The sequence below is a fragment of the Gasterosteus aculeatus genome, chromosome 4 (genome assembly GCF_964276395.1).
Source record: "Gasterosteus aculeatus chromosome 4, fGasAcu3.hap1.1, whole genome shotgun sequence".
Taxonomy (NCBI): Eukaryota; Metazoa; Chordata; class Actinopteri; order Perciformes; family Gasterosteidae; genus Gasterosteus; species Gasterosteus aculeatus.
The window spans coordinates 16,003,981-16,456,022 of NC_135691.1; the positions used below are offsets into that span (position 1 = coordinate 16,003,981).

Genomic DNA, 452,042 nt, shown 5'->3' on the forward strand with positions numbered 1-452,042 from the left:
ATATTGCTCTAAACATGTTTCACAACACGATGCTGCACTTTCCTTCTTTCATCAGCTTATTGCTTTCAAAGTCATTTTAAAATATTTTCCTCTTACTTGAAAACAGTGAGTTGGGTAAAAAAAACTAAATTCATATTAATGTACTCTCCTAATACATCATAGGATAAGCTTGGATAAGGCAATATTTTCATGTCACCCCCTATTAGCTATTCATTCCATATCCAAATATCTGTCTTTTTCAACAATTCTTGTCATATTGTATTTCAAAGCCCCCTTCCCTGTCTCCTTGTCTTCCATGTCCCTGGCCTCTCTGTGTGTGAGTGTGTGTCTTGCCATCAGTCTTCTGTCTCATCTGACTGACAACTCACACACCTGACCGATGGAAGTGTTTGTTCAAGTTACTTGGTGTTTTATCCCGGTTGGTTGCTAATTAATTCTTCTCTTTGTTAACAAAGACATCTTGAAAAAAAGAGTATTGATCAATCTTTTGTATAATTATAAAATTGTCTCTCATGACAACCATTTTTGGGGCAGTTCTTGAAATGACGGTATGGTGAAACAACTCCCCAAAACATGTGATTCACAAACATCTTCCTTTCTCTTATGTTATAACAGAAAGTTATGTTATGTAAAATACTGTATTTTTTAACTTTAAAATACTGTATTTTTCTATTTACTTTGGTCTCTTTCGGCCCAAATCTTCCTGTTTAATTAAAGGCCAGCTTCCACAGGGAATGGTGGTACAGTTAAATGTTGTTCAACTCCTACACAACCTGGTCAGACAAGCTGATTGTGCAACGACAGCGCGATGCGGGTCGCCCATGTTGTGCCGGCGGTCAAAGCTGCCAACGTGGTGCCGAAGAAACAAAAGGTAGCAAACGCGTGGGAGCGGAAGCCGTGTTTAAATGTCACAACTGGATGAACCTAGAAGACATGTAGGGTTTGATTGGGTCGCGGAAACACAGACACACTCCTCCCTCCTTATTCTCTGGGTTTGGTAACGGTAACCAAGCTGTGCAGCCTCTGCCGAGGCTTTGGGAGTCACACCAACCAGAACAAAGACTCCATTACTGCAACCTTTCTCTCCCTCTCTCCGCCTCCTTCCATCAACTCTCTTCCTTGACCCCTCTGTCCTGCTCTCCTTTAATGCGATGATGAGTGTTTCCTTTGCTCTCCTTCCCTCGCCTGCGTCCATCCTCTCATTCATTGGCTCCAGCAGGCTTTCGGGGGGCAGCCCCGTCGTTCCACACATACCTCTGCCCTGACAACAGAGCCGGACAAAAGGCAGCAAGGCAGTAAAACACAGGAGTCCGGAGCTCCGTCGGTTTTATGGATTGATATTAACACGACTGCGGCGGGGTGTCCTAACTGTCTGTGTGTCCGTCCACAGCTGACCTTGGACCCCGTGAGCCAGCGCCGACCTCTTTAGAGACCAGCTCCTCTGCAGCAGAGCGGCGCCCGGATCAATGCGGCTGACTGGCCTCGGAGGTCGACGACGGACGCTCTGCGGCCTCAGCCAGAGGTCGAGTTGTTTACCCCACAGCACTGATAGGGGAAGGTGAGGCATGAGCAGCCGTGGGTGAGCACGTGTTCTCCAGGCTGAGAGACGAGCCAGACGTGGTGACTAGACTGACCCCTGGCCTGTGTGGACAGAGCCGTCTGTTTGTCTCTGTGATATAATGGGCTGATGTACTTTTCCTCAGGGTTTAATATATGTGAAAAGTTTGTCTTGTCAAAGGTTTGATCAGTTCATTTCACACAGTCTTCTTGGCAAGACAAGGCGTGTTTTTTTGGGGTTTTGTATTGGAACGTTCAACAACAACAACTGGTTAATCCTAAGTGCTTTATGTAAGACTGGGAGGAGACATGTTACTGACACATCAGGAATCAGAAATATTTATTGCCAAAATATGTTAGACATACAAGGAATTTGATATGGCGGTTGTTGCATAACATTGGACAGTAAGATAATGAGACATTGGACAACAAGACAAGAAACATTAAAAGGGAAAAATAGAGAACAGAAGAGAAGATACAAGCAAGCTCAAATGGAACGAAACAAATCCACCATTAGAAAATGAAATCACAGGGCAATTTTACATTTTAAATAGTCCAATGTATTTTTACAAAAAGCAGCGGCAAACCGTAAAGTCTTCAGCCTTCATTTGATTTGACAGAACTGAGAGTTGGTGCAGACGTCTGTTGTGGTACACAAACTGACCACCACTGTGTGTTAGGTTTTCCCTCTGGGGACAAAAAGCAGACCTGTCCCGAACTGTCCAGAGCCATAGAGTTATGGACAGTATGTAGTTTCCCACAGATGTCCCTAGTCCCTAAATAACCCTTTGCGTTCTCACAAAAAGTGGTATTTTTGTTGTAAATTCTTTGATAAACAGGAAGGAAAAATAAAATCCTGACGATGTTAAAAGAGAATGCATATGTGAAGGTGACATAAGGGAGTGATAACTTAACTAACTTGATTATCCTTCATCTTCTGGACACAAGATCTGTGACACAATGGTGCATCTCACCTCCGCATGCCAAACACAGACACATTTAGTCCAATAGGGGGTGCTAGCACTGCATGTCACAGCAAGAGGACACACTGTACCGGGTGTTAATGTCGGAGGTCCATTCATGGCAAACAACAACTGATTTGTTATTTTTTCTTTTTGTGGTATCCTTTCATATTTATTTTAAGCACAGTTGAAATGATACAGGAAACTCCTTCTCAACACACGGTCAGCTCCTCTGCGCTTTCAAAGCTTGACCTGTTGAAGTGGACCACAGGATTTGTTGTTATATTTAAAAGTCTGACCTCCCGCATTGTTTACCCTTGACTGACAGTCCCGGTGCCAGAAGTACACCGAGCCAAACAGAGAGCATTATGGGAAGGAAGCTGCAACCGGTGGTCCTCACTACATTTCACCCCGTTGTCGGCTTCCAGTTTTAATTGATTAGTTCCAGGGACACTTGAAGCAGCAGCTACACACCCACACAAAACGACACACACTTGAGAGTTAGCAGCTGAGTTCCTCCATCCTCTCCAGAGACTGCAGGAAACCTCTGTGCTTCCCTCTGCTGGTCACAGCTCACACTGACGATGGCCTCCTGACGACCTTGCAGAAGGCGGGAGGCCTGAGTTCCTCTCCACCTCACTCACGTCCTGTGCGTAGGTGTCAAAGCTGACGTTTCCCTGTTGTGGGGTGTTACAGGGTGAAGTCGCTCGCCATTGCAAACTGTTGACTTGGATGATATACTTTTTGTAGGGTTCATGTCCTCAGATTAGTGTCTGTGCCCCATGTTTGAGGATATGCAGTCTCTTGTGTATTATCTGATCGCTAGCTGGCTGAGTAAACGTGTTGATAGCATCCATTGCAACAAAGTTAAGCTGGAGCAGTTTCAGTTCAACAGGGAAAAAAATTTTGGCTGCGAAATCGTCCCAGTATGTGTTTACTGCTCTGGATCTGGTCTCACTGTGCAAAGGTTTCCCTGCAAAAAAGAAATGTCAACATTTGTGAGCCGCTGTGTTTGTCAGATGTGATGCTTATTCCAACTGAACACACATTGAAAAAATGCGTTAGAGTGTCATATTTCACTCGATACGTGTCTGCCAGACAAAACAGTTGAGGGAATGCAGTATGGGAGCATGTTTACAACCTTTGAAATGCCAGATCAGTTTCCTTAGAAAGCTTCACAGATGTAAACTGAAGAAACATTTTATTGAAAATCCTACTTTAAGCCACATCTACGCGGCTAGCTATTCACCATACTCCACGTTTAAAAAGAAAATCCCACGTGAACTATGGCCACACCATAATGTAGTTCATAAAAACAACTAATTGTCACATCACATGTCAACCCTTGGACCACCAAACTCAAAGCCCACACATGTAAACAGTCAATCTATGATATATAGTTGCCACTTTTAGCCACAGGGGACATGTTCTGTTCAAGTTAAATCTCAAGAAACGGCTTCAATGTATAAATATTAACCTGAATATCCAGTTATGTCACAATAGTCTTTTAATGAAAAGAGCTCTTCCCCTTCTGTGGTCTATGAAAGAGGACGGCGTAATGCAGCCATAAATTCACCAGCCATAATGTCCTCCTCAGGCAGGACGAGACATCTGGCATCACACCCAAAAAGGAACTTGGAGAGGTTTGAGGTGTCTCAGACCTCGAGTCCTGCAAACAATTTGGCTGCAGTGAGAAGCACAGTTCCAGCAGCACGAGTATCCAGACCAGGTTGCAGCAGAGCTGAGCCCAGTGAGAAGTCCTGAATCTCAGAGTCTGCTGAGGCCAGCGTGACACCAGCACGGCCTCCAGACCCAGCAGCCCCAGCAGCAGCAGAGAGGCCAGGTGGTGCGTGTCAAGCAGCCGCTGACAGAACGCACCCAGCGCCTCCCTCCAACAGGCTGACTCCTCCACGAGGCCGGTCGCCGTCCCGCGGCGCGCCTCCTCCATCCACCCGGCCAGCTGGAGCATCCAGTGCAGCGGCACTACAGAGTCGGTGAGGGCCAGCCGGGCCAGGAGCACGGTGGAGGGCTTGGTGGAGGTGTGAGGGGAGTGGAGCAGCAGCAGGGCCCGCAGGCTGAACACACAGCCCACCAGCAGGGGGACACCTGCCGTGTGGGGCAGCAACAGCACCGTCACCAGCTTCAGCAGCAAGAACCGACGCAGCCATCCTTTGGAGGTCGAGAGCAGTCCCGATGGTGCCGAACCACGCCTGCACCAAGAGCTCATCTCCATGACTGCCCTCAACACCTGGTTTGACCTGCAGACAGTTCAACACTTGGACGTCAGTTCAGTGGGATGCGCCCATCTTGTTTTGGATCACTGCACCACCCGTGCGAAGGCAGAGAATATACAAACAACGGTGGTGTATCGCCTTCACTTAATTCACATTAACTTATTTTTGTATGACTAAGCTGCAGTATTGTGTAAGAAGGAAGAGGCCTGGGCAGGCAAACACGCCTCCAATGGATTCCTGGCTTCTAAAGGCCTGTGTCAAACGTAACTGAGGTTGAACATCAACACTCAACGTTTGAGAGAGCCTTTGCGGGGCATGCATTTAATTTAATTTGAAAATGAAGGATAAAGGAGCCTCATGAAAAGAAAACGACAAATTATGGCAATTGAGTCATATGGGAAATAAAACTTAGTTTATGAATGGCACCACTAGAAAAAAGTTTACACATTTACACTTAATTTGATACTTTTAAAGTCCTATTAAGAGCCTCCACTCATTTCCCTCAGCTGCAATGCTGACCTCTACTAATACCCAACGCCGTTCTTAACTTCCGAAACAGCGGATCAACTAATGAGCCGATATACAAATGCATTCACCTTGAAGCAAATAGTTTGTGTGACTCACCTGTGTATTGCCAAAAGTCCGGGTTTCACCTGGATATGAGCTTAAAGAGGGTTTTCCATCCCCATGCCTGAATACTCCCCCCAAAGAGGCTGAATGAGACTGTGTTTGTGTCTCTTCGCTTTATCTCAACGCTGGTTGCTTCCACTCAGCCGGTTCAGTCCACAAATGTCACGATGTCTGGTCCGAGAGCCCGACTACGTCTGACTCTGACGCTGTGCCCGAGGGCTTTCCGTTCATCACCAGTGTAAACCTGCGTGCTGTACTGTGCAACACGGAGCCAAAAAAGGAGCTTTGTGTGGGTGAGTAGGTGCCAGGAAGGGAGTTGCCAAGATGTCCTGCAAGCTGTCGGTTAAGAAAACGCTTTCGCTGACTCGGCACAGATTCCTTCAAAACTGCATTGCTCTTTAATGACTGTTACTGTCACCGCTCGTTATCAGGGTTTCAGTGTGAGCGTAGCGACCCACTTGTGGTGCTATTATGTTGAATACTGTTACAGGGCAGGCGGAGTGGAACACGAAAAGCAAATATCGCCGTTGCATCTTGCCTTGCTTCATTAACTGGTCGCAGTGCTTCTCCGATGGCCGACTGTGAACATGTAGCTTTAGTTTTGGGTGGTGCGAGTAGCACACGTGATGGTGTGCAGTAGGCTGGGTGTGTGAGTAAGGGCCTCACGCAACATGTGAGTATTGGTGTCACCAACTGGTTCTACCAACTGGTTTTCCCATAGAAGGTTAGAGAAGAAACACAAACTTGGTAATTGAGGAGCATTTCCACAACCCTTTGTGTGTGCGCGCGTGTGTGTGTGTGTGTGTGTGTGTGTAGCGCTTTATAACATCGGATCATTTTTTAGGGTTAGGGTGTATTTAGTTTATAGATGAGATGAACTTGGATGCTCATTCGTGCTCATCCGTGCCTCAATACTGCGTGGACCAAAGAGATTCAAAGGCTGCTGTGTGACAAACAACCTGAGATCACTTCCACTGACATAAACCAACAGCTTCAAACCTAAACCTGTGAGCCCCCATAAAATGTAGAGCGCTTCATAAAGTGCTCATCCGATACAGGAAGCGTCCTGCTGATGTGCTCTTCTCTTTGTGTTTATCCTTGTTCCTCTGTACACACTAGAAAATCAAGTCAGCCATGTGTGCACACGCTCAAACATTTCTTTAATTCACGCTGCACAGGTGTGGGCGGTTGTGTAAACAATACCTGAGACCATTCTTTCAGAGAATGTCAAGATTTAAACTCTACAGCAATCCTCTTAAAACCACATGTTGGGGCAAAGGATCACTTACCTTATACATACAGTGCATCCGGAAAGATCCGGATCTTTATTTTTAACAGATTTGCAAACATTTGCAAAAAACAGTTTTCACTTTGTCATTATGGGTTGCTGTGTGTAGAATGTTGAGGAAAATAATGAATTGAATCCATTTTGGAATAAGGCTGTAACATAACAAAATGTGGAAAAAGTGAAGCGCTGTGAATACTTTCCGGATGCACTGTATGTATGTAAAGAGAGAGATGCTGCACCATGCCTGACCTATGGCTTTATTTCATAGCAATGCTTTTGTTTTTTTTAATGTACTGTGCATACGGAGTGCAGTTCTGTCAGAACATTGTGACTCTGCTGTTAACACCGACATGAAGCCACCAGGATGTGTTCAATCAATAAGGTACGAAAGGCTTCACCTTATGGGTTAACAAGGGTGTTGTTAACCCTGCAACCCTGAGGATAAAGTACTGCCTCCAGTACCTTATTGCTTTTATAATACGGGTACCTGCGACATTATAAATAGTGAGTAAATAGCCGCCTTTCAGCACCAAATAGTTGTAGCCCCCAAACGTTGTGTATCACATTTCAGTACCCTACAGGAAATAGTGCTATGCAACAAACACAGTACATTATGGTACAGTGCATTATGGTACATGGCTCATAAAGTACGCACCGTGACTCACTCTCAACCAGAATGCTAGATTCCATCTACCCTTATTATAAAAAAAACAATTGAAAACAACTGAAAATCACCTAACAAATACTTTGAACTGCAAACAGAAACAAACCGCATGAACTTTGTGAGCAAATAGGAAACCACAAACGTGTATAACTGTTTCCCTCCAGTGTTTTGTTTGGATCTTATCTCAGCTGTGGAGGTGAATGGAACATTTCAGCATTTTAGTGACCTACATGAACATCCTGGTCTGCAGGGTGTTACCGGCTCTGTGAGAGCCATAAAAACGCTCATTTCAATTACAGATAGCAGTGTGCGCAGCCCACTCTAATATTATTAGTCTTTGAATTTAATAAGCCTGTTTTTTATCTTCACTCCATGAATACATCTGCCATGATAAGACTAAACTGTATTTTGGGTATTACAGGACGACCGTCTTCTTGCATATGTTGTTGTTGTGTCTCTTCTAATTAACTCCGGAAGGCCGAGGCAAAGATATAACTCAGGTTGCCACAGGGCGATCTCACAAGCAAAAAGTCTCTCAATGTTTAACAGAAGAATGCGGGCGCTTGGCCGGCAACCGGGAATCCCGGTGAGAGCAGGAGAGCGAGGTCCAAGCCGAAGGAGAGCGCACCGGAGTGCAGACGGCTCACGTCAGCAGGAGGCCGGTTAAAGCAGAGGTTTAGCCACGATTCAACAATAGTTCAACACGTACCAGTCAGGACACGGCAGGGCAGGTCAGAGCATACGGGACTGTAAAATTGTGCCAAACCCAATTCAGGCTTTTTTAATTTCACCTGAATGTGAGATTTGGTTGAAACCACAACACTGTCGCATCATTGGACCCAACCCACGCGACCACCATGGTGACACGGCAATGATGCCGAGGCACCAAACCTCAGCGCGCGCCTTCAACCCGCGTCGTTTCACTGTCACTGGCTACAGGAGGAAAAAACTGTGGGAAAAGACCCGGTTAGCAGTCCTAACCTCGCTGGACAAGCTACAGACTGTTCAGGCGGACAACCTCAGTGCCCGGAGGTCTCTTAATTCACCTGCAGAGGGAGGTTTCAGGACCAGGCCGTGACCGCGACGGTGCCCTGACCCGCCCAACTAGAGGGATGAACACGCGACCATTGCTGCGAAGGGATGTCAAGGAAGAGGCCATAGCTCATAGTGTGTTGTTGTAACCGTGTTTCAGGTAGAACCGCACTGTTCCTGTTGGGCCGATGCTGTAATTCATCAACTAAAAGGCCGGCGGACGTCTGTGCGATGAATGCTGTACTTATATTATTCAACTACATCCACTCATACGGGGCATGCACGGTGCCGCCTGCCCATCAGAACTATCTAACATTTATACAAAGTGACACTCAAAGTCTGCTTTAATATCCATTCCAATGTACCGAACATACAAAAGAGAGTTGAAAAAAAGGTTCTCTCTCCTCCAACATATAAGTGACTACAGATAATATAATAATGTCCAATACAATAGAACAAACATTTAGGCAACATACTTTGTATCAGTATCATTGAGCTAAATAATTATAGTTGGATGATTTACTTGCTAATAACCAAGGCAGTTCCTGACTGATCCCACCATAAGGCACTTAAGGCACTTAATTCATGAAGCCTTTTGACTTCCCGTCCTCATTATTGGATATTGAGATCACGTAAATAATGATCAATGCAGAAATGTTGGTAGCTCTCAACGTCCTCTGGTTGTCAACCACCTGTAGAAGCAGGCTGGCTGGACGCACCTTCAACATCTCTCAGGAGGGTCAAAACATAACTCTTTGCAGTTCCAGGTAATGGAGTAATAACTCTCTGACCGTGTACAAAGCTAGATGTCTTTATACGGACAACTCCTGAGTGCAAGTGGGATTGGATGTTTATCTTAACCACTAAATGAGTTATAGAATGAATTATCCAGCCCTCCCACCACAAAGGCCTTTCAGCTGCAAAAATGAGTTTGCCCATTTCCCCTCCAGCATCCGCAGTCCATTTACTTACCACAAATCCCACTCATTAGGGGCTTTCAAAGGAAATGCTGCTGGATAACGAAAGGTTGTCCATGGTGGATAAACAGGGGTTGTTTTAACGGACCCATGTACAGTTAATCCCTTTATTTCATCCCCTTGAACCTCAGCTCTTTACTTTTTCTTCAATGTAATTCGCCTCGTCAAAAAGGAATACACAGACAAAGTGGAACAGGGTGAAAAATCGAATAAATCACCCGTGTTGCAGAAATACGAGGTGAAACACATAGAGTCAGATTACATTTCTTTAGGGCAGAGACACGTCTGTGGGTGAAGTAAAAGTAGTACAATAGAGTGTGACCAAGGTGGAGACACTTCAATGTTTAGATGGGGATTAGTGAAGTATGCTCTTGTGCTTTATTGTGTTATGCCCTTTTGTAAATGTTCATCCAATTGTGCAAACAAGATGAGTCTAAATGTCGTATGTGCATCTCAAATACAGAGCAACCAACTAACAAGAGTACAACCTTTTTGTGTTTGTGCGCTCTTTCTCTCTAGCTCTATCTCTTTTTAACTTACTGTAAATGTGTCACATCGTGGACATGATGTCATCGGTAGTAGAGAGCAAACAACTGGGGCTATGAGGAAGCAGCCACCTGCTGTAGTATCCTCCCGCTGCAGCTAGGACTTATGGCAGAGGAGGCAGAGAAGCCCAAGAGACGCGTTCAACAGACCGGCTGCAAGGCTCCGACACCAGACAGGAATTCAGAAGGTAAGGAAGGACGGCTTGTTTGAAAAAAAGTGAGACGTGCTCTCCTGTGTTAGCGGGGAGGAGGTAACTAATGTTTTACATTTATGGTGTGAGATTGTGCTGCGACTTGTCACATCCAGTACTCGGGCATGTTTTGAGAGAGGCAATGCAAACCGGTAGCCAGCATGAATGGGTGAATTAATAACATTTATATATATTATAGAAAAAGGAGAGCCACAAGGCTTAATAAAGGTTTAATAAATACGTGTGTAAGGTAAGCAATGATATGTAATGCTCGCTCCCTTTTGGCTGGGTTCAATCTTGGCAGGTTGATGATGTTTATACCGACTGGATTTAACAGCCTCTCTGTGAGATATTCTCATTAGGGTCAGGTTATAGGCAAAAGGAAATAACTGTTTCCTTGTGAGCACTTTTGTGGCAGATGAGCAGCTTACATGAAATATATATATCAGGTCTCGTAGTGCTAATTCTTCAACGTAATCTATACGTAATCCATACGTAGTGGATTATATTTGGTTTTATAGCGTCTAACTGGATGTTCTTTTCTGGAACCACTGTAGCAGGTTATTATACGTCTGGTGGAAGTCATCTCTTTTACTGAATATCATACTCACTTATACAGCCCCCCCCCCCCTCCACCCATGGTCCTTATTAACTATATAATAGTCATACTAGTCATACTCAGTTACAGTTTTCTTCGCCGGTTTTGAATGCTTGAACAACAGTTGAATTATTCATTACTTCATTAGGGGTTATTGCATTATTCCCTATGCCTGGTTGTGAACGAATTAATATTGCTAACAGAGGGCTCGATAAGTGTGTTAAACTCACCTACAGTCATAGTGGAAATAGTTGTATCATTGGTCTTAAGCTCAGATCTTGCTGTCTTGGGAGTGACGCAGGATGCAGTCAAAATGATCAACTGAAGAGATAAAAGTGCTTCCGTTGACTGTCTTTGTCTTTTCAATAGTGGCTGCCAGTTAATGAACATGCAAGTTCATCCCCTGATGTAAAGATAAATAGAAGTTGGTGCAAAAAAAATTGTCATGCACTTTTGGCTTTTTCCGCTCTACAACGACAAAGTGACCCAAAATGTTTATCTACTTTCCTAGTTTCTCTCGAATCAGCAGAAGGCCGAGACCGTTTCTGACAACAATCTACCACATCAAAGTCACTCCACTTGTTGTGTTTTGTTTCGTTTCTATCCTTCACATGCTCTTTGGCTCACACCACCGTTTCCCCCCCTTTGTGCCTCTGCAGCTGCAGGTGGGACTGAAAATGGAGTCAAATCTGACAGGCAACGTGGAGCTTAACTCTACCGCTAAGTGTCCACTCATTGATGACTTCCGTAACCAGGTGTACTCCACGTCCTACTCCCTCATCACCGTGCTGGGCCTGTTCGGGAACGGCTTCGCTCTGGTGGTGCTGATCCGAACGTACCGCCAGAGCTCCCCCTTTCACATCTACATGCTGAACCTGGCTGTGTCCGACCTGCTGTGCGTGATGACGCTGCCTCTGAGAGTTCTCTACTACGTCAACAAGGGCCAGTGGAACCAGGGGGATTTCCTCTGCCGCGTCAGCTCCTACGCCCTCTACGTCAACCTCTACTGCAGCATCTACTTCATGGCCGCCATGTCCGTCACGCGCTTCTTGGCCATCGTCTTTCCCGTGCAGAACATGCGTCTGGCGACGGAGACCCGTGCTCGCCTGGTGTGCGGGTTTGTCTGGGTGTTCATCTGCCTCATGTCCTCGCCCTTCCTGATGTCCGGCCAGCACTTTGACCCCGTCACGAATAAGACCAAGTGCTTCGAACCCCCAAACGAAGACGGCGTGTCGAGACTAGTCGTGCTGAACTATTTGTCCGTGGTGGTGGGCTTCGCCGTGCCTTTCCTGGTCATCCTGCTCTGCTACGCGGGCATCGTCCGCGCGCTGCTGTCCCGCACCAGCTCCGCCCGACGGCAGCAGGGGACAAGCGCCAGGGCCATCCGAATGATCGTCATCGTCCTGCTGACCTTCCTGATCTGCTTCATGCCGTACCACGTGCAGCGCACCATCCACCTGAGCTTCCTGTCGCGGACGGACGCCACCTGCTCAGAGAAGGTGGCCATGCAGAAGTTTGTGGTGGTGACGCTCTGCCTGGCCGCTTCCAATTCCTGCTTCGATCCGCTGCTTTACTTTTTCTCCGGAGAGGGTTTCCGCACTCGCTTGTCCTCCCTGCACAAGTCGCTGAAGGGCAGCACCCTAAATCGTTTAGCCAGAATGAAGCCCTCCACAATCCGAGAGTCTGGGAGAACCGACAGCTGAAGGGCAGTTAGTTTGCACGTGACCGGCAGGCGTCTCAGGATTTGTCTCCCCGTTGCCTTTAATTACTGAAGAAAGCGTTTTTCAAGACAGGTTGAATGTCACTAAAATTTAAGTATATTTAAATTTCATATTCTAATGAATATGTATATCATTTATGAATTAAACATCTCAAACTTTGCCCCCCCATTTCCCTCAACCAATCAAGACTTTTTTTATGTTATCTTTTTATTTTGTTCCCCGTGGAAGCACGCCAGATTTCTTCAGAAATTGAAGGTAACACGGGGTGTGTAATTGATGCTGACGTGATCATTCTAGTAGGTGCAGTATGGGTGGAGATGAAAAGCAGCAAACAGCTTAATCATGAAGACAGTATTTAAACACCCAAGTAGCAAGTGTCAATTGTTTCATAGAATGAAAAGTGCACATATACTTTGTTCTGCCTGACCATTAAAGAAGTAGCCATGAGCTGAATGTGTCCCAAAATGTGGAACTACAAATATGAATGTACAGTATCTAAATCAATGTATGTATTGTAGATACTTTTGTACTTTTTTTGTTTAGTCGTGTATCACAAAACCTGCATATGAAAGAAGGGCGAAACTGTGCTGTGTTCACTACTGTTGAACTTTGCTGCTTCTTCTATCATTGTTATTTTGTTGGCAATTTTCTAGTAATGCAAATATTTCTATTATGAGTTGTAGTGTTTTTCCATGCTTATAATGACTTTCATTCAATTTGATTTAAAAATAGTTGTTTCAGTGCTTCTGATTTTTTATATTTTTGTACGTGTTTTCCATTAATAATATTGATGTTCTGGAATGTGTACCGTTAAAGGATTAGTTTGACTTTTCCTTTGTTCTCGAGAGTAACTTTTATTATTGTATGGTAAATAAGAACCTTCAGCATACTCAAACTTAGCTTAGCATAATGACTGGAAAGAAGGGAAACAGGTAGCCGACTCCACTCACCTCAAGGCTCCCCAATTAACAGCGGTTGAGATGAGGTGTGTTTCCCGTGCTTATGCTGTACTAAAATAACCCGCTACTGGCATCGAGGTAAGAAGGTAATTTAAAGCATGAAAAACAAGGGAAAGAAGAAGAAACGAGATGGTCAAAAACAATTCCTCATTTTCGCAAAAAGAAAAATAACGACTGAAATCTTGCCACTGCCCTATGCAAATACTCTTTCATGTAATTTATGTCAGCTGTATGAATAAATCATCAGTTCAGTAAAATCACTGCCTACATGTGATGGAAGTTACCAATTCTGTCCACAAGGTGTCGCACCAGTACACACATTGTTGTTTCCTTCCAACCAATTCAAAAATAAACATCTTCTCTGCCGCTTTTTTGTTATTTCTCTAAGATGAGCAACCAACGAGGCGCAGCACTGTGACAAATTGCATTTGTGCAAAAAGTCTTACAGCTGTCCTCAGGGCGCGTGAATGCATTAGCTGTAGCTAGAAAAAAACCTGCTACATTTATAGAAAAGGGCAACGGCATCTTTCTAGACAGCAAATTGAAAAGCAAGACCAAAATGTAGCTGCACGGTCAATTACAGATACAAAACAACACTGAGAGACCACACTGTTGAGGCGGGCCCTGCTGATTAGGACAGAGGGCCACTGTGTTACCACTTCATAAACAGATAATATCGAGCACATGATAGTCTGCCTCCTCTATTGCACAAAAAGAGGTTTGTTTCAGGACCATCTCCGAGATGGGGGTCTGTTGTTGCAGTGCTTGCGTGCTGCACGGGGGAACATGCTCACCATGCAGGAAGTGACGAAAGTCCCTGCTCGATTCCACCTCGTATGTTTCTAAAGAGATTACAGATAACAGTGAACCCCAGTGCGTTGCAGGAAAGTTCACTCTCTTTCATCTGTTTGCTGCACTTCAAAAAGAGGTTTGGCTGAAACATTGATTGGTTTTTGGGATCGGCTGAGATTAAAACTTGATTGCCCCGAGGGAGAGCAGACTCAGCTGTGCAGCATGTGTTAATGCCCACCATGTGAGCAGAGAAACAGACGAGATCTTCAGGAGCGCCGCTTTTACCGTGGGCCGTTTCTGAGGTCATCCGGATTTCCTTTGTGCATGGAAATCCCAACGGCACGTACCTTGAAAAGCAGCTTTCAGGCCTTAAAATGTCCTAGTGGGAGCCATCTAATAGACTACAGGGGCTTTACTCATTCTTAGAATAACATTTTTTGCACTGGAAAGCCGCACAACATGCTGTAAACAACAGGAAATAATCACCGTGAAAAATAGAATTACACATCCCAATTAAAGTTAGTTTTTCATCGATTCATATCGTTCTCCTTTTAGATCAACTGCTGGCCAAAATGCCCCCATATAAGCTAAGCTTCCTTCATACATATTTACAGTAATATTGCGTCGGAAACCCCCTACTCTGCTGTATGGTGCACAGCAGGTGGGTTAATTGGGTATTTCAAGCTTTTTCCCTGAAAACATCTGCCTCCTTCGATGTAAAAACAACGCAAATTATAGTAAACCAAAACGTTTCCACCTCACTACCGTGGTCTAATAAACTACGGTCCAATAGGAAACCGAATTTCTTCACGCTTGTAATGGTGGTTCATGGCGGGCCTGCAGTTGCGCTCCACTACACACCGGATGTTTTGATTGGCCACACAGCCCGGAAATAGGAAGCAGGAACTGTTAGGAAGTGCAAACGGACCCAGATGCAACACGCAGGACCACCAAGGTTTCTTTCTTCAACAGGGTTTATTTATTTTCTCCGGCAGGGAAAAAACAAAAGCAACACAAAAACACAAGTCAATGGTGAGTGACAGGCAGAGGAGCTCGACTGCGTGACGCCCGAGGCTCAACGCAGGAGTTTGTAGGTGCTCAGCTGATCTCCGCGGAACTAACTGGCTACCTCTTCGGCCATGTGAATCTCCGAAAAACCGGTCCACTATGGTCAGGATAATTCTATTGTTATCCGAGGGGGGAAAACCTGTGACAAAGTCCAATGCCATGTGTGACCAAGGCCTGTGGGGTAGAGGCAGAGGTCGTAACAATCCAGCAGAGGGTCTGTGTGAGGCCGTGTTACGCACACTGTGGGCACAGGCCAGGACGTAGGCTTGAGTGTCATTGTCTAGAGACGGCCACCAGAAGGAGCGCCGGAGCCAGTTGATGGTTCGTCTTATCCCCGGGCGGCCGGAGAGTTGAGTCATGGGCCCATTGTAGGACACGAGATCGGACGGAGGGGGGAACAAATAGACGCCCTGGAGGGCCACCGCTTGGGTCCGGCTGAGTCTGCTGAGCCTCCCGAACTGCAGACTCTATCGCCCAGGTGAGACCTCCTAGGACACAGGCAGGTGGAATGATTGTGTCCTGAGCTGGGTCCATCTCGTCTGGGGAAAATTGACGAGAGAGCGCATCGGGCTTCACATTCTTGCTTCCTGGGCGGTAGGTGATGGTGAAGTTAAAACGGGCAAAAAACAGGGCCCAACGGGCTTGGCGGGAGTTGAGTCGTCGGGCAGCATGGATATATTCAAGATTTCGGTGGTCAGTCCACACAATGAAAGGTTGGACAGACCCTTCCAGCCAATGTCTAATATATAATAATATAATAATAATTCCGTTCGGCCGGGGAAAGACGACGGGAGGAAAAGGCGCACGGGCGGAGCCTTGAGTCGGTGGTTGTGCGTTGGGATAATACTGCGCCTACGCCTGTGTCGGAGGCGTCCACCTCGACCACAAACTGGCGACCTACGTCTGGCTGGGCTAGGATGAGGGCTGATGTGAACCGTTCCTTGAGGGTTTCAAAAGCCCGGTTAGCCTCGGGTGTCCAGGAAAATTCTACCTTAGGGGAGGTGAGTCGAGTTAGGGGCAACGCCGTTTGGCTAGAATTTCAAATGAACCGGCGGTAGAAATTTGCAAAGCCAAGGAACTGCTGTAGCTTCTTCCGGTAAGAAGGGATTGGCCATTCGGTCACTGCCTGAACCTTTGCTGGATCTTTACAAATCTGCCCCTCCTCAATGATAAAACCCAGAAATTGTACTGAGGTGACATGAAATTCGCATTTCTCCGGCGTGACGTAAAGTTGGTTCTCCAGTAAGCGCTGGAGGACCTGACGGACATGGTGACAATGTTCCTGTAGATTCGTGGAGTAAATGAGGATGTCGTCGATGTAGACGAACACAAATCTGTTGAGGAAATCCCTTAGCACGTCGTTCACCAAGGCCTGGAAAACGGCTGGGGCATTGGTAAGTCCGAATGGCATAACCAAGTATTCGAAGTGCCCCAGCGGGGTGTTGAATGCGGTTTTCCACTCATCCCCCTCTCGTATCCGTTGTGGTAAGCATTGCGGAGGTCAACTTTGTGAAAATTGTGGCGCCGGGTAGGGACTCAAAGGCGGAGGTCAGCAGTGGTAGTTGGTACCTGTTCCGTGTTGTGTTTGGTTCAGCCCTCGGTAGTCTGTACACGGGCGGAGACTCTTGTCCTTCTTGGCCACAAAGAAGAACCCCGCTCCCACCGGGGAGGATGACGGACGGATAATCCCTGCAGCGAGGGAGTCGGTAATGTAGGTCTCCATGGCTTTGCGTTCCGCTGATGGACTGGTCCTGGAACCCTGTAGCTCCGTTCTCTCCGACACTCACGCATCCGAGCATCCAGACGGATGGTAAGGGCAATGAGGTCCTCGAGTGTCTGAGCCTCTCCCAGAATGGCTAGCTGGTCCTTTAATCCATCTGCCAGGCTGTTTAGGTAAACCCCTCTCAGCGCTCTCTCCTCCCAACCACACTCTGCGGCCAACATGCGAAAGTCTATTGAATGTTCGGCAGCGCTGGTGGAGCCCTGGTGCGAAGTAGGCGCTGCACAGCATCCTGAGTGTGCATAGGGTGGTCAAAAGCTCTCTTAAATGCCTCCTAGAATTGTCCAAACGAAACTGTATCCGGCGGGTTCTGATTAAACCAGGCCTGGGCCCAGTCAAGGGCCCGCCCACGTAACAATCCGGTCAGAGAGGCAATCCTAAAATTGTCCGATGCATACGCGCAGGGCCGCTGATTAAACACAAACGTGGCCTGGAGAAGGAAACCTCGACATCCCTTCATGTCTCCATGGAAAGGTTCAGGAAACGGAACAAAAGACTCCGCCGTTGGTTCTTGGGAGGAGGGGCGGGCCGGAGCGAGTCCCTGCACCATGCTGCTGATCTCGGCCATCTGCGATCCCATGGTTTGTTGTGAGCCTCGTAGATCATGCAGCAGATGATGTTGTCCCAAAAGAATGCCTTGGTTGAAGATCGTCTCCTGCACGGGGTCAGCCGGGGGAGATCCTATAGCGGCTACTGGATCCATTATTTTTGGTCAGTCCGTTCTGTTAGGAAGTGCAAACGGACCCAGATGCAACACGCAGGACCACCAAGGTTTCTTTCTTCAACAGGGGTTATTTATTTTCTCCGGCAGAGAAAAAACAAAGGCAACACAAAAACACAAGTCAATGGTGAGTGACAGGTAGAGGAGCTCGACTGCGTGACGCCCGAGGCTCAACGCAGGAGTTTGTAGGTGCTCAGCTGATCTCCGCGGAACTAACTGGCTACCTCTTCGGCCATGTGAATCGCCGAGGTTCGACGCTGGATGGTAAGGGTGAAATACAAGGGGTTAACGCAGGATCACAAGGACTGCAACAGAATAACTCACGGCGCAGAGGTACCGGGATGGCTTAACGGGCGGACTGACAGCTGAGGCGAGAAAAGCCGGACTATTTATGTCAGCTGGTTTAATGGGACGATGAGATACAGCTGTGTCAATGGAGGAAGGCGTGGCACTGGGCGGGGCTCTGAGGACACTACTGGGGACACAGAAACAAAAGCACATGGCAAAACATTAACAAACAGGGGAATGACATCAACATGAGGACAGAATATGGGGGAAACAGAGGGAAAAACACCGGGGTTAGGCAGGGATTCTCACAGAAACAATTCACAGCATGGATCCAAAAATGTCTCCTCAGCACAGTGACGAGAATCCTTCCCATTTTCTGGTTAATATCGTTGTGTACAAAGCAGGTTACTAACAGGTCCCATCTTTTAAACACTGCTGTGTGTGTGTGTGTGTGTGTGTGTGTGTGCGCACCTTTCCCCTTATAATAACCACTCAGCCAACATCCAAAGCCACATGCTGTTTGTGAATCCTTTACCTCCACAGTGAAAGGTTAAAGGCCAAGCTGTGTCGTGGGCGCTGTTGAGTTCAGGTCGGAGTAAAGCGAGGCAGACAAGCAGCTCACGGAGGAGCTCGCAGCAGCCTGGAGGGTTTAGGGCAGGAGTCCAGCTATGACTGAGGCGCCGCTCAATCACTCATCCGCTACATGTGGAAAACAGACAGAAATACCTCGGACGGCCCGGTCCATCTCATTGTGTGTCGCCAAACACGGCGTCCCCCTTTTGTTTTATTCCATACGTACTCCCCTTGCAGACCCGCCCTAACCACCCTGCTCTAACAGGAAGCTTTGTCAACAGTGCACTCGTGTCCATGACGGCCATTGTGTGTTCCGCTGAAGGCTTTTTCAGCCAACAGTGTATTTTTGGTCCGTTCTGTGACTCACACACACACACACACACACACACACACACACACACACACACACACACACACACACACACATACACAGAATGGCCCCTCAGTTTGCTAGCCTTTTTAAATATTATACCCCACATCATTTGTCGCAAACGCCTTCTGGCATTTCTTCTAAAAGAAGAAAATAAATCTAAAAAGTGGGGATCAAGAAAATAAAATACCAAGAAAGAAAGGACAAAAAGCACATGCTTCATGCTATAAATGCACAAAGCATTTTGATTTTGCTAGAAGGAAAACAACGTTATCAGTCCTAGATATATTTTATATAATATTTGTTGTGTTCATTTTGATTGCAGATATCCAGAGTTGGCCTGAAAAGATTGGTAATGAAAAGATTGATGATTAGGATTGATGATCAGGACTAATCGGCTCCTTTCTATCACACCTTTGTCCTGGTTTTGGCTCCCAATAACCCTCAATTCACCTGTACCATTTCCCCCCTCTCAGTCCAGCTCTTTGCTCTTTCTGTACCTTGGACACATTTGGGAGGTTGGCTTTTCAGTGGGTAACCCTAAAGTTTGGAATAGTTTCCCATCTTTTTGTATACTAAATAACGTTTAGCACTGTAGCTGTGGAGACTTATTGTTCATAAGGCCTCTGTAGGTACTTTGCTTGTGACCCTGTTTGTATTTGTCGATCTTCATATATAGGTTTTACTGTTTTGTACCATCTGGATCTTGAGTCTGAAATAAAAGTCTGTTTGAAACTCACTTGTCAGGACACATATGTGGCCCGTGGATATTTTATGTTTTAACTTGTCTTCTTTTACTATGAAGCACTTTGTGACGAGTGTCTGTGAAAGAAACTAAATGAAACAACATCCTTCCATGGTGTCTTTGATTGTCTGCGTTACCTGCGTCCAGTTGATTATAAACACTCCCTACGTGTGCAGAAATTACTTCATAACTCGATGCAATATTTATAATGAATTAAAGCTGTTAATAACTCTTCTTCTGTAGTCAGGAATCAGGAATCAGGAAACATTTATTAGCCAAAATATGTCAAACATACAAGGAATTTGTCTTGGCGGTTAGTGCGCGACAGTAGACAGACAAGACAACAGTGCACAAGTAATAAAATAAAGTGGAATGAAATGCTAATGCAATGGGTTAGTAGAATAAGGCTAAGGCTATGGGTTAGTATAAAACAAGGGAATAAAGTTAATAAAAAGTTTTTGTCCGGGGTGAGAGGGGTCGGCCGCGATCTTTTCAGCTCGCTTCAGAGACCTGGAAGCGAACAAGTCCTGCAGGGACGGCAGATTGCAGCCGATCACCCTCTCTGCAGAGCGGATGACGCGCTGCACCTGCCCTTGTCCTTGGCTGTGGCTGCAGCGTACCAGACGGTGATGGAGGAGCAGAGGATGGACTCGATGATGGCCGTGTAGAATTGGACCATCATCGTCTTTGGCAGGTTGAATTTCTTCAGCTGCCTCAGGAAGAACAACCTCTGCTGAGCCTTCTTGGTGATGGAGCTGATGTTCAGCTCCCACTTGAGGTCCTGGGTGATGATGGAGTCCAGGAAACGGAAGGAATCCACAATAGTGACGGGGGAGTCACACAGGGTGATGGGGGAGGGTGGGGCTCTGTTCCGCCAGAAATCCACAACCATCTCCACTGTCTTTAGAGCGTTGAGCTCCAGGTTGTTCTGGCTGCACCACGACACCAGATGGTCAGACTCCCACCTGTAGGCGGACTCGTCCCCACCAGAGATTAGTCCAATGAGGGTGGTGTCATCTGCAAACTTCAGGAGCTTGACGGACTGGTGGCTGGAGGTGCAGCTGTTGGTGTACAGGGAGAAGAGCAGAGGGGAAAGAACGCAGCCTTGGGGGGAACCGGTGCTGATGGTCCGAGAGGCTGAGACATGTTTCCCCAGCTTCAAGTGCTGCTTCCTGTCAGACAGGAAGTCTGTGATCCACTTGCAGGTGGAGTCGGGCACGTGCAGCTGGGAGAGTTTGTCCTGCAGCAGAGACGGGATGATGGTGTTGAAAGCAGAGCTGAAGTCCACAAACAGGATCCTTGCGTAGATTCCTGGGGAGTCCAGATGCTGGAGGATGTAGTGGAGGGCCATGTTGACAGCATCGTCCACAGACCTGTTGGCTCTGTAGGCGAACTGCAGGGGGTCCAGGAGGGGGTCGGTGAGGGACTTCAGGTGGGTCAGGACTAGCCGTTCAAAAGACTTCATGACTACAGAGGTCAGGGCGACGGGCCTGTAGTCATTGAGTCCTGTGATCCTGGGCTTCTTGGGAACAGGGATGATGGTGGAGGCCTTGGAGTCCCGGTGCAGCTGCTGTTATGGACAGCCTAACCCTCACTTAACCCTCGGCCACAGAGCTGTCATTCCTCTTGTCAACCATCTTGCCCAAAGCACAATTTACAAAAGCCTTTCTTCTCTGCAGGAAAATGAACAAGACTCCCACAGCGAACTCAATATGAACTGCACGGACATTTGCATAAAACGTTGGGGCTCCTCAGAATGTCTGTAGCTGGTCTCGTCCTCAACGAGCCCCAAATCAACCCCTCCAAAAAGAGATCAAAGAGATTCAAACAGAAAGCTCTTTGTCCACGGTCGAAAGAAAACATTCGCTTTGCGTCTAACAGTTTGGGTTCTTTCTCTGGCAGCAGAGGCCAAAAACGTCTTTGTAAATCAATGAGGTAAAATGAAGGGGATTTGAAAGTTTACTGAAACAGTGAGGATGGGAATTAGAATTAGAGTAAAGAGATGACACAGAATTCCCCGACTCAGTGTAACAAGGCCCGCAGGGACCTGCACGGGGCGGCTTTAAGGCTCTTCTTGTCCCATAAAGAATTGGTCAGGACTTAGCATAAGCACACTGTCTGAGGAGGCTGTCACAGTTGATCCAGACCAGAAAACAAATATTGACTCGTGAGGGAGTAAAGCTGAGGTTTAATCTCTGAAAGCCCCCACCGCATTGCGGAAAGTAAAATCCAGCAAAAAAAAGACAAAGAAGGCAATTGTTGATTCAGATTGTATTTTTTATTTTTTATTTTAAAGCATTGTAATGAATTATCTGCTGATTTATCATTATCCACTCAAAACTGTATTACACGCTTCTAGTTGTCAGAAGTGGACTATTTCCAACCCGTAAAAAAACTCTTAATCCAGTGTATCTGAAAAGATAACCATCACATGAAAATACCTGAGATAAAAAATATGGCCCCCAAAACAAAAATAATGCAGTCTGAGATTATTATTTTTCTGTTGTGAACCTTTATTAAAGCAAGGTAATCAGATTGATATTTTGAATTAAGTTTACCTTGATTTAAAAAAAACAAGAAAGGTGATACTGTCTGCTTGAATGCTGAGTTAATAAAAGGTGTTATACATTATAATGCCTCCCGGTTTAACTCCCATCCCGAGTTTATCCATTACAGGGCGACGTTAGCTGCAATATAAAGCTGCAGAGAGACAACTTGAACAAATAATCCCTTGAATTCAATTAAAGTCACTATAATTGAATTCACTGCAGAAGTAAGAAACACAACAGCAGGACAGAAAAAAAAAATTGAATTTTAAATTTTCAAAATTTAAAAAATCATCCAAAATAGTTAATCACTGTCCCCAGACAGGAGTCATATACTTTTTAAAATGTTCCTGCTGTGTTTACTGCCGACTGGATTTACAGTCTTGAACAAAACTGAACTATTTCCGTTTTCTCTTCAAAAGCCCTCTTTCGCAACACCGTCACGGCAAAACAGGATACAGCAGTGTGCTGAACTACATGCATGATATATGACGAACACAATCGACACGCATTTACCCAGTAGAGAAAGAAGAGTAGACAAAAATAAAATGGACAAAAACTGAACAGAAAATAAGTTCAATTTAAGTGAAAAACAATCACCACAGTCTTATCTTGCAAAAAAGAGGTTGCCTTCCGTATACACGTATATACGTATATATGTATAATTGCTTTTTAACAAATAAACAAGGAAAGGACTAAAAAAAAGATTCAAACAAGGACAACACAAAAAAGAAGTATAAAATCCTAACAACGGTACAATAAAAACATATCCAAGATATGTATATATATACAATCAGTGTATCAACACAGGATTGATGGGAATGAAAAGGTAATAACAACTTTTTCATAAAAGTATTAAAGTGTATCATTTCTGCTGCTGGGATTTGGAAGAGTCACAGCCTGAAATTGTATTTTGCTAAAGAGACATTTATTTCTCCTCCTGATGGTCACAAGTCTTCAGAAACCTTCAGATAAGTGGGGTTAAATCTCTATTGTACTCTGACACAAACGCAACAAATCATAACGTAACAATCCTCTTATTCAACATTGTTGAAACACGATGGCTTTCTTTATAATTGTATAATAGTTAGCTTTGATGAAACCTTTAAGCAAAAGCAAAGTGTTTAATGTATTATTACCCGACAGAAGCCTTTTACTGATTTCACTTAGGTACTTGGCTAATCCCGTTTCCTTGGCGTGACAGGGTGTGGTCCTACACGCTGAGCGGGATATAAAGGAAACAAACTGTGCAGGCCTGAAGCTGCGGTTCACTGCATAGCTGGAGGACGCATGTGTGGGCGGGTGAGGGGTCAGGAGAAGATCCCAATGGGGCTTAATGTTGTTTACTTTCCCCTTCAAGACGTCATTGTGTTCGCTTGCGCCCATCACATGACACCTGGTCACAGTCTTCCCATCAGGGCCGTCCTCAACCCCTTAAACCTTGCAGCATCACAGAGACCACGCACTCAGATGCATACAATGGGCCGCTTGTTGTCCCTGGCGAGCGAACGGGAAGCCTCCCCTCCCGAGTAAGAGGCCTCAAATCATGATGTTGGCGAGGTCCCTCATGGTCCCCGCGATGACTCCAAGCACTCGTCAATACGGGCCTTTGATTCGCACTAATTTCCTCCGATTGGCTGACAACAGCACCTCCCATCCCGTCAACGGTGAAACAGAGGAAATGCTAAGAGGCCATCTGTCGCTTTATTTTTGCGATTAATACCTAATTGACATAGAAAATGTTGATTGCGCTCACTTTTGACATTTCCAGATCATTTTGTTAAACTCTTATGTCTCTGGGCAAATCCTTTTAGGGAAGAAGTGGTCATGGTTTTCTACTCAAGGTCAGTAATTGAATTGAGTCTGAGAGTTTGATGATATCTTACTCGTTACTTACTTGTTTCAGAAAAACTCTCCCTTCAGTCACTTCTGCAGCAAAAGTCAATTTCGCATTGAAGAGGAAAGCTGCTCAACACGATTGTCTCTTCCACATTGAGGGCAAAATCGTTAACCTGCTCTTCCACTTCCGTCCCTGACTCGGTGACGATGGTGCTTGCTGTTTTTCGAAAAGAGCCCCAGTTCGCTGGAGCGGACGAAAGAGAAATGTCGAGCAGATGTCCAGCTGTGTTTGTAAGCACAGCCAAGACCCCAGGATCCACGACGAGAAGCATAAATTCTGACAGGTTTTCACGCCTGCAGCCAAGGTTTAAGATTTCCTAACAGGCACCATTTCTTTTCCTCTGGCCTCGCTGACCGAGAATCCCATCGGGCGGCTTGGGAGCCAACGGGAGTGTAGAGAGCTTCTATCCGGCATGCGATTGTCCAACGATTGTCCAGTTTGTAACAAATAGGAATGTTATGCTGAAACTTCTGTACAGCGTTTGGGTGAAATCAAGTACACAAGAGAAACAGATCCATCAAAAAAACAAAATAAAGGAAAAAACGATAAACCATAGAACTGCCATGAGAAAGTCAGCGGGTTCAATCCACAGCATTTCTTGAACTTCTAGACCAAGAAATATAAAGAGAAAGAAAGTCCATTTTTCTCTCTAGTTTTTTACTGAGGGTGCATTTCTCTTGCTGGCACGGCCAATTGGCAGCTCTGCGTAGTGGAGCGCATTGGGGACGGTGAGCCTCGGTTGCATGAATTACTCGAGATTTGTGCGCACACACAAACTCCCTGCAAACACACCATTGAAGACGGAGTAGACAAACGATACTTGGAGTGTACAAATACTCAACATTCCTCGTACGCGCACAGACACACACACATACATTTGTACACACCAGGGTGACCTTTCAACTGGAGGGTAGAGCGACTTGAACGCATCTTTGTCTACAAGCATCTGCTGAAAATGTCCTTGAGCAAGACATCTGTCCGGCTCTTTTGCACGCTTTGATAGCCGGTCTCATGCTTTGACCTTATAGGAGAGGGCAGAAGAGGACATGAAAAATGTATCTAAGACAATGCTGCTCACACAGTAACCCCTGAAAAGGAAATTCCTATATATTTTGTTCAGATCTATATTGCTCTCAAAGGTTATAGAGAATCCAGCTCTAACGTTCAGCTAGAGTTCACCGAAGCCCTGCGTACACAATGCATAAGGAGCAAAAGCCTGCTAATATCCTCCAAATCATTTCAAACAATTTGCTCAAGAGTCCAAGTGAAAGAAAACTATAAAAGTAACCCCTCGGATCAGCAATTGAAGCAATGACTGTTGATGCGTCTCCAGGATTTGGAGCTAAAAAAAATGCTAGGAGATAGACAAAGAGCTGAGGAGGAAGGGCGGCACCACCCCAAAAATCAACAATGAGAAACGGACAAAAAAGCAGGAAAAAGTGGTTGGCCCCTAAAAAGCACCCAGTTTTTTTTTTACTGTTGAACCGTTGAAGGAGAGTCGTTCTCCTCCACTCTTTCTCCAACCACACAGTCACTGACACTTTGACGCAACAGAGCAGCATATGTTAACTTAATTAGTCATTAAGTTATAACCCATGTTAAAAAATAATGGAATTTCCGTTTTTCAGGGAAGAAATTGTATTATGTCCTAATTCCATCAATCAAATAATTTTGGAATAGGCCCTCGGCAGGGTTTCATTATGGAGAATGTATTAAACATTTTAGAGCGCATGGAAACCCTGATACTCGAAAATTGATGGCCAGAAAAAGCTGCGCTGGCAAACAAAGCGTTGAGGGTTCAGAATGGTAAAACAGAAAAAGTGACAGAAGGGCCTGCAGCACTGGATGATATAGCAATGTCTGTTTCACTTTAGTGCCTAATCCTTTTCCAGTCTGGTAGTCTGTCCTTCTTTCACCATTTATCTCAGCCTTTTCAGAGTCCACTCCCTCTTTGTCAGTAAGCGTTGACCTTTGACTTTTCGGGTAAGCGCTGAAGAATGAACAGATTATCGGCCAGACAATGATTTCTGTGTGTTGACAACGCTTAGACCACGAATAGTAAGCATCGAAGAGGTCTATGACAACTAAATGTAAAATGTGACCGTACATGATCCTAAATGTAGGAACAGACTTATCTCATTTGAGTATTTTGTATCTCTCTGCCGCTGATGGTTTTTTTTCGGTTTATCAACAGTTTCCTGGCCATGGGAATACAGGAAGTACCCACCTATCCTGAGTCTGACAGTGTCTTTTACATCCATATTGTTGCGTAAGAGGAAAAAAAGAAAAAACAATTGCCACAAAACTAACATTGTGCTGCTCGCAAATGTCGCTTGGTCAATAATAAACCGGATGTGTGCAGCAGGTCCCCCAGTTGTTGATGTCAGCCGCGAGAGTGGCGGTTCCTGTTCCCATTGTAGATCCAGGCAGGACGGGTGGGAAATTGTTTTAGTGCGCAGAGGGATGAAAAGGGTCATCGCAGAGCTGCTGAGGGGGAAAACATGTCCAACAATGCCCAAAGAGAGAAAACCACGCAATGCAAGGTCTCGTTCTTTCTTCCATATCACTCATTGTCCTCAGACGCCCCCGCCCCTCCACAGGCACAGGCACACACCCATCAAACCTGAACATTTTTTAAATCTTTTTTATTACACCACTCATTATAATCACGTTTCCTAGAGGGACTCTTTCATACCTTCATGTACAAGGAGGCTCTCTCGGTATAGTTGGTAAATGGTTGATACCAAGAACAGGGGCCCCTGTTGTCATGGCCTTAAAATGACCTGAATGAGCTTTGTGCTATGGGACCAGGTTGTGCAATATGCGGGAAGGTGAATGTCGAAATGGATTTCCTTTTTTTTTTACAGCATTGTCACGATAACCCCTGAGGCCACTGCTACTACTCACAGTGGCATTCCAGCAGCCCATAAAAGTGACACGTGGACCGACCTGGAGATCAGGAGTTGTACTGTAAATCATTCTAAAAAGTTACCAGCAGATCAAAACGATTGTGAGGGAAATAACAGTTTCCATATTTTGACTCGTGTGACACATTATACTGGAGTGACACTTGTGCAGGCTCTGCCCGACTTTCCTCGAGAGGGGATGGTGAGTCACTGTGGCGTTCAGGCGTTAAGTGTTGGAGCAACACAGAAGGCATGTCTATACATGCATGGACAGGTGCGTTCTGATAGCTCGTTCATTGGATTATTCAGAAAGCGGCAGAAAGGAGGGAACGACTCGCACCCTGGCCTGGATCTCGCCTCGAGCTCGCCGGGTCAGCAAACTGAAGGGTCAGGGCATCGTTTTACCAAAGCTGCCAAGGGCCGACCTCTCTGTTCTCTCCGGTCTCGTGGGCGTGTGTGCTTCCTCGTTTAACTTTGTATCTAATCCAATGAACAAATCATCGAGGCGTAGACAAACCACACAGAGTACATGAGCCCTTAAAGCCTCCGGTTAGTGGCAAAGTAAGCACTGAGATGGCTGTGATCAACTGCAGGGAAGAAAGCAGCTGCTGTTGGTTAGCAGTTAGATTTTTTGTGATAACGGATTACTGTAAATTCACTTCATTAATTGAAGTTCTGCGCTCAATTTTCAGGTGTTCAATCATTACATGTTGCTTCTTTAATGTATTGCAGGCCGAGCCTGGGGACGGATCGCAACCAGATGTCCTTACTCCAAACCAATTGGAGGATAATTTCTAACATTATCCCATTATCCCAAATTGTAGTTTCCCGGTACATACATCATCATTCACGAGAAAGTGCAACATCTTCGTCAGAAGCCTTTTAAAAAGATCCAAATAATTCATGATATTAAATGTGTCGGACTGAATTAAAAAGTTTTTACATATTTGAAAAACCAAACTCAACCCCAATCAATCACAGAATCGGATGCTTCCATGTGTACACGTACAGATACATTCCCACCAATCCTGTGATTGGTGGGAATTATTGCATGCAGACAAAACCTTTGTCTGCCTGCTGCCAAGTAGCGAGGCTTCATCCATCAAAAGAGGATATTTTATTAACGTGTCCATAACAGCTGGAAAACATACTCCTGCTTGTGGTATAACTATAGTCAAGGACTTAATAACCCTTCAAGACAATATCTATAACACATTATAAAACATATTATAACGACTTTTATGGTCAAGTAAGTAAGTAAGAATACAAATTTATAATTCATAAAACATATTGCATCCTTCAAACTCAGCTACACGGGTTCCTACAAGACTTTGAAATCTACCTTTATTTTCTTATTCAGGATTTGTTCCGAGATGAGGAAGAAAGTTCAGGTTCTAAGATGGTGTTTTCCTTGTTTCCAGTTTTGAGGTCAACATCCTGTTTTATTGGAACAGTTACCGTTGTCTCTCGTTTTGGACCCTTCTCTTCCTGCCTGTGGGACTCTCTGCCCCGCCCTGATTGTTTGCACCTGTGCCTCGTTATCACCGTCCTTTCCCGAGTTCGCGGTTCAGCCGCGCGTCCTCCAGAATGCTGAGCGTGACTTTGACCTGTCCTTTGTGTATACAGAGCCTGCCACTGGCCGCAGCGCTTGGCACGTGTTTTTATTGTTACTGGACTGACTCGCTGCGTACCGTATCGGTACACTGTGTGTGTGTGTGTGTGTGTGTGTGTGCGTGTGCGTGTGTGCGTGTGTGCGCGTGTGTGTGTGTGAGATCCTCTCCTGCTCTCCGTGTCATGCTTTTGAGTCCAGTTCCTCGTGCTTTCACCTGTTAGGCGACTGTGGGTGAGTGGGGAGCACGTCGGGGAGCAGTCGTCCTCCAATCAGAGGGTTGTGGGTTCGATCCCAGTCCTGGCTAACCCGCATGTCGATGTGTCCTTGGGCAAGACACTTAACCCAACATTGCTCCTGTAGCTGCGACTACAGCGTGTGATTGTTAGTTACTGATGGGCAGGTGTCACTGTGTATGGTTCTCCTGTCCTCAGTGTGAATGGGTGAATGATGTCATGTAGTGTTAAAGCGCTTTGAGTGGTCGGAAGACTAGAAAAGCGCTATACAAGTACAGTCCATTTACCATTTACCATTTAGGCCTTCAGAATAAAGAAAAAACAACCAGGCGTACAGGTAGAAAAGGTGTTGGTTGAAGTTTACGCTTACTTACCCAACATGTCTTAGAGACTTGTCTAAACTTTAAATTCTTTGTTATGAACATACCTCTTCTCAAAGCATTTAAGTAAATAATTATCCATCTATTGATTAGTTATGGTGCAATGTGTGGCACTATAAGAGAACAATGCCGTTCTGATTCAATGTATCTAGTTTTATGTAATACTGCAATTGTTTTACTCAATTTTGTTTTAACAGTATTGATGTAAAGAGAGATACTTCATTTATCGAAAATGGTAACTCACTTTGACATTCTTGACTCAATTCTCTCGCTGTTTCTTTTCATTTTCTGTGAGTGCAAACAGACCTTCATCCTCGTGCCTTTTGATGGGGTCTGGCAAGGCGATTACCTGACACACGCCTTTCATGACACCGGTACTGACCTCCTTTTCTCACAAATAAATCTAAGGACAAACTAATATAGACATTCAACTTTAACTCCAACAAAGTCAACCCATTTATCCATTTTCTTGAGGGGTTTGGGGCGAGGACCCCATCTGAGGATGATTATTACATATCGGAACCACTGTTGTTACAATGACAGGAAACCGGAACAAACCCAAATAATATATAAAATGAAAACACTGGAACGACAGCATTTTGTGAAGCTGATAATTCGATTAGCTCTCAGTGAAACTCTCCAACTCTCCCAGATACAAATCAGGACAAAGGATGTGCATATCGCTGCACAAGCCAAACGAATGTCAGCTGCTGGGTTACACCCTAAACAAGCACATTCTGCTGGAGTGTAGTGGTGTAAGAGTAGGATCAAATGAGCAGTGAGATTAAGTGTTATTGAAAAGTGCACAGCCCCCCACTCAACTCTCTTCTCCCTTCCCAAGTGTGTTGCCGAACTACGAGGCCCTTTAGGTAACGTAAGCGTGAACGTCTCTCTCCTCACAGCGAAACGCAACAACTCTTCGTTTTTAAGTGAAGCAGAACAGGAATATTGCACCATCAACTCCCCTTATGTCCTACACACTGTTCCTTCGCGAGCAACACTGTTGTACCCTCACAGTTTACTGCCATGCTAGGGACGATATATGAACAAGGGAAGCAAGCAGGACACTTGGGCACAAAAAACAATTACTGGCCATGGTTTCATTGATCCCAATAAAGTGAGTACTGCAACAGCTGATCTGCCCCCACTCGGCATTCATTAAAACGACTGCAGTTGGATAGTTAAAAAAGACAATTCAAATGAAGCGCACTCAAGCATTTTGCGTGCTAACAATGAATGGTCCACACCAGTGTAGCCAATAACCCCGCGTGCTGACGGCCCTCTGGGCAACAAGCCCATCACCTCATCGATTCTGCGTGACGCTTGACCATGTGTGCCGTGGCGCTGCTCCACTATGGATGAGACAAGGAAAAGAAGCACGTAGAGCACACGTGACTCCAATCCGTTACATGCGTGTCAAATGGCGGCCTGCTCGTTGACATGCAAACCAGTACAGTTACGGCTTATTCTTTCCAGGAGCCTGATGTGGCAATGTGCCGGTGGTTTTCTTGGAGAAAGGCACTCCGCCGGGACTTTATAGGCACTGAAAGCCGAGCACAGTGCAGCTGTGTCCCCGTTCATATTTCTGAGTCTGGCCGCGGCTTTCTCTCCGGTGACGATAGGTGGAAAACGTCCAACGTTAGCTCGAGCGGCGCATCAATCATCATGAGCGGAACGTCAACCTCACAGGCTCCTGGTTGTCCAAAGGGGTCAGAAGTAATGATGCTATTCCTCACAGCAGCTCACCGATTGACTAAATTCGGCTGTCGGGACGTCCACCTCGTCCAGAAGTTGAGTTGCCTTCGGATGAGGCCGTCTTCGGCCAGATTGTTGTTGTGGTTGCTGAACGCTGAAAGCTTGTGTTTTTTTGTCAGCTTTGCCGTTTGGTGCGTTCTGCCGTTTAACGCGAACGTGCGGCGCTGTCGCAGATTTTGCGTCGCTCCAGTCTCATCGCGTCTCTGCATAGACTTTGTATGGAATCGTGTGGCGAAAAACATTTTCGACCTGTTTGATGTGAACACGGAATTACACCCGGTGTGAGCTGCACAGCCTCAATTGATTCATGTCAAAGGTCATATCCAAACCTTTTGGGCCTGTTTGGTGCGGATCAATAGCAAACATCAGTAGGGAAGCCACGAATTGGTGTGTCTGTGATATCTCTCATTTTCTCCCACAATCGATATCATCAGTCCTTTTAAAGGACCTGCCAATTCTTTGCCACGATATGTTCATGAATACGTTCTTTAAAGATCCAGAAGGAAAAAAACGTTTGATTCTCTTGAGTGGGTCTTAATGTATTTTTTATGCCTTTAAAGAGTCCAGGGAACCTCTGTGGCGCACGGATGAGCATAAAATGCTTTACAAGAAGAGCAAACTTTTCAGTGTCAGGGTTTTCATAGATAGCGGTGATACATGATCACATCCGACACGAAGGCTGGTTCCAGGTAAGCACGTCATACAACAGGTATTTCGTTTGACTCTACAGTAAATCATTCCTCATGTGTTAAAGACTGACGCACACAGAAGTGGATCAGATTTCAAAAGCTAAGGTTGTGTCACTGAACGGACCGAACCTCCAGATATTTATCTAAAATTCTTTCAAAGATCGTAAATTTAGCAAAGATGCCACGCATTAAAATTGCACAAACAGATGGGCAAAATAGGAAGAATTTGCATTTGGTGTAATACTGCATCTATTGTGATATATACGGTTGTCTCGAGATCACTTGCCAAAGTTAGCAGAAGTATACACGTCTATTTCTAAAAGTAAGATGTTAACAACTGTACTTGCAAAATCTATATTGTTATAAGATTAAATAGATTATATTCACAAGCAAATAAGCATGCAGCATATTACAAGTACTTCCAGTTAACTGCAAGAGCTTCACCCCTCTGGCAGCCATCACCAAGATTACGTTGCCGGAGACCCTCATTTTACTGGGCCCGCTAGAGGGATGAGGGCCACGGGGGAACCAGGACCGCGCGTGGCAAGTGAAGGCCACAGATGACAACAATTATTTCTGTGTTGTAAATAGAATTGCGAAGTGAGTCACTGGAGAGTAAATTAAAATGGAGCGTAGCCTCTTCAAAGAGCACCATTGGCATCGTGTTTGTTTGCTTGACACGTGTTACACATTTGACTTAAAATTAGAATCTTCTTCACATCGAAACTCTAACAGGAACCTCCATCCAAAGTGAGCACGTGTTCTGCGGCGCATTGGTTGATGTGGTGCCTCTTACATCACAGACTCCCAACCGCATAAACACACTCCAATCCTGTGGTTGTGTAGAAGTTTATGAGAAAAGGAGGTTTCATTCAATTTATTACCCCCATAAACATTGTAAATATGAGTTTCTAAACAACAAATTTCAATTGTTCACTATAGCGGATGTTCGTTTGGTAAGTTACGGTCCATTTAGAAATAAATACACCATAAACCAGGGCGTTGCTTTAAGCCGACTACATTGTGATGAAGGTTTACATCAACGTTGTCCTGCATGTCTCGGAGTTGTCTGTGCCTTGTTTGGGCCACACCGGCTTTGGACACAAAGACTCCAGAGCCACGGGGACATCGACACGTCCTCACACACACAGGTGCAGAGTAATCCAGGAATGAGTTGTGGAGACGTAATGCATGTAACCACGAGAATTATAGTGATAATGTCTGTTAATGATTCAACGATAATAAGATTGTGCTAATTACATAAATGATGTGCCAGGAATAGTCCCCCTCCCAAAATAGAGCAGGGGACGGGTGTCATTAAACTGACTCCACAGAAAGGTCCTTTGTTTGGCGTGTGTGTGTGTGTGTGTGTGTGTGTGTTTGTGTGTGTGTGTTTGTGCCTGCTGGCAGTGTGGATGGTGATGGTGACGGTGAGAGATTTAAATAGTGGCTTCTGTCTTTGGTGTTAGGCAACGAGTGTGTAACAAGCACTGATGGGTAAAATGTTGTGTTGTTCTTAAGAGTGAACACGTTAAGACAACGTGTTCATGAACACTTCCTGCCAGGCGATGAGGTCCGTTGGTGTGAACATGAGTGGGTTGCAGAGCTTGAGCACAAAGCATCATTCACAGGTGCAAGTTGCGACAGTCTAAGGCCGATGTCACTGTCGGCATCGAACATCCAACAAGCTGCGTCATCACCAGCAATGTCCTGCTATTCTCGTTTTGATAAAAAGTTCAAAAGTTTCGCTGAAATGGAAGACATACAACAATAGATGTGAAGAAAATGTTCTTCTTTACATGTTCCACTTCAAACAAGCGCAAACAACATCAGCAATGTATCTGTCACAATAACATGTTGTTGTTTTCACGTAAAGTCAGTCATGTGAAAGTGTTTTATTGGGTGTTCAAATAACATCTCCCTAAGCACCTGAGATGTTTTATCTGAGAACCTCGGGGGAAGACGTCACGGACTCTGTGTGTGTGTGTGTGTGTGTGTGTGTGTGTGTGTGTGTGTGTGTGTGTGTGTGTGTGTGTGTGTGTGTGTGTGTGTGTGTGTGTGTGTGTCTAACGGGGTTAGGGAATCAGCCCTCCCATTCATCTCCACTGTGCTCCACGTCATCAGCCCGATAACCTGAAGAAGAAGAAAAGCCATCATTGGATGTTCCTGCAGGGATAGAAAAGTAGAAAGTAAACTGCGTCCTTTTTTAAGCTGCTGTTGCGTCCTGGCTGCAGACGGGGACGGACGCACACGTCTTTAATGCGATTGGCTCATCTCTGCAGCCTCCCGGCTCGCGGCTATAAAAGCCCGCGCGGTCACTCCGCGCGTCAGAGCGCAGCCGCCGCGTCGGAGAGGAGATCGAGCGCGGACGCACCGCGGGGACACGCCGGACACTGCGCGGGCCGGACGGAGCGTCCTGTGATCAGCCACCGAGCACCGTGCCATTTAGCGCAACTCCGCTGGACTTATTGATCGGGGAAACTTTGGACCAGAGCTGCGCGGTCCGGTGAGTGTTGTTTTGGTCATGGAGCTGTGGCGGTTCTGACTGTTCACCTGCCGTAGAAGTCGCATTGTTACCGTGCTTCTCTTCATCGGGACTGACTCCTGATCCCTCCTGGCTCGATGGAGAAAACTTGATTCAGTATTTTGGCCCCTTCTCGCTATTAATCCATCAGAATAATGCGGCTGGTGATTTTATAAGATGGTATGCTTTCATCAAGCATTTCACATTTCCATTCATTGTTTGTTGATCTTAAATATGGCTTTTGTTTCTTCAGTCACACGGAATGTAATCTGCCTTTCATGGCCATGAAATACAGTTAATGCGTAACTAATAGACGAGTCATGCTTTAATGAGTTCAGTAAGAATTACACATATCTGTTTACCCACAAGTCACCAGGACCATTTGTGGTTGGTTCACACGTGATGCAGCATTGCTGTATTCAAACTTACAAACATTTCATATATTCAGACTGTGAAATAATACGTTCTCCTAAAATAATGAATCAATTCAAACTGCTCGTGCACGCTACTGCATCGTATCTCTGACACGTTTACAACTCATTTGGAGCTTGTAAAAATGTTTTATCTTGTAAAATTATTGTTGTTGCTGTTTGTGTCAAATTTGAAAAGGGTGACGCACAAAAAAAGACTCTACTCATCTCAGACTAGATGTGCTTCTGCTATCAGAGAAATGAACGTACTACTGCATTTCAGCTTAATGGGTTTTACACCAATTAATGCAGCGAGTGTGAGTAACATTCCTCCACGTATCATCTACTCGGTGTGAACTGATCACCAGGTCAAAGTGACCTAATCATTTGTGAATGGTGGACCACAGGTTTTCATGATACATGCTGCAATACTTCATGCTACCATTTCCCTTTCACCATTAACCTCCTTCCGTCCGTTGCCCTGGATTTATTAAATGTTTTGTGCTTGAATGTTTTGTGCTGTCGTGACAACATCATGGTCATGCACTTATGCAGTTGAGTATAGAGGACCTGCTCTGTTAGAGCAGCTTTTTGATTTCACGATGTAGCTGAGTGCCACTTTTTACAGAGGGGCCAGAGTTAAGGTTTCCTGAAAGGTGTCTCTTCCAAAATATTCACTAAAGTTTTAACCTATGCAGCCAAAGTAAGAAACAAACTAAGAACACATACTGATAGCTAAAGCGTGGCAGGTTTCATAGGCCTGGTGGATAATTCAGCACGGTAAGTTATCCTCTCATATCGTCATTTATCGTGATATAGATACAATTTACAATAACTGCGTCTTAATAAACTCTTAATCAGTAACAAGCAGTTAATGACTTACATTTTTCCAATAACTGGATTATATTCCACCAAAGTTCTAATTTAAGTGAGAAAATTAGTGATATTTTTCAATAACGTAACAATACTATTTATTGAATTACCAAACCGGCAATATCATGATATGCATCGTTATCGAGATATGAAATAATCCACATGTCGACATATGGTTTTGTCCAGATCCCCAAGCTTTGTTTCGAGGGAAAATGAACAGAGATTTGACCGGTGGTCAATTAAATGTTACTTTTACAGATCACATCTGCAGCTGTGCTCCCGCAGCCCCTGTGCGGTTAGTGATTGCTCCACCGTTTCAAGCAATGGTATCTAAGTCAATAGGGAAAGTCTTTTTTGAATACATTTTTGATGGATGGATTAAACCGTAACTATTTCAACCGTTACTAAGTTCAGTGGGACTAAAAGTCAGCTGGTATTTTGCATAGTTAGTGTGCATTCCTCTCCACAAGCCTCCGTTTTTACCATAAGTGTTTTTTCTTAATCCAATCTTGAGACAGATTTCCTATACGCTTCTTCTTCTTCTTCTTCTTTTGCTTAAGTCCTTAAAAGGACATTTGCCTTCCCAATTATGATAAAACACTTCACTTATGTCCAGGCTTTTATACCAAAGTTCTTTAACTGGCATTGTGGGCCAATAGTCCCAAAGGTGCACAGCAGCCAATTGAAGTTTAAATATTATGACCATTTAGTTTTACATGGTTTCTTCACATGAGGTATTGAAGTCAATGGGTAAAAAGTATTCTCAGAATTTCCTGGCACTGACTTGAAATGTGCCTTTGCATGAAATCAAAGTGTCTGCAGAAGGCATGTCATGAGATCAGGACTCTCTCTTTATGGAGTGGAGCATCGGAGTCCTGTGTCATGTGGGGATTTGGGGATTCAGCCCCCCCAACATCATGCAAGAGGAACATGCTAAGGTTGACTCAGGCCTTAGAGGGACATCACTTCTACGCTATTTGTGATTTAAGAGGCTTTAAAGAATGATGCAGACATTCTGCTGATAGACCCATAGTAATAAGTACATTTACTCAGGTACTGTTCTTAAGTCAAATTCTAAGTTATTTCTATTTTATTTGAGTAGTTATTCTTCTACTTGTATCTTCTGCACTGCATCTTTCCTAATTTGCATTAGGAAAAACATATGAACTAAATTATTCCTTAAGATCAAACCAGTAGTTTATAACCCGTTAACAGGTGTAGTTGGGGGGCACTCTCTTGTGTTAGATGTCGATAAGTCGTTACCTAGTTTGTATATCTGGTTATTATTTTTCTTCGTCAACTTATCAAGCCACATACCCAATATTAATAATATAATAAAGCCATTCCATCTCACAAGCTCTGGCTCAAAGTCCCATTTAGGAGCATTTATTTTCTCAAATTCTCCATTTAAATAGAATCCATTGTGCTAATTCGTCTGCCCTCCCCAAATGTACTGCCTCCGGGTCACTCTCGTGACTCCTGTCCTCAGAGGCAGAAGTTCCTCCGCTCTCCCTCTTTTCCCTTATCTAATTTTCCCTCCCCGTGTTTTCCTTTTTCTGCCTTTTGTCCTTCCAAACAGCTCAGGGCATCAAACTGTCATTCCTCTCAATCTCGGCCTCTTTTCTTGACACATTATTCATAGTTTTTCTCTTTTATGTTTTTAATGTCTTTCACATTTTCTTCTCTCTGCCCTCACAAACTCACTTTTTAAAACCACTAATTGCCCCTTCATTTCACTGGGTAGTTGGCAACTCTCCCCCTCTGTCTTTCTCAGAAGTGAAGCCAGCAGAGCTCAAGGTCAGAGAGGGTTTCTAAAGTCAAATATATTACATTCAGAGGATCGGTCTGCTAAAACTCCAGCTCTCCAATTAGATCAGACAAGGCTGCTTTGACAAGTCCTAATGAGGCTCCATGTTACGCAACACAAAGGCATAATTCAGATGATACAGAGGACACGAAAGGACAAAAACACTTTTAGAAGTGATTTCTTGTGACACATGTGTGAGTGCATCCATGTGACTTTGTGCCTCTGTGTGTGTGAATAGAACGAGCCTTTGTGTTTCTGGGCCCCGTGTGGCCATGAATGCCAGTTGTGTGACTGTGTGTTTACAGGAGGTCTAACGTTAGACGTGAGCATTAAAAGCAAAGTGTTTTTTCCCTGAAGGTTTGCATTTCTGCCGCCTGAGTGTTTGTGTTCTTATAGCGTGTCTCCAAAGATATTGCCCACCTTGTAAATCGTCCCAGGAGACGCTGCAGGGCATTCTGGGGGTGCACATGATTCTCGAGAGGCTCAGAGCCCAGAGAGAGAGAGAGAGAGAGAGAGAGTGTGTCTGTCTCACAAACACACACGCAGAAGACATGGAAGACACGCTGTTCCTCATTATTTTAAAATCTATTCATTCAGAACCAATTTCCTCACGAGGAAGGATGGAGCTCATCCTGTTTTATTTGTCCTGCTGACGGTTGGTCTACTTTCTCTCTGCAGGACCCTCAGAACTCGGTCTCCAGGCGTCGTGTGCGTGAGTGCCTTCAAAGTCGTAGTGGACCGCGTGCGTGGCGAGGATGAGGGCCGCCGCCTCCCTGCTGCTCTGTCTCCTGATGGTCGCCGAGGCCGGAGCTTCCCGCTTCGCCCGCGACGCCCAGGGGGGCTCCGCGGCTTCGGAGCCCGCCAGGAGCAACGCCTCCGTCCCACTCGCGCTCCCTCAGCCGGGCCGGCCGCGCGCCTCCTTCCCTCCCATGTGCTTAAAGCGCACGGAGATCACGCACGCCTTCAAGTACGTCAACACCATCGTGTCCTGCCTGATCTTTGTGGTGGGATTCATCGGCAACTCAACGCTCCTCAAGATCATATATAAGAACAAGTGCATGAGAAATGGACCCAATGTTCTGATTGGCAGCCTGGCTCTGGGGGACCTGCTGTATATAATCATCGCCATCCCCATCAATGTTTTTAAGGTGACAACAGAAATCCTTTGTGTACGTCTGTCTGGTGTTTCCTCCGCTTGACCAATGATCTCTCTTTTTCCCCTTTTGGAAACAAGGGTAGGTCATCGATTAATGGGGCCCAACTATGTGTTTTTCATTATTAACTTTGTTATTATTGACTATTTCACCTCCACTGCGAGAGCCCACTCAAGGTAAAAAATGTAATGAATGCAGAAGAACAGCCGGCAGCTTGGGACGTCCCGAGTGTCAGGATTTGAAACAAATCCTTTTGTGGTCCTCGCTCGCACACACATGCGTGATGTGGCAGACACCCAGTGGGCTTGAGTGTCAATGCCAAAAATGTTAAACCGGTAATTGCAATAGTGTGCCAGGAAGCAACATGTGAGAGTTGTTGCTTTTTCAAAATGTGATTGGATCAGCTTTAAGTGAGCCGAGCTGGCAGGCTGTCCGTGAGTGATATAGACGCTCTAATACAATTTTTCTTTTCTGTTATGGTCCCACTTCTCAGGTATTTCAGACATCGGGAGAGTGTGAGACTTAAAACGAGACGCAGGATCCGCTGAGTTAATAACGCGTGATAGTGTTTGTCCGCCTAGAAATCAAACTGCAGATTTATAGAAGTGACAGCACAGTGACACAGGACCCAACCTCAAAGACGTCTGTCCATGTGTGTGCACGGGTGACATTTCTCTCGTTACAAACGTCCCTATTGTCTCTTCTCTGCAGCTCCTAGCCCAGGACTGGCCGTTCGGCGTGTACATCTGTAAGCTGATGCCATTCATCCAAAAGGCCTCCGTGGGAATCACTGTCCTCAGCCTGTGTGCTCTCAGTATTGACCGGTATGTGGACCTCTGCTCTTCACACACCCACACACACACACACACACAGTACATGTCCGTGCTGAACGCGGCCCATGCGTATGTCTGTTTGTGTAGCTACCACGCGGTGACGTCGTGGAGCAGGGTGAAGGGGATGGGCATCCCTCTGTGGAAGGCGGCGGAGGTGACGCTGATCTGGCTGGTCGCCGTGATGCTCGCGGTCCCCGAGGCGCTGGCGTACGACATGCGGGAGATACAGTACGGAGGCAACAAGCTGCGCGTGTGTATGATCCACGCGGAACAGACGGCCAGCTTCATAAAGGTAAAGTCCTCCGAACGGGACTCATTCAACATTCATGGAGTGTTAGTTTCTTATTTCTCATGAGACATAATCAAGCCCGAGCTGGTGGACTATTTAAAGAGAAAGTTTGTGCCAAACCAAAACAAGGCGAAAACGTATTTAATGTATTTCTACCAAATTTCGAGTTGTCCCTGTACATTATGCCATAATTATTGTGCTCTGGCGAGAGGCCTGTGGCTTTTAAAAGGAAAAGCGTAGACTGTAAAATAAAAAAATATAAAAACCTCACAGAATAAACTAATAATAATAATAACAACAGTAATAATATTAAATGATTCATTATTATTAACTCAAATATAGTGTGATAATGTGCAGGGAATCAATTTGTCAAATGTATTTTTATTTAATGCATTTTTCAATACGATTAACTTGTTGACCATACAGTTTTCATACTCAAGATCCGATCTTATTTTAAAAAACTCCCGCTAACTTGTTTTTAGTGTAATTCAGTAAAATAAACTGTTTTAAGGCAATAATAACAATTTAAACACGGCAGCAGTTTGAACTTTGAACAGTGAGTCACGTCTTGGGTCTTAAATAAATACATGAATTGCACTTTTTGTTTTGCGGTTGTACTGTACTTTCTTTGACCGGCTCTTCTTTCCTTGTCCAGTTCTACCAGGACGTGAAGGACTGGTGGCTGTTTGGCTTCTATTTCTGCCTCCCGCTGGCCTGTACAGGGATCTTCTACACACTCATGTCATGCGAGATGCTCAGCCGCAAAAAGGGCATGCGCATCGCACTCAACGACCACATGAAACAGGTACGCGCTCAAACGACCCGCTCGGATCCACTGCGGCCAGGAGGCTCGGAAAGACAGGAGGCGTCAACCTTTATCTCTTGTGTGTGTGTGTGTGTGTGTGTGTGTGTGTGTGTGTGTGTGTGTGTGTGTGTGTGTGTGTGTGTGTGTGTGTGTCTGCGCAGCGACGGGAAGTAGCGAAGACGGTGTTCTGCCTGGTGTTGATTTTCGCTCTCTGCTGGCTGCCCCTCCACCTCAGCCGTATTCTGAAGAAAACCATCTATGACGAGAGCGACCCCAACCGCTGCGAGCTGCTCAGGTACCGTGGATACAAGATGCAAACATCACGGGAGCGTTGTTCTCCGCTCCGCGACTTCCTGTAGACCTGACGGTCAACTGTCCCTTTCCCCCCCCCCCCAGCTTCCTCTTGGTGATGGATTACATCGGCATCAACATGGCCTCCCTCAACTCCTGCATTAACCCCATTGCCCTCTACTTTGTCAGCCAGAAGTTTAAAAACTGCTTCCAGGTAGGAGGGTGTACACACTGGCAATAAAAACACTGTATTACTGGAAAACGCAGTCAGCAGAAAGCTAACAACATTGTGTGTGGGTGTGTGTGTGTGTGTGTCGTTTGTTGTCTTGCAGTCTTGCCTGTGCTGCTGGTGCTACAGAACGTCTCCACTGGACGAACGAGGGTCTGGAGGACGCTGGAAGGGCTCCTGTCACGGGAACGGACTAGACCGCTCCAGCTCCCGCTCCAGCCAGAAATACACCAGCTCTTCATAGACACACACACACACACCTACACACACACACACACACACACACACACACACACGACACGCCACCTCTTCTGCCAAAGACCACACGTTTGCATCAGCTCACATCAATGAGAAACAGTTGCCACCGGCAACCGGCCTAGGGCGAGAAACAGAAACGAGGTAGCGAGGTTGAAGCCACTTCTACGGGACTCAGAGTAAGACGGTAAAATAAACCCGGATGGAGCCAAACCGATGAGACAACAGGACGAAGACAAAGTCACACTAACTGTAAAACGGATGTGTGGTGATCACACTGAGGCTGGTGCCGAGGACTGAGCCTTTTCTCAGTGGACCGACGCGGTCAAAACCTTTATAAAGAATGTTTATTAGCCGCATGTAAATATATGTACAGGAGTATTTACGAGCTCACTGCAGAGCGATCATTACCCCAAACCAATGTATGAGACGTATGACACCAATGTATGACACCAATGTATGACACCAATGTATGACACCAATGTATGAGACCAATGTATGAGACCAATGTATGAGACCAATGTATGAGACCAATGTATGAGACCAATGTATGAGACCAATGTATGAGACCAATGTATGAGACCAATGTATGAGACCAATGTATGAGACCAATGTATGAGACCAATGTATGACACCAATGTATGACACCAATGTATGAGACCAATGTATGACACCAATGTATGAGACCAATGTATGCTGTATGCTGCCTGTCTCTGTGCCACAGAGACACTGTGATCTTGAGTCTGGTTTCAAAAGGTCTTGTTTTTATATTGTATTCTTCTTTTTTTAAATGCATGACTGATCCTCAGCGGAGAAACACAGACACTAATAATCTGACAATCAACTACAAGCTGTCGTTGAGCTGCCTGTGGACCACAGAGACCCCATACCACAGTGAAGTGGTTAGATGTTAAGAACCAATCATCGAAAATGTTTTATCTGGAAATGATCGCTGCGCGGAGTCATGTGGCAGCCAGCTGTTTCCCCACATGAATGTTGAAAAACACCAGATGACTCCAAGCTGCACAGACGAGATCTTTTCTTCTTGCTTGAGTTTTTGCTATCGCACGCGTGTAACTGTCTGTCGCACGCGTGTAAGACTTAACCTCTAGGAAGTGTTTCTATTTTTCTAAGAAGTATATCACAAGAGATGTGAAGCCTGCGTAGTCTGACATTCTGAGATGTTCATTTATTATTTCCAAATACTTTCCTTCTAGGTCATGTTGCAACCATGTCTTCTGAGAGCAGCTGGCAGGAAAACGCTCCAAATATGGACCAATTCGTGCTTAAGCCGGGAGTTGTTATAGTGGGGATTACATTTATTTAACTTTGTAATGGTCATAGGAAACATTTAGATGTACTAGTCGCTTCCGTTTGAATGTAACCCAGGAAACCGTGTCCTGTGTGCTGAGATACGGCTGAAATAGATGTGATTCATGTAGTAATCTCCATTTCCAGTAGCCGTATGTGACCCATCAAGCCTTGTATGACTTCATACTGATATGTAACTTCATTTAGAGGAGATTGTGTACTGGAAACTGAAACCAAGCGAAGACTTTTATAACTAATTTGAGTTTGAAGATCAAATGCGAAATGTGAATATTGGCTGTGGCGTTTTAAGATAACATTTATACTTTATACTTATTTGTTGAGAATATGATGTAATAAATATTGTTTTATAGCATTTGTATTGTTTGACTTATTTAATAAAGTAGTGTGCATGCATTCAGGGTAATTTCCAGTGAGTAGTGATGCAGTCTTACTGCATTTAAATTATTCACATGTTATACAATATACAGTATCTGCACACATCAAAGGTCCCTTGGGGGTATTAGACTACAGCCTTGGGGCTGTTATTCTTTCTAACTTGTACAAGTGACGTAATCATGGACGTACACAATTCTTTATTGAGAATCCTTAAAACTCTTCTTTTAAAAAAAGTTTTATTCCATTTATTCGCTCCGTTTTAGTCAACTCTCCCTCTTGCACCACGTGAGTGCTTGTGTTCCGCTGCGGGATGTTACCTCATCTGTAACTTAATCAAGCACGTACAAAGCAGGTGGTGTGCACCCTCATCGAAAGGAAACCAAACTAATGACTCCGACATGCACCACAAAAAGAACTGATCCCGTGTCTCTCATTTATCCATGCAGCTGTAACCACATGTCCCCCTCCCAACTTCACAGACTAATGCACTTGGTCAGCGGCCACGGCCTTCAAGCTATGGCGCTCTGCGCTTAGGGTCGGTTCTCGACGTGTCAAAAGTACACTAGTTAACTCACAACTCCCGTGACTAACGAGTCACATGGCGACTTGGGAAGAACTGATTGAAGGTGTACCAACTCTAACATTTTAGCATGTTCATGGTAGTCTTCTGAAGGTCCTGAACGAGCATGTCTGCAGGTGAGAGATTGGTCATCTGGTGACCTGGTGCATCAGAACAGAACAACTCGGGGCTAAACACATGGAAAACAGTGAAGATGGCTGTGAACTGTGTTCCTCATCAGCCCGCATTACCACCCCCCCCCCAAACCCTCACTCAATGCCGTGTAGTCCTTCCACATCCTGGCGTCCATCTTGCCTTGGGCCCCGAGCAAGAAAGATCACAGAGGATGTACTTTCCCTAAATCCGGCTCACCCTCAGCCCGCGTATCTCTAACGTTTTTGGTACAGTTTAACCCCAAAGGGAACTCTTGATGCTCAGCATGGATGACCAGATAAATACCTGGTTTTAAAGTCATTTTGTTTAGTCAATAAATAATTACAATTGATGATAGAAGTAAGTTCTTATCTTATTTTTTCCTTTTGAAGCACATTGAAATTATGGCTGTCATGTTCTATATGGTTCAACTTGAGGGCATCTTGGGGAGTCACACTGTTTTATTAACAAAGTTTGACCTTTACTGTTCATGCATCGTGAAATGCGCTTCAAATCTTTTTTTTTTTTCCCCCCCATCAGCTGCGGGAGAGCACTATGTAGAAAATAATCTTTCGACTCAGCGGTGCACAGCTGTGGTGTAACAGAGCGCTGCACCCTGTGAACAAAAACAATCATCTGTGATACAAATCGCCAGAGGTTGCTTGTCACTGTATTTCTTAACAACCAGGTTAGTTTGCAACTCCTTTCAGACAAGGTCTTAAAAGAAACCATGTTACAAACAACTTCTTACAAGCCATTCACTGGTTGAAACGGATTGCTTTGGACAAATACACATGGTTCGGTTTCAAGAAGCAGATTCACAGATATTGCTGCCAAATCCCCTGAAAGACCTTTCACGCCGGCCAGATCTTCTCCACAGCTCTTGGAAACAGCCACACATCCTTTTGTGTTTATTTTCTTTCTCTTAAAAACCACACAGTCGTGTTCGTAGCCAGCGACCCCTGGGGTCACAGCCACACACACTGCATGGATAGTCTGATGAAGGACAAACACCAACCGAATAGACCTGCATAAAATTACTTAATTAGCGCAACAAATCAGACTCACAACTTTACAAGTGCTGCATTATAAGATATCTGAAAAGCAGGAGGGAAAAGAGAGACGCTTATTGATTACAAAATGTGTTTTAAAAAAAAAAGCTTGCCGTGAGTGAGGCCTTCCTGCACTAAAAGCTTCAGGACATTTTTTAACAAAACCACATTAAACACCTAATGTCCAGCAGCATCCTCGCATTTGAATCCAACTCTCAGTCCTCTGCAGAACGCCGTTCTCTCTCTGTTGGTCTTCAGCTGTACTATCAAACAAAGAAACAGCCCCACAAAATAACACCGGCGAGTTATTCTTTTGCTTAGAGAAACGTTCCTTCACATCAGTCTCCCGGCGTCATCATTGGTCAACTCTGCATAAAACAATATCTCCAGTCTTGCGCTCACCCTTGATGTGGTCTTGTACGCTGTGAGTGCTTTAAATTGTGCTGCGCCAATGCAAAAAAAAGGGGGAAATGGAAATTGGGGTTAAAGGAACATTGGCAGTTTGAGTCCTGTCGTCAAAGAAGAAACGAGCACAGTGAAACACATTCCTTCTCTTACCAAGTCTAATTTTTTTGCAGTAGTAAGAGGCACCCTTATGACTGTGTCAGCTGACTTAAGACCTGTGTACTTTGCTTTCACCAAAATCCTTCACTTATCCTTTTTACTTGTTTTCTTGTCGGGCGACACTAAAAATGAAGCCGAGCCAAGGAGACGGTAAGTGTTGGGTTCAAAAATGAAGAAAAGTCAGACGGACAGAGGGCATCGCAGATAAAATCAAATGTATTTAATAAAAGAGATGTGTTGTGGTAAAAAGAACCTCTCAGCTGAGGAGCCGCTGGTCTCAGCGACCAACAGGCCCCAGGTCAGTCCTTTGACCCCCATAGTGCCCGTCTGTCGTCTCCACCAGCGAACTCTAGAACAATGGTTCCTACAGGTATTTATAACAATGCTTAAAGGTGTGAAAGTCAGTGTCCACTCCTCTGGGAGTGGTCTTCTGGTGAGTTCAATGTAACTCTGATTTCGATTGACCCTCAGTCAATATCAGTTGTTGTGCAAGTATTACATGCATGCATTCAGGTTGATTACATTACATCAAATACAATCATAGCTGTACATTGGTATTATTCTATTACAGTTGCAGAATTACAGTGGTTTTACAATATTGCCATTACTTTATTGATTACACAGTTTCAGAATCATGGCTGTATTCTGGTGTACACTATATGCATCTTATTAATTGTATGAACCGGGTCGTCAGTTTATTTCTAATATCCTACATTAGCTTAGCTGAAAAAACATCCGACGCTCAAATGAGTTTGTCCTGATGAAACAGACCACAGATGAGCAGCCCTTTGTTGAGCTTTAGAGGTGCTGCCGGGGGGGAAAAGGCAGGCTGGGTCTTCACTTTTGGACTCACAGACCTGAACATGTGACTGGCAGCACATGATTAACTTCGGGAAAAATATTAAGACCTCTTAATTTACACCAGTCCCCCCTGTCTGTCTTCCTAAAACCACAGCAACCCCGCCCAACCTCTCCACCCCGCCCACCACATTCCTCCACTAATAAGGACATATAGCTTCCACGTCTTCCTACGGTCGACAAACACGTATTCAAAAGGAGAATTTCAGGTTTCCTGTCAGGAATACAAAAAAAGGGAGAAAAATTATATTGTTTGATTACGTTTAATGTCCTAAATTTCAATCAATCAATCAATCAATTTGGATTGATTGTTTATCAATCAATCAATTTGGATTGATTGTTTATCAATCAATCCAAAGATTCCATAAACACACGCATCGCACATCAATCCCAACATGGTGTGAAAAAAGAAAACTGTACAAGTGATTAAATGTGAGCTGGCTTGTACATAAATATATACATATAACAAAGGAGTTATTGAGGTGACACATCTTTAGTTTAGTTGAGTCTGGCAGCTTCGCAGACAAACATACGAGAGGCTCTTCATTCCATCGGCTCCTCCTGCCTCTCTTTGAACTCATTGACTCTCGCCTGGAACCAAAAGAAAGAAAGCGTTGTTTGAATTAAAGTTGACACAGCGCAAAGAGCAGCTTTCTTCTCACTGAGGCACTAATGTGCAGAGCCAAACATACAGGCCGGGGATTACAGGCCGGGCATTATTATCATTACATGTGTGGATTTTAAGGCTTGCTTGCCCCCCCCCCCCCCCCCCCCCCATGTAGAGAGAGATACAGGCACCGCGTTTCTGGGAGAGATGCTCACTGAACAATAGGTTCACCAGGTGACACAGTAAGGCGAGGTACAAAGTCACCTGCTTAGTACACAAGCTACCAATACACGTCAGCCCACATGCAATGTTTGGTTTTGTGAGCCACCTGCTTAGACGGATGTATGCTGAACCACTACCGGACAGTTTATCTCATAAGTGATGGACAGGCTCACCTGAAAGGTGTTGAGAACATGTTGGCAAACATCACTAAGCTCATTCAGGCCGCTTCGCAGCGGCTCCGTAGCCGGAATACTGCCTGAAACAGACAAGAGGATACGGTGAGAAAGCCACCGCAACCAACGCCACATTCCATCACAGTACATACTATTTATCAACACAATAAAACAACAATTCTGTCCCTTCTCTTTACATGTTTCTTATCATCATTAACATGATATGTTTGCTTTAATCAGAGCAGGAATTATAAAGGAAAGATCCGGCATCCTGATACTTGGCTCAACAACAAAAGCAAGTTGCTTCATAACTCTCACAGAGTCCTTTCAAGTGATGGTCGAGACTCCTGATATCTGTAGACACTTTGTGCAAAGCGGATGAAGGTTTTCATTTTTGTAACAAGACAAGTGGTTAAAATTCTTTGGCAACAAGATCAAGTGCATGTGTGCATGAGTGTATGTGTGTGTCACGTGACGTGTGTGTATGTGTGCACAAAGTCAGCCTGGCTTTTCTTGCTGAGCTGAGTGGACAAGTGCATTACTCTGCATTACAAGCCCCAAAACGTTTGCTTTCTGGCTTTCCTCGGCATGTGTGCACACATTAACGAACATAGATTGCAAAAAGCGGAAAAAGAAGAGTGCCGTGCAGTTTGAGGGTGCGTGCGTCTCTCACCTCGTGTTTGAATGCGAAAGTTGATCTTGCTCTCGGATGGATGGGTGATGGTGTAGCCACAGAAATCTACATCCGCGCTGTTCGGAAAAAAACAGGACAATGGAATAAAGATTTGTGATTATTCTCAATGTTTTGCTTAAAATGGGCGGAGATGTGTCAGCGTTATTTCCAGCTGATACCGACTGAGAACAAAAACACTGGGAACAAAACCAAATACGCACAGTCCCTTTAGAACATCAACATTATTATTATTATTATCACACACAAAAGAGCAATCACTCATTTTTTTAAAACAGGCCACATGGGAGTGGTTGGGTTAAAAAAAAAGGTCATACCCTATGAAGACATGTTTAGTTGAAAGCAAAACTCACGTCTTCATGATCATATATCTGAGGGAATTTCCTAGTGTATGGTCTTCATTATGCAGCACAAATGTCACACACCCTTCATCGGCCCCATCGGCCTGGACCTAAAACCAAAAAATAACAAGTATTTACTGTATAGCATAAAACACAACCATGCGAATTCAACTCTAAACAGAAACATTATCTTATTAAAGATTGTTGAGTGGGACAATCAAACACGTGAATATGTATTTCCAAAACCTTCATTACATAGAATCACAAACAGTTGGTTGTATTTCTATACTGCCCCCCAGTGGAGGAACTGTGAAACAGCTTTGAACTGAAAAGCGAGTGTAAAGTAGGTTAAGTGAAATACTTCAGGTTAGCTTCAGCTTAGCTCGATGGCTCTCTCAATATACGTCTACAAAACTACCCATGTTGCACTAACGAGAGCAGCTTTTAATGTAACGTTAGTGAGGAGTTTAAGGTGAAATGATTGCTATCTCACTGCTAGCGTATGCTAGCTTCGCACGTGAGGCATTTACGGACGGAACAGATGCTGTATGTTAATTAATACGCTACTTTATATAAATATATATACTTACTAACAGAGTTCAACAATGACAAATACGTGTAACTTTACACAGTGTCAAAGGTCATAATGGGTGTAAACATCTTTACCATCTCCAGCACAGGTTTCTTTTCGCCTTCCCCAGCCATGCTTCACGTTCCGACTAGGTACGTCACTACAGATACGCTGTGTATTCCGCCCTGAGTCTGTTCTGGCAGGCAACAAGGAGGTTTGAGGGATTTGTCACGCTGGTTACAGTGGGCATATAAACGAAGTGTATATACGGTAGTGATGTAATTTGTGTAATTAGTTTTATCAACAGACCACCCTTGCTCTGTTCTATTGAAGAATAATACTAAAGTATTCGTTGCAGAAACTGTTAAATTTCCTGTAAGACCAATAGAGGGGCGTATTTAACAATCGAGGGCCTATAAACCGTCGTCATATTTTGACGTGGGCATTAAAACATATGACGATCGACAACATAACAGGAAGTTAAAACTGTAGTTCTTGGAACTAAACAATTCAGTAGAGTACATAGCCTAAAAAATGTGGTGAGAACTACATTAACTATCTACATAACACAGGTGTGGATTCGTTTCCCTGTCTGGTGGTCTGGGGGATCTGCAAAGCAGAAGTCACTCGAAAGGGATTAGCTAGCCTGCTAGCAGATTATATTCCTTCAGATGTTTGGATTTGCGCCACTTTGGCTACTTTGAACAGCGCCGACACGTCGAGGTATTGGGCTCATTATTATTCATAACCGTGAGTGGCTTCGGCACCGTTGCTAGAAACGAGTAATGCTAACGCCATTGCAACAAACAGCTAACGTTACCCACCAAATGCCGTCATTAACTCTGGTTACCAACCTGTAACCTATTGTGCATATTGGTTTCCTGCCATCGTTAACCTAGCTTTCGTTTTCATTCCGCGTGACGACATGTACAGGTAGCGCTAGTGAGCTTTTTATAGGCTAACGTTAGTAGCGGTAGTTTCGCTCTCTCTTTCTCACAAACACACACACACACACACACACCTCTTCTCTTTCTGCATTATCGGTAACGTCACACAATGATCATCCTAGGTGAAGCAGTCTCTTGAAAGTCTTCCGCTGGCCTGTAGCTTTGTCACTAAAGCCTCACTTTTCTTGCGTTGCAGCGAGGAATTGAGCGGAAACCCCAGCTGTTGCCATGGCAATCCTGTTTGCAGTGGTGGCTCGTGGAACCACCATCCTGGCAAAGCACGCCTGGTGTGGTGGCAACTTCCTGGAGGTGACTGAACAGATATTGGCCAAAATCCCATCAGAGAATAACAAATTGACCTACAGCCACGGCAGGTAAGATTTACACACAGCGGGTCAATCCAAGCTTAGGAAAGCCTACTAATATGCACGAATCAGGTATAAAAGTGCTGAATGGAATGTCTGGTATCTGATGGCCATGCTGTGAAGGCACAAAAACAGGCTGTTGTCATTAGTTAAAGGCCAATTGCAAACGTCAACAATGCACAATTGAAGAGGACCGCAACCAGTCACGTAGAACTACTGACACACACAGGCTTAAAAAATGCTAGAATTCTAAAAATTGTAAATGCACAACGCAATGTGTCCCGTCTCACATTGGAATCGTTGAGAGATTCCGGCTTCTTTACTACGGTTCATCTGTAGTTGATGATGAGTTGTATTAAACCGCGTGCTATGAATTATATGTATTGACTTTTTTTGTCTTCTTCTTTTATAGCTATCTCTTTCATTACATCTGCCATGACAGAATCATATACCTGTGTATTACCGATGACGTAAGTACAGAATTAGCTCAGCTATCTGTGTAAATATTTGTGTCGGAGCGAGTGGGAAGTTTAGCATTAGATTAGAAGGCTCCCTTGAATCGCACTTTATGTAACAAATTGAACATGAAGAAACTAAAATTGAAGGTATTGCACATGACTGCAACCATTTTTTTTTTCAAGTGATATATTAATCTTTTACAACAATACACAGTAGGAATGTACATAAAGTAGTGACTCATATACTTTTCCTTTTTTGGGCTAAAGGACTTTGAGAGGTCGCGCGCATTCAGCTTCCTCAGCGAAGTCAAGAAGCGCTTCCAGACAACGTACGGGTCGCGAGCGCAAACGGCCCTGCCTTACGCCATGAACAGCGAGTTCTCCTCAACGCTCGCCGCTCAGATGGTGAGTGGCCTAAGAGCTGGAGCGCATCGAGCACCACTTTGTGATGTTTAGAACTTCTGTAGTCACACAAGCAGATTTAGGAATCCCAATACGCGCTTGGATCTCCGCTCCATGTCCTCTGTCTTTCTCTTTGGTAGAAACACCACTCGGACCCACGAGGATCAGATCGTGTCACGGAGGCTCAGATGCAGGTGGATGACCTGAAAGGCATTATGGTCCGTAACATAGGTGAGCTTCTCATGACTTTCGCTTTTCTTTAAAACTATAAAATAATGCCATGAGATAATGATTCAATCAAAAGTCAATTTTATCGAATTAGGGGAAAAAAGTCTTTACATTTAAACAATTACAGTTGATTGTGGATGCACCGGTGCCACAAAAAAGCTATACATGGAAATAGTCTTAAATATCAGCCAGATTTCACAAAGCCTTCAATATGAATCCCTTCAGATGAGACCTTTTTTTTTTTTACTCTCGCTCTCCTTGTGTATTTTTACAGACTTGGTCGCTCAGAGAGGAGAGAAGCTGGAATTGCTGATTGACAAGACCGAGAATCTGGTTGATTCTGTGAGTTTAAATCTATTTTTGCTGCTGTCAGTCCCACTTGTTTTCTACTGCATGAAATTTGGCATTTGGCAGTGTACAATTTTTAAATCCTTTGACAGTATTCTAGTAAGCTACTTATCCTCAAATGTGGTCACCGGTGTTACTTTCTCTCTTCACTGCATTTAGTCGGTCACATTCAAAACCACGAGTCGTAACCTGGCACGAGCCATGTGTATGAAGAACCTCAAGCTGACTATTGTCATTGTGCTGGTGTGCCTGGTGAGTATCGGATAGAAATGGTTAGTATTGGGATGCAGTGATATTGTTCTGTCCACTAATCTAGTGGATAACTACTAATAATATTTTCATTTTTTTTTTTGCATGGCTCACAGCATGATTAATCAAATTCCGGTGCAGGAACCTAACTTTGCATCCGTCCTCCTTTCAGGTGATCCTTTATATTATAGTTTCTGCTGCCTGTGGAGGCCTCAACTGGCCTTCATGTGTCAAATGAGAGGAGGGAGGAGGGAGGGGGGAAAGGAAGAGGTGCACCTGTTCGACCCTGCCAGCAAGTGGACACAAAAGGAAACTTTCCTTTCCTCTACCTTCAAGATCGCTGGCATACAAATGCTGCTCCTCCTCCTGCCTCCTTCTTTGCCGTTTCTTTGATTGCCTTCTGGACAGGGAGTCCCACCTCATTCCCAGGCTAATGGATAGCAGCCAAGTCGCCTAAAACTGATGTAAAACAAGACCTTTGTCTTACACTTGTCTGGTACATTCATTCTGTATGCACTTAGTGGCCTGATGTATCGGTTTAAGATACTGCCTGCACCCATTGACGTATTTCACCCATTCAGATTGATACTCTAATGACCCGCACAGAGATAGCTTGATTGTTATCCTGCTTTTCCTGTGACAGTCACAAATGAGACCTATTGGGTATACGTAGCATGTTGCAGATCCATCAAGAAGGACCTCCACAATAGAGTGTCCGGTCCTCTGTTGTTTTGCTGAAAACTAACTTTTACATCTTAAGGGGCGAGTGTCCGAGGAACAATATCGTTGGAGTCTCTTGAATTTGCTTGAAATCAGATTTTTGGGTTTTCCTTCACATTTTACCACCAAGCACAGTTGTGTATTCTAAAATGTATGTTGTAAAATACCAGATATGATCATACAAATAAATATAGTACATTTAATTCATAATACTGACTCAAAGATGTAACAATTATTGTAAATCAAGCATGACATTTGAGCAAATCCTGATCCCTTACCTCCTTTCACAGGAAGTCCCCTTTCACCTTTTGACTTCTGCTAGGATGTCTGCCCCATATGTTCTTTCTGTTAACACAATGCACTTTTTACGCTTGTATATATATTTGCTTCTTAGCATTATGTGGTTCATAATCATGTAATTATTTAGTAAATGTATAGCCAGATTGGAAATAATAAAATGTCATCCAGTTGGTGATCTCTTCAGATGGAAAACCAAAAAACCGTTTTGAAATTTGTGGCTTCTTTGAGGCATCTGATCCATCAGGTTAATAATTGCTGGGCGGATTCTTAATTAATTACAAGTGTTAAGTAACTCCACGCGCCGTGTCAAAGTTCAACGACCCTACGACCGGCGGCCTGTGGTTTAGAATGAGACGCAGTGGAACGTTTCCTCTGAAAAAGGAGCAGGTGGAAATCATTTTAACGTTAATTTAACTGGCGGCGCGTCACCGATAACAAACCAGTACAGCGCGGGTTTTAAGTCCCAACTTTGTGATTTTATTGACTTAATTTCCAACAGTTTGTATTAATTGCTGAGCCAGTGGTACGTCAGGTTTTATCCTCTAAATACTTCACTTGTGTATGTTAGCTAACCGTTAGCTTACCTCACGTAAATTACCGATACGCCAAAAACAATTTTAACGTCGAGCACTGAGGCTTGTTCGCCTGGTTGTTAGCTAATGTTCGGCTAAAGCTAATAGCTAATCGCTCATTGGGAGTTTTGTTGTACCTTTCGCCCGTTGAAATCATGCTTCTCGTATAAAATGTGTTTTAAAGCTAATTTAACTTTGGTTGAACTTCCCGTAATGCGGGTAGCTAAATGAACTAAAGTTAAATAACGCTAATTTATATTCTAGCCTGTTGACGTTTGCTGATACCGGGGCTTTCTGGCATTTTTAACATAAACTAGCTAGCGATAGCTTATTCACTAACATTTGAAATCGTCTCAGACGTGTTGATCATGTTGTAAACCATTTATGGACTCGGACGAGTATTTATCTAACGTTAGCTATTTGGAGAAGGATGCTATGTTTACTACTGGTCTAATTATAGACCTCGCTGGCTGGAAGAGGACTCCTACAGGATCATCTGTCAATCAGAAACTGCACATGACGCACAGAGGAATGAGGTAACATTACTTCACCCAGCAAGATGGATTCATGTCATGGCTTTAATACTTCACTTATCTGCTGGCACGTAGCTTCAACCAGAACTTCATCACAACAAGAAGATGCTGGCGGTGTTGATTGCACAGTATTGTATGGAGAAATGTATTTTTCTTCAGCGGAGACACTTTATAGAGCAGGTCTTTATAGAGCAGGTCTTTACAGCACAACACCTGTAAAGGTGAGAACATTATTCTCAATTCTTAAAAAAGCATTTATTTTATTCCTTCTTACCCTGTTTTTTTGTTGTTGTCCACTCCCAGGAAATGCCATCGGTAGTTAGTACAAGTATCACGGTTTAAGAGGACTGAACGAAGAGCTAACCAAGATGCGTTTGCTCGGCTGGTGACACATCTGACATGCCTCTGTTTTTCACTACATGGCTTTGGCCCACAGCTATGACCTGACGGCCTTTTCTTTCCCTCCTTGCTGGAGCAGACTAATATTCTGGCTGTTGACAGTCAGGGCCACGCTTCATCTCTAACCAGCCTCTGTAGTGTGGTTTGGTTCCATCCTTTACAGAGGACAGCGTTGTCCCTGTGTGCTTGACCTACTAAAATGGTTTGCGCTCTGCGGCTGGGTTTTTGATGGCTGTCCCCGCTGCTCATAACCACTCATTGTATCATACTGAAATATCCAGTCACCCATGCAAAGGCAAGGAAAGGCCATTTGAGTCTGTTTCTGCCCGGTGCCATAGGGACATAGTGAAGCATTGGTCCGATCATATCACTGCTTTTAATGATTCATTTATTATTTTATTGTAGTTGAACTGAAAACTGTTAGGTCTAATATCAAACAATACCTTTTGGTATAAATCTAAATAAATAAAGAGCCATATAACCATGAGTTTTGGGTATACCAGAGATTTAGGCTTTTTGTGGAAATGTATTTTATAAGCATTGTGAGTGTATATGGAAAATGCATCACTGAGGCTCTAAATCTTTGACTGTAGAGTCTAAATAATGTTTTTTATTTTTATTTTTATTTTGTTCAATCATCAATACTTCCCCATTCCTAACATTACTTGAGGACCTAGCGCAAAAGGCTTAGATTACACAATTAACCCGCTAAATAGCAAATTTGACCAGATATAAGACTAATTTCCAGAACTCTGAGCAGATAATAAGTCTATTCTTCACCATGATCTGGTTCTTGATTCTATTTAAGATTAGACCTACAGTTGTCATGGTCAGAGGCATGTACAGATTAGGTAGAAATAGCATAGCCGTCAGGGGACGCTGGTGTCACACTAGTGCTCTATTGTCAGGATCAAGTGTTGAGCTGTTTGTGTATACAATAAGGTTTTGTCATCAGACGGTGACATTCTCAGTGTGGGTCTTAGGTGAATTTACCAGCCACAATTACAAACATTGTAATCTGTCATGTATTCTTGGACTAAGTGAGTTTCTAGTCAAATTCTGATTGGGAATTGTCATAGGAACAAGGCCCCCCTCTTTTTGATCTGCTTCTATACTAAAAAGCAGCCTGATCCAATCCATTGTAAAATCTGGACTTTGGCTGCTTAGCAACAGTGAATGCCCACTCAGCCTGGCGAGACATGGCCACTCCCCCAGCGCTGGGTTCGGGGTAGATAAGGTAACATGTTGCCCTCTCCCTGCTTACTCCCTCTGCAAACTTGGGAGTGGAGCACTACACTGAGCACAGTCCTTGGCTGGACCTTAGCGTGCCTGCACTCATTTGTCTGACACAATGCCTTGTTGGAGGGATTGCTGATCCACTGCTGCAGTAGGCCTGCTGGTCTGGTCATTTTACCTCTGGGAAGAGAGGAAAAAGCAGAATCTAATGCCTGCAGCCCTCAGGCCGGGATGTTGTTGATGCACGGCTGACTGAACACGAGTAAGGAGGAGCTGTGGGACAGGGGGCCGGTCGTGTGTCTAGCTGAAGCTCACTCGCACACCACTGCCTGCCCAGTTGCCTGGATTTGCGCTTTGCAAGGAAAGCAGTAATGGGATTGTCTCCGAGTGAGTAAAATGAGCTGGATGAACCTGCAAAAAAAAAAAACGATCTGACGAGATGCAGCAGACAACACAGCATCCTGTGGAGGCATTTTCTTTCCATTGCTATCATCAACTGGCATTATTGAGAATAATGGTGTTCTTTATCTGTGCTAAAGTCGATCCATCGAAGGTAAGCATCATTAACACTAAATCAGTTTCTGCTGTGTTTCTTTCTCATTGTTGGCTCAGTATCGTGTAGCCTATTATGGTTTTATTTTTCCATAAACATTGTCCGTTCATGCTTTGTTGCCGGTAGAGTTGTACTATATAAAGCAACAATGTAATACTTGGCCACATTTGTTACCAGCAATAATCCTTCTGCGTTATTATATTCTGGGCGAGGATACTTTAGTGGCGTTGTAGGTTCTTGCCAAGGTTCAATGTGCACAGTAGTTTGCCAAGGCTGTTACTTTTATTTGATCGTACAGATTGTAATGTGTAATAAGGTGTTCTATTCAGCTCCCTGTTACACAAACGTATTCACTAGAGGTGTCCATGACATTTTAACTCTTTTGTTTCAACACTCGCTTCAAGAAAGGCCTTGTTTACCCCTCTTTACACACGGAATTAACATTGAAGTGCTGCATTAGATTTTGATATGGCTACTAAAGAAACTTCCATATTAGCATTATTCCATACAGATGAGCCAAACACATGCAGCTGAAGGCTGGCGCATGCGTCTGCGTCTTTACGCACCGCTGTGTCGAAGCACTCGTTTCAATTCATGGTTCAAAAAGGCTTGCGTGTGTTGCAGAGCAATTCACCGCCAGAACAACAGGTGGAGTAACGTGTTTTTGTTGAAGACTACAGAGAGTCACGTCTTTGTTTATGGAAGTCTTGGATTGTTTATTTATCAGAGACTTTATTGCCCCGTGCATCGACACTGTTGCTTTTCATCGCGGACACATTTGTCCCGTATTTTCCTCCACGACATTGTGCACCTCTCGACCGGCAAACCAACGTTTGTGGAGATCTGCCTCCATGAATCCAACCCGCCAATGACTGCTTGTATAAGCGGTCATATTTACGCATTTCTTCTGACAAAAGTTCTTCAATCTGATCTGTTCTCTCGTAAACATTCTTCGTTTTAATAATGACGGGATCGGGCTATGAAAACGGAAATGTGAGACTCCGTAAAGGACGTAGTTAGCAGACCAATCGCAGCCTTGGGAGAAAAATAGGTCGGCGCACGCAAGGAGGTGTGAAAAGACACGCAAGGGGCTCTTGCGTCTGGGTTTCCTTGCGTCGCTCTGAAAACGCAGAAGCACAAACTGGGCTTGAGTTGTTCGTATTAACCCCATGTTCTCTGCATTTCGGTGTGTGTGCTTTCCTAGAGAAAGTCATGCAGCCTCGCTGATCCTGCCCCTCCTTTCTCAACCAATTTTCACTTTGTCTCCTTAACTCCATGACTGCTGTTTTATTCACAATTGTTGGGTGATTAACACCTGGGAAGATGGTGAATTTAAACGTTTTGCTTTGCAAACATAGACAAAATACGAGTAACATTATTTATTATTGTCCTTAAGTAGCTCAAGAGGTTTCTGCTCTGCACCAGGATGTCTTGGGTCGGCATACTGGAATACTTTACGGCTGATATTGACTTTATATCTCTCTTTTGCTTCGTGCTTTTGCTGTAGTAGTAGCTGGCAAGCGTAGAAATCCAGTCAGCTTAAATAAATGCATTAGTACTCAACAAAGACGTCAGGACTGCCATTTACTTTTCATGCCAAACCCATGCAGGCTCATTTCAGTAGAGGTCTGACTTGTAACTGCTTGGCCATCCTCAAAGTTCATATTTTTATGAAACCATAATTCAGGACAGACCAGTCGTGTTCGGTAAAACGTTTATCTCGGAAGTGTAGATACTTGGGTGGGCCGATGAACAATTAATGAAATTGCATACTATTTATCTGAGGAGATCCTTTAGGCAGACCTGCACTATACAATCCTCTTGGCCTGATCCTAATGAATTTTGCATTTTTAATGAAGCTAAGTTATAAATAATTTGAGTGTCCGGATATACGGTTACAATGACCTACGGCATCGAAGACTCGCCGTGGAAAGTAAAATCCTTTTTGGAGCACTGAGCTACATATATACAGGAATATCAGTTTGGGGAAATTACAGAGATTGTGCCCACATTGTGAAACTGACTGTTTCCTCCTGTTTACAGATATTCATGCCCGATCAACGAAATTGATGCATCACTGCCCTGCTAACCAAATGTGAGGTTATTCGAAGCTGCAGCAGCAAGCAAAATCTTGTCTGAACTGAAAATGTCTGATACCATAGTCGCCCTGTCCAACCACCAAGTTAAGAGCCCAGTTCCTCTGCTCCGCATAGAGGCCCTCACCCCTGAGAGTCCGTACAGCATCTCGTCACCTTCACCTGACTCCAACAGCAGTCTTTCAAACCTGAGTGACAGAGAAGCCAACTGCTCTCCTGACATCAACGTACCAGAATGCTGCATCAGCGGCGGCTCCTTTGTGGATGGCTCCTACAACACCGCCATAGCACAGGATAACATATTCTGTGGAGTAAGCATGAACCTAAACCAAACTTTTATTGCCACACCTGTTGATGGCAGTGGGAATTTCTGGAACGAGAACTTGAGTCGGATGAGCAACCATGAGACGGGATCGGATAAGTACCAAACTGTGAAGACAGACTCAGGAGATGGAAGTGGCAGTGCAGTGACTTCTCCAGACTCTGCTGGGAGAGAAAGCCAACTGAGTTCAGGTGAGACTTCCCAAAGGAGCTCCACCGAGAACGTCTGCTGCTCCCTGAGCTCTGGGGAAATGGTAATAAGGAGCAACAGTTATGGTCAGGATCAGTCCCTCCTGGTAGGCTCGTTCCTGGATGAGTCATTTATCCCTCTGGCTGCGGGCCATCCAGAGTCCCCTGCTGAATCTAACCTACTGTCAACTACTCTGCCGGAGGCCCTTGGAAAATTTGCAGAAAGAGGCACTGAAGAGAACACCGACTACTCGTGTCTTGGCATGACATTTACTCAGGCAGACCTTCCCACTGAGAAAAACGATATGGCAACACCCAACTCTGTTGTAACTCTGCCAAGTGAGAATGAGGGAGGTCTTTTGATGACTTTTCTCTGTGAATCATCTCCTGCAGATTGTGAAACCGAGGTGCTGTTAGCTGGTGTTGAAGCAGAGCTGGGTCCTTGTCTCCCTGGAGTATTTACACCAGAACAAGGCAAGACCTTACTGTCTACTCTGTCAGCTACACAACAAACTGATTTGGATATTCATACTTCCACTCCAGTGCAACCTGGTAACCCGATGCCCTGCCTCCCCCCCTTCCCAGAGTCTCCCTGCACTGGAAATGCCTTCAGCCCAGTACTCCACCCTGTTAAACAGCAGCAAGTCTCTGTGCCTGCTAACGGTTTGGTTGCAGGACTGTCGCCGTCTGTCAGCAAAGTCAAGAAAATGGAAATTAAGAAGTTTCCCAAGTCAAACTTCAGCAGAGTAAAATCTAAAGTTGTAACAAAAAGTATGCATCGAACGCCAGTGTCAGGCCCCGCTTCAGTGCACAAACCCTCACAAGCAAACGTGAACCATAAACCCACTGTAGCACAAAGCGGGGCGCCTATCAAGAATGGTCCTGTTAACTTCAGGAGCAGCGCTGCAGTTCTCTCCACCGCCAACGGAATGGTCAATGATGCTGAGAGACGAGTAAATAGAGAGGCCGCTAATTTGGCCGAAACAATTCTACAGTCTGGAAATACTGCAGTGGATGAACCGGGGACGAGTAGAGAATCCCCACTCCTCCAGCATCCAGTTGCAAATAAACATGCTTCAGCAGTCCAACGCAGTAACCCCAGCTCTGAAGCAGAACAGACCGCCTCAGGCCGAGTAGCAGGCGCTGCGGCGCTGCGTCCTGCCAACCAGACTCTTTGCTTCTCATCCATGAGAATAAAAACAAACAAAACAGGCCAAACGGATCCCAAACCAACTCCAAAAAAGGGCCTGTTAAACAAATTTGATCTCAGGTCAGGCTCAGCTTCAGGCGAGCACAAGCCTTCTGTGCTGAAGATGCGGACTCGCTGTTCATCCGACAGCTTATCATTGTCATCTCGACAGTCTGACATCCACGTGGGGCAGACCAAAGGGAACCTGAGCGGCTCTTCCCTGAATAAACTGACTGAGACCACAAATGCACCGTCTAAAATCTCACCAAGAGACGTTAAGAGGATCAGCCTGGTAGTAAGTATGGATTTATAAAGTAAACAAACTAATTATCTAATTATTTTGGACACAGAGATTTGGTTGGAGCTTGTGGGGGTTTTGTTCTCTGAATAATTCAAAAAAGCTGAGTGAGAAATTGCTCCCTTTCGCAGGCAGAGTCCAGAAAATCCACAACAGCAGAAATCTCCTCGAATGAGAGTAAGAGCAGATTTTGGGGACTGACGTCTCCTAGACAATCAAGGGGAACACCACATTCACAACCTCTAGCTGCCAGTCCCAGAGCAGCCATTCTGTCAACCAGGCGGTGGCCGGTGGCCCAATGGAGGGATGAGAACAGGACCTCCAAAGCTGGAGGGACACCACAATCAAAGCAGAAGAGCAGCAGTAAGACTCAACAAACAAATGCTGAACATGCTTTGCATTTTCTTTGTCATCCAGTTAAGCTGAGCCTGTGATAACAGAACTTTGTGAAACGCATCCGTGGTTATGTTCCTGTTGATATTTCTTACCAAATTTATGAAAATCTGCATTTCATGGCGGAAAAACGTTACAATTTATAATGTTAATAAGGCCAATATTTGGAGTCCAACGTTTGGGCTAATATACGTCATCAAATAAGAGAATGTTAAAACATCTAATCAGACCCCCATCTTGTGTGGCTCGTGGTCCAAACGTATGCTGTACCTTTTCTTTTTTTTTTTTTTAAGCAAAAAAAAAAAAAAAAAGAAATTACACTGGGTACACTTAGGCTGCAGCCTGAGACTATGGTTATACTTTGAAGTTTTCCATTTGTTTGTTAGACAATGGGAAAGTTGACCTGTCAATGCCCGTGAATAAAGATTGACAGTTCAGAATCAGCCCTCATGGGTCTTGTGACCTACCTTTGACCAGGCCGAGAGCTAATGATTTCTTAACTATTTCCTCAGCTGTGTAAACGAAGAGTTGTGTAATACGCTGCATGTACCTGAAACAAGCCCGGTAGAGAAGTTGACTGACTGTAATTGGCAATGTAGGACTGAAATCAGCACCAAAGGTGCATTACGTGCTGGAGCTGCTGCAAGTTCCTTAAGCTACAGCAATGATACGAGGGCTTTATACTCAGATTACTAAACACAACGCTAGATTGCTGCCATCATTTCAGAAATGTATTTTAGGTGGCTGCATCTGAGCATATGCTGTCATACACTGAGCTGATTTAGGTTGTAGTGAAGCATTCTCTCCATCAGAGGGTGACATTCTCCTTCCTCTGATAAACCGACTGTTGCCCTCCTGATGAGCTCAGCCGTGTTCCACAGGAACCGTGTTGGATACAGATGTCACCTCGGGTCTCTTGTCCAGGTCTTGGTGGGTGTGGGGGGAGAAACAGCCTCTGCGTTTCATAGTAAGCGTCCCAGGGAGGGAGGGGGCTCTTCCTCTACTAGGAAGCCAATCTGTACGAGTGGAAAAAACGCATGGGAAGGAAAGGGAGGTTTCAAGCTCACCAATAGTGTCAAAGTGACAACACAAGGTTCAGCACAGTACAAAGTATTCACATTCTCAGGCGCCTGCTACTGAAACGCTTCACCAAGATTACTTTGTTTAACATAATCCATCTTTCTCTTTTTGTGTTGAATTGTATTTGACATGTGAGCTGTAGTGACTAAGATGCATGCAGGTAAGTTTTATACAATTTCTATATTAAAGAAAGCTGCTGGGGATCATTTAAAGGTTTCATAAATTGAGGTTTCATAAGTTTCATAAAAATAATTTGTTTTCTATAGCTTTCTTTGTCCAAAAACGGATCATTATGCTACTACTCGTTATGACAATAATATTGGCTGCTGTATTAAGCCCAAAATGGTCCAATCTGGGAGCTCTGTGGACAATTTTACTGCGTGCGTGCGTGTGTGTGTACTCTTGACCAACGTGCTGGTAAGATTAGTATGTGTATTTGTCCTTAATGAACCCGTTCATGGAGCTGACCTTAATGTTTTGCTCCGTTGCGTCACAGGCAGTCAGAGAGGTCCGGAAGCAGGAGAGCCGTCCCTTGGAACTGCCTCAACAGCCAGTATTAAGCCTCAGCTACATGGATCCCGACCTCCTCAGACTCCCACTCGGCCTTCCCTTATGGGCCCTCCCCCTACTCCTCCTTCTAGACTACCACGCAGGACCCCGGGACCCTCCGGGACCCTTGCTGAGGCCAGTGTGCTGAGTGGAGGCTCTGGAAGTACACAAGGTAAACCTAACAAGGGTTTATATTGTTTGTAGAAATGAGATGTTCTGTCCCTAAAGGCTATTACATAAATATTTAAAATCCGTTTAATGGAGGTGGGTTGCATCGTCCGGCCGCTGAGTTTTTTTGCTTTTTAACAAATCTGGACATGGAAGGGAGGAGCCTCAGTTCCTAATGGTGACCCACTTCAGGCTTGGACGTGAATCTCCCTTGAGCAAATCTCTCTCTCATTTAATACCTCCACTTTTGCCAATATACTAGATTTTGCATCAGACATTTTGCAGATTTCTTTACTTTGAAATCTGCATGAAAGAGCTAAATTCTAGTCCTCTGGCTGCAAATCGTTCTGTGTTGCTTTGGGTGGTTCTGATGGCATTTTATATTCTTACTGGTGTGTTGTATAAATACAGAGCCGTGTTAGACAGCAGGCTCTCTTCAATCGGAGCATCCTGAACAGCAGGCGGGTATATGATTGGCTAAAAGAACTGGGGACCCCCTTTGTGGTTGTCATGGCTACTGGTTTGATTCCACTCCAGTTCACGCGCCGTGTTTGCCTGGAGGACAGTGAGCAGACAAACTACAGCGTCTGAGGTGGAGAAAAGCAGCAGTTTCCCTTTCTTTTTGATAAAACCAATGGCTGGATACACAGGACTTCGAAGCTGCACTTGGACTGAATTTTCATCCAATGTTGTCAACAGCTCCTCTTTATTAGCACAGCGCAGTGCAGCATCCAACTTTGATCTCACCCTCCTGACATGCCTGCTCATTGGATCCTATCGTTTTTGCATCCTCCCTTTGTTAGCTGCGCTTAACAGAAACGATAGAACGCTTTGGAAAAGTAAGTGAGACTGGAAGATGGTCATCGTTCATGGAGATGTGTTCAATTGAAAGAGCTTCTGGAGATTCAGTTTATTTCAGAGGACCTGAATTTATGTTTTACATGCTAGAATTTCATTCTGTCATTTATATATTTTATTTCATATTTACTCTGCTTAGGTAAAACTACTCTTAATAGTAGAGTGGCATTACCCATCATCAATCTGATTGATCATTGTCGTTTACCTAAAATATTACATTGGGGCCCATCCTTAAAATAACAGAATCGTTTCCTCAGCCTTGTTGCACTCATTGCTCATTGTGGTCTGTTCACAACACAAGTTGACTGACATTTCTGTGTTGATTACAGCAGTACTACATTTGAAAGCAAAGGGATATGAATGTGCCCAGTGAATTTATTTTGGTGATTTGTAGTATTTAACCAGTGCTTCTCTATCTTCTCTGCTTCTCGAGGTTCTGGAAGACCTCCACATAAGCCATCCCCTTTCAAAACTGTACTGAAAGCTAGACTCCTCACAACCCCTGGGAAAAACACTGGGCCATGTGAGAATACATCTCTACATAAACTCACATTATTTTACATTTCAGACTTTTCAAATTTGTTTTCCCCTCTCCTTTAATGTTGAATACATTGAGCTGAAACTTTGATGCAATTTAAGTCCATTTTTTAACTCCCTGTTGTATTGTTAAAGTGAGTAATATCACATTGATTGTTGCATTCCTAACACACTATGATAAGGAAATGTCCCTATTAAATCTGACTTGTGTTGAATGTGACTAAACTCAAAAGGCTATTGTTACTACAGAGTGTTGTTTATTTTGTGTCGTAATCACACTAGACGAGGGCCGTTTGATCTTGATTGAATTACATTTAGCCTTATCTTAGCTTTTCCGTTAAATTATGTTTGCGCAAACCATTTCCAGCTTAAAAGCTGTCAGCGCTTGTGTTCGGTAGTGAGTGCTCCGTTATGGGTCAGATTAACTCCAGCCGCTGGTCTCACCTGGACCTTCTGCTTGTTACAGCTTTGGCCACAGCATGCAAACCTGCTGCTCTCATCAGTAAAGGATCTTTAATCAGTCCTCTGAAAAGAACTTCTGCAAGACTTCTTCGTCTAACTTCAAGTGCACAAGGTAAGAGTTCAATTGTATTTACCTTTATTTTTTTATGTGTACTTTGCGATGCATTCCTTCCAAAGTTGGAAGCTTTCCATGGGAATAAACTAGAAATGTTGGGGTAATTTAATTGTATTTACCTTGTCATATGTGTGACATCATGCAAACGTTTCTACATTTCCAGCTAGGCTTGCGTAGTTTTGTTCTCGACAAAAACTAAGTCACCTGTGCTTTTACTCATAAATCTGCAAAGAAAGAATGGTAATATTCCCGCGCTTAACTTCCTCAGTGAAAGTTTGCGGAAATGTTCTGCCCGTTTGCAACCCAATGTGTACCAACTGAGTTTAGATGGGCTTTTTTGACAATATGATTTGGCATCCCAACATAATAGGAATGCAGGATAAGCCCCATAATTGGTATTGTGCCAATATGTTTAGCTTTCTTCCTAGAGACCTAATATATTAAGGCGTATTAACGTATTTTAATTGATTCAAAGAACCTTCACTGCCTTGATGTTTCAAAAGTTGGACTTGTCTTTTTTTTCCCTCCTGTTTGAGACTGTAAGCCAACCTGTATGTATCCTGTGAGGCAAAGGAAAAGGTGGCAAATAAGCCTAAAAAACACTACTGCTCTAAATAAACATCAATAATTTAAGGTAATAATTTAAATAATGCAGCTTCACGGTTTTAATGAGAGAACCTCACTAAAAGAGAAGGACAAACGTATATCGCCGCTGTGTCTTGTATCCAGAGAGTTGTTCTCAGCTGAAACTACTGCTACTCTTACAAATGGATACATTTAGGTATTTGAATGCTGCTCATTCCTGTGAGAAACATGTTTACAGCGGTGAAATGTGCTCCGTTGTATTGCTTGTGTTGCTCTCCGCAGCTCCTTTCAGGCTCCTCTTGCGTCCTGTCTTTTAAAATGTTTTAACGGCGTGGTTAAGCTTCTAGTTTGGCAGAAAACAATTGTCTCAGAGAGGTGCGCCAGCCACGCTCGGCTCATTAGACAAACACATGTACGTCTGTTATGTCTTTCCATTCCACTGCCTATGACACAAGGAGTGTAAGAGAGCGGACGAGTGAGGGGAATGAACTTGAATTCCCATTGGCTGCTTATGTGCTGTTTGCTCCTCCCACCCCACCCCCTCTCTCTCCCGAGCATCCTGGCTCTGCCACAGCACCGCCATCATTATGCTTGGAGATGCTGCTTTGCTCTGCTGTGTATGGTCCCTAAACTGAAGCCGGGCTTTACCAAGAGGATTAAGGGATTTTTATGTTTTTCCCAGCCCCTACTGCATCTATTTGGATGTGCCAGAAACCACTGGCAAGCCTTTAACCTTCCGTGTTTTCCAGCCTCCACAGCTTGGATTTTGATTTTGAGTTGAGAGACCTGCCATGCTGAACAAGGTGTCTTGTGCTTTTTTCAGAGCGGTTTCAGTGCTGTAACTCTTGTTATACTTTTTTTTTTCTCTGGTCTGCTTCATCTGAGGCACGATAAATGAGACGCACAATGGCATGTGGTTCGTAGTCCGCATCAAGCCTCTGCATTTGGAAACTGTATTTCTGTTTTCTTTTTACGTATTGTTGGCTAAAACCATTGGCCATCTTTCTTTGTTTTGGAGAGATGTTATGGTCCCCAAAGCTCTCCCTGTCGAACATCCACGTGCGTCTGACCGCTAAAGGTTTACTCCGAAACATCCAGCTGCTGTCAGGATGCAGGAAGAACACTATGGTTTTCCACGCAGGTCTGTCTTGTTATTTCTTCTTTCGACGTGGGGTTGTTGCGCCTCTTTGCTATAATATCAAACTAATCCTACCAGTGTTTGTTTCTTTACATTTACACATTTAGATCTGTACAGTGAGCTGCGGCTGAAATCTATTTTTTTTTAAGATGGCTGTTTACTGTTTACCGCAGAGCATGAGGTTCATCATTCATTTATCCACCGTGGTCACCAAAACACGCAAACCTTAGCAGAAATACTGCATTATACTAATATTAAATTCAGCAATAGTTATTTTTAAGCAAACATAAAATGTTAAATAGTATTTTCAGAATGACTTATTTTTGATGACCCCTTATTATATGATAATGTGCCTGCTCACTGGGACATCTAGTTATCTTGTTTCACCCTGAGATATAGCAAAGTTATATTGGTTCTTGGTCTCTGGGTTGAACCCTGTTGAACAGGATTGTGGGAAGACGGTTCTCTCCTGTGACGCCCACATTAAAAAACCTTTTAGTTATCACCAATTATGATCATAGTTTTACATAATTTAAAGGTTTCAGTAAATAATAACAGTTACAATAGGTGTATGCCTTAAGTTAAGACATTTATTTATCCATTTATTTTGGACAAGGCTCCAGTGAATGTTCCAGTGATGACGTGTATTGTGTATTGTGTATTGTCAACGAACCACCATAACAAGTGCCTGATTGTGGGAGTCACCCATCCTGCAGTGTGCTGTGTCTTTATAGCAGCAGGGCACATGTCGAAATGGTTCAAAACGAGGGCAACATGTGTCATCGGCTCTATGTTCAGACACTTGATGAAAATGGCTGCAGCTCCTCTGTTGCCATGAAACTGCAGTCGAAGGGAGCGATGAGCAATGTGCTTATGTAAAGTTAAATTAAACTATTTGTGTTAATAGATAATAAAAGCCACATTGAAGTTAAACACTGTAAAATAACAGATAAAATAAGATGATTCTAACTCCTAGATATTTTGTAACTACGTATGAGACTTAATACAAGGCAGCCCTGAGAGGGAATGTAGGATTCTTGCTTAAACTCTGCTGATCAGATGTAAATTTGAGGTCATTCAATATGCGACTCTCTGATCGCACCACCAAAATAATGTGTTGCATAATGTCCACTGCTAATCTTTGAAACAAGCCCAAGATCTTAGCTGGGGGGGGAAATACACACACATATCTGCCATCAGCGAACATGCCTACATTCTGTCTATTTCAATCTCGCACACACACACAATTATCAGGAAAGTTGTATTTTTGAGGATACATTTTTATTATTTAACAACAGTGCTTTCAGTCAATCCAAATTGTTAAACGTCAATATTTAAGAAAGTAAATGGGATGTTTTGGCTGTGTGAACTATTATTAGGCAACTAAGTGTCCCGAATTATTTTATTTATTAGATTAGAAAAAATAAAAAGGTGACCAATATTGCCATCCCTGCCAATAACCATAATGAGCCTTTCTATTGATGGAGTCTGTTTTTAATCAACCTTTTGTGCAGCAGCCCAGTCTAGATTCCTCTGTAATGCACTTGATATAAGGTGTTGATCTCACTACTGAAATACACATCCCCGATGTGCTTAATTCTGATTCTTCCGCAATTTGATGATGTACAGCCATACTGCTGTAACTCAACAGCCTGAGCTTGTTCTGCTGGCCTGTTTGTTTGTGTTAACCGTGTGCTCTTTGCACAGCTAGCAGAGTGCAACATTATTTAAGGAAATCCTTGTAGATTTTATGAACTGCAACATGCAAAGTATCAAAAGCAGAGCAGCACCGTTGACTCATTTTGTGCGGCTCTGTATCAAAAAAGATTAGTCTGTTTTGACATTTCCCGGGCCCTGTTCTTCGTACGTGGCTGAGTTAGCCGGATAAGATTACATAGATCAGGCTTTTCGGTTCCACGAAGCAAGTTTAGAAAAGTCACCATAGCAAAACTTGAACCTGCTGCGGCGCAGATCAAATCAGCTGAATATCTTTATGAACTATTTAGCGCTTTAGATACTTCTGTATGTTCTATGTTTCACTTCAATTAATTAAATGTCTTATGAATAATACGTACATGCATATTCAAACTCGTTGGTCTATATGGTCATATACACATGTTTAGACACACATGTATGATAAGCGCATACAGAATATGTATCCTCGAAACGATTAAAATTGTAACCATTAAATACTCTTTGGGCTTGTTTTTATCTACTAATCTGAAAGACGAACATTATTTTCGCTAGCTCTTTCTAACTTCATTATGCATTTTCCTGCCATCTTTGTTTCAAGTGTAGTCTGAAATGAATTTCCACACGCTCAAGAACATGACAATGTTCAGCAGGTTGGAGAATCAGAGGCCAAAACACAGAAAAGGATTCAGCTGGCCTGGTGTTTTGTTGGTCTTGGAGGCTGTTTTATGCTGAACAGTTGACTTTAGCTCTGAGGCCTCTAAGAAACTAGTTTCCTCACAGCTGTGTGAACTCAACCCTCTGGTGTGAATGCAGAATTGAATTATTCAGATGAAAAGGATCTAGCTTTTTTTATTCTCACGTAGGTTGTTGTGGTTAATGTTCCGTCACCACAGTGTTGATCCTGCCAGCCTGGGGTGCTGTTCTCTCTGCAGTATTCTGTTGACCCCATTGAGCCGAGACTAGCTGCTCTGCTAGATCAGATCAGATGTGTAAAGTAGGCATGGAAAATATTTCCTCTGGTTACATTAAATACATTCTCCTCACCCCCAATAGATACTATGTGGTCTTATTTTGAAAGGCATCTCGATGCACGCATCATCACAGTTGGAGCGAGGGTTATTCTGGGATGGACCCTGTTTAGTGCATCTAAATTTAGCTTGAACGTGCTGCAGGTCTTGTGGGTCATAAAGGGAATGATTATAATAACACTCAAGCTGCAGTTGTGCCTACATAGTATTAGGGACATGCACTTTAGTGGAGTCTGTCGCATACCTTTTTTGTTGTAGATTTAAACACTGCGATTTACTTTTAGAAATGTACTTGCAATGTCCGTGTTATATTTCAGTGATCTAAGCGGAGTGAGCATCCCCGCAGGTCACTGGTGGTACCATGAGTCCCACTCCCTCGTATTCCCCATACTGCTCATGCTGTTCTCACTGCCGTGTTACATAACGCTCATTCCAGTCTCGTAAACAAACTGCCTTTTTTAAAGAAACTCACCGATGTTCTTTCCTTCCCTCTTGTCAACTGTAACCCTAGAAGGGAGGCAGCCCCTCTGTTCTGATGCCTCATGTTGCACAGAGACAAAATGTTCATTAGCAGGATTGATGGTCGCTATTACGGCGGTGATGCATTTATAGAGCTGATGTAAATCAAAGCTACTGTAGCATGGCCTCGCTAAAATAAGTTGTCCTGGGTGACCAGTGTCTGCACAGCACTAGAATGAATTAGGACATAGAAAGCTAATTGCATTTAGGGGATCCATTTTTACGTTGAGTCTGTCACATGAGCGGCACTGGGATTCATCCGATGGGCTGATTGGGCAGAACCGTTCCTCACAGCAGAAATATCCCAGGTTTTCACATTGCTTCTGTGACCCGACAGCAGTGTATAGGATTGGTGCTGCTGCCTGACCGGCTGTGGAGTGGGGGGCTTTATCATGATGATCACCGTTGTCACGACACTCAACACATGTTCTTTCACAGTGGACAAGAGCAAACCCAAGGCCACCTCCCGCCAGCAGGCGCCCCAGCAGCAAGCGCCCCAACCGAGCCAGCGCAGTGGACCTCCGGATGTGGTGCCAGCGAGTGTCGCCGAGGGTGACCAGAAGGACCAAAGCCTCCAGCAGCTCACGGCACTCCTGGCAGCCAGCAACCGCAGATTTCAGGCCGTCGCCATCGTCTTGCAGCGAACTTTGGCTGAGGTATTTACATTTTAGTTATGACCGGAAGGTATTTTAATTACTGACACATGCGTTTGTATATCGGTATTACATATTTGCCGTCAGTAAACATAATCTATCATGAATGCATATGCGTTTTATTTTATGGAAAGCTGAGATGTTTATTATGTCAGATACATTCAGGATGTTTTGGTTTAGTACACACAAAGTCTGAATATATTATGACTGTGTTGAACATCGAATTCGGTGTTGTGGCACGGCGGACCAAATGGCATGTGTATTTACAGCAGAAGCATGGGGGTGATAAACGAGTATGAGGCCTGTAAACAGACCTGCTTGGAAGCTGTCTAACACAAAACAGCCATGTTGTTGTCACCCGATGAACAAGCAGAGCACTCCTTGATCAAAGAGAAAATCTGCTTCGTTTAAGAATTCTTCTTAATTGTAGCAGAAGACTTTGTTCAACGGAAGAGCTGCTCTTATTCTGTACATCTGAACGCTTCTCCATCTTTGCGTTCAGTTGTACCTGTCATAGATTCATGGGTCCGTCAGGCAGGCCAGCATGACACTGACAGCTGTTAAAATATGGAATTTTAAACTTACTGTTTGTTTTGGATGTTTTTTTCCAAGAACTGTGTGCCCAAAGATATGAATCTACAGCACTCCTCTCCTCCCGTGGGTAGATGTTATTTATTATTCGGTTCTTGTGTAAAGTAAATTTAGTCAGAATCTACAGTGTAATATGTGAATTATGAAATTGGTGTAAAGTCTGATAATACAAATTAGTAAATTGTTTTATTTGATCTTAATTCACAAAGATTTAGCTGATACACCAGGCACTTTTACATGTTGGTAAAACAAATACTGAATGTCCAGGGGGACCCATGATATAATTGAGATTTCCTCTACCAGTCATTACCAGTGTTTAACAATGCTGTTTCATCCACTAGTGTTAAACATCTGAACACCAAGATAGTTTTGTATATTTTAAGAAATATTACATGTCATTTAGCAGACGCTTTTATCCAAAGCGACAATAAGTGCATTTCAACCACAGGGATACAAACTCAGAAGAACAAGAAACAAGAAAGTGTAATTTCCGCAAACAAGTATTCTCCTGATGTTGTAGAGCGTGTATCTACAGGATCGTGTTGTCCCAGCGGACATCCACTGAGAGCTGTCAGACAGGCAGAGATCCGCGCCGCCACCTGGGTGTCCGAGAGTGGGAAGGAGGGAATTAGTTGGGTATCATCGGCATAGTTGTGGTAGGAGAAGCCATGCGAGGGAATGACAGCGCCGAGAGAGTTGGTGTAGATATATAATTCAATACAGCTTTTTTTTAATGTCCAAGACTGAGACAGTTGAGGCCTGATTCAGTGGCACAATGTACAGACATCAAGTCTGCTAGGACTTTCCTGTAGAGGCCGCTATGAACTCGCCCCCGGACCATATCGGATATTGTTGCTGCTCCTCTGACGCATCAATCAGCACGCAGAGATGAGGCCATATCTATGAATTGCACATGTATGAGATTGTTAAAGGGATCAAATACTTGTTGCTAGTTTCCCTTTCTGGTTCGTTGTTGCCATGAAATGAAAAGTGGCTTGTTCCGAAGTAAATATAAAGCAATGGGCGACTTACTGAGAGCCAGGATCTCTGGAGGAAAGGACAAATGGAGAATCTTCGCTTCTAACATGAAACATGTGGGCTGGAAACAAGGGGGACGTTTACAAGAATTGAACAAACGTGTTAATCTGGTTGTGCATGTGAGCTCTGCAGCAGAGAACTATTTCAGAAAAATAAACCACACTTGTCTCCATCGTAATAAAGAGTCACTCATGCACTTATTTCCTTTGCCCTGGATTACAGCAACTCACTTTACTGCCTTGCTCCAGAGTTTGACACCAGACAGATTCCTCATGGCAGGGCTCTGTATAGTTGCAGCTGTGCCTCCGTAAGCTTCTGCCATTACTTTTCTTTCTTTTTTTTATTGCTGCTACCAATAGATGAAGAAATACAGGTATTTTGTTGATGCAGTGAAATGTCATTTGCTCCTCCGGGGGTTTAGCAGGCCTCCAAACCAACATTTCTACATGTTGTAACCTGCGTTCTCATTCCACTCCATACTCAGTTTTTGAGAGAGAGTGTGGAGAGTACTGACTGATATATGGTGAATAAAAAAACAAAGCTAGTGAAAAATCTGTTGAGATTCCCTCCTATGTGATGTGTTGAAGACATGTTTTGTGTGCAGATGTTGGACTTGTGTCTCTGTCTGGATCGCAGGGGTGTGAAACGTACTAAAAACAAAACATGCTTGTTTCATCTCACTGAAACAGATTCCAGTGGAAAATGTCTCTCACAAACCTTACTTGCATTTAATCTAAAAAAAAAATCAATACAGTAAAACAAGATTGGAAGGTATTTGTTCCCTGGTGTGTTGGAGTGTGATGCAGTTCATCAGCCCATGAATAGGAGGCAGGTCCTCCCCTTCATGGTGTGAGATCCAGCTGTGGACCTGATATGGTTACGAACCGCAGCCAAACACTAAGTGTTATCTTTTAGATGGTGTGTGTGAGCGGTTCGACATGCCTTCTTTCAGAGGGCAAAAGCTGATTCAACCATGCAGCATAGAAATGTATGTGCATTCCCCCCCCGAAAGAAACCGTTCAATGATTTATAGTCTCGAGATAATTCAATCTGCTTTCTGATATTCTCAAAGAAATTACTTGATTTGAGTCATGGCTCTTCGTCTGCCATCAAGTGTATTCTATCCCTGACATGGTGGCATATTGATACACGTCTACTCCTCCCACCCAAATAGATGTCCCTTACACTTTAACAGGCTTTACCGACTTGGTTGGTAAGATGATCTCTTAATACTTTACTGTAATGACTTGTCCTCACACAGGAGATGTTATCTGGTATAGATTGCAGCCCTGCAGTGTACGTTAGTGATGCAGAGGGCTGAGCAGATGATTGAATGTAGGTTTGGATGCGAGGTGGGGGGATGGTGGTAATGTATCCCCCCGGGAAGGTCGCTGCTCGGCACACGTCCTGCTCCCATCAGCCTGATGTCAGACAGCACAATTTATCCGTTTGCTCCTCTCCGGCTGCCTTGAGTGCCGCCTTAAAGCGACCTCGCCCCGCTGATGAGGAGGCTCTTCTTGTGCGCGCTGTAGCCGGCCCCCTTTTGGTGTTTGTTTTTAGGAGTAATACGGTAGTGCACTCTGCAGTCACTCTGCTCAGCCAGCAGAGCGGCTCTTTACAGTCCTGCCTCAGATGTAGTCGGAGCAGTCTAGGAGGAGGAGGTGTGTGGAGGCGGTGTGTCCACCTGGACCACTGTTTGTCCCGTAGTACTGGATCTCTTTAGCCGGAGAGGGAAACTCCAGCTAGCAAGCCTCAGGCTGTGGCTGGATCATGGGCTGTTCTGGCAGCAGAGCGTGCCTTAGTGCGCCCTGCGCTGCACAGAGGGTAACTGGCTTCTACATTTTCCACTCTGCACTGAGGAATAGCTGCAGATCCGGGTTCTGGAATGACCGGCTGGGCTATATATCTTTTGTAGCCTGAGCAGTGAAGTCCTCTTCCACTTGCTCGGCTATTATGTCTCGGCTCCATGATTTAATTATGTAGGCTGTGCGATGTGCTGTCTAGTGTGTCGGGATGTTTATGTGACTTGCATAGTCAGGACAGGGCATTACAAGAAAGGTAAACAGTTTTTGGACAGTATTTGAATGCGTCAGTTTGGATTCTTTTTGAGCACTGCAGCTACAGCCTCCTCTTTACTGCAAAACTGAGTCAGACGGGGAGAAGTAAAAGAGTTTGGCTGACAAAAAGCAAGTGCACAGACTGAAAACACTAGACGACTCTCTGTTTTTCCTTAATCTCCTTCACCTGCTCTTGTGGTGCAGCAGATATATTTGCTTTTCACCACAATATCCTGGAAGGAAAGACTGTTCAATTAGATGGTTATGTGTCAAGGGTGTTGCCGTGGCAGAGCTCTAATAGTGAATAACTGGATTTGTATATATTTATATTCAAGCTGATATTGTTTGTTTGGGGTAATAACGGCTCACAACGTTTCATTGACCTCTTCGTGAGCGTGCGTATGACTGTTAATATTTGGGTTTTTTTCTGCAGCGTGATGAAGCAGCTAAGCAGAGCAGCGACCTGTGCGAGGAGCTGGCCAGCCTTCGAGGAGAACTGGGTAAGTCACCTTGGTCTCACGCCGCCCACGTTAAAGTTGTTATCGCCAAAGCACACTGCCGGGTCCGCTTCACGTTGCTCTTTTTACTATTCTTATTTTTCTTTTCATCATGACTATCTGTTGGTCTGCTCGGTTCCCTGATTTTGATGCTGGGATGTCTTTCAGTTATTGATCTAATTTATTGGTGCTTTAAGTTTGAGCTTCATGTGACTCATTATACAAACTTAGTCTCCCACCGCATTGCACACTTCTCGGTACTCTCATTCATGCAGATCAATGTAATCTCTATTTTAAGTCATCATGATGTATTCTTATTTGAGGTAGCTAGTACGGCAAAGTAGCTCCCATGAATGAAATATGACTCTTTGTTTGCAGAGGAGGTCTCACTCCTGTTTGCTTTTGCCGACCAGATAGATATCCTCTGTGGTTCTTCCTCTGCCCGTTGATTGCTTCGTCCTCGGCTGTCATGTGTGTTTAAGTGTTGCTGAGTAGACTGGTGAGCCTGTTCCCTGGGGAGTGGAAGGCTGACCTCTGACCCCGCACAGGAGGGGCTCGCAGTGGTGGAATGCAGCGCCAGCTGAGGCCTTGTGAAGTCTCAGTGACCTGCGCTTTCTGTCCAGCCTATGCGCTGTCGCACACAGTGGACTTGTATGTACAGACACTTGCGCGCTCCCAATACACTCTCACTCACCAGCTTTCATCTATCCTGCACGAGGCAGCAGAAGTGTTGGCTCCTCCCCTCCCTCACGACCTCGGGACTTCCACATGACTGCTCTTATGTGCTGAGCGCCATTATATCTGTGCTTTACTACATTCTTCACGTCGGGGAGGCTGTGAAACCTACACCGGCTTCCTATGGCCCGTTGGTATTTGTGTGTAGTGAAAGATGTTTTGAAGTCCAGTAACTTTCTAATAGATTTTCTTTTAGTTAAATTCCTCAGACTGTGACTCTTCCACAGTGATCTCACTCCGCATACAGCCTTAAATTACGTCTTTGGCCCACAACAACTTGTGCTACAACCACACCCCTTTTCATCATCCATCACACTTAAAATGATGGGGATCTGCACGATCTGTAACACCATCACCCTGCTGACGGTTTTCCAGAATGCAGCTTCCCTCCTCTGAGCCATGAGGTGTTTTTGCGAGGGTGGTTTTGACAAGAATGTCTCATACGATATCTATCACACATGGTTGTGGAGTGCTGGGCTCCGTTTGAGCTTTACATGCCAAAGCCTGATAGATGGTCCCTATGTGAGCTTGGCCTCTGTTCCTGTGTCTGCTGCTGTTCTTCCACTCTTGGGAAGGCAAATCTTCATGCTCGTGCAGTGTTTATACTGTCACTTATCTGTGAAAAATGGACTGGAACTTTATCTGCATCCAGACAGCATCAGGAACACAAAATGTATCTATTACTTTTAATCTATTATCCGACAAAGTGGTTCAACACAACTAAAATTACAACCCTCCATTCAGATTCAGATGTGTTAATCAGTAAAGGCGTGAAATACAACATGTGGCTCTCTTGGCTAACGTGGCAATCCTCATATGTGCAAAACATGTTAAAGGGCATGTTATGACCATTTTTGGTTTCCATGGTAGCAGATCTATGGTTTTAGAATGGGATATAAATAATAAGATGTTGTAGAACGGCAGAGATTGGGTTACCCACATGTTTCTGCGTAGTGATGGTTTATTGTCTTTACCTGTATTTGATACCAAGTGTTTGAAGGAGAATCACCGGCTTAACGTGTCTGCAGAAGTTCTTGTTCTGCGCCGCTGTCTTTCTCTCTGCACACCAGACGTTCCCATGGGCTCGCTGGTCCAAACAGTCTGTGCACAACCACTTCAGCTGGAGACAGGTTGTGGAGGTGGTCACTGTCACCCACTCCAGAGCAGATATATAAATAGTTGGGGGGGATTAGTAAGACTGATTTACTGAACAAAAGACACCAATTGCACACATTTCCAAATGGCAAATTAGCAGCTGTGGCGGGAACAAACCTGATTTAAGAAATCTTAGTTACTTAGTTACTTAATTACTGATTTCTAGATATTGTGAAACATTTGTTACCATATCCTCATCTGCCTATAAATAACTGCAGTGTAGTTAGCATATGCACTCAAGTGCAACAGCAACCTCCCCTTGAAAGTCAGATTTTCCATTCCTTTTTGGAGCCCATTAGTGTCGCACATTTGCACCGAGGGAGAACTTTGCGAAACTGTTTCTTCCATTTCCCATATTGCATTTCTTACACAAGCAGTTACATAAAAGTTTTCCTCTGGCCTATTTAATAAAGCAATAAGGTACAAGAGGCTATACTTTATTGTCCAATAATGTAACAGTTCAGGGGCTTTGTTAAGTCGGCAACCCTTCAACTGTTACATTATTGCAGATAAAGTACAGCCTCAAGTACATTATTGCTTTTATAATACGGTTACCAGCGAAATTAGTAAGTAAATAGCTGCCTTTCAGCACAAAATAGTTGTAGCCACCAAACGTTGTGTATCTCATTTCAGTAGTCTAGAGAAAAAATAGTCCCCGTACGTGCATATAAACTGCATCAGGTCCCGTATCTCATTCACATCGCTCATGACGTCCACCATAACTGTCTGGTTGCAAAAGCTCACTTTGCCCGAAACCAATCAAACCGATCATTTGTGGGATTTCAAGGGGTTTTTGGCAATCGGCACCGAGCTAAAAGCTAAAATGTCAACTAACGGTCGCGCAAAATCAAACCTGTTTGAGTGAGCAGTGAACGCTAAGGGCCGGTGTGAACAGCAACTGTACATTATGGCTCAATAATGTACCCCCCGTGACTCACTCTCAACCAATCACAACGCTGGATTTCATCTATCCGTATTATGATGAGTAATACAGTCTACACCGCTGCACACCATGCAAATGTCCTGGCACCTTTTAACCAAGATGTGGTAAAAATCTTTCTGCTGTGTCTCCAGTCTGCTCCGTCCATTCATCTGAACGCCTGGAGCAGGAGAAGGATGAGCTGCGTGTTGCTCTGCAGGAAGCACTGCACAAACTACAGGAGAAACACCGCAACGACATGGTCGAGCTGGAACAGAGACTTCAGGCCTTCTACCAGGCTGAGTGGGACAAAGTCCACCTCATCTACCAGGAGGAGACCGATAAGTGCAAGACTCTCATGCAGCAGCAGGTTGGTCCCTACTCCCCTTTGTAATATTTGGAATCCGTATCAGTAATGTATAAAGTTCACTTCAGCTTTTTTTGTTGCTCTCAACACACATACACAATTTTAATAAAAAAACAACCAGGGCAACAAAGTTTAACTACTCTGTAAAATGTTAAAATGTATGTAATTTGAAACCAAAACAACGATGAAATGGAGATAAAAGTGCAAGGATGCTCAAATTGGTATGGAATGATTGTAACAGGATACTTGTAGAATAATAAAATGTTCACCATGGCCTGATATTATTCAGCGACTCTTATTAATTAGATGTAAAGCTCTGCGGAGGGACTCGATATTGTGTCATGTTTAATGTTGGTTTGTTTCAACTTGGTTTTTCTTCAGGAGAAAGGTAAAAATGTAACCTAATCCTAATGTAACTTGGTGCTTTGTAATGTCTTTCTGTTCTTGAAGTTGGAAGAGCTTAAAGCCAATCATGAAGCAATGAAGCTGGAACTAGGGAGCAGCCATGCAGAACAGCTGCAGTCTGTTAGACAGCAGTATGACATGTCACTGGAAGGTGAGAGAACAGCATGTGACTAAATTAATGAAGCTATTCTACTCTATAAAGTTGTATTTTATCATTGTTTTTTAAAGCTTTTAAGTGTATTTTAACTGAATATTCTACTTCAATAAGTGCATGCATTTTTATAATGCACCTGAAATTGTAAATATATTTGTTTATGTGGTTTAAGTTATCTGAAATAATTCTTATGATTATCTTAAAACTCTTAAGAGCTCAGCAAAGTCCACAACCAGGAGCTGCAGTCTCTGGAAAAAGCTCTTGAAGAGACGGGAGCCGCTCTATCTGTAAGCTTGACTTTTGTTTTTCCTCTCATCCAAGAAATTCACACCAACAATAGCATGTCAGGGTTAACTTCTGAACTGATGATCGAGTGTATGAAAGCCTCACTCTGATACTCTGCTGCGGCGTGCACATCCACAGGGACGGATCGAAGAGCTCACTGTGGAGAACAATGCCCTGATTGAGAAGTTAGCTGTGGTAGAGAACAGGAGGCAACCGCTGCACGAAAGGAGCCAGGTACTCTTATCTTTTGTCCTTTTTATAGCAGGGCTCTACTTGAGAAACATCTCATGACTACAGTGTTTGCAAAACCATTAAGACAATGATTACAAGAGAGTAGCTACCAACAAACACTACACGTTGTATGAAGAAAGGTGCTCTATATCCGTTTTTTACCGCGTAAAATGGTGTGAACCGGTTCAAGTGTTGAAACTCAGCACTCTGCCTCTCTGGCCACACTGTAGATTTTAATTTCCCCTGAGTGCTGCTGTCAGTGTTAAGTGGCTTCCACAGGTACTCAGCGCTCTCCCCTGGCACAGCGGCGTCATTAAGGGAACCACCTCAAGTTACCTCGCCACTTCACAACGGCTATTAATAGAACCGCAGGAGCAACAGCTCAACCTGTACGGCCACCTGTTAAAAATGACCACGAGTAGTTAAACACCACCTTCCTGCATTCCTTGTGTGAGACGCCTGCTCGTACACCGCTTCATGGTTCCTGTGAGCCAGCAGCATTTGTTTTAGATGAATTTGTTGGTAATGGTTGGTGCCCTCTGTAGTGTGATACTGGATTTATGGCCACAGGACTTTTCCGAGTCTGGCTGAACTCCTTCTTTGAGGTTGTTGACAGTCCCTGAACATCTTGGCTCTTGTCAGTTGTCCCCTCAGAAGGACTCCCACACGCTGTATCTGGAACAGGAGCTGGAGAGCCTCAAGGTGGTACTGGATATCAAAAACAAACAGCTGCACATGCAGGAGAAGAAGATGATGGCGATAGCAACACTGGTGAGACCTGAGGCAGATGGTCATGATTGCCTGGCATCAAAACGAGCAACACTCCAATGAGTGATTCATGTGTTGTTCCTTTCAATGTTTTCCAGACCGAGAAAAATGTGAAGTTGGATGAAAGCCTTAAGAAGGTCCAGCAGGAGAATGAGGACCTCAAAGCCCGAATGGAAAAACATTATACACTGTCAAGGTAAGAGTTCACTGTATGAACACCAGACATTTCACTGAGAGAGCTGAAAGTGTGCAGAGAAACATGAACAAGAGTACAAAATACAAGTGCTTTGATTTGACTTTGAAGCCGCATCCAGAGGCTTTCTGACCCGTTGTGTGGTTGCATCACAGGCAGCTGTCGACGGAGCAGGCGGTGCTGCACGAGTCCCTCCAGAAGGAGACCATGGTGAACAAGCGTCTGTCCATGGAGAACGAGGAGCTGATATGGAAGCTGCAAAATGGAGACCTCAGTAGCCCCCGCAAAGTGTCCTCTACCTCTACCTCCACCTCCCAGTCCTTCAGCCTTCAGTCTCCTCACAGCCCAGGCGCGTTATCCAGCCCCTCTGTCTCGCCCAGATAACGGTGGTCCCTTGCTTCCAAGAAGCTTTTCCCTTCTGGAATTAAAAGCCATGTTTGTTTCCTGTTTGCTTACCAACACCACAGCCTGACTTTGGCCCCTTCAGGACTGGATGAACTCTGACACTTTTTGTACAGACAGTTTAAAAAAAAAAAAAAGAAAGAAATTTAAAATAGTTGCACAGATGCACTTAATAAACAAGGTTGCCTTGTTTTTCTTCCTTTCACGTCTGGTACTATAGAGGGGGGTGAAGGAAATCTCAGGACTTCTAAGTTATGATACACTATTGTTATTGTTTGTTGACAGACTTGTCTGCCCTGAAGCTAATCGCACAGAGTACATGCCGTAAGAGACCCACTAATGTCAGCACGTGCGATTCAGCCCTTGTTGTCACAGCCATTGAAAGTCTAAATTCAGAGTAACTGTGAATACGGATGACTTTGCCGCCACTCAGGGCGCATTTTATTCAAAATGTGCATGAAATATGGAATTTCTCCTGTTTATTCCTCCATTTCTCTCCAGCTCGCTTTAAGAGTGATATTCAAATGGTCACGTCACTCGCGTCCCGCTGCTCCTCAGTACACCAGAGCTGTGCAGCTCTCAATCTTTGTTCAGAATATTTTTTGAGGTTATGTTTTTTTTTTTTTTTTTTTTTTAATGGTTAAGGTTATTTTTTTCTTTTTGTTACACCTATCTTGTCAGATTAAGTATAATCTGCTGCCTCAAACATGCTTTGTGTTCCACGTGTGTTTTGTTTGACCAAGGGACCAATCCGAGTCTTTGCATGTGTTTGCGTCTTGGTAATCACCCCGTACTGAACCCTCGTAATGCAGCTTTAGAGACGCAGCCTACAGCCTCTGCTCGTACGCTTCCTGAGACACTGCAATGTCGCCGACATTTGTCCAGAAATGTTTTTTGTGTCTTGACTCTTTTTGAAATATGCAAATAAAGTATTGTTATAAAGTCGAGCTGTGTAACTGATCTATGATGCGGCAGATTAAGGGTCGATTTAATACATTTTCCCTAGAACTCAGGAATATCAAATATCCTTGCTTTTTATTTGAAGCTGAAGCTTATTCCAAAATCAAAACAACAAAGTAACTACTCAGCAAAGTGGAAAACTGCAGCAAGTGTTGCATTGGACCAGAATGCGTTGTGTGGCTGCAGACCACATTCCTCATCTGGAGCACATTAGGACGTCGTCCTGCCACCCGCTCAGTTCTAAACCAGATTTTCCGCTCGCTCTTTGACAACATGCTGCACAGCGGCAGCAAGTGTCCGATGGCCGCTGCTATCGTTTCTAATGCGTCTCCATTCGAATGTTGCAGAGTTAAGATGAGCTCTGAAACCTGCAGTGCATGAAGCATGTTGTCAAACGTCCCCAGTAGATCTGCCGGACCGCGGAGGAAGCGCTGCACTCCTTGTTCCTTCAGACCCATTGCATTCATATGTGGGCTCAGTGTCCTCCATATCATCCTCTCAAATGAGTAAAACATTCTAAACACTTCTGTTTGACCTCATGCATAATTCTTTTTTTTTTTTTTAATGCAGACATGTACAGTCATGTCAGCCCATCAGCTGCAAACACACAGGAAAGGTCCAGTCTGAGAATGTAGCGAATCCTTAATGTTATCACAATGTGCAATCTAAAAACACCCATTTGTCCGTCTATACGTGTCTATTTCCTCTCTGTCGCTGCTGTGTTCCAGGTACATCTCAGCAACGGGCCCCGTTGCCGAGGCTATTTTGAGACAATGGTGGTCGCCACGATGGTCTCCCCGTTCTGGTTCTTGGCTTTGCAGATGTAGTTTCCAAAGTCGATTGTCTCCATGTCTTCCAGAGTCAAGACGCTGCGGGTGATCCGCGTGGTGTGGCTCATTCCTCTGTCCACCAGCCTCCAGGAAGTCTGGATGTGAACCGGGCGACGGCCCTTCACAAAACAAACACTTTTTATTGCTATTTGATTTCTAAGGTAAGAATCGTCGGCCAGAAATGGAGTGATACATGATTTAAAACGGTTGGTCAATTTAGAACGTGTTCTTATTATGACAGTTATTAATAACCCTCCTAACCGTGTAAAACATTCTCTAGATGGACAACTGAATTGAACCAAACCAACATGTAAAAAAGCAGGTTGCTGACGGTCTTTGTCCTAAATCCGGTCTCCCCATTCTTTACTTACCTGACCAGGATAAAACCAGGTGAAGCTCACGTCCACCTCTGGCTCCCCCAACACCGTGCAAGTGACATTGATGCTGTCTCCTCCTCCCACTGACTTTGGAGAGGCGTCAAGACTCACAAACGGTGGCCCACTCGGCACTGGTGACAAGAAACCGTTGTTGTAACAAAAAGGTTACAATGATTTGTGAAAGCTGAGTGGTATGTAACCAGTTGTACTTCCATCACCATTTCAAGTCCGCTTCTCTCTGCCAGTCTGATGTTTTACAGGAGCTTAATTTCACCCAAAACCTACCCACACAATTTCCATCCCATAAATATTCCTTTCTCCTCCCATTTGCAAAATCTATATTGTTTCCACATGAACTAAGCTCGCCATAGAGTAGCGATAGAAGCTTTACACGGCTACAACCCGGAGGGCTGAATAAGCAAAAAAGACTTTTTAACAATACAGCCATACAAATAGTTTCTGTGGTTGGCGGTTAAACCCAGAGTGACTCTGAGCGTGACTCCTCACCCTCCACGTAGAGCAGCTGGTACTTGCTGGAGATCTGAGGGGTGCCTTTGGTCACGGCCCGGCAGTAGAAGACCCCCTGGTGCTCCGGGCTGGGGTTCTGCAGGACAAACCCTTTGGTGGGGTCGTAGGTCAGCTGCGTCCCGTTGGCTAGGATCTCCTCCGGAGGGACTTCTCTGTGCAGGGACACCTTGGCCTGCGGGTTGGTCACGCGGCACGGCACCACGGCGGGCCGGTCCGGACGCAGGTACACAATCTCAAAGTGGACGGGCGAGGGGACGAAGAGGTTGTCTTTGTCTGTGTACAGCAGCGGTGTCAAACTCATTTCACGTTTGGTTTCAAGTTTGATCAAGCGTGGGCCAGTCGATATAAAAAAACAACAACACGCGTCTGTCTGAAGCGGCCGCGCATGCGTGGGGACCAAATTAGCATCCGAGTTTGACACATGTGGTGTAGAGGGACAGGTGTCACGTGACGTTGGAGTCTCTTACTAAAAATATACTTGAATAAAAACAAAAAAGCGGGTTTGATGGACCCATCAGATGTTTCCACTGATCTTAGAAATGATAACAAATGCGTGCTCTTTGTAACAATCTCTTATTTCTCCCTTTTAGAATGCGTGGAGCTCAGTGTGCCTCACCCGTGAAATAGATGTATGAGGCGTAGGTGCGATCGTGGTCCCTCTCGCACTCCGGGCCGTCACACACGATCACCCAGCAGCTGTAGGGCCCCGTGTCGGCAGCAGAGGGCGATGTCAGGATCAGCTGGCTGTACTTGTCGCTGGGCTTGATGCTGGAGGCGGGAAACGAAGAAAACAACCCCTATGTATGAGACTCTGATTCTCGCATCCGCTTATGGCACAACCGAATGGCCCCGACGCACCTGAGGCGCGAGTCGTTGAAGGTGTCCAGGTAGGCCGGGTACGACCATCCGATGGAATTGCCTTTGCAGCGCAGCTCCATGCTCCTCCCGGGGGTCATGGTGATGCTCGGGCCCAGGCGCAGGAAGCGGCCCTTATCTAGCACCTGGGTCAGCAGGGACTGGACTTTCCCCCCTCCGTCTTTTGGTTTGGTCGGCCGCGCCTTGAACCGCTTCCCCCCCGGGCGTATGCGGTTCTCGCCGACATCTTTTCTCCGCTTGACCTGCTGGCAGGTACCTGGACGCGCGGAGGGAGGAGGATGAGTTAGCGGCAGGAGCGATGAAGAGAAGTCACAAAGTCGGCTGACGCTGTGCTTTGTCCCTTATTTCTTGACCGACTGTCCGGGCAGAGAGCTTCTCTCCAGCTGTGTCACAACTGGGGGGGGGGGACAACAGTTGAACAGGAAGCGTGAAATCCTCGTTACTGGCACAAAATGTCCAGAACCCAGAAGCCTCGTTCTGCTGCGCCACAGAACACACAAACCATTAAAGACCAATCGCAGGACAAAAATGTTGTCCGTGCAGAATTGTGAAATGTGAACTCCTAGCAGAGGTTTGCGGTGAACGCGGGTTAATTAGAAACGCCTGCTGTGCGCCTCAAAGGCAGCTGGTTCGATTTGGTCCTCAGAAATACTTTGCAAAAACTCCTCACAACTCGTAGGCAAAGGTTTAGAACATGTATGCATTAAATACAATTCAAATTGAGGAGATTGGTTGCCGTTTGCGCCTGAGGAGAATCAAACTGTTTGGAGAAATGTGTTGATCAAGGTCTTTGTGAATCCACCTCCGTTTCTATGCCCAATCACAGAACCCCACAACCTCAGATTATCTAATCCTCCCTGTACCTCCGGGTAACACTTCCAAATTCTCGTGAGTAGAAGAACAGTCTTTTCTGCTTTCCGACAGATGTGGAGACCTCACTCACCGTTTTGGAGCTCCACCCAGAGCAGCGCCATGCAAAGCACAACCCAGAGCTTCATGCTGTGTTCTGCTGTGACGGACTGAGTCGGGGAGTCTTGATGTGGTCTTGATTTGGGGGCTCAGTAGGAACTCTGTAGGCTCCGGCTGTCCTGTCTAGATAGCCAGCTCCATCCTCACGGAATGAGAGAAAGGGGGAAAATAAGCTCAAAGCCTTTTCTGTTTACTCCCTCTGCTCAGACCGGCAGAGCGTTAGTCCAAGTTCTGGAGCCATCTGCTGGGCCTGAGCGGAAATCATGTTAGAAGGAAAGCCTTGCTTCATGCGCAGTAAACGTACTTTAAAGGTTGATGACGGACCCTGGATCATCTCACTATGTCTGACCAGAACATAAGGCAAAGTTTCAACATGCATTAGTTTCCTCGTGCTTTTAGTGATGTACTTCCAGTTCAGGCTGTGGCCTGTGTAGTAATACAGTGGGCATTACAATGGGACAGATACTTCCTCAGAAGTTGGCACTTTGAACTTTGACCCTCTCTCTCATATATTCACTGTGCAGAGGGGTTGAACATCCAGAGAAGAGTGCTGGTTTACAGACTGCCAATTTGCCACCGGATGTAGCGGAGCATATTGCTTTTGACATTCTACATATTGGGATATACTTAATATATTTCTGGCATACTGTATGATAGTATGCATGTAAGAGCCATGTATTTGATTTGTGTTGTGAGTAATATGCCACTAGATGGTGTTTTGGTACACTAGGCTGACTTAAAATGATTGAGTTGATACATTTCATTGTGAGTGTGGCTGATTGCGCTGCGATATTTGTTAATAGTACTTAAAGTCAATATGATTGGCAGTTAGAGACAACTTTACTTGAGTAACGGACTTGACAACTAGTTCCCACCAAAGTAATACTCTGGACTGAACCAAATGTTATGGATAAATGGCCACATGGGTGCGTCATCTACATCATACATGAAGCAGTAATCAAACAAAGAAAATAAAACACCAAACTTGGTCTTATTGGAAAATACATTTATTGTACCTGCTAGTAACATGTGATACTGTATCATGACATTGAGGGTACTTGTACCCTGTGACCTCACTGGAAGACTCTACACTGCGGATGTAGAGGTTCAGTATCCTAGAATACCTACAAACTGCTAAGACGAGCTTCCTCATTTCTTCCACATTCATTTCAAACCTTCACTTTTAGGGGTTTTTTTTTTTTGCCAGGTTGGCAATCAGGCCTCATCTATTTTGGTTGCCGAAAATGAAAACATGTTTGCCATTTTTAGTAATTTAAGCAATTAAGATACAACGTCAGCTTAAAATGAAAATGTGACACAAAAGGAAAAAAAAAAAGCTTTGTTACAGAAATTAAACCAAAAAGCAAATAACTTTCTGTCTAGCTTAAAGACTCCACGAGCCTCCTTAGTCGAACGTTTCACCCCAAAGACAAAAAAAATGCCCCATAGCATCTGCAGCTCTGACGCACGCACGATGCAAGAAATATCAAAACTTAACATATTTTGCTGGTTTCCATTGAGCCCGAGAATTGTTACGGTCCACCTACATCACCAACATCCCAAAGTTCCTACTGTTGACTAAAGCTCACTGAGCCTGAGAGGATTCCCTCTGAGAGCCCAGAGAAAAGAATGAAAGCATTGAATCTTAATCTAGTTTGCCACAAAAAGTCTCTTCAACGCGGTTGTGAAGCCACACAGACATCAGTCCTTGAGGAAAGACCGAAATAAAAACCACGTGCATCTAAATGCTTTACGTAAATCTATGTGTGGATGGACAGCATTACTTTGACCTAAAGAAAGAAAAATGTGTCCTTCTACCACAAACTAACTTTACTTTTAATAGTAGTACATTATTGCTGCTTCTATAATCTTAATAATACACTGAAGGAGTAAACAGATCAACGCAGATTCCCAAAAGTTCACATTTAACAAAACAACGTACAAACCTGCTTAAAGTGTAAATAATGACAGAAAATAAAAAGTCAATAATGAGAGAGAAAGGCTCGGCTGCAGTCTCGCACTGACTGCTTCAGCGTTAAAGGAAACGGACATCACCCTCCAGTGTGTTACCTGTCCTCTTAATTCTGAGTCCAATGCCGCCCGCATCGTGATCCCCGTTCTGACGAGCATCGAGGCAGAGCTGCTGTGTGCTTTCATGCATCCGTCTCCTCACTTTAACACTGGCTGGTCTTTTCTGGGCAGATGAAACCCTCCCGGTCTTTTCCCGCCCCGTCCCCGCCGGCCCGCTTCTCCCCGCCGGTCTTGCCGTGTTTGCCGGTGCCGCAGCCGTTGACGGGACCCCGTAGTTTACGCTGGCGCTCCTCGCTGTGCCACATGCCGTAGCTGAAGTAAATCGCAAAACCTTGGAACGAATACATATAAAACGTTGGAAAATGAAAACGTTTATGGGGAAATGTTGGCTTTCATTACCTGTTTTCTTAATAGGAAGCTTCATTTTAGCTCAGCTGTTTTCCCGCTCGATTAAGCTAACCGTAGCTAATCTAGCTTCGTCTTTAACATACAAGTGAAAGTAGTTTTGATCTTCTCAAGTGAAAAAATTACTCCTTTAAATGTCAACAATGGGCCACTCACCCACGGCCATCCACACAGAGAAACGTATCCAGGTATCTCCGCTGAGCTGAACCATCAGGTAAATATTCACAAAAATGCTCAGAATGGGCAGAAAAGGCAGAAGGGGAACCTGTGACAAAAACAAGCAAAACAACTCATCTATGTATTTGTACGGAATGCGCCTCCTCATATAAGGCGAGACTCGGCATGGAGCCTCTCCGTTCATTGAGCCGCCACGAACCATGAAGGAGACCTTCTTGGTGGTCTGGGGCTGCCTGCACACCATGGCCACGCAGCCGCTGAAGACGAGGAGGCACACGGTCAGGAGCGCCACGATCCACACTTCCATGCACAAGATGGAGTAGATGTGATACGTTGTGAGGTAGCTGACCCCGCACACGACCAGCACTGTGGTTTTGAAAACACACACACACACCCTTAATTCTAATAACTTTTGTCACATCATGGAAAAAGGAAAAAGACCCGATCTGCTTACCGAGCACACAGACGGTCATGTTGACAACACTGGAGGAATGCTCGGAGGGGGAGGCTGGAGGGTGCAGGACGGCCTGGAGGTTGGAGCTGCCGCCTTTCAGCATGTTCAGGTGGGACTCGGACTCTGTCAGGTCGGACTCTCCCGCCTCAGAGGACAGGTAGTCCCTCTCGCCGGCCCGCTTCTCTAGAGGTCCATCTGGCTGGTACCTGGACAACAGCAGAGTCAGATATTAAAGGTCAGGGGTCTGTTTTTAAACAGCCATACTATTGAATTGTGAAATGTGCGTTGGTTTTGCATGCACAACTGTGGCCTGTACAGCGAACAAACACTTTGCCCGCGTTAAATGCTGCTGTGGTGAGTCACCTCGGTGCAACCAGCAAAGGTGTACAGCGTGTCCAGGGTTTAAAAGTACAAGGAGCCCGAGTAAACACCTTTATTCGCTCAAGCAGCTACTTCACATGCGCACAAAGGGAGCATTGAGAGTTCTTACATCACCAGAGTGATGCAACAAAATGAGGCAAATGTATTTGTACCTGTGGGTTTGTAGAAAAGCTAAAAGAATCGTTGTTTCACAATGTTTCAAAAATAACAGGACCTAGTTATTTACAAATGTACCCACCTGAGAATCAGGACACAAACGGCAACAAGCGAGTAGGCCAGCAGGGTTCCGATGGACATCATGTCCACCAACGCTTTGAGGTCAAACAGGAAAGCCATGATGGCTACAGCAGGCAAAAATAAACAAATCACAAAATACATTAAAACCGTCAAACCGACAATAATCTTTTAAACCATCATTTGAAAAGCTGTTTTTCTTTAGATGCCCAATCCAACAGATGCACACGTGAACAGATGGCAATTAAACCTCATGCAGACATGTTTTCATTAAGACCTAGATGGTTCCCCAGTCTTGCAGCTGGAATCATCTCAGTGCCGAGTGCCGTTTGATGTGCGATCCCTCTCTTGTAGCTCAGCACCAGACTCCAGTATGGAGCTGATCTCAGCAGCACAGTATAAACACAGAATGGCGGTGTGTCCACTGCACCCCGCAACATTATATCAAAGCAAATAGAGAAAGCTGTAACAAAGAAAGCTCCCCTACCCGGGTCTACCGGAGGCGCTTTACACGGCCTGTGTGCTGGGTTCCTTCCCAGAGATCACATCTGCCTGCCACTTTACAAGGTCAATCAACTTTATTGTTGCCGTCTTTGTGCTGAGCTAAGCTAACCGACTATGTTGTTACTGTAACAATATAATGTAGTAGACGTGTTTCCATTCAGATCTTATTAAGTGCATGAAGAATGATTGCATTAGAAAAGCTGCGTGTAAACAACAACATTTGATAAGACTGCCTGAATTGGACTATGGAACAAACTTATACTTCAAACTTATTAAAAGTCATTCTGAAGCAATTTATTACATTGCAATGATCTACAAGGTTTGCCGTCAAGCATATTCTTAAAAATGCTTGTCTTAAATCAGGGTAAAATCCTGTAAAATCACTCTGTTGCCGATGGGCTGGAAGGCCAAGCTGCCTTGTTTCTGTCCTGGTTCTAATCTCTTTATTGTTTGGAAGGCTTGCATAACTTATTACACCAGCTTCTTACTAATCTAGCTTCATGGAAACATGCCGAATGAGCAAAATATGACTGATCTGAAGGAAAACACCGATATAGTAGTTTTACTCTGTGTTATATGCCGGATCCTTTCCTGGCTTTGAGCAACGCCTTTCTGGTGTCATGGACTAAAGTGGTGAACAAAAAGGATTTCCATTCAATTACAACCGTCACTAAGTGTGTAATGTTTCCTCACGTGCTTTTGGAAACACCCTCACTAAGTGTAAACATGCAGTCACCTCGTGCATCGATACAATCTCCCAAAAAACGTCACCATACAACCCCACCACAGTCCTTGTCCCGGGAGCTTACCCGCGGTGGTACCTGCCGCCATGGTGGCAGCCACAGGAGACTGCCGCTTACTCACTCTGGACATAAATTTGAATAGAATACCATCTCGTGCCATGGCAAAGAGAATGCGCGGCAGAGGGAACATGGAGCCCAACAGGCTAGGGAAAAGAGGGGTCGCGGTTAAGTTGGTGGAATTCTGGGAAAGAAGACAAGACACCTACACAACTGTGAAAGAACAACATGTGTGTGGAGGGGAATCCTCCCTAAAAATGTATTTGATTAGGAGGGTTGAAGTGTGGGTATGTCTCCGGTAGAAAAGAGCCAAATGATTTTCTGTGTATTTGTGTCTCTTTCACATTTGATTGGTGGAGAAAGATTAGCATGAGTTATCTCAATGGACTCTCCCCGGCTCTCACCTGCTACTACACCGGAGGTCATAGTGGCAATAAGTGGGGTCTTCGTCTTAGGATTGATTCGGGCTAAGACTTTGAAAAGCACCCCATCCTGTGCCATAGCATAGATTACACGAGGCATGGGGAAAATGGAGCCCAGCAGACTGCAGTAGACGGCAGAGACATGCAAGACCAACACGTTAGTCAAAAGCCCCAAACACAGAGAAACACATCAACACCAACAGTCACATCATCAAAGCTCCAGAGCATGCGTAAAGGGACAGTTCTCCACAAAGTCAATCAAAGAGAGACGTCTTGTCTATGTCCATAGGGGGGAAAACTTGTTTATACAATTTTGGAGTGAACTGTACCTTTATGGAGTAAACTAGTGTCTTTCTTTCCTGGCACGTCTCACATGCGTCATTCATTTGTATTTAAATGTACTTAAATCAATGGAATACAATATTGTATCTGCTTCCATGGGTAAATGTCATTCCAATAATGTCTTCTGACAGTCAAATGTTATGATGTCATGTTGCAACGTATATTTTAGTTGTTTTTTCTCCGTTTTGAGAGTTGGTTCAGAGTTGAAATTTGGAGACTTGGGTAGATCCAAACAGGCAAAACAACACAAATGTGACACACATGACACACATTTTTGTACTAAAGCTAATGCTCAAAAATGTGTGTTTTAGGGTTTTCTCTATCATGAAAGTCTGGCAAAGGGGCCGACCCCTTGAAGTAGCAGCCTGAACACCAATTGCAGCGTTGACGTACCCGTCAGGGAAGAAAGACCGAATTAAGTCACACCACTATATGGCGTATAGCCAAACCAGCCCATCTTTTTTTTAAAGGAAATTGTAATTATTGAATACATTACAAAAACATGCAGTTGGCATAAACCAGAGAGAACCAAGCACTGCACCCACGGTGTCCCGTTGAGCGCCAGGAATCAATCCAATAGACTGAGATGTGCGGTCAGACATTTAACCAGTTCTCCCCCATGTATAGAATAAAACATCAATCACAACTTATGGTTGTATTGCAAATAACATCTAAATGCGTAGGTCTACTTTAGCTATTGATATTGTGTCCTGGACTACTTTTAGGAAAGCGGATGGTAGTGGTTACCTTGTGGAGAGGGCACACAGTGATCCTGCAGCGACCACATATTTGGCCGGGCTCCAACCTACGTATTCAAATGCCATGGGCAGAGGGCTCTTCTCGTCCAGCAGGTAGTAGGGCATCATCAGTGTGAGTGCGGCCGACACGCCAAAGTACGCCAGGAAACACACAGTCAGTGACACCACGATGCCGATGGGAATGGCTCTCTGGGGGTTCTTCACCTCCTCGCCTGTCACACACACGATAACCTGTTATGCGTGTGACTTCCACGTGGTCACCCTTATCCACAACCCATCGACGGCTCACCTGTGGTGGCGATGCAGTCGAATCCAACGAACGCATAAAAGCAGGTGGCGGCTCCAGCCAAGGTGCCACTGAAGCCGAAGGGCATGAAGCCCCCGACTCCATAATCACTGCTCACATTGGCCGTCGCCGACAGGTTCCTGAAGCGTATTCCACAGCAATTTTAAGCAGACATTTTTGCATTCATGGCCTTTTTGTAATCATCACTGCGACAGGTACATTACCTTGTAACTATGGTTACATTTATAAGGGATTCCTCAGTTATCTTCCAGTTGTGCGCGTCTCCTTTGACAAAGCCGGAGACGATGACGAACAAGAGAACGAGCACGTTGACGGAAGTGAAGACTTTGTTGACCCAGGCCGACTCCTTCACGCCAAACGACAGGAGACCTTAAATGGAATGCGTGTTAAGAATGTTGATATCCAGTAGTCACAATGTGTGTCATCATAATTATTAATAAGAAACATTTTTGCAAAAAGCACAGCCACTTGATATGGACGTATTAGACTCAATGTCTGCAACAATGCGTGCAGTTCTGTGGGATTCTAATGATGCACTGTGACACGTTTACGTTACGCACCCTGGTGTGTTAGCATGCTAACATGCTTTCTATATTTGTGAATTCGACAGATGCCATTTTTGACCAAGTGATTGAACTACATAAACCACGTTCAAATAACTGCACGTTTCAGGTAAAGTTAGTTTGAGCTCTGTTAATACGAAGAAGTTTGCTAAATATATTCATTCATGACAGAATTTGTTTCAAAATATATCTGATCTTGTTTTGTTTTGTTTTGATGAGCAGATATTCAGGTCTGCACATCTGTGGTTCTTAAAGACAATCAACCACTAGTGGATTTTGGGTTGCACTGACTCAACATGATCGCAGGATCATGCAAAGGATGCATCCAAAGGATGGAACATAGAGTACACGGTTTGGGTTTTAGCCTGAGGATCATGTCCACTTCAAATCCCAGGACTGTCGATAATCTGACCATGGGAAACTAATTTGGAGATCTCTGCAAGTCATCAACTGCTACTGGCAACAATAGAACCTGGGCTGAAGCTTGTCAGAGACATGCGGTTGTGTGTTTGTGGGAAATAAAAGCGCGATGCTGCTGAGGATTAGCAGGAGGATCGGGTACTTTCTTAAACAGCTTGGGGGAATTGTGGTCTCCCAGTGCACTCACATTGCCCATTAGGCACGTCACACACAATGCCGTGCTATGTCTTTATTGGAATATGTCAGCGGTGGCTCATGAACTTTTGCATGTGTTGAACGGAAAGGACCAATAGTGGTTTTCGTCCTTTCTCACCAGCCTGTGATGCAACAAATCAACTTTTCAGCCTTTGTTTGCTGCCTTACCAGAAAGCAACAGTATCAGGCACACGGCAAAGAAGTCAGGGTACTGAGCCAGACCAGGAGAGTTCATGCTGAAGTAGGTCTTACAGAACACCTCAATGTGTCCTCCTATCATTTCATCAAATGTGCCACTCCAAGCCCGGGCCACTGAGGAGGTACCTGTGAGAAAGCAAAATAAGCACAGAAACAAATCAGCATCTTCGTTTAAACAGCATGCGATTCCAAGACAGTCACTATCTCACCTATCACGTAGGAGAGAATGAGGTTCCAGCCGGTGATGAAGGCCCAGATCTCTCCAACGGTCACGTAGCTGTAGAGGTAAGCAGAGCCGGTCTTGGGGACGCGTGCGCCAAACTCAGCGTAACACAGGCCGGCCATGACGGAGGCCAGGGCAGCAATTAAGAAGGAGATGACTATGCTCGGCCCCGAGTCTCCCTTAGCCACCTCGCCGGCCAGGACGTAGACCCCCGCGCCCAGAGTGCTGCCAACGCCCAGGGCGATGAGGTCGACGGTTCCCAGGCAGCGGCACAGTTTCGAGTCCTCCAGGTTGCTCATGTCCACCACTTTCCTGCGCACCAGGGAGCGGCTGAATGACAGAACCTGCTCCAGCATGTCGGCACCTGCTATAAGGAGGAGAGAGAGATTCAAACCAATCTCGGCCTGAGCTACAGATGTTTTACTTCTAACCAGGCCACGAACCTGAAAATGTATTTAATGCAAGTCATCCTCTGTGTGAGTGCGTCGTTTGATTGGCTGAATCTCGCGGGTGGGTACGTGTGCACGCAGCATGAAGGCCTCGGCGGTGGCCCACATGGAAAAGATGATTTCATCTCACCCAATCATGATACTCTATCTCAGCATCAATATTTGAATTGTGAAAGCAAAGGTCAGGTCCGTCAACAGTTTGAACTCCAGTCCATTTTGCTATTTGAGCGACTTTGACAGCTTGTTCTCTCGACAGGAATGCTAAAGAGTAAGTTGCATAACACGTGAGAATGAAACAAGGGTGGGATGGGGGCCGTTGAGAGGGTTATTAAGCCTTTGAACCCTGACGTACATTATGGGAACCCCTGGTGAAGTTTGTACAGTAAATGTCCCATTAAAATCCATTGTTTGGGATTATGGTGCAGATCTAAGTAGTCAAAGAGCTGCATTCATCGGGGGGCCACTGTGCACCACTACACATTCCAGTATCTGTCGCTACAAATTACACGGGGGAAAAGAGGACAAAGAAATCAAACCGCAAAGTAGCCATTGTTTTTTTATCGTCTTTTATCTAAACATGTCTCTTTTCAGCATGATTGCTGGGCATCCTGCAAAACACATGTGTATGCCTACAAAGAGGCAGCTGGCGAAAGAAATGTGCCCGTGGAAGAATGGTTTCTAGCGTTCATTTGAAGATTTGAAGCTTTTGCTTTGAACCTAAATTTCGGTCATCTTGACTGTAAATGAATACTGACGACCGTCCAGAAATGCATTGATCTCCATTTAAGTGTGGTGGAAAATGAGTTTTGGATGTGACAGCTTATTAACATTACAATGTGGGCTGCATCTGCAAGGACACAGTGAATGAAAAAGTGAAGATTGCAAAGTCCGAAAACAGATTCATGCACGTAAAAACCCAATTTCAATTCTTTCACAGGCATATTTCTTCCTCCAGCCGTCAAAACTTGGGTAATATATCACCTGCATATATCACCTAAATTGCACGGTGACCTCAACAGAGGTCGTGTCCTCCGGATGATGTTTAATTTCTCAACAACAGTTCAGAAACAAGTCTGACTAAACCTAACCATGTATCTCATTAGAGCCGCGCACTTACCTGGTCAGACCGACACGTTGCGGATGTTTGGTTTTTTACGTTTGGACACTAGAAAAAAAGGCAAAAGCAAAAGTGTCAGTGTGTCTCCTTCAGCTTGCACAGAAGATCAGCGCAGGTAAATGTCAAATTAGATCCACTGCTCCCCGTGAACTGCTGCCTCTCAAAAGCTCTGCTACAGCGCTTCTCTCAACTCAAGGCCAACTGAACTGAGCAGAAGTTTCACGCCGCCCCTCTGCGCACACTGTTTCTTCATCCACTCTTTCTACACTCCAGCCTCCAGTCCCACAGCCGCCAGTAGAGGGACGTCCCCCGAGTAGAGGAGGCAGGAGGGGAAGAGGGGAGGGGGCCCCAGGGAATGATTGGGGTCCGAGGGGTGTTCCACCTCCATGCCTGAGGTTTTAGGGGAGTAAAACTTCTCACACACACACACACACACAGCGGGACAGAGAGAGAGAGAGAAAGGAAGGATTCTTGATGGCAGTATTTGTCATTTCTAACACACCCAGATCCCAGCTGTCCAGATGCTAACTGGCTGCTGATAAATGGTTAAGCAACTGACGTGGACAAACATTGAGGCAGACACATGTGTTTACCCAGTGCTGTCCACAGAAGTGCTGCTAAAAGCATGATTGCTGATTGGTCAACGGAGGGTGGACGAGCTACAGTACCTGTGGGTGGGTGGGGGGGAGGTTAAGTCCTCCTAATGGAATCAGGTATTGCTCAATGTTCCCTGAGCTATTGGACCCGTGAACATTGCAAAACCAACAACAAACTGCTCGCTGTGGTGCAGCACGAAGAGCTCGGCATCTCCACGGCAACTTCACTTGAGCTCCCGGAGGAATTTCTTCTTTTTTTTTTTTTTAAAGGCACATTTTTCCATAAACACTGCGTGCAATTTACAACTGGGTTAAGTTTGCTGCAGTGATTATTTCTACCAAGAGCAGCTCAAACCAGATCAAAAGACCCCAGTGGGAAGGTGGCAGCTGGCGCCCAGGAACGTCGTGCAATCCGGCATGACAACAGCCGACAGATTGTCCATCCAGCCAAGCAGTCACACATCAGGGCCCTGTGCCCACCAAAGCTTGGCTGCAGGGTTCATTATCATGCTGATGCCACTGTCTTCCTTTACGGTGGGCAGGAGACACAAGTACTAAAGTACTTGTCTTAAAAGGACACACGCATTGGTCTGCTGTGCAAAATAGACCAAAATACATTCATCATATAACAAAAATACAGCGAAAATGCTCCGCTGACATTTTAAGTAAAGGGGTACTTCCTTTTGGTTTTACAGGTCAGTGTAACCATGGAAAGGATAGAAAGGAGTCACTGGCTCACCGTGTCTCGTTGTTGACATGCGCTAATTCTGTGAAGCCAATTGAATGCATTTGCTCTCCGATGGCTGAGTGACCCAGCTTCAAAAACGTGGATATGGTCAACATATTGAGTGGTGTTTGTCTTGAGCACAGTTCGCTCCAGTTAACACCGCTGTCGCCAGGAAATGTTAGAGTGAACAATTACTGATAAGGCAGGCAGTGAGACTGAGTGACTTCCAGCCTGAAAACAGCATTTTTTGAGCCGAGAGATACTTTAGATGCAATTTGGATGTGACAAAGTTAAATAAAAGACAGGATCACAGAAAACACAGCATTGAGTGTACAAAATGTACAAACATAGTGTAAAAATAGGTTAGACTTTCGTTTAGGAGGCCAGCCTTGGTGATGGTTTACAAGCTGAATCTAATGAAACAACACAAAGTCGCTTTATATTGCATTTTAAGAGCAGTCTGGGGAATGAAGCCTGAGGACATTACCTGTCCTTAGTTTGACTTAATACTCTTTTTATTAGGTAGGAAGGTGGAGTATTATCTATGGATGTATTCATCGTCATTGGAGACTGCCTCTCTCTGCGAAAAGTGATTTCCTGTCTCTATCTAGGTCAGAGGACAAGCCTTGTACATACAGAAAGATTTTTTTGTGTAGAGGAACAAAAAAACTAAAACAGCAATTGTATCGAATTCCAATGCAATGGAGATAACTTTAATGATTTGGGAAGCAGTTTGGATGGAGTCAAAGCACAGCTCAGAGTAGTATAAAGTATTGTATTATTGGATGTATTTTTTGTATACATTTGGCCAAACTAACAAATCCCTTTGAATATAATCTGCTATGTTCATGTCTGACTTTACTCCGAGTGTATGATATGAATATGAAGTGAGAATGCTAAAACATGCCTTAGACTAAAACTGAGGGATTTCACAAGTTGCCCGCCCTAAATAAGTATTTGGTTTCAAACTGTCACTCTGCACCAGTCTTATTGTTTCATATCTTGCTTAGGCCTTTTATATGATTACATATATTACACCTACTTGATCTGTGCATTAAACAAATTTAAAATCAGTTCAGTCATCAAGGCTGGATTGTCTTAATTAGTATAATTGCCATAATATAATTTCTCATACAAACAGAGATATCTGATCCGTGTGATGTTATCAGAACTGAATTGTTTTTTATAATCAATGGACAATCAAGCGTTTTTCGGTTCCTCATACAAGGCGGGTGAGCCACAAGGCCGTCAGGCGTCAGTAAGTCAATCACTTCTGCTTAGTTTAACTAACTACCTTGATTGTTTTTATTCTGCCAACAGTGCAACAGGCCGTTGATTACTAATGTCCCCGTTCTGGACACAGAATCGAGTCCAGCCGATAATTACACCGATATTTATACCTTGACAAGAAACAGACGTAGTAATGCCAATAATGCCAATGCAGCACATACCTGGAAACATCGGGTCTGAGATACAAGGATATCGAAGCTGTTTGAACATGCTCCAAACACGATTGAAACGAGCCCTAACAGAGTTAGAAAATATCTCATGTAAATTCTTTCAAATAATTTACACACGGCCTTGCAAAAGTTGAACAATCGGTCAAATCTAAAAGCTAACACGGAAGACGAGGCAGAAAATCAATAGAGCTTTCGCCGCTGATATCGGCGATTGATACCCGTAACTTTTCTCTGAGACAAACCTTGCCGAATAATTGGAAACCAAATACCAAGCACCTGAATCATGTCTATCAAAATCATTCTACAAAAATATGAAGTTGATTTGTCGATTTTTTGCGTGAAAATGAATACATCTTAGTTTTCCAACCGGAGGGAGATTCGAATATTCAAAAAATAAGCTACTAACATCTGTTCCTAACCACTATTCCTTGACCTCTGTGGAAAACGTCAAGGGGTCAAGGAAATATGGTCAGGAGAATTCATGAGGAGTTAGGAACCTTCCTAAGCAAATTTCCGGTCTAGAACCAGAACATTTGAATTGTCAAATTTGCTTAGCAAGGTTCCTAACTGAGTGAAATGACCCGGAAGCAGTCTTAGTGGCTGTTTGAATTCTCTAATGCTAAGGAAAGGAGCTTCAATGCTTCCCTAATTAACTCCTTTAGCATAGGAACCGCTAGACTATCCTTTACAAAAGGAAAGGAGATAATTCCGTCCCACAATTCCTTGTGGTAGCAATGACCGCCCGATCCAGATCATGTAAGTAACAGTTAGCAAAATACATGTTGCAATTTGACAATTTAAATCCAGCCATAATGTTCCAGGGGGGACCAATAACATATAAATTGATTTTTAGACCACTCACTGGAGTTCCCCTTTATCCTGACAGGAAGAAAAAAATATTGTCTAGATAGATAAAGTAATTACAGAGTTATTAGACTTTTTTCATGGGTATGCCATCTTCTGAGCATAAAAGGGCTGTAGTAAATAAAGCCAAGAACAGTCACCAACAGGATGAGAATCTTTAATCTATGTTATTTAAGTTATGACAGGATGTGCTTATCGTTATGGAGGACTAAAAGTGCCACAATTAAATAAATAAATACACCATTAAATAATTACTTAAATGTGTCATTCATTAATTAAAATTGGAATTAAATAAATAAATGTGTCATTAAATGTGTCATTAATTAATTAAAATACCGATTCATTGTATGTAAAATGCATATATAACTATTTCACTATTTACATTTACATTTCATGATCCTGCGTTGCAGCGCTTCATGAATTACTTAAAACTGTCAAACTGACCCATCAAAAGTTGGTAGGCGGAACATAACGCCTGATTGGTTACCCTGTGCATCAAGTCAAGACAAATCAATTCCAGATAATGGATCGCTGCAGAGCTACTGAACACATTCCAATACACTGGGTGGCGCTATTCACCTCTACGTTGGTTTGGATACGCTGTTAAACAGAACTTTCATTGCAACGGCTAAAAATCAAGGAGATGACGCGGTCCTGCTAGCCCCAATGACCAAGGACGCAGACGCCGTGCGAGGTGCAGGACAAAATGTCAAAAAGTTGCCCGGAGCTGCTGAGAGAAGCAGCGAATTTGATTGAGGAAGCTCTGAGCAGAAGTCCAACGGCTCCGGCGGCTCAGTCACAGCAGATACCGGCCGCTCAATCACGTACACCTGTCCAAGGTAAGCTAAGTAATTTCATGTTAGCCAGGTGTGCTACTCATTAATGATTCGGGACACACGTGTGGGTTAAATTAGATCGACTCGAAAATGTATTTGTATGTGGTATTATGATGTTTCGTGCGCGACACGTTCGTTGTTAATTGGTGGAGCATAAAACCCGCTAGTTAGCTAATGGTGTTAGCTGGTTTGAGCATCCCAAGATAGAAGTAGAGACTGTTTTAGCTGACTGGTGACCGTTGAGCGGTGACGTTTTTCTGTGTTGCAGCGGAGGTAGCAAGGCTCTTTGCGCCATACAACATTGGAGCCAGAAGGAATATGACGAGACGACCAGCACAAGTCCAAGTTAGCCGAAGAAGCTACACACATACTGTCTGTTGTTTGGCTGACCACAATGCGGATAAAATTCCAAGCGTACTGGTTAAAGCTGAACTTCCTCATTCAGGACTTGGAGAGCAAAAAGTAACATTTTCAGGTCAGTGCGAAACTAGGCATTAAACAAAACAAATTGTGTTCATTGCAATTATTTGCATTTAATTGTATAGTGACTCAAACGTAATTCATTTTAATACTGTGAATAATAGTTATCACAGGCTTATTTGCTTAATTTAAGGTGAGGTGAGTTATGATTTTGTTTTATTTTTCTCCAGGGAATGACCACGATCCCATGGTTATAACAAATAAACTGATGGAAGTGTTTCCGAAGCTCCAACAAGGGGGAGGCTTTGAACTTCTAAAACTTTTAGGATCTACTCGCAGTCGAAATCTTGCATTGCTTCAGTGTCCCAGCACTGGATACACCCTTGCCTATCTGAAAGATCCATCGACGATGATTGGACAGGCTACAATCTACATACGTCCACTTCAACAGGATCTACCCTTAGATTGTGTACATAAATTTACAGAGACCTAGTTTAATACATAATCAAAACAAAGATTACTGGTGACTTTTAATCATTAATTAAAAGCCATTTGTTGTTAGGAGAGCTCACGTCCTGCCTCTGGTCCAGTCATCCCCTGCATCACTTGTCAGATGGAAGTTCCCTTTTCAGAGATGAAGCTGCACAGATTGAGCTGCAATGGGTATGTACTTCCTAAAGCAATGCGAGGGTAGCATATTCATTTTCTTTGGGAATATGTCCTCTTGGAGTGTTGTGCACACAAATAAGCCAGTATGACCATTTTGATTCTGTTCACTTCGAGGACACCCATGGAGGAAAGAGAACAAGAGGGAGGCCAAAGGGAAGAAAATGATAGTGAGACAGCCCTAGTCAGTGACAGTGTTCCAGTGAGGTCTGAAACATCAGCTGAGAGTGCAGTAGTTCCAGCAGTGATTGTCAACGAGGAGTTGGATCGCAAAGAAACAGACAGTGGTATGTGTCATCACAATAGTGTTGCTATAAGATTGTGTGTAACTGAAAAGTCAATAGAAAGCGAACACTTTTAATATAGAATTGGATAAGATAATAGTTACAGGCAATTAATAACATGCACCTGTTTTTTTTATTTTTCTAATATTTAGTTTTTGTTGAATGACGTTTTTATGTCAACTCGGCGTTGTGACAGATTTTTAAGCTATTGGGTCCCGCGTTTTATCAGTGAAATAACATAATTTTCCTCCTGTTGTGTAGAGTGAGAGGGTATCTGTATATGCAGGTAACATGCCAACTCACAATATGTCTCTGGAATAGATAACTTTGTTGTTGTTTGTTTAGAATGGAAGATTATTGAGGAACCCACTCAAGCTGCCAAAGTTTTCAAAGAAAATCTGCTAAGGGAACATGCAACTGGGAAACCACTTAGAATAAAGATGGATGTAAGGGAGTCTGAAGAGGACCGGGAACGGGAGCTTCTCTTATTCTATAAACAGCAGCAAGAATGGGCATGTCCACTTCATTGTACTCTGGTTGGTAAGTAATATAAAGTTTATAATATAAATACATCAGTACAGTTTATACCACTCAAGTAGCATATATGGAATTGTCCCATTGGAAAATGGGAGAATGGAATGCACAAAATTATATAATTGATAAAAAATGTTATGTATGTGAATATTGTGCACAATATACTCTTATCTGGAATAATCAATATTAAGGATGCTGTTCTAAATTACAGCCAATATAATTTTGACTATTTTTCTCCCTTGCTTGTTAAATGTTAGCTAATCAAGTTACCCGTATTTGTCTGCCACTTTTTTCCACTGTGTTATTATCAGTATTTTATTTCAGGTGATCTTGCTATCGGAGAGGGAGTGATGCGGTACTTTATGACAACAATCATATCCAAACTCCAGTTTGGATTCAGTCTAGATCTTGGTAAGTACTCGCACACGTTCTGGTGGTTGATGAACGCAGATATGTGCTGTTTAGCAGAGGGCCGGTGGGCAATGTTTTGTGTCAGGTAAATCAGTAAGTCAGTAGTAGGATATTCAGGGGGGTTGCATTTGAAGTGGTTTGGGGTCTGTAAGTCATTTTGGAGTAGGCTACAATTTTGTTTAAGTGAATTCTACAAGCAGCAATACCACAGGCCAAGTAATCGCCCGTTCCAAACAGGCACATTTTCAACGGGCACTGCACTAGTATGATGTAATTTTATGTATTTAAGAGGTTAGTTGTTGTGACTTTATTCCCTGCTCTCTTGGTACTTTACAGGAGGAATGGGCCGAACACTGCTATTTGAGGGTGAACCTGACCATCTTGTTCCAGCAGCATCAGAGGCACTTATTGAAAGCAACCTCTTCCGGGTTGCAGGAAGGATGTTGGCCCACACTTTTCTGCATGACGGTCCCCATGTTACAGGATTAAGTCCTGCTGTAATTCATGTACTGCTCAATGGGGACCCAGAAATGGCTACTGTTGTTATTGAAGACTGTCCTGATCTGCACATCAGGAGCATCATAGAACTGGTATGTAACCTAAAAGATAATTTGCCATGTAAAAAAATATTGCTTGGGCAGATATAATAAATGGTATGGTCCTTATTCTAGCTTGAACATGAAGAATTTACACCGTAACAGAAAGCCACAGTTTCAGATCTTTCCATGTCTTGGGATCTTCCGGCAGTCACCAAAACAAATCGGAGATGGCTACATAATAAACTTCTACTCCATGCAGTGAGTTCCTGCTGGTTAAGTGACAGAACTCATTGCTGTACTTGTTGAAATTATAGAATGTATTCTGAACCCTGGCTTGTTAATGTTAACACAAGAGTTTAAGTACTCGAGTTTTAATGGGTTTTTATAAGACACTTTATTGTGCTTTTATTAACATTTTGTTCTACTGTGCCAACTTTTGTCAAATTTGGGTTAAGGATTTCTGCTGTAATATGGGTCTGTCTGTCTCTTAGGTCGTTGGGAGGACCATGCGCCAAATTAAACAGTTGAGAAAGGGACTGAAAGATGTGATGGTATGGCCCCTGCTGACATCTAGGCCAGATGTTGTCCCACTTCTTTTCCCCAAAATGGCTGAAATGCAGTTCACACCCCAGGTAAGTCAGTAATTTAGTTATATTTGTGACTTAACTTAATGAATTTTACGTCTTTTTTCCATGACTGAGCTGGCTATTTTTCCATTTTCCAATAATGTGATCTGCATCTCCCTTTTTAAAATTACAATTTGTTTTCTTTAAGATGCTCCTAGAAGAAATCACATGGCCAGTTGAGGACAGTGATGATGAAGACTTTGACTTGGACACCACCTGCCGCATCACTGGCTTTCTAAGGATGTTCATTGAAACGGGTATAAACCTAATTTCTCTTTAAAAATGCTTCTATGTCTCATGGATAGATATGATCAAATAAAGTTGAACTAAATGTCTTCAATCCATTGTATGACTTTTAGCTTCATCAGGTACCCTGGCCCAGCTGCTGACATCCTGGGTTGGCTGGGAGATGCTTCCTCCTGAACTGACAGTGGTGATTTCTGAGGGAACCCTTCCTACGTCCTCCACATGCTTTGAAACACTAAAGCTGCCAGCTCATTTCAAGATCTACATGGACTTTGAGAAAGCACTTGTCGCTGCTATAAAAAGTACTGGATTTGGGCTTGTTTAAGTATTTTCAGACACAAGTTCAGTGTCTTTGAAAACTGATTAACACACTGCAGCAGTTGACTTTTTATTTTATTTTTATTCGGCATATATATATATATATATATATTTTTTTTTTAAAGGAAAGCAAACTTTCAGTTTTTGACTGCTTGTTCTAACACAAAAAATAAAAACGTGTCGGACATCAGTCTAAGATTCTTGATAACACTTCCACAGTCTCTACATATAGTCTAAGCGCATCAGTAACAGAAACTCCTGGAGCTGGCAAAATTGCAACCTCTTCATCTGAGAGCTCACGGGCCAGCTGAACCTCGGGGACTGACACAGTGCCTCCATGAAGGCTGTGAGGTCCGTTCCAGTCGATCCCATACTCTTCAGGAATCTGAAAAGATGACAAGCATAATCAAACTTGTACTTAAAAATAGTTTGACATGTCCTAACACAAGATTGTTATTTTTGGTCACCAAGTCAGTGAGAAATTGTTAGTTATTAAAGTTTTGTGAAATAATACAGCTGTAGTATGCACTGTAGAAACTACAGCTCACAGGTTGATCTTTAAAAGCTTGGGAGATTTTAAAGACAATATAGTAAATGTTCCATTTAAAGTACCACATTTAGCACAATTTTTTCCTCCCATAATTCCTTTTGGGCAAACACTTTAGAAACGTGTTTAAAGTTGATTGTTAACCTCAGTAGGATCCTCCTCAGGGCCTTGCTCTCTGTAACGTCTCCAGAGTTGCTGTGGTGACTGATTCCTTTCAGTTCTCAGACCGTGAAAGTTCCAAGCATCTCGAAAAGAGTCTAGGCTTTGCTGAACCAGTGGAAGGAAAATCCGGTGCAGAGCGAAAAGATGGACTTCATTGTCTGGATTCAGTGTTCCCTGATCTTCCAATGAAGTAAAGATCTGATAGAAGAGGTCCAGGGCATGTTCATAAACATCTCTCCACATCCTCTCTATTCTGTGTTTAGGATAAAATTGTCAAATTGTTAATTTATGTGACATATGCTAAAGTACATTCAACTGGTATTTTAGTTGTGTGAGCCTAGTTGCCAAACATATTTCTTTACCGCTGATTGTGGACACTTCTGCCTGTGATGTGTGAATTCCTGTCGGTACCTCTGCTTCTGATCATGAATTCTGCTATCTGCATTCTCCCCCCCTTTATCAGACCGTACCCTTGATGGCAGCCCATACTGCTCAACAGCGGCGATAAAGCTCTGTAAGACCGTATGAGCTCTGTTATTGCCAGCCACAGTCAGGTAGACCACTAAACGACTGAATCCATCCACCCCACCGTGGACAACAAATCTCCACCTGTTGCAAAGACATGAAAACATACAACTTTATTGTGAAACAATTGTAATGAAACATCTAGAACGATGAATTGTTTATCTGCTAATATCACTGACCTGATGAGCTTATGGTGGCCATCTATATGCCACAAAGAGTTTGGGCCAGGCACAAAATACTGCCGTCGCCTTAATACACGCAGCCTCAGACGTCTCATGTAGACTCCCTCTGCATCTACTCTGCGTAAAGACTCTTGCAGTCTTGAGACTGAGGGGAGGAACATCCGGACAGCTGAGAATATTACTGTCAGATATTGTTCCACCTCTATTAAACAGGAGGCTTAAAATCACAGGACATGTCTATCCTGATGATAGAAGTCAGCTGTCCTGAAATGTGTGTTTCTCTTCTATTATACACATTCTACATCTCAGAGGCGATGTCTTTCCAAAAGCGGGCTTCCTTCACCTTTCAAAAGGGCAGAGCTCCGAATTAAAAATACATTTAAATAATGCCCATATTATTATACTCACTTGGAACACGCACACCTCTTGCATTCAGGTGACCACGGATTAGCTTGTAGCCGGTGTTTGGATGACTTCTGTGAATTTCACTTACAATATGGTCCAATTCCTCATCATTCACAGCTGAATAGAGATCTGTTTTTCTGTAGAAACAAAAAAAACACAACATCAAGTAATGTTACCTTAAACGCCATATTCTTTCAGAGTGTATGAGAGCAGCAATTGATAAACAGAAACCTCATGAATTTAGTGTAAATACCTTAAACTGTGTTGTTGCATGCACCTCCTGATGGTCCTCTTTGACACTCCGAACATCGCTGCGATTTGAACTGCGGGAACTCCACAAAGAACTTGATGCTCCAGAACTGCACTCGGTATGTCAAACGGCAAACGCCCCGGTCCCTGTGTGTGTTGGGCCTGATGCGCCCTGGTACCAGAGAAGCGGTGGACAACTTCTTCTAGATTTGTAATTACTCTGTGGTCGATATCTTCGTCAGAAAGTGCGGAAATGACTCCAACAACTTCAATAAGTTCCTCTGCTTTACTAGCTACATGCTCGGACTCAGCAGGTCCTGCTTCTACATCCTCTGCTAAGTTTAAAATGTCTCTCACCAACTCCCTGGAAAGTTCACGGAGATCCTCCATGTTTCTATCCAGGTACTTCAGACCAAAGCAATGGATCAGACTAGATTCGCGTTAGCCCCGCCCACTGACTTTGATGGGTCAGTTTGACAGTTTTAAGTAATTCATGAAGCGCTGCAACGCAGGATCATGAAATGTAAATGTAAATAGTGAAATAGTTATATATGCATTTTACATACAATGAATCGGTATTTTAATTAATTAATGACACATTTAATGACACATTTATTTATTTAATTCCAATTTTAATTAATGAATGACACATTTAAGTAATTATTTAATGGTGTATTTATTTATTTAATTGTGGCACTTTTAGTCCTCCATATATCGTAGCTGCTTGGTTTAAAATGCATTTTTAAGAGTGTTACTGACAATACACACGTCTATGGAGGCACATCTCAAAAGCAATGCTTAACAGGTCATCATCCAATAGCAAAATGGATTTACATCACATCACATGGACCGCCAATGTTACCATCATGTTAGATCAATTTTAAGCCACCTTATTGACACATAACCATTAACTTAGGCAGCGGGCGCAAACGCCCTTTGGTATTTCACGCAGGTCTCAGCCAGACACGCGGAGGGCTTTAGGACCCCGCGGCGCACCGCTTATCTGGACCTTTAACAAGCCGCGATACAATGGCAGCTTTCACCTGCGCGCGACCGTAAGCATTCGAGCTAACGTCAACCGACTGCATATCGCGACGCTGCGGTGCACGTGTTGCGTCTCCGGTAGTCGCGTTGGGTTCCGGTCCAGTGATCGCGGGAAGCGGCGGCTCGTCGCCCAGCTCGCTGATGGAGCACATCCGACTACCGAAGGTAAACTGCGGACGTGGTCGCCGTCATTAGCTCCAGTTTCCGCCCTGTTCCTCCGTTGTCATCGCAACACAAACCATCACGCGCGTTCACGGTGTCTGCAGAGTTACAACGCAGAACATTCATAAATCAAAACGCTGCACTCAAAGGCTGCGTGGGCCGCTGTGGGCCACGTAGCCGGTCACAGTCCTCCTGCTGCTATCACACGGCGGGGTGTGTGATTCCTCGTCCCCGCTGATAACACATGAGTACGTGAGGATGAGGCAGCTTGAGGTTGTTCTTCCTCTTCCAGGTGGAGAAGGTCAGGCTGCTTGACAGAGTCTCCCCGAGGAGAAGCAGGGTGGGAACCCTCTACCTGACGGCCACGCACACCATCTTCGTGGAGAACGAAGCAGCGGTGCGCAGTGAAACATGGGTGAGCACCAGAGATGAACCAGTTGGGACGAACAGTCCATGTTTACGTCTCTTGGTGAGGTGTTGTCAGAAGGCCTCCCGTACAGGCACCATTCATTTTGCACGCAAAAGTCTATGCAGCATTGGAGGCGCACTAAAGCGCTCCACGTCGGCCTTCCTCTGTCCCACCAGGTGCTTCACAGCTTGGTGTGCAGCGTGGAGAAACAAGCCGCCACAGCCTCGGGATGTTCTCTGCTCGTTCGCTGCAAGAACTTCCAGGTTCTTCACTTTGTCGTGCCTCGGGAGCGGGAGTGCCACGACGTCCACCTGTCCCTGCAGCGCCTCTCCCAGCCAGGTGAACTTCAGCATCGAAATGATCACATTGGGGATGTAATTACTCAAGTGTGCAAGAACATAAATACTACATGTTTATTGGTTCAGCGGTGATCTTGGTATTACTTTCCGCAACACTTCAAATTGTTGATCTTTTGTGTCAAAACTTGATCAGAAACTGTTGCGCCTTGCAGAGCGTTGCGAGGAGCTGTATTGTTTCTCCTACAAACCCAACGTAGATGAGGAGGAGAGGCGGCGGGAATGGGACTTTTTGGACCTCAAGGCTGATTACAGCAGAATGGGACTGCCAAACTCCCTGTGGAAACTCTCCCCTGTCAACCAACACTACAAGGTCAGGGAGCCGACATCTACGACCAGTTGTTCTGTTTTATCCTAATATGGCCCTGGCAGAAGCTCAAGCCTTCTGGTGTGTTGTTTTCAAAGGTGAGCGACACGTACCCGGCTGACCTGTTCGTGCCTCAGTCGGCCACGCCTCCGGTCATAGTGGGCAGCTCCAAGTTCAGGAGCCGGGGCAGATTTCCTACTCTATCGTACTACTCCAAAGAAAACCATGTAAGTTGCATTCATTTCTGTTTCCATCTGATGTACGTGACGGGCCTTCAATAAATAAATACATGAAATTCCTGATGCTCGGATGGCTCTAAAGAAGCCCTAGATTCTTTCTTTATTGGTTTTGTTATAATTAGCACAGATTGTCAAGCGGGTTAAGGGCTTTCTTCTAATAACACGTGTGCTACAACACAGGGAGCTAAAGGGCCTTATAAGAATGTCATGGAGATGCAGAGCAAAACACCGATGTCTTCTTTTTCCCATTTTAGCTTTTACTGATTTGAAAAATGCGACTATTACGGGATAAAACAAACGGAATGAGAACCGGTCACATACTAAGGACGTTTGTTACCGTGACATTTAAACACTTGTCACTATCAATGTCAATATCAGAACGTTACATGCTACCGTCAAAGTTAAAGTCCTTACGGTTTTCTGAATCGGGGAATAATTCTCAACATTCCTAATCCCGTCTATTAATCCTTGACTGGACAGTTGTGAGTGCTTTATGTGTGTGAGGTCAGCTTCCCAGGGCTGAGGGTCCAGCGTGTGGAGCCCAGTACGTACAAAGAGGCTCGACTCGAGTTTGTGAGCCACACAACGGTCTTCTCCCTTGTGGATACTAAATAAAAAAAGGGGGGGGGGGGGTTTCTATTGAACATGGCATGGAATGAGATTAATGGGAATTTTTAATCACCCGCATCCTAGCATTTTTGATGTTTTTTGTTTTGAATGTGACCCGGAGTATTAATTATCTTAAGAAATCGAAATGTTAGACGAGTAAACATGAAGCCCGAGCGCCTCTTGCCTCCTCCCAGGCCGCCATCTGCCGCAGCAGCCAGCCGCTGTCTGGCTTCAGCGCTCGCTGCCTGGAGGATGAACAGATGCTGGAGGCCATCTTGAGGTCCAATCCCCGCAGCGACTTCATGTACGTGGTGGACACCAGGCCGAAGGTGAGCCCTTTTGTGCCCAGGGGAAGTCTTGCAGTACTATGCTGTGTGTTCAGGTGGGCTTTATTTTCCACACTGCGTTTTTTTTTTTTTATAAAGAGGAATTTCATGTCTTTCCAGCTGAATGCAATCGCCAACCGAGCTGCGGGAAAAGGCTACGAAAACGAGGATAACTACTCCAACATTAAATTCCAGTTCATCGGCATCGAGAACATCCACGTCATGAGAAACAGCCAGCAAAAGATGCTGGAGGGTAATTATTTTACTGCAATGATGTCTCACACTGGTTTTGGATGAATTGACTGTAGAAAGAGTTTGCAGGGCACAGCAGTGGCAGGAAGGGTCCATCACATCGGCGTTTGCATAACAAATTTCCTTTCTGGCATTGGCGGTTTTAAAGTACGCTGCTTGTTCACGTGAATGGAGCAGTGGGACCCCATACTACCCCTGTGGCTTTCATATGCACTCATGCAGACGGGACTGGACCGCTATCAGGCCTTTAATGAGCCCACAGGAGATTTTCTGGGTATTGTGCAGGGGTACTCCTAGGACGACTTTGAATCCATCTGGATTTTATTTCTGAGCTATTTTGGTTTCCCAGAGTGGACAATCCGGGACCTTATCCCCCAAAGAGAGACCCAGGGCGTGAGAATGATGTGATTTCAAGTCTGAAAAGTCAAAGCTGTTCTCCGCTGTGATAACTCTTTGCCCTCTGGCAGCACAAGGGAAGTCTTTAAAAAATAAAAAAAAGGAGACAGCAACTGCCCCTGAGAGCCTGCCCAACTCCCTCTGTCTTCCCCAAAGCACACTTCACTGAGTTTTCAGCACCCCCCCCGCCCTCGCCGCCCTACGAGGGTTATTGAAGGTGGAATGAACCCATTCACCTGCTCTCCTATTAGGGGCCTCACAGCGCTGCCTTACCGCAGACTTATTACATAAGTTTAGCTGGCGCTTTTATCCAACGCGACTAAGAATGCATTTTTAAACCACCGTTTACATTTGCACAGATGTCTCGCTCAGGGACACTTCAACATGGGACATGGAGCAGCCTGGGTTTGAACTGCCAACCCTGCGGTTCCCAGCACACCCTCTCTACTCCATGAACCACCGACGCCTATACAGCGTCCGCAGAAATACGCCACCTCGGGCACAGAGCGAGCAGTTTGTAAAAGTGTCTTGATGACCAACTTAACGTCATGCAATTGTCCTGAGTGAATCAAATGGGAACCGAGGAGAAGCGGGTTCACGTCGATCTGGCCCTCGGTCAACTTGGAAATATTTATGTTGAAACCTGAAGACCGGGGGGAAAAGAAATGTAGGCTTCAGTTCTACAAGATAAACAAACCGTGCAGGAAGAGTAATGGTGCAGAGATGGATCCATATTTAATTTTGCCTGTGTTATTTGTTATTTGAGTGGATTTGGTCTTTCATTCATATATTGTTATAGAGTGTACGGCCATGCAAGCGCCTACTTGAGGCTGAGTGGTTCTTCTAAGCTAAATGCTAACTTCTAACTGGCAATGCTAACGTCACATGTTGATTTTTAGCAGGTTGGTCTTCTTCACGTTCACCGTTGTAGTTTAGCAAGAATCCGCATCCTAACTGTTGTTAATTAGCGCTCAGCACGAAGTAGAGCGGCGGCTGATGTCGATGCTGGTGTCATTCTTTGGTATTTGGGCTAAAAACACATACGTATTTGTTTACACAGGATTGCATTCCGATGCAAAGTCTAGGAAATCGCCATAGTGATTGAAGTTCATCATGAGGGGGTCGTGGGCGTCTGCACTAAATAACCACTTCTTTGTGTAGCTGCTTAGGCATTTAACCCAAAACCATGAATGAACTTTGGGGTGACACTAAAGCAGGGGTCTCAAACTCGCGGCCCGCGGGCCAATTGCGGCCCTCGGGACGATATTTTGTGGCCCCATCCTTAATATGAAAGTGTAATGTTAGTGCGGCCCGCAAGTTTTATACTGTAACCCCACTGTCAGCTGCTGTGTGGGACATGTTATGATGTTCTGGTTTCCTACTGTGTGCTTGTCCAGTGAACGTGGCATGCATGTGACTGACATGGGGGGCGGGTCGTGTGTGTCGGCCGAGGTGCAGAGAGCAGGAGGGTGAAATTCAGTTTCCTGCCCTCTTTCGCGCAGGTGATCATGTGACTAACCGTTAGCATCGCTCGTTTAATAAAGTTTTCCTTTACGACTCACACTAACAACACATGAAGCATCTGACGTCACCGACGAGCGTCTCCGTCCATTACTACGCAGCTTCGATTCACGTAACTTCACGTTTGGTTATAAAGGAATTCCACGGTCACATGACCTTAGGTCTCCCCCGCTGAGTTAAAGGAGGACTAGTGTTGTAGTCTCATTCGGACCGATCCCCCAGGGTGGGGTTCAATGACTGCTTTTGAAAGTGAGTGTTAAGTTGTGTTATTGTCGACCATGCCGTTCGGACGCTAGTCTGGCCCGCGTTCGGTTGAAGTGGGCTGCATCTGGCCCGCAGCTGATTTGAGTTTGAGACCCCTGCACTAAAGGTACATTCCGGTATCTCCAATGGCCTTAGGATCATCATCTGGAAACAATGAATATTTATAAATATGTATAAAAAATGGTGGTGCCAATCCATGTCGTAGGTATTTGTCCTGCTTATAGGTCTCGAGGAAAAGTCAAGGGTGTCACCAAAATCCTACTGATTCATCCTGTAGGGAACATGAATAGCTCAGACATTGCCATGTTATTACCAATTGTTGTCGGTGATTGGCGTGGGGTTTAATATAGCCGGTGATCAGGTATGCGCCTTGTTTCCTGCCAGTGAGACAGCTGTGTTGTGCTTACAGCGTGTGAGCTGCGTTCCCCCTCCATGTCAGACTTCCTGGAAGGTCTAGAGAGCTCAGGCTGGCTGAAGCACATCAAAGCTGTTTTGGATGCAGCCATCTTCATCGCTAAGGTCAGTCTGGAGGTTGATCCCCGCTGTCTGCCTCACCGCGCCACTCAATGTTAGCTTAGGTGTTTGTGTGTGCGTGGTTGTGTCCTGGGTGTGTGACACTCGTCTGATACACACACTCATGCATCCTTCAGGCTTCCATCACGAATATAAAGTGGCGGGATAACACTCTAGGAACACCCATCAGTCTAACACACCAGTCAACGGCATCCAAGAACGATTTAATCAGGTGTCTCCGTCCAACATCGCACGTATTTGACTTACAGGCTCCACCAGTCAAATATCTACAAATGTACACAGTCAATTTGTGTGTGTGTGTGTGTGTGTGTGTGTGTGTGTGTGTGTGTGTGTGTGTGTGTGTGTGTGTGTGTGTGTGTGTGTGTGTGTGTGTGTGTGTGTGTGTGTGTGTGTGTGTGTGTGTGTGTGTGTGTGTGTGTGCGCACACGCAGGCTGTTGCAGAGGAGGGGGTCAGTGTACTGGTTCACTGTTCAGACGGTTGGGATCGCACTGCTCAGGTGTGTTCAGTGGCCTGCGTGCTGCTGGATCCTCACTACCGGACCCTCCGAGGATTCATGGTAGATAACCAACCTTTTACCCTTTCTGTGTTTTCAATTACTACAAGTTGTGAAGAGGAATCTGTGTTTCAGTACATGGATGTGTTTATTCTGCTCTCAGGTTCTCATAGAGAAAGACTGGATTTCATTTGGACACAAGTTCTCTCACAGGTTTGCCATTAGAATTATTTTTAAAATTTTCTACAATAGCATCTATGATTTTCAGAGCTCTCGAGCCGTCCTCTCTTCCTCTCCAGATGCAACCACCTGGTGGGAGACCCCAAGGAGATGTCCCCCGTCATCGATCAGTTCCTGGAGTGCGCCTGGCAGATCATGGAGCAGTTCCCCTGTGCCTTTGAGTTCAACGCGAGGTTCCTCATCACCATTCACAGCCACGTCTACTCCTGCCAGTACGGCAACTTCATTGGCAACAATCAGCGAGAGAGGATCGCGCTGGGGTGAGATTTATTTTCCTTTTCACAGCGCAGACATCTTGTCAGAGACTGTAGGTGACAGCCAGAGGTTGATTGCATGGCCCAGTTTTATGCAAATAGAAGTGACTGTGCTGAAATCAAAGCCGGCTGGTTCAAATCAACCAATTCATTTCATCAAACTTTATTTGACATTGTCTTTCATTTTTCCTTTCATGCAGATTGCGTGAGAGGACTCACTCTCTGTGGAGCTATCTGTGGAAGAACAAGGCCGACTACATGAACCCTCTGTACCGACCAGACCACAGGCAGACCGAGGGGCTCCTCCGGCCCTCTACTGCCCCCTACTGCTTTAAGTACGTCCCGTCAACCGGGGGCAACCCGTCCCACGTAGTTTACCTGGCATGCACTTGTGTTCCCTAGTTACACAGTCTGGGCTATTAAACAGTTTTGTAAGCAATCCATATGAAGAGTAAATGATTCAAACAGGTCTTGGAGAGGGCTGTACAACCGCTTTGACCAAGGGATGCATCCTCGACAGTCGGTAGAGGATTATCTGAGTGCCATCCAGGAGGAGACGCAGCAGCTGGAGGAGCAGCTGGCTTCACACCAACGGGTAGGGCACGGCTAAACAAATACATTCAAAATTCTGTATTCTACAGATGTTTTTTTTTTTGTTTTTTTCCTGGTTCCTGGAAAATGTTCAATACTGTAGTCTTCATGTCTTGAATTTACAATAGAAAATTGCTCAGCTGGAGCAGGAGGGGGGTGTCACCTGGGGAGCCGTGGCCTTTGATAAGAGCCCCACGGCGTGGGCTCTCGGTAGTGACATGGAGCTGGCCAACACCCCTCAGGACTACGCCGGGGGCTTCGTCACCAGCAGCCCCTGTCAGCACAAAGCGCCAGAGGGCAGCCTGCTCCTTCTGACCCACGACGGCAACATCTCCAACGGCAGCGACCAGGAGTCGGGGATCGCCGACGTGAGCTGTCTCTCGCCCCTCAGCGAGGACAGCGCCAGGGACCCGGACTCCGACGAGGCCGCCTGAGGCAAATGTAGCGTTTGGTGGAAGGTGTAGCAGCCACCAGACAGCCACTGTGCCGCCTATCAGACCTTCACATTCCACGTGTAACCCAGCTATTCGCTTACTCCAGTGAAACGTCTTATCTGAGAGACCCATGTAACTTGCACTTTTGTTTTTACGTAGCTGTGGGGGACTCGGCCTGTTGTCACACACATACGAGTTGATTTTGTTTACTGTAGCCGACCACATTTCCCCTCTCACTTAACCCGCCGAGGAGCAAATCCGGATGCCGCTTGCTTTCATGTCTGTTGTTAAAGGCCGAGGTGACCCTTGGGAGAGTGCCCACAACTTTATTACAACACACCATGTTTCTGATTTAACTTATTTAATCAAGAATGACTTATGAACAATTCAATGCAATTTAATGTGTCTGTGTATAACATATGAACAACAACCAGAGCTCCAGACAGACCTAGTCATAGTTTTCTGACAGGATGTGGTGAATTTTAAAATGTCTCATTTTAAAGCTATGGCCCCTTTTGATCACTGCTACTCTGTGCTGGTGTCTTAACCCCAATGGACATTTATAGTGACTGAACTCCATGAGCATACAGCTGGGTTTGTAGTTCTCACACTACACTGACCCAGTGGGTCGTTGTGGTCGATTGTTACCTTGGGGTCCGAACACCTGGCTTTTCAACTTGATACACAATGTCTTTGCTTTGAAATGTTATTGAATGAGCGACTCATTACATTTCTGTCCGCGAGATTTCAGCACCACATTTGCTGTGATCAATCAAATCAAGCATATTACTAAAGGGAATCGACCCTCAGCTGGTATGAGTAAGTGATGCCACTACTGATGACTGAACATTAGCCTAGAGCATGAGAACACAAATGAGTTGCTGCTTTAGTGCAGAAGCTAACTGACTGACTTTTTGATTATTGGCTCCATCTCAACTGTAAAGGTTTCATTGAAACCATACACAGAACACTAATACAGATTAGGTGCACTCCAACACTAAACTTGAACAACACGTTATCAACGTTATCAAGCAAAGCATGTTATGGTATTTTTCTATTGTACTGTATGTGTTTGACTACTTGCTTCAATGCATGTTGTTTTTGTTTGTTTGAAAGGGTCTACAATGTCTTATAAGCAATTTGACCCAGTGTAAAAGAAAGCTTGTTTATGTGTTTAATGTGGAATAAGAGCCAAATTTGTCAAACTGATCTTAATGCAAAGTTGTGTTATTTGTGTCAATTTTCATTTCAAATAAATTATTGTCAATAATCGTGATCTTGTTCCTGGGCGACCATATCCGTTCACCCATCCGTTTTATAGTTTTTTAAGACAAGTGTGATGGCTGGTCCAATCATTGAAAAGTCTAGAATTAAAAAAAAAGTAATAATAGATAATACAATTGAATTGTGACCAAGCATGTAATAACTTGTTCAAACTCAAATTAAAAAGCGACCGAATGATGTTCTTTCCTCAGCTGGGGAGCAGGAGCGCTGAACAGGGAGGACGCCGATAACGCAGCCGCCCTTACATGCGCACGTGACGTCGTCTGTTTTACGTGATGACGTCGTTCGGCTCACCTATGATGGCAGCAGTGCGTTGACGTTGATACATTGCTGAGTATAAACTATTTAAAAAGTTATCTGAACCCACCCCTCTCCCCCCTCCCTCCGTCTCCCCCCTCCACCCTCCGAGACACTAACGCAGAGCAAATTAACTGCTTCCAGACACAGTACACACCTAATAAACACGCATCCGCCCCGTCTGGGGACACGGTAAGTTCACGCGCTACAGGGAGCACCGCTGTGTCAAAGTGGCTCTGAGTGTGAGAGAGTGAGTGTGAGGGAGGGAGAGGGTGAGTGAGTGTGAGGGAGATTGAGTGCGTGTGTGCATCGCTCTAGTTGCTCGTCTCTGTCACGTCAAGCGCACCCTCTTTAAGTATGTGTTGAACCTGTGCACCGCGTCCCCGCCCGTCCGCTCGCGTTAGCTTAGCCCGCTGCTAACCGCTACGCGGAGCCGGACGTTAGCTAACTGCCTGCGCCGAGCTAATGTTGACAGCATGCAGCCAAGCGCGGCACGCACGCTCCCGCTCGGCTGCTAACGTGTCTGTTTGCGTCACCGTGTGGGATCCCAGGTGAAGGGAAGCAGCGACTGGCTTCCCTTAAGTTGAGATATCTGATCCCCGTGGCAGGTCGTTATTAATAGTGTGTGTGTGTGTGTGTGTGTGTGTGTGTGTGTGTGGATCATGCGCCGTGTGCCCCTGCTCATCGTTTGGTCTGTCCATGGTCAGCAGGTTGGTCTATGAACCAGCTGTCCTTTTTTTTTTTTTCTTCTTCTTCCTCCTCGCATCTATCTCGGTACATGAAGCGGCACTATGCCCGCTGCTACTGTGGATCACAACCAAAAGATATGTGAGGTTTGGGCCAATAACCTGGAGGAGGAGCTGAAGAGGATCCGGCAGGTCATCCGAAAATACAACTACATTGCCATGGTGAGTGATGCTCTTCTGTCTCGCACATCTGGCTTTCAGTCCTGCATTGAAGAGCTTCATGTCCTTCCTACAGGACACAGAGTTTCCAGGTGTGGTGGCTCGACCTATTGGAGAGTTCAGGAGCAACGCCGACTATCAGTACCAGCTGCTGCGCTGCAATGTGGATCTGCTCAAGATAATCCAGCTTGGCCTCACCTTTATGAACGAACAGGGCGAATACCCTCCGGGAACATCGACGTGGCAGTTCAATTTTAAGTTTAACATCACGTAAGACGACTTTTTTGCCTCTCACCTCTGTCCGCTTCTCGTGTGGTCATCATGTGCATCCGTGGCATGCACACGAGTATTAGAGGATCTCCGCTTGTTTCTAACGGCACAAGTAGATGTTCGAATGAGCTGCATATTTAGCTAAATTTGCAGTGTTTACTGTTCGTGCCGCCTTGTCAAAATGCAAGCCAGATGTTAGATGTTGCTTCAGGACCAAATTTAGAAACCTTTCTACTGCAAACACTGAGCGAGCAGAACACCGCACTACAAATCACTATTTTTATAATCCTGACGTCCAACTGCTGTTCTCATTCCCACTTTGTGGGTGGAGACGATAACAATGTGACATGTCTTTGTCTTCAGGGAAGACATGTATGCGCAGGACTCCATTGAGCTGCTGACCACTTCAGGGATTCAGTTCGAGAAGCACGAGGACGAAGGCATCGAGGCGCTGTACTTTGCGGAGCTGCTGATGACCTCGGGGGTGGTGCTCTGCGACGGGGTCCGGTGGCTGTCTTTTCACAGGTATTCAGCGTTTTAGTAATTAGCAGCTGTTTCCGTGAGTGATGTGGACAGCTGCATAGCAACGGGAATGTTGTTTTGCTCAGAACTCCCAAGTCGTATGACGCAGGTATAACTACTAACTGCTTTTACTCACAAGTTATTTAAGAGACGAGCACACGTTGGACACTGTGCACCGATCGGCATCCCTGTAGGGGGTGTTTTGGCATTTTTGCACACAGAAAACCTCTGTTTTGAAATGTTTACATATGTGTTGTGTTTTAAAAAAAAAAAAAAAGAAATCTGCATTTCTTTGGTTCCTTTTTGTCTTCCTTTGTGTGTCAGTGAGAAGTAAGATGTTACGCAGAACTGTGGTCGTTTTCCTACACACACGTTGAAACAAGTAAATATCCCGTTGGAATTCTTTTTAATGTGAAGTGCAATGAACACTTATGTATTTTTATTATTAGGATATTGGTTTGTAGTGACCAGACACTTTATTTTGTTGTTTTTTTAACAGTATTTTCTCAAATGCACTGCTTAACATCTTCATTTCGTACTCAGTTTCCCACTGTGTCGCCATGGCAAACTGAGGCTAAAGATAACCAGGCTTTGGAAAATAAACAAAGCTTAGGTTTGAAACACCACTGTCATCTTTCAGGTATTTAGAACACACCTTTAACAAAAGGCTTTAATGTTGTTTTGATTTATGTTACTTGTTATTTTATGTTTTTCTGTTCTGTTTTTCACGTCTCATTTCTGTAACTTCATCCTCATTTTCAACGGTTTCTTGTGAATGAACCTTTTAATCACATCTGATAATTGGTCTGTTGTGAACAAGCCAAACATCTCATTCATTGACTTTTGACCTAGTAGAATACTACAATGTCCCAAATCACAAATTATTTGGGGAAAGGTCTGTGTGTTTGTGTGTTTAGTTGCCCTTGCATGTGCAGGTACAGGCGTAAGAACGGCTCTTTAATTATCTTTGTGTCGCGGCAGATGGAAAGTGACAAGCTCTCTTTCTATGTTCTCTATGAAAAAAGAAACCCAGTTAAAAGTTGTGCGTGTGTTTGTGTGTATGTGTTTTGTAGTGGCTATGACTTTGGATACCTGATCAAGATTCTGTCCAACGCTAACCTGCCTGAGGAGGAGGTGGACTTCTTTGAGATTCTTCGCTTGTACTTTCCCGTCATTTATGATGTCAAGTACCTCATGAAGAGTTGTAAAAACCTGAAGGTACCTAAATATGTAATTCCGCGGGTAGCGCAGGGTGTCTCCTGTGTTCATTTAAAGCTCCACACCTCGATGTCTCTTGCGATCTCCCGTGAGTGACTTGTCTCTTTGTTGTTTTTGCCTGCAGGGCGGCCTGCAGGAAGTAGCTGAGCAGCTGGCGCTGGAGAGGATCGGACCGCAGCATCAGGCCGGCTCTGACTCCCTTCTCACAGGCATGGCCTTCTTCAAGATGAGAGAGGTGACGATTCAGACCAGCACCCCTTCATGTCGATCCCAGGGCCCTCTAACGTGCTCCGTTGTACCGGGATCACGCTTTCCTCTGAATGCATATGATGACATTGATGTGAGACTTAGTGCATTTAGTATGACGGGGCGTCTTTAGTGGACACCGCTGTAGATCCTCCCGTTTTGAGAACATGAAATGTTTATGCTTATATTAAAAAAGTGACCTTAATGATAAATCCATTAGTAGTGCATCGGATTGAACTGGACTCACTTGTTTCCCTCTTCTATTTTGGGAAAACATTGCACTATTTACTATGCACTGAAATGTGGGCATTACTCAGAATTCTAACTTTCTTAAATGGCTGACAAAAAAAAACCCAACTGCTGTTAACATATTTTAAAACGATTCGGTCTTGATCGTGCGGCTCTCCTCCACATGTAACCTGGGAGAAGCACAGCAATGTGAACCAAAAGCAATGCACTGTATATATTTGATAGTGTTGAATGAGTGCGTGTTCATGAACCTCTCCCCCAGATGTTCTTCGAGGATCACATCGACGATGCAAAGTACTGTGGTCACCTCTACGGGTTGGGCTCCGGCTCCGCCTACGTGCAGAACGGAACAGGCAACGCGTACGAAGAGGAGGCCAACAAGCAGCAGTCGTGACGTCACTCCCGAGCCCCTCCCGCCCCGCGGGTCACCTGGACAGCCGCCAAAGCGCACACCCGTCATCCAACCAGCTGCTTCCCATTGGCCCCCGCTCACCTTAGACAACTGATTATGATGCTGTGTGAGTTCAGTCCTGTATTCTCACGAGGCAGTCTGCACGTCCCGGTTGGGTCACTTGAATCTGGGAAGGCTTGAAAAATATGGGGTTTTAGTTTTCCTAAAATGTTCCGTAGAAATGTTTTGCACTTTAAAGCTCCAACCTGATTTTATATGGAAAGCTGAACAGGAGTTTCTATTGTCTTTGTTGCCTTCCCATTTAGCTTTGTGAACACTAAACACTCGAGGACCGCTCTCAGCACGCCGCGCCTTAAGATTACCTGCGTTTATTCTCTTTTAACCTTTAATTTATTGTGCTGGTTATCTGACATTAAACAGATACTCTGTTCAACATGACGCCACGTGTCGTCTGCCATTGGATCTCCTCTATGGTGTCAGTGTATATAAGCGCCAGTGAATGTTTCTTTTTCCCCATTCTGATCCCACTGTGATAAGCCTCAAGACAAATACGCTGGTGTTTCTGCTCATGCAGTGTGTCGACTGGACGTAAAAACCGAGTTTTAAGTTACTGTTTTGTTACTGTTTGTGTTCATGATAATGCTAAGAAGTCACTAAACATTCAGTTGTTGCACATGGCTTTCCTTGCAGGAATATGGATCATTTGTGCACGTAAACACCCTCATTAACACAAGCACATAGGAACCTTTTAGATGGTTTTACAATCCTTCACCAAACCTTGAAAAAAAAGACAATTAAGTGTAAGAACGCTCTCCTGCAGTAAGACGTGCAGAGGTTACCCGGAGATACTCTGTTGAGAGTAAAACTCTTTAACTGAGGTTACGTAGAGTTTGAGTGTTGAAAGCAGAGTGGAGTTCAATTCAGCTTCTTATTTTTTTGTAATTCCCTTTAGTTCATTCATGCTGCGGAGCCGCATGTACTAGAATGTTTGAATAAATGCTGTGTTAATCCTGAACTTCCTGAGCAGTATCCTGAACTTCAATAGGTGTGCGTTGCATGTTAGCAACGGGATTTCTAACTGACAGCTGGAGCACTGATGCTTTTTCTGTCTGCAGCACGTCTTTCACATTCTAACAGAGCTGAAGAGAAATATGCAACACACAAGAGGGTTGTTTTAGATTATTTTGTAAATAAAGGCCTGGAACTTTGTTTTACAATAAAATGTCCGTTGCATCCCTTCAATGACACAATTCGCAACGGATAGTTGAAGATGAGCTCATTTTATTGTTATAAGGCAGCACAACTGTACAGTGCATCGTCTCGGCACACAGAAGAATAGAAAAATATAGATTGACGCTGGCTGTCACAAAGAAGCTTTTTTTTTTCTAAACATGTATACATTCTACCAAGTAATTCTGTTACCGCTGAAAATATACCGCTGAAAGCAGCTGTAGCTGTTCTGTTTTTTGCTCTGCGGAATTAGAAAATCACTGTCTGCTTTCTGATGGTGTCCAGATGTGCAGCATTACAGAGGTTTCACATGATGCGCCTCCACACATAGGAAGCTTCAGGCCGGCAGTGTGTTATAGGCTGCCACACAGTGGCTTAGATATTTAGCAGCAACCAGCTTTCAGGTGTTTCAGTGTGACAGAAACATCCCCACTCATGCTATGTGTGAAGAGCCCTTATTCAAATGGTTTTTACTAATCACTACACTTTTTTGTTCTTTCTTTATCCAAGCAAAGGTGGGAACATCAGGTGATACAGTTCACTATAACAAAGTGTGTTGACATCCTGAGATGAGAGCATGCATCCGTTTCACTTCCACGACACAACATGGTGGATGAAAAAGTATATATATCCTTTACTGAAATAATCAGTTACATCACATATTCACCACTATTACTTTATAAAGAAAGTGCAAACATTTGGCCAACTCATAGCTCCATTTATTACCGTGCTAAGCCGCTAAAACAACAAAAAACAAGACATTGTGTGAATAACTCAGAGACTACATGAACCTTTACCACACGAAAGCAGCTCAGATTGATCAAGTATACAAAAGCTAAACAGGCCCTTCGATTGTTGCTCTGTGCTTATTCATGAGCGAACAAATGTCATTGTCGGAATGCGATTTTCATTTCTTAAGACCAAATACTATCAAGATGGCAGCATAAATTGTTACTGATAGCTGTGAGAGTGATACTGATGATTATTTTTCTTCTTCTGCTCTGAAGGGCTGTGTCAGTCAGGGGAACCTCTGGAGAAGGTGCGCCACGGAAAACAACAAATATTGATGATCTCACAACCCCGTCACGTTCAAACAACGAGGAGGAGAAGGCGGCTTTGACCTGCAGGATGAAGCACATGGGAACAGATGTTGACTTCCTATCCTAATGTGTGGGAACAGATGTTTACTTCCTATCCTAATGTGTGGGAACAGATGTTTACTTCCTATCCTAATGTGTGGAAAGTTTCCACATGATTGCAAACTCACTGTACCTGGGAGGACGGTGTGCCCCCTTTCTCTACGCCTCATGTTCTATGGTCATCCCCTGGTTACTGGCGCCTGAACACACATATGTCATTTCCCATATTAAGCTCCAATATTGGAAAACATAATTATGTTCATAAGATTTTTAATTTATTATAAAGCTGCTCTAGGTTCTATCTGAATAAAATTAATTCATGGAAAAATACACATCAGTATTATACGTTAGTATTCAGAAACTATTTAATATAAATTCTAAATGTGTCCCAGTTTATTTCCGGTTGCTCTGTATGTGAATGAGATCAGCTGATTCAGCATTCAAGGATGGATCCAAGTCTGGGAAAACATGCTAAATGGAGCATTTTATAGGTTGAATACAGGTATATATTCAGACATGCTCTAGAATAACCTAAAAATACAAGTATGTGTATTATATGTCTCAAGAAACAATTGATCGTTATATAAACCAGCCGCCTTGGGAACCCTCCTTACATGTAGTATAATAGCACTATCTTACCCTTCCTGTCTGTTGCACTGTCAATCTCTGACCAGCAGATGGTGCTGGTGAGCAGCCGACTCTGAGACTCCGTCAGTGGCTTCGACTGGCGGCCGTCTGCCGCACTGCAAACACACAGGTACACCTGAGCAGGGGTGATTTGTGGCTCTGTGCTTTAGTGTTTGATGTTTGATGCTTAACTCACCTCTTACTAACAGGGTGGGAGCGAGTGGGCGATGATGAAGGCTGCTCCGGGTCCAGATTTACCAGACAGGTTGGGAACGAGCAGCCGTCCCCTAAACTAAAGAAAAGAAAGAAGAAAACACAGTTATATGTATGTATCTGTGTATATATACATATACATATATATATATATATATATATATATATATATATATATATATATATATATATATATATATGTGTGTGTGTGTTGTGTACTTTCATTCACGTTTGTGGGAATTATGTTAAAGTGAGTCCAGCAGTGGTAATTATTATGGCATAATGGTAACTGCTAAAATAAATAAATAAAAAATAAAGAGCCATATGAGCCACCATAAGCTACTGGTACCAGTGCGGCTCTAGCCGCAACACTTGTGTTAAATTGAGCAAAGGTGCTTTTGGATTTTCATCTACAAGAGGACTGTTTTTCAAAAGTTACCGTCTCACTTTGATGTCACTATTAGATGGGTTAACTACATTAAAACATGCAGGCTTATGTTTTAATAATTGGAAAGCTGTATATTCTTGATATTATTCATTCTGTCAGCATAAATTAATCATGTTGTTTATTGAAGCTGATCCTCGCATGTTCCCTCTGGGACCTTTAACTCTTTTGAACTGTTTTGTTTCAAAATAAGTGACAGCACTCTCTAATTCCTGAGGGACTTCATTCATTCAGCACTTCTGCGTCATTCTAAAAGGAAGGGAGTCCAACAGTTTGAGCAACAAAACCTTTGCTTTGAATGTTGAACCCGGTTCATAACTGGAGGATGATGGTTTTGCAGTGGGTTCGGCTGACACCTAACAGTGCCCTCTACTGCACTTCTCTGGTTAAATTTAGGCTTTAAAACCCTTCAGGATTAGATTTGAATTCATGATATATATCTTTGAAGCTTTACTGATTTAATTTTTAGTCAGAGTTTTAGTTCTTGAAACCGGAGTCACAAAGACTTGTGTTCATTTTTCTCTTTTGTTTCCCCTCTTTGAGACAATGCAGACATTTTCTTTGGAGGGCCTTTGCACAAAGCCCACGAGAACTTACCCAGAGAAAACAGGAATAGGCCAGTATTTAACTTCGTCCCCAAAGACCTGGCGGAAGTTCTTACTGAAGCCCAGACTGAAACCGCTCTTATCGGTGCCGTGGCGGAACACTGGAGCACGCACAGCCTCTGAGAGGACACACGTGGAGAGAAGATGAACAAATGTCGCCCTCCCCTCCCTCCCCTTTATAATCCGTGGTTCAGACCGTTAGCGGTTTATGGACGACTCCCACCGAACGGCTGCGCCAAATGGAATGACTGCTTGCGCAGGAGAAGCAGACCTGAGACGGTGTCGCCGTGCATGTTACTAAGCTGCTTACCACTCTGAGCCATGTGTCTTTGCATTACGCTGAAACATACCGCTATGGATAATTTGGCCTCCGTGTCGCGCAGACAAAGTGTGCTACTGTGCACGCCTAATGAGAAACCGCTGCGTCTGACAACGGCCCGGAGCGGCTCGTCCAATCACTGCGCTGATGAGGCGGCCGAAGCGGCCTTCATCATCGGAGTGAAGGCGACGCTGGTAGCAGAGTGAGACAACACACCCGACAAACAAAACACACAAACACAAGACGTGTGCGCCACCTACCGAGGGTGGATCTGTTCCTGCAGACAAGCCAGCAGTGGTAGGTCAAAAGAGAAGCCAGGCTGACTGAGAACATGCAGGCCGAGAAGAAGAGGAACAGGATGTGGAACTTGGCCTGAGTGTCTGGGAGGCCGTTCTGAAGGGGGGCGAACAGCAGACAAACATTCAACACAAGGGAAAACAGAGTGGACGCTAAGAAGCTGTGAGGGAGTTCTGCTCGGCTAGAGTTCTATGGGGGCTCATAAGCAGTTTCTATCTATCAAATACAGCAGTCGGTTGGTTCATACCAGGTACTCCCTTAGACGGAAATGGGCTCTACCTCCAGCCTTGGGAAAAGAAATGGTCAAATACCAAAGAATGCATGTTTTTAAATATCCATTCAGATTTTAAATTGGATATATTTTGTGCAACCGTCCCCGACATCCCACGTCCCACCCATACCCCCCAAAAAACACGTTGTACAATCAACGATCGGTGTTCTACTGCTCAAAGCGTACTTACCAGCCAAAACTTAATGAAGTACTGGAGATCTGTAGCGGTTATAAAAAGGCAGTAGAGCAGAGAATACGCTAAGAACAGCATGAAGAACTTGTAGTTGGAGAATCCCACGCAGTTGTTCACCCTGGGACAAGGTCAGTGCAGGAGTGTCGTCAGTAGAACAAGCGTTGAAGAGCTGATGTGATTGTTACATTTCAGCAGAATGAGTGTATGTGCACAATAGTTGATTCAGGGCATTTTACTAAAACTGTTCAGTTTTCCTGTCTCTTTTTGGCACATTGCATTCCGACTCCCCACCACATTATTGCTGCAAAGGAAGCAGACAACAATGACGTTTGGCAAAAAAACGATGAGGGCTGCAAAACACATTTGTTTTGTCTTCTCTCTGTTGCCAAAATGTGTCATCTGGTCGGGACGGAACGTAACAGTGAACAAGCTATTTGTGCCTTCAATGTGGTGTGTGTTTACGACTCCTGTTCACTGGAGTAATGATACCACGGAGCCTGCGGGGCCACTTAATGAAAAGGCAACGCTAAACTAACGGCACTGCGTGAGCGCAGCGTCCCCGGTGTTTGTCGAAAGCACTGCTGCCGCTACGTACCAGGGGCAGTGGTGATCCATCTTCAGGATGCATCTGTAAGCAGCAGGGTCAGACGTCAGTGTACTTGACTCTTACTCAGCCTGCCAATGCGTGGTGTGGTCTGTTCTCCACAGGTGCACGAGCAGAGAGCCTTACTTATTACACACTGAACAATGGTGACATCGATCAGGCTTCAGCAGCTGGCAGCGGTCACAGAAACGGATTGCTGAGGAGACACACCCAATTCAGTCACAAGGCCCCGGACCTTTGACCAGAGACGTAACAATGTGACTGTGGTGGGTGGGGGGGTGGAGACGAGCTGCGAAGGCTGCTCCTTGTGTGCGCTGTGCTCGTACCTCCGGAGTTGGTGCGCGTGTAGATGGGAAGATCCCTGGCGATCCTCCTCAAGATCTCCTGCTGGGACTCCCCCCGGTCCTCCCGCTCCAGCAGCTCTTTGTCGGAGTAGGACAGGTGAAACTGTGAAGGGCGCAAAGCCGAGGGAAAGACACACAGCAACCGTGATGCATCGCAAGCTCAATCCGTATTTTGAATATAGTTGCGTTGCAGTGAAGTCTGAGGCTGTGAAGCCGCAGCACATCTCTGCCTCTTTCATTCGTTTTGGTCCTTTCTGCGATATTGGTCTCAGCCACTCTGGCAATTTATGACCGAACACTGGAAACAAAAATAACTGTGGCGATGACAAACAATGCGGCACGTGAGAAATATGACTTTCATCACATTCTGGAGACGTCAAAGTGACGAGAATCTCTCCTGTGAGGGTGGAACTCGGGGGAGTGTCCTCTCTCAAATGGATGTGCCGCGGTCAGGATCTGAACCATTACAGTGCAGCTCCAGGCTCTTCAACTAGAACGTGTTATTAGTCTAAACTCAGCATTTAATCACACTGGGAGGCCGTCACCCACATCTGCGCTTCCCCGCAGACGGACACACTCACCTCCTTCAGGGGGTTCATGGGCCTGGTGAAGATGGTCTGCCAGTACGCCCACACAAACATGATGAAGACCACATGATACACCAGCAAGTATATCACTGGAGGGCGTACAACAGAAACCGCTCGTCATCATCCACCTTTTACTCACAGTCTGCAACTTCATGTGTGTGTTTGCTTGTGATGTCAAACAACGTTACAAAACACTTACCCTTCTCTCCCGTGTGCTCGATGGACTCTGAAGAAAGACAGACGTTGAATTAACAAGGCAAAACGGCAAATCCAACATGGGGAAAACTCAAATTTCCTTTGTCTTTTGAATCCTTCACACAGGCACTAAAAGTCCACACGTGCACTTTACGCAACTCATGTTTTGGCTGACTCCAAATCAGCAGAACTCAAGACTGCGGAATCAGTCGTTTCCTAATGCACACCAGTCACAAAATCAATATACAACGCACTCCAAAGCGAACAGATTGACTCATGTAGATATGCATTAGTGTGCATTATCATGAGGTATTGGAGACAACCAAAATAATCCTGCACACAACCACACACACACATTCATACACGCACACCCGACACACACCCAAAGATCTGGACTCTAGACATTAAAAGAGAGCAAAAAGTTGTTGACGGATTAGCTGACACTGTTTTATATTTGATCCAATATCTAAGTAAGGTTTAGCCGAGCATCTCATCCATCTTCTGCAATTAGCCTGTGAAGCAGTACAAATACACACACAGACACACACAAACACATATGTACAAGCCAAAACAGAGAAAAAGTGGGCCAAGACGCAAGGCATGCAGCCAACAACCATGTGCATGCGTCCTTTTGTCAGCAGTAAAAGCCCCAGAGTCTGACAGAGAAGGATTAAGTGTTTGTGTGGTCACAGGAATGTATATAAATTGTCCATGCGAGCGTTATGGCTGCCGTTGTGCTCTTTGTCTCTTTTCCTCTTTGCATTCTTGCTAGAAAGAGGTACATGTTCCCACGATGCAGGTACAAAGCCGATGACCCCCTGAATTCCACATTTTTGGGCAAAAAGGACCCACTGAGGCTTAAAAGAAAGTGGGTCAACCTCAGGCTGCTCGGGGTGAATTATGTAAATCAGACGATGGGATTAACTGAGTCGCCCAACTCGAGGTATCAGCTGACGAGACTTCCACACAGCTGTCTCTGTGTGTCCCCCCCCCCCCCCCCCCCGAGCTGCCGGCGTTCTGCCCCCCCACCCCGCCGCCGCTGTTTCGGTCCGCCCCGTGTGACATGAGTGCATCACAATGTTGCTTTTGTTCTGCTGGATGCAAAACAAGGCGGTTTGAAAAGCAGCGGCCCGATGAAAACAGTGACTTTGCTTTTCTGTCGTCCCCTGAGTGCTGAAGGATGACTCGTGCCGTGACCCTAGAAGTGATTCCTCCTGGGTCAGCAGGGCCAGGTGGACAATTTTTACAACGGGGGCACAGACTGGTGCACAGGGGGGGGGGGTTCTGGGAAATATTTAACTGTATGTTGTTAATAGCTTTTATTTATTCATTTTGATAAATGAATGCAAGAGAAACAACTTTATTATAGTAACTTCAAAGAGCCTTTAGCCATGGGTGGATTATGGAAATATTAGAAACCAACCCTAATGCAGCAAGACTGCGCGAAACATTCACTGAGTGGACTCTTGGCTCTCTGTTGTTGTTGTCTAAGCTTTTTTGAGGGTCTTTTCCTTCTCCTTGTCCTTTGGCATCCATTTATAATCGTTTTGCACCTCTTTGTGGTCGTCCTTAATCTCTCCGTGGCCGTTATGAGTCTGTTTGGGGTCGTTATGTGTCTCCTAGAGGTTGTTTTTTTAATCTTTTTTCATCCCCCCTGGAATCTTTGTCCTTGTTTTGCACCTCTATAGTTGCTTCGTTCCTCTTTGTGGTTGTTCGAGCCTGTTCAGTAATCCCCCCATGCTACTAAGAGGCAAACAACTATCCCCTTCTAACACTGGTCAGGCACCAACAGGAGGAGCCGTGCTTTCCCTCCGGCTGGTGAACCCCCGGCTCATGGCCCCGTTATTCGTTTTAAGTGTCACTGGTACAAAGACTTTCATAAAGCTACTACCTTTCAACTACAGCTGACAGCATGCCTAGTTCTATTTGGAGAAGATCAGACCATGGAACAACCCCTCTCCCGCTGTGTTTTCCCCTCAGTTTGGTCTCATTAAATCGTCTCCACTTCACCCCCCCCCTGCTTTTTTGACGCAGGAGATCTGCTTTCTCAGTGGTCTGACAAGCTGCCAAATTCTTCTGAAAGTCCCCTGAGACCTCCAAGAAACCATGTCTCACAATCCAGGTCAACTCTGTGTTCACCGTTCACGGAGAAGGCTCGCCGTCTGCAGCCGCAACATCTAACGCTCAGCAGCCGCAGGCAGCGAGGAAGGAAGCAGGCAGGACCGACTCAAAAGCCATTACGGTCAGACTTCTTGCCAAAAGATAGTGCTGCCGATGTTGTGTTGGAGGATATCAATTCAGATAATGAGGCCCGGCGACGACATGAGCCCAAAGCTCTGACAGTACGTCTTTAAGATAGTGCTGACTGCAGATAATCCGTCTCATGGAGTTGATCTCGTTCTGTTCATCAGCTTCTTCACAACAAGGACAGATTGGCACAATATTTACAATTCTGACTTTGGGGCGATGATACTGAACTTGAGCTTTTCATTTCAAGACACACCGCCGTCACGTCCTTGTAACAATATGGTGACAATTCCTGCTCTCACTGTTGTGGTCATGTGACTTACACGGTCCACACACTGCATAAACAACAAGCCAGTTGTCTGCATCCACAAAAAACAACAACAACAACAAAAATCCTTGTGGACCACAATCTGCTTAAATACAAGTGTCTCCCTACACTATCACCAAAAACACACACACACACACACACCCCACGTGAGCACAAGACGTAATTTCAACGTTAAAATATGGTTGAAATCGGGTTGAAATGAGGTCTGAACGTCCAAGACCTCATTTCAACATCTTTTCTACCGGCTAAAGACGTTCACGTATAGACCCGTTTTCAACGTGATTTATAATATCGGTGGTAAACTTACAAATGAGGACGTAGTTTCTTTTTAAACCTTTAAAACCTTTAAAAAACATGCTCACTGGGACCATTCAGGAGGTATCCCCCCTCACACACACACACACACACACACACACACACACACACACACACACACACACACACACACGCACACGCGCACCACATACTACCCAGACAGCTGGTTTCTTACCTATGCAAAGCTGCAACACATACGCGTAGTATGACCACGCCACTACGAGGGCGATGAAGAGCACCGGGATCCAGTACAGAACTCTCCAACAGCCCTTCTTGATATTGCGTGAGCCCGACGGTGCCATAGTCTAGGAGCGGATCATTTCTCGTGAACATCCGCACAACTCTCCCTCCGTCCCTCCGTGTGTGTGTGTGTGTGCGCGCGCGCCCGTTTCTACCCGTAGACTGTCACGTCACCGTGCGCTCCGGCTCCGATCAGCCTAATCGGTGAAGCTCAGACGCAACATCGCACGAGGCTCGCGGGCTTCGCGTCCCTCTGCGCGCCGTCCTGCTCAGGTCTCCGCAACAGAAGACAACGCCGTGTCAGACTGCTCCCACATGCGCGCGCACACACACACACACACACGCGCGCGCGCACAGTCTGCGCCGCCCCTGCTGCCTCCCCACAGGTTGCCATGACGTCCGAGGGACGCTGCTGGCACGGCACATTTTGGTTGGTTTTTTTTTTGCCCGAGCAGATGGGTTCAATAGGTTCATACTCTATAGAGTGTGGACACGTCAGCCGGTTGGCACGAAAACACACACGCAGAGGCACGTGCAAAATTATTGGACGCTGTGTGGCTTTGTAAGAGGTTGTGTTTTGTCATTATGATGGTGGAGGCAACCGTGCAACCCGACAGTACTACACTTTAAAAGCCCACATGCAGAGCTGCACTCTGCTTTAGAATTTGTGCGTTAACGTCTTTAAAACATTTTCATAAATGCAATTGAGATATGGTTGGCAATGTGGCTGTGTGGCTGGCTGCAGCAAACCCACCATATGCACATCTCAATTTTTACAGTTGGATGGCTCAGCGGGGTGTTAGAGATATATAAATATAATGTTGTTCAAAATCTACGCACACACACAATGTGTGGGGGATTTACCAGGCAGAGAGTGTTGTAAATGTCCTAAAGGAATTAGCCCTCGCTGTCCACAGCATTTATTTATTTATTTATTTATCATTAGCAGTTTGTGGGTACAATGTGCATATATTGCAGTATCAATACAATACCAAGGAAAAAAAACAATGGTTCAATAAGTTTATTTATTTGCCAATAAAAACACAACTATTGGATCGTTTTGATAACTAAGGTTCTATTAAACAGGCCTGAAAAGATTCAATTGTTCAGGGTAAATGGATGAAACTTTTCATTATATCTTTGGGATGTTTAACATGGTCTCTCTCTTTTTGAAGGACCTCGTTGATCTTACTTTAAGTAATTCAGGGTTGGAGCGTGTGACTGCAAATCATTAGCCTGAATCATTTAGAGATTTTAAAAAGTCCCTGATTAGAGTCTCATCCACCCACACAGCCGCGGCTTTCGCATGACTAATAATGATTCACCTTTAAGTTTATAAAAAAAAACAGCTGTTTTATTCTTTTGTGGTCCTGCTATCAGTCGCTACAAAGAAGCGAAGGTTACCAGCTGTTCAGCAGGCGAGAACCGTCTTTGGGTGTTTGGCTAGTGTGTCTGTGCGTGTACGTGTGTGTGTGTGTGTGTGTGTTTGTGAGAAAAAGAGCACAAAATCAGCAAATGTTTGGTATTATTTTTATAGTACCATGTCTTTAGAAATGCATCAGTGCAAAAGTCAAGACCTGGTTTAAGAGAATGACACCCGGCGAGAGGTTTCCAAAAACTCCTCAAGAGGTAGACTAACTAATCTGGTTAATATTACAGCATGTAACATGTTGATACCATTTTCAGTACATAACCCCCCCCCCCCCCCTCCCTCCCCTCAAATCCAACATTGTTGAGGGGTGGGGGAGTTCCACCAGGACAGTCATTAATATTCCTCAGTCACACACTGCACTGAACTATACTGCAAGTGATGATTTCTACAAAGCAGATGAAGTGTAAACTCTTCCTTAGAGAGAATAAAGGGAAGGTGATTTCAATTCATTGCTCCACAACTAATTTAAGCATCCAAACATATGGCTTCATTTTTATGCATATTTATTCAAATAGAGGTCATCCCTGCCAGTGTCACGAAAATAGCAATTCTCTCTTACCAACTAAGAACTGAGTAACGCTGTTAGCTGCCTGTAGTTACACAGTGAAAAAGCTAAAGCGTAAATGAGTTTGTTGAAGCCTGCTGCGGCTCTAAGGGATCCTGAAGGATTTCAGCTGCAGAGGGAGGAGAAAGAGAACAGGGAGGAGGGGCGGTGCTCTCCTGAGCGGATCTGTGCAGAGGGATGCACAGCCGGTGGGAGGGCGAAGGATTTGAGCAACGCCGCCGCCACCGTACTGAATGGAGCTCTGGACTGAAGGGGATTCCAGATGAACAACACAGTAATAATACAACGTTGGACTTTAAGAAAAATGAATAAAATCAGTGTTGACAAACTGTAACCGAATGCCGGTGCAAAAGCAGTTCGACAGACTGATTACTTTAAATTAGACTCCTGCAACACTGGCGGCCCAGTTGTTTTTTACACTTGTAACAGCTTTTCCTTTGGCTGACCGCATCCTGTTTGTGCATCATCCTTTTTATTTAAAAGCTTCTAACTTGCACTAACTCTAAGTGCAGTGAGATGCTGCGGCATGCATTAACCCTTCGGTCCCTAGCAGAGTGCAAAGAGGAGGCACCGCTCATCCAGTTAAGACAGCTTCTGTTGATGGGATCTCCACCTGGCGGCAGAACAGAGGAAGAGCGATAAATACAGGTCCAGAGGGACACTTTGTAAACACGCTGTGTTGTCATTGTGGATCATCTCATTCTCACAACGGAGCCAAATTATTTAATTCATTCATTATTTATGAAATTCAAGAGTACATTAGACCAGAGAGAAACATATCAAACAGCCACAGAGTGCAGCAGCAGCAGTTCTGCAACTGTGCAGAAACAAATCCGTGTCCTCTGCAGTGACCACAGCTGTGGCTGTGTGGCATAAAACCAGCAACGGGCAATAGATCATTATTTAATTCAATTTAATGTATAAAATGGGATCAATATGTTTACGAATGATTCTTTCAAATCAGCAAAGGGAAGAGCGTAGAAGTTCCGTTAAGTCATGTTCGCTGAAACAACAGTCAAACTGTTACAAACTGCATTGTGTTCGGTACACAGTAACCGCAAAAAACATCTGTATATACAGTATATATGACGGAGAAGGAGATAAAACCAAATAATCGCATTTTAAGACTAAGGTGTTTCCTTAACATATAGTTATTGATAATGGGGGCAAACATTTCCAGATGAATAAAATTTTAAGATTAAGGCAATGATATCTGTAAAAAAGTAAAACAGTTATTCAACTGCTGCAGGGTTATCTTTAGCTGTCTGGGTAAATACACAAATTCAACACTTCCAACCTACGTATATATCTAATATATATATATTAGAATATGCATAGGTGTATAATAATATGCCAACAACATCACAACTGATTATGACTGCCCCAGTATAACATACTGGGATAAACTATAAATAAATGGGAATAAGCAGCACCCTCTGTAAGTATGAGTATGTGATGCTGCGAGATGAAAGTATGTGAATTCGATCATGTACCATGTTCCTCTGGCCGGCTACGGAAGAGTATATTCCTGTTTCCATAGTAACGTAGGTACCTCAACTGTAACCAGTGAAGGCACTCAGATTCCCTCCGTTGGTGACTTTGATTTGGATGCAAAAATGTTTGAATTCTTCTGTAAATTCACAGACTAATTGTGCTCGCATTGCTGTTTAAAGATTTTTGAATGAGCTCTGAGCTCATCTCACATGAGTGTTGACCCTGATGTTTAAAAAATGTTAGCATACATGAAATGTTCTCAGAGAGAGAGGGGGAGGAGGGGAAGGGGGTGATAACATTACAGGATAATTTGATGTAAATCTGTATTTCAATTGGTGCGGTGAATTTATTGAATCGTTCAGATGAAGATTAGAAAATGTTTGGTTTCTTGGCAATGTCTCCCTCCTCTGTGTTACTGCAGAAAATGTAAACGGTACCGCAGTGAAATACCAATTGTCCAATGCACTTTCATATTGTAAAATAAAACAAATAATCAATTAATTTTGGGTCACAAAATAGACATTTTTCCTACTGCGGTGCCGATTGAAAAAAACATCCAGATCAAGTCATTTTCTCAGATTATCATACTTTCTCCCAGGGGGTGCATTTCCTTTGAAACATTTATACACACAGCTTTAAAATGCACTGCTCCCTGCTCATGTGCAGACCTAAGCTGGTGTCTGGTGGCAGTTGATCAGGCGTTAATAATACAGTGTAACTCAATGCTTCGGGCGAGCAGAGTGTGGACCTTTTGAAATAACCCCGACTGGGATACTGTGCTTGGGGAAAGCTGCCACGGAGCATTATGGAAACGCAAATCATGTTGCATTTGTCAACCTCAAGTTAAGCATTGTTGGTTTATTTTTGCGCCATTTATCAAAGAACGCTGACAGGATGAGAACTTACTTCACTTATTTGCCTGAGAGCTCCTTCCTCATACAGGACTTAAAAGAGGTGAACTTCTCCTCCACTCTGATGCCCTGTGGGAGTGTGTCAGACAGAAGGAGAGGAATACTATTAGATGGTCAATATCCTGGTGTGCCAATAGATGGCAGTATCATTTCACAGAAATCACTTGTTCATTCAAAGGTCAGGTGAGTAATAAAAAAGTGTCAGGAGTGTAATTTAGCAGTTGTGCCGTGGAGTGGTACTAAGGAGACCCTAAATAAAAGAGGGACATAATTAGCGCTTGCTCTGCTGTAATTAAAAAGGCGGGTGGGTGCTTGTGATGCCAATCGCTGCTTTAGTACTAGTTCAGAAAATAAACCGGTAACACAAACATTGGCCTTTTTGTCTTCACCCTGTTGGATACGATTGTTCCTTGCCTTCATGTGTCCGTCTGTGACCTCTTTGTGGTATCATTTTCCAAAGGAGGAGCTGACGAATGCCAACAATTCTGGTACCATTCAGGCCTGTGCCTCCCCACCTTGCCGCGGCGGTGCAGCCGCTCCTTCATGACGCCGATGAACTCCTTGTGGCTGAGTTTATCGTCGCGGTCCTCGTCGAAGATCTTGAAGACCGTGTTGACCAGGTGGCGGCTCAGCGTGATGCCCGTGGCCACATATACGGCGCGGGTAAACTCCTCTGGTAGGGAATGAAGAACAGTCGATCGGGGAGCCGTCTTCAATGCAGTTGTTTGCTGCCAATATTTACACATTTACTACTTACATTAATATGACATTAAAGCCTAGTTTATGCTTCTGCGATCTCAGAGTGACGCAGACGCAAGACCCCCTTGCGTGCCTTTTCACACCTCCTTGCGTCCTTGCGTGGTCGAGCCATTTTTCTAGGCTTGCGTCGCTTTCGACGCAAGCGACGCAAGCCTCCCGCAGCGCACAAGGCTGTGATTGGTCCGCTAACTACGTCCTTTACGCAGTCTCACATTTCCGCTTTCATAGCCCGATACCGCCATTATTAAAACGAAGAATGCTTCCGAGAGAACGGATCACATTGAAGAGCTTTTGTCGGAAGAAATGCGTAAATATGACCGCTTATACAAGACAGATGCTTGAGACAAAAGCCTCAAAGATTGTGGCTCACCTGCACGGTCAACTAATTGGTTTGACTTACTTCTTTTTTTTAATACTCACTAAACTAAAGCAGCCCAGGACTCCATCTTTAAAGCACAGCGCTGCCATGAAGAAAGAAACTGAGAGTGTTCACCTTGACCGACGGAGCGGTTGGCGAAGTTGTACATTTGCATGGCGATGGTAAAATCCTCCAGGTTGTTTAGGAACTGGAAGAAGGACCTGAACTCCTCGAAGCTGATTCCCTGCAAACAGACACCAATAAAAACAAAGCCTCTTTATGCACCAAACAACAAACGTGAGAAAATGGTAAAGTGCGGCACAAAGCGAGCGGCTACGTGTGTCAACACTCCAGCAGAGGATGGCGCTACGATTCACACGGCACATCACCTGCTTCCTTTCATCCTGCGGGGGAATCCTTTAGTGTGTGAGGGACCTTGAAGCCAGCAGATAGATAACACACCCAAACAGACAGAGTACACATGGCTGGATTTTCCCCTGTGCGGTACGGACATGCTGAGCTGTCAGCGACGGGGGATGGGGGGGATCGTAGCTTTCGGGAAGAGGTCAGGCCCGTTTGCAGACTTTTCTAAGGCAGATTAACCTGATACTTGAATAAACAAAAACAACAAGAGTGATGAATCCCCAAACATCTCAGGCTCGGCTGATGACTCAAACACTGAGTCCATTGATCTTCACTCAACCGTCCCGCAGCTACCAGCTCCTTCTCTCGCCGGGGGCCTCGCCAGACAGGCAGCACACAGGGCCCAACAAACGGAGTAATGACTAATCTGTGTCGCTTTGCTGTTTTAACGAGGCGAGGGCCATAAAGTTCCCCTCACCACGAGACCCACTTCATTGTCAATGGAGATCTGGCAACAGGCTCCTCAGGGTGGCTGAGGAGCTGCCGATGTCTTTTCAGCACGCATGGAGAAAAAACAAGTTAAAGCTTAAAATGAGGATGTTTCTCTCAACAGCTAATTCAGCAGGCAGTGCCAGAACAAATAGGTGATTGTACACTCAAACAATGTAACAGAGTGAAAGCTGACTAATGAATTCGAAAGGAATAGTTCAACACTGGGGGAAAACACTTCTCCCCTTTTTGTCTGCGTTGCATGAGAAGGTTGCATTCATGTGTGTATGCTAAACATGAGGACTTAATGCTCTGCAAGAAAGAAAGTCTCCCTAGCAATAGGACCTCTAAGGCGCTATAATTAACTAATTCTATTTAGTTTATTTGAGCCGTATAAAAATGGAAAAAAATGGAAATCAGTTTGTTATTTACTGGGCGTTACATCATGGAACATTGGCTTCAGTTTTGAACGTTGTTATAATGTGGCACAAGTTTGACAGTTGTGGGAAATTCTTCCGCTTAGTATGTATGGTTACATTCTTGATTATTATTTATCAAATAACTGTGTTAACACTTTGTAAAAACACAAGTAAAAAACTAGAACATTGTCCCGATATCGCTGTGTCTGCATATGGTCCAATATGGAACTATTTTGTGTGCAACGAGGTCGTTGAGGGTGGTCATCACGTTGTGGTACAGTTGTACCTGACCTGCCTTCACCATCCCTGAACCCTGGTGGGTGACGCTTCACTGGGAGGACGGATAAACTGTAGCTCATCAATTATCTCTAACCCTTAAAACCATAAAGGAAGATCTATCTTCTTAAGCAAGTTAGCGAATCAGAAGGGGAAAAAAGGGCTCACCTTTTCCTCCGGCAGGCTGTGGCGCACGTTCTCCAAATACTCGCTGACGTCGTCAACGTTGGTGTAGCGAAGGAGGATCCGAGCAAAGTCTTCCTCGCTGATGGTGGGCAGGCCCTTGCAGTAGGAGAGGAACTCTATCTCCAGCACCTCCGTCTGCAGGTTGTCCATGAACCTGGAGGAGCGAGACGCACCGCTGACAGCTAACGCCACCACCAGAAACTCACATTCACAAAGGAACACTTGACAAAGTCTCAAGGTTCAGGCATGAAAATGATGGATGGCCCTGTCACACTGTAAGATAATCATTTTCTCCGGGATGTGTTGATTTATCACAAAGCAAACAAAGAGGTGTTCCACTCACTCGTAAAAATCTTCAAATTTCAATTCAGCTTTGCCTTTTTTCCCAAAGAAGTGCACCAGCAGCGTTGTCTCTGTCTTTTCATCCACCTGACAACAGAGGGAGAATGGCTTGATTATAACTCCTTACAGCTTTAGGTTGCAATGATTAATCCAAACATTGAGTCAAAATGAGCTGTTTTTGAACTAAGAGCGTATCATGGAAACTCCAGGCAAACATTAACAAATGACTTAATCCAACCCCACTGGAGCAAAGATGTTAGGTAATGGCCATGCGGTTGAATAAGAGTTAATGGTTAATTTTTCACTGTGCCTGAAACCAAACTATGGGCCAGCATGTCTCATTTCTGCACAATAACAAACAGGTACCATGCAATAGATTCATTAAACGTGCTACAGATGAAGTGTTAGTCCGTATGTCCACCTGCTAACAACAAGACCCAATCAAAATATCTACAGTGCTAACATGGTACCTGCAGTACGGACAGTCATAACCCGGCTCACAGTTTTGACTGTATGACCAAAGCAACGAAGGCACGGCTACCTCAGTGAGATCAGAAAAAAGAACTTGACTTGTGCTGCGTCTGAGAACGTCCCACATGCCCCGGGCATCCCCATGCCGGCTGTCCTTTTCGAGAACCTGTGGCAGCAGTTGGAGCACAGCTGTTAGAAGACAGACGGAAGGACAAACACGGACAGCACTGAGGCAGGCAGGAGGACACTAGATGCACAGACAGGATCTCTGTCCTCTTGCCTGAGTGACATAAAAATAAAAGTCAGATAAAAAAACAAACATCAGAGACATCGGGACAGACGGGCAGAAACAGAGCGGGGCTGCCAGCGGTTTATCTGAGGGGCCCATCGGCCCCGGCGTGGGCCTCCTCTGCAGCCAGGCATGCAGCATCCTGGCAGGACGGTGAGCCGGCACAGCTAACGCATGTCCAAAGCATGCACGGTGTGAGAGCCCAAGGAGGACTCATGCCAAGTTGCCATCACTTGGTGCTGAACTGAGAGGTTAATTCAAGTTATCAGATATTGCTCAACTACTCTCGCGAAATAGGAAGTTCGGAGCCGGCGTCAGCCTGCGGATTCTGAAAAGTGGAGTCAATGCTGCCTTAAACCTCTAATTTCCTAAACATGAGTTAATGGTTTGAATATGTTCATTCAGTTCAACGATGATGAATTTTGGGTGAAATAGACCAAAGCAGTATGTTTTAGGGCGGGGCTACCTTGTGATTGGCCGACTTGCTACCAGAGAGTAGCAGGGCATCTCTACCACGTGGTCCATACGGTCTCACATCCACCTCTTGTATACATACAGTATGTTATATACTGTATGTATACAGTCTACGGCTCAGAGACTGAATAAGGAAAGGGGAGGGCACCGATTTGAACAATGCACTAAAATTCTCTCTATTTCCAAATTCAGCAAACAGCCAACCAGAAACAGACAGCTGGTGTCGACACGTGCTCATAAAACAGGCTTGCTTCATTTCATAATATCTATTTCTCTCATCAACTTTTTGTTTTCATCTCTCAAGCCTGAGGGCGAATGTGAGCCAGCTGATTAAACATCTCTACGCCTCAATGCTTAAAGAGAGAGAGAGATTCACAATGTGATCCCACTGCTAATCACTGACTCTTTAATGCACCGCGCTGAAACACTTGTAATTGCAGCATGCTTGGGGAAAGCCCGTATTTTTTTTTTAAGATTTGACTTTTGAACTTTTTGCTGGAAAGATACCTACAGTACAGACAGAAGAAATCAAAACAAAAAAGACACACCCAGAGGCAAAGCCTTCAAACAGACGGGTCCGTCCCTCTGTTAGTTTGTGGGTTTGTCTGTGTTTGTCAGTGTGTGTGTGTGTGTGTGTGTGTGTGTGTGTGTGTGTGTGTGTGTGTGTGTGTGTTATGTCCTTTTCACAGTTCTCCGCTCTGACTGGCATCTTCATGGTCAAACCATCACAAAAGGTAACCTGAGCCCAAATACCAATCCTCAAGTAACTGTAAAAATAAAACATGGGGGTCCGGACAAAACGTTGTCAGTCTTTGGGTAAAAGTTTTCTTAAACTTAAACTCAATGCTGACAAAAGGGATGTAAAAGGGGATGAATTGTCTGCACTAACCACATACACATACACAATTCCATATAAATACAAATGTATTCTACATCCTGCTACTGAGGTTATCTTTTGTTAACAGACACACATGCAGGGTTTTGTTTTGTGCGGTTAATAGATTTCAGCATGCCAAAAATACATGCAACAAGCAGAGCGGTTCCCTTTTCCTCCGGCGAGAGAGAACAATACATACACTGTGCGGCTGTGGTGCGCGTTGACCGTACAGCTGCAGGCTCTGAAATAAAAACGAGCAGAGAGAGAAGATTCATTTATAATTCATAGCGGATATTAGAAGAGGAAGACGGTCGGAAATTAAGTTTGTGAGCTAACAATTGATTTTCTTCAAGTCATACAAGTCAAGTCAATGTGACGTGACATTGCCCTCAACCCTGCAAAGCCATCATTTTGTTTCCAAATCTAGAGTACCCATTCTAATGATCTGTCTGATGTTTCATACGGGCTTCAGATTAATGCGAGACCGTCCAGAGATGCTAACGTTTGTCCCTGCAGAGTAAGCTCCTCCATGTTGTGTTTGAGCGATAAGACCTCAAAGAGTCGTTCTTATCGCTGCGTTCAGCTCTGCCTGTTTACATCCACCTGCATGCGACACGAGGCGGCCCCAAAGACATGAAAGCCTCAGACATGTTTTACCCTGCGTGACCACATTCACCTCTTTGCACTCCTTCTAGGAAACACAGAGTCATGGCGTGTTCGACATTTGTTCGGCTTTCAGATTCCGATCAATGTCGAGCTCCACTTGTTTTCTTCTAATGCATTTTATTAATAACGGGTAAAAGTGCTGTGTGAATTAAAAAGGAGTGCCTTGCAGTAGGAACCCCACAGAGGATCGCTCACTCCGCAGCCCCCATCGGCGCTTTGAAGCGCCGCCGCTTCTTACGGCGTAATGTTTACAGAGCTTTAATGTTTCAAAGCTCTGATGAGCCCACCGTTCACAACCTGCTGGCCAGACAGGCCCAGTGAGCAACATTTAGTATTTAGCATTTAGCTAACAAGCCAGATGTTTCCCTCTGGAGTCGGGGACTCGAACGGAGCAGAAAGAGGACTCCAGAGGAATGTTTTTCTTGCTAAAATGTTATCCGTATCAACCTCATAGATTATGTCCCGGCTGTATTAACAGTTTACTGCTCCACAAGTGGCTACAGTTTGAATGCAGGTTTAAATGAAGGTTTTTGGCCACTTGGAGGCAGCAGACCAGGCTGAAAGGACAACACTTAATGTTTGAAGCAAACAGAAGTTTGTTCAGAGCAACATCAGCATTTAGAGGCCCATAGACCGTACAAATATACGTCCAATGTCCACTCTTCATCTCGTCTACACCAAAGCGGTTAACACAAACATCTGCCGTTGACTGGCTAGCTGCTAACTTTGTCTGCCAAGAGGCTTTTTTATATTACGCTTGCTGAGGGCCATGTTGTCGATTGTTTGTATGTAAAAATATCGAGGCATTTAACAGCAACTCATACCTGCTGGTCACATCGTTGCGTGTCTTCTGCAACTTCCTTTCTGGCCTTTTTCTTACGGAAGATTTCCTCTAGCTGGTAAAAAGACAATATGTTATTATGCAGAATGTGACTTAACAAAATGCATTTCATCGTATCTGAATTTCAATGAGGCTCGCACCGCTAAGAACTCCCTTTTGTCCACCATTTCATTCCCATCCGCATCAAACATGTTGAAAGCGATCCTGAAGCCTGCGTGGGGTTCTGAAAACCAAATAAGGCGTTACAATGGATAGTCACCTTTTTTAACATAATCCAGTCAGTCAAAGCTCATACTTACTTGTTAAAATGCAGAGCAGGAAGAGATACTCTGTGTAGCTGATGACACCTGAGAAAAAAAAGAACAAAAAACTGAGAAACAAAAGCTAAAATGACCCCTTGTGCACACAAAACAGCATCCGATGGCATTAACCGTGTTTACAGATGTTCAAAGTCATGCTGCTGGGTTGAATAAGCCACCCAAAGAAACAGTGCACGCCTTAAGACAAGAGTAATCCTCTCGCCCGCACTGATAACATCTTAAAAGGTGCCTTTTACCTCGTGCCTGGTGTTCCCCCTCCACACAAACACAAGCTTTACAATTGAGCTGACCGATCTGGACACAAACCCAAACAAATTTAAGGCCCACGGCTTCTGATCGCGTTTGGGTAACAAGGTGTAATACACCCTCAAGTGATCTGTCACTGATTGAGAATGGCCGATTCAGGTTTTGTGTTGCGTCCTTCAGCTCCCTTTGTTGTGTGACACGGAGAAGGGAAGAGTGAGTGTCAGGAGGCATCTCGGTCGACTCGGGAGGCTTCTACCCTCTGACTCTGAAAGCATTCCCCAGCCTTTGTTTGCTCGGGAAGATAGAGAATCGAGCGCAGATAGTTCTGGGTGACTGCTCTGGGTGTTATGGGAAAATCATTCAGGTACGGGGGGGGCGTGAGGAGGAGGTGGGGGGGGGGGGGGGTAGTTGCAAGGAAAAAAAAAACTAAAGTAGCAAACCAAGAGGTCATTTTTGAAACACATGTTCAAACCGAGGTGTGAAAAGAGAATTAGTGATGCGTGCCACAAACATGTTCATCAAAAAAAGACGGTTCTTGTCATCCCATCTCTCTCTGCTTGGCAGGTACGGCCTTATAATGACAACAGATCTGTGGCTTCAAAGCCTTTGAAAGCTTAAAGGGGTTGACGGGAGAGAAAAAGAAAAAAACTTTTAAGATTCCAGCCATGTTTCACCAATACCACACACCTTCAGTCTCCCCCTCCCTCCCTTCTCCTCCCTCCTCCCTCCTCCTCTCCACAGCTCAGCCTCTGAGCTCAAGTAGATGCCGTTAGACAATACAAAGAATTCCACAGCAACACTTCATACAGAGTGGCAGTCCCGGAGATGTAATCCAATGCCATTCTTAGGCTTCATAATGTCCGCGGTGATCAGGGGGGTGGTCGGTGGGACGTGTCTCGACATAGTCGGGTTCAAACGGCTCCCTCATTCTCCAAAGCGACGCTTTGTTGGCAGATCAATCCAGTCCTTTTTTCCCCCTGACAAAGCCGCAACGTTTAACAGCAGGATTAAAAGGCCCAAATCTCAGCATTGGCACTTAGCTAAAGCAACAGAGGGGAGCGCAGAGCAGTGGGGAGTAATGCTGCACGGGCTCGTACGGCATACTGAGTGGGAGTACGCAGGCCCAGGTGGGAGAATTTAAAAAGATCTCAAACTCACAGTAACAACTTAATTTTCTTAATGATAGGAATCAGAGTTTGCAGGTTAAGAGTGCAGTCCTTCACAAGCCGCTCAAAGTAGAATGAGATTCTACAGGAACTTTTGCTGGCAAATAGTTTTTGTTAATTGACTAATTGAAAAATAGTTTAGAGGGAACAGGGTGCATTTGTTAAATTAATTATTCCTATTAATTGCTGCATTTTAACAACTCAGAACAGCACAGTCTAAGATGTGTTTTATAATTACAAGAAACACAACTCAGTTTTACAAGTTTTTTATAAGGAAGTACTTTCCCATTAATTAGTAGCCAATTATTCTTCCAGTAAATGTATTACTTATCACATTTGTTATTCGAGAAAACCCCAATGGACCATTCCATGCAGAGGTTACCTGATAATAAATTTACAACCTGTTACCAGAGCGATGGAGAAGTATTTACAACACCTCACTACCCTGGAATACACACAATTTTAACACACAAATAGAAGCATGGATGGAAATGCAACGAGTGCTTGTGTCGAGCATGTGGTACATCGAGAGGGTTACGTCACCTCGTTCACGAAGATTTCTGAACAAATTAGATGATCCTCTGCAAACAGGCGGGGTATCAGACAGCATCTTTTCTAAGTCCTGTGAGAATAGAAGGAAATCCCAAATCACTCATTCGTATCTAAATCCTGAGTAATCACAAAGTAACACAATGTTTGTTGGCATTTCTGTAATTACAGAGGTTTTAAACGGATGAAGAGATTCTGTGAAAGAGTAACAAGTGCTTTGATGACAGAGCAACTTGCCTTTTTTGTGAGGGACTTGCATGCTCTCCTACCTAAGGGAAGCAAGGTTCACAGTTAGCACATGCAGCAAGATCTTTACAGTATAATGTGTGTGTATATTGTTAAGTTAAGTGTTAAGATACTTGTGATTTACTTGAGAATTTACTTTTTATACATGTTTATACCTCTACTGAACTACATTTTCAAGGCCAATTTTGTAATTTCTACTCCACTACATTTGTTTGCTTAGTTACATTTCAGATCAGAATTGTTACTTTTCCTGTCCAGTGGAGACAAAAACAACAACTTTATGTATTTAAAATGAACTGATTATCCTTAATGTTTTGGGGAAATTCTTCTTTTTTATCTTAACCCAATCAAGCTCTTTAAATAGCCTTCGTTGAGTGCATCGTCATGAATCTGAAAACTCGTGAAACGTTGACTTTCAATATAAATAATTTCACGTGCCTTAGCGGAATACTTTCAACAGTGTGGCAACATACCTTTTACTTAAGTAAAACCTATTTCAACGGTGAATTATAAATTAAGAAATTCTAACTGGGAAACAAAAGTGAAAACGGGTGTTTATGTGGACGGACGTCTACATGAACGCATTCCAGTGGTCTATAAAGCAGAAGATAAGATGGAGGTGTTGTAAAAGAAAAAAAAAACTGTCCGGGGAATCTGCATCGATAACGGTGACAATAACCCTCAACTGACACGTTTAAGAGCCTGTGTTTAACGCTGGGATTATGACTGCAAAGTGATGACTTGCTCTGAAAAGAGCTTTTGTCCTGAATGTGAGCATCATTTCAATCCCTGTCCCATCAAAACATCCCTGATGGATCGTATATGACTTACATATAACTTACACGACATGACTTTAGCTTTTGACTCTAATGGTTCGCTTCTAAATGGTCAGAACTCCAGCATCACCCTCAGAAACACATCACTTTTTACGACCACAGTATAACCATAAACACCATGAGGGCTGTTTTGCAACACATTAGAGGATATTGGGACACGGTATGCTAACACATTAGTGCCCCTCATTTACTGGCCTCATCAGATGCCAGTGAAGACATGTCCAAAACATTACAGGAGACCGCACACACACCTCACACCGTAATCAATCGCAATAATCCGAATGTCTTATCATTACATTTATGACACCCACGCTCAGTTGTTTGGTCTCTCCGGGTCTCTGCGACTTTGTTGCCACATAAATGAGCCATAAAAGTGGGGTTGCTGGGAAAGATGCCTATCTTTATGCAGGTGTTATGACTGAGGCTCTGCAAGCCGCAACTCATTGTCTGATGATGACACTTCACAGGCCCTCGGCAACGAGTCATATTCCAGGAGAACAACTGGAGGACGTTTTCTTCTGATATCAAGTTTATCTGATGACTTGACGGAAGGGTAATTAAGCAAATGGTTGCTGACAAATGTGGTGGATCACACATGTGGCATCTGCAGTGCAGCAGACTGGCAGTCTGTGTGAAGTAAACCGGTAAACGGATGATGATGATACTTTGAAGAACAATACATTACTTCAGTCTTGAGCTATTGATTCCCAAAACAGTTACTTTTTAGGGACAGTTTTTTGAGAACCCAGCAGACTATTGGGGCAGAGTTTGCAAAGTCCAGGCTGCTACGACTTGTGTCACAACACAATCTGTCGAGGTCTTCTTTTCATGACCTGCATTTCTCCTTTGAATCAATTAATCACATCCATTTTTGGGGTCTGTAAAATGACAAAAATACCCCATAGAAAACCTTTCTTTCCATCATCTTGTTTGTGTCAGATCACCGGTACAAAGTCACACAGTGTTTCATTTACGAGAGCGAAAGAGAGAAAATAAGCAAAGCCTCACATTTTACCACCGGTAATTGATTGTCAATTCATGTATGTCAATAAACTAATTGATTGATTGTGAAACCCTAAAATCAGTAGTGACTCCTCCCTCCCTCTGCAGGATGTTGAGTATTGTGGGAAGGAGCTGAGTAATGGAGGTGCACTCACTCCTGGGTTCATTCAAAGTGACGGACTCTATGAAGCTGAGCGGCGTCATGAAGAGCTGCCCCTCGTACTCCAGCGAACTGAAGAGGCGAAATCTGTTTTCATGGGACGACATGTACGCATCTCCATCATCCAGACCATAGTTGCGGGGGGCCTGCAAACACAAACACACACTATAAAGACATATTTCAAATCATACCAGCAGGGCGTAATACCGTCTGAAAGGAGCTTTATATAAAATCCACAGAAGCTCTTCTTGTCACGTAGCCTCTCTCACGTGGAACAACAAAGAGGCCTGTGCTTTATTCAGTAATGGGGCGCATGTTATGTCAACCATATTTTTCATCCCTGTGCTCCGGATAATGTCCCTGCAACTGTTCCAACCCAGCCAGATCAGAAGGCTGGATTGGTGAAGACAGAGGAGATCTTTCTGTTGCGTGGCAAAGTGCCAGGTCCAATGGGCACAGAGCAAACGCCCAGGGAATGTGTGCCCCCCTCGGCTTAACCATTAAACCCCCCTCTAAACCACCCCCACCTCTCATCAGATGTCAACCCCTCCGCCAAGCCCCAGTGTCCAGTTTCCTGTGTACCTGAATTCCTCCGACCCGTGGCCACCAGTATTTCTGCCCTCCCTCCAACCCGCACATAAAGAACAAGGAGGTGGTAGAAGTGTGCGAACCACGAGGTCCACTTGTCTGTTTACGGCCGATGTGATATATTCCAATTTGATCAACTGAGTACCTGGTGTTGTGGCAAAAAATATCCTTGTTCATTACTTTACAATGACGTCAACATTCAATAGACACTAGACACTCTGCTTGATTAATCAATTAACCAAAAGGTTGCGTATTGATCAATAGGGTTGACTAATCGAAAATAGAGGAACTGTATGCTGGTTTAAGCTGCTTTCCTGTTGCTTGGTACATCTTTTACATATGTGTGTGTGTGTGTGTATATATATATATATATATATATATAATGTATTTACTCACTGTAATTGAATATCTTTGGGTTGCGGCAGTGTAACAGGAATAGCAACACCACCACCGGTATGGCCAATAGTGCTTTAGATTAAATTACAGTGTTCTATTCTGTCCAACCTCTGATCTAATGTAAATACAGTATAATGTACAAACTGTTATAATATCAAACGTGTCTGGATTGCTTTAATACGAATCAGGCGACATGTATTCTCAAACAAGACCCGGTCTTATGGCAGCTATTAGGTCACGTGGTCTGAAATTCGCTTCGGACCGTTTTTTGCCATTTCAGCACCGACGGTCAGGACAGCTCCTCGTGCTGACGACATCGGCGTCAGCGTTAATGTATCTGTAACGTGCGCGATGTGAGATGGGCAGTTGTAAATACAGATGCCCCGTTCCTTACGCGGATAGGGCCTCTTTTTTTTTTTACAAAATGCCCTTTCTCACGACAGTATAGCAAAATGCCCCACTGTACCTTCTCGGTGGCAGACACGGCTGGTAGCGCCAGATGGAAGAGTCGAGCCTCGACGTTGCTCTTCAACCCGCAGCGTCTCCCGGCGAGCGAGCCGCGGTAATAGTAATAATAATAATAATAACCAGCTCCGGCCGCCGCGGTGACGCAGGATCCACACGCGACAAACCTCCTCGCCGTTGAACTGTTAGTGAGTAGCGGGATGAGCCTGCGCAGGGCGGCCATGGCTGTTTACCCGGAGGCGTCGTGACTGATAACACGCACGCGCGCACACCGGAAGGAGCGGAGCGGCTCGTGCCGGCTGCCCCGCGCTCGCGAGACCTGGCGTTTCAAGCGGATCACGGGCCGTCACGCACGTGAGAGTGAGGCGGAACGTCACGCGTACCAAAACGCACGCTGGCGAATGTCTCGTGAGTTTATTTAAAGTGAAATGCAGTTGTGTGTTTACCTGTTGTTTTTTTATTTAAAGCGAGGCAGGTGCTCAGTTTACCCCCCCCCCCCCCCCCCCCCTCCCTCCCTCCTCGCTCGCCCTCTCGCTCTCTCATTTCATAGAGAAGGAACAACAATCCCTGCCAGGGCACGTCTGCGCGGTGACAGCCCCGCCCACTACTAGTCCTGTGGTTTTGCACCTGCCTCGCCACCCCTGCCACTTTGAGCGCAAAAGCCCTCCAGGAGCTCCTTCTACCTTCATTCCGCACCCAACCACTGAATCATCTCCCGTCGGGCTCTACGCAGCACGCCGCGAACAGGTACGCACCACGAGGGCTCTGTGAACACCACCCGCAGCCCCCTCCTCACCCCACCCAGCTGATGAAGACGCAGCGGTAGAACAAGAAAAGAAGAAACCCAAAGGAGAGACGGGGAATCGGTAGCCGGCGGCAGTTGCGAGGTTTTTTTCCTGACGGGAGAGAAACACGCGTGTCACGCAGGTGGGACGGCATCCAATAAGTGACAGTGGCAGCCAGGTAGTCCGCCACGCAAGAGCTCTCCCTCCGGACCTCCGCGCTCAACTTTATCCGCCGAGCTTTGCCGCGATGGCCGCCGCTGTCCTGGGGGAAGTTGGCGGGGTCTTGCACGGCATCGACGGTGTCGCGCAGGTGGGGTCGCATTTCATCCTCACGCCACTCAGGGACAGACCGACGCTTCTCGGGGAGCACTTCCTACCTGGGGACAGACTCTCCCGGAGCACCGCCGCGGATTTAACCCACCTCAAGGGGATCCTCAGGAGGAGACAGTTGTACTGCAGAACTGGGTTTCATCTGGAAATACTTCCGGACGGCACAGTGCAAGGGACGAGGAAGGACCACAGTCGTTCTGGTAAATAACGGGCTTACTTCTTATATATTTATATGAGCAAATATATTATATAGAAAGTATTTGCCGAAAGCATCCGCAGAGCGTGAACAGGAGTGATGGAAATAACACGATTTTCCTTTTTTTACATTTTAAAACGTCAAATGTATCAATTGTGTCAGTATAATTAATTATTAATGAATTATATTGACCTTATTAATATTCTTTCATCTTTGTCAAAATCTCTACTGAACAACTGTGTTTATCTTCTGCAGGTATTTTGGAATTCATAAGCCTTGCTGTAGGATTGATAAGCATTAGAGGTGTGGACAGTGGACTCTATCTGGGGATGAACGACAAAGGGGAGCTGTATGGCTCTGTAAGTACCAGCGTTGCTTGTTCATGCCGTCTAAATCCTCATTTTTGACTATGACCCACACAGCTTTTATTCAGTTCTCACGTTTGCGAGAATTTAATACTCAAGAAAATACATTTAGAAAAATAATGAAATGCTTTTCTGTTTGTGCCCCACAAGTCAGGACCACTTTTAACGTTGTGTCCTTTTGTTTTCAGGAGAAACTCTCAGCTGAGTGTGTTTTCAAGGAGCAGTTTGAGGAGAACTGGTACAACACATACTCCTCAAACCTCTACAAACACGGAGACAAAGGGACACGTTTTTTCGTGGCGTTAAACAAAGACGGGACACCAAGGGATGGGACTAAATCCAGGCGGCACCAGAAATTTACACACTTCTTGCCCAGGCCTGTGGACCCTGACCGTGTGCCAGAGCTGTACAGAGATATCCTGGGACACAGCTGAGACCTGGAGACCCGGTCCAGTTCAGGAATAGCTGCTTTAGGCCCTCGCAGGCAGGGAGCAGAGAAGAGACGAGGGACGCAGGCAGGAACCTGGCCCGTGCAGGCTGGTGGATAGCGTGCCCGACCTGCAGGGATCAAGGCACCGGGGCCTCTTGTAGGAATGCACGGGCCATCTCTCAGCAGCCCGGCAGACGGGCTAGAATGTCTGCACGCTCGACGTGAGGGGGCTGTTTCTGTCAGACGACACTAAAAAGTACCTGCGTGGAATAGGAGAGGAATGGGAAACGCAGCCCAGCGAGCAGCTCCTCTGGTCAGATGGGGATATTGGCCATGGGAATCTTTACTGCTGTACTCAAATGGTACTTTTAATTTGGGTATTGTGTCAAAAAGCGGCAGTTTGTTCAGCAGGACTTTGAAGGAATTCAGTTGTTGGGGTTTTCTTACCTGTGTCCAGACCTGTTTGAAAAGATGTAACAATTTATTTATTCATTTTAGATACATATACATATATTTATGTTTTATATTTATTTATAGAGAATATATTTTTACAGTTAAATACATCCAGTATATAGAAACACCACTAGAAACTGTATCAATTATATAAAGGCTGAGACACTGTACCTTTATGTCTTTTACTTTTAAAAAAAGGTCGGCTAGAGATCAACTGTAATGCGACCAAAAAATCTAACATACTGGCAACATTTGGGAAATATTTGAAAACAATGCATTTTATCCAAATATAGCAACTGTGAATTCATTTTTAAAGAGTCTTTGTTATAATGGCCCATTAGTTTGCACCAAACTACTGTCACTTGTGTTACAGGAGGAATCTGAAGTCAACAAACTGACAACACAAACAATAAATTGCTCAAAATGTAATCCAAATGCTTTATTCTTTTGTCATCCCACGATGCTATCCGAGATGAAGGTATAATCAGTTTATTTATGACACACATTTTTACTTTAAACACAGCAATCATGGGAAAAGTTGACTTTATCGGTTGCCTTGGTCTTTTAGAGTTTAAACATATAAACCCGCTTACGAGACCAATGTTGTCTTTCTTTATGGACCCCATTATGCCGGCAGAGAGGTCGTAGAATTGATGCACACATAAAACTTCAAAGCCTCGTCCCAGAATCCTCTGAATTTAAAAGACCATGCAACAACACCATCAGGGCCAAATAAAATCCGACCTTTAGCTCGGGCCCGATAAGGATCATGTGACCTCTGCAGACAGTTTGAGGATGATAGCCTTATTTAAATGTCTTATAAAACAAGGCAATGATGCTTTACTCACATCCTTTCTAGCTTCTGCTTCTTTGTGTTGTGTGAGATGTTTTTGATGTCCAAAGTGTTTTGTAGTTATAAGGGGGAGGTGCAAAGCGGCTGAAGTGTACTTTTTGAATAAGCCGCTGTTAGCTATGTATGTGATTGCGAGCCAGTGGGGGAGTCTTCATGGAGGCGGCCAACTCTTTTCTGTCTAGAGTGTGATGCTGGGGGACTTTCCCACCTGCCAGCCTCAGAACATCTACTACATCTATTTTTACAGTTAAATACATCCAGTATATAGAAAAAACACTAGAAACTGTATCAATTGTATAAAGACTGAGACACTGTACCTTTACGTCTTTTACTTTTAAAAAAAGGTCAGCTAGAGATCAACTGTAATACAACCAAAAATCTAACATACTGGCAACATTTGGAAAATATTTGAAAACAATGCATTTTATCCAAATATAGCAACTGTGAATTCATTTCATGTCATGACAGCCGCCCCGGAGAGCATTATAAACTGCGGCGTGCATGGACATACAACCCCCTCCGCCCCTCCTCAACAAGGTGAACACACGACATTCTATTGCAACATGAAAGGGGAGTCTGGTGCTTGTTTTTCGTGGAAAGTTGCGGTCAATTGCTCGTCTTTCTTTTGCTCACGAGAAAAGTTAACAAGCATGAAAGTGATGCAGAGCAGCTCGCCTCATTCCTGTCCCAGCTAAAGAGGGTGTGGCTGAATTACAGTTTTCCCGTGACTTTAACTGAAGGCTCTGTTTCTCATTGCAAAGAGACTAAAGTCTCAGGGCATCGCCACTCGTGCCCATGAAGAGCAGACTGTGCAAGTCAAGCAGTGTAACCCCCTCCGCTCCCCCTTTAGACATTTTGAAAGTCACCCTTTTTAAACGTGCTGGAAATCCTGACTTATGATTCCTGACGCCCAGAAGCACTCCTTGGCACTCGTTTGACCGATGTTCTCGGCGTCTACCTGGCCCTGAGACAGATGCTTTTGTTCCCCCCCCCGCTCCTCCTCCTGCAGGTGGTCGCTGAAAACACTTAAGCCTCTCATCCGCACCCACTCCGGAGGGCCGTCTCACACGCTTAACCGACGCTCCCTGACTTTCATCACCTCCTCAGCGCTGGCCTTAAAGGGCTCTCGAGGAAACCCAATCAAGTGTGTGTGTGTGTGTGTGGCATGAGTCCATGGGCAGGTGTGGAAGTCAGTGATCTTCTGTGTCTATCCTCACAGTCCAGTCAGACAGCGCAGGTGTTCCCTCAGCACTCAAGCTCTCACACTCTGATCTCAGTCCTGCTGTTTGTCAGCTGGGGACACGACTTAGGAGCAGCAGCAAGAGAAGGAGGAGGAGGGTGGAGATATAGCCGGCTTTGTTGTCTGCCCCCAATTATCAGAGAGCATAATTTCTATATTTAGAAGGCTACGTTGGGGAAGACAGGGGAGTTGCCGAGAAGCTCACCTGTTGCTCCAAAGCCGAGGCCAGTTCTAAGAGTGTGTTTGCGCAGGGATGGTTGTCTGCAGCTTTGTGTCATTTGAATCCTGCAACTATTGATTTCAGGCTCTGTGCGCACAAATTATGAGCTGCATGTGTGTTTATAGGGATTACAGCAGAAGTGTAAGTATAGCGTTATCCACTTGATACTTTTGGGCTTTCATCCCAGTCCGGAGAGAGAGAGAGAGAGAGAGAGAGAGAGAGAGAGAGAGAATCCTTCTTGTCAAATCTACAGCCAGGGGTCCAAAATATCATTCAATATCAGCTTTGCGGGCCAAAAACCGAACCATCTTGCACACTTGCTGCATTGTACTCCGGTCGAGCACAATCATTTTTCGTGTCATAGCTGAGAGAATCTTGCGGTCGGCCTTCCACGAGCGGCAATTAGAGCAACAGACCTGATTTACTGACGCTCCACATCGCAAGCTGTCAGCTCCGGGGGAAAATGTGCCCCTCTGTTTGCGTCACCATGGAGACAGAGAAAACAAGAATGTTTTCGGGGAGCAAAAGAAGAAGGGGAACTGTAATTTCTACAGTTTAGCAACAAGGCACGCATAGTGAACAACACCGCTGTGCGTTTCCAGGCCTGCAAACTGACTGAGCTCTTGTTTAACCAAAGGGATCTGACTTCACTGAGTCTGAGGAGGCGTCTGGAGCATCTGATACAGCACAAAGAGACAAACGGTACCTGGCTAAAGTCAGACTTGGTATACAAAATAGGTTTTTGACAGTGTTTTTCTTCTTCTTATCAATGTCATATTTATAAAGTATGTTAGTTCACAAAAACATTATATATATTTTTTTTTTATTAACGCAGGCACTCTACTTAATAAGTATTACATTAAGGATTCTCCCTTTTGTGCTACTTTATTTAACATTTCAGATAGGACTAACATAGTTCTTCTGAAGTTCAAGCATGTAATGATGAATTGAATATGCTACCAAAGGCGATGTGATCGGTTCATTTAAATATAAACATATAAGCATAAGAGTTTTTAACCCCCACAGCAGAACAATAATGTGTGGAATCTTTTGGGCTTTATTAGGCACAGCGCTACAGTATATATATTTCATATATATTTAACTACAACTTGATGGCTGCTTTGATTTTAAATGTATATGTTCTACAACTGCTGAAAGTAGTCCAAGTAAATATTCAAGAAGAAGAAAGAAGCATTGTCTACATTGCAAAAATCATTTATCTTCTAAAAAAGGACCCCCCGCTCCTCACATCTGCTGACCAAACCAATGTGGGAGTCCTGCTGGATCAGCCGTGTCGCCGCTTCCTCAGGCCCATGTGTCCACATTACAGAGTCACAAATTAGGTCTTGACATTTGGGCGCTATAATTGCGCCCTGAAAAGCATGAGGCATCAATTAGGCTCTCAGCACCATGGCAGATTATCCCTACAGGACATGAACGCCCTGCTGGGCTGCTGGGCCCCAAACAACTCACACACAGATCTATTTTTCTTTGTTGAACGGAATATGTTGGTAGCAATCAAGCCAATAAACATATTGGATAAATAGTTTTTATTCTTTAGTGTGCTGAGGCCGTGCTGGAGGAGTGCCAGTAGGTCTCGATTAGCAGCATAGATCTCTTTGATTTCCCAACTCTGGTGCCGCCTCACAGTTTCTACTCCCACAGGGCGAAGGGATCTTTAGGGTCAGAAAAAAGGTCAATTGGTTCATTTCCATAGCATTCTTTAAGGCTTTGGAAGCAATTCAATCAGCAGAAAAAACACTGGTTAGCAGCGTGGAATTAACAGCCGTCTTCAGCAGTGCAGCGTAGTTATAAACAAGATGGATGAATCTTACAGTGCAACATAAACTGTGTTCAGCTGGACAAATATTTGACATATGAGTTTTTAAGGCCTGAAAAAGTATTAACACTTAATGGATATAATGATCATTGGTGCATAATGGTAAAAAAAATAGGTGAAAACATAATTTCGGGGAGATTACAGACGTATTAACACAAGACAAATAAACACAATAATTCATCAACTTGAGCAACAAATGGGATTTTTTTTAAATGGGGTTTGGGAAAAGCATGATGAAAAACATGCCCATCGAGCATTTCATTTAAATCCATGTTTAGGATCCTCATCCTCCGTGCTGAAGATACTCTTGTCAGTACACACGGACGACCCATGTACTTTTTTGTGTACATAGAAAAGATTTCAGGACCGCATGCCACAAAAAAGATTCTATTTTATTGGTGGAGAATATGTGTCGAGGAACAAATGAAAGACGTGCTGCCAATAGCAATGTAAACTAGCAATTTAAATGACAGATTCATCTTAATCACTGATGCAAAGACAAAATGACAGAAAAGTTGTGGTATATTTATGTGAAAGATAACAGATTCTCTGAATTGAGGAGTAGTCTTAAAAAATAGGATGCAAGAAAAACAAGCTCTCCTTTCTTCATCAACAGATTACCTCACTATGTGAAGTCAGTGTGTCCTGATAGATCAGACAGAGTGTAATTGTCTACTTTGACCATTAGAGCGCCAAAGTAAAGTCCAGCTATGTGTAATGCTCCCTTCCTAGTTGGAGAGCACGACAGAGGAACGACAAAGGAAGACTGTACTTTCACTGCCCACCGGTGAAAGTGGAAATGGGCTTTGTTGCCCCTCAGTCAGGCGGAAAATTGCAAACCCATTTGTCATTGTGTGCCAAGGATGCAGAGGTCAGTCAATGGATTCCTCCATGACAAGCTTACGGAATCGAATGTTTTTCCACGGCCTCACCCTTTCACACCTGCACCTCCAGGTAAAATAACAAAACAAGGGGCGAAAGAGAGAAAAGAGGGCTTAGAGCGAGCGACTTAAAGACATGGGAGGGAAAAACGATACGCGGGAAGAATTTACTGTGAAACCTTGCACGTCTATTGCCCATTTCAGCTCATTTAAACCCAATATACGTTTAGCTCACAGTGGCAGATGAAATGCCAGGTATTGGCCAATGTCCAAAACCTGCAAAATACCACCAAGTAATTCCTAGCCGTGACCACAGAACATTCTTACAGACTCTTAAGCATGTTGTTTGTCATCCTCGCATTAAAACCAACTGCTAGACTTAAGCAAATTATAGAAAGACGTTTTCTCCACAGCTTGATTGACAGCTCAATCCTGCTAAGAGGTTCCGAGACTGTTTGCCGCAGATCTGATGTACAGTATGTGAAACATTAGAAAGATGCCTGAACTGATTTTAATCAGATTTCATTAAATATTTTGAGCGTGTCTCGGTGTGCACACTGTGCCCAAAACAAACGATGCAGTAATGTCTGCAGGAGATCAATAGAGATCCATATCTAAGACAAATAGGCCTCGGTTTAATTGTTTTTCTGCTTGGGTGCAGCTTAATGTGAGACCATGCTGAAGTCAAACAAATAATGTCTTATTTGACCCTGAGTAGTTACGGGCCTAGAAAGCCTTTTGTACAGGGTGCAAGGCTTGAATAATTCGGGCTACCCAAAGAGAAGCAGTGGAATCCATGAAAACTCTATTGGTGCCGCGTAAGGTGCAGCAACTTATCTCAGTGGCCCGCCGCTGCACTGCAACAGAAACCCAGAAACGTTCTTCTCCACAGAGAGCCGAGGCGACGCTAGAATTTTCAGAAGTAAGAACCATTGGGGGGTTGACATCATCAGCTGTACGTCACATGAGACGTCACAGACCGGCTAGCCATGGGGGGCAGTGAAACAAACAGCCTAGTAACTGTGACATCTCTGAGTTTAAACAGGGCTTTGCCACACGGTGCATTAACAAGTGATCCTTACATAGTTACGTTGTATTAATTACAGGGTTAAACGTGAACAAGCCCCGGCGAGTTAAGAGGCACAAGTGATCCAACAGTACCGCTTGAGTCCTGGTTGCTTTGGCGAACGCAGAGGAGCTAATGCAGACAACCTCTCCAGAGGAATCAATGTGACTCAATAGAGTAATCTGTTATGCCCATACACATGCACACATACCCATACACATACATTAGGTATGTGTGCGATTACGTAATTTAGGTTTACACAACTGTCATGATGATAATAACCGTGTCACATTTTTTTTTTCAGATGAAAGGAAAGAGATGATTGACTTTTCCGTGAATGAACCCACTGTCGTGGCTGCTCTCGCTGTGATCTCTGGGAGTGTTTGCAACGCAAAATGTTGTTGAATTTCAAACAGGAGTTGAACTGCAGAGCTCAGAGCCTCCTCCACAATAATAACCATGGGTGCTTCTGGAAGGAGGAAATTCCCAAGACACATAACTCGACTCCAGAGGCAACGCACAAACAAAGACTGTAGAGGGCTACTTATAGAGCCACCATATCAATAAAACACCTCCAAATCATGCGTGTGGCAACTGATTTCTTCTCGATTGACACACATTCGAGGTTATTCAGTCGCTCCTCAAACCAGCCTGTATTTTAGCCAAAGCCGCATTTCCCCGATATCGAACACAGCTAAAATACGCAGACGGTGATTACCTGGGGGAGTCAAGCAACACTGGTCACACGTTTTACAGTTTATTAGTGTAAATTCATACACGGTTTTTAAGAGTTTTTTTAGCCTTTATGGATAACAGAAGTATTTATCACCTGGCTGTTAGAGTAAATACAAGGGCATAGTTGAAAGCAACTTTGATTCCAAATGCAAAGGAAACTGTGAGGTAATATAGACAAAGAGTCCACTGTGTGAGGGACGGCAGTGCTGTGAGCTACAGGCTAAGATCAGCGCGCATGCTGATTTGTTGACCAGCATGAATGTTAATGTTTACCCTGTGTTCAGTGTCTGTGTAACTTTTGCTAATTAGCACTTCACACAAAGTAAAGTTGATGCTGATGGGAATGGCATCAGTTTCGCAAGTGTTGGTCATAATTTAGTAGTTGAATTAAATACTAAGACCAACGATCACTAACGTGATTATGAAAAACATGATTTTAACAGCAATCAGTCTCATGATTGTATGAAAGTGGTGACCCTACAGACTTTGCCATTTGGCCTGCAGCTAGCTGGCAAAAGATGGGATAGCTTCATTGAATGGCGTGAAAAGAGTATAATTGAATGTCTGTCTATACATTTCAGGATAAATTCTGCAAATGAGAGTTTGTGATTTCTACGTTAAGTGTTGGCTAGCTTTGCCTCCTGAAAGGAACCATGATACTTCCAGTCTACATGGAGGCAAAAGTGACCCTCGAGAATATTTGAGAAATCTTCACAGTCCAGTGAATGGTGTAACAAGAATACATAGATTAGCAGTCTTTGGAGAAAGGGGAGGGGGATGAGGGGGGTTTGAACACACTTTGGTATTCATCTCTTCCTCTGGCTCAGCAGGCATGCATACCTCTCCATGTCCCAGTAACTAATCATCATACAGATCTGAACAAGAAAAGAGTAGCTGAACACACAGGAAATATCATATTCAAGCTGTCTAGTGTTTCACCTGTGCTTCCCAAGTCCATTTCCCGTACCTTGCCCCAGAGGATGTCAGTATTGTCAGCTTCAGTGGGCAGAAATTAGTCTTCAAAGGCTCAAGACCTGACAAAATAGTTAACGGAGTCGTTTAAATGTACCAGGCTTTGAGTCGAGGGACATTTATATTCCTACATTAATGTTTGCTCCTATTGTGTCTGTTTGTCTCTTCTTCTTCTTCTTCTTCTTCTTCTTCTTCTTCTTCTTCTTCTTCTTCTTCTTCTTCTTCTTCTTCTTCTTCTTCTTCTTCTTCACTAACCCAGGTGGGCTTTTTTTTATTCTGTAAGTTGAGCACAAACCTGTTTCCACCAGGTGGGTCAGTTATGAAACCAGAAAGAAAGAAAGACACAATATGATTTAATCGTAAGGAAAGGAGACGTTTAGGATAAATGATTTCAAATATTTTACTTTCCCGGGTCAGGACAGACAGTGAACAATCAGTTTAACTGCATGGCTGAAGTTAAAGTAGAGCAGACGTTACCTTTTCAGAGAAACAAGCCCGTCAGGTAGCCCGCCTGCTCAGGAGGATCAAAGTGCCTCTCTGTGCACATTAGGAAAATACAGGGGACTCGTTTCAAGCGCTCAAAGGGCCACATCGATGCTTAGCCACACATTCCCCCTGTCAGAGGCAAACAAAGACAGTTTTTGGGGAGGAGAAAGGCATGCCATTTCCTCAACATGCCTCACCTGTGGTGACCAATCACAGTAGCAGTTCCAATCCCGAGCCCTGAAGGGAGATAGGTGAGGGTTTATGTTGTCATTGGTGGATGTTTTACATCGCGTCTAATACACCTTGCTGTTAATGTTTATTTTCACAGGGACCACCTCATTCCTTCGGCCGGACCCAGAAGGATGCAGCGTGTAATCATAACAGCATTGATAGGAGTGAGTTCAGATGTCTGCAGAGCGGCAGACGTTAAACATTCATTCAGCTTCTGCTGTGTCAACAAGCGAGCTGTCATTCTGGAAACGTTATCACGGTTTTATGCACGCACATGTATTTATTAAAGTTAATCCACAAGCGCTGCAGACACCAGAGTTCTTACTTGGTCGTTGAAATAGATTATATTCCTAGCAACGATTATAAGAACTGTGTGGAACAGAGGTTGTTTTTAATGATAGTGAAGGTGCCAGGCTCCCGAGGACAGTGCGTCATGGCTGCGCTGAGAAGTGAATAACGTGTTCTTTTATCCACCACGGCTGGCACACCTGAACAGAAAAATGTTGGAGGGTCAGTGCAGGCGAATGACGGGGAAAAAAAAGGAGAGTTGCTTACAGATGCAGATGTTTGAGTGTAGCTTTTGCTAAACAGCCAGTTGTTGACTTTGCTCGTCGTGCTCAACAAAGGATACAAAGGATCCCCGTGATTGTTTGTGGCTTCATCATTTTTAAATCACACATAGTCATTTGATCGACTGTTGATATGACAATAATGATTATTGCAGTTTTAACAACAGTATTTGAGTAAACGCGCTTCATCATTGACCCAGGTTGAAAGATAGTAATGCCTGAGACTTCGGCCTCCTCCACATTACAACACAGGAGAGCAGATTTAAATTAGAGGTGCTCACTAACTTGAAAACTGTTTCAGCAGCTATGTGTTATTTCACACACAATGCAGCAGATACTAAAACGGATCTGTTTTAACGCGGTAAGCACAAACTAATTGTCATTCCCTTCCGCTATCAGGGCGGTCGCCAAATTTTAGAGACAAGTCCTCTCAGTCATGAGGAACCGCATCACTCGTGTTAAAAATAACACGAAACAAGCCCCTCAGTCTGACAGCGAGGTAAGATCAGCCAACTTTGAAGAAATGCTGTTTTAAGGATGAAGATGCAGAATGTGAAGCTCAGGACCTCACTGCAACTCACAAATGACAGAGTGGGAGTTCCAGCCTGGAATCAGCAGAAATCATGTCGATAATAAAACAGTACTGATACTCTGAAGCTGTGAGCAGACATCTTCCCAGTCTTTTTAAAATCTATTCTACGTCTGGAAAGTAGTAAAATGCAAAAGCACTGTCTATTATCTTCATCATGAAGGCTTCTCCCTGCTGTGATGTTGTAGGGAAGAAAAGAGGAGGGGGGGAAAAGCTGATGACAGGCTACTTTCATGTTACTTATCGTGACACCCTATCAGAGCGATCTAGACGGGCCAGACAAAGTACCACCAGGTCCCGTAGCTCCGAGCAGAATCTCATCTGTTTCATCATATCTCCCCGCCTTTAGTCCTTTGGGGAGAGATGGGAGGTTGGTGGTCCACGCATTTAGACCACAGTGAAAACAGAGGAGGGAGTCTCAATGAAAGATACGTCGAGTCTTATTCAAGGGGATGCATCTATGTTTTATGAAGGACTTACAAATACAGAGCTGGACAAAATGAGAGAGAAGAAAAGCTCTGATAAACTACACACACATCGTCTCACGCAACACTTCTCAGGAGGAGATAGCCTGCTCATCTCTTAAATGGGCCTAGAGCTCGACGAGGGCGCATTTCAGGATGAATGCTACGTTCACCATTGCATTTTCCGCTGTGCATTTCAGCATAAGCAACGAAAAGCAGCAATGCCACAAATACATCAGCACACTATATTGACACACAATACCGTGTAGGCATTGCCTACGTTACCCAGGATGCATTGCGCACCTGGAGGGTCCATATCCCCTTGCATGGCTCATGCAGCGGCATCCTTGGCCTCTCCTTTATTCTGTACACCTTATTACAAGTCAGCAATAACACAGTAAAATGGGTTTCCATGTGGGTTTCCATAACTAACATGCTGCGCTCTCTCATTTTTGGAATGCCGTACAAGCAAACAGAACCAGGAAGTTCTGGCATTCTAACATACTTACTTAGTGTAGCGTGCTGAGGTTGAGGGAAAGTCATTGGTTTGCCAAACCCAGACCTTCAGTGCTATCCGGTCAGTCATTGAGTCCTTGACAGTGCTGTTAATAAAGACTACCAGCACAGAGAAGAGTACAGGTTTGGCAGGGGAGGTATGTAATTTCCTATTTTATTGTAGCTCTTGTTTAGTGCTTGTTCCTGCATGGAGCCGCAGTGGGAAACCCCGACTTCCCAAGACGGAGCACTCTGCTCCTCTGCAGCAGCGCTTCCAGGTGTCAGCTTGTGAAGCCTTAATAAAAAACAGACATTTTTCCAAGCTCGTAATGTTCAAGTGGGAAGTCTATAAATATTTCCAATGCATGCTTGATTTTTTTTGTTCCGCCTTAGTTTATTCTAGAAGTTTCTGATTATATATTTTTCCTGTTGTGGTAAATTTAGAACCATTTTGAAAATGTGCATCAAGGCAGCTGTTGTCTTTTTATCCCACTCTTTATCTCCGCTTCACTGTTAAATATAGCACAACTGGTGTAAATTAAAATATATTATACATCAAACAAATGAGACTAATTTTACACCTTTCAAGTGCGTGCTACATTGTTCAAAATCTTGGCTACAGACGCTGCAGTTCTCCGGGGAATTCTTACATGTTCAAGATAAGTACAGACTGCTCTATTCGTGAGTGCAGGGGGCCCCTTAAGGGCCCGGAGAATCTGATGTCCACAAACCCTCTCTCCTGCACTCTGACATTTTCTCAGCAGTATGAGGTTACATACGAGGAAGAAAAAAAACATCTTCATCATCTAGCCTCCTTTTTGCGAAACAAATGGCCTTCCACTCCCGTTTCTGGTGACAAAATGTCAAAAGTTCCTAGAAGGTTGCCGGCCAAACAAAGTATTCTCTAAATGAGAATGGACAGGAGCTAGTATTTTTAGATGACCTATGTATAAGCTGCTATTTTTAACCGCAGATTCTGTTGGGTTCCGTGACCTGTGACCTGTGAAGTTCTTACCGAATTTTAGAAAGGGGCAAAGAGCATAAGGTGTACTGAAGTACGTCCCCGGGATTACAAGCGTTCCAGGGTGAGAGTTTGTAACCTGCGGTAGCTGCAGGCAAGCTGGGTCACAGCCCACCCAAGGGGGAGGGAATACAGGGTCACAAAGGCTGAGGAGGATGCATGTTCCCAGACACAAGGTAGACAGCTCCAGAGCCCAAACACAAAACACAGGAAGGCACTGGCAGACATGCAGGCCGGGCCTGGTGAGTGGTTTTCTGTAAAGTTAACAAATTGGCAAAAAAAATGTGGCAACGTGTGATCCGATTTTGAATCAAAGCAGTGAAATCCGGAAAGATTACAATTTGGACAGCGCACGCCACATGGATGACAACACACTCTTGCATACTTGATGGCACCGGCTATCTGCGGGAAGAGAAGGTTATACAATCTCTAAAAAGGCGGCCATTGTTGGTCATCTTTAGCAGAAAGAATTAAAGGGAAGAAAGGCAAACCACTGGACCAATGTGGTTGCAGCCCATGAAAGAGGAGAGCACTGATGCACGAGTGAAAAGGGCCTTATGTCAAATATAATTGTCCTGTCCCGATAAGCAAGCTAGCAATGTCTGATTTGATTCCCTCCTGTTTGGCTCAAGTTACTTCCTGTCTGCTTTAACCATGTTTCCAGAGAAAATCAAGCTCCTACAGAGATTTTGGGATGTTCTGATGTCTTTGTCCATCAAAGAGCTGAATGTAATGACAGAATGTCTCATTTCCTGTTCTTCTTTTCTTTGCTTGAACCCTTATGGTAACAACATCAGCCTACCAGCATCTCTGAAGCCCACTAATTCAGATATCCGATCTTGATTGTATTATCGGTTCAATTGTTCAAGTGCAAAATCCACATACTGTGGTCTTATTGGGGTTATGTGCAGCGATATTCCCTGCGTGCACTCACTTCCTACAAACTGCGGTCAATTTACGATTTTAAGCCAAACAAACAAGAAATGATGCGTTTCTGTAAATAGTGAACTTTGGTGGCAATCAACAGCTGTGGAACAACTATCCCATATTATCCGCGCCACCGCGCCTAGAAAAAGTAAACTTGGAGAGTCAGGCACATCTTTACCTCTTTAGCATTTGAAAGGAAATAGGATTCATTTGATAATTTCTTCTGAAGTTTATTCATATAATCTAATATAATGATTCAGTCTTTGAGAACTGTGGACTAAATGCGACTGTTAGGTCCCTGTTTGGGCCGTGAGAAAATTGGCCATTCTAGAAACAATATTATCTCTCAATGCTGATTCATCAGTTGGCACGATTCCATTAAGTACACTGTATTCGCCATGAAAAGAGTAAATTGGGAATTTTTTCAGGGAGGTGTCGTAGAACAAGAGCACTTACCGGGAACGACATTCTCAACTATTATCTAGCTCGCAGCATTGTGGTTTAAAGGAACCAAATCATTACAGACCGCTAAATGAACCCGATAAGATTTGGTGCGGGCTTCTTTTTAACGACAGGATAATTCAGTTATCTTTGTATACTGCACTGTTTACCTCAGCACTACTTCACTTTTACTTTGTAACCAATATGGTAAAGATGAAAAGTCTCCAGCCTTCCACCATTCGCTTACCCACAATGCACTGCGTTTTGCCATACTTGTGTCAACTCCCTCGTGCGCTCAAAATATGATTTGTAAGTACAGAAGAATGCAAATTTGAGACCTACATTTTTCATCTTTAGCATCTGGAATTTACGGTTCTATCCTCCATGACTTTAAAAACTAGAACTAAACGGTGAAGATGGAGGAGGTTGATGTGCTTTGTGCACACGGGCCATTCTTCATCCTGTCTGCTGTCCTGAGTCGTTCCTGCTGAGATGTCTGCAGCGGCCCTTCTCCTGGCTGTTCTTCTGCCACTGGCTTGGATGCACGTCCAGCTGTCCCATCATTCTGTCAGCGCTGCTGTCTCCCTCAGCCCCAGATTAAAAACGGCAAAGGGGCCGCTAGGAAAAGTGGCTCACCCCGTCTCTCAGGACTTATGTCAAAAATGTTTCAGTCCTCCGGTAATTTGCTACAGTCTGGGATCTTTTCACTATTACTTCAAAGAGCCTCGCAAAGAGAGAGAAATGAAAGGGAGGAAAAATGATATTTAGTTGTGGGTAGTGACAGATCTACATTCTTGAGTATTGACATGCGATCTGAGCGAGGAGCCTTCTTCACAAGGGATGCTGAGTCTGCAGTAGTCCTTAAATCTGACAAATACAAATGTGTCTTCTAAACCAAGTCAACTCTTCTTAATCTGGAGGAAGGTTGAAGTGTCTGAATCAGTATGAAATGGTCTTGGATTTGCACTTAGATTAAAGAGAACCTGACCTCTGTGTAAGACAACCCTCTGCTATTATATGCAAACTGGTTGAGACCTGTGGAATGAGGAGAGGAGAACAGGAATGTCAGTTAAATTAAATTTGGATCATTTCAACAGAAATTTTGGTAGATCATTACATTACATGTAATTTAGCTGATGTTTTCATCCAAAGCGACTTACAATGAGTGCATTTCAACCATAAGGATACAAACGCAGAAGAACAAGAAACAGGAAAGTGCAATTTCATCAAGATTACATCGATACAGCAAAGTAAAAAGAACTACAGAGTTTAAGTTATTTAAGAATTAGCCATGAAGTGAGAGATCTGAAGAGCGCCGGTGCTTCACACAAATTAGCTCTTTGTGTTCATGATTTTAAGTTTTTTTTTTTTTTTTTTTAAATGCACCTACACCACAGGAGGCCCAGAGTATCAGCAGGCATTTACAACAAACCTGGGACATCTCCACAGAACAACGTCTCGAGCTTTCTCCAAATCCGGAATGCACGGGTGCTTTCATGGCAAACTAAAACAGTGATTAAAGAGGGTAACAGGATCAGCTCTAATCGGCGTGTCCTCACAAAACGCCAAGGAGTTTCCAACCATTGTCAGGTCACTCACAAGGGGGGGTCTCTGAACCTATTAATTATGTTGCTTGCCGCGGAAAACGTCCTCTCTGGCGTGAGCGACCTCTGCTCTCACATGCGTGCAGAATGATCAAAACACACATAGGGAGACAGTGTAGTGAATCAAGCTCCCCGTGATGTGCCGGCCCTCTCATTTTTCTGACAAAGAACAATGGCCACCTCATCGATCATGGCTTAGCGAGAGATTCTCCAGTTCACAGGAGAGTAAAGAGGCTGAAAGAGATAACTATTATCTAAAGACATGTTATGTCATGTTATGAATTCTGTCAACTAAAGCCAAACCTGTCGGAGCCTCCCAGCCGAAAATGTTCAGAGGTTGTTTTAAAGATTTAATCCTCAGGTTAAGATATGGCTGCACACTGAGAGATAGAAGAAAGAAGAATGATGATCCTACTTTTTTTTGTTATGCCTATCCCTGATGGAGTAACTAAATGACGTCCTTTATTCATCCCAAATGAGAGCAAGGCTGCATGACTCGACTTTGTCAATGCTGCCCTCTTTTGGTCAGAAGCTAAACAACTCATTTTTACACAAATACACTGATGTGGTAAATCATTTTACACCTGTTCACAACGAACATGTTGCCACAAGTTAACCATTAGGAAAGTTTAGAGCAAAATGCCAAAATAAATCATAGTATCTATGATTATTTATTCATGGGTTTATTTATTTATTTACATGGTAAGTATTGCAGAAACTGTTTTGTAAGCGTCAAACACATGCAGAGAATAATATTGAAATGATAACAATGTGGTATACAAAACCAAATAGCCGTTATAAATATGTATATTTTAACTCTACGTCATTTAGAGAATTGAGCACAACTGCTTGTGCATCTAATGTGGTAAAGGAAATACGCGGTGGATGTCCCCACCTGCAGTCTTTCTCATTTCTGCTTGAATACCCCTTCTCTTAAATATAACATGAAGGACGACATGTCGAAAAGTATAGTGTGCAAATCATCAAAAGTCATTATATAGTATAAGAAAAGGGATGGTGTATTGTAGTGCAGTGTCACTAAAACAATTAACGTGTGTCAAAGAATTGTTGTTATAATGTTAAAAAATGTTTTAATGTTATAGTACAATATGTAAATAAGAAAATATGTTTCTACTGCACAGTTTATACTGTACATTGTCTTGTTAGAAAATTAGTGGAATAATACGTCTAAAAAATCATAAGAATGTTGAAACATTTGTATGTAAAAAAATCATTAAAATGTCAGATCAAAGGAGAACGGAAGGTGCTATAATTTAGCAAAAGAAATAATAACAAAGTCTTAGTATTGTAATTTGAAAAATGTCTTTTAAACTTCACAGAGTAATGCTGTCTAAAAATAATAGAAGAAAAAAAGTTATGATGTCGAAATGGGTCGCTATCATGTCAGAAATAGATCAAAGATATAGCAGGTTCAAAAAAGTGCAGAAACAGATCCTGTAAAAAAGAAAAGTTGCCATCATAGCAATAGCAACTACAGCAACAATAACAACTGTTTATAGAGTTGCACATCAGTTCACTTTCTTTATTCCAATTCAGGACACTTTTTCTTTTAAAAGGTTATATACCGGTAATTAAACGTAGGAGCGAACTTCGGTTCCCGGCAGAGGTTGCTGCAAGAAATCACACGGCTTCAACGTATAGATTAAAGTTCAAATTAAAGCTTTGTAAAGTATACATCTAATGCAATTTACCTTTGGATTCATTTTGCAATGATCCAGCAGCTGTAGTGAATTTTGTCTTTCATTGCACATTGTAGAGATAATTTGACCCACGTTTGTCTGCTACTCGGGAAGATTCATCCCCTCAATAATAAGAATACATGCAGATTGTTACCCTGAAGCTAAATAACATGTTTTGGTTTTGTTTTAGCCAGCCTAAATTGGCCAAAGACTTTTGGACGGGACCACCGGTGTCCTCTCTACAGCGCCTTCGTGTGGTCAGCAGAGCTGTAGATGAGGAACGGGCATGTGGTGTTAAAGGGCACGGTACTCTGTGGTTCCATCTGATGCTCGGATTGCAGTGCTATGTGAAGTTTTATATGTGGCACTATATACACTATGGTATTCTTGGGACTCTCATATGGCATTTTATGATATTTTAATTCTATAATCGGTAGCTGGTGAACAAAATTGAGGCATTTTGAGACATCTTTGGGAGCTGCAATCGCAGGTGGAAAACTGAATTTTATGGGTTTTGGCCTGTTCCTGATTTAAAGATATTTAAACTGGTTTTCAATCAAGTACATCATACCAAACATGTATTATCTGGCCCTTTATTACATAGGGGCCATGCAAGCTACTAAACTCTGACGGCTTGTTTGGCCTGAGATCATTTGGTTTGAAAGAAAGGTTTTACATAAACATCCCATTGATACCACGCGCTCATATGTGTTTGGATGAAGGCAGCTGTGTAAACATACAAACTTTTATTTAGGAAGCAAATACAAAATATAGGAAATTTGGATAATATGTACACTATACATGTCCAGCATGGAGAGTCCTTCATCCTGTCCACAGGCAATGATCGCTGATATAGTTCCCACCGGGTGGCTCTGCTGCTCTCGGGTTGTCAGTGTCTGAGCCACTCCATCAAAACCAAGGTCTCCACATGGTCAAAAAAGAGTTTGGTGGCGACCCCTCCCTCGGTACAGGGTGTGGAGGGGATCTCAGTGTGAGGAGAGGGGGGCAGGAGTGAGAGGCCGTGGGTGAGAAACTGAAGAAGGAGGTGTTGGAGGACAGAGGTGACAGGCTTGGGGGGAACGGGAAGTGAGAGCCAAATGACGGGAAAGGAGGAGAGGTGGCATAAGTGGAGAAAGAAGGGGAGAGCCAAGGAGAGGGTGGAGGGGACAGGTAGTCGTGGAACGGTGTGGAGCAAGAGTGGGGCTGAAAGGGGGAGTGAGACGGAATCTTAAGAGACTCTTCTTTCCTCTCAGATGTGCAAATGACATCAGATATTCCATCCGGTCCCTCCGTCCCTCTCTGGCTGAAGTCCGGTTGAGTGTTGGTTGCCTGCTGGCTCTCCGTGCGATGTCTCAGGCCCTCCATGAGGCTTGTTCTCTGCGCCGGTGTTATTTTGTGCACGTAGCTGGTCAGCTGGGCCACACACTGCTGAAAGCCCGCATTCTCCATGGTCAGGAGAGCGGGAGCGTTGGACTCTGAGCGACGGAGGCTTACCGCTGCAGGACGCGTCTTAAAGGGACTGCTCGACTCTGCAGCAGGGACACCAGGGTGAGGGGTAAAACAGGGGTGTAAGATTAACACATTGACTTGAACAAAAAAAGAGAATTTTCATGAGAAATGTAATAAATGATAAGGATTTAAAGAACCTCTTTGTTTGACTAACCCTTTCTCAGTTTCCTCCCACCTGTCCACTTCTGAACATATTCCACAGCCAAGTCAAGAATCTCTGCTTTCTCTATTTTTGGATTCTGAAGCCGCTGTAGGTGATAACAGTGGTAAAGGGAGGGAAATTCATTTCATCATTGTAAGGTTAGGATTCCCCTTGAATAGAAAGGCCGGGCGGGATGTGGTTTACTCACCTGATCCGATGTATGACTCAACAGCAAACTTCTCAGTTCGGCCAGACTTTGATTTATCCGGTCTCTTCTCTTCTTTTCCACCACTGGTTTGAGAACCTGGAGAGACACGAGAGTTTGTGGTGACATTGTTGCCAGGTATTATCAGAACAACTTGGGTCGCCGGATGTCCGTTATCATGGCTGCACCAACCTAGAAAACTAGTTCTCATTGACTTAGACTTAGAAGTGCTCCAGGGACTAAATGGTTAACAAAGCTGTACCTGATAAATAACCACTGTAATGGGAAACTTCACAAATAGTGGTGGGCTATTAAACTTCTTACCCTTTTTCTCCTCTTGCCATCCTCCGGGATTGGAGTTTGCAGTTTCCTGGTCATGCTGTCGTGTTCGGTCCGAATGTCCTGAGTGGAGACTCTGGCAGTGGAAACGGGCTCCTTTGCCCTGCGGGGGATTATAAGGAGAGCTCAGGCGCTCTCTGATTGGCTGACAAGCTTGAGTGACGACAGCGAAAATGGTCTGTCCCAACTTTACTATTGGTGTCTTGAATTAATTCACACGATCGATACTATTCATTTCAAACAGTGGTAGTTAGGTATATGTAAAATAATTTATAAAGGTATAAAGGCAACAATTTTACCAAAGACCAATTGTGTATATTTTGTAAGTGGTGACATAAACCTACATCACTTTGTTAGAGCACAATATTTCTGTTGCCTAAAAACATTTCAGTCTGAATATTGAAACTGCGTCTGGTGAGTCATCTGATACAGAATGTATCGATCTCATCAGGCCAAATGCCATGTGAACTCTGTGATTACCTTTAACGCCTCCTAGAAGTGATACTATGGGAAAACCTTTTCCCCCCCGTGGGAACAGAAATGAGGTGAGAAAGTGGGCAGCTAGGAGGACTTTTTATGACGTGTGAGGCATCCGCGCGTTGAATACGTGCCGAAAAGACCAAATGAGACCGGTGCTGGTCACGAGGTCCTTTTTTACTTATCGAGTATTTAAAATCACACATGTCTTACTGTGAACGCACGTGTCACCATGTCACGCATGTACAGTTAAGCACATCAAATTGGAAAAACTATTGATAAACTGATACTGATAAACCAGCTGGACTTGGCAGGCAGCGCGGTGCCAAAGGGGAGCGCGTCACGTGCGAAGATGATTATTGCACCTGAGTGTAAAGTGTGCGCGGCCTCGGGTCGATGTTTGGACTTCACACAAGATCCCTCTTTAAGGCAATCAAAGCATCTGTTGGTCATACGCGTTCCCAGCCCAGTCAGCTGCGTTTGATTTCACCCCCTTTGTCAGGGTGGCCGACACACCCCAAGAGGCGCGATATTGGAAGTCAACGGTCCGTTTCTCTGCAACCAAAAGGGCGCGTTTTCACCCATTCGTCTCCATCACAGGCTCCGCCGAGCACATTATGGGGCGTATTTACGAGGCGGGTCCACGGCGCCTGAATGCTACATTTAACAAAACAAATGAAATATACCGTTTCCTCTTCTTATTGCGTCATCATACGCATATAGGAGAGGAGGGGAATGCGACTTCTGCCTCTAATGAAAGTGGTGATGGTATTTAAAATGTGTTCCAAAGGGGGGTCCTTGAGTCCCCGCTCCCATAGGGAACAGCCGGGGTCTCTGAGCCGCCACTAATCGCCCTCCCTTTGATTTGAAGCGGAAGTCCACGTTGCCCCTGAAAAGCCACTTAATCTACGGGATCCCCGTGATCCGATCATCCCAGTGTTATCTCCACACTCAAGCCTATTATGGGGATCAGGGTGCCGATAAATGCAGTGTGGAGACTGCCCCCCCCCCCCCTCCCAAAAAAAAATACCCCTCAAAGTCCAGTCAGCTCAAACTTTGGTCTGGAATCATTTAGAAAGTGCGGACATGAGCTTCTTCCTCAAAGAAGTCGCTTTTGATTACACAGAAATGGCTTCATCGGTTGCAACTATTTAATTTAGTAATTTGATACATTTCCATTTTTACTTTAGTGTGAGATTATCGTCTATTTTATTATTAAAGCAAACTAGTATAGCAGCACTGCAATGTTGAAGCTACATGCTTCAGCAGAAGCCTTATGTTTTCTGCGCTAACCTCATTGAAATGGAGGTTACACATTATTCTGGTCTTCACCGCAACTGCATCCGATTTCACCTATGGAATGTGATTAAAAAATACACCTTTCATTCAGACTACATTACTGTGACCAATAAAAGACCGCACGATCCCTTTATTGAACCTATACAATCGCAGTCGAGCTCGGAAGTGAAAAATAATGAAAAGAAGAGGATTAGATTCAAATAGATTAAAACCCCCCTCGAGAAGGCCCGCTGCCCTGTGAAGGTGAGGGGCGTGTCCCGCAGAGGCGTGGCCGTCTGCCGGGATATCGACAAGCAGCAACGCGGGCACAACTGGAGCTGTTTGGATTCACTGTGAGAGCGATTGGACACCAGTCAAGTCTGAGCATGAAAGCTTTAACGTGTCCAGAGTCTCACAGGCCGAGGAGTATGAGGAGGGTAAGATGCCGCATTCCCGACTTCTCCTGGATATTGCCTTAAATGATCTTCCAGGTTGTAATTGTGATATTTTTTAACTCCAAGGTCCCTAAACCTGTGATGGAGAAACGAAGACGGGAGCGGATCAATCAAAGTCTGGAGACATTGCGACTCCTGATGCTGGACAACACACAGGACGAGGTATGCCCGTGCGCCATTGTTTTATTTAAGGTCAATATCTGCCAAATGATGTTTCTAAGATGTAGCCTTTAAGTCCTGTTATATTAAGTGAGGGTACTGTTATGCTTTTAGAAACTGAAAAATCCAAAGGTGGAGAAGGCAGAGATCTTGGAGAGTGTCGTGAATTTCCTGAAGATGGAGAAAGATCACCGTTCCACGTCCGGGGAGCAGAAACCCAAATCTACCCACCAGCACAGCTTCCAAAACGGCATGAGGTCCTGCCTGCTGAGGGTCAGCCGCTTCATAGCCAGCAAGAGCCAGGAGTTGGAGGGCACCGAGGAGGTCGCGAATCCGGCTTCTCTCCCGCTTCCCGATCCCGAGACACACACATCCTCATCTGGAAACATCCACATGGCGCAGGCCACTTCGTCTCTCCAGAGTCTGGACCAGCAACACTGCCAGCGTACTGGCCTCCACTGTACTGGCCTCCACTGTGACACCAGGGAGCTGCTCTCCCCCGTGGCCGCCTTTACGCACATAAGCGATCCTGTGTGGAGACCCTGGCCTCAGTGACATTGTATTTTAGAAATATACGCCTACAGACTGTATTCAATTGTACAGCCCGCATGAAATATTTTCCATGAAAACTCAATATTTCTCCACCTCCGTGTGGTGTTTTTTCTTTAGGATTTGCTGTTTTGCACAAGTATAATCTTTTTTTCTTCCTTTTTTGCTATTTTTACGTTACCTTTTTTATGCGGTGGTGTCCACTGGATGTTTTTTTTTGCTGTAACAAGAATACAGACGCGTGCGTAAAATGCGCACACGAATCTATTCTATACGAAACTGTGAACTGAATTCTATTTCTTCTGTTTCTATTTCAAATAAAAAGCACAACTTGATCACTGGAGTGGCTGAGTATGCTGTGTGAACAGCTTGTACTTGAGCAGTCTTTACAGCTGGCCTTTTCAAAAGAAGGGGGACATCCACAAGACAGTTAACACGTACTTCAGCCAGGCTGGACAGCAGCGAGCACGCATTCGTCTTTTGAAATGTTGATGGCGGGCGAGACCGATGCTTCTAGGATCCTAAGTGCAGTTTTTTTCAAATGTAGAAAAGCAAAGGAGAGTTGTTCACACACTGTTCAGCAGCCAGACAGCTCAAGGCCAACGTAGTATCAGGTGTGGAGACACTTCATTTACAAAAAAAAAACCTTTGGCGCCCATCTCCATGCCGGAAATGTTCTGACCAGAACCATTAGCGATCCAGTTTACTCTGAAAATTGACAATAGCTTATGTTACGTTCATTCATCAATAAAATATGATGTCATTTAGCTGACGATTTCAACCATAAGGATACAAACCCATAAAAAGTACAATTTCATTAAATAAGCCGATTTACAACTTGCTTATAGATAAAGGAACATTATGAAGTGCTACAATTTGGAAGTGTGTGGTCATTTATTAAACGTAAGTGTGTCTCCTTTTGGCTAAAAAGAAACACGTGCTCAGTTGTTTGTCTACTGCACGTTCTCAGGTGCAGAATGGCACTGATGGTGTTGGGAGAGTGCCTAAAAGGCGGCAGCTGGCTGTGCTGATGGTGCGTGCGTGCGTGGGGGCTTTACTTAACTATAAACAACATTTCGATCCAAATAGTCAGTCAACAAACCAGAGACGTAGTTGATATCTCGGGTTGGCCAACCGGATCAAAGAATGTGAAGATTTGCAGATTGGATGAATCTGTGTGGACACTTTGGTGATGGCCACTCGTGCGCCTTTACATCTGAACAGCTGCGCTAGAAGCAGCGGCCTCCCGCTCATCAACATCTCAATGCACACGTGAAGGTCCCATAAATTGTTCACCATCAGATCGGCATGCGGCAGGCAGGTCGTCTCACCACGCTGATACGTGGGTCCAAATTGTTGTGCGATTTACGTTACAAATAATTAGAAAGAAATATTTTGCAAGACGCTGTACTTGCAGTAAACGCAAGGGAATTGTGTGGTTTCAGGTCCCTCTAAGTACTTTAAATGTTTTCCCCTTTGTTTGGGGTGTGCATTTTTCTAAACGAACGTCGTCCCATTCATCATATTGACCTGGTTGGTCCTGCTGGTGGATACACACGTTCCTTCCAATGACATCCGTCATCAAAGGGGCTGATCTCTGTGCGCCTTTGTGTTTAACCCCCCCAAGAAAAGCCAGCAGGACTAAGTAAATGAATTAAAGTTGGAAATTAGATTAGGTTTTAATCTGGGAGGCATCTGTATAATGAAGATTAGATGAATCTATTGTGAGTGTAAAATAGAGACGGATTAGTCCAGCGCGGATGATTTAACTTAAAAGTCCTCACTTTGTTTACAAAGGACTTTAGATCTTAAATTTAAGTTGCATGAGAGTCATTTTCATCCAACTATCGCATCAGAAACACAAACCCCGAATGTTTCAATCAGTGGTTGGTGTGTTGGTTTTGCCACATCAGTGCGAACACCAAGTGAATCCCGCTTTTGGCCTCATCAACAAACCATGTGATTGTTCACATAACGAGGCCTCACTTCACTACATTATATTTTCATAAGCTAGCCAAAAACATATTCTGGAGTTATCTAAAGTTTGTATATCGGGTGATTTTTTGAAGTGTATTCTTTCCTGATCAAGAATTCTTGATATCGCAGTCAGCTCGAGTAACTGATCAAATGAAGCTATTCGGACCAAATTCTCTGAATTTCAAGATCATTTGTTCTGTGTTTAATATATATGTGTGTGTGTGTCACGTCATAGTGTCGGGCAGCATCACAGCTGCTCAACACCTCCACGTGTTGGTTTGCCGCGACCCACGCGCCAGAGGTGCCGGGCTCGTGCACGAACACGGCTCGTCTTTTAGGTGTGCGGGTGGTATTATCATTGCGCATTTGTGTCAGGAATTTCGCTGCCCAAATTAAATACGGGGTATAAAACATTGTAATGCGAGCCGTAACACTAAACTATACAATGTAAACCCCTGATGCAGTCTAGACATGTGCCTTTAAATTAAGAATATCCATCGTTCGCTCGCATAAAGCCGACATTTACCAGACATGTTTATCCCAGAAAGTATCTGGCACTACCAGCGTAGGCATCACCTTTACATTTGCTTTCTTTAAAGTTGAATCAACGTTACGCTATTACAACCCCACATGTAAGTCACGTGGGATATCTCTGTTTGCCCGGAGTTAGCATCTTTACAGGAACGTTTCTTTCTCCAAAGACAGTGAAAGACTTTTAAGACTATTTAACTATTCATGTCCCTTAAATCCTCCGCTGGTGGGAGACGACGGGGGGAAAGCCCCCCCAATAAAGGAACAATGCTGCGCCGCTGCGCCTTTTTATCTGTGGGGCGGGTCGAGACGGGACAACATCTGCTCCGCATGGCCCCCGGACTGCCCCGGTGACTGAAGCGAACGTCCACCAGCCACCTCTGTGTGATCGACCACGAGAGAGAAAACTACAAGAACGAGGTACAACGTCTCGTGAAAAACAAGTTTATTAGCAACAAAGGAGTCACTGTGATAAACAAATAACTGACATGATACAGCGTACAGGAGTATTTTCGGCCTAATGTTTAAGGTCTAACGTTAAATCATGAATTACCCGTTGTGCGTGTGTGTGTGTGTGTGTGTGTGTGTGTGTGTGTGTGTGTGTGTGTGTGTGTGTGTGTGCGTGGGCGTGAGCATGCAGCCGGATCAGTCGGTCAGACTTTGCCCACAGCCAGACCCTGAGCTTTCTGATACTCCTGCTGCAAACTGGACAAGAGCTCTCGGTGCTGATCGGATTTCTTCTCCAGGTCTTTCAAGAGACTCTCGTACCTTTGACTGTAAAAAAATAAAGAGAAATAAAGGAATATTCTTACAAAGGATTCTAGGATTCTTGACTTGTGGTACAGTTTAACATGACTATTTGGCCAAGAGCCAATCATTCCGTTTCTAATGTGATTTCCCAAAAATGTGTTATAAAAAATATACCAATACAACTACCAAAGGATTCTGTTATTTCTTTACTTGTGCTCATTGATCTAAATATAAATTATGTTTTACCTATGGTTCGCCATTTCGGTCGCACTCGGAGAGCTGCTGATGAAGAGTGCGTTATAAATAAAATGTATTATTATAAATGATGCTGTAGTGAAATAAAGTATCTATGCGCACGGTTCGATTTCTGGTAATTGGGCCTCTGCACAGAAAGACGTCCAACAAACAGAATGTCGCTGATCCTTCTCTTATAACACTCCGACAGAAGTGACAATCTTTTATTTAAAAAAATAACAAGACGTGCTCATGGCAGCGGCTACGCTCTCGATGTCCCGCTAGGGACTTCTACAAATCAGAGGCTGTTTATGCCGGCCACTGTTGCCCGACTGCAAATAATCAACACAACACACGTGTGACACACCAGATAAACACCAGCTGCTGCTATCAGTGACGGGCATCTTATTTGCACAATAATCCAATGGCAGTCATTAAAGAAAATACTGCCAATAAATCTGTGCATCCCTAAATAAAACAAAATTGACGACGTGTTTGTTCACAGGTATTGTTTGTCCACTTTCTGTACAAAATGAGTGATAATTGTGTAATGGGTAATAATATTTTGACTGAAACATAAGGGACCAGGCAATGGGAATTACGCTTTCATGAAAGAAAATACATTTAAATGGCACCAAAAACAACGGTCCACCTCATGACGTTAATTCAAAACACACTGCGGTTTCCCAGATGTTGTTGCATAATACTCCAAACAAAAAAAAGGTTGGACTCCACCAACTCCTCACTGCCCTCTACATGTGAATGAACATCATAGCACAGCTAAGCTATGCGCCAATATCCACATGGGGCTATTTGTATGTATTCAGATGCTAATATTAACCAGATTAAGACACGTTTTATTTTTCTTTATAACGTTATTTTACAGAGAAATCTTTCTTAAAGTCTCATATTTATCCCTAATAATATTTAAGTTGTGTTGACAATGGTAAGTTGTCAGTGTAAATATCACAAGGTACATCATGATCATCAAGGACAATGGGCCGCATTCACCAAATGTTCTTCAGAACTAATTTGTGCTTAATCTCCATTTACGCAGTTTTCACAAAGATTCTGGCATTCACCAATGCTTTCTTATTGCAACTAATTACTTTCATTATTTTACACATAATTATATGTCTCCGGATAAAGCATTCACTCCCTGGGTAATTGCATTCCATGAATCATTTTATTTACCACTTTGTAGCCACTGCTGACACTACTACATACGTTGCAGCAATATCGCCACTTCAGAATTACTGAAGTTTTCCTTTCTTTTGGAGTGTGCACACGGCTCTGCCATCTCATGTCCTTTTATGGGAATTAATGGTGCGTTAACTGTTGCTAAATAGGAGCAGCGGGGCGCGAGCTTTCAATTTACGACATATTGGGATTCGTCATTCTAAGAAGGCACCTGTGAATTATTCCGCTGTTTAGGAACACGTCATGAATCACACGTATGCTTTTCTTAGGAATTTTCTTAAGAATAAATGTAAGAAATAACTGAGGTAGACATGGGTGAATGAGGCCCAATGTTCTTAGTTATTGCTTTAAACTGATGGACAGCTGGCAAAAATGTATATATAATGTTGGTGGTAACAAAATCCATCCATCCATCCATTGTCAGACCGCTTATCCTGCACACAGGGTCGCGGGGGGGCTGGAGTCCATCCCAGCCAACTTCGGGCGATAGATTGGTCGCCAGCCAATCGCAGGACTACACAGAGACACACAACCATTCACACTCACATTCACACAACTACGGGCAATTTAAAGTCCCCAATTAACCTGATCCCAGAGCATGTCTTTGGACTGTGGGAGGAAGCCGGAGAACCCGGAGAGAACCCACGCAGACACGGGGAGAACATGCAGACTCCACACAGAAAGGCCACTGGGCGGAATCGAACCCAGGACCTTCTTGCTGTGAGGCGACAGTGCTAACCACCACGCCACCGTGCCGCCCCTGGTAACAAAATAAAATGTCTATTTAATGTTGTGTAACAGGGAAAGGGAAAATCCATAAACTGATTCTCAAGTTGGGTCCTCAACATTTAGGCAAAAGGCAAATGTATTTGGGAGTCAAAATTGGAGTAGCATTTTAAAATGAGACATGTCAATCAGGCCTTTGATGATACATTCCGTCCAGAAATGATGTGGACTTGGGATGAAACACCTGAAGCGGAATATAGCGGATGAGCATCAATTTTAGGACAAGTTTGTATTGAATTTGGATATTTTTCACAACTGGGACACACTTACCTGAATGACAAGCCCCTTAAAATGAATACAAGCTGTGCAATATTCAAACAACTGGTGCCCCCTCAGGACATGTCACTTCATGTATTATGAAAACATACAACCCTATTCAGATTAAATGTCACATCAAAGGATCAAAGACTACAGCTTAGTTCTGATCTTATACAATCTGTAACACGGGTAGTAACGATGTTAGTATTACAGAGAACATCTTTCCTCTTCTCAGACTTAGCATGTGCCAATACTTTGACTGAGGGTTTCATCAGCAGTGATCATAATGAACTAGGGCTGCAACAACGAATCGATCAAATAGATTAAAATCGATTATTAAAAGCGTTGGCAACGAATTTCATTATCGATTTGTTGTATCGCGCGATTATTACGTCACTCAATGAGTTGCGGAGATGCGCGCGGAGCAAAAATAAAAATAAAGGCGCCGAGCCGACGTAGAGGAAAGAGCAGCCGGCAGTTGTTGTGAGTCACATGACGCAGGGAGAGACGTCTGTTCGACTAGTCGTCTAAGGTGTGCGAGCGTGGGGGGTCCCGGTCCACGTTGTCCCGTTTTGACGTGAGGGACGTAACAAGCCTCCTGTTTACTCGTCATCCAGCTGATCAAGCTAGCGTTAGCTCGCTAATAACAGCAGTAAAGCAGTTAGCAAGACTAAGACACGTTTTTATTTACTCGCCTCTTTTGGACCATTCATTTTTCAATGTGTTGTCTGATATTTTGTGCTTTGTCCCATATCGGTTATTGTTGACAAATATATTTGTGTGTGTGTTGTACTTTTTAATGCTGTCATATATGGTAGTCCAGTGCGCTTGCGCATATACTGTGGGTTATACGGTAGTTGATGTTATGCCTGTAAAGGGAGACACATGGTGATCCATTAAATCAACTAAGAAGCCTCTAATGCATTTATTTACAAATGCCATTTTAAATTAATCTCATAGCACTTGGTTGTTTTTTAGCTGTATGCATTTACTTAACTTGCACTACAATGATGGTAATAATTTAATGAATATGCTTCAAGTGAACATGAGGGTGTTTGTGAGTGTCGTATAGAGAACTAGTTCTGACAAATTTGAGGTTCTGTTTTAGAATAAAGGGTTGGAAATTAAAGCTTTTTAAAAAAAAAATCTGATTCATCGATTAATCGAAGAAATAATCGACCGATTAATCGAAGAAATAATCGACCGATTAATCGATTATCAAAATAATCGTTAGTTGCAGCCCTATAATGAACCAACCATCAACTGGAACCGTACTGGATGTATGGAATGTGGAAGTATTTCTGTACTACTGCTCTGCACAAACCGAAGTAACTTATGCTGTAATACTACAGACACGAGCACGACCCTCCAGTGACTCACATCTCTCCGTTGATGTACTCCAGCCTTTTGGTGACGGTGGCTTTGGCCTCCTCCAAGTCTTGCTTCACTAATACAGGGCCAATAAGTTTATACACGGTGTTTGTGGTGTCCAGCAGGTCAAGCTCCTGGAAAGAAAGGGAGAGAGACAGATTAAATACACAAATAAAGGGGTTAGAGAACACTGAGCTGGGAAAATGAGCTAACGTTAGTTACCTCTTTGACAATGTTGTTCTCTGCCAGTTGCGTCTCCAACTTCTGTCTGGCTGACATGCTCTTGCTAACATCTAAACAGCAGAATGGTATTAGAAAATAATGGGTTTGTTGCAACCATAAATAATATAATAAACGTACATTTCTCACACGTTGATTTAACACATAGCTAGCTGCCCTAATATGGTCAGTTAGCTCGTCGCAACATGGCACGATTTGAGAAACCACACAATGCTAGCTGTCACCTAACTTACCTTTCTGCATCAACGTAAATTTATCTACCTCCGCTTTCAATTTCTTTTGAAGGGCCTCGGCCATTTTTGTGTTTATTCAAAACGTGCGAATGACTTCGTGGGACTATTTTGAAGAGATAATGTGAAGTAGCTGAATGTTGAATGAGATGAAACCTCTGCGTTAGCTAACCGGATGGTACAGTGGCTAATCCGGAAGTTAAGTGATCCATTCAAAGTAAAAGCTCCCACTACTTCAGGCGTATTATCATGACAAATAAATAAGCAAGTATCTATAAACAAACAAATATGAAAAGCACATTCCACATATTTCACTTCAACGTTGATTTAGTTTATATCCTATATATATATATATATATATTTATTTTTTGACCCTGTCATGGTTGCAGCTGTTTACGACAGTGTTTTACGACACTGCACACGGTTCCTCATCACCCTGGAAGAAGATGGCCTCGTCGTTTTGGAAAGGTGTTGTCGGCGTCGGACTTTTTGCCTTAGCTCACGCAGCTTTCTCAGCAGCACAGCGTAAGTTTCAGGAAGGGCAGTGAGAACATGGGTATCGGCATTTGCGCGTATGTCAGGGGGGCTCCGTGGTCACCGGACGTGGGGGATGAAACCGCAGGTTGGGCCTTTCGGTGCTGCGGCTAGCTAATTAACATGTTAGCGCATTTTAGCCCCGTTCACGGCGAGAGACCGGAATCTTAATCCGCAGTCAACGTTATATTATATTATATTTCTCCGTTAATGTTAAGTGCTACACAATGAAGACGATATTCGCCGTCCGTTTAAACATCTGATACAGTTTCAATGGTGTTCATTTGAATTGCTGGCTAACATGTGCCCCCCCCCCCCCCCCCCTCCATGCCCCCCCCCATTAGATCGAGCATACATGCGACTCACAGAGAAGGAGAACGAGACACTACCTATTGATGTGAGTGACTTTCATTCCTTTTAAATAACCGCCTGCCTATCCCAACAATTGCCAAAGCTCTTTCTCTACGTCACCGTTCTCTCTTTCTGTGGTTGCAGATTGTACTACAGACCCTGTTGTCCTTTGTGATGACCTGTTACGGTATCGCTCACATCGCTGGAGAGTTCAAAGACATGGACGCCTCCTCAGAGCTCAAGAACAAGTAGGTTGTGCAGCAGCTCGCTCCCTTGATGGTGTAGTTGTTTGTGTTCTCTGCCTCAGGGGAAGCCGCTCGCCACCCAGATTACATCTATAGTAACCAGAACCGGGATGAATTCCCACTGAGGCTCACTGAGTTGGTGTTGTTTTTTCGTTTATCTTCTTCCGTAATGTTAATAGAAATACGTTGTACACGGATGCACTGGGTGCATTGGAGAAACGGTACAACAAATCTAAGGGAAACAATGAGACGTCTACACGTGGTCCTTTTTTGCTTTATGTAAAAAAAAAAAAAACACGTTAACCCCAATAAACAGAATTTTATTTTTAAATGAGTCTCATGCCTCTAGGAAAGCTATTGAAATGGCAATAAGTGCACACCGTGAGGGTGATCGCGTACCACCGATTCCTTTGCTTTTTCATATTATACTATAAGAATGCATGCGGTCAGAATTGCAAGATTACTAATGAATACGTCCGGATTTAGTACGTGTCACAGTTTGGAAATTTGAATTCTTGTTCCGATCCTGTGAGGACTTAGACTCGACCTCCGTGACCCACATCGCACCCGGCGCAGCAGAAGGGGTGCACGAACCATCCGTTTGAAATGGGCCTCCCTCTTGATAACTTTTATTCTTTTCCAGAACATTCGATACGCTGAGGAACCACCCGTCCTTTTACCTTTTCAATCACCGGGGCCGGATGCTATTCCGCTCGCCGGAGGAGGAGCCGTCTTCCGTACGCAATCAGCAAGGTCTTCCCGACCCCATTCGGCTACGCAAGCTGGAGCATTTGCACTGAGACTTCCACACCTGTAACGACATCAACGTCAGATAACATTTGTTTTTGCTAGACCGAGGAGGCAAAGCCAGAATTCACCTTCCTCTACTTTAATTTGTATTTGTACATAAACTAATATGCTCTTCCAACATGCATCTCTTTCCATAAAAGTGGTCACCGCAATATTCAACAGTGACTGTGCCAACCCTTCAATTTTTCAAGCGGATGTGTTTGTATATACAGTATGTTATCGCTTTGGAGTCTTAAGATACAGAGACGTCGGCCCTTTTTGTCCCTTCTGAACTGAATTGGGATAACGCTGTCCTTTGTATGAGGGCTTGAAAACGCCTCTTTCATTACTGTTTTATTTCAGTCACATCAGTCCTTGGCAACTGTCATCATTTTGTGAACGGAAATGAGTTTTGTCGTATGAACTGAGGATCCTTGACTTCCTAGAAGCATGAAGGCTCATCTGTGACTCCTGTGTGCATTAAAGCGGTTTGTTCCCGGCTACGGGAAGTCACTGAAGGTGAGGTGTGAGAGCGGGAAACGTTTCACGGATACTGTGAACATTAACACGAACTAGAAAGTTATGGTACAATAATTTGGTTAAGTTTGTTTTTCCTTCATTTTACATTTTAAGATTCAACAGATGTTTTTAATTTAATAAAAGGCTTACTGATTTTATCAGATGTCAATTTATTTTTTGTCTGGTCTCATAAGCGATGGGAAGATTTCTTCAGCCTGGTGGAAGGGGAATAAATATTTGCTGCAAGCTGTAGGGGGAAAAGACAAATGCGATTGCAGTGGCACAATAATATCCTGCTTAACCAGTGAGGAGGAGTTGGTAACTAATCCTCATACTAACACAGATCAAAGTAATTTGCTGTGAGGGACATGAAGGTGATGGTGACAATGGAGAGATGGGAGTGTGACCTTGTTGGACTGTTGCATCACAAAAATTTCCACCTGATCACTTGCTCCTGTTGGCCTCCAGGTGGCAGCGATTGCCAGTCATCCAGAGATCTGTCCACAATTAAGACTTATTGAATTAACCGTCACGTTAGTGTTTTAATCTTCCACTTCTCACCTCCACGTGGTTTGTTTCTAATAGAAATGATGTAGGCTGAAAATTCTCAGGTTTTGAGAAATATTTATACTATAAAAAATATCACTTAGAATGACCATTCTTTCCCATAAATTACTGAATACGTTGATGTAGTCCAGCCTCTGAAAAAGTCACTCCTTTGTTGGGACAGGTGGCAAGAGGAGATGTCGCTTTTGACCAGCCAAAGGGTTTAGGACGACTGCAGTTAGTCAATCCATTTCATAATGCAAAACTGAAGCATTACAACTAAACCAATGCGCACACTGACACATAGATGGGGATACCATTCACACAGGTTCATAAAACTTTCAGTTTTATATATGTATTTAACAGTATACAAAATTTACTTTAAACATTTCATTCAAAATATTTCTTATACTCTGAAATAAATTCATAAAAATAATCTATATTTCATATGAACATTAAAAAGTAGTGTACATCTGTCATAAAAAACAAGGAAAACAAAGGAGTGCTAACTTAGCTTCATTTAAAAAGCTGCAGATTCAGATTACCAGCTGTTCAAATCCGAATTGACTGTCGACTGCGCCAGGACAGATGCACAAATTCCTCCGAATGAAGTTGTATTTGGGAATCAATGGAGTGTTTGTGGAGTATTACTGCACCGTGTGCCAGTGTGTGTGTGTGTGTGTGTGTGTGTGTGTGTGTGTGTGTGTGTGTGTGTGTGTTCGGCTTGAGCATTCAACTCTAAATGGATACCAACTGCTGCGTTCTTCTCAGCTCATGTTCTATTGCTTTAATTGTAAGAGGATATTAGTATTGATGATGAGTCCATGTCCAGTCCAAAACACTGGTGTTCTGCTCGGGTGAGATATTCACTCAGTTATTGTATTAACTGTATATATATATATATATATATATATATATATATATATATATATATATATATATATATATATAATATTGAGGAGGTGGTTGAGGTCTTACAAACCCTTTTCAGACCAGCTGAAGAAAGGTCTGCTCTAGAAGAACATCGACAACAGGAAAGTGCCCGTTGATCCCATGCACTGAGCATTTTGTATAGAGAGTATGTGTGTGTGTGTGTGTTTGTTTTGTGTCTACCTAACAATGCGGCAGCACAGACAAAAGCCATATGGATGTTTAAGGCATCTGTCAATAAGAAGAGGATTATACTTCGTCAGTGGATCAGTCCGGAGGGCCCCTCCTCCAGCTGAACCTCTTATCCTCTAGCAGGATGTGAGGTAACAGCGCAGGGACATTGGGAGTGTTTGATACCAGTGCATTTCTACTCCCAATCAGTTCTTTTTTACGCCAGCCGACCAGGATGTCCCTTTTTTATGGTGTTTAATTTGAAAAAAGTAGGCCCATTTGTAGCGAAGTTCATCATTAACTTCCGTGGTCATTTGGAAGCTGTGAGGATGTTGTTTGCTTCGCCTCGAACTCGGCGAGGGACGTCTCCAGCTGCTGGATCAGCACTCGCTTCTTGAACCTGCCAGAGAGGCAAAGGACATTAGACAGAACAAGAATAAAAAAGGAAAATCTGTATACCTGCTTTCAAGACAATACATCTACAATATACAAGTTCCTCCAGTGACACAAGTCTTCAGTTAGAAGACGACCGCCTCGTGTCAGAGACTCTGAACTTCTCCACTTCCCCTATTTCTCAAATCTTGAAAATTAGTCCTTTTTCTTACCTGACAGCCTCTTTGATTGCATGATGGATGAAGTACCTTTGAACATCAACTGGACCTTTGACCTGCTGAAGGAGACTGAGTATTGTCTCATAGTCTGGGAACATAAACCAAACAGAGATGAAGAGACGTCATCGGACTACAACGACACAGAACGCAACGTGCTGTGCTGCACTGACTCACTTCGCCCAGGTTTGCGGACCTCCTTGATGACCTGACTCCTCAGCTCTGCGTGGCTCCCATCCAGCGGGGCTATGAATATGGTCTCAAGCGGTGCAGGGTCAGCGTCAGAGTCCTCCAGCTGGCTCTGTGGACTCATCCGGTCACAGTTGCGTTGCTCCTCCTCCTCCTCCTCCTCCGGCGTCCGCTCCTCTATACCGTTGTCCACCACGGCCACCTCCGTCACGTAGACGCCCTCTCCCGGGTCTGCCGCTGCCAGCCCGGCCTTCTCCTCTGAGCTCGGTGGAGGTGGACTGTCTGCTACAGTGTCCATCTCAGCGGGCCAGATGTCCCCAAACTCCGGCTCCAGAGCCCCGTCCCCGTTACTCTCAGTGCCTTCACTGGGCGCCACGTCGTTGCCATCCACTCCTGAGGGAGGCAAAACCGCAACAACTCAAGACTACAAGTCAGTTCCGTTTGGGCCTCGTGGATGCAGATTGAAGACAAGCGTCACGTTCTACTTGTTGATCTTACCTTTGTGCTGTGGGATGGGTTTGAGGAGGCCCGGCGGTGGCTGAACCCCTACCGGACTCTTTCCTGCCACCACGTGGTTGGTGCTTGCAGGGGGAGTCTGTGGCCGCCGCAGAAATGGGGACATGCTCCGCCTTCTCTTCATAGTAGTACTGGAGTTGGCGTCGTTGGAATTTCCTCTTTTCTTGTTTTGAGGGCCAGCTACGAACTCATCCGCCTCATCGATCATCATCCCCTGAGAAAACACGAGAGTGAAGGACGGAGGGACCGATTATTGTCCCTTTGTGCATATGTAAAACGCATCAACCTGTATTTTGTGCTGATGTATTTTTACCTTCTTATCCTGCTTGAAAGGATTTCCAAACGTGTGCAGGCGCTTAGGTTGGTCAGAGTCGATCTCTCTCAGAGGAGACGCCATCATTTTGAGGTATTCCTGATAGTTTCCCATCTGAGCCACTGGGATGCTGTGCAGATAGTCTGACAACCACAGAGAATCTTATAAGCATCAACAGAAGGCGGCAAGGATCACACAGGATGCCTTAGAGGTGTTTCATATTGTTTTATCAAGATGAGGGCAGAACAACAACTCAATTAAAACTAACCTAGTTTAACATCAACATATCACATCACATTTTCTGTAGAAGTTTCCAGAATCGTGGGACTTTATACCTTCGTCTTGCCCTCGGATCAGTTTTTGCGATGTCCGCAGCAAATTGGAGCGCATCCGGGTGACTTGATCCAGGAGGTTCCGCCTTGGGATGTCGTAGGCATTTCGATAAGCTTGAGGCTTCAGGTCCTGTGAACACACCAGCATAATCATTTTCGAACATATCCCGTGTCTATATATATATATATATGTTTTCCTTTTTTTACTATAAAATAATAGCAGTGCATCCTTTCTGTAGAAACAACAGCCAGAAGCCTGAAAGTGCTTTTCAGAAATCCACCTTGTTGAGCAGGGCAATCTGGAAGCCTGCAAACTCTTTGAAGTTCATGTCCATCAGGCGAAGGGGCCCCTCCCCGGTGATCCCCTGCAGCAGCTGCTTGCAGTCCCGCCGGTGGGCCAAAGAGAGAGAGACGGTGTGGTTCTTCACCTTAATGCCAGGCTCCTGCGGAGCCTTCTTCCCCACGGACACGATGAGACGATCGGATTCCATCTTTGCCTTGAGAGCAACAGGAATGCTCTTTAGAGCACAGACCCACAATGCATTCTGGGGTACATCTCTTCTACGGTAGTCCTACAGGGTCTTTAAGATGACTATTGAATACTTTAACATTCGTAAAAAACGGTTTATTCTCTTAAAAAGGTTCTCTTTTTTATACTCAGCACTATTATAGGAGCAAACAACTCCAGTCTGTGTGAAGATATAGTGGAGTCCTTTCTCTTTACCTGCTGGCTGAGCTTCTTCAGGTGAGAGATGACGCTGTAGCTCAGGCCACAGTCCATGGTGTCTGCAATAAGATTGGGCGCACCCATCATCCTCAAGGCCTTTTTTAGGGGCTGTCAGAAGATGGCAAGAGAAAATATTAGTTACATGCAGAAAAAGGATGCGTGTAGTGAACTTTTAGTTAAGGCAGCCAGGGAGACATATTTACGCATCACTTTACCAAGAAGAAGTACGGAGGCATTGCCTTCAGGTACATCTCAAAGGCCTGGCGCCACTTAAGGTTTGGTTTTAGTTTGTGTACTTTGAACAGATCATCTGGAAGGAGAAAAATAGACATTTTTAGCATTCTGGATCTGTGTCCAGTGAGCTGCACCTCTCACAGTTATACGCTCATCAGCTATTCAATAGCATTACTAGAGATTCACTGTTGCAGAGGATAGAGTGACCCGGAAAAGGAAAATATTTTTTTAAATGTACTAACAGCTCTGACCTACTGAGCCAGAGGTTTTTCCAGCCACTTTAAAGGAAAGCTGTCCGTTGTGTCTTACCGAGGAGGGGAAGGATTGCTGGGTAGTTGTAAGGCATGACGAACAGGTTGACACAGGTCAGCGTGGTGCTGGCTTTAAGGTAGCCGAATGGCTGTCCCAGGTCATTTTGCTTGCCGCTGCTGTTAACAAACACCTGAGCACAACGAGGAATGTTATAAGGACACTTCAGAAGTCATTTCCGGAATGACAATCATTACATTTCTACAAACTGCTGAAACAACGGGGAAACCAGCTGATGGAGGTGTGAACGTCCGCCTTACCTGCCAGCACATGTGTGGAGACTTCCTTTCCAAGATGTACTGGGTGAGTGGAGATGGCTCCAGCTCATACTTGTCAAAGGGAAGCTTGTCAATCACCATGGGCTCACAGTCCACGCAGGAGAAACGCACCACGGGATGTGCAGAGCGAGGCGGCTGGTGGCAGGAGACGGAGATAATAGAGGACCTTTTAGACGGTTTTTGTATCCACGGAAAGCAGACACACTGCGTGTTCCTCAAAAAGATCTCAAGAACTAGGTTGTATCCCTCTGCAAACCAGTCTTGTTGCAGTTTACATCCATGTATGTCCAATTCACTTCATTTGGTCCAATATTTGTGCAGTGCAATTATTATAATCAGCATATGAATTCTTGAGTTATGACCACAAATGGGTTTTGTGAGGTCACAATGACCTTTGACTACCAAATTCAAGTAAGAAATGGAAATTCTATCACGGTGCTATCGAGATAAGAAGAAAACGCTGTCTCCAGCCACAGCTGTTGCTCTAGAAGAGGCAAACCAAATAAGACGGGCAAATTAAAGAGCGAAATGATGACAGATAAAGTTACAGGGATCATGTCAAAGAGAAATAGGAAGCTTGTGTCCACCAGCTCTCTATGAGTCGACCTGCAGCACGACCCACTGAAGGTGCTGCTGGGATCTCTGCATCTCCGCTCACCAGACTTGGAGCATTCTGGTCTGGCCAGAAGGACTCAGGAATGGGCCAATGCCCAACCGGGACCCCCGTCTTCGGGTTTGGTCGGACGTAGATGAGTTTGTGGCAACTGTGCCACGGCTGGGCGCTGAATGACGACACGGGACGACTGCCCTCTACCGGGTTGTCTGGAAAATGAAAAAAAGACATATACATAACAGAACATATTTCTGAGGCCGATTTGAAACACAAACAATTTATGTGAATTTGAGAGCAACAGCTGTCAAACATGCTGAGTCACAGATCCAAATTCATTTCATGAAATACTCTTTTAACTCTCTCAAGAAACTTTGTTTTAAACATTTAACTTTGAATCTTTCCGGTTTATCGGTGAAATAATTTTTATCGGTGAAATAATTTTTGTATGAAATGATTTCAGGACATTTCTTTACACACAGAGCACAGATGCACTCAGGTCTGTTTGTAGTGTTTAACTGCCCCGTGGTCATCCGAGACAAGAAGAGTCTTTTTTGCTTTCCCCTGTTTTACTCCCCACAGTGTCTTCGCTCCATGAAATGGATAGAGATAATGTGCACAGAACCTCGTGTTTTACTAACTCGTCTGCGCCTTTGAGGAGGAAATATTTTGTAAGGTCAAAATGTAATAACTACATTTAGCAAAGTGTGTTTTTAAGCGTGTCCATAAAACAGGCCATATTTGCAGCAGGGTTGTTGTTTTGTGTCCAGTTGGTGTGCCACTCACCGTCCCCCACCACAGGCGGATCGGGCCCCGTCTTCTCAAAATTAATGACAACACCACTTTGAACCTTTTGCACCAGAGACTCCAGACACTGGTTCAACATCCTCTGTGTTCGCACGCAGTACGACCGTCCTGAGAGACGACGACAACAACAACGGCACAATGAAGACAGTTAATAGAATGGATTGTATGAGGATGTTTCTACGGGACCCCAGTGAAATAACAAGAAAGGCCGAACCTCCGGTGACTTCGCACATCTGGGTGATGGCGGACTCGTCTGTGGGGACGCTACCCAGCTGCTCGGTGTCCGGCGAGGCTGCTCCCGGCAGCCTCAGCACCAACGCAAACAGACGCTGGTCCCAGCGAAAGGGCTCCTTGGTCAGCTCACTGCCAGCCAATGGAGAGTTCAGAGGGAGGTGCAGCTGCACAACACACAGGGGACGGAAGCACAGGGGGGGCGAGAGTTGTTTGTGTAAAAGGTGTCACCCGTCACGGTTTTCGCACACCTCACTATTAATCGTGAACAGATCACATTGGCACAAACAGTGCAAAGTAGCACCGGCAACGTTTGTATAGGCCTCTGACCTCGTCTGGCACGCCGGAGCTGTGGGTGAGCTTGTTCCCATCAGTGATAGTGATGATCACAGACGGCTCCAAGAAGAAGGGGTTACGGCCCTGAGACAGAAACGGGAACATTCAGCAATTGACATCCACGTTCAAGCAAAGAAGGACCCAGTGGGAGGTTCAAAAGGATTCTCATCTCCTACAACGTGAAGTGTAACCGACCTCTCGTAGTCACTACAGGCCAAATACGGGTGCGTGATTTGAACTGAGATCTACTTAAACACATATTAAGGAATCATCTCCACACCTCTGAAAACCCTGTGAATAATAAGATAAGCTGCCTGTTGGTGTTTTTAAATATCTGTATGGAGTTAGGGTGTAAATCTCCCTTGTCCTGGTGTTACTCATCAAGGACAAAGGCCTTCACCCCGGTGCTGCAGGGCGTTGCAGCCCCGTCTAATTTCACTCACATAGTTCCTAAGTAGACTCACACACACTCTTGCAGCACGGACCTTGTGACACTACTTGAGCGGAGTAATCTTTCTCAGGGGTTTGCAGCAGTGCAGTGTGTGAGGAGCAGATGACGGTAATCGAGGACGACGGAGTGGATTAAGCCGCCATCAAATGTCAATATTGTTCTCTGTGCCTCAAGCTGTAGGACTAGCGGAGGGCCGGTTGAAAGCTTTGCTTTCATCTCCAGCATACCCTTCATTTATCGGGGGAAAGTCCACGTCTGCTGTGTCCGTTGGCCAGATGAGGAAGGCCTCGTTTTACACTCAGTTACTATCTGGTATGTGAGGATAGGTTTTGTCTGGTGGAACTTATTTCATCTTTAATCTTCAATTTCAGAACTGCAACAGATACCTTTGCTTGGAAAACAGTTTATACTAGGCACCATCTGGCGATGGTCATGCTACCAAATCGAGCCCCCCCTTGCCTCAGGGGTCCTTGCTCGGACAACAACCAACTTCAAACGGCCTTCATTTTGTTCTTAACTACACACCTGTGAAGTTTCAGACTTCCTCTTTCAAAGTTTACACACCATTGAATTGACAAACTGTTTACAGACAGACAGACATGACAACACAGAGCAGTCCAACACTCTTCCTTCTACAGCTCTATTTCGCACACACGGACTAACAAACTGACGACAGAACAGCGCGAGCTGCTTAAGAACGACTGCCAAGCAAATGCATGATAGGATGCTTGTGTCAAAATACCTGTCCGTAGTTGTCGATGCCGGAGACGAGGCGGTTGAGGTTGAGCAGGTCGAAGGCGGTGCGGAGAGCGTGGCCTAACGTGGTCAGCCCAGACGCCTGCAGGTTCTTCAGCTCGCACATGAAGGTGGCGTGGTTCTCCTTCCAGCCGGCCTGAAACACACACATCAGTGTGCTGAACGGGCTGCTCGGCCGAGTGGCCGATCCAAAATAGATTCACACCCACGGCTACACGTACCATGTAATTTCATAGAAAAACAGTTTTGTTCCCTGGCGGCCACAAAGTGATTTGTGTCGAGCTTTACGACCAGCAACACGTTGATGGCGCGCAGCATGACATTACCACGGTAACCATTAAATGAGACCAGCTTATGTCAAGGTCTGGAAATGGAAGATAGTATTTTTGAAAATTAGGCCAGCATTTGAGCTGGATGCTGCTGTAAGACTGAGTTCAATTTCATATGAAACAAGCATCCGTGAATACACTTCCCACTGCCGCCTGTCCTCCACAGGGGAGATACGCTCACTGGGTCTCAGACTTTTCTCCAGCAGGGTCAAGTACCTTACTTCAGCAGCTTCATGCTTAATCTAAGGATAACCTGTAAGCTTACCCCTTCCTTTATCGGTAGAAGACACATAGAGGGAGAGAGAGTAGCTCCAGTGTCTACATGGCATATTTCTGGATTATCATGGGTGGAGTATCCTTCTAAAACCACACATTTTAGTGGACTTTCTGGGAAAAGCTCAGAGCGACGTCACCGATAAAAATCATACAAACAACATCGGCGGGCAGCCGAGCAAAAGGTGGAAAGCCATTCACATAAACAGCAGCAAAGTAATAACCCAGACATATACCTTGAAGCAGGCCGGTGGATATGTAAGGCTTAGCTGGCGCTCAATTATTCAGACTACAGAATATTGCTATTTTCCTCTCACACAACCTCATTCTCTCTCCCTCTACATCAACAATTTATTGCCTCTGTGACTGGAATCATAGAAACCCCATTCAGCTTAACCTTGTCCTTTCATCATAATCCTCGGTGCACAGAGCCAGCAGAACCAACAAAGGAGACGCAACGAAGACAAAGGGAGGAATAGCAGAAGGAAGAAGAGTTGGGGACAGACCCCTCAACGAGTAGCACTTCTCGGATCATTCGGCTAAAATACTTTTTTCCGTGCAACGCAGGAAGCAATAATCTGGACTGTGGAGAAAACTGCACGGTCAATGCCTGAGTGGAAGAGGAAGCATCACACAAAGGCTGCAAAGGAATCCACTCGTAACACAATGTCATGACCCTGATCCTACACAAGGCCGGCTGCAGTACGCAGCGATGCTTTAGCTGCTGGGTCGCTGAGCTAAAATGTGAGAGATATTTTTCTTCATGCACTCCTTTAAATATGAAGAGTGTACAATAGTTGAGAGAAAAAACTCAAACCTGAGACGAAAGTACACTAAAATATTTCACAATAAAATTATTAGAACACATTTTAAATTCTTTAAAAAGAAAGGGGAAGTTTAAACATTTAAATTTGGTTTGTATCAGAAGTTATGAAACGTCATACTAATTGCTTGCATGATAATTAGAAGTCCTTTCCTAATGGGCATATTAATGAAGACTGTAAAATATTATACTATTTATCATTTGAAAGCTGCAGCCAAGTGCACTGACATTTTTCATATACAAAGCATTATAAAATCAAGAAATAGGGAATTAACTTGTTGTTATCTTGTCAAGTATCCTGCAAAACGATCTGTGACATTTGCCTTCATCTTCAAAGCCTCACACCCACTATGACTATCAAAGATGATTTATTCAACGATTACCTGACAAGTATAGGGAAAGCCACCTATTCTATATGTCTGCTGCTATTGATGACATGGTATGGCGATGCATATTGAGATGAGACTATAAGAGTTTTGTTTGTGGACAGTTACACAAGACAAGAGATTCCTAAAACAGACCAGCCACTGAAGCAGGTGACTTCTGGAGTGGGTACTAAGGATTGTATTTTATTGAATCATTGGTGGGTAAAACTTTGCGCAGATGAAACCTCAGGAAATATTGCAGTGACTCATATGTTTTTGTTTTGTTGCCCGTGTGTGTGTGAAAACAAGTGTTTGTATTGAGGGTCATAATGCTCATAGTATCGGTATGACAAATAATTCTTATATGGATAATGATCATTTTCTTCCAGCGAACTCAACACAAAAATGATGAAGAGGGCTGACCAACTTTCAGCCCGGACTGGCCAATGGGAATGCGTGGATGCTGCAAGGGGCGGAGTAGAGAATGATTGGCGGGCGCTTTGGCCAATCGGGACATTATACTTTGAAAAAAAGAGCAACGTCAGAGGCAATAATAAATCTCCCCGCCTCCATCTCAACGCCCGAGACGTTTCTCAACACAAAAGCAAAATGTCCGCTGGATGGTCGGAGGCAGTGCGGCTCCGGCTCTGCGCTTATTTGGAGAAAAAATTGCCGTTTTTTTCGCCACCGGGAAGCCGCCCAAAACTGACTACGAACTAGAAGGACAATAAAGTCTCACTGACAGAAAAATACGTTCGACTGGTCAAATGTAAACATTGTATCAGTTGCTATTTACCTTCACTCCGTATGGTGGATCATCGAATGTAACTAGCATGTACCTGTCGCCTCTACTAGCCGGGTCTCGGGCACGCAGCTGTCAAAAAAGAAAGCCAAAACAACATATATTAATTTCGACCGACCTTGCCCAACGAACCCTAAGCTCACCGAAGCTGCATACTTGCTGAAAAAAGTCGGGGTGAAATCATTCTTTACCTTCATAAAGACCTCAACCGCGCCTTTAGCAACGTCCAGATACGTCGTACCCAAATAAGTGCGCTGATTCATAGAGGCGGACGTGTCTAACAGGAAAAGTAAAATAGGCATTTTAAATGTAAAGCCGCAATTGTATGCTTTTCTAAAATTACTGTTATCCACATGTGACCTATATCATGCGGCCAAACAGTTCACACATGTGTGTGTATATTTGAAATAATAAGCCCCCCCCTCCAGAAGAGGGCCGTCGCCTCCGCTCTCTCCCTATCTGCCTTTCCACAGCTCTGTCTCGGCTCGCGCTGTTCAACTTCTGCTCCCAACAGAAGGGAACGCCCCGCTGCCTCCACTGCAACGCCATTGGCTGAGCCTATTTGCATTGACCACGCCCCACGCCATATATAAATATATATGGAGGTCGAGATGGCGGGTGTATGGTTATCAATGCGTCAGTGTACCGCTTCAATTGTATGTATGCTCGGCGGGCGGGTATGCTAGAGCGTCCTCTGTGGTTTACATGTTTCATTTAGCTGACGCTTTTATCCAAAGCGAATTACAAGTCTGGTGGGTCTATAAATAATACATGTATTCCTTATTACAAAGTATGTATATGTCTTACTTGAAAAGAGACAACGGATAACGTTGTAGCCCCATCACATACACATTCACACGTACACACACAAACAACGTCTCTCTCTCTCTCTCTCTCTCTCTCTCTCTCTCTCTCTCTCTCTCTCTCTCTCTCTCTCTCTCTCTCTCTCTCTCTCTCTCTCTCTCTCTCTCTCTCCGTTCAAGGCGCCTCAAAAGTTGCCTCCTTCCGAAACATAACGCAACATAACAAGACAACACAGCGAGCAATTACCTGACTTCACAAAACATTCACAATATTTCAGTTGGACATTATTAAGTCTTCAAAGAGAAAACGCACATTCGGGTGAAAAAATGCAACGTGATAGAAAATGCAAATATGTACAACTTTAAAAAGACCTTTAAATAATTGGAATCAACAATCAGTCAATACAGAGGAGATATAACAGTGGAAAAGTCACTTACACAATTACGCCTCTAAAACCATAACGGGTAACGCCTGATCAGAGCATGCGCTCTCGTGATTAGTAGGAATCGGACAGCACTTGAGCAGCATCGTTGTTACATCAAGAGTCTTGTTGATTAACACGTGATTAAATACCCTCCCATGTACAAATAACTGCAAATGTATGTTGATTATAAATTGAGACTTTTATATTACAAGAGTTTGAATAAATACCTCATAGATGTATAGGTCAGTGTAAGTCATGGTAACCAGATATAATCTCTACTTCAGTCAATTGCATTCAGCAATTTCACTTGAATTTTTATTTTCATTTGTTGCACAGAAAAGCAGTTTAGATGACGGAAACATTTTTGTTAGGACATTGAAAGTTGAGCAACCTAAATCTGAAGACTTAAACTTGTGTCTTTCCGTGCAAGGTGAAAAAGTCTAATAAACAACGGTAACCCCATCTAGTCTAGTATATATTTCATTAAAATATTGCGATATTTTTATGATTAACAATTGAGTCAGTGAATACCTTAAAAGTATTTAGCAAATCTATCCTAACATTAAGTTATTACAAACAGCTCACGCCTTGCTTGGAGGACGTAACGTCTGTCTTGTTGACGTCTATCACGCGTCTCCCTTCGGCCTTCCCAGCATGCACTGCGTGGTCTGCGGTATATTGTTGACAAAGAAAAAAGGCTGTGGAGAAACAACAGAAGCACCAGCCCGGCTGACGTTACACGAACCCGCGTGCTGACAACAAGGTAAAGTCTCGCTTTTATCTTGACAACTGTATTCTTTTTCTCCTGGATTGACACTGCGGGCGGACACCGTTAAGTGTCTCTCAGCTAGCTAACATCTGGTTAGCCGGCTAACGCTAGCTAACGTTAAACCTAACACCTATAAGAACATCAAATGTAAGAGAGATATGGTTGAATTTATCTATAACTCCCTGTTGCTAAATATGTGACCATCGTTTCTCAATATTGGAGGTACTATAACATTATTTTTCTCAATAATTTATGAATAACAATCGTGTAATTCCAAACAATGACTAATGTACATGTGTTGAGGGTCTCTCTGGCTACTCTTGTACATAAAATAAAATATATTTACTCTACAAATTAGGAGATTTCTCTTAATAATATTGAGAAGCTAGCTTTTTGAGCCCACAGTTCTTTTACTTTGGAGAATTCTCCTAATTTGTACAGTAAAAATATTTTATTTTCAGTACAAGAGTAGTCCTTAACGTTTGTACATTAGTCATTGTCAGGATTTATTGATTTAATAGCTTTTATTCAGGTTACATGTTAAGTAGCGTAAATGTCATTATACAGCTGCAGCTCTTTACCTTAACGTTGGCTGACATTTTACTTACTTAAACAAATATGAATACATATAAGGCAAGATAACAGAGTCATGAATTATTGTACCATAGGTTGCAACAGAACTACCTGACGAATGTTAAATGTTGCTACACATATCAACAATGTGTTATTTGTGTGTACGTGGTGTACAAAATGGGTTGCTCTTCCGTAACAATGTAAACACATCATGGCACGTGATCAGCAAACTGACCCAATCTTTAAATATTAGAGCGGTTGAGTTGAAGTTACTTGAAGTGGAATAAGTTCCATGAACTTGAATGACTGCCAGCCTTCAAACCTTTTTGAATTCTTCTTCTTTGGCTTGAAACAACAACAACAACAACCAAATGCTTGATTTATAATCTATACCTGATATTAATCCTTATTTAAAGTCTTTGAGAAATATTTATGTTAGCAATTATTTGTAGAGTTCTGACATATGTAACACTATTATCTGTATGCTGTTCAAGAAGTAACAAGAAATGATAAGTGAACATTGTACAACAATATTTGCTGTGCTAGAACTGCACATTTAGTCTTACACACACACCTGCCATAGTAACCCAATGAAATATTTTTATGATGCAGTTTAAGTGCTTCCTCAACAGATAATTAAAGTGACATATGCAGCTACTATTTTACTTTTATAAATATGTTGTTGCAGGTATAAAGTTATTGCACATTTCTTTATTTTAAGCTAGTTCAGCTTTAGTCCATTAGTGTGGTGATGTTGGTGGTCGGAGGCCTTCTAGGTGTTAAGAGCAAAGACTTCGGGGTGAGTAGCATCCTTTGAGGAGGCGGCGTGATCAGAAGATGTCTTTAAGCGAGGGCGGGGGATGTCCAATTATTTTCTGGGCGGTGGTTATGACTCTCTGTACCTCCTGAATAGTTGGCACAGCACACTAGTACAACACGTCGGTACACTATAGTGGTAGACGGGCACAGGCACCTTCACCGACAGGTCGGTGTGTAAAGTGCTATTTTTCCAGAGCAGTGGGATTGGTTAAATATTTTAGGTGATTTTTAAAACGGTGTCAGCATTGCATAGTTTATAATGCTTATCGCCCTTTTAATATACTCGATGGTGATTACGTTTCTAGAAGTTAAATATCGATGTTCGTATCGGCCTCGGAAGCCTAGTAAGAGTTTGGCTCGAGTTGAATCATTGGAAGTGAATTAAATGCGCTTCATTGCATTTGTCACATGCAAAACATTCAGATGCAAAGTCACTACAGCTGCCGGATGCATAAATGGAATAACAAATACAATATTTCCTCCTGAAATGTACTGGGATTTTTTTCGTGACCCTAAATGTAAATAGGTAGGTGGTCTGGGCCTTTTTTATTATCCATCAATCTGTCTCCTCACAGGGACACGTCATGGCCCTGAGGCAATGAGAACAGGGAAGTTCCGTTTCCAGCTAACGAGAGCTTGCACAGTGTGACAGCTGTTAGGGGGAGAGAGGCGTGGGGGGGCCGAGGCAGACCGTGGACGGGGAAGGGGAAGAGCTCAGCTGGAGCCAATGCAGCAGCAGCATCGACAGCCTGAGCTGGTGGAAGGAAGCCTTCCTGTCTTTGTGTTCCCCACTGAGCTCATCTTCTACGCTGATGAGCAGACGTCTCACAAGCAGGTGCTCACCCTCTACAACCCGTATGAGTTCGCCCTCAAGTTTAAAGGTCAGTCGGTTGGGTTAAACACAAGCCGCTCGGGTTTCCAGAAATGCTGTCTGGTGTTTGTGCCAGACACTGGATAATGTGTCTAGTCAGTGTGCTTTTTTTCCCCTCCTTCTTCTCTTAACCAGTGCTGTGCACAGCGCCAAACAAATACGCTGTGGTCGATGCCACCGGAGCAGTCAAGCCACAGTGTTGTGTTGACATGTGAGTTTGTTTTTGTGCACATCGTTTAGCTTTATATGGGAAATTTGACCGTATGTTTTGAGTCAGACTGTTGTTTATAAAGCAGACTTTCCCATCTGGTCAAGCAAGGAGATGATCTAACTCTCCATGTCCACACAGAGTAATCCGACACAGGGATGTGCGCGCGTGCCATTACGGAGTGTACGACAAGTTCCGACTGCAAGTGTCAGAGCAGAGTCAGCGAAAAGCCCTGGGCCACAAAGTGGTGATGGCGACGCTGCGCCCTTCAGCCTCCCAGGAGCCCCCCAGCCCCCGGGTGCAGGATGAGGAGCGCAGGATCAAAGAGCATCTTGCAGTCAGCGAGTTTTTCGAGCAGACTGCATGTCACACCGGTAGGGCAAAAGGCAGTTGCACGGTTTTACCACTAGATGGAGCCACATGCTCAATATATATTTTGGACAATGTGTGATATGTGGCTTTTTGTTGTTTGTCTATAATAACACTTGTTGTGACCACCGCCGCATTTGATCTTCCCGTAAAATAGGTGTTTAGCTACCAATGATAAAGGACAGTCTGATGAGTTGCAATATATCTGGTACTATCAACGCATCTGGGTAAAAGCGCAATCCAGAATCAATTGATCTAACCCACATGTTCTAAATGTGTGTATCTATTAAAAGCACATCAGTGCTGCATCACCGTGAGCACACGCTATAGGTTATCTTATGTCAATCCCACGTGCTACGTTTTGTAGATGACAATTAACGCAGTGAATCCACGTTGGAAAATGACAGTTGCCCCTGTCCCGTTTATTAACGATTCAGATTGTTCCGAGTAACCAACGTGCCACACTAACACGTTAATGATTTGGGTCTTTTCATGGGATTTTGTTTACCTCCTTTTAACCGCTTGTCACCCAACTGGGTTTATGTGCATGTGCCCAACAGAGAGCCGTCCTGCCGCTGGGGGCCCCAGCCTGCTGACTGTGCTGCTCGGGCTGGTGTGTATGGCCGCCCTGATGCTCCCGACGCTCGGGGAGCAAGAATCTACTGTGCCTGTCTACCTCCACTTGAGTATTAACAAGAAACTTGTAGCTGCTTATGTTCTTGGTGAGGAAAAAATAAGATACGGTAGCACTATTTGTTGAAAGTTTCAACGTGACCTACATTGTTTTGTTTCCCGCTCTATCGTAGGTCTTCTTACGATGGTCATCCTACGCACATGAAGTGCTGCGAGCGGAGAGGAGGGGAAATGATCCGAGGATGACCACGACGCCTTCACAACGGAGGCTCTTCTACGCTTCAACGTGTACAGCTGGGGGGCGTTGTGCCTACTCAGTTAGCTCCGCCCCCTGCAAAATACAGATTAGGATACTTGATATTCAATCCACGTGTTTGTGTTTTGTACGTAAACGGACACAAAACAGAACTGACGCAAATAGCGGAAAACACCGGCGTGTAGGTCCAGAGAACGGGCGTGTTTCTATTCAGCCATCACGTACCAGACTATGATTAACTCCAGTGAAGGAATCGACATGCAAACATTTTACACGTGTATATAAATCCATTCAACTTTAGTTATAGTATCGACCTGAATACATAATTATATTGATTTATTATTAGAAATGCTGAAGACTGAATGCAGTTATTTGCATGTTTGGATACTTTGAGTTTTTTTATATAATTTTAACATGTCAACGAAAACCTTCTTGTGAAGACGATGGCTGGTTTGCAGCTTTATCAGCGCTCCATCAAACTTTTAATAAAGCCTGAATACAGCTGTCTGGTACCAAATGGAGATTAATTTATTTGGTATACTGTATAAGTTTGAATAAGTGTCTGCAGTCTCCGTAAGCTTTAACGATTTGACACTGCTTAGGTACCATTTCCTTCCAGAGCAGTAAACGACACACATACATTTTAGTGCTGACAAGAACAAAAACATTTAAAACAGTTTCAGGCTTGTAATAAAAGAAATAATTTATTTAGTTCTAACGTCCGCTACAGTTGCATCACAAAAAGACACAAGCACAGCGGAGTTGTGACCTGCGTGGCAGATTAGCCATTGACAGTGTACGAATATTTGCTTATTTCATGTCCTGAACACTTGATAGGATGACAGAAAATACCAAATATCATCTTGACAGCAAGGCGAACGGACTGCCTTTTTCCATTTGTGGATTTGTATGTTAAATAAAAATAACTAGTCACACTATTTTAGTAAAAGGGCACATTTTCTTCTCTACATTCACCTCACAGGCTGCAGAGCCATGAAAGGATTCACGTTTGTTACAAACAGAATATGGACACTGAGGCGTTTTTGGCAGACAAGAGAAACGTCTGGTGCAAATAAAAATTTGCAGTACAGCTTTACCTCCACACACTGCATTAGTGGATCGTGTTTCACGACAAAGTCAAGATCCACTGCGCTGCTGACACGCAGGCTGAAACCTCACAGGAGCGCTTCCTGTGCAAAAAAGCTATTTCAACAGAAGGAACTACAGCAGTGTCTTCACTCGCACTGTGAGGGGCCATTTTGTTTGTGCCGATTAACTGGTTAGAAACCCATCACCGTCCCAGTCTTATAATAAACTTATTTTCTTCCATAAATAAGAACAATACCCTAGTAGAAAGTAAACCTTTTCCATACTCTTATCTACAAAAACAGGATACTGAGAAACCTCTAGTGGAGAGAGCACAGCAGTGACGACCATCTTCTCATTTCATCCACATTCAACTGCATAAGTCGCTCACACTTAAAAACAAGTTATGGGGAAACGTGGCATGAAAAAAAAAATGAAAAAAATTTTTTGCAGTTAAAGGGTAAGGAAATCCCCACAGGTGTGTACCCCCCAAAGAAGCCCATTCCTTTACAAAGAAAACATCTGCTCCGTAAGATCTGCGCACACTTTTACAAACTTACAACATCCGAACGTTCTTATGTACATAATTACAAACAGTAGGAAAACAATAAGTTATTATCTTACAAAATCTACAGGCTGTATACACACACGTTTTCCAGCACAATAACAGGGAAAATATGCACATCCAAATAGTCTTATTCTTATATGTCCCGTGCCCAGTCTCTCTTGTGCGAGACAGAAGCGTTGCCACTTATGGACACAATAAAGCCGAGCACCACCAGCACCAAGACCCTGAACTAGCAGCTGGCGCTCACGCTGTCTGCAGTCATTCCTAGCAACGCACGGCTGCCACAACAAAACTCACACATGGCTTTCACTCCCTTAATTGAAGCATACCTCGACCCGCAAAAGATGTTGCCATGACAACAGCCGCCCAGACATAAACACAATGCTCCCACTAAACACTAAATCTAGGTGATGACGAGATGGGAGAGTCTGAGAAAGGAAACTCTTATGCCAGCCGCCTCTCTTGAGAGTCTTTTTGGCTCCGGTCCGTTTAGTGTCTCATGCCACGGCGTGCTCACTTCGGGGACAAATCCTGGAGGGAAGCGAAGGGCGAATTGCTGGACGAGGAGGGCGACACTCCCTCCATTTTGCCCGGCGAGCCTGAAGAGGAGCAGACGCTGCTGAGGCTCCCGTCCAGCAAATCGGGAGAGTGGCTGAACGGAGGAAAAGGAAAGTTCGGTACGACCAAAAGGCTTCAGACCGACATCAGAGAGCTGAATAAAGAGCACATTGGATGCCAAAACTAACATTTTCTCTCCAAATCTAAATGGAAAACAGACCATTTGAGTCAATGACCCAACAGCTATATCGCAGGGTTTTCTTGTACGGATCATATGAACCTGACATTTTATTCTCTCACCAGGCGCTGAGCTCCGACAGGTTGGAGACGTCAGAAGACAGCATGCTGGTGGTGCCCTGGAAGAGTCTCTTGGGCTGACTCTCCGTCTCCATCTCGCCTGCAGAGTAAAGGGACATTTAGACATTTGCTCCCAATAGGTAAACTTGTATCAAGGGGTTTTACAGTTATTAGACATTGAGATCTTATCATTTCATTTACTAGAGACACTGCAGTCTCCAGTAGTTAAATACAAATAAAAAACACTTCATTTGATCAAACCAAAAAGAATCGATTCCACCTAAATAATTACATTTTGTAGTGACTCTCTGAAAATATACTCAATTGCCATTTTATCTTAGATAATTCAGAATTAAAATACCTTGAATTTACAACAGATCACATAAATGAGGTGACACTTCTGGTGGCCTTCAAATGAGATCATGGAAAACGTTCCACAGCATTTACTGAACCTTTGTCTGGCCCCGTACCTTTGCGTTTCATCGGCCCCAGTTTGCTGGCTCTGATGCAGTTGATGGGGCTTTGACTCCGTCGGCTGAGGAGCACAGAGAACACACGTTGTCAAGCCACACTAGAGGTTCAGTCACCGGCAGCAGGTTACCAATAGACCTCTGTGTAGAACGGGACTGAAGTAACCGCAGTGCCTCGCCACTCACCTGAAGCGGCGCGTCGGGCTGGGAATCGGGCTCGGCGTCAGGCCGTTGCTGCTCACAAGGATTTGAAGTGACGGCGAGAAACACTGCTGCTTGCAAGAAATTCACCAAGACAAGACTGTGTAAGTGTTGCTACCGTGTTAGCCGATCTAAAAAAGGAAAGCACCACTTAAAAGCGCTTAATCAAAATGTTGTTATCTCAAAAATATGCAGTAAAAAAGCTTAATGGAATCATTTGCAATTAACACAGGTTGGGTTTTCACAAAAGGAACAGATTTGAACAAATATTTGCATTTCTGCTGCCAATAAGCTGCAGCCTTCTAGCATCCACACAGGCTCCCAGTCATCCGTCTGGCTGAAGTCGTTTGGAGAATCAAGCGAGCGCAAACGAATGAAATTGCCTCGACATGTTCCTCCGTCTAAATCGGGTTACGTTGCATGCAGCCGTAAAGAGGTCAGACGTACCTTTTTCCCGATCCCTCTGGTCGGAGACGGCGCGGGCGACACCGGGACAAAGTCGATGCGCTTTGGAGACGAAGACGTGGACTTCTCCAAATCATTGTCACTCTAAAAAAAAAAAAACACAACCATGGGGGTCAAAAACGGATATGTGGCCTCACATCTGCACGGTCAGTGGGTGAAAAGCAGTCATGAAGAGGGTCTGTCGGAGTATTATACTACCAACTCAGCCTGACCTTGAAAGACTGGTGGCCCTGTTAACTCCCAAGCTTTTCAGCGTTAATCTAGCATGTTTGTACTCGTCCACTCTCCACTGTGACGGAGCGGCCGACGGCGGCTCGAGGCCAAAACATGCGCAGGGGCGGCAAAATGGAGCCGTCTCCCGCGGTTGCAAAACAACAGAAGACAGAAACATGGGTGGTGGGGGGGGGTTGGACATGCTGTAAAGGAGATGTTTACCAGACTGAGGCTTTCTTCCCAGGACTGGCTTATTTGCATGGCGGCTTGAACCTCCCTGAATGACAAAAAAAAAAGAAGTAGTAAGAATTTTACAGCGAAGCGATCATTCAAACGGCCTTTACGAACCAACTATGTTCATAAACACGCGGCTTACCGCTCGTGAGCGGTTTCCCTGTTCATCACGTCTACACCCTCCTCCTGTAAGAGCACACCACAGGGTTAATAGTTGCACGGTTGTGATTTACCAAGGCACATGAATACAAAAATCCAACAACTGGACATTGTTGCATCTCCATTGCACCTTACTCGGCATCAAAGCGGCACAGTTTCCGAGCCAACTATTGAATCTGTTGCAGTCCAATACTACCAATTGATCGAGTCTTTAAGATCAGTGGCCCTGTGGACTGCAAAATGTGTTACTCTAGCATGGTTCACAGGACACCATCACTCTCTACGGCTTGAGAAGGAGACGGTGGTCCGACATGCCGCCGCCGAATGTTTGCAGGAAACAACGCTTCCCCCCTTCTTACTTGTTTTATCTGGTGAAGCCTGGTGCTGGGGACGCGAATGGGCGAAGAAGGGACCTGAGAAGAAGTATGTGCGTGGGGGGGAAAGAGACCGTTCAATTCAGAATCATTCAGAGACACATTACTTTAGTGAGCGTGTGTTGATAAAGTCTGGTACCATGTTCGGCCTGTTGACAACTGTCGTGCTATTTCTCCGGCTGCGCAGGACTTCCCTCTGGAACACCTGGGAGTTATCACTGGAAGGACAAATTCACACAGCGGCCATGAGTCTTCTCCATGAGGGGCCACTGCAATTGTAGATGCTTCATTGTTTGCAGAGGGGGGAACAAACACATCCACTGAAAATAGCACACAGTAACTTTATAGAGACCTCAAGCCATTTATCATGGGCGCACTGTTGGACCGTCTCAACTGTCCTTCAGTCGGAACGAGAGAAGATGGGATCTCCAGATCCAGTTCCATCTTTTCTTGTGGCATGACTCCGGAATTGTTCATCTTGCTTGCTATCGCAGCCGCCACCGATTCATGAACTCAAACGGGCTAATCAGCTCAGCGGCTCTACATCGTTACTCTGCAAACGCATCAACTCAATGTAGCGAAGCCACTGCGATCCGCGAGGCCCTGTCGTCTACAACTGCTGCGTCGAAGCTAACCGATTAACCCCGACCATTACTCGCCATCTTCAGATCGTTACACACCACGACCATTAACACCAGTCAGAACCAGTCTGCGAAACCGTCGCCTGCTCCGCTGTGAACAGACACGCACGTCCCTGCTGTGGGGGTTAGCATGCCGCGGCTATGCGCCGCACAATGCCCGGTACCGGCTAGCCGCCGACCGGTTAGGCTCCAGCTTGCAAGGCCAAATCGGATGACGGATGAGACGCGACTAGGCTAAACCTACATGTTAGCTTGTTAAGAAAGCTCTCGTTAACCGCACCGGCAAGCTACTTGGTTTAAATGCGAATGTTTGCCCCTCGAGTCTAGCGTGGATGCCGTGACGAGGTCGAACTGAAAAAAAGTAATTCTCACAACGGGTGCACCGTCCAGCTAGTGTTGTGCTACGCTTCCCGCTGCCTTGTTCCACCCGCAGCTAGCAGCCATGCTACCTAGCCTACCAGGCTAACTAACGTTGGATAAGTTAGCATTAACCCTATTAGCCGTAATACCATGTCCACAGAGGCCGAGGCACCGTTTCACCAACTAACGTTAGTTGTTCAAGCTCGTCAGCCTGAAAGTTTGTAGAGCTCCAATAAATAAACTAAACCTCGTCTATCGCAAACAATTGTTGTACAATAGTCTTTTTTGTTTCCGCAGGACGCCGCCAAGAATGAAGCAGGTCCTTGCGTTGGATGATCACTGAAAAGCTAACCTGGGTTTAGCCGCTAGCAGCGAGGCTCACGCCTCCTTTTAGCGTTAGCAGCGCTGTCCAATCAAACGGCTTAATCACCCGGCGCTGCGGAGCGGCTTCCGCACGCGCGCAACATGCGACGTCAGTACAACGTTTAATCTAAAGCACGGCTTGATTAATGTGGCTGCATCAAATGTTTTACCTCGTCTTTTGTTTGCAGGAGACGCTGCGCGGATAGTTATTCACACCAGCCAAAGAGGCGCCTGTTCTTTTTGGCATTCATACTCAAAATCAAATATTCAAATAACATTAATTAACTTCTTAGGACGTTTAAACGTTTTTCGAGCCGCATTTCTTCCCGTCAGTGTGGTGTCTGAACTGATGTTTTAATGTAACTAGCAGCCAACCGGTATGTATTAAATAGAAATCAGGTTAAAACAAGCATATGTAAGCGTTTATTAAGACTAGTATCCCATGTTTAGGTTTTTCATCAACATATATTATCATCAATACAAAAATGGTGTTGATTTGCAAAGCATCTAGGCTCAGTACAAATAATAAAAACATATTTGGCATTTGACAACAATCTCAAATAACTTTGGACACATGAACAGCATGAGAAAAGTATGCTTCCTCTTTACCATTTATTAAAAAAGTAAGGTGCTGTTCAGATGGTGTTTATTTCAGGCAACTAAAAAAAAAAATCCTTAAATCGACTTTTGTTGCTCTAATCTGCACAGTATACAAATTTCCCAGCATAACTAAAATGTTAGTGAATAAAGCAATCATGCATCTAAATTCGTTGTGCAACACAAAATACAAAGACTATATTGATACAAAGATATTTCATCTTCATCATATCAAAGTACTGGGTATAGTATGTGTATTATTAGGGAAAACTTTTGCTTTGCAACACAAAATCTTCCAGTACAATAGCACAGTGTTGTCCCAAAACACGCATGTAGATCTTGAGGAAATAACATGTTTTTGAGCGGCCACTAAACCGCTAATAAAATCAACGTAAAAGTAGTTACAATTTTAAAAATATTTAATTTCATAAGAGGTCAATTTGACAAATCAATGTGCAATTGTCATTAAAGCTAGCAGCGTTGCTCCAAATAAATTAGAATTAGACTTTAAAAAAAATGTTTGGGGGGGATCGAAGAACTGCATCACCTCCATGCTGTTACAGCCAGACGTGGTTCCACTCAAGGCAATTAAGTTTCTCAAAAGGTTGAATCCACCGTGTGCGCGCGTGTGTTTGCTAAAACAGAAAGATCACTTCAGCAGTGTGTCCTCGGGGACCCTGAGCAAGCAAGATTATTTTCGATAAAGCAAATATAAAGTGATAGAACATCAAACCATATGTTAAAAATGATTATGCAGTGCTCTTCAGGCCTTGTACTTCTCCTTCCCCGTCTCACTAATGACGCAGATATGCTGAAACAGAAAAGGCTCAATGAGTGCTGCTGAATCCACAAACAGGTACAAACTGTTCATAGAAACTCTGATGGGAATGAATACGTGAGCCACTTCACTCAGCGCCTCTTTGTCCCCCTCCAATACTTACGTTCAGATCTCTGAAGTACTCGTTGTAATCCAGCGCGTAGCCCACCACAAACTTGTCCGGCACCTCGAATCCTACATCTGAAAGAAACGGGTGGCCAAATCAGCTATGATGACTTCACAACACTGAAATGAAGGTGTGCAATTTGTCACCCAGAAAAAACGAATCCCGCATACAGGATGTTAAAGATACATTTCACTAATAGTTCAAAGAAAAGCGTTGACTTGAACTCACAGTCGGGTCGGTAGCCGACGCTTCTTGGTGTTCTCTTCACCAACAGACTGGGGACCGAAACAAAGCTGATCATTGATCATAATACAGATAGCGAGGATAACAAACAGCCTGACATTTGTTGGGAAACAGCCAGAAAATCATTGTGTTTATTTTTTATCATCACATGATCACCACGAGAGAAGAGATATGCATGCTCAATTTACCTCGCTACTTTGACCATTTTGGGATTGAACTGTTTGAGGAGTTCCAATAACGTCTGCATTGTCTTCCCTGTGTCGATAATATCCTAGAAACACAGCATGAAAGAACATTAGTCTTGGAATGGAAAGCCATCCAATTTACTGAATAAGAAACATTGCTACATACCTCCACAATCAAGACGTTCTGTGTGAAAAGAAAAGACACATCACATTAGTCAGGAGCATTTCATTTCAGCGTGCAAGTGGAGGCGGCATGAGTGTCTGGATCATTGCATGAAAGCATTCTTCACCACCTTGATTTTTCATATTCATAACCGGATAACAACTAGCAGGTCTTTGAAAATCTCTGTTGCTGTTGAAAATGGTGGAAACGTACAATGAGATGTGATGGACGACAGAAGAGAAGTTTCTTTTTACAAGTCCATTGATTAAAGTTATAATTATGATTGTTTTTTTACAAATGTTAATCACAACGTTATAGTGAGAATCGCGCTGCCCTCCATCCTTCTTACCTTGCCAGTCAACGTACATAGATCATCTCCACCGATCACTTTGATTTCTCCTGTTGACTGATCGTTCTGTGAGGATAATGAAGCGGACATTTTAGACTTCACATTATATATTAATTAGTGGTGCAGAAAGTGTATCAAGGAACAAACCATTTAGATTCAGTGTTTCTCAACTAAACACATTTTGAATGTCAGTAGGACCTCTCCCACACTGCTCCACTACTCCGCTCTCTTCACTGGCTACCAGTGGCTGCCCGCACCCAGTTCAAAACACTGGTGCTCACGTACCACGCTGTGAATGGATCGGGTCCAGTCGTCAAACCCTACATCCGCCGCTCTTATACCTTATTGCTTTATTATAATCGCTCTTATCTATAGAAAGTTGTAAATCGGCTTATTTGATGATCCTTATGGTTAAAAGGCACTTATTGAAAGTCGCTGGACAAAAGCGTCATCTAAATGACATGTAATGTACGAACATCTTATAGCGGCACATTTTCAATTTGTGTGCAAAAACCTTTTTAGGCTTGTCGGCAGTGGAAAAGTTGCCACATCACTAAAAGTACGACGGAAAGAGACATCAGTGTGACTCATCTCTCCCTCACATCCCTCAAGCTACTGCTGCACTGAACAGATGATAAATATCTGGGTGGAGCAATGACTCGTCCTCGTCAAAGTAGGCCTTTCTTCCCCTGTTTAAACACTTCATGTGGCTCCCATGTCCCGCTCCTCCTCTGCAATGGTTTACTTGATGTGTGGGAATTTTGTTCATATCCGTACTACATTTTGTATGAAAGCCAGGATGACTGGAAACCAGCACATAGATGGTCTTAAACAAAAGAAGGGATCCGTATTGCCTCCCTGTTATCCATGCGGGCGCGGCCTCAGACGGAGGACCACGGCGTGGCACGGACACAATGACGCTCAGGGGGCGTCTCCGTTCTGAACGTCCCTGCCAGGCAAACTGCTGAATGTATTTCCTTTATTTTAAAACCTTTGATTATTTTGTATTTTGCGTTGTCTCCCTCCCTGGTTGCCTTCTTGGTCTTTCATTTCTTTGCTGTCACATAGCTACACTTCTCAGTACCAGCACCTTGCTAGGAATGGAATAGTGTACAACTTCCAGCTAGAATGAGTACTCCATCGCCTTCACGGAGGTGCATCCTCGCGTTGCTACTCCAGATATAAATGAAATGGGAGAGGAGGCTACTAGTAGTCCTACACTCCACAGGGTACCTTTGCACATTTAGACTTGTGTATTTTAAGAACAAAATGTATTTATTCATTTTAAAGGACAGCATTTCAAAACGTATACAATTATTATTATATAATATAATAAAAAATAAAAGAACGGATGTATTTACGCAGTAGCTCTTGAGGCGGATGAAGTCCACCGTCATTGGGATGGAGCGGTCACTGTTCCTGTTCAGGGCCTTGATGTAGTCAAGGAGGTCTGCAAAGAACTTGTAGCCTCCTTTGAGCACACAGAGGGCCACGATGTGGTCCCCCCCCATTTCCTTCATGATCTCTCTGGCCAGTCTCTCTGTCCTGGGGTCAGTGGGAGGGAGGAAAAGATGGTCAGCTCAGTTTTTAGCTACACTAAGCAGTAATTACCTGATTACACGATTTCTGAAGCACTCCCAAGTATAAGAATAAAATGCTTCCACCACAGTACAAACATCTTGGCAGGATCTTTTCAAGCTTTTCTCTCAGTTTTACTTTCCCACTACAGGCTGAAAAAAAATCTGACCTGTCCATGATGAGTCCGTGTGGGATGTAGACTCGGTCCAGGTCAGTGGCATAGTGCTTTGGGATGCAGAAAAGGTTCAGGTCATACCCTTGCTCATCATCGTTGATCTGAAATAATACACAACACAAAAGCATTAAAAATAATATATAATCTCCAGGGTATTACCTAACATGCAAAACACGCTGATAATGCCAAAAACAATCTGATACAGGCAGCGGAAGGGGAGGAGGTCAATAGTGGTCTTATTTCCCCACCGACTTACTCTTCATAATTTTTGACTGCCTCAACGTTTTTTTTCAGGCCACAAAACACACACTCTGAGAACAATACTTGATTATGTACAGCTTGTTGAGCAACACAGTGGTCAGTTGTGGGTAATAATAACCGTAGCTTCTCAAATCGAACGCCTCATGATCCCAGACTGATAACTGATATCCTGAGACGGAGGAGAAGCTGGTGTAGAGCTCAAAAGTACGGTGATGATGATGGTGGGGGGACAAACTCGCAGTATTCATTACTGGTGCAGTTTGGATTCCCCAAAGTCGACAAATCACTGTCCCTGCAAAGCACCCGTCCTCCAAGTACAGCGGTTTGACTTGCCCAGATGTCCCATCTGTTTGGGGTGGCCTTCTCAACTCCAAAAGGACGACCCATACGAGCAGATGTCCATGTGGGAACGTGGTCGTATGGAGTGTTTCCCGCTGCTAGACACGGATCTATCCGTTGTTGAGTGAGTCGTAAAGACAAACACTAAGCAAACACACTGATCATCTAATCCGAGGTCAAATGAAGAGGCCTCCTTGAACTCTGTGCAAGCAAAGTAAATGTTTCACAACACTGCGCTGCCACCACGACAGCAACAAACCTGCACTTTAAATGCTGGGAATGTTGTTTAGCAAAGCGGCCACTTGCTTCCAACCCCCACGCGGGTCGCTGTGGCTCCTCGAGCTTGTGCACGTGTGTGAGTTGCACAGTGCTGCGTGGATCTCACGGGGACTTTGACTCACACAAAAACGGCGTAACGCTCCATTTACAAGTTCTTCCCAGAACCCACTGTACACGAACAAATGACCCTTTTTTTTATACGGAAAGGCAATTTAAATTCCGCACCTATCCTTCAATCTGAGCTCTCTTAGCTCTGATTGAAGCCTGAAGGCGTCAGCGTGGCCACAAACCGACCGCGTGAACCACAACAAAGTAGCTCCGGCTAAAACGTGCTGCCAAGGTGAGCTACCAACTACCGACAAGCTAAGCTAGCTGGCTGACATCGCTAGCGACCACAGCCCGCGCACGGCGTTGGTTCATGCCTGGAGGCGTGTAACGGGGCGGGGGGACTTACCACAATACAGGGGCTAGATAGCGCCGCCATTCTGTCGATGCAGTCTTCTAACGGAGGAGACAAATGGTTCTCTAGAGGTTGACAAGTTTCCTGGTGACGGGGCACGCGTGACGGTCTCTAGCTCCGATGCTAATGGGGGCTCCGACTCTACTGTAGCTCTGCTGCGTGCGCGGGAACGCGCGCCCCCCCCTCGCGGGTCATGCCCGCCCAGTCGTGTGCCCGTGTATACTGCTGTGTGGCGTACGTGCAGAAATGTATGCATGTATAAATGTACACATATATGTGTATACATATATGTATATATATATATATATACGTGTGTATGTATATATATATATATATATATACGTATGTATACGTATGTATGTACATACACATATATATATACAACGTGTGTGTGTGTGTATATATATATATATATATTATATATATATATATATATACATACACACGTATATATATATATATATATACATACATACATACATATGTATGTGTATATATATACACATATATATATACTGTTACGGCTGTCACCGTGGTCTGCATTTCTTTCCTGTCTGTACCAAGTAGGCTGTGCGGCCCTGTGGACTGAAGCCCCGCCTAATTCCTGGTTTCGGTGGAGCACCACAGGTTCACTCCAGCTCCACCCATTGGTCCACCCTGTCCCAGCGCGCCCAATGGCAGGTCACCATCGCAGCCTTACCTCCAGCACTTAAGGAGAGCCCACCAGTGGCTCGAGGCAGCTTGTCTTGGCCAGTGGACTTGTATGCCTGCTGTGTTTGTGATTGAGTGCACCCGGGTTGAGTACTGTGCTTTGGGTCTGTGTGTTTTTTGCCAGCACGGAGCTGACAAAAGGGGGTGAGTTAGGGCCAGAGTCTACACTGATTTCACCACACGTAGTTCTCTGTTTGTTAGCGTCATAGGTGTAGTGGGTGCTGTGCTCTTTGTGTTTTTTTCTGGTACGCGCCTACTGTTTGTTTTAACGTATGTTCAGCCTCCTTTTGTTTGTTGTCACGTGCCTGTTTACCTCTGGTTGCAAATAAATCCTACCCTTTTACAGCTGACCAGGGGCCTGTTTCAGAAAGGAGGTTAAGTGAAAACTCTGAGTATGTTAACCCTGAAATGAGGGAAACTCTGAGTTTTCTGTTTCAGAATGGGAGGTATGTTAAACCTGAGAAAGCAGAGTAAGTCAAGCCTGTTTCAGAAAGAGAGGTAACTTATACTCAGAGTCAGTTACCATGGCAACTTACTCTGTGAACCTAACCTGGTCGGGAGCAGGTTTTCTTCGGGAAACCCAGAGTTTATTTCGTCTCCTCCCCTTTTTTAAAGAGGAAGTGGTATTTAATCACCTCATTCATTCTTTCGGTATTCATTCATTGCGCACATTTCAGTCACGCAGAGCGCATCAAATCAAGTGAATGAAATGGCATGTCCTTTTATGGACGATCCTGTAATTGCCATAATTAGAGGGGAGCAACACCCTGCCCTACAAATACAAGACCCAGAGGAAGACCCCATCAACCCGGCAGATTTCCAGGAGGGAAGGGTAGTCCGGAATATGATATGCCGAAATGTCTTCACAGATTAATACACATTATATCCACCACCACAACCAACCAACCACAAAATAAAATAAAAATGAATAAACACAAAATCACAGCAATTTATATAGTGTTCTTTTTTTCCTAAATTGAATTATGTTTTTATATTTCATTTTCAGCTGCTGCCATGTTCTTTTAATGCCTGCAGGATTGCACCTACATGAAAATTAAAATTAGGTTGAATAACACACTGTTCTTCCAGTTTCACTTCTGATATTATCTAACCCTAACAGTTGGGCAAGTCACTTATATTACTAACTACAACTGGCTTCTTCAACAGTGTAATTAGATTAATGTAATAATGACTATCTCTAGAAAGTATTGGTCTACTTATTACTAATTACTTTCTAAATCCCATATCAACCTCAACCACTTGAACAATACAAGGAGAGACAAGAAACTGCACTTTTAATGCTTTCAAATAAACATTATACAATTGCATGAATTATTCTTGAAAAAAATATATCTTTTTAAATTTGATGTTAAATCCACTATTGTTTTATACAGAATTGCTTTATAGTTTATGCAGCATTTAATGCAATTACATCAGATTTTACTTTAAATTACGGAATTAAATTACAGTTTTTAGATTACATAGAAATTAATTACACACAACACTGTATAACAGTAATTCAAATGTAAACTTACGCATTGACTCGAGCAGCTATTTTCATAAGCACATCCAGTTCTGCTGGTGAAAAATATGAAGACCTCTTTTTGTCTGGCGCTGTTGCCATGGTGACTCGTAATATCTGCGCTCCATTGATAATGGCTTTTTATAGTTGTGGTGCACGCGCTTAACGTCAACTCAGAGTTGATTGAACTAACTCATTTCAGCTGTTCTGTAACCGAAAACTCAGAGTTTCCCATCTCAGGGTAAGTCAACTCAGAGTTCAAGTTTTAACTCAGAGTTGGTTGAACCTCCTTATTGAAACAGGCCCCAGGTTCTGCCTATATGTTTATGGTCCCCGCACCCCTAGACCATCCAGGGGGTCGTAACAATACAACGTGTGTGTGTGTATATATATATATATATATATATATATATATATATATATATATATATATATATATATAGCAGCGTCAGACAAACAGGTAATGACGGTATTTGTGCAACCGCCCCATCGAAACATTAGCGCTGGGAGGGAGGGGGAGAGGGAGAGGGAGGGAGGGAGGGAGGGAGGGAGAGAGAGAGAGAGAGAGAGAGAGAGAGAGAGAGAGAGAGAGAGAGAGAGAGAGAGAGAGAGAGAGAGAGAGAGAGAGAGAGAGAGAGAGAGAGAGAGAGAGAGAGAGAATTTAAAGGCAGTTTTACTCTTCTACAAATTAGTTCACTAGTTTTTTTTAATTCAATTCTTAAATTGAAAGTTAGGTCTTAAGTTGAGCTACATGCCACTCTGGTGGGTATATTGTGGTATGTTATAAGTGTAATGCTGCTTAATCTTCAACTCTCTCAGAAAACCGTACAAAATAAATTATGCAATTATGCACAACATTGATTTATCTCATTTACAAAATTTTCAGCATAATGCCAAGAAAAGAGAGACTCCAAAAGCGGGACAGGGAAAATATCCTACTGTGTTTTTTATTTATTTATTTAATTATCAATTTGATGAATAATTTAGGAGATTATGTTTTGGTTTGAGCACCCGCCCCCCAAAATGTCTGTGCCCGTACATACATACATACATACCTTTCCGTATACCCACTAACAAAAGCGTGATTATACATAACATTGTTGTGACAGAACGTTCTAACTTTCATTCATAAATTCACCCTGTCTGTGTTGTGAAGCCCTGACATTTGGGTCTTTGGGGCTTCCGTGCCCTCAATCTGACGCAACGTCACAACAACAACAAGTTATTTGGCGGTCATTCTTTCTGAGTCAAAGCCATTCTCTATCAGAGAGTTTGTACAAAGTTTGGTACCGAAAGTTACGAAACCTAGTAACGAAATGTAACCTAAACAGACCCAAATAACACAACTTTAGTGTTTTCAAAAGTCCGTCCCGGAAGCAGCTGCCACAGATCATGATGGTTATGTTGGATTGGAGGAAAGGGTCGAACATGGAAGAGATCTTGAAAGCCATTTTGAACTTGCGAGCCAATTTGCAGACTGCTGTAGTAGCGCTAATCAAAAACGTTTTCCCAGTGCTCATTTAGGAAGTCACTGTCTTGAGGAGTGCAAGGTCAGAGGGAAAGCATAAAGGGCCAACCAGGCAGACACAGGTCTGATAAGGATGAGATATGAGACACACCAAGCGCCATACAATACTCACGCTTTGTTCGTTATGTTCACATTGTTAGAAGACCACACATTGCATGTGATTGGATCTTGTGTTGCGGCGAGAAGAACTGCTCCTCCTCGCAAAGCTCAGAAAGTCTGTCAGGATCTTTTAGCTGGAGATGCCAGGAGCTACGATAAGCCATCATACCTCAATATGGACCTTGGCCTCCTCGCCTCGGCACAGCGAGTGCATGACTGGCGATACGACCCTGCTCTCCCTGTCCAGGCACAGGTGATGGGGCCAGTCTGTCACACCAGGAGCTGGCTGGATGAAGCAGATGGGCCACCCATAGTGGACAGAGCGGTGATTGACCGGATCGGGATGAGGGTCTACCGATAACAAGGGCCTCTACTGCCAACACCTAACTACCTGTTGGGCCCATTAAGGAGCCCCAGCCCCTGAGTTTCTGGGGAAGATTGCTGGAAGAGCAACAGACCCTGAACGGGCAGCTGAGGTGGAGCTCCTGGAAGACATACAATCCGACGAGGTGTTCACTCAATTTACGGAAGTTGAAATGGCAGAAGGTCTCAGGCCAGAACAATTCGACTCGGCCCAGCTGCGGGATCACAACCTGACCCAAGCCTGGAGAGACGTTCAAGTGATGGTGGGTCAAAAGCAGGATGGGGTGAGTCAAGTGTTTCCACATTTTATGATCAAGGATACGCTGTTATACTGTGTAACTAAAAACTGTGCTAACAGTTTATTATCCTCAAAGACTGTTTCCAAACCTGGCCCACTCCCACTTACTAGAGGCATATTTAGGGAGGGAGAAGAGGTATGAACGTGTTCTCAGCCGTTTCTACTGGCCGGGAGTCAGGAGGGTCGTGGAGGAGTACTGCCGACATTGTGCCAAGTGTCAAATCAACACCCCAAAGGTAGAATACCAAAGTCCTCTGATACCTTCCCATTATTGAAAAACCCTTTAGCAGGATTGGCATAGACATAGTGGCCCTTACCGAAGTCTAGCCGTGGTCACCGCGATCTGGTTATACTGAATTCCACAACACCGGAGGCCATTCCTCTACGGTATGCTACTGGGAAGATGGTCGCCACTGAGATGTTTCTACTCCTCAGGAGAGTGGGCCTGCCGGATGGAATCCTGACAGACCAAGGCCCCCGCCTTATGTCCAAAGGGATGAAATGTCTGTGCCAAAGTCTAAAGGTGAGCCAAATCAGAACCTCTATCACCCTCAGACAGATGGGTTCAACAAAACCCTAAAACACATGCTGAGCAAGGTAATCAATGTTGATGGTAAGAACTAGGACCAACTGCTGCCTTATATTGTTCTTTGTGTGAGAAATGGAATCTTTTTTCAAAACAAATTTTGAATTCTTATTTGTATACTATAATCGTGCCCTAGCACATTCTGAAATGGCAATTTAACTGAATTTTACGCATTAATGCTAATTTCCCTCAGTGCAAAGCAGTTCACATCGGAGTTTTATAATTAGTATGTAAAATCAAATGGGAATTTAGCTCTAAACAAGTCTTCATAGTGTTCTATGTAAAAATGGTACATATTCAGTCTTACCATATTTATAGTACACTCACTTGTTCAGCTCAGATTGAGTGTAAATGTTGTAGCAGCCTTCCATAATTGTGACTTAAATTCTCACAAAGGATATGACTAAACACCTTTAGAGTCAGCATATTATATCTAATATATAAAGTTGTCTACATATTAGAGTGTGGACCGAAAAATGGACAAATGATTCTCAATCTGTATAAAGCAAATGGCCAAATCTTTCCATTTTAACAGGAGCAGGAATGTTCTGAGCTCGACATTTCTCACTCTTCCAACCTCCCTAAAGGCCTTTTACCTTTAACATCCCGGGACCTTCCCGCCATACTGATGAGTTTCCAGTGCCCTGCGGTCGTACTTTAAAAAAAATAACAAAGCTGTAAAATAAAAATATTTTTCTATTTCCAATCATTCATGGGTACATTTGGAGAGATACAGGTAACAGTACATCAAACAAAGTCAGGCCATCTCTTCTAAAGAGCTTTACATTGCTCTTTTGTAGCTAAATTTTAAAATGCCACCTTGTGAAGGATAATACAAGTGCATGCCGGCGAAACTTGTAACTGCGACTGAAATCCAGATATTCTCCTAATACAGTAGCAAAATATTACATATCAAGAAAGGCTAAAATGAGAAGAGTATTCATAAGACATTATTACAGAAACAGGGTAATCAAACTGCACAACTTGATAGACTAGTAATCAGACCCCGCTTAAAAGAGCGTCCTTGAGAAGCAAAAGATCCAGAATGCATCTGTTTCAGCAAGTGTGTGTGTCATGTAATCTGCAAAGGGGGGGCACGGACAGTGAGTGACAATCAAAAGATCAGTCCCATCAGATTTTATTTGCGGAAAGAGTACACGTATTTGAAATTGAGCCTGCCGCTGACTCCTGGGAAAGAGCAGCGTGGCTCTCGGTAATCCTGCAGCAGTCAGGTGCTGTGGAAGAACCGCCGGCCTGTGAGCGGCCCACGCAGTCGAGCCGAAACAGGGTTTCACACGTACACGACATCTGGTTCACAAGGGACATCGTGTCCATTTACGGAGGAGAAAACGCGTAGAAAAAAGGACTCGTGGGAGCGGCCTAAGATTTGGTATAAAAAGAAGTATCTGTCCCTTGTCTTGAAGTTCCTTCTGGTTTCTCCCCACGCCACGTCCACCAGAGGACCTGTAAGAGCGGCATCGTTGTTAAAACGCTTATTAACAACTACATAGAGCTTGAGAAAAATCATTGCTCAACAACAGAACAGAAGAATAAGACTAAACAGTAGATTTAAAATATAAGCATAAATAGTTAAAATAAGTAAGTGTTACTGGTGCAAAATAGAATAGCAGTAAGTGTAAGGTAAATATAGTTAGATAGAGAAAGTAAATTCCAACATTATTCATTTAAAAAGAAGAAAAAGAAAATAAATAAAAAGGTTCATAAATATTAACAAATACTGACACTAGTGCCTATTAAACAAATATATTGCAGATGATACTGCTGCTGTGGGAAAACACTGACCCCACTGTTTGACATGAATGGTGGACGATTTGGACATGTTAAAAACCCTTTGTATGCGCGGAGCAACCGACCCACCTAGTTGCCGTTGACTTGCGTTGCAGGTGTGTCTCCGCTGTTGTTTGCCGCTCTCTGTTTGCTGCGATTCTCCCGCTCCTCGTCTTCTTCATCCCTCTCCTCGTTGCCACTGTGGTTCTTGCAGTATAGTCTTAAAGGGGAAAAAAAGAGTAAATCTCACAATAACAGACAAGCCATTATTAGTTCAATGCAAATGTGATTTGATGTGGTTCAAACTAAGTTAAAAGGTGATGCACATTCCTGCTGCTAGTTTAAGAATATAGATATAAACGGACACAACAAACGTAGGTTGATTCAAGCCGGGAAAAAGGACCGCAAGCGAATGAACCTGAATTTGCAATATTTCAAAAATCATTGTCTTTAATTAATCAGCGTTACACTCCAGTTGGGGGAAGACTGTCTACAGTTGTCTTCAGGTGGAGAAGTTAAAAATCATATTTCAAATCTGTAAAATAAAAGCTAATCTATAATCAAGCTCAAAAACAATTTGCTGAACATCCTTTACATTAAGGGCGCACAAGGCACAACTGCAGCCTGACAAACCTATAGCATGATCTTAATATCGGTAAATATACAGGGAATCTCCCTATAAAAAGACAATTCATACATATGATTGGGTCAAATTCTGGAAATGTGTTTGAAGCTCGTTGCGCTCACTTGTAGATGCCACGGGCCATGTTTTCAATGTACTTGGCTTTGTCCTGCAGACCACAGTGGTAGTGGTAGGTCTTCACGCACGCCTTGATTTCACACCCGATGGTAGCACCCAACTGAGTGCACAGTGTGCATTTCTGGAAAAACATTTTTTTTTTGTCAAAAATCTTATTTTATGCAGAGGGTATTGCAGGAGACTTCTATCATCCCACCATTCTTTTCCCCCTCTTGATTTCCTGGATGACCGTTTTCACATCAAAGTTTCCAAATTCAGCGCGTGACGTCGTGGTCAGCTGCACCGTCCCCGAGGAAAAAAGCTGGGAAGAGATCACAGGTGACAGTTAAAGTGGCTACACTATTGATGTACATACGCCATATTAAATCACCCGACCACCCACGCACGCGTGCAACAAGCTTACCATGCACCTGTAGTGTGCAGCCACTTTTTTGGAGTTGTCGGTGTGGAGCATGCCCCTCGTCTCGTTCTCTTCCTCGCCAGAGTGACAGAAGCCACAGCGCTGGCCACCGTCTCCCACGTTGGCACGCAAAGGGGAGCGGTCCCGCTGGAAAACACATGGACAACGACAACCATAAGGACCGGGGGCCGCAGGCGGCCGACAGAACGCTCCACTCAATCGGACTCCGCCGCCTTACGTGGGAGGAGCTCTCCTCGTCTGCGGCCTGCGAGGAAGTAGAGCGGGTGTCCTCCGATTGGCCACGAGATCCAGCTTTGGCTCGGCCCTTCTCAAACCTCCCTCTTCCCCGGCTTTGCGGGGGCGACGACTCGGACTCACTGGCCACGGCTCCCTCTTCATCTAACGACAAACCGACAGTCGCCCATTAGGAAAAAAAAAACCTGTTTCTGTTCACGAAAGAGCCGAGTAAAGAACTGGCGAGCATTGTTTAGAGATGGATAACGCATCAAGACCTTCGTCACACGACAAAGCACAAAACAGTCGATTGTGTGTGAGCGAATTACTACGAATGTGATATTCAATGGCTGATAAATCCAGTCCCCCATGCAGCTTAATAATAATGGAACGGATTCCCATACTTTACCTTGAATGCCGTCAGAGGCATCCCGGTGTTTGCGACAGTAAACACTGTTTTGGGGCAGAAGAAAAATATTTCAATTCCATGGAAACGGAACAAAGAACATTGTTCTGTGCGGCAGCAACGGCAAAGTGACTTACAGGTAAATCCCCTGTGAGGGATTCTCTTTGACCTGGGCTTTGTCCTTCAAAGCGCAGTAATAGTGATACGTCCTCCGGCACGTCTTGACATCACAGCCGATGGTGGCGCCCGGCCGGTGGCACGAGGAACACATCTGAGGGGGATGGAAACAGACCCACATCGTTAAGAAGAATAAAACAGCCGTGCAGACACGTCCACAATCTTTAAACGTTCATTCCAAATAGCGGGAAACCACCAATGTGATTTGTCAAATAATAATGTAAAACGTACGGGTCTGACCAATAATTAAAGTCGGACATTACAGGTCATTTAGCTGACGCTTTTATTGAAAGCGACTTGCATTGCATTTTTAACCCATGGCATTTTACATTTTTGCCCGGGGAGCAATTAGGGGTTAGGTGTCTTGCTCAGGGACACTTCAACCTGGGACATGGAGCTCAAACCGCCAACCTTTCGGTTCCCGGCGCACCCTCTACCAATGCGCCACCGTCAACCACTACATACATCAATGTCTGGGGGAAGCAAAATATATTTTTGTATTGAATAGATGACTATATGAAAAGTATAAGAATATTCCTAATTCAATCTTAAAACAATCTTCAAAGTCAACTTTACGATAAACAAAAAACAAAAAAATTAATGTCCATAAAAATAAATACAGGTGTCAAATAATTAAAGTCCACATAACGCTTTGAGATACGTGACAAATTAAACATGCCGACAATTAGATTAAATTCCATTTCAGCTTCAGACTTTCAAGTGCAGCTTGTCATCCTCTAAATATCATAGGAACCATTAGTCTAATAGTCCGTCAGAATGAGGAACGTTCCTGCAAAACATAATTAAAAAAAGTTTAAGAACTGTATTGTTGACCACACCTTGTCTGTAAATGCACATACGTGTTGTGTGTGCATCCAATCATCTATGAAGCAAGCATCCTCATTCGCTCAATAAAGCAGCTGCTGCACATGCTCATATGTTCACAGTGACTCGTCGGGCTATTAACATATTAATTTGAATAGATTTGTGGTTTTCACTTGATGGATTCTAACACTTACCAATTTATTTCCCCTCTTGATCTCCTTTTTCACATCCTCAATGCAAAATCCCCCGATGTTTTCACTGTCTGAGTGAGATGTGACCAGGGCAGAGGAGAAAAGCTGCATGGGACATTTATTAACAGAAAAATGGAAATTGGTTTGTGCAGTCTTTTATTATGAGGATGAGAAGTGCAATATCTGCATTTTCATTTTGCCTATGACCACTGCTGATGCTTCAATATCCACACCGATGTCCCGTGTGTTTAAGCAGCAGCTTAACTGACCTCACCAGTGATGTAACTATCGTCAAATGTAAATGGTAGAACAGTCAGAATAGCCCATGTGACCAAAGACACATTGGGGCCTCTCGAGATCATTTACAGGAGATAAATCCCTTCGCCATGAAATACCGATATTTAATAGGCTTACAAAAGGTGACAATAAATAGCGCACAATCCAAAGCTGTTTAGGGCCGAATTGTTGGCGCGGTGATGATGTTTACAATGTGCGCATGCCTTGGTGTAGACTACAAGGATCACAGGCTACAAAAGTTGAGAGCAGTGCTCCCCTCACCATGCACTTGTGGTGGGCTGCCACCTTCTGGCTGTCCGACAGCAGCAGCTGCCCGCACTCCTTGTCCCGGTTGGTTCTGCAGAAGGAACATTTAAGGAGCCGCGCTGCCGCTCCTCTCTTCTGTCCCGACATGACTAAAGGCCTTTTTTCCCTCTGGTGGGCCAAGTCTCTGATGGAAAAAAAACAGTGTAAACAACAAGATAGCTTCATATTACACAGGCTGGTAGATCCTTTTAATCGTTATTATCAAAGTAGTTGAAACAATTGTAAAACAGTCAGAGTAATAATGCCTGGTGTCCTCTATAATTTCAGTATAACAGCTTTCATGTACGTGAATGCACTCGTAATAATCTGAGCTCACACCTGGTTCAAACTAGATGCCATGAAACTTTAAAATGAATAGAATGTAATGGTGATGCCCAGGATCCTTTGCAACATAAATAAGAGTGAATGAAGTAACAAAATGTGACATGATAACAGATCAGAGTGGTTCATTCGGTTATTATGCGTTTTTAACCAGGGATTAACATTAGCAAAGCATCCCTCGCAGATTAGTATTAAATGATGAAACCCTAAAGACAGGCAGCCATTACAGCTACTAAACTCCTACTCCAAGTTGGCACAGCTGACCACAGCTTCACGCTTTGTCGACTTCTGGTCCCAGTTGGTTTTGGCCTGAAGTGTGACTACCAAAATCACAAGTGTGTCTGGTAAAACTGCTGACCAATATCAGAATTTTGTGAGGTCCTGTTTTTTTAAAAACGTTTTTTTACCAGTAGTCCTTCAGGGAATAAATCGGACTGAACAGGATATAGAATTATGGAAATCAAAGAAGAAGGGGCTTTTCTAATTACGTTCCAAACACCCACCTTCCCATTTAGTAGTTTTTCTGCAAATGATGCAACATGTTTTATATTTTTTCCATAGTCTGCTCCAATATGCAAGCACGTCCTGTTGCACCACCTGAAACCATCCTATTAGAATTATGAATCGGTTGAAATATGCAATATTTGGCTCTAGTGTCTGATCAGCGGAGACGACAGACAGACACACACAAGCTCCCCCACACACACATTAGCATGAGCCGGGATGGTTTGAATATTAGCAGTGCACCATTTCAGCTACATTTATATTAAACCTGTGTATTGTATTTTAAACAATATTTTATCTCAAATGATGCGAGATCGATTGTTATTCCACCACTGTGTTGCTCAACGTAGGCGAGTAACAGATCAAACATAATTTGCAGAGATGTTGTGCTGGTGTCGACAAAGCGCTTCACGTGTTAAATAAGAGCAGTAAAATAGTGTATTTAAACCCTAATAGCGCATTCGTTTACGGGCTATCTGTGTCTCATATCTCGGCAGCATTGTGCTGCGACGCCTCAATAGATCCATCAGAGCCTCGATAGCAAGGCCGGGATTTCACTGCAGCGGCTGCATCCGCGCAGCCCGCGTGCAGACACACAAACCCGGGCGGGTAAAGGACCGAAAATAGCGGGTTTTTACACCTCGGGTCTTCACAGAAACGAGCCCGTAACACAATCCCGTGTCACACGGCGGCGTCGAGGTCGATGTGCGAGAAGAACAAGGCGAGCGTGGAGGGGAAAAAGTGACATAAAATCCCCCCTTGCAAAGTTTTGAATCGAAGGGGGTGTGTGTCTTTCTCTCGTGAAAGGAACTCGACGAAAACTCAAAAACTTCATTTCAAACATCTAAACGCCCCGGAATCTCCCCCAAGGCCTCTTCATGGGGGGAAACAAATGTCGGTGGTTGGAAAACATGACCCTGTGTCGACATTATTTTCCTCCTGGAAACCGAAAAAAACAGCGCATATTGCCCTTTAAATTTGGGAAATCGTGATGACAGGCGCGGGTCGAACCGTTTGGAAGCAAAGAGCGCCATACGCGATGTTCCCCGTGAACACAGCGGCTCGGCTCGTACGCCAGCAACACGGCCTGGACGGTGAAGAGGCCGGACCGCTCGGCGGCCGCCGTCCAGCCGGTAATTCACAGCTCGCATCTTACCTGCCGATGCAAATGTAAAACGCCGAGGCGGTGGAGGAGATGAAAAAGTGTTGTGAGCAGCGGCTGGGATTCTTTCCGTCCTTCAGAAGTATTCGTGAGCTTTTCGCGCTAGCATCAAGCTAGCTGCAGTGCTCCTCGCAGCGGGACTTCCGGGCGGGGCTTTCAAAATAAAGGTCTGGTTGGCGAGGGTACGTTGCAGTGTACCAAGGAAGTCCGAGTGTGAAGGAGACGAAAGTGCTTTACGGAGATATCTCATCAAGACAGCTTTATTGTTGATGGATCCAGCCAGGCTATGTTTTATGCAGATGTAACCGGGATTTTACACAGACTTGAAAAACGAGTTGTTGCAGGTGGTTTCAGGGCTCCTTAGCAGACAAACTGTAATTTCTTAAGTGCTTGCCATGTAATACCTACTGTCGAACCTCTAATTTATTTGCTAATTCGTGGGATATTAATTTAAAAACGTCCATGTATATATTCATTTTAGGTTAACTGTACTTAAATGTGTGTCAGAATACAGAGTGGGTGGTGTGGTCCTTCGTTTTGGCCCCTGAAAGGTTAAACAGCTGACAGACAAAATTAAACATTCCACTACCAAAATGATTGATAAATATGTTTTTATTATATATCAGTTATTATATAAAATAATCATCGGAGGACATACAATAAATTCTTGTGAGACATCCTGAAGCCATTCCCAAAGCAGCTTATTTCACAGGGTTGTGATCAATGGTATCAAAAGCCTGAACAAACATTGCAGCACAATTCTACTTGACATTGGACTATATGGCCAGGTGTTAATCAAAAGCGGAAAGTGAAACCATCACTATTCTCCAGAAATGCTCGTAGTTGTGAGTTGACGTGTATCAAATGTCTAAATATTCTGGACGATGTTGAGAGTCAGAATCAGAAGCCATTTATTGCCACATATGTTACACATAGAGGAATTGGATACTAATTATCCTTATGCCAATAGGTATACATTACACAACAAAATACAGACGTTCCTGCACACATAAGATGAAATGGTCTTTCTCAAAACTTCTAAAAACATTTTTAGGCCTTGTCTTTTCAAGAGAACTTAGGTGCACTTGGTTGCTGTCGCAGCGCCGTCCGGCTGAAGGGCCTTCCCGTGCATTCTTAAACGGGTCCACCCACCAAAAATGTATACGTGCCAAAACATGCGCACCTACAGCGCAGAGGGAGTTTTCACCACCTCGCCTTGGTTAAAGCCATTGGACAACTGTAGTGTCAGTCATTTTGTAAAGCAAAACATACCCGCCCAGTGTCCCCGGGATGAGGGGAGGACGAGGGTTTCAACAGAAGAGAACAGGGAAATGAAGTTGTTAGGCCGGCCAGCAACTCTCTTCCCAACTAGGCAGATAGCAAGTTAGGGGACGGACGGTCACGAGTAGAGAGATTCATATGAAACGCCACAGCGATGAAGGTCGTCCATCTGAGCAACTTTTAGCTGCGATCGAAACACGCTAGACAACCTCCGGCCACAAGATCCCAGATAACCTTACAGACATTTCAAAGTAATAGCGCTACGGCGGAAAAGAAAGTGGGCACAACTTGCTAGCGAGCTAGCGAAGCTTTAGCCGCCGAGCCTCCTTCGGCTTCAACACGAGAGTTCACTCGGTGAGTCTTGACAGTTTTTACTGAATATGTCAGCAGTGTGTACGTGTGTTTTCCACGGTCACTTTACTCGCTGTCCGCCCGCGGACGGACTCGAGCTAGTTTTCGTGTTTCTTGCTACTGCTAATTAGGTCACAAGCTAGCTCAACTTTGCTGATGAACATTGCTGTAACGTTGACTGTGTAACCGTCATTTTTTCCGTTACAACCTTGTTTCGATCGGAAAGTTTGCGTTTTATTAGCCGGGGCTAATGCTAACTTAGCAAACCTCACGACTGAGGTGGAAACATATCGTGGAAGTCTACCTGCATTATCTTTGAAAACTAACCCTACGGTTAGCACGGCTAGCTAATTAGCTGCGTGTGCTGTCATGGTCTTCAGCACTGTAACTCAACAGTTAAACTTTTGACTGTCTATTCTCAGTCTGACGACATAACTAACTTAGCTGTGCTGTGGCTTCCGTCAGGTGAAAGCTTTTCAGCCATTTCCTGATGCAAAGACATACAGGAAGTGGAATAGCTCGCTTTTAGTAGTTTCTTGAACCAGCGTTTTTGTTTCTTCAGATTTTTCGCCTTGGATTTACCGGCCTCCAGTCATGCCTTTTCCTTTTGGGAAGTCTCAGAAGAGCCCAGGTGAAATAGTGCGGAGCTTGAAGGAGAATGTGGCCTACATGGAAAAGATGGATGCTGGGGACAGCAAAAAGTGTGAAAAGGTCAGTTCTCAACTGTCTCGTACTGGCGTGTTGTGTCTTATTCTCATCTCCAACTGATAGTCGCAGTTGATAACTCTTTTTCCACAATTAAGGTCGCAGAGGAGGTGTCCAAAAACCTGGCGTCACTGAAGGAGGTACTTAGTGGAACAGGTGACAAGGAGCCTCAAACCGAAGCTGTGGCTCAGCTCGCACAGGAGCTGTACAACACCAACCTCCTGGTTGCTCTCATTGCAAACCTGCAGAGGATTGATTTTGAGGTGGGGGGGAAAAGGCACCTACTTTCTGCGCTGACGTAATGTGTGAATACTGTATTGATTCCTTCAAATGATCAGGGTCGCTCCCACTACGTGCACGATTTGAACATCGATGTCAAAAGCAAAAAAAGGTCTTTGCATGTCATCTGTAACCAGTCTGCCATTCATCGCTCTGTGCGCTTTTTTGTTTTTTGTTTTCACAGGGGAAAAAGGATGTGGTTCATTTGTTCAGTAATATTGTGCGACGTCAGATTGGCAGCCGAACACCTACAGTAGAATACATCTCTACACAACAAAAGATCCTCTTCATGTTGCTGAAGGGGTAAGTCAATCTTTTCAGGCTACAGGAACTGAGTGTTTAATACATGTTGAATGTCAGTGCTTCATACTTACATAACATGTAATAAAGGCAAGTCCCACCTTGGATACTTTCGACTTTCAAGGTTTCGTTTAAGGCTCTCTACAAAGTTTAAAAAAAAAATTTTTTTAAGGTAGAAGTCACTTCATAAACATGCCTCGTTATTTTCGTCATTACTTATTATGTGTTTCAACAACTCCCAGAGGAACGAGCGGGAACTTGTTGCTTTTACCTGTGGGGTCCGCCGGTTGATGAAGAGAGCGATAGCAGTGCTGGTTTCACAGCTCTGAAAAACTGAGTCATCCTGCAGAGCAACATGTCTCACGGCTGCATTGCATTGTGGTCGGTTGAAGCTGCTTTCGGTGGATGAAATGCCATCTTTGCCACTCTACTTGTTTTTTCTTTTTTAGCTTTGATCAAAAATGACTGGATGGTTTACTCTATGATCTCTAAAGTAGACCATCCAGTTTTGATAGGCAGAGATGGACATTACTACCTGACATTTAGCGTTGATGTTGAAGATGATTCGTCTGCACGGTTAATTGTCCACATTTGGTCGTTAATAGTCCACATTTGGTCGTTTCACACCATGAAAAAAATATATTGTGTCCTGCTCATCAGTATGGAATTCCTTAAAGAAACAAATTGTTTTCTTTGTTTTATAACTGTCCTATATTTACTCTCTGAGGCCAGTGACTTGACGTGGGCTTGCCATGTCCTTCCCTCTGCAGATATGAGAGCGCAGAAGTGGCTCTGAATTGTGGGATGATGCTGAGAGAGTGCCTGCGTCACGAGCCTTTGGCGAGGACGGTGCTCTTCTCTGAAGACTTCTACTGCTTCTTCGGTTATGTGGAGCTCTCAACCTTTGACATCGCCTCAGATGCTTTTGCCTCGTTCAAGGTTCAGTGGCGGACTTTCTTTCTGGTTTCCAGCACCTTTTTTATTTTAACGATTTGTCTCTAATACCTCTCCTGTTTCCTCTCAGGACCTCCTCACGAGACACAAGATTATGTGTGCAGATTTCCTGGAGAACAACTATGACCGGGTGAGCCTCGTGAGTGGTTGCCTATAATCAACAGAGCACTTCTTTTGTGCGTATTAATATACTTGTGAAATGTCTTTTCAGGTGTTCACAGAATACGAGAAGCTCCTGCATTCTGAGAACTACGTCACCAAGCGACAGTCTTTGAAGGTAGAAGCTCCACTGTTCATCCGAATCACTTTTTCTTTTGGATTCAAGCATTACCGACATGGTTACCCACGGCATTACAATAACGACGTGGTTGTAATAAAATACTGTTTTTCAGCTCCTTGGGGAACTTCTGCTGGATAGACACAACTTCACTGTCATGACTAAATACATCAGTCGGGCTGAGAACTTGAAGCTGATGATGAACCTGCTAAGAGACAACAGTCGAAACATCCAGTTTGAAGCATTCCATGTGTTCAAGGTGTGCTCATAAAACACGTGTCATCAGTGCAACAGTTTCCTGTTTAACGATCCAGTTGTTCTTTGAAAGGCTTCATAAAATAGCCTGCTGATATTCGCTGGTAAAATATTTAAAGCTGGTCTGGGGTTCAACAGAAGTGAAGGTAATTTTTCGGATAAAACTTTGCAAACTGCCAATCAACGCTGTCCCCTTTTTCTAAAAGGTATTTGTTGCAAACCCAAACAAGACTCAGCCCGTGCTCGACATCCTACTGAAGAACCAGACCAAACTCGTGGAGTTCCTCGGCCACTTCCAGACCGACCGATCGGAGGACGAGCAGTTCTGCGACGAGAAGAACTATCTGATCAAGCAGATCCGGGATCTGAAGAGGCCTGCGGCACCGGAGGAAGCTTAAGGCGTCGTGGACGAGCGCTCCCGTCAGGTGGTAGATGTACAGGTGGTGGCTGCAGCTGCAGAGGGTTAAGAGAGAGTCTAAAAGACATGCTTCATTAAAATGTAATATTTACTACAAAATATAGGGAAAACAAGCAAAGATTACTTCCTTCATTTTCTGTTTTTTTTTTTTTTTTTTTGGTATTTGGAGGTGATTTCCATCCAGCAACTTGGGTGTGGGCCAAGAACTGTTATTTAAACCATAGTGCTTCTTCTTTGGTGATAATGAAATGCATTTTAGTCCATTCTTATATTATTGGACCTTAAACTGTTCCCTTTCCACATACATGGTCGTTGACAGAGACTTTAGAATGACAAAAACTGCCCCCACCAACTTTCACAGCCAATGTGTGTTCTTGAAAGTCTTTCTCCCGCATGTCTATATTTAATTTTAGAGATTGAGAAGTAACTGAATAAAAAATTATATAATATAATATATATATATATATATATTATATAATATAATTTTCCTAATGTATCTTCATGGTAAACCGTTTAAGACCGTAACTCTTTCTCTCTGAAAAATGTTTAGTGGAACTACTAGCATAGGTTTGATCTATTGCCTTATTGTAAAGCTATTGTTTTGCACAGGGACTTTGGCAGCGAGACATGTGGAACATATTGGCCCGGCTGGTACATGGTAATTTTTGCTGATTAATGTGTAGGCGGTAGGCCTATTGGCTGCATTGTGTGAGGTTTCAGAGGTCACAAATGATCCTGCAGTGCTGTACTCGCAGAGACATTAGCTGGCACAGGAAGGGGAAATCAAAACCATAAAAGAATCAATTATTTGCGCTGTAATTTTTTTTAGGTCGCGCTCAGCCGGGCTTACGTGACTGAAATAGAAGCAAGGCATCAGATAACGCTGCAGGGTACCAGCCATCCGCTCACCGCAATTGATCTTATCATCACACACAGCGCGCAGATAGAAACCGTTCATTTGAAACAATGATTTAGTCAACAATCCATTAATGGAGATTTAAATGACCTGAGATACGCTATTTTGGGGCTTTTCTGCTTTACAACATAAGCACTGCATAATGCTAATTTAAAGTCAGTGCACATGCTCAAGAGACTTCATAATAACTCAGCAGGAAGTGCTTATTTTTTTTTACTGAAAAAGTTCCCACATTTGGTTTTCATTCCACGCAAACTGAACGTCTCAGTTGGGTATGCAGTAGGAAATGGACATTTGGTATGACAAATTAGATCACCTTTACCTCACCAAACACCAAAGAATACAAAAGGTATTTTGGTCTGATTTTTTTTTTTTTTTACTGACTTATTTTGATAAAATACACAGCAACATGCGTTTTGATGCATCAGCAAGCATATTGTATCCGATCTCATAACACATAAGCACACGCATGTTTTTAAAACAAGAGTTTGTTTTGGCTGCAGAGCACTGAGTTCCTCGCGTGCATCACCGATTAGTTACATTTCTTAAAAATGAATTATTGCCTCACTTCAGCCATTTCCACTGATATGGCATATTAGGGATTCCAAAATGTTTTTTTGAGCGCACAGTCTTCTAGCGTCTATACCTCATGGAATTTGAGTTCGCAAATGCTGTGTTCTCTTGCTCGTTTCTTTCTTGGACAAAATCTATTTTATTTGACTGTTTAAAATACACAGCAGACGTTTGAATGCATGCCGGAATTTGACAAAAGTATATGTTCAAACTTGGGACTGGGACCTGGTTTCCACAATGGAAAACAAGATTTTTGAATTGAAATATTTCATTGGGTGGTGCCACACAAACGTTAATTCATAATGAATTGCAGTGTGCTACCTTGTAATGAATGTTGCCTTATTTAAAAGACATTTAACGGATCATAATGATTGAAGTGATCCACAGCAGATCCACATCTAGTGTAGTGTAGCTCTATGCGTGATACTCTGGGGTGATCCTGTGAGTGTAATTATATATTTTAAAAGACTATACTATACTCAGAACAGCTTCTGTTTTTCCATTTAAATCCCTATTTTGCACACTGCACCAGATAGTGACGAGGTTATTGTCAGGCCTTGACGGATCAAAAATAATTTGACTGCTGTGAATGTGGTACATTATGCACAAAAAGACTTGAGTCCTGCACACAGTGCACCATCATGTCGCCAGTTAATGAGAGAAAGTTGGTCTGAAAGTGCGTTTGAGGTTCTTTAAAATCCTGTCAGTGATCAACTCCTTTTTGACTATTTAATGTGAAAACCAGTTTTTGAAAACGTCATACTTACCCCATTTACAAAAGAGTAATTAATATATGTATATATATATATATATATATATATACACGTACGATCACAAAGAAACATACAGGTTGCTAGCTGTTGCATAATAGGCTCTAATAGTATTCAAGATAATCTGACTGTTGTGTAAGAGAAAATAAAATTCATTTGAGAGTAAAAATCCTTCATAATATGATTTAAATTGAGCCCAGTCATGACGTGCTGCTCAGTCGTCCCATCAGGGGGAGTTGGTGGCATCATTGGGTCCAATTGTAAACATGTTTATGTTTCTATAACCCTACCCTAATAATGAGTTTATAAGTCACTGGCGATATTATGTAGACGTCAACACAAATTCCTTAAGATCAGTACCATATATTTCATGATTTAGAGTTCTCTGTTGAAATGTGTTTTGCTTTACTTTTTTACTCTGCCTTCCTTTTTCTTTTTTTTCCTACCCTTCTCTTTTGACACTCTGGATATTCTCTTTATTTACCATGGGAGCGTATAACGTGTACATAACTTTATAAAGGATAAAAGTGTGAAAGCATTCATGAAAATAAAAAACTTTACGGCAAATTTATTTTTGTGTGGGGTCAACCGTTTAGTGGCCGCAGGTGCCTCCTCCCCACACAGCTGTTTTCAATGTACTTGATTGGGCCTCTTCTCCTTACTGTGTGGGCGTGTCTAGTGGTCAATCTGTTTGGGCGTCACATTCACATAATTGGTGCTTGAAGTCTCTGAACTCCAAAGTTACGGCTCCGCCCAAGCCAGGTCTAATCAGCCAAGTGAACACACCTGTGTTGGTGTACCAGCCCTTTAATGAATGGATGAGCGATCTTGCTCTGAGAAATACTAAGTTACTGGTTAAGCAATTTGCCCGCTCGCTCATTTCTTCAGAGACAGAACTACTTGCAGCAGGTTCCTCCGGTTTGAGAAGTGAGGTAGGGGATGCCGCCACGGCTCTCTGTGCAGTTTCCCTCCAGACGTAATGAAAGGTACCTCTGTAAATACTGACTGCAGTCTCCTGCCTTTTCTCCCTGCGTATTGTAATGGTACTGTGAAAGCAACTCAAACCCCTTCGTATCAATGGCTTAGTGGGGTTTTTCATAAACAATGTATTGTGACGGAATATAACGAGAATCAGTTTATTTTATAAATTGTGAATATTTTCGTGCTTGGAAGGTCATTCTTTACCTTTTGGGAACCAGTCGAATAGATTCCCTCAATGAGAATGTTTGGCTTAGTTGGAAGAAACCAACACGTTTGGGCTGTAGGAAAGCGTTTTCTGACATTTCATAAACTAATTAATTAACTAGTGCAAAGAAATGCTGACCTAATAATAGCCTTTTAGTTTCTCTGCAAACCTCCAGATCCGTCCACATTTTTTTTTATTTTTCTTATGCTTGTTAGGAAATGTTCTAACCCAAGTTAAGCTATTTATTTTCATTGACCCGTAGTGTTCTATCTCTGAAATATACTGGACCGAGTCGACCACTTGCTCACATCTTGCCGAGGGTATTGACCCAGTGATGCAAATGAATATTGCTAAAAAAATACCCCCGCACCCAGTTGTAAGCCCAGTTCAAAACACTGGGACACATTCCATCCTACCATGAGGGTTCCAACATGAGGCCTGCTGTCAGCCTATTGTCCGTGTGGGAGTCAATGATAATCCCTGCCTCAACCAGACCGAAAACATGCATCAATCCTCTACCAGAATACCTTAAAAGAAGATTGTAACATTTAAAACTAATGCAAAATCTTCCTTCCACCGACTAACACGGATTTTCGGGCAAATAACATCAAAGCTCCCAGACCCCAACTAACCCTTATCACTCCTTCATGAGCATCAAAGACACGTGGGGGAGGAATAATATACGCGAAATGGGCAGCTGCAGTTTATTGTTCTTTCCCTTTAAACTCTTCTACAAACGGCCTATGGACGCAGGGGAAGTAAACGCCAGTATGGCAAAGTAGGTTAAAGTTCAACCCGGGAAGAAGGGAAGGCGGCCGGCGAGGCGACGCAGTGGAGGGATCGCCACCCTGCTTCTGGGAAGCGGCCGCGTCTCTCAGCGTAACGATCTCGAAACTTTTCCAGCTCGAAAGTACATAGTGGGTGATGTTTGTCTGCACACGAGGCGGGCTGGTGGAGGGACGTGCGCCTGCAGACTAGGCGGGGGCAGGGTTTTTTACAGGGGTTAGGGGGTCACAAGCCTCCTTGGTTCCTTTTGACCAGCGAATGGATGAGCGAGATCTGGGTTACTAAAAAAAAGACCTTCCGAGGTGCAGTCTGCAAACATGTGCAGGGAAGAGGTTTTGTTTTCCCGATGGACACAAGGGAGGGGGGGGGTAGAACTTTTTTGAAATACCTACAAACCCGCTTGTGAGATCTTTCTTTTTCTTGGGGAAAATCTCCGCATCGTGGGCATCGCCGGCGTTCTCCCCACCCCCACAAAGGGTAAAACAACACGAAAAGATGCTCAAAATTTCATGCATGATAGTACTTTTTTGTTGGCGCAAAAGACTGCTGCGGGGGCTACAACATCTGCGTGGTACACGGTACGTGCAGGCAATATCGGGAGGCTTCTGCAGGATGCGTAGCATGCAGTCACCCGATAGAATGCACCTAATAAAGGCGACGCAAAGGTAGGCTGCAAAGAGTTGTTGCTGCTTTTATTCCGACACACATCGGCGCGCGTGGATTTTAATAAGCAGTTATTTTAAAATCATTTAAATTTATTTAGAATACCTTTTTTTTTTTTTTTTTTTTTTTTTATTAACTTTTTTTTAATCCATGTCTCCCCATTGAACTGCTGATTCGTTAAAAGAAACCCCTAATATTGTGCATTCATTTTAAAGTAACGCATGTTTAAATGATCCGTGTGTTTGTTCTGCGGAAGTCCAAGGACTCGTTAAAGTTGCATAAAAAGTGGATTCCGCTGCTCTTTTGTTATGGCGTCGCCGCTGACACGTTGGGCTCATCCAGGTTCCATTTTATTTATCCGCAAAGTGTTACAGATCCATCCACCGCAGCTGTTGGTGTAGCGCCGATGCGTTTTGAGATCATTATTTATTTGAGTTGACGCGCTCATCACCGCATTACAAATCCGCTCTTGGCGCCACTTTATCAAAGCCGCACACAGTCGCGGACCGCATGTGTGAAGCCCTCGGATTGCTCTACATCCCGTAGTCTGCGCTGTAAGAAGTGTTTTGGTCTCTATTGTAACTTTTTGTGCTCCTACTTGTGTAACCCCCCTCCCCCCTCCACGTGTGTGCTTTTGCATGGACAGCTATGTTTAAGCAGCCTGTGAACTAGATGCATTTAAGTAAAACGTTTAAGTACTTAAACCCAAGTAAACCGCTTGATTATTTCCAGACTGGTTTATTTGTAACATCTATAGTCCTCAGTTGCAGACCATTAAACTAATTCAGTAGACTACCTGATGATGGCCGTCCTCTTTGCATTGATGGAGTGTTCATGTGCCGTCTCTGATCATTGCAAGGCAACAAATATTTTATTAGAAAATTGTTCTTTTCCAAAGGTTTTTATTGGGCTTTTCAAGGTTTGTATTACTTTAATATCCGTGGAAGAAAAACATCCCTACTTTCCCATGTTTTAATATGGCTGCAGCTAGCAAAGAGTATTGAGTTGTAGGATTGGTTTAAATAATTGTCTAAATTACTAAATAGATTTATTTATTTTTTTGGTTCTGTTTTTCAGATTCGGAGTGGAAGCGTCAGAGGTGTTTGCAGTAATCCAGTATGTGAATCCCCCCCAAACTCATGGTCTTCCAGCTAAGGTGCATCTAGTGTAGTCAGTGAAGTAGCTCAGTATCTACTGCCCTAGTTGCTCCTTCTGGCTGGAGGGCTCGTTCTTTCTCTGGATCGCAGATATTCTCCACTACATTTCTCTTCAAAACAAATGTATCTCTATAGAAATGCCTTCAACGTTTCAATTCTACGTGCTAACGTGCTGAGAACCTCCACTGATCAGACTGACAAGCACAAAGCAGATTTCGCTACAAAACCTCAAAGAATGAGATAAAATGTGTTACCATTACATTTAATATATTTCTTAAAGCCCAGCAAAAGGATCCCTGGACGTGCCGTCGACTTTGCTGTTCCAAAGTGCTCACAGTGCAGGTAGGGCACACGGATCTACTGCAGTTTGTGCACTTCAGGTATTGCCGGTCACCTTCCCTCAAGCCCGCTTTGGCCTGATTTTGCGCTGGCAGGTGGAACTTGTGTGGGTTTACAGGGAGTTTTGTTGGTTTGCTTTCAGCTTCTGCCAGTCTCTGCTGTGCAAATCCATGCAAAGCTCTTTGTTTCTCAGACGCACAGCCAAGAGAAGAGATGTTTAAGCTTCAGTGAACCCTTGAAAGAATGAATTATATTCCCTGCAGGTACAAGAGCAACTTCTCCCTTGTTGCAATAATGTTGGATATTTTAGTGTGTGTGTGTGTGTCTCATTAGTTTGTCTACTATCTACAATTTAAATACTTAATATAAGCGAATGAAATTGCAGTATTCATCTGCAAGCTGCCGGATGTTGTGAACAGCTACTCGTGTGTTCATTTGTGTATGGAGCATTGACTGTGAGTGGGATGAATGTGCTTTCCTCTGGCTGAGTATGAGCACTGTTCCCTCTGCGTGAGGACGAGCGCTACGTTTTGGGCTCCCGGTCAGACTGAACACTAGGTGGCAGCACTTTATCGACCCTTACAGGAGCGGAGTGGAGGTGATGTTCACTCAGCATGAGAAGGTGATCGAACAAGCGATATGAAATGCAATTGGGTAATTTGATTGAATTCGATTCGTGTGATTATGTTAAAAAGAGGATGTGCACCTTTTCTCCATGTGGCTGAACAATAAAAGCATTTTCAGATTATATCCGATGCTCTGTCATAGAATGATCCTATGCATCCAAGACAAACACACAGGTCCTGAGTCGCATTGCCCCCCCCTCCCCCCTCCAATAGTCCTGCAGCCAATGTATCAGATCGCATCACTACTATACGCGTCAGGGAAAACTCAATACACGCAGGTCCACGTTGTGACGCGCGCTTTTTTTAGGGGGAGGGTTGGAGGAGCGAGCACATGTATCTGGGACTCGTCGACCTGTGCAGCAAGCCGGGAGTCAGAGCCGCAAGTGAAGAGGGACTCAAGTTATCCGCATCTGAGTGGAGCATACGGACCGTTTGAGGGGGCGGTGGAAGGAGAGCACGAGGATGCTGAGCCGCAGCCTCACCAGCCAACCAGAGATACTCCGGTAACTTTAGCGCGCCTGTGAAGTTTAATCTCCATCCTTCCCGGTTCCCCGCGACGCGCCGCTCTTTCACGATGGTCTGTTCATCGGTCCGCGGCACGCTCCTCCTGTGCGTCTCCCTCCAGCTCTTCTCCCTGCCCGGCGGACAAGTGCCGACGTGCCAGGAGGTGCGCACTGTGTTCCAGTCCCTGCATCCGGGCTCCAAGTGGGTCCCCGAAACCCCGGTCTCAGGTAACCGTCCTCCCCTCAAGGCTTGTGCGTGTTGTGGCTTCGCGGGTTTTACGCGCGGCGTGCGCATATGTTAGTGCATTCTCTGGTTGCTGGGACTTCCGTAGGTTAAACATGTATTTTTTCCCCGCTGCGATTTCTATTTCTATTCAGTTTTGGAGAAAGTCTCCTCTGCGCAGGTCTAGTCTAACTTCCACACACTCACTCAATCACGCTGGCTCAACATTCATCAACCTGCTCCAAAAAAAAATCTATGGGCTATTTACAAATTGTGTTAAAAATCCAGTTTGAATTCGCATGCTTACGGAATCGATTGGGTTCCCTATCGAACCAAACGTGTAGCCACGTAAACTCATTTAGTCGGTGCATCGCAACATTGGAAGCAGTTGGTTTTACGGCGATTTCCACCTGCTGCCAAGTCTGTTTTAAGTGAGAAGGATAATGAGGTCCTCAACATGACAACAGCACATGCACTGTTCAAACTGCCCCTTTTATTCCGCATCATCGCAGCGGTGTGATATCACTCCAAGCATCTGTAATGGAAGTGGTTCTCCAGAGGTAATTACTGCTCCCCGGAGCTCAAATGTCAGCGAGTCTGCCCCGCAGGGATGTGTCCTGACTTTTGAGACGTGAGGAAAGAAAAACCGCTGCGCTGAAAGGAGGAATTAATCCGGTGTTGCAGGTAAATCCCACAACCAACTTCCACGTGTTAACTGGGTTGCTGCAGGGTTAACGCAGTTTTCTCTCCACGCATCTCGCACACCTCACCCGATTTTCCAAGAGGTTGGCCGAATAGTTTCATATGTGCGCTGCAAACAGTGTGATGAATCTCAGTTTTAAATCAAACGTGCGACGCGCGTTTTATCACTCAATCCGTCCCGTCTTCACCGCCCGTCGGCGGGTGCACGAGGCTCCAGCCACTGGGCCTGTGCATACATCTTTAATCACGCACCCTCCACCGCGGCCTTCGTGCAGAAAACCTAAAGTCATCGTGGCAGGTCGAAATAAATATTACCCCCCCCCCCCCCCGTCTCCAAACACACACACACACACACCATCGGAGGGAGAGAAGCACAGCTGTGCACGTTCACTGAAGGGTCAGTCTGAGCCGGACAGCCTGCACACCAGGCAGCTCAAAACCATTACTCACTCCGGAAATCAATCCGGCAGTCAGCCGAGGGACAATTCATCCTCGCCGGTTAAAAGCTACTTTGGTTTACACATTCCCAAGATGCCCGCGGCTCCTCTGCTGCAGCGTGATTGCTGGTTTTATGAAGTGGGCATATAGTGCCACGGTGCTTTATCAAGTGGCCAATGGCAACGCAACAAATCAGAGCTGTGGATTTGGATTGATGTAGAACACTGATTCGAAAAGCCTTTGGCCCCGTTTCTTCTGTTTGAGATCCTGAAGGCAGCTCAGCAAACATCTCTTAAATCTTTGTTCCACTGTCTGGATGACATCTGTTTTTTCCTCGGTTACAAACGTGATTCCAGATGGATGACGTCTTAAATCCCCGGAATAAAAATGATGCATTACTGCTGTTTTGGGTGTCAACGTTCCCCTAAATAAGTGCATTTTTAAAATTCTTCATTGAAGTGTAGGATATAAGGGAATTGCACCTATTTGGGTTCTGATTTAGCATTAGGCATGTAAAACCAAATAAATCTGTGTTCACGGATAGCATATCACATGATATAATAAATGTTTTATGAGTTTCTCTGCATTTTACCATCTTCATCAAATGAGTTTGACGAAGAAGAGCGCCATACCCTTATCATACTTTCTGGATTTGGTTGAAAGGGAACAAATAATTGTCTGATTTAGCTGCTATTGTTTGTTTGTACACACCGCCGTGCAACAATGAGGAAGGACAAGACATCGGTTAAGACAACTTTGTCTTCATGTTAGAGAAAAGTAACATTGTAGCACTTAAATTGTACTTATAACGACTTATATAGATAACTTATATCTATAGCAAATTGTAAATTGGCTTATTATTCTATTACTATTATTTGATAAAATTGCACTTTCTTGTTTCTTGCTCTTCTGAGTTTGTATTGAATGCACTTTATTGTAAGTTGCTTGTAAGTCACTTTGGATGAACGCGTCGTTGGATATAAGCGTCAGCTAAATGACATGTAATGTAAAATTACATTATTACGTGTCATTTAGCTGACTCTTTTATCCAAAGCGCCCAATATAAGTGCATTTCAACCATAAGGATACAAACCCAGAGGAACAAGACACAAAGTGCAATTTCATTCAATAAGCCGATTTACAAATTGTTATGAAGAGCCATTATAAGTTCAGTAAAATACTTTGTCCCATTGAGACACAACGTTCTGTAGTAACGTGTGATAGGACTGACGTAACTAAACATTGTGAGAATAGGGAGACTGAAACGTAGGAAGATAACCTGCTGCTTCTTTTAATTTCCAATGTGTTGACATAATGCAGTCAGCAGTTCCTTTAGTCTTTGTGCAGACCTGCTAAACCCCCACAGCCCCAGAGGGATCTCAGGACCCCCGTTAGGAGCTGCTGCAGTAAAATGTAATGTGAGTTCAGTACTTAATGTCCAAACCAAGTGCTTTTACTGAGGCAGAAATAGGTTGCAACACATTCACTTGTAAATCAATGTTATGGTGTTCAAGCTTTAAAGAACACATATCCCCACATCACATGTTAAGCCCGTCAGAGGACGAATTGTGGCCCCTTTTATCTCCCCGTAAAGCCCAGAATCTCTGTGTGCCTGCAGACCCGTGTGCGTAAATCTTTTCCATAACTCCACACGCTCATTCTTCATTAACTGTGGATGAACGAGTGAATGCCTCTCAGCGAGGGTCGGGCGTTCTGGGAGCTCGCACGCCGCCCACGATGGCTCGAGGTATTACGCTCAAACGTGAAGAATCAGTCAAATCTGAATCTGCCACCTGACAAGCAACACTTTGCTCTCTGATAAATGTTCTCCAAGCTTTCTCTGAACTATATAGTATAGTACGTGTACCCTTGAGGTACGTATTTTTGGGGCCTTTTGTAAAATATTTGAGTTGTGTAGAATAGTGGCATAGTTCACTAATTCGTAACGTAGTATTGACGTATTGTTTTCCAGTGGGAATACAGAAATAGTTTTATTACCAAACGTTACATCATGGATGACTGATTCATTGCCTTTCACTCATTCTTGGTCACAATATTGTTTGTGGAGGATTTCTGTGCAGCTTCACGTGCAAGAAGCTGCTGCAAGATATTTCTTAATCCTCAAAAACCTGTTGTGTCACATTCCATTCCTCAATAGATAATATCCAAGTTCTTCACCAGACAAATGTGCACTCTTTAAAAAAAACAACAAAAAACTTTCCAGTCCCGTTTCCAGTGTTTTATTTATTAGATCCTGCGATGACATTGAACTGTCTTTCAGCGGTCTGTACAATATTTAAAATGAAAATTTAAAAATGTAATTTCCTGAACGAGACAGTCATGCAGCCACCTTGTTCTTTTCGTAGGATTTTCATAACTCGCAGCTCTTCCCCCTTTGCCGTAATGAGCTTTTGTTTTACATTTTCACAAAATCATGAAATATGCAGCCACTTCTGACATACTTTACAATTTGGGTTCCCCTTCTTTTGATTAATCCATAATACATTCTTGCCATTAATCGATACAGAACAACTTTTACGGTTGTCATCAAGATCTGCTGAGTTTTGACCTGCAAAGTATTTCACGAGAAAGTGAAACAGGACTTTTAACACGATCGAGGCCTGCAGCTAATTAGAACATTTAATGTTCAGAATGGCTTGCCGGGATGTGACTGGTGGAAGTATCACACTCTATCTCTCCATCTGTGTGTGTGTGTGTGTGTGTGTGTGTGTGATGATGGTAAGCCATGAAGTAGCCTGCATCGCTGTGCTGTATGGTGTGGGGGAGGTATCTGATTCAGAGAGAAGTCCGCAGGAAGGCAGAGCAGAATTCTAATAACACTGCATGCGGTGCCAGGGGGCAGAACACCGAAATACAGAAGTTTCTCTCTTTGCCAACATGATTCAAAAAGAAAGCGAGAGCAGGAAAAAAAAAAGAAAAAAAGCAACAGCCCAACATGATACGATGGAGATGTGCAACACCGAGTTGTGCTGGAGGAGCATCACTCATGTCTTTGTTGTTGCTGTGGGTGGTTGGAGCGTCGGTAGGGGAAATGGAGGCTGGGTGTCGGTTCACTCGGCGCCGGGTAGTCGTGTACGTGCGAGAGCACTTACCCGGGGACGTGAGTGTGAGAGCGGCTCCGTCGGCGTGGAGGACGTGGCGGATCTCTGACAGCAGCAGCTGACCTGATTCACGGAGGAGCATCACAGTCTCACTAAATGGAAGAATAGTACCAGTTCGCTGGAGGCCGAGCTGACAGCTGGCACTTATTTGTAGATTTATTTTAGATGTGTATTTTTTGGAGAGTGCGCGTGTCATTGTAGTGGCGGTGATGGGACATTAGGGAAAAGGGAGAGTGTGGCCTAAAGGTTCAAGAGGTTTGTAACTGTATCACGGTTCACCGGAGCATATCGTGTATGTTCAGTGTGTGCAGTATTCAAAAAATAAATAACTACGGTCAGTGAGGGAGAGTAAAAGGCCCAGGCAGCAGTTACACTACATGTTCATTTATAAGTCAGGGGACATTTGTTTGTCATATTTTTCATTTGGACGTTAATTTAAAATGTCATTTTTAATTGAATCGATTATAATTGTATTTTAAATGGTGATGCTGATATCATTCCCTCGCTACATTGTTGCTATACAATAAAATAAACAAAGAAATAGTATTAATAATGATGTAAGCGTCATCCAGAGGAAGATATAAACATGGCGATATTAATAAGAAAAGAGTTGAAATGTAGCTGCTGCTGTGAGTCTTTTAGCTCCATAGAGTTGAGGACAAAGAGAGCGATGGAAGATGATCCCAAATATATTGTTTGTCGAATTGTGCGCTCTTGTGTGTGGACGCTCTGCTACCGAGGCGATCCAGCTGCCTCGTATTTGACAACATGTTTTTTCCTCTTTTTTTTGTACCCTCCTCTACTTTCATGGTGTTTGATAGCAGGATACCAACGACAGGTCCTAGACCTCTTTCTTAGTTAGCTGCGGGGTCACGTGACCGGTTTGTTTATTACTGAAAAAACAACAACAAAAGAACAAATGCTCCTGCTGTTGTTAATAGGTGGATAAGTTTGAGAGACCGGGCTCTTTCACAGTCACACTTTCAAATTGTTGCTTCATCAAACACTTTCAACATGGAGTCAACAAAGCCAGAAAATACTTTAGTCCCTGGTAGTTAATGACATTATCGTTCCTTAGGAAGATTGTAATAGAGATTGTATAAGAAATATACATTTCATTTGATGTCTCTACAAAAGGACACTGGCTCATTTTGCCCCGGAGAGGAGTCCCACATGCTTCCATGCAACACTGCTAACTGATGCATAATTTATGCCTGTAATGAACAGCTTTTACCATATTCTATATTTTAATACGACTTGTTTTTCCCCCATGGTCTTAGTTATTAAACTTGCATAGTGTAGCTTTCTAATTGGTGCCGGGAAGCCAAGAGACACACAGTGTATTTGTGGCTGCCCTCTAGTTCCCTTGTCTTGGAGTCCCACCGCTTGTTAAAGATGTGAAAGGACCCCTCTCTGCGTGCACACAGGACTCTGGCAGCCCCCACTGGAGTTTAAAATATATATTTGGCATTTGAAGAGAAACTTTTATTTTAGGAGCCAAGCAGCAATAAAGGATAAAAAAAACCAAAAACACTGTCACAAAACGGAGGGAGATCAATACGTTTTCAAAAAGCCATTAAGGCCTCGACACTCATGAAAACCACAGCTGCTCTGCATGTTGAACGGCCCGGCCCACCCGCTTCCCGGTATTGATTGAAAGTAATCATTTAAAGGCTTCACCTTGGAGCCAGATTGCTGCTGGCCTTGCACCTCGTCGGTCCTAGTTTTCTCTGAAAAGATATCAGGGCACCAGAAGAAGAACCGTAATTAGCCAACAACGGGGCTGATGGAACTGAGGCTGATGGTGCCCAGTAGCTATTAAGCTCAAGGTAGGTGAAGGGAAACGTGCTAGGAACAAAACTGTGTAGGGATGACAGGGAATATAATATATATATATATATATATATATCAAATAAGGAGGGGAGAGATAAGGGGGAGGCTGGGATGAGAGAGCTCAGCCTAAAGCAAGCAGGAAGTAGGTCCCCAAGTGACCTGTCAGTCAGAGAGAAAGCTTTATTTAGACGTTGGGATTTTTATTATTTGTGAAGCTCCACAGGGAATATTTTTCCTGTCGAATCCTTCACTTACTCCTCGGCGCGATATAATGAAACACATTCATCATCTACAAAAAAAAAAAAGAATCAGCAACGATAATTGTGCAAATGCGACTGTCTGTTTTGCGGGAGATAATTGCTAAATCGCCCGTCTCCTCCCCCGTACCGCGCGCGCTCTTCCCACCTACGGTGCTATTGACAGCTTAATAATTTAGGCCCTAGCAGTCTGAAATTAGCTTGATCTTATCTGTCAGGAGTCCTTTGTTGGTATTGATTTAAGATATTAAGCCTGTCAGTACGCATACAAAAGGTGCCATGTGACAGTTTTATTGCCTGTTTCACTCATTACACACTCCATCTTAAAGCAGTTTGCCGCTCGACTTCCCAGCACTTGTTAATTATGAAGACCGCCACACTGTTGCATCTCCTGCTAGTTTTACTTCCCTCCATGCCGGCTGCTCTTTGTTGCAGTCTGGCTTTTGTTTCTGAGGATCTATTGTTTGAAGAGAGGCAACTCCTCAAATAGATTCACATTTCATATTATGATAAACCCTCCATCTCGAAAAAAAGCCTTCGTCTGTCTTTTGACACGCTTGTTATCAAGATTTTCTGATATGTATATATATTCACAATCCGGGCCCTCCCTCCACATTAATCCCGGAGCCTTTGGCTTCTTATCCCCTGCATCCCAACCAGTGGCTGGCAGACTCCCCTGACATTTGTTTACCACTCCATCCATCAGGCCCTTGTCACTGACGCCTCTGAGGCGGCAGCAGATCCCGCCGACAACTAGACGCAGGCTGGCACGTCACACGGGAGAGAGGCAGAGCGCTCTTCTGTGTTTAAACTTCAGATGGTTGTGGCCTATTTATGTCTGTCTGATGTCTGTGTGTGTATCGTTTTAGAGGAGCGATTTGGGAAAAGGCAGTGAAATCTATAGCTCGTGTATGGAAAGCGTGTATTCCACTACCTTTCTCTTTCAATCGCGTGTTCGTAGCTCAAACTTCTAGGATACATGTTGTACAGCATTGCCGAGACATCGCCACTGCAGAGGCATTTTCCCCGCAATGAAGAAGGGTTCTTTTGTAACGGATGTGCCTTTTGGCACCAAACTGCAGTTCACTTGTCATGGCTGTCTCAGCAGCTGAGGCACCCTGGCCATCTTCCATCAGGTACCTACCAACCGCGTGGTCTTTATCGCCTTTGGCACTAAGATTTAGTTGTTTTTTTTTCCAATTGAAAAGAATTGCTCTTAATCCTGTAGGACGTCACTTCCGTTTTACCGTAACATGGTTCCTCACCTTTTCAAAAATTCTGACTACGCCTCATTTGCGTAAACGACCTGTAACGTCAGAAGCGTTGTGTGATCACTTCAATGTCACTATGTTGTGTATATATGTCGTAGTGGAACTGGGTTTTGCCTGCGTGAACTGCTCCGTCCTCTTATTTTTGTGACTGGAAAAAAAGTAATTCTATTTGCCTCGGTGTGAAAAACATTCTGTTGACCAAATTTATCTGAAGGACAACAACGCAGCTCTGGAGTATTGCTTGAATGAGCAATCAAAATACGTCTTTTATTTCTCTGCTACTATTTATTTTTGACTGCGGCCCCGCTAAATATAACAGCCTCCACATAATGATCGCATCTCATTAAGGCAGCAGAATTTGCTGTAGGGTTTCCTGTGTTTAGCATGCAGAGTATGCAGCTGATTCTTTTTTTTATGCAAAGGAAGAGGGTCTTCTGTTTTTTGTTTTTAAGAAAATTGAACAAAAGTGGTTATGCAGCTCATTTGCTCATCCAGCCTTCTGTCTTGTTCTCTGCCAGGTGCAGATCTGCAGGTATGCCAAACCAAAGGCCCGACCTGCTGTTCAAAGAAAATGGAGGAGCGGTACCAGGTAGCCGCGCGCAGCAACTTGGAGTCTGGTCTGCAGGTTGTCAGTGCTCAACTCAAGCGTCTCATCATCCAGAACGCCGCCATTTTCCAAGGTAAGCAGTGAGCACAGTTGGTCTCAACTGGCACAGAAAATCCTCACCACCACAATTGCATTTTTTTTTTCAAGTCCGATAACTGACGGCCATAAATCGGCGCGGTAAGTACCCAGTTCCTTGGTTATACGTCCCCGCATAAGGGGTAATGCACGCAGACAGGGAAGAGCTGCTCAGCTGCTTTTCCACTAAACGTTGGACATGCAGTGAGACATGTGGTTAAAGTGACTTCAGATGTAGCCCCGTCGTCGGTGCCAGACATGTTGTTCCGTGGAGTGTCAGCCTCCGGAGATTCTGACGCACTGCAGTCAGTGGAGGCTGTTGTGTATTTACAGTGTGAAAAACGCCTGTCAGCAGCGGTGGGAACTGGGAATCACACTCAGAGGAGCAAGGTCAGAGGACTGGTGTGACTGGTTCTAGTGGATGTAAGAAAAGTAGGAATGGTCAAACCAGGAGACCCTGAAGTTGGACTGCTGTCAGCTGAAACGAGGGGGAGGCAGGTGACTGCTGAAAGTGGGTGAGGGGACGGTGGAGTCAGCAGGAACTGCGGCACCCTATTAAATCAGTATCCCCCTGCTGAATGCTTTAAAGAACTCTGCTGCCTCCTCTCATTTCTCAATTTTACCATCTATGTTCTCAAGCGCTTAAGAAAACTGTCAATCAAGCAGCAACAAAGGCCTTTTAATAATGCCTTATAATGAATGGAATAGTTCCACTTTGAATGGAAGGTGGGAGCCGTTCACAGCCGTCACTAACCTTCATCGCCCGAACCGGGTTTCTGGTCGTGCATCGTGTTGGAAAAAAGAAAATGGAGGAACTCCGTGTTGCAAGCATCACTTTTAAACGTGACATCAGGAATTGTAAATCCTAGAGTAACAGACGGTGTCACTCATGCTTGATTCTTTCTATATACACTGATCTCACAGGACTACGGCAACAAGAAGGCAGGAGGACTATTATTTTGATTTATATGCTAGCTCCAGTAGCAACAGGCAACACGTTAGCTGGCTGGTCATGACCTAGCCTGTTAGCCTTAGCTAGCTGATACCAACACGGTTTGAAACGGCCCGCCTCAGCTACACCCAAACTTCAACTGTTTGCCCACTTTTGGATTAGGTGGAGGTAAGCTGTGTCGTCACTGCTAAGATAGCGATGGCCATTAGCCTTCTGCTACTCGTCTACTCAATATAAATTGTGCTAATATTAAGTTTTAATGTCATTCTCTATAACTTTCCAAACAACATTGGCTCACTTTAATCAAAACTTCAGTTTCACGTGACGGATTTCAACCTTAGCAACTGGTTTCAAGTAAACTTGCCGACAACAAAGGCAAACATAACATTTTCCTCAACAGTGCCACCATATGAGCAACAGATGGCATGAAATATATCCCTTTCACATTTAATGTTGAGCTTTTCTTATCACGCCACACAGGCCCTTTCTATCCAGCGCTCTGTTTACTTTCTCTGGGTTTGCAGTTGAGGCGGGGTGCGATCGCGGGTTGGTAAAAGCAGCCCCATCCTGACATGCCAATTAAAACTTGAGGTTTAATGGGGACCAAGGGGTTTGCTTGACTTGGTTGTTACACACTAACTTTGTTAAAGGCTGCCGCTGCGGTTTGCCTGCACTTTCCTAGAAGGGGTTCAATGCTAATTGCTTTAGCATAGGGCTTGAGAGAACTCCCCAAACAGCCCCCGGACCAAAATCCTTTTAACATCCTGGTCTTATCTGTTTCCCTCTACTTCATTTTCACCCTTTCTTTTCTTCTCTCCCTCTGACGCTGTCATCCTCTCTCCCTTTCTCTGCCTCGCTCAATCTGCGTGACTTTTCGTTCTCTTTCTTTCTCCCTTCTGTCTTGTCTACTCTCCCTGTGTTCGTGCTGCTATTGGGAATTGAGTGCATGCCTTGTTTGCGATCTTTGCCGCCCTCCATCTCTTTTCTCCGTAGGCACGTTTCTGCCAGAGATCAAAGGTTTCCCCTTCTCCACTCGTCTATCTCCCATCTTTCTGAGTGCTCTCTCTATCCCCGCATCCCTCTCTCATCGCAGCTCCACCTGCCCTGCTCCGCTTTCCCAAGCCTCACACTCCACCAGAGTTTTTCGCTCTTTTGAAGTCAACTTCTCCAAACAATCGAAAAAGAAACGTCTCTCTCTCCCTATGTTCGTCTTCTAAGTGGTGAGATGACGGGCTGCTTTCACCTAAAGCTTCTTCTAGATCAAAAACCGGGAAATAGGTATGGCATCAGGAATTTCTGATGATGTGTGTGGATCTCGCACAGAATGCCTCATATACCATTTAGCAATCTAATGAGCGTGATCGGATCTCTTTATAGTAAACCAGGGAACCTCTAGGTAATGGATGAACTGCAGCATCCACTCCGATATGGAACAGACTGGGATTTCATTTTGATTCACATCAGCGAGATCATAACGTCATCTTCCCCCGTGTGCTGTGCTTGCCTCGCGCTCGATGGCTTGATGCTGTCAATTTAGTTCAAAATGAGAATCTCTAAAGCTGTGCAGGACGGCTGTATTAAATCTAATCTTTTCAAATGAGAAGCAGATCTTGTGCATGGCAAGAATTTCATTTAGAATATAAACGATGGAGTCCAATATTTTCTGAGGAGTGTATCATTGCACATCACTAAGCAGCCGAGAGATGAGTGGATACATGACATTTCTTGCTGAGTTTTAGTCAGGGGGATAAGTGATGATTGTAGCGTACGAGTCTTAAAAGGGCACAATGTTGATTATCAACATCAGTTTGCTTCTCACAGCGAGTACCAACGGGAAGTTACTTGGAAAGGTTACGTAATGCAAAAGGTGCAAAGGTATTGTACTGATTACATGAGTAATAAAAAAGTTGAACATTGTCTTTCAACCAGCGTGTCGTCTTCACTTTGGAGGCACTAAATCCTGATGTTGAAATACAGCAAAAAAAGCACATTGCATAGGTTACTGTAAGCTTGCATCCTCCAGTAGCATACCGGCCTCCTGTGAATTACGTTTATATACTACATAATTGTTTGGGCACTATAGCTTTTCAGTAGTTTTTTCCAGAGAAACAATTATCACAATCATTGCCGCCCGCGACCCACCTCAACCAGACTGCTTTGAGTGCGTGAACATAACCTCATAACACATTAAGTGTTGTAATGCTGCGGATGCTTTGAGGAGAGATTTTATTGTAGGATTAAATATTGCAAATATATTTACTATCAATATTTTGAAAATCAGCTGACACCTTGTTAACAAACATTTCCTTTATCAATCTCAAAAAAAGGAGGTTACTTCATTTTTTGCTGCTTGAATGACTTGTTATTGTTCGAGCACTACAGTACTTTAAGATAGAGTTTCAGTCATCTTCCACTCTAATTTGAGACATAAAGAGACAAAGAAGCAAGGTGTAAAGAGTGTAAGGTGCTGTATGTGTGTAAACTGAACCAAGCTCTACTTCAAGGCTACAAGTACAAAAACCCGGAGCCCCTTTTCACACTGAGATTCCACATTTCTGTCGCTACGCCGTCTTTGCTTTTTCAAAACATTTAGGTGGGATTTCACATCACTCCGTTAGCTTCTTTTTTTTGCCTCCTACTGGTCGGCGCGCGCTAATAACATGCCATCCAAACGGCGTGCGTAAGGGTCCCCTTTTCACGGCCTCGCAGACTGGACTCTTTATGAGTGACTCAGTGGTGGAACAACTCTGTCTCTACATTCTGCCTTGGTGACTTTCACACAGAACAAAAAGGCAAAAGAGTCCTGCCTCCAACACGCTGTGCGAAAGGGGTCTTTACACTTTGGAAATACTTATGTTATGTTTGTGGTGTGATTACACAGTACAACTTGCATCATCCCCTCTCCCTCCCCCATCCCTCTGTTTTCTCTGCATGCGGCGAAACTCAGAAAGCAGAAACTCATCCAAAAACCTGCTTCTTGCATTGTGGGTGACTGGCAGGTCTAATTGTTGTTATTTCCCAGGCGATTATGTCCTTCAGAGCAGCGCTGCTACTGTTCATCCCCCAGCCTTCAGATCAAAAGTTAGATTACCCTCTGTTAATGAGAGAAGCTTGTATTTGACTTCTCTCAAAACAACTCAAGGCCGCACAGGAGCCGCAGGCGAGATCTATTTAGTTTGTGCAGAATGGCACGTCAGAAAACGAGCCTCTCCTGACTGCCGTGCCGGTGGAGAGACCGTACCGCTGTCTGCTCGGTTTCAGCTCGATGCTCCTCTGCAGCCCGAGGGGAGTCACACTGGAGTCCAAAGAGCCAACCCGCTTAATAAACATGAGAGGACAGGGTTGGCCCCATTGCTTATGTAGTCAAACATGTGGCGAGGAAAGTTGAGCAGCGTGAGCGGGTGCAGATATCAGAGTCTGTGTGATATCCGCTGAAAAAAAAAAAAAAGAAAAAGAAAAAGTGGGACAGCCGGCCCGGTGCTCCTGGAATGACTCAATGAGTCCATAAAAGGCTCATAGGCTCAGTGGGGTGTTTGAAAACAGGTCTGACTTGGACTACTTTCAGGCAGCATGAGGGCAATCTGTATGTGGCTTCACTCGTCCCTGCGAGGCGGGAGAGATTTCTCTCCTCTGCTCTGAACTCCCTTCGGCCACGCTCTGTAAATGAGCGGGAGTCTGAAGGAGCTTGAAAGGAGGCTCATATCTTTTTATCCGACATAAACACAACGAGCAGCCCGCGCTCTCTCCGCTCGGACAAAAAAAATGTGCTTTTGTGTCCTTGAGTTCCTCATACCTGCTTCCTAGCTGGCCAACAAATTAGCATCTCATTAGCAGTCTCAAAAAATGACATCGACTTCCCCCTCGTCTTCTGGATGGGTTTTAATTACTCTAAGTGAATAAGGCATTACAATGTCAGCCCCCCCCCCCGTTGCCCAGGTGGGGGCAGTTGTTGACCTTGACAGACGTTTGCGCTCATTTGTCCCCGATAGTGCTGAATGGACGTTCGCCGTGGCAGTAACCCAAACGAGATGTGGCAGCAGGCGGATGATGCAGCGGCCGGCAGGCCAGAGCTGCCACTCCGTCCAGGACCCAATAATCCAAATGGGATCTCGCTGCCCTGCGCATCCATTCCCCGTCTCCTGCTCGTTACCCGGGCGCTCGATCCAAAGTGCTGCGGGCGTCTTGGGTCGGAGCGCGCCTCTCTTCTGTGCCGCCCATCATCCGCTTTCCAATAATCATCCCCTCGCCGCACGCTCTCTCCGTGGAGTCGTTTTGTCTCCTGGAGAAGTAGTAATCCAATAAGAGCGGGGACTGGTTGGATGTATGCCTGCTGCGAGATGTCTAAAGTTGTTTACTCGCTGCACCGGGCTAATCTAATAACTTAATGATGGGGAGAGGCACTTTTTGCCATGTCCAATGGATTCCTTTGAGCATCGTTTACCAGACGCGATGGGGTTTACCCGCCATTACCACATATTCTTCTATCAACTCGTAATTTGATTTCCACTTAATTGCCGTGTTTTTCATCGTCATGCGTCACTTCTTGGTTTGCTCATAATGAGTTTTTTTTCTGTACTTTTTGAGCACTGCTGGGCTGGCAAACCTGTGCAAGATGACACTTAATAAAGCGCCGTGATACCGAGAAGCACGCTGTCTGTTTGGGATGTGAGTGTCTCTTATCAGCGAACAGCTGAAAGATTATTTGAGTTTTTGTCAGCCCGAGAAAGACAAATCCTCTGCAGGTAAAGACGCAGCACTGAGTGCAGAAACATCCAGGTAGACGCACCGGTGATGCCGCCCTTCTCAGTTTCCGTCTCATTAGCCAGTCTGCTGCTTGTGAATCACCAAAGGCAAATACAAAGTGAAAGTTTGTGTGCAGTTTCCCGCTGAATAAGGATGACATGGTGTGAATGTTATGTGTGTGCCACACTTTCCCCCGTGTGTGTGTGTGTGTGTGTGTCTGCCAATACATAGTTTGAGGCAGACACAGAAAAGTGTGAGCAGATAATGGGAATGTATTTTAAATCTGCTATATTACTGTAAATATATTTGGAGCTTCGTTAACGTCAAACACCACAAGATGATATACCACAACACACAATAGTTGACTGTGACAGGAGTTAGTAATGTGATCCGGCAAGAAGTCAGCATTCTTGCTCTTCCGGTTCACTTGTCTTAAAGTAAAAAAACAACTTGTTTCCCTTTTAATTTGCAGTGTCTCCTCTGCCTCAGCTGACTGACAAGCGGCTGTGACGTAAGCTAGTGGAGTTGTCTTTTACAAAGTGTTACTTGTATGTTAGTCACTTCACAAATCACCTGGTTGATTGCTAAAAAAAAAGCCTTTCTCACAGCAGACTTTACATGTTACATTACATGTAATTTAGCTGACACTTTTATCCAAAGCGACTTACAATAAGTGCATCCATGTTTAATTGTCGTAATGCATCAGTGAGCCAACGTGCACAATGCCAGGAGCCTCAAACCAAAGGAGCTAAATTGAAATCAGCCGTTATTTTCATCATTTAATTATTTAGTTACTTTAAGTGAAAATGTCTTTGATGACAGAGGCCGATGTATATGTATGTATGGCATTTAAGTAAAGGCAACGGTAGCTGTGAGTCAACGATAGCTGGTTACAAAAAACTGTAGTATGATTGTGTGGAGGATGGTTTCAAGAGCATGGATCGATTCAAACCGATTCTTATTAGAAATCAAATGAATTGATCGCCCCAACGGTTCAGAAACCCGTGTAACTCGCCTGTGGAAGCCTTAGTGAAGCAGGTGAGTAATAATAATCACTTTGGTTAGAGAGAACGACATGAGAATCCCTCACTGTTTTCTTCTCTCGGATAAACCCTGGTTTTCATTATTTCTTGCCTCCTCTTGTCGTCCCGTTTGTATTGTTTGGCTTTTCAAACCGCTTGTTTTATCTAGCGCGGGCTCTATGTCGGTTGCCAGGCGCTGCTGTCTCCACGGGGGGACCTCGCCATCTTCTTCCCTACAGGGCTGCTATCCTGTTAACGGCGCTGTGGGGTTTTTGTCTTGTGTGCTTCGCAGCACACCTTTTTTTTAATTTATTTTTTAAGCGCGCCTCCGTCTTTTGATATGACCACACTCAAAACCAAAAAGAGCCACGTCTGTCTCTGTGCAGATAATTTGTCAGCCGTGCAGCACAGCATGGGGTGGATATTTGCATATGATTCAGCTGTGGCTCTGGAAATCTTCAATAGGAGAATTATCACCCAGAGAGAAGACAGGCAGCTCTCTCAGACTTACACTTTGGGCTGTTGATCTTGTGCATTTCCACCCTTATTTTTAAACAAAAGCTGATTGCTCTGAGATTAGGAGGTGTGTGTTATATGTTTTTATTCATTCCGAAAATACCTGTGGAGAGAAGGATCGGTTCGCTCTGCTTAGGAGCTCGGTCTGTTTTTTTTTAAAAGGAAATGATCATATAAATTTGTGAATGCATCGGCGCTTGTTCTGTGTTTTCTTAACATCTAAGACAGGAATATGTGGTCTTCTCAGAAGACGCTTTGCTCTGACAGATCTGCCTCATTACATCTGGTTGTTCCTATTCAGCCTTTTGAGACCTGAGGTTTGATTTCTGCTGTGATGTCGCCTCAGCGCAGCGTTATCTGTGGGGTGGGCGCTGGATTCCCGCTCTTCTCTACAATCCCTTCGTCGCCAACCCTGTTGTGTTCTTTGCGCTGATGTGTCAGAAAATAGTTACGAGCGGCTTCTAGGGCCAAGCGGGGCTCTTTGCGTTTCAGCCACGTTTTAATGATGTGCCCTGTTGCACGCCTCTCGAGCTGAATTTCATCATGGAGGAAAAACAAACAGTGTGGAGTGAGGATCAAAGTGTCATTTGAAATGCTATCATCAAACAGAGCTGAAGGGACTGACAGCTCTTCCCAGCTCCAGCCGAGAGACGGAGCCTTTGTTTCTCTCAACGTCAGATGACATGTGAGTGTGCCGGGATGGAGAAGAGAGCGGAGGGCAAGAGGAGATAGAGGGGGAGGGCAAGAGGAAAGGAAAGGACGAGGGGAAAAGGGCAACAGTGGAGACACAGGAGGAGGGGAGTAGAGGACGAGCAAGGAGAGCAAAAGACAAGAGAGGAAAGGGAAGATGAGGGATAAGGCAAAAATTAGAAAGGGAAGGAAATAAAAGGAAAGAGGAGTAGAGAGGGAGGGAAAGTGAACAGCAGAGGCGACAAAGGGGGGAGGAGAGAATATGATGGGACAGAGAAGGGGGGCAGAGGAGACTGAGGGAGAAAAGAGGAGAAGGACAAGGTGGAGAGCGAACGCAGCATATTGACATGAACACAGCTCTTACCGAGCTAATGGGCTCCTTTTTAAATGAATCATGCAGCATCTCCATGCATCATGTGGGACTTCTCTCCCCTTAATGGATGATACAAATCTGCTTTCCAGAAATGCCCACAGTTCTATTCAATCAAAGCCGTTTCTGCAGGCCGAATCAATGCAAATGCAGGATCGCATTTTAACAGCCACATCCATTAACAAGACGCTTTTTCTGAAAGTGAACATTTGTCTTCATACCGAGTCGAATTGAGGCAATTCCTGGCTGTCACTTTGTTTATATTCACCCTCACTCCAGGCCCGGCGTATTGAGGATGCTGCTCATGTGTTGTCGCGGCAAAAAAGTTCCCTCTCACTTTCACTCAAAGGTATCGCTTCCTCAATCTGAAGTTATTTGAGCTCGGCTCTTTGGGGGCGAGCCTGAAGACCTGAAGGTGTTTGCCTGTCAATCTCTTTCTTTGTGCACCACGTCTGGCAGGCCGTGGCATGGGACTCTCAAGAATTAATCTTCAAGGTCCCCTTGTTTATGACTCGCATCCTCCGCTTTGTAAAAGTGCACTCTGCTGTCAGTTCACTCGCAGGTTGGAGTTGTTTTAACCCACTTCAGGTTGCAGTTTCACACGAGTGTGTCTCATTGTGTTTGATTTCTTCCTCCCGCTGTCGTGGTCGGTATCTCTTGCGAAAGAGATTCTGGTCTCAATGGCACTCTGTGGTAAATTATAAGGTTGATGCATAACTAAATAAATGAATATCACGGCTGGGAGGCTTTCCATTTAATTTCTGCTCGGCCTCCATCAGTTTGTGGTTCTTCCTTCACCTGGCGACCCCAACAGCTTGCCCTCGTCCTCTTACTCCCAATTATGCACTCACGGTTCAAAGGGATGCATTTTTCATTTTGGCCTATGAAATATTGAAAGACTTACGCAACATGTGCTCAGCCATGCAGACGTAACAGCCATGTCAGGGCAGGGTCGGGCAAAGGGGCTGATCTTACATCTTTGGGACCTCATGGCTTATTTACAACAATATAAATATGTAACCAAATACAACTTATTTTTTAATGAGGGCCACTGTCATCAGTTAAACCCTGTGATGTGACCTGTGTTTAACCTTTCTGACTAGGACCTATTGCTGTCTGGAGAGTGATTTACGGTTTCTCTAAGAAGCAGGCTGGCTGATGTTGGAATATATATATATATATATATATATATATATATATATATATATATATATATATAATATAGTGGCTCGGTGACGCCGTGCTTTAAGCTCAGGCAGCAACCGTGGGGCCTGAAACGAAGCTAATGAGGACGTTTGTTAAACTCGCATTACTTCCACTGACCAGCAGGACTCTACTTTCCCCTTGATTTATTACCTTAGGAAACATTGACAAACATGGGTTTATGGTCCCAATTAAGAGTTTCAAGTTTTATTCGATATAGCAGGAGGTCCATTCAGTAAACTGTGGTCCAATTTAGAGTAAAATTGTCCATAAAGAAGAGAATGCTTTAAAGCGGGTTTACCTTGTGATTAGGACATTTCGCTACTGCAGCATTGTTTTGGGGCAGGAGTTGTCAGTGTTTTCATATCACACATTCACAGTGTACTCACAATTCATGAAAGTTCATCTACGACTTGGCCTGCCTTAAAATGCTTTACTCAACGTCAGGGAATACGTAGCTCCACTCTCTAGTTTCCTTTGGTTGCAAAGAAGAGTGGCTATGGTCAAAAGCCAGAATGTCGGCGGAAGAAATCCCAACCTCGAGGCATATATTTATTCATAAATGTTATAGAAAATCTGATACTTGTTGAGTTGTTATTGCGACTCACTAGCTTTGTAAGAAATCCAGCCATGGGACACGACCTTATATGCCGTGCTGTTCCCTCTATAATGGTGGCTCATTTCCCACAAACCTTCTAAACTGGTCTTTTTATTAAATGTTTTTTTTATCGGCCGTAGACAAATAATCCCGTAAACCTCAGATCACTGTGGGGATTGAAATTCCAGCAGCTCGTTAGTCCACTAAAAGAAGTACAAGATTTGAATAAATAGCCTCAGAGGACAGCGTAGGTGGATGAACATAGATATTGAAGATGTCCAGTTGCAATGGCGTACCTGCGGTGCTGATATGGAAGCAAATGAATCATTGTCCAATTTTTCTTTAATTACGAAGGTTTTGGCCTCTACCGGACGCTGAAGCAGGTGCGTGGTCGGTAAAGTCGTGTTTCTACAGAAGACACCTGAAGTGTGGAGACATCAGCTCACTAAAGAAGTGGCAGATCAGACACACTGGTAGTGACTCATTCTGGCTGACATTAACATGCGACCTATTTTCCCAAAGTGAAATAAAAGGACTTTTCGGAAAAGGACCTTCTAGGGGAGAAACAATTTAAAATGGGATAATTTGATGTGTATGTACGTTTCCCCCGTGTTCAAAATGATTCATCTAAATATTTTTACATTTTAGAGAAGGAGAAAAGGAGAGATTATTTCAATGTAAAAATAAACCCTTGTAGGCCTCCCAAGAGATTAAATATTATTTTATTTTATTAAAGCACAGGGGCGCAGGGTGAGGAATGTGAAAATGTATTTTATTTCATGTCAGTGTGTCTTGGAGGTTTGTCACACTACTTTACATCCTCGCTTCCTCTCAACATCTCCTACTTTTATCTCCCACGGTGTCTCCCAGATTGGAAACAGTCATATTTCTGCACCATCTTTTTTGAGAAACGACACCACATTCACTGCTCAGGCCGCAGCATACTGTATATTGAAGCAGTCCACCCCAAAATTATTGATGAAGCAGGACTCAGTGTTTGCCCAGCATGTGTGTGTGCGCGTGTGTGCGTGCGCGCGTGTATGTGTGTGCGCGCTTGTGTGTGTGTGTGTGTGTGAGGGCCCGTGGCCCTGAGGGCGAGCCCGGAGAACCAGTTAGCCGCCTAACGAAGGAAAGACCAGAAAAAAAAAAAAAAGCTGTGTTGGTAAAAGGTGCGGTTGCACGCCTCTCTGCCCCCGTGGCGTGACTGATGTGAGGAGAAATGTTTGGGTGGTAAGGAGTCTCTTGAGTCCCAGCGGAGCCTCATCAGTGGTGCACCCCCCTCCCCCCCCACCCCCCATCCCCTCCTTCCACATCCCGACATCTCCAACCACCCTGGCTGAGAGGCTAAGTGGTGTGAAGCGGGGAGCTCTCCTACAAGCTCCATTACTCCTTCTCGGCAAATTCCCCCGGTCCAACCTGTCAGTGGAGGGTTGATGAGGTGGATGTTGGGGGGCCGCGGGTCGATCACGAGAGGTAGAGCCTTGTCCCTTCACCGGCCGCCTCATCAGCTACGTTTGCCTCTGTAGCGACTTTGTATCAATGGCAGTAAAAGTGTTTGCGCTCAGCAAAAGGTTTTTAAATAATACATTATTATCCTGCTGAGAGATTATCCCAGGGCGGTTATAGTGTCCGGCAGATGCTCGGTAAGAACACTGAGGGAGAAGTGTCACGGCTAACTTGGACTTTGTTAGAATCGATCCACTCAGATTGAGCACCTTCTCTTAGTGTCCAATTTTATGCACCAACCGCCATGTCAAATTCCTTTTATGTCTAACATACTTTGGCAATAAATGTTCCTGATTCCTTATTTATAATTCAGATGGAGGCCGAAGAGGGTGAACTGGGATTTAGTACATTTCTATATGTTCGCACAGGTATTATTAGATGGGGGGGGGTGTCTGGCCTGACATGAGCCGGAAGATCTCCGCTTTGTCACAGGAAGCCGACGTGTCTGCTGCGGTGCCGCGGTCCACTTTGTGGGGGAGGGCGGCTGGATGCAGGGAGTGGAAGGGATCGCTCCCCATTAATACTTGAGTGTTTACTTAACGAAATACCCTTCGGGGCTCCCCTGAAGTGGAGCCGGCTGACAGCGTCACCCAATCTCTCACATCTCGTGCCCTCCGTCCACAACCCCCCCTCCCCCCACCCAAAAGCCACCTCTCGTGGGTGCTGTGCTGCTACTTGTACCTTTTCCCAAGCGGTCCCCCATCGATCACAGTCTCATCGTGCAGCTTCTTACCTGTCAACCTCCGGAGTGACTTTCATTATTTTTCATTTGTGCATCCGAGTAAAGTGCATCGCTCCCCGAGGGATTTTGTAGTTTGCCCCCCCCCCCCCCCCCCCTTCTCTCTTCAATTTGTAAACACAGTTACATCTCTGTTCTGCACTGTCAAGATGTCGCCGACGTGTCAATGCGCGGGTTTGTTCGTCACCTGCAAGCAGTCCAAAGGGATTGATGGCTGTACCAGCTTTGCCCGCCTCTTCCTCCTCCACCACTCTGAGGATGATGACAAGCATTCATCCCGCGTGGGCCGAACCGCTCGTGGCCTCATTCCCCTCATGTGCAGCATGAATCGCTGCTCTGAAGTCGGACAGAGTTCATGAGTTCATGCAGCTTTAATTGCTGAGAGCCTTTTTTTCCGCCTAATTTACCACTAGTCTTACATCTGCAGCTTTGGCACGGTTTACCTTGTTCAAAGAATGTGTGAGTTGCCAAGAATGTGGAGGGTGACAAAAGGCGTAGTAAAAATTAAGCCATATAAGCTTTAATGAGAGATAAGCTAACTGTTATTTCCTGGCAGTCAGAAAGGTCCTGACTCACCACTGAGTGAATAGACTCGACACCACGCTGGACCACTGGTCCGTAATGACGGGGGTTCTGGTGGTAAACCATCTCGTCAATTCACAATTCTATCCAATGTTGTTGTGCCAAAACGACAACCACCTGCTTCCACTGCTCATATGCAATTTGCACTGAGAAGGCGAAAGAAGGGATAGGGTTTGTAAGATGATGGGGTGAAAAGTGTGTCGGACTTCGTAGCCCCCAGAGGGAATTGAACAACTTCAGCAAATAGGTATACGTAAAAAAAAAAAGAAAAAAAAAGTGGGCTTCTGAAATGTTTCACGTCCTTGTACTTGTTGGAGTGAATTGAATTCTCGTATTCAGGTGCAATGAAGGACATTGGAGATTCTCTGGGTCATAACCCATTATGAAAAGGTGGAGTGAGGACGGTTTGTCTCTTTCATGAACGACGTCTCTTAGATGAGATTCAGATTAAAAAACTGAAATGTCAGAGAGCCAATTTCATCTACAGCCAAAACAAAACCCTACACGACACAGCACGGGAGCCTTGCCTCTTTCGCTGTCCCTATGAATCTTAGAAAAAGGAAACACAATTATTTCATAACAAGTAGTTAGTTTTAAAAAATAAGTAGCGGATGGGGAAACGGGATCGTGCTCCTTTTGACGAAGGCGAATCTCTGCACAGAGCGCGATGGCCGAGAGGTGCTGTCGCTCCACTATTCTCCTACACATGGACCGCTTTGTTGCCTTCATAGAGGCAATGTAAAGAAAGAAGACATGTCATTCATTATAAAGAAACAATGGTTCAATGTCCTTTCCATAATTTGACTTAGCTGGCTAAATATTTCCTCTAGATTATTTTATTTTGTAAGACAGCGGGTCTCTGTAGCATTTAAAAAACAAACCCAGAAAGGTTAATGCTTTCAACTGAACTATTTGTGACTCGTCTTGCGAGGCCCTTTCTGCTGCATGTAGCTGCAATATGAGGAGGTAAAACTAAACTCTAGCCCCCCGCCTGATAGAAGCATCTGGAACATGCGGAGAGGAGGGTGAGGGTCAGTGCCTTTAAGGGGATCCTCAGCTCATACTGGTGCTGAAGGTCACGAAGGAAAACCGGTTATCTGACGGCACAGCTTGTCCATTTGTTTCCCTTTTTCTTTTGATCTTTTATTTGTGATTTCTAATTACTCTTTACATTCTATCTATCGTCTTTTCTCTCTCTAACACATTGAATAGGTTTTTATAACACTGACTGTTTTGACATAAAAAAAAATGTCCCTTTCAGATAGAGACAGCGTACGGGTCAATGGCAGCACGCTTATTCACCCATTTGAACGCCTGATCAAACCTCTGGAGGGGTGTTGGGTTTAACCACGACATTTCAGAGCAAACTGTAGACAAGACCCACGGGTGCGGTGGTGACTGGATCTCCTTACAACACTCTGCTACGAGTACTGATACCCTCATGAGGTGAGGAGGAACATTAGAGCAGTGTCTGTGTGGGCTAATGGCCGACTGCAGCCACGAAAGAGGATTTTAATCATCACCATCTTTGACAAGAGTCCATCAGCTGTGCAATATAAAAGGTGACAAACTCATCCAGCTGTGCAGTACCCGCAGCTCGTCTGGTTTAGTTAGCCTGCTGGTTTCTGTGAAAAGACTAATAAACCCTGTATGCCAATAGCACGGTCTGTTGTTTGAGCCTAAAATGCAGCTAAAGGATTAATGTGATTTAGCAATGTGGCAGAAACTTTTTTTATTGCATTTGTGACGGCGAGAGATCTCAGCATTTGCTCTAATACAATACAGACTTACTACAGATGTTTTTGTTCTCTCTGTCCTTGAGACAAGGATCTTACTTGGTAAATTCTAAGGTAAGAGCAAAACCATTAACTCTATTTTACTCATTTACAACTGGTTAGAAGTAAAAGTCGTTTGGGATTCGCTGTGATCGGGGTTCTCTGTCACACCGAAGGGACGCGGACAGTCGTCTCCTACTCGATAATGAGACGAGGTGGAACAGAAGTTACCAGAATGTGAGAGTCCACGTGGCAGAGCGCCGCTGCATATCACAGAGTAAATTAAACGAATGCTAAGCGGTTACTATGGGGGAGCGTCATCAAAGCGGGACACGGCCTTGTTGGCGTCTCGTTTTCCGGCGCCGGGAGCAGCGGGTGAAATCGTCCCCCCAATGCTGGCTGGATTGTACTCCTGGGTCAGCTGATGCAGATCGATCCGGAGGAAATGATCAGACTTCTTAGTAGAGATTGAGCTCAAAACAAAAGGCAGGTTAGGCGATGAATGTTCTACTTTAAAACGGACAGACTTCCAGTAAGTACCAGACTTCCAGAGGCGGTCCATTAATGAGTCCACCAACATAATGAACCGTCACAAGCAATTCTGGGATTGAGCTGTGTCTATAGAAGATGCCTTTTATTTATTATATTAAAGTGCTCCTACTGCCCGCTAACAATTGCACTGACAAATTGACACAATATAAGAACTGACAGGTTGCAGGTTAAATTAAAACACTATATATATACCATTTGTAGAAAAAAAAGTCAGTTTGTGAGTATTTCCGTTGCTATTTAGTAGGGCTGTCAACACAAACGCATAATCTATGCGATTAATGTGGCCGAGATTAATGCAACAAAATATTGTAACGCAGTTGCTCCACATACAACGGAGAACTGTGCAGAGGAAATCCTCCACGTGTCAAACAGAAGGGGGGGTGAGTGTCAAACGGACCACTTAAGGCACCGCTATGCTAAGCTACCTGCTAAGCTAGGCTAACTGCTAGGCTACTTCAATCTCAACATCTAAACGTCCTGGAAAAATGTGGGGAGATTGTTGGCAGCCGTTAAATGATTGAGAGTTGAGAGGAAAGTGCAGGAGGAGTCGCTAGTTCACCATGTTCAACACATTCTGCCTCTAAGAGGATCAAATGTGTGTAGTGTTGTTTAAAATAACATTAACAATTAAACAACAGTGTCTAAAACACACACTTTCTAAAGTGATTACTCATTACAAACAAAACAACAACAACAATTAATAGTAAATTAATCTTGATTAATGAATTTCAAAATGTGCGATTGATTAGTTGATTTTTATCTATCTCCTGACAGCCCTACTATTTAGTTTGAGTTCATATATGTTTATCTTTCAGTCAACGTTGAATTTCAAAGCCCAAAAAGATGTTCCCGGGTGCCGACAGCAAGGATTTCTTTGCAGCCGATTGTGGAAATTGGCCGTGGCACATTCTTTGTCTGTCTTTGGTTCATCCTGGCAGAAAGCGCCGTGGTTCTTTGAAAAAATAATAGGCATCCTTGGAAATGTACTGAAATGAAAGGAGAAGACGAGGCACGTCAGGAAATTGCTTTCTCTCTAAATTATTGTTCTTTAATAGAAAAATGTTCTATCTCTCTTTGTAACATAACATAAAAAAGAAGCACTGAGTGAAAAATGTGTCTGTGTAAAAAGAGCGCACCATCAATGGCTGTTTCTGTCATTTGCGCGGCAGGAGAGACTCAGACTGTCAATGTCATTTGAAAGTTTGCACAGTTTGAATGACAGTGGGGACGCGGCAGCTCGGAGGCTCTCAGCGAGACGGAAGCCGTGACTCGGAGAACTTACAGGCTGACTGACTGCGACGGCTGAGCCCGGCGCTCAAAGTTCCCCCGTTCTCCCTTCCACGTGTAGGTATGCCTCAGAGGATGATGGGAAATGACTGCTTGTTTCTGTCTGTGTGTGTGTGTGTGTGTGTGTGTGTGTGTGTGTGTGCGTGTGTGTGTGTGTGTGTGTGTGTGCGTGTGCGTGCTCGCTGTTCTACTGTTCCGGCTCTAATTATTGTCCCTCAGACGGAGCCAGAGGCCCACAGGTGTCCAGAAGAGGCTGCTCTGGATCAAAGCCAGCAAAGAAAATAACCACGCAGACCGACCTTCCCTCCCTCTCCCAGATAAGAGCGGCAGCTCGTCGCCTCGCACTCGGACGCGCTCTATTAGCGGACCACATATCTGCAGCCCTTTTTATTCAGAGGCAAAATAGAACAATGGGTTGCATTGCGCTGGTGGGCAGGCAGACGGACGCGTGCCCTCGTGTCTGGGTCGCACAGGAGAGCACGGCGGGGGCGAGCAGGCGCACGGCGACGCCACTCGGTTGAATAGCTTATCTGTTCATCATTAACGCGCAGCCAAGGGAGCCGAGAGCAAACTTTAAAGGACAGACGGGCGCTCCACCAGTGCTCTGGCATTTCCATGGCCTCGTTTCAAAGGGCCCCTTTGAAGTCTCTTAACGAACTACACGCGGGCCACATTTATCCCAAACTACTGTACGACGGTAGAACTGATCATCTCATCAAAGAAGGGAGTTTCTTTGATTCCATTCGTCTCTGGCACACTCGCCCCCCCCCAACCTTGTCGCAGGCTGATTGTGATTTTTAGTAAAATCAATTGTGTGTATGTGAAAAGAGGTCAAACTGTGACCAGGAAAAAAAAAAGAATAGGTTGGAAAACACATAATAGAATTCAGGGTCATACTGTGAAAGGGTTTAGAACTGCGATTACTGTGGAGAAACACATTCAGCCGACATAAATCTGAACTAAATCGTATAGTTTTTCATAGGAAGGGGTGTTCAAAGAACAAGAAAGGCGTAACGGCTTTCATGAAATTACTTGTGTTACCGTTTTATCAATTAGCTACTTAGCACACATTTATTCAAGCTTTCAAGTCAACTTTGCACAAAAGCGTGCGAGTGATATATTAAGTGCATGCTCCACATTATTATTTACACGCAGGGTACAGGGCCTCTGGCAGGATGCACGCTGAATGTAATGAATATTCAAATGAATGCATGCCTGCCTTTGCTTTATGATGCCAGGATTCTGACTTTGACTGCTGCCCTTGTAGAAGAATTATCCTCAAACGTTGTCTGGCTCTCTCCTCAATCGATGTATATTTTCACAAGAACAAACCATGCGCCAGGCGTCGCCATCTTGGCGTTTAGGAACCAAGATGGTCAGAACCAAAGGTGGCGATGGTCAAAATGGTAAATGGACTTGTATAGAACTTTTCTAGTCTTCTGACTACTTCAAGTGTTTTAACATGACATGTTATAGAAATTCAATGTAGATGCCAAAACGTATTTATTGCATTTATTTGCTCATTTATTTATTTAGTACCGACATGGAGCGGAGATTGATAGACAGAGACACCGTTTCTTGTCCTGCTCGCTCTCTGTGGTTATTAATAGAGCTCTCGGACAGAAGGGACACGACGGGGGAGAGAGACACAAGCTGCATACAGCTGTTTGATGCACCACAAACAGCTGTTTCTATGGCACCTCCCAGATTTGAGGGCATCGTTCATACATTAGACATATTTCTTGTCCCCTTATCATAAATATAGACCTATTCTCTACATTAGCCGTTATTATTTATGAATGATCCATGTTTTATTGCCTCCACGTAATTGTTGATTTATTCAGGGTCAGGCCCAGTGATGTGTGACTTCAGCATCTTGTGTTTTTATATAGGTAGGATTTATTTGTATTTGTGTATGTAGGATTGTTGAAAACCAGAATTTGTCTTCGCGCTACTAGTTCCCTTGTTTTAAAGTAGCCCGTCTGGTATTGTTTTAAGTGGCTTATCCAATACACTTCCATATGTTGTTGTTCCAGCTTCCCATATCCACCTCAGTAACGTGGCATCAATCAGGAATTCACTGAAAAACCCAATTACTTCTGAACGTAAAGTTTTTAACTCATTTCCAGTGGATATTTGCACTGACACCAGAGTATGTTGTTCGTGACCATTTCTGTCCTCTCACTTTTTAACTCCGGCCCACGTTTCCAAGTACCTGGTGAAAATGAGGCGCGGTAAACATGTGACCGGATTAGGGTTTGTGTGTCGTGTGCGAGGACCTCGCTCCACTTCAGTCAGTACCGGCTGGAAGCGGAACAGTGTGACTCTGAGTGGCGAGGCGTGTCATGGCGGGATCGCTAGAGGCTCGAGCCCGGCTGCCCGCGAGCCAGAAATCCTCCCGGGGGTCCGACTGCCGGTCTCAGCGCAGACTGTGTGACAGGCAAACGGCCGTCTGTGGCAGACCGGAGCAATAGGAAGAACAAGGCCCAGGACTGTGTGTGTGTGTGTACACATAGTTCAGGCTTTGCTTGAGCTACTTAAAGCAGGCAGAAATGTGACGGGACCCCCAGTGAGACCTGATCCTTCAGCCCTCATGGCTCAGACCCAGAGGCTGTCGGTGGCCACTCTTAAGTCTCTCCTCTGTGATCATATCATCAGAGCTGGAGGGACTTCTATGAGGTTCTTCTCTAGATCTTACTTTAATGGAAATGTGCTTGATGTACAGAAGAAAAACTCTAAGATATTTCACATGTTGAAAGTAAGCAAAATCTTTTTTTCCCTTTTATTTGCTATGTTTTGGTTGTTAGTGTACAGAGACCAGATCAGTAACCGGATCAGAGTCCTCCACGTCATACTATTCACTGGGAGTATCCCAACATTCCTCTTTATGATGCTCGGTAACATGTGAACTGCATGAGACGACAGCACGCATTCTCTCTGCCAAGTGGCACTGAGCAAAACAAAAATTACTTTGAAAAATGAGCGGATTAAATATTGCTTAACATAATACTGGCCCATGGGGGGAAAAAGTTGGGGACCCATGGTGTAAAGCAGTGATTCTCAACTGTTGGGTCGCGGGCCTTTGCCCGGAAAAATAAAAATTTGAATAAAAAATAAAAAATACAAGAGAATTCATCCTGTGGTTTTATTTTGAAGGGACTTTTTTTAATGCAGCGGAGCGTCGTTTTTTTTGCCGGCTCGTCCGTCCATGTTTTCAGCAGCGTGTGCCAGGTTGGGTCAAACCATTCTGGCACGGCACACAAGAATGTAATGGAGAAAACAATCACGACGCATCTGAATAAACTTCTGGAGCGGTTTAATGACTACTTTCCCGAGAAACAGAGGGATGACGACTGGATGCGTGACCCGTTTGGAGTCAGCTGATGGAGCGGTCATGTGACCGTACGCGGTGGTAAGCCCCTCCCAGTTGTGGTGCAGCAGCGTGATCAGCGTGTATCCTTCCCTCGCCACTCGAGCAGTAAAAGTCCTGCTACCCTTCAGCACTACCTGTCTCTGTGAGTGTGGCTTCTCAGCTCTGGTTCAGCTGAAGACTAAACACAGGAATAGACTGGACATCGAGCGTGACCTCAGACTGGCCTTGTCCACTATAACTCCAGACTTTGAGACTCTTGCCAAGAGCAAAAAACATCCCCAGTTCTCCCATTAGAAATTCCTCCAGACTCACTTCTGTCAGTTTTCTCCTCAGGTTGAAGTGAGTGCTGCTTAATTTTCTGTAAAGCACAATGTTTTTCAGGAATTACCTCCTGATGAAGTAATCACAAGAAACGTTCATTTTGTGTATCTAATAGTCTTTTTTTGAGTTTTTTTGTTTGTGCATGAAAGCTGTTGAGTTGGTTTGAAATGGCTGAAAATTCTTAATTGTGTTATGTACTGTATGTTGTAATACCTCGTGTCCTTAAGATAGACCAGTTGAGAACCACTGGTGTAAAGTACCAATAGACAATGTGATGTAATACTCCACTGTAATTACTAATACTGCAGTACTATGAGCTAAACATACTTTAATCGAGTATGAGGGCAAAGTAAGTAACATTCCTTTGACTCTTTGTTCTCCGTCAACGCAAATTCACTGGAACGTTGCTGCACAAAATACTATATAACATACAAATGAATCACCTGAAGTACGGACGCCTCCGGCTTGTTACACTGCGATGAACATTTCCTCTGAAGATTTCCAAAGCATAATCCCAAATTAAAGGGGATTGCTACCTAAAATCAGAATTCCAACATGTTATTGCAATGGCCTTAATACGTGAACATAAGCTGCTCCAAAATATGTTCATTCTACTGTGTCTTCACTTGTGAAACCGAAAATGTACCCAATGGAGTCATACATTCCCTTGGAACCTCTCAGTATCCTCTGTAACATGTCTTTGTAGCACACGTCATATGTGATTACATTTGAGTGTTCACGCTCTCATTTGAGAGAGAGAGAGCTGTTCATGGTGACGGATAGTAATACGATGGGTTTTTCATGACAGCTTTGACTGGACGTATTGGGTCTCAGGTTGTCCGTTCTAATGAACGCGGTATTTCCAGACTGCCTAGAGGGACACATTCGAAATTTCCTAAAAAATAAACCCCCAACAGGACTCAAGGACGTTCGGTTTAGAATTGGGTGGTCAAAGGCGAAGGCAACTTTGACCTTCATGTCAGTCCCAATTCATGTGAACGCAACATCTCAGGATTGACTGGAGGAAAATTATTTAAATCTGGCAGAAATGTCCACTTGCACTCAAGATTGGACTGATTACAATCTGATGGTCAGATGTCTACAGCCTGTCGTAAACTACGACAATTATTTTAAATTGAATATTTTCCTATTTCTTGCACTGTGTTCAATTGTCCTATTGTCCAATGTTATGCACCAACCGCCAAGACAAATTCCTGGTATGTCCAACATTCTTGGCAATAATTGGTTCTGATCTGAAAATAGTTTGTCTCTGCAGCAGTGAAAAACATGCGCTCTTGTCTTACGTCGTCTACAGCTGGCAGAGGTCTGAGAAGGTGACGATGCGTTATGTGGGGGTGGGATTATTCCTCCTGTGCAAGTCGACTTATTTAATGGAAGTGACTCGGTTTGCATCTAGCATCCAGTGCTGGATGCAAACCTGAGATAAAGCCTGAGAACAATCTCTGCCGATTAGTTCTTCGTGTTCGTGTCGTGTTCAGCCCGTCCATCTGTTTGTTTTAGATGATTGAACACAACCATTTTTACAGTGTTCTGCTCCCTTTTGTCATTTTTCCAATTCCTTTTGTGTCTGTCTGTCAATCACTGTTTCAACTATAACATCCAATTTCCAAAACCAAAAAGGACAGAACAAAGTGGACTTAATGCTGATGATTTTGTTGATAGAAAAAAACGTTTTGCTTCAAAAAGCCTGATATCTGAGGATCTGTTGCTGAAGCAGGACAGCTGTGCGTATCTGATTGAATAGTTCTCTGTCAGTACTTTGGAAGAGCATTGGATCTCATTTATCTGATGAAGTAAAGACATCTGAGGAACATGTAATTAATTGCACATTGTCTGAATACGATTCTCGCTGTATCGAATTGCTTCTTTTCTAGCCAGTCAGCCTCTAAAACTTCACATCTTTATTTAAGGCTGGCACGTGCGTCTGCGTCTTTACGCACCGTTGCGTCGTTGCGTCGACGCACTCGTTTCAATTCATGGTTCATAAAGTCTTGCGTGTGTTGCAGAGCAGTTCACCTCCAGAACAACAGGTGGAGTAACGTGTTTCTGATGAAGACGACCTGGAGAGTCACGTCTTTGTGTGTGGAAGTCGTTGGTTGGTTTATTTATTTATCATAGACTTTATTGCCCTGTGCATCGACACTGCTGCTTTTCATCGCGGACACATTTGTCTCGTATTTTCCTCCACAACTTTGTTCCCCTCAACCGGCAAACCGACGTTTGCAGAGATCTCCCTCCATGAATCAGAGGCCATCTGTGGTCCTTATAGTCCGCCAATAACGGGTTGTAGAAGTGGTCATATTTACGAATTTCTTCCGACAAAACCTCTTCAATCTGATCTGTTCTCTCGTAAACATTCTTCGTTTTAATAATGGCGGTATTGTGCTATGAAAACGGAAACGTGAGACTCCGTAAAGGATGTAGTTAGGGGACCAATCACAGCCTTGCGGGCTGCAGGAGGCTTGCGTCGCTTTAGACGCAAGCCTAGAAAAATGGGTCGACTCACTCAAGGAGGTGTGAAAAGACACGCAAGAGTCTGCGTGGAGTGCGTAGTGAATCCCTCATGGTCTGAACAGTGCGGGAACGGCAGATCCTGCCCCCACCAAAAGAAATTGCTATAATAAAATTAATAAAAAACATATTATCATGAAATATGGGTTTGAGTTCATGAAAATATAAAGGATAAAAACTCCAAAGAGCAGTTTTGTTCCCGCCCATCCTGAACGTTCCAGCATCACTGGTGGTTGAAGGTTGTGACTTGTGGCATCTGTAGCCACGCCCACCAGTGATGTCACAAGGTCCTGGGGTTCATCTGTCATTGCAGTAAGGTAACAAGTTGAAGCACTGGAGGTCGGCAGAAACCACTTTTCCAGGTGGTAACCCCTTAAAGTTAGGTATTATATAATTGTAATAATATATTTAAATTCTTTCAGCCGCACAGATTGGTTCATCTTCACAAATGAAGGTCTGATCATCAAAGATACGCTGAGTGACGGATGAATCAGTCCGGATTATTCCTTCGTCATCGCCAGACTCTCCTTTTACTGCACTCTCACGCCTTCACCTCTGATTTCTTGTCCTCTGCCTCTTCGAGCCCCGTCACTCCCCCACCTTTCACCACCTTCCACTCCCCCACCTCTCTCTGTCTCCGTCTCCCTGTTTTCATCTCTCCCTCCTCTCGGCCTTTTAATGTCAAAGACATTAAAGAGCTCTCCTGGAATGATAAATGTTTTATTAGGCCTCGCTTTCAATCTTTTATTTTTTTGAAGGGTAAATACAAAGGAGGAAGCAAAGGAAAAGTCGTATCTTCTGTTGAGTTCATTTCCGTGACCTCTCATCCACTCATCCCTCCCCCTCCTCTTGTTTCACCCAGTCTCTCCCTTCCACTCCCTTATGTGGTCGTGTGGGAAACCAGCAGCGACCAGCTAGCTTCATCAAAGTCTTGTAATCTCCAATGGAAATTAAAAGAGAGTCCCATGATGGATAAAACCCTGTGTCTCTCTTTTGACAGTTATAGTAGAAGCTCGACGCGCCAACACTTGTTCTTATCAGGTGGACGAGCATCTTTGAAAAGCCAGTGAGGGTTTGGGCTTCTGCTCTGCTGTTGCCAAATCACACATTTAGCCGCCGGGCTTGTGGATGGTTGTATTCTTGTGCTGTAATAGCTGTCCGTCCTTTTGGACTGCGTGTGTGCTCCCCGGCCCCCCCTCGGCTGTGCTGCTCCTGCTGTCTGAAGAAATGGGTCACCTTATGTGGGCTGCAGCTCGACATCTACCTTCGTCTGGGAAAGACGTGTGGCGATGCTCAAACACGTTCCCCTCTGCGCGGATTGTTTAAACTTCGACGATCCCTTTAAACATGCAGCACCATCGGGGGGAGTGTCAACGCTGCTCGTGCTGCGCGACCAACGTCGTCCCATCAGCCTCAAGTACTTTGCCTTTTTGTTTTTCATTCCCCCTTAATAGTGTCACGGCGATTTGCCTCATCCACAAGGGCCTGCAATGTCAAAGTCCAACATTTCTCCGCCTCGTTACCATTTCACTCGGGTATTTCAGGGGCGTACTTCCTCCCCTGCTTCATTCGGCGCTATAATTGCACCGGTCTCGTCCATTTATGCGTGCACACGAAGAAAAAAAACCCGGACATCACACTGGGAGCGGCTCTGTAGCACCGCAGCCGTTTCGGCCTGGGTTATCCTATTAGGGCTGTAGGGACGTGTGATTGGTATGCCGGCTAGGCCAGGACTAATGACGCATGGCACTGTTGCCCCTGGTTAGATGCCACGGACCAGAGGGAACAAGCCGAGCCGCGGTTTGGCCGCCCTAATCGGTCATCCCGCGAACCATTAAGCACGTCATAGCCGGTAATGGATTGACCCAATTAACATGGTGCGTTGATGGAGAACACACCTGTTTATACATCCAACTCCAAACTCATATTTCATTTTCCTACTAGTTGTCCGCCAGACTCTCTTATCAAGGAGAATGTAATCACCGGTTTCTTGATTATTCAGCACCGCTAATCAGTGCTGTAGTGGTAAAATTAGAGGTGGGTAAACTCTGAATTTTGTGATTATACAGACCTCGACGAGATGCGAAGCAACACAACACAAAGCGTCGCGACTCTGTAAGGCTGTCCTGGCTATATTGCATTATGTTATCAGTAAAAGTCATATACAATCAATGTCAATGAATACATGTGTTAGTAGTTTATTAAATTTAAGAAAACAGTAAATAAAAGTATGTCAACACAACACAACAAGACAATTGCAGATTAAGAACTATGTACATACGGAGTCTCCTTCTTACAGTAGTGCCCAGAGGGCCTCCTTGTCCTCCACGTCAGGTCCTGCCTTGCACAGAGGAGCAATGAACCCCAGAACGCGCGTTCTGGGGTTCATGGCTCCTCTGTGCTTCTCTCTCTATTGGACCTGGTGTTTCTCCTCTCCCTGTACTCTCTGCATCATTGCCTGTCCTATCACTGCCTGAAAAAATATGTTGAATTTAAGAGTTAACCAGTTAAGCAGCCTGTCAATTACACTGACAACATAAGTTAAAGGAACACTCATGTACTACCTATGTCATCATAAATAGCCTAATAGATTCAGACTACGGCGTTTATATGTTCAACAATAGGAAACGTAGTCTTCGCTGTTTTAAAATTACACCAAGTTTATTTCGGATTATTCCAACGGAATTATACAAGGCGCAGGGAACTATGAGGTGCGTAAACGCCACTTAGAGGTGCGTAAACGCTATTTATAGGTGCGTAAACGCCACTTAGAGGTGCGTAAACGCTATTTATAGGTGCGTAAACGCTATTTCCAAAATTCAAGAGGTGCGTAAACGGCGTTTACGTGCGTTTACCCTCCACTACAGCCCTGCCGCTAATCAGTAATGGATTCACTCAAACAAAGTAGCTAAAATAATCCCCCCCCCCAACCACACCCCGATGTTTGGGTCCATCGTGAATGTTTACGTGCCGCTGTCGGTGTCTGACCCACGAGTTCAAGGACAGGCTTCCATGTGATGCCTCTGGCTGCTTCTGTCTGTACCCAAGTGGTGTTTATTTAAGGAGCTCTCCAGCCCAACACACACATGCACACACATGCACACACACACATACACGCACACACACGCGCACCAGGCTGACCTTGTGCTCTGAAACACATCACCCCCCAGTTTTACGCTGTGGAGCTTCTATCCTTTGTTTCCAATCGTGTACTACACACACACACACACACACACACACACACACACACACACACACACACACATACACACAGCTTAAGTTCACACTATGTCCTGCAACACTGCCTCCTATCCTACTGGATTAATTACTCTCCTCTCTCCCTGGGATCCCCGAGAGCGTCTGAGCCGTGTTAGCCGGCCTCTTGCTGGTGGGCACGGAGATGGCAGCGCTCACCCATTCATCACCGTGACTTTGGGAAGGTAGACACGAGGGATGTGCGTGAGCGAGTTAGAGAGGGAGAAAGAGAGGATGGAAGTGAAGGTGAGAGAAAGCTGGCGGGACAACGGGAGCGGAAGAGGCCAGGTCCCTTCTGACCGAGGCCCTGATTAAAATTTAAAAAGTGTTGCCGTTTCGCCGGTTCCAGAGGTCCAGATATGCAGGGTATGGATTGGTCAGGTGATTCTCAGAGGAGGAGGAGGAGGGGGTGAGTTAGCTGAAGAGTAGCACCGGGGCTTGTGGGAGTGCAGCATTGGGAAGGGGGAGAGGGAAAGCAGGGGATGAGACACATCTTTACCTGGAGATAAATCGCCCAATGTAGCGCAGCGCTGGGACTCTCATTGTTTCTCCCCCCCGCAAAAAACGTTGCCACGTTCTTCTATTATGTCTTTTTTCACTGTAGATGGCTGAAGGCTGGAATGGAGAGGGGGGGGGGGGGGGGGCTGAGGGTTAGAGTACCTCTAATTAATGGAGACAAGAGGAAAGTAAAGACTGACATAGGAGAGTGTGTGTGTGTGTGTGTGTGTGTGTGTGTGTGTGTGTGTGTGTGTGTGTGTGTGTGTGTGTGTGTGTGTGTGTGTGTGTGTGTGTGTGTGTGTGTGTGTGTGTGTGTAAGAGAGACGTGCAGGGGCCCAAATCAAGGCTCCTGTTCAGCCGGTTGGATGACAGCAATGCAAGAAAAGAGGCAGCAAAAGAGAGGAAGAGAATGGGGGGTGAGGAGGAGGGGAAGGGGTGAGGTGTGTCTTCAGGCTGCGTAGGCGTTTGTGTTTCATCTCTCACACGAAACAACAAAGAGGCTCCGAGAGGGTCCACCCCCCCACCCCCTTCACGTACAACAGCCTGTCTTAACGCTCACCTATTTATAGAAGCGCAGGTTGCGCGGCATTACTTAATTAGGTGCTTGTTTACCAATAAACTCAGAAGTGAACACACAACTCGAGACAGCTCGAGTGTGTGAGCAAACAAGACGGCGTACGGTGGTGGTCTGACAGAAGAAGAGAAGCAAGAGGAAGAGGCCCCATTCTCACAGGCCAGGAAGTTTGTTCTTCGGCTGCGGAAACCAAGGAAAAGATTATTACTTAAGTTTACTATGAGTCTCCTTTTGTGCGACGCACAAATCTTCCGTTAGCAGAATTTCTAAGATAGCTTGTATAGTGTTGTGTTCAAAAATGAAGAAACGCTGGACAAAGGACATCGCAGATCGAAAGGTTAAAATCAAATGTATTTAATAAAGGAGATAGTCCATCCATCCATCGTCAAACCGCTTATCCTGCACGCAGGGTTGCGGGGGGGCTGGAGTCCATCCCAGCCAACTTCAGGCGACAGACAGGGTACATCCTGGACTGGTCGCCAGCCAATCGCAGGACTAACACAGAGACATACAACCATTCACACTTACATTCACACATCTACGGGGCAATTTAGAGTCACCAATCAACCTGATCCCCAGAGCATGTCTTTGGACTGTGGGAGGAAGCCGGAGAACCCGGAGAGAACCCACGCAGACACGGGGAGAACATGCAGACTCCACCCAGAAAGGCCACTGGACGGAGTCGAACCCAGGACCTTCTGTGAGACGACAGTGATAACCACCTCACCACCGTGCCGCCTAAAGGAGATAGTGTTGTGGTAAAAAGAACATCTCAGCTGAGGATCCGCTGGTCTTTGCAACCAACAGGCCCCAGGTCAGTCCTTTGACCCCCATAGTGCCCGTCTGTCGTCTCCACCAGCGAACTCGAGAACAATGGTTCCTACAGGTATTTATACCAATGCTTAAAGGTGTGAAAGTTAGTGTCCACTCCTCTGGGAGTGGTCTTCTGGTGAGTTCAATGTAACTCTGATTTCGAATGACCCTCAGTCAATATCAGTTGTTGTGCAAGTATTACATGCATGCATTCCAATTGATTACATTACATTAAATACAATCCTAAATGTACATTGGTATTATTCTATTACAGTTGCAGAATTACAGTGGTTTTACAATATTGTCATTACTTTATTGATCACACAGTTACAGAATCGTGGATGTATTATGGTGTACATTAAATTCATTTTATTCATTTAATTAATTAATTAATTTTCGTCAGTTTATTTCTAATATCCTACAATAGTTATATTGGTATAGTGATTGATAATGTAAAAAACAGTTCATTTGTAGTTTTTTCCTGTTTAACGAACACATTACAGTACTTCATCACCGAGTAATTTTAAATCTTGACATACATTTTCGTTGATTATAACTTCTGACTCACAAATTCCAACAGCAAGTCGTTTGAATGAAGGGAGAATAAAGCCAATAAGTAAATGACAATTTGTAGCACAGTTATGTAATTTATTGTCCTGTTAGCTGCCAAGCTAACACGCTTGCTAATTGACAGTTAGCCCCCTCCCACTCTTCATAATCAATCTTAATTGAAGGCAACAATGTACAAACCTCTGAAACCAAACGTCGGTGGGGAAGAGAACCGAACGCACAAAGAAGCGCAGCGTGACGCAATGTGTCTGTTAGCATGACTTGCTACTGAGTTAGCCATTAGCTCAATACATTACCATACATTCCAAAATAACTAGCATTTATTATTATTAGCAGTATTTCCACAATTCTCTCACATAATATGGACTGAATGAGTGGTTCATTGTTCTTTAATTAGGCGCTGCGCTACATTTCAAACCACAGTTCCACTCCACGTCTCCCTGCTGCTTCCTGCTGTCCTTTCTAATCCGCATCCTGTCTGCTTGTGACCTGACGTCTCTCCACGCACACTCCTCTGCCACCTCGCTCAATTTAAAAGGGAGATTATGCCACACACCATAATGACAATTTTCAGGAGATGCAATGATGCGGTAAATTACAGCAGTGAAACACATTTAAATGTCCCATTGAAAGGCTTTAACCAGATTCTGATGTTTGCTTCTCCAAAGCATGTTTGTGGTTCAGTGCTGCTAACCCGAATGCATAAGACTTTAAAAATACAGCACGGATTTCTGCTGTTGTTTTTATTCCTGATTGAATTTGTTTTCGTGACTGGCTCGTGTGTTTTAAAAGCCTAGAGATGCTTTTTGGTACCTTCAGTGATGTTAATTTGCCGGTTCAATTTAATTTGTCCACCACTGTGCAATATTTGCATTCAGATTCCGAGGGTTTCCTGAGCACAAAGGGAGCCTTCTCATAAGTCCTCCTCGACACGTTTGTTTGAGAGATGAATCGTTTCTTTTTTATTTCATAAACTGAAATCTCAGGACATCTGGTGTGTTAATAGGACTTCAAGGGCATTGTTAAACTTGTTTACTGGGGCTGGTTGTATCTATATTTTACTGCGATAGTAAAGCAGTCGGGGAAAACAACATGCCAGCAGCAGCTGAAGCCAGTTTTGCTTTGGTACTGACAAAGAGTAGTTTCATTTTGTTTTAAGACTCTCAAGACTACATTATGAACAATATTAGCCAACCATATATTCCCAGTGTTGGTATTTTTGCCTTTGCTTCCGGATGCTCCGTGTTTCGTATCGTTTTTTTTTTTCAAATTTAGCTCAAACAATCACTTAAAATGATTTAGTTCTCAAATGTCAAGTTCACTGTGACCTCACACAATATGTTTTGTTATGACAATTTAACACAAATGTCTAATTGGACAACATGATGATGAAGTGAGGACATGTTGGATAGACTTGATTCCTCACCTGCTTCGGCCACTCCATTAAAAGTCGAGTGAGGTGATCTTTGAAAAACTCTGGAACATAAAAAAACGTTTGTTCTGTCGCCCTGAGTTGCTTATAAAACAGCTGCATGCCGACGGGTGTGTGTGTGTGTATCTCGTCATCCTCATAACTGCGTGTTAAGCAGGCTGGTTTTAGACTGCACCATCTTTTTACGTCATTGCTGTCAGTATGGTTGCTTTGTAGGAATAATGTACAGTATTCATAGTGTGTGGTGCCATTGACTGACCATCCACTGATTTTCAGTATTTTCAGTTCATTATGAATACTTCAGATTTTTTTCAAGCTTACCTTTTTTCAACCAACATCGATGTTTGATCAGGCCGGAGAGACACTTGTTGCAACGTTGCGGCCAGATTTTTGGCCGTGTCTCTAACTGGTTCTCATCTCGCCGATACGGTTTCTCCCCGGACAAATTAGCACCTCAGAGCTTCTCACCTCTGTGGGAAGAGCAGCACCCGGGGGAACCACCGCTCACTGAAGGTTAACGTGACTTAAGGTGTCGCGTCGGCGTCTCTAAAAGTGGAGAAACGTCTCGAGACAAAGGGTTGGAGACGGTGAAAGGAGGGAACATCAGCCTGATCTGCTGTCAGCCGCAACATGAGAGCTTTTCAGAAAGACGGCGGGCAGCGTTGTTTACTCTGTCGAGCTTCCGCGTTCGCTTCATGGACGAAATGATTAATGAAACGAGTCGCTGTGTTCGCCCGTTCCTCTGGCTTGTTCTTCCTTCTGGCAAATTTATCTGCAACAACTGGATTCCCCCATTTCACTTCTCCTTCATCCTCCTTCGTCTTTTGAAGTCTGGCTTCCTGAGCTGTCTTCTCGCTCATTGAATTGCTGCCGTTTACTTCTTTTGTTTCCCCGATGTCTGCCCCCCCACCCCACCACCGCACACCCAAACAGACTCCAAAACTCATTCCTCTCTGTAGCTTTACTCTTATAACTTTGGCATTTCATCAGAATGTTTCTCCTCTGCTTTGTCAAATCACCACAAATCGATTTGTCCCGCTGCCTTTTTTTTTTTAGTAGCCTCTGACTTTTTCAGCCCCCGCTGATCGGCCCGGGCCTCGGCCGCCTGACCTCTGCGTCCTCCCGGCCGCACATTTCAGCCCTGAGGCCTCGCTTCTCTGTGGCGGCTACGACCGGAATCCGCAGTCTGCAACCCTTTGTTAAGCCTGCAGGTTCCAGCATTTCCATCTTAAATTTTTACCGCTTGTTAAGGTTACTTTCTGCCAGCCACAAAAAGCTCAGCAACAGCTCCTCATCCTCCGCCTCTTTTTTCTTTACTGCTGCTGGTAGAAGGCTCTGCATTTTCACGTTCTACATCAAAGTGTGTTGGCATGTTATTCCTCCCCGAGGCTGTACTTCCTTTTGCAAAGTTAGGACTGAAGATGAAAAATCCCTGATGGAAAAGAAAAAATTAAATAGAGTAGTTGATAATTTGCTGAAGTTGTGGGCCTTTTTTTAAACGTGCGTCGATTCAGTGGGTTGAGTCGTGATGGCGCCCACACTGTCAGCGGGGAGCGATCCCGTAAACACCGCCCCCTCGCACTGCACCCTGCAGTCTGCAATGAAACTGTCATCGATGTCCTTCAACCCTCAGGGGTTCAGGCAGTCAATTACAAACACAAACACACAACCACCATTTCCATCTCATGACAAGAAGAAGTATTCTTCGAGTAATCTCGCGGCAGTACGTGCCGCACTCTCTCGCTCTGTAAAGAAGCCGATATGTAACTAATTATTAAAATAGCCAGACCCCGGCCTTTCTAATCTTTTATTAAACTATGCCTGTATTAATTAAGAAGGAAGGTGGGATTTGTTCCTAGCCGCGCGCACACACACACACACACACACACACACTCACTCGAGCGACAATGGGACAGAGGATGACTTTATATTTAATGTAAGTTGTGTTTCAACAGTAACCTTTAACATTCTGAGATGGCGTTGACGTGAACGTGATGAACAATCTGACATGATAGTTTCAAGGACTTGTTTAAACACTTTCTAAACCCACTCAAAAATGAAGCTTGAAGGCCTCCGGCATCCCACAGTCTCACTCCATCTCTCTCCATCTCCACATCTCGCACTCATCCACTCTCCCGCTCGCTCTCACTCACACTGTGCACCCATCTGTTTCAAGAACTTCAAAAACTAGCCCCGTATCCCCTCGCTGCTTTTCCTCCAAGAGCTCGCTGCGGTTCAGTCCGAAGCTCTTTTATGTCTTAAAAGACCGACTTCAAAAAAAGGGAAGAATCTCGTCATTCGTCTGCTGTTCGAGCACTTTATAAAAAATGGCAAAGCAAATATTTCTCATCGCATTTGTCTCCCCGTTTGAGAGTGCCGCTCTGCAGAATTAAGCCGACGCATAGGCGTAATGGACTGAGGGCGAATGAGTGGGTGTGTGTTCCTTCTAAACCTCGGGATCTACTTATAGATGCATGTTGGATTAATGGCGCCTGGGTGCTGGACTTGGAGGGGAGCGCTCAAGCTGTGTTTGTCGTGACCTCTCTCATCTCCACTCATGCCGTCTCCACTCTGGATGGGCTGCAGGCTTTTTACCCTCGTCCTCCAATCACAACCCTGGAGAGCTCTGTGTGTGTGTGTGTGAGTGTAGCACTCTGTGTTTGTGTATCACGTCTCGGCCTGTGTGCTGGGAATAAATGAATCTGTTATTGGAGTAGCCTTTCACTTCTGAGTGCTAGAGAGTCCTCTCGAGTCCAAATCTGTGTCGAATGTATGTGCGTTTTGTCTGCAAGGCGAGCGTTTGATCGGGTGGTGGGAAGAGGGGGTGCGGGGGTGGGTTTCAGGTCTCTCTCACCGGCGGCCGAGTTTGGCCAGGAAGGTGTGCAATGTGTCTCGCACCCCTGGCATCGCTTGACTCCAGCTGCCTTTTGAATGCTGCTTCAAAGCCTTGCCTCGCTGAATGTTTCCCTCCACACGTCCTGGCACTATTCACCAAACCCCCGTCCTTCCTCCTCCTTCTCCCCTGCAGCTGTGTTTTTCCAGTTCATGTTTGCCCTTGCGTCCTTCCCACCTCTCACTGTGTCCTCTACTCGGCCGTACAGTGTCCTCTGGCAGCGCCCGCTTGGCTGATCTGAGAGAACCGCAGCGCCAGAGATCAATGGAGTCAATGGTGACAGGTGGGATAGGTTTGTCACGCACTCCTGGCCCTTTTTTTCAGCATTTTGCAAAATTTTAGTTTTTGGAAATCTGAGTTCTCCCTGTCTCCGGTCCTCGTACGAAACCGGACACAACCAGTAATACGTAATACCTAACCCTAACTCTTTTAAAATAAGTTCAATCAGAAAAGACCTCAGAGAATCACAGCAGTAATGAATCTTCTCTTTATTAACACATTATTAAATGAACGATTACCGCCTCTTCACCTTATTTGTTTCTAAAATAGGTAGGTAACAAAAAACAGTGGATGAATGGTCATTGGGTTTCCAACTGCGAAAAAACATTTTCCGGAAGCTCATTGGCAGGTAGCAGTAGAGAAATGAATGAAAACGAAAATGTGTTTGTGTGTCTGTGTGTGTGTGTGTGTTTGTGTGGAGCTGGCGTCCTTACACCTGACTGCTACCTTGCCCTCCCACTTGGGCCAAATGCTCGCCCACGCCGTCACCACCTGGCCGCTGCTGTGCAACGTGTGATGGCATGCCGTGCGTCTGAGGGCACGCGCCTGTCTTTGTGTGGGGACGGGGCTCAACAGATGGAGGAACCTAGCACGTGTCCCTCGTCCCCGCTGTCGTCGGTCTGCCGGCGATGCAATCTGGGCCTTACTAGCACCCCGTCTGCTTTGTTTCTGGAAAGGGCGCCCCTCCACCCCAAAGCACGCTGGGAGGTTTTTATCACATGCATAGAATTTTGCCACTGTTTGCTTTCTGAAGCCCCTTCGGTGAGATTTAACAATCAATCAAGCGTTCAAAGAGACACTTGATGAGAGAAAGAGTTGCACCGCCGGCGTGTCTCTTTGCATACGTCACTCCAGCCGACATGCCAGTCTTCTCCCAGCGTGGTGGACAGCTACCGCTTTGTCACCGGAATCAGGTGGCGGCGGCTTCTACATCCGTCTCCGTTGGCGGCTAGAGGTGACACTCCATCAGCCGAGCGCTGGTTGGGTAATGTATTGACGCTATCCTCCCCTGGGCACAATAGGTGTACAGCCAGCTGATTGATGAGGCCACGAGGAGCATGTCAGCCTCCGCGGCGTGTCAACCACAGTCAGCGGACGGTCAGTCAGTGCGCTGGTACCGAGCGCCGGAGTTGGACACCAAGACTGATGGGCCCAATGGATTCGAAATATGCTCATTCGACAGGCCATTCCGCGGTGGCGTGGTGGTTAGCACCGTCACCTCACAGCAAGAAGGACCTGGGTTCCACTCTGCCCACTGGCCTTTCTGTGTGGAGTCTGCATGTTCTCCCCGTGTCTGCGTGGGTTCTCTCCACAGTCCAAAGACATGCTCTGGGGATCAGGTTAATTGGTATTGTTAAATTGCCTGTAGGTGTGTGGATGTGAGTGTGAAGGGTTGTTTGTCTCTGTGTAGCCCTGCGATTGGCTGGCGACCAGTCCAGGGTGTCCACCGTCTCTGAAGTTGGCTGGAATAGACTCCAGCCCCCCGCTACCCTCTTTGACGAATAAGTGGTTTGAAGATGGATGGATGGGCAGGCCCTTCATAGATTATGTGAAAAGCCTGTTTCTAAGGAGTCACCTGGACCTTTGTGGTGACCTCACCATTCGTTACATAGATTTATGAGTTTTCTTTGTTACTTTGGACAACCTGCAGGACATAATTTTCATTCTGGGGTTTTGATTCATGACCCAATATGCAGGAAGTTATTGCGAGACTGCAGGGTGACGGGATCAATGGCAACGTGATGGGACTGGTAGTGGATATCCATATTTTAATGCACAAGGAAGCTGAGAAGCCTTAATCCCCTTGGAGTAAACATAATCTGGTTGTTGGAGAGCGAGGACCGATGTGAAACCAGAGAGGGGGAGACAATCCCCTCCTGATGTCTCCGTAAAAAGCTTTCGGTCTTCCAGCAGCCTTCTGTCACACTGACCAAATAAATGCTAACGCTGATTTTAATCTTGCCTTTGGCTCCCTGCTCTGGTAATACTCTTGACCTCCTACGGCTGCACCCAGGATGTCGCAGGCCCCTGTCACACCGCCCCTCTGCCTTCCATTAGCGGATACCTGATCCCGCGCGGGCCGAAAGAGAGCGAGCGGCGTGCACAGGAAATGGGCTCGTAGTGGCTCCACACCGTGACCCGGGCTACTTAGAGCAACTGAATTGCATTTATGAAGAGCCTTCTAGTCTTTCTCTTTACCATTACAAAGTGGCTCCCCTCTTTGCAGCGTAAGAGATACTACAGGTAGCAGATGAATCACAGGAGTTGATGTTCACAGAGCGGGGAAGCAAATAGCTTTGAGGTGGATGTGCATCTTCTCACCGCATTCAATATTCTATCAGTGAACCAAATATAAGAGGAGTTACCAGGAATTGAGCATCTCGTGTGTGTGTGTGTGGGCTTGTCTTCCCTCCTCCCAGTCGGTCTCCTTGTCTCCACTGGCACTCTGCACATCTGTCTGCTCATTGATCACAGAGGGAACTGTTTCTCAGGCTCAGCGGGGCGTCCGTGGCCTCAAAAACCCAAACAGATGTGCGCCGCTGCCGAGTCGCCTCCGCACACCCACTCGAACATCCTCAAATGTCTCTTTTATAGCCTTTATTCACCCAGCAGCTGTTTCGCTTACTGCGCCCGCTGCTTTCCAGCCTGATTGTAGAACATGTAGAGAACTCTAGATAAGGTTTGTCCTTTCTTGCCCACTGTAAACACATGGAGGTGCAATATGGGAGGCTAAGCTACAGCACCCGTTACTTACATTAACGTCTCATTCAACGAAAACATGATTACAATTAAGCACTTCAATCTTTTTTTATCATATTTTTAGCTTTTGATATTTTTGTAACTTTACTGGGTGACTATTTATTGCACTTGTTTTGGTTATTCATTTTCAATTTATGTCTCTTGTACACTTTGCCGCTGTAATCCTGCAGATTTCTTCCACTTATATAACATATACCGTATTTTCCGCACTATAAGCCGCACTTAAAAGCTTTTCATTTTCTCAAAAAACGACCCTGCGCCTTATAATCCGGAGCGCCTTATGTATGGATCAATTGGTCAATTGGTTGATCCATACTGCTTGTACACGGCGCTCAAGTTGCGTCGACGCACTCGTTTCATTTCATGGTTCATAAAGTCCTGCGTGTGTTGCAGAGCAGTTCACCTCCAGAACAACAGGTGGAGTAACGTGTTTCTGTTGAAGACGACCAAAAGAGTCACGTCTTTGTGTCGTGTGCCAAGTCGTTGGTTTGTTTATTTATCATAGACTTTATTGCCCTGTGCATCGCTACTGCTGCCTTTTATCTCGGACACATTTGTCCCGTGTTTTCCTCCACAACTTTGTGCACCGCTCGACCGGCAAACCATTGTTTGCGGAGATCTCCCTTCATCAATCGGGAAGCCGCCCGCGCGTCCTTATAGTCCGCCAATGACGGGTTGTATAAGTGGTCATATTTACGCATTTCTTCCGACAAAAGTTCTTCAATCTGATCCGTTCCCTCGTAAACATTCTTCGTTATATTAATGGCGGTATTGTGCTATGAACCTCGCAGCATCAATCGGACCCTGAAAGCACCGTCTCCACCAAACCAACGGGGAAAATAGGTAATTCTAAAATAGGCGTGGCTGGAGAGCAGCCAAAGATTTAAGGCGTGTATAAGCTATTGTTGCACAGGTGTTCCGGTGTGGGGGCTTTTGTTGTGAAGGGGGAGATGGAAGGAGAGGAAGTTGAGGTGGTGTTCGACACAAAGTATAGGCGCACCCGAACCACTCGGCTACACGTGGATGGCGAGGGCGGCGGGTGGAGCGGACGCACCTCACAGCATCGATCGGACCCTGAAAGCACCGTCTCCACCTCCCCACATCCCCCCCGATGTCAAACGTTTGGCTGCAGGATCTTATGCGCCTTATAATCCGGTGCGCCCTATATATGAAAAATGTTCTAAAATAGGTAATTCATTGAAGGTGCGCCTTATAATCCGGTGCGCCATATAGTGCGGAAAATACGGTAGTTTTGAACATTATATTCCATTTCTCCCAATTGAGACCCCTATATCCTACACGGAGCTCCTTTAAAGAAATCGTAATTTACTATCAACTAAAAATAAAATGATTTTGTGTTGAACACAGATTAATTAAAACCCAGACACTTTTGATACTATTGCAATGGACACCACACTGCAACCAGAATCAATTGATCAACCCTAAAGCATTAAAAACAAAACCCTCGTCCATCATTTCCCTCTCTTCACCTCCAATTTTGTCTGCACATTAACATTTTGGATCCTGTTTCAATCAAGATGAAACATGTGGACGTTTTCGCCTCAATTCACACCACCCAGAATGATCTGGTATGTTCTGATTTTGTCAAAGTGTTGAAGCAGCAGCCGTGAGACAGAGGGACGGCGTGATGTTTTTTTCCTCTCCTCAGACATTGTCATATGCTCCAATGGACCCCCTCGTGTGTCCGAAATTGCCCACAGAGAATCTCATTATACGTTGTGCACCGAGTCAGAGGTGGCACGCCGCCCCCCCTCGTTGTGGTCCGAGGTCCTGGTGCTTCTTGGAGACGCACAAGGAAAAAGAAATTAACCTACCCAAGCAAGGCAAAAGGGAAATGAAATAACAAAGGCAAAAGGACTAGCTTGCACATAAAAGCAGTACAAGTTCTCCAACGATCTCTGAAATCTGTGCCCCCCCCCCCCCCCACTACAAAGTGCTATCGCTCTCAACGAACTGATGTAGTGGACTGGATGGGATTCGGGCATCCCGAGTCATTCTCCTGTGCAAAGCTTCATTTCACTGGCTCTCAGCCCCCCCACTAGGTTCAGTAATGGAGCTTTAAATCTCCTCCGTTGTTGTCGGGCCCTCGCTCATTTTTCTTCCGGGGTCGATGATAGAGCTCTGACTTCTTGTGCCACCTTGTCGATAAGACTTCACTGGGAGCCTTGAAAAAAAAACCTATTTTCCCTCCCCGCGTCGGCCTGGCACCCCTCCCTCCATCCTGTCATGCTCAGTATGCGTCTCTCCCTGCAGACATCCTATCGCCTCCCCCTGCTGACTAAAATATCCACATTAATACTCTCCTTTAAAAGACTTCTTTAGTAAGATCCCGCAAGCTCAGTTCTACTCCAGTTTTAAATTGTATTGAAAGGTCAATCCCTGGATCTCGCTTTTCGTCTCTTCCAGGAGCTTTGCTCTCTTTATATTCTGAGCCGTAGTCTATTCTAGCAGCCGTGTGTGTGTGTGAGTGTGTGTGTGTGTGCGCGTGCTCGCCCTGTGTTTTGTGTGAACAGCCCCATTAGAGAAAATAACAGATTGAGAAAAAACAGGAAACGGGGAAGAGAGTCTGTGCGTGGGAAGTTTTCTCCCTCTGTGATCGTTAAGGATGGGATCGTGTTTTGGGGGGAATTGCATCTTTTTTTGTGTTTCATGTTTTTGAGCTAAATTGCTTCCTATATTTCTCTGACAGCTCGGCATAGTTTGTGATTACTGAGTGCAACAGTTTTCAAAACGGGTAAGCTTTCAAAAAGTTGCCCCCTCCCCGAGGGTGCAACACACACACACACACACACACACACACACACACACACGTCTGACTCTTTCCTCGTGTTTTGTTTTGCTCTCTCGCAGAGGCCTTCGACCTGGTGCTGCGTCACGGCCGCAACTTCACGCTCGCCATGCTCAAGTCGGAGTTCCCGGGTCTCGGGGGTGGAGCCCAGAGCTCCGTGGGGCAGCTGTTCCTGGACATGTCGCTCTACATCCTGGGCTCGGACTCCACGGTGGACCACATGGTGGAGGTGCTTTATGGCCGCCTCTTCCCCCTGGCCTACCGTCGCCTGCTGGGCGGCGTTGCGTCCTCCGCGTCCGAGGAGTGTGTCAGGGGAGCCTGGAAGGACTCTGGAGCGTTCGGCCCATATCCCAAGCTGATGATGACCCGTCTGTCTCGCTCCCTCCTGGCCACGCGCGTCTTCCTGCAGGCGCTGAACCTGGGCATCGAGGTGGTCAACACCACCGACCACCTGCGGCCTGGCCGGGACTGTGGGCGGGCACTGCTGAGGCTGTGGTACTGCCCGCACTGCCAGGGCCTGCTGGGGCCGCCGGCCTGCAGGGGCTTCTGCCAGGCCGTGATGCAGGGCTGCCTGGGGGGAGCGGCCGAGGTGCAGCCGCACTGGAGGAGCTACGTGGAGGGACTGGGGAAGGTGGCCGGCGCCATGAGAGGGGAGCAGGATCTGGAGGCTGTCGTTCTCAGGGTGCCTTCCATGATCAAACTGGCTCTCAGGCACGCTGTGGGCGCTCGCACCCGCCTTACTGCCCTGGTGAGTCCAGTACACACATACACACAGCTCACATATGTGAGTCAAGTCTGCCTGACTCATTGATCTTTTATCTGCCTGAGGTTTGTGCAAGTTAAGAATCTAAGACTCTGAAATTTTAGCAGCCTAAACTGTGTATTGATAAATCACCGGCGCTGTCCGTGGTACTGAAGGAGCAGACAGACTTGTAATTATGCTTTTTCTTTTCCTTTTGGATCCATGTTAAGGATGATAGGCACACACACACAAACACACATGCAGGCGTGCATTGTAAAAAGAGTACAAAGACTGCGTTGATGTGATAACAATCTACACCACTGTGACTAACGTTCCTATTCGTCAATGTTTAAATTTGCACAGTGATAACAATAGCATTTGGAATGTTACGCCTCACGATTTTACGCTGCAGCCTCTGCCAGATTGCTCACGTTTCATGTAGGTGCAGTGATTCTTCTTTACCCTCATCAGACAACCTCACAAACTCTTTTCGATCCGCATTGCGTGCCAGTTGTACTTGACGGATAGATAATACATTCTCGCGCTGGAGGACTTCATCGGAGGACTTCTATTGCGTCTGGTCAGGGAGGATGAGCGATCCGGCCCACGTTTCCTCCCTCCAACGAAGACGGTGTCACCTCGTAATAGGAAAATCTCAAACTGCTTCCTGGGGTTAAGGAAGCTGAAGGATTCTCCGATCTTGAATTGCAGCTGAATACAGAGAGTGGGAAATAATAGCGCAGAGAGGGGGAGTAGGTGGTGGTGGGGGGTCAGACAGTCTGTCCCGGCATGTCTCGCTGAAACTCGTCTCTCACTCCTCTTACGTGTGTTCTCAACTCCGATAAAGCCGTCAAGTTTGTTTGCAGCCCACATGTGAAGTCAGGGAGAAGTGCTCATGAAATATAAAGCCCGTTTGCTCGGCTGCAGAGCTGGAGGTGCTTTTCGCTCCTGTAGATGCGCTGAACTTTTCACTCTCACACCCCCCGAGTCCCTGCAGCGACCAGGTTTCCACTCAGAAGCCATCATTTATTAACACACACAGGTTGACCTCACTTGCTCTACAGCGCGAGGGCGTGGCAGCAACACGAATTGCTGACTTGGGGGAAACCGCTCTCTCCCCGTGCGCGCGAGTGTGATCCTTCTCCAAAATGAAAGGGGTCCTGTTGGGATTTACTTGTGGATGCAGCTCCAGTCACCAGGGATGACTTTACGCTGTGTTTGTGGCTGGGCGCTGGATTAAAGCTGCCGTTGTCCTGTATTGTTCAGCTGTGTCGCTGCGACATGGTCGCGAATGTAATCTTGCTGAGACACTCCTCGCTCAAAGGGGCCGTTGAAGGGACGGGGGCATTGTTTGCCCCCGAAGTCCGGACAGAAAAAACACAATCACACAACCCCTGATTACCTCCCCTCAAATAACCAGTTTAGGAATTGGATGAATGAATTTAAGTCTTAAAGGGACCATTGCAGGGTGCTTCTTGATATTTCAGCCAATTAACTATAGAATAATAAATGCAACAAGCCAAATTGCTAAAGCCACATCGAGCACGAACACTAATAATGATTGTTTTGATCAGATTTTCCATGATTTATAAATAAGAGCCATAAGGTAGAGCGCATTAGAATCCCAATAAAATAACAATAAAAACTTCAAAGTTTACAGATCTACAAACTGGGTCTATAGTAGTGTAATATTTTGTGGTATTTTCATCCACATTAGGACAATCTAAAGTTCAAATCAAGCAGGATTTCCATGTAATTATAGAATTGTAGAAAAAGTGGTCGATGTGGCCTCACATGATGTAAACCATCTATTGAAGCGTTTAATGATGCTGTCAAATAGCCGGTACATTATCAACTGTGCGACAAGAAAGAGATCAAGTAAAAGAGGCCGGGGAAACAAAGAGGATGAGCGAGAAAAAGCAGACGTGTGCTCATACTGACAAAAAAGGAGAGAGGTGCAACTTGATTTGGTGATGGTAATTCTGTGTATTTCTACAGTTTAGCTTTTTAGTGTCTCTGCCATCAGATCAGACCACTATGGGGCATCCACCTCAACATATGTAAATCTTACACAGTGGCTTTTAAATATGTAAATATATTTTTTTACTATAAGAATCCTTCATCATTTTCCAGCCCACAGTTGAAATGCCCACAAACTGACAAAAATGTAAAGTCATCAAATATATAAATACGTAATTAAATTGGTAACGCAAAAAGAGAAATGTAAGCACCGTTAATGTAAAGTACGTCTGATTTGTGGCTCTAATAATGATGTCTGGTCCTGTAAATCCTGACATGGCTTTTAAATATATTTGCGTGGCTGTTAAGTGAAAACCTAAGCAATCATTTAGGGGAAATTCAATATTTTGTACAGCCACATAACGGATCTACGGAGCGCTACGTCTTGTTCAGTGCTTTTCCTGTGATTTATAAAAACTGCAGCTGCGAATGCCATCCATCCTTTGCCCCCCACAGCAGAGCACTGTCTCTGAGGGTGACAAACGAACGGACTCCGGAGGAGAAGTGTCCTCGAAGTGCGAGAAAGACGTCGACTTGAGACACGAGTAGGTAGCTCTGCCGGGGAGATGACCACTGCCAGTCTACCAGTGACGCTCCAGCATGAATCCACCGATGTTCTGAGCGACGGAGAGGGCAGCCAAGATCCCCACAGCTTCCATCTATTCCCCTGTCAACGTCCCGCCCCTCTCCTGCAGCTTGATGTCATCCACCTCCGTCTCTGCATCTCCTCCTCGAAATCAGTCTCTCCCTTTCACCCCCGCCCTGCCACTTATTTCTTTCCCACTCGTTTGTTACGCCCTGCTTCGAGAGGAGATGCATGATTTATGAAGCTCTATTTTTACCAGTTACCGAGGAAAAAGAGAGGAGAGGAACAACGAGAGGGAGAAGGAGCGGAGTAGAGTGTGAAGAGTGAGCCCAGGGGGGGAACAGCAGAGGGTGGAGGAGACATCCATCACCCTGCGACCTCTCAGGCTGCAGATGAGGAGGGGAAGGAGGCCGCGACGTGATGGATCCGACCGCGAGTAAAAGAGACTGAGTGCATGAGCCACGCGTGTCGTCGGTCACTCGCAAACTGTTGCTTTAGTGAGGAAAACAAGAGCACTAATTAAATCTCTGCAGCATCTACTTATCAATCCGTTCAAACATGTCGGCTATTGATTCGTAAATGCTTTTGGAGCGTTAAAACATGAAATGATTCACGTTTAGAAACGGTGTAACGTGGTCAACGTTATGTTCATTATGTCGTTTGGGCCTTTGAGGACTTCAATAATTCAAATGAAACAATCTGCAGTTTGTATGACCATTACCATCACAGATATTTGCATGTGTAATTGAGTTTGGCTTAATGATCAAAAATAACAGAAAAAAAATAATTACTGATCAAAGCTACATTGATACGTTTTTTTCCCTGCTGTGTAAATTAACATTTAAAAGCATAGATCTGAGTTTTTGCTAAATGTGCCAGCAGCTGATTGGCTCAGCTCAGCACAAAGACGGAGAATAAGGAGGAGCTTTTATTTGGCTCCATAACAGAAAGAAAACCTTCCAATACCTCAAGAGATTACTGATTGAACACGTTCCTGTCAGGGATGGGTGGAGGAAGGCAGGACTCAAGCGCAGACTTCTTAAACAAAAGAGACTTTAATCGTCCAAAAAGCAAAAGCAATAGGCAACAGGCAAAAACGCACACGAACCAGGGGAAAACCGGCAGGCAGGAACTACGAACATCCACGACGATAGACAATGACGCGACAAGCGACAAGAGACACACGGCTTAAATACACAAGGGAGGTGCAGGTGATTGGACACAGGTGGAAACAATCAGACAATCACAGGACAAGGCAGGAAGTGAGGTTACCCAGGGAGACAAGAAGCAGAAAACTACAAAATAAGACAGGAAATAAACCCCCAACGTGACAGTTCCATCTTAACTTAAGACAGAAGTATAAAAACGTGTTACACGTTGTTGTGGCAGAACATGTTGTGCCAGAACATTTCTTAATCTAACATAACATGCCCATGTGTTTTTTAGAAATACAGTATTGGTATATCTGCAGTACATTTTCCCATTTCGCTTGCTGATAAGCATACTTCCCAGAACGTACAACGTGTCCTTTGCACCTTGCACCTACTGATGTACTTTGTAATTATTCATGATTTCTATGATTTTCTATTCATCGCATCATCATTTCCCTCCAGACACAGACAGTTTGTCCCTCATTACACCTTCTTACAATATATATATATATATATATATATATATATAAAAATATATATATATTTTTTTTATATATAAAAATATATATATATATTTTTTATCTCATTAATGTCACGTCGTCGTTCCTGATGGATTTTCTAAATAAATGTGCTAAGATGAAATGCGTATTTATGTATTAATTAAAGTAAATGTCACTTAGTATGATAAACATACGGGTATATTTTCAAAAAACAGACTAAAATACATAAAAAGAGACAGACTTGAGCCTCCCGCCGAGGAGCGTGTGCTCCCTTGTAACTTGTCGATGAGGTCACAGGTGTGAGATGCCTTTTCACAAGGCTGGATCTGAAACGTTGAACTCGTTTTGAGGAAGCTGTGGTGGGAACGTCGTAGATCAAATCTCTGGAGCTCAGCGTGCTCTCATCTTCTCCTCCACATGATCTCTTTGCCATTACCAGCCATGAGTTGTGGAGCGAACTCGCCAGTCAACTCTCACTGAGACGTCTGCCGTTACCATGGGGTAAGTGGAAAGGTTTTAGCCAGCTCAGGGATATAAAATGACAAAGAAACGTCTGGAAATATTCACAAATTTGCGTTGAAATGGAAAATAACTACCCCAAAAGAATTACTAATTGGATTAATTTAAATTATAACTGATAGTTGTGGATAAATTGTTGGCACAGTTGACTAAAAGTCATGCGTAAACCATGAATTGAGTTATCTGAAAGTGAAGGTTGAAACCTCCAGCTCACTCCGAGTGGTAGCAGCATAAAGACGAGGTTGGACTGTACTTAAGAGCCACGAGGAGTCGCCCCTAGGAAGAGTGTGAGGCCCTTCGGCGCTGGCATTGCTTTTGTTGACCCAGTAGCAATAGACTGAACTAAATGTTGACAGTAGTGAAAAAAAGAACAATATTTAGTAAAGATCGCCTAAAGAGACATCCGATCACTTGGACACATTTGCTGGTGTCTGTTAACGGGTGTTGAGCTTGGCGGTGGGACCAGATAGGAACGGCTGGCTGCTCTGGCTGACTCGATTGAACTTACAATTCACACTACATCAAACCGAGGCATTATTGCACCATATTTCTCTTTTCCCAAACCAGACAGTACGGGCTCCATTTGAAGTTGTAACCATAATAGCTGTCTGGTATTACTCTACTTTTGATATAGAATGAGACTTCTCTCCCGTATTTGCACTTCACTGGGACACTTTGAAAGGCTTTCAGCTGAAATAGGATGCTTATAATGTGTGCAGTTCACCAGAAGCCACTTCCTATAGTGACAACAATGCAGTGAGGAGGAGGAGGTGGAGGAGGGATGCTGACTCAGTCTCCCCCCCTCTCCCGGACCGACTTGAACGCAAATATTACTCACCAAATATTCTCTGACCGGCAGCATCTTCTTTGATCTTCAAACGGTCTGCTTATGAATAACTCTCACTCGGCCTGCTGCTGCACCACCGTGTCAAGAGCCACGTGCACAGCCGATGATTTGTTGAGACTTCATTCTAACGCCGTGTCTGCACGAGCGCAGCGCCACATGGAACCTGAGCTGCATGTGCGCTAGACGACATGTGGACTGTGATGTGTGTGTGAGAGTGTTGTGTTACTGGCAGTCAGCAGATCTGCTCAGTGCAGATAAACGTGTGCAGATAAACGTGTGCAGATATCGGAGCGCTTCATCTGCTCTTCTGTTAGTCGTGTTGGTCCAGCCCTGGGTGATATTAATATGCAGCTAATGAGCCCCTTCCTTGAAGAATACGGAAACAATCGGCCGTTGGTGTGTGTGTGTGTATGTGTTTGGGTGTATGTGTGTGAGTGTGTGTGTGTGGGGGGGGGGGGTCTGCACCGCATGCATCTCTCCCTTGTGCCACAACTCCCCTACGGCGTCCTGAGAAACGCACAAACGAGAAGCCGAAAGGAGCTCCAATCACATTAATCATGGCCTGTGGGAGCCCCGGCAGCGCAGCCAGAGAATTACCTGGGAGGAAGGGAATGAGACGTGTGTGTGTGTGTGTGTGTGTTTGTGTGCGTCAGAAGTACACGGCAGGGGAGTGTTAGTAGAGAGCTGGGTATTAGTGAATGCCTGGTGCAGGAGGACTCCTGTGTGTGTGTGTGTGTGTGTGTGTGTGTGTGTGTGTGTGTCGTGAGTGCATTCCTGGGTGACAAGGCTGCACTGATTAACCCAGACGATTCTGTCTTACAGCTGTTCAGCATTTCTGGGTGTGTCAGCAAGCATTCATAAGCACGTATGTGTGTGTGTGTTGGCCAGTATTATGTAGAGAAGGTGTATCATGTTAATGGGCTTTAGCTGCATTAAGAACAAATAATTGTCCAAATTAAATCTGTGTGTGTGTGTGTGTGTGTTGCCTCGGTTGCAGATGGATAAAGATGTCCAGGGCTGCTCTATCAGGTCACATCAGTATTCAGCAGCAGCGGCCTATTCACTTAAAGCAGAGCTGGGCACAATTACCTCTTAACATTACATGGCAGAATTAAGCCTTGTCCAAAATCCCCGGGGGAAATTAAACCGCCGGCAAATCATTAAACCACAAGCTAAACATTAACAGCCATTTGCATTTTTATTGCACCTGAAAAGAAGGTGCCAGGTCCATTATCTCAGAGAGACAGAGGGGGGACTTTTTTATTTAGTGTTGTTATGTTGTCCCGTGTGCACAATGGCGGTTGTACGGGGAGGGAAGAAGCAAACGGGACGTCATATTTCCACGCTCGCGTTTCTTTTAGAGTTGCTATGATTACAAATTCGGAACAAGGCGGAACCGGCTGGCAGAGGATACAATGACTTGTTTGTTATGCAAATACCCGACCTCCCCTTCTCCCCCCCGCCTTACACACACACACACACACACACCCCGTCCACAGCTTTCATCCGAGCAAAAAATAACCAAACCCAAGCGGATGACAATTTGCCGAGGGGCCGCAGTTTGGCTGCCGACAGGTTCTCCTTGTTCTGCACTGTCATTGGTGTTAAGTGTTTGAATAAACGGAGGGGGGGACCGAATTTGCTCACCGGGTTCTCCTTCTTTTCTCCTCTGCAGGTGAGCGGGATGTGCGGAAGCACTCCCCAGCGCGCCTCCCGCTCTGTGGCATCCTCCCCCCCTCCTCCTCCTCCTCCTGCCGCCGCCTCCGCGGCCCGCTACGCGCAGCTCTCCCCCCCGGACTATGACGAGACTCTGGGCGGCCTCCGCAGGTGAGGGTAATCTCCCCCCCCTTTCCCCTTACTGCGGGGGCGGTTGTACGTCTGGCAGAATATTGTCCCCGACAGGTTTTCCTGCTGTTTCCTCATGACAATCAGTCTTTTGCTTTTTGAGTGCTTTCCAACACTCCCGACGCCCCCCGGGCTTAAATAGGGGTGTAATAATGCCCAGCAGAGCTGCCGGTCTCGCAGCACAATGGCCAGATTAATGTCAATTAGGCCTCTTTTATTCTGTCCCTCTCGTCGGCTCTGGCTCTCACTGCTGCTAAGCTGAACCCTCCCTTGTTCTGCGTCCGTTTCTCGCTCCCTGCTGCTGCCGCGCGTGACAATCCCGTTCAGATCCACTGCAGCTGCATTCTTTGCCTTTCTCTGCGTTGAACATCTCCTTTTCTTTGCCGTCACCCTCAGGGAGTTCATATCCAACTTGAAGGGCTTCAGCTCCTTCTACAGCGGTCTCGGGGAGGCGCTGTGCAGCCGCGAGGCGGCTCCCGCGAACCATTCCCTCTGCTGGAACGGCCAGGAGATGACAGACAGGTAAATCAGTGACTCACGAGCCTGTGCGTTGACAGCTGTTAACACACACTTCAAGCCCCCTCCAGATCAGTGCACCCCAGGACGGCCCTGCACAGGTTTATTGCCTTCACCAGATGAGCGGTTACACAAACAATCTGCTCTGATTCCTGAGTTCCCAGCGACCCGGCGGCACGTCTGGGGGGAGTGCAGGTGAGTTGAAGGGTACGTCGGCCCAGGGCTGATGAGCTCTCCGCACGAGGGTCCCCTCCTCTCCCGCCGAGTGTGAGTGTAAATCTTGAGTTTGGCTCGATGGGATGTTATTAATGTCAGCCGCGCTGTCACCTCATTCTCGCTTAGTTAATTGCTGTTTCGATCGCTCTCCCGCGCGCCCGGCAGAACCTCATTTGGTTTTGCGCGATATTTCACTTCACCCCTGTCCTTTCAGCTCCACGCATCATAACTTCCTCCCTCTCCCCCCCATGCTGACAGCTGGCCCCAATTTCAATTTGGCTTACATAGTTATAGATATCATCTTTATTTGATTTTTTTTCTTTTTTTACCTTTCTTTGCTTTGGAATGTAATCAATGCTCATTCAGACGGGAAGAAGCTGCGGTTGAACCTTTTACCTCTTGTTCCAGAGAAGAGGCGAGAGTCAATTCTGGGCTTTTCTCAAACTGCTATAAGAGAGTCTGTCGCAAAGATGGAAAAAAAAAAGGCGCCAGGACCAAAGAAGAGATATGACGTTAGCCGCTAACCCGCTGACGGTTAGCGTGTAGGGCAGAGCCATCCGGAGGGGATGATTGGACCAAACGGGGCGATAGGAAGGTGCAGGGAGGCTGGAAAGGAGACGTGAAGCGATGGAGAGATTACAGTGGCCCCCGGGCGAGCAATTCTCAGAGTCGTCTGCGGGGCCACGTATGCCTGCAAACTCACTCGGGTACATTTTCACTCTGTGAGATTTGTTCTGGATCATCTTCCATTATCCTCCCCAGATAGGGCCGTCTTCTCACTTTGTCTCAAAATGATACATTTAGATTGGGTGTGGGGGGGTGGAAGCGCCGGGGGGTTCACGTACGGAACATGCCGGTTACTTGAGCAATCTTCGGAGCTAAATGTGGCATTTTTTTCAGCAGGCGTGTTTGCCATCCTACCTGGAGCCGAGATAGAGCATCAGACAGATCAACTTAAAGCGTTGATTTTCCGTTCCACTTTTGCATCTAATGACAGTGAAAACCGCGCGGATGATAAAAGATGAGACGTCAGGTGTAAACCGTTTATTCAGGAACTTTGTGAATAGGGGGAGAGGAGGTCAATAACGATGGGCGGTGCTGGTGTTTCTCATTTGGGTTAAAGAAGGCCAGTCGGAGAGCAGGGGGACATTTTAATTTGTTTGCATCATTCCTTATGAAAGGACCTAATAATTACAATAAGAGTGACTGTATCACAAAGCTGCTCTTGGGCAGTTTTGTGCCAGGGTTTAATAATGGGTTAGTGTATGTTTTAGGAACAATGCACAATAATCAACATCAAAACAAATCTTCTAATTTGCCTACTTTGACGACTTTTCTAGTCGTGTCTTAACTAGTGTTAAGTTGCTACGGTAACACTTAAGAACCACTTCAAAAGTGTAGAATACAAAGGTCAGCAGGTTGTCTCCCCTACTCAACCTCTCTGTGACACTAACACCTTCACCATAGTCACCTGCAAACAGTGTTATATTATTTTCACACTTTGTAGGGAGGATGTTGTAGTTTGGGAAGACGAGGGTTGCAAGAAAATGTCAACACCGTTCGACAGAGCTTTGCAGTTTTGTCTTTGTTTTTTACAAAGTGAAAGATAAAGTTTACCGACCACCACCAATAATTCCCTCTGAGCTGTTTTCATTATCACCTTAATCTGATTCTCGCTTTGCCCGAGAAGACGTTCAGCCTGAAGTTGTACGGTGTATTAACAGTAACAACCTACACACCCTGACCTTTGACCCTGTACTGCAACTGGGGGACTGGAAGTGTGAAAAGCGTCAGACCCCCATTATGTTTCCCTTCATCCCCTGAAGTCCCGTCTCCCGCTGGTGTTTATTCCGGTGTGTCTGTCGTCTCCCGCAGACTGTAATAGTGTGGTAATTGGTGTTAGATTAGATTAGGATTAGATTATCACCTGAGCTAACTGATCTGATCCCCTCTGCTAGCAGAGAACAACAGATAACAAACTGAGGGGCTGACAACTGACGCTATCAGTGGCCAAACAGAGTTTAAGGTGGATGCACTCCGAGCTACGTCTCAGTAAGGAACCTCTCGGCTCCTTTTCTCCACTCAAAGTCTCTCTCTCCTAATCCTCCTTCCTCGACCCATTTTTCCTCTTTCTGTCTCCTGAGCGGATCACACATCTCACTCCATTATTAATGTTATAATTAGCGGCGGGGAAAGGGGTGAGATCATGGCTAATAAGACGGATAAATAACTGGGGTAACGTAATTTGACTTTAATGAAAAGTCTGTCTGAGGGGAGAGCGAAAGACTGATGAGTTGAGATGGCGTGTGTGTGTGTGTGTGTGTGTGTGTGTGTGTGTGTGTGTGTGTGTGTGTGTGTGTGTGTGTGTGTGTGTGCGTTCAGGTGAGTGCTCAGGGCGATGTCACAGAGATGAGAACAGAGTATGACCTCATGCTTTCTCACTCACACATCATCCTTTCATCCCGTACAAACATTCCCCTTCTTCCCCCCACACTTGTTTTCCTTCATCCCTCCAACATTTGCAGCAGTGCAGCAGATTGCATTTACTGCGAGCGTTGACCTGACCACCTCTCATGTGGTGTCTAGCTCATTCTAACACACTTGTTTTGAGGATGTGGTGGGAAGGGAGGAGGAGCCAAGAAACACCTGGAGGAATGTTTTCAGGCTCCCCCCAGCTCCTCCTCTCGGAAACATACACAGGTGTCAACAGAGCTGCGTTTCCTCGGTTACAGGCGGGGACATGTGAGCACCTGCCCGAAGGCCGGTTGTGTGCATAAACATCCCCTTGCTGCTAAAGCAGGACGCCTCCGCTAATGTCCTCTGATACGACTAAAAGCCGCTAAACGGGCACTCAACCATCAGCCAGACTTTGTATAGTGGTCATACAAAAGAGGTTGTAAAACATTTTATGTTAACATTTAATAACCTCTGATACTGAGACATTTAGGACATAAATACTTTTCCACAGTTTTTATTGCAAATATAAAAAGAAATCTTGAAACATTCACAATGTTACCCACTGTTTAACTATGGACGCAGTGTCTTCAAGGGAAGAGTTTTTCCTTTTGGAAGGGTTGAGTTACTAATTGTCTCTCCAGCCCCAAAACTTGTGGAGATGTCGTTCATCTTATCAACACTAGGTGGTGACAAGCACCTTGTTTTGTGGGAAAACTTCCTCGTCTTTTTGTCTTCTACCCATGAAACTTACATTCAAGTTTCTAAATTCTGTGAAACTTCTCGAAACCATCACGAACATAAATTATTAACTTAACTTATTTCAGGGAGGAGCCCTTTGCTGCACCTTGTCCCCTTTTTGTGTGTCTATATGTAATAAAAGAAAATAGTTACCAAAAACTAATGGAAGTAAAAAGAACTGAGCTCATTCTTTCTTCCCGACCTTTCAGGTTTCCTGGGCCGGGCCTGAAGCGGCCGCACCCCGGCTCCGAGGTCCGAAGTAACAAGCCCCCCGAGCCGATCATCAGCCAGATCATAGACAAACTCAAGCACATCAACCAGGTCAGCAGTGTGCGTGTGGTTTGTCCACAGTTTGTACGTTTGAACTCTGCCAGCGAGCAGTTCTCCCTCATATTTGAGGTGATGTCAACTCTTTGTGTACGCAAAGACAAATCCTATGGCAGGAAACGGCTGATTAGATGCTTCTTTGCGTCTCATCTGCACCGCAAAGAAAACCGAAATAACTTTTTAGACACAAAACGCGGTGGCGGTTGCGAAGGACACAAATGAAGTCCTCCATCCACAGCAAGCCCCCTCCTTTTCTTTTGTTGTCGTCATGGAGACCACCTATTGGAGTAGGCCAGCCGGAGTAGTGCAGAGATGCTTGGAGGTAGATGCATCAGCCCACAGATCTGTCTGCGGTTCCTGGTTGCACTTAAAGCTGTCAACACGTCGATGGCCGCCGTGCCATAAACCCGCCCCCCCTCACTCCACATGCCCCAACCCCAACAAACACGCACACCATCTTCCAGCTGCAAAGTGTGTCTGCTTTTGTCTGTGTGTGTATGTGTCTGAGCGCCTGAGTGCTGCAGGCTTGTCACTGTGGATTACAGGCCTTCCCTCCTGTTTAAACAACCTGTGAGATCCAAGCAGCAACTGTGCACCTTCCTCCACTCCGCCTGTGACAACCTCAAGAAAAAGACAGGGTGTTGTGGTTTGAGACGCTGCAAATTTCCCAATTACTTGTGCTGTATTACCTCATGAGCACTTTGGGGTGGAGGCGAGAGGAGTGATACTCGAACAGGACCTTCAGGTGTTTACTTTCCTTCCACGTTCTTCAGAATCACCCCAAAGGATTCCTCTCACATCTCAGGTTTAAAAGATTTGAGCAACAATAATCACGAGAAATAAAAGCAGTCAGATGATCAGATTATTTAAAACAATTTATTTTGAGGTCCAACCAAAAGTGAGCATTAGATGCTGGTAGTAATACATTCACAGGAAAACTGCTTTCGTAAGTACGTTGTGTGAGAAATAAAGCAGAAAGGTGTGTTGGATGTTATCGTAAAATTCAGGTAGTCGTCTTACTGCTCACTTCTTGTTTAAAATCTCCAAACTCAGCATTCTCATCCCTCAGCGTTTCACTTGTTGAGTATGATGTTCATGACACCAACAGGAATATTGGCCTAACAAAACCCACACACACCGTATGTTTATTTCCAATGAACTGGATTCATCCCATAATCCTAAAAACACAGGACGTGTACACGTACACACTCTAATATAATAAGCCTTTGAAAACTTCCTGCCCTGACAGGGACAAACATTTGCGCCGATGTGATAACAAGCAGAGCTGCAGACCGGTTGCCGGGTGGATCAGGTTCCTGATGGGCTTTTGATGAGGTTTTTGCAAGAAAATGCATTTTGGCGAAGGACATTCAGACAAGCCGTTTGAAACACGCACACAGTCGAGCTCTTTCTTCCTGTGTGTGTGCGTGTGTGTGTGTGCGTGTGTGTGTGTGTGTGTGTGTGTGTGTGTGTGTGTGTGTGTGTGTGTGTGTGTGTGTGTGTGTGTGTGTGTGTGTGTGTGTGTGTGTGTGTGTGTGTGTGTAAGCAGAAACGTCTGATATTTATGCAGATTGGCTAATCACAAGGCTGTTTTTAATCCCATATCTGATGACCGTACAGAAAAGTTAAGCACATTTCAAGCTTCCCCTCAGATCTCGACATCAATGGGCTGGAATAACTTCTAACAAATGATTGACTGACTAGTTCACTTCCGGAAAAACTGTTTATGACTCTTGACTTTGAACAGAAATGTGATTACAGAAATCATCACTATGCTGATATACTGAGGGACACAATGGGAACGCCTCAAAAGATGGTGCAATACAACACCATAGTCTGCAATAAAAACTCCCCTTGTGGAGTTTGAAATATTTTGTTTTTTTTGTGCACGAGTGCTCACTCGGGTAACTTTAGATTTTTCCTTTTACGTTAGAAGTTGTTATTGAATCTTTTTCTATCTATTTTTAAAATTAGCTAACATTTGATAGACACATTGTTCATTGCTAAAGTAAGAACAAGACTAAGAGTCTGGACGCAGCAGTTCAGTGAGGATGAAAAACGCTGAGCTGAGCTGAGCGCTAACGTCTTAATGCACACATGCTCGCAGTAACAATGTGATTGTGCGTTAGTGTCTTACAGAAGCCCAATCCGGCTGCAGTCTTAAAGTCTTATAGCGTGACGTGACGATACTTAGACCGTAGGAAACAGTCCAATGGTGCCAGTCATGTTCTAGCTTGTCAGGAAGCAGGCTGGAAATCCTAATATAGGATATCCAGCCCCCTTCCCCTCTATTATGTGTAAGATAGACATAACAGAGTATAGGGAGGACATAATACACTTCAATCATAATGTTCATAAAGCCCCTTTACACTCAAGCGTTGAATAGGTGATTTACAAAGACGCCATGTCTATTACAGGGGCTCTACTGGGAAAACGTAAGCCTCACTGATGTAATAAATCCAAAAGATGTGTTTTGTGTTTCCCCCACACTGATAAAGTGTGGTTTTAAAAAAAATATATGTTTTTGCCGCGGCGGAGCAGAGAGCTAGCGTGTATCCTCAGGGAACCTTGAATCTGTGCATCCATGGTACACTTGTTGAAGTATCTGAGTGGTGAACCGACTGACTGTCGGCCATCCATGGTAGCGTGACAAAGAGACAAAAACGCAGCCCTGGCTCCTCCCCTGTAAGAGGCAAACCCTTAAACTGGCTTTATAACCCTGCTAAATGTTTATTGACTGAACGCAGTATTTCTTGGTCTGAGCCGCTCCGAGCCGGCGTCTTGTAAACAAGCTCTGAAGGCACCGGAGAAAGTGAGGCTGTTTGGTTAAAAGCAGTTTTACAAGGTCTCCGCCTCCCCGCTAGTTGAAAGACCACTGCCTCTGAATGTTCCCGGGCTAAAAGCTCACAGACTAATTAACCTTCCGATGGGCGAATAGGCCACAGCTCACACGTAATTACTTTTGTCTGCCCGGTTCATATGCGGCGTGCACGGGGACGGGCCAACAACGAGATAACGTGTGTAATGTTCCTGGAAGTCGACCAAGAGAGCGCCACATTGATTTAAAGCGTCCGTGTTCCAGTCTCAGTCTCTTCCCTTTTGTACAGTGCGCGGAGCGGCAGACTGAAGAATGTGTACATGATTGTCCGCGCGTTCAGGACACGGCTCACCCACAAACCGGGCTATACAAGTCCTGCAAAGGCTCTCTTATCCCGCACACGTCCCCCCCTTCCTGAATGAACATTATTCTGCTTTCGGCTCAAGTGGTGAGCGCAATCAATGCTTCCTCCAGCTTTTGCTGACCCACTTTCGGACCAGGAATCAGCCCCGGCCCTCGGACCGTGTTGTGAAAATATAGGGGCTGCTCTCTCCAAGGCCGAGGGGAACATGGGACCCCTCCAAAGAATCCACTTCCTTCCAACTTAACCCCCCCCCCGATGTTTCGTTCCTTCGCTCCTAAGTGCTCCGTGACGATGGCCCTGAGAAATGCCGCCGTGCAGCGGAAATGTGTCATTTCTCACGTTGTCAGTGTTGATCAGAGAATCCGCAGATACAGACAGTCTGGCAGGGAGACCCTTGCCTTTTTGCTTCTGCGAGGCTAAACTAAACACTGAAAGAAGAAGAAAAAAAGAAAAGACCTCTCCGAGGCCGGTCGCCTCATGCTTATAAAACAGCGTTTTCTCACGCCCGGAGCAGCTGATGTCATAACTGAACCACAGCCAACATTTAAAGTGAAATGTGCAGTAGAAAGTGGATGGAAGAGAAATGTCTTTCCCCTTTCGGTTATTGCTCCCCGCCTTGGAACTTCCAGCGCCGAGGACATTTGTGTGCATGCTGTGTAACGCATTCCTGTCTGGAGCGGTGTGCCCTGCATGTGCATGTGCAGCGAGGCTGATAAAGAGTCCTCTTTCACCCGACTGTGACGTCGAGCAGGAGGTATTCTGCCATGCCAACAAGCCTCGCTGCTTTCTCAACGAAGATGGCAACACTTTTATAAAAGAAACAAGAAATGGCTAAATGAGCTCCCTCGTGCGGAGACACGTGCACGTGAAGGACGGCGCTCTCAAATTAGAACGTATTGTTTTGGTTCTGAGGAGACGAGGTTGTTTTGTCTCAACATCTGTTTAACTTCCCAGAGTATCGTGTCTCTCCTCTGTACAGCTAATCTCACAGGGGACGGTTGAGCTAGTGGCAAAATGGGGCAATTATGGGATTGGTCTTTGATTACAGAACGCTTCCCGCTCGTTTGTCAGGTGAATTTGCCATTTGGAGGGTCAGACCTCCCGGGATCATTCTGACAGCCTCTTCCTGGCTACATGACGCTCTTTGAAGGGACTCCATCTGCAACACCGCGCACATGAAAGACAACGTCTTGCTGAGGACCTTTCATTATTTGATCTTTCCCCGTTGAAACCTCCCGGCCCGCTCTTCCCGCTTTTTTATTTGTTTGCACCTCGTTCTCGTGTCTTTTCCGTCAGTCGCCTTTCTTTCCATCTCTCCAGCTGCGCTGAGCTGTGTGTGACGGACTCCAGCTCCGTCGCCCTTCCCTCCCCCGGCCCTCCCTCTCTGCAAAACCCCCTCATCCCTCCCTCTGCTCTCTCGGCCCCAGCTTCCCACTCTAATTGAAGCCAGAACCTGGGAAAAGTCCTGCAGGTAGGACAGGAATTCAGGGTGGAAAAAAAACAGATCCCGAGCGCCACAAATTCCATCACGCAGCCTCACTTCCTCTGAGCCGGCGGAGCCTGGGCAGCGTGTGCTCGACACCCCGCGCGCCCCCGCGCAGAATGCGCGCCTTTAATGTACAACTCACACTCCGGGACAGCTTTTACTGTGCACGCTGGTGGCAGTTAATCTTGTACACACATAGTTAGCGATATGACTACAGCGGATCCATTCCCAGTTCACACGCACCGGTGAAACGTGAGCGCACGAGCGAAATAAAGCAGCACTTCAAACAGGTCTTTGAAATGCGTGAACGAACACGGTGCTGTGAGCATAATAATTACAGTAGAGGCAGAATGGAAGCCGCCTCGTGACAAGGCCGGCGTGCGGTGGCCTTTTTTTCCCCGACAGGGTGTGCGTACTATCCGACTAATAGACACGGTGGGTGTCAGACGCTGTTTAGTAAACTTACACTTGCTAACCTGTCCATTATGCTCGCTCGAGTCAAAGAGTCCGACTTCTCTTTGATGTTATTCACCGAGGGTTTTTGAAGCGTTATTTTATACACGCCCCCGGGCCTTCGTCCTCTCGCCTTCCTCGTTTTTACGTGTGTGAAGTACGACTGCCGTAGAAGCAGAGGAGGAGGGAGAGCTGCTATGTTTGTTTGCAGGGGGGGTGAAGCCATGAGGGTCCTTTTTTTAAATGAAGTGTGACACCTGGTGTAAACCTGGGAGGAGCTGCGGGGCGTTTGTGGAGGTATCCGTGTTAGAGCACCACGCACGCACGTCATCCTTTCGCTTTCCCCAGACATCTGACTTCACGGTGTATTTAGGATTTGAGGAGTTAAAAAGGAGTTATGGTTCCTTAATTTTAGGAATGCAAAGATGAGAAACTCCCCCCCTCTACCTCCACACACACAACACACATACACTCACAAACTTGCACACCCCTCTCTCACCAGGGCTTTCTCCCCTGCTGGCTGGGAGGTCAGATGGAGCATGTGAGGGCCCTTTTCCTCCCAATTAGTCTGCTTGCTAATGAGGCCCAACCATGCCTTCTACCACTGCCACCCATTCCTCTTTACCTCCACCTCTCCCTCCCTCCCGCCCCGGCCCGTCTGCGCCCTGAGGTCTGAGCCGGGGTCGCCTCTCCCTTCCCACTCCGCCCCTTTGCTCCTGCACCACTGCCCCCCCCCCCCCCCCCCCCCCCGCTGGGTGTAATTATCACGCAGCCGGCTTGTAAAAACCCTGCTGCAAAGGTCCAGGCACCGCTCGCTAACCAGGCTTTCCGCTTTCTGGGGCCAATATTTTTTTGTTCATCCTTTTCTTTTTGTTGAACTGTCAGAACAGTCTCTGGTCTGACCCTCACATCCTGGCCTTGTTGTCACTGGGCACAGTCACGTGTTAGGATCCCCCACCCCTCCCAACCAGGAAGAGGTCAGGGGGGGTCACACTTCCTGTTTCCTGTCTCTGCCAGGTCATCAGAGGGTCTCCCTGCTCGGGTCGGAGACCTCCTCTGCTCCTCCTCTGCCTTTTGTTTGAGGCTCTGGAAGGGAGTATGGGGTGGGGGGGCGGAGAGGGGAGGGGATGCCCAGCGGAGTTGAGGCTCCTCTCTGACCCGTCATCTCGCCAGAGAGCCTCTTCAGTATGTGGTACTGCCTCATTTTACCCGCACTGTTCTCTTTCTGTAGGCTACACACTAAGCTGGCCGGCAGCAGGACAGCTGCTCGCGGGGGCCCGCGGCCCACCCGCAGCGCGTTCACGCACAGGCCGCTCCACCCTCCATTATACGCTTCCCCCGACCAGGCGTCTGCCGCCCGCCTCTAGGTGTGATCATGGGACACTGCTGATGTCAAAACGGAGGGTTTCTTAGCAACACATGACTCTGGGAACCGCTGCGATACCGTGGAAAGAAGGGCAGCAGCAGACAAAAAGAGATTGTCTGAGGGGTGTAATCTGATTTAGCAACCAGCGGCCTGTGCAGGAATGGGACTTTTTCCAACGGTTAAACCCCATGCAGACAATCAGGCACATTTATAGACATAAGTCAAGGTTTTCATTTGGTTAGCCTCAAAACAGAAATTGTTGTCATACCGGATATATTTAGTACTGGGGGGACTTAACCCTGTGTGTTCATGCCCTGCCTTGATCTGACCACAGAATGTCTGAATGACCAGAGACGACACAAAGGATACAAACTGCATTTAATCTGATATCTTAAATACATGTGAAGGGTTCAACAGTTTCATTAACCAAAGGAGTCCCTGGCAACAAAAAACAAACATTCATTGAGGATTCGGTCTAAACTGGAGAAATCTGGAAGTGGCCTCATGGGCTCAGTGAGAAAGGTGCAGTGGACACACGCCCAGTTTAACACAGTGTGTTCTGTTCCAACTGGAATTAACCTCGGGAAATGAATCTTGTCTGCATTAATTGTCTGAGGCAGGGCTCCCGCTGCGTGACATACTTGACCGCGGACGGAAAGAGGAGGACAAGACGGGAAAGTCAAGAAGAGCAACAGAGGGAAGAACGAGCAGACGTCCCCCTCCGCTCTCCGCTTCAGATTCAATAAAAGCTGAGTGATGAGAGCGGGGCGGGACCTCAGGGCAGGCCGCGGCCCCCCAAACGACAGGCCGAAAGGAGCTTTTCCATGACTCACTCCTTGAAGAGCGCCTCCCGCCATTGCTGCGTCCGTTCGTCCCGCTCCCGCGGCGTCCCTCGTCCCTTCCCCTCGTCCCTCCTGGCTCCTCCGCTCCAAACGGCACGTCTGCAAACCGGATCCGAGCGCAGCGGCTCGGCGTGCTGGTGGGGGATTAGGTGTAATGGAAGCTCATTTCCTTTGTTTATTGAGAAAAATAGTCTGTTCTGAAACGTTTCATTTGTCCCGCGCTGTGACCCCGGGCATCGGCTCCTGCACTGATTAAAAATACACAATCACAATCGCACAGAATGTTTGTGGCTTTACAAAGTCTCTGCAATAAATGGGACACAATTAGTAGCAGGTTCATATTTCTCAACCAAAGCTGATGTCTATCGGTGCTTGTGGGAAACATCTGTCTCTTTAGTGGCTGAATCCTGCCGGCTCATGTGGCGTCTGGTGCTGGGCAGGTAGCGTAATGAGGTTTCTTTGCAAAAGTACAAATGTGTGCGGGATAGAACCAAACCAACGATCTGAAGGACACCAAAATAAAAGCTGGGCGAGCTGAGGGGAGCAGCAGAGTTGTGATCATTTTCTGTGGGTGTGCACGAAATATGACTCATTTCACATTACACACCTGACGCAGTGTTGATCTTGATGGCGGCCGCTTTAAGCCAGCAGGCAATGTGCTGATACGTGATGGTGAACCCAGAGATCCGATCAGCAGCGGCGTGACGAGAAAGCTCTGTTTGGGGAAGCCGGGCCTCAGGTTCTGTAGATTAGATTTGTCAACTAGATGTGCTGAGGCGGCGCGAGAAACAGAGATGCAGATTGCTGTCCGAGCCGAGTCATGAGCGGCCTGCCCGGACTCGCCGAAGAGGAGGACACGACGCGGCGCTCCATCACAATCACACCGACGTGTCTTCTGGAGGCTTTCTGTCTTCATTACTCATCCCCTCCCCGCTTCACTCCCCACATCGCTGGTTCCCTTCTGCGGTTATGACGTTCATGCTAAGATATTTGTTTCCTTATCTCCAGCCTGGGTCTTTTCCCCGGTGATTCATAGTCAGATGCGAACCAGGATCATTACAACCGTCTCACAAAAGAGCAAAACAGCTGATGGTCAGCAGGTTGATTTCTGTCGGCGAGGGTCAACCCAGTGGCTCGCACTCGGGGGGGGGGGGGGGGCTGCGCTGCAGCTGTTGTGCCGAACAGTGACCCCGGGTGGAGTTCATGTCATGTGTGGGAGGTAGTGACAGACTTGTGGTTTCTGTGTCTCTGTCTGGACTGGCCCGCACTGAGCAATCCGCCACATGTTTTGGCTTTGTTCGCAACTTTTGAGCCCGCGTTTCCTCGGCGTGACTTTGCGCTTTCGGGTTCATGGAGGTTTGGCCGTCCTGATTGCACGTTGTGCGCATCCAGCAGGCCAGCCAGAAGTGACAGGAAGGGGGGGGGGGGGCAGATTTCCTCTCCTCCTAATGGAAAACATACTGGAGCATTTCTCCTAAAAATGTCTGTTTTATTTGTTTCATTCCAGCTTCCTTTTGCTTGGATTTCTCTTATTTTAATTGCAGCAGATTCCAGCCCTTTCCACAGGTTCCTCCCTCTCGTGGTAAATGCGGAGGCTCTTGTCGCTGATCACAGCGCCAAGCGATGCCAAGATCGCAGCATCACTTTCGACACAAACACACATCCCACCCCTCGTCGGTACCGCAGCCCTGACAGTGGCAGTCAGCCAGTGGGGAGAAGCCGCCGCCGCCCCCCACCTCCCTAATGTGGAGAAGGGAAGGGCACAGCTCGCTGCTCTACCCCCATTTAGGCGACGCCTATTATTATGCAGCAAAAAATCTTAATGTAATTGCCCAAAAACATCTGTAGGTTTTATGCTTTTTGATCCCCCCTCCCCTCGCATGAAACCGAGTTCATTCTTGTGTTGCCGTAAGCAGAGTTTCATCACATCTGATGTTCATATTTTCCTCAGAATTAATTCATTTTTAGCACTTTTTAAAATTTTTTTATTATAGCTCTGTATATATTGGCATGCTCACGCGTCAAAGTTAGATTAACAATGTTAAACATCGCCGCGCTCCCATTGTCATCGCGAGCCGGTCAGCCTGCTGATTTTCGCAGCGTCGTTCCTTCCGTCATCAGCATCCAGTGCCTGGGAGGACGGCCCGTCTGTGAATGTGGACAAGTCGATGTGTTTGTTGGCAGGCGGCGAGCTACACATGGCAGCGTTCACATGGACGGAGCTCTAAACAGACACGTGACAGTTGCTCCCAAATGCCTCTCCCCTCATTCCTCATATACCTTCTTTTAGGTTTTGTTCTAAAATACCCCGAAAACCACGTCTTTTTTTTCTCCCTGCTTTGCTGAGAAGTGTTTGTTTGCCTTTTAATTGGCCTGCGAGGCGCCCCTCCCCTCCCAAATACCAGTCGAGTTGCCAGGATGCCGACCATAAAGAGGGCGAACGCAGGCAAACACTGCGAAGTCCACAACTAAACGGTCAAGTGCATTAAACCAGCGTACATCTCGGGGGTTTGTTTCCATGTGACACCTGAGAGCTCGGCTCTGTCAACACGGGCGCTTTACCTCAAACCAAAGTCCAGATGACCCCATGGACCAACCATCCTGTGTATGACTTACCGTTTGTCCATCCCCTCGCTCCGTGGCGGTCATGCTGTGTGTGTGTGTGTGTGTGTGTGTGTGGCCTCAATATTGAGAAATGAAAGGAGGTTTGTTGGGTGGCCATGCTGGGAACAAGGTGATGTGTGTTTCCCCTTCTAAACCTTAGAGTTTATGTCACTTGTAAAACCCAGATTGACTGGTTTGTATGTACGGGCGAAGGAAACGGGCTTGTTTATCTTGTGACTGACGTAATTCTGTGATTAGCTCTACGTTTTTATACCTCCGCTCTCTGTCTCGCTCTCTCTCTCACACACACACACACACACACACACACACACGCACGCGGTCAGATCTCAGGCAAACGTCACAGCTGAAATGAGACATGGCCCATCTGAACGCAATTTCCTCCCATTTCCAGCCAAAACAACTGAAAACAACAAGCAAAAAATGCATGCTGACGTATGCAGATAGGAAGGAAATCGATGAAACGCAAACAAGGAGGCAGAGCGGGGAGATGAAAGGAGGCTGGACAGGGCAAGAGGAAGGAATTTAGCACATCTGTTACCTTGGCAGGGCTCTCAATCATGTGCGATGTTGTGGCAGCCATGTATTTGTCTCTAACAAGGCTCACGTGTTTTCACCCTTGGACACACAACAAGTTTTTCAGTTTTGTGTTCTGAAGCTGCACAACAAAAGTAAATGAAAGTTGTCGTGTTTGCTTCGTTTTTATTGTTCGATGTGTAGATTTCATTATTGGCCCTCCTCTCACACTTCCATCAGGAAATATTCAGAGGTTTTGTATTTGCGTCACAGCTCTTGGACGTTTGTGTCTTATTTATGAGTTGTTAGTTTAACAGAGTTCTCAATAAACAGCTCTGGTATGTTTTGCACAAACACGTTTTCTGAAAACCCCTAGAGGGAAATATCCGAGCTGAACCACTGTTTTTACAGCCAATAGGCCGAACTGGAGCAAGATTCTGTTGGAAAAGAAATCAGATTTCTTTCTTTTAAAGCTTTTTTAATGTTTTGTATCAGACTTAATATTGTTCCTGTCCCTTTAGCATTGTTCTTTTGCTTGATTTATTATCTTGTTGGCATCTTGTTAATTCTACATGTCCTCCTCAGAAGATTCAGATTTTTAACTGGTTCAATAAGTCTGAACATTACAAACATTAACACACATTTTTCTTTATCGTTCATCCCATTCTCTCGTTTTAGACCTCGAGGTCTTAATGTGCACTTGCATTATTGTGTCCCTGTTGCCCTGAGACAACCACTCAAGACAAGGATGTCCGCTAGTCACAACACGGTCGCACCAGTCTGCCTGCCCCTCCGTTTCTTTCTCTACCCGTAAATTACACGGAGCGACAGCCACAACCTCTTTGAATGAATCACGTTTGGACAGAAATAACCAAACTGGCACCGATAACAAACCTCTTTTCCTGCTTGGCGAATGTAATTGGGCTTTGGTAAATACCAGCGCTTTTAGATCTCATTGAGTTCTTGTCAGGAATTCCCCGCCAAACTGTTCTAATCATACAGAGCGCGCAGCCGTCAAGAGACACCCCCTTATTTATTTTAACAGCTTTGTTAAACCATTAATGCTCAGGCACATTCCGGCCACAGAGTGATTCATGAAGAGAGAGAGTGGCCGGATGCGGTTAAAAAACTAAAAGAAAGAAAAAAAAATGTTTTAACACAATTACCTCTTAACCTCTTCCTGTTCTTCCCACAGTTGCTGCGCCTGGTGACCGTGTCTGACAAGCGCTGGAGGGCCCGGTCGCGTGACGGTGGAGCGGACGCGGGCAGCGATGACGGGGAGGAGGGGCTGGAGAGCGGCGACTGCGACGACGAGGACGAGTGCAGCGGGGTGTCGGGGCTGGGGCCGCCGCCGAGACGCAAGCGGTTACGCATCTTTGCAGGTTGGGCTCTGAGTGGACGGCACACACGAGCGTGGTCAGAGAACGAGGCGCTGCGTCCACATCGATTACATCACATGAAAAAATGTTGTCCGTTGTAGCTGCTTACTAAGTAAAACGCTCAGTGCACGAAGGGGTTTGGTGTCGGCGTGCGGGGCAATCGCAGCGGTGAGGCGTTGCACATGTTGACACCACTGAGACGCTATGCAGCAGGAGACGTGGCTTCCTCAGGTAGCCACCTCGCCCCGACCTCTCCACCCGCCGAGCCCGCGGACGCGTCAGACGCGCTCTCGCGCCCGAAGCCAAACAAACAACGAGCGAAGCTACAAACCGCCGGGAGAAAAGAAACCAAACAGAGCGAGAGAACAGCCGGGCGGCGGGAACAAGAGGGTTCCGATACGCCGACACAAAGCCGGCGCAGCTGAGCAAACACGGCGGAGGGAGTGGTCCTCCTGTCGGGGATGTTGTGGCAGAGATTTGGGTTCGCCGGGCAGGAGGAGTGGGGGGGCGAGAGCAGGAACCCGGGGTTAACGCAGGAATCCTGCCGGGCCATCGCCTCTAGCAGGCTGGGCCGTGAGAGTCGGATGCCCTTCTCCTACACGCTGCTGTTAGCCCGACTGTACAGTCCGGCTCCTCCGGCCCTCGGGCTGCTGAAGGTTGACACGGCGGGAAATTAGGGTCTGCCCTCCGTCTTCTGGTGTCAGTGAGTCTGCAGGCCCAAACCGCCTGTTGGTACACGAGCCAGTAATGTTTGCAGACCTTGGAGCGGCCCCGCTCGCTTGCAGACACACTGATAGCGGCTGATAGCGCCGTGATGACCCTGCAGAATGCTGACCTAGCCTGCCCCGCCCCCCCCAGCTCAAACAGCGGCTCGGTGGGGGGGTTGAGAGGTCAACCTGCAGAGCATGGGGCCTAATGGGCCTGTCTGTGCTCCTCCACCCTGAGATGGACGAGACAGATCTGGTTTCACAAAGAAGTGGAGCACACGTACACAAGGGCCGGGGGGGGTGACAGGAGTTGAAACAACGAGGTGCGGACAGGATGGCGGCCGAGAGACCCTCGTGGCGTGGCTGTCAACCTGCTGACCACACAGAGGATGTTTTCCCGTAGTGATGATCTACACAGATTCCATAACCTTCTGATCACTGGTGCCGCTCAAACCACATGTCACACACACACACACACACACACACACACACACACACACACACTTCCCCACCGGACCGATCAAACCACGTGCTGCACATTCCCAAGAGCATTCCAGGTCAGGGGAGCTATTCCAGGATAGGGTGCCCTCTCCCACCCCCTCGCCCCAATATACCCCTCGCCCCTGCAGAGCCAGACTGAAACCCAGACCTTAGACTGGTTACAGCTCCCACAACAGACACATCACTCACTGACCTCTCTGGTGTCAGCCGGCTCAATTGGTTCATCAGTTCAATAAATAAAATGTAAAATAAAAACAATTAACCAGCATTATATAACGTCAGCTACCTAACGATTATTTACGCAGAAAATCATCAACTCATCAACTGCCTTTAAGGGAATTGATGCTTAACTTAACTTATTCTGAATTTTTATTATAGTCAAATATATAGTCAGAAAAGATCTACATTCAGACCGACTTAATCATCAGCATAGAAATAGTTTAATTTTGTCTGTGTGTAGTTTTTCTATCCTGTAATCTGTGAGACGGCGCTCACGATGAGGGCTCACCTGTGTCTGTGCTTTCACGCACACCTGGTCTCTGACTGTACGGCCTCTGTGGGGAAACAAAGAGCCTCCATTACACCCCCCCCCCAAACCCCCTCCTCACACTTCACTGCCCATGTCACTTTAAATTTGTACTGTCTTTTTTAGAATACTAATTCTTTTAGTGGATAAAGTTTCTTGACTCCAGTTACTTTCTGGAACTAAATGAAACTCATGGAGGAAAAACGTGGGAATAATCCACAGAAGAGTTCACAGGCTCAATTCTAAACCCCTTTAAAGAGTCTAACTAACTGCCAGACTAGATAATAAATGGGGTTTTCATGCCGTTTTGGAAACATTGAGTCGCTTGAAAAGCCAACAGTCGGTGGACTCTGCCACGGCCCGTCCTCCCAGAGCTCCGCCTTGTCCCCGCTGCGTGCCGTCCCTCGCCGTGCTCAGCAGGAGCCGCGCTCAATGGGCCTCTTGTTATGTCCCCGCTCGCAGACATTCGGTCACTCCGAAGGGAAGGCCGTACTTTTTTTTTTTGTGAGCTCCGCGGCGTTTTATCCGCGCCAGAGGTTAGCAAAATACAACGTTGAAATATTCCCGTAATGTGAAACACGCGGCTTACGGGGAGGAGGCTCCCCTTTCAGCCCTGCTGAGAATTTTCTTTTTTTTCTTCCGCAGCCGGAACAAAGGAGCGAGTAAAAGAAAGAATGAGGCGATGAAAGAATGCGAGGAAAGTACAGAAAGAGACAAAAACACCTTTGAATAACCGTTGATGAGGAATCCTAAACATTCTTTACTCTGAATGTGGGTCCAATTGAAAGCCCTACGTGCCGCCAATACCAGAACCTGGTATGTTAATTGACTGCAGCTGTGACCCCCACACCCCTCGGCACCTGATAGGTGAGTCACTTGGTGACGGTCCTCCACACTAGTGTTTGCCACATGTCTTCATCACAAAAACAAAGGGGGAAAAAAGAGCCACAGCCTGGACACTGTTGACATTAGCTGGGATGCATCCACCATGTAGAACCCCCCCGCCCGCCCCTTCTTTAAAGCTGTAGCTCAACACAGCCGATTAAGCGAGCAACTGCTTCCAGTCACACAGCTGTCCACATGTGGCTTCCAGGTAGAGGGCATGCGTCTCGCAGCTTGGTGTGGGACAGAAGGAAACGGGGCCAGGAGATGCAGATGTGCACAGCGCAGGGGTTTGGGCGGAGGCGGAATCTGGGCGCCCACAAGGCCAGAGTCCTGTGCAGACTTTACACTGTTTGATGCTCATCTGCCCACCTAAATCTAGAGTACATGATCCTCCCACGTATATAAAATAGAAGATGATGGAGTCTGTTTTAATTTCAAGTGCTGACGGATCTACCGCTGTTTCTACAGATGTTTCTCAGCACCACCTCGCACAGGGCCGGCATGGCTGCAGACTCCGTTTTGTTATTTCAGTGAAATGATCAACCAATTGACAAACTATTTGAATTGCTACCAGCCACAAAGCGGCTTGGTTGCGTTAACATTCACTGATTTTACCAAATGTGTTTCTGCAACCATCTAGAGCGAAACTATGATTCATTTTTCCCAGAGAAATGAAAGAGAAACAGATGTTGTTGCTCAGTTTGAGGCGAGAGAGATTGGAGGGGGGCTGCTCATCCTTGTCTGACAAAGTCAACCTTTCAGTAGATTAATGGTCAAGTATTGAATGTGGTCCCAAAATGAAATCTATGATTTTCTTGGTGAAGACTCTAAATTGATGAAACGGTCAAAACCGGGGGGCAGAGGCGGAGATGAAAGGTCGTTGGGTGGTTGTCGGTGGTGTCGGTGGAGAGCCAGATCATGTGCAACATGCTGGACTCGTTCCGACTGACTGTTCGCCGCCTCCTTCCTCCCCAAGCATATAAACAACCTCTATGAATTCAGCCAATCCTCCTCCTTCCCCACCTCCTCCACGCCCCTCACAAAAATAATGAAGCTCGCCACCATCTGTGTCAACAGGCTCGGCCAGAAGGACCTGCCGTCTCTCACGGGAGCCGGCCAAAAGGCCCTGTGTGTCCTCGGTTATTGGTGCTGAGCGCTGTGGGAGTGGAGGACAAGATTGGAGACGGGGGGGAAGGGGGCGGGACACAGGGATGAAGTTACCCTCTTATTGGGCCCTTGTTGGTCTTCTGCCATGGAGCTTTCTCTAATCAATCAGGGGGTTAAACCCCTAAGATTAGCCAGAAGGCAGGAAGAGGAACCCTGGTTTTAATTTCTGTGGATGCAAGCGCACAGAGCCGACCGGGTTCTCATCATCTACGCCAGTGATCTGTTTTGCAGGCCCGTGCACCCCCCCCACCCCCGTGTTTGTGTCGAAAAGCGTTTGTTTGCTCAAGCGCTTTATTTACATTCACAGGCACTTTTTGGACACACTAAATGGATTCCAGGCCCGGTCCTGGGTCATGTCCATCAGCTCGGCTACAGTCCACAAACACTCTGCACACAGCGGGACCATTCTTGAGGCCCCGCTGGCCCCCCTGGCCTCGCTGGCCCCGCCGTTCATCCCGCCGCCGCCATTTTGTAGCATCTTCTCAAAGCCTGTTTGACGGTTCGGGTGTTTTTTTTGCGCGTTAACCCTCCACTTTCCCTTAAAGTCTCTGAACTGTCTTTTATTCTTCCTTCTCTCAGCGTTCTGTCCTTCCATCTCATTCTTGAAAAGCAACTGGACGTCGCATCACAGGAGTCCCGCTGGCAGCAGACTGTGAGCTGCTGGAGGAAACCGCGGGCCGACCACTAAATAGTGCTCGGATAGAGAGTGAAACTCGCCATGTGTACAGTCGGGCCGGCCAAATTGTCACTCCGGGCTGTACTTCTGGTCGGCCGCTCCGCGACAGGAATGCGTTGAGAATTCTGCATGTTTGTTGGCAGGGACGCTTGTTCCACTAACACGCGTCTCAAATCCACCCATCACATTTCTGTCGGCGGGCGGGACCGAGGTTGAGGAGGTAAACAGGCCGTGTGTGGGACGTCAGCTTCGCTCATTCTTGCCAGATAAAGACAGTATCCCAAGAATGCGTCCTTCGGAGGCTCCCTGACCGGGCTGTACCTCTGGGCCAAACTCCAGCGCCGACCTCCTCTCTATCTCTCTGATAAGAACTACCATTGTTCCATCTTCTCACAAACGGCTGTAACCGTGCTCCCTGGCGACCTCTGACCCTCCGGTTACAGGCCCTCTCTGTGAGCCGAGGAAGCTTCCCACCCTGAGCGAACCCCCTTGCTCTCAGCACAGAATCGACTCTTTGTATGTTTGATATGTTATGTTTTTTTATTTTTTTTTACCCCGTCTCCCACGCTCACTCACTTTTCCGCCCTCTGCAGAAGGAGCTCTCGGTCACAATCAATGTGTCCGTTTTCAGTTTTTAGTTCCCCTCGATCTCCTCCACTTTCTCCTCTCGGCGATCATATTAGCTGTTACTGGAAGTGGAGGCTATAAATACGTCGGAGTAAATCTAATTTGAAGGCCAACGGGTGCAGCGTGCTGGTCATCCCCTCCCTGGTTTCACTGGCCATGTTAATTAAAAGGTGTTGACTTGCATTTGTCTCACAAAGCCACAATTTAGAACGTGTCTGAGAGATTGTGTTTCTCCCTTTGGACAGCTGAGTGTATTCCTCTGTTATCAGAGGGCACCCACACATTCCTGTTTTGCTCCATTTCCCGCAAGTCTCATTTAATCACTTCTCTCCTCACCTTTTTCAACTTTTTAAAACTCCATCGTGTCCGTTTACGTCCTCGGCCCTCCTTGGCGTCAAGCCTCCCTGTCTCGCTCTCTCGCCCTCTGGAGTGGGAGGGCTCCTCCGCCTAGAATAACAGTGAGTGTTGTGGAGGTTGGGAGGCCAGAGCAGCTCAGAGGGCTGTTGTAAAGGCCCGGGTCAGGGCCTCCTCTGGGCGTCCCCGTTTGTCTTGGCCCGCCATTCCCAATCTATCCGAGCGCCTCTGCGGTGGACCCGCCGGCCCGAGAGCCGATGCATCCCACGCCGCTCCCTCTGTTCCCCTCGCAGCTCACCATCGGCAGGATGTCTTGACGGAAGTTACAGAATGTGACCGGCGAGCCAATGAACGCATGTCAGCTCCTTATCAGTAAACCTCTGCAAGACCCAATCAATCAATCCTGCTGCTCCCATCATGTTCTCACAGGACCGTTTTTCTGTGGAGGCGGCTCCTCACGGAAGATTTCAAAAACACACACACGTGCGCGCATACATGCATGCACGCAAGCCCCCTCCACCACTAAATTTGCTGAGTGCAATATTTAAGGGAATGGTTTGCTCTGCAGAGATGAGACGAGTGATAAAATAGTTGCTTTACCTCAGAAACCGTAAAATCGTTTAAGCTACTGAGTCTCTAAAACCTAGATCAAATTTGAGCAGCTTTAGGTGTATCATGTGCACACATCGTCTGCCAATGTAGAGGCAATCCAAACCATCTCTCCCATTTCATAAGAAGCACCTGTGTTTGGAGACTTAACATTCCACATTCTTATCTGACCAAAAAAAGGCTTTTGTGCATAGCACACATGTACTGAATAAACTGTACTGGACTCTGAAAGTACACACTCGCCAGAGGGGTTATAATAATGTGTCAACTGGCTCCTGGTGTGCACCTACTTTCAAAGCAATAAGCTGCAGTGAAGAAACTATGAGAATGAGAATGTGAGACGTTGCAAATGAGCTGCTTCCTGTGCTTTATCTGTATCCTGTAATCATCACTTGTGGTTGCAGCGTACTGGGAAATGTGTCTTTCCATTCGCTGCTGCAATTTTTCAAAATAGTTTTCTTGTTGTGACAACTGCACACTGTAAACCACCAGCCTCAAGCACCCAGCACTGCTGAAAACAAAACTCCAGACTCTCTTGCCCCCCTCCCTCTTTCCCCAGTTCTTCTCTGCACAACGCCACACACACACACACACACACACACACACACACACACACACACACACACACACACACACACATGCATGCACACTCCAGCCACTGGTTGACCCGTTAGAGGGATCCAAACAAACATCCGCTTTCGCTGAAAACCGCAGTCTGGATCTTTTTGTCCGAGAACCGGTCATTTAAGAAAACATCAAGTCTGCCGGGCCCTCGGGGACGCTGTCATGAGCGTACGTAGATACACATATAGCACAAAGTAGGCATATCTAACGAGTAACTGAGCCTATTGTATTGGGAAAGTTAAATCTGTACTAGCGGCCATATATTGTTTCACCACATGATCAAACTGAGACTTGACATCGGGCATCATTGCATGGAAATTACATAAGTGTGTTTTTATTATTTATTCGTATTTGTTATATTATTTGTTATATTCTATAAAATAAGGATATAATTTCAACAAAAAGGTTTATAGCAAATGGCTCCTGAGGTGCCAATGACCCCCCCCCCCGACCTCTCTGGGCCCCAGTGCAACAGTACGGCCTGCGCTGTCTATATTTACCCCCCTGGTGACTGACCTACCTGCTCATTCTTAGACCGGTGCCCTAGTGCACCCGATCAATGGGTCGACTGTTGACCTCTCCCCCCCGGGGCCGTAACTGGAGCCTGCCAGGCCACAATCAGGCTTGCAGGGGAGAACTCTAGCAAGGTGGCGTCCTTTGAGGGAGAAAAAGTCTCAAAACGGGCGAGAAGGGTGAGGGCTCGGCTCCCCCGAGAGCACGAGGGCCCGCGTTGGTCCCTATTAATCACAGTCGGGATAGTTGCTCTATTTTTAGCCGTTAGTTATCCATCTCTGCGCCTAATCGTCCCCGCCTGTCCACTGTCCCGGCTCCTCCTTAAAAGGCGCCCGGAAGGAAAAGAGAAAAAGAAGTTTCTGTCCGCCTGTTTGACTGTGTCTGCACGGGCTCAGGTGTATTATTAGTCCCGGGCCGGTGCAGGAGTGTCGGGGCTCTGAGTTTGCATAGTGTTCAGTCCCTGTTGATTTGTATTTAAAGCCCGCAGAACAAGACCCCTCTGTGGCGCTGCTCACGTCGAAGGTAGCGAGAGCGACCGGACATTTTTATCTTTCAGAGCCCCCGAGGCAGGTTTTTTTTCACCTGCGTTATTGGCGCCGTAAAGCACTCTGACACGATGCCCTTACACTTTCACAAACACACAGAGAGAGGACACCCCACTTAGTCATCCGTGCACAAATGCAGACTTCTGTCCCCCCTCCCCTCCCCTGCCCTCCATCTTCCATCCGCAGTGTATATAAAAGCTGGATCGAATTGCACCTTGAGCTTAATTGGCTCGGCAGTACAGTGCGTCGCTGTCGACAGTGACAAATCGTTCTTTCAGAGCCCCGAAGAATGTCTGCCGACTGCCGTGTCAGAGGACACAGGAGGAGGAAAAAAACAGCTAATTGTCCCCCGGCTGCTCGGACGATGTCGTAGCTGCAAAGAAATCCGTAAGAGATGCCAGTCTGAGCTTTTTTAGGGCTCTGTATATTTGCCCCCTGCCTCTGTTTTAAGACGGCTCCCTGGCAGTTAAGGGGCCTTGTGTGCACCGGGGACCCACTAGGAAGGGCCCCGTTCTCAGTGTTTATACTAAAGCAGAGCGGGTCCGACGGCTTTCGTTGGAATCCCGGGCCGCTCCCTCCCACCCGGGAGCGCCCAGATAAGACGGCTAATTCAACGTGGAGTTATCTGTTATTTCAGGAGCTCAGATGTGACTGTGTGTGCGAGAGAAAGTGGGCATTTGTGAGTGTGCGCCCTGCCGCCGAGACGTGTGTGAGGGTGAGGTATGTCAGGAATGCGTGTGTGTGTGTGTGTGTGTGTGTGCGCGCGCGCTCTGCGTCTGGCTCATAGCTGGCGTTCCTACCCATAGAGCAGCTTTATCACAGATAGCCTCCTGCCCTCTCTCATATAACACAACCTTCTTATTTCAGCCTCCCTAACAGCTTTATGTCAGGCGCAGCAGCACAGAATATGTTGCACATGCACAAACACTCACACACACACACACACACAGAAGGAGGAAGGGCTCACAGCTGTAGATGCAGAGCAGCGAGACAAGTGGGAGCAGAGCAGCAGGTGACCGAGATGTCACTTTGCAGTGTAGAACAGATGGAGAAGAGGGAAGGAAAAAGGGGAAATACAGGAGCGACTGGGGAGTAACTCACCTCTTCAACCTTCCATTCATCAAACCAAGGACTTCTGTGGCGCTCTGCCTCGAATCCCCACGGGGAAAGACTCCCGGGTGTCTCCCTGTCCACCGCTAACAAGTCCAGAAGCCAACATCTCTAAGACATTTGCACGAGTATAAAGTAGAAGCCACTGCTTCCAGTCTGCATGCCAGACTCAGCTAGCAGACTCCTGACTTCACAGTTACATTACAGTATTCAAATTCAACTCTCAGCCACTAATAGTGTATTAGCATATTTTTTCCAAATGTGCACTTATTCTTTCACATTCACACACAGCCTGTGGCTGATATTGTGCGTCACCTGACCCTGGTTTGTCTCTGGAGTATTTAACTCCACAGGACTATAAATCCTTCCCAGATGCCTCCGACATACCTTAACTTGTACCTATGAGTTGTCATCATTCACTTTACACACTTTGAATTTTCAAATGGAACTACAAACTACCGTATGTTTGGTGGACTCCCATCTTCTATGGCACTGTTTTAATAAAACTCCCTTAAACGATTAAGTTGTGTCAAAGAGAAGAGAAACAGCAGCCGACATGACTGCGTGGTATACGGACTCTGAGACGTGACCTCATTCAGCCTCTGTGGTTCTTCATTTTCATTTCTTGTTTTCAGCATCTCTCCTCTTGAATCCACATTTCAACACTCACTCCAGGTGAAATATTTGTCGGCGTGATTCTGCGTGCGTCTGCAACAATAACACGCGACATCTGGTTCTATGCGCGGCTCAGAGGTCCTCGTTCTCAGAGTCTTACACTGTTTTTACAGCTGTGTAAGACATCACGCAAAAGGAGGATAGGTGCGCCGCACGTGTTTTTCAGCTCCTGTGACAGTGCTGGTTTTAATTGTCTCAGCGCATGTGTTTCATATTTTTCAATCTCTGTCTCCTCTCAGACCTGGCCGATAACCTGCCAATGGACGACTTCACCTTCCAGGAGCAGCTGCTGACCCCTCACCTGGCCACGGGCGGCGCCGGCGCCGCCTCCTCACCTGCCGCCGAGCTGTGGAGGAGCCGCCTGGTGCCGACGCTCGCTGTGGCGCTCGCTCTGCTCCTGCTCCGCCCCCACTGACCGCTGCATTCTACCACTCCTCACTTTCCTCCCCGTAGGATTCAATAGGAACTCTGTCGAACCGTTTATTGTCTTTTTTAAATTCGGCTCCCAGTGTGAAGTTCAGTGCCTCCTCAAAGGGAGTGTTGAACCATAAATGCTACATTTACTTCATCTCTCTCAGCGAGAACCTATTTGGTTTTATCAAAAAATGACTGTTGGTCCTCAACTAACCTATTAAAGGACAACATACAAACCCACGGCGACGTCTAGATGAGCTGCGGCCCACGCCCACTAGGACCCTTGTGCCCTCTCGCCTCTTCTCTGCTCTCATACTGACTTCCGTTTGAAGACAAGGTTGACGGGGCGCCCTGGTCGTGGCGCGGCCGTGTCATAGACCTGCAGGTGGGGAGCTCCTTGGAGAACAGACACACAGCAAAAACGCTGCCGGTCTGCAACACGTTACTGCCCTGCAGAACCAAGTTGGAAAGAGAAGAAGAAGAAGAAAAGCTTTTGCTGCTCTCGTCTTTGGCAGTGACTGATCTGCTGCCAGGACTGGGCTCCAGCTGGTGGGTTGTTGTCTACTGGTAACCTCAGAGGCTGAAGTGAAACCCTTATTTAAACATGCACAGTAGCTTAAGATGCCCTCTTACTACCTAAAGCCATGGTAGACACTAGTTTTGGAGTTATTGGGAAAAATACCCAACATAAGCTCTCAGCATTTTGTTGATCAATGTTGAGAATGATGCTATTAGCCTTCAATTAACTAGTTGTGAGGTCGAAGCAGAAGGTTAAACTACCAGCACCCTTTTCTCAAGTCCGTCCTCCCCTTTTTGGACGGTTTTGCAGTGTAGCCATTCGTTGACCGTGCTGGATTAGCAGCTTCTTCTGCAGGATATTCTGCCGTGGAATCAGGCCTCCACCACCTGAAGGGACGTGAAGGTGCATTTGTAGAAGAGCCGATAGGTACGACCTCCCTCCAAAATGACTCAGAAAATGATTTGCTGCTGAAAGGTTATTATGTCATTTGTTTAGCCCACTGACACCCAAAATAAATGAAATTCTCCACCAGGTTTAAACCCCCTCTTTCTCTCTCATTGTCTGTGTCCTTGTGATAGCTACATTGTTTTGAGCTGATTCAGTCTTCTCAAGAGGTCACACTCCTATGGTCAGTGTTTGCTTTGTTTTGTAACGCAGATTTTTTTGTATTGTATTTGTAATAGTATAGATGTATGTTTCTCTCTGTTGCTATGTTTACAAAAGAAAAAGTTTATGTAGAAAATGTTTAGCTTTGACACGGCGGAAAAAGCGATGAGTAATGTGTAATATAAATATGTGTAAAATACTTTTGTAGTTGGTTTGCATTGAGCTCACATAGTATCAAAGCCTGGCTTTTGCATTCCCTTATTTGTCCTTCTATTTTCTGTTTGAACCAGAAGTCAGAGGGTTTTTTTTTTTGTAGCATTTGTTCGGTTTGGACTGTATTCCAGCTCTGGTTTCTGCTGGATTCTGCTCACACCAGAACATCCTCTCAAACACACACTTGTAAGCGTCTTGAGCGGTCGCAGAGCACAAAGCACAGGTGTAACTGATAGCAACGGCGATGGCTTGGTTCCATTCAGCTGTGGTCCAGCCAGGGATCCGGCATGAGTGCCAGTTCCCCGACTCCGGACCACATGAGCAGAATAAAGCCGTCAGCAGTTCTTCTCGCTATTGTTTTTGTCATGAGAGATATCTGTGATCAGACGTTGATATAAATTAATGCCCAGTTGTAAAGTCTGTTTTTTTTCCCGGTTAAATGCTGATGTAAAGTACAATGTATAATAAACTAAACATGTTTTAAGGTTGACTGTTTTCTTTGCTGACAAAAGACATGAGGTTTTCTTACTGCACGTGTTTCCTATCAGTTCGGGATGGGAAACTAATAAGCCAAGAATGTACTTTGCCAGGAAAGTTTCCGGACCATGTAATCACACAGCGATGGTGGAGATGTGTGCTATTCTGCAGCATTCCTCAAACATTCATATCAAAGGCAGTTTTAAGAAAATCCTCTAACCTACAACATCAATTAAAAGAGCAGCTCCACATTTAACCACCTGGAAAGTTGGCTTCAAATCATAACATCGTAAAATATCTTAATGATTTAAGATACTAACTCATAAAAAAAGTATTTGTGACAAAATAAGCAACAATTGCTCAACTCTTTACTGGCTACCAGTGTTTGCCCGCATCCAGTTCAAAACACTGGGGCTCACGTACCGTGCTGTGAATGGAACAGGTCCAGTCTACATATTTGTAGCACTTAAATTGTACTTGTAATGGATCTTATCTAAAGCCAGTTGTAAATCGGCGCATTTGATTAAAATTGCACTTTCTTGTTCTTTTGAGTTTGTATCCTTATGTTTGAAATGCACTTATTGTCGCTTTGGATAAAAGTGTCAGCTAAATGACATGTAATGTAATTTAAATCAGGAAAATAACAAACTGGTTTGCAATGAAAAGCAGATTGTACTTTGTTCAATATTGCGAAATCCTGATTGACTAACTGAGCTCTGGAATGTGAAATAACCGATAAACTTTTAGAACTTTGGGCAAAATAAAGTGTGTTGGTGTAAAACTCACGCTGACTTTTAGAGAAAAGAATGCAACCCTTTTATCGCTGTAGCAGACACGCATCACACATAATATGCAGTGGGAGGGCTTCACACCTCAGGACACCTATTATTACAGAAAGGTACGAGCAGGTGTGGTCTCTTGTACTTGTGACCACACCCAACTGTGATGTAGCATTTAGCGGCGCGCCGACCGCGTAATGGGAGCCCAGGCAGGATTTCCATCCTGAACCAAATGCATTTGTAGAGTCTATTCGGGTCGAGGATTTTGAGGTCACCTCAAGTTTTTATCAGAAACGGTCATCTAACACATCTCAAATGTTCCACGGAGTCAAAGACCAGGCCTTTCTTGCTAGACTTTGCACAGCTCTCAACAATCAGGAAAGTATTACTTCTTCAAACAGTTGCTAGTTTGTACACCAACAGCAGCCACAGGACACTGGATTGCAATGCAGCATGTTTTGTGACTTTCCGTGGTGGGAAAGCTCCATTTCTAACTGCATTATTATCATCTTCACTGTTCTCTGCTTGTACATATAATCAACAGCTCCAGTAATTGGAAGAGGCCGGATCCTGCTTCACTTGCCTGTTACTTTCCGCTCCGCGGGTTTTCAGTTGTGGTTGTTTTCTCAGTGTCTCAAGTTTCTTTTCCCTCTGGGGTTTTCTCTCAAATCTATGATAACAGGACGGTAACATCTGAATCCCCCATTTTTACTATAAAAACAACTTTAGCCACTGTAGTTGCCCTGAATCTTAGACGTAGGTGTGCTATCGGAACCTCTCAGGAGGTGTCACTGTTCGATTCCCTCCTGAGGATTCTCATTAAATGTGTATGAACAATGTGTTTAGAAAATATATTTCCAGGTGACGCCAAACTGAGAAATTTAAATAAATGCATGGTTAGCATGGTTAGCATGGTTAGCATGTTTAGCGCGGTTCTCGATAGGAAGGCATGATTACGAATGGTGAGCTAACTGCACAACGAGCTACCTGTTTAACTCCATTCATTTGGATGAGAACACATGGATGTAAGTAGATTCATGTAAATAAATAATATCATATTTTTTTGAATGTGGCAGTTTCCATGTTGACTGAAAAAATATGTTGGCGGGACAAATATGCCACTCGCTCCTCAACGGTTGAAGCAAGATAAAACGAAATAGCTTCCCTCCCAAGATAAATAACTTTCTATTATTTGATTTACTTTGTCAGGCTAGTTTCACAATAGAAAATGAAGAGAAAACACCAGAATTGTATCATATATTTTTCTGGGGTTGTCTCTATCAACTGTAGGAATAGTGGGCAAACAAAAACATTTGAATGACAGATCGGCTTAAACTACTTGCATCTCACATTTTTAGGGCACTTTCTAAGAGCAAGGGGAAGAGAGCAGAGAAAATGGATGGCGTGCCGCCGCGGTTATCAATGGGACACACAATGTAGCAAGTTACTTTATGTGCTTTCCCCCCTCTGATCCACTTCAAAGCCCTTTGCGTGGAATTCATATAATTTATGTTTCTCTGGGGTTTGCTGCTCGTCCTCCGATGCCTCAAAGCAGCATGTGAATCATGTGTGTGACTCTCTGGATCCGCATTTCTCCCTCTCAGCGGATGATGAACCCCCTTTGGGCATGACATCTGCTCTCTGTGGAGTTCCTCTACATTGAACCCCATTTGTTCTTCCTCCTGGAGTCACCTCAACCAGGTAACAGATGCTCACTCACTGCTCAACAATGAGCCGAGGGGGAGTGAGTGGGGGTTATGCTCTGAATGCTAATGCGAGGCTGGAGAAAGGGCAAACAGGCCTATTGAAATGCAGAGTTCATGTGTTTTCTTAGGGTAATATTGGTGCAATGTTGGAACGGCCGGCATTATGGGGGAGAAGAGTCAACGCGATGTTAGTCAGCAGGAACGGTGAGACGCGCTGACTACCAGGAATTGTTGCATTTTTCTGCCCGAGTGATTGACTTCCTAATGAATATGTATTTGTGCATTGTTTCGCGGTTGCACAACAATGTTTGGGCTTGGGTACCTTCATGAGCCCGAGGGGTCATCAAGCGCTGTGTGTGGATTAAAATAACAATGGGATTGAGGTGCTCGAGTGCGCGAGGGCTCCCGGTTCCTGTCCGAACCCTTCTTTTCTTTTTTTTTTTTTTAACCAAGCTGAGTGTCGAAATTCCCCTGCTGGAGAGCAGAGCCTGAGACATGTCACGTCGTTCAAAGCTCATTCATGTCTAATTACCGTGGCACTGGACCGTTTTCTTACCTTTTGTTGGCCTATGGAGGGGAGCAGCGGGCCCACGCTCTCCCATGCACACACAGCTCCAGCATCCTCCTCCAGCTCCTCGGCAACCGCTGGCTTCCCCTGCAGCAGCCGCAGTCACACGGAATGAATGGAGCCGCCTGAGGAATGTGGACACAAAAGGAGGAATGTCATTTTGCTGAGTGCTACCCCCCAAACCATCGGACATGTGCGCGCACACACACACACACACACACACACACACACACACACACACAGGCACGACAGGCACCAAGAACAAGAAGCACCCCACAAGTCCAGGCATGTTTAAAAGCAGGGGGTAAGAAGTCTTATTTCGACTTAGTTGTGCTAAACACTGGGTCTGTGTGCACTGATTGGATGCAACGTCCAATGTTTCAGACTTTACAATAACATTTTTAACAAGTGTGGGCTTCTGAATTTCATGATTTAGAATGAGGGTCATGAAGAGAGGAACATGTCAGGTTGATTTTAAAGGCTGACAGTTAACTTTTTTAAAAACATTCCTTGGATGTAACGGATTGTCTTATCAGGGGAAATTGAACTTAAATAGCTTTTTCCAGTGTCACAAGAAGAAACACGTTGCAGGCAGGGCAGAGGTCACGACAGCAGATTCCACAGAGCGCTCTTGAGAGTAGAAAAAGGAAAACAGTGGTGCAACATTATGAAAGAAATATGAGGGAAGGACACAAGAGATATTCTTGGCAGGCTGAGGACGGACCAGGATGTGGGGGATTTTGAGTATCTGTTGAGCAGATGCCACTTTGAAAAGTACGAGGAGGAACATTTCTCGGACGCATGCTCGACTACTTCAAACACATTTAGCTTGAAACGTATTGTGTTTTGTGGTTAAGGGATTTGTTAAGTTTTCCCGTTGACCTCCGTGTTTATCTCGGGGGTGTTGTGTTGCCGCTTCGACACAAACAGGAATTCATTCAACGGAGGTGATCTGAGTGATTTGGGGATTGTTTCCTATACACACCACAACATCTTCCTGTTCCGTGGGATTCATAATTAATTCAATCACTGTCATCATAACTCCTGTCGTCTCCATCCAGTTGAGCAGCTCCACCATGCTCTCAGACTGTTTATCCTAGTTTATAACACTGGCCGCGCGCTGTGAGACAGGCAGCTGTACAGAAGAGACACAACGGTCCCAGAGCAAACAGCCTGACCCGTGTTTGTGTAAGGAACAGGCCTGTAATTTTGACTGCATGGTTACGGTACCACAAGCCGAGTTTTAACCCAAGAGTTTTAAATAAACTAAGACATATTGGATTATAAAGGCTGGACAGAAGTAACATTTGGAGAAAATGTGTGTCTTCACTGCCATGTCCTCTCTGTCGGGCAGGTAAAAGGCGTTTAGATGGCAGCGTGTCAAAAATATATATATATTAATGCTGCACTACAATGACTTAAAATATATCATCACAGACAAGCGTCAATCCCAAAGTGTTTTTTAAACATTTGGAAGCATTTATGTTCCCTCGGGTCCACGAGAGGTAAAGCCCTTTATCTTAGTTATTTCACTCAATTTATGTTAGCACATACCTTTTCTTCAAAGGGGTTTATCTCTGAGGTTATCTCCAGTCTGACAGTTAAAGGAGACAACACAGCCCTCTCAAACACGGGGCGAAAGAGGCTCTGCAAGAGATCTGGGATTTTGAGAACTTTTGGTTATCTAGTGTGTAATGAGGACCAGGAACACGTCCCCATGTCCTGCCTCAGTGTAGCAGCTCCACCATTAGTTGCAGTCGTAATTTCTAAGACGTATTTAGGCATTAGACTGCAAGCAGGAGTGTCCATATGATTCATTTTACTCTAAATGTAACAATCATTTTGAAAAAGGGACATTGTGTTGTATTAAAAACAACTTTGAACCAGCCAGCGAGGCCATAAGCTCCCGCTCTCAATGTTTATTGAGGTAGCTATTCTTGGTTTACAGTAGCTCGTTTTCTCATAGACTTCCATACTTTTCCCAACCAGAGGAGTTTCGCCCAAACGGCTATTTTAGAGATTCGTGGGTTTCCGCCTGTTTCTGCTGGTCTGGACTCCACCAGAAGGAGGAAAGGGATCGCGGGTGGTGAAGTCCACGCTCCACGCTCCACCCCTGGTGTTCCTGTCTGCCAGGTCTTTGTCCCCCGGAACTCGCTCTCACTCCTGGGTGTCCACCAGGGTTTTCTGCCTGCATCTGGATCCCGGTGCGACCAGCATACAGTCCAGAGTCCGACGGGAAAAAACACGGCCTCAAGTTGGGAACGAGAGCGAGGAAAGAAAGAAAGAAAGAAAGAAAAGGGAGCCGAGGAGCCTCGCAGCGTCTCGTCCCGTGGTTCGACCTGTCGTGGAGCCGCAGTCTGCTTCTCGCCTGCAGTTTTAAAAAGAAAAAAAAAACTTTTTTCCATGTTTTAAAACTACCTTTTTGCTTCCTTTTTTCCCCCTGTTTTTTTTGTAACTTCTTTGACTGAGTCAGGAACTGCACACTCGCAGCACATGCCGCGCGTATCGTCGGTGTGTTTTCTCAGTCGGCGCTGAATGAAGTGTGTGTCGAGCTGAAGAAGTCGGCGCGGCTCCATGAGGGAACTCGGCGTGGGAGTCGCTCAAACTTCGTCCTAGCCCGCACACACACCGGAGCGCTTCTTCTTTTTTTTAAAACACACGTACATACACATTTTATTTTATTTTTTTCGTTGAGGTGTTCGGCCTCTTCACCCCGCGCCATGAAGCCCGTGTCGGTGCTGTGTGTGGTTTGCACGCTGGTCGTGTTGAGTGTGTCGATGACCGCGGAGCAAAAGTTGAAAAACTGCAACGACGTTCGCGCGGCGTACAGCTCCAAAGGCTTCAACGTCAACGACGTCCCCAACAAAGGCGTCAACGGTGAGTTTCTAAATATATATATATGTGTATGTATACGTGTATGGTCGTTATACCCGCTTATTAAACAAGTACTGTAGTACAGGGTTGTTGGTACCCAAAGTGGGGGTCGAGGACCCCCGTTGGGCCCCAGAGAAGCACCCCGGTGCTCGTCAGGGTAATGGACCTGTGCTAAGCTAGCAGCGTTAGCATAATGTGGCCCTGTGTAAAGGTGGAATTCATTCTCTGAGTTTTTGCGGCAACATTGTCTCAAGAGACGGCGAGCTGTTCAAAAGTCATAACTTTTATTAAAGGGTTTTTCTCCAACTGGCTTTCTTATGGACCAAATCTTCTAAAAATATAATAAAATGAGAAGGGAAAAAAAGTATAGAACAGTTAAACTGTCACTTTTGTTCATGGGTATTTTGTGCTACTGTCAAAGTCTGTATGGAAACATGGTTAATCACGCAAACTTGGCTTCTTTTTGTTGTTACATGTGTTAAAACTTCCAGTGCAAGTTTTAGGGGTGAGGAGCAGGGTAGGATGTGTGGAAGGAATTCTTCATGCCAAAAAGCAACCCCCCACTCTCGTGTGTAAATAAAGTCCTCATTTAGGAAATACTTGTAGGTAATTCATAACAATGAAGAGGTATAATCAACACACGGACTGTGCTCCCCACTGGAGGGGCCAGGCCTGTGTTTATTTCCAGGCTTCCTCTGCTGAGGCTCCTATGGCTGTGAAGTGCAGGCAGCCTGCAGAGATTTAGTAAACAAGTCCTGTGCTTTTGGAGCAAGCACCCTCCTCCCCCCCCCTCCCCCATCGTCCCTCTCTGGGTTTGTAGATTTTGTGGTTTTCACATCTTCTGTGTAGGCACATGTTCTTCTTGTACATCGGCCTGTGGTATAGTTGGCGAGGCAGGATGTTGCGCACGACAACTTCTCCGTAACAACAAGGAGCTGCTGCGTCAGACAGAAGTGAGAAGGCCAATCAATTTAGCTAATCACGAGTTAAACCCAAGTGATAGAAAACTTAGGTAGGGGGGCTTTCACCGTGAAGGCGGGAGGGGGTTGGGGTTTGAAATTCCACTGTGCCCTGCATACTTTAAATCCCTCCCTGCTCTCATTTCTCTTTCATTGATGAGCTGGGTCAAATGAATATGCGTGCATTTATATTCAAACCCCTAAATTCAGTCGGGTTTGGTTTCCGGTTTTGTAGGTGGCTTCCTGTAAAATTGCAAAAGTAGTTCATCCTACACAAGGCCCCTGGAAACAAAAACGTTTTTCAGTTTAATCTTACTGGACTTAATAAGGAGCTTTCCTTTTTTCTCTCCTCTGCAGACATTCCCACCTTAATTTCTTACACGTTTGACAATGTCTTCACAGCCTTATTTGGTCTTAACTAGTGACCAATTTGTATGTGTTCTCTTAATTGTACCAATGCCCTTGTACCAAGTTGTATAGTAAGAGGATGTTCACACTGTCTTCTTTTCCCCTGTTGACAACAGCTCTTTATAATTTGAGTCGGACGTAACTGTGAAAGGAGCCCTGGTATTATTTTTTCTTTGCCTGCATTTCCCACAAGACTATAGGACCTTTCTGTTTTCTGCCTGTATGTCTTTGTGATGCTAAATGTCATTGAGAGTACCCCAACATGTCTGCATGGGTTTGACTTAATTGTCTTGCACCTCTGGTGTTTTGAAAAGACGGATTTGAATGAAGGCTGTTTTATTGTGCAGGTTTGTATGCTACACACGCACGCACACACACACACGTGCCTTTTCCTTTTACAATAGATTCCTGGTGTATGTCTGGGCCTTCTGCAGGGCCAACCTCAATGAGCAACTCTTTGTTAAGGGAAGAGACTGAGATAATTGAGCCAGAGAAAGCAACATGGTCTACTGTCATTAAAGAGCGAGCCGAGGGTCTCCAGAAAACAGAAAACTCGGTCTCATTGTCCCTTGTTGCCGGTGAGGAATGTCTCCAGATGTGCAGTCTGATTGAACTTTAGTCATGTTTGCTAGCACTTCACTTTCTCCACTTTGCAATGGGGTCAAACTCCAAATGTTGATTTCCTCTTCATCGTAACGCAGTGGGTTTTGAGTTGAACTGGATATGTGGTCACAGACCATTCGTAACGGTTTCAGCTTTAAAAGTTGATCAAAGGTCAGAAAAGTTGGTTTCACTTATAGCTTCTGCAGAAGTAGAAATACTGAATATATGATGTAAAAGTTACAGAGAGATAATGTTGTCCCACGTGACACTCGCGGTTGTTACATGAACATTTCTACAGAAATAATGAGCCCTTTTTACATGAACCATAACTGTGCCGACTTCTGCTGCCGAGGAGACATACTTTGAAAATTACACAGTATCTCTTTCAGTTGTCACAGAGGAACTTTTTAGATGGGTTTACCTCCTTATGATAACCGCATCATAAATCCGACTGGTGATATATTGGTCTCATTGGAGGCACAGGACTTACGCCTCCCCTCCCATAACCGCAGACGTTATTGTTGGCAAAGCAGAGATAAGAATGTTTGTTGCCATTCATATTACCGAGGGGTCGGCTGAAGCCAGATATGAGATTCAATAAGCATTTGAAATGCAGTAAAAACTCAAATGGAAACGTTGATTGTTTTGGCAGAAGCCAAATTCAGTGCTGCACAGGAACTGCAGGCTCACTTGATGCCATGATATCAATCTTCTACCACTTACGTGGAAGCGGTTTAAGACCTCATCCCCACGTTTCCTGTCTGCTGCATGATGATTTGTTTGGGGCTTGTGGTTGAATGGCTCTCCTAAATAGGTAATAAATGACACGCGCCGTACTAATGACACTTAACAAAACGTGTTTAATCATACGGTGTGTAAACGGTGGTTTTTCTTTCTAAATTTTTCTGCTAATACAAGCGTGGTGATTTTCTCCTAACGTTTATATTTGATAGTGTGATAATCGCTTCAAGGGCGTCTAGACCAGCTCGTAGGTCTCGGAGCAGTTAACTCTGTCGAAGGCGACTCATGGCTGCGGGATGGACGCTGCGCTCCCAGCTTTTTTCCTTTTTTTCTTGTAGCAGCTCTTCAAGCGAAATCTGTTTTGGTTTACTCTGGCAGTCGGGCCTGATGTCATGCTTCAGGTATGGAACAATAGCAGGGATCAAAGAGAACAGGGTTTTACCTCTCTTCAGACCGAGGAGCGTCCCCCGGCTCGTAATCAGTCCTGCGCCGTATGGCTGAAACTCAGAGCGGTGATGACCTCAGTGCGGCGTCCCGCGGCGCGACGGGGCTCTCTGGCTCCTCCGAAGGGAGGTTTAGGGCGCCGTGCATCACGGTGGTTTCCGAAAATAACAGTTTGTTGTTGCAGCGACATTCGGAGCCGATAAGATAAGGGCGTAGAGAACTGGGCCACGCTCGGTCTGCAGCAGCATTTATAACTCAAAGACTAATATTTGAGGGGCTCTGCTCCGTTCAACTGTGGCCTGGTATCTTTAACGCCTGCAATAATTAACTCATAAACCTCCAGCCAAGTGTCTCACCCGGCTCTCAAGGTCAGGCCCATAAAACTCCAACTGCCCTCTTTGTTTTATGCGGAACACTTGGCAAGTCTTATCATTAAGGATCACTGCAGCGCTGTGCTTGGTTTTAATTTCCACTTATTAAAAAAAGTATGTCTGTAAATATCTGTCTGCAATAGTTGTGGCATTCATAAAAGGGGAAGGGGGGCAGAGCAAAGAGGAAGGCAGTTCTATGGTTTTAAAATGTGTGCGTTGTGTTAAACACACGGCTCCCTCCTGTTCTTGCAGGGTCAAGAGTCCAAAAGCAGTGTGTTTGATAGCTTACCATCAAAGCCACTGAAGTGCAGATGGAAGGTCGTTTATGTGGTAGCTGATATTAAATCATGCTCATCAAAATGCAATTTTCTCAGAAGGGCAGTGATCCCGGGGGCCCTCGTGAAGTTGCATCTAGTTGAGCTCTTGATCTCTTTGGAAACGGCGATGTAAGGTGCCTGTGGAATGGTACGGCGTGAGAAGGCGTTTACTGAGGGGCGATTCATTGAAGTGCTTCTTCTGACTCTCCATGAATGCGTTTTTTCGTTGTAGAAGTTCAGATCAAAGTTTTTTTTCTGTAGTTCACAGGCTCGTCATCATTGGTAGAATCTAAATGAGCAAAACGCATTCAGTTCAGCCTCTGCTACTTTCTTTTCTCCTTCATCCTTTCTAATTCGAAGGGTTGTCCTTGTTCCGATTGACGATGCCGCTGTTGTAGTGTTTCAGGGAGTTTCGAGGGGTCTGGTCAGGTGATGCACTGTGCACTGTGATAATGTTCTGTTGCTCCCGCTTCCTTCCCACAACAGTTTGGCGTGCCTTCAGGACAATTGGGTTTTGGTATCATGAAGCTGAGGCGGTACCCGCGGGGTGCCTGGTTGGGCCTTGCAACCTCCAGAGGCGGGAGGCAGCTACACGTGCCTCTCGGCTCTGTCGCTATCTCGTCGCTTTAATGAACTTCCTGCGGCAGCCCTGAGATCAGGTGGGCTCCCGGTGTCTGTCTGCTCCGCGGGCAGCCGCTGCCTCGCCGCCGGTTAAATGCCAATCGGCTTATCGCAGTGTTCCCTTTCTAAAAGACTGCAACTATTTCAGGATTGGTTCTAAAACTACCTGGTTTTGTTTTTGCACGGCAGGGTGGTCGATGGAATTATTGTGTCCTCCTGTTCTGCTGCTCCCCTGTAACATGTATACGAATGTGGAATCTTAGGTTTCCCCCCCAAAGCCATTTGGTAGAGTTGGTTCAATGCGTGAGTCAACTGATCCCCCCCCCCCCCACACTCATCCTCCCTCCCTCCCCTTATAATGGCCAAGTGATCGACAGATCAGTGGGGGGTGGATGCTGTGTGTCAGAACAATTGAACACCCCCCTTTTAGGCCGTCCTGCACCCCCCTCTTTACCCCCCCCCCCCCCCCCCCCCACCCCCTCCACTACTACATTCCACACCGGACCACCAAGACCCGCACTGGCTGGGAACACACGGCAACAAAGAGCGCTGAGGAGACGGACCAAGGCACGCAGAGTAGGGGGGGGTGGTTGACTGACAGGAAAGAGTGTAGTACTAGAGCGAGTTTAACTCCGTATCTGGGAGAAAAAGTGTGTGTGTGTGACACAGGCTCAGGGAATCTGGGGAGGTAACTGGAAGCATGCAATGCGCTGTGACTCATCGTGATTCACGCCGGAGTTAAACTCTACGATGTCATTTGTCACAGATCACTTGTGATCTGTGACAAGACAAGACTTTGTGGTTTCCGTACTTTGAGTGGAGGGTGGCGACCCCCCCTCCCCCTCCCCTGAAACACGTCCTGTTTCATACGCCGTTTCCTCTCCGCTCTTTTGCGACCGACATGTCGGCTCATTTTATTCTCCCCCTGCGCTCGCTCTTCAGCAGCCCCTATGGGAGCTTTAGTTTCATGCCGAATCTTCCCTTTCACCGTCATCCCTGGGTGATGTCCTCTCTTCCACGCCATGAGCGGTGGTTCTCTGGTATTTGGATCCTGTCAACTTTTAAATGATTGCCGTGGCCAAGGGTCAGTTCTCCGCATTAACGGGGAAGCAATAGCACGCTTTGACCTCTAGTATCAAGTACAGAAGAGCATGTGACTGAGCCCTAGCTTTTCATTCAATGAAATGACGCATGCAAAATGAAAATACTTGGAATTTGACTCACTTACAGTATTTGACGAGGTGATTTTTACTGTTCCCCATCTCCCACCTCACCCTCTCGCCATCGTTCAGCTCCTCTGGCTTCCTGTTATCCAACGGCGCCACGTGGCTCCTTGGTACCAAGCTCTGATCCCAACCTGTTAGAAACCATCTAACCGCCGAGCTGCCGGTCTGAGGGAAGGTGGTTTGCGAGGTCTTATTGATTTTTCTAGCGCCGCCACAGCAGGATCGACGGCCGCGTTGATAGTCGCGATCACCGTTCGTGGATTTGCGCGACCCGCCAGTGTGGTTGGGGAGAGCAGGGAGGGGGTGAGGGTGTTTGGGCTGGAACCCCGGAGCTGGGCGCTGGCCAGACGAGCTGTAATCCCTGCTAATCACTCCCAAGGCCGCTATCAAGACTCCCACTGACCAGGAAGTCACTCACACTTAGCTCATTTCTCCAAACTGCAGCTCGCTTAATAGGTTTCCTACTATTTGCTTATCCCCTCGTGTGCTGCTCGCTCATTTATTTTAATATAAACTGTGTTGTTTGAGATTCAACCATCTTCTTTTTTTTTTTAATACTATTTAAAACGTGCTGTCTTCTGTTGATGGAAAAGAACCAGCAGGCAACTTCACATAGTTCTGTGAACCCGACTGACAAGTTGGTGGTAAGTGTTAGAAGCAGATAATCAAAAGTCCAATTTAAAACACGAAGAAAACAAAGGCTGGCTGAGGGCCGACAAGCCGGGGAGCGGAACAAAGAAACCACACATGACGGATCAAATAGTTTGTGAAATGAGATCTCCAAAAGCAGCAACTTTGCTCCTGCGTGATTTGACAGCGTGTTTTTCTTTCTGCCAGATAAAAACCTGATATTTATCTTGCCAATATTGTAAATCATCAGGATGTCAGACAACTCTGACTTGTTTTCTCATTAAGTCCCGGCACCGAGGTGGGACGAGCCAGACATCACCAACGAAACCACGGCGACACGCCGGTAAAACAATATATTCCCCCAGGTTTACAGCGTTGGGGTGGGACTGATCAACCGTCCCGGGCGCGGTGCGTACGCTCGACCTCTGTCCGCTGGGAGCGTGCTTACAATTGTAATTGTAAAAAAAGACACCAGACCTTCTTAGCAGCCCCCCCCCCCCTGTTCAATGGTAAGAAAAACACTTATAATATTATATTATTAAAATCTAATACGGCGCGATATTTGTTTAGACAATGATTTGTCCCAACGGCACACAAATGTTTTATATTTCATATATATTCAATTATTTACTGACGGTACGACACATTTCACGCTAGGGGCCTGCAGTCTTCCTATATCATCAAAGGACACGGTTTGGGAGCCTCTGCGTTAGACCATTGTGCCGTTCGGTTTAGACTTTCGAGGCCCTTTGACAGTCGGTGATGAGTGCTTCTCTTCCCTCCCGCCTCCGCTGGTGTCCCGTTTCGTAAGGACCAACAGGTATATCAGAATCTTTGTTGCCCTTTTGCAGCTTTGAGCTTCCAGAAACCTGATCTTGTACCTGACCTCATTCTGCCTGGGGGGGCTTCGCGGGGCCCCTGTCCTGCCTCAACATCTGTTGGACTTCAGCTGCTTTCTGGATGTCTGTTGTAAACAGTGTCACAACGCTCCCTGTCCTCAGGAGCGGTTTGCCGGATGTTTTACTGGCAGCGATGAAAATCTATTGTTTGTGTGTCAAGTCCTTTTTAAAGGTTCCCGTATGTTTCAACACAGTTAGATTTTTAAAATTCCTTTTTGTTATGTGCAGTTGGAGGGTAGTTGTCCTTTATTCTGGTGACCGGCCACACAGAGACTCGTTTCTAAACGTAAAGCCTCCTCCCTTCGTGTAGCTCGTGCATGCATCTTAAATCTGTGTGTCCGCTCAGCAGTAGTCCGTTTCTGTTTGCGCAGGCTTCCACGGTAAAGCACTCTGCCTCAAGCAAAGTGTTTTTCATCTGCTGCTTTAAAGTGTGTTCGTTGGTGTGCCGTAAGTCAGTGGAAAAGACTGATGGCTGGTGTGGAGGGAGACAACCAGGAAGGCCTTTTGTGCCTTTTGAGTCGAGCTGTGCTGTAACTTGTCCTCAGCGTTTGTCTGCAAAACCTCTGCATGTCTCTGCAAATCTTAAACACGACACAGTCTCGTGCTCTTTCACGCACTCACACTTTGGCACACACACACACACACACGCACAGGGGCGGACAAGGTGGGATCTGTAGTGAAAGCATCAAACACTGGAACTCGGTGGCTTTTTAAAAGGCACGTAAGACCGACGTGGAGAGGGCGAGCGATCCGAGCAGCTGTTAACGAGAGTCATGGCCTCCAGCGCCCTCTGATAGGTGCTGTTTAGAAAAGATCCCCATCTGATTGATGGGAGGAAGGAAACCATCTTGTTGGAACCACCTGGCTGAATGGCGGTCGAGCCAATCGGCAGTGGCCTTGTTTGCCAGAAGGAAGTCTAACAAGTTGAAGACGGTTTGTGTGGAGCGCGTTATGAAAGTGGCCCGAATTCCGTCTGCTACGGAACAACAGGCCGCTTTTGTCTGAAATACAAATTCCCCGAATCTATTTTAACATAAATTATGGCCTTCGAGTTTAACCTTTCATTGTTTTTTTATTTATTTTAGTATTTTATTAAGTGAGAGTTTTTACAGCAAGAGAAAAAAAAAATCCATTAGGAAAAAATGTCTTCACTCTCACTGTTTTTTTTTCTTGACCTCCTGCAGACGTCAGCACTTGTCTTATATCTTTATTGTCAAGTAAGACAACCATGTTGTTCTGTGAACCAAGAGGCTTGATGGCCACAGTTTGACTGAATTGCCTCCTTATATCAGCCTCATCTAATGGGTTGTTATCTCTCTCTCTCATGACCTTTTTGGTTTGTTTGTCCTCCGAGGGTTATAAGTAGCACCAATACTTGAAGGTAATAAAATAATTACACAAAGCTTGTATCTTGTATCGTCCGAGCCCATTACATTCACTCTGTTCTTACTTTTCACAATAAAAGCCCTCCCCATATACAGAGCCTGCCGCCTTAGCAGAGGGAGCTAAAATTCAGATTTCACGCCGCCTACACACGAGGTCAGAAAGTCAAACACTGTCCTCCAGATGGTTGTTTGACCACAAGAGGTATTGTATGTTTTCGTGCGGCAGGTGAACTCCGGCGCGCCGCCCCAGCGGTTGGAATTCCGTTCCTGACTTGTTAAATGTCCTCGGGGAAGTGCAGGAGCCAGTTTGAAACCCCCGACAAAGCAGTGACCTGGGAAGTGGTGTCGGCGGGGAGCTTTTGTGTGGGGAGACAAAGCCCGAGATGCCGGGACGCGAGAGGCCGGGGCAATGTTGTGGAATCTCCCCAGGGGCTTCTGGGTAAATGTTCATGGTTGACAGCGTTTTGGAATGTTCACAAATGCAGAGTTTTAATTGGCCAGAGGCCCAGACTGGTTTTAGTGATCAGAAATGGGCTCTTGATCCCATAGATCCCAGTGTGCGTTTTGTGTGTGGGATTGTGGGCCCGTTGGACAATAATTCTCAGTAAAATGCAGATTTTGAACAGAGAAACATTTTGATGTGACAATCCCCCACCCTCCTCACCCCCCAATGACAAATGGTCCATTCTGAGTTTCTCCGTGGCAGTGGAGTACAGCTTCAAGAGGAGCCGTCCGTGGAAGCGAGGCGGAGATCCTAATGAGCCTTTCTCTCTCGTCCGTCAGTTGTAGACAAGATTTTAATTTCCGGATTTCTTTCAAGGCAACATTTTCCATTATCCAAAGCTCCGCGGCCGGCCGGGAGCGGAGAGCATTCCCACCCGAGGGTCCTCCCCCAAACCAAAGCTTCCTGCCTCATAAATGCACTGCGAGCATTGTTCTGAGTGGAGTAAACCTCTCACGTCGCTGACGTTTTCCCTTCCCAAAGTAGATCCTGTTGTTTATGGACGTGACCGAGGGTCTAAGTGATTGTTCTTTCGCGTTAACCACTCGACACTTACGCGTTAGATGTTGAATTATGGGATCGGATCAACATGGGCGTCACGACTCCTCATGTAAGGTGTGGAGGCTTTTTGGTCATGATGAATACCAAAGATTCATTCAAGTGCATTTGTTTTAGTTAAGATTATATACTCAGAATGCAGACGACATGGCGATATGTGTTGACACTAACAAAGGGTGCAACTGAATACGATCTGTACTCTATAACTCTGTTTCCTAAACGGTACGTCTCAAGTCGTTTCTGCGACTGCACACTATTGTGCCTCAAGTGTCCAGTAGATGAACGGGTTTTTTTCCCGCAGGGGGAACGAGGGGCTTGTAGCCGCAGTGGGTTACAACCAAAGAAAGTGAGCTCCGAAACGCACCCAACAGAGTCCGAAGAAGAAAATGTCCAAATATAGCATTTAACGAGCGGCACTCGGACAGACCGAGGCAGACGCTCTTTATGGAGGCAAACATGCAGATGTTCTGGTCGCAATTTTCCAACAATTCCTGTAAAAGATTTTTACTACTTAACTTAAAATGCTTAAAGCCGTCGCCCACTTCGGTTACATCCTTTACAGGCTATAGGCCCGTTATGAGAGTGGTGTAATGTCTGAGTCATGGGTCAGCTGGAGCTCCGTGTGTCTGTGTGTGTGTGTGTGTGTGCGTGTGCGTGTGCGTGTGCGTGTGCGTGCGTGCGTGTGTGTGTGTGTGTGTGTGTGGTAGAATACGGCGCAGACGTGGCACCTGGCGTCTCGGGGGGGCGAGCGCTGGTTATCAGACCGGACACTGTGTTTAATGCCACTGTAATAGCTTTGACCAGGCTGACTGTTCTTCAGCTTTTCACCTCCGTTCTGAGCAGCATTTCTTTGCGAAAGAGTGATGACATGGGATTTGCACCGTTTCCAGTCGTTCTCTGTAAGCACAATCTAGTGCTGTAAAAATGTCTTTTTTAGGTGGAGATCTGTCCCTGCCCTGATTACCTCCATATGTCCAGTCTCTAATGACGCCGCCCGCTTACAGCACAGTGTTGCTGAGCCTTTTCTCCCTTTAGCGGTTCCTTGTGTTAGCGTCAGAGTACACCCATGTAGTATGTCAGCATATTACTGCAACGCGTACTACCACGCGTGTTGTATTTATCCCCGCTTAAACCTTCACGTAGCGGTCAGTGGTTTTGTACTTGAACTACTTTTTTTTACATGTTGAAATACCACATCATGCACTTTAACTGCTGGGGGGAGAACATTTAGTTTGATTTCTACTTAAGAAATCTGCGCTGCCTACTGTACAGGGTCGGGAAGGTTGTCTTAGGACTTAAGAAAAACAGCTAGAAGATTATGAAAAGGGGAAAGTCGTTGGAGAGCCGCTCTCCTCCCCCCTTCAGCCCCCACTGGCACGATGCCCCACAAGAGTCTGCGGTGGTGTGGAGCAGCCTGACACGAAGGTGTGTATGTTTGTAGCCCCTCCCCCTGCAGCAACACCTCCAGGTTGTAAATAAGACTTAGTCAGCCCGGCCAGTTAAAGGATTTCTTGTAATATGGGGGCGGGGGGGGAAATAGCACTTTTCCTAGCTGCAAACTGTGCAGCCGTTGTGCTGACGGACGGGACACTGGCGGCTCAGTTACTGGATTCACCTTCGTTTTCACAGCGGCAGGCTGAGCTCATGCTGCAGATTCCCCCCTTTTAAAGCCGGCGCCATTATGGGGCCTTGAAAACATTCCGTTATTCCCTCGTTTAATAGAGGTTTAATTCCAAAATGTCACAGCCGTCCTTCTGGACAAAACGCTGCCTCTTCTAAGGCCATTATTGGAAGCTGAAGAAAGCAAAACATGTTGAGACTGTTGCTTTCAAATGAAGTTATTTGATTCATTCATTGAGGGGACCGAGTCATCGGACCGGTCAACACATTGAATCGCTTCCTGAGACGCTAATTGGGAAAAAGGTCTCCCAAATGGATGCATGAATGACACATAACGAGTATTGTGTGTGTGTGTGACATTCCTTACCTGCTATGTCATTCATATTGTCTGAATCAAATGTAGATGTAGAATCAAAGTAGCACCCAACAGGAAGAATTAAAATTTATTTAAACCACAATTGCTATTTTTTTTTTAAATTCAATATGCAGCCTTTTAATCACTCCTTTCAACTTCACATCTCCCCACTTTGCCAGTTTGTACTCCTGAGACATGATGCGTTATGAGTAATTCAAGCGGACACCCTGATGAGCAGCGTCCCGGCCTCCTCAGAACGCCGCCGAATAACCTCTTGTGTGTCGTGAAAACGGAAAGTCATCCAGCAAATGGCACCAATCCCATAAACCCCACTTGACCCCGCCCCCCTGTGATAATTACACCCCAGAAAGAGGTGAGAGGCAAGCAGAGAATGTTGTGGCTGCAGGGCGCCCCGATTTACAACGGGCCGTGTGAGTAGAGCTCAGCTCTCCCTAACGTGTTGCAGCAGGGAGCATAATACGCCAATTAACCGTCCACCACCGTATTCCCAACTTTGGCTCTGCGTGCCTCGCAATGCCGAGTGCGTCTGGGGCCGAATATCATGCGCCGGGTTATGGAGATCGTTTGGACCTACTTGGATTTCTCTCTTTTTTTCTGTTTTGAAATAAAATCACGCCACTTTTCACCATCTCAAATTCCCTCTTTTCCGCTGGGATGGAATTAGTTTGTACGAACAGGCTGTGAGCGGGCGAACGATTTATCGCTCCATCGTTTACAAATGTCGGTGTGCGTGTGAACCTCTGGGTTTGGGCTCCAGTCGCAGACCACCAGGCTCCAATTAGTGGCCGACGTCGGCGAATGGTTGGTGACATGCGGGACCCCCAGGGCCTCCTCCTCGCCTCCCTAAGCCCCTTTTAGTGACGTCCCGAGTTCAGAAGGGTACCGAAATAGCCCCCGGGGGACTTTTATGACTTCACTTCGGAGCAGCATGTGTGTGTGTTGGTGGTGTTTATTATCGGAGCTGAGGTACTGTGTCTTATGGATGTGTTGGCTGGCTGGCGGACAGTGGGGGGGGCGGCGGGGGGGTGGGTCAGAGGACAGGACCTCTCTCAGAGGAGGGGCTGTTAACCTCTGACCTCGGCGGTTAAGCCTGCGGGGCGCGAGGGGGGGGGGTTGTGTGTCACACTGGGGTCCGTCTGGTTCGGGGGCACATGATGGCAAGCAGAGGGGGCGGCGAGGTGTCTAATCTGGTTTTTGTCTGTGAGGCGTTTTGACCTCCCCCACCACCCCCCCCCACCTCCCCCGAGCAGCGTTTGAGAGGCAGGACAATGTCGGAGGGAAGTGACTTATTTTATGAGCCGTTTAAAAAGGGGATGGGGGTCTGCCGCCACAAAGGGGAGGCAGGGAGGCAGCGCAGAGCTGATGAATGCCACGACACACCGGCACATGTTTGTTTACAAGATGCTTGTTTTGACCACCATAAATGGACGTGTTGCTCTTGAACATTGCCCCCTCTCTGCGTCTTCTTACATCTGAAAGTGCTGGAGAAGAAGGGGTGAGACAGAGCCCCCTCCCCTCCCCTCTTTTTTTTTTTTTTTTTTTTTTAAAGGCGCTCCTGAAGGCAACCCAGAGCCAGTTCAGTGGTCACACAGACTGGTGGAGAAATGACAGAGCGGGCCCTTTGTGAAATAGTGAGGCCGAATCACGTCCCCCTCTGTCCCACGTGGATTTGTTCGCCATCAGGCTGTTCACGTTAAGGCTTCGCCGGCCCGAGCCGGCCCGAGCCGGCCCGTTATCTTCTTCCTTCTCCCGCTGTTTTTTAGAAGTTGGCTGCCAACATGTTTTCACAAAGTATGCGTTAGCTGTGATTTTTCAGTTTTTGGAGACTTAATCCTTTGAGCTAACAATGTGACATGTGTGCAGACATTCCTGTGAAATATTGACCGTCTCTTTTTATTTGTGTACTTTGGTAACTAGGGCTATTTTCCGTGTGGATACAGCCCTTTGGATGGTGCGCTTGTGCTGTGGGCAAGCAGGGGGCCCCGTGGAGGAGACTGGATGGCTGTTTCACCTTAAAGTCCAGTGTGTGTGTGTGCGTGTGCGTGTGTGTGTGTGTGTGCGCTGCTACGTCTACCTCCAATCACGCTTGTACAAAGAGCCGTGTGTTGAGCAGTGTGTGAATGTTTGGGTTGGGCTGTGCGTGTGCATATAGGAGGGGAGTCGGGAAGTTAGTGCTTTACAGAAGCAAACGTGTTGCGCTATTCCGTTTCTCTGTGAGCCTCACGGATCAGCTGGCACCGGCCAGACATTAAAAGTGATATGAGACATGACTCAAACTAACCGTTTCTCCCTATCTATGTAAAGCCCTGCTTCTCTAATGGACGTTGAGGAGCCTTTCTGTTAAAACCACCAAAACCACCTCAAGAGGAACCAATCCGTAGGCCTCAGGTTGTTATGGCAACTTGTTAAACACGGCAGCCAGCAGTGAAAGTAACAGAAATGCAACGAGACTCAAACCAGAGGATCTGTAGTAACCGTAACCAAAGAAATGTAGTAATAAGAATTAATGGAAGAGAGCGCTGGAAAGGGGTAAGAGGCATTTTCCCAGTTATTGAAATGACCCGTTGAGTTGTCCGTGTTCAGCTCCCTCTAGCTTTGAGCAATATGCTCATACACAAGGGAACCTCGCGCAACACATTTCACCGCACCCACCGCGTGGAAAGTCCGCGTGATCTCTTAAGGCTCAATTAGTCTGGGATAAACAGATGCTGTAAAACATAATCGGCGATATTAAAGCCCAGTGCGTGTCTGACATGGAGCAGTAAGCCGGCCTGGAGCGAGCGAGCAGGAGCCGGTGGGGAAAACCAAACAGGCCCACTGGTTCCTGGATGCAGTCAAAGGGTCCCTGTGTTCTCCCGAATTCCAGCCATGTTTAAAACAAAACATTATTGCAGCTGCGACTTTGCATTCGTCCTCCCCCGACCCTCCTTTTTCTAATTGGATGAGAAACTCCCTTTTGACGAAGTTATATCAACGACGGTATTTAGATATATTTGCCAGTAAAATCTCACTGTAGGTTTTGTTGAGTTTATTTGCCTCAGTCCAAGAATGCAGCCGTGCTTGGGAACGTGTAAACACGAGCGTTTTGAGAACATTTGTCTGACTCCACTGAAGAAAAGCACTTCACATCCCTCCGCGTTGGCACGCTAGGGACACTTAAGCCGACAGCTTTACAAAGTTTCCAGCAGGTGGCTCTCTGTTTTTTTCCAATGCGTTTGTTTACAAAGCAAGCACCTATTTTAAAAAGAGACCGCATCACCAATTCCACTATGGATCCGGTGTCGGTCCGCGGTCGGGGGTCACATGGAAATGCTCCGTGATAAAACATTCCAGAAACCCTTTAGGAAACATTTACCTGCGTCAGTGTTCAAAAGGCTGGAGGCACCCTTCTTGCCACCAATGTTAGCAACACGCTAATCCCTCCTCTTAAAAGTCTTGTTTTCGGAAGACGCTGCAGAGCTGAGCTATCAATCAGGACGGCGAAGTGCCGGGATAAGAGCGAGGCTCCATAAAGTGGCCGGCTAAAGACTGCTCTGGGCTGAGTGTCCACTGAAGTGCAGTTGAGGGGGTTTTCGCAGCCTAGGTGCATTTGATTTGGTGAGGGGTGAAGTTGTGCCTCAGAAGCGGAAGCGTTCCATCCCTCACAAAAGCAAGGAATGGGGTTAGCGATCGATGCGCTTTTGTGTTTGAAACGAGTAAACTGTCCTCTGAAGTCGGCTTAGTCAATTGATTAACTCTCACGCGTCAACAAAGCCGGCAACGATTCTCAGCGGGTCTGAGTCACTTTGTCCAACCAGATTGTTTCGTTCCAACTTGCATGGGCAGCTTCCTGTGTGTAACGCAGCGTCCCCCTCGTCTCTTCCAGGAGCCCCGTTGAAGGTGTGTCCGCAGGGTTTCTCCTGCTGCACGGTGGAGATGGAGGAGAAGCTGAGCCAGCAGAGCCACACGGAGATCAAAGCTCCCGTCTCCAAGCTCAGCACCAACCTGCAGTCCACCTTCAGACAGAGGCACGACCAGTTTGACAGTAAGCAAACACACACACACACCGGCCACTTTTCAGCATACTTTGTGTCCCACGCCGCGGCGCCAGCACTTGTCTTTTTGACGGACGCCCCCACCTGCCAGTGCGCCGCCCCGAGCGGAGACAGTCACAGGCGGAGACAGTCTGCCCGTCCACCTGTCCCCCAACGTCTCAGTGCCTCGTCTCATGAACCCCCTCATGCTACACCCCTCGCCTCCCTCTCCAGAGAGACGTGCACGCTTCCAGGCGGACCACACACACACACACACACACACACACACACACACACACACACACACACACACACACACACACACACACACACACACACACACACACACACACACAATCGTGTGTGTGTGTGTGTGTGTGTGTGTGTGTGAGAAAGCCTGTATATATTGGGATCAGGTTTCCCATTCTGAGGCTGAGAGATCATGGGAACACAGAACCGTGCTGAGTCACCGAGGGAGGGGGGCAGCTTTGACTAGCCTGCGCCACCCGACCGTGTCACCGCTGGAGAAGAGGCAGAAGATCAACTGATAGACTTCCTGAGTTTCACGTTTCTCAACACAATGTCGCTTGTTCCGGATCTGCAAACCCGTGTAGGGTTTTCGATGCTTTGCTAGTTTGTGCACATGCAGAGACCTTCAGATCTTATGTGTCAGGGAAAGGGAGCGAGGGATAGTCCGTAACGAGGAGTGTGTATTGCAGCCAGATGTGAACAGGAATTTGACGTGTCGGAATGCAGTGGCTGCTGTAGACGTCCTGCGCCCCCCCACCCGCAAACCCCTTTTCTCTGCCTCTCTCTCCTCCCTTCACGCGCGGTAACGCACCGCTCGTCGGAGCGATCGCTTTAATGTTTCTGTGCTTGTTTTTTGACCCGACAGCCAACAAACCTGAACGCAAAGATCTTCAGAGGGCGATCATAAATATTCACGTTTTGGCCGCAGAAACTAGTGAACATAACAGGTTATTTGATTGCAAAACATTTACATTCAATCCATTGACAGAGAAATAACTCATCTTTACATTACATTTGTCTTACACCGTTTAATACAATGTGATACGATTTAAAACGTTGTTCCCTCTAACAGAGTGCTGTCGTGCGTTTCATGTTTCTTCTGAGCTTTTGCATTTGGAGCAAAATGCAAAGCATATATCTGCATATATATATATATATATTTTTTTTTACATATCTATAAAAAACCTGCTCTGCTGTGAGACCTCATTATCATTTAACTGGTTAGCCCCGTTGTGTGTATATACGAGGCTTAAATACTGTCACTTTTAAAACAAGATATAACTTGACGTGTTTGCATGACACAAACATTACAGCACGCAAAGCCTGAGTAGCTGTCGGGTCGGCCTTCGGACCAAGCTGACAGTGCCAGTGACAGTCGCCCCCCCCGGCTCCACGGTTCTAGCCCGCCTCTCTGGACTCTCCGGGTTGCCGACCCATTATTCACCGTTGTCGTGTCGAGACGCCCCCAAATGAGGCACTTTCCCGCCGGGTAAACAGGCACAGGAAGCTTCTCTTTGTGTCCACCGTTTCGGAGGAGGGCTGTCGGGCGCTTGCGCTGTGGTGCGCGTGTTAAACGCGTTGCTCCCACGCTAACACACTCAGGAAGTAGCATTTGTGATTAGGCAGGCTGTCTCCATGCGCCCGGAGCTACGAGTCACGGCTAATTAAGACCAGGGCCAGAAATAGAGCTCCCCTCTCGAGACCCTCCTCGCTGTGTGTCTGTCCTACTGCACTGACCCCGTCCAGCGGAGCGAGCCTGTGTCTGGGATTTAAGCGCCTGGATTAAGGCCCCTTCTTCTCTCTGCGTGCACACACACACACACACACACACACACACACAACAAGAGACATCCATTCGAAAGCTCTAGAGACCAACAGCAGGAGGGTCAGAATCCCGACCCACAAGAAAAGTGAGAAGCGCAGGGACTAATTGGCACAAATAGGATGCAATTACTGCCTGGGCTGGGATTGGGAGGAGCAGAGTTTATAGGGACGGGGGTGGGTGGCGCAGAGGGAGTGTGCGTGTGTGGGGGGGCTCCTTGTAGGAGGAAGTGGGAGGAGAATCGGTCAGCTCCTCTGTTCCCATGATGGATCGGGCCTACGGATCCTCTTATAATGTAGGGCCTCCTCTGCAACATGTGGCAATAATGACAGGGTGAGGGGGGCAAAGGGGAGGGAGACCAGGCAGGAGTCCTCCTTCCTTACAGTTCGTTACAGCGTGGTGTCTCTCTCTCTCTCTCTCTCTCTCTCCCGTGTAACCTTTCACCCAGATTTCCTCAGACCATTGGCGGAGCGAAAGGCAACATTTTTTAATGGAAAAATCATGAGGGAGTGTTCAGCTCCTCGGCCTGTTGGCAGATGGCTGCGTGTCATAAACTGTTTTTAATGACAATGCAAGATGCCTGTGTAATGCTGCTCATACTTCAGACTCCCAAAGAGGAGCCCCCACCATTACCAACCCTCCCCCATGGCCCCCACCCACACACCCACACACTCACCCCCCACAGGACGCGCTCCTTCTCTTACCAGAGGGTTTGTCCAAACTCATTACAGGGCTTATCTGTTTAGCATATAGGGATTACCGCTCTAACAAACTGTAGAGAGGAAATAGAGAAGTTTGTCCTCCTCCTCCTCACCACTTGTCTCTTTTCACTGACTTTAAACTTGTGGTAACTATGACATTCCAGGGGTTGGGGTGGACCTTTTGTTTTAATCTTTGTCAATGGAGCGTGGACGTGTGTGTGTGTGTGGGGGGGGCAATGATGGCGGGTGAAGTAAATGGAGGGGCTGCAGTGTTTCCGGTATCCTTGGCAACACAGTGGGAATTTGGAGTTAAGGAAAATCCTCAACTTAACCCGCCCTCACAGTGTGTGTGTGTGTGTGTGAGGGGGGTGTGATATAATATATACTAGGGCGGTCAATAGATTTTTTTTTTTTTAAATGAACTAATTCCATTTGACCGGGAGCGGGGGCGGGGGTTGGGCGCACGGGAACTTTACATGTCAAAGCCAGGCAGAGGGCGCCCAGAGGGACGGCAGCCGGACGGCCGTTTTGTGCACACGGACGGGTGAAAGGAGCCGAGTGCAACGCTAGACTGAAGGTGAAGCATTTTTCAGAGACTGAGGAATTCTCATTTTGTTCAGATTAAGAAAGTTTCTGGGGGGGGGGGGGGAGGTGTCCGTGGGAGAGGGGGCCTGGATTATGGGGGGGTGGGGGTGATGGACATTCCTCAGGATGAAGTAGGTCATTGTTCCCTGTCTCTAGTGAAGAGAGCTCTGAAGGAACTGATGAAGTGAAAGCGGCGGAGGGAGGGAGATGGAGGGCTAGATGGGGGGTACAGGTCCATATATGGGAGTGGGGTGGTTGGTGGGGGGGGGTTCGCATTATTCACTAATCCTATTGAAAATGCCTCTGAAGGACAGTCCGGGACAAGTCGGGAGAAAGGAGAGCGAATGGAATGTGACAACAGAGAAGCGCCATTGATGGTGGTCAGCTTGATGCGGAGAGATGCCGCCGCCCCCCCCTCCCTCCCTCCCTCCCTCAATGGAGAGACGGCCGGGCCCGAAGCGGCACCGCTCTCCCACCCGGAGCCGCTCCATCCGCCTGACACAGATGCTCCGGCTTCACCTTTCACCCCTCCTGCTTCACCCCTCTCAGCTCCTCATTATAACCCCCCCCCCCACAACACATTCCTTTTGCCTTTCATCTTTTTGATTTTATGCTCAAGCTGTTTCTGTTGAGATGCGGAGAGTGTCGGGATGTGGGTACAGGTGAAGGCGGCTAAACATCATTGTGATCTGAAGCCGTGGCAGCATCGTCACGGTCACAGCTTCAGAAAGCAATGTACTGGAATAAAGTCTGGTGGCAGGAGCATTATACTTTAGAAAGGTTGCTTTTTGGCAGGCAACATCTATAATCTAGTTACTAACATACACTGTGGCCTTGCTGGAATCTGTATTTTGCAATAACAATCCCTTTTTGTTTCGTAATGAGATACCAAAGAAGCACTATGTGTGAAAATCCTGCCCAAACGAGGCCATTCTTGAGTCAAAGATCGATAGAAACGGTGGCCTCTGTAGCTGCCCCGAGGAACACGGACATGTTATCCATCATACAAATTGAATTCCCTTTGTTCTAGGGCTGGGCGCTATGGCCAGAGTCTCGTTGTGCCATGTTAACAACGTAAAACGGCCTCCGCGTTTAGTCATCGCACTAATCCACCTCCCTCCTTTTCTTCAACAGAGTTTTTCCGCGAGCTTTTGAAAAACGCACACGGTTCGCTGCACAACATGTTCGCGCGGACGTACGGGATGATGTACATGCGGAACTCTGAGCTGTTCGACAACTTCTTCAAGGCCCTGAAGCGGTACTACGTGTCCGGCAGCGCCGCCGTCAACCTGGACTCCATGCTGTCGGACTTCTGGGCCGACCTGCTGGAGAGGATGTTCGGGCTGGTCAACGTGCAGTACGAGTTCAGCCCCGCCTACATGGAGTGCGTCAGCCAGCACACGGAGCAGCTGCAGCCCTTCGGCGACGTGCCGCGCAAGCTGCGCATCCAGCTGACGCGGGCCTTCGTCGCCGCGCGCACCTTTGTGCGCGGCCTGACGCTCCTGCCGGAGGTGGTCAACAAAGTCTCCATGGTGAGTGAGCGAGTGTGCGTCCATCCCTCCCCCTCTGGGTGTCTTCCTTCCCTTAGTGTCTGATAACAAAAGCCACGTTGACTGTTCTGGTACGGCATGTTTTTCTTCCTCTGCAAGGGGGGGGGATTCATTACCGCTAATGTTTACACTGGCGTGTGGAGTTTGCTGTGATTTTGGGTTTCTGAGTATGAGCGTGGTGCCGCGGGGAAACGCTAACCGTGCGCTAACTGCCCCCTCCAGGTCAGCGCGTCCCCCAGCTGCGTGCGAGCGTCCATGAAGATGTTGTACTGTCCCTACTGCTCGGGCCAGGTGGCGCTGAAACCCTGCCAGAATTACTGCCTGAACGTGCTGCGCGGGTGTCTCGCCAACCAGGCCGACCTGGACGCCGAGTGGAACAACTTCCTCGGTAAGCGACCGTCCCGTGGGCCAAAGAGGCCGCCGCTCGCAGCCAAAATGGCTTCAGGTGTTTCATTTGGCAGCAAAGTATATTTTTTTAAACTCCCTGCTTCTAGCGTCTTTTAAAATGTCCGTCCCTAAACTACAATGCAACCCTTCAGAAACCAGTTTGACATGATGGGATCTGGGTAATTGGATGAAATATAAATGTGTATTTTGTGGGTTTATTGCACTTCTGTTAAGCAAAAACTAATTCAACAACGCAAACAGTGTTTACTGCAAAATGGTGAAAAGAGTAAAACGTGCACAAATCCCTCAGTCTTTTGCATCTTGTGTAAGTTAAGTGGGAGAGGGAGGAGTCATGCAACTTGTACATGACCCACAGGATGAATGCAGCTCCTGTGTTGTGTAAACACTGGAAAATCACTTTTATTCCACTGAGGGCGACGCAAACATCCGCCGTTCCCCTCGTTATATTAGTTCCACACAACTCGCCAATTTCCTGGTTTCTATTCCGCCGGCCGCTGACACGGCGCCCGCTCTCTCTGCCGCCTCCTCGGCGTGCAGCAGCTTCACGCGGTCACCGGTTGACCCTCTTGCTCTCGGTCATGTGCTGCCCTCTAGCGGCAGTTAAATTTGTAACATTGAGGTTCAAAATCTTCCCCTCAATGATTCCAGGTCTCGTTCTGTTTTTAATTGTCGTGGTTTGCAGATGCCATGCTGAGTCTGGCGGATCGGCTCGAAGGGCCTTTCAATTTTGAGTCTGTCGTGGAACCCATCGACGTGAAGATTTCCGAGGCCATCATGAACATGCAGGAGAACAGCATGCAAGTGTCGCAGAAGGTCAGTGTCGTTTCACAGCATTCTGAATAACGCGCAGCCAGCTCCGTTTCGTGAAGTTAACGCGACCCTTATTGACAGGTTTTCCAAGGATGCGGGCAGCCCAAACCAAGCGTGGGCCGATCGAAGCGCTCCATCAAAGATACCGGCTTCAACGGACGCTTCCGCCCTTACAGTCCCGATGCCCGACCCACCACCGCTGCCGGGACCAGTTTGGACCGACTGGTAAGGACGAGGAAACCTGGAGCTTAGTCGCACTGCTGCTGCTTCTTTCAGGCTTTGAGTGTGAGTTTTTTTTTTTTTTTCTTGTTTCGTCTCCGCAGACGAACGATGTGAAGAAGAAGTTGAAAAATGCCAAAAAGTTCTGGTCCACGTTGCCAGAGACAGTTTGTGCCGGTGAGAGGATCGAACCTGGGGACGACTGCTGGAATGGAACCGCGAAAAGCAGGTAAGAAACACACACACACATACTCACACGCACACACACACACACACACACACACACACACACACACACACACACACACACACACACACACAATGCAGTCTACATTTGGCTGCATTTACAGTCCCCTACAATAAACGTTGATTCTCACTTGACGTAGGTACGAGTCAGTCGTCATTGGCAACGGCCTGGCCAACCAGGTGTCCAACCCGGACGTGGACGTGGACATAACAAAGCCGGACATTGTGATTCGCAGTCAAATCGCAGCTTTGAAGGAAATGACGAGCTGGCTCAAAGCTGCACACAGCGGCAACGACATCTCCGTCGACAACGGTGGGGACAGGCGGCGCGTTCTCTTACAAGTTCATGCCGTAACATCCCAGCTGTGCACACCTGACCCCCCCCTTCTGTTTGTTTTCTCCAGATGAGGATGGCAGCGGAGGGGAGGAGAGCGGCAGCGGCTGCGACTCTCCGTCCTGCGAGAGCGACCCGGACATCTACTTCTCCACGCCACCCAACCCCGGCAAACCGGCCATCGAGGAAAAGGTGAAGGGCATCAATCCATCAGATGGGGGGGTCGCCTCAAAGGGAAGCATGGCGCTGGCGCTCTGCGGTCTCGCCCTGGCCCTGCTCGCTCCACAAATGAGATAAAACCGGCTGGGCAAGAGGAGAACGACCGGGAATGACGGAGCGAAGGAGGAAACCGTCGGAGAGACTTTAATAAAGACTGCCTTCAGGACCTTGGACTGTCTGCCATTCGAGTGGAGGAGGGGGGGACTCTTAATATTACAATAACGTCTTTTAATTATTTGTGTGTGTTTTAAGGACATCAGTGAACAGCAATACACCCGAGAAATCCGCCTTTGTTTCCCCCCAGAAAAACCTTTACTCCTTTATGGCTCTTTTGGAGCTACACTAGGGTTCTACCTGCCACACAAACTTCATTCTATTGTCTTATTTTGGCAGTTTAAACACATAATACATTTTTGTGCCTTCGGCGGTCCAATATCTACATAGCTACCCAGATGTTTGGTTGAACAGTGAGTGCCTGTGGTGGGACGTATCTTTGTGTTTCTGAGGATGTTCTTTCTTTCCATTATTCAGAGACTGTTGCTATGAATGTTACACTGTGAATGTTTGTGTCCCCGCCTCTCTTCATTTGCATTCATCAGCCAATTAACTGTTGATATCAACTGGGCCTCAGTAGTTTGCTTCTCATCCTTCAGAAATCCACAGGGAGAAGTTACAGCACAGGTATTCATCTTTGACCTGGAGATGAATTTGTCCTTTCGAAGAGCCTTTGGGGTCCTCTGCAAGCCCAAAAGTGCATGTTGTATGTCTGCTATGAACATTATCACGACCTAACATTTTTTTTTTTTTTTTTACCAAAATCTATTTCAAATTGAACTTCCTCGGCTCACACAGTTCAATAGAAAAGGCCGTACTTCGCGCATGCTCCCCCAGTCGGTGAAATCAATGGTGTAGAATTGAAAGTGTCTAAGGTGAAAGTTAACCGACTCCCCGTGGCATTATTCGTAAAGAAGGCAGAGCTGACGAGTCCTCGATGGCCTGTTTTTGGTACTGTGACCTTGCTCGTTTGAGAAGAGAAGGCGGCGCCGCGAATGTTCATAAAGCGAGAACGGAGGAACAAAAGACAGTGCTTTGATCAAAGGAAATCAAGAAAAAAAGATTATTTTAATACAGGGTTTTATGTCAAGAAGGTGTTGTGTTTAGCTGTTTTGGTATGAAGATATATATTAGGTACTGCAGTGGGTCTGACTGCTAGTTTAGGTGGTGGAGGAAGAGGAAAAGGTGCACAGATTCAGGGGCATTTCCGGTCCGTGTGCGGTTCTCATGATGCCCCAGTTTTTTCCCCTCCCCATGATACACAGTTGTGCCTCTTCACCGGCCCACATCGGTATAAATGGACCATTCGATCTACCTTCATTCTTCTCATCACTTCAAGCTGTCGTGGAATGTTGAAGTGCTGCCAAAATGAAAGCAATGTCTGGTGCCTGATCGTTTTTAATTTTTTTAATTTTTTACCGTGGTACATTATTAGCATTTTCTTATGTCAAAGAACAAAAAATGTTGATTTGTATCTATAATGTACTCTTAATTCCCTGTTGGGTGTTTTGAGTACATCGTTACCAGCTGACGAGCACAACATACGGTTTTCTATATCTTGTGTTATAATGTTAATGTTATAACAGTTTCATTAGCTGGCCATTTCATTTCTAAAATGACGACGCATTGTGTAGCCTTTGTACAGTAACTTATGCATGTATTCTAACGTCCTTGTAAACATGCTTCCAGAACAACACAGGTGGTATAAGATACAGTATTCAAAGTGTTTCTGCACGCAAAACTTGGGGGGGGGGGGGGAGCAATTCATTTCTAACAGTAATCTATGAGATTTGAATGTGCATTTGAGAAAATTGAAATGGGTTTTCATGTTTCACACCTCTCTGCCGGGCTGAAAGCATTTGGCTTCGGGTGGGACGGTCTCTACTGGACCGCAGCCTCTGGGCTTCTTGCTTGGCTTTTGAAATTGACAGGTTGATTGTAAGCTTCCATGACTTTTTCCTCCAGAAAAAGTGATGTGACCAACAAAAGGACTTCCATTTATACTGATGTCAACAATGACATCAGTGTTAACAATCTGAATGTGGAGGAACCACCAAGCGACCCGCAGGAAATACGGAGGCGTTTATTTCAAACAGCGAGGCGGCGGCGACGCTGCAGCAGCTCCGTGGTGGGTTTCCCTCCATTGGGGACCGCCTCGGTTCTCCATGACGTTTGGGTTCCTCCGACATTTCTACCAGGGCTGGTGCATGTGTTCAGAAATGCGTTGAGTGTGAAGAAACCCACGTTTCTGAGAGTGGAAGGAAATGTTTTTGGATGATGGTGATAAATGTCTGTGCTTGCGGGCCGGGGCAGCGACGTCCTCCAGCTGGCAGGGAGTCGGTCCAGCTGCTGGATGGATGGATGGATGTTCATCCACAGAGCGACTTCGGTTGGAGTCGTACCGGTGTTGGAAACCCTTCCATCAGCCTTTGGCCCACAATCACAGGAAATGACTCGTTTTCTGAAGAGAGACTGGGAAGAATTTAAAAGAAAAGTGTAAATACAGAGCAGCCGGTTTAGATGGCTCTAAAAAAGGCCGTAACAGTACATCAGATTTTTACCTGTTCAGAGTATCTCCTAAATGTTAAACAAGATGAGATAGATGTTAAATGTATATTAAACAACATTTCTTAGTCTTGTTGAAATAAAGACTGCCAATATTTAAACGATTGTGCTTGGTTTCATTTTATCATCGCTCTTGATTGACCGGTCCCCAAAAGTCCACAGTTTTCACCAGATTAATTTTGACAGTGGAATCTAAATAAGGTCATTAAAAAACATTGCTTTCTATTTTTGCATTTGAGAAACATAATAACCCTTCAAAAACTATTGAATTGGCACTTTGTTTGTGATCCAGGTGTAGATTCTTGCACGCGCGAGGTACATTTGTAAACATGTTAACTCACCCTCCATACTTCATTATTCTGCTTGTTATAGGCCATGTTACCCGTTGCACCATTCTCATTCAACCTTCATTGCAAGGTTAAACTATATAACTATATATATATATATATATATATTATAGTTCAGGTTCCTTTGTTATTTTTTTCTGTTGTGCAATTCATAGAGCAATTGGTTCCTATTCCGTTATCTGAATGTCACTTTAAACATTGTATGTTTAGCATGGATGAGGTTGCTAGTGTTTTGCAAATGACAACCAAGACAAAGGTTGTGTCTGAGATATTGTTTCTGGACATTTAGGAGTTTTAATGATTTATGGAGATGCCTGTGATCTACCAAGAAACGTGGCTTTAAGTGATTCTGATTTGTTTTCAACTCACTATCTCTAAATGTAAGTGTGTTTTGCTCAAGCAAAGAAATTAATTCACATCATGAAACGACGACGTGGCACCAGAAAGGCTTCATTCACCTTAAGAAATTTGAGCTGGTATTCACTACCAAAAAGGTTTTTTTGAGGGTTTTTTTCTGTACATACTTTCAGGTTATTATTTGATTGATATAACATGAGATTTGTCCATTTAAGTGCACGAGGAGAATGTCGGCAAAGAAAATATAGCAGAATAATTTGGGTCTCTTAGCTTAAATAAGTATTAATGCAGAGGAGTTGCAATGGGGAACTTCCACCTCAGTTTATGGTTTAGACATTTTTCTTTTTTCTGATCAGAAGAATTTCTCAACTGATCATCTGTATTTCCACATGACATTTTACCTGAAGAACAGCGACTCGTGCTTTTACGAGGCTACTCGTTTTATTTGCTTACACATTTAGCTCGGTATCAAGTTACTTACTGTCTGGGGAAAAAAAACGTTTGCTTGGCTGAGGGGGGGTTACGCACACACTTATAATAATAATAAATTGAAAATAAATAAGACCCAACAAGAGACCGATCCATTGATTGGGTTCATAAAAGGAGAACATATATTTTCTGCTGTATATTGGAGGGCAGATTGGTATTTTCTCAATATTTGGGGGGGGGGGGGGGACACCGTGTGACAGGAGCTGAGTACTTCGGTCTTTTTTCCACTAACATTTGTGTCCCACTGAAACCTGTCCGGCGGAAGTTGTTATCACGGCCTGACAAAAGAAATGGCGAGCGGTATCGGCAGTGAGTAATATTTCTCCAGTCTTTATCAATTTTTTGTTTTACCAATTTCATAACAAATATATCAGTAAACAAACTCCGTACATTGCAGTTCCTTTCATTTGGTTGAAGCAAGTAGAGTCGTTGCATGAAAAAAGCGTTACACCGTGTAACGTTAGCGGTGTGTGTCCCGTGAATGTGTTCCCCCGTAATCAACACGGCTAAGCTAACATCGACGTTACTATTTCAAATCCAAGCAAATGCACGTCAATGTCTGTAGAACCACAACTAAATATAACTACACGTAACGTTAGATGTTGAATTTGCGCCTTCGTAGAAAAGCAAAGTGCTACTGTATTAAAATCGTCCTCTAAACTCGATGCAAATTGGTATAAACAACGTAGCTAGCGGTAGCTACACGGCTAACTTTGAGCAACAAATAAAAAACCGCAAGATACGTAAACGTCGCCGCACCATGTAGCTGTCATACGTTTTGTGTTAATAAATCAAAGACCGTATGGTACCTAATTAACTTACTTTGCAGAGGGGGACAGACTGTCATTTAACGAGTTACTGGCGTGTGCGACCGTCAACATGTTCCCCGCAATAAAACCAAACAACACACAATGATCTGAGATGACCGCCTGTTAACGTAGAAACTGCCGTGAAAACCAGCTTGATAAACCCTGACAGACCAACATGCGCTACGGGCTCACTGTTTGCTTAGCTAGTAACAAAGCTACCCACAATAAATGCCTGGAAGTGTCACGACTTAACTGTTTATTTGTGCTTTTCTACGCAGAACACAAGATCCAGAATGTGGGACCAACAGAGCCCTGGTCCGTCAGGGAGAAACTGTGCCTGGCCTCCTCTGTTATGAGGAGTGGCGACCAAAACTGGTAAGAAAATATCCTCCAATCCCCCCCAATAGATTTAGCTTCTACTTTACAAAATTCACAAAGGGGGCAAAACCCTCAGAAAACAGGTGTGTGTCTCTGGGTTGTAACAGTGAAACATCTGGATTCAGCTGTACACATGTTTTAATGTGAAAGAAAATCACCCCAGAGGTTAAGAGTCTATGAAAAGAAATTGCAACAGTGGTCATTAAGATGTCAACACACCAGTGTTAATTTCGTTGACGAAAACTATGACGAAAATCTTTTGTAAATAACCCTTTTTTCCACAACTAAGACGAGACCAAGACGTGACAAAAACGATCTTAAAAACTATGACTAAATCTATTCTAACTTTCGTTAACGAGACGAGACGAACATGTTGGTGGTTGACGAAGTCACGATACTTTTTCCCCCTTAATTCGCACGCAGCTGACAGACAACAGACCGGCAAAGTAAGGCGGTTATTAACGTGTCATGATGACGTCATCCACGAACCCAACACGCTCGCATCGGCACAGCGGTGGTTCTTGTGCACCGACTACGGACCGCGACGACTATTTTTCGGCGAGTTTGAATGTGGCTTCCTTAGTTTAGCTCAGCTGTCTCGGTTTAGCTGACTGTTAGCGGGCTGAAGCCGCGCTGCTTCACAGAAACATGGAGACCCGTTTAACAGACTGTCGGACCTTTCTGCTTTGTTCTCTGACGGCGGCAGGCAGCGTTTCCTCGGCTGGATAAGACGCTCTGTTACAAACACGTCTAACGTAATAAACTCATTGCAGGTTCTGAAGCCTCACGCACTTCAACTGTAGTTCACACGCCACATCGTGAGAAGACGGTGTTAAACCGCCTCGGCCACCGTACGCTCGTTACTAAGCAACATAGAGGCGCCACACACGTGACAGGTGGAGGCTTTTGATAGAACTGCACAATGCAGGTGAAGGATGTGGCGGCACAGAGCAGGTGGAGGAAAACCCACAGGACACAAGAGAGAAGAACTGGTCATGAAACCAACAAAGAGACAAAGAGAAAAAAAAGACTGTTGAATGAAAAGTGGGGGTCCAGTTTAGAATGGCTGGTTTATGATGCAGCCAAGAAAATAATGTATTGCACAGATTGTAGGACGTTAAGGTCTCTTTTGTTGGGACAGTGGAAACAATAAAGGACCATGAAGTTTCAAAAGCATTGCAAGTAAACAGACAAAGACAACAAAGTGTTGCGTTTAGATCCCTGGTCCTCATGAAGTTGTTACACATTTGCCAATTTGTTAAATTGCCATGCAAATAAATGCTTTTGCTATTCTTTCCTTTATCCTTTCATGTAATGATTTTTCACATGTCATTTATATTCGCTCACACAAACACTTCAACCATTTGTTCTTGGTCCGGCTCCTGCGTCACATTTTACAACCCACTGTGGCCGCGAGTCAAAAAGTTTGCCGACCGCTGCTATAGACCTAGGAGGGACATCTGATGGACAACCAAGTACTGCAAGCTAGACTATTATGCCGTTGTAGACACAACACAGGGGGTCCCTGGGCCTGAGAAGGGAAGAAAGGGAGTTTAATATGGTTATTAAATGTGACTAAAACTAATTAATTTTAGTGTAGTTTTCGTCGACTAAAACTAAGAAGGATTAAAATGACTAAATGTGACTAAAACTAATATGCATTTTTCGTCTAAAGACTAAGACTAAGACTAAATCAAAAATAGCTGCCAAAATTAACACTGCTACACACGTGGCTTTACTTCACATAAGAGGCTTTAAAAGGAGCATATCGATTCCATACATAACTGGTTGTGTCCATATTAAGACGTGGGGCAAAAATACTAAGTGTCTTGTTAAATCTGCTATTCTGAAGTCTCGCCACGAGGGTCAGACTTTAGTAACTCCTGTGGTCTCTCATGCACTGGTGGGTCACTGCGTTGACTACTAATAAGCAGGGTCAATCTCCACTTATGTATTTAAAAAGAAAAACAAACTATAAACTGCGAGGATGATATGAACAGGACTTTTTAGTTTTACTGTACCCTGGATTTCACTTTTATTGGTTTGCAATTTGAAAGCAGTTCTTTAGTTCCGTCAGCAATTTATTTCTCAACCGTTTTCTCAACATGTGTGTTTATTCGGAGGACTTTCTCTGTCTTCCAGGGTGTCTGTGAGTAGAGCCATCAAGCCCTTCTCGGAGCCCGGCCGTCCAGCGGACTGGTTCTCACAGAAGGTAAGAAATCTACAAAACTACAAATCATTTCCCCCCTTTTTGTCTCTCGAGCAGATGCTATGCAGTTGTGCTGTCGCCAACATCTGTCTCAGTAAAACAAGCTTTGTCTCTGTCTCTCAGCACTGTGCCTCACAATACTCCGAGCTGCTGGAGGCCACAGAAGCACCCAAGTCAGTATTGTAGTATAGACATGTCCAAACACCTACATGCAGATTTAGAATCATTTGCCATCACTGTTAGTGGACAAGGTGAAATATTTTGTAGTTGACTTAAGAGTGCTTTTGATCTCCTACACTCTAGGCGTAAGCGGGGTGAGAAAGGTGAGGTCGTCGAAACCATTGAAGACGTCATTGTGCGTAGGCTGACCACAGAGAGGATAGAGGAACTCAAAAAACTACTGCGAGACACACAGGAGCAGTACAGGTACATACACACTTAGAGTAGAATCATTTAGGATACATTTGGTAGCGAGACGTGGTCTTTAACCCTTCTGTGCGTTCTGTCCTGGCAGGAAGTTGAAGAAAGAGGTGGATCTGATACAGACGGGTCACATGGACTCCCAGCTGAAGGAGCTGTGGACGGAGATCACACTGTGAGACCCTCACCTGTTCTTCTGTCGGATTAAAACTCCACAATTGGACAAAAAAAAAAAGTAGTGTCCATCACAGATGCCCCATTCTGTTAATCCTATAATGCAGAGCACAAATGGCTGCGGTGAGTCAGCAGTCTTTTAGCGCTCACAGTAAAGTGATGAGCGTCTTGTTTTGTTGGCGGGGGGGGATTTGGTCAGTGAGTAACGACCCTGGAGAAGTCCAACACCAACCCAGCGGTCATCACTATAAAGCAGGTGGGGGGGGGGGCAATCCAGCCACAGCTTCCCACCCACAATCCCCCCGTCTACCCGCTTCTCAGACGGTTCAACTATGTTTATCCAACCTGCAGAAAGAAGAAGCAGGCCGAGGAGGAAGCCGAACAGAAGAGGAAAGCCACAGAAACCGCGTTCCACGGTAGGTTCAGCCTGCATCAGGAAATTAAATTATCTCCGATCCTGTGAGTATTTTTTCTAGAGAACTTCTCAGTTATCCCTGTGGTTGGTGTGGCCACACACTCCCCTCACATGACCCACCGCGCTGCAAAACACAGTATCCCGTGTCTTTAATTTTGTTAAATATTTGATAAACTTCAAGGTAATCGCAGTAGGCTTTTATGACATTGTTTCACACACGTTGGTGTTTTTGCGTTTGTTTTTCTCATATTCATTTAAACAGAAACCAATGATTCATTCCCTCCTCTGCTGCGTCCATCACAGCTCGCCAGGCCATGAAAAACACACCCAAGCGTCACCCCAGTGTAACCGTACGTTCTCCGCTGGGTGCCAGCCCCCCCAGCGTGGACCCTCCGGCGGAGTCCTTGGTCCCCGCGACGCCCATGGATACTGGAGGTGCTGCCTCCGATGACACCCCCACCACCACCACTACCTCCACCACCATGACTACACCCACCACCCACTCGGTTGTAAGAACATCCTCTAATAGAGTAGTGTTTGACTTATGTGGTCATGTAGCAGTGGTGAGATACAACAGGAATACTGCCAATACACAGTAAAAATAACTTATGTTGTAGACAATTTTCTTTATTCAGCTGAAACATTTTCACCGTTTTTAATTCACTATACTGAAATATGAAGGCAATCGAACCTCAGTCGACACACTGAAGTTCCATTGGCGCTTCACTCTAATGGACGCAGAGGCTTTGCTTACATCAGAAGTCCTTCATGTGTTCTTCCTCTTCAGTGATGTCCTGAGGTGGTTCTGTCTCTAATCGGTTTTGGGTTTTTAGCACTGCCTGCTCCTCCTAGAAGGAGATGGTTGAGATACTTCAGCTCCCGTGTCAGCGGGTCTCATTGATTCTCTGCTGCCTCCCCCAGGCCCAGGGGATCGCAGTCTTCCTGCCAGCGCTGGATGCTCCAGGCCCTGGGCCCAAAGATGGAGGCCCAGCCCCTCAAATAGATGATTCGCCACAGAAGAGGCTCTTAACCCAGAAGTCCACGCCGCCGCCCTCCCCTCTCCTGTCGGAACTGCTGAAGAAGGGCAACCTCATCTCGGCCAGCCCCCGCCTGGTAAGAGCCGGATTAGATCACAGTATCTAAAACAACAAGAATGCCAGGAATGATAAATGATGTGACCTCATACAAAGCAATGGGGAAATGCCTAAAAGACCTGAATTAAAAAAACTATTTTCTAAAGCCAATTAGGCAGCTTTTAAAGACTTTGGATACGCCAGCGTATATATCTTTACTGTATAATTGTATACAGAATGAGCAATGAGCAAAGAATGAGTGACTTTAAAGACAGATGCGACTGCAATATTCAGATTTAATGTCAAGGGATATGTAACCCCCCTCCCACACGTTGGGTATTGGGTATAAGAGTCCTATCAATGCTGTCTTAACACCCTTTACACTTATGTGTTATTAATTGATGTCAGGTCGGGGAGGGAGACACTGTTGGAAGCCTCACCAATGGAGTTCAGACAGCCACTGCAGCCACTGCCTTACCACCGGGCCACGCAGTCATCTGCGGTAAGTACAGCTGCTCCTGCCGCCTGTGCATGCGTCACACAAATGAGACCGAGAATGTTGGCCTGCACTGTTCATGGTGTACTAAAGATTAAGCCAGTGGGCTCTGGCCTAATAATGACTTTTAACCTTGAAGGGTTTCATTGTGTTCTCCTTTACTCCTCTGTGTGTGTGTGTGTGTGTGTGTGTGTGTGTGTGTGTGTGTGTGTGTGTGTGTGTGTGTGTGTGTGTGTGTGTGTGTGTGTGTGTGTGTGTGTGTGTGTGTGTGTGTGTGAGCAGAGAGTGAAGCTGCAGTGAAGGCAGAGCTCAGTGAGGAGGCGGGGTTAGTAGAAGAGGACCTTGTGGCAGTGTCCTACATGGGAGATGAGTTGGACCTGGCGACAGTGGGGGACATCATTGCCATCATAGAGGAGAAGGTATTTTTTTAAATTACAAGTCTATACGGCAGTCAGTATCACTCGCCACTAAAGAGGAAGAATGATTGCCTTTTTAAGTCCTGGTAATTGGGGAGTATTTAAGTCTGAAGTGACTGTTGAAATACGATATAGTAGACTCCTAATAGACAGTAATCCACAGTAATCATTACGGCACCACTATGTACAGGTGTGATGTGATACCTGCAGCAGTAAAACACACTTAACTCTTAGTCCGCACCGGACTCTTAATGACTACTCCTTAGTTGATAACCTCCGGAGTGTTTTAATGCTTACCGTTTACACTCAATCAATATTAATTTGTGTACCGATCTATACTGATAGCAAAAAATAAAATATTCAAATAAAAAGGTGCATAGTTATGACTATGTATTACAAAAGAAAATGATGAATCAATCCTATTGGCTGTGTCCAGTTCAAGATGTTCTGCCCTGCCCCCCCAGGTCGACGACTCTGTTGAGGCCTTGGATGCAGCGGCGGTGGAAGCAGCTCTCTCCCTGTGCGAAGAGGCCGTCTCAGAAGGACACACCCTCCCCGGCCCCTGGGAGACCCAGGAGCTGAAGGCTTCGGACCCGGAACCCGCGCTGCAAGACTCCGACCACAGTCAGGAGCCTCAGGATGAGGTCGCCGTGTCCGCCCTGATCCCTGCAGCCGTAGAGACCCAGCAGCAAGCGGAAACCAAAGGAGAACATCTCAAGGGAAACTGTGATGGACCTGAAGTAACAGGAAGCGATGTCACCTCTCCGGTCGCGTCGGACGATGGTGCAACAGGAAGTGAGGTCACGGAGGAGGGGCCGGCAGGGAAGGAGGCCGCTGAGGCGACGGTTAAGATTGAGGGGGAGGAGTGGAGCCAGCCGGAGCCCAACCCGCCGTGCCTCGGTAGGGGGCCTCACCTCACGCGCAGCCACGAATGATGCTGACTGCCTTTCTGTTTCACTAACATGCGTCTCATGTCTGTCCCACAGACTCTGAGGACAGCTCTGTGTCCGGGAAAGAGTCCAAGGTGACACCTTTTACGCCCACACACACACACACAGACACACACACAACCTGTCAAACAGTCTTTTTGCTAAATTTGTGTGTGTGTTCTTGAACACAGGAGGTGAAGGAGGAGGAGGCTGGTAGCGAAGGCTACCCGGAAGAAGGGATAGAGCTGAAGGAGGAGTGTGGGGAGGGGGAGGGGCCCTATCTGTCCGAGGTGGAGCGGGCCGCCAGCGAGAGTGAAGACGGCTACGGGCCGCCCTCGCAGCGCTACACAGCGGACTCCTTGGCCAGCAGCCCGGCCTCGTCCTCCCAGCTGTAGGTGTCACGGTTGCAGAGTGCGATGATGAAGTGGCTTGTTGTGAATCCAGATAAGCTCTGCTGTGGCTTTAGAACTAGATAAAGCTTGGCTTGCATTTGCGCAATGCTCTCTGAATCACATCATTCCATTTCTCCGAGCCGCGCAGTCTTTGGCTGCTGACACACGAGGTTCTAACGGCTTGTGCTTTTGTCTCCACCTGCCTCTCGGCCCCCGGGGATTTCCCCGACCCTCTCTTCCCTCTCAGGTCTACGTGCGGTGAGGACCAGGAGGCCGTGCAGGCCCAGAAGATCTGGAAGAAAGCCATCATGCTGGTGTGGAGAGCTGCAGCCAACCACAGGTGGAGCCTCTTGGGAAGCCTCGGCCTCAGCAATGATTCACGTTGTTGGCCACAGTGCTTTAGCACACGCGTTTTCACGGTCGTCACACGCACATCTGGATTTTTGTTCACACAAATAGCAAATCCTCCAGATTTCAATAATACTTCAATACCCTGTTTTCCTTCCTTATTATTCACTCAGCATCACTCTTCTCTTCTATGCATTCTATCATTTCTATCTTACGAGATCTCTTCCATCTCACATATTTTTGAGAATATATCAAGAAAATTCATTTTCTGGACCAAAAGCAATCCCCCAAAGTTAAAGGGAAGGTATTTTCCTGTTTCTCTCAGGTATGCCAGCGTCTTCCTGCAGCCTGTGTCAGATGACATTGCGCCTGGTTACCATAGCATCGTACACAGGTAAGCGCACGCGCAAACTCGCTGTCGTTTCTCCATCAACCCGCCACTCGCTCGCCCTTGTTCGACCACCGTCACCAATCAACAATCTCCCCTTACTCCTGCTCCAGACCCATGGACCTGTCGGCCATTAAGAAGAACATCGAGTCCGGCGTGATCCGCACCACGGCCGAGTTCCAGCGCGACATCATGCTGATGTTCCAGAACGCCGTCATGTACAACTCGTCGGACCACGACGTGTACCACATGGCGCTAGAGATGCAACGCGACGTCCTGGAGCACGTGCAGCAGTTCCTGGCCACCCAGCTCATCATGCAGACCTCGGAGAGCGCCATCTCCGCCAAGAGCCTGCGCGGAAGGGAGGGAAACCGTAAGCCAGGAGAGGCGGCTGAGAAGGTGGGTTGGGCGACCTGTTGGGGGACAAATTAGGATTCCCTTGAAAGTCTGGCAAAGCGTCACAATATCTAAAGTGAGCCGGGGAGACATTTTGAAATGATGTGGGAACTATACCACGATACGCTGTGCTTGTTGTATTCAGGTTTCTATTGAAACCCAGTGTAACACATTTGTCTCCTATTCTGAAGAAGTTGTTGGTTCTTCAGCCCAGCGAGTGGATCCATTTGACTGGGAAAAATGTCTCAGGGAACGTTCTCCAGCCCCTGTATGGAAATGTATCCCCCTGAACAGTATATCTGAATACCTCGCTCTGTGGGCGGAATCCACTAGTAGCTCCACACTTAACCCAGAGCAATGGAAAGCACCTGTGTGCGTCTAATTGTTCTTTTTTGCAGGTGACGAAAGGTCAGAGACGGTACTGTTATTTGTAAAGCAGTTCAAAAGATACAAAGCTTCCCATTTTTTATAGTTATACAGGCTTTATTTCTGAAATATGTATTATTGTCATCCTTAGAATTTGATGGCACTCTATTAGTTTAGGCTGATGTCATGTCAAGTGCCTAAAGGGATTAATTTACAGTGTGAAAATGTTAACATCCTACAACAAAGATCCTGTTTACAGATGGTTTGCTCAAAGGAATGAATGAATAGATGTGTGACACAGACCCTGTTAATAAACACATACATGCTGCCGTAGCTGTGGACTCCATTTGTTGTATTGACCAACAGTCAGTGTGGTTACTTTTTTCTTTTTTCTTTCTTTTAATCTTTTAATGTGTCAATAATACAGCGTGCCAGAGCTGAACATGTCTTGGTGAATTGATGTCCTTTGGAAGATTAGAAAGGACTAAGCGCATTGTTATGGAACAGATGCGAGGCTTTGGATTGACTGGTCTGTTTAGTGTCTCTTATCCTGCTGTTTCATTGAGAGATTATATACAGTGTGGATCACCACGGATGAAAGCATGTGTGTGTTCTTCCATCAGTATGGGCCAATTTACTCATGTGAATAAAACTAACTTGAACTGCTTACAATTCTAGGAGAAACCTTTTTTTGCTCTCTTTTGATATCACATTGAACCATATGCCTCTTATATATAAAGGTAAAGGACTGTGTGCTTAGAAGGTCATCTGGTTCCGGCTCCTCCGAGGTTTCTGCTACGACTGAATGGTGCCTCACTCACTGATTGGTTAACGTGTCCCATGCGGGTCAGCTGACCCTTGCTGATTGCGCTGATTGCCAGTGTGGTGACGCTGCTGAGTACGCAGGGGGACACTTGAGACTCCACGTGGCCAACTCGTCTCCTCTCGTGTTGACTCCTTCTGATTCATGCTCCGCATGGTGGCTGCACCTCTACGCTCTGACTCCGTCCGCCTGCATCCGCCTGTCGTGTGTGTGTGCGCCTGCGTGCGTGTTCGTGTGTGTTATTTTTTTACAAGGCTCCACCAGGAAATATCCTGACTAGTTGTTTGGCTTCCTGGAGCCACCTTTTTAGATCTTTAATTGACCCGACAGTATTATAAAACGACTTCTGTAGTTTACGGTTCTGACTGAATCGAAATGATGATGTCTTTCATAGCGGACATGATGGGAACTGGTACACAGCTAGTGAGTGGACTTAAGGACATGTTTGTGTGTACGGGAGTGTGCTCGCCTGCTTGTATTGGTGCCTGATTGTCTACTTCTGTGTATCTGTCTGTTTATATCAATCTCCCTTTTGACTATCTGCATATTGGAGCTGTGTGCGTGTGTGTGCAGCGGCTGGAAGGACGCTCAACCCACTTTGTTGTCTTTGGCGCAGACTTTTATGAAACTTGCTTTCTCACGCACGTGTGTGTGTTTTCTCTCTTTCTCACTCCAATGTTTGTCCTACAGGACAGTGTCCCAATGGCCTCTCCTGCTTTCCTTCTCTCTCTCTTTGTAAGTATTCAGGTTCTCCCTCAGATTTCACCAGAACCAGGCCACGCTACGCACACTCTCGCCTCAAAGCAAAGAAACACACACACACACACGTTGTAACTCACCCTGTACACATCTGTTTCTACTTTCTTCCCATCTCTTATTTCTTCAGTTCTATTTTTTTAGCTGCGAAAAAATCTGTGTTAATTAGTAATATTGTAACTGAACATTAATAATAATTCAACAGTTCCGGTTTGAAAGCTTTTGGTGACGCTTCAAAACCAATAGTTAATTTAACATTTGAACCTGAAAATGAAGGAAAGCACATTTTAATGAATACAATTTATTTTCCTTTGCAAGAGCATTAACCAAAGTCTCCCTGCGGATACATGGGCCCTTATAGGCAGGTATACCGGTATCAGTGTATAAATTGCTCTATAGACTTGCTAAACGAAGTCTGAGTTTACTTACAGTCACTTTCATGCAGTTCTGTCACCAGAAAGCACTGACACTCTGAGAACAACAGACGCTAATACAGAAATCAGTGTGTGACTGTCATGTGAACTGAAGACATCGTGACAAGGAACATTTTCACGGCCTTTTAAAAAGAAGATAGGGTTTTCTCTTTGGATTTTCTTTGGGTCAAACTCAATGCAAAACTTTGTTCCTCTAACAACTCTTTCCCTCTTTGTTGTTGAACGTACTTTAGTTGGTCATGTTGTGTTGGCAAGGTGAAAGACTGTTGGTCCAACCTCTAAGCTTAATTAGTAATCCAGAAGAAAAGGAACAACAAACAGACCGCCGTTACCCGGCAACGCTGCGCTATCAACGAGGCATCAGAAAGAATTAAAAGGCCTCTCTCTCCTCTGACAGTTCACACAGACCTCTGAAGACACTGTCCTTGTCACCCTCATAAACCTTTAAGTTCTGTTTTGATACCATCTCCTCATCCCCCCCCCCCCCCCCACACACACACACAGACACACACACACACAGAGGCGCCCTTAACCTTTCATCTGTGTTTTTCTGTTTACCTGTGATTGTCTGTGTGCATGTTGTCATTTCTTTTCTCTTTTTTTCCGTTGACATCTTCCTTTTCTTTTGGATCTTTGTGTTTTTTTCTGTGTTTCATTTGGAGAGGAAGCCTTTCAAGGTGGACTTTGCCGTGTTTTTGTTGTTGTGCAGAGCGCAGTCACATCCGGAGGCCTGAAATCGGCCTTCCCGTCACTCTGTCCCATTGACCTTCGACCTTTACGTGTGAATTTCCTTTTCGTCTCTCTCACTTTTTTCTCCCCGTCTGTCTCTGTGCTGCAGGACGGAGGCACTAGGGGTCGCCGTAGTGCCATGGAGGCTGACCTCAAAATGAAGAAATAAGAGACATTTCAGAGAGATGGAGGTGAATAGTAAATGGTCACTTTAGTTGGACTGTGCAGTCTTTGTGTATATGTGTGTGTGCGCGCCTATTGATCTGTACTGTGGCGTGGACGAGGGCGTATGTGGACGCTCGTGTCAGTCAGCGTGTCTGAGAGCTGCACAGAGCTGCTTCTCCGGCGCTTCATATGGTTCACGTGCAGCGCCGGCGGGAACCGACGTCACGTACCATCTTCATCCGCGCCGTCAGCGATCCCTCTGCCCGAGATGATGGCGAAGAAGCGTGCGTGAGACAAAGGACATTTTCACCAGCAAAAGTTTGTTTGGGATCAAATGACAAAGGCCAGGAGGAAATCTGCCCGTCAGATTTGATCATGTTGCATTGATGCTACTTGATGGACGATTCCCCTTTTAATGAAACGCACCGATCTGTGCATCAACATCTGCTTGCTTTCTTCCAGTCAGCCGGTCACTGCATTTACCGGTGCTTTGGGGTGTTCATTTCAAATGCGTATATCATTGATTGTTTTGGTACGGAAGTGGCCAGTTTTCATTAAAGTAAAGTTGCATTTAAAAAAGGAATACTTTTTAATGTTCTTTTTTTTTAATTCCAGAATACATGGAAGTCATTTATTGCATTTAGTTATTATACACGTAAGGCACAAATGCTGGAGTTTCCTTGAGTAGTTTTTATAAAATTATGACACGGTTCCTTTAGAAAATAATCGGGAGTATTAATTCTCTTAACCTCCAACGCCACAGCGCTTTTGTTATGTTGTAGTGAAATGAATGGAAACCAATAGCTGCCTTTTGGTAGAAAGTCTGAAAACTAAACCCTATATTCCATGTAAAACAGTTGGGTGTTTCGTCGAGTGTGTTAATGGGCTGAAACGTAGGATGTGGAGTTTGTCGTTGCGTCGTGTAGCCAGTGTGTGCTATGCAGGTAGCATAAAAACCTGGTTGTAAATGTGTCATTGGAGTATGAAGACAAGTTTTGTACCTGTAGAGTTGTTTGGGTAGCTGATACATGTCTCATGTGCTGTTGTACATTTGTTGAATAAAGATTATTTGATCTAAATCCAAACAATTGAGTTGCACGGTTTGAAGTCTTGATCGCGCTTTCATCTCATTCTTTTACCGCTAACATTCAGTGTTTTACGTTAAATGACACTTTTACCAGGCATAAATATTTTCCCCTGAATTGTATGCGAGTCAAGTATCTTGGTTGTATTTTATGTGTGAAACCGTAACCATAAGTACATCATGTATAGAAGTACATGTGAAATGCAAAAACGGGACCAAGCAATTGTGGTGTGAAAAATGTATTTTATAACAAAATATGAAAACAGCAAAATCCTGGAAGGAAGCTTATGTTTAGAGTCAGCCCTTTAAACATCCATCCATTCTGTGCAAAATAATGTATTCAACAGGTAAACAAGCTGTTGATCTAGTAAAGTCCAACACGAGTAACAAACAATCCAGTTATTCACATATAAAATACAACGGCTCACTAGTGCAGTTTCCCTGACAACGGTCGACAATACAGATTCTCCACAGGAGGTTTTCTGCAACAGGTTCTCAACGCCCTCCTAGTCAAAGTCGTGAATGACGGGGCTGGCTGAGGAGTAGAGCTTCCTCTTCACCAGCCGGTACTCCGGCCTCAGCTTCATCGCTTTGCTTGTGTCAAAGATGTGCCTGAGGGGGGGCCACCCATCCTCCTGGTCTGCCTTGAAGATCAGCGACAGTTCGAATGTCGGGGTGACACTCGGGTCCAGGAAGATGTTCCCCGCGCACATCGGGCCCTCTTTGCCGTCCACGTAGACCTTGATGGAGGCGCCCCGCAGGCCGCACGGCTCACCGGCGGAGGAGCGCACCACGTCTCGGCCCACCCTGGCGGTCATCTGGCGAGGCAGCAGCAACATCTGGCAGCGGAGGGGGGACGCTTTGGCCTCGGTCAGACAGCGCTCGATGCGTCGGGTCACTTCTCGCTGCAGGAGCCGCTCTTCGTGCGCCATTCCGCCGTCTACGTTGGCAACTGTGGACACGTGACAGGTGGAGGAGTTAGAATATGTGCCTCAGACAGAACTTCATTCAATAACACTGCAAGAGAAATGACGTCAGAGAGAAGTCCAGTGAACCTGAACAAAAACAAGAATCTGATCCTCAATACTAACACTTAATCGTTTTCAAAACCACACTAAAATAACTCCTCAGAAAGAAATGTCTTCATGAGCAAAGAGAAGTAGTTTGACCTGCATGAGTTACATCCATCGACTGTTACATCAGCCGATTGATTCCCTCCCTCGGAATAATAAGTTACGAGTATGGTTACGGGTCTCTCGACTAATGTGTAACATTATGATCCGTCCTAAAGAAAACTAGATAAAGTTGTTTTGTTTAAACGTACAGAGCGAGTTGCTGTCCCTCTCGTCGCAGCTGTCCACGCTGCCCCGCCGGCCGCAGCTCGTCTCCCGGTCCGGGGACGTCAGCTGGAGGAAATACTTCCCGATCATCGCGGCGACGCTTCGCTCCTCCGACGGGACGGGCGACGAGTGTCCAAAGAACCGAGCGGAGGTGTCCGGCATCCCGGCGTCCTTCTACGAAGCTCCGGTGTCTCCTCCACGCGTACCGTCGGTGTCTCCTCCATGTATTGACTCGGGTGAGCTTTCCGGCACCGGGCGGGGAGCTCTTTATACCGCAGGTGGGGGCGTGTTGCGTCAGCCCCCCCCCCCGGTGACCCGCCCTCGAGTGGGCGGAGCCTGACTGGTGTTATCGAGAAGGTTCCCGAAATGGCTCACGCAACGTGTCTGGGCATTGCGTCTGGGGTGTGCCGAATGACGTCAGAAAAATCAGTCATATACATACATACATACATACATACCAACATACCAAAAAAGTTAAACAAAATAATTGTATAGTATGTTGAATCGTAATTTAAAAGGCATAAAAGTCATATGGCCTCGAGGAAAATTGAGAAAAGTCATCGAATGGGCCCAAAAATACAGTACAGAATGTTGTAAACTCGTCGTATCATATATATCGACACAAGTGTTTCCCCTCAGTGGGGGGCTTTAGATTCAGAGATGTACAGTGTCGGATTGTTTTTTTCCTTCCTTTCCTTGACTACTGACAGTCGCACATTAGTCATTTATGATGCAACAGAGCCGTAATGAAGGCTGAATTCACCCAAATCCCTGACAGGCTGTGTTGTAATTTACATGAAGCTGAAGCAAAAGTTCAGCCGGGACAAAGCGCTTTGAAGTCCTGTTCATCCTCTCGCTGTGGTCAATCTATTATGCATCTATGCAGAGTGCGCTCCCCGACTCTATGCTGACGTTTGAATTAGTCAGCTTAAATATTCAGCATTGAGAATTACAGAGCTATTGCTCTATATACTTTCTATGGCGGAACGAATTCTCCTAGACAGGCTTCAGGAATACACAATCATCACCGACAATCAATTTGGTTTTAAAAATAAGCGCAGCACCAATTTATGTATAGTCTCTGTGTTTTCTGGATGCGTCAAAAGCTTTTGACAGAATTAATCATTCAAAATTGTTTATAAAACTACAAGAGCGAGAGGTGCCTCCATATCTAATAAGGAATTTTTCACTTCTGGTATTCAAACTGTTGTGTTCAAAAATGAAGAAACGCCAGACGGACAGAGGTCATCGCTGATCAAAAGGTTAAAATCAAATGTATTTAATAAAAGAGATGTGTTGTGGTAAAAAGAACATCTCAGCTGAGGAGCCGCTGGTCTCAGCGACCAACAGGCCCCAGGTCAGTCCTTTGACCCCCATAGTGCCCGTCTGTCGTCTCCACCAGCGAACTCTAGAACAATGGTTCCTACAGGTATTTATACCAATGCTTAAAGGTGTGAAAGTCAGTGTCCACTCCTCTGGGAGTGGTCTTCTGGTGAGTTCAATGTAACTCTGATTTCGAATGACCCTCAGTCAATATCAGTTGTTGTGCAAGTATTACATGCATGCATTCAGGTTGATTACATTACATTAAATACAATCATAACTGTACATTGGTATTATTCTATTACAGTTCCAGAATTACAGTGGTTTTACAATATTGTCATTACTTTATTGATTACAGTTTCAGAATCATGGCTGTATTCTGGTGTACACTATATGCATTTTTATTAATTTTATGAACCGGGTCGTATATTTGTTTCTAATATCCTACAAAACCAAACCATGTGCAGTAGATGGGGTAAGTGTGTATATCCACCCTTATAGCGACCAATTGCGTCTGACAAGTGTCGGGATCTCCGATCCCCCCGAGTTGGTTGATGAGAAGGATCAAGCACGTTGATCAATTAAAGTCAAAAAGTTAACATTTATTTAGAAGAGAAAAAGATTACATGAGCAATTCTCCGCAGATATCTGGCTCTAACTATTGCTTGCAAGCAGGAGGTCAAACACACCAGCACGTATCTCAGCGCTCTGTGTAATGGCGTCTCCGAGCAGTAAGAACGCTTTTATACACATGTGAAGGACATTCTCTGTGCCAGCTACGAGAAGCTGCAAAGCAGGTTGAGATAAGAACCCAGGTGGAGCTGAGGGTAGCACACACACACAAGATCCTCCTCAGTGGCCGGTGCAAATCATAATGGTTGCTGCAACCAAGGAGGATCAACAGCTAAATCCATTCTTTACAAAGCCAAGAGCTTTACTTGGTTCAAAAAGTAAGATACTTGTGTCATATAATCAGGAATGATGATGATGATGTGCAGCGCCAGTGTTGCAAACTGTATGCACAAGCCAGTATGCCTGCACGTAACTTCCTGCTGTGCACATAATGTTAAAACAGCTCTCTCTAGAGCCCACTGTACTTCACACAGCCCGCTTATGGTGCAGCTGCAGTAGAGCAAAGAAGAAAAAGCTCCAGGTGGCATTTAATGATGCTTTTAGAATCCTGCTTAAGCTCCCAAGATGGAAAAGTGCAAGTCATATGTTTGTGGCTCGTGAAGTGCCCACATTTCAGGCTGTCTTGAGGAATTAAAAAATGTCCTAATTTAAATGTCAATTAAATGAATCTGTAAAATGTAATCATCAAGGCCTTAACTAAAGCGTACACAGAGTGATACAAGATATTCTTGTCTGTGCAAACATTGGAACAAATGTCTGACCTTTATGCTTTCGCACTGCATTGCCTTTGTGTTTATCTTTTTATATGCTACAACTCGGGAAATAAAATATATATGCATATATATCAGTTGGGTGCGCATGTTAAATAAAACCAAACATTATTGAAGTGCTGTAATTTTCACCCCTTTACGCCCATTTTTTTTCTACCAGTCCGACAGAGCAGAAATCGGTTTTGGGGTCGACAGGTGGGAGAGCAGCGGTGTTTCTGGCCACACTTGCTGCCGTGTGCCGACCACCACCCACGTGTCTGTGTTAGCTTAGCTAGCATAGCTTAGCCGCACGCCTGTCTAAAAAAAACGAAACCGCGGTGTCCGTGTGGACTTGTTGTGTGGTTCCCTTTACTCCCGTCGGCAATGTAGTCTCAAAATAACTAGTTACGTTGAACGCACCAGGTGATGTCACGTGCCATGGGGCGTGGACGCGGCCTTCCTCACCTTTTTTCCGATCAGCACACCTGTTGGTTTGGAGAAACCGGCGGATCCTCAGCTGAGATGTTCACTTTTTAGCATAACTCAATTTTCTTTATTAAATTATCCATCCATCCATTGTCAGACCGCTTATCCTGCACACAGGGTCGCGGGGGGGCTGGAGTCCATCCCAGCCAACTTCGGGCGATAGACAGAGTACACCCTGGATTGGTCGCCAGCCAATCGCAGGGCAACACAGAGACACACAACCATTCACACTCACATTCACACAACTACGGGCAATTTAAAGTCCCCAATTAACCTGATCCCCAGAGCATGTCTTTGGACTGTGGGAGGAAGCCGGAGAACCCGGAGAGAACCCACGCAGACACGGGGAGAACATGCAGACTCCACACAGAAAGGCCACTGGGTGGAATCGAACCCAGGACCTTCTTGCTGTGAGGCGACAGTGCTAACCACCACGCCACCGTGCCGCCCTTTATTAAATTATTGATTAATAAAATAAAATTACTAAATTCTTTTGATTATAACTTTTCAACCCACAATATCCTTTGTTCATCCGGAGTTTCTTTATTTTTGAACACAACAGTTAATCCACCAGACGAGCAACAAGCTTTTCTTGCGTGGCTTGTACACGTGTGCATCTCCCGTCCCGCCCACCAGGTGGCGCGGTTTGACTGTGAACATCACAGCTGGTTGTCTGCTCTGAAGTATAACACTAAAATAATTACTTCACCATGACTTAAAGACCAACCCACTCGACGGACGTGAGAGCAGACACATGTTAACCTCTCCCGCCTGACTCACCTTCTGTTGAAATCCCCCTGCTGTGACATCACTTCTGATCAACCAATCAAGCGCAGATAGAATGCTGCCAGCAGAGACTTACCACAGAGGAGGAAGCGTCGTTCTGTGGAATGAAGGGGTACTTCGGCGTGAGTGCCGGTATGTGCTCACTACCTTGCCAATAGCCTGTGGGTTATCTGTCACTCGCTCACACAGGTCTGGTGTTATATTTAAACATAGAGCAAATCTGGCCTCTCCCTTTTTCACTAGAACGTCAGAATTTCCCTGGTTCCATGTTTGATGTCGTTTATGGCCAACTAAGGGAATAATCAGTCACTCTTAGAAGGTAAATTTGTACCAGCAATAATCTGTGTTATTCATCTATTGACATCAGTATGTCAGCTGATAGCAGCCTGTGATGTCGGGTTACTGGTGGAGAACAGGTCAGAGCGTTCTGTCACCACAGCCATGACTAAAGCTCACATGTCTGCAGCAGAGTGAGTTTCTTTTTTTCCCAAGTCCTTATCTAACTCGAAGGACCCAAACACCATTATTATGAGTGAAATGATTTACTGAATTGGTCTGGTTACTACTAACAGATTTGATGCTGCTGCTGCCTAAGATACAACTATAATGATAATGCTAATTTAAACAAAAGATCAAGATTTATGTATTTAAAAATATGGAACCTACGTAGTAATATTTCTAAGATATATGTCTGCATGTGTCAGCAGTGCTGGGACCACAGGGGAATGGCCCCCAGGAGGTGGGTCTGTGAAGCCGTTTGGCCAACTGCTGCTTAAAGATGGAAATGTGTGACATAAAATTCAGCCAATCGGCATCCTCAATGGGATTCAGCTACGGGCCGAAGTGGTTTAGCCCGTAGCTCGCGTGTCCTCGTCAGGGGGCGAGTGCAAGCAAAAGAACAAACCCACCTCAGTAACATCTCACCCCCAAGAGCCATTTGAGAGCCGAACTTTGGCGAAGAAACTCCAGGTAAAAGAGCTGAAGATCAACCAGAGTTCACAATGAGACAGCTGACTGGCGGTGAAAGAGAAGCCATGCAAAGCTTCCGTACTGAATTAGCTGTGAGGGTGACAAAAATAAGACTGTCAAAGTGTTATTTACTGCTTTTTTGTGTTGGAATACATGTTACATATTTAACTGCAGTGTAGTAATGTATTTACTGAACATTTAATTGTCTCGCATAAAATCCTTCTTGGATGTTTTGGGAAATGAATCGGATGCCCCAACCTGCAAAATGTTCCACTCGCTGCCACGGAACAAAACGTGCTCATATTACACATGATTACATGTGATGATATTACACTAGTCTGCTGGAAGGTGACACAAAATGGAGAGAGCGCATCTCACAAACAGGGTTGTTTGTTTTTTGTTGTTTCTGAATGAGAAATTACTCATATGTCGTTGACATATTTATTGACCTTATCATCTCAACATATATTTGAAGTCATTTTCTAAACAGTATTCCAACAAGACAAAGAGCCAACTACTACGCTAGTGCTCCCCAAAGCTAACATTGCAGTTTCAGCTGCAGTGCTGCTGTCAGGAGGCGTGTGTGTATGAGTGTGCGCTCATAGGAGACGCAGATAAGCAGTTGTGTTGTCAGGCTTCTTCTAACTCTTCACACAAGTAGATGTTTCTCTTTCTCCATTATCTCTCTGTCTTAAATGTATTTGTGCTTTTACAGCTTTGACTCATTCATTACCGTGTGGGAATATTTCTTACAATATTGTTACATTGAATTGAAATACTATGCATACAACATTTTCACCATTCTTCTCTCCCCATCCATTTGAAAGACTCGTCGTGCTTAGCTAATTGCTGACACAACCTTGAAACTACTGAATGGACCAATATTGGACATAATAACTGGAGGTTTCTAGATTTAGGATAACAAACTCTTCATCCATCCATCCATATTCAAAGCTGCTCATCCTTCAAGACGACATTGTCTACCAAACAAAAGCTTCAGGGTTTTCCGGATGCTTCAACACACACACTAATTGAATTTCAATACCGGGACCTGATCCACATTCATCTACACACTCAGCCATTTCTAGATACATAGACGATTGTATATGTTATACAGTATATGATTATTCATCTCAGCAAATATTTGCATTTATCAAACCTCTATGAATTCACACACACACACACACACGGAAAGAGATAATAGACTGAAGATGAATCACTTGCGCAGTGGAAATGTCGTTTTTCCTTGAAAGAGGTCGGTGTTCTCAACAGGTTCCCTCAGAGGCTGCGGTTCCTCCAGGCTGAACATGAGCGTAGGCTCCCTGCTCATTGGATCAGAGTGGTAATAGTTACCACTCATGGGGGGTAACGGTAACCTGGCGGAGCACTCGGCATGACCCGATTCCCTTCTGGGGGGGTGCACGGTCTCCTGCGTAGGAGGCGGGGCGAGGCAGAACTCTTCTTTCTCCTGCTGCTGCAGGTGTGTGAGGATGGCTTTGGACAGGAGGTGGGGCTCGTCCTCCTGCTCATCTATAAGAAGAAGAGGATACGATCTATGTTCGGTTTCAGAACAAAGATCCACAGATAACTGGAGCAAAGCCATTAAAGCTCCTAGTAGATACTTTGACCTCCGCTCAGTTAAACACTGTGCAGCAAAATGTCTGCGTATCAACGAAGCCTAGACTAAAAACACAGAAGCCGCAACTTAATCAATAAATATGCAAATCCTGACTGTCGAACCCCGGGGAAGCGGATGAACTGAAAGCTGAAATCCCCTTCAAAGCAGTGTGTCTTTTGCCACCAGGTGTGCGTAAGATGCCGTCATACCATTAAGCAGAATGAGTCGGTAGCGGTTGCGACACTCCAGCGAGCGCTCCAGTATTTCCTGCAGAGTTCTGTAGAAGAGCAGGACCTGCTGTCGGCGCTCAGGCTCCCCGAAACCAGCGTTGCTCTCTTGGGACATGCTGTGCAGCGTCAGAAGAGGCGTTGCATACTCCACCACACACTTAGGGACCTGTTTACGCACACACACAGACACACACACACACACACACACACACACACACACATACACAGACATTACAGGGACAAATCGTCTGTAAAAGCTTGTGGGACTCCGTCACCAGAAAAGGGACATTGTCCATGTTTCCCATGTACACGGGACAGTTTCTGTGCTTTACAGAAGCAGACCGCCATGTTGGACCATCATTCATCTGTGGGGAAAAGTGCTTCTTTTATATTCAAATGTGTGTATGGTGTCATTTCATTTAATGGAAATAAATTCTAATCAATTCAGGAAATCAATCAATTCAAAGCTAGAAATATGTATTAATCCAGGGTCTGAGGACTCATTTCTGTTAAAACAGGCTCAAAGTGTTTTCTCATCTTTCATAAGTCACACACACTTTAAAGTATACAAAGTAGCAGTAGGCTACATGTAATTGATTATATATTTATATAAATATCATTGGAACATAAACACAGATGCATTAAGATGTATGAAACCGTATTAATGTTCCTAATAATATGTTTAGTTGACGCACATACTACTCTACTGTTTTACATAATTGAAAAATGAATGTCTGAAATGAAATGGGATCCGGTTTAAGAATAGCAGAAAAACATCAGGAAATGTGTTTACAAAGTCTGCTCTGACGAATCTATGGTAAGAAGTCGACGAACACACAAATAAACACCTCCGGCTCATGAATGGATTTGTATACAAATGATCATTTCATGAGTGAAGAATTCCCTTAAGGACATTGCTATTTCCAGAGTTCAAAGGGCAAACATACATCTTCACCCTATTCAGCTAATTCTGTGTGGTGACGGCCATAACACCATCGCTTTCATATAATTGGTGCCTATTTTTGGTCTAACTTGAAACTGGGCTTTCATCCACCCCAAACTTCCTTTCCTTCGACTACAGAGGCGGTTTTGAGTACAATCGCTCTTTGCCACATCAAACATATTGAATATGGAGCACATTGATGTGCCATCATGAAATATTGAAAAAAATAGACAGAAACAGCCCCTCGAGTCTGTCACTTCCCTGCAACTCTCTTTCTCTGTCGCATTTCTGCTGTGCAGTCTTTACAAATCCGATCAAAGGAGAAGATGTCGGCTCTAAGTCTAAGACGCTCGGTGGCCTTATTGACTGAATATTTCTGCAGTGCACCTGAGAGACATGTCTGAATATAATCAGATTAATGATTATCTTAAACCTTGTACATTCTTCAGTTTCAGATTTACGATCGATCATTTAAAATACTACAGGTACACAGATGTGAGATAGAAGGCTGAACTGTGGTATTTCCTCCCTTTTTGAATGGATAAAAAGCACACAGCTGTTATTTCATGTGGGAAAGCTCTTCAGTGTCATTCTGTAAGTGTTATTTTAGAGCCCCGCCTACCTTCCCATTCTCGTCCAATACTCTGTAGACGCTGTGCTTGTAGACCCGCCTCCTGACGCCCGCCACGTCTATATTGTTGTTGGGCAGGTTGCCGTGGAAATGGATGTTGTCGTCCTCGTCCTCCAGCTTGTGAGAAATGTTGGCGTTGAGAGGTATGAGGATGAGGAGCTTCCTGGAGCCACGACCCCAGGGGGCCTCGTGGGTGTCGTGGCAAAATGCTGTGATCGAGTCCTCCAAACCTGAACGGACACACACACACGCACACACACACACAAATTAAATAGATCATTTAGTCCAACCGACGGCTTTACAAATGATGTTTTAGACGTTACTGACGTGGCAGCACCAGTCGCAGGTAGCCCAGGTAGAAGGACCAGGCCAGGCCGTGGGCCACGTTCATCTTTCTCCCCTCGCACATGTCCGATACCTCCACCTCCGACGGACCCTGCACACCAACAGAAACATACAGAAATGTGTCACAACACCTCACTTCTGCTCAGGATCTGTTTTAGAAAAGGCCATCAGGGACCCCCTGCTGCCCGTTCCTATCCAGGACCTGTGTTGGGTTATAAAGGACTATGTGTAATCAGGATTACAAAAAAATATCAATAAACGCAAAAAACAATGTTTGAAAAAAAACAGTATTTATAGTTTGATTGTCAAAGATCACTTGAATACACCAATTTAAACAATGTTTCACTGTTTTGTTCTCAGGTTGTTGTTGACCTAACTGTTATTGAGTTATTGAGTTTTTATTTCCTTTAACTTACTTTGAAAATTCAGCAATGAAAATGTTAAGCAATAGTTTATCTTTTCGTTCCCACATGTTGAAGAACAAACACAGCATACCTGTAGTTTGAGTAATGGGCTGTTTTCCTGAAGGTAATCTAACATGCAAACTGTAAATGCTAAATATGAATATAATTGAACAGGACAGAGAAAACTCGAGCTTGTAGTTTATGCAATGATTCAGAGGGACGGTGAGCTTTGTTCAGAAATATACAGCAATTCTTTGAGGACAGTGTTGTGGTGGTTCTCGCTGATGAAGTTATATTTGGAGCCTATTTTTACTCTAGAAATGCCACAATAATTACAATCAACTGAGGCTTCGAGAAGTGTTCTTACTAAAGAACTGTTTTGTCTGCTATGGTGCTCTTATGCTAAAATGAGGCTATTTGTCACTTCCACCGTGATGCTCTGAGCTGTAATAATATACAAAAACTCTCAACTGAAGACCATTCTGATAAAACCAATGATGTAAATTGATTGGGATGCTGAAAAGGGGAAGAGAGAATCACTCTCTTTTTTTCTAGTTGTCTGGAGCAGGAGGAACTTTATGTTTTACTTTTACTTTCACTTTTACAGTTACAGTATACTGGTTTTACAATCTAGTCCCAAGCGATTAGGCAACTTGTTTTATGAGTTTAATCCGGCAAACAGGCCCGTAAACTTGTTTGCCTTGTTGTGTTTGCTGAGGGTAAAGTTAAGTAAGTAAGTAAGTAAGACAACGTAACTATAGTCTGATTTTTCAAATGCATTCTGGGCTGATTTAGGTGATGCTGATACATGGAATCCATTACTACCCAGCGCTGATGTCGGAGGGCCGTGTTGGCTGTGTGCTAGAAGCGTTTGGGACAAATCTGTGACACTGATTCCTTAAACTGAGTAATAAATCACCACTGTCACTGAAAGGATCTGGATCTCCCGGGAGGAGGTTCCCCTTTAAAAGCCTATTGAGAGACCAAAGACAGATGGACTATCATGTTTAAAGTGGTTGGCTGTTCAGTTTCAAACACGCAGTGCCTGAGTGATGCACTTAAAAACAGGTTTATCACCAGCTGCAACCGCACATACAACTGGATTGAGTAAAGTGTTTTGTGTCCACCACATTGTGTGTGTGTGTGTGTGTGTGTGTGTGTGTGTGTGTGTGTGTGTGTGTGTGTGTGGGCAGGTAGGACAGGTAGGACAGGTGTCTGATTAAAGGGACATGACTGCAGGGCTGCTAACCACACTTATGTGTGGATAAATGAGATCTGAGACGATGTGTTGAACAAACGCTGGTCTCATTCCTCTTTTCTAAAACCATCCATCCATCCATCCATCGTCAAACCGCTTATCCTGCACACAGGGTCGCGGGGGGGCTGGAGTCCATCCCAGCCAACTTCGGGCGATAGACAGGGTACATCCTGGATTGGTCGCCAGCCAATCACAGGGCTACACGGAAACATACAACCATTCACACTCACATTCACACATCTACGGGCAATTTAAAGTCCCCAATCAACCTGATCTTTTCTAAAACCTGTTTGATTATTATTATTATATTTTTAACACACATCAGAGACATGTTGCTCTGACAGTTAGTGAAGCAAAACCTGACACTGCGAAAAAATAGTTATTTTTAGTATTTTTTTAACATTGTCCTGAAAATGGTTTATAGTAGTTTCTTAAGTATGAACGAGGTCACTATGTCCTAGATGCAAACTCGTTCTAGTTACATTGTCCCAAAACTGCCATGTAGTCCTGAACTTTAAGAACTTTAAGAAGACATTAAGAGATGTCTAAATGCTCATTTGCAGGCCGTAACCATGTTGCGGCCTATTCATTGCAAATCACTTACAAAACAAGTAACAAAACATGCTATTTTACAGCTTTCATTTGTCGTGGAAGCGAAAGACGCCCCAAACTAACAAAGGCTTTGGTGTTTGAGTGTCAGGTGTCAGCCTCACCAGGACTCCCAGGCTTTTGAAAAGAGCGTAAAGCACTGAGGTCAGGATGAGGAGTTTCCAGCATTGGCCCTTGTTTGACAAGGGCTGTCCCGCCACGTAGAGCAGGAGGCCTGCCAGCGCCGCAGCCAGCAGAGTCCCCCCCCCAAGCCCACAGGCTGGCAGCACGCGACTCAGCAGCCTCTGGCCTCTGTACCTGGTGAAAGCAGGAGGAAACAGGTTGATCCCGTTACCTGTGTGGCAGTTTTGCAAATCGGTGGTGATACTATCTTTCCCATTACAGACTTTTGAAGCACAGCAGCTGCGTTCTCGTGATGTCGCAACATTATTTAAAGACCGGGGGTCACATGCCACACAAAAATTCATCTTTTCTAATGAAGTAATGCGTTTGTGTTCTCTAAGCCAAGGCTTCAGAAAGACTTTGATTGACAGATCCAATCACCTAAAAATGTTTGGGGGAAAAGTACGTGCCAATACAATTTTTATGATTAACGATGCACAAAAGGAGATTGTGAGAAGGTCAATTGACTCTGAATGGTTCTCAACCTGCCCGGGGCTTGTGCCTACCGGGACTAACATCGCTAACACCGCTAACGGCGGCAAATGGGATGACGCAGGGGTAACCGAAAGGCGGATGCTACGCTTTCGTGAGAGCAAAGCGTACCGTCGGCTTTCAGCTGAGGCTAACGTACTTCTGACAATACGCACTACTGATGAACCAAACCCTTTTCTCTCACCTCGTATTTGAATGGTTTAGCACCTCCTCTGCCATCAGGCAGATCCCGTGCAGCAGAGGGCCGAGTGTCAGGATGAGGATTACCATGGCGACCCATCCAAAGAACTTTTCAGGAGACAGGAACACGTTGCCTCCTATCGCCGTGGCCGTCAGCACCACAGCACACGCCTTGGGCAGAGTCCCTCTAGGACGAGGGATGAGAGCGTCCTGTTCTCGAAGGCGAAGCATCTTCGAAGGGGACAAGACCCCCCGTTTCAGAGTTGTGTTACATGTATCGATCTCTAGGTGCAAAGCGACACTTCAACCAGAACGCTGCTCATGGAAGATGAAACTGTTGATTGAGAGATATAGCTGCGTTGAATGTTTCCTGTAAACCGAATTTTGGACATTTAAGGTTTCAGGCAAAAAGAAATGACATAAAAAACACAATTTAGTCCTCACAAACTCATCATCTGCTGTATCTATAAGAACTATGCTTCTCACAGTGGCTCCATGTGAACAAATCAACCAAAACATGATTTTTTTAAGGAAAGGTACTGAAACAAAGTCACAACACATTTCCCGTATTAATTCTTGATAGACCCGAAGGTGTTGCATAAAGAAATCGATCTGAACAGAGGAAGGACAGTGTGAATGCCTGTATTTGTTCTCCTCTCTGTCTGTGTTGGTTTAATACTCCTGTGAAGGATGTGCTTGATATTGATATTGATATTGATTGTAAAGCCTCTCCTCTTCTCTGGTTACATGATGGAGAGAAAGTCGTGTTGCGCCCTATTTTGCATCTGCTTCAATTGTGTGGGTCAATTCTGCACACAACATATATTTGAGGTATATTTGTCCTGAGATACAGGAGATCATTCCTGCCCAGTGCAATAACACTTTACAATAAATCATTCCTGGCTAAATAATGACAATAACAACCCTGTACTGCTGTGATGTTGCTGCTCTTCGTCTTCCTCTTCTCCTTTTCCAAAATGTCCCTCTTGAGGGATCAATAAAGTATCTATCTATCTATCTATCTATCTATCTACAAATTATTATTATTGTCTCTTAAGGTTATACTTTTGTTTCAGTTTTAGTTTATTTAATTTAATTTAATTTAATAATTTAATATTTTTATCTTATTATATTGTATATAATGTGTATCTTTTTATTCTATTTTCTTCCCTGTACATGCTGCTGTGATACCAAAATTTCCCTCTTGAGGGATCAATAAAGTATCTATCTATCTATCTATCTATCTATCTATCTATCTATCTATCTATCTATCTATCTATCTATCTATCTATCTATCTATCTATCTATCTATCTATTATCTATCTATCTATCTATCTATCTTCTCAGTTTCTGGTGATTCTTTACCAAAAGCCCCTTGACGTAAATTTGTGACGTTGGGCTAGATCGGGGTGGGCAAACTTTTTGGCTCAGGGGCCACATTGACTTTAAAATTTGACAGAAGGGCCGGCGAGTATCAGATGGATAGAGAGTGTTTGTGTGAACCAATATAAATTATAAGTAAAAGGCAATAACTAAAAAGTAAACAGAACTTACATTTTTACATTACATTGCATTTCAGTAGGAAGAGTGTTGTTGGTCCCCCTTTTTTGCCGGTGCATGAAAGTTTGGTGTCAGCTTTGTTGTGGCAATTCTCAAGACAGATAACTGTGATCTGTGGCGTGATATGTTGGTTTTCATCACGCTGAACGTCTGCTCACACACGTAAGTAGAGCCAAACAACACCAGCATCCTCTGTGCCATCCTCCTTATGTTTGCAAACTTAGCTTTGCTTAGTGAAGCATTGAATTCAGCCAGGTTAAGGGGGTTGAACTTTGAGTTCCAATTCCAAGTCAACTTGGCTTTGAAGGCTCTCACATTTGTGTAAATCTCATGCACAACCTGATCTTTCCCTTGTAGCTTCATGTTCAGCTCATTCATGTGTGTCAGTATGTCCACAGCAAAAGCAAAATCACAAAGTCAATCTGCGTCGCTCAGCTCTGGAAAACCATCAGCTTTCCCGATTATTATATTATATATATGTGACATGAGCGCGCAGGGCAGCGCAGTCCCGTGGGTCCCGTTGCCGTCATCGTGCTTCGGCAAACACAAGTCGGGAACGGAGAAGTGTTACAGCGGTCTTTACTATAATTTATAATTCACAATACTCGGCGGGCCAGATCAACTTGACCATTAAGGTCACCTGACATGGCAGCACAAAAAAAACCTTATGCGAGACACATTTGGACTTTTGTAAAAACAGAAAATTTGCACAACGGACGAATCTTTTTTTTACATGCGTGTTCTCTTCCTATCGATAGTCACATCAAGATACACTACCAAGAAATAAAAAAACATTCATGGAAAATTCCACTATCACGAAGAAGAATTAAATGTATAACGAAAACTCACCACAGTGTGTACGGTCTGATACTAATGAGAGCTTTGTCCTTCTATCCTCCGTCTGCCACTCCTCTCTCTCCACCCTTTAAACATCATCCAACACTTTCACTTTCGATTAATGGCATATTGGCTGTTTCCCGGCATTCAAAGCAGGTAGAAAAAGGGAGTGGAAGGTAACCTTCATGAAAGAGGAAGTTTGCATGATGTAACTATCAATCCTTTTGTAATAAAATAAAAAATAATACTAGACGGACAGTTCAAATGGGCAATTCTTTCACAATATAGGGGTTGCAGATTATTTTTTCTGCTCTCTTTTGTTAAGCCATTTGGATATCAAAGTGAAAACCTTCAATATACAGGTGAAATTAGTTAACAAAAACCGATAGGATGGTTTATTGAACTGAGGTCAGGACTGACTGGTGCACACCGATTGGTAAACTGTCATCACTGGCTATTTCCACATATGTCCATTACTTCTATCTAGATGGCGCATAGCTTCACATTTCAAAAGTTCATCCCTTTAATTCTTTAGTGAGCTGTTTCAACTACCATGAACTCTTGTTAACTACGTTAATGTCTATTTGGATGAACTGCTACACATGCTACACATGCCTTTCATATAACAGCTGACTACACAATGACAGTTTCTCATTTTTCACTTAATTAACTCCCTCCGTTAGTTCCTCATGTTCCGTTTTGCAGCTACAGAGGTCATGTCCTCAGGTCCCTGGGAATGTGAGACTGTGTCCTTGGTAACCTTCTTGCCGGTTAAAACAAGACATGAAGTGGCGCTTATATTATTCTACGTATATTAATTGACTGTTTTTCACTGGTTATTTTAACATTTCTAGACTTTATTGTATGAAAAATTGAACGTAAATAAAATGTAGAGATTTACTTACACCAAAACAAAAACCTGTCTTAAAGGAAGATTACAAAATAAAATGTCCCTTACTGATAGGGTTTGGAGCCCCCATTGTCATCTCTCATGTCATTCATTTCTGCAAGAACATCTAGTTTATCAAGATATACTAAATATCAACTAGTTTTGATGAAGCATTTCTCGTCATGAGGCAGTTGTTGTGCGTTGTCATTTGTAGCCATGGAGCAAAGGAGTGACGAAATAAAGGCTCAGTATGCATACCAAAGGTTCATGCATATTTTATTCAAGAGTAAAAAAGTGGTTCGTCCCGTGGGGCATGCTTACAGTGTTAGTGATTGGGGGATCAGAACAGAGAGAGAGAGAGAGAGGAACGCCTGAAGAGAGAAAGAAGGTTTGAACCGTGGCACATTGTTTATGGCACAGGGGGGGTTCACTTCTCCCAAAGAAGCACAACAAGATCAACCGAGGAGCAACGCAACATGAAGAGCAACCAGCAGAGAGAGAGAGAGACAGAGAGGGCTGGAATATAAGAATAATGTCCATAATAAATAGAATCATACTAATCATAGAATCATAAGTATCATCAAATAACAAAAGGAATCACCAAGAATTATGATCAGAGAGAGTACACTTTTTTATCCTTTAAATTTGGACGGCAACACATCGGCTTTTCTGTTAAAACGCGTCCCGCTGCTTTTTTGTTTTAAACAGCGCAAGTTTTAACCATGCAATCATGCGTTTAGCTGCCCGAATGCCTGTGCCTCTGTAAATAGTGTGGTCATTCATCGATGCCAGTTTAATAATCGTTATTCATATTTATCGTTGAAAAACACTCCTGTACACCGACGAAGAAGAGAGGAGAGAACGTGGACTTGACACTTTGAATAGAAGCGTACCGTCACCTGTACAGCGTCAAAAGAAAGCAGATACACAGGCTGTGAAAAAGAAAACATGACAAAACAAGGAAATATAACACAAAATGAATACAAAAAATAAGTTAAATTAACATTATGTACAAAATCATTTATTCATTATTCCTCAGTTCATTTATATTAGCCAGAAAAAACAAAAACAAATCAAATCCTACCATAGTGAAACACAGAGCACGGATATAATCTTCACATTATTATCAAAGAACTTAACTCATGCATGCACTGATGCGTTAATATAAATGCTTTACAAGGACCTTTTCCTTTTCCGACTTCTTGTACCCGTCATGTCTGTTTCCCTTGTGAAATATCACCCGTCACTGCTGTGAGTCAGAAGACAGCAACACGGAAAGAAAGGAGGATATAGAAAGAGAATGAATGGAGTATGACTTCACCCCCCCCCCCCCACACACACACACCCCCCACCTCCGCCTCCTTCTCATACAGAAAGCATCGTACGTCCGCTATCCTGCATCTTGTGACCATACGCAGCACATGTGCATTAAAACCTCTCTATGTAACCTATGTACACGCAACAGGTCGGGACCATCACACCCGGGCCCCGTTTCAAGCCTGGGCCTGGGGCCGGAGTGGAGGGTTGGGGGTGGGGGGGGCTCCACTTGTCTTGTAGAGGATGTGTACAGTGTAATGCTACAGAAGCAAACGGGAATGACCTCCTGAGAAGAAGAGGGCTCAGATCCGACTGCGGCTGAGATTGTCTTCAAACGTCAGCACACCGCACATAACGATCAAACAAAAGAATCTCGCCTGTGTTTGCAAACAAAAAACGAGAACAGCATTTACTTGTTAAAGCAAACACGCAGGCATATCTGCAACTCTAGGGAAGGGAGAGAGGCCATCCTCTCCCCCATCCGCCTGGCAAACACTCGGCCCCTCCCGGCACAACGCACCCAACCTACGCAGGCCCGGCACGCCGACACCGCCGACCCGCTGTCGACCCGCTGTCGACCCGCTGTCGACCCCCAACGCGGAGCGGCGGATCCTCCTGCTTCGTATGGGCGAGTTTTCGTAGCGTCTTTCCTGTTTGTTGTGCAGGTACGTGGGAGTTGTAGTTCTTTAAATAGGGCCGAACAGTTCGGTGTAGGGACTCTGCCTTTACATACAGCGCCACATGGGGAGGGGGAGTTGGGGGGGGTAATCGTGTGTGCGATGTTGTCCGGAGCCTATTCAGTGAATGCGATACTGTGTTTGCATCTTTGTGTGTGTGTGTGTGTTCGTGGTGTATTTTTGTCGTGTATGTATGCCTGTGTAGGGGTGTCTATAGCTGTTGAAACTGCAGGTGTGTGTCTGGGCATGTGGGAGTCGTGGACGTCCATCACTGTATATTGCTGTTGCTGTCGGTCCCGTTGGGCTCTCCCATGTTCATGCGGCCCATCGACAGGCCCACGCTGTTGACGCCGACGCGGCGCGGAGGCATCCTCTCGTTGATCCGATCCAGGCCTTTGGCCTCCTCGAAACTGCTGATCCGATGCTGCGGGGAGAAGCCTCGGATGGCTGCGAAAGACAAGCGCATCCACACGCAGACACACGCAAACACACACACCAACATGCGCGTTAATATTTAACTAGACATTAAGTAGAATCTTGTGTAGCCGAGACCCGCGGGAGCTCTGGGTGGATTCGAACGGATTGAAGAGTTGAAAGCACGTTTTTTATTCATTTATGAAACGTGAGTGTGCACACGTTTCTAACACGTCACGTCTTCAGTTTTACTTCAGCTTCCAAACGTTTTCCACAGCAGGAAGGAGGCTTCAGTAGTTTGAACCCTGAGTGAGCTTTGGTTTGGATGAACAACGTACACACAACAGCACATGTCCATCTAATGTCTTGAGTACTGAGCTGGGGCTAGTTTGACCTCGTGGCTCACCGGGAAGTTGATAGTCAGTGTGACCCGGCAACTGATCCTGGATCAGCCGGATCGCTTGCTGCTGAAGACCATCGAAAATCCCCCATGTGAAGAGTTTTTGACAGACGTTTGTTTTGAGGGTTAACTCTTTCTATTTTAAACCTATACGTAGAGTTAAAAGCTAAAGACAATAGTCAGGTGACCGGTTCACGTCAGTTTGATTCGTTGGAACTTTACCTTTGGTTTGATTCAATTTCAGCGAATACGTTGTTTGATGACGTCATCAAGGTTAGCTCAGCCAACCTTTAAGACTGTAAATAGGGGGACACAGCTGAGAACGCCGGCTTTTTACATTTTTTTGTGTATTTTTGACTCTTTCTGCAGTGCATTACTGTAATGCACTGCTAACGTATACTGGTCTGCCTTTTAGCTTATTAGGATTTCACTTACTGTTACTGTACTGTTAATTTATATTGCACACATTTAAGTTAAGTTTTTCTTTTACAACCTGCTCAGTTTTCCTCCTTACCTCATTTCTGCCTTATCCTTACCTCATTTTTAATTTTATTTCATGTACATTTATGTAAATATTGTATTTTTATTTTTATTTTAAAATTGGTCGGCTTTCCAGAAAGGCAAGCACAATAATTTCAATACACACCCTCTCAGTTAGACTATTTGACACTGTTGTAATCATCCTGTTTTGAGTCCTCTTCTTCATCAAGGGCAATAGCTACGGTGCTCCTTTAAACTAGAAAAATAACAACTACAGTTACTCTTTATAATGGTCAAAGCCATAACAGAAGCTCTTGTACTGATAAGATCGCCGTCACTTTTAAACCGTCGTATTACCTTTGCACACACGCAGCGACTCACACTGTGTTACACAGCGGAGATGCACGACAGTTATTTGCTTAAACAGATTATGGGCAAAAAAAACACAGAGGACTACAGTTAACAGAAACACACTGAACACAAACACCATGTTCACAATCGGTTCCGTAGCACAGAAGAACCTGTCAGACCTGTTCTGGCTTAAATTACAAGAATCACCGCCGGATCTCAGAACATCATCACGTTACTCCTTGGACGCCGACATCATTAGATGAAGAAGTCAGTGGGAGTTTCACCACCAATAAAGTCTGAAGGATTGGTTCATGAAATGAATAGAAATAATCTCACAGGTCACTCTGGTTCTGCGTGCAGGGAAACACATCAGTTTATCTACACTACAAAAAACACTACAAAATATAGAGAACACACAGTGTCCCTGCCCACCTGCACAAAACCCTCCCCCATCCACGGGTCTACTCCTCTTCGGTGTGTAAAGAAAAAGCGGGGTGAGGTTTGTCAAAGTGTGCGTGGGATGTACATAAATATCTGCAGAGACGGTGTGTGTGTGTCTCTTGTGTTGTGTGTGTGTGTGTGTGTCTTGTGGTGGCTTTGAGGCTTTGTTGTGAGTGCTGATGGGGTTAGAAGAGCTCAGTGCATCGTGGGTAAGAAAGATCTATGAGCATATGAACATGGGTGGCCAAAAGCGCAGCCATGCTGCACACACACACACACACACGCACACACACACATACAAACGCGCACGCACACACAGACACACACAGTGAAATGAGAGTTTACCTTCAGCGTCCTTAACTGTCTCGATGGCTTCAATGGCCTCAATGGTAGCTGAGGAATGGGCAAAGAGAGAAGAAGAAGAGAAGGACAGAGGAGGAGAGAGGATGATGTACAGAGGAAGAAGACGAGAGGAAGTGAAGGCTGAAACATGCGTCGGTGCAGCCGCGCATACGTCTGAATGAGAGGGTGATCGGGGCTCGGGGGGGAGCCTTCGGGATCCCAGTTAAATGCTGTCAAAAAACACCTGCCCCTCGGGTCAAGAACTTGAAGAAACAATTGAATCCCAAAAGAAGGCAAATATAAGCAGATATACATATCAATTTCTGTCTCACAGACCCGACCAGCAGGCCGTTAGTATCTTCAGTGAGCCGGAGGGACGAGGAGAAGAACAGCAGAGCGGACGGTCCACAGGAGATATTCAAACTGTGTCTGTGTGTTATATTTCTGTTTTGGAAAGTCTATCCAGGCTTGTGTTGTGTGTTTTTGTGTGATCGCCTTGTTGAGTGTGAAACACTTACCGCTCTGTAAGGTCTGCTTGCCCCCAGACAGCACTCCGCTGGGCAGCATGCCCGTAGGGGTCAAACCCTTCAGGGTCAGCACATTCTCACTCTCCTCCCTGAGAGACAGACGGAGACAGTGTTCATGTGTGTGTGTGTGTGTGTGTGTGTGTGTGGATAAAAAGAAATGCAAATAATTATCCACTAAAACATGGTGAAGGTGACAATCTGTTGACTTCTGATTCAATTCTGCAAAGGTTGAGGGGAACGTTTATGGCATCTTGCACACACACACACACACACACACACACACACACACACACACACACACACACACACACACACACACAGATACAAACAGGCTGTAATCCAGAACTCAACCCACCGTAGAACAGAGAACATTTTAGCCATCTTCCCTATGGCACGAATCTTGTTCTTGATCACCTCCTTCCTGGCTGCAGCTGCACTGGCTGTAAAAGCGTCGTACACAAACTCATTTATGTGATTTCTTGTCATTATCATTATCATATTCACACAGTTTGAATCAATTTTGCAGTGTAAAGCGTTTCTTACCGTCGAAGATCTCCTCTCCGTCGTTCACGAGTTCGTCGTCGGAGCAGATACTCAAGACATTGACCAGCATTTCAGTCACTGCCGACACACAAAGTCAGAGACGTGTTGAAGCGCCTCGGTTTGCTCTAAGCTGGGGACGCTCGGGGACGCTCGGGGACACTTGGGGACGCATGTAATTTTCTGTCATCTCTCTGCTGCTGCTTTCCAATTAAGCCAAATGCCTCAAATCGGACTAAATGCTGGTTACCCACGAGTCCCTAATCCTGTAAGTAGGCTTTGTACACCTTTTTAAGCCCATCTAATGGCAATTTTTGGAGAATATTCTGAAGTGGTACAAGAACTGTGTACTATAAAGTACATTAAAGCGATCTTCCTTTCAAACTGAGAAACATATCATCCCTTGTGCTGTTTCCCCTCCTGCTGTGCTCCAGCAGGGACTTGGACACGACGTTGTGTGTGATTTCATCACTGCACACTTAGTGTCAAAGCTCAAGCAAAGATAAATCAGTGCCTGACTTCTGCAGCGCGGACAAAGACGGCGAGAGGATCCAAGACCATTTACCATTTTTGTACCAATAAAACAGTTGACGGAAATATTTCTTTCATATATTGTGCAGTGTTATAATGAAGATGATTTAGTTTTGATAAACTCTTCCCACATGTGTTAACTGATCCAAGACAGCTGCTATTTCACTCGACATGAGATGCGCCTCGAAATGAAAAGTCCCTCAAATGCCAAATTGCTCAGATTTAAATTTAGCCCTAAAAAAGGTGCGTTTTGATCAGCATTTCAACTCGTCTGAGACGGGTGCATTTCATCAGTACAGCATCACTGGAGACAAGTTGTCCTTATGACACGTTGATTGAAATGCACTGTGAGGAAGGCTCTAAATAAAAGATGTGTGTGTGTGTTTGCGTCTGATACCCTTTTCTCCCACGAAAGGAAGCGACCAAGTGAAGACGTCCATGAAGTTGGGCAGCCAGTAGGGGTGAGGAGAGCAGTTGAACTGACGGATGTTCATCACATTGTTCTCATACTTCAGCACCGCCGCTGGACATACACACACACACACACACACATTAAAGCCTTTGCCTCTTTGGTCAGATGGCACACAATAATGTTCCCTAAATATCACGTTAAACATACAGTTGCTACTTGGAGGAATCATTTTACTGTTGAGTGTAAAACAAAGTGGCAACGCAGTGGCTTTCTGTGTGTGTGTGTGTGTGTGTGTGTGTTTCTGTGTGTGTGTACTGTGCGCTGTTTGTGTGTCACACCTTTGTTGTTGTAGACATCCAGGTAGTTTGGAGCAGAGAAGATTGTGATGAGGGACGGAAAACCTGTAGTCTGACTCTTCCTGTACATACGATACCTGAGGACAGAGAGACAAACAACACCCACGTTACAACAAAATAAAAATAAAACACATTGTGGATGAAAACTGAGGAAGGTTTCAAAGGTATTTAAAGGCAGACAGAGACTGGTCGGTGGCGAGAGAGATGAAAAGACGGTGCGAGCAAAAGGGCCTGTAAGCCGGGTACCGACGGTGTTTGATTAGAGCACAAAGCTACATTTTCAATTAGGCCCAGATCCAGTGACTTAGTGGCAATAAAAAACAAGTCTGGGTGCAATTAGTCTCAAGCATCCAAACAGACGACCAATTATACATGAAAACACATATTTTATATGTTCCCACTGACAAAGCAGCCTCTGCCAGCAGGGTCCCTTGATGATGGACTAATTACAAAACTCATCAGTAATCAAGAATTTGGGGTATTTATCACAAACAAATGTGTTTGTGCAGCAGAGTTTGTTGGCTGCTCTCCTATCCGAGTGCTGTTGTCTGTTGTCGTGGAGGGCCGGTGTAGGTGTGTCGAGGAGGCCGCTCTGTGCAGTAGAGCGCGATGCTGCGTGTTATCGGCGAACAAGGCCGGTTCGTGGTTTGGTCTTAACTGGCAGCCGTGCACTGCGTCCGACCGCGAGACGATCAAATGCAGGCAAAGTCATTTTCAAAGTAAGTTTCCTTTGGGATTGAATTGTAGTAAAGGATCAAAATCGTTGTGGCGCAGGGGTTAGAGAAGGTGTGCTGGGAAGCACAAGGTTGGTAGTTCGATTCCAGGCTGCCCCATGTTCCATGTCGAAGTGTCCCTGAGCAAGACACCTAACCCCGAATTGCTCCCTGGGCAAAATGTGAAAAAAAAAAGCCATGGGTTTAAAAGTGTAATGTAAGTCGCTTTGGATAAAAGCGTCTGCTAAATGACCTGTAATGTAATAAAGTTGTTTTCTTCAGATTGCATACTGATTGTTGAGAGTCTACTTTATTTTTTTGTCACTTTTTCAGTGAGAATGTGAACCTGCTTTGGAATAATTCCAACTCTATATTGTTTCAACTCTCAAAGTCACTTATCTTGATTGTGACATGTTTTAAAAAAAAACATACACTATCTATCCGCTGCATCACACGCTATTTAGAAGTATAAACTTCTAAAATTGTAGTTTTTTTGTAGAATTGCCAAGAAGTGCCAAGTTGCACAGCAGAGGAACAACTGCTGATGGAACAGCACAAACCACAGCGCCAGCACAAGTCGTAATGCAGCAATTAAGGTAGAAATATTATATTTAAAGATTTCCCCGAAGATACAATTGTATTTTTTAGACCAGTGGTGGGAAACCTTAATGTCTCTTTGCCAAACCATTCTGTTTTCAAGAGATAAGTTAGTTAACTGACTGTTGTTCAGGCCGCCGGTGCTCCGTGTCAGACAATCTCTAACAATGCTAATAGCACAGTTTAAGTTTGTCAGAGGGAAAATTGTGGAACCTCTTTCCCAGTAACGTTCCAGTTCCCTGACAAAGGAAAATAGCAGCCTGGAACATGAAGTGTCTGCGAAAGCCATTAAATTAAATGGAGCTCTCTTTTAAGCCGAGAGAAAGGACTGAGCCGCGACAGACAGTCAGCTTACCCGGCGTCCTGTGCTTCATGTGCTCTGATGATTGACAGCAGATTGTTGGTCTGCAGGAACTCGCACACTGCTGGGTAACTGGGGAAGGGAAGAGAGACACGGGGAGAGAAAGAGTCAATGCAAGTAAAGTGAAGCATTAAAGGGGGGGGGAATACCAGTGATGAAACACGCACAAAGATGTCCCAAGTCATTGTATTAAGTGGAAGTATTAAAGACTGTGACACGAGTGGGATTCTTGCTTTCTGGAGCCGTGTCTAACTGCGGCCAGCAGGGGGCAACAGCTGGCAGCAGGCAGGTCTGAGCAGGCCTCTCGGCCTCCTCGGTGGTGAGGGGGCTGAGCATTCACTAGTTGGGCAATTGATGCTGTGTTTGCTAAACATAGAAAACCACTGTGTCCTCATCAGACAGCGTGTCATAAGGCCGAGTGCAACACAGTCCCACACGTGAGGAGAGGAGCCACGACCGCCGACTTCAGCCCCTCGTTGTTGAAGGCCTCCATTTTTCACTTCATTTCCATCTTTCATCCCCTATCCCACCAACACTGCCATCGCCCTCCTCCCATGCTGCTCTCCTCCTTTCTCTCACTGTATCTGAATATCAAGCCGTATCTGGCAGGAGTAACCAGTCGTCATAGCAACAGAACCGTGCAGTCTCCCTGGGGATTGTGGGATGTGATTTCATGCTGAAACGGAAGTGTACATGTGTTTGTGTGTTTAAGTGCTGTGATGATGTGTTTTATCGAACATTGAATGTGTGTGTGTGTAAACTGGGACATTTTTGGTCACTGGGATCTGGTTTGAATCCAAGTGACTGTTATTGGATCTTGGATGTGGTGTAAGCGAGCAGAAAGCATCTCGCTCGCTCTTCTCTCATTATAAACATCCAAGACAAATAGACGGAAGTCCTCCAAACTTATTGGATTCCAGAATCGTAGAAGCAAATCACAGCTCGCTGACGCTGGACAAACACGTGGCGCCCAGTTCATTGAAACACATCGAACAAGCGGGCAGTAACACATTTGGGGATCAGTCTTATTTTCTGTCTACAAATGCATGCTGCTAATATCACAGAGTGTTGCTCCTATTGTGTGTTCTTTTTGTCCTGAGTATTGCATTCATTCCGGTTTGCTTGGATATCGGGTTCATATCTCTGAGCTTCATGAGCCCGGGATCAACGCTACTGCTCTATATTCACTCCCACTCAAGTTGATTTTCTTGTTGAATAAGTCCACTTTTGTAATATCGGTGTTTGATTGTTTCTTGTGAGAAGTCATTTGACCTGTACCTGTAAAAATAGGAGCAGCCTCTGACTGTGTTGTGGCCAAAGTACTCTTGGGTCTTCTCGTTGCCAAAGTCTTCCAGAGGGTCGGCCCACAGCAGGTCGCACATGGGCCCAAACGCTGGGGGCTCCTTGAACCGGTCCAACTAGGACACGCAAAGAACACACACAGAGACACAGAAAAAGATAAGCTTACAGAAACAGAGATTCTAAAAACATGCATAACACAAACGATCACAAAGAAACATATAATATATCTGACATCACACACACATACACACACATATAATATATCTGACATCACACACACACACACACACACACACACACACACGCACACACACACACACACACACACACACACACACACACACACAAGCACCAGCACATATAGGATAAATCAGAGGGAAAATAGAAGCAAACACACAAACACACACTGTCAGAGCAGAGCATCTCCATGGCAACCCTCACCACACGGGAGGGAGAACATGTCACACCAGCAGATTCACCATGGAAACGATGCCATTAGATGATTAAGTGTTGTCTCCGTGTTCATGTGTGTGCCTTTTTGTGCTTAATTACTGTTGTAGATAGAGCATGTGCGGTTCACTATATTTACTACTGAAGGCCCTCTGCATTGACAGTGCATGTGGGAATAAGGCATGAATAAGGGTTGGTGTGTCTTTCTGTCTGAACTCACAGGTGTGTCTGAGTGCTGAATTGTGCATAGGTCAATTAGAAGATCGATAAAGGTTGCTGGTGTCCGTGAAGCAGTAAATGCAGGCATAGTGCAATTAAGAAAAAGGAATTCCAAGCCGTCTGGCAGGCAGTCTAAAGGTTGTAATGTCTTCTTTTTATGCCTAACTTAACAAAACTGACTGCAAAAGAAAAAACAAATACACTTAAAAATGACATCTTCAAGGAATAAAATGGGGAATGTGTATCTCCACGAATCTGTTCTTTAAGCTATTGTGCTCGTTTTAACAGGATAAATTTTACTTTGATTATTTACAGTCCACAGACCATCTAAATTAAATGAATTTGTTTGGTAGGTGTCTGTCTGCCTTTACACATGTAGGCTATTGTTGCACAGGTGTTCCGGTGTGGGGGCTTTTGTTGTGAAGGGGGAGATGGAAGGAGAGGAAGTTGAGGTGGTATTCAACTGGGGGCGTTGTGAAAACGTGATAAAAATAAAGTTGCGGCCGATTTGGCACAGAACTGGAGCTCCGGGTTGTTTTTTTTGTTATCGACACGAAGTATAGGCGCACCCGAACCACTCGGCTACATTGGTGGCTGCGGTGGGATTCTTTCCTGCTAAAAAAACCACAAGTATTTAGCTTTGTGTTGAAATGACTGTTCTGGGAATTGACAGAGCGGTTTCCTCCAGCTCATTTATAGGTTTATAGGGACGTGTTTGTTTATTCACTGCACGTGTTTGTGCTTCTTTTTGTACCTTCTTGATGTCGTCCAGCGTGTGGATCTCTGGCGAAAGCCCCCCGTGCACGCACAGGAACTGCTGGTTCATCAGGGCTGCCAGGGGCAAGCAATCAAACGCCTCCATGCAGGAGTCATACACCTGCTCCGAGTACTTGATCTTACCTGGAGGTTTTTGGAGGAGTGGAGAGATATTTCAAAGCTTGAGACAAAGAAGGGCTTTAATTATTGCGTCTCGACAGCCACCATCCTGGCTGACGTGCATTTGTTGCTCAGTGTGACTGTTGTATACCGCACACAAACACACTGCAATAGGGAACACAGGGGAAAAACAATCATGGAGCTTCTACATCTTTGCATGTAAATAATGTCGAAGCCTAAAGGCGGACGTGCGCGCTTTAAAAAGATAACTCCGTTCAATTGTGTGTAAAAGCAGTAACATGTAGGACTTTCTCATTGCATCTCATTAATTTATAGAGACATCTCTTCTCTGGCGCTCCCAAATAAAACAATTCTCTCCTCACCGACGCTAAAAAAATCATGCTACCTCCCAGGGAAGAAATGTACATGTCATTGTGTGTTTTTTTTCCTGTCTTATTTTGTAGTTTCTGCTTCTTGTCTCCCTGGGTAACTTCACTTCCTGCCTTGTCCTGTCTTCCCCTGTGATTGTCTGATCGTTTCCACCTGTGTCCAATCACCTGCACCTCCCTAGTGTATTGAAGCCGTGTGTGTCTCTTGTGTCACTTGTCGCGTCATTGTCTATCGTCCTGGATGTTCCTCGTTCCTGTCTGCCTTTTTTCCTCTGGTTCCTGTGTGCGTTTTTGCCCCTTGGCCTTTTGCTTTGAACATTTTGACTATTAAAGTCTTTTTGGTTTAAAGTCTGCATTTTGAGTCCTGCCTTCCCACGCATCCCTGACAGTACATGGGAGAAAGCACGCTACATGTTGCAGGACATATTATTACAGGCAAAAAATGTTTGTTCATTGGAACAGAAAGACTCTGTTGCAATGAACAAAATCTGACCCAAATAAGCGTGAAGCAGCGTAGAGGAGTCACCGCAAGGCTGATTCTTTTTACTCAACAAACTCCTTTTGATTTGGGAGGAATATCAATAAAGACATCCGATACGCAGCATCTTTAAAGTACATTTCACACACGGGCGTAACAATACATCTGACACAAAATTATTCACAGGATTAAAATAGCTCAAACGATATCGGAGGAGAGCGACAGAAGTGAAAGAGTGCAAGAGTGAAAAGGAGAATGATAATTTCCCAAAGAGAAGGAGGGAGATTGATGGGGGGAGACAGGAGAAAGAGGAGAGGATAAGAGCGGTGAGAGGAAGGAGAGGAAGGAGAAGAAGTACGGAAAGGAAGGGAGATGGCAAGGCAGGAGGAAAGAGAAATGAGAGGGAAAAAAATAAGGGCATGAGGACGACGTGTACACAAATCAAAGCCTGTGTTGCAAACTACCTGAGTACAGCAGTCCACATTTGTGTGTGTGTGTGTGTGTGTGTCTATGTGTGTTTGAACGACAGATAGTAGTGTGTTTGTCAACCGTTCTATCTGCCTTGTGTAAAGCAAGAGCTCATTATTGCTAGTTCACCAGTTTTTGGCTTCTTCCACACACACGGACACTTAAACATTTATGAAGACGCTCTTGCACACGCATTCAGTCACAGTACATTCTCTTGCACACACACACACACACACGCGTAGACACAGCAGATGGTAATTGAGGGCGACCACTATTCGCCACGAGCACCGGGGGAAATCAGCCTCCTTGTCCCTTGGCCAATCAGACACAGAAGAGCAAGTCCCTGAGTCAATCATTAAGGGCCAAATTAATTTGCTGCTAATCAGCCACTCTCGGACAAGAAGGGAAGACAGTCGGAGGGATAGAGTGAGAGATGGTGCAAGGGAGGAAAAGAAGGAATAAAAGCTAAGGAGGGTGAGAAGGAGCGGAGGAGGGACGCGACAGAAAACAATCTGCAACAAATGTCTGTTTTTTCAACCCCGTCCCAGAGCGGCGCTAATTGTCTAAAAGTCTGGCTTAGCAACTGTGACTAGGCGTGTTGAGGAGGAATGCACGCGGCTTTGGTGAAACGTTCAAAAACGCAAGAGCAAAAGTGTGAGGGAGGGGCCAGACTATTGTTACTTTACACTTAGTTGTACTGTGGAGATTTTATTAGCTGACTGAGTTTTGCGTAGTTGGATGTTACAATAGAAGAAGCCCTGTTTACAACAGCGCATCCACTCCGCAGTCTTTCCCCATTTTGAGGAAGCCTGTCCTCCTGGACAGCGGAACTCAGAACACTACACCTGCAGAAGGACCAGGCATTTAGGAGTGGGGACAAAGACTTGTACACAGAGTCAAAATACAAGTTTAGCAAGGCGGTGAGAGATGCTAAACGACTGTACTCTGAGAAACTCCAACAACAGTTCTCAGCAAGTGACTCTGCTTCGGTTTGGAGAGGCCTCAAACACCTCACCAACTACAAGCCAAACCCCCCCCCCACTCCATGAATGACCTCCGCCTGGCAGACGAGCTGAACAAGTTCTACTGCAGATTTGAAAGACAATGGCCTGATCCCATCCCCCACAGCTCCACCAACCTGCCCCAGTCCCCCTCCCCTCCCTCCCCCAGCCCATCAGGGGCTCACGCCTCTTCATCTGTATCACCTCCCCCACCAGCAACGACCCTCTCTATTCTGGAGAGAGACGTTAACCGGCTCTTTAAAAGACAAAATCCCTGTAAGGCAGCCGGCCCGGACTCCGTTTCCCCTCCCACCCTGAAGCATTGTGCTGACCAGCTGTCTCCGGTGTTCACTGACATCTTCAACACCTCCCTGGAGACATGCCACGTACCAGCCTGCTTCAAGGCCTCCACCATCATCCCTGTTCCCAAGAAGCCCAGGATCACAGGACTCAATGACTACAGGCCCGTCGCCCTGACCTCTGTAGTCATGAAGTCTTTTGAACGGCTAGTCCTGACGCACCTGAAGTCCCTCACCGACCCCCTCCTGGACCCCCTGCAGTTCGCCTACAGAGCCAACAGGTCTGTGGACGATGCTGTCAACATGGCCCTCCACTACATCCTCCAGCATCTGGACGCCCCAGGAATCTACGCCAGGATCCTGTTTGTGGACTTCAGCTCTGCTTTCAACACCATCATCCCGTCTCTGCTGCAGGACAAACTCTCCCAGCTGCACGTGCCCGACTCCACCTGCAAGTGGATCACAGAATTCCTGTCTGACAGGAAGCAGCACGTGAAGCTGGGGAAACATGTCTCAGCCTCTCGGACCATCAGCACCAGTTCCCCCCAAGGCTGCGTTCTTTCCCCTCTGCTCTTCTCCCTGTACACCAACAGCTGCACCTCCAGCCACCAGTCCGTCAAGCTCCTGAAGTTTGCAGATGACACCACCCTCATTGGACTGATCTCTGGTGGGGACGAGTCCACCTACAGGTGGGAGTCTGACCATCTGGTGTCGTGGTGCAGCCAGAACAACCTGGAGCTCAACGCTCTAAAGACAGTGGAGATGGTTGTGGATTTCAGGAGGAACAGAGCCCCACCCTCCCCCATCACCCTGTGTGACTCCCCCGTCACTATTGTGGATTCCTTCCGTTTCCTGGACTCCATCATCACCCAGGACCTCAAGTGGCTCAGCAGAGGTTGTTCTTCCTGAGGCAGCTGAAGAAATTCAACCTGCCAAAGACGATGATGGTCCACTTCTACACGGCCATCATCAAGTCCATCCTCTGCTCCTCCATCACCGTCTGGTACGCTGCAGCCACAGCCAAGGACAAGGGCAGGTGCAGCGTGTCATCCGCTCTGCAGAGAGGGTGATCGGCTGCGATCTGCCGTCCCTGCAGGACTTGTTCGCTTCCAGGTCTCTGAAGTGAGCTAAAGAGATCGTAGCCGACCCCTCTCACCCCGGACAAAAACTGTTTGTGCCCCTTCCATCTGGCAGGAGGCTGAGATCCATCAGGACTAAGACCTCCTGCCACACGAACGGTTTCTTCCCGTCGGCATTCGGGCTCATCAACAGAGCCCGGTCCCCCACTGACTGACTATAACATTTCACCGGTCACTCCCCTTCACACTGCACATGTCACTTTAACTGTAATTTTTCATTCGTCACTTTGTCGTCACTCGTCACTTTGTCACTTGTTCGATAGTGCACTTTATTTTTAATTTTTCTTTTTAATATTTAAAATTTTTAACTTTATTCTCTTATTTTATACTAAACCATAGCCCTATTCTACTAACCCATTGCATTAGCATTGCATTTCATTTTATTTTATTTTATTTTATTTTATTACTTGTGCACTGCTGTCTTGTTGTCTATTGTCTGTTTTGTGTCTACTGTCACGCACCAACCGCCAAGATAAATTCCTTGTATGTTTGACATATTTTGGCAATAAATGTTTCCTGATTCCTGATTCCTGATGAGAGCGTACACAGGCCAGGGCTCAGAGGACAAGGCTTTTGTCCTGCTCAGTCTCATGAGATGTCATCTTTAAGTCCTCGTTCTGGCAGCTTTCGGTCTTGTGAACAGTGAACACAAAGAATGGAGCAACCTCTGTCTTGCTTGTGCAATTACATAAGCTATGGCGTTAACAGGGTTATGTGAGCATGAATTAACTGTCTGATCTTGTAGTCTGTAGGTCTGATAATATTTCGACAAACAAGCTCTATACTGCAAAAACAAGACCAAGTATGTCTCTTTAGATCCATGTCTATTACGTGGACATTGAGCTGGTGAGAAAGATGATCGGACAGCCTCAGTCGTATTGCGTCATATCATGTTCATAGAATTCTCATTGCAGAATCACCTAGCAGCTTTTTTCTTTTTTGAAGTCACCGGTGTGAATACTAGCTGATATTCTATCATTCAAGTTTGACTGTGTGATTCATTAAAAAATATTCTACAGATGAATAGATACTGAATATAATTGTCAGCTGCAGCTCTCTTTGCTTCATCATGACCTGAACAGAAAAGACTGGTACATTTTGAAAGAGCAGGATGTGATGAGGTTAGAGAGAGAGCGAGAAAAGCAAAAGTACTCAAGGTAAAAGAGGTACAAACACAAAGGCAGAGAAAGAGAGAGAAGGACCGTATTGCATTAGGAGGAACTGCAGGTTACTCACATTCTTGTTTGAAGGTAAAATATTCTGTCAGATGTCTACATTCATGGTTTCCCCGTAGAAGAAAGAGCGTCTTTGGGTAGAGGATTTTCAGTGACCACAGGTATAACACGCACTAAAGGTTCACCGGGGAAGACAAAAGCATAAAACATATTCAGAGATGAGCAGCTGTAGAAAACAACAACACCATTAAATATGCCAGAAACAGAAGTACATTTATAATACATTACGGTATGTAATTGCAACATAAACTCAACAAATTTAGCTCATAACGTTTTGCCTTCAATCAAATTTGATAACCAGTGAGGTGCAATCAATTTATTTGCCAACGTTAAAGGCCCCGACTTTGGTAAGTTTCAGTAATGTCACACTCATGTCATGTTCTCTACATTATGTCATCACATCCTTGTGACAAAATCACAGCTAACAAAAACTATCGCTTCACTGAGATATTGTTGCTTTGCCATGAAGACAATTTGTTCGATGCCCTTTTTAGCCGCGTTACAACTTTAGCTCACGCTGTTACAATTGAGTCATACACGGCTTCCACTGTTTGCTCTAAAAAAAAAAGGTTGTTCATAACAGCAAACACAAGTACAGTAAATATACCAACTATAGATCAAATGTTTGATAAAAGCATAAACATTGTTACAATTGTGAATCTCAACTTTCCACTTATAGTCTGTAAACATGTTTAATTTCTTTTATCTATAGGCTCAAAGGGTACGTTTCTTATTTTAGGAGCTAAAGTAGTCACAGCAGCACTGTCGGCGGATTGTGTCCTCGTGTCCGAGTCAGGCTCTTTCCACCTTCTTACTATCATTTTTTTGAAGAACGCATGGGTTATACCAAGCATGAAAAATTGTTCCTGAAAAAGGAAAGCACACTACAGGAAAAACAAATATATCCTTAGTACATCATTGCTCGCTAGTGACTGTATGAGGAAGATGTGTAATCATTTCTCTTTCCGTTCACCTCATTAAATTCAAATTGAGATTTCAAAGCGAGACACAGGGAATCAGGTTGGAGGCGTCACAAGGATTCCCTCCCTGTGTGAATTGATCCTCCACCCGGTCTAACGATCGACATTAACAGGATTTTGATAAGATTCTCTCCAAAAGAAGGCGTGCTGATGAATTTACACAAAAATACAAATGAATGGGTGAGGACATTGCTTGAAACATTATGGAATCAAGGCACACTCCTGATCCGTGCAGCGTTTCTGCCAGACAAAGCACTCAATGAACCGTCCCCACCCAGTTTCTTTACATGTTTCACGACACATCATAATATACCCTGGTTAGTGATTGCTGACTTTTAAATCAAGTACCTTTTTGTAGGTCTATAATTAATGAAATACAGCACAGTGTGGTAACTGTATACCTCGGTAGTGGAAAAAAACCTCGACTTTAGGGCCTAGACACCCCAGCGCTGATTATGACATAATGATTTAGTTGTAAGCTGCTTGTATACACAATAGAGGCAGCTTGCAGTACCTTTGTGTGGCTACACAGCCAGTAAAATAGCATGACGTTAAGTCGTATGCCTCAGTGTCAACCCTCACCTCGATGCTGAAGTAGCCCCTGTCCACGTAGTCCCCTAGGAAGAGGTAGCGAGTGTTGGCAGGAGAGCCCCCCACTTCAAACAGCTTCATCAGGTCGAAGAACTGGCCGTGGATGTCTCCGCACACTGTTGAGGGCGCACACAACAGGGTTGGGGTCATAAGGGCGACGGTTTACAGCCGCCAGATGTTCTGCTTTTCGTAATTAAGTAAAAAGCGCGCGGCAGCATCTCTGCTTGGGTAGCTCCATATGGCCTGTTTGCATCTGTAGAGGTATGTCTGCTATGTCTGCTGATCTAGAAACTCCACTCTCCTGTCTGATGAAAGTAAAAGTAGAATAAATATCCTCCTGGAAGAATATTGTGTTTGAATCCCACCAGTTGAGGAACACACCGGTGATCTCAGGTTTAATGTATACACACTGTATTTATGTCTGTCGACATGAATTGATTGTCTCCGTCAAAGCAATCACCAAGGTATTTTAATTGATAATGAAATATTAATAATTGTAGCCCTAATGCTGCTAACTAATGTTAAACTGTTTGCCGTGTATATTTTAAGATAACAGCTGCCTTCACTGCACAACATAACTTTTGACTGTTTCCATGATGGAACGTCATAGACTCTGGTTCTATATCAATCACCTTATTTCTATTGATTTGCCCACAGACTTGTCCCGAGTTACATCTAGGATCGATTCATATCGGACTTCACATGCCGGACACTTTGCATTTGGAAAGACTTTCAGGACTGTGCGTCTGTGCGATCTGCCAGCACACATCTTCCCATCCGCCTCGTGTGCCATCTGCCTGGCCTTTCCTTTTCCTTCTCAGTTCATAGTTCCCCTCTGCAGCCGATGTTACGATGGCCATCTCGACCGGCTGGTGCGTCTGCCTGTCCCTCCATCTGCTTGGCATGTAAGTGTCTTTTTTGTGTCTCCTTCTTAGAATTCACCTTAATTTGAGGTGGGAATGCAAAATGGCATAAGTGAAATTGAGTCGTGCCCGTCTGCCTTCTAAAACCTGCCTCAGTATTCTCCCAGGCCTTAAATGTCAGCCGCCCCCCCCTGCCTGTCCATGGTCTAGTCCGTCTGTCATAGTCCACCTCGAGAGAGACTCGATCAAAGTGCATGACTAATACATCTACTCGACATGACCGTTGCTTAAAGACACTCCCCACAAAAACCTGCACTACTTGTCCTGTAGTTTCAAATCACAGCCAACTCCAAACAAAAATACACTCAGATGTAAAACTGAAAGAGTGGAGAAAACTGGAGGCCGATCAATATGTTATGGGAACCTCTGTACTGAGCAGCTTATGATGGAGTCTCTCTCCATCTGCCTGTCTCTCTGTCCTCGTCCCAGGGGATCTGTACCTGTGAAATGGAGCAAAGTTGCTACTCTGCGTGGGCACTACGTCCCACGCAGAGTTCTCTGCGAGTTATCTACGAGTTATCTTGCCTCCTGCATTTGCATAAACACGCACGTACACGCGTGTGCAGAGATGCAAAGGTGCATTGACCGAGCAGCGTCAATAAGTAGATGCGTCTGGGTCTGCCTTCCCGCACGTCTGTCCTCTCTGTCTGCATCTGGGAAACTTGTCCCTTCTCCTCCATGCAGACATTACCAAAGCTACAGTCTGCCTCTGTGAGGTGCTCGAGTGTCCGTTGGTTCTCTCAGTGAAGTGGGACCGAACAACCGTTCATATTAAAAGCTTGGCAGATACACGTGGCAGATTAATGAACTAATCTTTAAGCCTTTTGCTCCGCATCTGCATTCCTTTGTCTCTGTCCCTCTCTTTCAGTCTGACTGTCGCTATCTATACCCTAGTTGTTAAAGTTTTTAATCCATCTGCTTGTCATGCACATAAACAGTGAGCGGAACAAAAGCTCATGCTTTAGCTTTTGTTTAATTCATACACAAAAACACGCTTTCTCCTTGAAATCGTGACAATACTACGTTTTATTTTGGCCCATTCCTTTACATCGCCTTGCAACTACGTCACTAGAAACTCATAAACGGAAGGTCTTCTACATTCTCTGATAGAAGACTATGAAAATATAATGCATACTTCTCGCTAGAAATGCCATCAAAATGCATACAAATGCTGATGCTTTCTTAAAATATTGTGTTTTTCACAGATAATAGACTGACATTCTGCCATTTTCTTTTTTTTAGCTGAGGGAAAGTTGATAGTCACGTGCCCTCGTTGCAAATCAAACGTTGTATTCTCACGCTTTCTCCCCAAAAAGCGTCACAATACCACGTTGGTCCACAACGTAGCTATTACACGTTTTGCTTTGAGACTGGGTTGTTGTTTTTTACAGATTGAACAAATTAGTCATGGCACCTAAAATAATAATTACCTCTTTGTATTCAGTGGTTCTGCTAAACTAAACTCAGCTAAATGTCAAACATCAGGTTTGGCTTTCCAAATATTTTAAGAAACTGCTCTCCAACCAAATTACAAACTAATCCACGTGGCGTCCCCCCAACTCTTCATCACACACATGACGTACCCGTGACTGGCGCCTCAATGTCCAGCATAGTGCGCTCCTGCCTCAGGATGGCGGCGCCCTCATCGATGATGCGCAGGGCCACCGCCTCCTCCAGTCGGCCTTCCTTAGTGAGGTGGGCTTTGAGCATGTCCACCCGCGGCCGACCCTCGGCATCAAACACCTCCTTCATGGTGAGCCGATGGGCCAGGGGGAAGGGGACCGCTGCAGGGGGAGTTTGGGGAGCGATGAAAAGGCAAGGGAGGAGGTGGAAGTGAGAAGAAAAAGGTGTACCGAGATAGATGGAGACAGAAGGGGATCAATGATGCAGGAAAGAAGATGGATGAAGAATCGGAGGTATTATTTGAGATTAAGACGGCGGAGGGGAGTTTGCATGGGTTTATGGATATATGGATGCAGGTGAAGGAGAAGAGTTGACACAGAATAAAAAGGAAGATTGTTATTGTAATGGAGAACATGATTTATTGACATTTCTTGTATTTTTGTTATCAAGCTTTCCCATAAACATGAGAGGCCCTTGATTCTCACCATGATCCTGCTCACACCTCTGCTGCAGCCTTTGACTGTGTGTGTGTGTGTGTGTCTGTGTGTGTGTGTGTGTATTGTGGAGGCCTAAGCGAGTTGTACTGAACAGGGTCTGCCAGAGTTATCAGGGCTGCCTGCCTCTGTTCTGCAGTAATGCCTTTCTTACATAATGAAGGCCCCCAGGGCGCTGCTGGAGAGGGGGGTTGACTGACGACGGGGGTGATACAGCAGGAGCGCACAGCTGCACGTGAGGAGTCACATACACACATACGAAGGCACGTTCGACAAAACGCACACAAGCACACACAAACACGAGCGGTTCTAACAAGCAGTCCCAAACCCAGTGGCGGGAAAACAAAGGCACAGGGGCGCATACGTACATGATGTATGGCACGATGGCGTTAACTTGCATGATCGCATACAGTGTGCGTGTGTGTGTGTGTATCTGAGCCTACAGTGGTACACAGAAAAATACAAGCTCATAAAATGTATTGTTATGCAGGATCCACAGAGCCCCTTGAAGCCCCACCAGTGCTAACACAGATAATGGCCTAGATCATGCACTCAAAACTAGGCCTGGCTCTCTCTCTATCTCTCTCTGTCTCTCTCTCTACACACACACACACACACACACTTTCATTCACTGTCGCTTTGTCTCTGTTTTGCGGACACACTCCTCTTGCCCCTTCTCACTGTTTTTTGTCTTTCTTCTTCTTGGCACTCCTCTTACTCCGTCTCTTCCTGTCACTTTAACGGGCCCCAGCATCTTCAGTGAGCATTCCCCATTGATGTCCATCATTACAAATTAATGTGACACTCGCATTTTATTTCACTTTTACAGTAAAAGCCGCTCCACCACCACCACCACAGCAAACCACACTGTACATCAGTTCACCCTAAGCAATCACCCTAAATCAACGCTTTGAGTAGCATTTGGCTTTTAGATATGACTGTTGATGTAAGTTGCTTCTGACAAACCATACCGTTATAGTTACTCTGATTTTGAGTTATTTTAGGACTTAAGTACCACCTAGCTATTTGGATGTCTACTTGAACCTGCAGACATGCCAGAACTTGCCAAGGAGCATTAACCAAAACGCATCTCTGGGTACCATGAAGAATCCAATGGCACCGTAGGGCTGCATGGGCTGGCCGCTCCTGCACCTCACGACATTTTTAAGCCCCTTAAGAACACTGAAGACAACGCACAAGCGCACCGTGAGACATCCCAGGAAACCACATGCGGCCGAGCTGCAGGTTCCGCTTACGATTGAGGAAAGCGGATATACATGTTTGAACTAGTAACTCGTATGTTAGGAGTAATCAATATGATAAAAAGGTTTATGCACAGAAAGTTGTCAGAGGATATAAGAAAAATAAGTTATTAATGTGCTTATAAAAAAACTGGGCTCAGTCAGTGGCGAATTCTCCTCCTCCATTGCTCCTTGTGCTGGTGTGCAGCAGCATACAGTACTGCACCGTGCTACAAGCTGTAGTGATGCTGGTCCAATTCACAAAAACATCCATGCACAGTAAAACTAAAGTAACAGTATCAGTTTGGAGGTGCACACGTGCATGAACTCAATGTGTGTATGTATTATATACGTCTGGTTACTCTGGCCTGTGTGTGTCGTGAGTGAGGGAGAAAGGGGGAGGGGGAGAGCAGAGAAACGAGAGGGAATGAGTGTGAAACTCGCTAATTGTGTGAGCAGTGTGAAAGTAGGGCAGGTATGAGAGTGTGGCGCAGCAGAGGCACAGAGCTTGGGGAAGGGACTATACTTGGGAAAACTATACTTGGCAGTTAGGGAATGGGAAAGAGGAGAGACAAACCTAGAAGGTCTTCTGCACCTGACAAATCAGATGAGAGCACAATTCGAGGGGATCACGTCTGAATTTCCCACCAATCTAAGACGTTCATGCGCACATGAAAAGCGGAATGCCGCCTGGGGATGCGAGCGGCACATCGTGAATGTTGTGGTTTCTTCTCCTTCCTCAAAGCAATTTGGATGACAAAAAGAATTTGTAGGCCTGGAGCACAACATTTACGCATAAGAAATGCCTTTACATTTTATACAACGTCCACATTTATGATCTACAGTATGTGAACTGAGTATCAGTACAACTGTGCATCGCATGTCAGTCAGCTGGTTTTGTAGAGCCAATTCCTGTAATGCTTTGCATTTGATTCGATCTAGGATAAGATTATGTTGCTAACGTTCTGATGTTTAACCCAAATAATGTTTGCCATCTTAGTTTAGTGCAGTAGTATGCTAGCATTTGCAAATTAGCATTAAACACAAAGTACTGCTGTGGCCGACAGGAGCATCGCTAGTATAGCTATCGTTTGGATATGAATCTAATTTTCAATCGGACTGTTAAAAGATGCCTTTAGTTCAGCACATTTGAAATAAATCTTTTTTCATAAAGGACGTCTCGTTAAATTGCAGCGGCTAAATTGAATATCCCCCTGCATATTGTGCAGAACAAACAGCACCATTCAAACTCAAAACGTCGAGTGGGTTCAAGTGGACTCTTGTATCCGGCCTACTTGTAGTCAACGAGTGAGGCCAGTTCAAGTCTGAGCAGTTTCTGAATGCACAAGCAATAACCCAGAGTATGTAGCGAGAAAACAAGCAGCTGGGATTGACTGCTTTCTCTGCAGCTATTGTTGAGGAAGCCGCCTCATACACATAGATTAGAAAACAATTAAATCACTTTACACAAAAACACTTTTATAGTGAACACTACTCTCTGATATTATCATGCTACACATGGATGATTTCTGAGCCTAAGTTCGACCAAGTCATCAACTAATCCTGCTAGCGCGACGCACACACTCAAGCGAGCACTACAGCACATGCATTCCGTAACTGGCAAACCTTTCTAGTTCGAAACTTCACCCGAGTGTCCTCCTGTTGAGGGTCCTCCTGTGTCATTTTCGCGCATGAAACCACATTCAGAAACAGAAACGGTTGTAGTTTCAAATCGTGTGAGTGGAGGACAACTGGTTCACAATCTTAATGAGTCACAATTATTATTCACAATTATTCATATTCAGACCCATAGGGAGGGCCTTGACAGCGAATGTCAAGGAGGCTGCTATGGTAACATCAATTAAATCAGCTGATGGAGAGTAGTAGAGACAATGGAAAACAAGGTGAAAGGGTTAATTGAAAGAAAAAAATCGGTGCCATGCCAACGGCTCATTATCCCACCACCTCAAATAGTCCAGAAAATATCCCTTTGAACTAAAAATCCATTTATTTGAGAGCCCGTCATCCCAAAAAACCAACCCCAGATGTTCTGAAAGCCTATTGATTGGAAAATACAACAAAGTGAAGTCAGCTAATCACGATGCAAAATGACACTTCAATTCCTATTGTTTTTCCTAACGTAACAAAGGCATGCCTCAGTCTACTCGGCATTGGCCTAACCCCAACCGATTAAGTCATTCTGTATAATGATAAGCCATGTGCTTGTGGGTGTTACAGAGAGAGAGAGAGTATTCTCTGAGTAATGGTGGCCGTTTGGAGCAGGCCGATTGGCTCCCGGTGTTGTAGCATTGACGATTATGCTAATTATAATATGATCTATTTATTCATCCAGCTATCCAGTATAATATTAGAAATGAATATACCACTCTCAGCAGACTTAAAGAAAAACTGAAGATTGAGGATTTATGCAAGGGATTGGTCACGTGTGTGAGTGAGCTGTGACTCTGAACTGAGCTGAACTGTCATCACCAGCAGCCTCTAGTTCCACTAGTGATAACACAGTGAACCCCTACGGCCAAAGAGACAGTGGTGGGGAGGAGTAACGTTATATTTGTTCAATCAAGCAATGAAGCAGTGGCCTTTAAAAATCAGCCCGGCAGAGATCTGGTATCTGCACAAGTCAGACATTTAGATGGACGTTTGTTTTTGTGATCGCGGGCTCTACAACACATTTTGTATGCAAACCATACATTCATTTGTCATGTGAGAAAAAAAACATTTTTGTTGTGTGACATAATTTAACCAAGAAATTGTTGTTTACTTGATCTCATTCAAGGGTCAACCATAACCGTTTGCCTAGCCCCCCACCAGAGGCCTGAGGAGGGGTCATCTGTACCCTTCATTCTGCAGACAGACAGTTGGAAATTTGCCAGCTGTTTTTTTACTGACACGTGTTGTATACAGGGATGTTGTTTGTTTGTTGTTCTATTTAAAAAATGCATGAAATAAAATTAATTCTGGATAAAAAGGGATTCCCAAAAAGAGACCAGATGTGTAGACATCATTTCAGCTTGAATTACGGTGAGCTCAGACCTTAGCGACCACACTCACATAATTGTGGGTAAAGTAATGGTGGGTAGTACTTCTCTTAAATTCTGCTATCACACTTTTTTACTTGATCCAACCTTGTGAGGGAACTTTACACCCTGACAGTACAGTGCAAGCTGTGCCTTGTCTCAGTTCGGATGCTAAATTCCCCTCTCTGAAGTGCAGACAAGTGAAGGGAAAGCAGAATACCCTTTGCACAACAAGCAGTTGCTCGCACGCTGCATGGCGTGTGCGGTGAGCTGGACCACGGGGTGCACGGCGAGCAAAGAGGTGAAAGCATTTTCAGCCTCTTCCTAATGTACTGTTTTTTGTCTTCTGGCCCACTCTACAAAGCCGAACTCCCCTGTGTGGAATTTATTACGCGCCAAAGGTGCCAGCTCAGCCAAAAATCTCCACACTACAGCGCAGTGAGGGGGAGCCTGAGCGAAAAGAAACTATGACACGGCTTTCAACCAAATCTGCTTAATTAGTTTGGGCTGACCAAATAGCCTAACTGGAGCAGAATATGATCAGCATCATTCCGGTATTGTGTGCAGCCTCTCTAATGGCTAACGTTAATAATGGGAATATTCCATTCGTTTTCATAACACAGCAACACCATTCGCAGAGGGACGTGGTGCTGGTGCAACACGGAGTAAGTGACAGTGAGCGAGAGCAGACAGATTGCAGAAATGACTGTAGGAGTCACCCATGATCCATCTGTCCTCATTTGTGTCTGTCCTAACGTTGCCAAATAGGACCAAATAGATATAGAAATATAAAGAAAAGTGTATTCCTCAATCAACTGGTTGTCAGATATCTAGACAATACAACATCCACGGTGCTGAGCAACTAATGTGCGAAAGGTTGAACTTAAATTGTACATGCCAAGAATGACAGAAGCATGTACAGTATAAACAGCCTACGTGCGCTATGAATCTGTTGATTACAGTGCGATGCTGCGTCTGAGCAGACTGTCTGGTGCTCTGTCTGGAGCAACAATCAGGCTGTTTGAGATTGCAAAGACATGAGACCATTGGCATGCATGTAGTGTGTGTTGATCCACCATCTTTGACCCAGATCAGCTAATTTAGATCCTTGTCTTTGAAGGTGGTGGTGCGGGGGGGCAGAACTAGAAATGTGTTTGAAGTTGTTCAATTAATGCACACTACACACATGAAGGACCATCTGTGTACACAGAACCAGAACACGCACGCACGCACACACACACAGAAACAACGGCCCACCCCTAACAGCCTGTCCTCATTAGACAATCCCTTTCTCTCTCTGGAGTACCTAATCTATAAATAGCTCTTGCCTTGCCACCCTCCCCAAAGGACACACAGAGACCTGTCAAGGTGGGACCCTTGGCTCATAAGAATAACACAAAAATCCAACACACACGCACACACAACTCTGAGCAAACTATGAGAGAAAGGGACAGCATGTTACACTAAAAGGAAACATGCCCAGTGTGCCCCAAGCCTTGCCAGAGGTAATGAGTGTGTGAGTGTTTGAGAATGCATGAGTGCATGCGTGCATATTGGACGTGGCTGCACTCAGCTTTGGTGAACGCGCTCCAGACATTCATCGATATGTTTAAGAAGTCACAATTTGAAAACAATAAATATCCCAAATGTGCACTTAATAGGGCCTCAATGTGAGGCAAGGAGCCCCACAAGCCATTTGAATAAAACTAACTTGATACTTTCGCATTTGATTGCAAGTATGTGTACATTTTTTGAACTGTGGTATCAGGCAGTTTAGCCTATTTGACATGCTACCCAATTTATGACAGGATGTTTTAGCTCTGTTCTTCACTAAGCTAGCACACAGTACAGCATTTTCCCCTGACAGGTAATAATCTCAAAGTAACAAGTCTTTGGCTGCAGGGTTTGTAAGATTTAAACTCTCCTGAAGGTCTGAAGGCAAATGCTAAATGGACTGAACTTGGAAAACCCTTTTCTAGTCTTCCAACCACTCAATGGGTTTTTACACATCATGTTACCATTCACCCTTTCACATCCATTATACAATGATGACAGGAGCTACCACTGACGGGGCCACCTGTCCATCACTAACTAATATTTACACCATTAACACACCGTAGTTGCAGCACCGGGAGCACTGTTGGGGTTAAGTGTCTTGCCCAAGGACAGCCGACAGATGGATTAGCGGAGCCGGGGATCGAATTTCCAATCTTAGACAACAGTGTTCTCCTTTTCAATTGCCGGACCCTAATAGTCCTCAACAGGGGAACGACTGAGCTGGCGGCTTGCAGCTTGCGGTGCTAACAGGGCTAACAGTGCTAACAAGGCAAACAGAAGGGAAAGTACTGACAGAGCTCAAAGTCTGTCCCTCAGGGGGACGTGATGGTTGATACGTTGCTTCTACGACGACGCCGTCTGTCAGGGCGCTTTCATCAGCTGTAACTGCTTCATGAGGGTAAAGCTGAGTGGCAGCCTTTGGCTAACCATGGTTACGTGCTCTTAGATCACATAGGGAGGGAAGCTGAATGGTAAATGGAATTACACTTGTGCGACGTCTTCCAGCGTGAGCTGGAGGCGCCAGGGATCCAACGTTCAACCTTCTGATTGACGGGTGGCTCTCCACCTCTGAGCCACAGCCGCAACTTCATTCTCTGCTCAACTAAAGCTTTTCACAAGAGACAGTTGTTTGTTTATATTATCTTAATGCTTTAAATTGCATATATTGCATACATTTTCATTTTGCTCATAATGTTAATTCAGAAATGTGTTGATTCATCTCTATCTTCAGACATAACATTTTGCATTGTGTAGGTAATTCTCATTGTACCGTTCCACTTCTCAGAACAGGCTAAGGACAGCTTACACTCGTCATTAATGGCCTATTCCATTTAGGTGAAGAAGTAGGCTACATGTCAGAGAGCCAGCCTGCACGTTACAGGGGCCCACAGTGCAGTGGCAGAATTGCGCACAGCCATGATGAATGTTATCCCTCACACCTGTGCTTGACACAGCACATTATTCACCACGAGTAGGACTGCAATCTGTTCAAGTATATTTATTCTCATGCAGTACAATTGTATTTCTGTGTCAACTAGTTGCATCTTCTGACGCATGTGTGTCTTGGTGGAAAACGCCTAAAAAAAGATGACCACAGACGTCCATCATTAGTTACCCAAACCCAAAAGCGATATCTCCAAATTGCTTCTTGTTGGGTATTACATTTACAAAGACGAGGCTGTGACAACGAAATGCTTGGTGTTTTTATCTGATAGAGCTTTTCATGGCTCGAATGATCGCACAATTCCTATAGACTAAGATTCCAATCCAGCTTTTCCACAGTGAGTCTGCGCTGAGCTCTGCCATTTCAGGCCATGACAGTCCGCTACAATGCAAACATGAAACTGGCAGATATTTGTAATATAGTCATCACTGACGCCTGTGCTTCATGCGACATGTTTCAGAATCCGCCATTAGCATTTCCCGGTTAGACACTGTCAGAAGTAAGGACTTGTATTGTATGTATGAGTTTGTATTCACTGCATCACCGATGGCAGCCCGACCCTACTAGCAGATAACATCAAGTCCATATTTTACACACACAAGTTTTCTTGTGGTTGACTCAAGGGTACAAGGTCGTCCTCATGTCTCTTTTAAAATGTATTGTATTCCACTAAATATCATGTATTATGAACAGTAAAGGCAGTGTATGGCGGAGACTATTTTAAAGTTAAGGAACTCAACTTTTCCGAAAGAGTGTCATTCTCACAGTTTGCCTCCGTCACTTATTGGCACACACACACACACACACACAGGGGGGTTTGCATGAGAGGTCCATTGGTTAAGTCAGAGGATGCTGTCCTGCCACCAGCGCTGTGAAACACTGTAACATGCTACCCTTGTCATTCTCTCTCTCTCTATCCTCCATTCCTTCCGCTCCTCTTTTTCTCGCTGATCTTCACCTCCTCCAAGGCCTTGTCACATGCTCTCCTTCCCTCTCTCCCTCACCTCGCCCCCACACTATCTGCCTCTCTGTCCACTCCTCTCATTGCCTTGTCCTGTTGGCACCGTTGCTGTGCACTCCTCTACGGAATACCAATAAAATCCATAACATGGGGAACTACCCGGCCACAGTCCATCCGCCCCGAGTGATGTCTCGTTGACCGATGCCGTCCCGTCCCCAGCCAGCTCACTAAATCATTCTCACCTGACTGATGAATGGCTGTTTAGCTGCGCATTTGCTATAGAAGGGTGTGAAGAAGGGTGTATAGAATGTGTGTGTGGGGGGGTGATGGATGATGCATGAGTGTTGACCGTTTAGTTTGTTCCAATGTTGAGGCAGCTGAACCCCAGTAGCCCAAAGATATTACAAGATGTGAAAATACACACGCAAGGGGGATTTGGGGGTAAAGACAGATAACTGATCAACGGATTGGGGGTCGGTGATAATTTGGTTGCACTTTGTTTATTGTGTTCATTTTTTTGTGAATCATGACTTGGCCTACCCCCCCTATGCAATGGCCTACCCCCCCTATGCAACTGCATGCAGACCTGAAGTCCTACGTGCAGAAACTGCAAGAGCCCCCCCCGACGCAAGCACGGAATACCGGGGCATGCCCGAGCGACGCATCAAAGTGTCAGCTCCGCTTCTTCCGGTGGAGAGACCGTGCGAGTTTGTTAAGGGGAGCCAGCCAGCGGCCTCGTCGTTGTGACCCGATAAGCACGACAATCCGTGCAAGCTGCGGGGACAATAACTCGAGCCTCCCCTATATATATATATATTTATTTATTTATAAATGGACGCCCACGCGTAAACAGACGCTTTCATAAACACATTAAATATTCCATAATTCACTGATGCCATGACACCATCGAGGCGGTATGCATAATAATCGTCTGGTAAAAGGGCTTGGATGCGCTGCCCATCATCTCCAAAAACTCAATTTTGTCACGAAAGGGGGGAAGCCAGGGAGACCTCGGGGACAGACGTGCAGCAGCGAGGCGCGGGGTTAAAGCGCAATTGGCCGCTGATATTTAGGCCGTAGTGAGAACACGTCGACTCAAAACCACTGGTAAATCCGTTCTGTGCACTGGGGTTTTATTTCCCTTTCCTTTTTTTAAAACGCTACATCAGCGAACATCTGGCTGATTCCATCTAATAAGCAGTCAGAGGCAAAGTCATTGGGTCCCAAGTGCGCGCTCAGCTTTGCAAAGTTCTCAGGCCACCCGCCCTTGAAATAATTCGATTATCTGACTCAAATTGGGTTACAAAATTAAGCCCGGACCCCCCCGCCCCCCCTCGTCCCCCCCGATCCCCCGGAACCCGCCTCTACTAAGAGGTGGTCCTTGCATCCAACACTACGCGCTACTACGACGTACAGCTGCAGATACTGTAAATGAAGACAAAGACAGATACCTACACACACACACACACACACACACACACACACACACACACACACACACACACACACACACATGCAAAAAGCAACGAGTCCGCGAGTGACAAGTCCCTGTAGCATCTCCCTCTCTATTTCTCCCCCTTCTCTCCCTCCTTACATCGACGCTTACATGCAGCGCGGTCCCGTGTCACCGTCCCCGTCCACAGCGGCACCACAACACCGAAGAGCGCAGGTTATGCGTAACGTTCATTTACCTTTATGTCTGCCTTTCGCTGTCATCGTCACACTGCTTGGTGTTTCATTGGAACAAGATGCTCGTCTCCCTCTCTCCCTCCCAGCTCTTTCCTCCCTCTATTGCTCTGTCGGCTGTGTGTCTCTGTCGGGTATTATTCAGTAACACGAAACCACCGCTAGGGGTGCAACGTAAACGACGCTCATGCGGTAATACAGAGGGTGTCGCACATAATGGCTTTGGTTATACATAGAGGAAGTATAATGAGGTAGCTCCCCATATTAATAATTAGGGAAGACCCTTGTCGTGGCATGAGGCATTGCCAATCCCCCCCACCCACCCCCCATTCCTATTCATCACCGCCTCCAATCCCCCAAAAGCTCCATATGCATTCCGACCTGAGAGCCAAAATTGGCCCATTTTAGTATGACGCTACACAAATACTACAAAAGGGATGAACTCAATACAAAACCGACCAAAATAAGAGACACCAGTGCAACGTAACGCAAAGATGCAAACCTAACCAAATGAAACAAATAGTCTAGATGGAGCTCTCCCTGGCCGTGCAGGGTCTTCCATGCATACATTGGATCACCCTGTCGAAAGGACTTGCCGTCGGACATCCTGGATTACCGGGACCGGGAAAAACGATTACTGAGAAGATAAAGGGGGCGTGGGGTTCTCTATTCCTAATGTCTTGCTTTTCTGACAAGGGCCGAGAACATCACCTTGCTCGTTCTCTCACCGTGGCATCTCTCGGCGGGGGGGAAGCCTGCTGCCGCGGGGACAAGCACACACCTCTCTACCTCTCTTGGCATTCTCTCACCACATTTTGTTGTTACTTGAGTTGGGGTTTAGGTGTGTGTTTGTGTGCTGAGGGGGGGGGGGGGGTGTACTCTGGAGGTCAGAGGTCAAAGAGCATGCCGGCTCTACCCCTCCAGGACGCCGTGCGGCTGGCAACACCCCGAAAAAAGGAACTCCCGCGCAGGATGATGCACACGCCGCGGGGGCGCACGCCCGTTTAAAGACACACTCAGACGTGTAGTGCCATCCGGTGGAGGTATTACAAACACTTGGAGCGTGCTTGTGCGTGTCAAACAGCTAGATCACGTATAGCGTTTTATTTGTACAAGAGCCAAATAGAAAGAAATGAAGCTTATGTAGGAACCAATAATGTATTCTTATGTATCATTATTCTCAATAATGCAGTCATCTGAGGGATAGATACAGATCAATACAAAACATATGTGGAAAACATATATTTGAATAATAATGCAAATGGATTGGGCTTCTAAATAGACACACACATTGTTAACAGTGTTTACTTAAGCTTGTTGTGAGGCTGTTATTTTCAGTAAGCAAGTGAACAACCATTTGTTGCAGACAAAAAAAATGTGAAGCCTGGCCAGAGGGTGGCCACAAACAACCGCTCATGTTTGCATCTGAGGACGTACAACGGTCAGGATTCTGAGTCAGATTGGATGTACTGCCATTGTTTTGGGGGAGCTAATTATAGCTGTACCACATTAGGACAGCTGTATGATCCTCTCTGCAGTTGTCCAGCATCCAGCCGGGGTTTCCTTTTGTGAGCATCAACAGAACCTCGGACTCAGCTGCCTATAGAGCCCTATAGGATTTGATCATTTTTACATGTTACGAGTATCAAAAAGAAAAATGTGGAGGCCACCCGTGAACAAATGGTCCCCATTGTGCGTCTGGCCTGCGTTATCTCTCCATTTTGTAATTAATACTGAAAATGCCCCATTCTCTAAAAAGACACTTAACACAGATCTGACTGAAGGACACAAATGGGATGAAATGAAGTAAATAAATGGAAATATTAAATTTCTTTCTACTGCTAAAGCAAAGATTTAGATAGATTCAACCAAATCTACACATGAGGATTTACAGTTTTTTCCGATTGCTAAACGTCAGTGGGCACAACTGGGGTCACATGTGCAAAACTCTAACTACAGTCTGCACCACCAACAGTCACCGGAGCTAAACAGTGTGCACAAGCCTCACTGAGAGAACACACACTGTCACTCAGAACATGCTGAGAGTAAAAACACCAGCATCAAACACCAATACAGAAAATACTAACATCTTTACACTTTGAACCATTTCAGTGACTTCATACAAAGTAAGATTTTCTTCAAAGAAAAGAGTGACATTCTTTCACATGATTTATTAAAAACTTTTAGAACATAACATTTCTTTAAGGTAAATGAAAATTAGCAGTTTGCTTCAATAGTCTGTAGTAATTTACGGAATTACAGTAATGACAAAAAAAAAAGGTAGAAACTACACACTGTAATGGGAACAAATAATTGAGGGGCTGATCCTGCCTCTCTAGCATCAGGCCACATGTTTTCATCACCATCACATCTAATGTTCTCTCTTGCCATGAACCTGGGGAAGAACCTTCTGGCAACCTCATCCATCCCTGGTAGTCCTCTGGACTCGTGTCCTCACATCCGGCTTCCAAAAGAGACATTTGGTCACGTGGGTGGTGAACAAACACTTTCCCCCTCCAGGCAGAGAAAAACTCCTCTCACCTGTTTGTATGATGGAAAACGTGCATCACAGATGCCACTGTGGATGTTTGCAGATTGGGTTGCACCCTCAACTCTCTCAGTGAGAGACCGTGGGTCACCACATGGTTTATAAGTGAAGCCCTTATTTCATCTGAAATAACAGCTCTTTGTCTTCTTTGTCTCCCTCCACCAACCCGTCTTCCTTGTTCCATTTCCAAAATAAGTCTTTCTGAGCTCTACCTATATATACTGTAATATATATATATATTACAGTATATGTGTGTGTGTGTGTGTGTGTGTGTGTGTGTGTGTGTGTGTGTGTATTCACTAACAGGTCTAAAGTCTCTGCTCAGCCTTTCAGCTGAAATCAGCAGTGTTTGAAAGGCACATTCCGTTTTGAATGTGTGGTTCACAGTTTTGACAGCAGTGTTTTAGCATTTGAACAAAGTGTTGTAAATCCACAGTGTTGTGCAGGTTGTGGATACGTCATGGGATAAGTGTGTAGAGTTTTGAAAACTGTGTTCAAGCAATGAAAAACAAACTAGAGTTTGGTCCACATGAACGGCTTTACATTACATTACATGTCATTTAGCTGACGCTTTTATCCAAAGCAACTTACAATAAGTGCATTTCAACCATTAGGATACAAACTCAAAAGAACAAGAAATAGGCTTTAAGCATGTTTAATTAAATTCCGTCTTACTTCATTCGCGTCAAAATCCAACAATACCATTGCTGGCCTGTTTTTACAGCACAGAGTTGTTCTGCCTGAGCAGGAAAAGTACAGGTGTGATAAGTAACATGAAGGCCCCATTGTGTGTTGATGTGCCTGTCACTGGTGTGACATAAATGTCCACCTGTAAATGGAATAGAGACAAGGTTTTTGAGATTAGTTACGCCTGTGTATTTCCTACTATGCCAGTTACACTTTTGCAAACATTTAGGAACTCTAAATGAATAACATTTATCAATAACAATGAAATTAGGTTTTTCCCTATCTGAGTTTTTGACAATTTAGGTCAACATTAGGGCAAAAACAGAAGAATGAGCAATTTCTCAATGCAAACTATAACTATGATTTCCCATCCTTAAAAATGCCTGTCTTTGGTTTATCACATAATTCTGAACATCAACCTCCGGTGTTTTAATTTGACTTGGATCTTAAATGAAAAAAACGTGAATCTCCATCGCCATCTGCCAGAGAACATCGGAATTGGCACGTTCGCCATTGTCGCCCAGTTCCCTTCATAGGCGAGAAAAGGTTTCACAATCACCACATGTGACTGACGTCATTGGCAAACGTTCTGCATCACCATTGAAGATGACAGGTTAGGTGGTGGGTCAGTGATGGCCAGGGGAGGCATATCCTAATATCCTAGGAGGTAAACACTAACCGTGAGGTGGTGGCCAACGGTGCCCTGACTGCTGTGGGTGTATGGGATTAAATCCTCACAGCCATCTTACATGAGGCCATATATATACACATATATAGCTAATATATATATATATATATATATATATATATATATATATATATATATATATATATATATATATATATATATATATATATATATATATATATCTTGGATGTCTAACATTGATAATGGTCTACTGCTTTCCTATTAAAATAGTGTGGCAATGCTACTAATAATGTATTCCAAAAAATAGTTGATGGAAGCTAATACGGAAGATTTCCCATATTCTAAAATGTAATATGCAAGAACAGTGCCACGACCGTCTGCCTTTTCACACAACTTCAGCTTGTTTTGCTTCATCTGACGTTTGTCTACAGATGAGAACAGGAGAACAAATAGGAATAGGAAGACAACAATCATATATACAGTGTACAGTATGTCTATACACATGCAGAGCCAGTGACAAATTCCTCGCTGCAAGCCTTAAAAGACTGCAGAACATGTTGTGAAATCAGCAAGTGAATGCCTTTGTCGAGAGTTTTCTCAATTCATGAATTAACGATTATTTATTCATTCAATTTGAATGAAAATTGGTGTAATCTGTATTTCTAAATCCTCCATATTTGGAACATATGTATTAATGTCTGACATCGGGGAGAAAACACCTTTATGTGTATGTGTTTTCTCTGCACACCATGCTGGCAGCACCGGTGTTAGAGAGAGCTGCAGGTGAGCTGTACGGCCAGTGGTTATTAGACAGGGAAAAGCATCACCCTCAGGGAGATGTGCTCAGATAATGACCTATAGATCACAATAACTTCAGCTCGAAACCTGGAAAAAGCCTAACATGAGCCTAAGATCTCGCGATGACACGTCTTGACGACCGTATCACTCCGCGCTGAGCGAACCCCGGGTGTAACCCATCCAAATGGAACACCTACAAGTGTATACATGTCAGCAAAGTAGCAAAGTGTATACATGAATACGGTCAGCAAATTAGATACTGACTAACACTGTAGATGTCTCTGTATGTGTGATATGTCAAGTATGTTATTATGGTGGGAAACTGTCTCAGCATAGACCGTATTCAAAACGCTTACTGGGTAGACATGTTGGCTGCGTCTGGACAACGTGGACTCATGCTGGCCTGCACAAAGCAACAAGGATACTTGTTGTAGCATTAAGTCCGTAGTTTTCAGTGCCTTTACATCGGCGGAAGGCTTTCTGAGTAGTAGCGCAGAAAGAGGTGCGATCCAACAACAACTTCCGGATTGGCCGGTTGGTTTACAGCATAAAAGAGTGGTATTATATGTTGTGTTTTATTTTCATGCAGTATAATATTTTTTAATTTTCGTCATACACACGAAAGTAAGAAAAATAATCTATTGAGCTCCAAAAAAAGAAGACAATTATTATAATATATGGCGGTCAAACACTTGATCAAATATTATCTGGTCCAACTACTCGGATGTGAGGGTTTGCTTCTGCTGTCTGTTTTATATATTTGCAAATTGAGTATGTCAGCAAATAGACATTGCTTTAGGTTCACAAAACATTGCAAAAGTGATGGACCCTTTTCACCATTTAATATATTAGCAATTTAAACTACGCAAGTAAAAACTATCAATAATTCAAATAGTGGCGACTGGGCCTGGTATTTTGTTAGTTTAAAACGATGCAGTTAAAAAAGGAAACGTTAATGTTAGTGTGTATAATGACACATATTTTATGTCAACGCGATGTTAAGCAGCTCGGGCGCACAACGTTGGCGCTTTTATTGAGAAGGGTTGATTCCGGAAACGTCGTCGTGGTTGCTGCTGGCAGATCACAGGCCGCAGTGATTTGGTAGCCGCTGCAGTAGGAGGAAGGACCGCGGTTCTACCCCCTTCTATCTTTCAGTTTCTTCTCGAAATTTTATCGGTGGTCGCTTCTGGTAACGATTGGTACATTGCGTGTAAAGTGACGGAGCTCAGTGATCAATAAGTTGTAGTGATACCAACGGAGAGTGATATCAATCGCCATTTTAATCGCACGTTTTTCCTGACAGAAGCGCTAGCACAACAATGGCTCTGAAAAGAATTCACAAGGTAAGTAAGTGAACGACGAGGCCCGGGATTTCGCAGTTTCGTCAGGGTTTAGGCCCTCAGTCTATAGGCTACAAGTAGCCCTCAAGGTCGCTGTACTTTGTTACATTACACACGTTCGCCGTCGACGTGCTGTCTGTTCAGCGGCGCCGGCTCCTGTTAACAGGATGCTAGTTAACGCTGGCTAGCGTTATCTCCCGTCGCCTCGGATAAGCTTCTCATCAAGCTAGCTCAATAACGTTACATTAACGCTAGCTGTTAAACGCTGCATCTGCACGGTTCATGGGGGAGAGTTTACACTGTATATTGTAAGTTCTCATGTATGTCATTTGTTTCCCCGCAGAGTAGTCACGCTAGCTAATGTGAATTATTACAGTTATCTTCGCTCGCTGTACCCGCTCCTTGATTTGACAGATAAGTTACGCAGCTAACAGCTAGCGTGACGCTAACGACACGACTCTCGCGCTTATATTGTTCTCCGATTTGCCATTTATTTGTCTTTTATTATAATAACTTGCATATTATGCTTTAATGTTCGGATGTAAGTAGCATTGTGCCAGCCAGCATTGTTATATAACGTTATATACGGATGGATGTAAGCTAACCTTACCCTTCCGTATACCCCAGTTTTTCGCTTTAACGCTAAATTGTGTTCGTAACACACATCATTTAATCGGACAGTTCGAGTAGTCATGCGAAATAGGCGTGTTTGTGATGCTATTTGATGTTGTAATTGTATTTGACAAAGAGCAACACACAGGAGAACGCCAGTGATGTTAGCGGAGTGTCGTTGTGGTGAAAACAGGCCCCACGCGTTGCTCGCCTTTGATGCCATGTTGCTGACAGCACATCGTGCTTACGCCGTTTGTTGGATTAAACTAACGTTATCCGAATTCTCTGCGTGTTTTTTTGTTGTTGTGGTTGTTGGTAATTTGCCCCCCCCCCTCTCGCACCGCGGTAACATTAGGCCCTGTCATAACGTGGCTAGCCAGCTAGCACAACGTTTCTATCGTATTACATCCTGTTCTGTTGTCGAACCCGGTCGCCCAGCTAGCAAGCGTCGGTGACGTTTCACTGAACGACACACAACGATCTTAAACGCTTGTTTAACCGAGTGTGTCTGTGGACGTACCGTCGTGATCTGGCTGTCACATGTTCTACTCGGTGTACCTGCAGAAATGCCATTATGTAATCGCGGTCACTCCATAATAAAATACCGTAGTGTTGTTGTGTCAGTAGGAAATGTTTCTATTGACTTGTCATAAGCGCAATGAGCCCTTGTAGCGGCGGCACTGGCCTTCTGGTCGGTTTACAAACAGGGATTTAGCCAACTAGATTACTAAATCAGATTATTGGTGATCCTTTTTTTTCTGGGAGTTATTTTGTCTTGTCATTCCCAGTGATTATTATAGGTTAATGTTTGTGGAATTGCTGTGCAGGAACCGATTGACTGACTTGTCCTGTTTTGTCTCAGGAGTTAAATGACTTGGCACGGGACCCACCAGCCCAGTGTTCTGCAGGACCGGTAGGAGATGACAGTAAGTTCATCATCTAAACCAATATGTACCTGATTGCTGTGTGTTTTCCTGGTGTATCCTCTTCAAACCATAGAAATATATACATATTATGGTCAGACCACTTACAAATGGCATGCAGTCTATCATTATTTAATTTATTGCAGACTTTGTGGATTATGTAATTTGCCTGTTAGGTAACTATGAATTGTGTCCAGGTTTATTATGATTAATGCGTTACGTTTGGAGCTGACTGCCACTAGAATACTTGTTTAATACAAATGATTTAAAGCATAAACATCAGTGAATGTGCCGGCTTTTTATGTATGAGACCACAAGATTTGAAGAACAGAGATTCTTCTTTAATTAAATGTAACCAGGACATACCTGCTATGAGAGCACAATATTCCCAACTATATTGCTGGCTGTTTTGCATGGCTGTTTCACCTTTCCATTCAGGACAAATACAAAAGGGATTCTTCTCTAGCAATCATTTTAAGTATTTTTTTAGAGTAGGAGTAAATGCAGACTGTAATTTTCCTTCATTATTGCACAATATGTTCTATATATCCTGTAACAACTGTCAACAATAGGTTCATAGGTTTTTCTGTTAAACTTGTAGGATTATAGACATTTCTTACACACAGCAGATATTTTCTTTTTGGAAACCTTTTCAGTAAATTAATTGTAATGCCACTATTCCACTGTATACATTGATCTTAACATTGATTTAATATTTTTGATGACTTTACTGTCGACATGTTTTGGAATATTGTAAAGTAAAATTAAGTGTTTTAGTCAATAAATAGACATATATTTTTGAAACCACATACATTCCTGCAATTCTTGCATTCCATACAATCATTAGGCCTTTTTTTCATTGACACTGTGAAGTTTTTCAAGACCACACTGGTTACTATATTGTTTCCAAGAAACCATCTCTTATTCAATGAAAATAAGCAAAGCCATTTCTAATGTCTAATTCCATGTCTTACCTAGGCCAGGTATTTGTTTTAACTGTATAATTTATCAAATAAAGCAATGCCAAAATCTATTTCTACAGCTAGTTCCACAACACCATATTTTGTTTTTGCAAACCGTTTTAACCAGAATATCCTCGTAATAGAGATTCTTAATCTTGGACGGCATTATCCTGGAGGTTCAATGAAGGAACAAAATATAATTTAGGATGTATGAAATTAAAGACAAATAATATCCAAAACATTAACTGTGTGAGTCTGAGCTTAGACAAAGTGTTATTTTGAGGTTTGTCTTTCATTAGGCCAAATAACCTGACTGTTCAATCAGGTTTCCGTCTACATTTTTGCTGCTTGCCTCTAATGAGCAAGTGCCCCGTGCATACAATGCAGTTTGTTATGTGTTCTGTCACTGTGAACGGTCCTGTGCAGCGGGACAGAACTCCGCTGAGCACGCGCACTCATACACGGCATTCTAGACGGGGCTGACGCGCACAGGCATTAGTGGAGCCTAGTGAACATGCACACACTTAGTTTTCCATTTGACTGTAGCTAATTCAAGGATGAACCCTTTTGTAGGTACTTTGTCCACATCTCTCCTGTCGGAATAAATAAATACCCTATTAACGTAGAAGCCATGAAGGCAAAACAGATGACCACGGGCGGAATGTCGGCACAATGATGAGGTCAGAATCAAAACATGCCGTTTCAACATGACATCCGGTCTAGTTCTGATCAACATTGAGTCCGTTGTTAATATGCTAATCACTTTAGATATTTTGTAATTGATGACATCAAGGTATTGTGTTAGACATGGTTGGATAGCTGGTCTGGATCTGTTGACATTGCTGGAATTGATAGATATAAATTGTCATGTGACTCACACAGCGTGGCCATATTTTTGTCCTGTTAAACTCCATCTAAGGGTTCGTCTTAGAACCCTAGTTCGACACAGGGGCTAAAGTTTCCCCTCTCATAAAAAGAAAGCCTTAGGGACCTTGATGATTGTGCTTTTAACATTCAACAATTTACACACATTAATAGATTTAATATAAAAAGAATCTCTCTGCTTGTGTGGAATCGATTGGTTGAACTAACTGAAGAGAGCACACTTAACATGTAATGCTGCATCACAGTGAGAGGTGTTCATAACATCTAACGTGTCACCTGGGGAGTTGGCATTAGCTTGTGACACCAGCAGCTTCACTCTTCGCATGTCACTCCCTGTAAACTTCTCCGCTACAAACTACAAGAAAGAGCTTCTTGTAACACGGTTACTGTGGTTTACTTCCAGCGTGACATTGGCCCTCAGACCTCAACCGAAGGGTTGAGTTGGTCCGGTTTGAAAGCCTCCAAACCCCATTCTGATGGTTTACATTTGTTGATGCAGTTTATGATATACATGCCTTTTTTCAAAGTATACTTAATGTCAAGAGATTTCCTTTTTAAGGAGCCGTTTGGGTGTAAAACATAATGAGGCATTTGAGTCTATTGTCATTATATGAGGCTTTTACAGTTTAAAAATACATTTTTCAAGAATATCTGTCCTGAATTGCACTTTGTAAGAGCCAGTTCCTCAACTGTAGGATAATAAACTTAGAGTTTAGACTTAATGCTTCATTATTTATGCAAACACGTCTCAGCCATGCGTCGGGTGTTTCCTAAACAGTCTCTGTTTTTTGTTTCAGTGTTTCACTGGCAAGCCACAATAATGGGACCCGTAAGTATCCACTTCTTGCTTTTTGCTGGGAACTAACATTTACACTGACTGTGAAAGAATGTATTTACTTATTATTTGTTCCCTCTCATGAACTTCATGATGTTTAAGATAACTTATGTGTCCTCGCTGCACTTGTGTGGCAATGAGATGATCGAGCTTCTCTCTCCCTGCATTAGAATGACAGTCCTTACCAGAGCGGGGTTTTCTTCTTGACCATACACTTCCCCACAGACTACCCCTTCAAACCGCCAAAGGTAAGCAAGACCTCCACACAAAGAGGCGGCATGCATAACAGCGATGCACGTCGAGTGCCTCTTGCCTGCTAAAACATGCCTCAGCTTCACATCATTCAATTTCCTGTTGTCGCTCTCACCTGCGGCGGCGGCCCCCATCCCCCCCCTTTGTACCCCCTACATTTCTTCCTCCTTTGTCTGTTTTCAGGTTGCTTTTACCACAAGAATCTACCACCCAAATATCAACAGCAACGGCAGCATTTGTCTTGATATTCTGCGATCACAGTGGTCTCCGGCTCTCACCATCTCCAAAGGTACAATTTGGTTTCATTCTTTTTTTTTTACTGCCCATGCAGTGCTCACTACTGGACTTTTCATTTGAAATATATTATATCTACGATGAACAGTTGTATAGCTGAGACAAACGCACTCACCCCTCCTGGGGTCATCTGCAGGAAATTGACATCAATTCTTAGAATTCCTGTTTTTATTTGAGTACTGATTGGTTAACTGGTCCATTCTAGTCCTCCTGTCCATCTGCTCTCTGCTGTGTGACCCAAACCCGGACGACCCCTTAGTACCTGAGATCGCCCGCATCTACAAGACGGACAGGGAAAAGTAAGTTTGGTTTTGAGCGTTGTTTGAATGGATTTGGACTTGTGCACTACGTCAGTTGTGCCCAGGCCGGTTCTGATGCCGGTCAGTGTTGCAATCTGGCTGTAGCTCTACATTGCCCCTTTTTCAACAACCGTTAGTAGTATAGAGTGTGAGACAATCACAAGGGACTCATCAAACATTTGGCCCCAAGATTTTGAAAGTGTAAAATATCTGTGTTGTCTTCCTGTTGGGAAGCCAACCGAGGACACAAGGATATGGTGTGAAGCGTGTGTCTTCGCAGGTATTCCGGTTTCAAATGTCCATACGGTGTGAATTCTTCACATACAGTTATAGCCGAGCAACAACTATTGTCGCTCTTTGGCAGCAAAATATATTGTTTGCATGCAGCAATCGGAGCTACTTGTCTAACATTTAGCGACTTAGGACCCAGGGGAACGCAGGTGGAAAAAAACAGGAAGACACACCGGAAGACACCACACACAAACAGCTGTTCAGTGGTAAACAGCTGTCCTTTGCGGGGTCAATGAGTGAATGTCTCTACTCGAAAAACAGATACTGTGATATACCGTGAGAATCTTAGTAGCAGAATCTTAGTAGATACCATGGTAGAGATTTTTGGCCATACAGCCGAGTCAAAGTAGTAAGTCTCTTGAGATGGCCGACAGTGACGGGGCGTGTTTCTGGCAGCTCGTACACTCTGCAGCACGACCACGCTCCAGTCGCTGCAGGACTCGCGGTGTAATTCCCTAGTTGACTAATATGGAATAGGGGTGTAATGATTCATTTTAACAACGATTCGAATCGCGATTCATGGTTGCCGATTCGGTTCATGGACGATCTGGGTTAATTTAGAACGATTCGATTCAGTGACTTGAAATCAAGTCTGGAGTTACCTGCTGCAGCGGTCGCAGTCGTCTCCTCCACGCTGTGTTTTGTTGTTGTTCCGAGTTTCGCGCGGCTGCCGCTGCGTACTGATGACGGGCAGACTGAATCGAGTAACGTTTAACGTGTCTAAAGTGCTAAAAAACATACAAACAAACACACATCCATACAGTTTTTGTGCTTAAATCCAATGTGCAGTTTCCAAGTATCGATACAATCGATTATGTACCATTTCAATCGATTTGTAATCGATATACGTCGTCCGGAATGCCGATTTGCGGAGCACCGATTGATTCAGTTGGATCGTCGAATATAAATCGATTATTCGATTCAGTGAATGAATCGTTACACCCTAATATGGAAACATCACTTTTCCAGGCAGTTAAAAAAAAAACGTTTATCTGTGCTTAAACTCCGTTACTGAGCGGCAAGAGGAAATAAAAACAAACCTGATGTCGTGAACACATTTTAGTTTCATCATTTCAGGCCTGTATGTGCGCTTGTAGAGAGCAGCCAACTGGCATCGTTGCCGCTGCAGGTATCGCACAGCAGCGATGTGCGCAGGGAAATGAATGGAGCTGAAAATGTTGCTGGTTTCCCAGCAGTTTCTGTTTGGTTGTAAAAGAAGTAACAAAATCCTGACGTTGCTCAACTAACACCTCTGCTCTCTTTCTCCTTGTGTTTTTTCACAGGTACAACAGAATAGCTCGGGAATGGACACAAAAGTATGCAATGTAGTGTTGGGTTAGAATCATCGCCAACCACCTCTACGACATAAGATTAGGGGAGCTTAAGACGTAAAGAGAAAACAAACAAAAACCATTCAAACAAATGAGAAGTGTAAAACAAGATCTTGTTGGTTTCCGTTGGAGTGCTTTCTTTGAGCCATGCCTCCCCTTCACCAGAGTACCTGTAAAACTCCCCTCCTCCTCCTTTCCCCCCCCCCCTCTGTTTTACTCTGCCCCCTCCCCCCCCCTCCCCCTTTCCTCCCGCCTCTTAGCTCCAGTGTACATATTGTCAGCCTGCTTGCAATGGTAACACCATCTCTCCCTGCTCCTTTCTCCCCTCCTCCCCCCCTTGTGTCACATCTACTGACTTCGGTATTCTGTTACACACGTTGGACAGCCCCCCCCTCCTCCCTCCCTCCTACCCTCCCTTCTGTTTTTCACTCACCCCTTCCCAGACGTAAATCCTTAAAAGCATTCCCTGCATTGGTAAAACTTGGAGGGGACCCTTTTCCCCCCTAATTATTTAGGGAAGAGGGGGACAGTAGGGTTTTTACACTGCATCCTTTTCTTGTTTTGTCCGATAATCTCCATCTGTAGAGGGGACAATTCAAGAAAGCGCTTTGTTGTCGAAGGGCACTCTGTATTTTTTATGATGAAATACTTAAAAGAAACCATTGCAGGCTGTGGGAAATGGGGTGGAAAAGTGCACATGGCCTATTGGTGTTCTGTTGGATTCTATGAAAGGACTTTGATTCACACCCCCCCACCCCACTTTGATCTTTCCAACCCCACCTAGGTCGACCCCCGTACACACACAGACACACATGCACGCACAATTGTAACCCCCATGTCACCCCGGCCACTACCCACCAACTTTTCTTTACTCACAAAGTGGAGGTTCTCAACCAGGTATTTAAGCAATTTATTTTTCTTAGTTTAACCTGTGTTTTTTTTATACCCCCCTCTCCCCCCATAACTCTTTAGGTTGCTTTTTTTTCTTATTTGGTTTCTCTTTTTGTTTTTGCTATTGTTAAATTAGAGGCTAACATTTTAAAAGGCTATGGGACTGGCTTGGGCTCTGGGTGCGAGGAGAACCCACTCTTCTTGCACAAAACCTCTGTATATTGAATTACCTGAGAGGCTCGTTGAGCTTTGTGTGTTGATTAAACTGTGTAATAAAAACCCATTATTCCTGAGTTGACTCATTCTCGGGCCCTTTGAGGACACGCAGAGGTAGGAAAGGGAAATGTCGCACAGGTCACATCCGTGGATGACAGGATAAATGACTTTAACACACTGTGTTACTGTTAGAAACATTCATTGTGGGTATTGAGGAGTGTCTGGTAAAATAAACAACTTAACTGAAACCAAGGGTTTTGAAATCATTCAAACTAATTTGTGATGCATGTATGATGATTTTGCCCCAATTTAAGTTAAATGAAATGCAATATATTAAAATGCATGTACACAATAACTGATATTATAGCATACATGGGTGATAACTCTCGCATATGGACATTTTAATTCATGTTAATCTTCAATCTTCATCTTTCAAATGTTACAAAATAGTTTTCAAACTGGTTGTTTTGTCTCCCTCTGGTGGTGGTTGTATGTAAGCGCATTACATTTCATTTCAAATCAACAAATAGTTGCCCAAGCTGGACACTTGAGTTTTTCTGTTGAACAAGGTCATCAAATAAACGCAGGAATATGGCGCATCTTCGTATTTGCATGGCTGGAGAGTAAATACTCCAGTGAAAGACCGTCACTCTTCAATGATAATTGTCCCCCATGAAAATAACAGCGTCATACTGGAAAAACATGGCAGCGACCAATACTTTTTAAACTATACGTTGTATGTAGAAAATGTAACAATGACGTTGCGTTTCAGTATTCAAACGGCACCAAAGTGAAGCCGGAAGTGCGCACAAGACGGTTCAGCAGCCTTGATACCCACTGCTGCGCTGACCTGATTGGTCGCTGGGCAGTGACGTAGGAGGGCAGGCGCCGTGCCCGTAGAGCTGACTGAGTTCAGAAAGACTCGCCGGGTGACCTTGCTGCGGAGCACCGACTACACACAAAACAACCTCCAGGGCAAATATGGCATCCCCAAGTTTAGCAGCGATGCCCGCATTGCCCAGATCGGGCTTCTCCTTTTCGAAAGGTAAAGTATCAGAGCTAGCTAACGACAAGCTAGCCTTGACTGCATGTGTTGTTGTTTGTTGCAAGCTCAACGTAAACGTAACGCCTTTGACCTCACGTTACCGGAGCAAAGGAACGCTGACAGCGAACTCCTCGGACACGCAGGTCTAACGCGGCTGTTCCGAGACAAATCAATAAAGTGTTCAAATCCTTAAACGAGTCATCAAAAGAATCGCCGCTTGCGTTAGTTGACTACCTTCACTTTAGCTTACGTTAGCTGTTCGTTAAGTGAACCGGCCCGCCGGGTTGCGTTGGACGCAGACGCCTGTCGTGTTTCCCGCTTGGGGCGGTTCTTCGGATGGTTCTGGCACGTCTGCGAAGGCCTTTCTTGGAGGGGGGATCCCTGCACCTACTTCCAGGAATGCCCGCACGTTTCGTGGCCCCCGGCAAAGCAGCTAATCAGTGAACTGGCTGATCCGCATTGACAGCATGGCCCTGTTCCTCTGGTCCTACGACTCCACCTCATGCGATGCTTCCCGAGAACAAAGCCTGGATCACCAAACCTCCTAAAGACCACTTCTTTTTAGACGCAGGAATCCTATGAAGAAAACCGCGAGCCACACAGAACAGTAGTTGTTTTTGTTGCCTCTCCACAGGTGAAAGGTGCAAATGGGATTCAAGCTGTAAATCTATAAGTCAACAAACTGATTTTTTTTTTTTAATGAGAAAAACAGTTATTGTTGATTACGAGCTTTAAATGGCGGTGACCCACATAAACATACAGAAAACCAGTGTGTCACAGACTTAGTGATACAAACTTAACATTCCGATGGCGCTTAAATGGGACCAGGAACCCATGCAAGGCCCCCCGAGGGAGATGTTCAGTCATCGTTGGTCATAATGGAGATGTGTCCGATTTGTTTGTTCTATAAAAATATAAATATATATTGTGAATGCACACTGTATCTCTGTGTCTCCCTCCAGAGCACTTTGTGGTCGCCGTGCCGGTCGCAGTGGTTGCAGCCGTCGGCGGTTTCCTCGTCAGCCACTACCTGAGCGGGCGGAGCTGTAAAAAGGGCCTGGTGAACACCTCCATCAGTAAAGACAGCCCCAAAGTAGTGCACAGCTTCGACATGGAGGACATCGGCACCAAGGCGGTGTACTGCCGCTGCTGGAAGTCAAAGAAGGTCAGGCCCCTTTTCTCTGACATTCGACGCAAGCAAATCCACCTCAGACAAACATTTGATTTCACGTCAGTAGGAATCTGAATTTGACTGTGTGGTAAGCTACGATTTCAACACCGCTAGCCTGAGACCGACTGAAATGAACCCCCGGGGGTCTGAACGACAGCTAGAATTGACAGAGAAAAAGAACCAGGAAACGGTGCAGCTCAGAAACCCATCAGAACAATGCGCCGCTGCTCCGTCACAGTTCTCGGGTGGAGGTCCATATTTGCATACAGCGCTCACGCTTATCATAAAACACAAAGTACCAAAGTTGACGACAGCATCTTTGCCCCCCCCCCTCCCCTTCCTTTAACGTGCTCCGTTCTGCTTTCAGTTCCCTTTCTGCGACGGGGCCCACGCCAAACACAACGATGAAACCGGGGACAACGTCGGGCCGCTCATCATCAAGAAGAAGGACGCCTAAGCCGCCGGGTGGAGGAACCTCCACCCACCTCTTAACGTCGCTCATGCGCCCGGCCTCCATTTGTCCAATTTATTTACAATCATCCAGCCCCTCCTCCCCACCACCACAGTGTCAACAAAGACGGATCGGGTTTAGCTGTATAGTTGGTCACTGGCACCCGGAGAGAGCTGCAAATGTCGTGCGTTTTGATTTCAAGGCGGCGGTCATCAGCCGCCGTGGCTATTTAAAACCAAAGGTCATTTGAGGCGAGATAAGGGAGGGACTTTGACCGTCGGCACAGCGTGACTCAGAGGGGGGGGGGGGGGGGGGGCTGTTAGCTTTTCCAACCAACTCTGTGCCAAGACTCAAATTGTCACCGGACCCAAAAGAACTGAAAATCGTCACCACGCAGGCACTGTACCCTCCAGTCTGGTGTCACCTAACCGATCTGCACCCTCCATCTTGACTCCCACGGGTGTTCGGCCAGGTTGTTGAACCGCGATTGCCGGCAGCTCGTCTCCTCGCCCGGTCAATACTTTCAATTTGAATTCAGCAGAGGCCTGGTATTAAAATCTGCAGCCCCCGGAGTCCGGACGCACACATGGAGCCGCGTTAGGAGCCGCTTGGTCAGATTAGGACATGATAGTCTGCGACCATGACGCGCGTTGAAACACTATCCCTGTTCCCAGTTAGTGTCTGCTACCTGAGGGAGCCCGTATTTAATCTGTCAAGTGTTCAGAAACTCTCTCTGTGGATGACGTGTGTTGCTTTTTGGTTAGTCTCCTTTTGTACTGGCTGCAGTGTCTGTTACGATGTGTTGTTCAGTTCTGATTTCTTCTGAATAAAACTGGAGTGATCTGATTCGGAGGCTTTCTCGTGTGTTACTTTTCGGGGCGGCTTCCTTGGGGGGGGGGGGGGGGTCACAGACTCTAGCATTTGTTTGTTTTCCAGCCACAGGATCAAACGCACTTTGGCGAACAACTTCACCTCTGTTGGCGGAGAGGCAGAGCGGTGTGTCTATGGATTAACAGTGGACAGAGGTAATGAGTAAACAGCCCCGTGTGGCGGCTGCTGGGGGGGGGGGGGGGGGGTCGGGGGAAGGGGGGGGGGGGGTGCCGCCGCCGTGCTGCAGTGTCCACCAGCACAAGTGGCCATTTTAAGATGTGTCAGTATTTGCGGTGACCACTAGAAGACGCTGTGTTTACGCGGATAGTCCAGGCCAGACGGCGTGCGCGAGTGCGGTGGGCCCCTGCTCCCACAGTGACACGCACGGGCACGCCACGCACACAGCGGCGGACTCATGCACGAGGTGTCTGGCTGCGTGCCACATGCAGCGCGGGGCTCTCACAAGAGGTGGAGTGGACTCCGCCGTCCCCGCGTGAGGAGTCACCTTTAGCGAGGGACGCGGACCCACGAGCGCCGTCTGCGCAGCGCGAGCTGTTAAAGGGGACGCTAGCGTGCTAACCGGCTAACGCACTTTGACTGCGAGCGGGCGAGAATGCCGAAGACGCACGTGGCTCAGAAAGTGTCTGTGAAGTAATTCCGTTTTAGTCTTCTGTGAGGCGCACGTGATACTCGAGAATAGTTTAGAAAAGAAGCCGATAAATAGAGTTTAGTGGTCCTAAACATAAGAACAACATGTCTCTGGTAACGTGGGGGGTTATGACACTTGACTTCCGGTGGGCATGTGACCCACAATCAAAACTCTCAAATCAATCTTTTTTTTCTTCTTTTCTTGTCTTTTCTTCAGGCGCCATATCCATAACCGTTAAAATAGCAGGTAATACATAACGTCAACCTATTGGGGGTCGTGGGTGAACTCTGACCCTTTCACAACACAGTGACGTGGATAAACGTGTTTTACACGAAGCCTCCCGTCGCCAACTGGCTGAGCTTTACTGTGAGCTGAGCGACGGGACAGGTGCTTTTAAAGAAGCGAATTAGACGTTACAGATGTGACACTTCGCTACACTGCAACTGTTCCCGGCACCTTACAGAACTGCTTCCACGCACCGGACAAGACTTACTGTTGAATCGAGGCAGTTTTGGACCTTAAAGACAATGTATTTATTTCGATGCAGCTTTAATATGCATTCCGACCATATCCGGATGATCTCATAATAATAATAATGTCATGTCTTGATTTGAAGTTAAAAAAAACGAACTCGACTATATATTTATATCCAATTATGTCTACACATACATGTAGTTAACCTATATTCATTACATAGTACCACGGAATAAATATGACACGTGCGTATTGGACGAGTGGGGACCGATGCATATAAAGCTGGGTTTAATCCCCCCCCTCCCCCTCCCCATGTCCTCCCTCGGCTATCGTGGGGTCGCTCTGACCACGTCGGTCTCGGCTGCAGAGTCCACTTCGCATTTTGAGCGACGCCCCCAAATTCCGTGCAGAGTGTTTGCAGACCCTCCGGGACGGAGAGGTGGAGGAGGAATTGGCAGCTCCGCCGTCCATATACGCTGCAATCGGCACGCCATTAGTTCATGACTTCATCATATGTTTGACAGGGGAGTTCGGGTCGCGATTCGGACGGTAAGCGGACCCGCTTCGGCGGTACTTCCTGTTGATTTCGCCCCCCGTTTGGGGTTTTGTCGCCTTTTCTATTTTTTTTCCCCCTTCCCTTTTTCCGCTGTGTCGCAGCGGCCACTCGGACTGTGGTCAGCCCGTCGTGGCGTCGGTCGAGCGCCGTCTTCTTAGGTAACCCTTCGTCGCGGCCGAGCACATCGATCGGGCCCCTGCATCGATCCCGCCGTTTTGGGGGGGCTTCACGCCGTTGACGCGGAACCACGGATGCGTCCCCGTGGTTTAGATCGCTGGGTGTAGATTCGGTACCAACGTGGACACGGAATTACTGGTCTTTTTTTATCCACGGCAACCGCATCGTTGCGCACCTCGCTCGCTCGTCGTCGATACCAGACAAAAGACAGCCTGTTTTTCCGCCGGTCGGCTCCTTTAGTCTCTCCCCGTTGAGCTTAAGCTTCGGCTGGCACACATAACAGCAGTCGTCAAAATGTATTTGAAAAGCGCGCTCCACATTTGACCTGCGCATATGCGCATATCTTTGCATATTGTTGTCGCTCTGTTATTGATTGCATTGATATACCGTGAAATTCTTAAAGGGATACTGCCTCCTGTATGCGGAAATCACGGGCAAGCCATGCACTGTGTCGGATACATGGCCCCGTTTGCCTCTATTCGAGCACTTTGTTGCTAAAAAAAACAACATTATGCGTACATTATTGTTTTTCTCTTAAATCACAGATTTGATTCTCTGAACGGTGTTTAGCGGCGCCTGCCGAGAAATATCCTCCAGTCACAATCTCCCCTGTTTACTCCCTTTCTGTATTTGTCCCTCCAACGTTTCTATTCTTAACCTTCCTCTCTTCATCCGCTTCTAGCTCTCCAGGACTCTGAGGCTGCTGCAGAGAATGGGAATAGGGACACAGGCCAAGGCTTGCCATTTTGGCTGAAGTAACAGCAGGACGGTTGTCAACCCCGCGTCGGCTTCGATCCCGTACTCCCTCACCTCTCTTCTCTCTCTCACACGCACACACACACACACACACACAAGGACAGACACCCCACACACAGCCACTGCTATGTCCACTGCCGTAGACATCGCTGGCCCTTCCTCCCCAGATCGGGCCCACAGCAGCGCTAAAATCCCCAATGAGCCACTGAGACCCAGCCTCAAGCGCTCCAACCACCCCTACGGCCTCTCTCATTACATCTCCACCCCTTCCCCGGCCGCGGACGTCAAAGGCCTGATCCAGCCCTCCCCGGCACAGCAGCGGGCCGCACAGCCCGCGCACGCTAAGCCCCGCAGGGCCCCCTCCTGGCCCGACATGTGGGAGTCGCCCAGCGGGCTCCACCTGGCCCACGCCGCCGAGCTGCTGATGCGCGCCGGGCTGCTGGCCCTGACACCCGCCGCCACAGAGCAGGCCGGCCTAGGTGCGCAGAGCAGCCAGCCGGCGAGGAGGGAGGCCATAGAGGCCAAGGGGGACGGGGAGGGAGGTGGATCGGGACCCGAGGAGGAGGAGGAGGACTCCACTGGATGCGGCACTGACTTCCAGCCCTTCCTGGGTGCCTGGTTCCCCTTCAGCCCCACTCTCTTCCCCCTGGCGGGCTTTCAAATGGGGGGAGGCCACTGGAGGAGCGCGGCCATGGGGGCCGAGGGCATCGAGGGGCTGGTGGCCGAGGGCTACTCCCCCGGCTCTCTGGGCGGCAGCGGCGGCGGCAGGAGGAAGAGAAAGCGGTGCGGCGAGTGCGTACCGTGTCGGCGTCAGACAAACTGCGAACAGTGCAGCAGCTGCCGCAATCGCAAGAGGGGACACCAGATCTGTAAATACAGGAAGTGCGAGGAGCTGAAGAGGAAGCCGGGAGGTCCGGGGTTTGAGAGCAGAGTGTCTGGCTTTGATCTAAGGGCCTCCGACTTTACTTTGGGCCTGGCACAGGAGAGAAGCAGCGGCGCCTTGGATGGATAGTAACGTATGTGGTGGCAGCATTTGTCAGAGGATCCCGGTTGGATGATTGTTGAGGAGCTGCAGCGGATAGAAACTCACGGGACACCATGTTAACACGCTCGGACTGTGGTTAGGAGATCTCCGGATCTTCGTGTTCAACGAGGAGCTGCAGCTCCGTATGAGAATGTCCATACTCGTTTCCCATCCTTTCTTTTGACAATCAGTGAATTGGAGAGGAGAGAAAGAAGGATACCAATGTGTGTCGATATTTAGGTGACGACAAAAATGCTGTAAATAGACTGTAAATATCCGGAAAACATTATGTCTTTTTTTACATCCCTTTCCAGTTTGGATGTACTGTGTTTCAACTTAAAAAAAAGGAGCCAAATGTTTTGTTTCTAACGGGGAGTTTTGTTTCTGTTGTTCTGACGTCACTGCATCAGTAAGAAATGAATGAGTTCAGCCGAGGCTAAATTATTTCATGTGCAACTTGTACTGTATAGCTCTGTTTGCCCTTTTGAAATAAAAGAAATTGGCCATGTGTAATTGTCTACAGGCTTGTTTTTTTACTACCGTGTGTGTGTGCGTGTGTATTTAATTGGGTGTATGTGTCCGTTGGCCTCTGTGTTCCTGGTTGTATACATGCACACGTGTGTTTGTATGTATGTATTTACGTGTGTGTGTGTGTGAGGTTGTGTGGATTATGAGTCACCTAATGGTGTGGCTGAGAGCCTTATCGCAACCCCACAGACACGCGCACACAAACGCACCTACACGGTGCCTTGGCGAGTCCGGTGCAAGCGCTGGAACACACCAAACCTGACGCGCACACGCGACAACAAACACTGTCTCCTCTATTCACAAACTCACACAATTTCCCTTTTTTTATTCACAAGTGTAGATCACATGTAGACACACGCGCGCTACCACGTTATAAAGAAAATACACCGGCAGCTGCACCAAGGCTACAGGCTGGGCTTTTGCTTGTTGCCGTAACGATGGCTGATGTGATAAGACCTTCTTCCTCGGCGCCACACTCCAGGGGACCGCAGGGAAGACGTAACCATGGCAACGGCCGGCCCGAGGTGTCACGCTATAATTGGGCCACGGCTGCACTTCCTGTGTGCCTTCAGTCAGGGGGATCGCAGAGGGACCGCGTGTGTGTGTGTGTGTGTGCGCGCATCTGTGGGGGTTGAATATACGTGTGCGTCTTTGTGAGTGTGTGTGTGTGTGTGTTTGTCAGGCAGGGAGAGAAGCACAGCACGCCAGCCAACACAGGACACTGCCAACTCATGGAGAAAAGCAGCGAGCTCCAGCATCATGCGAACGCTCCCACTGAATGAGGAACACAGTCTTTTAGTCAAAGTCCACAGTCTAGTGTTTCTTCATCTCAGACAAAGGGGGAATTTCAAATTCTTGGATCTGCAGCTTTTTTTTTCTTCTCTCGTTCCCCTCACTCCCCCTCTCTCTTCGGTGCCTTTCTAGTGATTTGGAGCTTAATCCCCCCCCTCCCTGTTCTCGTCACGCATGCACACACACACACACACACACACACACACACACGCTAACACACACAGACACACACACACACACACACACACCGGAAATCTGTGTCACCCGCTGCCCAGCAGGTCCAGTGACTCCCTGAACGCCTGCAGTCTGGCTCCACTGGCCTGCAAGATGGCAGGAGAGAAAGGGAGGAGGAGGGGGGCAGAAGGAGGGATTGAACGGAGGACAGAAAAGAGGAGGGTTGGGGGTTGGGGGGGGGAATTGGGAGGGGGGGGGCGGCTTTGAGAGGGAGAGTTGTGGGAGTGGGGGGTGGAGGAGAAGGAGGAGGAGGAGGAGGGGGGGGCGGAAAGCGGATCTAGGGAGAGGTAGAAGGGAGGTGGGGGGAGAAAAGAGCCGTGATGAAGGGCAGAGAGGGAGAAGGGAGGAGAGGGGAGGGTAAGGGGGGCGAAAAACTAGGAAAGATGAAAAGCAGGCCACAGGGGGAGAGAAAAGAGAGAGAGAGAGGGAGAGATACGCGGGGCGGAGGACGGGGAGACGGACAGCAGGGGATGAAGATAGCGTGGGCCAGACAAAGAGGGAAGGAGAGGCGAGAGGGAGAGCGCCGACGGAGGCCTGAACAAAACGCAGTGAGGCCGAGACGCAGGGAGGCGAGAGGTTAATGACGGTTGCATTGTCCAGATAGCCGGTGTGTGCCGTCACAGACCCCTGTGGAGCTTACATATGTTAGCACCAGCGGCCCTGCCCACTCCGGAGGGAAAACGAAAAAGGCTTCTCCTCTCACACACACTGCAGTGGAACAACCTGCCAGCCCAAAAGCAACCTGCGCTGGAGCGGGGCGGACCCGCACTCATGAGCCAGACCTGTGATATTTTGGCCACTGCGTCTGCTTGGAGACACTGTGTCTCATTGTGAAATTTTTTTTTCTTCTTCTCTCTCCTCTTCTCTCTGCTGGCCATATCCCCAGTGTTAGAAAATGTGTAACAGCTTTGCAGGAACTGCATCTTTCTGAGATCATTCCTCATTACGCCCTCTGTGATCCATTTGAGTTACCTTTTGTCCACGTGGGAAACATTCTACTGGCCGGTCATACAATGGTTTCTTACATCCTTGAAAAGCTCCGGCTCATCTGCCCTCAGGTTATATTTTGGTGACACTAGGGGTCAAAGGGGACTCTTGACCTTTGACCCTTAAAGCTGTTAAAGCTGGTTTAGGAATAGACTTCGCCACCGAACCATCTACTTCTGGTTCGGGCTCTATGAAAAACAAGCACATTAATTTGGTTTAAATTGTAACTTACTTGAACAAGTTTCAGTCCTTGTATCGATTCAGAACCCAAACGTAGAAAGAGAACAGATTTAGCTCTCTAAATATTCTGATATAATGAACCTCAGGCGGGTTCACTCGGTGCTTTCTCAGAGGTAACATGTACAGAAGATTCTGTTAATCTTTAGCCTGCTGCTGATTTTTTAAAAAGGCCCGGTGGTTCCAGGAAGTTAGGCAAAGCGCGGTGATAACGTCTGCCTGCAGTTGTGTTTCATAACAGCTTCTTTTCATGCCGCCTCATGATGTGGAATTGATTGTTGCCGTGAGTATTGAGCTACGAAATGCTTGCAATATTTAATTAGCATCATTCCAACCTTTACTACGTCAAGACCTGAGCAGTAATGTCAGCTATATGAGGTATTTGACTTTGATTTATGTAAGTGTTAAAGCGAATCATTAGTGAAGAAAATAAATGATAATCAATGGTATTGAACTGCAGCACTGACTAACCATCTGACAAAAATGTCAGCCAGTATTGATCTGCTTCATAATCTCAAATAATGCAGGCCATTGAGAAAAGTATTTTGCAATATCTAAATAATATCAAATGAATCTCAATACAGCTACAGATTCAAACTGTCCCAATCCCACCTCAGTGTATAACTGTGTTGTTTAAAGTGAACATGCGAACATTGCTAGCTGTCCCAATGGTGTGTTTAGCTAAATGCTAATATCAGTGTGCTAACATGCTAATGTACTGTTGCTTGGCAGGTACAACAACAGAAAGTACAATTCCTTCAAGAAAGCCAAACTACAAAAGTGCTAAAAGTAAGTGCCATCGTAGTTGCTAATGAAGTGCTAACTAGTCCAGGTATTGTCTGTAAAGGTGCATTTGTAGTTTTTGGTCTGTCTGTATAATTACATGTTGTAATTATGAGAATAAACATATTTAGACGGTTATTTTAAACTCCAAAAAGTGTCTATCCATTATTTTGTATTCATTGAAATGCATTTTCAGAGTTTTGGTTTGGTTAAGGGGAGACTTCCCAAATTTTACGACCAAAGCCCGTAAACATTTACATGTCTTCTGTGTCTCCACGGGGGAGTTGAGTTCAGCCTGAGGCAAGCGGTTAGGCAAAAATCTACGTATTTTATTCGGGGGAATGTAGGAGGCAATGTTTTTGGAGCTTGATCCAGATAGTTACTAGTTTGATTTAGACTTTCTCTTTCTTTTCCTGCACACTGTTTGTTGCAAGCACTTACTTAAGTGTATGTGTTGTTGGTTAAGATCAGAGTTGGTCATTTTTACTTTTCATGAAAAAGGGTTAGTTTGCAGATTGTCTTTTACATGTGAACCATCAAATATAACATATTTTCATAATAGTGTTCTTTTCTGTGGATTCAGACAAGGAGCTGTGACATGCGGTCATGTTTAGACATTAAATGGGTATTTTGTCAATAGTTGGAAACATGGAGGTATTAGTCAAGTTATATTATTCTCCTCAATCATTTTGGAATTGTGACATGTTCAGGAGCTGGACATTCGCTAAATTTGAGGGGCTTTTATATGAATGATACGAACATATAAAGAAGACCACTGCAGCTAATGTACCGAATCTAATGACATCACCACCGAGGTGTTGTTAACTAAAGTACCGAGCCGTTAACCCGCTGACTCACTAGTCCTCTTCACAATGACTTCATTCAGAAAATGAGATAAAACGCTAGTTATCAAAGCCTGGATCTTTGCAGCAAACTCTCATGCCTGGCACACATCATTACAAAAAAAGGAAAAGAGCGGAACTGCGCAAACAGAACTGCTGCTCGTGTCCTGACTTCACCTCCAGACTCTTAACACCTCCAGCAAATAGAAAGGCCGCCGGTCAGCGCCTCGCGCTTTCTTGTGGGACAAAGATGACCCGACTCCTACAATGCTGGGCTGGGAAACCCAACACTGTCCTCCTATTTATAGCGGGGCCTTTCACACCGTGCATGACTGCTCGTGTCGAGTCACATGATTCAAGAAATATGGGAGCACACACACACACACACACACACACACACACACAGTCATGCTCACGTACGCTCCTCGCCCACGCACGGAAGCGCGTCCACGTATGCTGGAGATGGTGAGGGAATGAGAAGTTGTATTGAGTGGGCTCTGACGCGTTGCGTTCCCGTGACCTGGCTCGCATTGGCTCGCACTGGCTCGCGTTGGCTCCGTCTCGCTCGGAACCTCATGCTAATCGGCCCCGCGCGCGCCTCCGTTTGATCTCCGCCGGGCGGCTTTGTGACGCATCTCACTGAATAGACAATCATTGTGTGAGCGCCATCGGCCGCTCCTCTGTGTCCTCCGCTATCACCACCCCCCCCCCCCCCCCCCCCTTCCCTCCCCCATCACCCCTCCCCCATAACCCTACAACCGTACGACTGTGTTGAATACAAATAAAAGCACAATAAAAAAATCACATCGAATCGAGTCTTTCAATCACGTTTACATAGAAGGTTATCAGCGGAATTGAAATTGAAATAAAATGGAATACTTAAAAAAAAAGTCAAAGTTTCTGCACGATCGACACTTTAGTGTAGCGGGGAATTAGTGACCAAGTAATGGAAATGTGACCCAATAGTGACTTCAGATCAAACTCCTGCTTTAACCTTAAAGATCATGTGTTCTTACAAGAAGGATTTACCATTTTTCTCGCATCTAAACTCTTGTGCGTATTCCGGGCTGGGAACTTTCCCCGTTCCTTTAGGTCTGGGAACACTAGAACATAAAAAGAGACATTAACTACAAAGCTACAGTGGTGGGCTGATGAAATCCTTGCTGGTTGATCAGCACAGGAGCTCTTCATATCTATCACCATACAGGTCAGTCCCTCAAAAAGTGTTTGTTTCCAAAGGGCCGGAAAGTCTCTTTTTTTTTCTCCAGCCAAATTTACCACGTGACCATGACCACCGGACCTGCCCCCTGACTCCGTCCAACTGGTCATGTGTTTCACTAAAGGCCCCAAAACAAGAAACAGATGTAACAGATACCAGATAACAGAACCAATATTAAATATGAAGTGTGACCAAAAACATCCTCATGACAGTGTCAACTTACTTTGTTTCCAGAGCTATCAACATACACGAGTGTGGTGTCTCTCGTTTCCGTCGGAATGGAGACGATTTAACTTGTTATCGTGTGACATCAATATGGATTTTCAGTCACATGATGGAGGTTGATGCAGCTGATCAGCTGCGGAGAAGTCAGTGGACCTTGTGACGAGAATTTTGTCTTAAACTGCGATTTCTAAGGACAGGTATTAACCTTCAAGGTCAATGAACATGTATAACTTTAAAAAAATGCTTCTTTTTATAGGGCAAATTACTTTTGGGTCCACAAGAATCACAGCACTTTGAGTCTTCAGCCGTGCTTTGAGCTAAATGACGATGCTAAATCATTTGTGTTACCACGTTAACCAAGTTGGAATGCTATTATTTACTCATTAGCCCTGCAGAGTTCACCCTGGAAGCCATCCAATCATAGCTGAGATATTTCAGCCTGGACCAAAGTGGAAATGATAGAGTGAAGAAGAACCCTCAATATAAAAGCAACAATTAAAGTACTAACCCACTAGTTATTATTAAAGTTTTCTGATTTCACACAACTTTAGTTATAGGAATGACGCAATTACTTCAACTGCATTCAGATAATAAAGACACTGGACATGTAGAAAACCGAGAGTTAAAGGGCTGTTTCAGGTGTCAGGAGGCATTTGCGTGTGTGTGTGCGTCCATGGGTGAACATGAGGGATAGCAAGCCGTTTTGGAAAACAAGTCAGTTTATTATTTACCATGCATTCAGTCCTTTTATTTGACCCCACAAAAAAAAAACCCTGCCAACGTTGTGATTGATAAACTGGTGATTGACTCTTTGAGCAGAGATAAAAATGCACATTGACAAGTTACATGGACTACATTTAAAACAGTTTAAACTTTAAAGCTTTTGAACAGCACAGATTCTTTCATCAAACATGTTTCCGTTTCCAATAACCTTGCTTATACCTCCTGCATAGGAAAACCTATAATACTCATTTATCAAGTGCGACACGGTGCGTTTCCTCCTGTATTCAACAGTCTGTCAGCGTGTGTGTGTGTGTGTGTCTCCAGACATCTCTCCGCGTCTACCTGTCAATCACACAAACCATTTGGGCTCGGCAACATCAAAGCTTTTTGGTTTTTCTTATTCAGGTTGACTTAGGTTGAAAAAGTTTTCAAGTATTTCTCTCTCTGCGTGCCGTGGCCTCACAAAGTGTCTCTCAGGTCACCACTTCGGCTCAAGTGAAGATCCGTTTCTCTGTACGCGGCCTCGGCCCGGGTCCATCGGTGTCTAACCGAGCCGGTGTTTTTCGCACGGGTTTTGTCTCAGCGTCGCCTCATTGCGGGCCGGACACACCTTCAGTCTGAGTGGATGACGGGCGCGCTGCGTCTCTGCAGGTGAGCGGGTTTGGTGGGTACAGGAGGTTTGGTGTAGGCGGGTGGGCTGTGAGCATCAGCCGCAAACTGCTTCTTGAGCTGCGCCACGCGGCCTCCGTACTGCGACCTCTCTGAGGGGGGGGGGGAGAGGAAGGCAGGGTGAGTATGCAAGATTTATTCGCCTCTGAGCTCATATTGCAGCGGTACTCCGTCGAGTATTAAAGTCCTTTCTGTTTCACCTCTGCCCTTCCCACACAAATCACCCGTGTTCTATGTAGCTGTGAAAAGTGGGTGTCCTGTTAATACAATACAACAGCAACGGGCCCCTTCGTTAAGCTTTGCAAAGCAGGTTTCCAGGGAAGCCGATGGAGGCTTTATTTAGCTCTGAAGAACTAACCCATGAACAGAAGCAAGGCTTTTATTGCCAGCAGTGTTGGTAAGAAAGAAAGTGCATTTACGCCGCTCTTCAACTTTACCTCTGTATGTGCATATTTTGCTGTAGATGCTTTAGTAATAATAGTCCATTAATAAAATGTATATTTTAACACTGAAAAAGGAAACCTTTACTATTTCCGGAGTGCATTACATTTAGTATCTAATGTGTTAGTTGTTCCATTGCTACAGTCTGTCTTAGCATTTCTATGTAGCTAACTACTTTAGCTGTTCAAATGTTTGGGCAATGGCGTATCTTTACAACGTGGCCACTACCACCTTTCCACCCGCACCTGACTAGAATCCGTTAAGGAGTAAATCCCGGCCTGAGCACACCGCGCTCGGGTTTCTCTCCCCCCTCTCTCTCGTCGTGTTACCTCCGTCCTGTGGGCCCGGCCGCTCCGCGTCTGACAGCTGGGCCTCAGGCGGCGGCCGGTTGCCATGGCTACTAGCGCGGGGCCCGCGTAGAGGCGTCCAGTCGCCGCGGGTGTCCGAGCTGCCGCCTGATTCGCTGCCGCTGTCCTCGGCGGGGTCCTTCGGGTCGTCCTCGGCGCTGCAGGAGTCCTCCTCGGACCAGTTGTCGTGTGGGGAGGAGGAGGGGGCCTCCTGAATGCACGCGGGACACAATTTGATGGTGAGACCCGGACACGCGGCTCGTGTTACTTCAAACCCCTCACGCAAACACGTGCACTCACGATAGCATCTGCGAGGGGAAGCTCTTCTTTTAAGGTGAGCTGCTTGCTCTCTCTTCCGGGCAGCAAGTCCACCGCGTGGACGCCGTGCTCAGTGTCACTGTGGGCCCTGGAAGGAGAGGAGAGCGATTGTTAGTCCCTCGGACAGCCGACCTAACCTTTCAATCACCCCCCCCCCAGTTAGTCATATGGCAAATAACTGCAATAATCCAATTAGGACAAAGAGAAGGCTTGCTGACCGACGCTCTTTAGTTATCAAAGTCAACCATTATGTAATCTGTTCAAGGAAGTCTAGGCTTCATCACGGGGGTTGTTCTCATGTGTTGGTTTAGAAACGGGACGAGACACTCAAACAAAGGGGAGGCTCAGGAGAAAGAAACGTGTGCAAATTAGAATGTGACAAACAAACACGAGGTTTGCATGTGATTCCAAGTCTGGGTGTTGTTGCTTGGAGCAAATAGGGTATTCTCATTTATTAATAAACCTACTGCTGCAGGTTCTGTGGCTACCTGTTGTTCATGAGGGTCTGGAGGAGTTTGGAGGACCTGAATTCGTCCACCTCTCCGATCACAATGACGCTGACATCTCCGTCCCGACCCAGCTGCCACTTCACACGTTTGTTGTCGGCTGGAAGAGAAAGACACATTTTATTTTTCTTAAATGGCTAAGCTATCTGTCTCTTTGAAAGATTCGGTCTGAGGGGTTGTTATTCCTGCCTTTATCCAAAAGAGGGCGCTGTCTGACCGACATAGAGCTTGAGACACATCAGCGATGGGCTCCACTAGTCCCTCCTTTTTATTCCCTCGCTCTCTTTTGTGTCTTTCAATTGGAGTAAATTGTTTGTCTCACTGTCATCAATTGGATATTGGTAAGATATGTTCAAACAATTAAGGGAAACTACAGAAGGTAAATAGTAAACAGCAGGTCAACAGATTTTGAAAACAACTAATTCTTTCATTCTATTCTTTCACTCTTGATATTCAAATTGTCTTGGAAATTAACAATTTATATCAAATGTTTTAATTGTATTTGTGTTATCTTTAAATCATAGAAAACCCCACATTCTTAGCACAACAAAGAGGTATTCCCATACATCAACACCCACATTGTGTGCTTTGTTGTCTCCCCATGACACAGTAGGCAGAAATAACCTCCCAACCCCCAAGGTGAATTCCATGTCACCTGATCAAAACGGTAAAAACACCTGCCATGACATCACTGATGGGGGTGTGGCTTCGTCAGAGAGCTGTACACCAGCACTTTTCAGCCAATAGCATATCAATGCCGATTTTCCCTTTAAGAGACGCAGTAGGCAACGAATGCTGTCGGAGTCCACGGACCCGATCAACTCCTGTGAACCGACCACACAGAGTTCTAAGAAACCAGCCAACAAAGGCCGCTCTGTTTTCTCTCCAATATTGGAAGGAATGACTCGTCGTGTTTGCCTGCAGTGACGCAGCGCATTAGGGGACATTGTGTGGACGTCTTGGTTCTGATGTCACCTGACCAAAGATTAGTCGTGGTCTGTCTGCATGACACACCTTTATGTTCACACGGCGAGTTACAAGACGCAGAGGTCAGCCGTCTGTCTCTCTTACTACAGGAAATGCAGCAAAAAAAAAACCCACATCTTGTTGAATAGTTGTGTAACACGAAACGATTGTCAGCAGCGCAGCGGACAAACACTGAAAGAAGACTAAGTGGATTGTATGTTGTGTAACGCAAACGCGCAGACAACACACACACTCTCAGGTGACATGGCACAGATTGAGTCAACAGAGACGGTAAGGTGATATGGAATTAAAAGCGCGCCGACGCCCCAAACCACGGGGCTTACTCAATGTTTCGCCCACTGGCCAACAATTCGACAGGCGGGGATAGTGGCTGTCTGTCAGACACACGGACACACGGACAGACACACACGCAGACGCATTGTGCATGCGCGGAGGCGACAGGGCCTCGGTGAGTCAGAGAAACACCTGAACCGGAGGAAGCTTCGCGAAAGGAGTGAGACCGGAACGGTAGAGCCGAGGGACCTGTGGACCGGGACACTCGCTGTGTAATTTAAAACACACTAACCAGATTGGTAACACGAGCGGGTGTTACTACTACACAGCTTCTGTGTCGCCCCTCGGACATCAGAAGATTTCTGCTCATGAATTAGTTGTGAAAGGGCATGAAAGTACAATCTTGTAACACCTGAAATATTAGTTCTAATAAAGGAGTTTTTTTGCCATTTCTAGAAAGAAATCGTAGTCATAGTCATTAGTTGTAGTTTTTTTTTTTTTTTTAAATGGTTATTTAGGATTAGGATTAAACTACGATTAAGGGATAAAATCATTTTCAGAAAAGTGTTTTCGTTAGCAATCAGCCATGTTTCTATAGTAGCCCACAAAGGACAAACCAAACACTGGTTTTAGAGAGCGCCTTTTGCGTTTTTAGGAAGGCCTCCATTGTTCTCCGACGCGCTCTGGAGACAGAGAGAGAGGAGTGAGCGGACGGGTATCTAGTTGGTCGCATTCCCAAACTGCTCAGATCCATCTCTTTTCTTTCACATATTAGGCAACAGCCAGTTCCTTAGTTCAGTGAAAAGACTGCCGTCAAGGAATAGCATTGGCTAGCATTTCCAAAAGATTAAAATCCCTCCAAGGGGCCCGTCTCAATGGGGTCATCGCTATTAGACTGCAGTGTTCATCACTACCAGATCAGTTGTGACACTTTTTTACTGTATGCAAACGAGGCCACGTCAGAGAAGCTCCCGGCTTTGATCTCCTGTCGGGGTCGTGCTATGTTCAGTAACCTGAGGACCACATTTCCCAGAAAACCCAGAGTGAATGAGAGGTGCGTTTCCTCTTTTGTACGTCTGTCGATCCAGTAGTTTGTTATGGTTACTCTACCTTTCTTGGGCCTTTTGCTGGGTTCTCCTCCTTCCCTCTCCTCCCTCATCTCGCGCTCCGTCCAGCGGCGTACCTGCTCCTCTCTCATCTTCAAGAAGAGGATCCTCTTCTGCTCCTCGCTGAGGGCCTCCAGCACCTCGGGCTCCACCCACATGTCCTCCAGGATCTTAGCCAGCATCTCGCTGCCTTGTCGGTTGTCAGGCACGGCGGGTCGGCGACTTCCGTCTCTCCGTCCGGCGGGTCGAGTTTCCGCGGCGAGGTACGATCGCTCCTTTTTCCTGCCCCAGGGTCAGGTTCCCTTTTCTTTGAAGGAAGCGGGATCGTGTGCGGTGAGAATGTGATGGTCACTGTTGTGTCCTCTGCCAAGTCGTCTTCCTCTGGGCCGGCCTCTCTGTAAGTGAAGGCTGAGTGTGTCCCGATTGACTGACTGCTGAAGGCTGCTGTTGTGTTTTTCACACGCAGAGAGAAACAGGGAGGGAGAGAGAGAGAGAGAGAGAGAGATTAAATCTACAGTATTGTTGAGTTCCCCTCCATTCATTCCTGTTCTAGCTGGCACAAAAGTCCTGAAGCAAATAAGCTCCAATACCAGATCCACTGTGTGTGTGTGTGTGTGTGTGTGTGTGTGTGTGTGTTCATGTTGTGTTTACTCTGCATACAGTTGACAGAGAGAGTGACCCGGCTTTCAAATACTGAAATGCAAACAGGGGCAGGTTCAGTATGTCAACACATGCACACACACACACACACACACCAGCTAAAAACACAAAAGTTCATATATATATATATATATATGTATATGTATAAACGCGCACTAGTCAACCTCTAACCTCTCTACCACACACACACCGCTCTGACTGCTTTCATCACCTTATCAATACTCGTCTAGGGAGTCGGAACTCGGTCGGTTAAATCCTCATGAGAGAAACAATCCCTGAGAACAACGTTCACGTGAAACTGTGTGTAAACGGCGCCTCCACCTCGTTAACACTTTTGAAAGATGACAAGCAGCCAATAGGATCTGCGTATGTGATAACAGCTCACCAATCCGCTTTATGCTTGATCAAGAGATGCCGACAAAAGGGAAACATCAGCTTTTCCAGTTGGTGTTTGAGGTGTGTCAGAAGTTGAACTATGGCATTCTATTAAACCGCAATCACGTATCATTCTGTGGTTTGAGGCCAAACTGAGCAATAACTGCTCCAACTGATGCAGGACTGGACGCAGAAATGGGGATTTCTCTAACACTCTTACCCAACCAATGAAACTTTAGCCAAACTAAGCTCGCTGTAGTTTCAATCCACTTATTTCTCCACACACTGTCAACAACAACGCGCGGTGAAAACGCTGCGCCTCATGCTGCCGATGACCCTCCATTCAGCGGCAGGAACAACCACAGGGAGGCCTGCAGTGAACTGACGAGGAGAGACGTCGCCGTGCACAGACAGCGTGGATGTCAGATTACTCTAAGAACCGGTCTATTCATCCATTAACTCCACCCAGCACTCTTTCAGCTGTAGTGTTTTCCCCCCGATGGGGCTTTTGTGACACTCTTGTTCATTGTCTGCGGGGCGTTTTCATTCATTCCATCACAATCTAGGAGCTGTGAGGCCATTTAGAAAACGGTGTTGAAAAAGCACTACACAGAAACTAGAGCTGACTCAAAGTGACACCAACGTCCACAAAGACACACAAATTGGTTGGTTTAAAAAAAAAAAAAAAAACCTGCACAACAGCTCCCTCCTATTAACCACACATTGGAACAAAGGCCTGGCAGCACGGCACCAATGTTGTGCCAAACTATTCTCAGGCAGTAACATCCCACACAGGAATACAGCGATCGCACAATGAGAAGCAACATCCACATGTGTTATAAGGAACATAAAAAGGCCTCCGGGTCTGGCTCCGGGCCCCGGGACTCGCTTCTGCGTGTGCAGCGAAGAAGAGAAAGCGGGCAGCGAGAGGAGAGGCGTGTGAGCGGCATACTGAGAGAAAAAGTTTGAAAAGTCTCTCAGTCTGAGAAAACACTGGCCGTTTTCACAGCGGCAGAGGAGAGACGTGCAAGATGAATGAGCCCAGACGGGCCAGGAATGGCAATCACAGCACAAGAGAGACAGAGAGAGAGAGAGAGTGGACTCACTCAGTGGCTGCCAGCCGGTTGCATCTTCCGGTGCTGCTCTGAGCTCCGGCCTCTCTGAGAGCGGCGTGATGAGTGTGTGATGTGAGCGGGTGTGTGTGTGTGTGTGTGTGATGTGAGCGGGTGTGTGATGAGTGTGTGTGAGTGTGGGATCAGAGCGGTCGTCAGCAGCACTGGTATGCAGGCTGAGCTCATCTCTGCTGCATTTGTACTGAAAAGGAGTGGGCCGGAGTGACATCACCGCACTTATCTCCTCCTTCCTCCCTCACTTTCTTTTCTTACTTCCTCTAAATTCATACGATGTTGTGAGTAAATACATTCACTATATTCAGTGCAACCTTTGATTCATGGATTCATTGCTAGTATTGATTCATGTTTCTAATCCCCCCCCCTCTTGTTTTTTAGCTTCAATCAGGGACATGAGGAATTTAATTTCTCCTGACAGGCTCTGTAATCTCTCCATATGTAGCGGCACAGGAAGTAGGATTTATTATTAGTCTTTTTCTGTTTTAACACAAGTGAGCCTCTGCATAGTTGTGTGTCCCCCCCCCGCACTTCTTTTTTCTTCCTCCAGGAAGCCCTGTTGGCTTTGTATGAAAACAATGAATCACAACCTCACATGCGCGGGAAGGAATCTGGATATTTACCCCACAGGATCCTTTTAGTTTTTGGTTCCCGTCAACAGGTTGTTGACACACTCGTCCGGCCAGCAGCAAATTGTTTCTGCAGCGCGGTGCCAAATCAGCCGAATGGTGTGAATGTCACTCGCGTGCCTGTGAGCAATAATGGCTAATGATGTCAAGTGTTTTCAATTGATGCGTAGATGATTAACCCCATCAGGCCTGCCTGGGTGAGTCGTGACAAGTTCACTTTTACGGTAAGTGGTCGGTAAATATTAGATGCTCCCTTTTCAATTGGCCAACATTGGGCTTTGTTTTGGTTCAATAAGTGGCGGAGGCGGGAGTTTCCGTAACAGGACAGTGTTAATAATGTTAAATGTCAAAAGGTGACATAAGAGTACAACAAGGAAAGAGTGGGGGTTGTTTTTAATTATTTTGTAATTCATGAATACTTCTAGGATGCTTTCCTAGAAACTGTCATTTGGTGCGAATTCCCATAAGAAATCAATTTACAAATAAATGTATAATACTTAATTAACAGTTATTGTTAAAACTCTAACTTTATAATTACTAGTAAATCCACCAGTAGATGTTTGGGAAACAGCAGCATTACCACGTTATAAAGTCAACAAACATTAGACACAGGCTTGGCTGCTGTCAATTACTAAAGCTGTCTGTTGATAGAAGATTCCTGAGCAAATTAATACAATGTTTCATCTAATAGAGTAAAAATACATAAGCTCTATATGCTATGAGCATCTGATGTTCAAAGAGAGGATATCTTAAAAGGATTTCTTCACCCTATAAGCCACTTTATTCTTGTGTCGAGTTGCAGATGAAGCTTTACATTCTTTTGTTAGCAATAAAACTCAATTTGAAATGTGTAAAAGTAAGTATGGATACAGTAAATTGTTTTTAAAATGTAACTTTTGCCGTGAAATGTTAACTAACAAAGGAATGATTAAGTGAAATGCATTAAAGACTTTTGGTTTGCTTCAGTCGGAGTGAAATCCACGTGATACCATACCAACAGATTAACGGCCACATCACTTTGGCTTTAGGCAAAATCAAACCAGCCTTGTCGGATCTCCACCAAAACCGGTGTTTCAGTGAAACCAGACACCCGTTTGTTTTCCCCCCAGTTGGTGTCTGGTATCGGGGCAGAAAGCTCAAGGTCTACTCACACAGACAAATAAATACAAACAGCTCGGCTCTGCTACTCTTCTGAGGAACAATATTTGCCTACAATAAGTTCTTGAAGTTCACTTCCAATCCCAAATCTGAATTTAATGTCCACCTCACATCACTGAAGTCTTATTTACTAGATACAAGATCACAATAAGTTAGTAAAAGTGAAGGCCTTTCGGTTGGTTTAATTTACTCCGTTCTCTTAATACCTGATACAGGTAAGCTCAGTTTGGCTTAGTCATGTTTGTGCACATAATGACAGGTTTCAAATTAGACTCTTGGCCGCACCTTATAAATTCCACCCAGGCTGTTAAGAGCAGTTTTTAGTTCCAGGAAATCATTTTGACACAGGGTAAGTTGCCGGTGTGTCACTGTCTTACCTGTATATTCCCTTACAGTGTTGTGTAAATTGGGAAACTCCCAGCAGCTATCAAGGCATTGCTACCGTGTCTGAATGCCATTAATGATGACGCCATTACGTAAAACTGGGTCATTACGCTGAATACAAACTAACGTAACTCAAATTGACTGTCCATCTCAGCAAAAAATATGAATTGACATTTGTTAGTTTAGATTTGTTTGTTCCTTATCAAATACTTGTATTTGTAGTAATATACACAACACATATTATGTAGTCAGATATTTCTAAACACAACATATAGAATTATTTATACGTTACACATTATTGAACAATCACATTTTTTTCTTATTAGTAAAGCAACTAGTAAAGCAAACTAGTAAAGCAACTTCTGAACTATTATAGTTTTAAGCAGTCTTGCTAACTATAGATAGTTAACATGCTACCAAACTGGTCAACAATAATAGACACAAGCTAATAATAAGGTATATATTTTATCGAACAAGCAACTTAACTCAAAGCTTTTAACTTTTAGCACACGTTGATAAATGTGCCAAATACATTTGTTGCTGGGTGATGTTTGAAAAAAGAGTTGCCATGGTAGTCTGAAAAGTTACTGAATCTAGCAACAAAGTTGCTAAGTTTCCAACACAGAGGGCACATGCGGTCACGCGTGACTCTACATGCACAGCACCCTCTGCTGGAGCGAGGGCCGGTGATACCGGGACGCCAGGGTCCTGTGTCAATAAAAAGCTGATTGTCTTAAATGAGACAATGTTTGTCGGTGACATTTTGTTATTTACTGATTATCGTGTCTGAAATCAAGTGATCCAATCTGGTTGAACCTGTGTCGTGAATAGTTATCTAAATATTTTAGAAAGAAGTAGTGCTCTGTAGGTCCAAAAGTCTGCTGTTATTATTGCTAAATAGTCGACTCCATCACATTGCGTTTCAAAGAACGTTGGAATAAACGTTTGGTAACTAAATTACTACTTTTGAAGGCAAGTTGATTTTTAATTGAAATGCTTCCTTTACTTGTGTTACTTTAGCAGGTTAGTCCGGCCCAGCTCTTCAGATCACCAAAAAAACACAGAAAACCACATTATTAATGGCCTTCTAATCATGAATAGTACAGGTGTCCAATAAGTCTGTTCTCTACTGTGAACAAGTCTGCACCTCATCTTTTTTTATCAGTGCCAGCATGTTATTTTAACATAAATGATAAAATAAAACTTGTCATGTTTTGCTTCCGAACCACAAGCACTAACTTCTATTTTTACAATAGACCAAGGCAAATTTACCACGTCAATTATTCCAAAATGTTGCCCCCTCAATGGCCCCGTGTTTAATGCATGGGCCCCGCTGATATGGAGCAGGCTCTGTGAAGAGCATGGATTCACATGAGAGACATACGGTTAAACCGGCCGCAAAGTATCGCTTTAGTCCCAAAAGTAGTTTAACTGGCAGTACGAGCCGAGTGAGTGTGGACCCTTGGGTGGTCCGTGTAAAATGCTGCCACGATAGCATGTGTTGCATGATGAGTTTTAAAGAGTCTTCAGATGAATTTAACAATACAAATATCCATCGTATTGATGTACTAATGTTTCTAAATTATATTTTCAAAAATCACATTTGAATAACATTTTATTGTAAAAAAAAGAAGTAATATAGCATTAGGGAACCATTGAACAAAAGTCCAGCTATTCACAGCCTGAAAACACAGTTGATAAGGCTTGTGAGAGTGAACCAAAGGAGTGAAGTTGTAAAACAAAACCTAAAAGTAGGAAATTAAGGACCTTTGATTGAGATGTTGATTTTTTCTGGGTTCATCACGATGAGCAACATTATATATATTACGCTCGTGTCGGTGAAACATTTTCCCTGTTACGGTATTTAGAAAACAAATATGAGATACAGTGCTAAGCAAAAGTATACATATTGGAAATGCTATGACTATCATTAAAAGTGTTCTGTATTCAGGATAGTATGCAATGCTAAAGCTAGCCTGTTAGCTTGGAGAAGTGCCTACAAGGCCCAAAGGGGAATGCCGACAACACTGTGCAGTCAGTCATATTTAAAAGCACACGTAACTTCACGCGGTGCGGTTCATGCAGAAGCCTCTGTTTCATTATCTGACAGACTTGTTTGAGTCCTCGAGGGAGCCCGCCGGGGTCGTGTGCAGGAGATAGAAGCAAAGTGACTGACCGACGGGGGGGTTTTCCCCGTAAAACCTATAGCAGTTAGGTGTGTTTGCAGAAGTATTTGATGCCTTATATTTCCTGTATATCAGATAAGATGGACGGCGTGGTGCACGTACTGTAATATAACCCTTCCGATGGCGCGTTGGAGGGCAACACCGAGATGGACCACCCGGGGAACAAGAGACTCCTGTGTGTCAAAATGCCGCCGTCCTGAAACTTCTCAACAGCCAGGCGTCCTTGTTTTTATATCATTTCCATATTTTCAACTTGGCACCGAGGGGATGAGTGTGGCACTGTTGCTATGGTGACCGGTCTGTCTGTTGACCCGGCTGGCCAGCAGACTTATAGTTGGCAAACACACTCTCACACACACACAGCGTTTCAAACACACATGGCACATTCTGCCAGCGTGTTGGCAAAGCCGCCAGTGTTTTCCCTGTTATTTTGTTTTTTTTTGCTTGGCTGTCTTTCTGTCTCACTATCTCTCACACACACACAAGCACACATGTAAACACAAATGGACCATAAGTGACCAAATAGTTCCTAAAGATATGATGTTTTTCATTTTTCTATGGAATCTGGTGGCAATCAAGTCTTTGATTTCCACCAAGCTACAAAAATAGAAGACATGGTCTTGTAACACACACGTGCACAAAAATACACAAACAGTATCACCTCTGTAACCTCTGTATTCCACCTCAGCTTGTCGAGGACGGGTGTTCACAGGTGGACGTGACTTATCCTCAAACGATTACCCGCCCCCTCTCTTTTTGCCTCTGTCGTGTGGAGGGATGTGTGTCATTGTGACCCGCTTTTTCATGTCACTGACTGTAATGACCCAGATGAGAGCCACACTCACACCGACACGTTTGCGCACACACGCACACACACACACGTAATTGCTGACATGACGCGTCCCCCTCCTCTTCAGGGGTAAGGAATGATGGTGAGGTAGTCAAGGGAACTGCGGGAGTCCAACCAAAGTAAAATCGTGATGTCCGTATCGAAGGTGAGAGAAGATGTGTTTTACTGAATCTGATGCCTTCAAGTGAGGGCTGAGAAAGCCTCAGTGCTAAAGTGCCTGGTGCTATAATGTCTTCCACACAACATTAAACAGAATTGATGTGTCAAGTGTGTTAACAGTTTCCCATTTACAACATCCAGCACTTTACAGAGCAGTTCTCTAGTATCCTGTTTCTGGTAAAATGTCTGGCTCTTAAGCTACTGCTCCATCATGTTCACCAGCTTGCTAACTGTGTAACTCAGAGCTTTTTACTCACGTGAACAAAAACAGAGAAATTGTTACGCGAAACAATCAGCTGAAAGACAATATAAAGCTGGGGCGTCCTCCAATACAAAATAGTCATGTGACTCATTGTAGGTATGTCAAAAGTGGGGCTTGAGATTAAAATCAACGTTGCTCAATATTGCTCTTTAGTATTATTTAAGAAAACGTTTTTTGTGACTCTAAAACGCTAAAGATCTCTCATCACTGCTGCAGAACATACAGGAATCCACCCTTTGAATGTTGTCACGGGAGGTTTGATTGGTAATCAGTGAAACCAGCTTGTAAAAACACTCACACGCACGCACACACACACACACACACACACACACACACACACACACACACACACACACACACACACACACACACACATATTAATTCCATATCAGAGACACACTCATGCTTTTCACTCTCAAGCACATTCTGCTGTGAAGCCCTCTGATCATAATCAAAGACCTGCTCCGTGTGCGCACACATCCAGCAGTGTGTACGTGTATGTTGTGTATGTGCCGCGATGCTTCCTGCATGTGTCTGTGCGTGTGAGTGTGCGAGCCCCAGCTGTCTCACTGAGCTCCTTGTCGTTTGGCCGTTGTAGACGCAGCCAACGCTGTCAACTCGGTGGATCGATGCTCATTTGGAAGATTTCTCTATTAAATTCCACCTCAGTCAGCAGTCCCTCATTCTTCTGTGTGTGTCTTTGTGTGTGTGTCTATGTGTGTGTCTGCACACTCGGTTGCGTGAATGTGTGTCCTTGTGTGCACACATTTGTAACTCTATCGTCAGACATGTTCAATTGTCAGTGTGAGAATCTGCATGGAACTTCTATGTGTGCACTTCTGTCGCCCACACACACCCACACACACACACACACACACACACACACACACACACACACACTTATACAGTATACACACAAAGAGGAGTCTCGCAGCACAGGCCAAAAACACACACCATCAGACTGTCTAGCACCTCCCCCACGCTTTGATTACCCTCACAATGAATTTTCTTCGTAGCACACCAACATCAGCATATTGATTAATCTTCCCACTACCTGGTTTCATTTCCACACAAGCCACAAGAACACTTCTCCTGAATGCACACCTTGAGATCGCACAATAGAACACACACACACACAGGTGAATGCATGCATGATGACACACACATACACACTCTGACAGCGCCACATTAACACACCATGTGCACCAGCGCAGGAGACCACCCACCCCGACAAACCAAAACGCAAGCTGTTAGCTTTTTCTCCTCACCCGTTGCCTCCCACCCCCCTCCCTCCTCCCCTATACATCCCCTACCCCCCCCCCCCCCCCCCTCCCATTGTCACATCAGGGATTTCTAGTGTCCCCAACACATTGCAGCCATCATGGCTCTGCAGATGTCCCATAGCTGCAGAGCCACCTCCTCATTTCTGCATCCATCCATCCATCCCTCTGCCTCTCCTGGGACACGGAGGAGGTACGGAGGGAGCAGTGTGTGTGTGTGTGTGTGTGTGTGTGTGTGTGTGGTTACAGAGGGGGAAGGGAGTTGGGCAGGTTAATGAATTAGTAATTAGGATTGACGGTGCGTCTGCAGTGGGCTTCCCCCAAACTGTTTCCAGCGCTCTCCGGTCATCTGTGTGTCCTCTGAACCCTCTTTGTCATCTTCAAACCTGCTCCTCCCCTCCCTGCCTCCCCCTTCTCCTCGCATATCCCCCCTACACCTGTCTCACTACAGGCCTCGCCTCTCTAACCTTCTCCTCCCCTTGTCTTCAAACACATACTGGGTTCTTTTGTTCCGGCCACATCCTCATTCTTGCTTTTTGCATTTCTCTCTCTTCTTCTTATCTCTACTCCCCCCCCCTCCCCCTCTTCTCTCCTCATCCATTCGCTCAGCCACTCCCCCTCTATCTCCTTCTAATGTGCTATTGATCACTGGAGATCAACTGGATTGGAGGCTGAAGTTCTCAATCCATGCGGGCGTCTCATTGAAGCTTAGCACTGCTCTGCAGATCCCTGAAGAAAACATGGTAGAAAACAAACTTGGCAGGAGACCACGAGCCGTATGTGTTGTTGTTTACGCCCGCTGCGCTTCTGTTTATGACCTTGAGGGGCACGAGTAAAGATGGTAATCGCAAAGCACTATTCTGTATATTTTAAAGGCAGTATAGCCGGCTTGCTCTTGGATTGATTCAACTGCGCTGGTTCTACACGCAGGAGATGAGTGAGAGTGAGATAGCAGGTTGAAAGGGGGTGAAAATGGATGCGTGTATAGAGAAAGAAAATGTCCTCTGTGTTTTGTCAAGGGCAGAGTGGACACCGCGTTGGCAGATAACTTGAACTGCTCGTCCGTTATTGCAACGTGATCTCCAAAACCGGTTCGTAAAAATGTATACGAAAATCTTGAACATACAAATTCGTAAGAATACATACGAACTGCGGGGTTTAACCACGCCCCTTGAGTGAACAACATGGCGGACCATGTCGGATTCTTGAGTGAACGTCTCTCCGCCTCTCCGGATTTTTTGAGGGGGTTAGGATTCGTATTCTATTCTTACAAGTTAACATTGATTTCTCGTTAAAAATGCAATCATAACACGTTTATTTTACATCGTTAGACTTCACGAGGTGTGTTTACGGGGTGCAAGTCCCCATTCACTTTGAATAGGGTGACGTCATTTCGTATGTATCACTACAAAATTTGTATGTTCAAGATTTTCGTATACATTTTTACAAACAGGTTTTGGAGATCAGGCTCGTTATTGAGGCCAAGAATTGTATATTTTTTTCTCCACCCAATAGAAAACATGGCAACACCAGCCATGGTCAGCATAATCCCAGATATCTAAAACCAGGCCTTGTTTATCTCTTGTCCAATAATTGGGAGCAGGGGGGAATCGGACCGCTTGTACGTACACACAAAGGAATGT

At 45.2% G+C, this 452,042-nt stretch overlaps 34 protein-coding genes and 2 long non-coding RNA genes across 68 annotated transcripts; 18 read left to right on the forward strand and 18 right to left on the reverse strand.

Moving 5' to 3' along the window:
- Nucleotides 1-1,882: 1,882 nt before the first annotated feature.
- LOC120818297 (uncharacterized) lies at nucleotides 1,883-5,643 on the reverse strand. Its single transcript, XR_013467434.1, has 2 exons — nucleotides 5,378-5,643; nucleotides 1,883-4,777 (listed from the first exon to the last, which is right to left on the reverse strand). It is a non-coding gene; the product is annotated as an uncharacterized LOC120818297 (long non-coding RNA).
- A 3,061-nt stretch (nucleotides 5,644-8,704) lies between these two features.
- On the forward strand, nucleotides 8,705-13,724 carry cysltr1 (cysteinyl leukotriene receptor 1). Its single transcript, XM_040175255.2, has 2 exons — nucleotides 8,705-10,077; nucleotides 11,338-13,724. Exon 2 carries the CDS (start codon nucleotides 11,356-11,358, stop codon nucleotides 12,379-12,381), a length of 1,026 nt encoding a protein of 341 aa, XP_040031189.2. The 5' UTR covers nucleotides 8,705-10,077; nucleotides 11,338-11,355; the 3' UTR covers nucleotides 12,382-13,724.
- Nucleotides 13,725-33,820: 20,096 nt separating this feature from the next.
- On the forward strand, nucleotides 33,821-42,870 carry LOC120818050 (endothelin receptor type B). The gene is made up of 8 exons (XM_040174801.2): nucleotides 33,821-34,222; nucleotides 38,009-38,478; nucleotides 39,196-39,308; nucleotides 39,405-39,609; nucleotides 40,262-40,411; nucleotides 40,573-40,706; nucleotides 40,808-40,916; nucleotides 41,035-42,870. The coding sequence occupies exons 2-8, from the start codon at nucleotides 38,086-38,088 to the stop codon at nucleotides 41,173-41,175; spliced, it is 1,245 nt and encodes a 414-aa protein (XP_040030735.2). The 5' UTR covers nucleotides 33,821-34,222; nucleotides 38,009-38,085; the 3' UTR covers nucleotides 41,176-42,870.
- A 3,453-nt stretch (nucleotides 42,871-46,323) lies between these two features.
- polr1d (RNA polymerase I and III subunit D) lies at nucleotides 46,324-49,853 on the reverse strand. The gene is made up of 6 exons (XM_040172595.2): nucleotides 49,706-49,853; nucleotides 48,780-48,875; nucleotides 48,126-48,223; nucleotides 47,755-47,831; nucleotides 47,082-47,164; nucleotides 46,324-46,670 (listed from the first exon to the last, which is right to left on the reverse strand). Exons 2-6 carry the CDS (start codon nucleotides 48,816-48,818, stop codon nucleotides 46,623-46,625), a joined length of 345 nt encoding a protein of 114 aa, XP_040028529.1. The 5' UTR covers nucleotides 48,819-48,875; nucleotides 49,706-49,853; the 3' UTR covers nucleotides 46,324-46,622.
- Nucleotides 49,094-52,611, forward strand: sybl1 (synaptobrevin-like 1). The gene is made up of 8 exons (XM_040172594.2): nucleotides 49,094-49,407; nucleotides 49,828-50,005; nucleotides 50,409-50,466; nucleotides 50,722-50,859; nucleotides 50,997-51,087; nucleotides 51,359-51,426; nucleotides 51,592-51,684; nucleotides 51,854-52,611. The coding sequence occupies exons 2-8, from the start codon at nucleotides 49,860-49,862 to the stop codon at nucleotides 51,917-51,919; spliced, it is 660 nt and encodes a 219-aa protein (XP_040028528.1). The 5' UTR covers nucleotides 49,094-49,407; nucleotides 49,828-49,859; the 3' UTR covers nucleotides 51,920-52,611.
- A 2,856-nt stretch (nucleotides 52,612-55,467) lies between these two features.
- On the forward strand, nucleotides 55,468-80,609 carry mtus1a (microtubule associated tumor suppressor 1a). 7 transcript variants are annotated; one of them, XM_078101500.1, is made up of 16 exons: nucleotides 55,498-55,994; nucleotides 58,038-58,603; nucleotides 58,994-60,084; nucleotides 60,219-60,450; nucleotides 62,057-62,281; nucleotides 63,569-63,658; nucleotides 64,139-64,246; nucleotides 69,653-69,870; nucleotides 73,987-74,053; nucleotides 77,015-77,229; nucleotides 77,677-77,782; nucleotides 77,999-78,072; nucleotides 78,209-78,304; nucleotides 78,944-79,072; nucleotides 79,168-79,265; nucleotides 79,418-80,609. In XM_078101500.1, exons 2-16 carry the CDS (start codon nucleotides 58,141-58,143, stop codon nucleotides 79,644-79,646), a joined length of 3,441 nt encoding a protein of 1,146 aa, XP_077957626.1. In that variant the 5' UTR covers nucleotides 55,498-55,994; nucleotides 58,038-58,140; the 3' UTR covers nucleotides 79,647-80,609. The 7 variants fall into 7 exon arrangements, with proteins under 7 accessions (XP_077957624.1, XP_077957625.1, XP_077957626.1 ...); XM_078101498.1 differs by having other exon boundaries at nucleotides 55,468-55,994; nucleotides 58,038-60,084; XM_078101501.1 differs by lacking the exon at nucleotides 63,569-63,658.
- pdgfrl (platelet-derived growth factor receptor-like) lies at nucleotides 80,278-84,407 on the reverse strand. Its single transcript, XM_040172593.2, has 6 exons — nucleotides 84,179-84,407; nucleotides 83,218-83,491; nucleotides 82,976-83,127; nucleotides 82,339-82,632; nucleotides 81,826-81,962; nucleotides 80,278-81,573 (listed from the first exon to the last, which is right to left on the reverse strand). Exons 1-6 carry the CDS (start codon nucleotides 84,231-84,233, stop codon nucleotides 81,385-81,387), a joined length of 1,101 nt encoding a protein of 366 aa, XP_040028527.2. The 5' UTR covers nucleotides 84,234-84,407; the 3' UTR covers nucleotides 80,278-81,384.
- A 782-nt stretch (nucleotides 84,408-85,189) lies between these two features.
- slc7a2 (solute carrier family 7 member 2) lies at nucleotides 85,190-94,737 on the reverse strand. Of its 4 annotated transcripts, XM_078101506.1 has the most exons (13): nucleotides 94,185-94,454; nucleotides 93,062-93,157; nucleotides 92,605-92,982; nucleotides 92,366-92,521; nucleotides 91,223-91,388; nucleotides 91,002-91,138; nucleotides 90,702-90,924; nucleotides 89,595-89,734; nucleotides 87,891-87,993; nucleotides 87,272-87,477; nucleotides 87,017-87,183; nucleotides 86,797-86,905; nucleotides 85,190-86,566 (listed from the first exon to the last, which is right to left on the reverse strand). In XM_078101506.1, the coding sequence occupies exons 3-13, from the start codon at nucleotides 92,972-92,974 to the stop codon at nucleotides 86,379-86,381; spliced, it is 1,965 nt and encodes a 654-aa protein (XP_077957632.1). In that variant the 5' UTR covers nucleotides 92,975-92,982; nucleotides 93,062-93,157; nucleotides 94,185-94,454; the 3' UTR covers nucleotides 85,190-86,378. The 4 variants fall into 4 exon arrangements, with proteins under 4 accessions (XP_077957632.1, XP_040028532.2, XP_040028530.2 ...); XM_040172598.2 differs by lacking the exons at nucleotides 89,595-89,734; nucleotides 93,062-93,157 and adding an exon at nucleotides 89,200-89,336 and having other exon boundaries at nucleotides 92,605-92,985; nucleotides 94,185-94,737; XM_040172596.2 differs by lacking the exon at nucleotides 93,062-93,157 and having other exon boundaries at nucleotides 92,605-92,985; nucleotides 94,185-94,736.
- Nucleotides 94,738-98,033: 3,296 nt separating this feature from the next.
- LOC144406233 (uncharacterized) lies at nucleotides 98,034-102,901 on the forward strand. 2 transcript variants are annotated; one of them, XM_078101515.1, is made up of 12 exons: nucleotides 98,034-98,670; nucleotides 98,936-99,142; nucleotides 99,318-99,556; nucleotides 99,650-99,750; nucleotides 99,871-100,040; nucleotides 100,383-100,577; nucleotides 100,896-100,982; nucleotides 101,319-101,572; nucleotides 101,654-101,793; nucleotides 102,013-102,153; nucleotides 102,296-102,404; nucleotides 102,507-102,901. In XM_078101515.1, the coding sequence occupies exons 1-9, from the start codon at nucleotides 98,538-98,540 to the stop codon at nucleotides 101,678-101,680; spliced, it is 1,413 nt and encodes a 470-aa protein (XP_077957641.1). In that variant the 5' UTR covers nucleotides 98,034-98,537; the 3' UTR covers nucleotides 101,681-101,793; nucleotides 102,013-102,153; nucleotides 102,296-102,404; nucleotides 102,507-102,901. The 2 variants fall into 2 exon arrangements, with proteins under 2 accessions (XP_077957641.1, XP_077957640.1); XM_078101514.1 differs by having other exon boundaries at nucleotides 101,654-101,779.
- On the reverse strand, nucleotides 102,774-105,294 carry LOC144406234 (uncharacterized). Of its 3 annotated transcripts, XM_078101519.1 has the most exons (6): nucleotides 104,786-105,293; nucleotides 104,536-104,669; nucleotides 104,125-104,296; nucleotides 103,783-104,029; nucleotides 103,403-103,673; nucleotides 102,774-103,096 (listed from the first exon to the last, which is right to left on the reverse strand). In XM_078101519.1, exons 1-5 carry the CDS (start codon nucleotides 105,169-105,171, stop codon nucleotides 103,644-103,646), a joined length of 969 nt encoding a protein of 322 aa, XP_077957645.1. In that variant the 5' UTR covers nucleotides 105,172-105,293; the 3' UTR covers nucleotides 102,774-103,096; nucleotides 103,403-103,643. The 3 variants fall into 3 exon arrangements, with proteins under 3 accessions (XP_077957645.1, XP_077957646.1, XP_077957643.1); XM_078101520.1 differs by lacking the exon at nucleotides 102,774-103,096 and having other exon boundaries at nucleotides 103,605-104,029; nucleotides 104,125-104,272; nucleotides 104,786-105,294; XM_078101517.1 differs by lacking the exon at nucleotides 102,774-103,096 and having other exon boundaries at nucleotides 103,605-104,029; nucleotides 104,786-105,294.
- Nucleotides 105,295-105,673: 379 nt separating this feature from the next.
- On the forward strand, nucleotides 105,674-114,483 carry mtmr7a (myotubularin related protein 7a). Of its 3 annotated transcripts, none has more exons than XM_040172599.2 (14): nucleotides 105,674-105,990; nucleotides 106,280-106,402; nucleotides 106,573-106,735; nucleotides 106,908-107,065; nucleotides 107,158-107,286; nucleotides 108,102-108,236; nucleotides 108,354-108,486; nucleotides 111,076-111,185; nucleotides 111,632-111,757; nucleotides 111,858-111,907; nucleotides 111,994-112,194; nucleotides 112,389-112,523; nucleotides 112,657-112,783; nucleotides 112,908-114,483. In XM_040172599.2, exons 1-14 carry the CDS (start codon nucleotides 105,967-105,969, stop codon nucleotides 113,211-113,213), a joined length of 1,920 nt encoding a protein of 639 aa, XP_040028533.2. In that variant the 5' UTR covers nucleotides 105,674-105,966; the 3' UTR covers nucleotides 113,214-114,483. The 3 variants fall into 3 exon arrangements, with proteins under 3 accessions (XP_040028533.2, XP_077957637.1, XP_077957639.1); XM_078101511.1 differs by having other exon boundaries at nucleotides 105,743-105,990; nucleotides 111,317-111,757; XM_078101513.1 differs by having other exon boundaries at nucleotides 105,761-105,990; nucleotides 108,102-108,486.
- A 168-nt stretch (nucleotides 114,484-114,651) lies between these two features.
- Nucleotides 114,652-119,631, forward strand: cnot7 (CCR4-NOT transcription complex, subunit 7). 4 transcript variants are annotated; one of them, XM_078101521.1, is made up of 7 exons: nucleotides 114,652-114,986; nucleotides 115,505-115,702; nucleotides 115,776-115,969; nucleotides 116,333-116,494; nucleotides 117,565-117,709; nucleotides 117,834-117,944; nucleotides 118,467-119,631. In XM_078101521.1, exons 2-7 carry the CDS (start codon nucleotides 115,586-115,588, stop codon nucleotides 118,596-118,598), a joined length of 861 nt encoding a protein of 286 aa, XP_077957647.1. In that variant the 5' UTR covers nucleotides 114,652-114,986; nucleotides 115,505-115,585; the 3' UTR covers nucleotides 118,599-119,631. The 4 variants fall into 4 exon arrangements, with proteins under 4 accessions (XP_077957647.1, XP_040029926.2, XP_077957648.1 ...); XM_040173992.2 differs by having other exon boundaries at nucleotides 114,694-114,986; nucleotides 115,579-115,702; XM_078101522.1 differs by having other exon boundaries at nucleotides 114,813-114,831; nucleotides 115,579-115,702.
- Nucleotides 119,632-119,877: 246 nt separating this feature from the next.
- Nucleotides 119,878-129,168, reverse strand: zdhhc2 (zDHHC palmitoyltransferase 2). 4 transcript variants are annotated; one of them, XM_040173987.2, is made up of 14 exons: nucleotides 128,751-129,168; nucleotides 125,690-125,716; nucleotides 125,485-125,579; nucleotides 124,886-125,006; nucleotides 124,686-124,755; nucleotides 124,551-124,583; nucleotides 123,953-124,073; nucleotides 123,739-123,777; nucleotides 123,455-123,587; nucleotides 122,868-122,994; nucleotides 121,809-121,904; nucleotides 121,625-121,728; nucleotides 121,119-121,185; nucleotides 119,878-120,967 (listed from the first exon to the last, which is right to left on the reverse strand). In XM_040173987.2, the coding sequence occupies exons 1-13, from the start codon at nucleotides 128,875-128,877 to the stop codon at nucleotides 121,145-121,147; spliced, it is 1,134 nt and encodes a 377-aa protein (XP_040029921.2). In that variant the 5' UTR covers nucleotides 128,878-129,168; the 3' UTR covers nucleotides 119,878-120,967; nucleotides 121,119-121,144. The 4 variants fall into 4 exon arrangements, with proteins under 4 accessions (XP_040029921.2, XP_040029923.2, XP_040029922.2 ...); XM_040173989.2 differs by lacking the exon at nucleotides 123,739-123,777; XM_040173988.2 differs by lacking the exon at nucleotides 121,119-121,185.
- A 1,163-nt stretch (nucleotides 129,169-130,331) lies between these two features.
- Nucleotides 130,332-146,409, reverse strand: micu3b (mitochondrial calcium uptake 3b). 3 transcript variants are annotated; one of them, XM_040174695.2, is made up of 15 exons: nucleotides 146,003-146,409; nucleotides 144,548-144,698; nucleotides 142,546-142,577; nucleotides 142,303-142,381; nucleotides 140,327-140,374; nucleotides 140,168-140,250; nucleotides 140,011-140,082; nucleotides 138,720-138,761; nucleotides 136,951-137,046; nucleotides 136,411-136,496; nucleotides 136,050-136,221; nucleotides 134,470-134,578; nucleotides 133,733-133,890; nucleotides 133,213-133,286; nucleotides 130,332-131,425 (listed from the first exon to the last, which is right to left on the reverse strand). In XM_040174695.2, the coding sequence occupies exons 1-14, from the start codon at nucleotides 146,222-146,224 to the stop codon at nucleotides 133,218-133,220; spliced, it is 1,419 nt and encodes a 472-aa protein (XP_040030629.2). In that variant the 5' UTR covers nucleotides 146,225-146,409; the 3' UTR covers nucleotides 130,332-131,425; nucleotides 133,213-133,217. The 3 variants fall into 3 exon arrangements, with proteins under 3 accessions (XP_040030629.2, XP_077957649.1, XP_077957650.1); XM_078101523.1 differs by lacking the exon at nucleotides 136,951-137,046; XM_078101524.1 differs by lacking the exons at nucleotides 142,303-142,381; nucleotides 142,546-142,577; nucleotides 144,548-144,698; nucleotides 146,003-146,409 and adding an exon at nucleotides 140,584-141,803.
- A 243-nt stretch (nucleotides 146,410-146,652) lies between these two features.
- fgf20b (fibroblast growth factor 20b) lies at nucleotides 146,653-148,989 on the forward strand. The gene is made up of 3 exons (XM_040174698.2): nucleotides 146,653-147,316; nucleotides 147,568-147,671; nucleotides 147,866-148,989. The coding sequence occupies exons 1-3, from the start codon at nucleotides 147,034-147,036 to the stop codon at nucleotides 148,109-148,111; spliced, it is 633 nt and encodes a 210-aa protein (XP_040030632.1). The 5' UTR covers nucleotides 146,653-147,033; the 3' UTR covers nucleotides 148,112-148,989.
- A 16,636-nt stretch (nucleotides 148,990-165,625) lies between these two features.
- her11 (hairy-related 11) lies at nucleotides 165,626-167,224 on the reverse strand. Its single transcript, XM_040172611.2, has 4 exons — nucleotides 167,075-167,224; nucleotides 166,754-166,849; nucleotides 166,558-166,651; nucleotides 165,626-166,423 (listed from the first exon to the last, which is right to left on the reverse strand). The coding sequence occupies exons 1-4, from the start codon at nucleotides 167,126-167,128 to the stop codon at nucleotides 165,804-165,806; spliced, it is 864 nt and encodes a 287-aa protein (XP_040028545.2). The 5' UTR covers nucleotides 167,129-167,224; the 3' UTR covers nucleotides 165,626-165,803.
- Nucleotides 167,225-169,168: 1,944 nt separating this feature from the next.
- On the forward strand, nucleotides 169,169-170,342 carry her5 (hairy-related 5). The gene is made up of 3 exons (XM_040174705.2): nucleotides 169,169-169,281; nucleotides 169,366-169,461; nucleotides 169,573-170,342. Exons 1-3 carry the CDS (start codon nucleotides 169,231-169,233, stop codon nucleotides 170,011-170,013), a joined length of 588 nt encoding a protein of 195 aa, XP_040030639.1. The 5' UTR covers nucleotides 169,169-169,230; the 3' UTR covers nucleotides 170,014-170,342.
- A 2,606-nt stretch (nucleotides 170,343-172,948) lies between these two features.
- Nucleotides 172,949-177,794, reverse strand: pfdn6 (prefoldin subunit 6). The gene is made up of 4 exons (XM_040175078.2): nucleotides 177,588-177,794; nucleotides 177,337-177,407; nucleotides 177,124-177,248; nucleotides 172,949-173,289 (listed from the first exon to the last, which is right to left on the reverse strand). The coding sequence occupies exons 1-4, from the start codon at nucleotides 177,649-177,651 to the stop codon at nucleotides 173,169-173,171; spliced, it is 381 nt and encodes a 126-aa protein (XP_040031012.1). The 5' UTR covers nucleotides 177,652-177,794; the 3' UTR covers nucleotides 172,949-173,168.
- A 172-nt stretch (nucleotides 177,795-177,966) lies between these two features.
- On the forward strand, nucleotides 177,967-180,180 carry mmgt1 (membrane magnesium transporter 1). The gene is made up of 4 exons (XM_040174518.2): nucleotides 177,967-178,109; nucleotides 178,463-178,515; nucleotides 178,614-178,717; nucleotides 179,358-180,180. The coding sequence occupies exons 1-4, from the start codon at nucleotides 178,031-178,033 to the stop codon at nucleotides 179,512-179,514; spliced, it is 393 nt and encodes a 130-aa protein (XP_040030452.2). The 5' UTR covers nucleotides 177,967-178,030; the 3' UTR covers nucleotides 179,515-180,180.
- Nucleotides 180,181-180,896: 716 nt separating this feature from the next.
- Nucleotides 180,897-191,470, reverse strand: ints6l (integrator complex subunit 6 like). The gene is made up of 18 exons (XM_040174517.2): nucleotides 191,150-191,470; nucleotides 190,953-191,030; nucleotides 188,353-188,502; nucleotides 187,154-187,243; nucleotides 186,807-186,990; nucleotides 186,572-186,700; nucleotides 185,834-185,997; nucleotides 185,158-185,310; nucleotides 184,898-185,030; nucleotides 184,570-184,664; nucleotides 184,352-184,462; nucleotides 183,909-184,124; nucleotides 183,631-183,757; nucleotides 183,296-183,438; nucleotides 182,965-183,196; nucleotides 182,455-182,859; nucleotides 182,275-182,368; nucleotides 180,897-182,069 (listed from the first exon to the last, which is right to left on the reverse strand). The coding sequence occupies exons 1-18, from the start codon at nucleotides 191,258-191,260 to the stop codon at nucleotides 181,967-181,969; spliced, it is 2,718 nt and encodes a 905-aa protein (XP_040030451.2). The 5' UTR covers nucleotides 191,261-191,470; the 3' UTR covers nucleotides 180,897-181,966.
- A 1,308-nt stretch (nucleotides 191,471-192,778) lies between these two features.
- mospd1 (motile sperm domain containing 1) lies at nucleotides 192,779-197,201 on the forward strand. The gene is made up of 6 exons (XM_040175206.2): nucleotides 192,779-192,949; nucleotides 194,923-195,228; nucleotides 195,354-195,429; nucleotides 195,568-195,800; nucleotides 196,356-196,517; nucleotides 196,602-197,201. The coding sequence occupies exons 2-6, from the start codon at nucleotides 195,075-195,077 to the stop codon at nucleotides 196,631-196,633; spliced, it is 657 nt and encodes a 218-aa protein (XP_040031140.1). The 5' UTR covers nucleotides 192,779-192,949; nucleotides 194,923-195,074; the 3' UTR covers nucleotides 196,634-197,201.
- A 160-nt stretch (nucleotides 197,202-197,361) lies between these two features.
- pabir2 (PABIR family member 2) lies at nucleotides 197,362-203,021 on the reverse strand. The gene is made up of 10 exons (XM_040175205.2): nucleotides 201,662-203,021; nucleotides 201,449-201,527; nucleotides 201,295-201,348; nucleotides 200,919-200,962; nucleotides 200,765-200,819; nucleotides 200,312-200,413; nucleotides 199,850-199,935; nucleotides 199,664-199,728; nucleotides 199,197-199,293; nucleotides 197,362-198,990 (listed from the first exon to the last, which is right to left on the reverse strand). The coding sequence occupies exons 1-10, from the start codon at nucleotides 201,784-201,786 to the stop codon at nucleotides 198,852-198,854; spliced, it is 846 nt and encodes a 281-aa protein (XP_040031139.2). The 5' UTR covers nucleotides 201,787-203,021; the 3' UTR covers nucleotides 197,362-198,851.
- Nucleotides 203,022-203,266: 245 nt separating this feature from the next.
- hprt1 (hypoxanthine phosphoribosyltransferase 1) lies at nucleotides 203,267-208,510 on the reverse strand. Its single transcript, XM_040175207.2, has 9 exons — nucleotides 208,241-208,510; nucleotides 206,902-207,008; nucleotides 206,516-206,699; nucleotides 205,155-205,220; nucleotides 204,809-204,826; nucleotides 204,646-204,728; nucleotides 204,443-204,489; nucleotides 204,212-204,288; nucleotides 203,267-204,081 (listed from the first exon to the last, which is right to left on the reverse strand). The coding sequence occupies exons 1-9, from the start codon at nucleotides 208,268-208,270 to the stop codon at nucleotides 204,034-204,036; spliced, it is 660 nt and encodes a 219-aa protein (XP_040031141.1). The 5' UTR covers nucleotides 208,271-208,510; the 3' UTR covers nucleotides 203,267-204,033.
- Nucleotides 208,511-214,029: 5,519 nt separating this feature from the next.
- phf6 (PHD finger protein 6) lies at nucleotides 214,030-221,140 on the reverse strand. 2 transcript variants are annotated; one of them, XM_040175208.2, is made up of 11 exons: nucleotides 220,719-221,140; nucleotides 218,693-218,861; nucleotides 218,138-218,239; nucleotides 217,079-217,212; nucleotides 216,945-216,988; nucleotides 216,540-216,700; nucleotides 216,305-216,448; nucleotides 216,098-216,202; nucleotides 215,889-216,022; nucleotides 215,232-215,361; nucleotides 214,030-214,817 (listed from the first exon to the last, which is right to left on the reverse strand). In XM_040175208.2, exons 2-10 carry the CDS (start codon nucleotides 218,822-218,824, stop codon nucleotides 215,232-215,234), a joined length of 1,086 nt encoding a protein of 361 aa, XP_040031142.2. In that variant the 5' UTR covers nucleotides 218,825-218,861; nucleotides 220,719-221,140; the 3' UTR covers nucleotides 214,030-214,817. The 2 variants fall into 2 exon arrangements, with proteins under 2 accessions (XP_040031142.2, XP_040031144.2); XM_040175210.2 differs by lacking the exon at nucleotides 218,138-218,239 and having other exon boundaries at nucleotides 220,719-220,928.
- Nucleotides 221,141-221,914: 774 nt separating this feature from the next.
- On the forward strand, nucleotides 221,915-228,374 carry cab39l1 (calcium binding protein 39, like 1). The gene is made up of 9 exons (XM_040175211.2): nucleotides 221,915-222,359; nucleotides 222,919-223,067; nucleotides 223,160-223,324; nucleotides 223,525-223,643; nucleotides 224,411-224,579; nucleotides 224,665-224,724; nucleotides 224,806-224,871; nucleotides 224,987-225,130; nucleotides 225,333-228,374. Exons 2-9 carry the CDS (start codon nucleotides 222,951-222,953, stop codon nucleotides 225,522-225,524), a joined length of 1,032 nt encoding a protein of 343 aa, XP_040031145.1. The 5' UTR covers nucleotides 221,915-222,359; nucleotides 222,919-222,950; the 3' UTR covers nucleotides 225,525-228,374.
- A 4,473-nt stretch (nucleotides 228,375-232,847) lies between these two features.
- gpc3 (glypican 3) lies at nucleotides 232,848-316,300 on the forward strand. Its single transcript, XM_040174621.2, has 8 exons — nucleotides 232,848-233,291; nucleotides 241,428-241,589; nucleotides 280,298-280,983; nucleotides 288,275-288,426; nucleotides 288,841-288,966; nucleotides 292,581-292,692; nucleotides 304,361-304,547; nucleotides 314,303-316,300. Exons 1-8 carry the CDS (start codon nucleotides 233,135-233,137, stop codon nucleotides 314,476-314,478), a joined length of 1,758 nt encoding a protein of 585 aa, XP_040030555.2. The 5' UTR covers nucleotides 232,848-233,134; the 3' UTR covers nucleotides 314,479-316,300.
- Nucleotides 316,301-321,399: 5,099 nt separating this feature from the next.
- Nucleotides 321,400-347,537, forward strand: gpc4 (glypican 4). The gene is made up of 9 exons (XM_040172820.2): nucleotides 321,400-322,223; nucleotides 337,746-337,904; nucleotides 342,166-342,563; nucleotides 342,804-342,969; nucleotides 343,672-343,802; nucleotides 343,881-344,024; nucleotides 344,123-344,247; nucleotides 344,405-344,577; nucleotides 344,669-347,537. Exons 1-9 carry the CDS (start codon nucleotides 322,067-322,069, stop codon nucleotides 344,893-344,895), a joined length of 1,680 nt encoding a protein of 559 aa, XP_040028754.2. The 5' UTR covers nucleotides 321,400-322,066; the 3' UTR covers nucleotides 344,896-347,537.
- Nucleotides 347,538-348,813: 1,276 nt separating this feature from the next.
- On the forward strand, nucleotides 348,814-361,830 carry brd8b (bromodomain containing 8b). Of its 6 annotated transcripts, none has more exons than XM_040172818.2 (19): nucleotides 348,814-348,938; nucleotides 349,717-349,813; nucleotides 351,959-352,028; nucleotides 352,149-352,198; nucleotides 352,329-352,451; nucleotides 352,540-352,620; nucleotides 352,971-353,035; nucleotides 353,338-353,543; nucleotides 353,956-354,147; nucleotides 354,516-354,609; nucleotides 354,886-355,022; nucleotides 355,484-355,919; nucleotides 356,006-356,043; nucleotides 356,140-356,339; nucleotides 356,588-356,680; nucleotides 357,014-357,082; nucleotides 357,190-357,475; nucleotides 359,352-359,396; nucleotides 360,690-361,830. In XM_040172818.2, the coding sequence occupies exons 1-19, from the start codon at nucleotides 348,920-348,922 to the stop codon at nucleotides 360,747-360,749; spliced, it is 2,361 nt and encodes a 786-aa protein (XP_040028752.2). In that variant the 5' UTR covers nucleotides 348,814-348,919; the 3' UTR covers nucleotides 360,750-361,830. The 6 variants fall into 6 exon arrangements, with proteins under 6 accessions (XP_040028752.2, XP_077957653.1, XP_040028753.2 ...); XM_078101527.1 differs by having other exon boundaries at nucleotides 353,338-353,540; XM_040172819.2 differs by lacking the exon at nucleotides 359,352-359,396.
- Nucleotides 361,831-362,052: 222 nt separating this feature from the next.
- On the reverse strand, nucleotides 362,053-363,566 carry LOC120817054 (DNA damage-inducible transcript 4-like protein). The gene is made up of 2 exons (XM_040172821.2): nucleotides 363,154-363,566; nucleotides 362,053-362,781 (listed from the first exon to the last, which is right to left on the reverse strand). The coding sequence occupies exons 1-2, from the start codon at nucleotides 363,329-363,331 to the stop codon at nucleotides 362,336-362,338; spliced, it is 624 nt and encodes a 207-aa protein (XP_040028755.2). The 5' UTR covers nucleotides 363,332-363,566; the 3' UTR covers nucleotides 362,053-362,335.
- Nucleotides 363,567-368,542: 4,976 nt separating this feature from the next.
- On the reverse strand, nucleotides 368,543-377,496 carry sting1 (stimulator of interferon response cGAMP interactor 1). Of its 3 annotated transcripts, none has more exons than XM_040174052.2 (7): nucleotides 377,397-377,496; nucleotides 374,992-375,357; nucleotides 374,258-374,450; nucleotides 371,865-371,973; nucleotides 371,529-371,767; nucleotides 369,943-370,129; nucleotides 368,543-369,645 (listed from the first exon to the last, which is right to left on the reverse strand). In XM_040174052.2, the coding sequence occupies exons 2-7, from the start codon at nucleotides 375,216-375,218 to the stop codon at nucleotides 369,332-369,334; spliced, it is 1,269 nt and encodes a 422-aa protein (XP_040029986.2). In that variant the 5' UTR covers nucleotides 375,219-375,357; nucleotides 377,397-377,496; the 3' UTR covers nucleotides 368,543-369,331. The 3 variants fall into 3 exon arrangements, with proteins under 3 accessions (XP_040029986.2, XP_040029988.2, XP_077957655.1); XM_040174054.2 differs by having other exon boundaries at nucleotides 374,992-375,218; nucleotides 377,397-377,486; XM_078101529.1 differs by having other exon boundaries at nucleotides 376,542-377,408.
- Nucleotides 377,497-378,531: 1,035 nt separating this feature from the next.
- Nucleotides 378,532-409,346, reverse strand: ppp3cb (protein phosphatase 3, catalytic subunit, beta isozyme). 2 transcript variants are annotated; one of them, XM_040174050.2, is made up of 14 exons: nucleotides 409,132-409,346; nucleotides 398,666-398,866; nucleotides 396,151-396,275; nucleotides 394,590-394,701; nucleotides 389,458-389,603; nucleotides 388,011-388,150; nucleotides 386,727-386,804; nucleotides 385,044-385,138; nucleotides 384,691-384,816; nucleotides 383,766-383,843; nucleotides 383,578-383,662; nucleotides 383,214-383,311; nucleotides 382,699-382,746; nucleotides 378,532-380,714 (listed from the first exon to the last, which is right to left on the reverse strand). In XM_040174050.2, exons 1-14 carry the CDS (start codon nucleotides 409,154-409,156, stop codon nucleotides 380,536-380,538), a joined length of 1,536 nt encoding a protein of 511 aa, XP_040029984.1. In that variant the 5' UTR covers nucleotides 409,157-409,346; the 3' UTR covers nucleotides 378,532-380,535. The 2 variants fall into 2 exon arrangements, with proteins under 2 accessions (XP_040029984.1, XP_040029985.1); XM_040174051.2 differs by lacking the exon at nucleotides 382,699-382,746 and having other exon boundaries at nucleotides 409,132-409,276.
- Nucleotides 409,347-412,313: 2,967 nt separating this feature from the next.
- LOC120818072 (uncharacterized) lies at nucleotides 412,314-414,303 on the reverse strand. Its single transcript, XR_005712082.2, has 2 exons — nucleotides 414,165-414,303; nucleotides 412,314-412,503 (listed from the first exon to the last, which is right to left on the reverse strand). It is a non-coding gene; the product is annotated as an uncharacterized LOC120818072 (long non-coding RNA).
- Nucleotides 414,304-414,795: 492 nt separating this feature from the next.
- On the forward strand, nucleotides 414,796-423,016 carry ube2d2 (ubiquitin-conjugating enzyme E2D 2 (UBC4/5 homolog, yeast)). The gene is made up of 7 exons (XM_040174829.2): nucleotides 414,796-415,151; nucleotides 416,623-416,686; nucleotides 419,328-419,359; nucleotides 419,536-419,613; nucleotides 419,801-419,906; nucleotides 420,117-420,210; nucleotides 421,785-423,016. The coding sequence occupies exons 1-7, from the start codon at nucleotides 415,128-415,130 to the stop codon at nucleotides 421,828-421,830; spliced, it is 444 nt and encodes a 147-aa protein (XP_040030763.1). The 5' UTR covers nucleotides 414,796-415,127; the 3' UTR covers nucleotides 421,831-423,016.
- A 729-nt stretch (nucleotides 423,017-423,745) lies between these two features.
- Nucleotides 423,746-426,452, forward strand: LOC144406235 (CDGSH iron-sulfur domain-containing protein 1). The gene is made up of 3 exons (XM_078101531.1): nucleotides 423,746-423,984; nucleotides 424,947-425,149; nucleotides 425,523-426,452. Exons 1-3 carry the CDS (start codon nucleotides 423,921-423,923, stop codon nucleotides 425,610-425,612), a joined length of 357 nt encoding a protein of 118 aa, XP_077957657.1. The 5' UTR covers nucleotides 423,746-423,920; the 3' UTR covers nucleotides 425,613-426,452.
- Nucleotides 426,453-427,893: 1,441 nt separating this feature from the next.
- Nucleotides 427,894-430,622, forward strand: cxxc5b (CXXC finger protein 5b). The gene is made up of 2 exons (XM_040174781.2): nucleotides 427,894-428,148; nucleotides 429,015-430,622. Exon 2 carries the CDS (start codon nucleotides 429,216-429,218, stop codon nucleotides 430,098-430,100), a length of 885 nt encoding a protein of 294 aa, XP_040030715.1. The 5' UTR covers nucleotides 427,894-428,148; nucleotides 429,015-429,215; the 3' UTR covers nucleotides 430,101-430,622.
- A 6,038-nt stretch (nucleotides 430,623-436,660) lies between these two features.
- LOC120818281 (uncharacterized) lies at nucleotides 436,661-444,265 on the reverse strand. Of its 2 annotated transcripts, none has more exons than XM_078101532.1 (6): nucleotides 443,471-444,265; nucleotides 441,334-441,773; nucleotides 438,946-439,063; nucleotides 438,440-438,545; nucleotides 438,122-438,350; nucleotides 436,661-437,443 (listed from the first exon to the last, which is right to left on the reverse strand). In XM_078101532.1, the coding sequence occupies exons 2-6, from the start codon at nucleotides 441,509-441,511 to the stop codon at nucleotides 437,295-437,297; spliced, it is 780 nt and encodes a 259-aa protein (XP_077957658.1). In that variant the 5' UTR covers nucleotides 441,512-441,773; nucleotides 443,471-444,265; the 3' UTR covers nucleotides 436,661-437,294. The 2 variants fall into 2 exon arrangements, with proteins under 2 accessions (XP_077957658.1, XP_040031159.2); XM_040175225.2 differs by having other exon boundaries at nucleotides 444,115-444,204.
- Between the last annotated feature and the right edge of the window lie 7,777 nt (nucleotides 444,266-452,042).

Excerpts from the sequence above, each read along its gene's own strand:
- cysltr1 (XM_040175255.2), top strand. The coding sequence starts at position 11,356 with ATGGAGTCAAATCTGACAGGCAACGTGGAGCTTAACTCTACCGCTAAG.
- LOC120818050 (XM_040174801.2), top strand. The coding sequence starts at position 38,086 with ATGAGGGCCGCCGCCTCCCTGCTGCTCTGTCTCCTGATGGTCGCCGAG. Across the intron at positions 40,707-40,807 it reads AACCGCTGCGAGCTGCTCAG|CTTCCTCTTGGTGATGGATT; the intron begins GTACCGTGGATA and ends CCCCCCCCCCAG. Across the intron at positions 40,917-41,034 it reads AGTTTAAAAACTGCTTCCAG|TCTTGCCTGTGCTGCTGGTG; the intron begins GTAGGAGGGTGT and ends GTTGTCTTGCAG.
- polr1d (XM_040172595.2), bottom strand. The coding sequence starts at position 48,818 with ATGGCTGGGGAAGGCGAAAAGAAACCTGTGCTGGAGATG. Across the intron at positions 47,832-48,125 it reads AGATATATGATCATGAAGAC|CGCGGATGTAGATTTCTGTG; the intron begins GTGAGTTTTGCT and ends TTTTCCGAACAG. Across the intron at positions 46,671-47,081 it reads ATGTTCTCAACACCTTTCAG|GCGAGAGTCAATGAGTTCAA; the intron begins GTGAGCCTGTCC and ends TTTTGGTTCCAG.
- sybl1 (XM_040172594.2), top strand. The coding sequence starts at position 49,860 with ATGGCAATCCTGTTTGCAGTGGTGGCTCGTGGAACCACCATCCTGGCA. Across the intron at positions 50,860-50,996 it reads CAACGCTCGCCGCTCAGATG|AAACACCACTCGGACCCACG; the intron begins GTGAGTGGCCTA and ends TCTCTTTGGTAG. Across the intron at positions 51,427-51,591 it reads CCGAGAATCTGGTTGATTCT|TCGGTCACATTCAAAACCAC; the intron begins GTGAGTTTAAAT and ends CACTGCATTTAG.
- mtus1a (XM_078101498.1), top strand. The coding sequence starts at position 58,141 with ATGTCTGATACCATAGTCGCCCTGTCCAACCACCAAGTTAAGAGCCCA. Across the intron at positions 77,783-77,998 it reads GTATGACATGTCACTGGAAG|AGCTCAGCAAAGTCCACAAC; the intron begins GTGAGAGAACAG and ends AAAACTCTTAAG. Across the intron at positions 79,266-79,417 it reads AAACATTATACACTGTCAAG|GCAGCTGTCGACGGAGCAGG; the intron begins GTAAGAGTTCAC and ends GTTGCATCACAG.
- pdgfrl (XM_040172593.2), bottom strand. The coding sequence starts at position 84,233 with ATGAAGCTCTGGGTTGTGCTTTGCATGGCGCTGCTCTGGGTGGAGCTC. Across the intron at positions 83,492-84,178 it reads CTGGGTGGAGCTCCAAAACG|GTACCTGCCAGCAGGTCAAG; the intron begins GTGAGTGAGGTC and ends CCGCGCGTCCAG. Across the intron at positions 82,633-82,975 it reads CTCATACATCTATTTCACGG|ACAAAGACAACCTCTTCGTC; the intron begins GTGAGGCACACT and ends TGCTGTACACAG.
- slc7a2 (XM_040172596.2), bottom strand. The coding sequence starts at position 92,974 with ATGCTGGAGCAGGTTCTGTCATTCAGCCGCTCCCTGGTGCGCAGGAAA. Across the intron at positions 90,925-91,001 it reads CGACTGCATCGCCACCACAG|GCGAGGAGGTGAAGAACCCC; the intron begins GTGAGCCGTCGA and ends TGTGTGTGACAG. Across the intron at positions 86,906-87,016 it reads CCAAGAAGGTCTCCTTCATG|GTTCCCCTTCTGCCTTTTCT; the intron begins GTTCGTGGCGGC and ends TTTTTGTCACAG.
- LOC144406233 (XM_078101515.1), top strand. The coding sequence starts at position 98,538 with ATGTCAAAAAGTTGCCCGGAGCTGCTGAGAGAAGCAGCGAATTTGATT. Across the intron at positions 100,041-100,382 it reads TCGCAAAGAAACAGACAGTG|AATGGAAGATTATTGAGGAA; the intron begins GTATGTGTCATC and ends TTGTTTGTTTAG. Across the intron at positions 100,578-100,895 it reads ACTTCATTGTACTCTGGTTG|GTGATCTTGCTATCGGAGAG; the intron begins GTAAGTAATATA and ends ATTTTATTTCAG.
- LOC144406234 (XM_078101517.1), bottom strand. The coding sequence starts at position 105,171 with ATGGAGGATCTCCGTGAACTTTCCAGGGAGTTGGTGAGAGACATTTTA. Across the intron at positions 104,670-104,785 it reads ATGCAACAACACAGTTTAAG|AAAAACAGATCTCTATTCAG; the intron begins GTATTTACACTA and ends TTGTTTCTACAG. Across the intron at positions 104,297-104,535 it reads AAGAGGTGTGCGTGTTCCAA|CTGTCCGGATGTTCCTCCCC; the intron begins GTGAGTATAATA and ends TAATATTCTCAG.
- mtmr7a (XM_078101511.1), top strand. The coding sequence starts at position 105,967 with ATGGAGCACATCCGACTACCGAAG. Across the intron at positions 105,991-106,279 it reads AGCACATCCGACTACCGAAG|GTGGAGAAGGTCAGGCTGCT; the intron begins GTAAACTGCGGA and ends TTCCTCTTCCAG. Across the intron at positions 112,195-112,388 it reads CGAGAGAGGATCGCGCTGGG|ATTGCGTGAGAGGACTCACT; the intron begins GTGAGATTTATT and ends CCTTTCATGCAG.
- cnot7 (XM_078101521.1), top strand. The coding sequence starts at position 115,586 with ATGCCCGCTGCTACTGTGGATCACAACCAAAAGATATGTGAGGTTTGG. Across the intron at positions 115,970-116,332 it reads AATTTTAAGTTTAACATCAC|GGAAGACATGTATGCGCAGG; the intron begins GTAAGACGACTT and ends CTTTGTCTTCAG. Across the intron at positions 117,710-117,833 it reads AGAGTTGTAAAAACCTGAAG|GGCGGCCTGCAGGAAGTAGC; the intron begins GTACCTAAATAT and ends TTTTGCCTGCAG.
- zdhhc2 (XM_040173987.2), bottom strand. The coding sequence starts at position 128,877 with ATGGCACCGTCGGGCTCACGCAATATCAAGAAGGGCTGTTGGAGAGTT. Across the intron at positions 125,717-128,750 it reads TGTGTTGCAGCTTTGCATAG|AGTCCATCGAGCACACGGGA; the intron begins GTAAGAAACCAG and ends GTCTTTCTTCAG. Across the intron at positions 121,905-122,867 it reads CCTATTCCTGTTTTCTCTGG|TTTAGGGGACGGCTGCTCGT; the intron begins GTAAGTTCTCGT and ends TCTTTTCTTTAG.
- micu3b (XM_040174695.2), bottom strand. The coding sequence starts at position 146,224 with ATGGCCGCCCTGCGCAGGCTCATCCCGCTACTCACTAACAGTTCAACG. Across the intron at positions 140,251-140,326 it reads CCTGCTCTGCATTTTAACAA|AACCCCACGCAGGCTTCAGG; the intron begins GTAAGTATGAGC and ends TTTGGTTTTCAG. Across the intron at positions 136,497-136,950 it reads TTTTTTCTGATCTCACTGAG|GTGGATGAAAAGACAGAGAC; the intron begins GTAGCCGTGCCT and ends CTCTGTTGTCAG.
- fgf20b (XM_040174698.2), top strand. The coding sequence starts at position 147,034 with ATGGCCGCCGCTGTCCTGGGGGAAGTTGGCGGGGTCTTGCACGGCATC. Across the intron at positions 147,317-147,567 it reads GAAGGACCACAGTCGTTCTG|GTATTTTGGAATTCATAAGC; the intron begins GTAAATAACGGG and ends TATCTTCTGCAG. Across the intron at positions 147,672-147,865 it reads AAGGGGAGCTGTATGGCTCT|GAGAAACTCTCAGCTGAGTG; the intron begins GTAAGTACCAGC and ends TTTTGTTTTCAG.
- her11 (XM_040172611.2), bottom strand. The coding sequence starts at position 167,128 with ATGACCAGGAAACTGCAAACTCCAATCCCGGAGGATGGCAAGAGGAGA. Across the intron at positions 166,850-167,074 it reads ATGGCAAGAGGAGAAAAAGG|GTTCTCAAACCAGTGGTGGA; the intron begins GTAAGAAGTTTA and ends GTGTCTCTCCAG. Across the intron at positions 166,652-166,753 it reads TGAGTCATACATCGGATCAG|CGGCTTCAGAATCCAAAAAT; the intron begins GTGAGTAAACCA and ends TATCACCTACAG.
- her5 (XM_040174705.2), top strand. The coding sequence starts at position 169,231 with ATGAAAGCTTTAACGTGTCCAGAGTCTCACAGGCCGAGGAGTATGAGG. Across the intron at positions 169,282-169,365 it reads GGCCGAGGAGTATGAGGAGG|GTCCCTAAACCTGTGATGGA; the intron begins GTAAGATGCCGC and ends TTTAACTCCAAG. Across the intron at positions 169,462-169,572 it reads TGGACAACACACAGGACGAG|AAACTGAAAAATCCAAAGGT; the intron begins GTATGCCCGTGC and ends TTATGCTTTTAG.
- pfdn6 (XM_040175078.2), bottom strand. The coding sequence starts at position 177,651 with ATGGCCGAGGCCCTTCAAAAGAAATTGAAAGCGGAGGTAGATAAATTT. Across the intron at positions 177,408-177,587 it reads ATTTACGTTGATGCAGAAAG|ATGTTAGCAAGAGCATGTCA; the intron begins GTAAGTTAGGTG and ends TCTGCTGTTTAG. Across the intron at positions 177,249-177,336 it reads AGAACAACATTGTCAAAGAG|GAGCTTGACCTGCTGGACAC; the intron begins GTAACTAACGTT and ends CTTTCTTTCCAG.
- mmgt1 (XM_040174518.2), top strand. The coding sequence starts at position 178,031 with ATGGCCTCGTCGTTTTGGAAAGGTGTTGTCGGCGTCGGACTTTTTGCC. Across the intron at positions 178,516-178,613 it reads ACGAGACACTACCTATTGAT|ATTGTACTACAGACCCTGTT; the intron begins GTGAGTGACTTT and ends CTGTGGTTGCAG. Across the intron at positions 178,718-179,357 it reads TCCTCAGAGCTCAAGAACAA|AACATTCGATACGCTGAGGA; the intron begins GTAGGTTGTGCA and ends ATTCTTTTCCAG.
- ints6l (XM_040174517.2), bottom strand. The coding sequence starts at position 191,260 with ATGCCTATTTTACTTTTCCTGTTAGACACGTCCGCCTCTATGAATCAG. Across the intron at positions 187,244-188,352 it reads GCATCGACAACTACGGACAG|GGCCGTAACCCCTTCTTCTT; the intron begins GTATTTTGACAC and ends TTTCTGTCTCAG. Across the intron at positions 185,998-186,571 it reads TCCGCCTGTGGTGGGGGACG|ACAACCCGGTAGAGGGCAGT; the intron begins GTGAGTGGCACA and ends TTCATTTTCCAG.
- mospd1 (XM_040175206.2), top strand. The coding sequence starts at position 195,075 with ATGCAGCAGCAGCATCGACAGCCTGAGCTGGTGGAAGGAAGCCTTCCT. Across the intron at positions 195,430-195,567 it reads CCACAGTGTTGTGTTGACAT|AGTAATCCGACACAGGGATG; the intron begins GTGAGTTTGTTT and ends ATGTCCACACAG. Across the intron at positions 196,518-196,601 it reads TGTAGCTGCTTATGTTCTTG|GTCTTCTTACGATGGTCATC; the intron begins GTGAGGAAAAAA and ends GCTCTATCGTAG.
- pabir2 (XM_040175205.2), bottom strand. The coding sequence starts at position 201,786 with ATGAACAATTCCGGAGTCATGCCACAAGAAAAGATGGAACTGGATCTG. Across the intron at positions 201,349-201,448 it reads TTGTCAACAGGCCGAACATG|GTCCCTTCTTCGCCCATTCG; the intron begins GTACCAGACTTT and ends ACTTCTTCTCAG. Across the intron at positions 200,963-201,294 it reads GGCTTCACCAGATAAAACAA|GAGGAGGGTGTAGACGTGAT; the intron begins GTAAGAAGGGGG and ends GTGCTCTTACAG.
- hprt1 (XM_040175207.2), bottom strand. The coding sequence starts at position 208,270 with ATGGCGGCGCTATCTAGCCCCTGTATTGTG. Across the intron at positions 207,009-208,240 it reads TATCTAGCCCCTGTATTGTG|ATCAACGATGATGAGCAAGG; the intron begins GTAAGTCCCCCC and ends GTATTATTTCAG. Across the intron at positions 204,289-204,442 it reads CGTCGGCTACCGACCCGACT|ATGTAGGATTCGAGGTGCCG; the intron begins GTGAGTTCAAGT and ends CGTTTCTTTCAG.
- phf6 (XM_040175208.2), bottom strand. The coding sequence starts at position 218,824 with ATGTCGGGACAGAAGAGAGGAGCGGCAGCGCGGCTCCTTAAATGTTCC. Across the intron at positions 216,989-217,078 it reads CCCTCACAGGGGATTTACCT|TGTTTACTGTCGCAAACACC; the intron begins GTAAGTCACTTT and ends GCCCCAAAACAG. Across the intron at positions 216,203-216,304 it reads CTGCACACTACAGGTGCATG|CTTTTTTCCTCGGGGACGGT; the intron begins GTAAGCTTGTTG and ends ATCTCTTCCCAG.
- cab39l1 (XM_040175211.2), top strand. The coding sequence starts at position 222,951 with ATGCCTTTTCCTTTTGGGAAGTCTCAGAAGAGCCCAGGTGAAATAGTG. Across the intron at positions 224,580-224,664 it reads ATGCTTTTGCCTCGTTCAAG|GACCTCCTCACGAGACACAA; the intron begins GTTCAGTGGCGG and ends GTTTCCTCTCAG. Across the intron at positions 224,725-224,805 it reads TGGAGAACAACTATGACCGG|GTGTTCACAGAATACGAGAA; the intron begins GTGAGCCTCGTG and ends ATGTCTTTTCAG.
- gpc3 (XM_040174621.2), top strand. The coding sequence starts at position 233,135 with ATGGTCTGTTCATCGGTCCGCGGCACGCTCCTCCTGTGCGTCTCCCTC. Across the intron at positions 288,967-292,580 it reads GGCCAGGAGATGACAGACAG|GTTTCCTGGGCCGGGCCTGA; the intron begins GTAAATCAGTGA and ends CCGACCTTTCAG. Across the intron at positions 304,548-314,302 it reads GCGGTTACGCATCTTTGCAG|ACCTGGCCGATAACCTGCCA; the intron begins GTTGGGCTCTGA and ends GTCTCCTCTCAG.
- gpc4 (XM_040172820.2), top strand. The coding sequence starts at position 322,067 with ATGAAGCCCGTGTCGGTGCTGTGTGTGGTTTGCACGCTGGTCGTGTTG. Across the intron at positions 337,905-342,165 it reads GAGGCACGACCAGTTTGACA|AGTTTTTCCGCGAGCTTTTG; the intron begins GTAAGCAAACAC and ends TTTCTTCAACAG. Across the intron at positions 344,248-344,404 it reads AATGGAACCGCGAAAAGCAG|GTACGAGTCAGTCGTCATTG; the intron begins GTAAGAAACACA and ends CACTTGACGTAG.
- brd8b (XM_040172817.2), top strand. Across the intron at positions 352,199-352,328 it reads GAGGCCACAGAAGCACCCAA|GCGTAAGCGGGGTGAGAAAG; the intron begins GTCAGTATTGTA and ends CCTACACTCTAG. Across the intron at positions 356,044-356,139 it reads TGTCCGGGAAAGAGTCCAAG|GAGGTGAAGGAGGAGGAGGC; the intron begins GTGACACCTTTT and ends TCTTGAACACAG.
- LOC120817054 (XM_040172821.2), bottom strand. The coding sequence starts at position 363,331 with ATGCCGGACACCTCCGCTCGGTTCTTTGGACACTCGTCGCCCGTCCCG. Across the intron at positions 362,782-363,153 it reads GAGGGACAGCAACTCGCTCT|TTGCCAACGTAGACGGCGGA; the intron begins GTACGTTTAAAC and ends ACGTGTCCACAG.
- sting1 (XM_040174052.2), bottom strand. The coding sequence starts at position 375,218 with ATGCTTCGCCTTCGAGAACAGGACGCTCTCATCCCTCGTCCTAGAGGG. Across the intron at positions 370,130-371,528 it reads TATTGGACGAGAATGGGAAG|GTCCCTAAGTGTGTGGTGGA; the intron begins GTAGGCGGGGCT and ends GTGCGTAAACAG. Across the intron at positions 369,646-369,942 it reads CCGACTCATTCTGCTTAATG|ATGAGCAGGAGGACGAGCCC; the intron begins GTATGACGGCAT and ends TTCTTCTTATAG.
- ppp3cb (XM_040174050.2), bottom strand. The coding sequence starts at position 409,156 with ATGACAGCGAAAGGCAGACATAAAG. Across the intron at positions 394,702-396,150 it reads GGGGCTACTTCAGCATCGAG|TGCGTGTTATACCTGTGGTC; the intron begins GTGAGGGTTGAC and ends GTGAACCTTTAG. Across the intron at positions 385,139-386,726 it reads CATGAAGCACAGGACGCCGG|GTATCGTATGTACAGGAAGA; the intron begins GTAAGCTGACTG and ends CTCTGTCCTCAG.
- ube2d2 (XM_040174829.2), top strand. The coding sequence starts at position 415,128 with ATGGCTCTGAAAAGAATTCACAAG. Across the intron at positions 419,360-419,535 it reads AAGCCACAATAATGGGACCC|AATGACAGTCCTTACCAGAG; the intron begins GTAAGTATCCAC and ends TCCCTGCATTAG. Across the intron at positions 419,907-420,116 it reads GGCTCTCACCATCTCCAAAG|TCCTCCTGTCCATCTGCTCT; the intron begins GTACAATTTGGT and ends GGTCCATTCTAG.
- LOC144406235 (XM_078101531.1), top strand. The coding sequence starts at position 423,921 with ATGGCATCCCCAAGTTTAGCAGCGATGCCCGCATTGCCCAGATCGGGC. Across the intron at positions 423,985-424,946 it reads GGGCTTCTCCTTTTCGAAAG|AGCACTTTGTGGTCGCCGTG; the intron begins GTAAAGTATCAG and ends GTCTCCCTCCAG. Across the intron at positions 425,150-425,522 it reads GCTGCTGGAAGTCAAAGAAG|TTCCCTTTCTGCGACGGGGC; the intron begins GTCAGGCCCCTT and ends TTCTGCTTTCAG.
- cxxc5b (XM_040174781.2), top strand. The coding sequence starts at position 429,216 with ATGTCCACTGCCGTAGACATCGCTGGCCCTTCCTCCCCAGATCGGGCC.
- LOC120818281 (XM_078101532.1), bottom strand. The coding sequence starts at position 441,511 with ATGCTGGCTAAGATCCTGGAGGACATGTGGGTGGAGCCCGAGGTGCTG. Across the intron at positions 439,064-441,333 it reads CAGCAAAAGGCCCAAGAAAG|CCGACAACAAACGTGTGAAG; the intron begins GTAGAGTAACCA and ends TTTCTCTTCCAG. Across the intron at positions 437,444-438,121 it reads GCCGGGCCCACAGGACGGAG|AGAGGTCGCAGTACGGAGGC; the intron begins GTAACACGACGA and ends CCCCCCCCTCAG.